We start from the raw sequence: 456,356 nt of genomic DNA, 5'->3' as shown, positions 1-456,356 counted from the left end.
AGTCACATCGACTTTGGCAAAAGCAAAATCAAGCCCCGTGGTTTTATTTTCTGGTGTTTGTTTTACAGATACGCTTTTATGACGCGATTCATCTTTAAGAGGATATTTAATGTTTTCACTGCTTTTTGCAGGCAAATCATTTTATATTCTGCCTCAAATAAAATCCTTGCTGCCCTGAAGCCACTGGCACAATGGCAAAGATAGACAGGACTTCACCCTGTATTTTTAACGCATCCAGTGCCACGTTATCTAGCTATCAAACATGAAAGTCCCATTCAGGCTGTATGAAAACATTTTAGCAACTACCACTCCCCAGGTCTGAATCAAATCCTATCAAGTCTGAAACACGTCCATGTGAAATTCAGTTACTGGCCTCTGCTTCTCACCAAGCAACCGAGTGCCCTCCTCTCAACGCCAAGCCCCGTGCAGCTCCCCAGGCGCAGTGGTTTGGCGGTTTTCCCAGCAGTCATGCGGCTCAGGCACCCTTCGCCTTTGTCCAAGCAATCGATCCAGTACATGAGTCTCGTATGTCAGCCATTAGACAGGTCAAAAGGTCTTTTCTGCTCAGCATCTCCCAGGGAATTGCCTTCATTATTCTCTCTCCTTCTTCCCTCCGCTGACAGAGCAGCCTGCTCCTTCCCTAGCTGCGGAGAGCTTTCCCAGCGGGACTGTGCTGCGAGCGTGAGAGGCAGGGGCTTCTCCTCGTGGGGTGCAGCAGTGAGCTCCACGCTTACAGACCTTCCTGGGGGGGCCCGGTGGCTCCAGCACCGTGCGGGCAGGCACGCTGTACCCAGGTTTAGAGAGTTTCCTGCAGTTGCAGGAATAACGCCGGTCTTGCATTATTCACAAAATCTTACAATGTACTATTTTTATTATTTACCCTTTGCAGCTTGCATCATTACAGATGTGACTGTGCACTGAGGACCTTTTCCCTCACTGGAGATTTCAGTAGCTGTGCCTGTGTGGGCTGGTGACATTTTCTGAATCTGTTTACGCCTTAATCAGAAGTGTACTCATGGCTGCTATTTACTGAACTGTTTCCTACTACTTTTTTTCTTTTTTTTTTTTTTTAATTTAAAGGATGTGATCAAGTTCATTATTGAAATACACAGTTCCTGCTCCAAATCTCACCAAAGTCGATGGCAGGTCACTGATGTCAGTGGGCTTTGGGTCAGACCCCTGAGCTTTTTTTAAATCGTTTTTCCTTTAACGCCTTTTGAGCCACAGAGCAGTTGTAACTTTCGTGTGCTGTATGGAATAAGCTTCAGAGAGTCTACTTCAAGACTCCCACATTAAGGGGCTGCTCAGTGTCTGCAATCCTTTGGTACTATCAAAAAGAAAAGGAGAACATGAAGAAATCCAAAGATAAACTAGAAAAGATACCGTAGCAAGAGGTCAGAGGCATTTAAGGATTCTTTTTGAGAAGCAAAGTGATGTCTAAAGGGGTGAAGGTAAAAGAAGACATAGAGAAAGTAGGTCAACATTGAACGTAAAAGAAATACGACGAGGCTCCTATTGTGATATCAAAGTACTTTTGTAAATCAGAGTAATGTGAACAGTCAGTCAGAAAGAATGATACCATGGAAGTCACAATGTTTTTTATCAGCCTGTAACTTAATACACTCATCAAGGTACGTACATAAATGAAAATATTAAAAAATTATGTTCTTCTCATTTTCACAGCCCTTTAGGTATTTTTGGATAAAACCTAACAGCTGTGGTTAATGGTCTGGAAACTGAAGTTCTGTTTCCATAGAACAGCATCCTTCCCAGGTGGAGAGAGATTAATTCATTTTTAACTGTTTTGATGAGATTGCCTAAGAAATTTCCATTCCTGGTGATGATTTTTGAAAGTTAGTATTTGCTGAATAAACCAAATTATTTCACAAAGGCCGTTCTATGGCTGCTGCAGTCTGATGCAAAAATACGCAATTCGGGCATCGGGAAAGATGGAAGAAGTGCCAGCACGGGCTACAAAGATGCTGGAAGATGCATCTTTTAAAGTATGTGCCTGCCACCCATGATCTGCAGTACAAATGCTTTGTGTCATCTACTGAAGCAAGGCAGCTTCAGCACAGGCTTCCTCTGAGGCCATTCTAGTGGTCAAGGAAGTATCTCCTTGACAGGCTTTGGGGCACCTCTCTACCCTGGAAGCCATCACGTACTGGAGCTGCAGAGCGATGAACTGGGGAAGGGAAGGGAAGGGAAGAGGGAAGGGAAGAGGGAAGGGAAGAGGGAAGGGAAGAGGGAAGGGAAGAGGGAAGGGAAGAGGGAAGGGAAGAGGGAAGGGAAGAGGGAAGGGAAGAGGGAAGGGAAGAGGGAAGGGACACTGACCCTGTGGTTGGAAGCAGGCGAGAAGAGCAAATCCAGCAGGCCGCCGAGGCCACCTCTGAGGCAGACCCTGGCTGCAGATCCAAGACTCAGGCGGGATCAGACTGCAGATCCAGCAGACCCCGGGCAGGCAGCTTTCGGGCAAGCACCGAAGGAGAAGGGGCACTGCTTTCCTCGGTGAGGAGGGCAGTAACGAACCCCACGCGGCCGACCGGGCGGTCAGGGCCTGGGGCGGTCAGGGCCTGGGGCGGTCAGGGCCTGGGGCGGTCAGGGCAGGAGGAGCACGGTGAGATGCTGGCCAAGGCAGAAGTCAGTTACTTCATTTTCTTCAAACCTTTAAAATCCAGGTGACAATTTGTTACCGAGCAGCCAGATAAAACAGCATCGACGGGGACGAGACCCCCGACGGCCGGCGCGCTTCTCCGCACAGAGGAGGGGAAGGACGCGGCACTGCCGAGCCTTGGGAGGGGCAGCGCCGGAGCCCTTCACCTGCAGGCGGTAGAGACAGGCCACATTTTGGCCGGAGGGCGGCGGGCTCCGGCGGAGCGGGCGGCGGGGCGGGGAGAGCCTGAGCCCGCCTTGTGCCCCGGTCCGCCTCGCCCATGGCGCCCGGGCTCCGCGGCCTCCCCCGGCGAGCGCCGCGACCCCCGCCCTCGGGCGCCTCTTCCCCCGGGTCCGCCGCCGCCGCCGCCATGTTGGGCCCGCCCGGCCGCGCCGCGCTGCTACTGCTGCTGCTGCCGCTGGGGCTGTCCGGGCTCCTGCCGGCGCGGCCGCCGAGCGGCGGCGGGCGGCCCCGGTACGAGCCCACCTGGGGCTCGCTGGACGCCCGGCCGCTGCCCGCCTGGTTTGACGAGGCGAAGTTTGGGATCTTCATCCATTGGGGCGTATTCTCGGTGCCCAGCTTCGGCAGCGAGTGGTTCTGGTGAGCTCCCCGGCCTGGCCCCCGCCCCCGCCCCGCCGGCCGCAGCGGCCTGCTCGGCCCGGCCCGGCCCGCGGGCCTCTCCGGCGGCGGCGCCCCGCAGCCCCCTCAGGCCCCGGCGCCGCCGTGGGGCAGCTGGGGGGGTCGCAGCGAGATAGCTGCTGCTGCGGACGAGTCGTACCAGCGATCTGAGGGTTTGCTTGGAGAGCAGGTGGGGTTTGGTTTGGTGTCCCCCCCAAAGCCCTGGTTAGGTTTAAAGCCCCTCTGCAGGGTTACCCTGGAGCTGAGGTGTGTGGGAGGAGGTTCATTTCCACCTGAGGCTGGTCAGTGAGACCAGGGACTCTATGGCGACGTTTACAAAGGAAGCGAGTTTGATGTGTTTGTGGTATGTCTGACCATCTGTCTGCCCAGCCCTAAAACTCTTGAATATGTTGGCTAACGTTAACCAAGGTAAGCAGAGAGCTTGTAGAGCTGAAGGATATGGTTTCCACAGTGTTAGTGAAAGAGGCAGCTGAGTGGCAGAGGGAGACCTCTCCAGGGCTGCGGTGAAGGGCCTCTCCCCGGGCTCTCCCCGGGCTCTGTGGGGACGAGTGTTGGGGGTCTCCCAGCCTCCCCGAAAGAGCCTTGAGCAGCTCTTGCTGGAGGGCCGTGGCAGCGTTTGTGGGGAGCATGGGAGTCCATCACTCCCTCTCTCCATTGCTCTCTCCATCGCTGCCCTAGCTTGCCAAACTGCCTGCAGTTTTCTCGTGCGTGTTTTGTGCTGTTGATGATTTTCTTCTTTTTTTATTATTATTTGTATTAAAGAGTACTTTCTACTTAAAAGAACCTAAAGCTCTGATCCTTCAAATCATTTTAGTTCAAAGGCTGAATAAAACGCTTGGTTTGTGAGTGTTCACTGGTTCAGGCCCTTTGGCTCTAAGCATTTTTTTGCTATCTTCTTTCCATGCTCTACCAAATACTTCCTGTATGACTTCAAGTGAGTCACATTATCATTTACAATATGAAGATAACAGCAGCTCTGTGGCAGAGCTATGGTAAACCTTAAATGCAATATTCGTAAAACAAACAAACATCAGTATAAACAAACCACAGTTTTCTGAAGGCAATATTTGGCCCGCTCTTCTCAGAATTATGTTCAAGGGTTTCAGCAGTTTTTTAAATGTGGACTCTGTTTACTAATTAATGACTTTCTCAGGGGAGGCGGGGCTAGCTTTGAGTTCAAGCCTTTTGAGTGCTGTGCTCTGATACTGCTACACAGATTCAGGCACAAGCATTCATTTTTTTGTTGTTGCCCAGAACACTAATGTAGTTGATGAAGTTGTTTTTTATATCCCTGTTGCCTCCCGTCCTTAGGCATGTGGGTGTGAAGCTGCTTCAGGGCCTCCGGCAGCATGTGCAGTCAGATGACTGAGATCCTGTGTAGCAGCTTCAAATGGAAGGTCATAAACTCTGATATCACTCAGCCCATCCTCCTTCCCTCAGAGCTGCATAACCTTGGTCAGGATGTTTCTAGAACCTAATCCTGTCAGAGTAGAAATGCTCACGTTGCTATCAAACCATGCGATGAAGAGAAGCAAGGATGTTATTTGTTTCTTTATGCGATTACATACTTTAAAGTTAGAGGGGTTTTTTTTCAGGTTCTTCCATGGAGGGAGGCTGTCTCAGCCTCTCTCTTCTTTTCTTCTTTTTCCCCACTGGCTGCCAGAGACTGTGTTTGTTTATGCTGCAGGCTGTTTGGGTAGGTTACAACAATATTCATAGGTTACTGTGGTCTTACAGAACTGAGGTCAGAGTCCAACTCAGGACAGGAGAGAGAAACATATTTCAAACATTCAGATTCTGGCCTGTTTTATTCCTTCACTTTCAATTTGTTTGCATTTATGTCTAAATTTGCCAACAGGATTTTTGCTGCTTGGCTTTATTCATAGTAAGGTGAATGCTTTCAGATCCTTTTCCCGTAAGTATTAGCAGTCACAACGTATGTTGTTAGAAGGTTTCCAGCCATAAGGCTGTTTATGCAGTAAGGACTGTCGTGTGCCGTTTCTGGAGCTCCTCTTTCATTGCTAGGTAGGGGAGGGATGGAGCAGGTTGAAAATAAAGAGTGCTCTGTTGGTGATTTATGACCTCTGCCCATCATGAGAGTGAGAGACCACCTTCGGACCACAGAGCGAAGCTCCAAACCTTGCTGTGGACTAGACCAGTTGGAATAGTGACAATACTGGATCAGGAATTGATGTTATAGGGAAACACAGGATAGACACTGTCCCTGCCATTGCTAGGTGGGATGCAAAAAGAGGTTGTCAGCTTATTTTTCCTTCTGATTCCTAAATCTGTGTGCACTGGTCCAGTGGACCGAGGTAGGTGTGTGCCTGCATGCTAGAGCCTGTGGCAGAGGTGCATTTGTAAGTGTGTAGGGTTCTTGCAGAGGCAGGCTCTTGTTGGAGGACTTGCCTGCTAGTAGGGTGCCTTTGCTTCAGAGCCTCGCGTGTGCAGCAGCTGCAGTGCTCTGCAGTCACAGCTCTCTCCTGCTCTGGGACCGTGGGTATCCGCTCACACATCAGGTCACTCGGCTGTGTTTGGCACAGAGAACTGGACCAGCAGAGGGGTAAAGCTGCTGGCCCGCATGTTTGTGGGTTGCAGGTGTTGCAGTGTGGAGGGCAGAGCAGAGAAGCCTGATGGCTCATGTGTGAGACTTGAGGAGGGTGAGTCCAGAAAAAGTGCATTCCTCGTGCCACCTGAGCTGCTTACGTGGGCTGTGTAGCTGTGCTCTCTAGTATGGTTTCAGGATTTAGCTACTGAATAAGACTGCCAAGTATAGTTACTTTGTGACATTGCTCCAGATGAAATCCTGGGGTCTTTCCGAAGTGGAGTGCTTGAAAGAAGCAGAGCATGGGGAAAGAGGACAGAGAAAAGTAAATCTTTGATAATTAATACTGTAATGTTCTGAAGCAGTTTTACCGCATTGCCAGTGTCGTGTACCTCCAGTGCATGTGCCTCTCAGTGTGAACGCAAATAGGAGCTGATGATTTCAATTCTCTTTTCTTTGTCTAAAAATGCACCAGTAGACATGTTTTTGCTCTATATTTTGTAGGTGGTACTGGCAGAAGGAAAAGAGAGAGCCCTATGTGAAATTTATGGAGGCAAATTACCCACCTGGGTTCAGTTATGAAGATTTTGGGCCACTATTTACAGCAGAATTCTTTGATCCCAACCAGTGGGCAGATATTCTGAAGGCTTCAGGTGCAAAATATGTTGTCTTAACTTCAAAACATCACGAAGGTAAGTGGAAGCTTTGTGAATGTTAGAAATTGCTGCATTTCTGTCAACAGAAGAAAAATTTGAGTGACTTTCCTGCCTAGTAAGAGAGAGAGAGAAAGCCAGGCAGGCTTACCTGCCCCAACCCACCCAAAGAGGAAACAAACCACCCAAGAAATGTACGTGTGTTTTCCTGGCTCCTACACAAATGCTATGGCCAGGAAGCTTGCATAGAAGGAGAAACAGATTGTGCCATTGTTCTCTTGCTGTAAGACAGCCTGAAGCGGTGGGGGCAGCTGAGCTTCCTGCAGTAGCCATAGTTTATTTTTTATTGTGCAGTTTATTGCTCAAGGAACCACAAAAGTGAATTCTGCACTGCTTCATGTATGGAGAGCTGCTGTGTACAGGCAGTTAACAAGCTCCATAGGTTTCTCCAAGCAATTTAGGAGTGTGTTCCAGAAGTCAACTTCAGAGTTAGAAACATACACAGGGTATAGCTCTTCCTGATAGAGTGCATAGAAGCCAAGACCTTGAACCAGGTCTGGAACTTTATGGGCACGATTGATTTTTGGCACTGTAATTGTAAGATACTCTGCAGAGAAAAGTAAAGGAAGAGAAAGTGGTTGGAAGGAAACATGGTAGCAAAGAAAGTATAATACACTAAGATGCAATATGACAATACATCTAGTGAATGTTGTTGGTGTTTGGGGAGATGTGGGTTCAAGACTGGCAACAAGTAAATTGTGAATTTTAATCTCTGCTCTAACACACATAAAATCTTGATCCTGATGATGCCCGTGGTGTAATTCCCAGTGACTTCAAAAGAACCGTGATTCATTTAGTCTGTCCTGCAGCCTCGGGCATGAATTTTTAGCTTGTTTGTCTAGTCGATGCAATTACCTGTATCCAGTTCAAAAAATACTGCAAGATTTATTATGCAATGAGTATAAAGCAGTTCTAAGGTGAGAGTGGAGCTCTTCTGGCAGTGGTCTAAGTCTGCAGTGCGGTAGTACTTTTAAGTGCTTGTGCTGGGTTGCTGGATGTCTGAAACGTTAAATCCCTCCTGATATTTAATGCTGGTATTTTAAAAGTTGTTTCAGGAGTTTCTGCACTCTGCTTCTATACATGTACCGAGTGGTTGATTGAGCTGTTATAAATGTCAGGACAAATGAAAAGTGAACATTTGCATAAGATCTAAACAGAAGGGAGGAGAATAGTCTTTGAATGCAAATGATAGCTTGTGCATTCTGCAACTGAGAAAGCATTTTATCTTCCAATTGTTGAATGTGTATTCACAATTGACATTTGATACATTCAGTGAAAATGTAGATGCCTCAAAAGTTGCTGTATTTCTGGTTAATTTAATTGGGACATATGAATGGCATGAATAATGAAGGAGAAGGAATAATTATTCCAGTACAGAACGGGAAGATTGGATGATTTATATGTATAAACATATAAATGCATACATGTATGAATAAAAGAATACACAAAGATATTTGGCATGGTGTTCTGATGTTATGACTACTATCATTGTGCATAAACAGATTATAGGCATACTCTGTACCATGATAACAATATTATCACATATATGATTTTTATTATTTTATATCTATTTCTTGCAACACACTTGCAAACTACTTTCCAGAAGGAGGAAATATAACTTCCCCTCTTCTGCTTCCCTTTCTTATCCTTTGATTTTTCTCTTTTCAGGCTTTACTTTGTGGGGGTCCAAATATTCTTGGAACTGGAATGCTGTTGATGTGGGACCGAAACGAGATCTTGTGGCTGAACTAGCAACATCTGTTAGAAACAGGACTGACTTGCATTTTGGGTTATATCACTCCCTGTTTGAATGGTTTAATCCCTTCTTCCTTGAGGATGCCACCAATGTCTTTAAGACAAGAAAGTTTCCAACCAGTAAATCATTACCAGAACTCTATGAAATTGTGACCAAGTACCAACCAGAAATAATTTGGTCTGATGGGAGTGGAAATGCGCCAGATACTTACTGGAACAGCACAGGTTTCTTGGCTTGGCTGTATAATGACAGGTACATAATGATGCTGGTTTAGCTCCTTATCTGAAATTCTGTTCCGTGTCTAGTTTGTCTCGTTTTCTGTATATTTTGTGAAACCTATTACCCCTGCTTGCGAGGACTTAACTCAATATTAATTTTCCTGAAATAGAGAATCCAGATCTTCCCTACAACTATCAAAGCTTGCTTTAGAAAAAGACTGTTTCATACTTTTTTAACCACATTTGCAAATTAATCAGTTAAGATGGTATTGGTTATTCTACCTAATCATATTCTTTCCTAAGTATTGTCTACTGCACAGACAAACAGGATAGCAGGATAATTTGAGAATATGGGTACATCATTGTCATTGCAGACTGAACATCCGGCAGTGGATGTGAAGTGCAGGCTGATTTCTGGCAGACCTCCTGTGAAAGTCTGCAGCTTATTTCCCTAAGAAGTGCCGATCTGGACCTTTTACTAGGAAAGGATGAGAACAGGATTCCTGAAATTGCACTTAATCTAATTGTAATAAATTAATAGTGCAGAAGTCATCCTAAATGTTAGTTTCTGGGAGGGAGGGGTGTGCGTGGGAAGGGATTACACTGGCTGTGACTGTGTTTTTTAGAATAAAAATCATAAACTGAAAACTTCTCTGTTTCCAGCCCAGTCCGGGACACAGTTGTGACCAATGACCGCTGGGGAGTTGGCAGCGTCTGTACACATGGTGGCTTCTACACTTGTAGTGACCGGTATAACCCCGGCCACCTCCTGCCTCACAAGTGGGAGAACTGTATGACTATTGACAAGAGGTCATGGGGGTACAGGAGGAACGCACAGCTTGACGATTACCTTACAACCGAGGACTTGGTGAAGGTACAGTGGGACAAAGGAGTTGCTTCTGATTCTCCCTCCTGAGCATTATATTATGCTATATAACATTTCAATTATGTATCTATTTTTATAAAAAATACTATTTTAATTGAATAATGAATGGATGAAATAATAAATTATTTTGTTCATTTGCAGCAGGATGGAATATCCATGTAATTCTTATTCATTTTATAGAAATGACTAAGAGAAAAATTATCTAGTAAAAATTCAGTCAGTTTCTTAGAAGCTGTTTCCCCTGTGAGGAACTGGCTGAAGACTGATCCGGGTAGACTCATAATAACCTTTTCTACTAAGTTTTTCTAGTAACTGCACCTCTAAGTTGATGAGAAGCAAACAGTTGCAGTTGCACAGTTCCTGTTTAGGATTGTTCAGTTTCTGATTGAAGGCTACATCTTTTTGCCATTCTAGCTAGAAACAGTTTATAACTCTTAATAGTCCCTTTACCTTGTAATGAGAAACTTTGCTTTCATCCCACTTCATTTAAAGAAGAAACCCCAACACGCTTATTACACAGATAAACACTAGCAGATGCAGACAGCTGGCGTTAATGGAGCACTGATTTCCTTTCCTAGACTAAGATATCAAAAAAGATTTGAAGCTTAGGAAAGCTGAATGAAAGGAAGACTGATCGATCTTTGCATTAATTGCAAAATTCATCTAGTGAGGGGAAGATTGTTTGTTATTGTTGCTTAATGCAGGTCTCTTCCTAGTACTGTCCTTGCAAAAGATAACTTGAAATTGAAGTAACCTCTTTTCAGAGGCAGAAGGTTTAAAGTCATTCAGTAGCTTGTCTCCAGCTGTCTGTTCCTCAGACTTGTGCATCTCAGTCCATGATCTCTGGAGGGCAGTGTGGATGTGAACACAAGTATTTATGGACTTTGTGGAAGGCTTCCTAGTGTTCTACAGATGTCTCTGTAAAATAGGGAGAGCATCAAACAGAGGAAGAAGAAGGAAGTTGCTTCTCTCAGCTTCAGTAAAAACGAAGTGCCATCTATTAGTCTTATTACCTCTCTTACAGAGAAATCATCTATCCGTTCTATCACTAAAACCCTCATGAAATTCCTGCACAAGTCAAAATGTTAAAAGGTTTGTAGGATCTGATTCTGTTAGTGAAAAAATGTATTTTGGGCTGTTTTCTGCCGTGAAAATTGACAGCAGAGCTTTGTTTTATGGGAGCTTAAATTTTGAATTGACTGTTGGGGTGACGCCCAAAGTCTAAACATGCAGCAGTAAGATAACTCATTCATTTCATCATTTTGAAGCAGCTTTAGAAAGAACTTCAAATATATGATTTCATTAGCCGTAACCATATGTTCTGCGTATGTGTTTAAAAACATTTCAGCAACTTGTAGAAACAGTGTCTTGTGGAGGGAATCTCTTGATGAATATCGGGCCCACTCACGATGGTCGCATCGCTGTTATATTTGAGGAACGCCTGAGGCAGATGGGTGCCTGGCTGAAAGTCAACGGAGAAGCCATCTATGGAACGAAACCATGGAGAGCACAGAACGACACGGTCACACCAGAAGTGTGGTACGGCTACTGAATCAAAGTGTAGGCTGCATAAAGCAGCAGCAGCGTGTGTGAAATTTTGAAATTCTTAATGACTTGATGCTACAGAAATCACCATCTTACTTTGTATGCTGTGAAGAAATTAACCCTTTTGTCAGTTTAAGTAGCTGCACATAAAAGTGTGTATAAAACTGTAGGTAGACGATGGGTGTCAGGGAATGTAGTTTCGGGATGATGCCGAGGCTGAAGGGAAGGTTGCAGGTGTTTCCATAGTGATCTTGTGCTTCTTAGTGTAGCTGGGAACAGAAACTATTAAAAAAAAAAAAACAAAACAGAAATATAAAACTGCTGTGAAGTGTTTATCTGTACAAAGGAATACTTGATGTCACTGTTTAGAGAGAAAGAGGGGAGAGAAAGAAACTAGAACTCAGTCTAGCATATTCTGCATTTCTTTTTAAGGTAGAAGTGCATGGGAAGATAACAGCAATTGTTTGGTCACTAAATTCAGCCAGTCTCTGGACTCTCCTCTGCCTTTGTTCCTCATAACTGCTGTAACGCCTTAACGATCCGTCAGGGTTTTGGTCTTGACCCTCTTCTCTGCCTCAGTGGGCCTTTTTACTCCTGTTCCCAGTAAGATTTGGCTATCTGGCTTTAGCCTTGAAATGCTGAACTGTTCACTATTTAGTAAAACCACTTCCAAGAGCAATAAAAAATTGTAACTAAATGAAGGAAGGAGGGAGGAATGTTTCAAATGTATATGCCACAAGATTTCCAAGGACATACTGTAGATAATGTCTGCTGAAATTAAATTTTTAAAAACAAGCTATGCAAGGTGGAAGCTTTATTGGCGCACATACTCTTGTTAATTTTTTTTTTTTTCGTGGAATGTCTGTATGTTTCTGTATAGATGTGAATTACCATATTTTTCTGAATATAACCCACAATTATCTGATTCCCTCTGCCCTGCAAGTACCTCCTTCCTACATGGCTGAGCAGCAGTGACTTATTATATGCTTGCTAAAGTTACTACAGATGTTTAACTCTGAATTCAATTCTTTAATAGTCCCTATTATCTCTAGTTTTTTGAAACACATTTTCAAGGAACAGTACTTTTAATAAAGGGTATAAATTGTCTGAAAAGATCATTGTGTGTGTGAAAATGTAATTAATACCGACTTTTCAAATCCATTTTTCCAGTCTTGAAAGCACTCTATGTATCACTTCAGAAAATTTACGAGGAAAAACTGACATGCATTTCTGTTCCCCATTTCCAGGTACACTTTCAGCCCTAAAGAAGGCAAAGTCAATGCTATCTTCCTTAACTGGCCAGTCTCTGGGATTCTGGACCTTGGTGAGCCACGGGCTAAGCCTGGAGAAACACAGGTGAAAGACAACACCCCCCCACACCCCCACTCCCCCCTTTCCCCTTTAGAAGAGTGAGGCTTTTAAGACACACTGCAAGAAACGAACATACTCTGAAGGAAAACACCTCTAGGATTTGTCATGTTCCTTCAGTGTTTATTTTAGTTTCTGGCATCTTTGGGAATGCGTAACTCTTAGGACAGAGCACATTGGAAGAGACCCAGCAAAATGTTTGTTTTCGTTCTGGGACCTCCTTGTCATAGTCCTCCCAGTGGGATGTTTCTTCTCCAGCAAACAAAGTTAGACTGAATTGTTGCTGGGATGTGTTTTAGCTTGCAAACTAAGGATCATAAAAAGAGGCCAAGCAGGAAAAAAAAACCTGCCGCCCCTCCCGTTTCCTGTGTAGACTCTAACTCAGCATGACCTTTCTTTATAAATAGCCATCGTCACGACTTTGGTGATATTGTAACTGCTGTCATGGTGCAGTAGTTTCAAGTCAAAGCCCTGCACAAAGGGAAAACACACAGAGGTTCTTATTGCCTGGGGATGCTAAATAGTAAGTCAGCACGACCTTAGATGTGTGTCTTGGAGCAAGCAGTGGTCAGAAGTTGAGGACACTGATGCCGCACCTACACTAGCAAGTAGCAGATTTATAGAGCAGAACAGCTGGTGCTGAGGACAATATCAACATTGCATTTAAGGTGGGGATTCACTTTGGCTTAGCTCTGTCCTGGTCTCGTGCATTGGATGTCCACTAGCTGCTGAAGTGCATTAAGGGTGTTTCTAGACCATCTCTTCTGGTCTAGTTCCATATGAAAAGAATCTCATTAGCACCAAGACAGCTCTGTGATCAGGAAGAAAGAGTAATTGCATCTTGAATTTTGAGGAGGCATCTAGATTATATGTGCACAAGAGAGTAATGATGTTCCTCAAAGGTAGAGACTCGTCTTCAGCTGCTCCACTATTTTCAGTATTTCACCAGCTGGCATAAGAGTTTCACCATAAAACCTACTTGTGTGGTTTTAGTGGAGGGGTTCTTCAGGTCAGTTTTGTTCTGAGTTATCTGGCTGCATGCTGTGAGAAATACTGCTCACTCAAGACTACAAGTTCCATCATGGGAAACAGGCATTGCAGAAATAGGTGATACAGAGCTGTGTCCTGTGGTACCTGGATCCCTGCTTAGACCCAAATCCCATCCCAGATACTTCTGAAAAGTGTTTATGTACCTTTATCACCTAAGTACTTCTCAAGACCCAACACCACTAGCTTTATTGCTTACATATCTACTTTGCAAATGTTTTTCTACTACCTTTAATCATTGTTTTATCGTTCATTTGGTTGATAAGTGGCATTTAAGGATAATTGGATAGTAAAGTAGCTATGGAACAACATTTCTTTTGTCAATTTTGCAATTATATGCACTTTGAAAAGGCACTGCACTGTTCTAATTACAGTGTATGTTTCTATCTCAGGTGAAGCTGATGGGCTACAAGGAACTGCTGAAATGGGTTTCCCTGGGAGAAAAGGGAATTGCGATTGCTCTACCTCAATTAACTCCCAAGCAATTGCCGTGTCAGTGGGGCTGGACTTTGCAACTGACTGACATAAACTGAGCCATACACCGCTGGAGCCTGGGGTAGTAGGGAGCGCTGATGTTTTGCCCAGTTTCACATCACTGGTTTCTAACTCTCACTTGCTTGACTGAGAAACATCAGTAACTTTACTTTTTTCTGAAAGGTGGGCTGTTACTAAAGGATGGAATGGAATGAATCTCACGTGGAATCTAGCACTAGGTAGTTGCATCTCTGCATACAACTTGTTTCTTTGAAGATGTGTGAAAAACTGAGCATCTGCCTTGACCTCTGCACTTTCTTCAGTCAGTTTCTTGCCAAGTTATGTGAGGAACAGAGGGGGGAAAAAACAGGTACTAGATTTTTAAAGTCATGAGAAAGAGCAAAGCTAGCTCAAGCCAGTGTTCAAATGCACGCGGTTAGATTTCTTGCATTAAAGGAGGTATACAACTGACTACCACAAAACTGTACAGTAAGAACTGTCAGTTTTAGAGAAAAGAATAAACTTTTTCCAGTTGTGTGCAACAACTGGCAGCTGGTAGTTTTAGCTGAGTAGGGTAATGTATCTGCAGGAACAGTCCTATAAGGGTTAGGAATTCATCACAAATGCATGGAGGCAATGCAGATGTACGTCTTCATTTCTCATCATGAAATTAATTTTTATCTGTTCCTACTGTTAAGTAATTCTGTCCATTATTGGGATACAAATAAAGTGGGAGGGTTTTTTTTGCTGTTTTGTGTAATTTTACATGGTTAAAGCTGACTCTTGTTTACAGCATTGTTTTTACGCAGTTACCAGGGTGCATGCTGTGGACTGTTAAACAAAACATATACTTCAGTGACTAACTTCTTTTTAAAAAGAGAAATAATCAGGAGTTGCTAGGGATCCTCAGCTTTGGCAGAGAGACAACATTTTAAGCTGAGGGTAGGTTGCATCCAACTTGAAAAATTCCCAAACTCATCATGTGTCAGGATGTGTAGGGACAGACTTGCAGCGTCAGTCTGCAAAGAGGGGGAGGTATAGGACAACAAAAAGCATGAATTGTTTCAGTGTAGAGATCAAAGGTTTATTTTTCCTGAGTAATGTTAATAAGTGCAAAATTGTAAGTTAAATTTATTCTTTCAACTATGTCAAGATTTTAAGTGATGAGCCAAATGAGGTTATTGCCTTTCCTGCTAGTGATGTTAATACACACGCAAATTTTACATTAAAATATTTTATTACAATACAGACAATTGGGCTCAAAATTAATACAAATTAAGATAAAATATTTACAAGTTAATGTGTACAGTGTAGCTGTTTGAACAGCATAAACAAGAGAATTTCTAAAAATCCACATTCCTTTAGTATTAAGTAACAGAGAGCACACCCCCCCAGCTTGTTTAAGAGGAACGTGCATCAGTTGGCAAAGGCTTTCTGAAGAATGAGAGACTCTTTGGAATAACATTTGTAAAGTTAAGGAAAAAAAAAAGAGTTTTCCTTTATAAAGAAAAATTTGGGAGAAGATGAAGAAGCCTCACTTCATTCTGCGATTCTGTGCTATTCTTAGATCACGATCATTAGTTTTTTCCAAAACTTATACACCCCAGGCAAACAAATGGGTTTTTTAGTAACTTGCTGTAATACTGCCACCAGATGCCTTTCAGATGCAATAAAAATAATCGAATTATGGAAGAGTTTAACCACTTTTTTAATAGAAAAGTCTTTACATACAATGATTCTTTCAACAAGAATATTTTTAATGGGGGTTTGAAACAGAATTCTATTAGAACAAAAAAATGGGCTCACTCCCACTTTTTTCAGAATGTTCTTTCTGCTGGTCTACCACTCCTACACCATTATAAAATTAACCCAAGTCTCATCAGTAGTCACAAGGGGTCTGTTACAAATACACGATCTAGTCCTATAAATGTGCAGTTCATTTCTCCAGTTGCTGAGGGGTACTAAACGCTTCATAAACATTAGCAGCAAAATCTTTCACTTGTTCCATCATCAACAGGTCCTGGAAGAAATTTAAAGAATAAATTTGCTTAATTAAACACATCCACCACTATTCTGATTTTGCTGCAGTACATAATTCATCACGAGAAAAGCACCTGGCACTCCCACAGAGATCTAACTCAAATTTCTTGCTTTAGAAAGGTTTATGGGCAGAACTGCAAGTAGAACCAAGTCGAGAGACCTTTTTGTGCTTCTGCACAGTTTAGCAGAGGGAAGAGGTTCTAGAAAAATAGCATATTTTTGGAAGATACAAGTTTACAAAAAGCTTAAGTTATGCCAATTGTTTCTACTTTTTTTTAAAGCCACTGAAATTAAACAGAATGAAGGATGTTATTAAAAAGAAATATAAACGTTAATTTCAAAATTTTACTTGGGGTATTTTAAATAAGCAAGGTTCTTACCTGAACAAAGTGACTGGGTGTTTCACTGCATACTGAATGGATCTGTCCATTTATTATTGGAATTATCTTGGCTAAAGGAAGACTGACACTGGAAAGACTAGAAAAGAACAAAAAAATATTGACCTAGACCTGCTCTGACATTAGTAAAGCCACTACACTGTGATTATTACAATTCTAAATAATTACTACTTCAAAAGTAAGAGCTGAAAGACTGCAAACTAAAATGTACAGATGAAGTTGTTTTTCCCTATCAAGTCTTTAATTTAATATAGAGAAGTACCAAAGCAAATTTCAGTTGGTGTTCCTGTTACACACAGTATCACACTTGCTTCTCATGCAAGAGAAATATGGTTTAGCCAAAGTCTTTACATGTGTGTGTATGTAAACAGTTGTTAGAAGTGCCAGTCTACAATCTCACGCTATTTCAAACTCTAAACCAGGCTTAGGACAGACAGCCAAACTACAGCCTTTGGGATATTTTAAGTGATGTAAATAGCGTATATTTAAATAAAAACATCACTCTTTAAGAGCCATCAGTTATTAAAATAAACATCCATAAACCCAGTTATTATTCAAGTTTTAATTTTAATATTTTAGAAATCATATTTCAAGGATTTGAACTCAGCTTTTGGATTTGTAACACACTCACTGCACTGTTTAAAAACAAAGTTAACTTCAGAATAAAAGCGATTTTTAAACAGGCTTCTAGGAAGAGGCAGAAGATTCTGAACGTTAATATCTTTTTTCCAGCACACCAGCGAAGAACCTAAAGCTCTGTAAGTGCTTTGGCTACGTGTATTTGGAGAATCACGGTAACGCCCTCCTTCCTGGAGAACTACAGCAACTGACAGCCGGAGTCTGGGGCGTACAGAGCTTATCTGCTAACTGCAGGGGAACGCTACCTATCTCAGGGCCTCACGGGGGGGTGCTGCAGTACACCTCTCGGTAGTCGCCACCAGTGGGGTAAATCCTCCTCAGCTAGAAAGGCAGTCTGCTTGTCCAGTCTTGGCAAAAAGTGGGAAGTATAGCTCGTCTGATTTCTACTTTTAGATCTGCAAGTAATGGTGGGAAAGATACCTCACGTGAATTCTAGCAGCTTCATGGGTGAAGTGAGGAGACTGTATTTGTTCTTGAAAAGCAAGAAACGGAATCCTTTCCAGCATGAGAGCTTCAAGGAGGCAGGAAAATCAATAGCCTTTTTTGGAATTCACTATGAACCCAAACCATTATTCACATGAGAACCACGACAAAAGAAAACATTTACCTGTTTACAGAGCCGTTCTGAGAGAGGTCCTGTTCAGTAGGTCTAAAAAACTCTGCCATATTGTCCAGCAGTCGACTGAATCCTCTATTTAAACACGTGCTCAAAACTGTACTGAAGTCTGGACTGAAAAATAAACAAACAAAAGGTTTGATTCCTGGGATTTATTTTTTCAAACCAAAACACACTGCAAGTATTCAGTGCTACAGATGTCCCTCCCATAAAGGAAGATGTACGACCCAGACAAAAGGCCATTAGTATAGCCACTTCAAGAAAGACCAGCTCCCCAGTAACTCCACAGCAAACCAATCAACAACCTACACTCTACCCTAAGGTTACTAAAAACCAGATAAATTTAAAGCATTCCTCACTTCTCTATTTCTTACCTAATAATAACATAGAAGGGACTTATCCTTAAAATGCCCCAGATCTCCAGCAACTAAATTATAAGAATAGTCTCGCATTTGGCTCAATTCACTCCTATCCAATGTTTATTACAGAAGCCTCACTTCAGTGGCTGTCTGGTAAAAGGACGCGTACAACCACTCTCAAAACCAGGCATTAAAAATAAATTCTGATAAGCCAAAACAGGCGTTCATTTTATCAAAGCAAGTAAATCCAATAAAATTACACTCAATTTACCCTGCTTTAGCAGAAGAGAAGTACTCCTCTGTTCCTGCATGACTACAGAAAAGGTGAGGAAGAGATAAGGGGGTCTGACTGGGAAGGACATCCTGGTCATCTTGTTAAGGCAGGATTATTTCTTATAAATGAGTTTCAGAGCTCTCAAATTTTGAAAATCCCAGCCTACAATTAGTGAATATAAAAATTTAATGCAGCGGAGTGGTCACATTTCACAAATGAAAGTTGACAGCTTTTTATATGAAAGTATTTGTCTTACATAAACAATAGTTGTGAGGAGGAGTTTAATGTAAATACAGGATATTTCTCCATACCTTTCTAGCATATCTCTAGTTTCATTAAGTAATTTAATTGTAGCAATGTCTCTTTCTGTGAGTCCACAGGCCTAGAAAAAGCAAAGACACACACTATTTAGTAAGAAATCCATTGGCAACCGTAAGAATAATAGTAGAAATAGAAGAGCTTTGTACCATGGAATTAATCAAGATGTATAAATGAAAATGTTATAAATCAGATTCTTTATAATTTGTGTTCTAATTTTCCTTTTAAATGGTCACTGTAGGATTTTTTTTTTTTTACTAAAAACAGTATTAGCAGGAAATACCAGACTAATTCAGCAAAGTATTTTTTCGACTTCTGACCTCCAAAACTGAAATAAACCCTGCATATCAGCTTAAGTTAAAGGGGTAAGTGCATGTAGTCACACACTGAAGCCTAAGTTTCTTCTTTATACTAGTATAATATCAAGTTAAGAATGAGTTTTCTCCAACCTGCGGTGTGGATGGAGACAAACGCCTTTAGAAAATTTAGGAAGTTATTTTAATGTTACAACTGAGATTAAATACATCTTTCTCTTGACTCCTGTTCATCTTCCAGCTCAAAGCAATAAAGGACTCCAGCACACCATCGCCTTCTTGGGCATCAGCCAAGATGCTACGATTGTCCATGATCTTTGCTGGTACACAAGTGCAAGGTAATACAATTTAGCTTAGGGCCGAGTTAAGCTGCACTGTGTTACAGCATACGTCACAGGCTAAAAGCAGTAATTGGGCTGTGTTTCTGAGCTCAAAGCTGACATTCTGAGGATGACACTTGTTTTCAAACAAATCCGAAGACAGTACAACTTTACTTTGCCTAGATTAAAGGGATAAGGACACTTGATTTATGAAGCAAGAGGCATCACCATTTATACCATGGTACAACTAGAGGACTGTTAAGCACCCTTCCCTCCCCAAAACAAAAACAAATACAGAATGAAAAAAGGTAGATGAAAGAAACTGAAACAAGTACCTGGGTAGCCAAGGGGTTTTCTTCATCTGGCATCAGATAATGACATAAGGGAGAGTAAGATGCAATCTGATCTGAATCTTTATGTTCCACTACTTTCCTGATATCTTTAAGTTTCTGTTCCAGCTCCAGAAGAGAGAGGGTGTGCTTAAGGGAAATACTGGAAAGGAAAAAGACTACAGCGTTGACTGCAAAATGAATAATGATGCTTTGTTCTCCTACCAATAACATGTTTACAAGTAACAGGATCCCAATCTGCTATATTGGTTTGCACTGGCAGACACAGCCTGCTATAATAAAAAAGTTGTTTTGGAAAAAGTCAGTACACCTTCCTTTTTTTTTTTTTTTTAATAAGTCTAATAAAACTCTGTTTTGGAAACAGTCATCACAATAAAACTTAAAAGCTAACCACAGAGAAATATAGACTCTTACCTTCCAAAAACTTTATGCACAGCTTGTTTAACAATAGTTATTAACTCAGTCAGTCCTAGAAGGAGGAAAGCATCAAAATTATTCTAATGATTTGCCCAAGTCTAGAAAAAAGTACAATTTTATAAGTGTAGTTATAGCTCATAATAAGCACCATACCATCTCCTAAAAGGTGCTGAATACTTGATAAATATTGCTGCTGAACTTCAGGGGGAGCTAGTGGTGTCTACGGGGGAAAAAAAGAAAACAACAGTTCCGTGACATGTCAACAGTAGAGAACAATGCGAAAATAATTTCAAACCAGTTGCGACCAATTTCCTTAATCTTTATAATACCCTGCAGCAGATGGACTCCCCCATGCTCATGCAACTCTGTAGCTTCTGACTTTCCTCCTGCCATCAACCCATGGATCTTTCATAAGTCCTCTGGCATAGGAAAGTCTCTTAAAAAACTGCATTGCAGGTGAAAGTAGACTCTCCATCACCCCAAAAATTAAACCTAGTGGAATAGGATATTTATGCTCAACCCTAACAAAAGCCTTTCTGATAGAAAAGAAGCTTTCAGGAACTGAGACAGGATCCCAATTTGCTCCAGCAGAGTGCCTCAGAGTTGGCCCTGTCAACCCAATTCTCTATTGGAAGAATAACAGAAAGGAAACAGAAAGGACTCATCTTGCCCTTTTAAAAAAAGCTTTTTCAGGTTTTACAAAATGAAGCACGACCTCCATCAACCCTGGCCTCCCTAACGAAAGCTCTTCTAGACCTGCCTTGACATGCTGTTCCTTGACTCTCAGCAGGAGCTATCACAGAGGGGCATACGACAATTAATTAGAGTTTGTATCCATTATTTTTAGATGAGCCATCCAGCAATTTGCCGATCTTACTCTGTACAATGAGTACTTGCTTACTGTGGCATTGATCTATTTTTATTGAGCAGTGATAGATACACTACATAAACAAAAACCAAGTGTTCTACCTTGCTTGGCCGCACCGACAGACATTTAGGTAGATGGCCTTTTGTAGTTAAACAAAATAGTCAAAATTTCAAAGATAATGTTTTTCTTCTTTAATCCTAGGAAAATTTAACGGGGGGAATTAATGTATGTGCTAAGCATTTATATACATTTGCATACATATCTTGGATCATTCACACAGTATTACTGTTTCACAAAAAAAAAATGAAAGCAAAGAAATTATTTTATGTTGGTGTTTAGATATGAAGTAACCTTCTTTAAGCAATACAATTGCAGACAAAGGATATTCTTCAACGTTGTTAGTATTTTGTTAAGCAAAAGTATCACCAAATCATCCAAATTTAGAGGCTATTAAAACGCATCAATATATGTTACTTCCAGGAATGCTTCCATATCTCCCACTCTTTTAAGAACTCTTGGTTTCATTCTAATACTCCTAAGCCATGCCCTTTTTCTCTCTCACTAAATAATCCTTTCAGAAAAGTGGAAGTTCTACCTTTGAAGCAAAACAAGAAACTTACTGTGCCATTTTTGCAGAGTGCAGCATTATCTAGGTAGATGTAACCGCCAATAATATTTAACTGGACTCGCAAAAGAACTACTAGCATACAGGTGCTATATACAGCTACAATGCTTCTTGTGAAACCTTGAAAAGAGACAACAAAATAACTTCAAAGTCAAAGAAATAAAGGTGAGTCAAGGAGGGAGAGTCCTCTCCAAGACTCAAGAAGTGCTGATGACTTTTAAATACACAGTCACATTTCTCTCATTGGTTGTCATAACACACATTTTCACAACACATACCCAAGATGGTAATGAGTCTAATATGTGCAGGATCTACATCTGAAGTGTCCTATTTAAAGTCCTATATTAGTATCACTTTGCATGTTACACAAGTTATTTTGAAAAAAAAAAAATTATACAAGTTGCTCCAGAAGGAAAATGGATGTACTGTCAAATCATCTTTCTTCATTAGGCCAGGAAATACACACAGTGTGTTAGCCCTCATCATGCAATTAAGACACAAAAGGCGTAAAAGCAGCTTGGGGAAAAAAGCTATCTAAGGCAGAAGCACCTAATATATAAAGAAAGAAAATGAAAATGAGCATCAGCTACCAGCAACAGAGGATGTGTGGAAGAAGTGACATGAATAAATATGCACGAATGCTGAGTAGCAAGAACACAGGAAGAAAGGAGCCGGATCAAAAGTAGGATCTGTATTGTGTTGTGAAAAGAAGAAACAAAACCAAAAGGAAGGAAAGACAAAACCAGGGAGGTAGTAGGGATAACAAATGGTACAAAGGAATCAAAAGTAGTAAAAAAAGCTCAGTAGTATTCACTACATAATTATCTGATTTTACTATTCTTCCTTCCCTTCCACTGCTTCCATCAGCCAATAAATAAGAAGATGAACCAAAGGGTTTGTAACCACTGCTATGGTGGTCATCTCCAACAGGCTTGAAAAGAGGAAAGTTCTGGGCATGTAATGGCTGGCTTACATTTCTGATTGAAGTTTTCTGTTAGGGTCAGCAGAGAACTTTCTGAAAAACTAGTTTGATTTTTACGTGATGGCACAGAAAGTTCTCACAAAGTTCTCTTGAGCAGGGTAACATGAAAGCCAATAAAATTCTTCATCTTTGTCTCTGAGCTTCTAAATTCCCTCAGGCCTATGAAAAATACTTTCATAAGGAGCTTTTGGGGAGGGGGGCAGGGAGGAGGTTTGCCATGTAGTGTGCTACACTATCTTCATATCTACTAAAACAACAACCCAGTGTAAAATGTGCATTTTAAAGGGTGTGAAAAACATTTTTAATTTATGCTAAGTATTATGCAGATGGAATCTTTCATTTCCACTTACTTATTATCTTTAAATCCTCCCATATTTCTAACTTGTTTGCTGGCCTGTGGGAAAAATAAATGGAAATATTAAACATTAAAAAGTGTATTTTCCTTGGAAATTAATAAATATGTTAAATGAAACAGCAGTGCTGTAAGGCAAGCTCATTTAGCTACCATAATTATTCAGATCAGATTCACATCTACATTGATTTGCCTCATTCAAGAAAGCAGTATATAAACAATACACTATGAAGTCACAGAAAAGATACTCAAACTTTAATGTAGTATTTAGTATAAATGTAGTATTTAGTGATGTCAATTACACACTTATATTATCAATTTTGAGTTACTATGCTAAGCAGTCAGAAAAAGCCCACTGATGGTACAAAGTGGTCTTTTCTGGGGCCTTGATCCTGTGCATACTTAATGTAGACCTCAGTTCAGCAGGGCTTCCTGTGTCCACCTGTGCGTAATAAGCGCAGGATCAGAATTTCTACATCCTCCTTTCTTGCAAGATTTACCATTGCTTGACTTGGTTTTAAAGTTCAGATTTGATCATCCAAAACCAAAGAGATCATGACCCTCTGTGGAAAAGAAGGCTTGCACCATCCACACAAATGCAAGTTGATTTTTTTTCTTTTGTTGAGGCGTGTTTACTTTTTTGACCTTACCAATTCCTAAAATTTTACATATTCTGCAGTCAAAAGAGCGAGGCTGTAGATTGCATAGATACACCTGAATTGCCTAAGGTGCACTGCGTATTTATAGCAACTATCCAGAGGTAATGTTAGCAATATAGCAGCAGTAGCAGAGATAAGAGCAAGCTAATCATCCAAAAAGTTTCATTGGCCATTCTCGCATGTTAAGCACTGTCAGTAAAGAATGGCTACTGCATCTCTATTGTGGAAGAAATAATTTGTGAAAGTCGCTTAGAGAAACATTTGATAATTTCTTAGGATCAGAATTAACACTTAAATATTTAGGGCAGATAGTGAGATTAATGTATGCTTAGACTTTACAGTAACCTAGTTTATAAAAAATAATACATTTTTCACCAGAAATAATTTCTCTTTACAGGCACAATTAACCACTGAGGAATGTTTTCATCTGTCTGGAACAAACACATGCACTTGGCATTAGTTTGACCATTATATCACTTATATAAACAGTAAGTTTTTAAGCTCACCCCTATCAAATAATGCAAATGAACTGATAAGTCCACAACTCCAATAAGTAAAGAGACAGATTAAAGAAAGGATAGCTGGAAGAGATACAAGGATCCATGGCACATACAAAAACAGTTTACATACTTCTCTTTTTGCAAGCTAAATCAACAGTTTTAAAAACTATTCTAAAGCAAAACAAAGGAAAGACTGTTAAAAAAATACAGTAATACTTCTATAGATAAAACATGTAACAGGACTCAAAACCACATTTGTTACTTATGAGTGGTAAGTTTTCCGTGCCAACTGAAGAGAGAAAGAGAAGCCAATACATCAACATCAGCCAACTGCATTTGCACCTATTATGTCAAAACATTTTCTAGAGCTCATGCTTACAAAGTTTCTCCTCACAACGTAAGGCAACAGCCAGGTAATAGTTTAAGTCTGCAAGTATTAAGCCTAACAGTGGAAATGGATTTTCAGTCTTCATCTGCTGCAAATTATTAAAACGCAGCTGCTACTCAAAACTCAACTCGCATTTCACATTTATTTATTTGGAAAACCATTATCTGTTATAGAAGCCAAAAGCAATGCAAACAAAAAAAATACAGGTTTGGAATAAAGCTAAGTGCTGAATAGGCGGGAGGTACGCAACACCTGCAAGGCTACGGCAGCAGGTACTTCACCTCACCTCATTCAATCACATTGCTTTGAAAAGAGGATGACAGACAGAGCAAGAACATCTGTGGTCTTGTGTGCCCTCTTTAAAAGTTTCTCTGGAAGACTGAAGACTTCAGCCTACCACTGGCGGCCCCAAATTACTAAAACAATGTAAAAAGGTTTTAAATTTAAGGAACTGGACGGATTTTAAGTTACAGGAGTTTACCTAAGCCATAACATGATCCATAACATATGATAACATAGATCCATAACATGTTAAGCCATGAGAATACATCTCCAGAGACATTAAGAAAGGTAAATCTCCACATCTACTCTTTTGTATATTCAACAACAACGGCACTCATAGGTCTGGAGCCATTTGATTCATCTTCTCAAATGGAATGGTAAGAAAACAAATCTATATCCATGTGTAGCACAAGAATGCAGAGCTTCTTCAAAGACTCACTTCAAAGTGAAATGAGCCCTGACGGCTCATTCCATGATCTGTGCCTACCCAACCCCTTCTCTACCTTTTCAGTTCAAAAGGTTCAAGCATCTAGTTAAAACTTCCTCAGCATAAGTCAAAAAAGGAAGCATTAAGACACAAACTCCACTGTAAGATACACTCTAAATGGACATCCATGCTTACAGGATATTGCATGTAACCAGCATTTTAAAAAATACTGGTTTTCAGAAATGCATAACAGTAACATCAGAAAGTCTCATCTCTATTTTCACTGGGATTATTGGAATTCAGAAGTGTGACACCATACCCATAAACAGTCCAGAAGACAAATCTGGTGATCCACAAGACCTGTTGTTCATTCAGGTTAAATTTTCATTGAGCAAAACTCTTATTATGACAAATAAATATTCCATTAAAATCAACTTTTCCTTGTTTCTTGTTGTTTGGGATAAATAATATTCAATTACAGTTGCAAATTCTCAGATAATCTGTTATAAAAACATCATTCAGGCTGTAATTCCCACTTTAAATACCACATTCTGTCGCCTTGTTGTGGGAGTTTTTTGACTGAAAAAAGACAATGACTGGATAGGTAATCTATTAAATGCTGGTCAGCTGAAGTTACAGGTATATAAATAAGCTAGTGGGAGGTAAACTAGAAAAGCAGTCTAGAGTGAGTCAGAAACCCTGTGTTAACTGCCTACATAACACTTTTACTCCATGCCAAATGCCAAGCAGCTTACTCTACTTTTAAGGTATGCTATTATGCACTTTATGTATTTAAAAATACGCTATTTGTTCCTGCAGTTATAAGGAAACCAAAGGTGTTTTCTGACAGGGAAGCATTCCTCTTAATATATAACATGCCCCTACTTGTTCTACTTCCAAAAGAAAAAAAAATTACTTCTCATAGCTTACATCCATTTGCAATCTCATCTTGGAACTTTTCACTACTATTCACTTCATAAGATTACATAAACATTTTTACAAACACAACATCAACAACTCGGTCAAGATATTCTGTCCTGTTTAAGAGAGGACTAGATCCTGTAAGTACTTTATCTGCCTATCTTACAAGCACTTCAACAAAAAACATGGCTCTCATTGCAGCATCTTAAAGGAACTATTATTTCTTGTAATGTTTGGAAAATGCCAGCCATACCTATCAAAATATATCTAACATGGCACAAAATATTTACATAGTGATTTCAAAATACTTTAAGACTAGTAACTGAATGGGACACAGAACCAAAATCCTGCATGCTCTCTACATCATAAATATATAATTTGAAAAAAAAACTTATCTTGTGATCAAAACAAGAGATCTTTAACACAATTAACAAAACAGTCTTACCTATTTTTAAGAAGAGATGTGAGACTCTCAGAATTTAATTGATGCATTAAGGCATCCCTCAATGTTGGAAGCATTGACAGCACTGTTATTAAAAGAAAAAAAAAAGAAAAAAAAAATCTGTCAACATAAAAAAAAATCATCATAAACCTATCCCCAGCTCTCACTCAACAGCTGCTATACAACGTAAATCCCATTGCTCAACAGGCAAAGCCGGGAAGACAAACTAAATAGGAAACCCCAGGGGTACTCAGAAGTGCAGTTACCTGCGTGCCTCTTAGGAGCTTGAAAACAATGCTGCCCTTACGTGGCTACATGTCTTTGTTGGCTCTAGTTGCAGATGTGTACTCACATCTGCATGTATGTGCCTTCAAGTCCCCAGAAGAAAATCTGCAACCTACGCTGTTGCGTTTCTCCAAATGAGAAGAAAAAGATCTGAGGTTTGTTTTTTTCCCCAACAAGAGAACCAGAGAAAGGTCTGTTTTAAACAAAAGAAAGCTGATGGGAAAAAATCCTTTACTTTCAGAATATTCAATGTCCAATCTGCTACTATACGATGGGAACAGAAAATAGAAAACAAGCATGCACAGAACATAATAAATACTAAGAACAAAATATGAAAAATCTTGACAAGAATGCATGCTGCCTAATGGAAGGTACTTTGTACAATGAAGGGCAAAGAAAAACTTAGTCCTTGCAGTAAAATCAATCCCAGCACTACAAAATGGAAAAGATGAAAATAAAATACCAGGGTATTTCATGACAGGGTAAACACAGTGCACAGAAAACATTTGCAGCCATCCAAAAAGCCATTACAAATTTCAACAGGAGAAGAAAACGCTGCCCAGTTTGTTTTATATAAATAGTTTTGAATGGCCTGTATTTACAAGAATGAAAGGATTTTGTTAAACTCTATCCTACCATCTCCTCTCCAAAAATCCAAAGACCAATGCTGTAATATAAATACTTCTACTTTTTGCTCTACAGCTAGTCAGGTACCTTGTAACCATTAAAATGTAGGGAACTAATGGGCTGATGTGCTTCTTATTTGTAAATAAAAATTACCCACCAAGCTCTCTGTGTAGCTTACTAACAACGTCCTATAATGAATAAAATAATCCTGCTATAAATTCAGTATTGTTTGAACCTGGGTGCTGTTTCACCGCTCAATACCACATGCAGTTTAGGACAATACACAGAGAGTCTTGAATTGACAAAAAATTGTAAGCTGCATGTATATTTGTATGCATTACAGATGGATATATTCAAACCAAGGGTTAAGGTGACCCCTAGAAATCCCTTCAATCCTCTGTTCTTCAGATTCTGTTTTTATGATGCAAAATGACTCTATTTATCCATTAGTATTTTATTAAGATTTTGAATTCACCTACATTTCTTATTCTCCTTCCTTCCTGTCAATATGTAGTATAAATCCCCAAATAATTCCACCTGTCAAGAACAGTAGCTATTTCCTTATCTTACCTGTCATATTGCATGTCCTCTGATTACTTTCAAAATGATATTGCCTTCGCGCTTGGGCGATGTATTCAGCTGCCTCTCGTTCTTGGATTTCTCTGATTTTCTTCTGCCCATATTTTCCCAGTAAATAGACTCCTACAGAGAGATTTTCATATTACAAGCTGCTTTAAAAATGTGAGGAAGGCCCCTTCAGCCCCTTTCTTTGATTTTAAACCATAATGGTGCACAGTGGGTTTTTTGGGATATGTGGGTCTTGAGTATTTTAATACTGATTGACAAAGTAATACTCAGAAATAATGTTTTCAAAATTAATTAAAACGTCAAGGATAATGACTTGAATCAATATAAGAAACTTTCCTGAGAAATGATATCTTGCCTTTCAAAGAAGGTATTTTTTGTACTACTGTAATGTGAACAATTAGTACTGAAGAGATTGAAGCAAATATTGGGAAAGAAAAAAAAATGTAGGGTAACAAAAACAAAGAACAGAGAAAAGAAATTTAAATGTACAGGTCTGGAGATGGATGAAAATTTAATTTTTTTTAAAAGATATCTTTCTAAAATTAGCAGGAGTTAGAGATAAAAACTCAAGTCTTAAAAATCACATAAGAGAAAAATGTTACAGACCAACACTTCCTTTGGTCGTGAAACTTGTCTGTGGGAAGAACCTTAGCTTCCGTGGGGCTTGACTGTGGTCCTCATTTCTTACCATGCCAGGTTCCTACTCTCCAGCCCCACTCTTCTCCTATCCTTGAGGATCTGATCATCCCTCATCACCCTCACTATGAACCTCCATTTCCACAAAGACCCACCAAAAACATACATCCCAGTTGGTTTCCCCCAACCGCTCTCCCCACACCACCAGGGGTTCAGAGATCCCTCCAGGCTGCCCGCAGCCCTCTTCTCACCTTTCCTCATCTCTGTCCCCCTTTCTAAGCCATTCCTCAAGATACCACTACGTCTTCCATACTTATCCTCAGCACCTTTGCCCACTGCAAGCTGCTTTGCCTGAATTTCTCCCCCTCCACCCAGGGCTTCTCATATGTCTCTCTCCTGTGTTATCAAGTTCATTTGCTGCCTCCTGTATGCACTGGTAGCAGCAGTTACCTATTTAGGTGCATAACAAGCTCTTCCCATGTTCTCTCATGAAAGAATTCGGGGTGGAGGGGTGGGAAGGGAGAGATAAGGGAGAAACAAACCCAAGCAGAAAAGACTATTGCACGACTTGATCATCTTCTGTCCACTGGGGAGCAATCCCTTGAGTACCGAAACTCCTCTACAGAGTGTCAGCTCCAACTCTGTCAAGTTCATAATGGTACACAGAAGAAACCTGAATACCAAATCAAGTCTTTATTTTTTCCCAGCAAGCACTTTCAACAGTCGTAAACACAGAGCTACAAAGTTTTCTTCAAAGTTCAATTTTCAAATTTCGAAGTTAATATCTGAATGAATGAGGCATTTCACAGTTGCTGAATGCTGAAAGTTTTAAAACTATTTTTATAAGCCTGATCCACAAAAACTAAAAGAAAAAACCCCAAAAAACCAAAAACCAACCAAACAAAAAACTCCCCATGATTTTGAATTCAGCTACATTTTTTAGATCATTAAAACGTTCCAATACATTCTCCAAAACTACCATCAGTATTTCAAAAGGCTTGGCAACTTTGTGCCCCAATATTCATGGTTGCAAAAAAATCCAGTTATTCATATCGGCATTATGTTTCCTAATAGACAACTACAAGCCAGACCAGTTTGGAACAACCACAGTCACTTCCATTTATTTCCCAAAAGCCTCATAAAATAAAAATGGGATGCAACTCTCTCTTGCTTCAGCCTTTAGGCAGACTGAGCATTTGCCATGTGGAAGATTCACCTCATTAGATGCAAACTTTAATATTATGGTTCCATATACATAAAATGCGATTTTACCACTGTAAATTGTTAACCAAAATGAGACTTCATAAATAACAATTAGATTATTTTTCTCTAAAAAAAAAATCAATTCCTGCCAAGAATATGTATTTAGAACAGAACTGTCAGGGTACTGATTTTTTTTTTTTTTTTTTTTTTGCAGCTAACATACTGAAACAGCAACAATTTTTTTAGTATTAGCAAATAATTTTTGAACACAAGTTTTTTCCAATAATTTTATCCCACCACATTTTTCACATTACATTCAGACATAGTCATTTGGACAAATGACTACTTTTGTTTATTTTTCTCCCCCAAAATAAATCCTTTAACTCTGGGGTTTGTGGCAGAAAGATCTCATAAGTATAAAAAAAACCACTCTTCCTACATGTACACAGGACACAGGCAGACATGCAAACAATTCAAGAAGAATCATGTGCATGCCCTTGAGTAATATGTTGGAGCAGCACCTTTATAATTGAGATTGAGACACCTAATTGCTTAATACTCGATTGTTAAAGCTGAGTGATTACTCTGTACTAAGAACTGCTGTGCCTCGTGAGGGTCCAAAGTTGCATTAGCAGTCATCCAGGTTTAACAAGGAGTTTCCAGAAAAAACACTTGTCTAAAATAATGCAACACCAGCTACTAGTAGTCTTATTTCTCCCCCACTCCCCTGAACTAAGCTGTAACTTTGACCCACCACTAACAGATGTTATTTACTCCAATATCATCTTCAGCTTTGGCAATGCAATGCATTAGAAGTTAAGCAAAGTAAAAGTTACACCATCCACACAGCTTAAGCAAAACCAAGGAACAACAAAAAAGTCTGGATGTCAGCAGCAGACTGCCTCTGTTACTAACCGCATGGCTTGTAAGTGCCTCTAAGTCGCCTGGAGGACACAGCACCCCACTTGGGAAATTCGAGTCTCATTCGTGACAATGAACTTCTGCCCCCTAGTCACTCCTGCCTGAACGCAGCATCGGCGGCTTACAGGACATTTCAAGGAGCTGCCACCCTGGGAGTCAGTCTGCGAGCGTCTTCACATTTTACTTTAGAACTACCACGTGTATCTATATTGATACACGTAGCGTTAATTCAGAAGACTTGAAAATAACAGACGTCTAAGAGGCCCAGGCCGAATGCATCACATGAAAACATCGTCACTTGGAGTTGGAAGCAGGACCAGAGAAAGCCACATCCCATGAACTACCATAATGTCAAGTCAGCTAACATAACTGTAAGAAACTAAACTGAGATTTTGAAAGTGTCTGTTGTTATAAACAAGCAAAGTGGACACCAACTTTTTACAATAGCTAATATAACTCAATTCTACCTCTCAGTTTGGGATAGGAGGTCTGCAAAAAGCGGTAGCAACAACACTTTACTCATGTCTAACTAGCTGAACTGTTGTATAGATGGTACTTCATGCTGAATCTTTCCCATATGTTCCATATAAAACCAGAAATTAAGAAAATTCAGCAATAATGAGACTGCCCAAAATAGAATTTCTACGTAAACCTTTTTCTGCCTTCACTAAAATGCGAACTATGCAAACAACTACAGTCCCAACACTTCTGATTCACAGAGGGTTCAGAAACAGATTAGTGGTACAAACTAGGATTACATCACCTGATGCCAGAACCTTCAGGTACAGTATGGATCTTAAACTGCAATTCATACTAGTTTAAAACTGATCTACAAAGTGAAATGTATTTACATTTGTATTGGCTGTGCTGGTTTTGGCTGGGATAGAGTTGATTTTCTTCACAGTAGCTAGTATGGGGGGGGCTATGGTTTGGATTTGTACTGAAAAGAGTGTAGATAACACAGGGATGCTTTGGTTACTGCTGAGCAGTGCTTACACAGCATCAAGGCCTTTTCTGCTTCTCACCCCACCCCACCAGCGAGGAGGCTGGGGGGGGCAAAAGAGGCTGGGAGGGGACACAGCCGGGACAGCTGACCCCAGCTGACCAAAGGGATATTCCATACCATATGACGTCAGCTCAGCAATAAAGCTAGGGGGGAGGTTGGCGGGGGGGCCACTGCTCAGGGACTGGCTGGACATCAGTTGGTTGGTGGTAAGCAATTGTTTCATTTGCATCACTTGTCTTTCTTGGGTTTTATTCTCTCTCTTTGTTATTCCTCCCCTTTCCTTACAATTTTTTATCATCATTATTATTTCTTTTTTTAATTATTAAACTGTTTCTACCTCAACACATCGAGTTTTCTCACTCTTACCCCCCCAATTCTCTCCCCCATCTCACCAGGGCAGGGAATGAGTGAGCAGCTATGTGGTGCTTACGTGCCGGCCAGGGTTAAACTACGACACTGTCCTACAACACTGGGAACACCTGGGGCCTACAGTACCCATATCCTGTGGAAGCAACATTTTGATTCATCTGTTAACAGTGAATTGAGATAAATATGCTCTAATTTGACACTGTAGCCCTCTTCGGCTGTAGCATTTTATAGTCTCTTGCCATCTAAATGTAAGTAATGGAAGTAGCTTACAAAATCTGCAGGCTCTTACATATTCACGCCAGTGGCCTCAAACAGGTAGGATATTTCTCACATCATGTAAGTTATGGCTTACCTCTCCCACAGCCCTTTCCTTTCTTCACAAGTGGAATGGAGAGATGAGCAGAAGGGTGGAATTGATAACTAGGAGGCATCAAGTTTTCAGGAAACTTCTTTACAATCCTATGTAACCTCTACCCTCACTGCCATACTTCCCTCAGAAAAAAAAAATCAAGGCAAAATTTTCAGTTTTAAGAATTTCATTATGTAGAAATTACGCTGACACACAGAAGCCTGCATCCTCCCAGAACATCGACAGCTCCCTAAGTTGTGGTTTGTCCTTATGTACAAGCAGGCTGTGCATCAACTGACATACAATTGTTCCATTATGGTTGAAAACCATATTTAAAATGAAAAGGCGCTAAAGCCTTATTCTCCTGGCACCACTGAGTCCCACCAAAACCTATTAAATGCCCCCGCACTCCCTCACAAACCAAGACAACTTTCTTTGCTAAGCAGACAGGCTTCTGAACTGAAACGCTCTTTCTGCAAGCTGAAGGTTACAACAGATGAAATAGAGCAATCATTCATTCACCACTGAAATCAGAACCATACATTGCAGACACACCCTGAAGTTGCTCTTCTACTGCAACGAGAGAATTTCAACAGTGAATCATTTTGTAATACCCATTGAAATCTGCCTTGAATGCTGAGCACTGAGATAGAAACCACTTTAAGGTAAATCTACCCATCCAATAAGAACAAGTGAACATAACGCATCCTTGCAGCTCTGTCATGCTAGCGCTCTCTCTACTTCAAATATTTCTAGTGGGTTCGATCCCAGAACGCTAGATTTTGCTTGCTTGAAGAGATTTAAGTCTTTTTAGTATGTAACTGACTTTATATTGCTAGAAGAACAGACTTTTGAAAAAAAGGGTTTGTACAGGGTCTTTGCTAAGTTGAGGTCTTCTCAACCCCACTCTATGGTTAACGGAAAATTACACCTATTTCAGTTGCTTTTTCCTCAATTTGAGCTCTTATTTTATGAGTTTTGTATCTTCCTAAGCAGAAAAATCTGTTGCAGTGTTGGGATTGACAGAAATTACACAAAGAATGACAGCCACTGAATCCATCCATCTCAGTAAACAGAGGAAAGGCTACCAACCAACTCAGGTTTTGGTGCAATGGTTCTTCAGTAACACAACACTGATACAGCATTGCATCAGTAATAATGTAGAGACTCATCTGTACTGTCTAACGAATCATTAAATATTCACATTAATCTCTGACCATGTGCCAGTTAAAGACTTAAAATCATTAAACCCTGTGATGTCCCATTTTCCTTGTTACATCCTCCTTCCCAGAAAATGCACCTACAGCTCTTAAAAAAAACAAACAAACACCAGAGAGATGTAGATTCCAGCCTCTGGTATTAAATCAGCAGATTTGGATGCTTTTCTTAAATCATTCAGCCACTTCCATTCTGTCTTCAAGTAAAAGCAGCGACGTAAAGCTGCATTCTACCTTTCAATGTTAGGCAGTATTTTTTGGAGGAGAGTCTGTTGTGGATCTCAGAGTTCTGATTCATTGGTGGTGGCATTTCACAGCTCCTGGAGTTATATTAAGGTCTGATCCATAACTAGTATGTAGATGGCCAAAGCACTTAAGATTCAGCTGCTGAACAACTGTAGTGCAGCACTCTGCAATAAATCCCTCCACCTCCCAGGCTGTCCGAAAATACCATGGTGCAAGTTGCAGCTGGTGGCAGCTAATGATGTTCTCCTGCTTGTGGATGCCCTGATTAACTACAGAGTCTCAAATACAAAAAAGGAATCCACTACAGCATCCTCAAATACAACATGGCCTGAGGAAACAGGTACTTGATCCATGCTGTAGGCAACGACAGCATAGATCAGTATTTTCAGTCAGAAGTTGAAACGCTTGTTACAAGAGGAGCATCTTGGGCTTTTTTGGATTGGTCATACTTTAAATCACTTTATTTTAGTCCCCGATTATTTTTTTTTAAGTGTACTTCATCCAGTCACTAGCATTTTAGTGAAAGTGACACTGAACTGTACATAAACAGCACCAATTGCAAGGAAAAAGCTGCAAATTCAGTGATATTAGGATGGTTTGCAGGCTGGCAGAGAGCTGTTTATACGTGATGAATTTAGGATTTCAGGCTGTGAGGGCTACCAAGAGCCACAAGCTCCCCGATATCTGCTTTCCCACTTGAACATTGATCCACATTCACTAGCTGAAACTGGGACAACTGATGTTTTTACTATTCCCATTTGTCCGCCCACCACTCTCCCAAAGACAGTTGAAGAGGAGGGGGAACAGCTTGCAGATTACAGCCTGGTATATTAAAGTAAATCTGTTTACTTAACATGGTGGGCCGTAGGTGTGGTGGCCCAGAAACTGGTAAACATTACGTTGTGCTGTACTTGCAGAGTCAGAAAACCTGCAGGTGAAGGGGTGAACTGGAGAAGTAGTTTGACATGAACTTCAGTAACCATCATCTAACCTGTTATCGTGTATTAATCGTCAGTCTTTGGAAAAACGCAGAAGGAATTCATGCTGAAAGAACGCAGAGGACACAACAACCAAGGCAAGTCAGAAGTATATACAATTCACCTTCACAAGAGACCTCACCTGAATACGAGACAAAATCTACTGCAAAAACCCTGTAGCCCTCAGAATATTTAACTGTTCGGGCAAGTTCCAGTGGGTGTAAACAAATACAAACTTTCCTTAGCAACTCTGTAATATTTAATTCTGTGTCATTTGCATAAGATATAAGAACATCTGATGACTGAGCATGCAAAGACACGGTTGTATGTTTTGAGGAGTATCTAATCTCCACCTGCACAGATATGCACTTTATTATTAAACAGAGAGATAGATCCAAGGTGTTCTTTTAAATCCAACTCCGACTAAAAATAACCCTGTAATAACTCCAAGGAAAGGAGGAGCTTACCAGACCATAGCCACCCTACAGGTTAGACAAGAGCCTTAAGGGAGAAAGAACAGCTTGAATAATTAATGTAAATCCTCCTCTCCGGTAAAGTTTTGTGTCTGCAGTTGGTTTATATTTGACAATTCACCTCAATGCACAAGGCACTTTTAAAAGCACAGGCCTTCAGTCTCCGTCCTAAAAATAATAATACAAACGTCACCCACACTTTGCACGGGTAAATGTTGTTTCAAATCAACACAAACACCCGCCGTAAGAACACCCAGGCAGCGTGAACCCCTGCGTTTCAGGATTTGGGCGACGACGTGTAGATCCTCTTCCCTGCCTATGGGAAAAATCCTCCTGCCACCTGAGCTCTCCCAAAGGCGGGCGGCGGGTGCGTTTTGGAGTCACCGGCAAGGCGAAGGACTGCTCCACGCCACCCCGGAGCTCCCTGCGCAACAGCCCACCGCCCACAGCGGCGGCGATGCCGGGACGAGGCCGGCCGGGCCCGCGGCACCGCCGGGCCGCTCACGCCAGCGGCCAGCACCGGGCTCGTCCAAGCTTTCCTGCCAGCGGGGAACCCGCCTGACCACCGGGGGCTCGTCGGCCGAGCGCCGCCTCCGAGGGGGCCTCCCCGGCGGGAACCGGGAGCACTTCAGTGGGAGCGGGGAGGCCCCGAGGCCGGCTCCGCGCCGAGCCCTATTGCCACCCACCACCGCCCCTCAGCCCTGAGGCTGGCGGGCACTCACCGCCGAGGAAGGTGCCGAGGACGAGGCATTTCTTCTTGTGCCGCTTGAGGAAACTCCAGAGGGACCGGAGCATCCTGCGCGCCCGGCCCGGCCCGGCCCGGCCGCCCCTCGCCTCCCCGCGTCGGCGGAAGGGGCGGTAGCAACGGCCCCGCCCGCGGTGCCTCGCCGCCCGGCCCCCCGGAAACACCGCCCGCGCTCCGCCCGTGCCGGCCATGGAGGAAGAGGAGGCGGTGGCGGTGGCCTGGATGGACCAGGCCCTCGACGTGGTCAGTGCGGGCAGGATCGGGGCGCTCCCGCTGTCCCCCCGGCCGTGAGGGGTTGTGGGCGGCCGGCCGGGCTCCGCTCTCCCGCGGGGAGGAAGCCTCGGAGGAGGCCTGAGGGGAGCGGGGAGCCCCGGGGCGGGCGGGCCGGGGCCTCCCGCCTTCACAGCAGCGCCGAGGGGGCGGGAGAACGGGGCTTCGTGAAAGCCTGGCGCGTACCTCCCGCGGGTAACGTTATCCTGTTCCTGGCGTGTGTCTGTCTGTGTCCATCTGTCCTGCAGGCCAAGGAGGCGCTGGAGAGCGGGGAGGTTCCTGTCGGGTGCCTCCTGGTGTACAACGGCGAGGTGATAGGGAGGGGCAGGAACGAGGTCAACGAGACGAAGAACGTGAGTTGGGGCGAGGGGAACCCCCGGGGGGGGCCTTTGCCACCCGCCCCGAGCCCGGCCCCGGCGCGGTTCGGCTGTTTCACCCCCCCCGGCCGTCACGGGAGGGCTTTGGGGAGGGTGCGGGCGGTTTTCGGGAAGCGTCAAGCGAGCGGGTGCCAGGAGCCATGGGGTAGAAAGCAGGGTGGGGGAGATGGTAAAGTCGCTGTCGTCCCTGAAAGGTGTTCAGGTTTCAGACGTGCTCTCTGGGGGCCTTTGAAGTCACCTGGGGGTTAAGAGTGAGAAAAGAGAGACCTGTGCAGCCTTTGGGTTGACATTCTTTCCATAGACAGGCCAGAAGCAGTTTACGTTGTTGGCAAACTAGCATTTTCATGTTATGTGATAAAGTTATCTGAAAAGCAATGAAAGATAAATTGGAAATCCAGCTCTGTTGCTTTTCTAGGAAAACTGCCGTGCAAATAAAGGAATAAATAAATAACAGCCTCATTTTGGAAGGGGCAGGGGTAAGACAAGGAGTTGGGAAGTTGCGTAGAGCCACAGAATGTGTGTGGGCTAACAAAATCTCACGTTTAGTTTACAAAAATTGTTCCTTTGACAAAGTTGTTCCTTCTAAAAAAATATTGCCTGTAAATTTTAGACGTGATGCTTGCAATTTTAGCCATCAAATTAGATCTTAAACATGCTGAGAGACCCATTAAAGTCAACAGGGATTTTGTGCAACTGGAAGTTTTGTATAAATGGATCTGATTGCAGGATCTGGCTGTAACTTATCTTAGATGTCTCAAATCTGAAGATATAATGAAAGGTGAAAATGAGTTCTTTTAAGCTCAAAAATGTAACAGTAAAAATGAATCATTATACTAACTTGTGCTACAGGCCAATCCATAACGTATTAAAATAATTCTAATACAACTCAAGAAAGTCAGATGACAGAGAAGCTAGCTAGCTAGTTAAATCAGTGTAAACACTGGGGGGAAGCAGACACTTCTTGGGAAGATTGTGCCAGAGATACTAATGCTGTGTAAAAATCACATGGGCAGACTATAGCTGACAAGATTGATAACAAAATTAGAATCAACTTAAAAATATTAGGGAAGCTTTCGGACTTTTTTTGCATTAACTTCAGGGTTGCCTGAAGGTATGTACTTAAATCCAAGCAGCCTGATTTCAAAAATTCATCTGCATTTTGGAAACAGTAAACTGTTAATATCTTTGAAAGCCAACCCTTTTTTCAATTTCTGTTTAGCTCAAGTTTCAATTCTTTTGTGGCTTAATTTTCATAAATGTTTATATAGTGATTGGAAATGCTGGGTTTTCAGTGCTTCTAAATTTTGTATCAGATACTTAATTGCTCCATATAGTCTAAAAGAAAATGTGAGCTTGAAAGAGGCACTTGCTGGGAAATGTGAATGCAGGAAATTGTTTTCAGTTTTCTCCTAACGATTTTTGGCATTATTTAGGAACAGTCCTGGGGAAAAAACCCCTCTTGAACCATTTGAGGCAGTTCCAGCAGACATCATAAATTTGTCAAGGTCCATTTTGAAACTAATTTCTCGTCCCACCTCACATTGGAGGACTTCTCCAGAACATCGTTCCTCAGATGGCTAGAAAACATCTGATTTCGAGTTTTAAACTTTTCATGGTCTGTTTATATCTCTCTGTTCTTTTGCCAGCATCATCCTGTATTTTGCATAGCTTGGAGGTATTTAAAGTCATATTCCCTTTTGGCTTTTGTTTTTCCCTGTTTTCCCCAAGCCAGCTGTTTAATCTCCTCTCAGAAGATAGGCTTTCTTTCTGTGCTTAAACTAATCATTCTTGTATACATCTGTTCCAGCTTTGATTCATCTTTCTTGAATTCACTTAACCAGAATGGTATACTTTATTCCAGATGGACTTTCTCTTGTGCCTCGTTTGATAACAATAATACCTCCCACTCTTCCTGGAAGTAAGTCCACCCATCTTTTCTGGAGCTGCCTTGGTCTTTAATGCTGTTTTGTTTTTCTTTGTTTGTTGTTTTAGTTTTTTTACTCTCGTCTATAAGGCCATCCACTTCTTGAGTGATACTCTGATCCTGTCTTTTCTGATGATGTCGTTCATCACATGAAAGTCATCACATCGTTAGCTATTTTCTGTAGGTGTTTCTCTAGTTAATGCCAGTGTCACAATGGAAAACATTTAAGCAAAATTGTCTTTGAGCATCTTTGCTGGTTAGTACCCTCTGGAAAAATATTTCCCCTTTCAATGCAACTTCTCTTCTTTGCTTGCTCACCTTACATTTCTTGTGCTATGCTGTTTTCCCTAGACTGACAATAATTTCACATGTTGTGCTGTGCCAGGTGCGTTGTAGAAGTTCAGAGAGATGAGAGTGGTGTTTCTCTTGCCTAGAAAAAACATTTGTCAAAGAAAGTTACTAGGTTAACTTAGTGTCAGCTATCTTACGTAAATCCACATTGTATTTTATTTCATTTCCCTTTGATAGACTAGCCCTTATAATATTACCTTCAAAGTTTGTTATGTTGCATCTTTTGCTGTTGAGACTATCCTGGATCTGTAGATGTCAGGATTGTACGTCCTTCCTATTTTTCATTACAGTGACTCTGTTTGCTCTGACAGGTTTCAGTCACATGATACTTTCCGTTGATATATCAAAAGCATTGCTATGGGATTGGCAGCCTCATGTACAAGTTCTTTAGTATTTTTCTGATGGAGATGATCTATCAACTTGGGGTTTTCCCCCTCATCCCTCTTCCATGCCCTAGGCAATTTCATCATTTTAATGTCCTAATTCTGTATCCCATATGCTGTAATTTCTGCTTCCATACTCTTATTCTGCCTTCTGACCACATTCTCCACGTCATTTTTATTGAAAAGGCAAAATACTAACTTTAGTTTGGAATAGTACTATAATTATATTTGAGCATAATCTCAAGGTGACTGTAGTAGTTCTAACTCTTTTCACATGTTTTGCCTCAAGACATTTTTATTTTTTATGTAATCTGGTTTGCAAGGTTGACATTTGGTGATTCTTCCTTTAGCCTTTGCTATTGGCTTTTTTCACTCCTTGCAAACTTTCTTTCCACTTTTAAAAAATGATCATTTATCCAGTTAGATCTGCAGTCCTTCCCTACAATTTTACCCTTGCTTAGGAATCAATTTGCCACTAGGCTTTGTGTCAAATAAATTCCCTATCTTCTCCTTCAGTAAGCCCCAGCACCCTCCGATCTAACTGACTAGAGTTAGGAGCAGGTAAGTGTCTTCTTTATTCCCTCTTTCATTCTGTTCCTAAACTGCTCATTTTGGCAAAAAGATATAGTGGCTGAAAGCTCTCCCATTTTTTTCGGTCTGTCTCCTGTCACCCTGCATACTTTGTTTCTGCCCTGCATGTCCATAGCAGAACACATTAATGTCAGAGGTACTGCGCTTACTCTGTGGAAGTTATTTGCAAAACTATTGATCATCATCACAATCTTCTGAAAAAAGATGCTGCTGGAAGAAGGGAGTTTATATACAGCCGTGTTTGTTTTATTTTATTTTTTTAGGAGCGTGGCTGTGGCATCAGCATTTCAAAATAGTTAGGCATGTCATTACTTGTATTCATTGGGCAATAGTGCAACAAATGTCTGTGTAAGACGTTCGTTTTCAACAGCCTGGCGATACAGTCACAAGCTTGTGCCAGTACTGTGTTCCCTCTGGCAGCTCCCACACTTGCTTGTTCACAGTCTTGCCTCAGGCCAACCTGAAAATTTTCTTCCTTGTAACATATTTGACCCTTCCCAACTAGAACTCTTTTTTTTTTTTTTTTTGGCATCTTTATTCCTATGTGTGATGCAATCATTCGCTTCCCACTAAAATGCTGTCTGTCTTAGGTCCTTTGTTGATACATGCAGACTTCCCCTCTGTTATCTTCTGTTGGGTCATTGTAGCACGTGTCTTTGCCCAGATCATCTTGCAAGTTCAGTACGTGATAATTGAAAATGAAGTATTGTTTGCACTCTTAAATTACTAATGAAGCCGCAAGATAATATAGAACTTTGAGCTTTGGCCCCCTTTACTCTCACTTGTTAATTCTTGTCTAAGATTTAGAAGGTAAGCTTTTCAAGGCAGTGATGGTATCTTTATTTGTCTATAAAACATTTGCCACAGTTTTGGGCACTGTTTTAAGGCTTTGTCAAGGATTTTTCCCCACTGACGTCAGCTTCAAATAATTTCTCCTTGGAACACCATTTGCCACTCTCTAACAATTCTCTTTTTCCCTTGCTACTCTTACCTAGTTTTGTTTTCTTGCTGTAAAATAACATACAAGATTGGGAAGCTAAAAAACAGTAGGGGCTTATAGAAGCTTATGAATTATGACTCAGAATAAAAATCATCTTTTTTGTATGTTATTTTACATGCAGTAAGTCAATAAAAAAAGAGTATTTAGTCATAGCTCAATACAAAATAAAATCTTTAGAGAGGCCTAGGTGGTCAGTTTTTTCCCCCGTATCTTGTCTTTAAGAAGGACCTTTAGCAGCTACTTAAGGAAGGAGCTCGAGAAACAAGAAGAGAGTAGTGTAAACCTTCCCTTGCATATCCTTTCCACTTCTGAAAGTGAATAGCTTAGGGACTTCCAGAGCCCAAGACTGTATCTGGATCATTGTTTCTGATAGCTGTCTGTGCACATATCCTCCATGAATTTGTCTAAACATTTTTTGAACTCATTTATGTTTTTGGCTTCTATAGCATCCTGTGGCAATGAGTTCCACAATTTAATTATGTGCTTTGTGAAAGAGTACTTCCTTTTGTTTGTTTTAAATCTGCTGCCTGATAATTTCATTGGGTGCCCGCTTGTTATGAGAAATAATAAATAACAATTTACTGTTTGCTTTTCCACATTTTTCTTGATTTTTATAAACTGCTACTGTAGTCATCTTAACTGGGAAAACTAATGACTGTAAGTGGTGAGTTAAGAGCTATAGTCTAGTTAGTCTCTGTACGGATACTGTTCTGTAACTTGAGTAATCCTTTCTCATCCTGTGGTGGATTTGTCCTGGTGTTCCCATGTCTTCATGAGGTGAGATGACCAAACCAGTATGTATTACTTAAGAGGTGGATGCACTGGAGTCTAGTAATATTCTATATTAGTGTAATCTTTTTTGTGTAGCTGTCTTCTATTACCACAGAAGCCGGTATGACTTACAGAAGCTGTATGGTTTTTCTTTACTTGTACTCCCAAGATCAGTGGAGGCCTAAAAGCTACTTGGAGTACTCAGGATAAAGCAGTGTCATAGGTTAGAGGCACGTTTTCATCTGTTAATGAAGACTTATTGCTTATATGCTTTCAGTTCGTGCTCAGGAGTTGAAAAGTGACTATGGTATTCATGTCTCTTCTGATCTGAGGGGCACAAAATTAGAATAGCCTCAGCTTATACTTGTGAGTTACGATAGCTGTAGTAGTTCTGAGGCATCATTATGCTGGAGGGCATTGTGCTTTGTGTCTCCATGAGGTGTGTGCACTGAGACTTCAGCTGGTGTGATCTCATTTATTCAACGAGGGAACCTTCATGGCAACATTTCACTAGTAGGTCTGGAGGAATCATGTCTGCATATTGATTCAGATCCATGTGTTTGTTCCAAGTGGGTTCATTACTATGTTAGTTCAGATCACAAGTGCACTCAGGGAATAAATTTCTTGATTGTGTCTGCTTACCATGCTTTGGTTTGTGTCTCAGAGACGGCAAACTGTCTTCCTTTCAGATGAAACTGTACTGGAAAGATGCACTCAGGGAGCATACCTAATGCACTCCAGCTGTTGCTGGGAATATACCGTCCGTGGGACTAAACTGGAGCTAGGCCAGTGTGAACTCCCCTGAATTGGTGTTGAGTCCCCAGCACTGTTTTGCTCTACAGATACACTCCTGTTACACTGCACTCTTTGCTAATGTACGTATAGGCAACGTACGTCTCTGTAGGAGTTTTAGAACATTTTTAAGCAGTATTAAACTTACCACTAACTTATTTATACGAGTCCTTTGCCCTATATTGTAGAGCATCTCACAATTATCACCACAGATCTTCACAGTGGTAAAATATTAACCCAAGTTCATGTATTGAGAGGAAGTTATCTAAGGTCACATAAAGACATATGTAGGAGAGGTACAAGTATAATTTGGATTGGTTAAGTCTTAGTCTAATGCCTGTGTCAAAAACACCCTTTTTTCAGAATAGATTAAAAAGAAGGAAAATACTAACAGCCTTAGTTCAAAGAAGCATCAGGCTTTGGCAACTGGAGAGTCCTTTCATAACTAGTACTTTGTGATATTTTTGCTGTGACATTTGATTGGCAAAACACACTGGTGCAGACGTTCCAGAGCGATACTGGGACATTACTGATTGTTTTTGTCTCTCTGCAATTAAAGTCAGCACTTCTTTTCTGTTCAGGTTTTTGTGCCATACCTATTGCTGTGACCTCCGAGATGCTCATGATTCAGTCGTCTTGCATTAAAAAAGGAGAAATCAATATCATTCCATCTTTTTGTAATCAGGCATGTGCTGCAATCCCTGCCTATTACTTGAGGGACTTACCGTACATGTACATATTCCCAGGCAGCATTAAACCTGATGCAAACTGAAAATACTGTGTCTAGACAGTAGGCCATGCAGTTCCAGAAGCGTACTGAAATTATTGCGTATTCACAGCATATTCATTCCATGCAGGCACAGTAATATTGCCAGAGGGAGGAAAAGGTACCAGGTAGGAGCAGTTTCTTAGTATTTAAAGAGAAATTAACCCAGCCTGCATTCTTGCTCTTGGAAGCACAGTGGGCTAGATCAGTTGTTCCATTGGGCTTTGTGTGTCCCTTAAGCCCCAAGTGGAGCTTTCATGTCTTGTCTTACTATGCTGGCATGACAGAGAGAGGAGAACTTCTGAGCAGACTCCTCTGCCTAGAAACAGGTAGAAGAAAAAACTAGTTTGTGCTTGTGGATCTTGTGTGTGCTGCATATGAGATTGAGGTTGAATATGTTCTTTCTTCAGTTGAGTATTTTTTCTGCAGTTTGGGCTGCATGAAATTTCTTCTGCAACTTGAACCAGCAAAGAGGTATACTAAAAAGAGACTTCTCAAGAAAGTGTTACATTACTTCTTTAACAGAAGTTAAAATAATTGCATTATTAATAAATTAGATGTTGGGCCATCGTGCCTTTGACCTGAAAGAATAATTTTATGACATTGCATTTTATTTCATTTGTATCTGTGTCAGTGAGAAGCTTAAAGCTGTGAATCAATGCAAACTTCAAGAAAATGTTTATTTTTATCTCCTAGGCTACTCGACATGCAGAAATGGTGGCAATCGATCAGGTCCTTGACTGGTGCAAGCAACACAACAAAGATTATACAGAAGTGTTTGCCCACTCAGTATTGTATGTAACTGTAGAGCCTTGTATCATGTGCGCAGCTGCCGTGCGCTTGATGAGTATCCTTTCATGCTTATTCATGCTGGGAAACCATATGTCAAAACGTCACTCTTTTGGCAGTGAGCCCACAGAGGAGGGCTTGACACTGTCAGGCAAAGCCAAGAGGGGTACCATCTTATGGTTTAAGAGTCTGCACCCACCTCCATTTACTGCATGGTAAATAGTGAGAGACTCAAGAATGAAAGAGAAACGGTGCAATTATGACAAACAACGATTTCTTTTAGGGATGTAAAAATACATTTTAAAGATACCTGTTGTTATGTAAAATGAGCTAATCTCAGTTCGGTGTTCAGTTGTGAATGTTGTAACAATGGGTAAACCATGGCTTTGTATGCCTCTGCTTTGGGATTCATGCTTCTCCTTTTGTGAGGAAGGCTGGATGTGCATCTTCAGCAATACATCTTACATTACTCAGAAGTAAGTTCTGATTTTATGAGGGAGGAATTGTGGTGCAAACTAATTTAGTTTGGAAAGTACAAGCACATTTTAGTGAAATTTAATGACTACTTAAATCAGGCTACTTTACTTCCTGCTCGCTTAATACCTTAACTCATTCACATAAATTCCACGGGTTGTATATGGCTGTCGAAATGAGCGATTTGGAGGCTGTGGCTCAGTTTTGAGCATCTCATCTGATGATATGGTAGACACAGGAGAACCATTTGAAGTAAGCTATAAAATGTTTTCCTTTGTTTTTCAGCTAGGGTACCTTCCCTAGCTTCATTACCATGCTTTGGGAGTGTTACGCATCAGTTTAAGAAAACTCAGATGAAAGATGCTCTGAAGTCAAGTACACTTGACTTTACAAGAAAATAATGTAAAAAAATTAAGCCCTTAAATTAAAGAAAATTGAGGAAAAGCCTGATGACAGTCTTAAAATATTTAAAAAGATGCATCAAAGAGGAAAGGAAAGAATTATACTCGTGCAACAAGGTAAGGAATAAATATAGCTAAAAGACATGTAATACTTAGAACCATAAGTGTACGCTGCAGGAACAGATGAGGGAAAAATTCTTTTCAACTGCAGAATGTACAAACACATAATCAATAAAGATCAAGTAACAGCAACCTACTAAGTTACTGGTTTTTAGCTGAGCCACTGGAAATGATTGTATTTTTGCTCCCAGCCTATCCATATATGAGGTAAAATGCATTCGTGTAGATCTACTTCATATAGTTCAAATCCCAAAATAAATATGGACTGGAAAAGTAGCAGAGGAGATTTAGTTTAGTTGGCGGGAAACTTTCTGAACAATAAAAATACTGAAGGACTGGAACAAAGTGTCTGGGGAGAATGAGGCATCTTTGTCATCTCAGAAAGGCTGGACAAGCATTCAGTGGAGGTATAGTATACATAAATCGTACGTTTTACAGCATTGTACTGGTATACCTATATATCTATACATACATACAGATAGAGAGTATTTCTAGCATTATATTTATTACATTATACGCAGTTGTAGATGATCCTGCTTTATACAAGGATGCTGATTAGGGTTCTTAGAGTTCTTTTCCACACTTAACATTTATGATTTAATGAATGTAAAAAAAAAAGTAATATATTTCAGCATTGTAAATAAGCACTAAAGGCTCAAGGCTCAGAAAGAATTTTAGTCAGCAAGACTAAAATTTGGCAGTCCACTGTAAACATACTAAGCATCTTTCTGTCAGTGTGTTTGTGAGACTAGCATCTGAATTAATTTGTATAGTCAGTACTGGAAGAGTGTTCATTTGCTAACACTGGCACGTAGTACTTAATTTTTCTGTGTGTTTAGAAGAAAGAAAGGAGAAGATTCTTGGTACTACAAATCCTTCCTTCATTTCTGTAGGCAACTGCAGTGGGATGTATAGGTATAATTCATTATTTTCTAGTGTGGGTGGAGATTCATTTAGTGTTAGTGACATTTAAATGCTTTGTCATTCATGTTCATGGCCTGGAAAAATATTCTGGGAGCACCAAAAAGGTCTGAGAGGTGACTGTTAGGAATAAAGAATAGGCGTGTGGACATATGTTTTCTGGTAGGAATCTTATCTACAAATACCTAGGTGTATGTCTCTTATATTTCCAAGTGCTTGAAGAATATGTGAAGTAAGTTGGAAACACATGAATAAGAAAGAAATTGGAGATGGCATAAAAATTTTATGTAAGTTACTAAGAAAGTTTGTTCTGCCTAACTTTATGTTATTAGGGAAATTATTTACTCTACTAGGCCTCCACATAGTATTTTTCAAAAGTATGAGGTATTCAACCTGAAAAGGAGATTTTTCTGATTCCCAAATAGTTAAAGGAACATGTTAAATTAGTGGAATAGGCAGTACAGTTGTTTACAATTATTCTGTACTTAAGGCATTACGGTGAAGCATAGAATATGTTATTCTCAGATGCGCTCATGAACATCATTCTAATTTGACAGTGCATTTCTGGCTATCGTGCCAAAGAAGCAGTGGAAATGTTAAAAGCTTTCTACAGACAAGAAAATCCCAATGGTAGGTTTCACATTAATGGATCCATTTTGATCCCAACCTAATTTAAAAGAATGCTGGCACTCGTATTACTGTAATTCACTTCTGATGTTTTTTCTCCCTTTCTGTTTCTTCTTGGCAGCACCAAAATCAAAAGTACGGAAAAAGGACCATCGTAATTAGCCCTACGCTGATGGGAGACAGAAACTTCCCAAAAAAGGATATGTGAAGGTTTCTTCAGCGTCCTTCTTTTTTAAAATATACAGTCCAATTAAACTGTGTCTAATGTTCTGTACGGAGTTTTTATTAATAGGATACTTACTACCTGTTCCTGTGTTTCTATGTATGTGATTTCTTGTTATCATACGTGACCAAGCAGAAGAGTAAGTGGCTGTTTTTAGAAAGAGGAAAATTTATGGTTCAAGTTCACTTGTTTACAGCCAGATGGATCCATTAAAATGATGCCATTCTGTACAGCTCATTCTAGAATATTTTCTTTCCTTCTGTCTGTGGAGGAGCATCTTGCTTTTCAGTAGTAAATGTTTGCTTAGGCAAGTCCAAGTAAATCTCTTGGAAGGTTACATTTGTAAGACCTTCACAGTCCTTGTGTGTATATTTAATCAAAAGGCATATAAGGAATTGTACAGTCCTTGAAGATTTGAGATAAGAGCATTGTAACAGTTCTTCATTGTTCTTTACACCCCTTCTAGCATAAGCCAAATTTTCAAACATAACTTCTGAAAGTCGCATACGTATGTAGACAGCTATATATGCAGAATCACGTCTCAGTTTGTGTATGCTATTGCTAATAAGCGTAAGCAAGCATCACTTGGCTGCACAGCATCTTCATACAAAGTTGTGGAGAAACTCTCCACAACTCTCTTTAGACTGTCCACTCCTCTTGTGAATATTAGCATAAGAAATGCTTTATCGTTAAGAATCGCTAAGAAGTTGAAGTTGTTCTCAGCTACTAAATTAGAGTAACTGAGATGGGCAGATACATGTGAAAACCAGGAAATGAAATTGGTAATAGTATGGAGAAAATTATCTTTGAGATGTTTATCTTTTTGTAGCGTTGGTTGGCTTTGTCATTTCCGTGCACTTTGCTTGCCCATGCAGTAATTTCTAATCCAGAAGAGGGCCTTACAGTTCCACTAATGAATTAAGAATACAAGTGTAGTTCAATCTTGATTATGTACCTCTTAGTGGATACTTATCTTAAACATGCAACTGTTCGTAGTTTATTCAGCTGATACTCAGAAATTTGAGAAATGCCTTAACTTTTTTTTTAATGTAAAAGAGTGATTAGAATTCTATGACTATAAAAACTGAATACAATTAAACCTTTTAGATATTTCAAACAAATATTTTCAAAAGTGTTTTTTAAAAGAACATTAAAAGCATTAGTTTGTCACCATTGCTCCTAATAGCTTAGAATTTGTATTTTGTGTATTTACTTATTGTTTACAAAGTGACATGGGAAAGAAGTATTTTTACCATAACAGCTATTTTCAGAGTTTAGAAATAGTATTCCTTTAACTTAAGCCCTTTAAGTGACGCCTGTGACCTGTGCTCCTGACTATTACAGCACTCTTTGAGTCTTTTCCTTTTGTTGTGGTTTAACCCCAGCCGCCAACTAAGCCCCACCCAGCCGCTCGCTCACTCCTCCCTGGTGGGATGGGGGAGAGAATGAGAAGAGTAAAAGTGAGAAAACTCGTGGGTTGAGATAAAGACAGTTTAATAGGTAAAGCAAAAGCCGTGCACACAAGCAAAGCAAAACAAGGAATTGATTCCCTACTTCCCATCGGCAGGCAGGTGTTCAGCCACCTCCAGGAAAGCAGGGCTCCATCAGGCGTAACGGTTACTTGGGAAGACAAACGCCATCGCTCTGAATATCCCCCCTTCCTCCTTCTTCCCCAGCTTTATATGCTGAGCTGACGCCATATGGTATGGAATGTCCCTTTGGTCAGTTGGGGTCAGCTGTCCCAGCTGTGTTCCCTCCCAGCTTCTTGTGCCCCCCCAGCCTCCTCGCTGGTGGGGTGGGGTGAGAAGCAGAAAAGGCCTTGACGCTGTGTCAGCACTGCTCAGCAGTAACAAAAACATCCCTGTGTTATCTACACTGTTTCCAGCACAAATCCAAACCATAGCCCCATACTAGCTACTGTGAAGAAAATTAACTCTACCCCAGCCAAAACCAGCACACCTTTCCATAAACAGAAGAAGTTACCACTGTGTTTGTAGATTTCATCAGCTTTGGAGCTGCGAAGGCTCATGAACCAGACAGCTAAACTGGAAAAGCTCTTTAGGAAAAGACCATTTTTAATGACTGTGATGGCTTTATTAGAAAGAAACGGTCACACCTGTGGTTATAGTATTTGGCTAGTGATAGAAGATAGCCAGCTATTTATCTATACAGGTACACACATTCAGTTCTCAACTGGACCATAATTTTCTTATACCTTGAAGAAGTCACTGAAGTCCAAGTTAAAGGAAGATGTTAGGCTGCTGGCTTGTCGCTGACATCAGTGACAGTAGGAATTGGAGCCTACAAACTGTTTTGGACCAGGACCTAAATTTCTCAGCACCTGTTCTTCTGCAGAGTGGCTAAGAATGCTTTCGTTCCCCACTGCCTTCTTTCAGAGAAGAATGTTGTTAGCACTTGGACAATGCGACAGTAGGAGCCATGTAAATAAGTAGAAAGTTTACTGGTAGTAGGACAAAACACACCTTAAAAGCTGTGTCCAATTCTGCAGTCCTTAAAAGTGGAACAGAAATATTTTGTAACAGCAGTCAGTGGTAACCTGTCACTCAGAAAACAGTTTAAGTCCCGCTCATAGCCAAAGGAGGCTGAAGAGCATGACAAAAATAAAAATGTCTCTTAAGAGCAATCAAGGGTAATAATGTGCATCTTGGAAAAGGGGCATGAAAGAGGAATAGCAGCAAGCTAAAAACTATTATATTATAGAAAGGTTATAAAAGATGCTTCTGTTTACTATATAGTGTAATGTGTGAGCAAAAAAACGCAGTCTAATATTAAAAGGCACATTTGGATGTGTGTTTTTTTAAGTATAATAATTAGTTTGGGGAACAAACTGCTAAAAGATTACACTGAAAGCAAAAATGTAGCCCATTCTCCTTAAAATCCTATTACTTACGTGAGTAAGAACAAGTGCAGATACGCAGTTATTTTTATAAAAGGAAGGAATTAACTCGTGTTTGAAGACAAGCCGCTCATCAGAGCCATGGCATGACATCTCGAGAAGTGGCACACGCGCGGCCGCCGCCTCCTCTCCCCCCCGGGCAGTGCTGTCCTCCCTCTCTGCAAACGGCCAGGCTCCCACCACGGCAGCAGCAGCTCTGGCAGCCCATCGCGGGCTGGTCCTGTTGCCCTCCACTTGCCACTGCCCTCGGAGGTGTGCCTGGGGCAGTTGTCCCTGTCTGATGTCTTGCTAACCACGAGTTCTGAGTTTGTCAGCGCTGTCTAGAGTCGGATTCACAAACCTGAGCGCTCCACAAGAAATTACAGAGATCCTGGGCAGAAGGCTCTAGGTTCAGGCTCAGAGAAACATCTCCATGGCTAAACTCAACACAGGGGCTGGAAGAAGGCAGGAGGCAGCCACGACAGTTATAACCCAATGAGCTGACCAGTTTCAGTGCTCCAGATCAGAAAATGAACTTAACAAGAAAGAAAATGGCAGAATACAGAAAGAAGAATGTCAGAAAAAGAATTGGACCATTCTCGGAACACTTATTCAGCAAGGAGACAGTTGCTCATGACTGTGGAAGCACGGGCTTGGTTTGTAACTGTGGCTACCAAATAAATCCAGCAGCAAACCATGCCAGAGGCACCCCAGGAATCAAGAGGTGATGGGTTGGTTGCCCAGCCTGGAAGAAGTGTTGCTGTCTGCTTGCTGGGGACCTAGGTCTCAGGCTTTGGCTCTTTAGAGCAACAACTTTAATTGTTACTGCCACCTGGAAAACTCAGAGCAGCGGCTTACGAATGATGCTATTCATTTTCTCAGTGCTTTTACTTATTTTTATCTATTTGTGTCTATGTTGCCACATAGCAGGCCTCAAGAGCAGCAGTAAATATATTCAACTGGTTTATTTAAAGAAGTTTAAATGCTTTACATCACCATTTTTCCCTTGCTGCTTGATAAATAAATACTTAGGCTTCAGCGTTACATTTACCTTGGACTGCATTTTTGCCAGTTCATCACAAGCAAACATGATTTTATTTCAGCCTTTGGTTTGCTTGTCAATAGTCTGACATCAAAATATATTGAACCAGCTAGGAGGGCAAGGAAGCAAAACAACACGGCTTTGTCTCTGCTAAACCGATTACAATTGACAATCCAAGGCTATAATAAATATGTCTTGTGACTTGCACACTAGAGGAGAGCCTGAATTTAAATTATAGCTTTGGGTTTTGAAATGCTCACTGATCCATTCCATTCCCATTAAGAGCGCCTTCCGCTTTGTGAAATTAAGTGATGTCTTTACATGACAGTTTAATTTAATTAATTTATTTTTCGATATGTACATTTATTGAGTTTCTCCATTAAGCTTTTGAAATGTCTGTAGGTCCTATGCATTAATGTAAATGCGCCATGGCCCATAATTACCTTTGGCAGGCTTAGGGCACTGATAAAAAGATTATATTTTTAAAAACTAAAGTCTTCAAACTTCCCCAGTGCTTGGCAGGAAATCTATTTCTGTGTTTTATTTGGAGCAAGGCTGGGGAGCCTGCAGCCAACAGCTCCAGCGTAGGCAGTAACTGTTACATTTTAGAAGAAAATACGTTTGACGCTAAATGAGAGAAGGGAAAAGGAAGACAATTAGCGCGAGAGTACTAGAAGCAGCTGTTTATTTGTTTTGCCTTGTGGCTGCCAATATATATCTTATCATTAAAGTGCATCTAGAAACGGGGTATGTTCTATGAAATTACTTTGCAAAACATGGATCTTTGTCTTTTTAAGGGGCTGCCCCAAAGTGAGTTTATCTTCCTTTTTCACAACAGCTCCGCGCCAGCCAAGAATGCTGGATTCTCCCCTTGCCTCCTCCTCTCTCCTTTCTAAAAATGAACTTTTCAGGGAAATAAGGAATTCAGAGAAGTTTGAAGGAGAGCAGATGGCCAACAGTGATCCAATAGGATGTAAAACTTCAGTTAGGTAGTCACTTGGCAGGCAAGTACGAGTGAGCCTGTGATGTTTCCATAGTGATGTTTTCACATGGTGCCTTCCTTTTGTCTTTTAAAAAATCGAAGTGATTAAAAACAAAGGGGGGGTGTAAAATAAAATGCAGGGCTCTGTGGACCTGAACATTTAGTGTGGTATAATTAACTCTGCCCTTCCCACGGGCAGTGACTGGGGGTTGTTGCTGCTTTCTGGCTGAAGAGCGATGCGGTGACCTCAGCTACGGCCGCCCTCGCCAGCCTCAGCTACTGTGGCACTTGCGGGGGCCGCCCCTGTTGCTGGAGAAAGCAGGGGCAGCTTCTGAAATTAAGAAGTGACTCAGATTGTAGTGCTCTTGGAGGGGAAAGTGCCTGGCCCCGGGTTTTTGTGGTGTCAGGATTTCACATTTAAGTACAGGGGAAGGTTCGTCGTGGCACTTCTCCAACCTTGGGAGCTTTCTCTATGTGCGAGGAGGCAGTGCAATAAAAATTGACGCTCCCCATGACTTTGATTCCTACTTTCTCTTTTGAAGTCTGAGAGGTAGCCATTACAGTCGCATTAATTTGTGAGGATATAAACAACTGCCGTTATCTGTGCAGCCATATTGTGCAAGAGAAACAAGATTTGTAGGGAGAGGCAATATCTTTTATTAAGCCAAATGATACAGTCGGAAAAAACAGGCAAGATTTTCAACAACCAGCCGTAGGGACACCGAGTTCAAAAACTTACCAGCTTTTCCCACACACCTAATGGAAGTAAAACGAAAATAAGCAAGTACATGTTTGTATATACCATCTCCCTGCAAACCTTGCTTTTCTTGAAAAAAAATCTTACCAAATTTGAGCAGGAAAAGCGGTTGTAGGAGACTGCACTCGCGGTAAACTCTGCTCCTAACTCCCCAGCAGCCCCCCTCTGCTGCCTCTGCGCAGACACGTCGGCGCGTGTGCCGGCACTTTGTGAGGACCCAACGCAATCTTCCCTTCCCAAAAGCCTCCCAGCGAGGTGCTGAATGCAGCAGCTCATTTACTGAGCCCCTCACCCCCGAGCAGGGAGACTCTCCTGAGGAGAAGCAGCTTCCTTGCAGGAGTGCTGTGGGATAGAGGGAGAGTAGCTCATGTTACCTGTGGTTAATCACAGCATGAACTCCCCTGAATGCTGTGGGACGAGCAAATGAAGTCAGTTTAGCCTGGGACCAAAATTACCTAGCTGCCCTCCTGCGCTCTGGCCTCACCTGTACACTCAGAGCTCCCCTCTGAGGGCAACGAAGCTGGTGAAGGGCCTGGAGCACAAGTCTTGTGAGGAGCGGCTGAGGGAACTGGGGTTGTTTAGCCTGGAGAAGAGGAGGCTGAGGGGAGACCTCATCCCGCTCTACAACTACCTGAAAGGAGGTTGTAGCGAGGTGGGTGTTGGTCTCTTCTCCCAAGTAACTGGCGATAGGACGAGCGGAAATGGCCTCAAGTTGCACCAAGGGAGGTTTAGATTGGACATTAGGAGAAATATCTTTACTGAAAGAGTGGTCAGGCCTTGGAACAGGCTGCCCAGGGAAGTGGTGGAGTCACCAACCCTGGAGGTATTTAAAAGACGTGTAGATGAGGCGCTTAGGGACATGGTGTAGTGGGCATGGTGTGTTGGGTTGACGGTTGGACTCCATGATCTTAGAGGTCTTTTCCAACCTTAAAGATCCTATGATTCTATGATAAACCCTCGCTTGTGTAGTGGCCACCCTGTTATTACCAAATCTGACCCTGGAGACAGCAAATGCTTGATTTTTTTTAAGAAATTAATTTTCTTACCCTCTGCAACTTCTTTCCAGTCATGCTGTGCAGCACTTGTACTGGCAGCACCAGCCTGAATGAATCATTCAAAACTATACCTGCTTAGTGCACTTTTTAATATTTAAATGTGTTTATCCTGTCAGGGACTTCCATCAGGATGCTTGAGCTGCCAGTGACAATGGGGAGGGCTGAAAGCTCTCAGCCACGGTCGCAACAAGACTTTCATTACTTACAACGTAGGGCACTTTAGTAGCATTTCCACCACAGGGAAGAGCTGGCAACTTCAGTGCGGGCAGCTGCAGCTGGAGGAGGTTCAACCTGTGGATTTACAGAGTTCTGGCACAGAGGGCAGGGAGGGAATCGCATTGCGATGGGTTGGAGCTGGGCCAAGCGACGCGGCTCAGACTCGCCCCTTTCCCATCTTTACCTCAACCCCGTGCCATGGCTGTTTCCTCACTCACTTCACTGTCTTGTACTGAAAGTTCGTTCCTGCAGCTCTTAGTCAAGGTAGGGCGAGTCTTTAATCCTCCTTTATCCTACAGAGCGCTCCCATTTGGAGCCACCTCCCTGTCCATTTCAGACTTCAGACCACCGTCGGGCAGGGCTATTCAGCAGCCACCAGCACTTGCCTGCGTGCCGAGGCCGTAGTCACAAACCTAACTCCAAGGTATCCTTGTGTCTGGTCCCGTGCCGAGCTCAACCCGGCTGTACCGAGGAACGTGCCTCCCTATCGATCTCGTCCAGCATTTTTTCATTTTGCGCCCCCTTTTCTCCCCTGCTGCCCCCAAAAGCAGCGAGGAGCTGCGCCGCACGGCTGAGGAGCGGCAGCGGTGAGGAGCCTCTCCCCTCCTGCCTTTCTGCCGCTCCAGCTAGAGTAACGCCAGCTACCAAGAAGGAATAACCCACAAGAAGCCTAATGAAACAGCAATCTGGCATTAAGATGTGTATATAGTTGCCATTTGTTAAATTGACAGATGACATTTGGAACGTGCAGCCCCTATTCATTTTTTAAAGCTAAATACTCTCTTGAAATAAAGTCTTTGCCATTAGTCTTAAAGCCGATTTCCAGCCCAGACAGGGCCAGCTGTGCTTTTACACATTTTCTGGGCACAAGGTCAGATTTCTAGCAGCTATAGGATTTTTTTTTTTGCAATGAACTGGACAATTCATGAACAATAAACAATTACCTGCCTCCCAGATTACCTTGGACACTACCTTTATTTTTTTTCCCATGCTACCTTTCCATGTTAGAATTCTTTACACAAAAAAAAAACCCAGAGGGTTTTGACAAACAGTTTTTAATCAACTTGAATTTCATCATTTGCTACCTAGTCCCACTTGTCTACATTTTTATGTACCTACAATAAGAAGGGGCCAAAGAGAAGCTCCGAACACCTTCAGCAATAGTTTAAAATTTATTAATGAGCAACAAAGACTCAGCTTTCTTAGAGACAAATACCTCAGACATACTTCAGGAACAGTTAAGAGTGTGAAGGGACTCGGCTCATCCAACTCAAAAGTGTAGAAATCATGGTAAAGATGTGATATTCCTTTACACCTTCAAATCGCTGTCGACACTTTCAATAGCATACTTACAATAACTTCCATTTCCAACTCTAGAAATACTCAGAAGAAATAGGTGCCCAAATTTTATCAAAGTTGTACTCTTAGACAAGCACTTGGCTGTTTCCTCATATGCTTCTTCATCAGTTTTATTGATAAAGGTCCAGAGAACTCATCTGACTCTTGTTTATTTAATGTCTTTTCAAAGTCATTCTATTTTAACACTAGGATGTCATTCCACTACTGCTAAGCTGCCACTTCAGCTTATTTTTGCACATAAAAGAGCAAAAATTAACCCTTCCAATACGCAGAAAAGTTGATAACTAGATGGCCACTATTGACTGAAGGGAGGGAAGCACCTTCCATGGGTGTTCGCCAGGCACAAGCGTGTAGAAGATAGCACAGTTTCATCTCACATCCTTTCAATGACTAAACCAAGGTTGGCAAAAGGTAAAGTCTCTTGACAGGTTGTCCTGGTTCTGGCTGGGACAGAGTTAACTTTCTTCCCAGTAGCTGGGCGGGGTGCTACGTTTTGGGTTTGGTATGAGTGGAGCGTTGATGGCCCATTGATGCTTTGGTTGTTGCTGGGTCGTGCTGGCACTGGGGACTTTTCGGCCTCCCATGCTCTGCCAAGTGCAGGGGAAGCTGGGGGCAGGGGGAGCATAGCTGGGGCAGTTGACCCAGATGGCCAATGGGGTATTCTATACCATGTGACGTCATGCTCAGTATAAAAACTAGGGGGTGTGGTGGCGAGCAGTTGCAGTGTGCATCACCTGCTTTGTATATTCTATTACTGTTCTCATTGTTATTATTACTGTTCTACTTTGTTTTATTTCCATTATTAAACTGTTTTTATCTCAACCCGCAAGTTTTCCTACTTGTGCCCTCCCGATTCTCTCCTCCATCCCACCAGAGCGGGGGTGAGCGAGTGGCTGCGTGGGGTTTAGTTGCTGGCTGGGGTTAAACCACGACACAGGGGCTGCCTCCAGCAGCTGAGGCAAGAGAAGCCGCGAGCGTGGCCAGCAACCCTCTTGCTCTGCATCAGATTTGCCAGGAGTCACAGCCACACGGGAGCCACAAGAGGAGCAAAAGCGTGCAGAATGTTTGAGTCACAGGGACACTTTCTTTCTTTAAGTTTTTTTAAAAAAAAAAATCTTAAATGATTTACATATGAATTGCTTCTGATGAGGACACACAAGCTCGGTTTCCCAGCAGACTTTCAACAAGGCCAAAATTAAGGATACAATTACATGGCAGAACACTAGACTGAGATCTTCATGGTTTTTATGTCAACAGTGAAGTCAGCCACTGCTGGTGGGTGGGAAGCAGCTCTCTTTAAGGATGTTGAGCTGGTTGATTTTCTGATTACTTCAGAGAATTTTAAAAATAGCAAATTATAATAACAGGCCTATAGACTCTGTAGCAGCTTTCTGATTAATGTGAACCTCAAGATATATGCTAAGTTCTTGTCCATAAGGTATGCTGTTCAGACATTTTCTAGATGCTATTTTAACCTGTGTCTTCTGAGTCACATTAGTCAAAAGAATTGGCTTGTAATTTAATTATTGCAAATGGTGCATCAGTGAGTTATTTCCTAGGAAAGAGAGTTAAGAAAACCCAACACTGCAATTAATGCTGAAATGGAACCCTTTTGCTTTGGCGTTATGAAAATTTTTCCATATGACAGGAGCCAAGTGAGACTGAAAGAGTTTAGAAAATTCTATTAGAAAGTCATCTTCACCCAGAGCTTTCCCAGAGACCAGAGGTTTTATGACTCCTTTTTATTTCTTCCTCTGCTATGGGACTACCTAACTGTTCCCTAATTTCCTGCAGAATTATAGGTATTTCCAATTTACTTAAGAGACTTTGAGTCTGTTCAGCTGTGCAAATGACTCAGATTAGTTACAGGGTTTTAGAATTCGAAAGAGACATCCTTAAGGTCCACAGGGTTTATAGCTTGTACAACAGATGACCATGCACAGGAATCGCATAACACCCTGTGCTTTCCTGCCTGAACTGTACTGCCAGCAGTTCCCAGACATTTCCTCATGGCTCTTAGTTTCTGTTTTTCTACCATTTGGTAAGCAAAGGATTCTCCAGTTTTGCTTCCCATAGAAATGTAAGTACAATGCAGTTGCACACCTGAGTCCCATTAAGAGACCCTCACTATATTGCTTCTTTATAACCACACAGCTTGATAATTTAGAACAGTAACATTTAGGACCTGAACAGATTAATCAAAAAAATCATCAGCATAAAGGATTCTCGGTGGGATTTGGAGACTCTCCCAAACTGAGGCAAGGAACTTGGAAAGGTTTTAAGCCTTGTTATGTCTGAAAGCATCATGAGGTGAAGAGCACCCCTCCAATCTTCCTTCTATACTGTCATCTTTCAACTCCGCTGTGTATCTTATGGGTACTTTGGGCCATCCACACTCTACAGATGAAGAGCCAGCCTTGCTGCAAATCCTAGTATGCTGAAATATATTCTGCCCATATCTGACTCATTCAGACCACCTCGGACACACGTTAAGGTGGCGGGTGTGCCTGGACTTTTCCCTTCAGAGATCTCCAGAACATAGCCTGTGACCATGCAGCGTAGGTGCCATAAGCTGTTGAGGTGGCACACAAGGTTTGAACTTGTGAATGAACTTACGAGCCCTCTTGCAGACAGCTGAGGTATACTGCGTGTGAGAACCCTACCACTTAGAAGCTTGGCTGAACCAGGCTAACCATTACCTTAACGCTTTCCAAGTAGCACCCTCCAGGGATAGTGTTTCATGCAATCTATGAAATATCCAAGTGATATTTCAGTTTGGCCTATAGAGTGCACTTTTCTTCTTCCTGACAAAATAAAAAGATCAGAAATAGAGAGGAATAGAAAAAAAATGGCACGGAAAAGAAAAATTCAAATAAACATGGAAGATATGGCAAGTCAAAGTACTACAAATGCAAAATGCTAATATGCAACATCATTAAAGCCTTGATCCTGGGAAATGTGTAGGGCACATATGGGAGACTGTTTTGCTCACGGAAAAAAAACAGTCCTATTTCCAATACATTTATCTTCTAACTTCCTTTTACTAAAAACATGTTTGTTTTTAAATTAATTACTTTGGGAAAAGGCAAGAGAAATGGGTGCGGTGGAGTTGGAGGAAAAATAAATACCGTGTGTTTGAACTAATTAAAAAAATTACCCATGCACGCACGAAACATGGTGGAGACCAGGTTTCTGCTCTTCAGCTATTTCTGGAGGCTGAAGGAGAACAGACAGACTGAACTGGTTCTACCCTCCACAGCAGGTCACACCAGAAGATCTGTACCCTTTGTCTTTCAAGGTATAGAGCAAGACACAGGGAGATGTAACCATAATGAGCCACAAAGTCTACATACTCCAGGTTTTTGACTTGATCTTTGCAGTAGTTGATCTTTAACACATGCTGTATTTGGGGAGACTCAAAGTCTGGCATGCTAAAGCTTGGATTTGGACTGGATGCAATCTTTCTGCTGTGGGAGAGCTAGCTGTTAAAAACTATTTCTGGTGTACTCTGCTCCCCACCACTTCTAGCCACTTTCTAGAAACTGGTGAGCTGATGCTTGTGTTGGCAGGTGGCTTCGCTACTCCAGGTAGACTCAAAGTGGGAAACCCCACCAGCTATAAAAATCACTTCTCTCTGCCCACCCTCCCCTCCCCTCTTCCCCTAGAAGTCCTGCTAGCTTAACGTATCTATATCCCACTGGAGTCAGACTGTATTTATTTGGCTGCACACCCCTGCTCCCTACAGTGAGTGTACAGCAACCAAGCTGGGCTTGGGGGATCACACCACGCTTGATCTGTCCAGCATACACGAGCTCAGAGCCTCAGAAGTCCTCTCCACCACAGGATGTGTATGTTAATACATCACACACATGTTTAGTTTTAAGAGCAATTCGGACTCGTGCTTGACTGATAGAGTGACGTACCTTTTGTTTCCAGGGTACATATTGTCCGTGTGTCCTAACTCGCCACAGTTTTCAGATCCTGTGGCTGTTCCTGTGTCGCAGTACCATAAGTGAAGGCAGATGATCCAGTTCTCAGTGTCTTTGCCTGAAGAGATATAAATCACATCGTAGGTATTATTTCTTCACATGTTGTGTCATTTGCTGAACAATTAAGTGTGCGCTACTGAAGGATTAGTAAGTGAGCCAAGGCTACAGAACATAATGCAACTTCACAGCAAGAGATGACAGTGCAATTCTTTAATACTGTAATATTATTTCATGTAAAACGAGCTGATGTAAAATCAATTCCATGCTAAATTGTATTTTCCCCTTCAGTCCTTTTAAACTTTAAAAAAAAAAAGTGGGAAAGATACCAACAGTCCATAAATAATCTCTAAATAATGTGTTACAGACTGATGGTAAGTGGCACTCTCACAAACCCATATTTATATTAAAAAACCTCATATGTGTACATTATATAGACTATCAATTATAACAGCTGAAAGTAAAATAAATGTGATGAATATACATCCGCTTTACTATCCATTACATCTCATCTTTGTGAGAAAATGCTATTTTTATTCCAAGCTATAGATCTTACAAAGTTAAGACAAACTGTATGTTTTCACCATATCAAAATCTAAATATCTACATCCAAGACAATGCAATTACACAGAAGTGTATCATAAACTATAAAAAAATGAGTAATAAACCACTAGTTTTTAATAGAACTCCACAGAGAAAAGACCTATCACAGGTGCTTTGGCAGGTAAATGAATAGATTCATCCTTGCAAAATCACACTTCTTTCAATAAACATGATTCTGGGGTGTGATTTTGGACAGTATCTTCACAACACAAAACAGCTCAACGCTAAGACTGCTGGGACCCAGAGTGGGTCAAAAAGGAGCCAGCCAGTTCAAAGATTTTCAGTTTTGGCTATCTCTGAAAGCCTCTTGAAGGGCAATGGGTGCTGGTCTCTTCCCAGCTTCCAGGGCGGTATCAGGAAGAGCCTGTCTCTGCAGCGAGCTCGAGAGGACCGAACAAACCACCCTCCCCCTCCCGGCAGAGCATGATGATCCCCTGCTCTGTGGGAAACACTCGGCTGTTGCTAGCACAGCAATTACGCTGCAGGAAAATCCACTTCCAAATAGTTCAGTCTTTATTTATTCAGGAAAAAAAAATTAAAAAGCTAAAAGGTGAAGGCTAATGAGATACTGGCATGGGAATTATTTTACAGTAATAAAATACTTCACAGGTTTCTAAGGGCACAACATCATGGACAGGTCCACAGAGAGTCCTTCAGAGCGAGATTTCCTGAGGACCTTGCACCTCTACACATAACTTGGTAGTGGGAAAGCTGCTGCTATATCAGCCCGTCCCATCACACTAAGAAGGCAGGGTACAAGTTAATTGAAAGGACTAGGTGTAGCATGGGCAACTGGGGGAAGCGAGCAAGCAGAGAAAACAACTAACTGCTCTTTTTTTCTATGGTAACTTTACAGGCAAAGTTTTTTATAACGGTTTTTGAACCTAAACTTGAAACTACTCCATAGTCTAGCTCCACGGTCCCACTATTTATCTAGTTCACAAAGTTCCTTCTCACATATATGCAATGTTTCTCATTTGGCTGCTTTTTGAATCAGTATATTCATATATAAATAAGCTAAATTAGGATATGCCTTACTGTGTAACCGGCAAAATGCACTGGGGAATAAGAGTGCTTGCCAAGTTGCACCAGGAGCACAGGTCAGGCTCCTGGTAACACCGAGACTTTTGCTATTCATTGTGATAACGCCTAGGAAAGGAACGATGCAATACAGAGCTGAAGGCTTCAAATCTTGCCTCTGCCACTGACCTGCGCAGACGGGGTCAGCTGCTCGGTGTCTCTGTTTGCGCCTCTAAATTACAGCAAGCTCAGTAATACATCAGCTGGGGGGTTTGAGGCTAAACTCTCGTAAACCAATTTTGATTCCTTCCATCATGTCTCTCATTAAGTGTAAAACACCTCCAGGGAAAGGCAGCTGATTAAAAAGATTCCTCAGTGACATAATGAATTTACAAAACCCCTCCAGTTTCGCTGGGGATGTTTGGGGAAAAGTATCTTCAGCCACCGAGGGCAAAGTCCACCGAGGGAGAATCACTCCATTTCCTCTGCCTGGGGGCCTGACAAGCCTTCCCCACCCGCCCTGGGGGGCTGAGAGGAGATCCCTGCTGAGCGCTGGGAGGGCGAGGAGAAGGGGCAGGGATGCAGCCACCCACCCACCCGGGGCACAGCAGCCCACTGCGCCCACGCCGAAGCGTGCAGGTCACAGCCTCCTTGCTTTCCTCAGCCCAGCCCAGCCCGCTTCCCCACGCAGCTCTTGCGCTACAGCCCCACGGCAAAGCTCTGCGCCCAGAGAGGTATTGCCCTCTCAGCGCAGGAAAGAAGCACAAGGCATTTTTTCCAACATTCAGATCCTGTTTTTAATGTGACTCAGCTCTGCAGTGTCCATAAGGATGACACGGCTAGTGCTTTATTAGCAGTTAGGTTAATGTTTGGAAATAAAAAGACCGATGGTTTCATCTGTTTAATCATTTGGTGCTGCCAAGAGCGACCATAAGCACAGCCCAATGGTGCATGAAGAGAGAACAGACTGACATTCGTTTCCCACCACTAAAATCCAAACATTAGCACACAAGTTGCGTAGAGGCTGGCAGGGGCAGGCAGCCAGGATCACAGCTATTGGAGTGACTCAATGATCATAATTTTTTCTTCATGGAGATTTCCAACCTCCCTGCAATGAAAGGAAATAGGGATGGATGAGGTGGGCTAATTTTGAAGTTTGGCAGTTCATTTGGGTTTGCCCAGCTTTCCTATGCCCTCAGCTGAACGAGGCTACAGAGCTGAGGACAAAAAGACTCCTCTAGTTTTTCCCCAATATTATTCATTTGTGTGTGGGGTTCCCCCCCCTCCCTTTTTTCTTAAATCTCCTCTTCTCAGGTACATTCTTTAGAAAACAGCAGCTGCAATGCAGATTCACCACAAGCAACCAGGCAATGTTACTGACCTGCCATATGCAGCCAGCAGCAGATATAGCAATTTATCACTGAAAAGCAATCGGATGGCTAGATCACACGGTCAGCTGGCACCGAGACAACACTGGATGTGGCAGATGCCATCAGTGCAAACAGCAGAATAAGAGACAACAGGAGCCAACAGACACAGGGATGTTGTCTTAACAGACGATAGCTACCTCAGCTAGTGTTTATCACCATTTACCACTAAATAAGTGCAGCTGTTAAACTTATTGATCCTTTGAAACTTATGTAGAGCAGAGCTGGGTCATTTTTGGCCGAGTTACCCAGAACACCTCTCCTTCTGCACACAGAGTCAAGGGGGAGAGAAGCCACTGAAACAATCACGGTGGAGTTGCACTCCAAGCAAAGCTTCCTTGGATGTGCAAACACACGCCTTACCCACTGCTGGGAAGGCGCATGGCTGAACGCGTAATGGTCCACCCGGCCCAACAATTCCAAAAGTAAATATTGTGCCATTGTAAGAGCACTGCAGAGGTTATAACCAGCCACATAAAGTGCATTTTGTAAAAGCTTCTTAGCAGCCGCACAGGTGGGCTATCATATACAGGACTGGCTAACCATACTAAAAGAGACAGAGCTTCTGCCAGTCTGACAGACCCGAAATACAAGGACTCTGAGATCCCTAAAGCTTCTGCAATTGTCCTGTATCTAATTTCTTTCTCCTATTTTTATTCTATTGGTATCTACTCTTTCCAGTCAAAAGGGCAGTAGCAGCAGCCCATGTTCTCAACCACCTTCTCATATGCCTGTGATATTTCTAAGAGAGAAAATGCTGTCAGGAGCTGCCCAAGGCTTTAACTTGTCAGCTCAACATTTTAAATCCTTTTTCCTTTACCAGACCTATGCTGTTTGCTAGCACAAAAATAAGCAGAGTCTGAGCTCTGCCCACTCTCCCTGCCTTTCCTCATATACTTACCAGAAAAATAGCTGGAGCACAACTCCCACACATTGCACAAGATCCAGACTCAAGCAGCCCTAAAACAGGCTTTTTCCTGTCCCAAGTCTATGCTAGAACTAGTCAAAATTAACACTTGCAAGATTATAACATCTTTAGAGCAGGGGAGGTGGAGGGGGGAAATCCAAACAAACCTGAACACTCCCCAAATGCTACCACTTTCATGATTAACAGAATCCCACAATGCTAAGTTAAAATAAAAATAAAATAAAAAAGTCTTACCACCACCACCTCTCTAACCCCAGCCTCAAGGCCACCTCTGCTCCACAACTACATAGTTTCTTTCCAGCTTCACATCTTCATCCTTGCCATCCTAATGAGAAACCTTTGCCAGCTGGATCCAGCTCCCAAAGCAATCTCTGTAATGAGGACAGGCACCTGGGGACCTACCTGCCTGGCTCAGGAGGAGAATTTGGTTTGTTTTTCCAATCCCCCATACCGCGAAGTCCTTTGAGGCTGTGATAAGGGAATGCCAGACCACCTGGCAGTAAGAGCAGATGAAGAGGGAGGGGACTGATGAAGAGCTGAGATGTGGGTGGTAGCCAGGGAGGGAGGAAAGGGTTAATCAGAGCCCTTGGATACGAGCAGCTTTGATCCCAAGCCTGAGAAGAGGGTGTAGGGTGCTGCTGCACATCTGGCAAAACTGCCTTTTTATTTTATAGCTTTGTTTCTTTATTATGCCTTTTTTTTCCTGTTTCGTTTGCTGTATTTCCGTCACAGCTGGTTGGGAATGGGAGGCTTCGCTGTCTCATGAAGTTACTGTTCAGTCAAAGCCCAATTTTAAAAATACATTTTCTAAATATGCACTATTCACTCTTGTCCTCAGTAATTTGATTGGCAGAAATAAGATCTGCAAAAGCAGATCTTGTCAGTCATTCTTAAACCTTCCTTAATATGGAAAAAATCACCTGCCATTTAAACCACACTTTTGAAGGGGCACAGTCTGCTTGATAAGATGCACGCACCTGGCGTCTCAACCTCTTTTCATTTTCTGGTAAAAACTTATTTGTGGGGATTGCAGATGTATATGGGTGAGATAACAGATCCTTCCAGGTGGCCCCTGAAAACCCATCCAGACCTATTTTCCATCATTTTCTGTAAATGCACTGCATATATGTGTACATCTGCATGTACTTTCCATCCCACAGAAACCCGCTGGCACAGCTCCAAAGGTCTGTCGCATGAAATCCGAAGGACGAGCGTATGCTCGTGTGCAGGGGAGGCACCGCACCGAACAGCACCTTGCAGCCGCGGGACGTGGAAGGCAGGGGTGTTTGCTCTGTAACAGGTCACGTTGGCTCTGTGGCACAAGGTGGGCCCAATATGGAGGAGATTTTGCTATTTTTAGGCTACGCTTTTTTTCTTTAGGGAGCACGGCAGAGGATTAGGGTCTATTCATACATGGTAATCACTTGCACGTTGTGGACACAGACCATACGTCATGCAGCGCCCACTCATTTCAGACCTGTCTTTCAGAGGCAGTGAGTACCCATGGTGCCGGCTGTACTCCGAGAGACACGGAGACTCACAGCAACTTTAAAAGAAGACCAAGGAAGCCTGTTGCTGGGGTCCCAAATTATGTTTGGAGAATGGTTCCACAACAAAAGAAGCATTTATTTTTCATTAAAAGATCTCCTAAGAATTAAACTGGAATTATTCTATGGTAAATTTAGCTACAGCGTTTCTGGGACAGGGAGTCCAGAGAACAATCATCCTTCATCTTATCACCAGAACGTCTCAATTCTGACCTGAAACACAAATTTGGTGCCAGGTGTAGTACTGTGTTTGTGGTCTGTTGCAAATGCCAGCCAGCGAGGGAATGTGTTGGTTTATGGCACACAAGTAAAAAGCACAGAGCTAAGTTCAACTGCATTTGCCTTTGCTGGGAAAGGAAATAATTATTCTATTTGTTTTGCTTCCAAGATGGGAATAGCAAATGTCTTTCTCACCTCACTGAGAGAAAAAAATCACACCCAATATGGTTAAGGTGCACCCCTTTTTACTGAGCAGCGTGACAACCTTGCAATTTGAACACAATTATTTTTTTTCTTTTGGCTGCTAAAGGGTAATGGGTAGCTCTGCTACCTTCTGGTTTGTTTTTTTTTTCCTTTAATGTGGTTTATTCTTGAGAGATGCCTCCTGCATGAACATCTTGGGTTGTTTCCTACAAAATGGCAGAGCTTATAAATAAAAGGAACGGGTAGAGCAGAGGTGAAGCTCTTTTCAAACATGTTTTTAGAGGAGCTGATTTAACTGCAATCTGGAGGCCATAGAGGAAAAAGAAAATCTTAAAATGGGCCATGCCAGTCTGCCACGAGGAGTGGGCAGGTTGGTCCTTCCCAGGGGCCTGTGGTGATTCTTCTCTTGGAGGATGCGAGCTGTGATACCACCGAGGCTGCTGCTTTTGTTTGTTTGCTTTTGCAGCGAACATGCTGCAGCTGGGATCACCTTTTCCAAAGCTCAGATACAGCTTCCGGAAAGCCAGTGGCCAGATGAGCATTTTGATGCTTGTGTCCCGTGATCAAGGGCAGGGCTTTGGGAGAAAAATGGGAGCACAGCAGATGTTTGGACTGGGAGTGCCCCCAGCACTGCTGCTTTTTGAGCCACTGCATGACCCTTTTGGGGGACGCTCCTTCATTTTTCAGCCACTGGATGCTATGACACAAATTTCTCGATGCGCAGCGTGGTTTCCTCTGCAGGAAGGCCCTGTGAAAGGGAAGCCCTTCGGCGTAGCTGGTGCAGGAGCTCCCCTCCTCCCCGCGGCTCCTGTGACCTGTGTCCCCGCATTGCTTCTTGGCCTCGGTCTCCTCGCAGTAAGGCAATCCACAAAGTGAACATTAGAAGGTGTTTTCTGGGCCAGGGATTTTCCCCCGGCGGGTTTCAGGAAGGCCCGTCTGCTTCTCTCGGGGCTGGCGTTACCTCCAGCCAGCCCCCGCGGCTGCGCGCCCTCCCCGGCGTGAGCCGGCAGCCACTGCCCCAGCTGCATTTCATTCCGGCTGCGGTGCTTTGATCAATCAAAGCAAATCAAGGGCAGGTCAAAGCCAGGCACCACGTGGATTTGCTCATCCGGCTCATGTCTCACCCCTGACCACGCACCGGACAAATTCCTCCTCAGCCTGCCTTGCTTTCTTAGCAGTTTTCGCTCTGACCATGGTGACAGGGGAGGAAACCCGGCTCTGTAAGTAGAGACGCACAGGAAAGAGCTGCGTTACACTGAAGTCCCAAACGTCTGACCGAACAAGGACTCCGCGGCACAAGGGCGGGTCGTTGCTCCCCGGGGGCGGTGGGACCGCGGTCCGTCGAGGTGCAGCCCCGTTTCCTCCCTGGAAGCGGGGAGGGGGGCACGGCTCAGCCGGAGGCGGCAGGGGCCGCAGCCAGCGGGTCCGACGTACCGCCCGAGCTGCCGTACCAGGCACGCGGTGGGTGAGTTAAGGACATACTTTCAGCCTGAATTCTGAGTTTCCTAGGTTTTGTCAGTTTAGGCCAGATTCCTAATGTTATTTTAATGCAGTTGTTTTGTGTGTGAATAATATGCTTTCTATGCCAAACCACAAGCCCTGGAACTAATATCTCATAAAAATGCCTAGAGTCCAAAGCTAATAGCTGTTATTCAGCTGATCGAGTGATGCCTAAAAAGTTACAGATTAACGCTATTCCCCGGGGGAAGGTAAAATTAAACTCGACTGCTGATGGGGCTGGGTGCTATTTCGCGTAGTGTCTGAGCCCGGGCTGGGGGACGCGGCTCGCTGCAGACCCTGGGCTCCCCGTGGCAGGGCTCGGCGCTGTGAGTGCGTGCGGCGAGTGCCGTCCGGGCTCTACCTGGAGTCCCGGCGGGCAGAGGCTGGGGGCGTATGGGGGATTTTTATCAGTTTGCCCTTAAAAAAGCCCCTGCCCTTCCAGCAACACCCCACCCAGCTCATCCTCGCCCAGCCCTGCTGCTGTGGGCAGTGATTCGGAGGACGCCGCAAAGGCGGTGGGGAGATGCTCGCTCGCTCCCCAGGCCGGGGGTGTCTGGGCGAGCGGGGCTGCCGTGAGGTCAGGTCCCGGGACGCTGCCAGCCTGGCGCGGTGGGCAGGAGCTGGGGCTGGAGCCACCGAGGGGGCAGGCGGCTCTTCCCCTCCCAGGGCCAGCGCCGGAGGGTTTGGATGGGGCATCGGTGACCCGCAGGGAGCAGAGGGGGGACGCGGAGGGGACAGGCGATGGGTGAGAAGCTGTCCCTTCGCGCTCCTTCCAGGCGGGGAAATCGAACCACAGGATGTCAGTGCAGCCTGTGCGAACGCCACGCTTGCCGAAAGAAACGACTGTCTCCTCTCGAGGGCACACAGGAAGATCTTTTTCCCAGAACATCTTCTTATTTATGAAACTCGCATCACGGCAGCAAAGCAGAATGCTTATTTGGGAATAAGAAAATGAGATGCGGACCCAGGTCAGTGCTTGCGTGTAGGCACCATGGCAGAAAGTTTGAGGACACACTAGAGGCAGCTGCTGGCTCACAGTGACAAACGCAGAGCTGGGTGGGCTGGAGGCCCGGTCAGCTGGTGTTTGCTGCCTGTGTCCTCTGATACTGGCTGCAGAGTTGTAAGGTATCGATTATTTTCCTGTTACAACACAAAGGGATTGGCTAGATTAGCTTCTGCAGGGCTGAGAAAGAAATGTGTCATGTAGACTGTTTATTTTGCTCTAATTGGATTCACACCCTGTTTCTGAATAAATCTTGTTTTACTCCAGCTCTTGTGGTTTTTCATGGCTGTGAATGCTGAGGAGCTCTTCCAGAGATGGGCAAGTGATTCTCGGCTTCTGTGGGGAAAGCAAAGGGGTAGTGCTGCGGTCACTAGAGGCAGGCAGCCTGCAAACAGCGCAGCCAAGGAAGCTCTCATGGTCACGTCCCAGACGATGCCTCACGGTCACAGACAGCTTTTGGCAGCACGAGGTAAAAGCCGCTCTTTGAACAGAGAAATCTAAGCTTTTCAGTCCTTCCGGACACAACATGCACACCTGCTCTGGGTAAGCTGCAGCACCCGGAGGCATGGCGACGCTGCCCATCAGAGAGCAGCGTGTGTGGGTCCCTCTTCAGCAGGGTGAGCTGCACAGTATACTAAAATTGTCAGCAAATTTTCTGCTGCAGTTCATCATCTTTTCTAGCTGGTGCGGAACACTGTAGGAAAATTATCTTCATCTGCTGTTTTTCTTGGCCTGCTCCCTCAGAAACACGGAAAGTACCTGCAGCAGGGGTGGCTTCTCAAGTTTGTCCTTTAAATCTCTGGAAACAAAATGAGCTCAGATGGAAAGTAAAGAAGAAAGAGCGTAGTTTAAGAATCCTAAGTCTGGTGCTTGCAAACTGCTAAGCGTCCTCTCTGTGTTAATCCCGCTGAACAAGTAAATGCTTTTCACTCATGTCCTTTGCACTGTGGAAACTTTTGATGTCTCTATACTGGCTGCTGTGGTTTGAAGTTCTGCCCCTGAGTCAGATGGGTATCAAAAACCTCAGACCAGCTGGACTGAGCAATTCTCTCTTGATGAGCGCAATAGAAACCAGACACAAAATAAATAATTAAGTCAGTGAGATTTTTTGGGGGGTCTAAATTATGCCTGCATACGCATTCCATTTATTTCTTGTTCCTACAGAGAACAAATGAATGCTACATCAGGAAGGCGCATTTCTCTGGAGAGCACCTGCTCCTGCCGTTTCCAAAGATGTCCTGTATTTGCGGATGCCTCTTCATCTACACCAACTTGTGACTTGTCTGAGAGAGTTCGGTAGCTCTTACTGGAATTTGTGCACACATATTAAATGACATAAAATTTCTTTTATTGCTGTTTGGTCACGTTTCTCCCCATGACAGCTTGTTATATTTTCTGTTGGCTTTGTTACTCTATAACTGGACACTGAAGCATCAAATAAATCCATATGCAGGGTACATTCTCTGTTTGAGGTGGGTATTGGAGTGATTTGGTATATAGATTGCCATAATTTTCAGTCATACCTTTTGCCTTGCTCATTTGCTCTTGCAGAACTCATTTGTTTTAGTACTTTTAGAGCCCATGGGAGGTGCTAAATAAACATCTCAAACTATAAAAAAAGTTACTGGTCAACTGTGAAGTGGTAAAATTAAGTAACTCGCCCAGCATCATACATGTAAGCAGAGCATCCAGTTGGCAGAGCAACCTTCAGATTCCCCCTCTTTCTCTTCCTATGCTGTCCTGCCTCATTTATGGCGCATCAGATGAGGCTTTTACATCTTCCCTCCCTTCACAGTTCCTTAGAGCAGTATCCATCCTGACCAAAAAAAAAAGAAAAAAGCTCCAAATAAAAACAATGTGATCAACTAATTTGAAGGAACTTTTTTTAGTACGGACAATACAGACTATTTTTCCTTACCTTCATTTTTGGAGTGCCTGAGCCATCTTAGAAAATTTCCCCCCCAGTATTTAGCCTGAATCAAACATGTAGAATTTTCCTAGCAGGGAATATTCCAGTCTACAAAATGAAAGTTAGATAAAAGGAAAATAACTGAAATCGGAGCCTGCTACTAGAAAATATGATACAACCTGGACAATGGGAAACACTGTAATACAGGAATCTCTGCATCTCCTGAAGTTTGTCGCTTCTGCAATAGAGCTGCCAGTTGCTTTGGTTCCACAAAGCAGTCCTATATAAATTTTTAGGGCAGGAAGCAAACCGGAGTATTTTTTCTAAGGGAAGTCAATGGTGTAATTAGGAGAACCAGTGGTAAAGGCATATCTTACCCACACAGTACAGTGGGAAAGGCTTGATAGTACAAGCAAGGACAGGATGGGCTCTAAGGGTCGCCCAGCTAAAAAGTTGGTAGGGGGAACCAACAGGCTTCCAGCCCCTCTCTCACTGTCCTGCCAGGGGGAAATGTAAATGGGAGCAGACTACTCCTCTGCAGATTGAAAGTAAAGATTTATGGATTACTTGATCCAGAACTTTATAAAACAGCAAGATGACTTTTGGAAATGCAGAAAGACCCATCTGTCTGTTGCCTTCTTAGCAAGTTGGAAATTGAAGGACACTGTATAAGATGAGGGAAAACCCCAAGAGTTAAATCTCTGCCTTCAGCAGGTTCCAAATCACAGAAACCTTGGGAGTATAGGAGGACTGGGGCACGGGGCCTTAAGAGGCCACGGCAGAAAACAACGTTGTCTCCTTTCAAGAGAAACTATAAATAGTACTTAGTATCTCCAAGCAGGCAAGTTCATAAGTGAGCCTGCCTGATTGTGGACTGGCAGCTTCGTCAACTTAGTATTCAGGAAAGGGAAGAATTGCCATAGCAACATTCCCATCTTCTGACATGTATCATGCAGATCATGTAGTCAAGGCAGCGCAGCACCCTCTCACACATGTGCTCTATGAACTTTTGTATTCCTGACAATATTAAAGAGAGAACTATGTCTCATGATTGACACACTTGCCTGTGTGTCTTTATGGTTCCTTAAAAAAAATATGGAAATGCTTCCCTTCCCCCACCCTCCTCCTTTGAACTGTTTTCTCTTCTCCATCCCACTGAAATGATGAGAACAGCTCATGCCCCAGATCTGCAGATATATGTTCCTGACAGTAGTCCTACGCTATGCAAATGTGTAAACTGCAAAATGTAGAGGGTTTTAAAAAATTAAGTATATCCAGCAGAATCTAAATTCTGCATAAAAGTGTTGAAAGGAACTAGGAATCTTCCAGTACGTGCATAATTAATGCTCTATTAAACAAAGCCTTACATCTTTTTTCTTTTGTTGTTTTTTTTTTTTTTGCTTTGAGTTAGTCTGAAATCTCCAGACACACATGCCAACCATACCTATGGCACATGTCGATATATATGTCGCCCTATGCGGGAGCAGAGTTCACAAGCAGAGCAGAATACTCTGTGTGTTTGCAGCCAAGGTCCGTCTAACCCCTGCGATGGCTTGGGCTATGTGGACTTCCCCCTGAAGGAAAAGTACCATATATTACACAGGGCTAAGCTGTGGGCCAATACAAACGGGATGCTGCAACACTGTGCAGTAAAACCACCTTTGCCACCCTGACAGCAGTGGCAGCCAGGTACTTGTCTTTAGAAGTGTTCTTGATTTAATCGTATCACAGGCCATCCAGTGGACCTCTTCCTAAGCTTACTGCCTATTCAGTATTGTGGCTCCCTTCAAAAACTCTGTAACACTAGAACCATACCACTACATATATATGCCTCTAACTATGCCTATCCCACCAGTGGTTCTGACATTAAAAGTATCACAATATACTGTCACATGCCTACGTATTTTTTGCTCAGACCTGGGATTTTACACGCTGTGGTGTCCTTGGCAGGATGCCTATGGCACCATTTCTATATAAGGGTTGGCCTCTGTACCTCCTTCTCCAAGGAATGGGCTCAAAATCCTACATAACTCTATGGCCTTGGCATAGAGACACCAAAACCCACTTTGACTGAGTGCTTCTCTCTGGATTGGAGATGCACCTGGCTGTGGGCTACACCTAAGTGAGGTGATTTTTCTAACCAGGTTAGTTTATCTTCTCTTGGTCATCGTCTTTCTTGCATGGCTCCCCAAAGCTGCCTCATGAGTGCCCGCTGCAGAATGTTCCTGCCTGTGCCTTTGTATAATGGTCTGCTGGAGGCAAGTCACCTTCAGATGGTGACAGCTTTTTATATCTTTCTCCCCACCGCTCCTTTCCAGTGTTTAGGGTCACTGTACAAAGCTTTGGTACCTTACCACCTTACAGGGTGGATGTAATTATGTTGTGGTCAGTATTGCTTAATGGTTCAGCTGGGATTACATCTCCAACGAGCTCCCGAGCTTCACCCAGCTTTGAGAGCCCACCCTGCCTTTGTATACTCCACAGCTGCTCATTCCAAGAAATAACCATTCATAAAATTGCTTCTTTATTACTTGTCCCGTGGTGATTCTTGGCCAGACTATGTACAGGTAGTTAAGGTCCCCCATTATCATAATTTTTGCTGCCTCTCTAAATATTGTGCGCTTAATTGCCTCTTCCTACTCTATGACTAATAACACTCCTGTTCTGTTAAGCCACCTCTAGAGAAAATGGTTTGCAGCTTAGAACTAGTAGCAGAAGAGGGGTGACCTCCCCCTCTTTTATCCCATTACATCTGTCAAGTGTAAACTTAGAAGCCAAATTGGGAACCATTATTAAATAAGAACAATTTATTTTATTTTACATAGTAAATAAGCTAAGATGATTATATGTAGAAATCTAGCCAGGCACTGCTCCGCCTGCAAAGCTAAACATCCAGAAATGCAGTACTGCAAAGTACTGCAGCTGCAGATCGTCCTTATTGCTGTGGGCAGGATGGCCGGCAGCTCACCAGCCTTACTCCCAGGGGAAAAGTGGGAGCAGAAGGAGCTGCCAGTTTGGAGTAATGGTGGAATTACTGCCCTTGTCAAGAATGATACCTTTCACAGTGCCTGTTTTTTTTCCATGTTAAGCAAGTAACTGCCATTTAACCTCTGACCGTCATTATTTTTTTCTACAGAAGATCATGTGTGGCTGTATGTATACGTGTATGTGTGTATATGTATCTCTGTATGCATGTGTGTGTTTAACTTTTTTGTACATAATACACCTACAGTGGGGACTAGCATCTGCATATTAAAAAAGCAAAGAGATATTATGTCCTAGTACTGACTGTACCACAGCAATCTCTATATTTAGAATGCACACTGCGGAGATACTTCTCCAGCCTAACAGTAGATGTTTACTTTTTAATACACAAGCAATATATAAAATGCTGAACTTGGACACCATGACTAGCTACAATACGAATTATATGAAAAAGATGCTATTTTACTTCTGTCTCATTTTACACAGCTCTAAGGAACAGCAGATACCTCCTCCAGTGGGCCACGAAGTCTGTGGCCTACCTTTCAAATTTCTGTACTGGCATTTATTGTGTTGAGGTTCAAATCCCTTTACAGCTGTGGTCTGAACAAGAAAAGGGCACTTAAGGGAGTAAGGCTACAACTTGCTCTTCTGGGTTACATTAAAATCCGTTGATTTCCATCTGTTACTTGAACAAAACAGCGCATTTTTGATAAAAATAAAATTGCTTATTTTGGAGAATATATGTTAAATATATTTGATGTTTATGGTCTGTAAATTGGACAGTTCTGTTCTTACAATTACTTAATAATACACGTAAGAGGAAGTCACTAGGCGCAAAAGACCTATTTTCACTCTAAGCACAAAAAGCTCTTTCATTTCATTACATCATTAGAAGCACTACAGAAGGCGTCCCACCTGCAAGTCCACTTGCCCCCTCATTCAAGCTGAAAAGCACTTGTGCGTGCGTTTAGAGTTCAGCATGTGCCTAAGTACTTTACTAAACAGATGTCAACAGCTAGATCTTTTTACTTTCCAGGCTAATTTCATTTACCCTTTGCTCCTCTTGCCTCAGAAAGAGGAGACAGCATTGCCACTGTAGAAAGCTGACCAGTCAAACCTGCAACTGCTGTTTTTCCTGGGACTGCTGCAGCAGTCAAACCCCAGGTTTAATACTGCGGTCAGACACACTGAAGACACCTGCGCTTTTACAACACATACAAACAGGCTGGGCCAAACACAATGGCCCAAGTATATAATAAACCTCCCAGGTTTCTTTCCGTCTCTACAACACCTGTGACCCCAGTTTAAGCGGCTGGCTGCAGCAGCACGTGAAGCGGCACAGGAGCAGAGCAGAGCAGCTGGGATACCCTAGCAGAGATGACCTCTTCTACTAGTGTGCATTACGCTTTGATTAGGAGCTTTCTTTTGCTGCTGCAGATGGAAAATACCTGTCACCAACATTTGCCCGTTCACATGAAACACGGGAGCATTAAAAGACAGGATTAGCAGCATAACTTCTCCAAGACTGCATTCAGAGGTGACTTCACCTACGCATCTCCTACTGCTTGCTCCTTTACTCCCAGGGCAGGAACACCAAACCTACCTCAGTGATGCTAACCTCAGGCTGACAGTCTCTTCAGGACTATAACTCAAGTTTTAGATTATAAATCCTTTCAGTGTTCAGTCTAATGGTATCCGAGTCTTCAAAGGCTGCCAAAGTGTGTATCAGAGCCCTGCAGACCGACCGATCTTCACAGAAAATAAAAGGCGAAGAAGAAATTGTTGTTAGGATTTGAAATAGTCTGTGAATAGCAAATTCAATAGCAAAAATGAACTAAGACACATATGCCGTATACACTGTCATTACAAACTGCCACGTGGGAGCTGTGGAATGGTTAGCCATTTTTCAGTCTTCTCACAGTGTCCAAGTGGCTTTGACGTGCACTGGTGGTAATTTAGCTAATATTACTCATGTGGGCAGAGAAGCAAAGAATCAACTTAAAATTAGGCAAAATATTTGTAATTTTCCATTAAAATAAGGCAACGGTTGCTATGGAGAGACAGCAAACTACGGTTTTATCACACACGAGCTATATCACAGACTAAAATAATTTAATTTTGAAATTGTGGCAAAAGTTTGCCAATTACGGCAACCTCTTTGTAACAGAGTGGTATGGGAACTGTGTATGTTTTAGGGTAGCTAAATGCATGCAGAGAGTGAAGATGAGCTATCTAAAGCCAAATAGGGGATACAGTCGTACTGAAATCCATGGCAACTCTGGCTAGACTTTCTAACCAGCCTCAAAAAAAAAAATCCCTCCTTTTTTGTGTTCTATACTAAGTCAAGAGAGTATTATTAAGATTGCCAAGTCAGGCATTCAAGAGTGAGGTAAAGTCAGAATTGAGGTCGTCTGTTCAACCTTAATTTGGCCCCTTGTGAGTATGAATTATGATATTGCCTTTAATTAGATGATCACACAGTATTTTTTCCTATGCCTCATTCATAACACATGATGGATGGTGCTCACTGAATGATGAAACTGTATTTTGTTTTTTTCCTTGGGGTTCAAGGTGTGGCAGCCTGCCTTATCTACTGCACGCTATATTCTTCTCTGACAACAAAACTAATGATTCCTTCACAGAGTTTTCTGTGTGGTTTATCATTACAGCTATGACATACTGAACAAACATTACTAATTTAATTTTACTGCAATCCTCAAGGGAAGAGCTAGAGTTTTTTCACTTACTTTATCCATCTAGAACCTATTCTCGTCAGGTTTTCATCAAAGCTTTGCTTCCTCCATATTTGGTCTAGGGAGCTTTATTTGCATCAGCTTTGGGAGGTACTGACAATACATGGGAACCAAAGTCGGGGTCCCCATCCTGGTGTGTGTCTTGGGTAATCAGGCCTGGAGAAGGTCAATAGATCAGGGACGGTAGGGAAAATCCTGTTCAGCCACAAGTTGATAAGCACTTTGGAGAATTACCTGTGCACTACAGGGAAGTGTAAGAATATTTTTTCTAAAACTTGGAGAAAGATGAATAGATTTTCCTCATAAATTCAGAAGTGTAACTAACATAAATGCTATCCCTTTTCCAAAGACCTAGCTCCACAGCAAGAGAAAAATAGAGAAAAGTTTTCCAGACATGATTTTTTTTTTTCATAGACTTGCACTTGGAAATAGATGACCTGTTCTGACAAAAAGTTTTCCACCAAAAAAATAGTTCCCCCAAGAGAAATACCTTTCAGGGACAATTTCAGCCAAGATGGTTGAAATTTGGCAAGCTTACAAGTGACTTTTACTTTAGTCATCATTCATCCATCATCTTTCTTAAGAATGATGGATTGCGTAATTCTAAAGGGAATGAACACAGTCTAGAAGAGTGCTCTCTGGGTACACAAGCCCCTAAGTTATTTATATCATGGTTCATACATCATAGGCTGGATTTAATGCTCTAAAATGTTTTTGACTTTAAATAAGATGATTCAAAGCTCATAGGAGGTAGAGAACTTTTTGAGATCTGAGAAGACAAATTGAGTTCAAACCTTCTTGGGATACTATAAATTTCCTCAAACCAAATGAAACCTACCACGTTTTGTGTCACATATATTGCCTTTGTCTAACACTGCCAACCTCAGGGGCTTAACTGAGATCTAAGCTTGGTAGTCTATTTTTTTGAGGTGCTGGATATTCACAAATTCACAGATATGAGCCATGACAATTTTAAGTGTTCCTATGCTGTACCTCTGAAAGGGAGTCGTCTTTTACTTGGACACATACCTATGGATTCAGCTATGCAATTCTGATTTCTGATATTTCTGTTCTCTTTATATTCTTACGACATTTCCAGTATCACCTAAAATGACATGGTATTAGAAGAAAAACTTATCATGAGCAGGTGCAAAACTTACTGAGAAAGAGGAATCCTTTCAGCAACAGCCAGTTTTTGAGGTCTCAGCCATTGAGTGGTGAAATAAATACAGTAGAGATGTTCAGAGTATGCTCTAGCAGAATGTGTACAGCTGTGTGGCATTTTGGCATTTCTTATTTTTATTTAACACATTCTTTCCATCAGAATGAATTCTTGAATTCACTGAAGGAAACAATCCCCGTGAAATAAAAAAATTGCAAAAATGTCCTAGGCTTAACAGCAGAGCATGAGTTATGCAAGTTTGTCAAATGACAAACAAGTCGACAGGGTTTGTGCTTTGGGCTTCCCACCGTAAGCTGCAGTTGATAATCTCTCACAATGCGATGTCTGTCACCGCTGCTGCTGCTGCTGTTGGAAAGTACAGCCAAATTCCTTAGCAAATTCATTGTCCACCAGTACTTTCATGCACTACCACAGCTTTCAGAAGCAGTGACTTTAAACAGTTCCTAGCTCACTAAACATGACTGAATCCATGTTTTCTTTCCTTCCTGAGTTTTGAAAGCCTGTTGCAAATAACAGACATCTTACCACCTCCAACAACAACCATCTATTACAATCAAGCCCTAGTTATCTGTGCATAGAATAACCATGTTGCATATGTAATGCATAGCTCAGGTCCAGCGGAACATAACATCCCTAATGCAAGGCCACATGGCTACAGCTAATTTGCTTCCAAAGTCTGCTGGTTTTGTGTGTCCTGTCCTCTTCCTCTGTGGGACCATCAGAGGAGCTCCTTCTTTGTCGTCTGGCCACTTACTTCCGTGAACTTTCTAGTAACTTGCCTAGCTTTGAAATCTTTGCAACTCTGATCAAGTTAAAAATTATTGAGAAGACAGACACAGTCACAAAGACAGTATCACCACAGAAGCCTTATTTTTGAAGGAAACCAACCAAAAAGCACATTGTTGAACTTGTGCACTGTTTCCTATGATAGTGTGTACATAAATACATTTGAAAAAATACTGTGGAGGCATGAGTTGCACAAGATCAGTTCCTCCAGAACTGTTCAAGAGCAGAAACATGGTTAAGTCATATTAAAATTGCAGAAATCCCTTTAATAAAAATCACACATTAACATTATACGTCTTTGAAGTGCTCTGCTTGTGTTAAAATAAATACATCTAAATACACTAATGAATAAATGTGATGTGAATACCAAGACATTTGGATCTTAAAGTTACTTTTTTATAAATAATTTCTTGCTGAAAATTATTCCATTCATTTTAATTCTAGACAATTTTTCTGCCTACTAGAGTTCCTTCTTGATTGTCTAATAATTAAATAGAATCCTGTCAAGTTTAAACGATCGCTAGTATTTTGCAACTGAATTCCTAATACAAACAGGCATATGTTTAACTTCAAACATTTGCTTACGTGCCTTCCTGAAGTAAGGCTTAAATGCTCTCTCTGGTACAACACTAACGGCTCAGCCCATCTATTGAGAACTTACAACTTGAAAATGCAGGACCAGGTCTTGTACTAGGAAAGGAAGAAGAAAAATCCTCATGTAGAAATAATATCATCTACAGTTGACACTGGAAAACCTGAAAATATATAATTCAAATGCCATCAATCCATCTAGAATTTCAAGAATCAGCATGAAGAAACAGAAACGCAGGTTTAATTTTATCTTTATTTAGGCCTATTTAAGAAAAGTTGCATCATATTCAGATAGTCTAACACCGCAAATTAAGATTCTACTGGACCGATAAAACTATTAACATCACCGATTTAAGGCAGCTGTTACATAGTGTTACATTAATATTTCAGTCAGATTGAATTCTTCTTCGGATACATTCATGCAATTAACTTCTACTGCATTTTTACACTGTACTTTGAAATATATAGGATTGTTTGGTTTCCCCATATTAGAGCTATCTGGTTAAGCTTTTCTCAAACAATACAGAGAATGGACTCATTGTTCTTCTTGGTGGAAGTGAAAAGATTTAATGACTTAATGATTTAATGACTTATTTGATGCAAGAAATGCACGTTGAGAATGCCGTGGAGATAAATATACATCTTATATGTGTATGTCACATGCAAGCATGGAGAAATAGGAATGGAGGTTGAAACATTATTATTATTCTTAGCTAAAATCATTTTCCCTCCATAAAAAACCCCAAAATATCCCTGCACTGAGCAGAGGGCCCATTAAACTTCCTCCTTTCCAAAAGATTCCTCTCCATGCCAACCTCTGTCGGGGATGAGAAATCTTCCATAGAACCATAAACAATCCTCCATGTTGCCTCTATTGTTCAGTCCAATTTTGGCTTTTCTTTTCCTTCTTCAATACCTGAAAACATATGGAGAACAGCTTTTAAAAATCTCTGAATGAATAAAAATGAAGAGTTTACTTACTCTAATGCATTAATCTTTCTTTTCCCTCTATTGCTGTTGTTTCTCCCCTGCTTGATCACATGCTCTTGCATGTGTTACCTCACCTGCTGTGAACGAAAAGAGCATCTGCACACCTGATGGCAGTGGTTGTCCAGTAATGAACTGCACAACCCGCCCTCCCTCCGGACCATTTTCAAATCAGCCTAACCCCCTGCCGCACGCTCAGCCTTTGATGGCTGCAGGGGTCTGGGAACAGTTAGTTCCCTCACCTCCTCTGCTTACCTACAAGCAAATTAAAGTAGATGTTGTTATAGCTGAAGCTAAGCAGCCAACTTTATTTGAAAGCAAGTTTGTAAAATTATGTTTCAGAATTCAATAACTTTAACCCCCCCCCTCCATTTCAACATTGGATTTTTAAATATTTGCAAGTACATCTCCCTTTTTTGAGAGTACGAGAATGAAGAACCCATTACTGTCGATACGGCGCCTCTCTCTTCTTCTAACGGCCAGGTCTTTCAGTAATATCGGGAGGCCTGAGTTGAGCGTAGGGCTCCTTAAAGAACTTATCCTTGCTGCAGGACTTGTCTCTTTTCTATGCTGAGCAAAGTCTGGGCTGGGCAGCAGATTGTGTTTTTTCTGGCAATGGAAACATTCAGCTATTTCATGTGCCTGTTCCTGGACAATGAATTACTATTGGTATCTGACAAAAGTATTGTTCTTCTGACTAAGCCCTCTCTGCCAGACATCTCAAATACAAATATTTCTTTTGGAGGTTTTCAGGCCTGCTGCATGCTGGAAAAGAAAGACTTCTGAGGACTGAACGCAAAAGAGAAGCAATGTTTGAGAATGCCGAGAGGAAAATCCAGTCACAAGTAAGATCACCTGCTAATGCAATATATGCATAGATGGTAGGTACACTGAAAGTCACTTTAGAAACATAGTTAATTAATTCCAATATGGGAAACAATAAGACCCATCTGCAGTTAGAAAGCACAACTGCAAAGCTGCCTTGCTGAAAGAAGCAACACGGAAACAAATGGGTCTGCACGTTGCCAGCTGCCCGAGTACAATGGCTCTGGGTGTTGCTGGCAAACCAATGTAATGGAAGAGCCACAGTTGAAGGTTTAACAACCAAAACAAGAGGCTGGGTCCAAAAGATTACAGTGGGTTTACAAGGCTGCTCCAGAGCCAATCTTGAGTCTTTTGCTTTCTGCTGGAAGGAACTTTTCCAATAGTTTTAAATGAGCTGTTTTATTTGCCTTTTTAAAAGAGCCTCTTTCCTTTCTTCTGAAGCACTCTACTGCAGATGCATCAAATAGTTTGGCAGGAATGCAGATACCCTCAAAACTGTGGACAGACACTGGCTTGTACAAAGGGCAAATTTTTCCTTGCCTACCATGTTTGTGGTTTAACTTGGGAAAACTAACTGCAAATCATTTTGTCAGTAGTGAGGTTTTATTTAATGCATCTCCAGAGGAAAAGGAAAAAAACCTCCAAACCCAAACCACCCCTCTCTCACCCCAGAAATCTTCTCATGGCAGACTGCTTTAATTTGCAAGCTTACTGCTCAAAAGCCCCTTTTAAATGTACAGTTTTGAAGTAACATTTTCCCAAGTCTCGCATGGTGAGAGACTGGCATTATTTTACATCTCTGCTGTTTGTGGTGTGCCTGCCATACGCTTCAGGTTAGGTTTATGCAAAGTGTTTCAAGCACAGCAAACCAGCAGGTGACTCATGGCATTTTCTGGTTTGCAAGTGCTTGAGCCACAAAGGACTTTGGATCAATATTCTTCAACCAAATCAAGGAAATGATGGAGAGGATAAGGCAGCCATGGTGAACCTTGGAAGAGGTTGGAAGAATGACCCCATTGACGTTAGCTCCTCTAGGGTGGAGGGCCACAAGAACCAGGGATTTAGTTATGCACACTGTGGAATAGTGAGGGAGATTTTCCACCATTTACTTATTCATGGACTTGGTAACAACATGTGATTCTTCACCACATTATTATTCTTCATACAGGACTTAGGTCAAGTGAGATTATTCCTTGCGGCTGCCTTTTTTAGAAACTTCTTTCCTGAATTAACTTAAATAAGTTAAATAGTTGTGAACGTGGCATCAAACTGAGGACTGAAAACCAGACTTGAACACTGTGACCAGTGATCGCTGGTTCTACAGCAAAAACAAAAAGACACTTTATACATGGGTGCTAATATGAGCAAATGGCAAGTAAAACTGCTTTGAGCTTCTGGCATTAGGTTTTACCTAGTACTAGAGAACTTGTTAAAAGAGATTTGTGTGTGCAATAAACTACCATGTGAATTTACAGTGTTTTAACCAGTGCACACTAAGTTTCCCAAAAGGGGATACAGGCTGGTCATACGGTCCCAACGTGTTATGGGCCCAACGAATATAATGACAGAATTCCCACCGAACATGAATTTCACTCCAGTTGTGATTTGCCACTGCGGCAGTTATGAATGTTGTTTGCTTATTTCAGGCAATTTGATAAATGAAAACCATCTTCCATAGATTAAAGGAACCTACTTTTAATCTTGTGTTTGTCTTATTTTCCTTTTTCCTCTACTCAGCAATGGGTGGCCCAGGCAGGGTAGATGATGTAGAGTCTGCACAGTTTGCTTACCCCACACTAAGGTGATCTTTCATTCCTATTATTTTACTGACATGAACATATTCATTTTTCTTGAGTAAATTTATAAGCAGAACACACCTTACACCTGAAAATACTAAAAGAATCTATTTTTATTTCTAAGTCTAAGCTTACCATTAACAGCATTCCCACAGAATGATACTTTATTCTAGCTGCATTTAATGGGTTCATCAGCTAATAAGTGGGTTGTAAACCAAGTGGGTTGTAAACCTCTCAGGTAATTGCCAACAGCTCTTAAATTGGTATTGGAAGTTATAAAAAAGAATACATATTCATAGCTCATCATGCTCTCCAGCAGCCATTTCGTTCATCCGGCTGCTTTAAAGAGCAAGCAAGCAAGACGTTTCAGAGGAACTGCTGTCATTCTCCTTTGTTTTAGCCAGTCTAAAATCTTCTCAGCTTTCAGGGGAGCATTCTCAAGTCCCGACGGTGTATTTTATCAGTTAATATTCCTAAAACAATACTCACATTTTTGGGTATCCCAGATGTAGTTGTTCAGGACCTCTCCCACCAAGTAGAATATGTTAATTATTACAGTAGCAGCTGCGAAAAAGATTATTTTGACACCTGGACTGAGGTGCTCAAGAAGCGGGTACACCCACACTCCTGTAACGTGGTGAATCCAGCACACCCTGAAACAAAAAAAACAAGTACTGACTCTTACAGCCCTGTTTTTCTAAAGTGGATTGGGCTATAGGCTTAGCTACTGTAACTGAAAAGCAATTATTTGAAAGGACTGCAAGTTGCAACTGAACTGGAGCACCTGGATGACATCCACCCAGAACAGACATCACAAATGATGAAACTATGACTGATTGCCCACATTCTTACTGCTTTGTTTTAAATTTAATATGAGCAGTTGGCCAATTTTCATGTTCTGATGTAGGCAGGTATTTCCTTACTGCATTTATATTTATGAGGAATACACACCCCTGTTCCGTGCGGCAGCGTGGAAACTGCAGCACCCTCTGTTCCAAGCAGGTTCTTTATCCAAAGAGCATTCAGGGTTCTCCAGCCTCTTCTACACAGCCCAACGCTCTGCTTTCTGCAATGTCCTTCTTTCATTTTGTACTCATTTGTGTGTTTCTGCTGCTTCTCCTTGCTACAGTTTTTGGGTTTGCCAGAAACATATGGTTCAGCTTCTTTTTGAGAGAACAATTTCTTCAGCACCTGTGTTTTAGGTTGCTCCTCCTTTTCTTTCGGTTACCTGGTATTATTTGGGATCTAGTCATTTTTCTCTAGGTAGGATAAACATTAAAAAAAAAAAAAAAAAGAAACCACCTCATCAGTGAAATTCTGCCCAGCTCCACACTAATATACAGTAAAGGAAAAGGAATGATGGTGGTTTGCTGGTGACAGAGATTTTTAGCATTCAGCTACAGTGGAGATTGTCTCTCACTAACCCCAGCTTTACGGCAGTGCAGCCTGAAGAAGCACTCCAGATATGTGGTTTCGCTGTGTGGACACCCTCTGAAGGGACAGCTTTTGCATTGAGGTCTGATGTGGTGAGTGGTGAAGTCAGAGGGAGCAGAGCGAGTCCATACGTTCCAGTAGGTGGGAACTAAGAAAGGCAAATGCTGCCAAACAACTGAGCAAACATCACGGAGGCTAACCGGGAAAAGTGCTCGGTGGAGACACGCTGGGGCCCGTGAGCTGCTGGGCTCTCTACAAGAATGTAAATCTCTTCCTTTCTGACCTGGCAATTTGAGAGAGAAACTCACAGTGAAGCACTGCTAGAGAAGACTCAGCAGCTGCACAGACTATTATTGATGGGGATTTCCACGTCCATATGATTTGCTTCACTTGCTGATACTTCTATTTGTTTAAGGAAGACTTTTGATCACTAGATCAACAGTCATAGGCTCCTGAAGGGCAGAGACATAGAAGTCCACCCAAAACTGTTACCATAAATGCCTGTCACACAGCAAGTACAGAATCCCTGTTTAATGATTATCCATCACCCTGGAAATGTACATGGTTGTCATAGCTTCCCTCCTCCCTAGGAAAGCTTTTATTACAGCCAAAACCTTAACAGTTGGACACTTCATGTAGGAATTTACATGTGTCAGTAAATTAATCCGCACGATCTAAATGCAGATTAAAAACCCCTTCTCCAAGTGAGTTCACATATGGAAGATGATCTCTGTACTTTACAGTTATTTTCCACAACATTCTTCTGTGCCAGAATTAACCTGACAAGATAAAGGTATCTGTGAAAAAATAAAGGGTTCCTTTGTAACCCATGGTAACAGGGGATACCATGTTCCTCTCGATCGAAGAAAAAGATGGGACAGTTGGGTAGATGGGATGTCCTCTACTCCCTGGTTGGCTTAGCAGGGAGTGTCTATTACTGCCTAACGTTTTTCAGTTTCATTTGCTTTTGGTTTATGATCATTCTATGAAAGACAAACTCCAAGGAAAAAGCTTGATAAAAAGCCAGTGCTTCTTTTTCACTTACTTTCTCTGGTGTGATGAAACTGCCCAGCACTATAAAGCACCTTTACAGAGGGACTTTTCAGGGGACCTTCTAAACTGCACCTACGTAGCCAACTTCACGAACCAAGTAGAAGTGGCATTTACTAGAATGCAATTATGCTGGAAAGAGGGAGTATTTTCTAAATCCAACCAGTGAGTCACTGATGAGCTCCTGAATGTCAGCGATCTCTGGTTAGTTCAGAGTCTTTGAGTACAGCTCATGCACTCTGCTCTCTGCTGCCCAGCACAGGAGCCCATTCATTGCTTGGCGATACTGCTCATGCGTTGTTCGGTGTAGCTGTTGTACGCCTGTCCCCGGTGCAGCCACACCGTAGAACTCATGCTTTGAGCACAAGAGGTACCGAGCACCACTCGGGAGACAACGGTCACAAACCCACCTGATCAGCCGCCCTGATCTTCCTTAAAATGAGCTGTACCACGCCACCCCCTACATTGGGATGGAGTAATATTAGCCTTCTCTCCACGGAGCAGTGACACACTGACTATTCCTGCATTGTCTATACCACAAACGGGAGCCGCAAAGGGACGACGGCTGCCATGGAAACCTCACCTGATGGCCTTTCTTGGCAGGTTCTTTCCTGCTTGAATACAAGCTATCCCGACGCCGCACAATAAAGGGCTGATCAACCGTAGGCATAAAGCTTCCACACAAGATTGCTGATTACTAATGTTAATGAATGCCTTCAACGTTGCAGTTCTAGTAGTCATTATTCCTGTCCAACCTCATTATTAGATAAGCACAGGGGAACATGCATTAAGATTTACTTAGGAGTACAAATCTAGATCCAATTTAAGATCCTGTTATTGAACAGGTATAAAAAATGGGTCGTTTAGATAAAAATAAATGGAGGAGAAAAAGTTTAAGCTAAAACTGGACCAGCTACTTTTAAGAAGATAAAATAAACTTGGACCTCCCTGTGTTTTGGTTCTGTGGCAGCCCATGTAGACATAACCATGTGTTTTCAAAGATGAATGTGTTACAGGTCATCGAGCTCATTTAGCCATTTGTTAGAACTGGTAAGAAAAGAAGGAATGAAAATATTCACACATTGTATTCAAATTAAAGTGTCTGTTAAAAGAAGTGGTGATTTTTGGAAACTTTCAACCAGCTGGTGTAGAAATCAGAAAAAGCTATTTGAAAACACACAATATTGCTTCTTTTTAACAAATCTGTCAAAGATTTGACTTTGTAGCTGTTTTTCACTTCTAGTATACAGTAGATGCTGTATATCTCTCCTAGCAAAGTAATCAGGATGAAATGAAAACTAGGCAGAGAAGATACATGTGTATTTATTCTTTGGCTATAGATCTTTTGTTAATGAGTAAAAGTAACTACAAAAAATTGTCAGAACCTTGTGGTATATGTGTATTTATTCTTTGGCTATAGATCTTTTGTTAATGAGTAAAAGTAACTACAAAAAATTGTCAGGACCTTGTGGTATATGTGTGCTCTACCTGTCGCTTTGAGTAATGCAGCTGTTACAACGGCATGTGTAAAACTTAGTCCTGGTAGAAGCAAGCTCAACACGTGGATATAATGGCAGATAACCATGACACCTGGAAGACTTTGCAATGGGAGACATGTTGCAGAAAATGGTTGCTGCTTCATGATGGCTTCTCTCAGCTGCAGGAGCCTCAATGTACTTGCACAAGCATCACAGCTTGGCGGCACATTGTGGTCTGAACTCTGAGAGTCTCCACCCATTTCCTGCGCAAGTTGAGTCCTTCAGTGAAATCTGCAGCCAAACAACAATCAGTACTACGTGTTCTGGAAGCCGGAATGACTAGATGAGGGGCTGTGTAACTTTTCAAGAGCAGTGAATGAAAGGACACAGAATAATAATGCATGTCATAAAATGGCTGAAGAGCTCCCAGCGCTCTTCCTCATAACAGAAGCAGCACTTCAACAGAACTCAGAGACAAGAAATTCAAATCTGATAATGGAAATATCTTTCTCCATGTTACCCAATTAACCACTGGAATGCTCTACCCTATCTTTCAGTGACACATCACTGAAATCAAGATATTCAAAAAAGTTTTGAAGTATAAAAGTTTGGAAGCCTAGTCTACTCCTCTTCTCTGGCCCGTAATATGCAACTCTAGCAAGCTTCTGAAGTCAGGAGACTGTACAAGGAATAAGAATGTGTACAGTTATGCTTAAGTTCAAAGAGTACAAGGGATATAAATCATGAAGACTGAAGGATTCAAGCATCTACTTTTTGACACAGGTGTTGGAAGAAAACTTTCCTTACAGGCTGGTTATTCCAAAATGGCCTGCTGAATCTTCTCCTGAAGCATCTGCCATTAGCTACATCTAGCTACAGCTAGAGCCTGGATACATGACTACTCTGATCTGCTGTGGCAGTTCCTTTCTGGTTACTTCTTGCAGCAGCAAATCCTTTCCCACACCTTCTGTTCAGGTTTCCACTGACTGGCAGAAAGGAAGGCTGAATCTTTGGTCCCAAACAAATCCTAGGCCAGTTCCCTTTGTGGCTACTCTTTACCACACAACAGAACATAGGCATTTTCTATGCTTTTATTTCATGATCTTTCCTAGCATCGCTTTCTTCCACAGAAAGTGAGAACTTTACCCAGAACTATTGAATTGTGGAACGTCTCCCAAAGGAGGGGATGGGCTTAGAGCAGCTGAGTCATTCAAAACTTGAACGAACAAATCATTTGTGGTTATAGAGTAGGGACCAACCCTGTGCTTTCAGAGGCAGGAGCACAATGACCCACACTAAATCTGTTCTATCTTTGATTTCTAATACCGACTGATGTGAGGCACATTTTCATAAATCCTTATGATTTCCCTCCCTCTCCAAAAAACATAGGACAGCTTGTTCTGCATCTAATCAGAAGTGTTAAGATCTCAGCCACATTAGGAGGCTAGGCTTCTTACAATACCGCCAGTCAGGCCTAAGTCACCTACACCAGGAATGTACATTGTTTAGAAATTTTAAAGACTAAAAAATAAGTTCAATAAACAGTCATCAGTTAGGAAATAACAGCAATCATCCTGTCTTGTTCCAGTTTCTTCTCCACTGATCTGAGTGGTGCTGAACAATACGTGGGTCATGTGGGACTGTGCTACTGGTATGGAAAGGCTTATGCAGTCAGAAGAAGACAAGTCCTGCAACTGCAGCTGCAAATAATTTCACATGCAAAACATACTCAGCATGACACGATGCTGGCATCCTCTGGGATGAACAAAGCTTAGCAGAAATTTGTGTTTATGTACAGGTAGCTAGAATGACAGAAACTCCGCAGATTCGCTGCAAGGTGTTGTCATCTTTGGGAGCCATCTATTTCGATAAATAATATTTCATTTTAAATATAGTAATGGTTGCTATGCCTTCCTGAGCTATATTTTAAGGAGCTGCACAAGCAAGTGAGAATGTATTATCCATGCATGTCATCTGTGATTGTACTGTTTCTTTGACTGAAACATTTAAGGATGAGGAGGTGGAGGGGAGCCAGAATGTAACAGTCCATAATGGCTATGTCAGACCTAACAGACTGAGGATCCATCCAGCCTTCTCTCGCTGAAAGCACTTCTGCTCTCCCACCCTTCTTCTGGGTCAGGTATAGGGGACGCTAATCTTCTCCTGGCCTATTTCTCCTGTTTCTACTTCTTCCTACTCCTTCCTGTTCTGAGTAGCTCTGGCTCCAACTCTTTTCTCCTCTTCTGCATTGTCTCATCTATCATCCACCTCTCCATCAGCCTTCCACTCTGATTTCAAAGCCTGTCTCTCTCTCCCCCTCCTGGCTTTTCCCACTTACTTGCATGATTTCAGCTTTCAAGCTGCTGACCTGTGAGCTGCACATTTCCTTACCCATTTCTCTTTTAATCCATGGTTCTAGTTCATCTCTTTTACTTGCTTCAAGGACTTTTCACTTGTTTTTCCCCCAACCACCGATTCCTCTGACCTCTATTGAACTTCTGTCCCCAGTGCTCACTTCCAAAAGCATTCATGACCCCCTCCCTACACACAGCCCCTCAGCACACCCTAGCACAGCCATGCTGTGTCTCTCCTGCTCCATCGGCACCAGCCACCTCAGAAATCCTTCTGGTTTCTCAGTCCTGCCCTTCTTTATTGATATGGCTGTCAATTCCCACCAGGCTTCATGCTCTAACTCTCCACCTCTCTCTTCTGAATGTCAAGATTTGTCCTAGCAGTCTGTACTCTTATCCCTTTGCCAACATCTGCTCTTTCTGATCCTCCTCTCCTTCTATGGAGAATCGCTAGTGGAAATCCTACAGCAAGGCTGACAGCATCGATCTCAAATTCATTCCAAATTCTCAGTGTACATTCCTTTCTTAAATTCGTTCAAGAAGAATTCAGCAAATTACCCCATCTAAACACTCTCCCTTGGCAAATCTACAGAACTCTCCTAAAGTCACTTCAAGAGTAACTTTATTTTCAAATGAAAGTTTAAAGGTACCTGAGCTCTTTAAATAGATTTATCAAAGAATGAAAGAATGAATCAAGTCCAAGCTTGGCACATGTGGATTTGAGAAAGCAATGAGAGAGCAGATCAAGTCTTTTGCTCCCAAACACGTAGCCCAGCAGGGAGACTAGAGCAGGGGAGTCAGGTTCTTAGGGTCTGTTTTTTTGGCATCCTCACGCGCTCAAAAGCAGAGGGAACAAGAAAACCATTTTAAATAAACGTATTTGTCTCAGTTTATTTTAGGGACATATTAGGCTCTGATATTAGTTACCATGAGGTCATTCTTATTACAAGGAGCAACACATTTCTGGCTCTTTTCTGCTCCTTGACAACCAACTCCATACACCCATTGGCAGTATTTTCTGGTAGTACTGGCAAGCTCTTGGGTTTTCTTAGCACTGTCTAGATTTAACAATTCAATACAAATTGTGACCTTTTCAAGCCACGCTAAATAAAGCCAATCAGCCTTTCCTGTCTTATCCCATGGCCTTGATCCTAAAAGTCCATGTATGGTCTGTGACAGGCAATGCAAATCTATGAGTGCACTGCCTGGGCACAGTTCCTTAAGAGCAAGGGAGAGCTCCCCCTCACAGAGAGCGCATGAGCTAAGTGTGCCTACTCAAATGCTCTCTGACTGAAGGGAGAGAATGCAAAAAAAAAGAAAGAAAAATAGAAAAAGGTTTTACTCTTCAAGAAAGGATGTTTCTCAGGTAACATGCCTCTGAATAATGCTCAAGGGATATCAAGTTATTTAGCTATGTTCTTCCAACTTCAGTGATTCTATTCAGAATTGTTTGTCTGTTTTTTCATTTATCAAATATATATAATAAAAGCTTGCTACTCCACCATCTCTTCCATATGTGAAAGATTCAGTCACAGATGAAATAAAACAAGCTCTCCTCTACTTGGAGTTGAAAAAAATGCATTAACAAAATCAAACCTAAACCATATCCTCCTGTATGCTCCTTTACAGTACAAAGTGCGACGTGATACATATATCATGTAGCATGGTAAGAAGGTTTCAGCTGAGGTGGGGAGAGAGTTCAAAATTCAAGGGCAAAACACAGACAACATCTGATTAGCAACTGTCTCCACTTTTATCCTGAGAGAGTTGCAGTGAAAACACTTCTGCTGAGGGAAGAATAACGTAGGGAGAAGGACAAATTCTCAAGTGGCAGATCCCTAACTTCTAGGTAAAAAAACATAAACCAAGAACTAAGCCCCAGCAGGGGACCCATGGACAACCAAAGCTACAAAGGAAGGATGTTCCACCAGGCTGTATGTAACTACGACATTTGCAGGTGTAGTCTCATTGTAATGCACTGTGCTAACCTTGAGGGGTCTAAAAGATACACCAACAAGGGCAGCAAACCTGAATTAAGCAATTCCAAACCCTCTATGTGATTAAGGTCTCTACTTCAATGTGGTCACTTAGCAGCAGGAAGATAGTGGACCTCAGCTGTCAAAGGTAGGCACGCTCTAAGTGAGAGGGATGAAAAAACCCCACTTTTCATACTTTCTGGTAGATTTTTCCAACCTGTGAATGTCAGGTACATTGTATTGGTATCATCGAGCCAAGATTTGGCCTGCAGCCTCAACCAAATCTTGGATAGAGGCTTCAATAACACTTGTAGGCTGCAGACATGCAGAACTTGCAGATGATGGTACAGTGTAGCTTGTGTCTGCCTCCAGTCTTCCCCAAAGACCTTCTTTCAAAAGAGTAGAAGGAGAAATGGGCTGCAAGTGCAGAATTTAGCAGGATGACCTTTAGGCTAAATTTAGGCTCAATTGTCTTAGACCATCTTTAAAGAAATCACACTTGGAAGAAGGTGAGTCACTTGAGAGTAGCCCTATCCATTTTGGAAATAATGTACGTGTAGGCAAAACCAATAAACACCAAAGCAAAGGGAACTGATCATAGGCTGTAGCTGCGTATCTGCTTAGTAGTTAATTTCTTAATGCAGAATCTTCTTTCCCTGCTTTACCTGTCCTACAATTTCCTTTTACCTTGTACTTTTAGCTGTAGGTTGTAGATGCACTGTAGTGGGCAGGACACTGATACTGTAACAGCTTCTTAAAAGATTTTAAGACACCTCTGGTTTTATTTCACTTGCAGAACTGGATTGTTTCAGTTTCCTATTCCTATTGAATACTATCGCGTGTGCCTACTGAGATGATTTTGAGAAAACAGGAGTTGCCATAGGAGGTCGGATCACAGGTACAGTAACTCTGCCAACCTGTCTCTAGGCACCCTTCAGAGGAAGGTTGAGAAAACCACAGTTATGCATTATTATATATGGGTTAAAAAAAAATAATTCCTTTCTCCTGAAGGAATCATTATGGGGCTTTTTGCATGAGGCTGTCCTTATTTTACAATTACAAATATTTTTTTTTTTTAAGAAGGATATGTATGTTTATAAAAGCAAATGGCAGAATGTGACTGTTGCCCTGGGACACAACATCCCTCTTCAGCTGGATTACTAGCATTTTATGATCACTCAGTGTGCAGATATGTATGAATTGTCTCTTTCATTGGACCAAAGGGGCAAATTGCATAGTTGAAGCAGTATGACAGTACTGCCTTGAGCCCGTGTTCCTCTCTCATTAGCTTTATCTCACTTGACTGATGGAAAAAGCAGTATTATCCACAATTTTGCGAAATATCCTCTTAACTGAGGGAAGGGTGTTGTGAGGTGAGAAGGAAGAATATGAGAAATAAAGAGGGGGTCATGAAATGTTTGCGGAAAGGATAAAGGATATACGGTATCAAAGGAGCATTGTAAATAAAACAAAGGTTTAGTGAAAATAAAATGCTAGAATGACCAAAGTAAATAAACTCTGTCATGTAAGTCAGGTGCTTGAATAGGAACTGACTAAAAACTTAATTTAATGTTGTGTAAGAAAGGTTATTTCTGTTTTAGTTTAATTTTTTACAAACATTTGCATTTTTAAAAACAAACTTCAGAGTGTTTGGATTACTGGTTTATTCTGTAATCAATTTTATAGAAAGAATTTATGAACTAGTAAAGAAAAAAGGCAATGTTCTATCTTTTCTGTTGCCGCTTAAATACTGATGCAGGAAATCATTTGCCTATTCTCAATTTTATTTGATAGAACAAAAACCTTAAGCAATAAAACTAAGGTCCAAGAAAAACATCTAGCTTGAAAAAAGGTTGAAAAATGTACCCTTGGAAAGACCACTGCTTACATGGGATTGTTCAACAAATTCCTGTTGTGTGAGGTTTGGCATATACTTTCTAAAAATATCAGCATCTGGGGAAACCAGACAAAGCCCAGGTCTTGGACCAAACGAGGCATGCAGCGTGAATCTGTTAGCGATTATATCCATAATGAAATATGTGCCCAAATTTAGCAGGACAAAACCCCCAATACAATATGAAAACACAGCGTGTACAGCCCTTACCATAAAATATAGCCAACAGCGAAGGTGCACACTGCAGCCAGTCCACAGGTCCTGCTGGGATACTGATGATGTGTTGTTCTCATCTCGATTAACACAAAGGGCAAAACTGTTGTATGCTGAAAGAAACAAAACAACGGGGGAAAACCAGGTGAATTACAAAAACTTGAGGACAATTTCTTGATGTTCTAGAAAGACAAGGTAAAATGACTCTATAAAGTCGATCAATAACCCAAACAATATTGTTGCTATAATGTCCAATTGTTCGAGAGAGCAGAGGAAAACCAAGTGAGCAGAACGTACTTTTCCTTTTGGCCAGGAATGCAAGGCGGATACTCAGGGAGTAAAAACGGGATGTGGCATGAGGGGCGTGGGTCCCAGCCCCAGTCTGGCCTTGCAATCTTTGCCACATCAGAAAGTTATTTTGACCATTCAAGTTAGGAGGTAATGCATCTGATTTTCAGAGACTCTAGGCACAAACAATGCCAAATGAATGAATATAAATTGAACTATTTAATGCTTCTGAGAATTAGGTTTAAATGTATCTCAATCTGGGGACTTGAAAACAGGGGACATATTTTCAAATGATAGCCTCAATACCTCTGTTTCTCCATCTGTAAGACGGGAGCAATTATCTTCTTCGGAAAGGTGTTGTGAATCTTAATTTGTTAGTTGTTGTGCAAAATCGTTTTAGATTCCCAAATGAAACATATGAAAGCCAAAGCTGTAAAAACCATTTTCAGCCACTTGTCTTTATTTAGCTGTGAAAGTCCTTATTTTGTCATTTTTCCATACACATTTCCTACACTGCCCCTTCTGAGAAGGTCTGTTCATCCAATTAATGTCAGCAGCATGAAAAATTGCATCTAGCCTGCCCCCAACACTCGATGTCTAGATTTCAGAGTGCTGGCAGGCATGAAAATATACATAAGCGAAGCACAAATGTGCCAGGAAATAAACCCCATCTTTTCTCAATACACAGCTCACCTAGAACCAGCATTATTGGTGACTTCAGAAACATACCCTGCCTTACCACCATGGGGGCAAGTTATCGCTGGTGTCTAAAGGGAATTACTTCGGTTAAGAGCTTGGCCCTGGGGCTTGGTGTGACTGCGACTGTGAACTCTCCTGCCCAGTCCACAGGGAGGTCTGCAGGTGCAAGGATTGCAGGGGAAGCCTAAGCCCTAAACCAGGCTCAATCCTTCCCCAAGCACTTGGTCACCAACTGGAAAAGAAAGTTATGGCTTACGTTGGCCATGTCCTGCCATCAGATGCGCACATGTAGTTCTGGGGGCAGCTGGAAGGCCAGATTTGTAAGTTTGCCATAATTATGCTGTAAACCCACACTGATTTTCATCAACGTGAAGGCAGGACAGACATAGAGTAGAAATATCCTTGCATGGATAAGAGGTCCAAATGAGAGGAAACAGAGCAGGGTCTGAGCCTTTAACAACTGTGGAGAAGGAAGAATTGTTTGAATGAGAAATGATAAGATAATGGAAATGCTCTGGCTCAGAGATGTAACGTAATTTGAATTGGATAACTGCTCTGATTTTCAAGGCATTAATAATTAATGACTAGCATTTGGAGAATGTCAGGTGGATAACACAGCAGTTAGGGGAGCTTCTTTTTCTTCATCTTTTAACAACTTCTTCCGCCCCCATCCCTTTAAACAGTGTAAATCAGCATCAAGGGAATGCAAAGACGTTTCACATGTGGTCTGCAACAGAGGTGCCCACTAGTAGATGAGAGGTCTATAAACTGTGCAGGACCTTCAGAGTCCATTAACAGGGACTGACAGCAAAGCAAGCCCTGGAGATTCACCTGTATGTCTTACATCTGTATGAAAAAGGTCTTCAGACAGAGATCAGTACCTCACTCTGCATATCCCCCAAAGCAGGGTAGCTGGAGGCTGTGCAAACGTCTCCTGCCCTGCGCAAACGCCTCCTGCCCTGCCTCCATAACCTCTTCAGAGAAATAACCAGAAGAAACAAAGACTTTTAACGCCAAACCCCACCCTTGATATTTCTTGAAAGAGGTATTCTTGTCATCCAGTCACTTAGTCTTAACTCTTCACTACATGGATGATGGTTACAGAGCTTGTGAGCTCCGTTTCTCAATTGAAATGTTTACCGCTCTAGATACTGCTTGTTGATGCGCTCCTCACTGATGCTAACAACTCAACAGTTTGCCAATTAAAAAGTAGTTAAAATAATTTCAGCAATCAACCCTTAATCTAGAGTCCTCTTCTCCTTTCCCTCCTCCCAGTTCCTGTGGTTATATAATAAAATAGGTCATTATTTTCCTAAATTCTCCTTTCTGCTCTTTTCTAAAGGTAGGGGGGGAAAGAAGAGGATAATGAGCTGTATCACTAAAGAGTTTATGTACAAAATCCTGTCAAAAGTACAGTGCAATTAAAAGTATAAGGAGAAAATCAGAGACATGTATCTTTGATCTTCGTCTGTTACAGCAAATGTCGATGCTAACTGCAAACACTGCAGTTTTACAAATCCAGAGTATGAACTTTGGTTTAAAATGCTCTAGTGAAACTGCCACTTTAAAAAGCTGTTTCAGATGCTTTACCCAAACTACAACCAAGATAAAATTTCCCTTTCCTCCATTTCAGCCCCTCCAAAAACCCTAATTTAAAAAACATGAAATTTTGTAGGCAGGGATACCTTCTGTCAAACAGTGCCAATTCAAACTCTGAAGCTATAAATACCAAACTTGAATCAAACTGGCACCTGGACTGAAGCCTAGTGAAGGTGAGCAGGGGTCAAATGTGCTTGGAGTGGGATCCATCAGGGCTGGGGAAGCTGCAGGAGGCCAGAAATTTCATATTCTCTAATGTTTTTGCCACCTGATTTCTGAATAAACTTGGGCCAATGGGAATCTGAGGCTTAGAGAGAAAATAACATTGGTGCTTCCTTGACTTGTCTGTTGAAGATCATGCCGAGCTGATCAAAGATGCCCAACTGGTATCTCTGGCACTGATCGCTTTTACTTACTGGCAGGCTGGAGAACAGCACAACATTTCTCACCTTGTTTGTCAAAGTATCTCCAGGGGCTTACTTGTGAGAAGACTAAGGAATGAGGAAGTTCAAATAACAAAGAGGTTTAAATGGTGAGGATGATTAGCGGCTCTAACAGCTTTCCAGTAATTGTTATTTTGCACCATTAAAGTCCTTAAGAAAAGGGCAAATTTATAATTAGAGTATAATGACTAGTATAGTATTATAATAGTAGTAAACCATGCTAGCACTAGTTATCAATCTATATTGATAAGGCACTTTTATTATGGACTAAGTATTTACAAGCAAAACTGCATTTTTACCTGGACAGCTTATTCTGCTCCCACTGAGACCAGCTGCTCCTGTGAGACAGTTTTGCCTGCATGACCACGCTGACACTGGAGACTTGAGCTGAGCAACGCTGCGGGTACGTCAGGGAGCACCCTCTCCATCAGCTGGGAAGGCGACACTCGCTGCACATGTGCCCTGAGGTGACCGCAGGCTCGGGGTAAGGGGTAGCCCCCAGCCCTGCCGGGGCAGCAGCGAGGGAGCTAACGAACCCTATCGTTAGCAGGAGCTCATAGCTTGGGCTCAGTAATTATATCTACTTGCAAGAAAATGTACCCTGTCAGCTTCGCCTGCCACTACCTGCCAAGGTGTCCTCCCAGCCACAGACCCCTTTTTCTCCGGAGTGCCAAGGCAGTGACCCTCGGACCTATTTTTAACCCCTCTCTGAAGGTTCCATCTGCCAAGACCACCTTGTGAGTTGAAGCGTGTCCGTAAGCCCCCATTACCTGGCCGCAGCATTGTCCTGCTCGGACCCCTTGTGCCCCGTCACGCTCTGTCCCTGCAGCAGGGAAGGGAGCTTTGACAGGTCTTTTTGCTTGCTAGGTCTGCTAGCAAGTGCTGGTCTCTGCAGAGCAGCAAGCTGCGATTTCCTCCCCATTTTGTGTCCACCACACAGCGCTGCTTCCTGAGGTCCTATCATCTACAAGTGGGGAAGAAATTTGGCTTGCCCAATCTTCAACTGCTGGTAACGATGCATGAAAACAGAGAGAAACCAGCCTGACGCGCAGAGCTGAGGTGGAATTTGCAGGAAGGTTATTATATGGAGAATTTGATCCAGAAAACACTCGGGAGACTGACTCCAAAGGAGCAACCTCTGAGTGAAGCTGAATTAGCACACACTGCACAAAAGCCACCCCGAGACCTGCAGGTGGATTAATTCCTAGAACCACTGCCATTGCTTCCTGAGAGAAACTCTGTCATTAATGACTCTTTAAAAGATATTTTTAAGATACGCACCACCTCCCACATGGTAAGTATGTGCCTAATGACATCTGAGACTGGAAAATCACATTACGAATAGGCAGCACATCTGTAATGTTGGCTTGACAAGTTGAGATTTGATGGAGGACTGTGTTTCCCCATTTTAGGTGTGTGCTGCAACAGGTAGCTGGAAAAAAAGATTTTATGCAAATCAGGTACATTAAGAATGAGTTTTGTAATAATCTTTAGGCAAATTAAGTGTTCATTCTTGAAAGCCTGATGATATATTTTATCTTCCAACCAGTAAGTGCTGCTTTTTTTAACACTGTTTTCATCAATACCTTGCTTGGCCTTTTCTCCTCCCTTAACTGTGTTTTAAAGGGAATGTTAAAGCTTTTCAAAAGGTGCTAAATTGACAGCTTTGTGTATTGGTATCTTCTGCCCTTAGCACAAATATGGCAATGCTATCTTCCCAAGTCAGCCCATCCTGATCCGTAGAGACTGTCCAGAACTACCTTTACGACAGGGAGTTCCGTCTAAAAAAAGCATCTGCTTTCTCAGATGTCCAGTCAGTATGCAGAAGCTCTGCAGGTGAAACCGTTTGGGGATCACATAAATTGTGATTATAATTCACTTCAACCAAAAGAAGACTGCGACTTGTTACTCAATTTGATCAGACTAAAAACTACAGGGTATAGGACATTTTAATTCAATGGAAATACCATGGATCTCTACTGAGAGGGCTTCAGTGTGACATTCAGCCCATGCTCTTAAGAGTCAGCGAAAGCCCAGTGAGAAGAAAGGAGGCCTTGCAGCTTTGATGTCACCAACGTTATAACTGATGGACTGGCCGCCTTCTGGAACTGCTGGTGCTCCCTGGAACAAGGAGGCTGCAGGTGGGTCTTCACCCACAGAACTTATGCAGCCCGGGACCCGGAGGGCTGTGTCCGCCACCCGAAGCTGCGTCCGTGTTGAAGCCTCTGCCCTGGCAGGGGCAGCTGCTCCAAGATCTGCTGGGGAAACTGCCCTGCGGCACACCGCCACCGTGCCCGAGACTTACACTGGTACAAGTTTGACGGAGGTCCCCTTCTTTGCACCCTGCTGCGTGAGCTGCTGTGCAACTGCTGCATCTGCCGGCTGCCTCTGCTTTCTCTCTTTCTGAATTCCTCTCTAAACCCTAGTTTCCATCAGTAGGATGATGTTACCCTTCACTTTTTTTCCTGAGTTCACAACCAGATTACGTGTTGTTAAACAGCTCCTGCATGTCAGAATGAGTGAAGCAATCCATCTGCAGCTCCTTCTTATCTCTCAGAGGTTTCTGCAGCACCTTGAGATTAAAGGTTTTACAGAAATGACCAGCAAAATGACCTATGCCCATTCCTCTAATTTTAAAATCACTACTGGTGTATTCACCTTAGAAACCAATACTAATAGGCCTAAAAATCCCTACAGTTGTAGTCAGTGCCATTTGTAGAGTAATAGCAGTAATAACGCTGCATTTTCCCCATGCTCCTAGCAGAGTAACGTGGAGAACCAGCTCAGAAACTAGTAGAGCAAGGGGCACGATTATGATTTACTTGTTGAGAAACTTCTGAGAAAGGAACAGCTGGCAAGAGAGTATTTATGTGTCATCTGAAGGATGATACCTTCCACCAAGGCAGCTTCATCCATAAAGAGAGCAGCAGGATATCAGAGCTGGATACATAATAAATTGGAATCCTTGAGTGAGACTGAGCCCTTCTGAGACTGAAAGCACTAGTAGCACTTTTCCTCTTACAAATGAGAAATTATGACTATTAACTGAGACAGGCTGATGCACAGGATGCACTCCAAGGCAGCCACAGACGGCTCGTTAATTGTTATTGTAGGTTGGAGGGAGGAAGAAGTATTGTATGATCTAAACAAAAACCAATACTCTACAACGCCACAAAATACACAGAGCCAGAGATAACCATTTTCAATCAATATAAGAGTGAGGAGTTCTTTGAAAAGAAAATTAACACTTCTTCTTTAATGTTACCCCGTCTTTTCCTCTTTTCTGTAGATAAATACAGTGGACACGGCATAATTGACTTAACAGGAATTGTATCATTTTCTCCACGCATACTTAATGTTGACAGGTTTGTTCTTGTTTCTGACACATAAATGCAGTACATACTATATATTGAAATAGCAGTGTCAATCTGATCTCACCCCTACGACTGTATTAGTGTCAGGGAAGTTATATATAGGTGTTTATCTATAGAAGTTCCACAGTGCCAATCACTGAAGCACTTCAACACCTCAAAAGCGTTACTAAACATACCCTCACAGCAGCCCTGATCTGTAGGGGCAGGATATCCTATCCCCATTTTGCAGGAGGGTAAGATGGAGATGGCAGGCCTCGCTCAAGGTTACGTAGGGTAGCTATGGAGGAATGGAGAACCACATCTTATACCTCAGTTCCATTCCTGGGTGTCAGCCTAGGATGAGCAAGCATGTATAGAGAAGTAACAAAAATCTGGTATGAAAGCCAATCTACTCATTCAAGCTTATAGCTCTGAGACATCTTGGCCCTTTCAGCATCTCTCAGTTGTTACCTTGATCGACCCTCTGTCCTGGTTCCCCTCTGCTTTTGGAGGCTTCTTCAGTTGCCTCCCTCTGAGCTGTCTGTCTCCCTCCCACCTCAGCTCCTGCTGCTTCACGCTGCTTCCTTGCAGCTCCCACCCTACCAGCCCAAGCGACCCCTCTGTGCCCTCCCGGCCCTGATTCAGCAGCTCCCGGGGCGACGCATCCTCGCTTCTGTCTTGGCCTCTTTCAGTCACCACAGGTCTTCCCTTCGCATCCATCGGTATGTTTGGCAGGCACAGGTAATGCCTTGACACATCAAAATCTTGGTCACTTGGACTTGAAAAAAGATGATGGACGGGACGGGACGGGACAGGACACGGCCCATTTGGTATAGCAAAATCGTGCAAAACCAGCGCCACGTTGCCGAACGGAACAGCATTGCTACGTGTTTAATTTTCTTTAACTTTGTATAATCCAATATAACTACTTTTAATGCATGTCATGTATCCAGATATCATTAAACACATGCAAAGTGCAATGTCACATAAATCACCTCTCTCCTTTTGCTGGGATCCCTTAGCTAGGCTTTCTGTTCCTTCCGTGCTGTGCCCAAACTCCCCGGTCAGCTCCCAACAGCATGCACTGCGCTACTGTTAGGAGACTTTTAAAATACAAGAGAATCAACAAAGCCCAGGCTCTGTGCACTCAGCCACAGCTGAGCAACCTGCGAACCCCAATTTACTTTCAACCTCAAGTCCTTATTTTTGCCACAAAATTCTTAGAAAAAACATGCCACTAACAATGTGGAACATACACACACATACAACCTGTGCAAGGACCACTCATTAATCACAATGTTATGCAAAGTAATTTTTCTACATCTTTTGTTCAGCTTATTTGCCTCTTACCAGTTAAACCACTTGCCCTAGAATTTCTTAAACTATTTGCAAAAAGATTTATCTAGGCAAAGAAATATATTCTTGTCTCTTACAATTATCCTTAAAATCAATGTTTATACACATGCACACACACTCTCTCTCTAACATGTATGACCGAGATTTAATTTGCATGAATGAATGTTGACTGTTTATGAAGGCCATGCTGAAAAAGTGCTAGTAAAGTCATCGAGCCTCATGTATTCCTAGCACAAAAATCACTAAAGAAAGCTTGCAGATGTACTTTAGCAATGGTTTAAAACAATTTTACTCATATGGAAAATAGCATTCCTCTCCTTGGAAAGGCAACTCCTTCCTTATCATGAGTCTGATTGCACAGGCCTCAAAAGGAGAAAATAATTTGTATCAGTAGGTTTTCTAAACCTCTTTAACTGTCTTGAAAAGTTTATCTGTACATAAAATGTGCCATGTTAAATTCTAATATCTGGCAATCTCCCAGGGCTAGCACTAAGGTTTTCACAGAAGGGTATTTTTGGCTTCATGATAGCCAAAGTATTCTCTTTCTAACCTGAAGACATTGGACTCTGAATCTGTCACTGGTCCAGGACTGAATATTGCTTGTCCTGGGCTTTGGGCCAGTGTAATTTGGGGAAAGAAATTCCACATTTGGGAAAATCAAGAAACCATTATTTGGCAGTTTCTTTTTCAAATGGTGGCTCTTTGATGCTATTTGGAAATTTAAAATCTTGGAAGTGGTTATTGAGGAGGTGGATTTATTGGGTGTTGGCAGGTGAGGTAGCCAAAGGTCAAACTTTGGTCTATCACATAGTGACTGCAACTATCTGCAACTTGGTTCAAACAATTTATCTCACAAGACATTGTTATTATCTTTATTTAATTATTTCTTTATATTATACATGCAAACTCCTTTAATAAATAACTCTACCTCCTAAGCTTTTTTGTTCTCATATTACAGAAAGCAGTAGCAGACTAACGTGAGCGTGGTCTCATTACTGCACCCAGCGATCTGTCTGTAACCAGTTTTGCATGACGCGCATTGCCCTGCATCTTCCAAATACCGTGTATTCCACTGCGAGGCAGAGGTGCCTGAGGGAAGAGCTTCTCAAGCAACAGTGCACGTGCCCCTGGCCAAAGCGCTGCACTAGCATCAGCTCCACCTTCCTCCAGCCTGTGCAACGGCGCAGGGCTGAGCTGTGCAGCGGCAGCTGGACACTGGCAGCTGCTGCCAAGTGACCTGATGACCAGTGATAAGCCGTGGCCGGGCACCAAAGCAGCTCTCAGCTCCGCACTCAGCTTTGCTGACAGCACCTGCTGCAGGAAAAAACCACTGCTGGTCTTGCACTCTGCGCTCAGGATGCAGAAGCCAGGCCAAGGCAGGGTCTAGAGGTACCACAAGGTTAGCAAGACCAGGAGTGATGTGCTTTCAGCGGGTAAGGCACTAGCATGTCCTGGGGTGCAGGGAAGAGAGGGTATGTGGTGGGGGTGTAGGGAAGGCAGGAGGCATGGGCTGGGGTCCTACATTTGTTGAGGGGCAGATGGGGCAGCAGGTATGGTTGGAAAACTTGTTGAGGGGGAAAATCAGTTTGTGCAGGAAGGCAGGGGAGGAAAGATGGAGGTGCAGCCCTGCTTGTGTGTCTCCTAGAGCTGCTTCTCCTCTGCAAAGAAGGCACGTAAGCAAACAACCCTGGGGAACATCCTGAACTAAGGTCTTCTGTCACGAAAACACACTGACATTCCCTACTTGTTTTACCCACTATATGACATACTTTATTTTGGAGAATCATTCCGCTTCAAATGCAATTAGTTCTAAATGTTATTGTTCATGTTAAAACAATTGTTATTTTGATTGATAGTAAAAACCTACACACTACAGTAAAGGCAGTAGTGGCAGACACAAAGACATTACAAAATCTATAACCTGACCCTTTAAAACCTGACTTGAACTATCAGATTTGACTTATGAGACTAGTTACAATAGTGCTTCACGCAAAAAGCATTAGGTTAATGCTGGAGCAGGCAAAGTTGCCAAACACACCCTGGCATAATTAATCAAGAATATTTCAAAAACAGATCGCCTCCAAGAGGTTATTGATTTCCTGTCACGACACGTTTTCCTCATGAGGTGCTACAATGCTATGTATCTGAGATGTGCTGGCGTGTATTTTTCAGTGACTAAGCCTTGATCTATATTCTTGGATCCCTGCCACTGGTGCATTGACATCTGCAACTACTCATGTTTGACAGTCTCATGCATGAGCTATGTGGCTTCCAACTTGGATGGGATTAGTATAGGAGACTTTCTGAATACTTCAAATGTAATTGAAAGCAAATAAATACAAGGGTCTCAAGAGGGTGGCATACTTTTTACAAATGGAATCACATTAAATCACGTGTATACATGCTTAGACTGAGAAAGATCTCAGTGTTAAGCAGGACAGTACGCAAGAAAGTGTTTGCCCTTGTTCTTAAATACGTATGAATCCTGATAACATCACATCTTTCTAAAATCCAAAGATGCTGCATGGCTAAAGTGTGGTTTAGACAAGCATGAAAAGGTACAGAAGGGTGCGGGAAGAGGAACGTATTCAGAGACTGGCAGGTGTTTTGCCTTTCATCCATGCTTGAACTACGGCATTCATGTCTTCTGTGAACCATCCCTGCCAAGCGATGAGAGCTGAAGACAAACTATACATCATGTAACTCAAGATTATACCGTTATAGTATCAAATGTCAGCACATAAGAAATGATGTTTTCTTTTAGAGCAAAATTCAACCACATTCCTTACATAGAACACATTTCTGTTTACCTGTTTTTCTTGGTAAATGTGGACATCGATACTGTAATCTGCAAATGTATTTCTGTATATATTTACTGAATACTATAAAAGAGAGGATGTAAATAAAACTGACGTTAACATTGCTGTTCGGAGTTTATCTTTCACATTTCCTTACTTTTTTAGACTTTGAACTCTGCAAACATAAGTAATCTTGCTTTAACGCAGATAATGCAGAGCTCAATAAATCTTTAATGGGAAATGGCCTGCTATTTCCTGCTGTCAAATACCTACTTGAGGATTGCAGTGATGGATAATATATAAGCATCACAAGAGGACAGCGACACTGAACATATGTGATATCAAAGGGCTCCAAGACGATCAGGTTGCAGTGGAGCTGTGGTACCCATAGTATTAAAGCTATGAGCTTCTCTGGGTTGTCTTGCGGAGTCTGGCTTGATTTTTTCTGTCCACCTTAACCTTGATCTGCCTGTCTCTGTTTCGCTCACTAACAGCTCTGTCCCCAGCCAGGCTGATCTCACTGAGCTATCAGTGACCTGTATGGCTTTTCTATTTCAGACATGAAAAAGGAAGAAGAGCTGTAAATGAGACGGGATTCTTCTTACCATATGGTAGCATTTTTCCTAGCAAGGAGGGGAGCAGAATTGTCACATGTGTAAGGTCAGTGGTTCCTGGGAGAGCAGTAGCTGAGCAGGAGGGTTGCAATGGGATGAGTGGTCTCATGTCTCATTCTCTGGAGGACACTGGAGAAAGGAGGGGTTCTTACTCTGCCTGGTATCGCAGCTCCTGTCATGGAATAAAGTCCTCAAGGACTTCTGCTCCAGCCTCCCAGCAACAGAAATCAGCTGAGGTCTGAAGTAGTTAATGTGAGGTACCTCTTGCTCTCATTCCCAGGACCCTGCTAAATGTGGTCTGAGAAGTTCATCAGTTTGGTGATACTTGTAGTATCATAATGCATTCTTCTGGTACTAGAAAATTTATCTGTATTCCCCTATTGCCACAGGGATTCAGGACAGAACTTCCTTTTCAATACCTGCTCGTAAAGCTGTACAATCAGTCATCTGTAAAGTTTTGCCATGTACCCTTCAGCTGGTCTGATCTCTTCCGTGCTGGGGGATGGATGCCAGTATGGGGACTGATGTCACCCACACATGCAAGTGGTTCATGACACTTTTTCTTTAAACATAAGAAATAACTTCTTTAGCTGTGAGGGTGATCAAACACTGAAAGTCGTTGCCCAGAGAGGTTGTGGAGTCTCCATCCTTGGCAATATCCAAAACCTGACTGGACATTGTCCTAGGCCACTGGCTCTAGCTGACCCTGCTTGAGCAGGGGGGTTGGACAAGACAATCTCCACGGGTGCCTTCCCACCTCAGCGACTCTGTGATTCGATGGCCCTGTGTCCCTAATTGCCTGGCTGTTACAGTCACTGGCCTTTATATCCAGTCTTGTCAGTCCTCAGTACCTCTTCTTGGTGGCCTGTAAAGGCTGGGTCTGTAAAAAGTGGCTGCATTTTGTACGTGGTCTTTGATACCATTCCCTTGGTTCTCTGGGGTGAGAGCAGAAAAGGAGAGCTGAGCCACCCTGACCTGCAGCATTTCCACCCTGTGCACTTCAGTCTCTCTTGTTCAGACTCTCAGAGTATTTTCTAAATAGCCCTGTAACCGTCACCGTCTTGCAGCTGAGGACAGAGAGACGACAGGAAGGCCCCAGTTCTACATGTGGTTTCCTCATTGTTAATGATCCCATTGTGTGTGAACATGTTTGAGGTGGAAGATTATGGAAATGCCTTTCAGGTGAGAACGGACTGGCCAGTCACTAGACACATTTCACAATGTTGGCTATAACATCGTTCTGTTGCAACTAAAATACTCAGAGTGACTACAAGTGCAAGAACTGCAGAGTAAACCCTTACAAACAAGGAAGATCACTACAAATGTGTCACTGAAGAGGGGTGATGGTGATTCTGAGCTGCCTGAGACTATCTGATTGACAGAGGCCTTATACTGGAGAATGGCATTTGTTGGGAAAGGGAAAATGCACATTTAATTAAGAGCACTCCAACTCCACAGCAGTGATATTTTCCACTGGGGGGAGGGGGCAATAAGGATAACCCCGCTGCTAAGGGGAAGACCAGAGAACCACCTCAAGCGCAGCTGGCCGGAGTGCAGGTGTGGGAGCCAGCAAGGTGGGCTAGGTGGGCACAGGAAGCTGGGCGAGAGAAAGAGACCTCTGGAAAACAGCAGGTTAGCTGAGAAAGGCTGGTTAGGGCCTCCATCTCCAGAACTGGAGCTGCAGCCACCTCAGCTGCGCTGGCTGAAAGACAGACCTGCTCAGATTTGGGTCTGCGCCCAGCCAGGACAAGAAGGTATGAGGAGCCCATGGTGGGGACAGCGGCTGCTCTCCCAGGCCTGAGAAGGAGGACTGAGTTAAGAACATTGCAAAGGCATGCCAGAAGGAGAAGAGACTTACCAGATACTGTTGGTTTATTCATCACATGGTATTTTTTTTCCCCACCAGTAAGGTTGTCTTTGCTTTAAGCCCTTGGAGCCACCGCTAGCAAGCAGTTAAGCACGGCTGCTTAGGGGCACCCATGTGCGTAATTCATTTCTGCAAGTTTCTAGGCGGGGTCTTGTGCCAGTGTTATTTTCAGCAAGAATACCTAAGTGATCGAACCCGGCCCATTTGACTGGCAGCAGTGCTGGGTAGAGAGGGTACATAACGTACGCCCACGCCAGGCTGCGTGCTCGGTGCTCTTGTTTCTCCTCTGCTGCTGCTGCTGTAGTGCATTCTTAGTGGGTGACTAAACCTTGTATTGGCATTTCTGCAGAAGGTACCTGGCAGTAGACTGGTATTAGTATTTTAATTACTTGACCTGTTGGCCTACCTTGTTTAGGAGTCTTCTTTAGCCCTATAACTGACTTCTTAATGCTCTCCGCTATTGAACAAAATTAAAACATAAGGAAAAGCTTGCCGCACTGAAGAAATGTCTAAGAGCAGCAGAACTACTATAAAAAGACTTGAAACTATATTATGGTCCTTAGATAAATCCTAAGCTTTAAACAGATTATCTCTAGTACATTCTCCAGTGCATGACACTGCTTTCTCATCTCAGGAATATCAGTTACCATTTTGCCATTTTACTGCCAAAAAAAAGAGCAAACCAAAACCCAAACCCCAGACTTTTTAGCAAACTGGGACGAAAAGTACATTAAGAGACCCTAGATAACTAGTCACTATGGGATCAGCAGGAATTACCACAGTGTAATTCCTTGTAGTCTTATTAATAATTAAAATAACTTCTGTTTGTCAGTATGCTGTATAAAAACTCCAATTAACCCTTATAACATTTCCGTAAGGCGGGGAAAAAAAATAAAAGCACTTCATCAGTGAAGAAATGCACACAAAGAAAAGAAAAAGCATCTTGTCTAAACCAAGGCGATAGGCAACCAGTGATGGATTTTGTACTGGAATGCAGGTGTTGGCGATGCCTTCGACTGGGCTCAGCCCACGTCACCACACTGCTCCCCTGTCAGGAGGTCAAAGCCAGAAGAGTCCTGGTGGGAAGTCCACGGCTACTTAACGGCTTGAATGTAGTGACCTCAAACATTCATGGCAGCGGGAGAAGAAAATCACGTGGATAAAATCCAATAGTTTAGGCACTCAATCAAAGCAGATTATTTCAGAACTTTTTATTAAATGTGAGCCCATCTGCCTCTCTAAATGTCAATGTAGACATGCTAGAGGAAACACAAAAAGGCCAGAGGAATACTTGGGCTGTTGCCTGTGAAATTTATTCTTGTTCTGACCCCTCTCTGCTGGTGAAAGCAGAGAGCAACTGGGGGCTTAAAACTAATGGACTTCAGCTTCAGGGCAACTTCAGACAGGGTCCGTGAGTCTGAGCCCAGGCTTAGCAGCATGCATCCCAGTGACTCATACGGTAGAGATTCAAGGATTCATGGCATGCCTTCAGCTAGGCATATCTTGGGAACCAGAAAGGATGCAGTAGTAGGTTAGGGAGCCAGGAACATCACAATAATATGTGGGAAGGAGTTCCTGTACTGTTTCCAATCTCCCCTTCCCAGGAAAAGTCACAACACATTTAGGAATAACCACAAGCCTAAAGAAGCTGATAGAAACTGCACTTTGGTCTCCCTCTCCAGTCTGCCTTCAGATGGGATCAAGGGGCTGAAATGACTCTAGCAACGTTAGTGGATGACCTCATGGTGGCTATGGACACACTATAAACCTCTATGCCACAACCGCTGTCTACACAAATACTCACTCTGTCTCCCCCACACAACAGCTGAGAACCTGGCAAACACCAACCAGCCTCTAGCACTCCTGTAAAGCAGGGAAGCACTGCCCGTGTTTTAAAAGGAGAACTGAGTTATCAAAACTGTAAACTATTTGCACACAGTACGTAAGTGGCAGCACTAAGAACTACGCCTTGATCTTTCAGGAAACCTTCTCTGCTGATCCTTCTCCTCTACTGGTAGCTGAGACACAAGCTCCTTCCGCCGGGCAGAAGGTTCTCCCTCCGTGCCGGGGCGAATGCGCTGGCGGTGGGGCGTGAGCGCCCTCTCGGCTGAGCCCCACTGCGTGGCTGGGTGCTGGTGACCGGGGGGCATCACGCTGCAACTGCTTCCTTCGCCCACGCAGGACTTAAGGAGCTCTCTACGGAACTTCCTCCAGCGTACTTTACAGATGATGGACTGTTCTGGCCAAAAAGCAGAGAGGCCTCCTCACTCTGCATCCGGGAGAGGTCAACAGCTCCTCTAACCAGCAAATCCTTGTCTGAGAGTAGAAAATTGCAGATATGGTATTAAACCAATTGTTTACAGCTGCTTTTGTGGGGGGAAGGTTAATACAAAAATCTTTTGTTTTTCAGAATTGAAAGCAATGTGGATTTAGGCTTTCTTTTTTTTTTAATCTTGAAAGAAAAAAAACAACTCTAGTTTTTCCCCTGAATGATAAAAAATAATTGAAGTATTTATCTGATTCAATCTGAAAAGCCATTTTTCATTAAAAAGTAGTCTGAATTTAATATGTGACCAGCTCTGGTGGTAAAGTAATTGACCAATGATGTTGAAAAAACGTCCCAATGCGTACTAGAATTCCTTTGTGAAGAACAGATGCATCTAGTGGGACTGAAATATAGTTGAAATAGGAGAAAATATTTGGAAGATCTTGCTAAAAGTCATTTTTCATCAAGGACATTAGCACTCTATTTGTCAAAGCATTCAGAAAGCTCCTTAATTCTGCTGGACTCATTGCTAATGCTGCTGCCTATGTTGGGACAGTAATAATCTCCCATTTAATAGGAAGCCACATTCTTTCATTTTGGGTGAGGATTTGCAAATGGCAGTCTATTCATTCATTTATCAATTCCAGATGTATTAAATAGCCTTTCAAACTGAAAGTGGGGAAACAAAAATTAGATTAATTTTAATATGGCTTCAATCTTCAGTACATTATACCATGCTTTCTGCCCTCTGAGGACTCCTAAATCACTTCAACTACCATTTTGGTGCCTTGGTTGTATTGAGAGCAGGGAAACCTCCAGCCCTGACTTAATTCGGGATGAACCACCACCACCTCAAGTATTCTTTGTTTTCCTACCTTTCACCTGTCTTTTCTCTGTAAAATCCCTCTTTCCCTTTCTACTTCCAGCCTCACATTGCCTGGATGCTGCTCTGCTCCTCCATTCCCTCTCCACTTGCGCTGCATGGTGTGAAGACGGGTGTTAACAAGGGCTTCATCAGTGGACGTCCTATCTGGCTTTTGGTAGGGAAGAAATTCCCTGTCCTGTCCTGTGTTTCTTCTTTATGCTTTATTCCAGCACCAGACACAAGAGAAGCTACCGCTTCATTCATAGCCACAGCGAGAGGCAGGCTTTCTAGAGACAGTGCAGCTATGAAGTCCTCCAAGGAGGATAGCTCATGGAAGTTGGAGAAAAAGCATTCTTGGTTAAGGATGCTCAAGTTTAAAATGTGGAGTGGGAGAAAAGTAAAATAACCACATCATTGGTATTTTTAACACTGTGAAAGGCAGCATTTCCCAGTCTTGCAAGGACAGAAAAAAAAGACGAAGGAAGCAGTGGCAAAACCCAAACCAACCGAGCATCCGAAGTTCAGGGAACATAAAGGGGGGAGGCAAAGTGCAGAAGCCACTAGAGACAATGCATTGCAGATCACAGGTGCCCGTTCTTGCTATTAATATGGCACAAGCTATTTATGGTCCTTGCTTACTTCTTAGTGAGAGATGGGCAACTTACCTTGCATCTCGAGCGGGCGTGTGCGAGGCAAAAGCATACAGATAGACATAACAGAGCAGATGGAGAACATATGAGTCAAAGCACACTCTGTAAACAGACGTTACAGAAGAGGATAGGTGGAAGAAGACTTTTTTATTAAGTGCTCTCAGCATTTCCTTAGGAGCCTATTCCTTTAGCATAAGGAAACAGTCCTTGTAAGGAACTGAAAAATATTTATTTTACTGATTGCTTTGGTAGAGCTGTAAGTTTTGGGAATCTGAACTATAAGATGAAAGCTCAGCACTGATAACGATATTTGCGTAAGATGTATATGTCTTAGCCTGGAGGCTGACACAGGCTGAATGTGTAACATACAAGCTGTATATTTCAAAGAGAAGATATACAGCTTTCCAGCATTTTCTCATTTCCGTTTCAGTTCTCCATTCCTTCTTGATCTCTTTTTAAGAAAGAATGAAAGATGAGGGAAGTCTCTGGATATCACTTTTTTTTTGCATTTGCTGACATAAAAAAGGGAAAATCATGGGGAGAAGGATAAAATGGGAGGAAGAAAACCCATAATGGTAAAAATCCAAACCACTGAAGTTCAAACTTTGATGAAAAAACAGATTTAAACAACAACTATGAAAAAGAAGGTTCTAGCTAAAGACAAAGGTTTGTTTTTTTGTTGGAAATAGCTTTTAATTATTCTATTAAGCTTTTGATACCTTCCAACTATAAAGTGCTAATCAGTACAAAATTTTAAAATTCATCACAAGTTACATAATGCACTTTAATTATGTACCTTATTAATGTACTTTAATAATGTCCATACATAGATACATTAGTATATCTTGTATATATAAAACTCCTACCATTTTAAACCTAAGATATCAGCAATGTTAAAATGTCATGCACCTGCAAAATAACATACATTGTTGATTTCACTGTAAGCATGTATGTATGAAAGCTACATGGATCTTCTTAAGATCCTGATAAGGAATTTTGGTTTCTAGAGGCACACCTCTTTATAGTATTTTCAGAAAGAAATCTGCTGTAAGTTTTTATTGAAGCCTACATGCAACAACCCAGAAAATATATGTGTCTCCTGGCAGGTCAATTATTCTCAAGGTTTCCACCCAAAGATGAAGTCCTCTAAGATTCACTCTCCTTTCTCTCCTCTCTCCTCGTCGTGTTTGAATTCTGACGTTTGCTTGCTGAAAGGATGAGTTAACTCAGAGGCAATGTGGCTATATTTTACCTTCCTAAAGAATGGCCAGCAAGGAGGGCCTGTTTTATTTCCCTCAAAGCCATGTTGCCATAATACCATATTGCATTTGATGTAGTCAGATGACTCTTACAGTCCACATACACATGGAAATGATGTTGCTACTTCTGTGTCTCAAATAATCTTTTCCACAATGACTGGATTACCTAAAAACACTTAGATAACCTTGGTGCAGCTTAGATATACGAGAGAATTTAGCATAACCCGTGTTTTTTGCCAAATGTTATTTTTTAACACTTCCTCCTATGAATCCTAAACCACTTTTTGTTATTCATCTCACTAACCATTCGTGGATGAATGGCAATTGCTGAATGTCTTAGAAACAACACCTTGAAAATGTCATTCAAATCAATTTTTCAACAGCATGAAGGGCTAGGAGGTAATTCACACTTCTTTTATAATAATATTCTATAAGAGGTACTCTAGTCATCTGCCTTCCCGCCACCCCCTCCAAAACTAAAGGATTATAAATTCACTCTGATTTAGTGCAGGCAAATGTACCAGGCAGAGAAAAACACTGCAGACAGAATAGGGTATTAAGATTGGTAAATTATGAGAAAAGCCACCTCCATGATTGCCCAAAACCTAACCTGTTCCCCCTCAGCTCAGCAAAAGCATGGGAGAAGAATTCTGCAAGGCTGAATTTTGCTCCTGAAAAGAGCAATTTATCCACGGCCAGCAACTCCAGAAGCATCCAAGCCCAGCATCTTGAACACTGCCTCCTTCTAATGAGAAGAGCTCAGAACCCCTCTTTGGTCTCTTAAATATCAGCTACTTATTAACACTCGTAGGGTCCTTCTTCCTGAATTGGCATTGAACCTTAGGGCTTCACTGAACCTCTCTCTCCTGATCCTCAGATGTGAAGACAACATTGTTCCAGCATTTGCTCATATCCAACTCTGCCCTGAATCTAAACCCAGCAGCAATTCAAGCCCCAAAGCTGGAACAAAGAGACTAGAGACCCTGTGGCTAAAAGTCCGTTCCATCCTTTCAAGTGGCAACCGGTGAATGAGGAGATACCAACTAAGAAGTTCATGCCACAAGATCCATCCTGCATCTGACATTTGGGACCAGTTTCTGCTGTTGGCACCATGTCCACAAAGCACCCTAAACCAAAGCGACCGCAGATTTGAACCACGGCTGAGGAATGCATGAAGCAACCAAACCCAAACCATCTCTTTTCAAAGTCTGCCTGTATTACTGACAGCAGATGTTAAAAAGCACCAGCACTGCCATTGCTAAGCTAATTTCCATGGGATATTCTATGTACACAGACTAAGACTAAGCCAAGGGAATAAAAAAAAGATGGGGAAATACTGCCTCTTTCCTCTAATCAGACATGCAGACCAGGCATCTTCCTGTAAGTCAGTTCCTTTCAGGCAAAACCTCTGATAAATCTTACAGCTCAGGGTGGACCCACTTTTTAGCACGACATTTGAACCTAAGCTCATTGCTTCTGATGACTTCATATGAAGGATGCTGGCACCACACAGTCAAGGACACCGTAGTTCAAACTCATCTCAAGGTGGATGCTGCATAATCTCTCTCTCATTTGATGTACAGAACTGCAAGCACTTGCCGTGATCCTCAGCCTTACAGGGCTGCTGGGGAGGCTGCAAATATTCTGCTGTATTTAGGGACTTCTCCAGCTCTCCTGGTCAGAACAGTTTAATGCTCTTTCAGCCTGACCAGTGCCTCACATGGGGGAAGATTTCTCTTCCCTTCCATCACACCTGGAAGCAACAAAGCTGACTTGCAGGCTAAAAAATACCCCAACCTTTTGGTTTTCAGCATGTTCCAGGACAATTCCCACAGTCTCCATCATGGGGCTGAGGAGCTCATCTCATGCTCACCTGATAAGATACACTCTTCCCATAGCTCATCTGCGAGCACTGCTGAGCATGACCACCACTCTGTGCGGCACCTCCCGCATGGTGGAAGGAATACCCTGAGAGAGAAGGGGACCTTCTATGGTACCTAGTTTCTGGGCTGCTGCAGGCCCAAACAGGTCCCTCAGGTAGGTCAGGGGAGCTTCAGAGATTGCCCAGTCTGAAAGTAAAGCTATGATGTCTCACGACTAATTTTTAAAGTGAATTCCTCATGTTGTTTACAGGTTTGGACTTTCCCATTTTTAAAGCAGTTGAAGATTGCTATTGAGCTGCCCACGCGTTGTCTGTCTGTCCCATCGGAGAACATTTCCTGTTAAAAGAATTTTTGGCACGGCCGCTTCATTCTGCACAGGGAGCAGAAAGTCGATGCACAGATTAGCAATTGATTTTCTAAGAAGTACCCCACAAATCAGGTCTCCTCTCTCTGTTTGCCTTCACATTTCTGCTGGAGCCTCTATAATTAATTTAAACAGATACAAGCACTTCTCCTCCTCTTCTTTTTGATGCGAGCTGTTCCAACAGACTGTGCAGCGAAGCTGCAGCAATTCAAAGGCTTCCGCTCCCTGCGCAGAAGGGAGCAGCTGCAGGAATAGCTCTTTGAAGAGGAAATGGCACCCAATGGGACTGGCAGGCGGCTCCGAGCTGAGCTCAAACAGCCCCCGAAGTCCTTGGGAGCATCTGAGGACATCAAAAGAGGAAAGATCTAGGCTGGGAGAAGCCTGAAGAATTAATTTAAAAGACTTCCCCCCCATCCCTGGAGCTTTCTTCTGTGTAAGCAGCGGGGTCTGAGAGGAAGAGTACTCCTCAGATTTGGCTCAGATGATCCTACTTACATTGAAAGGCTGGAAATACAGGGCTGAACACGAGGGGCGGTTCCATTCCTGGTTTATTTATTAAACTACAAATGTATAAATATGTATATAAACAGAAACATACCTATACAAATTTGTATTCCTGTATATTATTAAAAAGCTACTGTATTTCTATTAATATAAATGAGCATACTACCATATTTCAAAGCGACCATAAGCCACTCACAGGGCTTCACGCATGTTTAACTGGTTAACTGATGGACTCACTAAAGTGATTTATCTCAATGAAACGGTACTTTTTTACAGTGATTGCAAATATATTCCTCTGTTATTTACAGCACAGGACACACTTTCCTACTATCCTATTTAAATGATTTATAGCAAATTCAATAGACAAAATAAAGAAATCTGTTTCATACATATGAATTTGTCCGCAGGTACATACATACCCTCTCTGTCCCCAAACTGTGTAGCACCACTGACTTATGGCTGAACTTGATAACTGATGGAAATTTCTAGTGCTGATTTAACAGGCTTCAGACCTAAAGGGACTGTATCCAGTGAAGCCCTATGGTCTGCGCCACTCCTGCAGGACTACCCCAGCTGAGAGATAGTTCAAACAGCAGTCAATTTTTAGTGGCAGGCCTACAATAACAGTATTAGACCAAATGCATGTTCGTTTCTGAAAGCTGTGTGCTTCCTTAATTACTTATGTATAAATAGATGCCATTTTACTACACTCGGCTACTGCGTGTAACCAACATGTTGTCTAGAAAAAGAACTGACACAACACATCCTGCAAATGCCTCTTTTTTGTCAGATTGCACTAATTATACACCTACCGCATCAAACTTCTCCATCTTTGTCCTCCTAACTGGCAAATTCTGCCTTCTCCCCATCAATTTCACACTGCTCTTCTCTCTTCACTTTTGAATTTTGCTTTTGGAAGAATTTGAGATCATGGATGAACAAGCCTGAGTTAAGCGGTGCACAGACCTACCGTGTGTGCCTATTTATGCCCACACTTCTGCACATCCACTGGCAGAGATGCGGAGAGCCTTTTTTCTGAGACCATGCTGAGTTTGGCAGCACAACCCTGCATCCTGGCAGGAACTGCCCTCAAACAATTTTGCTCTATAAACAGTTTTGCTTTGCTATTAACATTATGCCCGATTGTTCTGATATCACCCAACAAATTATGATAAACCATTATATTGTGACTATTTTATTATACATTGCAATGAACTGACTAATGAACTTCATTAAAAACACTTCAATTTTCCTAAGTATATACGCTGTTTAACTGAGTTACTAGATGATGTGGAAAAATAATATAGGGAACTAAGATGAGATCAGTGGAGTAATTCTCATTTGCACTTTTCTCTGAAGTGCAAGGTTTGCTGATACTCCTTGACACCTCACATCTTAGTTGTATTTTCAACGTCTGACGGGATCAGCTGTTGAGAGACAAAAACTCCACAGCCAGTTGTTTATACTTCTGACAGCAAAATTAAAATGCAGAGCAGGAAATAAACTGAAATGGTCTCATACTCAAATGGAATATAAACATTCTGCTTAATTAGGTCACTAAGCATATGTTTACTTGAATACTTTCTCTCTGGCAGTTCATCTCTGGGTAACACAACTGCCTTGCTGGAGAGAGATAGTGGAATTCCCATGGCAGATAACATGAAGTCGGTAATTTTGGGGCCAGAAAAGTATGTTTATTGGCACTATTTCAAGTACCTTATAATGAAGAGAGCTAGAGTGCGAGAGCAATACATGGCTCACTGGCTTCTATGTCAGGTTGGTGACCACACAAAGATCAGCAGAGCCATGAGGGAGCTCGTTATAGCTCTCTGAATTTCTGCCTGTCCCCGATTTACCTTCTTAGTTGATTGTAATGCAGAGAAGGGTGTAGGAGCTAGCGATGCCTACTCCATACATATGGAAAATCTTCCCATGTTGCAAACCAAGAGGCACAAGCAATATTGCTGCCTACATTCATCTCAATCACTATATAATTTTTTTTGGAAGGGCTGGGGGGGAGAAGCTTGAAAGTCTTGCGCTGTTCCCCAAAAGCTGACCAGGGAATTAGAAAATAATTACAGCTTTTAAAGAATTCAGTGCAGTTGATCTAAAGAGAAATGGCAGCAGAAGCTTGGAGGGCCGGTCTGAGCTCAGAGGGACCCTCTCCCTAAAGCCGGCTGGAAGCAAATTGAGTTCTTGATTTTATTTCAGCTGAACAAACTCCTATTAGTCCACTGTACCCTGAAGGCATGAAAGCCACCTCTCAGCTTCTCACTGTTGGCACATGGGGCCTAGAAATCCCTGTATCAGTTGTGCACACGCTATCATCTAAAGCAGAGCCTTTATTTTTAAGAGGCGAAGGAGGCCAGTTACTAGGAAGAGCTGAAGAAGCACACTTTACTACTGCGATTCACAATTATTTGCTAATGCTGAGGTTGAGGAAGGAAATGCTGAATCCTGGGATTCACGGGAATACCCACAGGCCCAGAAACCCTAAGCCTGACCCCTTCTGCCTTTCATCTTGCCATTATTCTGTTCACAGGCTTCAATCCTCACCTCTTTTGGCTCTCTGTCACAGACTTCCCTCTCTGCTGCCCCTTCTTTCTTGCCGTGTTCCCAAACAACCTCCAGCCAGCCTTTACCTCCCCAAACAACTCACATGGGATTCTAGATCCATCCCTTAACAATCTCGCTGTGCTGCATCCTTGTCCACCTGCTTCCATGCAGTTGTTTCTTTCCTGTCCCCCACACTCACTGGGCACCACCAAGGAGAAGGTAAGGACACAGAAGAGCTAGATTTGCAACAACTCAAAAGCCATAAATTGCCACATGCCCACCCCTAAAAGTCTTAGATTTTGGGTCCTATGCTTAAGCCTGGCTTTCCCAAGGAATATGGGACCAATATGTCTCAGTGTCACAAAGGCATGAAATGATTTGAGTCCTGCCTGGGAAAGGGTGTGTTTTGCACAAGGTTCCCAAGGAAATAACTTGAGCCAATAGCTTGAATGAATGCTATTTCATTTGTCATAGGCAATGAACCTGACTGTCTGCACACACATCACATCAATTGAATCTGCTTGTTGCAACAAACATGTAAATAATTTTTTTAGAAAAACATTATTTCAGAAAAGCAGAAATTTAATTATTTTTAAATTCTGTAGATGTATTCGACCTCTGCTACTCTGAGATGCTACCAGGAAAACTGATTGCGGAGATAAAAAGGGAGGGAAAATGGACCGTTAACACAAGATCACCATTGGTCACCTCACAAAGAAGAAAAGACGACAAATCCAGGTTGCTTTATACAAGACCTTGAGCTAAATCACTGAAAGGCATGCCTGTACAGACACGTTCACTACTTGCAGTTCCTGTATGACCACAAAAATCCCCAGCAATCTGGAGAGCAATGCCATCAAAAGTCACGGTTGCCCTTCCTGTTCCAGGCAGAAACACGTTCAGTCCTTCTGAGGATGGGGTACATGTGCAACTCGGTCCTCACTACAAGGCTGGGGTAGCATTACCTCTGCAGGACTGATGGAACCAGTTGCCCACTTCTAACAAGTCTGCCCGGAATCTGGGGCAACCGAGGACTTCAGGAGCTTGCAGGTCAGCCGAATCTCGGTAGATCGAAAATGAAAGACCAGCAAAAGACATATCCCTATACAACACTGTCTCTTTGCCAAAATTCAGCCCCTTGTTCTAAGGATGAAGGTGTTGGAATACTTCTGATGTCAAAAGATATTATTTCTGATGATCCAGTTTTTACACGTGGCTAATCTGTGGTTTCTGAAGTTCCCTCCTGAAAAATTCAGGTAGGAAGGTAACTCCTCACATGGAAAATTTCAAGCTACACTTTTTATCTTGATAAAGTTAGAAGTAATGGAAATTGTTAGGCAAATTTAACTATAAGCATTTTTCCACATAAAATCTCTCTTTATTAAAAACATGCACCAAACTGCATTTTTCTTGTTTTGATTTTGCCCATATCCCATTTTCTTCTACATCCATCTATGCATTATTTTTCTTGTTCATTTTAAGGGCACAGGCTTCTTGGAACATGTATCCAGCCTTCTTGTCTTCAGAGGTCCAAGCACACTTCTGGCGGTGCATAAAAAACCCAATGATTTCCTTTTCCATTACAGGCCCAAGCCGCAACTGAGACTCAAGGAAGACCTTCTGAGATGGCTGCAGTACAGACAAGTCAGCACAGGCACTGTGGAGACAGCAGATCCCCCTCGCTACCGCAGACCCCTCCTTTTATGGGCCTGTGTTGAAAGCGGGACGGGGCTTTTGGAAAACTGCGTCCGCCGTTCCCCCCAGATCCCAGTTCCCGGACAGGGAGCTTTAAGGGCAGGCGTGTTTTTCACAAATAGCCGGTATTTTCTGGATGGAGTTCCTCAGCAGTTGTTCCTCCGCTATCAGTCTCACATCATCTCCTGGGATGAGTTTTTCTGATTTCTCAATACAGATTACTTGCACCTGGATGGGAATGATAGGGTGTTGGCAGAGACACCGAGCAGACGAGAGGAGAGGGGAGAAACCTTGCCAGCCTTTGTGTGTGCAACTGCTGAGTCAGTTCAACAGCCTCAGATATCCCCGCCCCCACAAACACAGGTGCAGACGGCCCTATAAAAGTAATCTTAATTTGGCTGCTGCCCAAATTCCACATTCCTCTTGGCTCCACCGGACCCGTTTTCCCACATGACCTCATCTCCCATGCCCTCGCGGCGGACAGCCAGGCAGGCAACGCGCAGCTGAGTCTCCAAACATCCAGGAGTTGTTTTGGAAGTGGGAAGGAGATGCGCGTCCGATACGGTCGAGAGGAAGAGCAAATAGGCATGCCTGGGTCTGGGCCTTTGACCCCCAGACTTCCCCCACACCCACTGAAGTCTGGGAGCCAGATCCTCGGAGCTACCGGGCTGCCTTTGTGTCCTTCCCCTCCAGCAATAATGCACGGGCTGCAGGAGGTCCCTCCATGCGAAGGACCCTGCCGGTATAAAGCTGCTCTGCACAGAGCCCGGCAGTCCCCCTCTGTCCCCATCCAGGACAGGATTAGAGGCTGTTCGGTGGTATCAGGATGCCCTTGTGGGAGACTCAAGCTGCTGCAAGCCAGCCTCAGCTGCTGAGGGAACCGGCCAGGCCCCAGCCCCTTCCCCATACTCAGCTCCAGGTAGCTGAGGACTGAGATGCAGCTACGTCAACAACAACTTCACTGGCAGCTTGAGGACCGAGGGCTAACTCCCGCACCCATCTCGATACGAGTTAATACTGAGTTTAGCTACAGCATATGGAGCTCACAGACGTATCCAAACACAACCACTGAAGATTAAGAAAGTTAAGGTTTAACCTGCGCAACCCTTAACTATGCTCCTGACTACTGTGCAAAGTTTCCCTACAGTGACTATATTCACCTGTCTACAAAAGAAGAGTAAATCCTTTCTTTTAACTTCAGCAAAACAATCAGCAAGTCTACACATTCACCATTTGCCAGGGAGACTAATGAAGCCAGAGCCAGTGGCAACGAAACGTGTGACATCCAACCAAAGGTTGTTTCCATGCTGTGTTTCAGTTTCCAAAATGAAGCCACTTTGCGTGCACAGCTAACGAACTGTGTAAGTTGCCTGATTTGCTTTTGAGGGGCTATTATTTCTCCCCTCTTCAATGATTTTTCAAAGAAAAGTGAAAAAAAAATTGGTTGGTTTTGATTACGGATAGCAAAAGTTTCAGGAATTCACAATCAGTTTGAAACAGGAAAGTGACTGGAAACCATGACACAACTTCCCTGTAGGGATCACTGCTTCAGCTGCTACAGTTTGGTAAAGGAAGATCAAAATCTGCAGCACTCAGATGTGTATCGTATTTCATGACGCATATCTAAGAACCACCCATTCCCTCGTTGCGTGTTTAGCATATCCCATGTGTTCGGGCAAAAAATAAAAACCTGAGCAGTAGGCACGAGAATGACAACACCATCGGGAGCCTCCTGCTCTTGGAGGCTGTATCAAGGGGAACTTTGACTGTCAGCTTGGCTGAGCTTCAAATTTGCCCTAAATATGGTGCAACTGGCTGACAAGAGCCGGGACGACAGGGTGAGAAAGCTTGCCACCGGAGAACTAGCAACATAAGCGGGTGGCTACCTTCCTCTTTGCTGGGCTTTCACACAGACTGATCGTAAAGGGAATACTAATAAATACCACCAAGCGTTAGGTACGGCGTATGCCAAGCTCAAGCAAACGTGCTAACACAGAGCAGAGGCTGTGGCCTCGCGGATTGGGGCAGAGGCACGGAGCAGCACACAGGTGTCTGCACGGGCACCGTGGAGCTCGTGGTGGGAAGGAAAAAATGAATTGCAAGAGGAATTCCATTTTTAACAAGTTGCTAAGAGGCGCTCTGTGCCTATTTAAATCTGAATTGTGTAAGCAGTGGAAACAGAAAGGGAAGGGTGGGCAAGGTTAGGACTGTCCATTAAATTTCCTGGACTGGCTGGGAAGGAATCCTGTTTGGCATCTGAATACGCTGCAGGAAGCACTCTTGACGTTGTGTCTACACCTTTAGCCTCCTTTAGGGCTATGACCATATGTCAGAGACCTTATTCCCATGGTAGCCATGAAGTTGCTTTGCAATCTTTGCTGGCTTCTAGGGAGAAATACTGAGTGGGAAGCTTTATTCTTTCTGTCAACCTGGACCACGGTCATTGCAACTTCCCATGGTTGCAAACTGCATCCAAAGATCCTACGGATGTCCTCTTGTACATGAGCTCTGGACTAGGCTTTAGGTTGAAATCATGCTGTGAACCTGGGAGAACGGAGGTGTGCGGGAAGGAAGAAATGAGAACAGAAGGGAAGGGCACTGCAAGAGCCAACAGCAGGATGGAGAAATGGAGATACACATGAAACTTGTCCTTACCAGAAATGCAGAACAGAAAATTGTTGACATGACACCGTACATGAAACAGAGCTACACAAAATACTATTAGCAGGTTTGGAGCATGATCAGAGTAGCAAGGAAGAAGAAACATCCTGAATCTGAATCACTACCTGTCTCTGAAACAGAGAGCTGATTAATTTTTGGTTTTAAAAGTTGGAAGAGATCACTGATCATTTAAGCATGTTTCAGCATGATTGAAACAAGTAAGGAAAAACCTAACTTACAAGTACCAGCAAGCCATCTTTGGGATGATTTGTTTTTATTAGAATTTTTTTAGAAAGAGCATTTATAAAAATCCAAATATAGATTTGCAGCTCCGTTTGTACGGTAAGTAGAACATTTGGTTGCACTGTGGTCATCTCAGCGGTATTAACCTGCAGCCTTGTGATTCATTATTTATAACATCACTCTCTTTGTGAAGTACCAGGTCACAATCATCATAAAACCCAGATATTTCACGTCAGAACTAAAATTTTGATTAGTCTTTAAGAATGAAAAAGGAGGAGAAATTAAGTCACCCAAATGGGCAGGATAATTAGATTCTGCAGGAACACACAACAGGACAAGCAGATCATGTCAACAAGAATTTCGGCTCTAATACGCTAAAGTCTGAATAGAAGCTCTTGTGCCATCCTTGTCAGAAGACCACACACAATAGCTTGGCCATGTAAGCAATTATCATAACTTTCTGTAGACCTGCAGCAAAGTAATTCCAGAAGTGAACGTGCACTACTGATCTCAGCTAGTAAAATTCAGCCCTGTTCCCACTTCTACAAGTCGTGGCAGTCCAAACTCTCATTAGACAGTAAGAATTTGGGGCAAGGCTCATCCTCTACTATGTGTTTTGTACAGTGCCAAGCACGAGGGGGTGGAGGACTCTAGCTGCCACCCAATATAAATAATAGCGATTCATCTTTCTGATGCCTCACCATTAGTTTGATTACGGCTTGATTCACTTGAGGTCTGTAATGGCTTCCGTGGGCTGTCAGAAACCTTATTTCCTAAAGCTATTTATATTGGTGGAAAAAAACTCAACGCACCTGCCTCCTGAGAGGATGGGTTTGAGGCAGAACACAACACAGCCTCTCCTCTTCATGCCACTGAACGCAATTTTGCCTGAGCTGCTCTTGAGGCGACGAGGAAGGGTGGGAATCCAAGCTCCGTATCTGCAGCCAAGAGCAGCTTATCTGTAGCTCAGGTGAGAGTTATGTTTTGGGTGAAACATATGCTCCATATTCTGCTACTTCTTCTCACCCCTGCAAGGGACTGGAGGTTCCTTCTGTTCCCTGGGCACACGGGGGCACGTGCAGGAAGCAGGTCCCGGTGCCCTCGCTCTGCTCTAAACCATGTCCTTGGCTCACTTGCCGGTGCAGCAATTTTGGGGATGCAGATATTTGTTCATTTTAATAAAGGCTTGTCTCTATTAATCCATCCTGTCCACGTTCTTTTCAAGATCCAGACTCTCACTCCGTCTGGGACTCGAAACGTCTGGGACATTTGGAAAAAAAGCAATGCTTTGTTACTCCAGCCATACTCATCTATCATTTGTTTGTACAATGACCTATGCCACCTCTTTTGTTTCTTTATAAGCCCTTGTCTCAGCTTGATCAACCCACTACCTATTTATACCTGTCCTCTCTTTATCTGGGTTTAGGTGTTGTGCTTTTACCTGTACTGGACTAGAATTCAGCAATTTTCAGCTTGTTCAGGGCCATGGTCTTTCAGGTTTTATTGTTTTAGTCTAGAGTTTAGCCGTGTGGTTATCCAGCATGTCCCCCTGCAGCTCTTACTCCCAAGAGCTGATGATTGCGCTGATAGCAGCATCCTTAATCTCAGAGTACTGTTCTTTTCAGTGGAAAGAACAAATTGGTGAGGAAAAAGTAAAAATACAAAAAAATAAGATTTTTAAAAACAGTCTTCATGCCTGCCTCTTCTACCTAAACGCTAACAAACTCTCTACCTACCTCTGCAAGTCTAAGTTTTGAAACATTTTCTTTCAATAACCAGTCTGATTTCACTGAACAACTCCTCCACACCAAGACAGGATTCCTTCTAATTCCTATATCCCTTCAGTGCATGCTTTTCTCTTCATCCCTTCCTGACATTGTCCTTTGACCATGCCTATGAAAAAATATTTGTGGAAAAATGACATCTCTCTTTGGCCTCCACTATTTCCCTTCTCTTCCACCCAAGACCCATGACCAAACCCCTCCTAATCATTGAGAAGGCTTCTAAACTGTACAAATACCCCAAAAAAGACAGAGACACCTTTTCAAGTACATCACAAAATTAAATCTTGTAATCTACAGCAGCTACAGGCACAGCATCAACCTCAACTAATTATATTAGTTATGAGCTGTTTCAAGCGCCTTCTTCCAACCCCCCGGCTAAAGCGGGTGAAAGCCTTCCAAATTAAACTCTTGCAACTTCTAAAAGCAATGTCACATCTCTTCCTTTCTGTGCAAGTAATCTCTCGCTGGTGAAGTTCGGTGAGTCACAGCTCGAACTGCACCTCCAAACACCTGCTAAACATTCACAACGTGAGGTGGACAGGTTACATCGTACACTCTTGAAGAGTAAAGACCATAATTCTCTCTTGTGTAGCCAGTGAGAAGCAATTCCCTGTCAGCAGACACAAAAGAGGAGATATGAAGATAACCTTCCCCTATCTGTGCTGCAGTAGCCTCTAAGGCTGTAAATCTCTCCAGAGCGGTCATTACAATGATGGCTCTGCATGTTGTGCTTGAAGAATAGTGACATTTCATCATCTGCCTACTAGAGATGCTGAATCAATGGAGAAGTATTTTATAGTTTTCCAAGGGCACACAGGGCCAGCAACACATGCTGCTACTACATCTGCTAAAGCTTTTGCACTGCCCACTCACACATTATTAGTCATTTTCCCATGTGCTTATAACGGACTTCTCCTGACACCTCTGCCAGACGTACCCCTGCAACCTACCCCGCTATGCTGCAGAACCTCTGCTCAAATAACCTTAGGTTAGCAAATGCACACTTTGGCTGCTTGCTTTCCTGGGCTTGCAACAATGGCTGATACTCAGCACCTTTCTACTTTTCCATATTGGAAAAGAGCAAAAAGGCAAATGACAGCATTTTAGGTCATATGCAGTCAAGCAAAGGTCACCTTGAATCAGGACTGATGTTAGCTACTGCTTTGTTCTACGGTCTCCTGAAAGATCCATTTCCTAAGTCACTAAACATAGGATAGGCTTTTCCAAAGCTATCTCTGCACCCAGAGCTCACATTCCACTTCCACGTGAGGGAGGTACTTAGGAGCTTAAAACCCACCCATGTTTGAAAAGGTGACTTTGAAATCACAGAATCAAAGGATCGCTGAGGTGGGAAGGGACCTCTGGAGATCATCTAGTCCAAACTCGCTGCTAGGACAAGGGTTAACTAAAGCAGGTTGCACAGGGCAATGTCCAGTTGCATTTTGAATATCAGTAAGGATGGAGACTCCACAGCCTCTCCAGGCAACCTGATCTAGTGTTCAGTCACCTTTACAGTAGAAAAGGTTTTTCTTATGTGACCTTACCTCAGTATACCATCCGAATATTTTTTCCTCTCCTCTCCAAGGAACCTGAGAAGTTGCCTACATGTTTGGGCGAAACTTCCTGCAAGCAAAGTAAGAGCATGAAGGGTGCGTTCCCTGCCATTTGTTCATCATTCTTAACTTTTTAAGGTAAGAATTTACAGCATAGGTTGCTAACACAGAAAAGGGAGGTTTATTATTGCATCTATATTCTAGCTCACAGCCAGCAGAAATTACACAAACATCACGGAGTCAACTTTAAAGAGAGCCTATCTCACAGCAGTCACTTTTTTCTCCCTCTTCGCTAGTTTCCTGTTACCAGGGCTGATGAAGTTCAAGGGTGGAAGAAGATTTATATAGGATACTGATGACGCCATCTGGCTTTTGAGGTTCATGAGCGGGACGAAAACAATGCTGCTACTTTACCCATCCCTTGGTACCTAATGTTCAGTCTAAGAACATCATACAGCGTCTCTCCTCTGCACATCACAAGAGGAAACAGGGCTTTCAAATGGGAATTATCCACTGCAGGCAGCCTTGCAGCCAGCCACCAAGGTCTGGGATTTTTCACCAGCTTGTCCATCACATCTCCACCCTTCTCCTCTAAGGTTATTTTTTTAGCATGCTTGCTGATACCAGGATTGGATGAGGAATCTTCCACACCCTAGCTAGCATTTTCTTTACGAACAGTGTTAACTTCAGGGACTTGTTGCTCCATTTTACAATACTTAGCTACTCATTATTGGCCCCAGTTATGTTTCAAGTTAAAATCAAACCAAACCAAACAAAAACAAAAAGGTGGGAAAGAAATCCTCTGAAGTTTGGAAGCAAAACTCCCAGGTATGTACAGGACCATTGCTGAAGAACCAACTGACGTGATCTCTACACAGGTAGGGTTATTTGGTTGAAGTTGTATCACCTGTGCTGCCAGTATTTTCTGTACCCTAAAAAATACCTAATTATGAAACAAACATAGGAAATTATGAGCTGACACGAACATAACCAACTTCCAAGCAGTAATCAAGGTAATGCTACAAGATAGTCCATGGCCAGGGAGGGAATTATGGGTTTTTCTTTGGTAAAACTGAGAAGCGGATGTGTCAGATCAGCTATCCAGCACAGCAAAAATAAGACAGCTTCCAAAGTAAGTACAAAGTGTAATAGATGTACTAGGTTATTATCTGCAAAGGCTAGAGACATCTGGGCCAAGACAGGATTCTTTTCCCTGAAATTTTATACTGAAATAAAAAAAAGTCAGCTGAAGTCAGCCTTATCTGTACCACAAAATTATTGTCTATTAATATGTATAAAATAACTCAACATGAAAAGATTAGGGCAGACAAAGACTACTGCATTTAAAGGACCTTGATGCTAACCGGAACAACAGATGATGATATGAAGTTAAGGATGACAGTGCTACATGCCACGTCAAATTTAGCTCATGTAAACTAACATGATAGTTAAAGGATGTTCAAGTATAGCTTCCAGATGGAAGAGGGAAAGAAACTCAGAAAAAACTTGCTTAAGATGATTTCTGATGACTTTCACATTGGAAGGACATAATCAGCCAGTTAAGACTATGGTAAAAAGGGAATGTAGAGAATTTTATCCCACCAAACAAAGCAATTTATCTCTACATATATGCACAGAACTGATGACAGATACTTTGACAGAATAAATGTAAATAGAGAAAGTTACCCCACATTCCTACCACTTTTAAAAATTCTGAAAAAGACAACTGATAGATGGGCATAATTGAAGTAAAGCACAGCTCGCAAGTTTCTCAGTCCGAATAGCAGTAGTTTCTGACTTCATGTGCTCTTTCACTGTTCACTGTTGCTTGTTTGCTAAGATTATGTTCCATAATGCTTTTCAAGTACAGATTCCAGAAAATTTCTAATTGCAATACATACATTTATAGTGCCTCTCAGCAAAACCAAAATGCTATATATGAAAACAACTAGCAGTAACCTATTAACGTCTGAGGTACAAAATGTCTGAATTAAAGCACTATACTTGTTAATCAAAAGATACATGCTTTCATTACGGACAATTATATTTATATCTGAGTCTTTAAGTGGAATTTATTAGATTGCTCCAGCAATTGACATTCAATAATATGATTGTCAAATACGTTATAAATTAAATATGTATACCAGAAACAGTCTCACTTCCACAATATAAAGTAGAGAATTCACTCCATAAGTAGGACAAAGTGGTCTTTAAGCACTTCAAGCACTAGAAATGGGTATTAGGTATTAATTTCTATCTTGGAGTATGGGTATTAATTTCTTTCAGATCACAGCTTTCCATTGATAAATGCAACTACTGTCCACCACCCTCATTACAAAGTAGGAATACAAGGGGAGGGCAAGACCTATGCAGGACAGGAAAACAGAAATATTGGATTGAAGCATTACAATGCCCGACCTTCTCTCATCAGGCTGAGAGATGCGTTTCAAGGCTGCCCATGTCATGGCCAAGCAGCTGTACTGAAGGTGAGAGCAAGACTGTGGTACTGAATTTAAAGGCGACAGTAAGGTCTCAATTCATCATCACGCTCAAACTCTAGTCAGCATAAAAGTAGAGCAGGAGCTAGCGTGCAAACATACAAACCCTTCACCTTTTGCACTGCGTGGTCATAACCAGAGCCGCTAGCATCAGCCTCCCAAAATGTACAGACTGAGAGACGTATCTACGCAGATACTCTACTAAACCCTAACTCTGCATAGGTGGTTTATGTTGGCAGAAAGTTCTTTGACCAAAATACGCTACAATGACAAAAATATTTTTACAAGTATAACCACATCCACTTCAGTATAGAAAGGAAGCAACACCAGGCAACCTAAACCAACACTGTCACAGCAGCAAGAGTTTCAAAGATGGCCATCTTTCACCTGTGTTAGCTGCCACAGATTCTGCCACATTTCTCCTAAATCGGCCTCAGACATAAACTGATGCAAGGGGCTGGCAAATGGTGGCTGTAGCAGGAGGAAAGGCCTTTGTTACCCTCTGCCACGAGATACTTCCTTGCTGCAGGAGGAATGCTGCAACAGCCTTGTCCATGTCAGCTTCTCCCACTATTTGGCCACTACAGCTGAAAATGTGAGAATGCAAATTACAGTCTCTTCCCCCTTTTTATTCAACAAGCATTAGCTTGGGAGAGCAGGGAAAGAACAGAATCTCGTGTCCAGAGAAGGGCAAGGAAGCTGGTGAAGGGCCTGGAGCACAAGTCTTATGAGGAGCAGCTGAGGAAACTGGGACTGTTTAGCCTGGAGAAGAGGAGGCTGAGGGGAGACCTCATCGCGCTCTACAACTACCTGAAAGGAGGTTGTAGCGAGGTGGGTGTTGGTCTCTTCTCCCAAGTAACTGGCGATAGGACGAGAGGAAATGGCATCAAGTTGCACCAAGGGAGGTTTAGATGGACATCAGGAGAAATTTCTGTACTGAAAGAGTGGTCAGGCCTTGGAACAGGCTGCCCAGGGAAGTGGTTGAGTCACCATCCCTGGTAGTATTTAAAAGACGTGTAGATGAGGCGCTTAGGGAGATGGTGTAGTGGGCATGGTGTGTTGGGTTGACGGTTGGACTCGATGATCTTAGAGGTCTTTTCCAACCTTAATGATTCTATGATTCTAACAAGGGAAATAAAGGAACTATAAAATACACAATAGTAACAGTAGCATTTTCTTAAAACTCTTCAGGAGAAAAGGCAAAGAAGAGGAGCACTGATTTTACACTCTTCTTCACGTTCCTTTTCCACACACCCAGTCCCCAAATGCAGGACGCAGCAGAGCAATGGAAATAGTGAGCTACGGTTTCCCTCCGCCCGCCACATGGCCCCGTACTTACCCACCTGGAAGTCCTGCACCTTGTTGAACTGCACTGGGCCCAGGGAGGCAACGTAAAGTCCTTAACTAGTGCTAGCGGTATAGGACATTATAAAGGCAATTGCTTGAAAGCACTGTACAGGCATGTAAGTTGTATGTTTTTTTTCAGAAGATACAGAACTGGCATATTACGATCTTTCCTTGTAGAATGCTAAATAATGATTTATTTCTCTTTTCCAGATTCTTAAATATTTTCAAAATTCACTAATGCAGTTTGTTCGAGGAAGAACTTGAAATGTGACCTTTTAATCAATTACCAAGAGAAACTGAGAGTTACACAGAGGTTCTCTTTTTTGTTCTTGTTGGATTTTGGTTGTTTCTCTCTGTGTTTTTGTTTTTAAACACAACAGGAAGGAAATCATATGTTTCTATAACCAGCCAGTGTTTCTCTATCACATCAGAAAGTATTTTTGAAGCTTGGACAAAAAGAGAGTGACCAAATGTTTAAATATCTCTTCCCTCACTCCTTGGCAAAATTCCATGTATTTTTCTTCAAAAAACCCTGTATTTGCTGTTACTTTTAAAGACCTGGCAGAGGCTTGGCCACACATCTTCTCTTAATATTAAGAAAAAAAGACATGGGCAAACCTTTTCGTGCAATTCTCTGAAAATCTCAACCTTTGATAAAACAGAACGCCAAAACAAAAGTGGTAATAATGTGGTTGACGTTAACTTGAATGGTTCAGTTGTTTAAGCTTTATCTGATTCCATGCTTCCTGAATATGGATAGTTTGGTTTCCGGGATAATAGCAATTTCGATAGTTATTTCATTATTTCATCTCAACTAGGTTTTTGAGGAAATGTTAGTTGATTTGTGGGCATGTTGTTCTTATTTACCAATGAAATACTATACTCAAATACAGCAAAGACTTTTCCCCATTTGTTTTATATAAAAATAATAACAATTCAGCCGTATCCCTGGAGGATTTGTAATTGACAAAATCCTTCTAAGGGTTACTTTATCTTCCTTTTTTTGTTCATGCTTCCAGTTTGTCAGCAACTGAATCAATAATTAACTTGGACTGTCATGTTTTCTGTAACATAAATAGAACATTTAAAATACCATCCCTGAAAAGCCCTGTTTTCTTTAGGTTACACAACATCTCAAAAAAAGCAGGCAGCTGAAAACCACTACACAATTGATTTCAATGTTTGGAGTTCCGAGGGGAAGTCACCTGCAGGACGTCTGTTTTTCAGAGGCTCAGGGTGAATGAAAAGTGAGCACTCTTCACAGGTTTTCTAAACAAGTGTATGACATGCTCTTTGCTTTTTCACTGCCTATGAAAGTGGTGGGTTATTCCTAGCCTTACAAACACCTTTGATCTGGATCAGTGAGGACCCATCAAAGAATTCTCACAAAAAGACTCACAAAAGACAACAACAGACAAGTATGCATTGCTTTGCAGGCAGCAGTCATCCAAAATGCCAATTCATGCAACTGCTATTAGCAAGGACAAATGTCTAATCTATTAATTAAATAAAAAAGAAAAAAATCCTCACTCATATCCCCTCCCTCCAAATCTGTGTAGCTCTAGTAGCTGTACCATCCTGTTTCTTAGAGAGCCAGGACAGTATATTTCATATTATTTTAACGAGATGGGAAAAACAGTGACATGACATCAATGGATATAAATGCGGTTGCAACTAAGATTGTCAAAAACCTCTTGCCTTATGAAAACAGTTCTGCTCAGTTTCAGAAGAGTTGAATTATTATGCCTCGCTATTCCTGATATATTTTGGTGGGGGAGAAATACACTGAAAACAAGGAATCTGCCAGAAATATTGACTGCAGTGTACTGCATTTAAGTATGCGGTGAGGTGTGATCTTATTTCTGCAGATATGCTGTACTATTTGGTCTAAAACCAACAACGTACCGCTGTCAAAAAGACAATGGAATATAATTACTGAAGAGGCTCTCTTGCAAAAGATCACATGAAGACAACATAAAAGCAGAAGAAAACTATTATTAGGCTTACAGCTTTGTCACTATGGGCTTTTCTATGCTGAAGACAATTTACTACAATTTTTTTCCCTCCACGACTTCTCAAAAAAGAGGGGTAAAATATTACTGAACCCACGTTTTCTAGATTAAGAGATGAACAGCACACCACACCACACTTCACTAACTCAAGTCTGGTTCTAATAGTTTAATAATCCTTTCCCAGGGGGAAACTAACACTGAAAAAGTACTAAAAAGGAAATAGCGCTCCAATCCAGCTCGGGTTAAAGATTTTGCTGTTCATTTTGAACATAGGGGATCAGTTTAGGGAAACCACCTTTTTATGAAGTAGCTGCTTAACAAACGGCAAAGAACACTCCCTGCTGGAACTGCCTGTGCAAATATACGCTTAAGACTTCAGTATCTGCAATATGTTGTCCTCACTACTGGGGACCTGGCTGCCCTCTCCACTCCCGTATGGTAAGAAGCAGCTATGCAGCACAGTGATTTGATGAAGCTCTTTCTCATGACATTCTGGAAAATGATTCAACTAATGGCTTGGTGGGCAGGTCCAATTTTTTGCCTCATTGTCTGTGTTCTAACTCCAACTCTGTATAATATTTTGGAGAAAGTTCGCCTTTTCTGCGCTGTGCCGAGTAAATATTTTGTCAGTTGTTAAGGATGAGCTACAGAGTAAGACCCGGCAACGTATCCAAATTCAGCAGCAAGACTTGGAACCATGTTAGAACTTTTTCCAGATTGTGATTTGTAATGTATTTCAGAAGCCAGCAGAAAACCAACCACTTGAACTATTACAGAAAGGCTGAATGAACCCTTTTCAGAGCAGTGAAAATGTTTTTCCCCACAGCTGAAAAAAAAAAAAATCATTAATGCTAGCAGAAGGGGCTGGGTGACAAAGGGGGAATTTTACTTTGTGCGGCACGTTCCCCAACGAAAAGAGGTATCCGTGCTGCACCAGAGAGAAAAACCTCACTGGGATGAGGCGAAAGGGCCAGTGCTAATGCAAGGCTGTGACACCAAACCGCCCACGTCAGAGACACAGCCGCATGACCCGCTGGTGAGGGGTGAGCAAAGAAAATGCAAATAGAGGCTGCCCTCCATCCTGCCTCTGCAGTGGAGCTATAGAGAAGGAGGCACAAATGAAGACTAAACAAAGACTCATTTCAGGAACATAATTATTTGATCTCTGCTGCAGCCAGGCAATTACTAGAAGTGATGATCACTAAAACTGAATTCCACTACTTAAGCTAGAAAAACATTCAGCTCATAAATTACTAAATAAAGAGAATGAAAAGTGAACACAACTATGCGGCTCAGCATACATCTATAACAATGTCATGGCAACCACTTGTTTGTACTTTTTATGTTATGTCTAACATAAAATCTCTCTCTTAATAATCCGTGGAAAAAAGAAATGGATGATAGACCCATATACATGGTGGTGGTGTTTGGACCAATGAAGAAATAAAATAAAAAAGCACCTTCCTTTCCTTCCTTCTTCATATAATTTTGCTAGAAGCTGTATTAAAATAATCAGTATCTTGAGGTTAGTATGCCAGAGAGATTCTGTCTTCTTTTTACTGTTATGATTGGGGCTGGGAAAATAATTTTTAAATCTGCATGGCAAGGTACAAAAATCCTAAATTGCCGAAAAGAATGCAAAAGATGAAAAGGGCTACCAGGAAAGCAGAGACAGAGCGAGAAGACAGAAACTGAAAAAATAATTTTGCTGTCTTCAGTGGAAGGTATACCTGAGGAAATTTCTGTCACTACCCCAGCTACGCAACAGTAATAAAAATGGCAAGCAGTTTCATTTCCTTCCATCCATCCATCCATTCTTCCTTATTCCCTCCTCTCCATCCCCCTTCTTCCTTTTTCTCTTTCCCTCCCCTCCTTCCTCTACTTCTCCCTCTCAATTTTTTGATGCTTTTTTTGAGGTACAGACTTTACATGGGAGATACTAGTAGGCTTTTTCTAGCAGAGGAGAGGGTACCACTTTCTCAACCAGGAAAATTTTTGGACAGTGCTTACAGTCAAGCCTGGCTAATGGTTCTAGTCCTTGACTGACCTCTGCTACTTCTGGCACACTCAAAGCAAAGAAAGCCAGTCCTTGAGGGAAAGCCATACCGAAAAGCTCCTAGAAGGCCAAAAGGATTTAATTTTTGTTGCAGCTACACTTTGCTATTGGCAACAGCATCCAAAATGTCTCACTGAATCAACAGGCAATAAACTGACGCATAAATTGATAAAATCTACAAATTTCAATTTGTAAGAAGAGTAATTCTTGACAAAATTTACAGTTTGCACTGTAATGCAAATGAAAAACATTTCCAGTTTTGTTTCTTTAGCACATTCATAAGCTTACCATCTTGCTCTCCCTTCAAGCTTCGGGGACATCGTATCAGACAAACATAAGCACAAGCTGCTTCTTCTCCAGACCAACATGTCGTATGTACTGGTTTACCCCAGGAGTCCTTTATGTGCCACCCTCCCACCCCATCTGATTTCAGGACCTTCCTGCCACGCTCTAAGGCCAATGGCTCCTCCATACCATCACTCTCTTTCTCCCCACCCGCTGGGTTGGACACATGCCCTTGGCTCAGCTCTTCCCCACCATACCCCGAGCTCTGGCTGCCCCTTCCCTGCCATTTCACAGCCCTCTCCTCCTTCTTCTTGCCTGTGGCTTCCCATGCTCTTCTCCCCAACTCTTGTTTCTTTTCTTTCCCTCCGGAGAACTGCTTACGTATCGGTCTTTTCTGATTCATCAGAAGCAAAGCAGAAGTGACACAACCAGCTGAAGAAGCCACAGGCAAGGCATGTGGTTGTGTCCCGCGTTTCTGCTGCACCTCGTGTATCAGCACCCGCCTGCGACTGGGGCTCTCCAGCATGGCCGAAGTGCGACCAGCCAAGTAGAACACTTCAGAACCACTGGTCAGGCATGGAGATGCATGACCTACAGGTCTGTAAGTACTGGCTGAAAAAGCTGTTGGAGGAATATAAAACTTCTGGGGCAAGCCTAGAGAAGAACAGTTGGGTGCCTCATGACATATGCTGGTTTCTAGTTTTAGAATGGCTTTTTAGTCACCTTTCAAAAGCAGTCAAAACTACAGATAAAAAGAAAAATAGTAAGATTCTGAACAGACATTCCCTTTTTTTCCTCCCATCCTTTTCTGGCTCAGTTTTACAGCTCCGCTGCAGACCGACCAGAGACCAGAAAGTCAGTACAGACTGGAAGATCCACCCAAGCTTCACGGTGCTTCAGCTCGGGACACTCGCTGAATCCCCTGGGTTCCTGGATAGAACAATGCAAAAAAGAGGAAGGGACACATTTTGGAAAATTCCTGCGTGTTGAAGAACAGGCATGAGGTGGCACAAGGATCTCCGGCTGTTCTTTTAAGGACTGCTGAAGCAGGTGTGAAAAAAAGCTCTTTTAAGATGATGATTTCCTTATATAAGCAAACACCACAATAGAGATGGGGCAAGGCATTAAACCTGCAGTCTCCTTTCAAGGTCCAGCCCCATTTTCAACCCATATTTACACCTACTGTCAACCTAACTTTGCCCACTCAGGGAGGTCCAGTCCCTCCCACGGGGCCATTTACCTTCTCTCAGCTGGTGGAATTCGGGACCACCACACAACAGGACATGTTACTTTTTACATACACAATTGACCAAATCCAGGTGGCCTTTATCATCTGTTATTTTTACTCAGTGTTCTCTCAGGCAAACGTCAATGTCGGTTCCTGAATGTAAAGAAAGTTTGCCTGAGGAGAAACAGGTAAGGATCTCATTTCCACCTACTTCAGTATCAGAAAGTCTTTCATACCCTGTAACTTCCTCAGTGGCCTTCTGCCGACCCATGTAATATTGCGCCTATCCAGCTGTTTGAGCCACTGTTGCACTCACCGGAAAACTCTACTGGTGCCACAGCTGATAACAAGAGGTGTGGCAATTTTGCAACTACTTCTTAAATTTTAATTATTTGTTAGTCTTGAGGAACCGTATTAGCTCATATATCATCAGAGAAGAAGGGACATAACATTAAAAACTGCCATTGCCTCTTTCTGGTGTGCAGGCAGTATTTCGGTGAGATTACAGGTGCAAATCTTCTCGGCATTTCAACAGCCAAAGTCCTTTCCTTTTGTGTCAAAACTGTAGTATCAAGAAGAAACATCACTAATCTCCTAAGCCATTTATGCGTGTGTTTCTAATTATTTTCTTTCAGTCTGTAATCCAAAATTAGAAATTACATTAGTATAACAACACACGTTTTCTCTGTCATGGTTTATCTTTTCATCTTTCTGCTGGATCAAGGAATGAATTTACTTACATATGTTAAAAATTATAGCCCACTTACATGTATTTATTTGTAACTGTCCAAATAAAAGTCATTGTTTCAACAAAAAATAAAAGGTATTGCTTTCCTCAGTAGCCTGTCTCCATTAGGTGTTCCATGTGTTTACCAACTGTAAAACTCGACTGAGGTTAAGTGAATGAAGGGACAGAGTCAGTGACTGAGTGAGAATACAGCAGGTAACAGAATCAGGAAATTAGGTATAAACCACACAGGATTAACTATACAGACCCCGTCCTCTGATCTACTCTGTTTGGCACCTGGCCTAGAGGAATGCACAGCGCATGTATGCTCACTACCTACACTCAGTGTCAGCTGTGTACGTGCACTCCTATCCCTTCAGTTCTGCCACATTTCTGAAACCGGCAGACATCAACTTTTTCAGCACGTGCATGTTCAAGTCACTTGCTTAGAAGAAATACACCATTTTTGGGGTATCTGGCAATTCAGACTGCAGTACTTTTTTAAGCCCTGTGACTGAAAGCAAGTTTCTGCAATTTTGTTTACTGCCGTGAAGAAATTCATACCACATCTTGACAGCACAGAAGATGACATATGATGAGGAAAGAGCTTAATAAGACAGACAAATATCAAAGAGCAGTTCAATACAACTTGAGAAAAACATTTTAAAATTTTGCTTAGAAAAGTTTAATTATATGTATTTTTAAATCTGTGAATGTGCTTCTTAAAAAGCAAACCATTGGATAAATTCCTCAGTGCACTGAAAGGAATGGCCTAACTGGCCCTGATGTCAAAGGGGTAAGATTTCATTGCATATATCAGAAAAAGAAGTTACATCAAATGACAAAATTAAATAGTAATATGTTTTGCAGGGTTGGCAGAGTATGTTCACAGCATGGGAAGGATAAAGACACAATATTAATTAAATACCTTTCATAGACAAGAACCAAATTTGTGCACATTTTCTAAGCTTTTCCTTGTTATGTCCATTATCTAGCATTTTGAATGACGTGTATTTGGCCTCTCTGAGGAAAAAAAGTAACTTGAACTTTATTTCAAGAACAATCCAAGAGAACTAATGAAGCTTTCTTAACTTCACCAAAAGGAAGACAGTATAGAAGATGTCCTTACTTCTATTTTTGTGCTTTTATACTATGTGAAAAGGAATTAAGCGGTAAAAAGCGGTGCTAGAAGCAACTGGAGAAAAGATCCCTCTAGCACAAGCTCCATGAGGACAGCTATATGGCTACCCTTAAGCATAATGTATACCAAAGTAGAGGTATATCTCACAGCATGACTGGAACTTCACACCGCACTCAGCCAGTAGGTACCCTGTGTAAATCACTGATTTAGGGAACACAAATCACTGCACAAGTCTTTTCAGCATATGGTGCAGAAAAGATACAGGAGGGCCTTAGGAGAGCCTAACACCTCCATTGCTCTTCTGTTCTCTGGGAAACAAGTTGAACCTTTCAGAAGCTCAGTGTAGAAACTTGCCCACAGCTCCAACACCTGTGAACTATGTATTTCTTCACATTTAATTTATAGTTATCTTTTTCATATTGCCATCCCATCTTCCATCCAAAGACCTAGTCAGGTCTCCTTCTCCTAGTAATCTGGAAGGACTGGAGTGTTGTGATTCGAGCTTTGACTACACCTTTCATTTTCATCTAGATATGCTATTGATTTTATTAGAAGATTGCATTTGGGAGGGATGAGAAACCAAAATTAAGTTAACAGTGGGGTGGCCTTTTTAAAAAATTTACTTCTATGGCTATTCTCTGCCCTTAATCTTGCGAACTGTAATGAACAAGTCTATGGAGGCAAATTTGACAAATTTTTAATCATTTTTTTCCTTTCAGAGTATAATTTATTATTGTTTCCAAAATTATCTTCCACAGACTACTGCAATAACAAACACAAGTCCATGCTGATCAGAATATCATCTCACTGGCTGATCTAATCTCACTGAGAGAAAGGGAGGCTTATAAAAAATGTTTAAAGACTAAACAGTACAACTAGTGCCAAGTTTCGCCTGACTCATGCTATATGGGAGCTGAGGCCCAAATAGCCAATGTTCTTGTCTGCCAGAGGCCCATGTTCTCAAGTTCAAACACATTTTATATTTGCCAATCATACTTCCAGTAATCACCAAGTTCTACTAAAGAAGACATTTAATAACTCGTATGACACCATATACTATATTTAATTTTCTCTTTAAAATGCATTAAGAAACATTTTGTAAAAACCAAATTCTTTATAAACAAAATGTAATCAGTATGGGTGTGTGTACCCAGATGTCTATGTGTGAGAGAGATTTTGGAAACTAAAGGCTCTAATTCATCTTTTCTGAAAGGCCCTAGATTTTACAAGGTCAGATCAGGAACTTTCAAATAAAGAAAAAAAACCTGAACGCACAGAAGGAACACACATCTGTTACGCTGCAGTTCATACTGCAATCCAAAAGCAACACAAGGAAAGGCAAGCAAACAATATAACAATTTCGGTGGTTCTGGTGGGGCTTTAGATAACCAGGAAATTTTTGGTTAAGAGCAAACTGGAAAAAAAGAGCTATGAAAACTCCACGTATTCCAGCTCTATCCCCTCCGGCTGCATTGCTCTGAAGAGGCTGCTGAAGAAAAAACAGAAACCTCTGACATTTCTGATCCTCCTTCTAGAGGGAAGCAGAGAGTCTGTCAGTCTTCCTTGTTCCAGTTCAGAGGCTGTGCAAGTGTGCACCAGTGTTTTGAGACAGAACAGGGTTGTACCAGAGGCCAGAAAATCCCTTTCCATAGGTTGTCTTAAACAAAGCAGAGCTGCGGGACAAAGGCAAGAGGAAGCGGTCTCGGGTGGCAGCCCGTGGTTTGGGAAGGAGTCCAGGCTGCTGAGCGCCAGCAGTGCCCCAGAGCGAGGACCATGGCATGGGCAGGGCATGGCTTCGCTCGATCTCATCTAGAAGGAATCCTGGAAAACGTAATCCCAGGATCTGCTGGGATTTGCAGACCTCCATAGAAAGGCATATTTGGAAGGAGGGCAAGACAGAAGAAGCCTCCCTTCTAATAACTTAGGAAAGTATGAAAGAAAATAGAGACGATGCTCATCTCTCCTGTAAGCAGGGAGAGACCTCCTTGTTTGACTTGCAATGTCAAAGCCGAGGAGGCAGCCAGTAACTTAACCACAGCAACACCTGGGATAGTTTTAAACTTCGTGAGCAGGCCTTTTTTTTTTTTTTTTTAACTTACTAAAAGCATTTTTAGTTGCTTGTTTGTTTAGACTTCGCTACTAGAGCTCTGGGGAGAAATCTCTCTTCAGAGAGAAGCTGCATTGTTTGTTTGTAAAATAACTTGATAGGTAAAGCCTGCAGGGAAGATTCGCCTGTAACAAGCAGGAAAAGCCAACAAGAGTGGTAATGGTTTCCAAGGTTAATGAAGAGTCAATGAGGAAATTTATTAGGTTAATGAATGCCCTCAGCTACCCACCCACACCTTCATCCAAATAGAATGGCGTAGCTGCACCCTAGCTCTGGGTACATCCTCAAGAAGGATGAGAATCACATACTGCAAATTGGTGTGAGATGCAACACGTGGGAACATATGCAAGCTGTAAGCATGTAGCCCAGGACAAGTGTACCTATGCATGTTCACCTGCATGGTCACTGAGCCCAATGTGGTAAGGCTGAACTGCAGACCATCATGCAGGTGGAAGACTTACTCATTTCCCAAACTGTCTTTATAGCTGGATTTTCTCATGCTAGCTCCTGAAAAGCTTACAAGCAGCTAAATTAACTTCCCAGCACAGCTTAAATTCAGGCAACATTCTGAAGTGACTCCCCAACCTTCTTTTCCCCAATTTGGGATTTAACAAACAAACTCCACCCAAAATGGAGTGGTAAGCAATTTACTGTGACTGGCTTATTTAACATCATTCCTTCTGTACTTCCCCATTATCTTCAGGAACTACCTTGAAACTGTAAGATGCTGTAAAAAGTGCTTATGTAAATTAAAACAGCAATAAAAGGCTGCCAAGAGATTCTATAGTATGCTACCAAAATAAAACCTCAAGGTACTTCACACAACCCCAAAGCTGAGGCTGAAAAAGCATCACAGTTAAAACAGTCACAAAGTTGCATGTTGGGGTTAGAAAATTTCTTTCAGAATGAATTTCTGACAGAAAACATAGTTTGGGTATAACTGAAATTTTGTAATTTTTGATTTGACAAAATTTTTCCATGCTCATGAACAATCTAAAAGGTCCATCAGGCTACTTCAGCATAGCTGCACTGGGGGCATTCTGTCTTCTCCCAGCAGCTCTCCAGAACAATGTAACCTTGGGGTAATTTTAGTTTTCAAGCACCCAATGGACCAGTGCTTGGCTGTGGACTGAGCTTCTGGCTAGACCACGCCTCTCATAACGCAGTTTTTTCGCCTCTCAGACTGACCAGTTTGGAGAAACACAAGTGCAACCGTGAAGTACCATAAGAAGATGCAGTTCAGGTTCGAACTAACTCAGAATTAATTATTTTGTGAATTCCAGATTTAAAATGTTTGAAATATATATAAAAATAAGATGTACAAAATAATGAAAAAAAAACCCCAACAACAAAAAAAGCAGAATGAAACATTACCATTTTTTTTGCCTCCATTAATGATATAAAGAGTAAATACAATCTATGGATATATGAAAAACTGGTGAAAAATGGCTATGCAGACTGCTGCATGTCTATATAGTAGTGGTGTGTTTGGGTCTGTCAGATGTGAGACCTTGGAAAGCCCTACCTGTGCTGCATTTATGAGTATATACAATATATCTTTGGTAAACTCTATCATTCTATCAAAAAGAAAGAGAAACAGAGACTGGCTTATTTGAGGCTGCACAGGAAAAAAGAGGAATAATTAATGCAAACTTCCAGTCAGGTAAACTACCCTGCAGATTTTGCTGCCCTTCCTGAGGAAAACCTTTCTTTGAATGCAAGAAGAATAAAGGATTGGGAGGGCTTTAAAATGAGTCCAAGGCCAGGTAACCATATCCAGAAATAAAGCATTAATGAGTGACGAGCTCACATCTGTCTCTAATAGCACCATTAAGTGGCTGACGTGCTACAGCTAGTCAGCTAGGTCAACCGCATGTAAACCGTTTATCATATACAGTGTGTTTTCTCTGTCAGGCTTTCCTCCTAAAATAAACAGCATTGTGCTCCATGAAAGGTAGGTAGTGACCGACTCACCTTGTGTATGTGCTGATTTGCTAGGGATGATCAAAATGAACTGCGAGGGGATGCCAGACCCGTGGATCCATGCAGATCACAGCACGCTGACAGCTCAGGTGCCCCCCATTAAAAGAGGGTATGGGAACAGGGGCAAGAAGAGCCACTAGTGCTACTGGGAGATTGCAGAGCATCTCCTGAGAGAAGACTCTCAGGGGTCTTAACCTGATCAGTTTATCCAAAAGGAGACACGCGCAAGATCTCTCCCCGTATGGAAAACAGTGATACAAAACAAGGAATAAAGGGCTCTTTAACATAGCAGTGGAAAGCATAACAAGCTGAAGTCAGAGAAGTTAGAAATTTGGAAAAGAATTAGCAGTGACAATGAATAATGACAGGAGCAAGCTGCTAAGGAAAACAGAAGGTTGTTTATCTCTTCAGATCATGACCAAATGCCTTTCTGGAAGATAAACTTCAGCGAAACAAAAATTACTGGGCTCACTACAGGTGCAAGCGAAATGTTATGGCCTGTGTTAAACAGGAGGTCAGACAAAATGATCTAATATTCTTTTCAGACCTTAAATGCCATGAATGTCTGGGTTTGTCTGCGTGGTATTTTGTCGGTAGGTGAGAACTCACTCTGTTTCTGAGTCTGGATGAATCCATGCCAATAATGAACCGGGAGCCGTGCAGCTGTGGTCAGCATGGTGCACAATCCAACCTAATAAACTTGTTCCTGGCTTGGTGCTGGCTGATGCCCGGACAGCTCACAACACAGAATAAAGTTGCATCTGTCTGCAAAATACCATACGAAGACATCTACCCATACCCAGCACGCCAGCCACCCTAGCCCAGTTTTGAGGTAAGGAGACAAGAGGCGTGTCTGTGCCATGTCTTGGAACGGGGTGCAGGGATTTCTGAGATAGCACCCACGGTGCTTGTGCTGGAGCCAGTGGTAGTACAGCTGCCTCAGCCCCATCGAAAAAGCCTGACTGAGGGGCAAGGACCCAGTGCTGTGCTAACCCGGCCACGCTGTCTTCAGGACTGAGTCAGCGTGTTGGCACAAGTGGTGTACCACACGGTGCCAGGATGCAGCCGGCCACGGTGACTACCTCTACCGCAGGGTAGATGGGCATAAGGTCCTCTTGCTGCACATGGTACTCCGAGGCAAATTGTATCACGGATTGTCTTCTTCCAGAGCAAGAATGAGGGCTCAAGACATGCTCACTGGTCACAGCTGGAGCTTAAATGCTCTGAAAGGACAACCTGCGTTCCCTTCCATCAAACTCTCAGCACCTGCTCGGTGACCTGTCTCTTTTTCTCAGCATGAACCAAACCAAAACAATTCCAACTGCAAAAGGAGTGATGTGGTTCCTGTGCTCAGCATCTGAAGAGTAGAATAATGAACAAGGTGGTAAGAATGTGCAGTGGACGTGCAAAGAAGGGCAAATAAAATGCATGGTGCTAATATCATTGCTTATGCCACAGGACTGAATTAATGATGTGAAGAAGTATTAAAGTAAAAGTGCAAACCAAAAGCGAAATGTAGACGTTTACTCCACTTCAGACAATCTGGCCCAAAATAGTAGGTGCTGGGAAGGAATTAATATGGCAGAAAGGATTAACCACTTCTCCAGAAACATAAATACAGATGAACACTTTTGAAAGTATCTTAAAATTTGTAAGCAGCAGCAGAAGAGTAGTTCGTATTATACAGAGAACTCAATAAAAATAAGAAAGACAAAGGTAAAACCAGTAAACATAAGCTAACCTTTCAAGCAAAAACTCCTTTGTAGCAGGCTGTACTTACTGAGACACAGTCTCTTCCAGGAATGGCTGACACCCCCCCCTTTTTAAGGCATCAGATCCTCAGTTTACATGATTAGTTGATAATCTCGCCTTTTATTCAATAAAAAAGGTTTTCCAATCCTTCATGATGTGAAGAAGAGCTTAAAACTGAGGCCCTAAGGATTAAACTACCAAGGCAACATTCCAAAACTTGCATATTTCTGAGCCTCTGCTCTTTTTAATCCTGACCATTCATATGTTAACGCTTGCAGGCTTACCCTCAAGACCACTGACACCTCGTGAAGAGCCCAAAACTACTGGCACCAGTGTAGGACGTATCTACATATTTCACTGAGATCACATAAAGAAATACTCAATAAGGACTGGTGCATGAGCAGTACCAGCACATACGACTTATTCCAGAGAATAACTCCTGAAAGCATCCTGTGTCATTCGATTCTGTGGGTGGACAGTTCCTTGAAAGAATAATGCCCTGCTGAATGGGCAGAGTATTTGGAAAGAGGCACTGGCGATGGGATTTAAGCCGTATTGCAGCTACCGCATATAAACTATAAAACCTGGTAAACATTTCAAAAAGCATATTAATTGCAAAACAGAAACATTTAGGATGATAAGAATGCCCTTAAAGTTAAGTTTTTCTGTAATCATAGGACCTTAAAAGTTGAAAACTCTCCTTCTTCCCTCTCTATCGTGCACCAGTATGATTCTCACGAACACATCACTTGAGTTGCTGTGCTAGGAACAAAAACAGGATGGATATTAGACATTGGAAACTCTCCATTTGCCTTTACCACAAGGGCTTTTTTTCCCATGGATCATAAGAAGGGCAGACGGGTATTCCCTTGAGGCAAACAGAGATGTTTTCAGAACATCGTGCAACAGGAATACTCCCTGACAACATGTCTATAATAGTATGTTCTAAATACAACTTTCTGTACTGCACCTCAGGCTATTTGGTGGTGGTCATACTTTTATGCCCATTCATTTTCCCTGAACTTGTGTAGCGACCAGTGCAACTAAACATCAGGCTTTTAAAAGCAGTACATCTCATTTAGCCACACAGATGCTCCTAACAAGTCAACAGGTCCATAAAATTTTCTGAAGAGGGATCTGTGTATCATCATTACCCAGTTTCTCAATCAGTAAGGTGGAAGAGGTTATGATGAAAGAAATGCACTTAGTCACAGAGTATCTGGCAAGCGGAAAGATTCCAACCCACTCCTTGTCCCAGCATCTAGTTTCCCTAGAGCCTCTATGTGGCCAGAGTTTGATAAAGACATGAAAAGTGAGACAGTGCCAAATGCCATCCAAGGCTTCCCTGTGGATAGACTTGCAAAAGAAAGGAAAGAAGATTCCGAGTTCATTTCAGTCCCACAAGGCTTCACTCAACACACAGCTAATGTAAATGCCAGGTGGCACCCCAACAAAGGTGGCACCCCAGGTCCAGGCCCCTTGACCTTACTTTGTTTTATGGCAAAACCGGCTTTCAGAGGGATTTGGACTATTCTCTTTCTCAAAAACTACTTCTGCTGTGTCGCCTTACACAATGATGTCATCAATGTACTGCAGGTGTTCCGGAGCCTCACCCTGTTCCAGTACAGCAGCACAGAAGACCTGCATAGATCCAGTTTTTAGGAATAAAATGGCAAGATGGATGTCATCAGAGCTCAATGGATGTGATCAACAAAATAACAGCCATGTCTCCACCAGCTAGCAAAAAGGAAACACAAGCTATCTTAGGTTTTGTGGGGTTTTGGAGGATGCATATTCCAAATTAGTCTTTTTGGTGCCCAATGTGGGACTCGAAGGGTTTGAGATAACGACAGGTTTGATTGGAATGTGCTAGATCGAATTTATAGCTGTTATTGCTGTTTAGCTATTAATTGGCAGGCTTCTGTGCTTGCCACGGGGCTTACTTGCCTTACTGTATATTAGTCTAGTGCTCATTAGTGGCTGCTTTTTGCTTTTGTTGCTTGCTGTACTGCGCTACTGCTTATCATCTTACTCTGCGTGCCTGGGAACATTTTGGTAACAGCAATGGCGATGCGCCTGGGCTGGCAGATGGCCAGGGCATCGCTGCTGTTTTCTGTGCTGCACTCTGGACCAGCCCATGGCAAATGGTAGGGCTGTGTTTCCACCCCTGGGGCAGTCGGTTCCAGGTCTATTGGACGCCCCTCAAATGAAAGCAAACTGTGGCCTGCCCTCTGCCGCCAAAGGGATGGAGAAGAACGCATCGGCGATGTCAATGGTGGCGTACCACTTGGCTGCCTTTGACTCCAGTTCGTATTGCAGTTCTAGCACGTCCGGCACGGCAGCACTCAGTGACTTCGTTCAGGCCACAATAGTCCACTCTTAGTCTCCACTCTCCATTGGACTTTCGCACTGGCCATGTGGGACTGTTAAAGGGTGAGCGAGTCTTGCTGATCACTCCTTGGCTCTCCAGTCGACGAATCAGCTCATGGATGGGGATCAGGGAGTCTCGGTTGGTGCGGTATTGCCGCCGGTGCACTGTTGTGGTAGCAATTGGTACCCGTTGTTCTTCAACCCTCCGCAACCCCACAACAGAAGGGTCCTCCGAGAGACCAGGCAAGGTGGACAGCTGTTTAATTTCCTCCGTCTCCAGGGCAGCTATACCAAAAGCCCACCGGTACCCTTTTGGGTCCTTGAAATACCCGCTCCTGGGATAGTCTATGCCAAGGATGCACGGAGCCTCTGGGAAAATCAAACGATACAATGGACTGCTAAAGACTACGCTGAGAGCAATGGGTGCTGGGACGTTCAAACATTGGGATACACATTTAGCAAAGGCCACCTGGTTAGTCAACACTAGGGGATCTGCCAATCACGCTGGCCCTACCCAGTCAAAACTTTTACGTACTGCAGAAGGGGATAAAGTCCCTGAGTTATTCCTGTCTCAGGCAAAGATGAACCCATTCCTGGGATTGCTTTTGCTCAAGGACCTGGATGCACTTGGTGGGTGATGTGGGAGGATGGGGAAGTCCGATGTGTACCTCAAGGGGATTTGAATTTGGCTGAGAATAGCCAATGAATTAAATTGTATGATGTTAATTGCTACATAGTCCTGTCTGTCATCACTTCTGTGGTGGCTATATGCCATATCAATGGCACTACAGTAAGAATCACCTAGATTAATGAAGAACGAACTTTGATGAAACTGAGCAAAAGGCGGCAATAATGGAACCAGAACTGGCTTCAGCATGCAACAATCCAACACCACACACCATCTTTCCCGCCCTGAAGGACTGTTATGACAGATGGAACCCAAACTCATGGACTAAATGAACTCAATGCACATTTTATAGGGATGGCCCATAGACTAAGGGAATGGTATCTGTGTGTATATATCAAAGGACAGGAAAAGTGGTGGTGATTAATGTGATATTCGATAGTGTAAGACCTGACCATGACGTAAATAGTATGAAATAAGGGGTGGAGGATGTGCTGGTTTTGGCTGGGATAGAGTTAATTTTCTTCATAGTAGCTAGTATGGGGCTATGGTTTAGATTTATGCTGAAAACAGGGACGCTTTAGTTACTGCTGAGCAGTGCTTACAGAGAGTCTTTTCTGCTTCTCACCCCACCCCACCAGCGAGGAGGCTGGGGGGGCACAAGAAGTTGGGAGGGGACACAGCCGGGACAGCTGACCCCAACTGACCAAAGGGATATCCCATACCATATGACGTCATGCTCAGCACATAAAGCTGGGGGAAGAAGGAGGAAGCGGGGGATGTTCAGAGTGATGGCGTTTGTCTTCCCAAGTAACCGTTACGCCTGATGGAGCCCTGCTGTCCTGGAGATGGCTGAACACCTGCCTGCCGATGGGAAGTAGGGAATCAATTCCTTGTTTTGCTTTGCTTGTGTGCGCGGCTTTTGTTTTACTTATTAAACTGTCTTTAACTCAATCCATGAATTTCGCTCCCCCCCATCCCACCGGGGGGGAGTAAGTGAGTGCCCGGCTGGTGCTTAGTTGCCGGCTGGGGTTAAACCACGACAGTCCTTTTGGGCGCCCAACGTGGGGCCTATGTATTTATAAAATAAATGCCACCCCATGTGGCATTTCCTCAAGCACTTACAACTGGTAAACATCGATCCCTGTCTCGGGGTGTGTGCTAGACAGCTCAGCTTGGTTATCTCTGGGTAGCTCATCAGCTCCTTCCCTGCACATCTATAGGACATCAGGTTTGGTAAATGCCCTGCCATGAACATAGCAAGAGGAAGAAGACTGTTGACTCTCTCATGCTCTCAGAGCAGCTGCCTTCTCTTTGCATCTCCGTGAATCCCAGCTGCAGTAGCCCTCCTCACTGAGAAAAATATAATTTTTCTGTGCTGCTGATGGTCCTTTCCGTTTCACATCTGGAAATTGTTAACTGTTTCCCATGTGGTCTGAGTTTTAGCAGCAAAAACACTCCAACAAATTCTAGTAAAACTGATTTATTTGTATTAACTGGACACTGGATACCAAAACAATACTGTATGGGGTACTTTATTCTCCCTTCCTCTTCACACTGACATTTCACCTTGACCTGTCCTCTGAAATAAATACTAGGGAAACCTCATGTTTTAGTGGTTGGAAGTTCAGAACGGAGAAGGTCAAAAGCTGAAAATAATTTAAGCATGACATCTCCTCTGTTTAGGAGAGCTTAAGTACATATGAGTGGCGGAAGTCCCAGCTAAACCTCAACTTGATGCTGTGAGGCTGCGACTTCTCCTTGGATACCAACAGCTTACAGCAACCTCTGTTTTTGCAAAGTCATAATTTGCTGCCATGGAAAGAATTATATTAGCAGAAACGGAACGCATTGCTTCAAATCTTCAAGGGACAAAACACTGCAGGAGGGAAAAAGATACATACATGTATATGTATTTTTTGCAACTGCATAAAAGAAGAAACCAGATAAATAAAGCAGAAGGGAGCACTGAGTGGAGCTGGGAAAATGGTTTTAAGTTGCTAACTTAAAGGAGGAAAAATTACCCAAGTCTTGGATAGTAAAATCTACTACCTTTCCAGAAGGTGGCCAGTTATGAATTTATCAAAGCCTTATTTGGTGCAAAAACGCTTCTGCAGAAATATCTTTGTTTAACATTCAAGCTACTCTTAGGCAAAAGCAAGAAGGGTAAGTTAAATGCTCTTCCAAAGTAAATTACCACAAGTAACTAAAGAAACCAAGATATTGTAAAGATATTTGTTAAAAAATCACCACTAGCAGGGAAAAGGACCAATTTAATAGTTGCAAAATGCTTTCCACTTTATTCAAGCAGGAGAAACCCTCCCCCATAAGATCACCAATGTGCCTAAGCTGTGTGGCAGAGAAATAGTCTTTAGAATAATCTTCAGAACAATAATCTAATCTCACATTTAGAGACTGTGAGAATGAAAGAGATGATGGTTCATATTAGTCAAATACTTGTTCCGTTATCTTACTTTCTCAATTTAATTTAGTTTTGAGCCCATCGCTGCAAATTTACCAGCTACCAGAACTTTTTGCTGCCCACAGCGCTACATCATTGTGTTGCGTGAGGTGGCAGAAGACACAACGCGCCCCAAGGCTGCAGCCTGAGGTTTGCTGCTACTGCTGCTGCTGCTACGATGTCAGGGGAGCACGCTCTCACTCAGACTCTGCCAGTGAGTATATCTCATTTCAGGATTTATGTTGTGGATAAAGGTGGTGTAGTGCAGGACGTGGAAAGGCTGCGCTTGGCTGGCTTGTATCTAATTTATGGATGGGTGTATGTAGGCATGAAGTGTTAAGAGAATGCTGCAGACCACATGAGGCTCCCGCTGTGCTGTGGCACGGCAAACTTAAACAATACCTTTGCCCCAAGCAAGGACTGGCTCTTGGGGAAAGGGTTTATTGCCCAGCATTCATCATCAGGTACTCAGGAAAATGAAAGAGAACAGGTTTTATTTCTGCTACAAATCATGCACAGCACCTATACACTCTGTTGCAGCCAGAAGAAAACCAAAGGTTTGCCTGTGATCCCTGACAAAGAGGGACCTTTTTTTTTTTTAACTGAGACAAGTTGTAGCTCTGAGATAATGGAACTGAATATCATTTTTGAAGAGTTTTGTATATCATTCTCACTTAAGAAAAGGAGGAAAAGACATGAAAACCATAAGATGATGGAGAGAGTCCTGTACTGTAGGAAAATATTTTTGAAGATTTTGAAACCATCGCAACTGAGCCTTCCAGCTTGTAGGCCAATGCAGGAAAGCTGATGCAAGAGCTCTGGCAGGGAGAAACCGCCTGCCAAATTCCTGCTAATTGGTAATAAGGACAGCTGAAGAAACTGGCCTCTGAAAGGAAGAATAAAGCTTGAAACCTCAGACCAACTTCTTCAGGAACACAACTCCTTCTGAAGAGAACAGTAGATCTGCATGCATGGATAGATATATGCTAATGCCTATAAATAGCTCCAAGCTGGCAGCGCTACGGCAGTAACAGAAGCCAGACTGTGGTAACAGCCGGCTTCGCTATAGAAATTTTCATCTTAATGCCATCTTCCTTCTTTCTGTGGGAGACGCATTGAAAACAGGTCTGGATAGTATATTAAAACGCTATCATGCTTTCAACAAGGTTTCATAAGGTTACATCAGTAATTTTTAAATTCCATTTTAGAAATTCAGTTCAATCTCTATGCAATACCTATAAAATTCCTGGATTTCACTGTTTACATGAAAATGCCAAGGAACACGACCTTTAAATACAATTTTTATATTTAGTCCAGTAATTTTTCTCTACAGCAGTAGTAACAGCTGTAACGAACCTTATACTAAAAGAGTTCAGATAAATTTGCCAGATTAAAGAAGCAAATATCCTTTATTCCTTTTGCTGCTGTTGTTAATTTAAACTGAGATAGGTGATTTTATTCCTTCAGAATGAATGCCACACCTCTCAATTAAAAAAAGAATATATAAGCCTAAGTAAACTGTCTTTAATACTCCTGTAAAGTTTAATTCATTTGTTTACAAAGTGATCTGAGATATCTGGAAAGATTAAGTACTATTTTCTTTTCTTAGCAAAGGTTAGAATATGGTGGGGAATTCTGCTCCAGTAATGCTAAAGAGGCTGGTTTCCACAAACATAACAAAACCCCTAGATTCTCCAATACATCACATCTGCATTGACTGCACTGAGTTATACAGACAAAAGTAAGGAGAGAGAGGAGTAAAATTATAGCACTTTTCTACCCTTCGGACTCTGTGGGGTTGCTGGGGCTCACATTTCCTGCAAGACTAAACGAGAATAATTTGCTATTCTAACATGTAGTGACAGGAACTGCCTGGTCTGTGTCACCTGTGAAGGGACCAAGCAGGGTCTAGTTCTATTTAAATACTGTGCAGTTAAAACACTGTCAGAGACTTTTTAATGCCAAGGAATTTTACATATTCCTATTTATATTTTGAAATTGCAGTCACAGAGTGTTCAGACTCGCCCTTCTCTGCCTATCAATGTATAGGTGGGATCTTCCATGTACAAGCCAATTTGATATAATACGCTTTCAGGTTCACTGCAAAATGTTCTTCCTCACACTGTAAAACTTACCAAGAGGCTGTGCAGTATTATATTACATGGTAATGGTATTTCCAGAAAAAAAAAGAATTACACATGAATAAGGCAATGAAAGTATGCAGGTAACCATGGCTACTGTTGTGAACTAAATAACATTTTTTATACAGCTGTGAATATTTGTATTATTGCCAGTTAAGCTGTAGAGTTCAGATTTGAGACATGGCTGGTAAACACTGAATTCTTGCCTGAAGAAAGGTACTTCCCAAAGTGGATGCAGGCCTCTACATCGTGCCACTGCGCATTCTGGTGTAATTTTTTGTCTAGTAAACACACATCTTACTACCTCAGTCAAAATAATCGAAATATAACTCTTCATGGCCACTACTTATACTTTACTGTCAGTGACACACTTTTGCACAAGCTATTTTCTGTCTTAAGGGTATTTTTATTTCCTCTTGCCATATACCTGCAATTGCAACTTTTGACAAGGCTTTTGAAATAGTTTTGGCTCCGTAAAAGAGGCTTTTGAAAGATCTTAAAAAAACCTGCAAGCAAAACTCTCAGCTTTCCTTGATTTCCACTAGTGGTAACACCCCACTCTTTGGTCCCAACAGCATTCCTGGACAACAAAAGAAAAAACAATTCCAAATGACAGGGCAGATGAGAGGGACCTTTTCTCCTTTGACATCTTTTAAATTTCCAAGTTCATCCTTCTTAAATCATCCTTGTTTACATGTCAGAGTTTCTCTTCTCAAATCAATCATCATCAGAGAAGGAATGGAAACCTAAGGGATTTTTCTCCTTACCGAGAAAAGGTACGCCCAAAATCAAATTATTTGGAGTAAGTTGACAGTAGTTGCTATACTAAAAGAAAACATAAACACAAAAGCAGTTAGTGAGATGAACCTGTGCTTCCAGTGATATAAACAAAACAAAAATAATGAAACGCCTATTGTAACTAAGTGAAGCAGGACTTAGAGCAACATGTCTCTATTCAAAAATTGAGTCACTTCTTCCTTCCGATAGAGCATGAGCTTGAAACTCAAGTGAGCGCTCGTTCATTCGCTGTGAATTTGTCGTCTTTGCCTAGTTTGGAGAGAGAAGATCATTTCTTAATAAAAGCACTGGCTAATGAAGCAAACACAGATTCACTTCGCAGTTCAATCTTTAACAAACTGCCTGTAGCCTCAGGCAAACCACAAATTCCGTATTTTAGTTTCTCCTCTGTAACATGCGGAAAATAGCAACTCTTTTCTGCCAGTCTTTACCTGTCCTGCTCATTTAGGCTGAAAGAAATTTGGGGACTAAAGATTTCGTATCTGCATCAACAGTGCTTAGCTTAAATAAAATTATAGGAGATGTTCTTCAAAATGGTACTAGGTACCAATATTGTTATTAATGTATGAATAGTAATATATATATTATGTATTCCTATATATATACCTATACGTATACTATATATAGCGTATATATACACACACACGATACTATATACTATATATACACACTATATATACACACACATACTACATATATATTATTATATATATACTATATATAGTAATCCTACCAAACTGATGTCATGGAGAATAAAACTGTGGGAGGCACAGTAGCATAGTGCTCGGGCAAACAACTGTGAGATCTAAAGACCCACAAACTCTGGGGTTATTAGAGGCAATGAGTGTACAAAGCAGGACACTCTTCTGACTTCGGCATACACAAAAATGTTAGAAAAAGAAAATCGCTCTGCAAACAGTGATCCTGCACAATGGTCACGAGAAACCAAATGAAGCCAAATTTCTGCATGTTGGTCTAGATTAAATGAAGGGTCACATTTTCTATACACACTGGGTACTTTAAACTTCCCTTTCAAGCTTTTTCTCAGTGACGTACAGTACACACAATTATCACCTCCACGTTCTATGGCTCTCTCCAGCTGACTACTATTATCACCTCTTTATTTCAGTATTTGGTTTCCTCTACTTTGCTTGCTGTCTTCTCCCCCTTAACAACCTCTAAGGCTATCACTTTTTCTCTTAGCTTCTGACACATGCATTTCTTTCTCCTTCAAATTCCCTCTTCTTTTTCATCTTTCATTCTGCTGCTTCAGGAGCAAAGACCAAAATGCCATCCACCTTAGTCTCTGACCTAAGAATACAAATATTCACCTCCTAAAATGATTTGCAGCTGTATGCATTTTTAAACAACTTGCAACCAACGCAATTTTGTTTGTTAATGGAAACATCAGTACATCTGTGTGGTAGTAAAAAGACATCTTTAATGGATGTTTCCTTTATATAAAATGATATCATTTCCCATTTCTTTGTTTTAAAAAGTGCCTTAAAATACAAAGTTCAGTAGACCGACATACATATTTCATCTTTCCCATAAATAGTTCATAAAAAAATTCTACATTACATACTGTATGTGCAAAAGAAGCCACAAAAATGTGGATGGCAGTGACTCAGCAAGTTGGAACTCTGCACATAGGGTTTACAGAAAGCTGGTAAAGCTCAAAGTAACAGAATAAAAAGCTAAAAGCCCCACGATGCAAATAAAATTGCTTCCTGTGGGAAACAAACTTAAGGATGTGATTTGAATATTACAGCCATTTTTGATAAAGAAGAATTTCCTTTCTAGGTATATTTGAACTTTCTATAGCGTGCTCTATGTCAGCCTAGAGTATTTTATGAGATACCAGGAGCACTAAATTTAGTATATAACCATAAGTAATGTTATTATTTGAAGCAGAGGTCACTTCTGTTCTGCAGCAGAATGGACGACAATACCAACTCTAACTCTTAGTTGCATTTGCATCCGTGAACCTCAAAGTAATTTGCAAAAGGCAATTCGCCTCTTCATTGCAACTGAATGACTGGGACGCTGAGGCACATGAAAGGAGGGGAATACCTCTGAGCAACCGGCAAGCCCCCAGCATGGTAAAGAGCAGAGTGCAAGCGCACGCAGTCTGGTTTGGCACAGTAGCTGCCCTGCCTGGGACACTTCATAACCAGAATCAGGCAGAGTGCTATAAACCCAGTAACAGCCAGCACTGTTTTTCTAACTAACGTTACAAAGCCTCACAAAATGCAGACATTAGCTAATTAAGACTTATAAAAAATGCTTTTGATCAAACATTACATAATTTCTCTCAGATTACTCAGTAAAACAGTGGCAGAACTAGGAATAAAATGGAAATTTAAAAACAGAGTTTAAATAGCACTTCAAATATGCAGTGTTACTTGTTTTGAAGAGTAAGCAAGCTGTGAAGAGTTAAAGCATACCAGTTAATACTGCAACGAAGATGTAAGAGCATATATTGGCCATTGGTCTGCCCTCTGCCATTTTGAGACACCTCCACGCCCCATGCTATTTCTCCATGGTTGGAGCTTTTTCCTGCTCAGATTACTGGGGTGTCAGAGGGAGGAAAAGAGTCACCTTAGTCATCCTTACGGTCTCTCTGAGAAAAACAGACACCTCTGAAAGGTGATGGCTTTTCCTGAGTAGGGCACCAGGCTGGGACTTCAGTGCTTTAGGTGAATGTCCAAAGGTAAAAGCAGTAATTGTAGACCTGCATGATAAACGGCAATGGCTTACACGTCTGTCAAAATCATCCTTCATGCTACATCCTGAATTTGAGTCTCTTGTATTTGAGGAGTTACTAAAAATGTACACTGTTTTTATTTATTTGTATCTATATGGGAAAGTAAAAATATGGGGATTGAACTGAACAGCAGGGCAGACATCAGGTTATGTCAAAGCTCATAGCCCACCATGAGCAAAAGTAATTCCCAAGGTTGTCCCCAAATCCTTGATTTCTACCGACCAGCATGTATAAAACATTACTGTTGTGGCACTACTTCAACACATTAATCATCTGAATACGAAATGATTTCTGCAGAAATGATGTCTGTTTCCAAATACAAAGACATGTAAAAAGACAGCAATTAACAAAGAAAAAAGTTACTTTTAAAAAGTGGTAATTTGTTACAAAACCAATGTCAAAATATTTCCTTGTATTAGTGTTCCTGTAGCAATAATGATCTCGGGATACAGGGAGAAGTAATGTTTTTTATTCCACCAACTTCAAGGGCTGGAAAAAGCATATAAGCTTTTGGGCTCAGACTCCCTTCACCAGGTCTGCTGATTCTTCTGGTATTGTATCCATGTGAAATAACCCACTTTCCAACAATGATAAATAGGTAAAAATCTGGTCACTGAGTTAGTGCATATGCCTTCAATTGAAGGAAAAGCTGTCTGCCAAGCTTCAACCAAGTAGATCATAGGTCTGTGAAAAAAAGAATCTGAAAGGATGGAATCCAGTTGCTATAGCGGCAAATTAAACAAATAAATGAGATACCATGGAATGCTGCAAAATATTTGTGGTATGATTAAGTCATATTTGCCACATGTGTGAATACTAACAGCACAGTTTAGTAAAGTGGGTACAATATAATACAATCTCACTTTTATTGCATGTACATTCTAATTCTTATCTGAGTAAGTGCTAATGAATGGTAACCAGCATGTCCAAGCATACATAACACTGCATTTTACTGTCCTCATAAGGCAAAGCGTAGTCCCTTAAATACATAAAGATAGACAATAAATGCATATTAAACTACTATACCTTCAAAGAGATATTTGCACCCTTCCCTGTGTTTGCATGGCCTGCTGAAGAGACAAAGCTTTTTGTAGTGATTGCTTCTAGGATGACTTGCATATGAGGTGCTTTAGAGTACACAACCTGTAGCTGGCAGCTGACATATTAAACCTCATAAGCAATCCTCCCCCCATACATTATTTTTTTCCAGTGAAATGTTCTCTTTTCTTGATAGAAGACACTGCTTGAATATACTCATCATTAATCATAATAATATAACACTTACTGTTTGATTCTACTATCTGCCTATGTTCTCTGGGGAAAAAACTCAGGAAAAAACAGAAATCTATTATGTCAAAAGATAAAACAAATGTCTGATTTTAACTGAGAGGAGGGCAATAGATTTTTATCAAAAATGCGTACCAGTTATTAATGCATTTTGCACTGATTTTAAAGTTGAACATTTATTTACATTCATAACCTGCAAACCACGCATCTGACAAATCATGTAGTGGCACCAGAGAAATGTACCAGCTTAAGCCCTATGAAAGAGTTGTGCGCGGCTCCAGCAGTGACTACAGCAAGTCAATATAAGCTGCACAGAAAGTGAATGTTAAAACAAAACCGGCGTTCCTAATATTGTCAGAATTATGGGAATGAACCAAATGCATTTCCATCCCACACTGCTGCTGGTTTAACAAACAGACCTAGCAATCCAGGGCCAAACCCTGCTTCTAGGAAAACACAGCTCAGTACGTACTCCACGCCCAGAGAAAGGCAGAAAGTCTAAGGCTCCCTTTGTATGGTCTTTTGGGGCTTTTCTTTCGTCATTTGTTTTGTGCCCATAGTAATCGCTTTACCAAATATTTGTATGAGCAACTTCAGCTGAAAATCGGGCTTTGAGCTTTTATTATCAGTATTATTACTATTACCATAATTATTACTTCCAGAGTTACACCTAGCTTTGTCTGTTAAAGCCCGGCGGTTTGAAATACAGACAGTATGCCACCTTACCTCTGGTGCTTCAAATATGTGATCTTCCAGCATGCCTGCAACCCTCAGCTAACGGCGCATCTGTTTTAATACGCAATGCAACTCACACTTCACAGCTGATATGAAAAAATAGGGCACACTCTGAACAGGCTTTTTTTGGATAGCAGGACTGAAGTTTTGAGGGTCAAACAGACAGTCAAAATAATGTACAGCATTGTCAGATAAAAATATGGACAGAGATGCAAAGACACGAATGCCATTCTACAGATATCACACAGATACAATTTACATGAACACAGGCCTTGTACTGTTGCATGGTTGCAGGTGGTTTTCATCCTAAACATTTTACAAGGTTTTGAAGCTCCTGGCATGTCACTGTGTAAATATTACTTCACCTGCCCTGTAAACCTACGTCCAACAGCAACAGAAGCAATTCTCCTCCTCTCACAGCAGCATCAATAAGCCATCTCCTTGCTCTCAACTCCTCTAATTGATAGATCTCAGGGAAGTTTTCCCAGCGAAGCGATGGAAAGATATGGTAAGAAAACATACTCTTCACTTCCTCTTTCTTACTTTTCCTTATTTCCTTGCTTCCCCTTTCCTCATCCTTCTCCTCCCCCAGGTCCTCTTTAGCATTTTGAGTCTCTTCCAGCTTGTCTACATTATTCTGTGGCTCCTTTTTTGTTCACTTGCCTCATCTGTTTTGTTTTTTTTTCTTTTCTTTTTTTTAGGTAGGAGTTGGAACAGCATCAGCTGACTTTTTGATTCATCTCTTTCCTCCCGCCTGTCTTTTGCTCTCATCCAACTATCTTTCCCTAACCTCCTTTTTTGTGCTCTCTCTCTGACTCTCTTCCCTTCTCCCCTCCTTTGGTAGTCAGTCCCGTGACTTGGTGTTGACACTACATGCTCTCATCCTCTGTGCTAACAGACCGAGTTACGCGACCTTGTCAACAGAAGAAGGCAAAACTTCAGAAAAAGATCTCATCTGGGGATTTCAGCTGTCAGACTTTTCATTTGCAATGCTCATGTCTAGAATAGGGCTCGCATGTTTAGCTGATACTACGTACTCAAAGATATTTTAGAAAAGGTCCCTCATTACTATGCATTGGGCTCGTTTGTACCAGGAGGAGCCTTGTGTGTGTGTTTTCTCTAGAAAACAGCAAATAATCAGAAACATGCGGCACCTGTGTTCAGTTAGAAAGCTGTCTTCACCTTACCCCGACGAGTCTCCTCCGGCAGATTCGTGACGTGGTTAAGGCCAGCTTCCTACTTCACAAAAACTGCTGTGCTGTTACTGTATTAGGTAAAGGGGTTTTCCTAATGCTCCCAGAGGATGCCACTCAGATAATTTGGTCTTTTTTACCTAGCAGCCTCTCTCAGTTTTCAGGTACTATGCTATCATAGGTTTTGACACGCGACCAATTTCCAAGCCCTTCACATAAGTAATAGAAAATCAAAAAAATCTTTTAAGCTGCTGCTGTTTTTCTCCCCAGAGCGGGGGGATAATTGGTACTACTGTATTCATGCTTCAGTGGTGGAACTGGCAGATAATGAGGAGAGATACCAGACGGAGCCACGTAACTGCAGCATGAGCATGCAAGAAGTGTACAAATCCAACAACATTATTTTCACAGGTTTTGCAAATATTCTGAGTCCCCAGGCAACAAGCGTCAATTGCTATTCTTTCCATCAGATAGATGTTTAAATAATAGCCATCTAGTATTGGGATTCTGTTAGAAATTAAATTACATTTTTTCCCTGATTTTTATCAGAAAACTTTGCAAGTTATGTAACAAATGGGAACTCCTTCCTGGAGCACTGAAGATTTTATTCACCCCTAACATACAAAAATATTATAGATAGTTTAAGAAGAGCGCTTGAGTTGGAATATCCTTGAAAGCCTTAAATTGGATTTAGAAACAAATCTGAGAAAAGGGTATCTTCTAGACATAAGCATGAGGCATTACCAAGGTGCAGTACCTTATACAAAAATAGCCCATACACAGGATTTTGCTGTATTAGGAAAGCATCCTCAAGAAGAATGCACTGTTTCAAATGAGTCATTTCTGAAAAGGATTTTTAGGGCAATAAGCTCGATTGAAACACTTTGCTGAAAGAAAGGACATCTCCTTGTTTGTACATCAGAGCGAGCACTGTGCAGCAACCGACCCAACTAATGATGGAGAGATGGGTTTGTCAAAAAACTCACCAGTTTTGGACCTTCCAATCTTCATATGTCAGGTTACTATGAATTTTGATCTTTGCACGGCTTTTCTATTTTTCTACTTGTCGAATCATCAAAGAAAAAAGCTTTCCACGAGAAAAAAAAGGAACAAACAATCCAAGGCCACTGGACCTAAGACAAGGCTGCCAGGAAGAACAATTGGAGGGATGGCCGGAGGGACTCCGTACCACTCTCCGGTGGGCTGAGCTTTTCAGCTGAGCAGCCAGCAATAAGAAAAGACAGCCAACTTGTGAAATAAGTAGAGATGTATCACTTGGACAGGCTCCTTCCTCTCCATAACTTGTCTTCATCTGCTATTTGTCCCAGTTTTTGTGCATTCTCTTGAATACAAGGACAGAGGGTATGTCTTTCTAGGAACACCTTTGTTTCCCAAAAGCAGCATAAAAAAAATAGAGTACAAACCTGGAAGAGCTCGTACAGATTGTAGGGGCACAGAACCCACACAATAATCAATTTTCCACCTCCACAGAGGCAGAGCATATTCCCTTTCCCCCTTCCCTGACCTCTCCTCTAGAGTTTTTATATGAATACAATTCTTTGTTTCTGACCTCCAAAGCCATTAAACTCCCCAGTAAGTAATTTCTATCTCTGTATTTTACTTTCCTTGCCACAAACAAAACATGATTCACATTTTTTAAAAGAATTTGGGACAGTGTCTGTGAAAAACAAAGAAGGACTCTCGCTGAAATGGTATGCTAACTTGGACAGATACTGCACACCATGCAGTCCTGGCCGTGTCACCTGGCTCAAAATCCGCAATGCTTAAGCTTAAATTAATTCAGCCTACAGATCTGTTTATGTGGGCATTGGTTAGAATAGGGGCAACCTCTAGTTTTATAGTCTGTGCTAATATTGACGAGAATATAACTTCTGGAAACAAATGTTATCCATGCATCATCCCATCCAGTCCCAACACAAAAAGGTGCAATGAATGAGCTGATAAAATTCCTGTTACTATGACACAGTAGTTTTAAACACTAAAGGTCAGCCTTTATTTAAAAATTCTTAATACTGATAGAGATCAGATAGACAGCCATCAGAAAATGGGAAAGAATATTTCCCAAGGAAAACATGACTGTGGAATTAAAGAGTTGATATGGATATAAAGGACAGTCTCAAGAACACAGACGACATCTTTGATGGAAGAGTTCAGTAATTTGGCAACGAAAATTGTAGCCAGCAAAGATTAATTCATCTGCATAACTAATAAATACAGGAAGTGAACTTGACACTTCAGAAATAGACCAAGGCTGAGACATAGCCCTATTCTCCAACAGCTCTCTTTAGACAGGTAGCTATTTCTACTGACGGAAGCTTAACCTCAGCTACTCAGACATGCTCCTTCACATAATAAACAGAGATGAAATCCTTGTCCTGCTGAAATCAACAGCAACCCTGCCATTGATTTCCCCTGGTCATTTCTCAAGTCATAGTGATACCATTGGTTATGGATGAATTGACTGACTGAGATGATGAAATACATCAGTTTTATGGCACAGTATAACTCTATTAGTGATGCCTTTCACAGGTGTATGAGTCTGCACGTATGAGGTGCCACCTGGTACCACAAGGCACCACTTACTACACAGATTCTTCTGTAGACAGGAATTATATTTTTAACTATTACAGTATATATATATAAAATAGAAATACAATTCTTGACACTATATGCAATTTTATGGTAAGTAGTTTGTGGCTTTTATCTTTGTGCACAATGATGAGCCTCTCTCTGCTTCTACGGAACTTTATAAAAAACATTAAGATTGAATTGGAATGGGATTGCATAGCTCTGGGGTTCATTCCCCTTATGTTTTCTACTTCTAGAGAGGAATTTTTTTTATAATTAGGAATTTTTTAGATGTTGAAAAAGTGTTGCTATGAAAGAGTGATATCTCTGAGTATTAGCAAGACATTACTATGTATTCAAGAAAACAGTTTTTTTTTAACTATAGACAACGTTGTAACTGCAGAGAAGGGATGGGAAAGGGGGAGAAGAAAAAGAAGGATGAGAACTAATTATTATAACCTATCAAAGCAAACAGCTTCTGCTTGGGCTAATGCGCTGAATTGGACTAGCCCTTCAAACAATTTCTTCATACGGCCTTCAAGATAGTCACCTTAAAATGCTTCTAAAGTATTAATACTCTCAAATATTTTGACACATGCCCATATTACTAATGGAAATATGATTGCTATTATTACAACCAGATTTCATGACTTTTCATTTCTTTTCTACGTGTGGGTTTTGCAGGCTGATGTCCACAGTTGAGCAAGATGTTACAGCTGGTCATAATACAGCTATCAAAAACTTTTGAAAATATGACTTTTCAGTTACAATAGGGAATCTTTTGACTGTGGAAAACGTAAAACTTTTTGTGGCTTTTTTTGTGATAAAGATGCGTTTAGGGAAATTGCTGTGAAAAAACCTAGACAGAGTGTTCACAGGTGAAGTAACACTTGAGCTCAGATCCTTAGGAGCTGCACCAGGCACTGCAGGGGAAGCTCACAGAGAAGAGGGATCCATCAGCAATGCTGCAGTAGCAAAAGGACCCACCTCTCACTGACAGATTTCACTCTGCCGAGGGTGATGAATCTCTTGTGTGAGTTTTGTTGTACAAGGTTAGGCTCCAGCACAGCCACCTTTCCATCCAGAAAAGTTATCACTGAATGTGCACAGCTGCTGTCAAAACGTGCAGGAAAAGATGGGAATAAATGTTTATTTCGGTAAAAAACAATAGCCAGGGATCCCGGCTTTTCTAAAACCGTATTCCCAGAGGTCCTCCCCTTTCACCAAGGGGACCTCTATCATATTCTCTAAAATCTGCCATGTCAAAATTGTAACTACTACTAAGTGAGGTGCTAGCATTCTCAAGGTAGTTTAAGAACCCCTTCATATTATGATGGGCAATGCATCAGAATTAATTAGCATGAAAGCTGGTGAGGATAAAATGATGGCTAAAACATCAGAAAGAATTAGCCTGAAGGGTGGAGAAAAGCCCAACAACCATAAGCTTTCTCTGTGACTGAGCTAAAGGAACACTTGGATAAATGGAGACTGACACAGCAAACAATTCCTTTACAAAAGACTTTCAAAAATGCCTTCTACAATATTTCAAGTTGAAAAAAAAACATCTAAGATGCTTGCACGCAATTCATTTCAGCAAACTCTATTATGTCCACAAATATCAAACAAAAGCCCTCTTCAAAAATTTCAGGAAGTATACATTTCTACAGAGCAACATGAGCTTGAATTGCCTTTTAGTTATGGCGCAGAGGAGACTTCCTGAATACATAGACCGTTTGTTGTCAACTGCTTCACGATTTACATTCATGAAAAATGTTATAGGTTAGGCACTTTCAGTATGTGAAATGTCACCTGGAAGAAATGTCATCAGAGCTGGCACTGATGTGGTGTGGGGAAACAATTAATGTATGTATGCCTTGGCAACGTTTGCAAGTGTTCAGTTTGTAATCTCAAAACTCAAGGGAGGACAGTCTGAACAAACACAGCAGGAGTCATCAGACTCTCTCCTCAGCTCTACACACACATAATATCACGCTGTTCCTTTCAAAACATCATAAAACAGTTCAGTATCTAGCAGAAGCTGATGCTCCTCTGGTCAGTAGTAACTCTCATACTGCTCCTTTAACACACAATTTAGGGAACAAATAAATAGCATTGCCTTGCCATCTGCCCCACCCCACAAAGGACCAATTTATCAAGCCCAGCAGTAGCGGACAAATCTTGATCTGCTGTGGTGATACAGTACTCGCACCCTGAAGGATGAGCTCTGCTGTCATCTGCTGATGAACAGCAGTGCCGAATGGTGTGCCATGCCTTGATACGGAAAACAGAGTAATGACAAAACATTTTGCACCAACGCAACTAGAGAAGCAAACATGATGCTTTTCAGCTCCAAATGCTGCATAAACAGTATTAAGTACCTGACAGCAAACTGTGGCCTTATCTTTCCCTTACCATTTAAACATACAGTTGAGAGAAAGAATGTCCAACTTGACATACCAGAGAGGGATGAAAAGGTTGGATTTCTTCTCAAGAAACTACTTTTAAGACTACTAATGCAGCAATTTTGAAACTTTGCGTTGATGCGTATAGTTCCACATTATTAAAAATACTCAGATACGGGTTCTGCTACACAAGTTTGGTGTACCTGAAAAATAAGTAATTAGTTCATTTTTTTCTAAAAAACATACAAGCCCAAAAAGCATAGTGAGATTTTTTGAACAAGCATTTTAACCAAAACTTTTTCATCACAAATTATACTTTGGTAGAATGGTAAATAATCATTCAGTTAAGTGTTTCTGTCATTTTAGAGCAAGATTTGTCAAAGTCAGAATTTCTGTTTTGTGGAAGAGTCTCCTTTGATTAAATTTCCTCATGACCAAGGTGACATTGCTCTGGAAAAGGTACCTTATCACAGAAAACAGCCGATCCCCACAACTAGCCTGGGATGTAGGACACAAGTTCAAACCTCCACTGTTTCAACCTAATAGGGATTCAAAAATGACTCAAGGAGTCAAGGAAGGAAAGATGTTATTCTTGCTTGCAAACAATGTTCCGTAATCACTTCTGAGGGCATTAGCTCTAAGTGTATGCAGAGTCATGCACAGGGAAATCGGTGTCTTACACTTTTGTTTATGCAAGGAAGTGTTTGCATTACTTTACTCACCATTCCATGATTTAGCCACGCTGGTATAAAATTATCAAGCACCTTTGGGTAAACCAGTTCCCTGTCATAGATATAGATGCTCCAAAACAGCGTCACAACAAACTAAGAAGAAAAAAAAGAAAAGACAAAACATTTAAAAATATATGCTTCTGAACAATTAGCTACACATTTTAGATTGCAAAATGGGGCATTTAGCTAATGATCTATGAACAGACACAGACATTATTGTTCTTTGACGAAATCCTGCTTTAATCAACAGTGTGAATCTGGATTATTCTTTGCATTCACAGGAGTTTTAACTTTTCTTCTTCTTTTTTTTTTTTTTTTGACTTTCAGCCTGGAAAAAATCTCATTTTTTGACTTACGTGCCTGTGGCCAAATTACAACTGAGTACTATACTTTAGTAGCAGATGGGGCACATAAATAATGTTTCACCACTAACAGGATAGAGAACAAATGGAAAATCAGGTAAAATATCACTTGGAATTCATAGAATCTGTAAATATGAAACATCCACCCCTGAACAGAAGCATATAAACTCATCTTTGCACTTTTTCATGTCAGCCATCAAAATAGCATTGCTTAAAAAAAAAAATAATTAACCCTTTAACTACTCTGCAGACAATTCATGGACTGGGATCCACAGAAAAGAGGCCTAGTATCCTGCTGGTTTGTCAATTGAAATTTGGCTTGGTTCTTGTCTGAGACTATTTACCAGGAGCCCAGAGAAAGACCATTATTTCCTTTAGACTGAGGACAGGACAGGTGGCTCAGATAAAGTTTGCACTAGGCTAGATTTTTGCCACAATGTGTACAAATTCTTTAAAGATACCCTGATGTCTGAAAAGCAAAACCAATATAAAACCACAAAAATTTACAGAAATAATAGTTTTAGCTTACCTTAGCTGGGGGAAGAACAAAGTAAATAATCTTCTAATTATAACAGAATTGCTTTCTTTCCTTGAATTTGAGTCATAGTTTTCGAGTAATAAAGGGCTTATTGTTTACAACAGTAAAACCCAATACCTGGGCCAGGAGCTTTTCAATGACCATTTTCAGGGGATCTCTACACAAATCCAAGTTTAAAGTTTGAAAGGCAACAGATGGAACTTTCACTGAAGTATTCAGTTCCATCAAAACCGGTGGCCCATGATCTTAGGGCTAATTTGGGGGTTCAGTAAAAGAAAGTGCAAGAAATATGGGGTAAGCACAGCAAGGTCAGCAAATTACTAGTGTGTGTGATAGTATAGGCATAAGCTGTTTCATGTGCTTCTGACTTTGGAAAGTTAAAACTGACGTTGCAGTTTATCAATGGCACTTTGTTCTAACCACAGACATGCAGACTTCGGCCAGCCAGTTATGTGAATGACCTGCACCAGTACACTGTTCCCCCAGTGTGCATACAGTACATAGTTTCTTGGTTTCCAACACGCTTGTCCATCTGTTGTGATAGCTATCGGTGCCTGCTCAGAATAAGCTTGGACTATTTGACTAGTGCACAGAGGCCAGGAAAAAAAAATAGGTTATGATGGACAGCTCGAAAAATATTGCAAGTGTAAAGTACTCCACGAGAAGTCTCTCTTCTGGGCCAGTCTTGGCATTGGCACAGCCTAGCGCTTTACGCACCTGCTGACACATAAGTGCCAAGATATGAATAGCTGAACAGCAGGGAAAATGGAAGCAAAGTATCCTCTTCTCTATAGGCTTCCTAGAAGTCAGGTATTATCACAGTGGGTCTCTGAGAACCTGCGAAGACCAACTGGGACATAAAAACATATTCTCAGGCGCATGAAGACCAAGCCTGATAATGCTTTTTTCCAAGGAAGTCTTAGAGCAAGAAAAATCACCCAGGATTAGGTTGAACCTTATTACACTGAACACAACAAAGCTGGCATGTTTTGACCTGTGATTTTTCTGTGGAGCAGAATAAAACAATAGACTTTGCCAAGGAGGTGAAGATAAGAAAAGAGGGGACGTGCCATCTGTCCCTTAACCAAAGTCAGCCAATGGATGGAACGGGATCAGCCTAGCTGGTTGCAACCATCTGGAGCTACAGACGGCAAATGCTGCTTTGCAAAGCAGTATCACAAGGCAGACATAAGGTAAAGGAAGTGCGCAAAACCCAAGGTGTTACAGAACTAACCTATCCCGGAGGACGACCCAACATGAGACTAACGCAACACCCTGGGGATGATCCAGTGTCTGAATGGTTCACCTTACCTTTCCTTACAATTAGTTCATTTGGATAAAATGAACTATAAAAATGAACGATTGCACTAGGAACTAAAATGAACTATAAAAATGAACTATTTGGATAAAAAGAACTATAACGAGGACTTGCTACTTAGCTACCTTGGCTGCTTCTGAATTTGTTTACTTTGATTAATGAGCAACTGTTGGTCTGGTACTTTTGAATCACCTCTACCACGCTTACACTTTGGTACTAGCAGATTTTTCTTTGGGCTGGGCTTTGCCAAGATCACACGTGGTCATGCAGTGCCAGACCATGATACAACTGAGCTGCTTCTTTACACTGCCTGTGTAAGGCTCAATCAGAGTTGCAGCCCTTATGCTCATGCCACCTTCCTTGTGGCACGATTCATCACTGTTGTGGAGACAGTCATGGTACTAGCCTCACATGCCAGGCTGAACAGGCTGCTTATATGCAGCAGACATTTTTCAGGGAGCCCAATACTTCTATCTTCTTTTGTTCCCAAGGCAAAATGGCACAAATGTCACCTTTCCACTTCCTCTTTAGATAAACTCGAGGCCTGGAATTCAAGGAAGAAAACAGGCACCGGCAATTGCTTTTACACTTCTTTGCACAGGAGCCTCCTAAGATTGCCAACTTTCCGAAGACAGCGATTACTTGGTTAAACATAAGATTAAGCAACATATAAAAGGACAAAAAAGTCCCTCATTTGCTACTTATCCTATATAGGGACATTACAGACCAAAAGGAACCTCAAAGTTGCAAGCAGACCTTGGAAACTGTTTGAACATATGGAGTAACTCACTTGCCACAGGCATCAAAAGTATTGCTAATCAAATACACAGCAGCAGGAAAAAAATAAGGCTGAAAACTAAACTCTGTTTTCCCACTTAAGGAGATATTCCTTGAGTTATTGTCCTCCATCTCTGAAGCTTCAGAGGACATAAGAAGAGCATGTGGCACTGCCGAAGGAAAAATTTTAAAGGACAAGTTGGGAAACGGTTGGTGATTCAAAAGGGAAAACAAGTGGCTTTATCAAAACACCACAAATGGAAGCAAAGAGAAACTAAGAGAGGAAAGCCAGTGAAAAGAATTGCGTAATTTGCTGTTTTACATGAGCCCAACCAAGAAATGTTACGCAAAGAAGAATGAACCCAGTGGAACTTTATTTTCCTGCACTATGTGTTTTTGGTTTTGGCTGGGCTGCACGGTTCAGTTCGCTCACTTCCTGGATGGCCTCACGACAAAGCAAAAAAAAAACCCAACCCTTTGACCTTGACAAAATCTCTTCTAAGTACAGTTAAAGGTAGGCTTTCTGACTATCTCCCAAAACATTTGCGGTTAACTGTGAGTATAAATATATTGTTTGTGAGCCTCTTTGAGAGCGAAAGGCGTTACATATAGAAGCAAAGTGTTATTAAAGGCAGACACAGTAAGCACCAATTGGCATGGTACTGGCTTTAGGTGGGATCTAGTGCTAGCACAGTATCACACCAAATGAATTTGAAAAGGGCCAATGAAGGAAATCACAAGGAGTGGGAACTGAAAATCAGGGAAGATTCCTGAACAGAGTTCAGGAGGCAACTGCACCACTGCTCGCTCATGTTCCCATCACCAGCCACCACGTCACCACAGATGAGGGCAAAATCTAGAACAGAGAGATTTTGGCATGGTCGAGTCAGTTATGGAAATAAAAGTATTTTGTAGTCTGGTCAAATAACGAGGCAAGTAGGAGACTGCAGCAAATACCTACACAACTTTTCTTGGGATAAGATCCCAGATCAGCATTACTGATGATCTACAGAAGAAGAGTGATCAGCTTTCCTTCTGACTGTACCAATACAGAGAAACAAGAGATAAGAAAGCATGCCTGGCTTTCTCTCTTTCGTATTACAGGTTTTTAAAAACATAGAAGTATAATATAAAGAATATGAGATCATTCTAGCCAGTTTAGACTCAGACCCAAACAAAGCTATTAAAGCTACATGATATAAAATATCAATAGTAGAGTTTGTGATTTTCTAGGCAGCAATCTCTCTTCTAACATGTAACAATATAAATTTTCTTTCTTCTTCCTATTTCTATTAAACACAGTCTTAAACAACTAGAAATACCTGTTTTATCTCTTTTTCCTCGTTTGGTACAAATTACAAGAAACATATTTAGAAAACCATATACAGTTTACACAAAACACTAATTAACCACAAAAACTCGGCAACTTCATGATCTATGTCAAACAAATAGAAAAAAGTAGGGGTAGTCTAAACCACTGATGTAGTCTCTGACTTTTAAGCATGTCTCACACTTCTCTAGCAGTGTAAATTATTCCCAGTACAAATCTCCTTTACACTGATAAAGGCGGGGTAAGTGCAGCCAGTATAGATGAGAATTGGTAATGAACTTCTAAAATGTCTATGCAAGCATTTTTTTTCAGTGGATGCTTTCTGATCTCTTAGGCATTTGAATAGTACGCCAGGCTTATAATAAACTAAAAAAGGGCTAGGAATTGTTGCCCACAGACTTTTTGTGGAATAAGGCTTTACTGCATAGAAAATTGTTCTGTTGATTTCTGATTTCATTCACTTAAGAGTCGCATTAAAAAGAGCAACAATAGGTAAACAGTAGTCATTATATTCTTCAAGGAGGTTCTTGTTTATTTGTTGATGCTCCTAAACAAAATGGTAGGTTGGCAATTCAGTTTTATCTGAGCCCCCATGATACACAATGCATAACACAATACTGGAGAGATGTGATTTGCTGCAAAGATTTTGCAAGACTTGATTTGTTGCAAAGCCACCCAAGGAGATTGTTTGCCCTTGGGCTGGTTCTTTCCCCTCCTTTGGAAGGTGGGAGGAGGTTGGTGGTCAGATTTCCCAGGTGGTTTATATGTAATACTTTTTTAGGAAGTACTAAAAATGAAATACTTTATTTTGTTACATTTTTTTTTCACACATCATTGTTTGACTTGGGAGTGGAAACCCCTTTTCTCATCTGTTTTTCAGAACAAGTCATCTCAAGGGCTTCGGTAAGCAGGAAATACAGAAAAAAGAGTTGAATTGCTCTTGAAAAACCACAGTTAGTGGGCTTTAAAATGTTCCCCTAGTATTTGCATTATTCCCTAAACATGCCCTGTGTAAAACACTGAGCAATAAAAATAATTTAGATGTTAAAGTAACTGACAAGTACTTAAGCATGGCCACTGCTGTTACATTAGAAACCCAGCAAGGATTTTATTCACATCCGTCCAATTTTTATGTGTGAAGGTTCCCTTGTGTCACTACTGGAAACCACTGAGAAGCTCCATGGAGAGCTAGGTGGGTGAGTCTCAAAGAAAGAAAGTCTGCATTTGAACTTCTTTTGTTCTTTTTTTTTTTTTTGGAGTAAGGAAGCTGTTGAGAGAATATGAGAAGTGAGGGAACTTCAATGTTTTTTCTGCAGACACTCTGGTGTTGAATAACTTCCTTCTAACAAGCACCTCCGGCATACCAAAATTTCACTGGGTATTTTCTTACACATAAATAGCTCTTTAGAGAACAAAGTCAGAGTTAGACGTTTGCTGCTTTCGAGCCCTTAACTCTTCCTACCTGTAATCCTACCGAAGAAGAGCCCCCAGTGGCTGGCAGTCCCTCAGGCACCGGCCAAGGCTTTGGCAAGCGGTAGCTGCGGTGTGGTGGCCGCTGCTGGAGAGGATCAGGTTTCAGGAAGGAGCTGAGACCAGTGTTAAGTTACGAAGTGCTGCTGTTTGTCTCCCAGTAGCCAGGAACAGAAACAACAATGAAAACAACCTTTTTAGGCTTTCTGTGTAAGAAGTGACATAGTATGTGGTAATCAATTGCTCCCCCTCACACAGAAAGGTCACCTTTGGAAATGGAGAGCATCTGTCCAATGAGCACGGCCATTTCTCACTATTTTCTGGATTATTTTTTTTTCTTTAAGACAGAAGTTGTTTCTGTATGAAACCCTTGGGAAAGCGGCTAGCTCCAGGTATGCTACACGTCTCTCGGGAACTGCTAACATGGAAATGTTGCAATAGTACTTCTAGAGCAGGCAATGGCTAGCTGGCATTCCTCGCTTACGGGTGGCAAGAGAAACAACGCCTCAAAGAAATGTGCAGAATTGCCAAGACAAAGTGAAGCTGAAATTCTCCAAGATCTTGAAGAGTTTCAAGGTCAGGAACACTGCAGGGGTGGAGGAGCACACAGACACAGTACAGAGCTAAAACAGCTGCAGGAGAGAATCCCTGAATCCTGAGCGGCATGAGAGAGCCAAGGAGGGTGTGCTTTGATGCATGTAAAGGCTTACACTTCTAGGTTGAAAAAGGCACTTAAAATCTTTAAATAAAGACAAATAATGTGATGTTGTTCTCCTTCTTCACTTCTACTATCAACACAGTAGGAAAAGCATCTGTTGCCAATCACAATCACAACTACTTCTAATTCCCAATCTCCCTTAAAATACAAATGTAACATATAAATCTCTGCACCCATAAAACACATATTTGCAAGCCTGTTTATGCACAGATTTTTTAAAAACTGTATTAGTTGATCCAGTTTCTTCTACCATGGCTGGGGAACCGCAGTCTGTTACCCCAACATGAACTGTGGCAGCTCCCAACAGGCAGGCCAGCAAGTACAGTAAGGGAAGGCTACCAGCTGGGCTTTTATGAAAGAAATACCTGCACAGTGTGTCACATATGCTTTGCATTTTCTAACTTTGCAAAAGCATTCTGTATTTCTTCATGTATTGTGAAATCCCACATAAAAGGTGAAATCACATCTCTGAATATATCAAATTAAAATGATAGATTGATATGTTGTGTTAACTGCTGTTGTCAGTAAGTGATCAGCTTGTGTGAAACAGTACTTTAGAGACCTCATACAGTTTTCTAGTAGTCCTACCATGAAAAAAAATCTGCTTGTAGTGAATTTCTTTTGAACTACTGTACACTGAAATAAAAAATTAGAATTAGAGGTTGATCCTGAATTACAATAAAAGCAACACTTTAATGAAAGGTTCACACTTTTTTTTTAATATAACCTAAACTTAGAACTAGACTGACACAGATCACACTTCCATGTAAAAACCCATGAAATTCTGGATTTTCAGCTGCTTTCAGTTTGTGGTATGAGACACGTAAAGACACTCAGCACCTTTTGCTATTGAAAGCAATGTGCAATGTCCCAGTGGAGCAGGACCTGATCCAAAGAATAGTTTTCTTTTGAAAAAGACATGTAAACCCCATATTTTTCCATACCTTCTGTGTGCGTTTTACATTACTGACAAACCCCTTTTTTTCCTACCCTGTTTTTTTCTGTCAGCTCTGAATCCCCCCATGGGATTAAAAGGGACTTGCGCTTTCCCTTCTTGCCCATGACAAAATGGCTTACAGCCCAAACTCTGGTCAGGTCATTACGGTGTGAAACATGCCACAATCAGCACTTTCACTACTCCTGATGATGACACATGGTGCAGGAAAAGTCCAAATTGACTCTCACCATGCTGCTGGTACAATTCACATTTGAAATGACTTGTACAATCAAGCTCCTATTGTAAAGTACATTTTTTTAAATGAACCAAAAATAATTTCAGCAACACCAGTACTCCCTTACACTTGTGAAAAACAAGAGAGTAGTAAAATAATCTCTACCATTTTTCCCTTTCTGCATAGTCTTTTGCATAGAGGTGGGAAAGCCTTTTAGCCAGAAAACAATCAGTAAATAACGCCGTTCACCCAGTTTGTAAAGACATGCACAGATTAACACCGTACTTACCACTCCAACAGGGAAAGCTAGAACAGCCATCACCCAGTCACGGAGGGAAATGAGTTTTTTCAGCTGCCTCTCTTGCTCTTGACTGTCATTTCCTTTAGTGAGAAGACTGGAGAGGTCGGTCAAGACGCAGATCCCGAAGAAGACAGCCTGGATCACCTGCACGGAAGGGGAACACACTCTTGAACAAAGAGAAGACCAGACCTTCAGCAGAGAGCAGGTCAGTCACAGGCGCGTGTGAGGAATATTGCCATGGAATTGACATGGGGAGTGGGAAAACATCAGTCCCTTAAATATGGGTGGAGTTTGTTCACATAAAAGCCACTTGTGCTCCTAGACTGAAAGCCCTGCACGCACCTTGCTCCTCATGTATGGGGCGAATTGATGCGAATGGAAGGACCATTCCAGAGGTGGGACTTCCCACCCTCACCTAAGACATGTGCCACCCGCTGGGGACTGAACTGCAGCCACCCCTTCCTGCTTCACTCCATACAACTCGGCCCAAAGCCATAGCATTCGCCTCTGAGGCAGAAAAAGCGAGGAACGCTCCCTGTAAAAAGGAAGGAAAGACGAGCGATTCTTTCCCTTGCACCAGGAGGTCTCCTTTGGAAACCCTGGCTGCCCCAGTCACTCCACCCAGGGGCGAAGAAGGTGCCTGAGACTTCCTGAGAGATGCAGCAAACGGCCTGGGCTCTGGCAAATCTATCACTACTTCATCTCAGGTAGCAAACAACAGAACGAGCAAGCTGCAGGACTTACTCAAGCTTTCTTTTCATGATGGCAGACTGTCATTTACCTGCCTTTTCCTTTTTTGCATTTATGTATTTGTGTGCAAAATTGTAAGATTATCTGTTGTATTAAATTGGTAGTTTAATGACCTGAACCCACTGGTTTGGTTCAAACTTGACTTGATCTTAGTTTGATCACTGCATTTTTCTTCCTTAATTAACTTAGTAAAATTGTAATAAGTTAGCTCAGGAATGCTCTTGCCTGAGGACCTGCGCATCCTTTCTACTACAGTTCAGAGGAAGTGCACGCAGCTTGTTTACTCCCCGAGCTGGAAGCCCGGGTCACAAACCCACACGCATCAGGTAATCTCAGGTGAAAAATTAACAAAACACAGGCTTAGTTCCCAAATTGCATAGTGATTCATCAAAAACCATAAACATATGCTTAAAATACATACTACATGTTTTTCAAAGCAAGCATGGAGTACTTAGTTTAGAAGTCTTATTTGTAAATCTAAGTGTTCCTCTGACTAGGAGTCTCTGACTAAGCAGCAGACTATCCATAAGAAATAAGAATAGCACATACCCAGATTTTGCAAAATACAATTTATTCTGTGCATACATCTTTGCAGAGTACAGACTATAAGTAATGTGAAAAACCACCTTAGGCTAGGGGACACTGATCTGGAATGTGGTAGGGAAGGGAGGGGAGGAAGGGGGGGGGGTGACGGAGGGAGGGAAGGGAGAAAAAGGAGGGAAGGAGAGAGGACGACTGGAGGCTGCCAATGTGACGCCCATCTACACGAAGGGCCGGAAGGAGGATCCGGGGAACTACAGGCCGGTCAGCCTGACCTCGGTGCCGGGGAAGATCATGGAGCGGTTGGTTTTGAGGGTGCTCACGAGCCATGTCCGGGACAACCAGGGGATCAGGCCCAGCCAGCACGGGTTCATGGAAGGCAGGTCCTGCTTGACCAACCTGATCTCCTTCTATGACCAGGTGACCCGCCTCGTGGATGAGGGAAAGGCTGTGGATGTGGTCTGCCTGGACTTCAGTAAAGCCTTTGACACTGTCTCCCACAGCATTCTCCTAGAGAAGCTGGCGGCTCACGGCCTAGACAGGTGCACTCTTCGCTGGGTAAAAAACTGGCTGGACGGCCGAGCCCAGAGAGTTGAGGTGAACGGAGTTAAATCCAGTTGGCGGCCGGTCACGAGCGGTGTTCCCCAGGGCTCAGTACTGGGGCCGGTCCTGTTCAATATCTTTATCAAAGATCTGGACGAGGGGATCGAGTGCTCCCTCAGTCAGTTTGCAGACGACACCAAGTTGGGCGGGAGTGTTGATCTGCTGGAGGGTAGGAAGGCTCTGCAGAGGGACCTGGACAGGCTGGATCGATGGGCCGAGGCCAACTGTATGAGGTTCAACAAGGCCAAGTGCCGGGTCCTGCACTTGGGCCACAACAACCCCAGGCCATGCTACAGGCTTGGGGAAGAGTGGCTGGAAAGCTGCCCAGAGGAAAAGGACCTGGGGGTGCTGGTTGACAGCCGGCTGAACATGAGCCGGCAGTGTGCCCAGGTGGCCAAGAAGGCCAACGGCATCCTGGCCTGTATCAGAAACAGTGTGGCCAGCAGGAGCAGGGAGGTGATCGTGCCCCTGTACTCGGCACTGGTGAGGCCGCACCTCGAATCCTGTGTTCAGTTCTGGGCCCCTCACTACAAGAAGGACATGGAGGTGCTGGAGTGTGTCCAGAGAAGGGCAATGAAGCTGGTGAAGGGCCTGGAGCACAAGTCTTGTGAGGAGCGGCTGAGGGAACTGGGACTGTTTAGCCTGGAGAAGAGGAGGCTGAGGGGAGACCTCATCGCGCTCTACAACTACCTGAAAGGAGGTTGTAGCGAGGTGGGTGTTGGTCTCTTCTGCCAAGTAACTGGCGATAGGACGAGAGGAAATGGCCTCAAGTTGCACCAAGGGAGGTTTAGATTGGACATTAGGAGAAATTTCTTTACTGAAAGAGTGGTCAGGCCTTGGAACAGGCTGCCCAGGGAAGTGGTTGAGTCACCATCCCTGGAAGTATTTAAAAGACGTGTAGATGAGGCGCTTAGGGACATGGTGTAGTGGGCATGGTAGTGTTGGGTTGACGGTTGGACTCGATGACCTTAGAGGTCTTTTCCAACCTTAATGATTCTATGATTCTAGGAAAGGAAGGAAGGAAGAAAGGAGGGAAGGGAGAAGGGAAGAAGGGAAGGGAAGGGAAGGGAAGGGAAGGGAAGGGAAGGGAAGGGAAGGGAAGGGAATACCAAACAGATGTTGGCTACTAGAAAGAAATCCAGAGATGTGTAATGGTTGGATGGATTAAAGTACATTCCCTTCCTCAACAATCCTTATATGACCCAAATACTTGTAAATTCTGGCTGTAAAGCTGTGAACGACAGACGGTCATATGGCCCCTGGATCTGCTTGCAATTCTGCTGCCATTGCTCTCCCCTCTCCAGGCTGTAGCTACATATAATTTGCTTGATAAATAGATGAAGCAACATTACAAAACATTTCCTGAAGCCATGAAATGTGACATGCTACTAGTGCTAGATCTGTATATTGTGCTAGAAAAGGGTATTTCTACTTCAAATGACTGCCTGGAAAAGTTACGATCTTCTACATAGTTTCTGAAAAACAGTTGGGGCTCCTTGGAGCTACATATTCACATGAACTCCTAATGCACTTTTTCATGTTATTTGCTTGAAACAAGCACTTAGTAGGAAAAAATCTTCCCATACTCAGCCCTGTTTTCCACCAAACAGATGGCCTATTTGGAGAGAAAGAATAGAAGAACTAATTATGCATTTGCTTGACTTAAGAGGAGATATGATACCATCTACTATTCACTCAGGAGTGTGAATGCCGAAGAAGGAAAAAGATTTAAGACAGGACTGGAAAAAAAAGTATACCTAACAGTAATGAGATCAATCTGGGTGTTAAAAAGTTTAGGCTGAGTACCAGGAAATATTTCCTAACAGTGAACTCTGTCAGACCATGAAATAGTTTCTCAGAGGAAGTGGTGGAAGCCTCATGCCTTGAGTCACTCAAACCGATATTGGACAAAACACTCAATAATGTACTGCAGGGAACAGTATTACGCTGGCAGGGCTTGGATGAGTGACTAATGGATTGTTTGCAGCTCTAACTACAATTCCCTGAAATGGTCTCTCTCCAAAGAAACACAGACTCAAACAATCACACGCCCACTTTCCAAGGGAATTGAGATTGTACATCCACTAATCAATCACAAACCGAACAGCTTCTCTCCCCATTATCCTGTTATGAACACACCGCTTCAAGGGAAAATATAATGATAATATTGGGAATAACTGAAAACTCCTAAAGGGAAAGAAAGTACCCAAAGATTTCAGAGAGTAGGTATGAAGTAAACTATTCTACAAAAAGATTAACAAATAAAAATCCATATAAGAAAGGGAAAATTACATATTTATTGAGAACATTCAGAGCCAATTAAAAAATTGTATTGTTAAGGGAAGAACAGTTCCAGCTTATTCATACAAATAACGTATGTACATTCACTCTAATACTTCCTTTCCTTTCTAGAATGTGCAAGAAAACTCTTCTGACACCTATCAACATTTAGGATTAGACTGAGGACCTCCAGAGCCGCATGAGTCTCAGCAGCATAAACTGAACACCCAGAGTCAGTAACGATTCACGTCCTTTGTGGGTCTAGCATAGGAAAAGCATAGCATGCAGCTACTGGTGGTTTATGGCATGAAACGAATTTTTAAAGTCCATGCTCCTTGGTATGAATGCTGCCTAACAGATGTGAAAAGTTCACAGCAAGGGAGTAGAAACTCCTTCTAAACAATATTCTCCAAAGTGCCCTGGTGTTACCTAAGATTTAGGATCACATTTTCAAAACAAGGACCTTCTTTTGAAAATCTGCAGGTGGTAAATCTATACATGAAACATCCCCAAGATGTTAAACAAACAGTTGACTACTTTTCTTTTTTCCCTTGGAAATGTAAGCAATAACAGCACTTCAGAGGAAATATCTTCCAATTTTTCCTCTAACTAGAGTTTGAATGAAAACAGTGATTTAGAAAATGACAAATACAAATTTGACAGAAAACAGCCATACCTTCCTTATACCGTCTAACAGCGATAGAGGCAGAAGCTTGTAAGCAGAGCATGCAAAAACAAGAAATTCATTAAAACAGGTATAAAATACAAACTTACTGCTGACCCCATTTTCTCCATTGAAGCCTAGAGGGGCCACTGCTACTATAGTTGATACTACAGTACCCTTAAGCTGTGATAACACAATGACAAGTAATGGAAATGGCCATCTACAGATATTTTAGTAACACAAAACTCTGAGCAGAGAAAATACTTGTGTGCTGGTTTTGGCTGGGGTAGAGGGCAGAATTAATTTTCTTCATAGTAGCTAGTATGAGGCTATGTTTTGGATTTGTGCTGGAAACAGTGTAGATAACACAGGGATGCTTTGGTTACTGCTGAGCAGTGCTTACACAGCATCAAGGCCTTTTCTGCTTCTCACCCCACCCCACCAGCGAGGAGGCTGGGGGGGCAAAAGAGGCTGGGAGGGGACACAGCCGGGACAGCTGACCCCAGCTGACCAAAGGGATATTCCATACCATATGACGTCAGCTCAGCAATAAAGCTAGGGAGGAGGTTGGCGGGGGGGCCACTGCTCAGGGACTGGCTGGACATCAGTCAGTTGGTGGTGAGCAATTGTTTCATTTGCATCACTTGGGTCTTTCTTAGGTTTTATTCCTCTCTCTTTGTTATTTTCCTTTACATTACAATATTGTTGTTGTTGTTGTTATTATTATAATATTTAAATTATTAAACTGTTCTTATCTCAACCCATGAGTTTTCTCACTTTTACCCTTCCTGGAGGGGGAAGTGAGTGAGCGGCTGTGTGGTGCTTAGTTCCCAGCTGGGTTTAAACCACAGCAACTTCTTAAGTTGCTGCAGGAGAAAACAGCTATGAACAGAAGACGAAACCAAGCAGCCCAGTAACCTTCTGAAACAATGAGATCTATTCAGATTATATATCAGAAAAGATTGCTCCTTATAAACGATTAGAATAAAGTAAACTAATTGTACATGTCTGTCTCTTACAAGAAAATAAAGACTCCCTTCAGTAGGACAGTTCTTCCACAAGGTGCTCACTGCAGGATAGAAGCTAATGACCTCCCTGTACTCCCCCTAATTTGACTTCTTAGAGTCAGACAGAAAATATATTTCCTCGTAAACCTTTCTTCAGGGCACGGAGACTCCCTTCTCACCCGTGCCGTGGGGCTCCACAGTGCAGACAACATCTCTGCGCAACTGAGGTCAATGGAAATTCTGTCACTACTTTTACCAAGGCAGAAAAGTCCCACTAAATTCACAGAATCTAAGATTTCATTGCCTGTGGCCTCATCCTCTTTCAAGCTCACTCTCGTATTCAGAAGCATTCCTTAGAGCTCAGGGCAGAAGAACTAGAAAAATCTGTGCAAGCACTACTATTATTCATGGGTATTTTTTCCTCTACCTACCTTTGAAAATGGAGAATTCACTGTTCTCAAGTTATCATTTTCAAGATTAACAGCACTTACAAATTATTTCATGTACCCCTCTATGAAATAAGGCATCTGAGTAGGCTGGCAAGTAGACAGGGGTGCCAGAATAAAAAGGAAATCAGCATGAAATAACAAAAGAGCATGGAAAATTAAGTAACTTTACACATTCCAAAATGCCATGTTTGCACATAAAGTGCATGTGTGTGTATGTGTGTGCATGCACGCATGTATTAGGTACCTGTACCTCACTTACCTGTATTAGGTTCTGTACCTCACTCACCAGGTAAGCTTCCACTGTTTAAAGGTAAGACTGCATTTAAGAAAGAGACTTAAGAATCTGCAAATATAACCCATATTATAGGAAGACTAATTCACACTAGGGTGTCAAGGAGGCCTGGCTGATCCCTGGGGGCTGGGAGTGGCCGAGGGCAGCCAGGGCCCATCCCACCCCCAGCCAGGAGCGGGGCAGCCGGGGGCACTGGGGCAGCCCCAGCCCCAGGCATTGGGCATCTCCCTGGGGACAGGCCACCAGCCCATGGGTGGGGGGCAGACATAACCTAACTCATCAAAGCAACACTCACGCTTAAGACAACCTGTGGCTTTCCACTGGAAGATGAAAGTTTAGCTCTACCAGCATGCAAAATTAAATTGCTGAAAGTTGTCATTTCTCATGTATTTCAGATTTTACAATCTGCCATATACAAAGCATGGTCTGATTTTCCTTTTTAAACAACAGGAATATGATTTATAACCTCAGAATATCTGTTATTACTCCTTGTCACCTTGTGTCACTTTAGCTTTCATTCCTCCAGCCTCTAGAGATTATTATTTGACATGCAAATGTACTATGCTTCAGCAATTAAGATGACTGTATTTTAAGAAACTCTGAAGTAATTTAAGTCAGACTTTTATCTCTTTGCCAACTGTAAAACACAACTGATTGGACTCTGTTTTGCGACCATGCTTGCTTTGGGTTGTAGTGTACTGGGCTGTACGCCTGCAGCCTGTAACAACAGCTCAGTTATCTATAGTTGCAATATACAGAGCAAGTCCAGGTTAAGTCAAGAATAACAAGGTATTTTTGATAGAAAATGCACTCTGTTTACAGAACAAAGCCTTGAGCTGTAGCTGTTTATTAAATCTCTTTACTGCTCTTGACTGCATGAAGCTACTGATTCTTCTTGTCCATCACCATTCCAGCGTTACTCACAGGCACCCTGCTTTTATTCTTGTCGCTCCTCCTCCCCTCGCTGTATCTTCATTACTTATAATAGCAAGCAGAAGCTGGACAACACATAATCAAGTGCTAAATCTTTGTATCAGAGAAGCCACTCACTTCAGATAAGGAAAAGGCAAATCTTTGGGTCTATAGACAAATGAAAGAGAGATATAAAAGAAATAAAAGCAAGAAGCAACAGCATTTTAAGTACTAAAATACAAACCAGTGTAATATGTCTAATCACTAAATCTACAGTTAATTAAAGTTGAAGTGCAAACACTGTGAAAAAGTACTGTGTGCTACTCAGAATCAGTATTCCTGTGCAAGGAATGGGGAAGACGACTTGTATTTTAAAGGCCAGAGGTAAAAGAGCAGAGAGCAGCATCACCCCAGGAGATTCATTGACTGACGTTAAGTTGGGGCACGCAGTCAGACCTCGTATCACATCTTCTTCCACATTGGCTGCAGTGCCATGGCCATTTTAGTTCGTTTTGTTGTTGAAGCAGGTTTCAGTAACATCATAGGCCACTTCAACACAGAAAAGGAACACAGCCCCTGCCCATCAAAAGCCAGTAGCCTGAGAAACCAAATACACAATATAAAGGAGAAGAATAAGGGAAAGGGAACAAAAACAAAATAAGCCAAAGGAATACTTAATGTAAATGCCATCTATTTTACTTTGAGTTGTTTGTTGGTTAGGAATCTTGAAGTATATATTTCTTCTATTCCTCCTTTCTCTTTTACTTACACAAATTAGAACTTAAACTCCACTAGTAAAACATGACACTTATTTCTATCAGAAGAGCCACTAGAAATTCGGTAAGTGCATAGATGGACAGCCTTATAAATATCTAGCACTGCCCTCATCCAAAACGACGACTTACATCTCCCTTTACAGCCTTCAGTGGGGGGAAGGCTCCTCTAATCAGGATGTCGCACATGAAGACTAGTCCTTACTAGGAAATTTAACTTCATTTTCATGACTTAGTCATATGACATGAATCAGCTTATAAAACATGCCTAATCCCTTACCATATGATGTAAGTTCAGGGACTCCTTTAAATATCATCCTTTACTTTCTACATAACCTCCTGTAATCTTTTTCTTTGAAGCCCACTAGTATTGTCCAAATGTAACCAAGGATGGAGTTTTAAACCAATGAGATTTTATAGATACACAAAAGAATACAGTCTACTATGGAATTATTATGCATGGAAAAGAAACCCTTTTGACTCTTGGGTCTAGTTTTTATAGGTACTACATTGTTTAAGTCCAAGTGCTTAAGCACCTACTATGGAGCTGTGGAAAGGGGACAATGCTGTGTAAGCTCCTGATACCTTGTGTTTCCGAGAGGAGAGATGCATTTTAAAATTCTGCCTGTTGGAATACAAGATGTGTTTTCTATCTGGACAGACAGAAAAGCAACTCTTTGTGCAAACTAAGCAACTTAAGTAAGAAATCAGAAAACCAAAACAGATGTGGGCCCCTAAAATGTCATTTTTATAGCACTGCCTTTCAGCATCTATTAAAATTCACAATTTTCAGCACATGAAATAAAAAAAATCTGATAAATAATATAACCATACTGCTTGCACCTCTTCCTTTCTCTCTCCATCTTCCCTCCACTTAGCCCAGGAAAAACCCTTACTGTGTTACACTTACCGGAGAGGTTAAGTCTCAGACCGTTCTGTCTTAACATGATTCTTGACTGTCTCATAATGGTTTTCAAAAATATGCAGCACAGTTCTTAGAGAGGTAATGTGGTTGTGCTAACATAGTTTTAAAAGCAGTTTTCTTAATATTTTTAGTACTTCTGTAAGGACAAATACATTATTCCTTACTACAACAAGCTAAGCTGAAATTTGGTAAACTATCAAAAATACTTGGAAATGCTTTAATTTTTAAAGGCAAAAAAAGCATATTTAGTTATTCTTTTTACATGGGTAAAATACCCCCAACAAAAAAACTGCTGTAGTGGACAACAATTGAGAAATTCTTTTTAAAGTGCTACTATATCTCAGCTGTGCTGCATAGATGACATTTCCAACATGATCTCAGCATGACAGAGTGTATGCCATCTGGCTCAGAAGTGCTAACAGCGTGGAATCCACTACTACGTATCGGATGAAGAGATGGAATGGACAAATACAGAATATACTAAAGCAATATGAACAAAATTTGACCAGATGCTGAGAAAGTGTTAAATTGTCTCAAATCTTTCGCATTCTTTTTAGCTGTGTTTTAACATTCCTCTCCAACACCATGTCTATCCAGTCTTCCTTCTTCCTCTAAAAACTACAGGTATTTTCTGGATACTTTTGAGTTAGTGATGTCTAAATATCTTATTTTGATCTTAGCTCATACACTTAAAGAAGCACTAAGCTCATTGTTGGAGTATTTAAGAAATTATTATTCTATTTCTATCTTTATCTTTTTGATTTTAAATTGTTTTGACTAAACCCATTTTCTAATAATCCCCATCTTCTTCCTTACTTTCTTGCATGGTGTATAGAAAAGCTGCCATTACTACTTATTGTATCCTGCTTATAAGACAGTGTAATTTCATTAAACTTATATAAGCCATTCAGCAAACATGTATAATACAGTTTATTCAGAATAGATTATAATTTTATTAGGTTATAACTTTTATGTTTTTCTTTGCTAAAGCTTAATCTTATTAGGATTATACACTGCACAGAAGGTTATGTCATTATTTTAGCTTAAATGCTAATTTTACACATTTCAGCATGATTGGTACGCTCTCTGCAGCAGCGGCCTTGCAGTCAACCAGGCAGGAATGGCAGCTCTCTAGACAATGTTTGGGATAGCCAGCTAAGAAGCTAAGACTTGTTCTGCAGCTGTCTGTGCTAAAATGAGCTTTAGGATAGGGTTTCCAATGGCTGGAAAGTCCCTAGCATTTTGTAAGTTAATTACCCCAAAAAGAAATTACATTTTATTAAGCACAGAACTTTCTCAAAGAAATGGCCTTCTTAAAAATTGAGAAACTTCTGCATTGTACCAACTTTTTCATGTTTAGAAATACAGTTTGAAAACCACTAGAGGGAAGCAATTTCGACAGATCAAATTTGAAAACAAAACTACATAGAGGTTTTTCAAAGTTAGAGGGACTGTTTTTGCTTTTTATTTCTTCCCTTTTTAATGAATAAGGTAACAGCTGCCTTCTAAATTGCTGAATTTAGAAAAGGCCATGACTGAGGTATCTCAGCAACATAGTGACAAAGCTGGAAATGCAAGTAAGAAAGGCACTACAATCTTCTGAGACATCATAGCAGCCTCAGTGCGCCCTACCATGGCTGTAGGAAAGAAAAGGTTTTAATCTGCCTGTTTCCTGAGCACTGTGAAAGCAGTAATGAATGACTCCTCACACCAGTCCAGCAAGGCAGGCTATTAAGTGATATTGTCTCAGTTGGGCAATTCTCCCTCTCTTCAGGGAAGGTAAGGGGAGGAAACATTGAGAGCTTTATCCCGCCTCTTCATCCATCCAACCTACCAACAACACACACACCAAGTCAGTTGCAAACCCACATTATGAAAAATGGCTCAAGTCTCCAATCAGGGTCATCTTCAGCTTTCGCTTAAAGCAACTTTTCTTCTTCAGCTCACTGCTGCAGCAGCTGAAGGATAATTTATGAGGGGCAGGTAAAGTATATTCATAAATAAAGTTATTACTAAGATAAGGATGTTCTGTAATTAGACCACAGCAAAGGATGATGCTCTTCAAGCTCCACTTGAAAAAAAGAGAGGACATAATTTTGTACATTAATTATAAAGCATGTTGTTCAATGAAAGGTGATCTAACATGTTGCACTGTCCTCATAAACAACTCATAAACAACTATTCTTTACACAACATTTCAAGCAAGGCACTGTGTGTTATAAAGAGTTGTATTTCAGGAGGAAAAAAAAAGTAGTTCTCATTATCTTACATCTCTAAAGAAAACATGGGAAAAACCCTGACATAAGCTAACTGCATTTAAATTAAATAATACAAGGGGAGTTGAGCGTTCACTAGGTGTGTGGCATTTCAACCCCAGATAACACTTCCCTGCTTTCATTGTCTTTCTCATGACTAAATCCCAAAGGAAATTAAGGATTTGTTTCCTGATCGTTGTTGGTGAAAGCGAGGCAGGGAGAAGTGAGCTGGCCAAGGTCAGGCTGCAAGGCAGCGGGGGACCCAGGGGATGAACTCAGGTGCCCTGATCCCTAGGCAGTTCTCTAGGCATTAGATCAGGCTGTTTTCCACTCATCTGCACTCGCTCTTACAGCGATAGCCATTTCCACTGCTTTCTAGGAAAACACTCCCGGCTTTCTCAGAGAAACAGCACGGACCTTTTTATTCCCTCCAAATGCAGCCGTGCTACTGTTAGCATAAATCCAAATACTTTCCCTCTTATGCACTTATCCCTCTTCACATTGATCATAGTTTTCAAAGACCTTGTTTGCTTACTGTGTCTGTCAAAGTTTTCTAATGGTTAGATACTGTAATTCTGACTAGCTGATCTATTTGTGCCAACCAAGTAGAGTTACCAAGGTCTCAAATATAATAGCTTTGGAGAGCTTGTCCATTATATCATTCCCACCTTCACTGTTCTTACACCTTAGTTCATAACAGCAAATATTGATTTTGAGCAACACTAGCACTGAATAAATTCATTTTTCCATCACTTGTTCTGCTCTGTGTGAGTAAGTTCGATGAGCTGCAATTTCAGTGTGCTGCACGCTTGGCTTCCCAGCATCCCCGTAGGACAGGGCACTGGGTGGAAGAAGCACAACCATTCCATCTGCTACCTGGAGACTGTCTTTGGAGAGAGTGGCCTGAAAAAGAAACGGCATGAAGCCCTTAATGCTCATGAAGGCAGACGCAGCTCAAACCTCTCCCACTCTAACCAACATTTAACTGTTTCTTGAGTTTCCAAACTACATTGCCGTTTACTGTATTTCTGTTTTGCTCACAACTTTTCATTTCACTTGCAAAAGGAAGAAAGAGATTAACTGTAAGGAAGTTTAAATTTACATCCCCCTACATATTATGGGAAGCCGCTTTACGACAACTACCTGGCATCACACCAGGTTCCAAACCCATCAGATTTAGATGCTCTCCATCAGGCCATTGCGCACTGACTGACAAACAGTAAATATATTTTTTTAATCAGAAAACACCACAAGTTCAATAATAAGCTGTCCTTTCTTCTCAAGAGACAGGAGCCTCAAACAACACCTGTTGCAGCAGTTAAGAAAGTAGCAGATGACTCCAGAAAAGAGACTTTTGCTAAAGCATGGTACTGGTCACCTACTGGTCATGGTGTTTTGGATTCTCCATGGCAGGAAAAGCACTTTGCAAGTAGTAGCTTGTAGACGTGGCAGCCCAGCACAAAAAAAGAAAAAAAGCATCCGTGCCTATCAAGGGACATAGCCTACTGGGCAGATCAGCTGGGCAGATCACATCAGGAAATGCCCAAGTATCACCTGTCCTCTGCTAAGCCTCTTAGAACTCCAACACTAATGCCTCCATGCACCAGGTAGGTGCACGCACGTGCACTCCCAATTAACACTATAGCTGTAATTGTAATGCAGCTGGGGACAAGGGCTGTGCCCATACACATGCTGGTCGTGCTGAGTCACCCGTAGGAACTCCCTGGGCAGTCCCGGGAACTCCCCAGCTAGTTTCTGTCCAGATGAGATAATTGACTGATAGCTACAGGAACCCGCCCCGGGCAGTCCCAGCTCCACCAGAGGACTGAGGAATCGATAGAAGAACTCCCCAGGCAGTCCCAGCCCTTGTTAACAAGATAATCGACTGTGTGACGGGGACTGGGGAGGCAGGGAGCTCCCGGCAACCCTGGGAACAACCCAGGCAGGTCCTGCTTCGCACACATGAAGTAAATGGTGAACTGATAGACACTATTTATCTATTTAGATATGTTTATCATTGGATAGGGCAATTTTTTGCAGACAGTTGAGACGATTTTAACTAGAAATTCATCATACATGCACTGGAGTGTTGACATGGGACCGCAGGCCAGCTGGATGATAAGCATTCACCAAACCACAGTTTGGGGAGTCTGATCCAAGCCAGCTGAAAATGCTGCTTCAAGAACACTTGCGATGGAGGCTCCTATCACCACCTGGTCAGAAACTGGCCATGCTGTTACAACAGTGACAACAGTAACACAGGACAGTAACTTCATGCAGAACATCCAAATAAATCAGTTTCTTTAGCTAACACTTGAACCAGTGTGTGTGTAACATGGACCAGAAAGGTCTCTAAGAAAACAAGAGCCTACCACCACGTAAGCTGGCCATAATGAAATCACACACAGATTTAAAACATTACCCCAGAGTATAAGGGCATTGGTCCAAGTAAATGTATTTGATGCCACTGTCAGATTTTATGTAAGGTAACTCTAATTCTGACTTGCGGAATACATACTCTTTTCCCAAAATACTTAGTAAATAAGTACATTCCAGTATTCTGCCCTGTTCCTCACAACATAAAAATGCTGGTTACACAGACAACGTTCATAAATGTTGCTGGTTTCTGGGCCATGCCCACTTATTTATAATCTGGCTGTAGTCCATTGCAGCACTAGGCACAGACACCACTGCAACGAACAAGGACCTCTGTAACCACCCAACATGAAACTTCCCACCAGAGTCCCGGAGCAGAGCTGCTGACCAGCTCTGTCGGCATGCCTGTCCCGAGACATTCAGTTCTGGCTAACAGCGAGACCAGGTCGCATTCAACCTCTAGCTTTGGATCAGCCTGGAATCCTGGCTCAGAGATGCGTTACAAACTTCACACAACGCAGCCTGAGCAAGGGTCTGGACCTCCCCACCCCCCTGTCACAAGAGCAAGGCCAAGTACTCGATGCAGAGCTGAGATGAGTCCAATCTGGATGCTGCCCGAGGACCACCACACGGAGCTGTTCCGTGTACATTCAGGAAAGCTTGGTATGGATTAGGCCTGTATCCACAAGGAGGTTCAGGTGTGACACTGCACAGGGTTTTTAAACACCTGACTCCCAAAGTGGAAATCACAGCTCTCGCACAACACTCAATTTCCAAGCAGCAGACCATAAAGTGGGGTGATATTTAAGCAAAAAATAACTGGGTATAGTAAGGAAAGGAGTATGTCTGGAATCCCACCCCTCTCCTGCAAGGCACATACGTGCAGCACTAAAGTCACTTTAGTCGGTTCCTTCTGTGCTCACAGCTTGAAGCCCAAAGAAGGTCTAGACATTTAAGGAGTCAGCCCTTACCTCTCGGGACTGCTTACTGTAACACATGATGGAAGGTAAAGACAAATTCTTGATATCAACTTTTATGTGACATCAAAGTAAGCGTATTACTTGCTGAGGGATGCACCTTCTACACCCACTTCAACCCAAGATGAGCTTAAAGAATAATTTCTGTCTTCAAGAAGACATACATTACTGACAATGCCAATGCCTTCCTGTTAAGTTGTGCTAGTGTAAGAGAGAGGCCACAGATGTTTTTAGAGGCTTATACTAAGGTTCCAGCCCTTTGCCTAGATTTGAGAGGGAAAACTATTTGCTAAAATACTTTACCTGGAGCAAGAAATAGGAACCAGAAGCCAGGACTACTTCCTTCCATGCCATCCTCCTTCTCCACACAACATGCAAACTGGACAGCCACAGATCTAAGTACAGCTCTTTGAGAATGCTCAGTCTACCATTTTGCTTTTAAAAGAATTGTTTTTCTTGGTCAGAAAATTTTACAGGTCTCACTGCAGAGCTCAGATATATCACATTTCTTCATGTATTACTGAAACCTCAAGGAAAACACATGCCAGAGCTGTTTTCAAGTTCCAGTTGACTCAATCAGTTTACCCTGTTCTTCCCACTCCACAGAAGGGAAGAGGCACATGTGAGCTCTGGGTATATCCAAAGCTCTGTATTATCCTGCTGTCAAGACCGGACCATTTGACTTCTTCATTTCTATTTATAAACACAGTTAGGTATTACAAGGGCCAGACTATTTAACCACGAAGACTGTCAAAATGGATAATGTATTGTGTCTCACTGAATTACAAACTGGCTGGGTGCCTAGCCTTTTGACTGCAAAGGTCCACTCCATCATAGCTCCAGCAATGTCTTCTGTCTACTTCAAAAAAGTTTTGAAAAACAGACATCCGTGAAATGACTATATGAATCATACAAATTATATTTGTTAATCCTTGTATTGGTTAACTGCGCTTAGTTACTAGATCTGATGCCAACTTAGGAAGAGTAATACTTTAACAGAAAATGTAGCTGATGACCTTCATTCTAACGAGATACCGCTCAGCAATGATCTCTTGCGGTATCCACACAGATGTGCGCTCAGAGAAGTAAAGGTGTTAACTTATTCTACTGGAACTAGTTCTCTGATAAATTGTTTTCCTTATGTATTTAGGGATCCACAGTGCGATCAAAATTAGGACTACATTTCAAAGAACCAAGTACTTAGTGTAGTAGCAGTTACAACACAGTGACTGTTTTTATGAGGACCATGAAATTTTATTTGACTCAGTGAAGGCGTTGCTTGTATCTGCTTCCAAAATATCTGAGTTAGAAAACATTTAAGGGGGTTAATATTGGTTAATAAACCCATAAAAAAACTGTAATAAAGCCTACAAGAAGTATGGCAAATCTAATATGGGTAGGAAAACATCCTCTTTTGAGAGGGGAGCATTGAAACAAAACAAGAACCCAGAAAATGTCATTGTCTCCAAGTTAAAATACTACAGCTTGCCTTTATATGAAATTGTATTAGCTAATCTTTTGGAGGAAAATACAAATTAAATACCGCTTTGATTTATAAAATGCTTGACATACAATCATTAACCTGCACACATGCACTGAATAAAGAGCAAGCACGTTCTGTTGCCCTAGGAAGGGATTTCTTTTAAAGAGGGAGAGTTTATCCAGCTTCGGATGTAGTCAAAACATATATTTCATTTAAAAGCAAAATATGATATAGTATCACAACACAGTAGTATTATCATTAATATAATACTATAACTTCAGGAATTTCACGTCTATGGTTACAACATTTGTATCAATGCCAAGATAAGGTCAGCACATCAATACATAGTCAATTTGAAAAGCAAGTGAAAAAATCTACAGCAGAAATGGTCATATTTTAACCAAGCGTTTATCAATCTTGTATGCTAAAAGGTAAAACATCATACCGTGACTTCCATGTTGTGTCGTTAGTTTAGAAACATTAATCAATCTGCGTGTCACAGTATTACTACTACAGCATTGTCTCTCTACAGACATTTTCCCACCCTTATTTTGTTTTTTTGCCATTCCTACTTCCCAGGTTTCCAGTCTGAAGATGGAGAGAGTATTAGAGGGACTCTTGCCTCTCTAAACAACTAATCTAGAAATCAGAACAGGAATCTGAAAGGATCTCACATACTTAATTCTAGGTTTGCCTTCACTTTATAACACTTAAACAATTTGCATTTATTTTGCTGCTAGATGCAAAGACAGCCAGCTTCAGATGGGGACTTTCTCTTTGGTATTATCAGACCTTTACCATCTTGTAGAGACACTTGAAACTGGTAATGGATCAAAGAGATGGTCAACTTGCTTCTTATCCATCTCTTATTTAAATGATTCTAAATGTCACACGGAAAGGGGGTTTTATGTGGAACTGTCATAATGGTAAGCCTATTTAATGGTATCATTGTACATGACTTGGCAGTATAAATTGATTGGATACTGTAATATTTCTATCAAGCTATAATTTTTTTTTAAAACCAACAGAAAATCGTAAGGCAGACACCAATTGATTGCTGGCTATATTTAATAAAATCCAGCTCAGTCCTCAGAAACAATACGGTGTACTTTGCTGTTTTTAATGTCTTTATTCTTCTTAACAGTAATTTTTTTTAAAGCACTAATAAAAGAGATTTTCCTTATAGGTCAACATATTTATTCAGATCAAAGAGAGGAGTAAGATTCACAACTGAGATGTTCCCTATCAGTGGCCATTGCATAAGGCAGCAGAATAGTACATCTGTTAACTTCACTATTGCATAATAGCACAGGAGGAGCAACCAAGAGCAAAGCAGGCAAATCCACAGCAATTTACTGCTTTGTAACTCAAACCAGTGCTTTAAATTCAACTTGAAAAAAATACTGGAAACGCTACTGTAGCTGGACAAAACAAAAACAAAAGTAATTTCATTGTGGCAAGATATACTTAGTAAGCAGACTGCTACATTCTGCACAACTTCCCATTTTTGGATGAAGCCCCTGCTGAAGAAAACGGCAGAGAAATAAGGCCTAAGGCATTGCTGCCACATGAGCATCGCAAAAAGGTCACACTGAATGCAACCGCCTAGTCAACCACAGGCAGAAAACAGGACTCTCTAGTATTCTGGAATGTAATCCAGACTTGTAAGGGCCAAACCCGAGTAACAGAATGGCAAACACTTCCCCTAAAGAAATAAAAGCATGCATTTATTTTATTACTAATAGATAATTATCATGACTGGTGACAGGCTAGAATATGCTAAAATTTCTCCAAGCAGAATTTTGAACTGTTTTAACTAAATAAATGAACTTACATTACATGTGTTGCACATGTAAAGAAAAGCTTAAAACAACACATTATGTATTTAAATCTGACACACCGAACAAATGAAATGTTTTCTGTAGTAAGTAAAACCAGATTTATTGTTTCTTTTCACCATGCCCTACAAGATTTGAGAGGTAGTAGATATTATCCTCCCACACCTCATTGTTATTCGCAGGTGAGGAGGAGGAAAACCAGCTTTCCTACTTTTTAACTCCCAGTTGGTTTCTCAGTGAATTGATTTCTCTTCATTCTGTGTGAACGAAATAGTTATGGAACGAAACTAATGAATAACAGGACGAAATACTTTCTCTGCATCTGCAATTTTTTTTTGTCAAAAAAACAATTAATACTGAAGCAAACTCTAACTCTGGTGCTTAACCATTACCTTCAGTAGTTCCGTGGTGTGGCTCCTCTTAAAAACCTCAATTACACATGCTCTAGCTAGATGTAACAAGAACTACTGAAAAACCTGGATGTGTAGTCCATGCTGATAAAAGAATCCAAAACCATACTGTATCGGGATACATGACAGATTATGAGTGTGTTACATTATCACACATCCAGCAAACAGGATTATCACTACTGAGATCCTTAGCAGATAATGTGATTGAGCAGTTCTACAATACAACAGAAAGAGATGGATGTGTAACTGTAGAAGAGTATTAACATGCCGAAGAGTGGAGGTTTTGAACCTATTAGTCAGGTGGGCAAAGTCCTAGGAAACCCGAGTCAGTGTTGAGCATGATCTGAGCAAAGGGTTGGACTAGATGAACCTCCTGGCTTACCCTCCAACCTGAGTGATCTTATGATTACATCAAGTCTGGGGCTTCACATAAGGGAAAGTGTTTAGTCTTGTCAAGGACCATGAAATCTCTTCCTTGTTTGCAAAACACAGACATCTCTAGAATGACTCCAGCTGACCACGAAATCTTAAACACTTCTGAGGTGTTTTCACAATTTACTGAAGGACTTTTCCTATAGTCTTTACAAGTTTAAGCTTCACATGAGGCTGCTGGTGCACAGACACTGCAGCAATAGTACTTGGTCTTGTACAAGTATCTCCCTGCTGGTAAGACTTCAAACGTGTTACTCAATTTGGGGGGAAAAAAAGGAGTCAGGGGACACAGACCAGCTGAAGATTTGAGCTTAGATTTGTATAATAGACTGTCACTAACTAATATGTACTCGGTAGCATCTGATTGCTATTTCATATGTTCACATAGAAACAACCAAAAAAAAAACCCCTATCCAAATTGTGTCATCCATCTAAAACTGGAGATCATTCTGTGACTGCAACGTCTGCAAAGACTAGCTAGGCTCAACTCACCCATTAGAATAAAGACGAGCTATTTGTGCACGTTTAGGCATGTATCTATTACTGACACTCAGAAAGAGCAAAGTCAAGTAGCTGGTTATTTCATTGCCATTTGCTGCCTAAACAGGTCAGGAAGTTCTTACATACACACTTACATACCAGTACTGCCGTTTAAAGCTGCTGTTTGATTTTTCAAATGTAATCACAGATTGATCTCTCACCTCTCTGGTGACTGTTTAAAATCTGTTTCCATCTCCATGAAACCAAAAGACATTGAAACCAATAGTTTTGTCTTTTACATTTAATTTTACAGTCCACTGTTTCCCAGTCATACAAAGAATTCTTACTCACATCCTGTGTCCAACTTTCGGTTCACATTACACTGATGCTATGCATTCTTTGGTGAGGTCCTCATCATGGTATTTTTTCCTGGATCTTTCCAAGTCAGCAGCAAACTAACACCAATTCAGCTTTTAACCAAGATGCATAACGTTCATAAAAAATTGTCACTTAAGTATCTGTAAGGCAAGTTGCATGTGAAATGCAGCACTCGTATTTTCTTGAAAAGGCTTATTAAAGTTTTGCAGGTAGTTTTCCCAACAGCTAATGGTATATTATCAAAGGGCTTATTGACTGGGGGAGTGTTTAAGGACTTCAATTTCCATAGGTTGTCATTGGCATCTGTGTGCAATGTAGACAAGACACTAACAAACTAGGATGATAATGTTTTATTTTCACTTTGTGGAGTCTTCTGTCAATTAAAATGTAAGAGCTAAGACATGGATGTAGTCACAGTTATTTTCTCTGTTGTTGGTAACGGCTGAAATCAAAGCTTCAGTTTGCCTTGGGATATTGGAGTCTTTGAGTTTAACACCTTAGATGTGTACACTTAAAAAATTGGCTAGCCTCAAAAGGAGTCTACCATTCCTCACCATTGCTCCCTAAAACTAGAGGAAGAACCCTGAATCTTAATGCCTGTTTATAGTACCATAATCACATCTACTGTGGTCTGCAGAGATATATTCAGCTAGAAGAGAGAACAAGAACAAGGAGACTGTGGTAGGAGGGACTGTTGCTACCTCTCCCCTTACAATAAATCCTGTCCTACATATCCTACACATACGCCACTTCACAAACAAGATTCAGCTATTCTCATATATCCTGTTACTTTTTCCTCCTTTGTTTGGCCCTGTAGTACGTTCTGGGTGGGATCTCACAAGTATGCCATGTTCTTTGAGCTTTCTACTCCACTGATGCTGGCGGCTGCCTAACTTTAACTGCAGCAAAGTTTTTGAAAAATCTCACTTTTTCTAATCATATGTGGCATGAAATGGATATGCAAAACCTATATGAAGGACTTTCAGATAAGTCACACTGAAGGTCTATAACTGAATCTTACATGCACTGTCAGGTGAAATTAGCTTGCTGTTGCGTTGCTTTTTTAATTTTTCCTTGATCAGAACGTTTGATAAAATATGTGGATGCTAGCTTCATATCCTACATATTAAGATAAGAAATATTCTCTAGTGCGGTTAAAAAATATTGTATTACTGGCTTATTTGAAGAAACTGTGAAGAAAAATTACAGCTAGCAAGTATTACAGCAATGTCTATACAACCTTTAAACATTTATGGCTAGGACTTCAAAAGAAACTGAAAAGGAAGCCTACTAGAATTCATAGCACAAGGCACAAAGCACTACAAAATCATAGTTTATTATACCTCATGACATCACCCAGTGAAGCAACAATAGCTAATAATTTTATGTCACATTTTGTAGATAAACTGAAGCCCACAGAGTTTACTAACTCTCCTGTGATGATACATTAAACCTCAGGACATTCTGGAACAAGAAGACAGTCAAAACTCCTGACTGAGCGAGACTCACTAAATAATCCTTTTGCCCTTCATAGAACACAGTTGGCAGAAATTCTTCAAGATTTGAATACCTCCCTCCCTTATAGACATCTTTGAAAGGTCATACTTAAATATAGATGTACACACTTCTAAATAAACACCAGTTGCGTCTTTCTCTTGCTGATAAAGCTATGCCCATATGATAAGTCTATCATGGAAAAAAATAATTTTCAGTTACGGACCCTGGCAACAAGCGGAAAAGTTGCACTATAAATTTAAGAGAGTCTTCTCAATGCTTCAGTTTGTCTATTTATCAGATTAAACATGTATTCCTAATTGGCATCTGCTTCATGGAAGAAAGCCTTCATCCAGTCTTGGTCTAATTCTCTACGCCTTGAACCTTCAATCTCATCTACAGTTACATACAAAATGAAGATAAGAGGTTAGCAATACCAAAAGATAATGATGTGCATCCATATGATTAAGATGTAAATGGCAACACAGGGTGCAAGCTAGAGGCCTTAAAACTGGATGAAGAATGCACAGAAGTTCAAGCACTAACGAAGCTAAATCCTCATTTGGAAGAGAGTAGAACAACAATAAAACTAGCATAATTTTCAAAGTAAAATTGTCAGAAGCAAATTTGGACTATGATGGATCAAGAACATAAACACCTAAAATCCTTTTGCTGCCATGACTGTTTACTACTAATTAAGCAGATATTTTTTTCACACTCCATTTGCAGCAACATCTTCTGTTTGAAGTGTTGTAAAGATGCTGCGTTTGTCCAACACAGAAACAAACACTTGTAAATTTCCCTTTTTGATGGTTCTAAACTTTGATCAATTCAGTTCCTTTCATGACTTCAGGAAAACTGGCTTTTAGAGATTTATTCAATTTCCTGAGAACTGGTGATATGAAACATTTGATGACCACTAACTTTGGCTCTTTACATTGTTGCCCTGTTGAGGGGACATTGTTGTCACGGTCGAGGCGAGATAAAAATAAAGCTGTGGAAAAGTCAGATTAAGCATGAGTATCAATATTGCTTCCTTTTGTTGCTGTGGTTCTTTATAACATACATGGACATACTTGGTGAATGGAAAAGGTCCAAAGCATGGTTTGTTCACAGACCCACCAGAAAATGAAGAGGGAAGGAAGAATGTTTATAATGGAAGAAGGTCTGATTGCTGTAAGCTTAAAGCTCAAATCAGATAAATCACTTAGGATGTAGATTTTCAAATGATAAAAATTTGGAAGTCGTTGTCATAAGATTACTGATTAAAGTGGCAGCTACTCTCAAAATCAGGTGTATCTGGAAGCTATCTACTACATTTAACTGGCGTTCTGCGGAAGCAGATACACAACCTTATCTGAGTGTGAAGAGCAAAGGTAGTCTTCCAGTGCTGGGTCCAGCACAGGATGAACCAAGCAGTAGCGCAGAGTAAAAGAGCTGACACCAAAACTGACTCTCTGACACCAGAAGTTTGTTATTAGGGTTCACTCATGCTTTTTTGATATTCTTCTAATAGATGACTTTACATCTTCAGACTTTCTTTTTAGACCAGTTTTCTTTAATTAAGTCAAAGACCTTTTTAGGCCACATAGCTGAAAGAGATACTAGGGAATTATGCAGAATAGATTAATTTCATGCTCTGGGATGGGAAAGTGAAAAATGTACTCAGTATAAAACATGCTTGGAAAACATTCTTGTGAGAAAAAGAGTAAACCATAAACCCTTATTCTCCCCACAGAAAAGTGTTAATTAATGAGATGACTGAAAACCGTAAACATAAAATATAAATCTAAAAAAATATAAAACCCAAAAGTTTGTGAAATAACTTGACACACGTTCTACTTCACCACATGAATACAATACTTTTTGTTGTATATCCCATGTCCTCCTTTCTTTTATATATAATCATAAGTACATATACCCATACTCTCTCATATGTATCTCAAAACCTTTGGGCTAGGGTTGCCATTGCCTTTTTTCCTGAAAGAAGGTGATGCACTCCGCAGCTATGAAAGCTGGACCTCCTCACGGGCTGCCCCAGCTGGACGACCACAGGCTGAGTTTACAAGCAGGGGGAGGAAGGCACGCAGCCCGACCCCGCTCTCCGGCGCGAGGGCAGGCGCCCAGGAACCAAGCAGCAGGCTGCCTGCAGGCGGGGCTTGGCTGCGAGGCCTCACCGATCTGCCCACAGCCGCCCCCGTCCCCCCGGGGAGGACGAGGGTGAGCTGCACCCCACTCCTCCTGCAGCCGAGTCGCGCCTGCGGGCCACCCCTCCGGCAGCGCTGCCAGGCTACAAAATACGCCAATGAAGAAGGGCACGCGCAAATTTCAGGATCAGGAAGGCTGCCAGAACAACGTGTTCCTCTCCAAGGCGCACACGCAGCCGCCTCAGCCCAGCTTTCCAGAAGGGCCTTTCGGGCAGAAGGGCCCAGCTCAGGAAAACAGGGCCTTGATCCTCGAGGATCCGAGACTGACCAAATACTGACGATACTTCTTTGCAATCTTCTTCACTGCAAGTCATTGATCCTTTATGAATTTTCAAATAAATAATGAATATTGGAGAAAAAAACGTCCAGCACGGTGAAGGAATAATCCACGGACACGGAACGCTTTCCTCATTTCTCTCCCCATTCAACTCGGCAGCTACATGAAGACAGCAGCACAGTAAACAAGCCTCCTCCTCCTCAACACACTTCGAGTCATTCTTCCCACACACAGCTGCCACTATCATGCATATTTCAAAGCCTCCATCTGGGCTTGACAACTGTACCTTCCTTTCTTCCAGCCAACAGAAATACACGTCCTACTCAAACAGGCATTGACGGTATCGCGCTGTTTATTTCAGAAAAGAAGCTGTTCCACAAGTAGGTCATGTGGGTGGAAGCCCCCATGCTAACCTACATGTTCACCGTGTAGGTTAGAGCTACCCTACGTTCATTTTTCCCCTCTTTCCAGCTAGAAACTGTCTCCAGGCAGCATGTGAGGATTCGTGGTACTTGTCCAGGCTGCTGAATGCCTGGTTCTTCTGGATAAACACCTACTGCTCACACAGGGATTAACTTCACAGTATACACCCAGCAGGTTCAACATTTCCCAGAGATTCTTCATTTATGCCGCATGGGCTACACAGTGCAAATACACCTCCTTCTGTCCAGAAATATGGCAATAATCCCCAGAGCTGCTGCAGACTTTGAGGATGCCCTGAACTCAGCATACACAGGGGCCAGATCTCCAGTCTGGGGCCTCCTCTGTTTCTCCTGAAGGTCAACTCTCCCTGCTGCAGCTATCGCTCTTGATGCTCTCCCTGCTGCAGCAACCACTCACTCTGCACCCATGGCAGCAGCCTACGTTCTACCATTTAAATAGCTGCGTCTCTTCCTCTCTCCCTCATCAGCAGCCTGGACTCAGCTCACCCTTCCTATACCATCAAATGCACCTTCCTACATCCACATGCAAACAAGCACCCTGCCTCTCTCCATCTTTTGCTCTGCCGCAGCTGGGGAGGCAGAGTTGAGGACAGTGTCTGTTGCAACACTGGGAAGGGCTGAGGCCAAGACAGGATAGGGCTTTTACCTTGGAGAGCAGAAGGTGGGGCCAAAACAAGAGCCAGTGTGGAGTCAGGTTGCTCCTGCTCCACCAAGGGGTAGCACATGCCTTCATTCACACCTGATGGCAATGTCCACACACTTCCCATCTCTTTGTGGATAGCAGTAGCAGCAAGTGAGTCACTGGGTGAGACAGGGCAAACTGGAGGTGATGTTTGATTATCTGGACAGTGCTGCTTGAATAGCCAGTCTCAACTCCAGCTCCACCCCACCCTGCAAAAAACCCCAAAGGCTGAATAGGAGTAATCTATGGGCAGCCTCTGTCTCACAAATCACCTCCTGGTCCACCTGAGATTAACCATGTTTTAACATCTAGATTACACAACTAAGATAATTCCTTAAGGATTTTAATTACTATATGTCCAGCCAATTTTAGTGTCTTGCATGCTGGGCTTGCATTTGGTTTAAATCATGCCTCTCTGCAGAGAGATGTGGTGATGCTTAGTTAGCTAGTATTTCCTAAGTGCTTTGAGATCTTGTAATAAAAGGTACAATGGCACTACAAAGCAATTTTACTCCTAGTAAGATGCTTGCTACCAGGATTTATTAATTTTGTCCTAAAGAGAAATCAGAAGATCTCCATCTACACGTGCATTGCTTCTTTCTTGGAAGATGAAGAACGCAGGAGACAGGTGGTACAAAAAATAAGTATACTTAAAGAGAACGGACAAGATTGGCTATTTGGAATAGGCACTCTTCAGCTGTTTATACTATTTACCTATGCTTTCTTTTGGGAGGACCACCAAGGAGGAAAACTGCAACGCAAACTCCATGAAAAGATACTTTCTGTCCAGGGCACTCATTCATTATAGGTCATATGGAAAGAGATGTGGCCTAGATCTTCTGCCACTTTGCAGCCACTACCTGTCTTCCTACTTTAACAGCATTTTGAACAAACTGAGATATGGCCTTAATTTTCCTTAAGCTGATCATACAGGTTTTAAAATTTTTCTTTGATATTTGTCATAGTGCTTTGGAGGTCACCCAGGCATTTTATGCAGACTGCTGGTACACTTAATCATTTCAGTGGCTTCCTGCAGTAAATCAGGAGACATTATATTAATAAAAGATGGGGCTGTTCCAGGTCTGATTCATAATGCTGAATACCCATCTACCTGGCTTAAAAAGAGTCCTTTAAAAAGGTCAGTTTACTGTATGGAATTCTGAATATCAAGGATACATCTTCTCTCACACAAAATATATACACTCAAGGCCAGCACCCTGAAAGGTACAGAAGACATCAGAGTGATTCAGAACGAGGGCTCATGGCTGTCTGCACCACAACCTAGGCAAAGAGACCTTGTCTGAAAATACACCACTGAGATACAGGCACACCATGCAAATAAGCTTCTCATAAAACAGGTTTACCTCCATCACTGCACTTGTTTGTCCGGCAAACACTGTTAGTCACGCTCATTGAGCACAAGATCCAAGACAGGCAAAATACCAGGTCTAAGAGGGAAAGATTGGCCAAAAGTGGACTTTGCTTGTACCATATTATTATTATTTGGTTACTTCTTCAAAATATATATTAATCCCTGCAATCAGGATGTATCTGATTAAAAAAAAAAGAGATTAAACAGTTGTTTTCCGGATTTGACTTGTTATCACATCCCCTCCTGACTTTCTCTTTTGTATTTCAAATTCAAGTTTGCTTTCAGTATCTCACACAGCACAGGTACAATTCCTATGAAATAAGGGTAACATTTATAAGTAAGTCATAACTTTCAGTATTATGTTGCTCTCGCGACATTGGTCTTGCCCTTGCTAACAGAAAATAAAACAAGTTTTCAATTAATACAGCTGGCAAAATATTTCTGAACAACAATTTCTCACTGCAAAGGCTGATTCCTTTGTAATGTAACTTTGTCCAAATATCTTAATGAAGTCAATCAAGTGTTTTGTTTTCATTTGGTCAGTCCAACTGCACTGAAACCATCTATTTGAAATACTTTTTCTAAATCTTGTTTTTTTTCCCCCACAAGAAATTGCAAGATTGACTTTTTCTTCCCATCTGGAACAAATCCATAATTTCTAAATTTACAATCACAGCAGAAGAGATATTATTCCCCCCCCCCCAAAAAAAAAAAAAAAACAAACCACCACCCTTCAATACTTTAGGGTCTTATCTTGCAAGGTGCTGAAAACTCTCATATTTCTAACTCACATACAGTATGGTGTGGATGCTAAGTATCACCCAGAACTGGAAGTCTGACCTCAACTCCTGTGCAAACTAAGCAGAATGAATGTGGATACTACAGAGAGAATAGCTTCCCATTAGCTGCCAGAAGTAATGCCGAAATACCTCTGTAGATCAAGACCCTTGCAAGATCCACAGACCTTATGTGACATTTTTCACGAGGCCGTTGTGAGCATTGGTTCCAATGACATGCCACACAGATCAAACGCCGTGGTAGGGCCTTCAAGCAGTGGTATCGAGACCAAAGTGCTCCCATCAAAACACTGCCCGCAGCCTGCAGCCCACCCCTGTGCTGGGCACAGGCAGGCTAACCAGGCAGGCTACAGACCCTCGGTGGGTCATGTGTTGAGCACTCCTTGTTCCAGCCATCACTTCACTATTCGGCTGACAAAAGACATTCTTGAATCTAAACTACCTAGTCCAGTCAGAATTTTAATTGTATTGACTTACATTTTAGCCACCTGATTTTACACTTCTGGTTTTGTGTGGGCCTACTGGGCATGTGTTCAGCCCTGCCACTGGCTGGACGTGGGGGCACGGAGCCATGGCAGGCTCGTCTCTATCAGGCTACCGTATTTGGCAGCCCCTAACAGGAATGAATATGCTTCCATGTAGGTCTGAGTAGAAAGTTACCACTGTGAAATGCAGATTTCTCTCTTCTCCTACTTCTACATCGCAACAGGTGTGTCTGCATGCACTCCCAATCCACCCACACAAACAAGGAATAAGTACTTATATATGTTCATATGAAAAAAAAGAAAGCTGCTTCTGTTAACCACAGTAATAGCCAACAAGCTAAGCAATGTTTTGTTCATCTCACTGAATACAGCAGATTTCAAACCTCATAATGACTATTATGAGATAAGTTTTCTTATCAGGAAATATAAAATACAATTTAAATCATTTCAGCATCTCGTTTAAAATACATAAATTACAAAAAAAGAAAAGATGGAAAATGCCTGAATACTGATTACTGATTCCATACATTATTTTGATTTTTTAACTTAGACATCAATTTCTACCAAGGACCTGCTTCTGAATTCGAAAATTTATCATAAAAAATTGAATGGCAGACTACCAAAAAGTGACAAGATTTTAGCACCATAATAAGCATTAGGATTTTGATCCATTATGCTTAACACTTATGGGAGTTTTTTCCTGTAACCAGGATGCTTAAAAACTTGTTCAAAAACAGAAAGCAAAGCTAAGAGTCTTATGTAACAACATCATTTCAAAAGTGGTTTCTTTAAGGCTATCACCACACTAAAATCAAGTTTTTCTGATGGAAGATGACTGATTCTTCATTGTTTTGGGTTTTTAAAAAGACAAGAGAACGACACTATATTCTCCTGGTCAGGTATTTGGGAAGGACAGGATAAGGATGCAGAAGACAACATAAGACAGTGAATGCACTGGGAGAAAAGACAGGATGTATGAATGGTGGGAAAAGAGTGTAAGGAGTACTGTGGGGATAAGAAAAGCAGCACTAGAGAGGAAAACATAGGCTTCTGGAAGAGGACTGGGTGTGCAATGGGAACTGGGATACAGAGCTGAAAGATCAAGGAGACTGTGCTGGGTAAGAAGAGATTAGAAGGAATGGGGAAAGGGATGTGGCACAGGCAGGTTCCTATAAGGAAAAAAGGGCAGAAAATACAGTGATAGCTATCAGCAACCTGTAACTGAGCAGCCTAACTGGGTGATAAGGGGCATGAATGGATCAGGGCAAAGTGGGAGTAGTTTCATGCACGAAGCCAGCAGCGAATGAACACAATTATGCCTTGCGCACCCTCAAAGACATTCATGTTTTGCTTATTTGTTGTAGGTTGAATTTTAAAATCAAGAAGTTCAGATCCCACTGGCTCCAAGCTCTGAAGTAACAAGAGATCCCTCCACCTTTTTCTAAAATACATCCCCATAAAATACATTTCCTAATTTTAACTCAGCCTTATACTTAATGGGGAACAAAACAGCTTTGAATGAATTTGACAATATCATTTTAGTAGCTTCTGCCCCGAACCACAAGAAAAAGAAAATAAAACTTAGCCTGAAATGCCATATGACTTAATAGCATAGAATATAATCCCTGGAAATTCAGAGGTGTTTAGCCTCTGAAATTATACTGGCATTGAGTCAAGGAGATTTGAATACTAATCTTCTATAATCATGTTAGAATTAGAAACAATCATTAGCTTCTTAATAAATACAGGAATATCCCTTTCTAGCCATGGTAGGTCATGAGACAGCTGACCTGAAAGCTGTCTGCTCTCTCCTGTTAGCTAGAGGTCTTTGACACTCAAAAACTTAACAGCATCTGGTACCTCAAACCACTGTAATCTTCTATCCATGGTTCATTAATTTGTCACCTGCACTGACTTCAGTAGTAGCAGGCCAATTTACTCTTAGATGTGCACAGCGTATGGAGAGACTATAGAACAGAGTAGCTTTTATGAACAGTTTGATATTTTCAAGTTATGTGCAGCATAAGTAAATAACTATTATGTCAAAGGTACACAAAGATGCATATCCATCTCCAAACATCCCAAATCCCTTTCAGCCTCCTGAACATCCCATTTAAAAGTGCTGTGCAGCAGGTCCACACAGCAGAGGTTTCCTTCGTGACTCACGTATTCTTAGGACTCACTTCCTTGGACCTACAGGAATGCAGATAATTGTGTCTAATGCACACGCAAATTCGCAGTTCTTGGAACACAGCTATAACAAGTAAACTCAGGTCAAGAAAGTTTTTACAGCATCGAGCTTCAATTTGTTTGTAAGCTTAAGTGAATAGCAAATGGGGACCTCTGCATCTGTCAGTGCATATGGCTTCTAACTAAGGACAAAGTTTTGCAAGCACCCTCCGCTGAGCAGAAGCGTGCTAAGCCAAACAAGTTATGTGTAGGGAAGTGGTGGCGTGCCACCAGTGTGTGTGTGGGTTGTGTCTGGGGAGATTGTGTGGGTGTGTGAGCGGAAGAAATGGGGGCAAGGACAAGAAAGGGGAGGAAGTCTGAGGGAGCAAACGCATGCTGTGTTAGCTGAGAAACACCAGCCACTTTGTATCTCCACCCCTTGTTTTCCCTCACTTCGTCCTCATACCTGGGAGTCAAATATCTAAATACCAGTTTGTCACAACACAAGGCTGATCAGCATGGTGCACTCTCTCACCTACACAGCCCAGGTACAAAGTGCTGTCATCTATTGGATCTTCCTTTTCTCTCCCACCTTCTTTACTTGCACCCTTTACAGAGCTGAGCCTGCACAAGCACTGGCCATAAACAACCTGCATCTTCTCTAGGGTCAAGGGTCCTATTGCAGTGCCTCAGGATCACACAGAGAAGCTAGCCTGAACATTAGCTGTACGAAATGCTTCCACCACTTCAGCCATACGCTTGTTAAGCATCTTACAGACAAAACACCCCTTTTGCATTCACGCATTTTATCAATTTATATAGCAGCATTTAAAGTCAGCAGTTTCTTTTTCCTCCTTTTGCATCTGACCAAGTACATTTAGGAATATATGCCACCTGTGCTCTGCATGTGGAACTCCCACTCCTACTGAATTCTAATAATACTAGCAATAATAATAAATAACAATTTGTTAGTTATGTGCTGCGAGGACCAGAAGGCTTCAAGACACCTGATAAAATTTATGCAAGGGGGGGAAGTAAATTTACCCTCAGGTACACAAAGAACTAGGTTTAAAAAAAATGTACAAATGCAGACAGCACTGTCCAAAACCAAAACTGAGCCAATCAATTCCTAACGGAGTAAAATTGAAATTCTTTGCTAAGTCCCTGCACAACCAACTCAAACAGTCGGAAGTGTCTAGCAGCATTTGTAGAGGTAAGATTCAGCCTCTTAAATTGTTTAAACTAAATCATTGCAAAAACCCACCACCCCTTTGCTTTGCTTTACAAGTTAGCAAGGAATTGGCAAAGGATTTGACATTCTGCTCTTCTGCACATTCTACTCTAATTTATCTTTACCAGGACACCTAATATTCAGCTAGTAAAAATCCAGAGGTCCTAGTTTTGTTTTAAGCTATACTGTGGAGAGTCCTCAAGCACTTCGAAACAACTAACCTGACAGACAACTGCGGCAAAAATACCTGAGCTATGTCAGTTGCACACAGCTTTAAGTGGAAATTACTATATAATTGCACCCTTTGGCAAATATTTGTTTGGAAATCCTACTGTAAACAGCATGCTCGCAAGGGCAGTGGCAAGCCAAGATGGTCAGGGAATGCAACTAGAGGCATTCAAATGCTGCTTTCAAACTCTCGAGGGAAAATCGCATGGACTTACCTAAGTTGCCAGAAGGAGCCTTCATACAAATGAAAATCAGGTTCTGATTTTCTCCTAGCATTTCACATGAACTTAACCTGTTTCCAACCAACAGAATCTCTAAATTTTGCAGTATACTGCAAAAAAATCCAACAAGCAATGCCAACTATATGCCAAGAGAGTGTAAAATATCCTGAGGTAACTGGCAAAATGCTGATGAAAATCCTCTAAATGCTTAATCACAGTTCTAATTGGGAGAGGGACTTGTTTTTGAGTCTTACCAAAACATGTTTATAAATTTTAATTTACTTTACTTTCTTCCTCTCCAAAAAGGCTGGAAGTTTTACTTCAGCTTCCAACTGATTTTGTTTTTTCTTCAGACTTTGGTTAACTTCTCCATCCACTAAACACAGCTTTTTCAGTGGTAGCAAATTTAACTATGTTGAGTTGAAAAAATCTTGCATCATACCTAATAAGACTAACAGAACAAAGGCCATAAGGCTTTGAAGACTACTTTGATTTTGAACGACAAATTCAGAGCTTTGGAAAATATGGTATGGGGAAAACGTATAAAAATAAATGCAGGCAAATAAGGCAAAATTTGAAAAAGCTTTCATTAGAAGGAAGAAAGCTTTTCAGATTCACCCATTCAAAGAGTGAACAAGGAGTTTGTGCTTCACTTTGGTCTTCAAAATAAGACAAAACATTGTCAATTTTGTTTCTACCTCATATGCCATATACATACCTGGACATGCAAGGTGAGAAGACCAGGCCTCAGATTCAGATACTTAAAAGACAAAAACCTACACTGAGAGGAATTTGATGTTTTTCATGTGTGTATTGCGAGCAATAACATCACTTTTGTTTCAAATATAGAAATGTCCAATGTGAACTTATTACATACCAATATTTGTTTCACTCTTGAATTCTGCAGAAAGCATACAAACCTGTCACTGGTGTTGATCTTTTTAACGTTTACTGACTGGAGTTGCATTAGCAATTGAAACTCCAAATGAGAAGGAATTCTCCACCCATGCTGAGCTCCTCCCAACATCAGAGTCTATATTAAAGTAGTGCAATTAGAAAAATCTTTTCTAAATACTGCATTAGGATAGGCAGGCACTGACAACTCCGATTATTAAATATGGAAAGTTGCAGCACAGAAAAGACTGCACGTAATGGAAGGAATCTGAGATCTTTTTCTTTTATTGTTTTGTTCAGGTAAATACACACTCGGCATAATCCCTTGTAATGAATCTACATTATATCACGTTTAATACACTGCAGAGTTGCCTATTTTTTCAACTTTGTTTTATTACATTTTATTGTGGTTTTACTTTGTTCAAATCTGCAAACTTACTTCTGTGGAATGTTAGGGTTTTGTAATTCATAAAGTTTTGGTTTTCTATTTATCAGTTTAAACAACTTCATATTTTGTTGTACGGTTGCATACATTTGAATTCTCCATCACGTCAACAGTAAAAGATTTTTATCTATTTTCAGATAGAATGATCAAGTTTCTTTTCTTTTTTTCAGGCTAAGGACATAACAAGTAACTACCCACATGGACTTCTATCCTACAAGTCTTTGTACATACTCAGGTTGATGCAACTGCAAAGATTCAAGTGGAATTTGATTTTTATTAAAAATATTTTTAATCTAAAACACTAATTTTGCAATTTTCTATATTAGTTAAGAATATTATTTGATAGGTTATATAGATTTTTACTATAACTTAGGAAGGTCGATCTCTCAAAATTTATTTCTTGTATAAACTTATATGGCCTCATTAAGATAACACAAATATACTTATAAGGTCAAAAATACATCGATTAAATATTTTGTTATATACTTATATTCACAACAAATTAGGACAGCTCAGAACCCCAACTTTGACTTCAGCATAAAACACTAACATAGAACACTAGATGTGCTGTCCCTGTTTAAACTAATTGTTTAAAATATTTAACAATTTTGCCATACGGAGGCATATAAGATTATCTGAGTTATCCTTACCATTATAATAAAATTGTAAAGAAAATCATTCAACTGTAATACAACATAAATAGGATTTTTTTCAACAGGGAACAGAAAGACTACTAGACCAACTTCTTGAAGTTGTCATCATTTGAAACTGTTCTGGCAAAACTCTACAGACTTTACACTTGTTTAAAACATAGCACTGTTACCTATCACTTACATACTCCAAGTTATAAAATAATATTACTGACGTTAGTTAAATCTATCATCATAGTAAGTGATCCCAATTTGTCCTCTCTTCCACTCTCCTCCTTTCCCCTGCCAACCCTACTGCCAACACAAATATTTCAAGACAGCCATAACTTTCCTAAGAGTTCCCAAATTAAATGTTCAACATATTTAAGTCCAATTGTAAAATAAATACATGCTAATGCAATGTGAAAATGGAACTCCTCAATGTAGTGCTCAAATTCCACTCAATTTGTAATAGCGCTACCAAAAGCAAATGGAAAACATGGGTCTATGAATAAGAAACGGTGATACTATTACGTTTTTATTACTGCATCGACGGGACTATACATAACTGTTTCTCTGACATGTTTACAGCCTGAGAGAGCTAAAATACACACTTATTAAAAGGCTCCCTTACGTATATTGTTGCCTTTTCTCTCAAATACATTAAGCACCGTTACGAAACCTCACCTTGTTATTTCTCAAAAAGCAATCCCTTACTTACTTTCTCTGTAAACTGATAAACACTCCGTTGACTCTGTTATAGTAAGAACACGGAGATATTTAGAGATGGTGATGAATTACCTCTGGGAATAATACATAGTAATAATATTTCACACTTCTGTAATCTTTTCACCCAAAAGCCATAAAACACTTGAATATCAGGGTAACTTTACAGACTATGAAAGAGGAAAGCAGAAGGTGAAATTAATTTTACTAAAGGAAATCCTAGAAAAGAGTCATAGTTACATTCCATAGAGTGTGGAACGTGTTTTCACTTTTGTCCTCTGTGTTGTGGTAAGTTTGACCCATACAGTTAGCAATGAAACTTGCTCAACTTCAGACACCACACAAATGGCACAGTTTATTATTCCTTAATTTTGAATCTTCTGGCCTCTGACATTTTCTGATCATCTTATTTCCTATCAGCATGACTAAATCCAAATTGGGCACAAGTCACCTATAATTTTTAGCCATGCTTTGTTACGCTGCTATCTTTTTTTGTTGTCTAGTAACTGTATCTCATATAATTTGATAACTAATTAAATATGCTAAATAAGTAAATGAAAAATCTACCCACTCTAGTTTCTAGTCCTATTATTAACATGCCCCTCTGAAATTTTCCAAAGACAAGAAACGAACTAAATTCTGATGACTCATTTAAAACTTAATCAAACTAAACCTAAAGGCATATTCTGCAAAACAAATACAACATGTACTAGCAAAAAATGTGCTGGGAACAGAGCTTATACCTGTTTTTTGTAGAATTCAATCTGCCAGACAACGTATAAAAGTTCATACACAGACATCCTGCTATTTCTTTCAAAGGAATAATAAAGTATAAGGCCAGACAGATTTATGTATGAGCAAAATCAATTCCTCTATAGCTTTGGCTGCCCTGAATCAAGTCGTATGAATACCCACATTAACATTCTGTTATTCAAAATGGGACCATTAATCATAATCATAAAACATAACACTTGAGACTGCTTCCAAAAATCTAGCCTTGCTTTTTGTCTCTATAAGTACCCTGTTCAGCCTATGAGAGAGACCTTAAGATTAAAAAAAATCCAAATAGTATTTTGTTAATGCATGTATATGTACGTGCAATAGTATCTTGGTTTACTTTAGCTTCTTTGAGGAATAAGGTTTTCACAGAAATTGCAGAATGAAAATTAGAAGCTATTTAGAGCAGCGCACCCCTTACTAAGGAGATACATAGTTATTTGAACTCTGAGCTACTTTTTTGCTAATTATCATACACAGCCAAACACAAAAAGTAGAACTGGTCTTCTTCTGGCACCCACAGGCTCCACTTTATTCCAGAATTCAAATTCTATTTATTTTTGCCTCCTCTCACAACAACAGTAAGAGACCCAAGAGAAACAGAAGAGCAAACCTTAATCCCTGCAACAGCAAGGATCCTGCCATTTTAGACAAGTTTGTGCAACGGATCCCTCAACAAATGTGTATTTATAAAGGCAGATGTGTGGTTGCAGTGTACGCAGGATGACCCAGTTATTCAAGTACTATTATTTTTAATTCAGCTATTTCAAGTACTTGTAGAACTGAACAAACAGTGGTACAAGTAGAGAAACTTTCTGAGAGACTTGCATAGCTGACAAACTTGCTGCAAGGAATCATTTTGTACTGGCATCATTTTCACCCTAACTTAACTTTCAACTATGAGGCTCAACAACGAATTTATGGGTTATGGTGCAGGACAGTACAACAGTCCACTACTAAAGCACAAAATGGTGAATCTGAGTCTAACAAAGGCAGCTATAGAAGAAATTTTAGGCATATCTCTTGAAATACCCTATCTGAATCCGGTTCTTTGCCGTTTTCACAGGAACTAACTTCGGGGCTTGGTTTGCGTCGTGAGGCTAAATGAAAGCAACATGTTGCAGTTTTGAACTAGCTTCAATGTTCAGTTCAATAATTTGATCTGCTGGGCCCACTCACTCATCTTGGCAGCAACTCTTTACCTCTTTGTACCTCAGTTTCCCACTCTATAAATGACAAAAAGGATACTGCTCTCTTTTTTCTGAAGTGTTTTGGAATCCACAGGTACTAGACAGATATCTTTACCATCTTTTGAATAAGCAGGATAAGTACCTACCGCCTCTACATATCAGGGAGAAGTCTGAAGTGGAGAAATGACTGTTAATAGCAACAATGAGGAGCATCCCTAGTGTAATTTCAAAACATACTGCCAGTACGTTGCTTCATAAGCCAGAAAAATATTCCATTGACATGGGTGTTTTAGGGAATGTTGCCACCACAGTCGCAACTGCAAAAAAACTGAGTCAGTCATCAGAATGACAGCAGTTAAAAGAAGTCATCAAGTTAATTCAAGGACAGGGGAGAAAGAAAATCTTACTTAGGTATGAAACCCAAAATATTACAGATGAACAGGGACATTACAGTCTTTAGCTCTGTATTAAACAACTTCCTCATAATGCTCAACTTCCGTAAACAGTGTGAGGGCTGTAAGTCTACTGTTCAGATTAATGCATACATTTAGAATACTTTACTGTGTCTTGTGTTTTAGAGTCCAAACTACTCGTTTTTCATAATTCGATTCAAAATTATATTACCTGCAGATAACTGTAAATCATTTCACACAGCAGGTCTGCAAAGCCAGCTACCTAAATCTCCAAGACATTTACTGATGCTGAGACTGGAAAGGAATGTCCCTTTACAAATGGACAGATGAAAAAGAAATCCAAATTACTTTTCAGATTCAAGTCATAAACTCACTTTTCTCAAAAACTAGTAGCAGTTTTTGGAAACAGAAAGAACTTCTACGTGCTTCTGTGATGTCAAAGACGAAATCTCTGCTTGTGGACGTACAATCTGTAGCAAGAACACACGTCTGCCAAGACTCTGGCATTGATGGTATTTTGTCTAGACAGCCTTTGAATGGGACTGACACAGGAACACTGCACATGGTTGAGGAAACTGAAACTTACGGAAGAGCTTTTCAAGACCTAGTCAACATACAGTGTTTTGGATATGTGCCTAACATCCTCCAACCGCGCCTCCTGGTATCCTCCTCAGGAATCTTAACAGTTTTTGTTTCTTCAAGTCTCCCAGTTGTCCCAGGAGACAGAAAGACAGATTTGCTTAGATAAGATGCTACCAGGGCCATTTGGACATAAGTAAAAATTGTCAACAAGTGGAGAAGTCTATGTGCTGGCCAGTCACTGAGAAAGGCATTCAAGTTGTTGAATTGTGAGTTATTTGGAGGGACTGAAGACTGTAAGGAATTGCTAACCTTTTCTCAACTATCGGACTTGACTATGAGAAACACAGGACAACTATTAGCTAAAGGACAGAATGCCTAGCTACAGTTGGTAACTGTTCTAGACATTTTATAAAGCACCACATATTTACCTTGACATTTTGGGCCATGACAGAAGTAGCCTGAACCATAAGCATGCTTTGATGGGAAGGTCCATATGAACTTGCCACAGACTGCAGGCTATAATTTTTGGGAAATGATGAATATCATATACCGTCAAATGTTATTTTCACTGTATGATAGCCTTAGTTCACTTAATCCTCAAGCAACTGTCAGGGCTAGGAGAACAGAGAAAAAGGTGAAGGAGACTCAAAGACAAGATCATTGGCTTTTAGCTTTAGTTGGTTCACTTCCAATTCAACTGCCACTAAAGTCTAACTTCTATTAATTAATATTACTGACAGCAGCCCAAAAGGAAAAAAAAATTAGATTCTAGTTTGCCTTCCAGAAAAAATCAGGCCTTAAGCTGCCCTTTTACAATCGCAGTAAAAGCACTGGTTATGGCTGTGGATCCTCAGAGATCCAGCAAATTTTTGGCACCCAACACACAAACTATCCTGGCTAAATGCAAAATACGGTAGGTGCTGCTTCTCCTAAAATAAAATATGGACCTTTGCTTAATCCTGATACAGAAATTTGCACACTTGACCTGCTAGGTTAATAGTGTTTGAGTTTGGTCTGCAAACTCACAAACTGGATATGAGGTGTGTAGGCAACAGTAGCAATACCTGTGAATCTACAATGAGGTTCTGAGAGAGGTTTTATCACTGGGAAGCACTGAAGTACTTGGATTTTGGGACTTTCCTGTAACTCGGCAGGAACTGCAAAATTTCTCGCCTATTTACACTGGATTTCAAAGAAAAAAACCTATTTTGATCTAGGTACTAGGTGTAAGCTGGCTATCGTATTCCTGAACCAGAATCCAAGTTTCTCCTCCCATCTCCTCTCTTCCTCCGACACCCTCTCCTCCAGTCTGCGCTAGGGGAACACTGTTGTGGCGGCAGCAAGGCGAGGAAGCGAAGGGCAAAAATAGCCACTGGCCAGCACCTGGTGTTTTCCAGCAGGCCAGCATGCTCGTGACTGTTCCAGATCTGGACCCTTATGAAGAAAAGTGAAATGCAACATCTTTTGTTTCGTAGGCTCGTTTATGGATTTGCAACCAAAACTAACTGGATCCGGCAAGTTGTGTTGCCCAACATTTTTTGTGTCACTCTCACACACTTGCACCTGTCGGGGACGGATTCCTCGGACAGGCCAACGGGAGCAAGGCATGTTTTCTATTTTGACAGCACACGGGAGCCAAACGCTGGGACCAGCTGGTTCTGGTGTTTACTGTCAGTCATTAAAGAAGGCGAAACACAGCATCAGCACTGCGGTGACAGGGCGTCAGGCGCGCCTTCCCCACGGCCGCTCACAGGCAGCAGCCCCTCGGCTTTGTCCGTGTCTTTCTCCGTTCAAACCACCCGGCTCCGCTGCCGCGGTGTCCGGCTGGCTCCTCTCCCGGCCGGCCCTGGAGTCACAACATGTCGCCGTCCCCGCTTTAAGGTCACCTCATGGCGCTGCCGTCGAGCAGGGCCGCCGCCTCCGGGGGCCGCGATGCGCCCGGCCCGCTCCCGCGCGGGGCCGCGGCCGTTCAACGGGCGGCCTGAGGGAGGGGGCAGGGCCACGGGCGCCGGGGGCACTTACCAGGTCTATGAAGGTCAGAAATTTCCAGCTGCCTCCATAGGTCTGATGCGCGGGCATGTCAATGGCCTTGTAATTGCACAGGATGGAGCAATAGGACAGGAGGATGGCGGCGCGCAGCACCTGGCAGGGCACCAGCGCCATGTTGCACGCTCCGCCGGGGCGGCGGCGGCGGCGGCGGCGGCGGTGGCGGGCTGCGAGCCAGCTCGGGGTGCACTTCCGTGTATGTGCCTGTGTCTGCCCGTGCGTGTGTGTGCGCCCCTGTGTGCGCGCCCCTGCGGGCGGGACTCCGAGCGCCTCCGCGCCACGCTCGGCCCCGGCCGGGGCGGAGCGGAGCGGAGGGGCCGCGCTGTGCGGCGGCGGGTGGCAGCGGCGCGGGGCAGGCGGGGTTGGAGGGCTGGCTGGCGGCGGCGGTGCCGGCGCTGCTGGCAGCAGCCCGGCTGGCGGGCTCGGCGCGCTCCTGGGCCGGGCAGGAAGAGGCCGTGCCGTTCCCGCAGGAGCGGAGGGGCATGCCCTTCCCCCGCCATCGCCCTCCGCCGCGCAGGCCGGCCGCCGGCAGGGCACGAGTGTGAGCACCGGCAGTACGTTATTTGCAGAACCCGGTTGCCCGCATTTTCGAGCGAAAAATACCATGCATCAGCGGTTACGGTTTTTAATTGGTGTATCGTGAAACGCTGTGGCGCGTACCTGCCTCCGTGGCAGCCCCCCCGCAGCGCCCGACCGCTGGCAGGGCCTACCGGGGGGCGGCGGGGCGCGGGGCCCGGCCGCCGTTGCCGCGGCGCGGGGCGGGCAGCCCCCCGCGGCACCAGCTGACTGCGCCACAGCCAATGGGCTGCGGGCTGAGGGCGCGCGGCGGCCGCGGGAGCAGGTGTCGCCGCCCCGCGGGGCCGTGTGGGGCCGGGGCCGGCGGTTCGGCGGGCGGCCGGGAGGGGCCGCCGGGCTGAAGGGGGGCCCTGGCCGTACGCCGTCTGCCGTGCTGCCGCCCCACGGTTACCGTACGCTGTCCAAACAGCTGCCCCGACGCGGAGAGCGTTTGTCCTTTCATGCGTGTTTCTGAGGCGCGGTCAAGTCCTGAGTGTTTCCATTCAGCGCACGCACACCCAGCTGCTAGAAGGGCGCTTTCCAATACCTGCAACCTCTGCAAGACAAGGACCTCGTTATCCCTGGATTAAAGCCTCGGGTGGAGTATCAGCGTTATAAAGATACTGTCTCAGCGGTGGACCTAATGGCGGCAACAGTGTTCCTGGTTGTAACTAACCTCTTGGTAATAGTGTCCCACGGAGCAGGAGGTCATCATGAAGGTTCATGCCCTCAGCTCTGACAGGTGGTGGCTTCCTGGTCCCTGAGGGGGCACAAAATATAGTGGGCTAGCAGAAGCAGCTAGTCCTGGTGACAGGAAAGACTTGGATCTCCACACTGCTCATGCTGGCTCTGAGGAGGCCCTGAGAACAAATCCTCTTCCTTTAGTCCGGGGGGAAATAAAATAAGTAGCAGGACACTGAAAAAAAATGCCATGGGAGGAAAATCAAGTGAAAGATGATGCTTGGGTAGGTGAGCACTGGTGTGATCTGAGGGATCAGTATTTATACCAGCCTTTGTCTTAAAGGCAATGAATGACCGTTTCTGTCAGCAGAGGTTTAATCACCAAAGGGATCCTTGATTGCTAGGAGGAACTGAGGTGGTCTTGTGCTTGGATTTCTACACCCTGAAAAAGAAAGGGTCTTGAAGTGCTTGATTGCATGGTAAATATTAAATTGCTCCACCATCTGGAAAAGTTATTTTAAAGGGAAAAAAACACCAGCAGTGATGTCTGGGCTTGGATAGACAAACTACTTCTATAAACGCCATCTCCCTACATCTGTCTTCTGAAATAAATATTTGAACAATAAGGTGCTTCATCATAGTTATGCTACTGGAAGGCTAAAGAAGTTAATGACTCTGCAGTGTGTTCCCTACTTTTATTCCATTACATAGAGTCAAAGCCTCTTCATCGGATATCCACTGTGCTCAAGTTCTGCAAAAATGAAGGACTGTTTAGGAGAACACACGCTAGCAGCTATCCTAGATGAGATTAGCACAGCTTAAGATCTCTGCTTATGCAGAGGAATTGTATGTCAGGCATGGACAAAGAATCCTCTAGAAGCACGGTACACAAATTTCCCACCGGATCCTTTAGGTTATTTTACCTTATCTTACCTGGGTTCACAGCCCCAGCAAGCACATTGGGCAATCAGACCCTTCTGTTGTTTGTGGCATGTATTTTAGTCTTACAGGCTGAAAGGGTTTGGTCTCATTGAAGTCTCAAGGTTCAGTGTAAGAGGTATCTGGGTGAAATGTAATGGTCTGCAACACAATGGGAGACCAGAGCAATGTCTGCACTACAACAGGAGACCAGACTAATAATGTTAGGGGTGTGCCCCAATACAAGTGGATCTGTAGAGCAGCACAGTTGTTGTTGAGGACCTGATGTCTGTACTGTATGTATTGCAGGAGGTTTCACTTCAGACTAGTTCTTATCTGGAGCTGTGGACTGAATATTCGTTAGTGGCTGGAGTGCATTAAGTAAACCCCTGGAGCACATCTTCTGGTTTGGTTTTATTCAAAAGGAATCCATCTTGCTTTCTGAAACTGTTTCAAGTTATAAAGCAAAGCTCAGTATAAGTCCAGATGATCAGGAGATTTACGCTTCATTTGAACTATAGTGCTACTGTAGAGGCACCCTTAGTGTGCAAGTCTCGCTGGACTTGAGCTTTGTAAGCTCTCAAAGGCAAGTTGCTCTGTGTGGAGCTCCACAGCGTGACTGATTACGTACCCCTGCAGACTCTTGTGTCTTGTGATCAGCCTCTGACAGGAAGAGTTTGGGGCTGTCTAAGCCTTAGGCAGTCTGTCCCCTACTTTTCTAACTGCACCTTCTCCTATGATGTACAGGAACTCACTCCTTGGGTCACCTCTATGTCACTAACATGGCATCGCAGACATTAATACTCACTGGACATAACTTGATAAATGGCATTCTCGGTTTGCCTTTTAGTCACGTGCATTTAAACATCCTCCAGGGTTACAGCATCCTCAAAACTTACAGAAAAACTGCCCAGGCTTTTTGGAGCCCCATTTGAATGCTCGTCAGTTCTACTCTTTGCTCTTCCATAGAAATCTCTGCAAAGCCTACAGAAAATCTTAACCTTATACAAAGAAAAACTTTCACTCAGCCTTGTAAGCCAAGGTGAAAGTCTAAATGAAGCAGAATGTATAAACACTCTTGTTCCCCATTTTTTTTCTTTCAGCCAAGAAAATCTCAAGGCAGGCTAACTAACATGCCAGGCTCAGCCAAGCTTCTTCCTGGTCAAAGACACTTCTTTATTACGCATTTCTAGACCTTTGAAAGGAAACGTAACTCCTTTGTGGGTGGGTTCTTTGTGCCTGTGTCCTTTCTAAAGAAGTATCTGTTGAATCTCTGGACAGTATTATAATAAGGGCTAATTAGATTGTAGGCTGCCATTAGCCTTTATGTGCTACTGTGGACTTTATACTCCCTGTCTATTGAGAGACAAGCAGCAAAGTCTTTTGTGACTGTGGTTAAAATGGGTTTGCTGTGGATTTTATTTTCCTTTGCATTTGGTCTTAATTTTTTTCAGCAAAGTAAAAATGAGAAGTTTCCTAATTTGCCCTTTATATTGCTATATGAATGCAACTTTTTGGTACTTTGTAAAATGTTTACATTTCAGGTTTTTGATTACGTGTATAAATCATAGTAAGGTAGACTATAAACATGTAAAATACGATATTCAGTGCTAGCCTGTGATTTTTCAGATCTTGATGTTTAAATACTTGTTTGTATGTAAACTGTGGAAAGCCTCAACTGAATTTTTATAAGTCACATACTGTAAGTTTGTTTGAAAGTGGGAGTTTGACATGGGTCATACTTGTCATTCAGCAGAGATGAGAAACAGCTTCAGAAAGAAGAGAGAGTCCAAAGCACTCCCATGGGATGGGAGATGTTAAATGCTGTCTACTACAGGGGGGTGAAGTAAGATGCCTAAATATCTGTCGGAGAACTGACTGGAAAAAACTAAAAAGGTGTGTTTTCCATCCAGTTGTTAATATAAAATGAGTAGCATGATGGTTTTGCTACTTGGCACCTTGGCAGAATAAAGTGTAACATCTTGGAGTCCAAGCTTTAATCTTTTCTACGCAGGCTAGCAGATGAGAATGCTTAAGAGTTTTTTGGTGGTTGTGGTTTTTGTTGTTTTTTTTTCTTTTTTAAACAAATAACATTTGAATTTCTGAACAGCATTGTATTTTGTGAATATCAAAGATATTGGTGAATATTGGTGAATGATCTCTGAGAGATGTTTTGAGACCCGTGAGGTGCCTTTTCTTAAGCAATTGCTTTAAATGCAAAGGAGTTGTTTACAAGGAAATATGCCACAAGCAGTTGCCTCCAAAGCAATAATAATAAGCATAATAATGTATGCTTGAACTCAAAGGAAATTGGTAATACTGCCTCACCACAATGTGTTCACAGTGATGCACCTGATACTGCAATTTCTAATATTTGAGGCAGAGTGTACAAACTGTGCCAAGGTAAGTGTACTTGGATGTGTGGGAGTGTGACTCCCACATAAGCGGGCATGCAAAAATTAAGCTTCCTTGCAATGGACATAAGTGAAATTATCGAAACATTGCAAGTTAAAAATCAACAGAAAAGTATTGAAAAAAAGCTTGCCTGTGACTGAGAGAAGAATTTTTAGAAATGTTCTCAGTTGATATGTATATATTTAATATATAGCTCTTTGGATAGTTGGATGAACTATCACTTGGGTAGTAAATGGCCCCACATATCAAAATCTTTGGTAAAGATGGTTATCTGCTGTCACTGAGCCCATTGTAATACTACTAATAAAGTTTAGGCAAGTTTTTATTTCTTCATTTACTTTGAAGAGATATAGATGATAAAAATTGAAGGACGGAAAAAAAAAGATAATAAAAATGAAAAGAACACATTTATACCAGGTATAAAGAGCAATGTGTTTAATAAGACTTCTGGAGCTACTTGTTTGTATGATGACCGATTATTGCCAATTTAGTTTCAAGTTTAGGTTTAAGAATAACAGTGAAGTTACTAATTTGGCATATTTTGTACTAAGTATTCTACAATATATGTATCTATATGTATTTAACAACGGGAAATAGAGCTGGAGCAGAAATGGCCAGGGGATAAGTGGAACAAAGTTTGGGGCAGCTGGAAATTCATTCATCCTCTCTGCAAGTTAAACTTTGCTTTATCCTGAAAGACCATGAACTTTCTTGCTATAAAGGAGAAATGAGCAGATAAAACTTGCTGCATTCATCTTCCCTGTTAAGTTAGAATTTCCCAAAGTGATGATTTTATAAAGAAAAAGCCTTATTGTACAAATCAGGAGTTTTGAATATGTAAGTGAAGCGGGGACTGTGTAAGCAGATTAACTTTTCTTCACATTTAGATCAGATACATTGTGTGCAACAAAGCTGTTTCACAGTAAGGATTTTGTATCTTAATTTCATATGCTTTCTGCTGATTACATCGGTGTTAATGCAGGAAGGGAAGGCAGGTAATAGGCCTCTGAGGTGCAGAAGAGCAATGCTGATTGGGAGTATTCTACCTGCCCACAGATGATGTGGCCCCCTGTAAACCAGAGCAAACATTCTTCTGCTGTAGCATACAATCTCACAGAGGGATGTAGCATTTGCGAAATGGTTTAGATACACGCAGTGCACAATTATAAATTACCCGCTGTCCTGTTTTAAGAGCTTATCCCTTACACTACATCTACCTATCATCAAATTCTTGAACAGACTGGATATGCAGTATTGTTTAGGAATATCAGTGAAAATTAAAAAAGCAGAACTGCTTGCCATGGGGAAATGTGAGTCAGCTTCTTATGCATTAAAAATGTGCAAAAGAAGACAAAATTTCCACAAATAATTATAAAGCCAGAAACCCTGCGCGTAACTGCGTACTGAGTGTCTGCTTTCTCTTAGACCCTCTTGATAGAAGACAGTCCTGACAACAATTGTTGCCAGGTACCTTTGAAACACATGAAATTCCATCTAAACATAAGAAAATGCTGTTTACTGTCAGGATGGTTGAACATGGGAACAGGTTGCCCAGAGAGGCTGTGGACTCTACATTTATGGAGATACTAAAAACCCAACTAGGACACGGTCCTGGGCAACCTGCAGTAGCTGACCCTGCTTGAACAGGGGGGATCAACTAGATGATTTCAAGAGGTCCCTTCCAACCTCAACAATTCTGTGATGCTGTAGTGTAAATGGAGGTACATATGTGACTAATGTATAACTCACCAAGTTTGCCTCAACTTTCTAGATTATCTTGTTAAAATCAGCTCTCTGGTGTCTTAAATCCTCTAAGTGCATCACCATGCTACCTCCTCCGAACACCTGGGCAAAGGGATTAGAGGTGGGACGAGAAACAAGGAATAGGAATGATGCAGGTGCCCCACACCACTTCTGTAGCATTGCCTGCATAAAAGAGCTATGTTATTGTTAATTTGTGCTGGAGATTTAATATATGTAGTTTATGAATTGAATTGGAATAAATCTCTACCCCTAAATCACCGATCAAAAGTTGTAGAATTATTTATCTGCACCCTATCTCTACCCCAAATTCTCATCCATAAAACTGGACTAGTAAAACTTTGTCTTGTGTCCTGACTGAAAGTTCATCTCAGAAAGAACTATTTCTTCATTTATTTTAAAATTATAAATATGTAATTATACTAACCCAGTTACATCTTGGACTTCTGAGGAAACCCGAGATGATATAAAAAAATACAGTCTTTTCTTGAACAAACAACAGATTCTTTTCTGTGACAACTAACTCTAATGGGCAGCACTGCAAAACAGAGCAAATGTGAAGTATCTTCTATTGTGAATCGGTGAATAATTTTCTGGTTCAGCTGCAGTAAGGTTTAACTGACCAAGGGAGAGCAGTAATATACACCTAATAAAACAGCCAGGATACAGAGGGCATTTCATTCAGTAGCAGAGGGACAGCACTGGCTAGCAAGGACAATAGTAACCAAATACCCGTCTCAAAGATTTGGCATAGCCAGTTTTTTAACTAGTTTGGCTTTGATGACTTTGCAGAAGCTTGTATTGCGTTTGGGCTGCCAAGCAAACCTGGAGGTGCCTACTGTCATCTGCTAGCCCCCCTGCAGGAGATGCTTATTCTTGCCAACTCCTCCTTTCTTGGTAGGAGTGACTCTCAGCAGAACGCCACGCTTCTGGCTTTTTACGATCTGCCAGACAATACAGCAGTAACCAGGCTCTCTCTGTCACCAGCTGGAAGCTGTTGTTCTATCTAATTTTTTATTCTAGTGCTCATGCTCAAAATGTCTTTTACACAACTTGTAGAAGCTGTCATTTTCAGTATGTGTCTTTCCCTTTGATACAATCTGCTGCTGAAAGCTCACATTTCTCTGGGCTAACAATGGCAGGGGGTCTCTACCGTACTGTGATGATATTGCACTACAGATGGATCCATAGGATGGTTTTCCTGGATACTGATGCTTTTTTTGTTCCTCCATGTATCATAAATGTTTGGCCAAAGCTGATTCATATTCTGGAAAAGTAGAACATTGAACAAGAAATCTTTGGGTAAGGTACCTTCAGGACTCCGGAGTATCCTTTTTTCCCTGCCTTCTCCCTTTTTAGTTCAGTCCATGGCTATGCTGATGGATTAAATCCCTTCCTTCTTCACTCATTTACACTCTCCCAGCTTCCTTTCAAATCTTGTTCTTAGACACACAAAGCCACTGTGGATATAGTAGACAGAAAACTGTTCCTTTAATTTCCTCACTTATTAACCTGCCATGTGTCTGTATTTCCATAACTAAAAGAATCTTTTAAAATCAGCTTGAAAAAAAAGATCCACAATAAATATCTGAAAATGTACTTGAAAAGGGAGACAAACACAATACTGATGTGATACAAAAACTAAATTGCAAACTGGGTTTAGGGAAACAACTATAAATAACTTTCTTTATTGTTTGTTCACCTTTGCATATTTTTATAGTCTGATGTTCATTTGAGATTAATTGCAGAGGATAGAATGATAATATGCTTTAAAGAAGAAAAGTACGGGAGAAGCAGGAGGTCTAGACCAACCTTCAGAAAGAAACCAGCTGTAGAATAGTGCATACTTGAACTCTTAGATAAATTGCCACAAACACATATGTGAATAAACGAACACATTGAAATGACTTTGAACTTTCTCACAACCACCTTTTTCTGTATTATGTTTATCACTACCCACTTGCTGGAACAAAAATAAAAATCAGCTACATCATGGGAATTTCTCTACAAGTGAATGAAATAATAATAATCCTTGCTTTCCTGAATGACAGCACTGTTGCAAAATATACATAACCACTGCAGAGGACACACTGGAATAATGGGTGTTTGCAAAGAAAAACTAGTACTTAATATCCTTGGGAAAAGTTTGGCTGCCACAGCTCCTGCCCCCGAACCTCAGATTCAGTAACTGAGTGGACTAACCACAAGTCACTTTGCCATTGTTTTCTGTTTATAGAAGGAACACAACTGTGTACACTTCACAGATGCATCATGAAGGAGTTTAAGCAGATGTGAAGCACTGTTATTACAAGGCTTAGCAGTATGATTGCTAGCTAATAAAGTGCAATCGAATAAACCAGAAGAAAAGACTGAATTAGGATGTCTTTGCTGGAAGTAATCTTGGAGACTGTAAATATGATAATTAGGATACCTTTGAAAGCCTTTAGGTACCTTTTTGGAGTATATTAGCTGGTAAATCTGACTAGTTAATCTAGTAATTGGCAATTCCTAGGGATAATTGAAAATGCACAAGACTTCAATTTTTTGCCAAAATATTAATGTGAATGGGGACAGAAAAAATCCTGTTTATGAACATTTTGTAAAAAATCTAGCCTATTTTCAAGCATCTTCAAATCTTGCATGTACTTATGCAGCCACTGACCTAGCAGCTTTATCACTTATGAGCAGCCCAGATGGCACACTGGGATTCAGAACCCAATCTAAATCCTTGGAAGACTCCATTTAGTTTTGGCTGGTTTAGTTTAATCACCTAAGCAGTCCAAGGTTTGAGAATTTTTTTTGTTGTTTTGTTTGTTTGTTTGTTTGTTGTTGGCATCCTAATATAAGAGATGTCCTTCTTATCAGAGTAAATGATATCATGAATTTTTCCAGCAATGATTGGAGAGAGGGATTTTTAAAATTTCAGGCATTCCTGATGGAAGCTGAGGAAATGTCATATTTTTCACCTTGTCACTGAAAACATATCCAAGTGTGTCTATTACCATGGTAAGGGACTCAATTTGGGACAACAGCTTGCTGATAGAACTGAACAGAGTATAATGGATTCAGATGGAAGAAATCCACAACTCCCTTTCAGGGCCAACATGCCTGGTTAATACCTTATTAACTGAAACATAATGATGTGTCTCCTCTTGGGAATTACTGGTCTGTGATGAGGATGGGGTGTAATGCAGGTGAATGCAAACTACTAACATTCAGTATAAATTTTAAATGGTTACCTAAGTCCCTATGAACTGAAGCATCTTAATGTAGAAGTCATCTTTTTAAGATATTGAATACACTGGGAACACTTAAGTACTATGTGTTTTCCACTTATTTGATATAGTTCTTCTATCCTTCACGAATAAATTAGCATGCCTGTATCACCCTATACTACTTTTATTAGAATTAGTCTATCAACAGTTTCCTGATTCAACTAACCATCTAAATTTGTGTCCAGTTTTCATACCTTCAGGGGGTCTGAGGTGAAAATTTGACCCTTCTTCTTCTGAATTTAATGATACAGCTTCCACTGATAATGATACATGATCAAGCCTGAGCTCATGTAACATATTTATTCAAGGCCCGTGTTCTGGCATCATTAAAACATTAAAACCAATGCATAGAGTGTAGTTTCTGTGCCACAACTGGTACACAATACATTTTGAGTAACATCATTCTTCTCTCAGTATAAGCAGATATTCTTAGTTTTCACTAATGTGCCAGTAAATTGAAAGGGAAAAGAAATAAATGAGCAGAATATTAAAGCAAAACAAAAAGCCACTCCGAAAGAAAGCGTGCATGCAAATGAACGTATGTGGTAGTGGCAGGAAGCGATTGCGTCCTAAGTCCTCTGCCTTTTTTCCAGGTTTTGCATTATTCTCTAAACTCGAAAATCATAGCGATAGAATAAATAATTCTCATAAAACCAAAGCAAAAGCCAGTGTTATTAGGTTGAGCAGATATACCATGTGGAGTTTGTTACCATTTGCTAATTTTCAATTCGTTTATTAAGATCAGCTCTCATTTTTTAATTTTCAGTAATCAGCGTCGCTCTGTTATGAAAGCACCTCTGCTGTCTAGACAGTACATACTCATTTATGTGATAAATAATGGATAAACACTGAGCGTGCCATTAGCCGTTAATGCAGTAGATTGATTCCCTGCAGCACATACTCTCCATCCTTGTTTTAGCACTTATGCCACCTGTCTCTTGCACTTACTGTATGATGCTTCAATAATGCGAATGGGGTTCCCTGATCATTCTTAATTTAGCTCATTTTTATCATCACATAAGTAGACTGGCATTACTATGACAGATGTGCAAATCAAAAGGGGCCTCACTGCTACCTTTATGATTGCTATCACTATGCTATCCAATGTTTTTAGCACAATACAGATTACTTGCGGATAACCAGAATCAGTAGACCTATTTTCTTCACCTGCTGAAGTTCTGTGAGGGCAGTCAAGCACATGGATAAAGGGTATTCAGGGAACATAATATTTTTCATTTTCAAAATATCTTTGACACGATTCCACACCAGTGGTTATTACAAAAGGTAATTTTCCATGGGGATGGAGGAGATGTTCTTTTATGGACTGAAAGCTGGTGAAAGGTTTGGGAACAAAAGAGTTTTTGATGATCACTACTATGGGTGGGGTCAGTTTCTGGGGTTCAGTGATTTAACCAGTTTTATTCAACACCTTCATCAGTGACATGTAGTAGGATGTATGCAGTGAATTCTCCAAGACTTCTTTTTGGGCAATGAAGTGCAATGCTAATAATAAGGAACACCAGATACAACTTGCTAAGTTTGTTTCTTGGCAAGCAGGTGTCATACTAGCTTCAGTGCAGACTCTATGGAAAAATAACCTAAACTCTGTGCCTGCACAATGTGATCTGGAAAGTTTTAACTCAGAGAAGTTGCCATTGACACTTCCTTGAAGCCATCAGATCAATGTGAGGTGGCAGCCAAAAGAGCCAATAAAATGTACATCATCAGGAAGGGTATTGAGAACATGACAAGAAACACATTGCCATTTTTTAAGATGTCCGTGCACACACATTGTAGGTACCATGTGCTGCTTCAGGCACCACAGCTCAAGAAGACATGGTGGAATCAGAAAAGATATGGAGAAAGCAGCTAAAATGGTTAAGGAGAAAGAGCAGCTGTCTCATAAGAGACTAAAAAAACCTGCATATTTTCACTTAGGAAAGAAGAGGGTTGAGGGATGTATGACATAAATCATGAAGATGACACAATACTAAAACTAAGAGACAGTCAATGAAACTAGAACATTAGTCTAAAATGTATTTTAAAAGTACTACTTTACAAAGTAGGTAGTAAATCTCTAGAAAATGTTGCCTCTCCCAAAATTGTATCTCCTTCTGATACAGTTGGAGAGAGAATGTTGAGCTAAATGGACCACTTTTAAGGGTCATTTTTATTCTTTATGGGCCATTTTTATTCTTACATTCTTGTGCAGCATTTGAGGCTAACCTAGGGAAGGAAGCACCCCACTTGCACACCTTTTTCACAGTTTTCAGTCAAAAACATGAAAATATGGAAATATGCTTCACACACACAACGCAAAGATAGATCAGCAGACTAGAGATGCTGCAGAAGTCAAATGTGTGTCCCACAAATAAAAAAGTCAAAGGCCAGGGCAGTAGATGAAGTACACGGGAGATGAGGAAAACAGAGTTTTTAGCCGTGCTAAAGTCTGTGGATGAACAAGCTATAAACAAGTTTTCTGCATGATGCAGTGGTGTGCCTCAGTATTGTTGATGCACAATAGTTGACTGATGTGAGTGTTGTTATTCTTATGTGCTTTGGACATTTTTGACCCATGACAATGCGTCAGATATGGCACAGTGATAGATCAAGGCAAGAATGTCTGTGGCAGATCCATGATTACATGTGTGTAAGTAGAAATTTGTGATTGTCATGTGATTCATTATGTACTGATTGTTCCACAGTGTTTACATATAAATTTGTTATAAAATACTTGTATATGATTCAGTCAAATAAAATTCTGTTGTAGATTCTAGCAGTCTAACTAATGATATATTTTTTTTCTTACACAGGGCCTTTGTGTTTACTGGGTGGTGTTCTAAAGATGCTTCTTGCTTTTGATAGCACATTGCATTTCATCTCTTTATGTGGATTACAATATTCAAGTCCTGCTATCCTGTTTTGCATCGTTTCCCCAATTCCTAGTGTTCAAAGTGAGAGGTCTGTGGCTGCAACTGGATAATGAATTACCATCTAACTGTTGGTCTGTAAGGAGATAAACTTAAATGTGAAAAACCTTTTTGTTTGATCTGTGACTTTTATTGTAGGAAAGACGGGTGAGGGAAAGCAGAGGAAAGGATGGACACAAGCAACTGGAAGATGAACTCTTTTCCCTGAATAATCCAGGGGTTAAAGCAATCACCAAGTATATGAGAAAGTTTGGTTCAGTACTTCCCAGTAGCAGAACAGGCTAGAATCTTAGCTCCCACTTCTTATTCTCTCCAACATGCTAGGGGATATGTTTGGGTGGGGAAGGATTCTTTTAATTATTTTTGGTGACTGTGTATTTTGTATAAATAAGAAAATACTCTTTATTTTGGAGATTAGCGTTCAGGTTTCATCTCTGAAGCAGGACTGAGGGCTTATTGTGATGTTGACTGCTGATGGCTTGTTTTATGCAAAGGAAAAAGTGTCAGCAGTAGAAAATTCAACTACCCTATAGCTTAGCCATCAAGGCTCTCACGTAAAGATAGGGGGAGAGCTAGTTTGAATCTACTGTCTGCCTCATTCATGTATACCTGTGACTTTTTAGCCTTGTAGTTGGGTTACTCACTCAGGCAAAGAACTGAACTTGTGTTGCTCATATCTTGGGTAAGCATTTTGACCCTTAAGTTATTAACTAAAAAAGGGGGAGGAAGGGGAAGAAGGGGAAGGGAAAAGCTCCCTTATTCCTGTTCTGTGAATACAATCCTCCCCACTTCTCAAAAGCACCTTGCAGTCAAAAGGATTCAAGCATTTGAACAAATATTTGCAAATAATTTCAAGACTATTAAAAATGCATTTTCATGCATTCAATATTCCTTTTTTACTTGCTTAATTCTACATAGGCACAGCTAACTCATTTTCCCCCTGGATGGGCACATGTGACTTTCCTGAACACATGAAAGATTGTTAGCAGAGAAAACCATCTTTAAAAAATAGCCCTACTGAGAACACAGTAAAAGCTCATTTGTGCCTTAATATGCCAGAGCCAAGAACTATGCAGTATGGCCAGAGGTGTCAGGAGGTCTCCAGCACTTACAGCTGTAGTCCAAAGGAGCTAAGCATGTGAAACAGTCAGATTAGTGTAAATATATAACAGAAATAGAGGGATCCAATCTAACACATCTCTTGAGTTCCACATACTCTGAGACAGTTCTCCAGATTCAATTCCTCACAGGGAAAATTGCTACTAGAAGGTATTTATTCAGGAAGAATTACTACATCTTCTTCTCAAGTCCATTTGTCTTTTCTGTGGACACAATGGAAAATTAATTTTTTTGAAAGGCTATGAGTCAGAAAACTGACTCGTTTCTTGCCAGCACTTCATCTTGCAGAACTATTAATATAAGAATATTAGATATTAAAATTGAAGTTCATGAGGAAGATTTCAAAGCAGTACCACTGCAACAAAACCAAACATTGGGATGAATGTTGTTATTGAAAATTAGACAATTATTGCTTGCCAGAAGAACATCATTCACCAGCAGTACCAGAAAATTCAGTGTGTATGGCTAAAGCTTGACTGGCAGGGCTTAAACAAAAGTTCAGTAAGAAATCAAAAACCTTGCTAATGCCACGGAGATGCAAGGAAGCTGCCTTCTTCTACCTACATTTCATGTTATTTTTTTATGCAAAACAAAGACTGCCTTGGTTGAAGATATAGGTCATGTTAGTCACACTGGTCACTGCATTAAGCCATGTAAGCAACGATTTGGGTTTCCATTAATAATAATGTTCTTCCTTGGTTAAGAGTAGTCCCCAGACACGGCCCATGGAACCGGTACTTGACACTATCTCCTCTCTTGGTAACAACAACCTCCTTGTCCAGAGAAAGAGTTTCCCTTCTCATGAAAATATAGACTGGACTAACTAGAAAATACGCCCTGTTGGGGCTGTTGACAACACCAAGAGCAAAATCTCTGCCTGTTCAGATAAGCCAGAAGGTTCCTGCCCCACCAGTATCTCGACTAATGGTTGCTTCCTAGAGAGACTGATTTTCATCTAGGTTGCAGCAAAGTTCTCCTGCAAGAGATGTTTCCTCACCAGCAGGTCAGGCCCACGACCAACTGGCTAGGTCTGCCCCAGCCTAGACTCCTACTTCCCCAGCCATGGTCCTGCATGCCTGGCTGCAAGCATGGCCGGAGCCGGCCTTGAGAGCGTGTGGTGCTCTGCCTGCCAGGGGATGACAAACAGGCTTGTGCGGGTGTCGTGGTTTGAGCCAGCAGGCAGCCAAACACCACACAGCCGCTCGCTCAGTCCCCGCCCAACCCCTGCAGTGGGATGGGGAGAGCATTGGAAGGGTAAGAGTGAGAAAAACTCATGGGTAGAGATAAAGACAGTTTAATAGAACAGAAAAGGAAGGGAAAATAGTAATAATAATAATAATGGTAATAATAGAATATACAAAATGAGCGATGCACAGTGCAATTGCTCACCACCCACGCTGGCTGATAACGAAGGAACGATCACTACTTCCTGGAACACCTACCATTCATATACTGAGCATGACGTCACATGGTATGGAATACCCCGTTGGCCAGCTGGGCCAGCTGTCCTGGCTATGCTCCCTCCCAGTCTCTTGTGCGCTTGGCAGAGCATGGGAAGCTGAATGTCCTTGACTAGCAGGGTACTTAGCAACAACTGAACACATCAGTGTGTTATCAACATTCTTCTCATACTAATCCAAAACACAGCACTAGGAAGAAATTTAACTCTATCCCAGCCAAAACCAGGACAGTGGGCCATCAGCTGCCGTCTGCAGGCCACCTGCGGAGCAGCCGTGCAGGGAGAAAGCAGACGGGGCCGGGAGCACGCCCTGGTCGTGGCGACTCCAGGGGCAGCTCTGTCGCTGGGGCACGGGCACCGATCCCCCTCCCCGAGAAGTTCCTCATCCCTGGGAGTTTGGGCCTGGAGGTGCGCCTCTGAGTAAGTCACAGGGGTCGAGATCTGCTTGAAGTAAATCTGGAGAAGGACCAGTGCTCCCACTGTCCCTTCAACTTTCCCTCTCCCATTCAGGATGGAAAGAAGTGCAGGACCACACTGACAGCCACAGCTTACAGGGTTCCTGCTCAACCCCAGGGCAACCTCACCAGAGGAAACCAGGCAATGTATTTATCTTTGCTGCATCAAGAGTACATCATAAAGTACTCTTAAATAATGTAATTCAGTTGATCACTGAATGTCCTTTTGCTGAAAAAGAGGACTAAAATGTGAAAGACTAAATGAAGTTGGCATGTCTCTGTCTCTATATATGCACAAACTGATTTGACTGTAGTAAAACATAGCAAAAAAGATCAGAATGTAAATCCATTCAGTTTAACCAACAAAAACTATTTCCTCAAAGGACTGTCAGAAAAGGATTCACTTTTATTTAATCTATTCATTTTGTGGGAGAAAGCTACATCTCTAATCCTCGAATTAAACTTATTTACCCACGCATAAGGGAAAAAAACTGAGCCTGAGAGATGCCCTGAGATTCAAAATTCAGTAGATTTTGCTTCTGGTTCCATTAGATTCTTTCCTTCTTGAATTTCAAAGACTTTTAAGCAACGGAGTCATGCTACATAGGAAAATTACATGAAACAATCTGACTTTCAGAAGAATGATTGTTATGGTTGAACCTTGGAAAAAGCAGTGAGAGGCCAGCTTAAAGTACTAGGCGTATCTTATTGTCAGTCTTACAACACTGAGCTACGTTCAGCTGTGATAGTCTATTTTCTTGGCAGGTTTTCATATTGCATTCAGGAAAGCGAAGTTATTTCAGGCTGAACAACAGCAACAACTATTCATGTCCTTCGAACAACACATCCCATGTCTCTTTACTGTCAACTAATCTGATTTGTGTATATAAGTTATTACCCTGTCAGCTTATCGGAAAGGACCCAGTCATACATCCTCTTACTTCAGGGGAAAATCACAACAGCCTTAAGAAAAAACTTGCACTGAGTACCACGATGTGGCCGATACCAGAAAAATGGGAGCGGTTGGCAAATGAAAGCGCACAGTCCCTTCCTTCCCGTGCCAGCCCACCGGTGCTGTGACTTAGTTTATCCCAGCGGACTCCTGATGTCCTGGGGCCTTGGGTGTTTGTTCTGATTCCTTGCCTGTAATCCCACCTATGGAGTCAGATATCGGACTGAGATTGGGTTAAACTTGATGCTGATCCTACCACATTCTTCCCCAATTGCATGAGGAAAGTCCAGGGCAGTGATAGAAATCTTCCCTCTCTGGGTATCAAGCAACATATGCCACCTTTGTCCCTGTGAAAGCCTAGTTGTACTGCCCTAGGAAGACGCTAGAAAAGAATTACATATGTATATATGGGAGGCAATTGCTGACAACGACAGCAACGTTTTGACATCTGGCTTCTGAAAAATAGAATCCAGTTCTTGATTCCACTTGCCATCCTATATACAAACCCCACCCACGTGTGGTGGAAATGCACCAAACAGGAGGAAGTTGCAGCCACTCTATGAGAAAGGTCACAGAAAGCACCAGGGAGGTCTGCTCCTCCTGAGTTTCTTGCCTGCCAGCACAAAGGGAAGTCATAATCTTTCAGCTTCAGCTTCCCACCTGTAGAAAAGGCCTATTTTCTGGCTTATACAGAAGGCTTGGGAGAATGATCTTTTCAGAAGCATTTGCACACTACAGCAAGAATAGCCATAATAAAGAGACAACCTCCACCAGCAAAATCTTCAGGGGAGCCTGGAGTTGACTTTTAGCTGTGTCCTACATTTTAGCATGCATTACATAAACATGTATACAATACTTGGCATATGTAGCACTTACAAGAAATAGCAGGCTTTTAAAATAGTCAAGTCAATTAACTGATAGGAAAACCATATCTCTGTCCTTAGAAAGATAAAAATACACGTTTCTATTAAATAAGTAAAAAACTACCTTTCTTCTTAAAATTCTCCTTAGTAAATCTCCAATCTTATTCTGTCCCTTCTAAATATCGGAAGGCTTTTTTGAGGAGCAGTCTCAATCCCAGTCTCTCCCAACAGACTAGCACGTGCATGCTCAGTCGGCACTAGCAGGGCTCTGACTCCGTGGGAACAATGACAACACGATAGTCTTGTCATCTGGAATATCCATTTAGTATCCATTTAGCATCCTACTCTTTCAAATATTTTATGTTTGGTCTTCATTGCTGTTTCCTTTAACCTAAGTCCTGTAAAACCTGAAGGCAAAATTATGTACTTAAGTTTCACAGTGATCAAGAATTATCTGACTGATGGAATTGTGATGTGTTAGAAAATATCTTGTAGCCCCTAAAGAGGAAAAAAAATCAATCACAGAACCTATGAGAACATCTAACTATTCTTTCATAAAATGTTTAGCTGTTTTACATGTTACAAAGGTCAGTTTATCAGAGCTATAAATAACAGTACAGCACACTAAAAGTCAGATTAATGTATACCAATACAAAATGTATTCCATCAGGCAGTACAGTCATTCATGTAGATAGCTTTAGTCAGTCTATTACTAACCTGATTTGATACTCAGGATACTTATAATGGATTTAATTTGGTAATAATAAAGTATTGCTTATGCTAATGGTGCTATCCAGATTAATAGGTTTTAAATGGTTAGTGCTATTTTACTGTCTCTTTGTGACTAATGAACTAGTCTATATATGCACTGTATGTGGAATGATGGAGACCAATAATTTAAGCAACAGCATTACAGTGGTATCGATATGGGACATCTGAAAGGTTTTCTTCTTATACGTTAAAAGGTAAAGTTGAAGTTTATGAAGGAGAAGTGGTCTCAATGTTTAATGTGTGCAACAGAAACTGTAAATAGCTGACAGAACACTAGGAAATTGGTACCGTTTGAGTGCCTCACCACTCCTCACTCAAACCATCTGTCAGGCACTTCTTCAGGAAAAAAAATCCACAATTTTTAGAAATGTTTGTTCTGAAAATGCAAATTAATATTTTATTTATTTCCAGTCACACAGATGGATCTGTTTCTTACACCATGCCTGCAGGGAGATACGGTGCTTATTTAACTACTTCAGAAAAAGGTTGTGAAGGCTCAGGTGGCCCATCCAAGATAAGTTTAAAGTCTCTGTTTAGCTTTGCTAAAGGAGAAGGAGTGGAGTGGACGAGGACACACAGAGTGCGGTTTGACAAGTGTCTTCAGCTTGTGTCCAGCTCTGTTGCAGATGCTGAAAAAGCCAGTTTCGCCCTCGCCTCTCCTGCTCACGGCCTCCAGCCCCCACTGCAAGTGCGTTGCTGGTGCCGCTGTCAGTGCAGCTCACACAAGTACTAATGCCAGCAGAGGAGAGGTGGTGGAACAACAGGGCTAGCGACATCGGGAAGAGGACGCCTTAAGCTTTAAGCAGCTTGTGAAACTTCACTGCAGAGCCCCAGCTCACCAAGCTGCTCAAATATATGCCTAACTTGAGGCACACAGACTATCGGTAAGAAAATATTGAAGCATATGCTTTAACTTAAAACACATTATTAAGTGCTTCCTGAATTGAGATGATTTCCTTCTCAGTATTTCTCCTCTTCCCATCCAGCATGATTTTATTTTTTCACTCCCTGCCAATATGCACTTCATTTCCCTCTTTGCATATTGCCAGCGATCCCTCGACTTTCCGATTGTGTATTTTTTCATTCTCTTAGGCTACTTCTGTCTTAATGTGTAATGCAGGGCCAGGGCATGGTTTCAGCCCTCTGCACGCAGTCATGTATGTTGTTCAGCAGTGAACATGTTTCCTGGCAGGGTTTTGGCTTGTGCCAAATAGCAGTCTGCCAGATAGATACACCTGAGCACAGCCTGGGGAATAGCATGGGCTCAGGGCTGTTCCTGCCAGGCACTGTGTGTGATGCCGCTCTATTTGGGGAAGGCATTGAAGATGCAAGCCCTCAGGGACAGAGAATGGGCCCTAGCCTGGTTCATTGACTAGCATAGCTATAGCTTTGTTGTCTTCTGTGTTGTACGAGTCTGGTTGAAAAGTAGTAAGAACCAAATTAAAACGTCCAAATATCTGGCTGCTAGGGTATTTTTTACATTTTATTCTTTTGACCAAAATCCATGTTAATTTGCACTTCAGGAACATCTGTTCCCTACAGTCATGAACTGTCTTTAGCCAGTTTTCTTCTCTGAAACCAAAGATGCAATTCTGATTTTTTGAAAGGAAAGCATTTCGCCTAAACTATTTAACAGACCTTTACACCTGCCTAGGGCAGAGAAAATAAGACAAAAAGATGGCCTTTAATTTATTATATGGCTGTGAGTGAGGCTGCTGTGCCCATTGCTCACAGCACACAGGGTTAGCTGCTGCCAACTTTTCTGTAGTTTCAGAAATTTCTGGATTGTTGAAATATAATTACAGTTTAAATGAAGATGCCACAGACTTTAATTTGCTCTTTTAGTCATTTCTACAGTCCAGGGACCTTGAGCCAGGAAGGCAGATGGCCATGCTGTCAGCCCAGGAATGAATCTACTGGTACATGTTGGTATCCACCAACTGACTTTCCCCAGCTGAACAGGCTTCTTGCTAGTTCCTTAACAAAATATTGTTATTACACTGGCAATTACAATTTTTAGCTTTAGGGTAAAAATGCTTTTTAAAAAGTCTGTCAATGTCCTTATTGACCAAAAAGAAAATCTTACTCCTTTTTTTTTTTCTTTTTCCATCTCCAGTGATTCCTCATAATTATACTGAGACCACAACTAAAATTGTTAACGAACAACATCCAATGAATGCAACTTGTTCGAATTCAGTAGTGTCCACCCACGTGAAAAATACAATAATTCTCAGAAAGTAAGAAAACCATGTGCATGCATACTAATAGTCACTGGAGATGGGAAAGTGTTTGTATTAGTGTACTGATTTGGGCCAAATTGTACTTCTCCTCCTAGAGGTGTGTAAGAAATGTCACTGTCTGTGAGAAAGGATGGAGGGCACAGGACACTTAAGTATTTGTTTAACTTTAAGCCCAAGAGAACATCACTGAAATCATCACTAGGTTTATTCCTTACACTTAACAGCACTTAACAGTAAGTATACCTTTACACACCAGCTTGACTGCAGACTTCAGCGTACTGTACTGACTCTATGCAATTTTACCCAGCTCCCATTGATGTAAGAATTATTGTGCAGTCCTTAGTGGGTCTTAAGTGACATTAAATAGTCCATTAGAGAAGTGTTGTTTCCGTTACAGTTTACAATTTTAACATTTAAAGACTATCATTAAAATATGTAGCTTTATAACATACTTTGTTCGTATATGTAGCAGATTGCTACTTACTGGCAACTAGTCATGTATTAATTTTTCAGAAACATGTTTCCTGAATATGACTAGTGACTCACATCCCTTTCATATCTCTTTATTACAGATGAATGGCATATGGATTCTGAAATGCAAAACATACGCTGAACACCTAATTGGGCTGACAATGGCTCAAAAATATTAGAAGTTCAAAAAAATCAGTTAACACAAAGTTTGCTGCCTGGGTATTTCACATTTATAAACTTGTGGTATTCAGAAAATAGAGTTTATATTGATCTTTTAAGTATTAGAATTTGTTACATCATGACAAATCAGTATCCTGCTGGAGATCTTTTAATGCATTTCTCTTTCCAAAGCAAAAGATATAACATGCAATGTCTCTTTCATTATGAAGAGGAAAAACAGTGCAAGGAAGAACTGAAATTTTCATTGAATGCTTCTCCATATAATCTTTGAAACTGAAACTTTGAAATCATGCAAAAGCCCAAAAGTAGTCACACGTTTGCAGAAAGAGAGGCTAATTTTGACTGAAAAAAACCCCCATAAATTGGTAGGAAGGTAAGAGCTGCCACTAGTGCAGCCAGGTGAAAGCTCCGTGTAATTTACTGTCCTCAAAGTGTGGCCAGTTACATTGCTCAGGGAAAGAATTTCCTCTTTTTGTCTCCTGAATCTTTTCTGTGGTACACCCTCTTCTGCCAGTCAGCCAGTAGTTTAGGGACTGAGCCCCTGAGCATCTGTGTGCCTGTGGGCCGTAGCTTTAATAGCCGATAATGGGCTATCTCACAGCTAATGAGGCGAATCTTGTTTTGAAGACGTTCATACTATGGTGCCCCACTGCATTCTTCTGCCCCGGGTCCACGCTTTAACCGTGCGCTGTGTCAAGAAGTGGTTCTTTTTTGCTGGTTTTAAATCTGCTATCAGGTAGTTTTCCTGGAGGGAGGGAGGGAAGGAGGGAGGGCACCTTGTGTGGTTTTAGATTTTGAGAATGTCAGCGAGCGTTCACTTCTGGCTCACCCTCTCCTCATGATTAATAATTTAATAGATACTACCACAGGGATGGCCACCCTTCGTAATCCACAAAACCCTTCCTGCGCCTGAGAGCGCCGGGGGCTGGCACCCGTGCCTCGGGAGCTGCGTGGCAGGGAGCTCGAGGGGCGGTGGGCAGCGAGGAAAAACAACCGGCTCCCGAAGGGCTGCCGCTGCGGCAGCCACCGCCGGCTCCCGCCCTGCCTGCCCGAGGCCTGAGCCCGCGCAGCAGTCCCACCGGCAGCACAGTGGGCAGAAAATGACCAGAAGTGCATTTGGTATGTGCCACCCTAGATTTCTATGGCTCTATAGCATTTTTATTCCTTTCATTTCTGAATAACTCCCAATAATTTCTCTGTCGTCTTGGCCAGCGCTGAACACTGAGCTGATAGTTTTGCAGAACTGCCCATAATGTCTTCCAGACCTTTTTTTGCTTGGTGATAGCTAATATAGACCCCGTGTCTGTGATGGCGAGTTTAAAGTTAGATCTCTCCCCGTTTTGTGCTTGCTGACAATGAATTTTATTTCCCTTCTATCTCCTGCATACGTGAAACCTTGAATGGTACAGCTTCAGGTATTACAGAGATTTTAATGTACTGTATGACAGGTTGGTTAAGACTGTGACAAAACTGGTAGAAACACTTCAAACTTTATTATACACATTTTTGAACTGTAAATACATTAAGATGTTTATTCTAAAACATGTTGTTTTATTTCTTTACTTTCCAGCTGAAGTTTTGATGAAATTCTTCATGAGAATTTTTGAGAACAATATTTCTTAGGCACAAATAAGTCCAATACAGAAGTGTGATAAGCTTTAAAGACATATATTACCTGTTAATTTCAGTGAATCAGAATTTCAGATGTTTTGATTATCTGCTGTCATGTACATGAGCAGAATTTAAATCACTGACTCCAAAGAGAAAGGCTCTGATGAGCCTCAAAACTGAAAGCTTTTCAGTTACCCCGTTCCACAGATTTTAATAAAAGCAATTGGTCTTGTTAAAACATTTATTTATGATCCACCGCTACAACAGTTGAAACAACATTGACAACTTTTTTGATACCAAAAGCGATGCATTACTATGCATGAATAACTCAGTGGCATGAGACATGGGTAACCAAAGGACACTCTCTAGGTGTGTCAAACAAATTACGACAACAACTGTGTAAAGTTTCCTTTGAGCTTGTTCAACTGAATGATCAACTGAAGAAAGTGCACTATCAAAGGTAACTACTATCTGGCAGTAAAGGAAGTTGTTCACTCATTTGTTAAAAAAGCCTAACTAATACCTAAACTGCAAATACTGTGTATGTCAGTATTGCCAACACATTCATGTGTTGTACTCATTATCCCCAAATCTAATCTTTTCTTACAGTTATAGAGAAAATTCTTGATATTTATCCCACTTTTGGCAAAAGTGGTGATGTAGGGGTAACACTTATACTTGCTTTCAGACGGAGGATGTATTTTTATCTCAAATTACGCTGCTTACACATGAATTAGACGGAACTAGCCCGGCTTGCATTTGCTCATGTCCATCTTCACGATTTTCCAATTGCTGAGTTTCCAGACTTTCATAAACCAAAGACTAATTCCTTATTCAAATCAGTAGCGTGAAGGCCTGGAAAGTTCAGGAATGGGAAAGAACTTAAGAAAGTCCAAGACCTATAGAAAGTGGCTGAGGTCCTTCAGTAGGTGGCACACTTCCCTCTGGATCAGTTGTGAAGGAAGGTATTTGCAGGATGCTCGGGGCGCTGCCCTGTGGGAAGATTCCTGAGATGCAAAACCAGGAGGGCAACCAATGTGGTTAGGAAGGTTCCCATGGCATGTGCCAGAAGAGTAAGGGAGATAGGATAATATGGCCAAATTCTAGGTAGCTGCAACTTAGTAATGTCATTTTTCTTATCCAATGTGCCCTCTGCCGTTTTGAGATGCCAAGATACTCTCCTTTACTGTTTTCAGGTTGTCACTACTCACTACTAAGAGTGGTCTGCCCCCCTGTCTCTCTCCAGACGGTACATGAAATTCTCTACACATGAAGCACTCGAGCTTTCTTTGAATTGGAAGATGATGCAAAATTGTAAGTTGCCCGTTTGAGAAGAATGCTAAATGAAAGGCTATCAGGTCTAATGGGAATATAAATAACTAAGCTTTTAGAAAATTAAGTCACTTAATTGTTCAGGTTATATATAACTCAGAAGTTGCTAAATCACATCATGTCTTTGGCAGGCTCTTCCTTCAGCTCTTCCTAGAAAAAGTGGGGCAAGGAGGGGGAGAGAACTGAGTATAGTATACAAAATACATAGGAGCTATTACTTTTTATTTAAAGAGAAATAACCAGTGCCTGATAACATGGCTCACATGTTAGCAAGGCAAAATATTTTCTCAAAATGCCTAAAAGTAAGGGTCTTTCAAAAACTTAATTGGGTTGTGATATCAAAAAGGATGATCAAAGAGAATCTGGCTATAGCACTTACAGGGTTCATTTATCTCACATGAGAAGTGCACATAATCACTTGGCTGAGCTTCTGGTCAGCATTGTAGATTTTCCTATTCAGCTTGCTAATTAGCTGTGAAAAAATGGAAATGAGTAAAAATAATCAAATTTTATTTAAAAATCTTTTCCCAGAATTCATGGGCTTTAAAAAATGTTCCCATGAAAGGACATAATTTCAGAAAATTCTGCCTTTTTCATTTTTCCCCCCTTCCAAGGTCAAGTGATGACATGTTATTATCAAGCTGTTGATACACATGGCATGTTAGTTCTGCATCTGGAAATACTTTATGGGGAGAAAATCACTTACTTACTTTTTTTTTTTTTTTTGAGGGAAAGCTCAATATAGCAGAAAAATATTTTTCCTTCAGGAAATAGAGCCATTTGTTCATTACCAGGCAAACAGTACTCCCCTTCCTTTGGGCCCTCTGCCAGAGTTATTTACACACAGGCTTGTTCAAGCTAACCACCTTGGCTTCTTGCTCCTTCACACCATTTGATACTGTATGAGCTTGAAGCTGTTGTGGATAAAGCAGATCTTCACTGTGACTTCTTTGTGTTCTGTGGAGGAGTCATGGGCACACTCCCCTGTGAAGAAAGATTACCCTTGTTTATGTAGGAGAGTAGACAAACAAGATACAGCAGCCCAGATTCAAGGAACGCACAGGGAGAGGTGTTGGGAGGGTGAATCGGCAATGTCTTTCTCTCTTTTCTCGTAAGGTAAGACGGCACTTGAGCAAAATGAAAGCAATGCGTACAAATGAGAAAATGGAATGCTGTGGCTGGAAATACATTTTATGGTATTAAATGACTGCTATGTGCAACTCACAGCTGCTAGTTATCTCTGAAAAGAAGAGCTTGAGATGGTCAGTAGAAGGTAGGTATCTCTCAAAATCAAAATCCCCTCAGTTATCCGAATTAATACTGCTCTACAAGCTGATTTTGTGATGCGTTCAGTATCCAAAGTAAAGCAGGAAACAAATGCAGCCCTTTCAGGACTCTCGACAAGTCTTCTGATCTAGCTCAGTCTCCCTTCACGCCCTCCTTCCCAGCCCCAAAACCGCTGGGGATGCCCCCTCAGGCTCTTCAGGAGTCCCTGAGGAGGGGCCAGAGGCAGGGACCCTCACCCTCGTCCCAGCATCCAGCTCAGGGCCCTTCTCTCACTCATGAGGGGAGAAAGATCAGATCCTCCAGAGAGTCCTTTCTCCATACAGAGGAGGGAGTATACCCCCCTTCCAGCACTGGAAAGCCAGCAGTTTTACTGGTAAGTGTACGGAGCGCCGAGTGTAACTAGGGAGCTCCAAAAGGCGGGGGTGGAGGTGGAAGGGGCAAGGACAACAAGAGACATTGCAGTCCAGGCAGGCAGAGAAAGGAGTGAAGGAAAAGAGAAGGAAGCTCCTACACAAATAAGCATGATGCGTTTTAAAAAGCATTGATAGGAAACTATCCGTATTTGTTTATTTATGAGGAAGGCCATTCCCAGACAGCTTCCCATAGATTTTCTCACTTAATAAAACCTTAAGAAAGAGGATACTAAACAGAGAAATAACACCACCAACACTAATTTTAATTTGCCGTCCTGCCCTCTGAGACTTTCAGAAAATTGGATACATTTGGTCCATTTTGCTTTACACTACTCACGCTGAAATCAATAAATAGTATCAACCCCTTTATATAAAGGAATTGTCTCTTTTGGTGCGGCTGTATCTGTAACAACTTTGTGAAGAAATAGGTAAGAGCTTGTGGGTACAGGCTTAGGGACCAAGTAATTTTTTCCCAAAGTAAGAAAGGATGAATTGCTTTAAAATTGTTAGCTATTTTAGGAATGCTTATTTAACATTTTAACTCAACTGTACTATTATAGAAAAATTATGTAATGCTTTCTATTATCTACTTTGGGAGCAGCACAGTTTACAAAACCGATGGATTCTGTATGTTCTGAGATCAAACCAAGTTTTCAGAATAATTTATAGTGTTTAATAAACTGTGAACATCATTGCTGAATATTATCATTCTGTACCGCGCTTGCTACTAGCGGCAGCTGTGATGGCCGAGGTGCTTTCCAAGCAGCAAGACTGTCTTCTGATGAATCTGCAAAATCTGTACTTAAATAACAGCTGTAAATCTGACACCTGAAAGCTCTCTTAGTTCCTTTCTCAGTGTAGTTGTAAAAAAAAAAAATCTAGAGGGAAATGATAGGATGGTATGATGCAAGGACATCATTGTTAAGTTATGTTGTTGTCACAAGTAGGCGAGAGAAAGTGATTCAGATGTGTGCTGCCTCTCTGTGGAGTTACTGGCAGGAGTTTGTGAGGGAAACTACCCGGGCATCCCAGCTGGCGTCCCTCTGCGGGACAGTGCTCCTGCCTCCTGCTCCTCGTGGGAGGGGAAAGGGGCGTCAGTGGGGGATGAAGGTAAGTTTGCACTCCATCACACTCATTCCCCTACAATGTTGCACAAAGGGCGAGTGGGTTGAAGGAACCATGCAAAGACCTCCCCGCCTCTTTGCGGGGCTGGAGGGTCTCCTCCAAGCTAGGGACTCCGGCAGCTGCAAGCTGCACAGCCTGTCAAAGCCTGCTCCGGGGCTTGAGCCAAACAAATTATGTGCGACAGTTGAGGTCTCTGAGCACATGTCACTCTGGCTTCAGTCTCTTCCCTGGGACCACTAAGGTGCCCAAGAGTTGTAACTCCAGCAGGTACCTTGTGGAGTCACAGTGAAGGAAATGGAGGTGGCTCAGATGCTGCAACACTGAGAGAAAGAGAGTGTGGGAAAGGACACGAAGTAAAACTTGTTGAGATAACCAACGTAATTGGAAAAAGACTCTTATTTTGAAAAGCATTACGGAGAGAACAATTATACTTTGCTTTGAGAATAATTGTCAATAAACACTTTATTTAAAATTAGTTTGAACGTTGAACCTTGTTGCAGTAGCTTCTGCCTCTGTGACAATAAAAATGAACTTCTGAAGTCCTGTGAGGAGAGAAGCAGACAATGCTGAGCATACAGCAAGAAGTCAAATGTGCCGGTCAGGAGTCTGCAGCTTCCCAGGGGGGAAGATACTGGCAGCCATCATTTGGGGGCAGAAGTAAACGCAGTTGCTGTGGAAAGCGGCAGGATGGGAAAACCTCAATTTAAAACAAATCCTAAGCACTCCTGTCTCCCATTGACTTATTCTGACGTGACATCAAATAAAGACCACAAGCGCAAGGTCAATATGTTTACTCAGACAGAATAATTCCAGTCAAACAATACTCAGTGTCAGGAATGACATTATCACCTACACTGAAAACCAGGAAAACAAAGACAGACATGCTCCCAGACTTAACGAGGAGCAAGCAACTCTTTGTTAGCTGCAGTTCAGTTCTCCTAGTATTGAACACGCTGGCGGGAGCCAGCCTTTTATGCAACAGAAGTCATCAGTTATTGTAAAATTATGATCACGCGAGGTGCTTGTGCCCATATCACTCGAGGCGAGTCCCAAGAAATTCTGAGATGCTCCTGCACCTCCTGGATGGAGCACAATGAAGCCCTGCGAACCTGACCCAAAGGCCACCAAAGCCAACAGGGGCCCAGGACCACATCAGGATGACAAAGTATTTATTAATGGATTCTGTGCCCCTGTATTGCCAACTCCAAGCACTGAATTAGTCCCTAAAAGCTGCAGGAATGACTTAAAGTTCTTAACTACTAAAATTGTGAAATAATAGTTTTATTTGCCCTGGCATCTGCCGTAAGAACTACTGCTTTCAGGGTTTATGCATACGCTCTTTCTTTTTCATCCATAAGGCTGAGCTTTTTTTCTTGACACGAGCCAAGGTATCAATCTCAGGTGCTAGCACGACTTCCCATGTCACGGCGTCGGCACTGCAAGTTGGCATCGCTTCGAATCACCTTATGGTAGCCTTCAAATGCGCCTGAATGGCTTCCCCAAAAGAAAATGATTCTGCTCCGAAAATTAATGCTTTTAAATCTGCTTGCAAACCCCCAGCACGCCCCTGCGCCGCCGCGAAGCCAAACCAGCCCAAGCCAGAGCAGCGACCCCCGCGCTGCCGAAGCGGCCGGGCAAGGGAACGGCCGGGTGAACTTTACTCTTCGAGCAGCCGTGGCAAATCTAAGGAACGCCGTTCCTCATAACCTCGCTGGGGTCTCGCTAACCCAAAGCCGCGGTTAGCAGCAGCACCCAGGGTGCCGGAGCCGGACCTGGCCCGGGTCCGGGTCCGGCGACGGCTCCGACAGCCGGCGGTAGGTTCGCGGCCGCGGGAGAGCGGTGGGGCGCTCCCACGAAGCGTCAAGCGCCGTCTGGCCTGGCCTGGCCTGGCCCCGCCGAGCGGGTATTCCCCCTGCGGCGCCCCTGCCCCGGGGGCGGGCCGGCTCCAGGGCCGACGGGGGGCGGTGGCTGCTGCGGGAGACCGGCCCCGACACCGGCCCCGACCCCGGCCCCGCCCCGCCGCCGGACGTTGCGGGCGCTCATTGGCTGCGGGCGGCCCCGTGAGCGGCGGGGGGGGGGAGGTGGGGGCGCGAGCTCCGGGTGGCCGTTAGCCGACGTGAGGTGGCGGCGGCCGCCCCCAGCGAAGAGAGCGGCGGCGGGGTCCCTGCCCTCGGTCACCGCCGGCACTGTCCGTCCGTCCTCCCGGTGGCACGGCCCGCTCTCGGGGAAGGCGCTGGCGGCGAGAGGCTGTTAAAATTAATGCGTGCCTCTGCGGCAGAGCCCGGGGCAGCTGAAGCGCCCTCGGCTGCGCCTGCCGCGGGCGGGCCCCCTGCCCTCCGAGGCGGCGGCGAGCCCCGCCGTGCCGTTGTGCTGTGCGGCCCCTTTTAAAGGGCTGTGTACCAGCTGGTGAGCGAGGGTCGGGGCGGCCGCCCGCCCGCCCAGCGGGCAGAGCCGTGCCCGGTTTCGGAGGCGTCTGCCGGGGCCGGCCGGCAGGTTGCGAAGCCGGGGCCGGCGGCGGGCACGGGGAGCCCTGGCGTTGTATTGTTCGCCCCGAGAGAGAAGGTGGTGGTGACCGGACAAGAGCGAGGGGGCGGCGAGGCCGAGGGAGGAAAAAAAGGGAGCGGAGGGAGGGGAGGGGGCAGGAGGATCCCACGTTCGCGCAGGACGTTCTCAGGCCGGGAGGAGGCTCGGCTGGTGCGCGGCGAGTCGGGACTGGCTCTCCGGGGAGTTCCCTCGGCGGGGAGGGGGAGGGGGAGCGGCGGTCTCCGCCGGCGGGGAGAGGCCGCGGCTTCGCCCTCCGAAGCCCTGCCTCCTCCCTCCCCTCCCTCCCCGCCTGCACGGCGCACCTCTCCCCTCGCCGTCGCCCCGCCGCCTCGCGCGCACAGACACGGGCGGGCAGCGCCCATCACCCCGCGGCCGGGCGCTGCCGGTCGCGCCCCGCTCGCTCCCCGCCGGCGCGCGGGGGGACCCGGTGACGTCACGGGCGGCGCGCTCGCCGCGCTCGCTCCGCGCTCGCCGCCCCGTAACTTGTGTTCTGGGAAGTGGTGCCAGGAATAGCCCGGCAGATCCGCCCGCAGCGCGGAGCGCTCCCTCCCGCCTCGGCCAGGGCGGGCTGCGGCGGCCGGGCCTCCGCCTCTCCCCCGTGCAACACCGGCCCCTCCGCCACTGTCAGGGTGATGGTGGTGATCCTTTCCAAAAAGAGGGAGAGAAATGACCTGCCTTAAGATAAACGCGTGAAACGGGCGCCCCGCGGCCGCTGGAATACCTCTGTCTGTCTTTATATATAAAGAAGCACCGCGAGCCGCCTCACTCCAGGCAAGCCCTTAGCAAAGGAGCAACAAGAGCGCCCGGCGGGATCAGCAGCGGCAGCGGCAGCAACAACGAGAAGGGCAGCGGGAGGGCTTCCCTCCTTCCTCCTCCCTGACTTTCCAGGTGAGCAGCAGCGGCTGCTGCGGGCAGCCCCCTCCTCCCCGCCCGCCGCCCGCCCGCCGCTCGCCCCCTGTCACCGGCACCAGCTGACAGCCGCGCCGAGCCGCCGGCGGGGGGGTCGGCTGCCGGCGGCGGGGGGCACTCCGGCGGCGGGGCTCGGACGCGGGGCGCCGCGGGGCTGGGTTTCGGGCCGCGGCAGAGCGGGCGCTTGCCGAGCGGGGGGTCTGACGCCAGCGCTCCAAGTGCCGCCGGAGCAACCGGCGGCGCGGCCGCCGGCGGGCGCCCCCCGGCCCTGGGGCTGCAGGGGTAAATGGAGGGCAGGCGGCGGGAGGCGCGGGGGAGGGCGCCGGCGGGGGAAGCCGGCGGGGCTGTAAAACCGCCGGACCGGTAAGTCACTTCTGTGGCGGCGGCTCTGGGCGCTGGCAGTCACCGGCACCGTCCCCGGGGCACCGCGGCCGGCGGCCCTTCCCCCGGCCCGGCTTGGCCCGGCCCGGGGACAGGCCTTTGTCGGTGACACGCCGTTAGGAAATGTGGGGAATACCCAGCTTGTAAGTGTATGCAGATGAGGAGCAGGCTGCCTTGCGTAATCCCCTCCTGTGGCGGGGAATAGGCACGGTCACCGCCGGGGAGAGGCGCCCGCGGGGGGGCCGCCCGGCGGGGCTCTCTCCGCGGCCTCCGGCGCCCTGCGGGGGGGGCGCCCGGGGCCACCCGGCGCGGCGGCGGCGGGCAGGGCGCCGGGGGGGACGGGACAGGTTCCGGCTGCCGGCACGTCCCCGCGGGGGGCGCCGGGGTGTCGGCGGGCAGAGGGGGTGTGCGTGTGTGCGGGGAGACCCGCCGCCACCGTGCCGGGGTGCGCGCGTGTGTGTGAGTGCGTGTGTGCGCGCTGCGCCGCGGTGACTGTTCCCTGAAGTGGGTGGGACGTTGGCCCGTTCCGGGAATGTTCCATGACGTGTAAACGCCACAGGAAGGGGGTTAACGAGGGGCTCGGCCGGGGCCGCCGCCGGGGCCTCCCGCCCTCCTTCTCCCCCGCCCGCCGACGGGGCTGCCGCGGGGGTGGCGGCGGCGCGGGGGCTGCCGGGGGCACGGACCCTTATGTAACGCGGGGTACGTGTGCGGCCGGCGGTGATTATGTAAGCGGCACGACCGCGCCTGTCGCACAGGATACCTCACGCCGGCACCGCGCGGCGGGGGCCGGCCGCGGCGGGAGGCAGGCGGGGACGCCAGGCAGGCAGGGACGCTGCGGGCTGCCTCTGCGCGTCCCCGCCTTTGGGGGGAAGCGGCGCGAGGAGGAGAAAGCCCCGGTTTAGCCCGGGTGGCGGCCCGCACCTCCTCAGCCCGCTCCGACCTCCCCGCCGGCGGGCGGGCACGGCCCTCCCCTCTGTGAGAGGAGCCCGAAGCGCGGGGGAGGGAGGTGATGTCTCTGCCTCAGGTGGTGCCCTGAAGAGCTCCGACCTGCGAGTGGGGAAGCCGGCGGGAGGCCCCGCCGCCTCAGCCCGCCTGGCCCGGGGTCTCCGCCGGCCGGCGGCGAGCACGCCTTGTCTCCGCGGGCAGGCGGCCGGGGCTCGCCCCAGGACAACGATAAAAGTCCTCCAAGCTTAATTTCCCAGAAAAAGAGTTCTCTGTTTTTCTTATTAGTTGGCAGTAATGGTCAAACATTATTTTGAGGTGGCTTTTTTTTTCCTTGGTATGGTAATTGCAGAAATTAAGCTTCCACTCAGACATTAAAGTTTTTTTTTGTTACAATAATTCATAAATACCCTTTTAAATTAAACTAATAGAAATACTAATGAGTTTCAGCAGAAATATTTTGCTAAATAATTTCCGTTCTCATTTTAAAATGAAGTCAACTCTAACATAAAGCCTGTCTGGTTTTGTACGTTATTTAATGATACAGAAAACATTTTATGCCTACTTACTCAAGGGTGTTAATTCTCCCTCCCAAGTCTATATTATGTGTATTATTATGAAAAAAGTGAATCAAGTGGTCGGGGTGGCAAAAGCAAGCCACGAGTCGGTGGGTCTGCGTTACTCTACTCCACGGAGCTGTGCGTGCAGACGGTGCCTTCTGTTCGTGTCTGTGCAGCTCCGAGCGCAAGGGGGCTCCGGTCGTCGTTAGGAGTTCTGGGGACACCGAGTAATTACAGTAATTACTAAATTGAAAGAACTACTGGTCTAACAAGGTACAGATTCAGTGGGCCCAGTTTTTAAGTTCTGTTGTTGTTGTGGTGAATTACCAGTGACTACCAGAGGAATTTGATCCTCAGGTTATGAGGACGCAATGCAGAATCCTCAGTATTTTGATAGTGAAAATGATATGCAGACATGCTAAAAAAGTGCATCTGTTTTTAAAGATAGGAGAGTCTCTGCCTGTTAGGTTTGCAGCATGTGGACATATTTAGATAGATGCAGTGTAACCTGGGGGTTATGTTTATTTACAGTTAGATGTTAAATCCTGCCTTCCAGTCAGGAGATACTTCTGAAACTTCAGGTATGAATTATCTGAAAATTTCTTATGATTTTTTTGCTTTGCCTCATTTAAAAAAAAAAAAGTTAGTGTTGTAGATTAGGCTGAGAGGGTTTTTTCCATGTGAGTTTTAAAAAGTTACTACTGTCATCTGTAAATACATGTAAGGTTACTGTGGTTTTCAGCCATGCAAAGGCAGCAGTGGTATACAAAGTCAGGGTGTCATTGCTTTTGTTGATAGAACAATCCAAATTTTTGATGTTTTGTAGGCTATTGTGTTGACATTATTTTCCAATGGCTATTTGGCATAGCAGGCATATACAGCCTGGCTGAGGTGGCATGTTAAAACATCACTGGTATGGATAAGAATAAAATTGAGCAGCATTTGCCCCAAAACACAAATGTAGAGGACTTTTAATTGTGTATCTAAGTCCGATTGTGTGGCAACAGTGCAGAACGCTTCTTTACAAAGGCAGATTTTTAGATTCTCAAGTGACTAGATTGCCTCATATGTGAGATCTGTTTACAAACCTTCTTGTTACTATGAAGACAAAACAGTGCGCCATATGAATTCATGTGGTCCTTGCTGAATAATGGTACATGTGTCTGCTTGAGTGTTTGGCAGTATATCATGTTTAGTTTATGTGGTGGCACCCTACAAGGCCATTCTTTTTTGACTTTTAACTATTTCTAATACCATTGGCTGGACTCAGTTATATGAGTAAACTTATGACGCTGGTCCGTATGTTTGTAACTAAGCTGGAAGTTTTTGAAGCAGGACATTTATTGTTAAGCATTTTGCCAAGCTTCTTTGTTTATTCATCTATTTAGGTGCTTGTTTTTAAAAGAATTAAGGTGAACTGGATTTAAACAAAAGTGAAAGTAATGAGTACCATTTTGCATGTCTCTCTCCTCATCGTTTTCAAGTCATCAGCAGGGGCAGTTGCTGTTACTACTTTTGAAATTTAACCATATTGGGTAAGGTGGTGGGAATATAGGAGCTGTGTGTCTGGCAGAAGTGGTTTACTTAGCAAAATACTGCAATACTTACCCATCAAAGAGAAAAATGCTTGCTGTTTAAGAGTATTACTGTAGAGTGTACACGTCCCAGTTATGTGACTTGTATTATGAAATATCGCAAGCTATCTTTCAAATTTGAGTATGGTGGGGCTTTGTAATAAGCTGTGGTCAGTTATATTGATAGCTGCCCTTCTAGCTCTGTAAGTAGAGCGCAGCAAGTACTACTTCCATGTACTTCCATGTACAGAAGTACTACTTCTCACTTGATTCCGTATAAGGATTCCAGGTAAATTGCCAGAGCTGAGAACTAACTTTCTCTGCCTGTCTTAGGTCCTAACATAAATCTGGCCCAGCAGAAGTTGTTTCTTTATGTCAGTGGTCTTCATACAGGGTAAAGAGAGGAAGATGTTTTATCCATCTTAACTCAGTCATTGAGAAGAGGTGAACCTGGCAGTGCGTGGTTTTAAATTGTTGGTCCTCCTAGCAGGAGGAATACATAATTGTTGTTAGATGTGATGGGTTAAAGTCTTCAGCAAGAGTTAACTGCTCCTACTCTTGGGAGCTCCACAGAAGTGTTGAGTGCAGAGGCTGCATACCTTTGTTATTTGAAAAAGCTCCTATAAGTTATGAGGAAACTGCTTTAAAAATTCTTTTATTTAAAGAGGCAAGTTATTTTTCGTAACAGATTTCTTAAACAGCATCTCTGAAGTACAGATTAAAATAACTATTTTTGAAGTTATTACCGTAATAACTGTTTTTTTTTTTTCTCTTTAGTAGAAGGAACTATCTAGCAGTTCTTAAAGAAGTGAAGAAACAGCAAGGGGAAGCGTAAGCTAGATGGAAAGTGGAGAATAGTATTTTTCACGTTTCAATCAGTAATTTTGGATGCTACATTTAATTAAAGTAGCACAGAATTATCACAGAAGAATGAAAGTTTCAAGCTGACTGTGCCATTATAATAGGAAATGGTAGCTTTGTACAGTTTTGTTTCTCTTTTGGGGGCTTAAACATTTTTTATAAGACTTTGCAACAACTGTTCTATTTCAGCAGGAAATATTAAAAAGCAATTAATTGGGGCCATATTTTTCATTCTCAAGTGAAATTAGGACTTGTAAAAGTGCTGGTCTGACAGCCTGAGAGCAAAAATCCATTGTAAATAGAAGTATTAGAAGTTTTTCCATGATAACCAACTAGCGAGCCCCTACTGGGACCTTAAGAAATCATCAGTGAGTTTAAAGAATATGTTAATCTCTGGAACATCTGATTTTTGGGTTTTTTACTGAAATAGCAAGTGGGAGGCACCACATACCTCTTATTTTAGCATTCTGAACTTTTGTTCATAAATTAAACAGTTGACTTTACCCTAACCACGCATTTGTAGTAGCTTGCCCCCAGTAAGATTTGTCCCCAGAAATGTCTCTCAAAGCTATGAGCATGGAAAAGGGGTGAGAGGGTATGCGTATGGGTAGGGGAAGCAATCTGATGCGGTGTTTCCAAATCCCCAATGTGAAATAATCGGAGGACGCACTTTGCCTGTCAAATTAAAAGTCTCTTGCCTTTTTTTTTATTGTCTTGTGATTAATTTCTCACCATCATTGATACTGTCTAAACATAAGAGTCTCTTCTTGCTCTGAGGAAGTTTTGTGGATTCTGGGTGCTTATTTTCATTTGTCTTTCAGGCACATTTTGTACATCTGCAAAATGGCCACTCTGTTCTCTGTATGCCAGGGTAATAGCAGCGGAGTGCGGACCACAACTGCTTATGGTCACAACATTGCTTGTGTTTCTGTATTTCCTTGTTCTGCCCTGGGCATGCCTCTTTTACTGTTTCTTGAAACTGAATATTGCCTTTCACTTTTTCATAGATTTATATATGAGTAAGCAAAAACCTATATGTGGGTTTTTTCTCCACTTTCTCTGGATGGGGGTCTCGGGGCGTACCTACCAAAAAATGTACCACTTAGATGGTAGTATTCTTAAAGCAATACAGTGTACCAATGTGGATGTAATTCTCTGATATAAATTCCCCTGGTACATGGTTACGCTGATATGACTAGTTTGTATAGTGGTTATATCCATATTTCTGAGTTTGTTTATGCACATTCTACCTCTGTCAGTGTAGATTTGGTCTCAACAGAAAAGGTCTTTCTAAAAATGACATAGAAACATAAGTAATGTAATAATGTAGTTGGTAATGGGTTTATGGCCACTTCATGCACACATGGGTTTGTTTTGTTGCACCTCAATTTGCGTTTAACAGAAAATTATTTTATTGTTTCGTTTTTTCTGTCCTAATACGCTTACAGAGGCTGAAAAATGCAACTCTATTATACAAGAAATTTCAGCCTGCACAAAAAAAATTGTAAAGAATATCTCTGTTCTTAAAAATGTAAGTTCACTTCATTGCAATTTAAGTAAGTTGTAATAAACTGCTGCAGCTCTGGCTAAAATCTCTGATTTATGTAAGCTGCCAAAAGGGGGAAAAAAAGGATGTACAGTATTTTTTGAAAAGCATGCTTTAATTGCTGTTGTGTCATACAGGAGGAACTCAAGGTTTGATTGCTAGAGAAATCAATTTCTTTTTTAGATAGTGGTTTATCGGAAATTCCGTACAAAGGAAAGCAGTTAGATAATTTGCATGTATAGTTCAGTTTAATAGAAAAGTGAAAACTAAAGGAGCTAAAGGGAATTGAAATTAGAGTGTCAGGTGGCATTTTAAAGGTAATGCAGTAAAGTAGGGTTTGACCCTTTTCATAAGAAAAACACTCATGAAAAAACAAAGCAGAAAAACCCCAGATTATTTTCTATAATTTATAGTGAAGTTTTGACTTTTTTGGCTACAGAGGTTAGTATTGCTGCTGGCCTGACTAGGCTAACTTAATCCTCCCTGCCTGCCCAAACCCTCTGCTGGGCTTGGTGGTGGACTGTCAGAGCTTGGGTGCACTCCTTATCAAGTGATTTATGAATATGGAGTAATACTGGATGTTTTCTAATAAGCAATTTAAAAAGCTGAAAGAAATGTCTAATTACACATTGTAGGACATGATATAATCTCTGAGAATTTAGTAAAGCAGAATGCTTAATTTTGTTGAAATAATACTATTTAATGAGCAGTTTTGCCATAGAGAATATCTGCACTTCAGCAGAGAAGAGCTTTATGTTTAAAAAAATCTAACAGGACAGGATCAGGATTATCAGAATTAGTCTTATTAGACAGTGGGGTTTTCTTGCATATTGTTTTTTTCATTTAAGTAAGATAAATGGCCCAATCTCTGTATTTATGTATTTTGTATATGTGGTTTGCATTAAAACAAAACACATGTAGTGTGTCAAGAAAGAATAGCATGAAATAATAACTGGGATTACCCTTCCTTGACAACAATTAGAGCAAAAACTATTTAGTTTAGACCAAAGTCAGTATTCAACAGAGACTTAAGTTGCTGGCATCTATTAACAGTCTTAATAGCTCAGTGTAGTTCATTTTGAGTGTAGTCTGTTCACAAAAGTCCTAAAAGTATGTGGAGTTTCATGTTCCTTGTCTTTCAAAGACATAAAATAGTTCAGTTAGCTGGAAAATGTATCTTTATTTGCTCTAACTGTTGTCAATTTATGTGGGGTTTGAAGGTGATTTTATTTCTTTCTGCACAAGCATTAGCAATGAAAAAGAGATGCTTTAGAGACTAACGCAGGCCCCTGGTTAACTGACATCTGTGCATGCTGACAGGGTTTAACTGAGTCCTTTGTGACACCTGTGAACACTGATTCCTCTTTAGAGTTGTATTTCTAAAACTGTTTTGTTAATGTTGTAGAAGAGAGAATCCAGTACAATTCGTGGTCTTCTGTAACAATAGAGATAGATTAATTTTGACTTTTTCCCATTTAAAGTCAGTTATGTTTATGAACACAGTTTCTGAAGCTGCTTACGAAAGGTTTTTGCCCTGCATTTGTCTGAGATAAAATAGTTCTTTAGTGAAAAAGGTATTTGTCTTTGGCTGGACATTCATAGACTCCTACAACCAAATTCCCTCTCCTCTTTAAGTCAATAAAAGTTTCTACACTTCGGTAAAGGTAGGATTTAACTACGAGCTTTGAGACCATAAAGTTGGACATCTTGATGCTGTGTGATATGATAGTCTATTCTGATCACCAGGAGAGGTCGTGATAGTAGGTACTTAAAGAGATTTTGCTTTAAAATCTCTGTAAAGCTATGTGAATATAATTTCTTCCAAAATTCTTAGTAAAATTGTGTCAAACAGAACTTGCAGCCTGTTCCATTATTTTGTGCTTGGTCCTACAATACTAGTAAAATTCCGCTAAAAGTTAGTGGATATTTTCACAGTGCTTCTTGGCTAGAATCTTTGTTTTCTTAAGGCTTAAATAACGGATGAGCTACATGTATTTAATTTTGTGAGGTACAGTTGAATTTCGATACAGGCTTAGCAAGATGTTACTAATACATCTGAAGAAATTTGTGATAAGTGTAAGGGTAAGAGTCATTTATATAATATGCCTGAGTAGAAAATGACATTAGTGAAATGATGTTAGTGATGTTAGCACAATGTTAGTGAAATACAAACTCACAGGAAGGTGTTTGTTTTAGAGCTAGAGTGATGCCAAGTACAGTGTTCCTACCTCTGCAGTAGGTTGGTATGGTGGCAAAATGTTGGGATGGAGAGGGCGATAAAGTTGGTCTGGTAAGTTATCTGTCACATTTCATACATGTCATATCTTCTTTAGTTTTTTAATCTCTGGTTTACTTAATTACTAATTAAAAAAATACACAAATTGTACTCATCTTTGACCTAATTTATCCTAGTGGGTAATGTTAATTATTGGTGAAAAACTTCAGAATCAGCCATGCATTAGTAAAATTACTACCTAATTCGGAGTAATTAGTAGGGCAGGTTTGAGTCAGCTATGTTTTTGTAAAGGAGTAAGGTTGTAAGTTGGAACTGATAATACGGTAGTACGAAGGTTCCCATAGCACCTTTCTTTGGTCTAATTTGTTATTGACAGGACTTTGGTCTGTGAAATGTCGGGAGACAAAAGGATGACATACAGTACTCTAATTTTCTCTGCTTTGTTTTTAGCTCAGCTCACTAATAGTTGAAAACTGTTACCATATCGCTGTTCAGTGAATCCATTGAATTAGTTAGTGATCTCTTTGTGGACAAAAATTCAGTGATGAATTCATGTCGCTCTTATGAACAGGCTTGGCAGAGAGGTGAGAAAGGAAATGGAAGCGTATCAGATCCTCTGAAACTTTTCTTTCGGAGCAAGGACAAGGTGTGTTTATACAGCACCTTGGACACGCTTGTTTTGCGTATGGGTTGTACAGATTTCAGCATCCAGAGTTGATAAACCTGAACCTTTCATGATGGCAGGTGGGCCCGGACACATTCACTTGTAAAAGATAAATGTGCAATGAGAAGAACCTGTGCTTTAGTTTTGGTCTGTGTCCTCTATGTGATGCTTTATAGTGGTGTGTCTGGGGTCTTTGCTTGTTCTTCTGCACTAACGGCGAAGTAGCTTTCAGTAGATATACCCTGACTCTGCTTCCCTTGCTCCCCAGATCACCCTCTGCATGGCAGGAAAGAGAAGGACACATGGGACGATGGAGTTCCTTTACGCACACCTCTCCAAAGCTTCAGTGCAGCATATTTTCCACAAATGGAGTGGCTATGAGAGAAACCTTTTAATTTTCTTTCTTTCTCTCTCACAGCCTTAGTAATTAAAGAAGAAAACAAGGATGCTACATACATGTTTTTGGATGTATGCTGGTTGAGAATGAGGCCTAGAGGGGAAGATAAATAGGATGGGAAGGAGAGGTTTGAATGTGACTGACAGTGGATTATAATAGCCTACAAGAAGTTATTTTTATCAGATCAAGTCTCCCTCTAACATTAAATTCTCAATCTAAAGAATTTTAGTACTACAGCCTTTAAAATCCCTGTCCAGTCGCAAGTTGTACAGCATGTCTTGATGAGTAACTAAGATCCGATAGGAGGCACCATCTCGGATACAGCGGTAGCATCCTCTAACTTCCATTGTTCGACATCTCCACAGACAATTTACACACAGAATACAATGCCTTCTTATCTTGCTCAGTGCTTGCAGGTATTTCTCTTTACATTTGCTTATGCGCTGTTTTGATTTAATTTAGGTGCAGTATCATTTGATTCTGGTCAATAGTTCAACCCATTTAACTAGCAAGCAGGGGAATAAATGAAACTAATTTTGACTAACTCTTTCTCAGTCAAGTGGGTTGTCTGGCAAGCCAAAAGTGTAATAAATAGATTTTGTGGCTATTTACAGACACACACTAGAAAACAGCCATGCTTTCCAGTTTCATTACATAATTCAGACAGTGTCACATCCAGATGATGGGATTACACCTGTGTTTTTATGCATTTTTTTGGCTCCTGCTTTGCTGTTTTCCCTTAAAAATAAATAGATTACACCAGAAAATTGAGGGGTTTTGCTATATTGCATGAAGAAATATTTAAGCACGCATGTATAAGTATCTACATATACACTTATGTACATTTATATGATCATAGCTTTTGCCTCCAGTCATGTTCTGTCTCCTTCACAGTACGGGATACCTGGAATAACTTCATGAGAGCTCGTGGTTGCAGGTCTGGCTTGTTTGTCACTGAGAGGAAGATTTGTCTTAGATTCAATGTAGGTTCAACTTCTGCTATTATTTAAATATGAAAGAAAATATTTTAAATAAATTTATTTGCATTATTTATGTGCGAGTATTAGCATTTATTTCACAAGTGCGTACATAGATGCATATACACAGCCACATTTTGTTAAACAGGTAAAAAATCGAATTAGTTGTCTATGATGAACTGCTGTGGTTTCGCTTTGGTGCAATGAGTATCAGAATCTGCCCAGGTGATCTTTCCAAAGTGTTATTCACTGTTCCTGGTATATTGCTGATACGATGATGCCAGCAGAGTCAGTAACTGAGCGTGGCCCATTTTATTGCCTGTGACTGATTCAGCCAAGGTCATGTCTTGTTGGACCCTGAAGATATTTTCCTTCTAAGTTCAAGCACTTTGAATTCCTTTAAATCCTCTTCTTTCTGAAGGACGTAATCGTATCACTCTTAGTTTAATCAGAAGGTTAAAGGATCATTTCTGAGGCCCTGTCTTTGGTAGTGCATGACAGTCAACTTGTGCGTGGTGCTCATTAACCCTCACTGCTGTGGTAGGACACCCACTTCAGCGCCATGGCTGAACGAGTGGTGCCAGGACTCATGGCTGTAGAAATGTGACCAGAAAGTCAATCCATGAACAGACTGCCTGTGTAAATAGAATATGTAATTGAAAGATATAATAAAAAACACTTGCATCATGCCAACACTTGTTATCTTGTTGCTTGACCTTCACTTTCTCTGGTGTCAAGTGCAAAACCATCTTGCCCTCATCTCACAGTTTTCTAATCAGTGCCCCACAGCTGAGAAGATGACACCAAACTGCTCAGCACAGCTTGTGTTACCGTGTGAACTGCCTTGTCTCTTGTGAATAAAATGAAAACTCTGTCATTTTGGATCAAATCCTGACTTCAGTAAAAGTGCAGAATGGCAAGTTGCTATTGATTTTTCATGAGGCCAGGATTTTGCCATCAGCTCTAGATAGGACTTGTACTGCTGAAATAGTGCTCCTCGTGACTGTCTCAGCCTATAAATGGAAACCTCCAGCGTGTGAGGTTTGCTCTTCATTGGAAATAGTAATGCTAGGTGAGAATATTGGAAAAACTGTCTACATGGAAACAGCCTCTGGATACTTCAGGCAGAGAAGATATAAAACAAAAGGCACTCTCCACAGAAATGATTGTTACATTGCCAGATGGTATAAGGTAATTTGGAAAGAAAGAGTAAAGATGTATTATCTACCCCAAGGTGCTTTCATTGTGATTTGAATATAAAATGCATGAAGTCTTAGGTACAAGTGTTGGAACTGACAATGGCTTAGAGCTGTGGTTTTAGCTTTTTTTTTTTTTTTTTGTAGTTATAACCCATCTCAGAAGGGAACTTGTTGGGTTCCTGAGGGCATCATAGTTCCAGCAGAGATTGTGAGCTTGGAGCCTGGACTGTACCCTACCTGTCCTGTATGCTTGTTTCCCCAATGAAATCCCATTATCTGGGTTTGGGACTGCTTGTTAAGGTGTGAGAAACTTGCATTTCATTTCAGTTTGTGCATGATGTCATTTTGGTTTTGTTCTTTTTTTAATGAGGTCTGATACCTTCTTGTTTCAAGTGGCATAATTTCAGAGATTTTTTTTTTTTCCTGCTTCTGGTATGGTTCAGCATAAAAAAGACACACGAAACCAATATTTACAATAGGTTTGCAAGGTTCTAGAACGATGTTTCATTCTAGTGTAACCTACCTATGTATCTAGTCCTCCGTCTGAAGCCCAGTATTATTGAATTGAATTGGTTTATCACTGATAACTGGGTTTCTCTTTGCACTTTCCCAGTTTTAGATGTAATTTTGAAAGAATCTTGCACCTGATGGATTGATTAGAGGGGAGATGAGCTATTTTATTTTTTTAAATACAACAAACAAAATAAAAAAGGAAGGGGAAAAAGCCCAGATCAACCAAAGCTTATGACATGATTTTAGAATGCATAACCTTGGGCAAAAAGGGCCAGTTATTGGAGTAGTTCTTGAGTAACCTAATTGTTTGATAAGGATCCTTGCCTGTTTAAGTTGTTGTTGGTTGTTGGAAACATTCCATTTCTAAATTTGTGCGTTACTGCATACCCTGAGGTATGTGTACAATCCACTGTAATTGCACAGTTTATTATTTTATTAATGAGAGCTATGATAATGTGTTGGCTCATGAATTCCCTCCAGTCCAGGTACGGTCTCCTAATTGCCCAGGGTTCTGTGATTCCATCGTTTATTCTGGGGATGGTGATGGAGAGCAAAAGCAAAGCCTTTACAAGCATGGCTTAAAGAACTCAGACCTTGCCCTAAAGCCTGGATTTGGTGTGATACTGTAAGCAAAGGCTGGAAAGGTAGGATACCTTTTTAACACACACCTAATGAATAATAATAGAAGCGGCAGAAGTGAATTCTTACTACATAATCCTGAGTACCTGAGACTTTGCCAGCTGGAAGGAGAGGGACGCACACCTTAATTGGCCTTCCCAACCATAACAGAGCACCCCTTCGTAATTCTTTGATCTGGGTCTCTCCTGCCTGCCTCTTTGCCTGAGCGGCTGGAAGACTCGCACTTCATTTGCTGTAAGGCACACAACAGTGAGCAAGCATCTGGCATGCAACAGCAGCTCCTATTTTTAATGAGCCTCCGGGGTAGCAGGCGTACTAGGGTGCCCATTCCCATGTTCCAGAAACTATTTCTGTGTGCAGATACTAGATTCGTAGTACAAGAGCAGGGAGCAGCATCAGTGGAGGCGTGGTCTGTGGAGGAGTTGGGGAAATCCAGTTTACTGTGTCTGTAACTCTGGAGACAAAACTTTCCCGTAAAAAGCCATGGCAAAACACCACAACCTCAAACAAACCTCAAACATTTGCCCCTCAGTGGTGCCCGGCTTTACTGGTACGCTGTAAACCTCTGACCCTGGGCTTGCAAGATCCGGGGAGCTCTCCGAGGATGTCGTGGCAGCCCGGGTCCCCCCAGCCTGCGGGACCCGGGGGCACGGCGAGTTCCCACTGAACGTGTCGCAGGCTGCCTTCTTACTGTGGTGGCTGGTACGGTTTTCCACAGCTTCTGAAACTGCTTATTACAGCGCTTGGCTCTTCTACAAGGGCTTTTCATAGCTGTAGCCCCTGTGGCTTGCTGCAGCATGGTTTTTCTGGTGGAACAGATGGTACATTACGTAGAAAGTTACTGTATTTTTGTATCATTGATTGTTATTTATTTATCTCGCTGTTTGTCTCCCCCCCCTTTTTTTTTAAAGTGGGCATATAGCATGAGTGCAGAATTTGGAATTGATACGGGATTTGCCTTTGATATATTAATCTTTATATTTTTGTATGTGTGTAGTATTTTACACTGAGTAGTATGTGCTTTCTGAAGTGTTGGTGAACACATTTTCGTCATTTGAATTGAAATTAGTTCAAAATACTTTAAGGGAAAAAAGCCTATGAAAGAAGATCTTCGAAAGGAAAAGTATATGTCTTCTTAAACAAGCTTTGTACAGTTTCGTTCTTAAGTCAGTAGATGTGTTTTCTGTATCTAATCTTTGTTTTTTTAATTGATATCATCTGGTCAATTTGAGTGAAAATGCTATTCCCATAAGAAAAATATTTATTCTAAATATTATTGTTGCCTAGGATCTTGTTGAATTCATGAGATACAGAAGCAGTCAAGTTGATTTAATATTTTTAACATTTTTATAGTGTTTTCTTGTTGTTTCCATGAAAGCAATTTCAATAAATATTTTAGCAATTGCTTTTGGTTTCTTGAAATTAGGTTACCTATTGTTGAAAACTGCAGGTTCTTAAACATGGCTTTCAGATCTGCTTTGTCGTGATTAGACATTTGAAATAAAACATAAAATACTTGAGCAAGCCCCAAAACAAGGGCTTGCCTTTTCCCCCCAAGTAGTTTCCAGGGCTTAATGTGTTTTGTCAATAGAATCTCCGTAAGTTGTTACTTACAAAAGATAGTTGCAATCACGGGGTTTTGGTTCCGCTTAGCCAAATCACTTTCTTATATTAACTTTTATTTATGTGTGTATATGTATTATTATATATACACACACACATATATATATATTATTTTATATATACACTCACACATACACGAGTGTACGTATGTACATATGTATACACACACAACACACACACCTATACACTCTCAGACTGTATGTCTACGGACACTCACATGCACCTGAAATGTATGGGATCATCCCATTTGAAATGTAAGGTTTATGTTTTCATCCCAAACCCGATCCTTGCCACATAATCGCAGTAGTGTTTTTCTCTTTGCAATGTAGTGTTTTATCCAGTAGCTTCTGAACGGGAGGCTGTGTGTCCTCATGTCTGGAGACCCCCTGAGGTACGTGGGGGAAGAGGCCAGCGCTGGTGGCGGAGTTGTCCTGGGGCAGGAGAGCACGGCACGGGGCAGCCGAGTGCGGTAGATGAGAAGACATGACGAGGGGTACGTCGGGAATTTCCGATTGCCGCCACTTTACTGGTGGTTGGATTGCATGTTGGATGCGGTCTCTCATGCCGCATCCCGCGTATGCCGTATTTAGCCTGGGTACCAGGTTCACAGTGAAAAACAAGCCCCCCACTTCTGTTTTCTGCCACATACATTTTGAAGATAAATAATTGCCTGCTATCAGGTGTTTGGCAGCTTGGACTTCGTCATCTTTATTTGCCTTGTTTTCCTCATAGAAGTGGCACAGGGTATTTTAATTATCTGTTTATAGGATTGCTCGAGAGAATTCCCTTAGTGATGAGACAGTTCAACAAAAAAATCTCAGGATAATGGCTTTTCCACTTGCACTTCTCAAACGTTCCTTCAAATGGAAGTGAAAGAATTATAAAAACCATGTACATAGTTTAAATTCCCGAGTGGTACAATGTAGTGGTTTTGTTCTAAGTATTACACAGATGGGTTGTAGAGGGTAAAAGTATAATTGAGTTTGAGGGAATCTGTAAAGGTGTTAAATATTTTGTAGGTAGCCAACTTTGTTTAAGAGTTGTTTTCCATATGTATTTGTACTAACCGCAACCAACTCCTATTTTGGAGTGGAAAAGCACGTGTTTTCATCAGCATACCAAGGGCACTAGCAGTGAGGCCAGTTCACAGTTTGCATCTGTCCCTTTGCTTTAAGTTTCAAACTTTAAATTAAAAAAAACCCACCACCACAGACACAGCTCTTCTTAAAATATTAGGGTCGTATTTGGATATAAAGTATACTGCAGAGAACATATGGCACTTTTTCACCTCAAACCATGGTAGAGATGGTTTAATACCATTCTTCAACTAACGGAACAGCAAGATGTAATCACCTGAAGATTAACTCTCAGGACATGGATGAGTGTGTGAAAACACTGCTGTTCCATGTTATATTCTCTACTCTTTAACAGACGCTATTGCAACAGGCAGCCCTAGATGTATGAAAAATGCCTATTGCAATACTGTGTGCTGGTGCTGAATGGCAACACAGCCTGGCCGCGTGCTGCTGTTGGACCATGCAGCAATTGTCTCAGTACGGTCAAAAGTACAGATTGTGGGTGCATTTCTTTCATTCTCGGATATGGGGCTAAAAATAGTTGACCAAGCTTATTCTGAGTGGTACTTTATGGTCAGATTTCAGAAAATCGAATGGCTTTCTTATGAGTTGTTTAGGATGCTGTGCACAGTGGAAGCATTCTTACAGTACTTTGAAGGTTTCGTCCCCTTTTTCCTTCTCTCAGGAGAACGTCACTACTTACACTCATTGCTGTGTATGATATGGTCCGGATTCTGATCCAGCACCCACATTTTTAAGGGCCAGATTCTGATCACTTTACTCCAATTGAACTAATCCAAACTGTCTTTGCTAAAGTTAATGCTTCTTTGATTCGATGCAGAGTTAAAATCAGATTTTCTTCCTCAGATTGTGTATATGGTGTACTGCAAATCATGGCCAACACCGAAGACTCATTTGTCTGCTTTTTTTAATACTGAAAAGAGTCCTGATGATTAGTGCCAGACTGACAATCTTCAGGATTAAGTTTTCAAGCTAACGTCAGAACAAGAAGCAGTAGAGGTTTCTTCATGCTAACTGGGCAGTGAATCTTCAAGATAAGCTGTCTTTGAAAAATTTACCTCTAAAGGAAAGGGTAGAAAACAACCAAACCAGCTCATATCCTTGTAGAAGAATATGTTTTTAAAAGTATATCCAAAATGTTTAGTTTATAAATAATTAAAAATATTATCTTTGACCTTCTTTTAGTAAAATTAGCAGTTTTGGTAAGCCAGTGGCATTGCATATGTCCCACAAAAGATACCATTTCTTATGACTGCAAGATACAGACTGGTGGTTCCCTAATTTCATCTCTAATACTCTGAATTACTAGGGCTGAAAGGCTGGCTTCAGTTCCCAGTGTGACCACAGGGTGGTTATTGCAGAAACACGGCAAAAATACTCGTCTTCAGCTAGAGATGGTAGTATGAGATGAGAATCCAGAAAAGCATTTTCCGAACTCCTGTAACCTTTTTCATTGAGGTTTGTTGAATTAAGTGCCTCTATTTGAAAATCAGCTTCCATCAAGTGGAGCACTGCTACCCAATCTGTCTCATTCAGTGTACAGAGGAAAAGTCTAGTGTCCCGGACACCAGAGGTTGTTGCGGGGACATGCTCATTGTGGAATGACTGTATTTATCGCTGTATTTTGACATGTTGCTCAAAGACTAACGAAAATGGGTCTAGAATGTGTCTTATGAGTGAGAGCCTACCGTAAGCCTGTCCACCCCCCTACCCCAGGGGAGGATCAGCTACAACCAAACCATTTCCTATGGGTGGTTGTTCAGTTTGCTCTTTAAAACTTCCAGTGGTGGAGACTCTGAAACCTCCTGGATGGTCTCATTTGGATTCTTAACGATGCTTTCCATTAAAGAAGTCTTTCTAATGTTTAACTTAAGAAGGTAGTAATGGTGAGTAGGTTCTTCCTGCGCTTGCCAGGTAAGTATACTAATGATTTACTTGGGGTCAGATGGACAGCCTGTGAGACAATCAGTTACCAAATGCTCAACTCCCACGTGCCACTACCCAACTCCTGTGCCTTCACCCTTTTCCTTAAGCTGGGCCCTTATCTGCTTCAGAAAGGCGGGGGCAAAATTGAAAAGCATCTGTGTTCGCTTTGCTGGGTTGTCAGTCATATCTGACAGGGGAATCCTGTAATTTTACACTCTAGTTCTGCCCCAAATGGATTCACAAAACGTGTTTTACTCCATGGGATCCAAAAATATGTAAGCCTTGATTTCCAAATGCTTGCAGAAGTATGGGCTGTAGCAAGAGCTTAGTGCATTTCTATATTGTAGTAATAGTCTTACACAAGCTGTACAAGAAAAATAAGACCAGCACGGGTCCTGAGCAAATATTGTTTCTATTCAGATACGATACTTTGCAGCTGAGCCTGGTAACACGCTGCTTAGCTGTTTTGCTATGCAAGTGCCGAGAACGCTGTTAGCAATAAAGCCACTGCTGGTTTCTCCTCCAAAACCTCCCTCCTTGCAGTGCATTGGAAATGACTGAACTTTGGCCCTCAATCTGCTGACACCCTGAGGGAGTGTAAATGTAATGACGTCTTTGCTTGTTTCAGCTGCACAACAGGAAACGCTCATGGCCTCCCCTTCTTCCTGCTCTGAGAAAGTGCTGCCTTTTTTTTTTCACCCCTCCCTTCCCCTGCAGTCGAGCGGGCTGAGACCTAGTTTCAGGTCTGGGCTCGGCAGCCAGCCGGTGCTCGCACGGGGCCCCCATTGCTGCTGCCTTCTCGCCGGGGCAGCCAGTAGCCTCCCTATTGCTCTGCTGTGGCGGTGATGCCAGAATTACGAGCGTTTTAATTTTTACTTTTTTTTTTTTCCCCGGAGAAGTGACTGAGAAGAGAATACAGTTATGTGGCAATGGCTTGCTCCACAGAGCATGTCACTGGATACAGCTCAGCTGCAAAGAGCAGGATGGTCAGGTGATGATTTGCCTTGGGGAGACTACATCTCTTGCATAATATAGAGGACACGCTGTCAGGTGGGCATTCAGGGATCCTGGAATACGGTCCCAGTAGTGCTGAATAATGCTGAATATACAGGGCCTGAACAGATTTCTTTGCCTTGCTGGAATACGGAGGCTTGCTTCTTGCAGAGCGTTGACAGGAAACCTGTTTAACCCTCTCTGGCTGCTGCTTTTTCACTTTGTAACCAAAACAGGGATATGAGTAAGAATGGTTCTTGAGAAACACAAGCATTGTGCAGCTAACTCAGGGAGGAGGATTTCATCTCATCAAAGTCAGCCAAAACATTAAAGCAACACAGCGTTCTTGCGAGTGAAAATAATTGGTTCAATATTCAACTGTTATTCTCTAATGATTGGGGGGGCGGGTCACTCTCTTAAAAAATAAAATGCATATGCACTAGGGAATTTGCATATTGTGGTGTGAGAAGAGGCACTGAGTAGTCTAGAGTACAGTATCCTAAATTTGAAAGATTTAATTAACTTTGAATGTAAACAGTGCTGGTGCAGTTACTTATTCATTTGTTTAATGTTGCATAGGCGTATTCTTTGAGGAGCAGCTTTTGCCTGGGTTCTGTAATAAGTAAGTTCTGGATTTACCTCATTAATCTATCACACTACCTAGCTAAATAACTGTTGTTTTTAACACGCTGGAGTTATGTAACATGAACCATGCCTGGCGAGATGCTTGCAAGCAGGGAAGAGCAAGATAGGCAAAGAAATAACGGCACTCAGCCTTTTGCGGAGCAGGATATGACTGGGTATTGAAATGAAATACTGCGTGTTGGTACTCTCAGCCGTACAGACAAGGTCCAGCTATTCATTATGAGGATGTGTCTTGAAACAAAGTCTTGGGATGGAAATGTTTAACAGACAGAAGAGTGAATTAGCTCAGGCATGTGCAGTCCTTGGAGGGTTTTGTATATGTGCATGCCAAATTCCACCCCCCTTCACCCCCCCCACTCCCCGGCGTTGTTTTTGCTCTGGAAAAGCACTGTAGAATAGTAAATGGGAAAAGTCTCTTAAATGGGGCTGATTTCACGTGTAAAAGAAAATGGCTTGATGAGCTGTGATTGCCCCTATAAAGTGTTACATAAATCTGTTTTCTTCTTTTAAATATGCCCCTATAGGGTCATTAGGCAAGTATATACTACAATAGTCCCCTGTCTCAAGGGATTTTACAACCAGTTTATGGAAAAAGGGGAAGCAAGTAGTTACATGAATGCATTAGAATAAAAGCAATTGATTTTAAGTTAAATCTTCCTTTAATAATATTTCCTTGACAGTTTTCTCTGCTGTTACTCAGTTTTGATCTTCGAAGTCATGCTGAGTTGTTAAGCCTGGAATGACCTTTTGCTTTGGTGGCATGGATACAAATATTAAATAATAATATTAGGAAATAAAGGCATGAGAATAATAGGTCTTTAGTAAAGGAGTGGGAATAATGACTTTTTAGGAAAGGAATGGTTTGGTGCTCCTGAATTCCCCTTCAAACTGTCCCGCTCTGTCTCATTTTGACCAAATAATTCTGTATTTTTCCTTCCTTTCATCTATAGATGAAATAGCTGTAAACTGTGGCGTAGGGTTATTAACTACCGTTTTTTGAGATTTTATTGTTATTAACAACAAATACTCAAAAATGAGTGCTGGTATTTATGGTCTTCTCTTATATACTACCATATGTGCATACATACACAGTGGCTTATTATGCATTAGTACAGGCAACAGCTGAGATGTTATAATGGGAAACAGTTACATCTGTATGTCGCTTCTGTAGCTAGCACCATTGCTGATAATCTCAGCACGGAGAAGAGGAGATGAACAAGCACATACAGAAACATGTATTTTCTCACACAGGAGGCCATTCAGGTCACGGCCAAGGGATGTCGAAAAGGCACTATAAGGAAATGGACCGTGTTGCCCTCATTATGTCCTTATTTTCCAAACAAATGCAGGATTTCTCTTGGACTGCCAGTGCAACATCCTTCAGAAGGAACTTGGTTTTTATGAAAATCTAAATTTCAGGAGAATTTTCATTTATCGCACTGAATTGATTTAGGTTTGTATAGTCATGTGTTACTGTAACAGCGGCAGAAGCTTAGAGCTGGGGATCTAAGTAGTGGCATATAAGGACACCAAGATCTTGTAGGTGGAGAAAGACCTTTTCCTGAATCTGCGTGATTATAACCAAATATAGAGTTCATCAAATGCTTTCTATTTGTATCGACTCCAATGCTCGCTACTTTTGACTCTGTAGTGGTTGTTGGCTGGCTAATAGTAATGTCCTTTCTGCAACTCCATGATTTTCTTAATGCAGATGAATATTATGTAGGGGCATCATCTAAAATTGTTGAAATTTTTGTGCACACTATCAATAGTAGCATGGGTGCAATTTTCCGATGTGGTTAATTAGGAGGGTTTGAGTGTCCTTTACTTGAATTTCTCTTACTTTTTTGGATGAGAAATCCTCATAGTTTTGTTAAGAGCCGAGACTTGCAAGGCCAGGAGGGTAGGAGGGAGCACCGTGCAGCCCACGGGAGTTTTGACCCCGCATTTCGGTAGAGCCTATGGGATGGGCACAGCTGCAAAGGGGGTTGTTGTGGCTGCCTGCTGCGTTACGTTGTCTGGTGAGAGCCGGTGCCCGCACCCCTTCGAACAGGGGCGGGCTGAGTGCGCCGGGGCGTGCGCCGGGGCGTGCGGCGGGGCTGTGCGGGCTCCGGCAGGAGCCACGGCAGATGGGCGCTGCTGGGCTCGGCGCCCAGGAGCAGCAAGGGTTGTTCACCCTCTGCCGTGGGAGGTGTGGGCTGGCCTTGATTTCTGGTGGAATTTCTGTGAAATCAGTGTGATCTGAGTGGGCAGAGTAGGGCGAGTGTGTGGCTGCCCGATGAAGGAAAGTAGCTGCCATGAGTGACGCTGGTGCACGGGCAGGGAGGGGGTGTATCTGCGTGTGTGTGCAGGCAGTGGCTTGCTCAGGAGTAAACTCTCACATCCTGGGGTCTTTGAATAGATCTTCGGAGGTTAATAGTCCTGGTCATAACGGTCTGCAGAGAGGGATTTCTTCCCTGCAAGTTGCTGTACACAGTTGTTCCATTTTCCTTGCTTTTGTTAAAAGCCTGTGTATCTTGTCTGTTCAAACCCTGAAGTGTCTTCAGGTTATCAAGTTGTTCCCGTATTGCAGCACAACTTGAAATAATTACCAACTCAGTTTCACCATTTTTGCTAGTTAAAAAAAGGTGAAATTTAATTTACACAAATTATTTAACTACGTGAGATGCTCGGCATGAAAATGACTAGGTGCAAATTAAGATTAAATAAGTAAAGGAGAAAAATATGTTGTGCATTACATTTGTCATATTTAATGTTCTATTTGTATTTCATTACCAGTCCATCTGCAGGAAGACTTCTCTTAGCAGATTGAAGCATTTTTTCAAGAAAAAACCCAAATGTACAGTTAGGCTGATAGAAACAAAGTTTTAATCTGAATAGATTAAGACGGGAGAGTTTTAATAATATCTTCTCGCTACTGCAGGCTTACTTTCTTTTAACTCTGGTTACACTATGTGCCTTGATATGATCTCAGGAGCTGTGCAATGGCCACACTTTCTCCAGGTTGTCTTGCTGAAACACAAACATTTTGTAGCCTCCCCAAAGCTATTGTGTGCGTGAAATCAGCCCTTAGGTAATACCGAACTTTGTATAACACATAACCTGAGCAGGTACATGGGCTTAGCTCCTTGTCACCGGAATGGATTTAGGGTGTTTGCCCGGTTCCTGCAGTTGTGCTTGTTGCAGTCCTGCTACCCCACAGCCTGTCCCTTGGGAACATGCTGCTGCTTCGGGAGAGACAGATCACGAGTCATGATGGCTCCGCTGTCTGTGGGGATGAGAAGCAAAAGCTTTTGTGCAGTTGTAGACAAGACTAGCCGTGGGAGTGGGTTGAAGGCACCAGTCTTACCAAGGTACTCACCGTAGTGGTGTTGCCATGGTAGGTTTCTTTGGAAGCACCAATACAACACACTTCTGTATTGTAGAGAACTTGTTTCACCGTCCAAAAATATGTGTGCTGTCTTTCTTTACCTCAGCTGACCCTGGCTTTGAATCTTCCCAAACTTTGAGGATGTTTGTAGCAAGACTTTCCTTTGTGAATGGAGTTTGTAAGTGTGGCATGAAAGATTTGGTTTATTTGCATGGAACATGCTTGCTTGAGCAGTTGCTTTCCACAGTGTAGCGCTTGTAGATTAAAATCCTTTCTGTTGTGGTTGTGCCAGTTCAATTCCTTCTGCAGCAAGTCAGTTTTGCTGGCGTACTGCAGTAAGGTGCCTGGTTGCATTAGTGAGAAAGGAAATTTTTCATTTCTGCTGATGTGTCATTCTTGTAGATTCAAAATAGTAATGACAATTTTTATAATCATTTTTTAAAGATACTGTGAAAACTAGAATAACACTTCCTGCTTGAACGTATATTTTATTTGACCTGTAAACTGCTTTTAATTCATGCATTTGCACTTGGAATTTGAATGCTTTGCATCGAAACTAGAAATGACAGTGTCATATGCATGGAATATACCTTTTATGGTGGCATATTTTACTGTCTGTGATGTGTGATCACACAAGCTCAACAGTACACAGCTGACTTGACGTATTTACTGTAATTCTCTACCTAAGGAAATACGGTCTAGTGACTCGCAGGCTAGGTGGGGACTTAACACCTACAGGTTCAATTCCTGGTTCTGCTACACACTTCATGAGTTTGGGGTGAGATTCACAAGACCTTACACTGATTTTCATGTGAATTATATTCATAAATATGAGTTAGGCACAAAAATACCATTGTTGTGCAGTATTCTCTTTGAGTCAGTTCCACTTCCTTATTTTACAGGGATGTCCTGTAGACAGATGCTGTATTCTGCTACCGATCCATAGGGAGCCAATAGGGGTTTTGTGCTAAAACTGACGGCAGGATTTGAACCTTAATTTTTTTTTTTTGTTTGTGTGTCTGTTTTTAGGTGACCATTCTCAGAGCAATCAATAGTCGCGCTATTTGCTATGAGCACGTCTGCTCACAGTATTTATGCTGTTAAAGATCATACAAGTCATCACAGAAGTCAGGCTACATGCTGCTCTGGAGTCCAGTTCTGTCTCCTTTACTTAAGAGCGAAAATAGCCCAACTAAGGTACAGTCAGCAGCTAAGGCATCAGAGAAGGGCAGCATGCATAGACCTGGATCCAAATGTTAAATGCTGTGTTTAGAAGAAGAAAGGGTAAATTTTCCTCTCAAACAAATTGGTAAAATTCAAGGTGAAAATTTGTAATGTAAGACATTGTATTGTGGTGAGTGTTAGAGTGAGTAGCAGCCTTGCAGCATGGAGATAAGAGCTACTTCTGCTGTTGAGCGGGTGCACGTGGGCAATGCGGAACATGCTGGTTTTACTCTGGCTTTGTGCAACTTTGTGAAATTTGCATTTTGAAGTACCTGGGCAATTCAAAGAGTAACTGCCTGAACAAAGTCTTGCTTAAGATAGCTATTGGGAACACTACAGAATGTTTTGGGGTCTATAGGGCGCACCAGCGCTTCCTAAACCAGCAGAGTGCCCACGGGGATGCTCTCAGCTTCGCCTGCGCTAAGCCTTTGGGAGGCGTGAATCAGCTCGGCGCCACGGACAGCCTGAAAGCTGCCCTCATTTATGCCAGGTGATGATCTGTCTCTCTGCGTCTGAAGAGAGCATAGTTGCTCTGGTTTTCTCCTGATTTGGGATGTTGTAACTGAGCTCTGTAAATGTTGGCGGTGGCGGTGGGAGTGTTCAGGAGACCTGCGGACGGGGCGGGTTTTACACAGTACACGTAACCTTTACCACGTCCACTCGTTAACAACGCGCACTTCTCACTAACGGACGTTTCTAAGAAAATGTTAATCATCACTGCTACACGTACAGAGCTCATGGTCTTTCACAACCATACTCCGGTGGCTGAGAACAGGCGATGCCAGGAGGCTGTGGTGCCCGGCTGCTCCCAGCTGCCCGGGTCGCGATGGTCAGGCTTGGACCTCGCCAGCGAGAGAAGGCAGACCACCAGCAGCCTTGTCTTCTCTATCCCACAGGTGTTTTTTTTCCCCTGTTCGCTAGTTCAAGACTTAAACAGGAAGAATTTAAGTAATTAAACTTACGCTCTTGATACCGCATGTCTTGTTTTCCCCTGCATGGTCAGTGATGCTTCTGGTGTACTCGGGAGGATGTCCTGCCTGTTCACAGTCCTTTTTGCTTGTCTTGTCCTCTGCCTGGCGACTTTTGTTGCTTGGATGCCTCCTACGTGCAGCCAGGCCCATCTTTGCCAGTTCAGCGACGCATTGCTTAGCAAATGAAGAAAATGATATGGCAAGTGGAAAACGTAGCACACAGACCCAGTGAAAAGAGAAGCCCATAAATACCTGCCAGATATATCTGGTGCTTACTTAGCAAAACCCCTAAGTGCAACCTTAATTTCGGGCAGATTCCAAAGCCGTAGTGAAATCACTGGGTCCTACACATGCTCCTGAAGTTAAGTATATGCTTATATACTTTGTGAATAGAAATGGCTTATTGAGCTGGAGCCAGCGTGGGGAATTTTGGGACTCCTGCTGTTCTGCTTACAGTATTTTGCAGAGAGCTTAAGGCTGTAGAATGACACCAACTGGATCCCAGAACAATCTGCTCCTGTTCCCGTGAACTCCAAATTATTTTCCTTCTCACATGCAAAGTTGTACCAAGAGCTGCATTTAAAAACCCATCTGTTGTCCATATTATATCAATAGGAAGAAAAATTTTAGACTTCTAAAACATTCTGGTTACGTGTTCCATCCTGCTGTCATCTGTCTTTCAACTACACGCCATTTCTGGTAGTTGCACTTACTTCTAGCCACTCAGATCTTTTCCCTCCCACCAACAGATGAAACTCCGAGTTGCCTAAACTGCAAAAGTGGAAGCAGCATGCTTACAAACTAGTAGTGGAAAGAAATGACTGCTTTCAAAATAAGATGCTTTTGATAGTATAAAATAAATAAACTGATATAACAGTTTTTTCTTATCGACTGTGGGAATAAGTAATAAATTACTTTAAAAGTTGTTTCTTCATATTTTTCATTACACAGATAGTGTATTTGAAGTATCATCAATGTCTGTATGTGTTTTAATATAATTTGCGACACAAATATATGATGTGTAATAAAATATAGCAATTTTTCATTGTTTTTTTTATTTTTTACAGCAAAATAAGATTATAATTCCAGTGCTGCTGATTATAATTCACCTGCTATAATTCACCCACTTTTCTGTGTTGCAGTGGCAGTAGCACAAACACATTTCTTGGCAGATGCACTGCTTTTCCACCGCGCAGCAGTGAAGTTCGGCTGTCTTGTTTATTTTAGTTTTGTTGTTACATTTTGGTAAAACAGCCAATTGTGACAGAAATAGACAGACAATATTGTATCGTTTCAGGTGTGCAAGGTTTTCTTTGCAACTATAATGAGTACTCAGGGGTGTGTGCACGTGTGTGCGTGTATTTACATCTGTTGCCGCTTCATTGCTTTTCTCCCACCGTTTTCCAAGCAGTAGGTTCTCACTGAGGTCTTCAGGATTTTTCAAATACTGCACTGTGTCCTCCCTGGAAAACTCCATGGGAGACACTCAGATGATGGGACCTTTGTAGCCTTTTCCCAGTGAGATACAGATCACAAACTGAAGCTGTCCATCTCATGATGGTTGGATAGCTAGGCCATAGACCTCTGTTCAGGAGAAATTCAGTGCTGGCACCTGTCTCTCTTCCTCGTCAATCTCCTGTAAGGATTCGTGCTCAGTATTAGAGCAGCGTCTGTGTTGGGAGGTGACCAGTCTTGTTCAGTGGTTCCCCAGTATGAAGAACACAAAAGCCTTCACCACGTGTGGTTAATTATCTGCTAAACAGCTCATCTTACCAGGACTTCTGTTTCCAGTAGCTAAAACCTAGACTCTTATTCCAGTCTCGCTTCAACGATTTAGTATTTCCAAGGATTCGGTTGAACGTTACCTCTCTTGAAGTCATGCCCTTGGAAAGGGAAGGTCCCTGATGGGGGAGCGTTTGGCGGGAGCCGTTCCATAACAGGTTAGTGTGTGGCCCAAGAGGATCCCATCGATGTCCGTTCACAGATTCCCGGTCTTACAGAGGTCACTTTCTGGGATTAGGTAATGGAGGTGAATCATTCAGAGGAAAGTCCTGATATGGAAGGTTTTTCCCCATATAGAAAGATTTTGAGGACAAGATTTGGACTGGGGGTAATCCCACATAGAGACTGACAGATTTCAGACTTCAGCAAGGGAATAGCTAGCTCCTGAATTTACATTCTTGGGTCAAAGGGCAACACTGGTTTCCTCTGTTTATCAGGACATTAAGTAAGAGTAGTTCAGTTTTAGACAAGCAGTTGGTAAGACCCCTGTTGCGATGCTGCTGGAATGTGGGAGGAAGGTCTCGGGATAAAGCATTGGTGGAAACAGGAGATGAAAAGGACTTAAGGCAAACCACTAAAAGGAAGATATAATTAATATAGCTGTGGAGTTCTGGTACGATAGTATGTTGTCCAGTATTTACCTGATACTTTTGAAGAAGCCTAGACGTGTCATGGACCTTTCTGTTACCGAATTTCAGCCTTGAACATTTGTGGGTAGAGAACTGTAAAGCAGCGAGCATTTTCATAACACTCTCTGGGTGATACATATTTCTATAAAATAAACTGTATGTGCTGTTTATTGATTTGTCACCTGAATGTAAAAGCTCTAAATTTAGTTTGGAAGTATGCACGGGTTACTGTTTTTAAATGTATAGTGAGTGCTGGATATAGGATGTGTAGGAAGCAAACTGATGTCTGCAGTAGTAGATTTTTGTGGCAATAATACGAGACTCAGAAGAGACTATCTGGGAGTGCCGGGCGTGGAGGCATTTGGAAGCAGGCAGGGGGCCGTGGGGAGGGCTGGGCAGCAAAACTCAACTCTAGAAACAGCTCTAGCAAGGATATCGCCCAGTCGGTGCTTTTATATGTCTTGACTTACAGTACTGACATTCAAATTCAGGTCAGAGATGGAAGAGTGGTGGGACAGAAGGTCAGCGAGGCATCGCTGTGAGGCAATGGTACATGTGTGTATTTGCGAACCTTCCCACTCCCCTAGTTTTCTGCTCCTTCAGTACTGCACCCACCAGATGCAATAGAAAACGCTTCCAGTTTTTCGGCGTGCAGCAGAAATCATGAACCTCAGCTTCCTGTAAGTGCCTGTCTTTTGGATGCAGTCCCTGGCTGTGTTTGGGCTGCTGTGTAAAAGGAGACAAAGGACTGGCCCTTGAGCTGACCGCCAGGTCGCACTGGCTCGGTCACATCTGCACTGCTAAGGCAGCCCTCCTGGCAGCAGACTTGTCTTGTGATCCAAAAGTGGTCCAAAAACACACAGAAGGCAGGCTTTTGAGCAGTGTGCTGCAGTGCTCAAACTTGCTTCCTTTCCCACTTCTATTTAGCCATATGGGTGCACCTGTAGTTGTGAACCTCAGCTTTCAGCACAGTTTTGCATCTCCGTACATCTATTTTGTCTGCGCTGTCTTACGAGTCAACGCGGAAGGTTTTTCCCTTAATGCGGATGCTGATTGTCTCTCTCTTGTCTCTTTGAGCACAAGTTGGAATCGGAAGGAGCTTGTGGCAACTGAGTAATTCTGAGATTGCTACCTTTTTGTTAAATGTCTTTAGAGAAATTATTAGGGGAAGACAGACAGACAGAGGCGTGACATTACACACAGTGTGTGATTGCAGGTTTTTTTTTACGTAGGAAAGAAGGCTACAAAAGAGATCTTGGGAGGCAGAATTTATTCCTTTGAGAGTGCTTCCCAGATAGGAAGCTATGTGAAAATGGTAAAAAATTGGAATTGTGTGATATAAGTGATTTTTTATTACGGTGACTATTATTTTCCCTGTGGTAATGTCTAAAGGCTTTTATGAAGATATAGGCTTCTTTGTCTTTACATCTTCAGACACACTGAATTTACAATGTGAGTATCTGATAGATGAAGATAAAGAAAGGAAAGAAATGTTGTCCCAGGGATCAAAGACAGAGACAGATTGTGAGATGCCCTCCATGGTCAGATATGAAATCTGTGGGAGCGAAGAGCTCAGTCTGTTTCTCACTCCCATACATCGCTTAGCAGCACAGAGGTTGATCTTGCAATACTGTGTGTGCCTTTAGCTCCATGTTAAACCTTCAGCAAACCTTTTTCCAGTGAAGCTTTTCACATATTTAAAGTTTATTACATGTATCTTTGTGTTGCGATTCAGACCTAAATTTGTTTTATTCTGAAGTTTAAAGGTCCCATCTGACCTAAAGCACATGGGTTTTGGGGAAGATTTATGGAATCATGTCAGATGCCGCTAATTTAAAAAAAAGTAACTGCCTTGCAAAAGTGAATTTTTTGTTTCTTTGTCTAGTAACATATTCAGAGCACTTGAAAGGAAGTTTTGGAATAAGGAGATTTCTACCCTGCGGGGGTAGTATCCTGTGCTTTCGTTAGGTCATGTCAGGCCATTGTTTTGCTTTTCTTATCATAAAGATCTTGTGTCTTTATTCGTGCTCAGCTGTGGACTCGAGTTTCCTGGAAGAGAGTGAAATAATTAAGAATTAATACTACAAAATCGTATGTTCTCTGTTTGTAGCTACATTTGTTTAGTTGAAGGCAGTTCTTATCTGTAGTTATGTATAGTAAGAGGTGGTGTAGATGCATACCAGTAATAAGTAGTATCTTGTATCTGTGGTTCTCAGTATAGCTGAAAAGAAATACGATTATTCTCTTTAGCTATGAGAAAACATAGACTGAGAGATTCAAGGTCACCCATCAAATGACTGGTAAAACTGGGGTCTCTTGTTCCCTGCTGGTTTTCACCCCTAACTGCCAGCTGATGTTCTCAGTGGCTTTGTCTCTGCTAGTGGATTACACAGCGGCGGGGTGTGGGAAAGGGCATGTTGAATTTATTAGTCTAGATGCAGCCGGTGGGAAGGATGGTTAGGTACGCAGGGTGGTTTATCAGAAGAAGTAGTCATTAAAGTAGGGTGATTAATGTGGTGCCAGAGAAGGGCATGCGGTGTGTTGTGCTTGCTCTTAAATCTGCGAACTGCTACACAAGGTCACACAGCCTAAATATGTCCTGGTGAGAGGAGTCGGGGGAGTAAGAAGGGCACTGCCAGCCTAAACTGAGAGCTTATATTGCTGTGCGATTGTGTCATGTGGTGGAGGAACACCTCCCTAATGACTTGCTAATGGGATGGCCAAACCCTCTCTGTCTTGCCTGGTAAGTCTGCCTTGGTTCTGGTGTGACAGAGCTGAGACAGTAATATAAGTGATGTGATTAATAGATTCCCTGGTCACAGCCTGGGATGCATGCGCCTGCTTTGCAAATAAGCAGAATTTCTAGCACTCACAGTGAGATGCCTTTCCCCAGAACTAATCTTATTGTTAAATAGAAGGAGGCATGAGAAGGTGGGGCTTGTTAAGTCTCATATGCATGGGACTCTTGCTTTGAAATGAGTTACTCCATTTCCTCCAAGTCTTCCTCGGGGAAACACTTAATTTGGATTTCCTATGCATTTTACCATTGATTCTTCAGTTGTCACTATCTGCCTCTAGATTATGGCCATAGCTTCTGTCCCTTCTGTCCAACCACTGCCACTCTGCTTGCAGGCTGCACCGTGACGCGTAGGTTGTATGCCACGTAAAGAAGGCAGAAGTCTTGGTAGATGCTGGGAGCAGAGCAGGGGTGCCATGGGTGACCCCATAAAACAGATGATAGGTGCGCAGCAGCCAGCAGATCTGGCAGCCCGCCAGGTTAGCACAGAAACTGCCTCCCGCACAGACCTTGTTCTTCCAACTAGGGACCAACATGCTGTCATACGAACAAAAATAAATAAATTGCACCTAGGGTATTGCATCTTTCCAGGAGACAGCCCTGACTGAGAGAACCTGGAGAAAAAACTCCTGGCAGAGGTTATACTGAGGCCTTTTCACATAAGTGGCAACATCAGAAAGAGATGAAGCTGCACAGCCGTATGAATAAATGTGCAGAATCCAAAACTCGCACTTCTGGCTCATCTATCACATACCATCCTTTTATAGTGCGAGAGGAAGTGTCCAGCTCCAGCTTTAAGCTGCCCTCAGCAGACGCGCCATTACCTCTGTCTCAGTGCACAGCCACAATCTCATCCTGAAAAATAAGATTTTACCTTCCACTTACCCTTCTGGAGACAGCTTGTCAGAACAACATGGTAGCGCAAACTTATCCTGCTTAATGTCAGCTAATTAAATTCATTTTTGAATATAGTACTAAGCCAATTTAATTCTGTCTTTCAGAGCCTGCAGAGACAATTGTGACTCTCAGACGGGTTTCTGTCTCTGATTAGTGATCAAATCTCTTTGTGCTTTTTTAGACTGACTCTCCGTCTGTCTTTTTCTGCGTGTCTCTCACCTGTACTTGTGATGTTAGGGAACGGGGTGTTTTTTCCCATGCTTTCATAGCCCCAGCATCTACTATCACATTTGACAACATACACTGTTTAATGTCTTTTGTTTCTGAAATGAAAGTTTCATTACTGCTAGTAGAATAGAAATAGAAATTATTGTGAAATACTCTTAGTGTTAGATTTTGATTTCAGAGGTTGTTTTTCAAAAGTGTTGATCTTTGGAGGGATGGGTATTCAAGTGACCTTCTAACTCTGAGCTCGTATACCAGCCTCCGGATGATCATCCACATCACAGTCCAAGTGCAGCAGCCTCCAGTAATGTTTACTGTCTGTCACTCTCAATATATTTTGTGATTACTAACATTCATGAAAATGAGCAGAATTAAAAAAAAAAATTAGTCAAAAAAAGAGAAAGGTCAAAGCAAGTCATAGTGTGGAAAAGAACAATGCACTTGATTAATTAAGTAGTGCTGGTGGAGTGTATCATGCCAGAGACAATCTGATGAGTATTTTTTGATTTTAAATGCCCCCTGTGCAGGTTATCAAAGAAAGTAAAAGAAAAAATATTGTTCGTCTGGAGATTTTAATGCATTATTTTCTCTACTGCTCTGGCATGTCCCTTCTTTTGTGCACCTTTGTGCCAGGGAGTGCCTCTGATCTGCTGTTTCTAAATCCTCTGATGCCGTCAGACGGCAGATCGGTGTGCATCACCGTGGAACCTCCGGCTGCAGTTTACTCCCTGTTTGCAGCTGCAACTTCTTTCTCTCATTCTCTTCCCGCTTCCCCTCCCACTTGTTGATGCGGCTTATTTGTGTTCGGACTTTACAAGCGCAGAACTGAATTGCTGTTATCAGCAACGTAATTCCTGGTTACTGAGAAATGACTGCTCTTGTTCCTTCCAGAGTATAGCTGGAGTGTATGGGGAGACATGCTTTGAGAAGAAGCTTCTATCGTCATTGTGCACCGTGCTTGTTCTGTACGGAGAAGAGGGCTTCAGTCTGCGTGGATGTCAGTCTGACATATTTTACAGGCAGTTGACTTATCCATCCATTTTTTGTGTTGCGTAGTAAAGTATACAAGTGCTGTCGTGTCTGTAACGTAGCTTCTGATGCCAGAAAGAACTAAATACCAGCTTTCTCAACCTTTATTGAAATAATGCTGAAGTTCTGATACAGAAAGACAGGTGCCAGGAAAGTAAGACTTGAGACTGTAATTTTTTTCTTAATTCCTTAAATTTATTGAGAGGAAAGGAGAGAAAAGTTTTTTCAGGTCATTAATTACAGTTTTTCTTTCATTTTAAAACATATTTTTCTGAAAGGTTATTCACGGGTATATCTTTTTGAAATTAGAAGCTATAGTTTTTTTAACATTCGTGATAAAATATGAGGAGTCTTTTAGGCTTAATACTTAGACCTGATTTTAGTAAACAATTCAATGCCTGTATCTAATCAGTCTAAGCATTCGGTTTAGATACTTCGTCCATTTTGTAAGTCCTTGTTCATTTTTCAAATGAGCAAATAGTATTATTGAAGGTGGAGGAAGAATTGCCAAAACCCTGTTAAGTCGTAGAGCACAGCAGTGGTTTTATAAGCACTTTCTAAATACCTGTGTTTGTAAGGCCTCTTCAGCTCTGTTGGTGTGAATATGCTCTGTGCATTAATATGAATATTTATAATGCAGAATACTGCATATTTGCTTCTTCATTGCTGTACTTTGTTGTAAGAAAGGAGTTCTTTGGGGTGAGAGAGTAACATATCTGTAGCTTAGTAAGTATAAATACAGTTTTAGAATTGTCTTAAGACCGATAGACTCAGTTTTGAGACGTGATGGCACACTTATGTGCAAGTAAGTTGGCAGCAAAAATTGCGTTTCAGCTTCCATTAATTTTTCTAACTGTGCCTAATGTTTCATTTCCTTAAAGCATTGCTTGTGAAAATGAAGGTCTTAACTGATGGCACTGGAGATTACCACTGTCTAGCGATAGAAAATAAACAGTTTGGAGAAGAACTGTGTGTATTTTCTTACAGTTCTCTCTTTCTGTAGAGACTATATTGATTTGTATGTTTAGTTCCCAATCTTTCTCCCACCAAGATTTTAAGTGCTGGGCCCCCAGTGTATTCCTGTCAACACTAGCTATTTCCATAATTGCCAGAACCACGTACTTAAATACATCCCATATAATTTCAATTTTCAGATTTTACAACGCTTCCATGCTTCTGCTTCACCTAGAAAGACTTTGCCTTTGCCTTAAAGAGGCTTTTCTAGGACTTGCAATGTCTAAGTGTATTTTTTGGACTTTGGTGTTTCTTTCTCACCAAAGGAAAGGCACTAGGAAGTCTCTACCAGAAAGATGTTTGTGGAAGGTCTTGAAAGTTGTCAGGTTTACGAGTAGTTTAGTCGACTCTTAGAGTCGACTCTAAGGAGCAACTGCTCCTTAGTCTCTCCTGCTCTGCCAGAAGTGGTTTGTTTTGAGCAGTTTTGGCTTTCTTCTACATGGTCTCCAAGATCCCTCCATCTCAACTGTGAGCAGAGAGGCAGTAAGCGCTGAGAATGGGGCATGACTTGTGGCCTTGAAAATCTGGACGGTGGCTTTGATGTGGCCAAAGAAGAGGATGAAGACTCAGTGAAGGAATCTGAGCAAAAGGGAATCAAATGGAGAATTACAAACTCATTTCCTACAGGACACTGAATAGCAGGAAGCCAACGGTAGCTGGTGACGGCTACCAACCTGAATTAGGTTTGAACTGATTCACCAGAGATGAAAGGTTGCATTTCACTTGGTTCCACGTGTTGTGATATATTTCTGTTCACGATGTAGCTACTTTGTGGTCACTCTTTTCAATTCATGTGGTGATTTAGGTCTTTTGTTTTACAGTATTCATTTTCCAAGAGTACCATTAACAGGCAGCAAGAAAACAGAAAGGAAAAATGTTTAAATAAATTATTCACCTGAAAAGTTTTGGTAGTTTTTTAAAAGGTAGATGATGTGATGCAAGGTAAATGATTAGGTGCAGTCATTAGGGACAGATTGATTAAGTGAGTCCAAATAAATCTGCAAGCAGAAAAAGAATGAGTTGCATGTCTTACTGTATTTTTCTGTTGAAGACAGCTGGCCACGTTTAGCAGCATCCTATTGTGGGGAGGATGCTACAAAAGATTTCTCTTTTCAAGCCTTCAGTGGGTTGAGAAAGAATTGCTTTTGTAGGTAAAACAGAGTTACGAGGAAGCAAAATTTCAGCAGTTCGATAGAATGGATCTATCTAACACTCAGAAAAATGTCTGTTTTAGGGAAACTCCTTTATGACATCAAGCCTGGATGGGAAGAGTTAGGGATGTATATTCCTTAAAAATTCTAACTGTACTTTGGAAGTTAAAGCTGTCCACCAACTCTCGATAATGCTTTCTTATTCTTTTGTACCTGCGTGTGTCTGGGAATGCAGATACCTGGTTATCTTGTGGCATGTCTGAAAACGAGGGGCTGGTGAGCCCTCTGCATGTGCTTTCTGGCAGAACTCCCCGGGCAGGTGAGTGGTTTTCACACGTTCGTGCTCTGCTTGTTAGGTCAAAAGTGCTGCGAGTTTTGCAGCGTTCCAGCCCTACGGCGAGCGGCCGCAGCCAGCCGGTTCGGCTCGCGCCGGGTCCCCAGCCCGTCCGGCGGCGCGGCCCTGCCAGCGCGCCTTTGCGTGGGCCTCCCTGTGTCAGCCAGCGCCCGCGCGTACGTACCGGTAGCCCCCAGCTGGGTTGACGTACGTCAGACCTCCACGGGTTTCCGGGCGAGCCATCTGCTGCTTGAGCAGTCAGGGGTGGCTGCGGGTGAGAGGGAAGGAGCCGCTGCTGGGGTTACAGGGTGGAGGCGAGGTGGTGCCTCAGCCTCAGCCAGCGTACTGCCACTGGGAAGCGTGGGAGCCCCCTCGGCCCCCGCGCAGAGCTAGGGGAGCCGGCTGCCTGCCGGGAGGGACGGGGCTCTCCCCGATGAAGGGGAACGCTGCTGAAATCCCGGCGATGGGGCTCGGCAGAGCATCGCGCCTTCCGCCAGCCGGGGCCGCCTCTGGGCGCGGTTAGCAGTCATTGCTCCGCCATCTTGCTCACTGCTGCTGGAGGCCATGCTGTGGCTCAGCAACTCACCTCGGTGTCTGGCATTTAAGTATGCGTATACTTAAATATGTGTCCTCTACTCTGTGCCGATTCTGTTTTTTTTCTCGTTTTGGACTACGGAGTGTGTTCTTCCTAATTTAATCTTTACAAAGTTTTACGCTTGTTATTGAAGACCAGATACAGGGTATAAGAGACACTGACATGCTTAGGTAGCAGCAAGTGAAGATGTACGTGGTGCTAGTGAACGGTGTGACGTTGTGGCTGGACAGTGAAGCCTAATAAAGGCAAGAGCCAAGCCACTTTGGAGGTACGAAGAGTCAAAGAAGCATTAGAGTAATTTAAAAAATGTAAACTGTGGCTAAAATCTAAAAACATCATTTCTTTAAAATTCTTTGTTATTTACCACACTCCCCTCCTAAAAACCTTTTACCCTAGGATGAGATGCAGCTTGTAGAGCAGGAGGAAGATCAGCTTCTGTCTGGGGAGGCTTAAATTAAAAAGACCCCAGCTTTATCTCTGATGTGACTTCTCTTCGCTGTGGGTGTGTCTGTACGTGTGTGTGTCTGGATATATTTCTGAGTATCCTGTCAGTCATATTACTCACATTTTTAAAATAAAGAGAACGCAATTAATCTGCCTTTTCTATCAATAACTGTATTTTATAGCTTTATCCACATACTCACGCATTGCAGGATGAGTCAATACAATTAACAAGCAAGAGTTTCTTGTTTCAAACACTTATTTATGGGCATACACAGTCCAAGCGAGTTTTCTTTATTTAATGCCGTAGACTTTTAGGTTGCCTGAACCTATGTTCATTTCAATCAGTTGTGATTTTACCATTAGTTTTAGTAAGAAAAAACTTTTTCAGCCTTAAATTGGAAAGTTTGTTTGCTGCCATGTGTCTTGTCATTGGAGACAACGCTGCTAGTACAAGCTCATTTTCGATATCTGCATTTGTTACCTACAGTATATATCAAAATATTTAAAAACAGACTCACCTATCAAGTGATTTGAAATGATCGAATGATTATACACAAGGTGATTGTAATCACCAACAGGAAAGAAATACTTTCTTAAGACCTCTTGATCTCAAGGGAATAGTTCACGAGGGAGCTCCAATATTGTATCTTCTTCTAAACCAGTGATTTTCAATGTTAAAAAAAAAAGAAAAAAAGAAAGGTAGAGCCAAACTGACAATGCACTGGTGAAAGGAATTACGTGCTTGTCAAGGACCCGACAAATGGGAAATCTGAAATTCTGTATCTGTCCTCCAGACCCTTACAGCTTCTGCATTAACGTTGAAAATTAGTTTTCATTGCTTTGATAGCATGCCTGAAGTCTGGTCAGGAGCAGTGGGCCAAAACCGTTTGGCTACAGCAGGAAACTTTTACTTGCCATTGCGAACAGCAGAATGTTTTCTGTAAGCCTGGGAAGAGCACAGACCCTGTTAATGCAGAGGAGGAATATGTGAAAATGCAAAAATCTATTAGCAGAGCTGGATGTAAACCTCTGAATATGATGACCTTACTATCTGGATTTGTTATGTTTTCAGGTGGGACCCTCTTCTGATATGTGATCTACAGCGAGCTACTTTGAATCGTACGATGACAATGTTATCACTGCCACATCTCTGGGAACCAGTTATCCACAAGTATACGGTATGTGAACATCTGCATCTTACATTAACCATTGCTCATTGGAACAACGTGGTAACAATAACGCAAAGGTGCTAAAAGTCATTGAAGTAAATGTTAAGCCACATGTTCAATCAATTACACCGAGCCGTTCCAGCAGATGTTTATCTGCTAGGCCTGGTCTGTATGCAGAATAGTGAACAGTTTTAACTTGAAAATGTATTTATTTGCAGATATTGGTAGAAACATTCTACCAGTGTTTCCTTTGGATGAAGTTATAGTGGTACAGTGACGATACATAGATATACAGACTATTATTCTCTTCCTCAAGCAGGAGGGGGTGGTAGCAGTAGTGTGAAGGGTTCTGTACTTTAACTGTATTGCTGCACTTAAAGCAGTACTATTTTTGCATTTAGGAAAGGTCTTTAATTGCTTTTCTCTTTCATTCCATTTTCAATTTCTGGTCAATCTAAATTAGATTAATTTCACACACCAGTGAATCCCTAAAGAAGTGTAAATTAACTCCATTTTACCAAACTCAGCCAGATGGTGGCAGTTATTCCCTTGATGTTTAGCTTTACATCACCCACCATCTTTGACCAAGATTTCAATAGGAATTAAAATCCATATATTGAGCCTTTTTTCCTCACCCTGTATAAGGAATTGGAGACCGAGACCCACATCTAGTAAAGGGAGGCTATTTAATTTATGGCCTACGAGGCCAAAAATGTAAGGTCACTGATAGTTGGCATGTATTTCTTCTCTACTGTTCTGGCTTGAAATTGTTAACACACACTCAGGTCCTGTAAAACCATGAGGAAACTGGTTTTATGAGAGTGGTTACATCATTGTTTTATGTTCTGAAGCAGCTCATAGCACACCACATAACTGTTAGCATGGAGCATCTTCCTCTGATTTATGGCCCCGATGCATCTCCCTCTGAAGCTGGTGGAAAAACATTTCTTCATGCTGATGGGAGTTGAATTGCACTGCACCTAACACCTGAGACCTTTGTTTAAGTAATGTTTTCTGCATGGAATTTTTTTTACTGATTAGCCACTTTTTAGAGATTAAATATTAAAGATATAAGCATAAGACAGAATTACAAGGAAGTGGATTACCAAAATAACCTAAAAGAGGACTCAGTTATTGAAAATGCTTGTCTAGCTTCAGAAGTCATAAAGCGGTGAGCAGACATGACTGTTTGCTCTAAAAGTATATATCTGGGTTTAACGCGCTGTATTTTTATATATAATTTTGAAGACAATGTTTGTCAGAAATGTGAATGATTTGCTGCTACATCAGTGATGTGAGAAAGGGAAAGCAAGCTAAAAGTCTTACAGGGAGTGGGGAGAGAAAGGTCATGCTTCATCGATCAATTTAGAGTGTTTTGGGAGAGCAGTTCACAGCTCGGGTAACTTGTGTGCTGAATGGTGAAGAGATTTCCAAATCCGGCTGGACTCTGAGTCCGTTCGAAGGGAAGCTCCTGGAGGCGACATCTCCCACTGAAGTGAGAGAGCGTTGACCCTGCTTGCGCTGGCAGGGCTTCTAGCACGCCTGTGTAGCCACCCTCAGTGATCCCTGCTGGCCAAATACCATTAACACCACCCTATGCAGGCTTTTTCTACGCATTTGTTCAGATGTCTCCTCCATCATCCATATCTAAGCACGTTTTCAGGAGGGATATAGGAATAATAATCTCTGTTGCTCTTGTTTCTTCTGAGTTGATTCATTTTTAAATGTTCAGAATTGTTTGTTGATATATGTTTTTGTAAATAAGTTGTTTTGGTGTGAGTGGGAGCATTGGTAATGGAAAGCTGGTTTGAAGAAGATGAGTTTTATGTTCTGCAGGGGCAGAGGTCTGGAAAGGACCCAGCAGGCCAGCTGGTCTGCTTTCCTGCTGTCACAGGTATCTCGTCATGAAAAGCATGAATGCGTCTTTGTTGACATTTTCACTTTTCTGGTGGAATGCAGCTTTTCGCCGGTGGTGGGGACCTCTCAGAGAGCCGAGGGCAGATGGCGTGGAGAGGCGGTTGTCGGAATGGTGACCGCTTGCAGATATCCATGTTCATGGCACAAAGAGCAAGCAGCCGTCTTGCTGCCGTGCTTTTAATGAGCTGTAGAGCAAGGGATGCTATGTCTCGCACCTTGTGAGGCTTGTTCTGATACGTGGTAATAACCTTCACGGATTTGCCATCTACCCAAATCAAAATGAAATTTCCTTTGACCGGTGAATGCAGGAATCAGAAGGAAGTGAAGGTTTTCGTGTTTGTTTTTCCTTTTGGGTGTTATTTTGGTTTTCCTCTTTTGCCGGTTCTCATATAGCATTGCAAACATTTCGGGAAACTAATCTGCAGGAGCACAGCTGATAAAAGATTGGCCTGCCAGAGGACGAGGCTCTGCTTATTACAGAAAAACTTCTGAGACAGTCAAAGCTGAAAAGATTACACACTTCCACAGGAAATTAAATTTGATGTAATATAGTGAAGAATGACAAAATGGAAAGGGCATATACAATGTATTTGTGATTATTAAGTGGTAGAAAAATGAAAACTTGAGATCCAATAAAGTGCATGTAATTTAGATAAGGATCCAAAATTCCCAACAGTTTTTTAAAAATTTGGCCCACCACTTTCCTTTGCCATCTCTTGGTGGTGTTATCTCAATGTGGAAAACCATTAACGTCTTGTAAAATCATGTCAACTTTTGGGCATGTTAGATTATAAAGTGTTTAAAACAAGTTTCAGAGCGGTGCTATGGAGTCCGTTTAGGTTGCATTCTTCAGCAGAAGGTGCATACCTGACACCAGACTGGGAATGACTTGGCTTCGTCCTTCTCCCGTGTGGATGTGCAGTGCTGGCAGAGGGGGAAGCTTTCCTTCCCCGTCTGCCCATGCCCCTCGCCAAGGCGCAGTGTGGTGCTCAATGGTGGGTGGAAGTCCCAGCCCCGTCCCAACTGCCAACCGGGGGCTGGCGTCGCAGGTGCGGTCAGGCTGCAGACCCGCTGGGGACCATTCAGATTACGCACATGCTGAAGAGATCTGTTGGTACCGAGGTCCTTGATGCTTGCCCAAGGCACGGGCAGGTGACGTGTCCCCTCTCCCTCTCCTCCTCAGAGTCAGCGTAGGCGCCGCGGTGAGCCGGGCTCTCTCCTGGCCAGGTGCTTCACAGCAAAACGTAGGTTTTCTTTCAAAGGGGACAGTAATAACTTGTAACATTTCAATAATTTTTCCTATAAGATCTGGTTACCTGCAATTGGGAAGAATAAGCAGGACTCTGGCAGATTTAACTTTATTAACCATCATAAATCCTTTCCCTTTTGACTCTAATCAGTCCCTGGAGTCCTTTTAATGCTCTTGACATTGCACTGGCCTTTCATCACAGCACAATATACATTTTCCTGTAACTAGAAAACTGATGGCGAGAGCCTTACGTAAATCCGAGGTAATGGACGCAGTGATGGGGACGTGTGACTGTCAGATGCTTGCTGCCGGTGAAAGGAGGAGAGGGAGCTTATTGTGTCAGCACGGCTCTTCCCTCAGCGGAGGGAAGGAGAGGGGACCTGAAGGCGCAGGCGCTTGCGGGGTCTAGCGTGCACCCGCTAGCACCCAGGAACGGGGAAGCACCCGCTTTGCTCTGGCCCAGACAGACAGACAGACAGAGAGACAGCGGTGCTTTGTGTTTTCTGCTGGCAAGCGGGGGGACGCTGGGGGCCAAACCCTGCCTCAGAAAGCCCCTCTATGAGCAGTCCCCAGCCCATGTCCCCGGGGCAGTGAGCTGCCGGAGCTCGCTAGCGGCAGGCGGGCTGAACCAGCTGTCGGGAGCTGCTGGCCAGGACGAGGTCGCTTGCGGCACAGGGACCGGGCAAACCCGCTCGGACGGAGATGGTGGGTGAATGGATCTTTTCTGTGCTGGGGACAACGCTAAAAGGAAGGAGTGTTACCAGGTGGTCGAGGGGCAGGCACCTAAGCAACAAACGCCTTCTTCATAAAATAACTACCTGGGTTATTGCCTTTCTGTCCAGCCCACGCACAAAATCCTCCGGAAAGCGAGAGGGGAATTCCCCGGTTGGTAGTCTGTCTGTCTCTCTGCTGTCCAGGAATTCATGGGATGGAGAAAGCATCCCAAGAATCTGCCCCCGTGTGCAGGGAAGCTAAATTCCCTCTTGTTTTTCCGTATACACAGGTCAGCAAGTTTCTTCAGCAAATGCTTTAATTTTAAGCTTAATACTATGCAAATATTTAACTTTGGACAAAAAAGCCTCAAGCTGGCTTCAGACCATGGACTGGCTTCCAGCTGTTTCTGCAGGTACAGATCCAATGTTTACGTACACGAATGGTTACTTGTTTGTTTGTTTGTTTGTTTATTTGTTATGGTCATCTTTTTATAATGAACTTGGATATTTGCATACCCTGTTTTTGCTTTGAACATAAAAATCTATGTATTTGCAATGTGTGTACAGCCATTTTCAGAAGCTTTGGCAAAAAGCTCAGATCTGCTGAAGATAATCACTGTAGGCTGAATCTTTAGATGACAGAGAGTTGTACTGACTAATTTTTTCTCTAACTGAAGTGCCCAAAGCTGTGCTCACCATTGAAAGCCCACCAGCCTAGGTTATGAAAAAAGATGTGGAAAGATCTGGTGCCCACTGCAGGAGCTTTATACTGTAGTCTGGTCGTCTGGACAAATGCGTACAAAAGAATATTCAGAAGGAACGTCAAGAACATTAGCAATAAATGTGTTAACTATGTTTCAAAAATCTGCTTAAATGCTACTGGGATATATAATACTTTGCTGTATCCACATATATTTCATATATGTATGCTTTCTCCAGCCCTCGTCTCAGCTGCTGCATGCCTGCAAACAGCCTCTTATTAAAAAGGGAAAGTCCGTTGTCTTGTGGACCTTCTATAATGTGCTCAGCATGTAAGCTATTGACTTCACGAAGATGAGAATAGCTATGTCAAACGTGTTTCATTTGCATGTGGCAAGATAGAAAAAGCAAACTCTGTGTGAAGATGAGCAGACAAGAAAGACACCGAATGCCTTAAATACTAAGGGAGTTAATGCTATGCAGTGATTTTGCTTCTGTTATAGGAAGTGTAAGAACAGTATGCTTCCTGGCGTACATCACCATCTAAACTGCAAAGGTTTCAGTTCCATGGCAACATGAAGAGCCTGATTGTGCTGAAGGTGTGTGTATTAACGCATTCAGAGTGAGGGGTTGGGAGTGAGCTGGGGAAAAATAAAACATGCGGAATGATTCCCGTTTATTTATTTATATATAAAGTATATAAAGTAAAGCCTTTGTTCTTAGAAAATCAGAACTGACATGAATACACCCCCCCACCCCCCCTGCCAATTCTCTCTGATTCTTTTTTACATGTGTTTTTCTCAGGCAAAAAGCAAATGAAGAGGCTGTTTTGTTGGGTTTTTTTTTATAAGACTGTAAGTGCAGCAGCACTTGAATGTTGCAAGAAAATGCTATTAATTCCTGAGACTGTTGTATATCCCTGGAGAGAAAGACTTGGGGGGGGGGGGCGGTATTTTTTCCAAGATGTAACTGCTTTACAGAGCAGAGTGAAGCAGTGTTTGGGTTTTTTTATTATTATTATTTTCCTTGATCTTTTTGATCTGCCCTCTTTCTGCCTTTCTCTACACCCACCTCCAATTTCCCCCACCTCCCCTGGCTGAGGAGCAGGAAACAAGACGGAGCTCTGTTTCCTGACATCCAAAGAAATATAAAAGTACGAGGAAACGGTGTATTTTGTTTTGCCAGCCGACTTGGATTCGCAGACCTGCCCTAGGAAGGTACCTGCTCCCAGACAGGGTCAGGAATCACCCTCCGGAGCAAGTGGGCAATCGGCCAGGGAATAACCGAGAGCTGATCACTACGTGAATTTTGTTTGATCTGCTTGGTTGGCTGCGTGAATGTAGGATGGGGAATTGTGACAAATGTATTTGAACCTCATGAGGTTCAACAAGGCCAAGGGCAGGGTCCTGCACCTGGGTTGGGGCAACCCCCAGTATCAACACAGACTGGGGGATGAAGGGATTGAGAGCAGCCCTGCCGAGAAGGACTTGGGGGTACTGGTGGAGGAAAAGCTGGACATGAGTCGACAATGTGCGCTCGCAGCCCAGAAGGCCAACCGTATCCTGGGCTGCATCAAAAGAAGCGTGGCCAGCAGGTCGAGGGAGGTGATTTGCCCCTCTGCTCTGCTCTGGTGAGACCCCACCTGGAGTGCTGCATCCAGCTCTGGAGCCCTTAGCACAAGAAAGACATGGACCTGGTGGAGCAGTCCAGAGGAGGCCACAAAAATGATCAGGGGGATGGAACGCCTCTCCTATGAAGAAAGGCTGAGAGAGTTGGGGTTACTCAGCCTGGAGAAGAGAAGGCTTTGGGGAGACCTTATTGCAGCCTTTCAGTACTTAAAGGGGGCTTGTAAGAAAGATGGGGAGAGACTTTTTAGCAGGGCCTGTTGTGACAGGACAAGGGGGAATGGTTTTAAACTAGAAGAGGGTAGATTTAGACTAGCTATAAGGAAGACATTTTTTACAGTGAGGGTGGTGAAACACTGGACCAGGTTGCCCAGAGAGGTGGTAGATGCCCCATCCCTGGAAACATTCAGGGTCCAGTTGGACAGGGCTCTGAGCAACCTGATCTAGTTGAAGATGTCTCTGCTCACTGCAGGGGGGTTGGACTAGGTGACCTTTAAAGGTCCCTTCCAACCCAAACTATTCTATGATTCTATTCTATGATTCTATTTTGCTCAGGGTGAAGAACTACCTAAGGGTGGTCCTGCCAGCTGTGCTGATGGGTGGATGAATTGCAGATTTCCGAGGTTTAAAGTCAGACTGGGCAGTGGGGGAACCTCCAGATGTTGGTATTTCTGAGGCTAACAGCAGTGCTAATCTGGCATGGTAAAGCTGACAGAAACTGGCAAGCTAAACTGGATTTACAGCTGCTTTGCATTGCTAAAACAGGCAAAGCAGCCAGAACATATCAGTGGATCTGGCCTATAGATTTCAGCGAGGTTTCTCTGTTTAACTGGAGAGAGAATATAGCTCTGCATTGGAAGTTGGTCAACCGTTCTCCTCTTGCTGTGCCAAGAGGAATGAAATTCGTCTCTCTGTTATCTGTATCTTTTTTTTTCCCCCCGACTAGCAACAGGAATATTTTCTTTCTTAAAAACAAGGCTTGCTTTCATTAAAGTGGGAACCCTGTCTTTGAGATTCTACTTGGGGGAAATTTGTCCCTCTTCAGGAGACCAGTGCAACATGGGTAAATCTATTCTAAGGGAATAGATAGAATTGAAATGATTAAATGACCCTGTCTTGGCATTCTACAAAGGGGTGGATTTCACCCTCAAGGCAGCAGAACTGCAAAGTAAGAAGATGTCATTTTTAAACAGCTACTTTCTGAGAGAGAGCAGCACTGGTAAGCCTGAGCCACTTGCTAATGCTGCATTTGACACTCCCCCAAATTTGTTGTTGTTGTTATGGCTTCTAGTTTCTGCACAGCCCCCCAAAACAAAAAAAAACGGGCATAGTTCATTAAATACTAGCATATGCTTTCCAAATTATGTGGTACCTTCATTTTCCTGACTTTTGACAAAGGGACTGTGCATACAACCCTGAATGAAGAGGAGGAATCACTCCAGCCAACAGCGTAGTAAAGGAGGTGAAGGACTCCTGTGTAGGTGTCCTGACCTGGCATAACCCTCCAAACAGGATAGCTGCTGTCTGCAAGCACCTTCCCAGTGGAGCACCTCATCCAGCTTGGCAGGAAGGATGAAGAGAAAGCACCAAGAGGAACATCAAAGAAAGAAGAAAAGGAGGAGAGAAATCAAGGACAGGAAGAGTGAGGAAACAGAGCAAAGGCAGAAGGGCGAGCAGAGAAACAACAGGGGGCTGGGAAGAGCACAACACAGGAAAGAGATGATGCTCTGGTGCCTATGAGGGACATGTTGTTTTTTAGATGTAATGGAGACAAAAAAAAAAGAAAAAAGAGAGCAAGAAAATTAAAATACATGAAGTGGGAGAGGATATCAGAGTGATGAGGGAGGAGAATTCAGATTGACATGAACAGAAAAAATACAGAAAACACATGCATTAATTTCATACACTGGTCCAGCCAATTTTAAATAGTAGCTGCTAAGTTTGTAGATTCAAGAGCTTGTGACATTCTCCATGTGGAGTTTTTGGGGGCTGGTGGGGAGCAGCGGGGCCACATCAGGAGGCTGCTGCAGGCACCAGAGTGGGTGGTTGGAGGCAGATCTCTTTTGTGCACCTTGGCTGGAAGCCTAAAGCCAGTATGAATATCCCCGAGGAAAACTGGCCATCCTGCATTTGAAGACTGGCAGTCAGAAAAATGTGTCCGGTTCTCTCTGAAGGTATCTGAGGAAGGGCTGTTGCCATGCAGGGAGGGATAAGGGCTCACTCTAGATCTAGATCTTCCACTTGTTCAAGCTATCTAGGCTACCAGAAATAAACAGCTGAATGGAAATTTTAGTTCTGGCTGTGAAAAGAAGCTTTTGAATGAATTCTGCATCAAATAATTAATGTCGTCTTTCCTCCTCCTCTCCACCTACCTTGTTCCTAAACATTAACATTTCATGTCACTTGAGCTAAGTTCAGTGTCAGACTCACCAGATCCTGCTGAAAAATACACCCCTCTTTTGTGGCAAGCCAGAGAAGATGAGAGGCTTGTGGTGTTTTTCCTTCTCAATCTCTGCTCCGCTGGGAGAAGCAGCTAAGGCTGTGTGAAGCTGCCTCCTTCCCACTCTCCTAAACTTCGCTCCTAAAAATGCTTCTCCCTCAATGGCTTTGCTGCTTCTCTGAAGGAGGCATGGCTTGGCCCACTTAGTGCCATCGTTTGCCAGGGGATATTTTCTCAGATTGCGGTGACTTTCATCATGATAGGAGGCTGAAGAAGATTGCTGTGGAGTAAGTCATGGGCACCGCTAGCTGTGCCGTTTGAAAATCATTACTTCAGCATGAAAGAGAAGAAGAGAATCAGGAATTACGAGGTTTAAACCCTGCCCAAAGCCCCAAACCTCCAAGACATTTCTGCCATTTCTGCTTCCTGTTTTCTAAACACTTGGGCTGTACTTGCGTTATATTTTTAAACTTTCCTCCAGAACCACAAAGGTGAGAAATACCCTTTCTCCAAAATAGGTTGTTTTGTGGGCAGCAGTACCAGTATGTGTTCTCCCGTGGCCCTTTCCCCCCCAGGACTTTGCACCCACCTCCTTTATGTCGCTGCCAGCAGGCAGGGGGGCTGCAGGCTGCCCGGCCGGGCTGAGGCTGCGCACTCCTGCTCCCTACTAGGGTGGCTGTGCAACACCTGAGGGCTGAGCTCGGGGCATCGGTCTGGCTTTCCTCCTCAGAGCCAGCTACTAATTTTCTTGAGACTTGTGAGAATGTAATTACTGAAATTTAGTGAAATCTGTTGTCTAGGAGAGAAGATACGAATGTCTGCAGAGGTAGAGAAACGTGCATTCAAATAGTAGGTTTGTTGTACAAGAAGGGGAATGGTTCTCTCTGAGCAGTCATGTCTGAAATACCCTGCAGTATGTGGTAGTATTTACGATAAAGATGAATGCTTTTATGGTAAATAATGAGCTTACTGGAGACCTTAATAATTTTTCGTACTATAGAGAAAGCAAGTGGTGAAGAGGCACAAGAAGGAAATATTGGTGAAAACAGACCTTTTGACAGCGAGCACAATCTCGCCGCCTTTGGTGGAGGGAATAGGGACGTTCCTGTATTGCAGTGTAGTTACGCAGAGATGTGCTAATACGTGCTTATTTTGATCAATGCTGAAAAACAGAAGCAAAAAATTGAATGTGGCTTTGGAGTGTTGTAATTACAAGGCTGAATCACCTGAAATCAAAGCCAGTTTGGGGTGGAAATATGATGGCTGATGTTCGTGTAACCCCAAATCTCTCAACCTGTACCTGAATTTACTTCTCAGATGTTAGAGAAAAATCACCCTTCCCACAGATGCCGTGCAAGCAGGGCAGCCATTTCTGCATGATAGGAGGAGGTTTTTTCCCTTCCCTCACCTTGGTGTCCAGTCCAGCAATTAGGAATCAGGTTTAACCCTCAGTGGTTTTTTCAGGCCCTGTGAATCTTTAATTCTTTTCCAGCAGCAAAACAATTATTTTTGATAGTAACACTAGTTGTTTGTTAATTTGTTTATAATCAGTTTTCCAAGAGCTGCTTTGATGTGGGAGGAACTGAATTCTTTGGGTGCAAATGCTCGCTGCTGACTCTCTTCTTAGTCATTAAGAGATGTTTTTCACATTAAGGCGCCTTTGCTTTTAAGGGAAAAAGTCAAGCATCTTCTGATACCAGACATACAAAATGTGTGGTCGCCTAAACAGAAACCATTTGCTGATGCTGCAGCATGTGAGGGCAGGAACGGCCAAGACCAGCCCCAGCCTCTGCCGGCCTCCTGGGGAGAGGCCGAACAGCCCCCCGTCCCCTCTGGCTGCTCTGCTGCTGCAGCCGCCTGCACCAGCCCCCAGGACTTGAGACCCCACGGGTGCTGGTTCCAGCTACTGACCTACATCCCTGCCGATATGCCTCCACGCTAAAAGATGTCACTGTTCTTTTCCAAAAAGAATGTGTCTTTTTTTTTTCAATTCCCTTGCCACCTTTTTGTATTTTCCAACTGCAGCTCTTTTAAGGCTCTCTGCCTCTGCAGTTCTTGCCTTTGTATAGGTTATTTTTGGAAACTGGGGAACCAGGAGGAGGGATGAAATTTAGGGGAGTTAACTGCAGTAGAAGAAGAAAGCTCTTTCCCTTGGTGTGCTCTTTCTTCCCTCTCCTTTCTTCTTGTGACCTCCGTGGTCCGACCCCCGTGGCATTGCTCGTTCCAGGGCAAGCCGTAGCCGACGTTCTTTGTGCCCAGCGGGCGACTTCTTCCCGTGTGGAAGCGTGCCGGTTCGCAAGCTGTGCTCGCCGCTTCCTCCCTGCAGCTTTCTGGGTCAGCCAGTTGGCCAAAAAGTGGTAGGTGGTCGAACAGAGTTTTGAGAGCTGTGAAATACTGGTAGCACTTGGGAGGTTATGTGCCTTAGGGTAAATTGTATGCAGAGAAGAATGTGTTTCCTTCGGTATTTCCTCAGTGGGGCAGCTCTGTCAAGGTGGTTGGCTTTTTCTTGAAATGTCGGTGTGTTTTTACATCAGAAGTATTGCATGCCGATTGCCAAACTTGGCAAGAAAAAACAAATTTTTTCGAAGACTGGGGAATAGTGACTGAAACCTGATCTGGCGGGGAGACCGGGAGCTCACCTTTCGGCTCTGGGGCGTGGGGCAGGCAGTGGGGAGCCCGGACTCCCAAAGCGTCTGAGCTCTTCTGCACGGGGGCGATCACTTCACATCTTTCATTTTGAATGCAAAAATGTAAGGATACATTTTCTCTGAAGGAGCACCCAAGGACTTTCTTTTTTCTGTGTAGGTTTTCTAAAATCAGTAGCGCAGTGAAAGACATTGACCACACAGTAGGTCAGGCTGCCCTTTTGATAACTGAGACAGTATTCGGATAATTGAGATGCCTATGATTGCCCATGAAAATTTGCTGATGTTTACACTGCTGTCAGGTATTGAAGTCACACCATAATATTTATTGTGGGATCTTACAATGGATTTTAAAATAGATCGATATCGGAGCACAAAGTGGGAATTTTTTCTGCAGTTATGAAAATGCCTAAATAGCAGTGTAGTGCAGTAAATGTTAAACATTAAAGCTGGTTTTGTGTGTACTGATAAGAGTAGATTGGTAGAGGAAGAAGTAACTTGAGTTTGGTTGGTAAAGCTGATAGGAGTATGGTGGAAATAAAAGCGGGGGATGATTGTAGACTCAAAGCAGTAACATGCTGTCTTTGAAGGATGGGTTTGGGTCAGTGACATAACAAGAAGTGATAATGAGGAGGACTTTAACCCTAAATTAAAAAAAAAAAAAAAGAGGCAGATTATTCTATACAAGAAGCTGCACAACTGATGCAAAAAGTCAGCCAAATATAGAGAGAATGAAATCAACAGAACATGAAGTATTCTCTTAAAATACATAGAAATTGAGGGGTTTTTACTACCGTGCTATGGCAGAGATCAATTAAACTGTGCAGAATGGTTTTGCAAAATGTTCGCTGTAGGGAAATCACCGTTTTCCATAGATTCTAGGAAGGCGTGCTGGCACGCCGCCGGCAGTGATTTATTTTCACACAGCCCCGGTGCTTGTGGCTGGCACTCAATGAAATCTTCCAGGGTAAATTATTTATTTAATTAAGAACGGCCACAGTTGCACTGAGAGACTGGCAGCACAGCAGCAGGAAGTCTGTTAGAGATTAAGTCTAACTTCTTACAGATAGGCTGCTTATGTATACTATAAATAATTAAAATCGTAAATAAGTGTATGTTGGCATTTTTGTTTAAGCTTATTAACAACAGTTCATAATATTGAATGCGGTGTATGTACTGCCATGCATTGATTAACTAACCCAAAGGCTTGTGCAGCAAGCTAAGACATCAGATTGTTGCTAACTGAGCTTCTGAACTTTTCATAAGAAAAGGAGACGTCACTAAGACAAGAGTCAAATTTATGAGTGGGTAAGCATGAGCAACCCAAAAACTTTCATTTCAGTAGGCTTTCCCATTAGAGCAAAGAGAGAAATCCCCCTCTTCCTACGCCAGATAGGCAAGGTAATGCTTTCTTCTTAGTTTAACATATTCCAGAGATAACAGTTATAGCTGGTGGTTTGAGGGAATCCCAGGAAGAGAGGAATTTTAGTATAACTAACGAGAGAAACTGTCGTTTGAGGAGAAATCCCTGGAGAGTCTCTACAAGATTTTAAATTGTTATCTGTGTTGTTTTTAAAAAAAAAAAGAAAAGTTGAAGCAGCGTGATTTGGTAATTTTGCATTTATCAATAAATTTGATTTTTGAAGAATACATTCTGAGTTTGATCCTTGCTTTATTTCCCTGATTGTTGAGTAATAACAAAAATCATGCAAGAGGAAAAGAAGCCACCTCGTTTAGAGGAAGCCACTCATGGGTGGTTTAAGCTGCGTAGTTTGGCATGAAGGAAAAAAATGACCAAATGCTTTGAAAAATATCAGAAACGGTTTTGAAACATCAGACGTACTTGGTTTTGGACGGGCCTAATAAGCAAATCAACACAGAGCTAAATTCACCTTCTGGGGGCAAGTTCCCCTTTCGGCGGCGCGGGTGGCGGGGGCCACAGGCAGACTGCCAGCAGCCGAGGTGGGGCTCTCTCCTTTGCATGGGGTGGTTTGGACCTTCCCCTCTCCTCCCCTGCGCTTCCTCCCCCCGTCCTGCTGGCTGCCTGGTGGTCCTCGCTGAAGCCGTCGGCAGCAATGTCTGAAACACCCCTCGACTTTGCGAGGTCAGCTTTTCTCTCTGCAGCCCGGGCTCTCCAGCGCTGCTGAAACTCGGAGCGAGCGGGCGGTTGGGGTTTGAGGAAGGGTTTCCCACTGTCCTGATTGTGGTTTCATTCCCAGAGGGGCTGTTCCCGCTCCCTGTCCTGTGCGACTGCCTGCCTGAGCCCACGCTGGGCTGGTTTGGGCAGCTGGACGGGCAGCGAGCTGTGGGGCAGCCAGGGATTTCTGGTGGGTTAGCACCTTGGATTGACTCCCCACGGGCACAGGCAAACTCTAGAGCTGGCAGGAGAACACAGCTGGCATGGTGGGGAAGAAGCAAAGCGGCATCTCCCCCTCTTGGGTGGCAGCTCGCTATTGGACTGACCTCGCCAGAGCATGAAACTGCATCTTCGAAGTGCAGATCAGATCTTGTACGTGCAAGGTCATTCACACTTCAGTACTATGTTACATTATCATGGTAATCAGGAGTGGATACTGAGAAGATGATGGTGAAGGACAGCGGTGTTTCCTATGCTGCCTTTTTCCGCTGCCCACTTTTGGTGACCCCAAGTCACTCTCTGTGTTTCCCTTTCCAGATGGGGTTAGAAATGGGTATATGTTCATAACTGGGTTTTTATTGGCAGCACCTGTGAACAATCAAAGATTGTTTGTGCAGATTTGCAATCAAACTTAAAACTGAAATGAATGTGACTTCAGAATAGTTTGTTTGCAGTTATTGTTTTTATTTTTTGCAAAGGCTTTACAGTACCTCCTAGATACTCCTAGTTACTGTGCACTGGAATCATAGAATCACAGAATGGTTTGCATTGGAAGGGACCTTTAAAGATCATCTAGTCCAACCCCCTCTGCTGTGGGCAGGGACATCTTTCACTATATCAGGTTGCTCAAGGCCCCATTCAACCTGACCTTAAACACTTCCAGGGATGGGGCATCCACAGCTTCCCTGGGCAACCTGTTTCAGTGTCTCGCCACCTTCATTGTAAAAAATTTCTTCCTTATGTCCAACTTAAACCTACCCTCTTTCAGTTCAAAACCATTGCCCCTTGTCCTGTCATTACAGATTTTGGTAAAAAGTCTCTCCCCATCTTTCTTCTAAGCCCCCTTTACGTACTGAAAGGCCACAATAAGGACTCCCCAACGCCTTCTCTTCTCGAGGCTGAACAACCGCAACACTCTCAGCCTTTCTTCATAGGAGAGGCGTTCCATCCCCCTGGTCATTTTTGTGGCCTCCTCTGGACTGCTCCACCAGGTCCATGTCTTTCTTGTGCTGAGGGCTCCAGAGCTGGACACAGTACTCACGTGGGGTCTCACCAGAGCAGAGCAGAGGGGCAGAATCACCTCCCTCGACCTGCTGGCCACGCTTCTTCTGATGCAGCCCAGGATACGGTTGGCCTTCTGGGCTGCGAGCGCACATTGTCGGCTCATGTCCAGCTTTTCCTCCACCAGTACCCCCAAGTCCTTCTCAGCAGGGCTGCTCTCAATCCCTTCATCCCCCAGTCTGTGTTGATACTGGGGGTTGCCCCAACCCAGGTGCAGGACCCTGCCCTTGGCCTTGTTGAATTTTATGAGGTTCACATTGGCTCATCTCTCAAGCCTGTCCAGGTCTCTCTGGATGGCATCCCTTCCCTCAAGTGTATCAATTGCACCACTCAGCTTGGTGTCATCTGCAAACTTGCTGAGGGTGCACTCAATACCACTATGTCATTAATAAAGATATCGAACAGTATCAGTCCCAGTATGGACCCCTGAGGGACACCGCCTGATAGTGATCTCCATTTGGTCATTGAGCTGTTGACCACAACTCTCTGGATGCAGCCATCCAAGCAATTCCTTATCCATTGAATGGTCCATCCATCAAATCCATACCTCTTCGATGTAGAGAGACAGGGATGTTGTGTGAGACTGTGTCAAAGACCTTACAGAAGTCAAGATACATAACATCAGTTTCTTTTTCCTTATCTAGCAACGCAGTCACTGTAGAATAATATATAGAATAAACCCGTCATGTTTTGATGGTTACCTTCATTTGTTCCCTTCAAGTCAAGTGGCATACATATAACATGAACAGACCCCTGAGACTACTATTATTTTTCATCACCATATTCTAAAAATACTTTTAAAGAATTTTGGTGAAGAATAGATTTCAAAAGTATTTTTAATTAGTATCTTGGAATAGGAAAGTACACTTTCCTCATCTTAGTTACTCAACTGTAAACGAGCTAGTTATTTTACAGACCAAGCTGAGTACAGTGAAATGAAGAACCCTCAGATCCTTTTGCTGCAGCTGCAGAAGAAGCTATTGCTATCAAGTGCTAGTTTCTCATTTCAACAAAACCTGGTTCCAGGTGCTCAGGCAACAGCTTTCCTTAGTTTCATGGTTTGAATTGCTTTAAAACTTTGGCATAAACCCTGTAATTTACTCTTAACTATGCTAGCAAATGTAACCAGTTTAGACTGGTTATATAATAGGTAGTGATAATTTGAAATTTAACTTTAAGTATACTTATTTCCAAAAATAAAAATGTTGATTTTCATGTTACATATCTAAAATAAGCACAACTCCCACCACCACCATCCATTGTTACTTGTCTTAGATTTCTTCAGGGGTGTTTGCATGCAAAGGGAAGTATCAGATTCCTACTTCCAAATAGAGAAAAATCATTATGTAATCTCAGAAGCCTCTACTTCTATAATATTTTAATTTTGCTTTTCAATTATAATCAATATTACCTGTTTTGCCAATGCTAGCATTGGGAGAAAAGCCCTAAGAGATCGATGTGCAGGCAGAGTGAGAATAGCATGACTATTTTTATGTTTCTGACATCAGTGTTCTGGTTTATCTAATGTTGTATGACACAGTGACTAAATGCTGCATACTATTCCATCCTCAGTGAGCCAAACATCTTTTCCAATATTGCTCCTTGTTTCAAAAGTTGTAGAAACTTTAAAAAAATAATTTGCTATTTTGGGGTGTTCTCTTACTGTCTGTTTGGAAAGCTAATCGTCTCTTTACTTTTCACAAACAATATGCCTACACCACATTAACGTATATTCCTAACTGGATACTCATGGGTCAGTAGCAGATAATTCATCAGCTTCCTACTTCAAATACAGCATTTTTAAAACTATCATGAAGTTTTGTTACAACAGGACATCTCTGCACTCTTTTATTCTTATTTAGATGGGTACATTTAGTTACCATCATGATTCCTGTTCTGTCCTTTACTCGTTTTCAGTATTTTTTCTCTATATTGAAAAGCAATACATTTTTACTACCGGGAACAGTAAAAGCTGCTCCTACCAGATCCTCATTTTTTCACATCTCCTTTTACCCCGTAGACACCACCTTCACTGCCCATCTGTCACATTCCCACATCTGTACCTATTCTGTACAAGGGTTTGCTGGGTTCCTTTATGTTTCAAGAAAACAGGCTTTTGAAAAGTGTGTTGGCTTCCAGAAGTAGTTGCACAAACCAGCCTTGTGCTAGGTCTCCTGTATGAGAACTGTCAGAACTGACAGCTGGTTGTAAAAAAAAAAAAAAACACCCAGAAGAAAAGTGAAGTATGCCAAAAATTTCACTTTCCAAATGGAGTAAAATGCCTGTTTTACGTGAACAAAGGGTTTTGACTATTCCTTGTTCAAACAACCCCTTGGTCTTTTAATGATGTGGAGATTTGGATTGCATGCTCTTAATGAGTATTGACCGAGTCTGTGGTGTCATTTTCCTGGGGGTGTGTGTGAAAGTAATGTTAACTGTACTGTTGGCTGTAATGTTGTAGTAAGGTGCTAGAGAAACGGCGGCCCAGGACCCTTCCAAAATGCCTGGCTGCTGTGATTAACCCCTTCTGTGTTTCAGCAGGCAAATGGCATGTGGGAAGTTAACTTTCCAAGCACGGCTGGATGTTGCAGGAGCAGCCCCGTGCTTCCCAAACATTTGAGCAGTTACTGCTGTGCAGCTGCTGTTCAGACACAGAAATAAGAGAGTCTATGCTGCAGCTTTCTTTTTCCCAATCAAGATATAAACATTTGAGAATTATGAACGCAGCCCTAAAAGTTAGTCAATCTCACAGCATTTATGTTGAGCTTCAGATCCTGGTCTCCCTTCTACGTTTACTTTAATGGTTGATATGGTGCTATGGACACGTCTATGGCTTTAACTAAATGCACAGAGACAGCCAGCTCCCACCAGCCTCTGCCTCGGGCAGGGAGGAAGAGAAGAGAACTTTAAGCCTGCTTTCCCCACGGCTTCCCCACCTCTCGCGTCCTTTGAGTGGCCAGTGGCCGCTGGTGTGACTCAGAGCAGATGCACCCACTGGTGGAGTTGCCAAAGAGCTGTCCTGGCAGCCTGCGCTCAGTGGGCACCTCGTGCTGCTCCTCCCTTGGTGCCGGGGCCAGGGACACCACAGGCACGGTGTCTCCTGGGGATTTCCCTCCAGCCGGGGGATCTCCGGTTTGGGATTTGGACGCCGTTTTGTTTGCCTCACCTGTCACACTAGAGATGGCGTCCAGGGTATGCGATAGCATCCCTGCCTCGCGGCTTTTACAGCTTGGAAGATGCAGCAGTGCTCCAGGCACGTCCCCGCCACAGCCATGCAACGGCATGGTGATGGGGCCGGGTTCCTCAGTCGTACCCCAAACAGCCTCTGCGGAGAGGGGCTGGAGGGAGAGGGGAGGGGAGCACGCGGGTGGAACAGGGAGCGCGTCCCTTCGACAGATGTCGGAGTGAAAGAAGAGGCAAGCTCTCTTCACTCGCTCAGGCTTGCGCGATGGCAAAAGGGAGGTCCCGGGCTGTGAGTTGTGAAACTGTCTGATCCATCACTGACTAACGTGACGTGAATTTCAAAATGTGTGGCAAAACATAATATACGGTTTATAAGCTGTTTAAAGGCTCCTGACGAAGGGGGGGATTATAATACTTACTTCTGAATTGGTGAGGGGCTTCGTGTGTTTCATGTGAAACACTGCAGGTTGTGTTTCCCATGGAATTTGCAAACTTGCTACAAAGTGTATTTAGGTACTTCGCAGGTTCTTGGTGACGTGGTATCGTACACATTTACACCTCTCCTATTTTTCACGACATTTGTGTTATTGTAAGAGCTCCTACAATTGAGCGCCCTTGGGGATTTGAATGTTTTGACTCCCACATCTTCTGTAGGAAGCGAATTGTTTTATTCCAGGACGTTGCATTGAGTGGGCATCAGCGGAAGACCCGGGAGGAGAAAAGAGAGACTGGTGCTAGGTGTCTGCAGCAAATTGGTTAGGCTAATCAGCTAGAGGGCACCAATGAATATCTCTTCTTAGGGCTGTTAAATTAGGCCATGTGGACTGCCAGCATATAGATGCATGAGAGAAACGTGAGGGCTTTGTGAAACAGTTGTGCTAAAAATAATTTTCGGTGTTATTTTTAATAATGTTATCACAGATGAAGAAAGTGAGGTAGAAGTTTGTAGCCTGGGACATTTCTTTCTCCTGCTTCACAGGGTAAACACTATAAATCCTTGAGTGTTTGTTTGGCTAGGTAATGCTTTCCAAAAGTATGTCAATGAAGTAGGCATTGGAGTCATAATAATACTTTCCTATATTTAGATTTTAAATATGCAATAGAAAGCCATTAACTTTTAGACTCCTAAGCACCAAAATTGCTTCTGTAAAGGGGGCTTGGATGTTAAAATCAGATAATTAAAAAATCAAAGATTTTAATATTGCCAGAAATGCACAGTCAGTGTTTCGCCATCAGCAGTGTTAGTAGGCTCAGTTATATCCTAGTAAATTTGGTTGCTGTGAGGGCATGAGAAGGATCTTGAAACTGTTGAAGGGGGCAGGAGTATTGTGGGATTACCAGTTGATTGGTTAATTTAGAGGATTATGGTTTTAACTTGATATTAATGCAAAAAAAAAAAATCCATTTGCACAGAATCATAGAGTAATTTAGGCTAGAAAGGATCTCCGGGGGTCATCTTTCTAGCCCCCACTCAAAGCAGGGCTTTGCATGTCGTCAATAACTTACCGTTATGCGGTTTTGATTTGTGCAAGAAAGATTAACTATTCAGGTCTTTTTTTGACTAGTAGAGAGGCAAATACCAGAGAGGGGTAAAAATTAAGCCAGAAGTATTTTACAGAGAAGTTCATCCAGATAGCGTTGAAGCATCACCAAAATATCCCACACCATTTCACATATATTGATTTTTTTTCAGAACAAACATTGCTCTTGGGTAGCACAAGGGACTTACTTTGAGCATTTGTGAATCAATTTTAAATTGTTCTTTTCATTGCTGGCTAATATACAGAAGGAATTGGTAAATAGTAAGAGCAAAGGCTATACAGCATTTTATAGCCAGTGGTTCTGTTTAGACTTAATCCCTATAATGCAGTGTTAAAATTTACAAAACAGCTTGTAATTGCAGTAGCTTATTTAAACCAGCTATTTGTGGTTATGTCTGCTGAGGAAACTTAAACTTCAACGTTCCCCAGCCATCTAATAGCAGCAAATTGACTGCGGGTCTCTTGTAAGAATATCTAAATGTAGGCTGTTGAATAATCCCTTTGGGGGCCCTGTAACTATTTTTGTGCCTGGATATGCGTCATCAGTGGGTATTTTCTCTGGTGACTAGCTTACATCAGTAGGTCTCCTACCATACACTCTATCAGTGAGTGACTTATGATTGATGGGAGTCACGGCTGCTGTTTAGCTTTTATCTGTGACCTCAAATAATGGACAACAGGAATTTCCAGGCTGTTAAATTCCTTGAATGACTGAAGACATGGGATGACTCTGCTGATAAACGCAGGTAGTACCCCGATACTGGGTGTTCACCGGGGGCCGAGGCGGGGAGGAAGGAGAGGGGGGTTCCTCGGCTGCAAGGCGGTGAATCCGGCTCCGATGCGTAGCCGAAAGGTACGCTTCCCCGGACGCCGGGGAATCGGCTGTGCCGGAGGACTGCCGAGCGACCGTGATGCTCTGACTGACTCTCCCAGGCTCCCCAGCCATACGTGTCTGCCGGTGGCCGTGGCGTTTCAATGTGTTTAACTGGCTGATCTTTAGGGCAGTTCGTCGGTCTGTTTTATCCCAGGGAGACGCAGTTTGCAGCTCTGTGGAAGAAAGTGCTGTGGAATTTTCAGCGGCAGCCTGGTTGTTTTCTTAACCCTTTTTGTTACTGCCCGTGAGCAGCGAGTGGATTTATTGGAGTGCTTAACCCAGGTGCTCTCTGGGCTAAATCTGAAGGTGCAGTAGGCTACCTGGTTTTAAGGTTAAGTTGCACCTGCCACAGTGACCCACTGAGCATGTGGTCGTAGTTCATTTCCTGGTGTTCAGTACTTCATATTACAAAAATAAGGACTGCAGATAGTGAGTTATCCCCTCTTTCTCCTTCCACTCTGCCTTTCTGTCAGAAGCTGGCATAAGATATGGGGCTGCAAGACAGCTAGGGGATTTTTGTGAGTGTTACCTGTGATGAATTTAGCAGCCCTGCGGCGAGGCACTTCATCACTTCTAATTCTTTCCCCCCTGTTCTTCCCGTCTCCCGGGCTCAGTCCCTTTGATACAGCTGTGATAGGAAACAGGAGATCAGCTCTCTGTGAACCCAAGCTCAGAAGTCTCTCAAGCCCTTCTCCTGGCAACGAAGGAGTAAAAATGAGAGACATGGATGCTCTCGGTGTGATTGATGATTAAAAAAAGTCCTTAATGCTGTTTATCGCGCGGCATTGTTTGGCTGAGGGAGGATAGCAGCTGGATCCAAATTCCTCCTCACCACTTCTTCCTGTTGGCAGGTGGCCCTCGGCATGGGCTGGGCTTGCACACTCTCACGTGGGTCTTTCTTATTTGCATGCCTACTATTGTTTTTCACTCAGGTGACAGCAGATTGGGTTTTGCGCAGGATTTTGAGACTTGAAAACTTTCAGAGGGAAAACAGGAGCTTCGTTTTAACTCGCGTGTGTGTCTCCTCTTCCGCATGTACTAGCCCAGAGGTCGTAGTTAATGAATGAAACCAGGCTTCCTGCAGGAGCCAGTTAACCCACGTCTGCGCATTTACATAAAGCTGCCTTCAGTAGCAATGCATGTGCTGGATGCCCCCGCTCTGAGGGATACAGGTTATATATACCTTTCCATTCCTTGCAGACAGGTGCCTGGTACTACACATGCACTGGGTCTGAAGCAAGTTTCCTCATCTGCTCCCTGGCTAGTTGAGTGGTGGTTAAGAATCGCATTTGACAGAAGTAGTAGGAAGAGAAGTGGCAATTAAGAAGAGGCTTGGAAGATCGAAGGAGAGGAGAGAATGAAAAGGTTTTCATTGAACTGTGATTTACGAGTATACTCTTCCTTTGTTTCTATATCTTTTTTTTTTTTTTTTTTTGCAGTTACTTCAATAAGACTTTGTGATTCATGACAAACTGGTTATATAATTCAAAATCTGTAAAAGGTTAAGCACAAAAAACTTGATGAATCTTGAGTCATTTGCATTAAAATTCAGTGAATTTTCCTGGGGTACTGTGCTTAGAAAATGTAAACCCCGCTAGCTGGTTGATGTTCCTATATGTATTATTTGCCATAGCTTTCTAGGAATCATTATGCCCAGCTACACATCAATATCTTTTGGCTAATATTGACCTCCTTTTCCCCCATTTTTAGGGTGATTGTATTTTAGGGTAGTGATAGTATTTTAGGGTAGCGATAGTATTTTAGGGTAGCTTTCATTTACAGTGTTCGTGCAAAAACTCAGCATCACCAACTTTCCAGAAAGACTCCACAGGCCTTCAAAACATTTCAGAAAGGGTCATCGTTTGCTAGGAAAAAGCGTTAGCAAGTTGCCTGCTGCTTCCTGATGCTTGGCACTGGGGCTGTCTGCAAGGCGGACGGATGAAGTCCAAACTGACACGTGGCAGTGTGTGTAGGTACCTCCCTGTGTGCTGTGACAGAGGTGTCACGTTGGGGACAAACTAGTTTAGGTGCTGATCCTGCAGTGAAGTCACACCACGTGGATGCCGGGGTCCATATACCTATGCCCTGTTGACTTCAGTGACTAAGTGCAGGCACCAAGTTCTGCTTGCACAGCTTGAACTGAGGAACGATGACTGTGGTGGCTAAAGCCTTGTTTTTCCGGAAGAGCCTTCGCCTATTCAGTGGCCACCTTTAAAGTCTTGTCAGTCGCCCTGGACAACAGCTAACCAGATATTTCATCTTGGTAGTTAAAATAATTAGGTGTTGTGAGCAAGGGATACTGCACATATACTGGAAGTCAAAGCATCCGCTGCTGCATTTTGTAATAACTCCATCGGCAAACCTCTCACTCCTCCAGCGAAGCGTGTGGTGTTTCAGTGTGCAACTAGTTCCCAGTGGGCACAGGACTGTAATTACCATACTTGGGAGGCGAAAACGGAGACTGAATCTGACACGGGAATAATGGGGGCTTCATTTTGAAATTTTTTTAAAGATTAGATACAATTCATTTCTCTCCTACTTGTTAAATCTATGACTGCACGCTCTGTACAGCTGCTATAGTGTCGGATACTTGTTAAGGGTCATAACAATGAATCGGTATTTAATAGTTTTGTATCGTTTTGACAAAGTACTCTCAGTGCTTAAATACTCTTGAGAATAAAGAGGTGCCCTGGGATGGGAAGAACAGCAAAGGTGAGCAAAGCTTACCTTGCCCATGGCCCTCCCTTCTGACAGCACTATTTTATTTGAAGATGACTGTATGGAGCAGGCAGTGCTGCTCAGTCATTAACGAAATCATTAACGCAGGTAGAGATATGTTGCTACTGTGAGCTGGCTATACGTTGTAAAAGTATTCTGAAATATGAGGCAAAGTAGTGATTTCACTACTTCAGGGCACACGGTATCTTTTGATTGTGTTAGTTCAAAATCATCTATTATAGTAGTAAACACTTGCTCTCTAAAGGTGATCTTTGTGTTTCCATAAAATCCCATTGAAATCATTGAACCAGTTCCTAGATACTGGGAAACTCCCATTTTGGTCAGCTTGTGTGAGGAAGGGCTTGGGTAGTTTCATTGATTTGTTTTGGGTTTTGTTTCTTCAGGTGTCGTGGAGGAAATATGGGTTAGCCATCACCTCATTTAGACATTATTTTGCTGCAGGGAAAAATAAGGAGTTACTCATAACGTTGATGTTTGTAGTGAGTGGAGTAATAAAGAGTGAAGAGGAAGAAAAGCAACGCAGTGAAGTAGCATAAGGAAAATACAGCGTAAAGAAAAGTTGGAAAAGTGAAAAAAGGATTGGTATTTAATTTTTGTGGTATTTCATTTTTTTAATCCAATTGATAAGATAGATGAAGAGCCTTCCATCTTTTAGATGTTATTGTATACAATAATGTGAATGAATGGAGTCAGATAACACTTCAGCTCTTCCTGCACGCTCTGTGCCTGATGACCTTGGTCCTGAAACCTTTGCTCATCAGCTCAGTCCTTCCTGCAAGCGGCGGCCAGCAACTTTCATAAGACTGTTGGAGATCCAGGACCAAGCTGTCAGTGAGTTAATAGATTTGTCAATGTTACTCTGGCATTGAGTTAGTTTGAAAGGAATCCACCCATTTTTTTGCACATGGGGAATAAGAGAGAAGGAAGATATTGCAGGTGAAGCCTGTGTACTGTGGCAGTACCTCCTTTATGCCAGTAGCCTGGCACCAACTCGTGTAAACTGTGGAAAAGTCTTTTCTTTGTCTCCTGTTCTGTTTTTGTATATACACAGCGCAGTAATTCCTAAAGGGATTTTTGCTCTTGGCAGTATTTCTCTATAGTGCCACAAAGTGAGCATTTTTCCTGCAGGACCTCAAACAGCTCAACAAGTGGTGTGCTGCCAGTGACTCAGCGCAGAGTCCCTGTCCATCTGCCCGCAGCCAAGAGCACTCCCTACCAGCCTCCTATTTTCCGATGCAAAGCTGCACGTGAATCCTGAGATAGGAGCGGGTAACGGACAGGGTTATCCTGGGTAAAGAGGTCCCATACTCCAAGGAGACAGCGAGGGAAGAAGCTCCCTTCCAACCCAGATTAAAATCTTCCCGAGGCAGATCCTGGCCCTTTGCAGGGTGTTCAGATTGGCTTCGAAACTTGGTGCAAAGGAGGTGAGAAAGAAATGCCGCATACTGACATCCCCAGGAGCCTTGATAATGTCAGGACACCTGACAGTACAGCGGTACTTCAAAAATATCACTCTTGTGAAGGATTTACATGATACTGCAATAGCTAATAACATGAGTGCAATACAAAGCCCTAATTCAAGATTGCTGAGGAGTTTGCCAAATGTCTGTAGTTTCAGGTCATGACTTTGTCCCTTTGCAGACAGGCCTTTAGCATTGAGGAGTTTTCCAGAAACTTGTCCAGCCTTTCTTTTTCTCAAGCATAATTGCCAGTTGCTAGTTAGAAATAATAGCAACTAAGTTAAAGATGAAATTCCTTATCACGTAGTCATTTTGTTTTCACAAACTTATTCCAACATGTTCAAGGATGGACTCTCTGCAGCTTTCCTTCTTGTATACTTATTTATACTTTTAGGCAGTGAAGTGAATGTACATTTGGGGATTGCTCTGCACTCTGCTTGTGACCATCTTTGTTCAGGGACAGAGGAGATACAAAGTCAGTCTGTGAAGTCCTGACATCTGCTGTCCCTTGCTTGGGAAGTAGGATATCAATCTGCATGTGAAACTCCTTCCCCCGCTCCAGGGAATTCCATTTCCGTATACAAAGGCCAGCCAGAAATCCTAGTCTGGAAGTCTGTAATTTGGGAATGAGAAAGAAATGGGTTTATCACAACTAGGAAACACAAAACTCTTTAAACCCTCTTTCACTAATGTGCAGGGAAAAGTAATAGTAACCAAATTTTCTTAGTGTAACCAAATTATGGAGCATCACATTGAATAAAGAGAATAGGAGCCTTTGAGGTTGCTTTGCTAGTAGATCTCCATCCTCCATAAAGCTCAGGGCCATGTGCTGATGAAATACAGCCTGTCTTTAAATGCGAACGATGGTGATTTTTCACCCTCTTGACTCTTGACCAGGAGCTCAGGTCTCATACCACCGGAAACTTGCCGCTGGTTACAGAGGGAGCAAGGTTGCAAATCAGAAGATCAGTTGCTCTTTTTAGTTTAGCATTTTCTACCTTGATTGCTATTAAATTAGGTATCACAGTGGTAAAAGCATCAAAGCCAAGATCACCTGGAAGGGAATAGTAGTCTCAAAGAGGTATAAAGGAGTAAAATGGCGCAAATGAGCAAAAGGAGTATTAGGTTAACTACCAGGAAAAAAAATCATTACCGTGAAGGTTTGTTCTCCTGATGGAAACCAGAAGAGCTGATGAGTTTGAGTAACTCAAAAGTGGCCTGGACAAAACACTGTAGAATATACTACGTAGGTTTTTCTTATTTGGGTATGAGATGATCTAATAGACTTTGGCCATTTCCTTTTTGATCTAATTTCTGGGATTCTATGATCACTTTTAAAAAAGGTCATTTTCTTGCCTGTCTCACTGCAAACTTTCTTCCTGAAAGTTTATGGCACTTTTTACCACAAAGGGAGGCATTTGCAGAAATCCAACGTGGTGGTATTTTGAAGACTCCAAGCAGATTTTTCATGGCCATATCTTGCCGTTGCTCCATTGTAAAATTCCCAGAATACTTGATGGGAGTTTTGCATTAAAATTGTATAGTATTTTTATCTAGCTACTCTTTAGAGGCCCGAGTCATATCCATGCTCTATTCCCAGAGTAGCCTTCTTCCAGTTCTTTAAAGCTACAATTTGGCTTTACAGGAAATAATAATCATGCCTACCATACTGTAACTAAAATATTCAGACACATGAATCTTTTTCTTGACTTCCTATAAAAATGTCATTTGTAGCTTTATTTTGTTTGTTCTGGTTTGACTGTAATATAAACGAGAGTTTATTAAAGCATTAGCTCTAAGTTGCAGTTCTTTCTTGAGACTGCAAGGTCTTACAAAAAATATTATTGAAACTGCAGGGCAAAAACACGTATTAACAGAAAAATGAATAATGAGTCTGTTTTCATATGGATTTTTTAAAAAGTACAGCTTGTAGTTGAACTAAATGTACTATTTCTTCCACTGCAGCCAGGAAGCCCTCATAGACTTTTGACAGCGCCGCCAAAAAATTAATGCTTCAGCTGTTCAAAAGATATCAAAAGCTTGTTTGACAATTGTAATCTCTTCCAGGAATTTCCTTTCCCATTTTCCCTCCCTATAAAAACTGATAACAAGATGCTTATATAGTAGAAACGGAAAGGCAGAGGTATGTTACAAAGCATTGTGCATTCCTTCCAGCCTCACGAGATGAGGCACAACATCTCCATGGCAGGCTAGGAAGCGCGGGCACTCCATTGTCTAAGTAGCATTTGCTTCAAGGATTAACTGCTTGCCAAGATAGCGCAGATTTAAATGTTTCCTAAGCCATTTTTGAGTTTTTATGTAACATGGCAGCCAACAGGAGAGCTGTTGGGGACGGCTGGGTAGGAACTCAAAGCAGCGACCAAGGAAAGAGAAAACCAAGGGAAGCAGAGAAATACGCTGCATGTGCTGGCATCAGTTGACACAGCAGAATTGAAGGCAAGGGAAAGCAGCGCCAGCCCGGCTTCTCTCGAATTTCTGTCCTCACTTTTACACGCAACAAGATGCGACAAACTGAAATGAGATGCAGCTTGAACTTTTGTTCTGAAGCGTATCGAAAAAGCACTGAAACATGGACTCAAAGGTCAGAATTGTTCCCTTTTCTGTAACAAATTCCCAGGACAGCTGTTAATACTACTCTGTCTTTTAAGGCTAATCTTTAATAGTATTCATTCATACGTAATACGAAATATATAGTATTACTGTGGCTGTGGTGAGGAGCGGTTTGTTCTTCTCTAATGATAGAAAGGAGATTCTGTGTTAGGAAGAGTGAGATAATGAAAGAGGTTGCCAATAAAAAAGCCACTGTGTTTGCAGAGGGTGCCCTTGTGTTCAGCAAATGCCAATTAGAGCAATGTCACTTTATGTGTACGATGGGTTATTACTGCACAAACACTTGTACAACTACGCGCTGGGTCAGAAGGGCAAGTTAGCTTTGTCTCATGGCTATTATTTTAAAGCAAACACAACTATCAGGCACACAAATATCAGGCATTGCGGAAGGGGAATAGTAAAGTAATGACTGCTTGAAAATGCAGGCTAAAGAGAAAAAGAGTCAATATAACAACCCTTGGCGTTGTGGGAGGTAATTTTTACCATGTCTGCACTACATGGATTATAAACATCATCTTTACATAATGGAGAAGCGAATGCTTCCTTCCACCACTTAAATAATAAACTGTTATGTTGTTCTGATGCTTGGAAATGGGAAGAGAATATACATTTCTTTCAGTTACCTTCTTTGATACTGGAATGTTTGTAGTCCATGTGTCTTTGTAAAAGAGTTTGTGTACTTCCTTCTGTTGTGCTATCAATGGTCTGGTATCACCAACATCTTTATGATATACCCTGCTCTCAGCTCTTATGTGGCTCTGACTGACTTCAGTAAATGGAATAAAGGGCAGTTCCGCAAGTGACCTGGTGCAAGACATGGCCTTGGGTCTTTATTACTTGCACCTGTTCGCATGTGTTCTACTTGGTATTTCATTTTGCATGATTTGCCTGAAGCTTCATTAGATTCAAGTCCAAAGAGGCTCTGCGGATGCTGTGGCCATCTCGGGTGTGTACAGGATAGCTGTGCTGTGTGTGGATTTGTGAGTTTTGCTCTAAGGCTATCAGGTTTGTCTGCCTTTCTAATGTGGTTGCCATCCATGCTTGTGCTGGCTTCTCTCCGGGTCATAAGAAAGAACACACTTCAGCAGGGATTGTGTTACTGTCGGTGGCCTGAACCTTTGTGCTTGCTTGACCTCACACCTCTAGGAAGCTCAGCTGGCAAACGTAGCGCAGCCCTTTGTGGCAACACCCTCTGGGGTGCCAGTGGGCTGCTGGTTAGGTTGTCCTGCTTCCGTATATGCCGAGGTATTTTCATTGACATGGTCTTTTTCACATGGTCTTTGAAATCGCCGTGACTTTAAAGTACCAGCTTTCCCTAAAGAGGACGCACTGCGCTCGCCCGAGGACCTGCTCGAACCCAGCATCTGCTGGGGCAGGATGGGGTGGCAGAAGTTAAATGGAGAGCGTTAGTTTGAAAAATTTCATGAGGTCACCATCCTTTTAAATTGGTTTACACAGATGGCTGTCTGGTTTGTTGCTTTGTCCTTGCTTAATAGTAACTGTTTATGGAAAAATGAATTGCTTTGCAGAAGGAGGTCCAAAAGCTCATGCTGTTGTTTCCCTCACTGGAGATCTTCATGTTATTATGGGCATACAAAGATTTGGCCTGAAATGGAGATTAATTATGAAGCACGCAGTGAATAATTAACTGTTCCTAAGCTCTGTAGTCACCAGGTTAGAAATGATTTCCCCAAACTGCAGGAGATAAGAGAAAGTTATTCCTGGTTTCACAATGTCCGTATTGTTAGGGCTTTGTGCTGTGTGTACTCTGACATCAGCTGATACCTACGCAAGTTGGGTCCAGCTTCTCATCCAAACCACTTCCTGGGGTTTTCTCGGGTAATGGCAGTGATTCAGAAGAAACCACAGTGCCTCAGAAAGCCGTTTCTTGCATGTTGCACCCAGACTGTGTGACCGGGAAGAAATGAGGTTCTTGGGAAAGAGTTTTGATCTTAAAAAACCCACATTTTTTTGTTTGTTCTGCATTCAGATTTAGATGTGCATTGCCTGCCTTGTGTCCTACTGACCTGTTCGTAGACTCGTGGTATGTATTATGGAAGATGTAGGAATATGATGTACACGTATGTGTGAGGCAGGAGCCTGAGACCAGCCTCCAGGCAGAAACACTGATTTTGCATCCACAATTGTTCCTACCTGGCAAAAAAACCCCAAGAAATAAACAGGATTAAAAGTTTTTAACGGAAATCAAATCTAAATAATGGTACTCTGCACTTTTGCAGGACTGTCTACTTAAGAAGCTGAAAGTGAGTTAGAAACATTGATGAAGCCTCTATTCTGTGAGGTGGGTATGTGTTTTTATTACTATTTTGAAAAAGGATAGAAAATTCAAACCATTTACCTGAGTCCAGACACAGAGCTATTTAAGAGCCATGAATAGAGTCCAGAAGTTTTCTGCCACGGCACGTGTTCTGATCAATACTTACAAATAAGGTGTTCTGGAAGGAAGTGATGAGTTTTTGCATTCTGTTAGCATTTGAAGTGGCTCTTTTAATTTTCGATTTCTGACTAATGGAATAAGTGACTCTCACAGATACTTTTGCTCCACTGTCCTCCCGCTCTTGTTGTGTGGTGGCCTTAGATCATAGTTTGGGGAGATAACAGTCTGTGATAGGGCAATCAGTGGAAATCAAACGCGTTCACTCAATCCAGGCCAAACATAATCTGGGGTGCAGAAATGTTCAGTGTGTTTCATTACTTTTTTATTTTAGCATTTCGTCACGGTCAGATGCACCAGCAGTCTTTTAATAAATCCCCTTCCGTGTTGAGACTTGCAGCTCAGGTTCGCAGACCCAAGAGGGCTGGATAATTTGAATAAGTCTGAGAAGTGAAACTGAACATTTGTAGGTGCAGCAACTACAGGCAGCAAAACTAGTGAATTCTTGTCATTTTGATAGCCTTTGTCATTACAAGATACTGCATGCAAACTCGTCAGCTCCGCTTGCCCTCTGCATGAGCAGCTTGGACGTGGACCCTCAGCGCTTGCGTGTGCCAGGCTGGTCGCCCACCACTGCTCAAGCGACCCCGCTCCTGGGGTACTTGTTTTGGGACTTGTTTTGCCTGGAGGAACTCTCCCTTGGGTTCTTGGTTATTTGCACCAGTTTCCCTTTTGGCTTTGGGAGATAAACCCAGCGAGGGGGCTTCTGCCTCCTGCTTCACACCATCGGGATTCTGGACTTGCTGTGGCAAGGAATAAGTCAGGATTGGAATGTCTTTAAGGATTTGGATTTTTCTTTAAACCAGTGTTTGCCTTTAAAAGCCTTTTTTGAATAAATTACTCTGACAGTAAGTACCAGAATAGATATCGATAAAATATGAATTTATGCATGCCAGCATTTATCTCTTTTGTGTCTATTCACAAATACATACTGAAAATTGACTCTAGCTCCATATGGCTCCCAATGTCTTCCCTCCCCCGGCTGTCAGCTTCTCCTTACCTGGATGAATAAAAGAGAGCAGAGCGCTGGGCCACGAGCTGAAGGTGGGTGTAGCAGAAAAGTTATATTAAAAATGTTTTTCTCCGGGATATCACTGTGGCTCCTCAAGTGCCTCTCAGTTCAGCTGGAAAATGCATTAAAAATACGATGCAGTTTGATGCCAATCTTGGCTTCAGACTCTGAAAAAGGAATGAAAATACTCAGAGGGCAAGTTACCTATGTGCAGATTTGCTTTCTGGGTGATAGAGGCTGTGCAAAAGCTTTTATTGCTTTAGAAGCTTTTCAGTACACATTATGGCTATTAATTAAAATAACTTATTTTTTAATCTGAAATTTACACTTGGTTGAATTAGAGATGACAGGCCTGCTTGTAATCTGTTCAACAGGGCTATAAGAAAGTCGAGATACCTCCACCCCGAGACCTTCCATTTTCTGAACATAAGCACCATTTATTTTGCTCGGTTCTGAAGCGTTTACGTTCAAAATCTATGGTGAGATTTGTAATACATCATTTGATTGAAATTATGCAAATCCATTGCTGTAGCGTAAAATGCTGTAAGATCTCTGGAAGGGAAACGACCCGTTTCTTCCGCATTAAGGCTCCCAGAGGCGGAAGGTGCAGGTTTCCCATGTCGCTGCAACGTGCGCAGTGGGTCGGCACAGCTCGCTGCCTCACTGCCTGCACGGCGCTGCCGGAAAACCCGCGCCAGTCGCTTCAACGCTTTGATGTAAACGGACTCCTCAGAGTGTCCAAAATGGGAAAGTTATGAGCCAGTATTAGGTGTTGTTGCCATTAATCAATGATTCCATTTTTACAGCATTACCTCGGCTTCTGGGGCCCTGTGGGTGGGCAGCTAAGTGGTCGTCTTCTGTTGCTGATGCTGTAGTCAGCTGGTAAGGGAGCTGAAATGGTCACAGCAGATTTGGAGGTTTCTTCGGAGATTCCTTTCTTCCCCTGCCTTTAGCAACCAAACATGAGGCCACAGCTTTCTGTCCTGTTAGAGCATTAATAATGGCTGTATTGTCAAATACAGGGCAGTTAGATCAAGTTTTAAAGATATCTAGGGGGATAAATAGAGAAAGAAGCAGCTAAGGAGGAACAGAAGACAAAACTGGTTGGAAGAACATTTAAAGGGCAGAAGGTTCTGAAATACTTTACCTCTGCTCTAAACTGGGACGAACCTTGACAACTCTTATACAGTAAGGTATCTTATTTCAGAACATTTTAAACGTTGCTTCAGTTTTATTTTGCGTAAAGATATTTTGATGGCATGAAGGTATTCCAACTCATCTCGTATGTCTTGTTAAATTATAATTCACTGGGTAGCACAATAGTACTGTTAAACTGTTATCATTGAAGTATTTTGTTATATCACAAGGCCTATTACTTTATTAATCTTCATTTAAACGAGGGACAAAATTTCTATTTTTATAGAACTTCTCACTTCTATCAAATCAGTGTGTTTTTCTTTCGGGAAACCCTTTCAGTATGAAAAGTTTGGATGAGTTACCCAGTTTTACAAATTTTTTCAATTCTTACTATGCAGTTTCAATTTTTGGAATGAGTGAAACATGCTTTCTTTTATTGTCTATAAACCCCATAAATCCCTAGAATTACATATTTATGACTGCATAGGATTTCAGCACAGATAGGGCTGACTTTTCATTTCTGTGAGAATGTTTACAATTGAATGGTCTCAGGAAGAAAAACGCAGATTTTTTACGTGTATGTTTTGCGAATATAGAACTTGCACACACTCTGAGCTGTGAACCAAAAGCTTCAGATTTAGCCAGCAGAGAGGAAGGAATTTGTCTGCTCTACAGCAAAAGGAAGTATTTGCTGTGTTATTGTAGTACATGGCCTTTTGCCATCTTTGATAAAGTATTTAAGGGTTGTGCACCCAAAGTCTGCTGCCCTCTTGACCCATCATCCATCACCAGCTGTAGATGAGGTAGATGAGATGCAGCTCCATGGAAGAGCCATTGTTTCAGCCCCGCGCAGCTCCTCCAAGAGCGGAAGCTGCAGACAAAGCGGCTCCCTGTGATTCACCGCGCCGCTCAGCCTCCCGGCGTGTTCTCTTTTACCTGTACCTTTTCTGGCCCCGTGTGCCGGCCGAGGTGGACAGACACACGAGGAAGCTGTGGGATTGATCTGCTTTCCACTCAGCTTCACTGGGTGTGAATGAGACGAGCGTCTGGGATTTTTTTTTTCTGCATTAAAAAGGAAAACCAGAGACAATTATCACAGCCCTGTGCCTTGGCGATATATTTAAATTTATTTCCCTTTTGACTATTCAACACTGTTGATAGATGATGCTTAAAACACTGAAGTGCCCATGATTTTTCTACCACACTGTGAATTGCCCAGTCTTTTTTTTTCCCTCTCTGAAAGCAGTTCTGGTTACAGAGATGCCAGCATCCCCAGTAAGTATGCCAAGAATGTACAGTTATACTTTATCCTGCTAAATTAACAGACAGGAATAGTCACACCAAACCAGATTCAGCTCCCAGATGGGAAAGCATCTCCTCTAGCCCAAATTTTAATGACTTTTTTACATGAGAAAGTTTCACCAATATAGCATACAGTGTGATTTAAAACAAATGCTGTCATCTCTCTATGTTGGTGACAGGTAACTTGTAGAAAATGGTGATGATTTCTTTGTTTTCAATGACCAACCAGGGGTTGGAAATGTCTGGACATTTAGCTAGATTAACTCTTCTCTTAGTATCTTAAACTATTTAAATTTAAAAAGATTATTTTTAGTTTATCAATTGTACTTTAGTGAGCACTGGTTTGAAGTGAAAACCAGGGTCTGATTCGTATTCAATTTGTTATATATGCAATTCTCTTAGCTTTGTGAATTTAGTTATAATTTACATTCATGTAAGTGGCAGGGGAATGAGTCCTAGATGGCATAACAACAATATCGGAAGAGCTAACTTCGATTGTTGCAGTATGTGGTGCTGATGGCGTGAAATATTCTCAGACAGACATTTGTCTCCTGACTAGGAAGGATCTGTTCATGAGATGATGAAATCCGTGGTCTTTAACGATATGCCTGTGCCAGCTGGAATACCGAGGGAGATTTCGGCCCCCTGCAAATTTTGACAATGACTGTGTTATGATGAAATGAGGCAGAAGTTTACGATTTGTTTAAAAGAAGGGAAAGGGTCTTCCACTTTTTACAAACTTTTTACTAAGAGATGCTGAAGTCCATAGCCTGACTTCTCCTTGGAACCGCTTTAGGTTCCTGCCATGAAGCTGAGTGAGATACGCAAGTGCTAGAAGACAAAGTTAAAAGGGGCGTACATGGGCGTTCAGATAGAAATACACAATTCTCTGTGGTTGTACCAGACACTGTAAGTACCATCTCTCCCAGTCATTGCAGGTGCTCAGACACCGGAGAGATACTTTAGATGGGATTACTTTGTGCTGTTCTCCAGTTCATGGTATTTCTAGTTTTCAGTGCACTGTACTGCTCTATTCCTGTTTATAAATCTTTTAAGTGTGCACATTAAAAAAGTAATTAAATTGTCATTATAATTTATAGTATGCCTGAAGTCAATCACCTAATTAAACGGAAAGAGCAGAGAGGTAGTAGGTTCATAAGCATTTATTAAGTACTACAGTATTAATTATGCAGGACTTTTGAACCAAGCAAAAGAGGAAAGAATGGAAACACCAATCTAAAAAGACTTTCCATTGCTGCCCTTCTCAATTTAATAATATGAGACACCCCCCCCGCCCCCCATTGGCAGGACAACACTAATGCTTTCTTTTTGTTAATTTTTAATGAAATTATGATGGAGGTTTTTTTATGACAATCACTTGCAGCCTTTTCCTGTAATATTTTTGAAAGAATAATATGTCCCCGAGCAGGGGCCTATAAATACGTGAGCAGAATTGGAAGATACATTTAGAGTTACGGTTTGGGATGGATCGTGCAGGAACAGACTCTGGGTCATCACACCTCGGCCTCTCAGGCGGGGAGCGGAGCCTGTGCCAGTCCCAGAAAAAGCACTGGGGGGGCAGCGGAGGTGAGGGCTGAGCCCGAAAGGGGAGGCTCTGGGCGGCACTGGAAGAGCGGCAGGGATGGGTAGGGACGCACGAGAAGGTTTGCTCTTTCTTTGCAACCTTTCTCCCACCTCCAGCTGTAAACCCGTGTTGCTTGGCTGAACGCGGAGGGTACGAGCTGCTGGCTCGCCCCGCAGGGAGCAGGCCGGGCCGGAGGCTCTGGGTTGGAGCCCAAGAAATGGCAGTGCATTACGTCAGTGAGCTGGTGCAACAGGGCTGCCTGACCGTGTCTGGTTTGTATGTTGCTGCATCAGCTGCGCTGCCTCAGCACAAGAAGGTGATGAGGATGGAGCAGAAGCCTTAAATTTAGAGCTGCTTCTTTTTTACTAGTTTGTTAAAAAAGTAAAACCACTGGTAAGACCCTGAAACAGACTTACCTGCGTTCCGTGTTGTTTCTGGGGTGTTCACTTCAGCCTCAGTGGCCTTTACACGTGAACGTCAGAGATGGAAACTTCTCTCTCAGAGAGCAGAGGGGTCTGATCCTGCAGCCCGGGCCTCAAGCCCTGGCTGCGCTGAAGTAGCCCACGGGCTTCAGGGGAGAGGACGAGTGAGCAGGCAACCAGGCAGCTGCCGGGAGCGTTTCAGAGGTCTGGGGTCTTGTGCTGATCCCTCAGCCTGCAGTGAGCAGGGCCGTACTGGTGCGTGGGGATACAAATGCGGCCAGTAGGCAAACAACCGTAGTAAACCAGGATGAAGACCCGTAGGGGTCTTGAACAGTATTCAGTGTATGCTTTGCAACTCGACTGGATGTTGATGGTAAGGGCTAAACTGAAATCCTGGGAAAGGAACACCTTTGCTTTTTTCCTACAAGAACTTGTGGCAACAAAAGCCTCTCTCCCAGTTCACCAGAGGTGAGGCCTTTAAAAGACCTTCAGATCAGAGGTCTTTAAAAAAAAAAGATGGCCAAAAAACCTGCCGTATAAATGGACAGGAAGGTGTTAGAGACTCACCTACTTGTACTTATCAAATTGACGTAACATATTTGGAACCTAACTGCACAGATAGCAGTTTATCTTGCAGTATATCAAATAGGAATTCATTGGCAATACATAATCGCATCGTAAAGGCAACATGTAAAAGTTGGACCTGACTTATCTGAAAACTGGAGAACCAGTTCAATAGCTCTTTTTCTGAAGAAATTGAGATTGTGCGATTGGAATATAAATCCCTGCTGAAGGCCATTTCTTTTCACAGTCTTTAATAGGCTGCACTGCATTGACAGCAAAAACAACAAAAAAGAAAAGCTAGACTGAACAATCAAGAAAATTTACTGTGTATAGATTTTTCATTTATAAAGAAAACACAAGCACTGCAGTATTCTGTACCATCTTCTTTCGTTCAGTATGCTAAGGCCTGATCCAGCAATTTATTTGGCAGCACCCTGTCTCCTTGTCCCGTGCACCCGCTGAGACACGGGCTTGCATGCCTTGCTGGAGGGAGACCTGGGGTTACCACTCTTAATCTGTTTATTACTGTAATTGCCGTTTCAAAAAGTTATAATTGGAATTCCCTTTACAACAAAGACAATGTTTTACCTTATATGGAGCAAATCAAATTATTGACAGCTCTTCGTCGCAGAACTCATAATAACTCTATAATGAGCACAGTCATTATGCTTCAGGTTAGCACAGCAGCAGTGTTATATAAGCAATGTAACTTGACAGTTGTCTGGGGAAAAAAATAATATATATGTGTGTATATATAAAAAAGGTAGTGGCCTAACCAAGGTCTCAGATGACATAATACAAGTCCGGTTATATAATTCATTTTATGGTCAATAAGCCTGTCTTCTGAGCTGCATATTGGAAAACGTAACGCTTGTCTACTTGTATCAGACTTTACAGCTATCTCTTTAATATATAAATTGCTCGTGCCATGCTATTGTTAAGCATGTTTTCAGCTTCTCACGCTGGCAATAGGCAGAGGCAGTCCCGGCAGCGGTGTCCTCTCATTGTTGAAACAGTGAAAAACTAGAAAACCCAAACCTTCCTTGTATTGATCCTGAAAACAAGTTGGATGAGTATTATATTGCAGCTATTTGAAGCAACTGTGGAGCAAGCCGTTTGGATACCCTCTGCCAATTTTTTTGTCAAAATAGAGAAAAAAAGGTCTCCTCTTCATGTGTGAGAGCCCCTGCTTTACCACTTTCTTTAGGCATATATTTTCATTGGGAAAATGAACTTCTTTTATGTTACAGGCAAATAATTGATTTAAAGTCCCAGATTCTACTTCAATGCATGTGCATTACGATACAATGATACACCAAATGAATATTGTATTTTAAATCCACGACTCTGGAAATATTTGTGAATCCTCAGGAATTCAAACTGGTGCAGGTATTCTGTTGCGGATGGAGAACTTGACCACCTGAGTCTGTCTTTATGGGTTGCTCAGAAATCACTCGGAGCGAAGTGGCCTGACGGAGGTCTGTGTTAGGCACTGGCAGAGTTAGGACGGGCGGGTGTTTGATAGCACACGCCTTGCACACACAGCGTGTGACTCCAGGCAGCTCAGCCAAAGACTCTCTCCGTAAGTGTGAGCAGGCCACCAGCTTCTCCTGTGCTCCTGGACCTCCTCTGTGTTGGCAGCACAGGGGTGTCACAGTCATTAATATGTATCAGGTGAAGGATGTTATTTAAAAATCAAAATATATGGTGCCCTTGCCATGACTGCAGCCCGACCAGGCATATGAGAAGCAGCTTTTAAGTTCCTGCTACTGGAACGTAGTGTGGCCTCGACAGCCTTCAGATGCTCTGTGTAAATGCTCAGATAATCTTGGTGCTGATGTGGCTTCAGTCCTAGCAATGCCTACTGGAGGTGACATATGTTTATATAAGGAGGTAACACTCCTTGTTCAAGTTGGGTGGAAGTCCCCTGGATTTACGGGGCACATCCTGAAGAACAGCAATATTAAATTCCAGCTATCTCATTAATGTGCGTATTGATCTTGTATGTATGATTTTCTCAAGCTGTTTCTTGGGAGAACAATATTAAATGTGAAAGAACAAATGCCAGTATAAAGTAGGGAGATGTGCGATGACATATTTGTAACTTCAAGCCTCATAAAATAAATTCCTAACTAGACTCAGTGCAAACATTTAAAATCCTCTTCAGCCCACAAAATCAAGAGCCAAGAGCTAACCTCAATTCACAGGACTTTTAAGGAAGATGGAAAAACCCAAAGTCAAGATGAAAGAATATTTGAGACAAGAAATCTAGGTACATTGAATCTGGCGAAATTGTAAGTCAGAGCTTTAACTGCACATATATATGCAAAAGGGCTGGAAAGAACAGGGCAAGGTATTTTCACATGTTATTGAAGAGAAAAGGGGGAAAAATACTGTGGTTAAGCTGCAGCAGGGAATACTTTGCTAGACTGTTCGATATTGGAAAGGGATTACTACTACGCAACATTTAGGTCAGTGGAGCAAACTGCCATGGGAGGGTGTGGAGTCAGTCATGGCTAGACTAGACAAGTGTCTATTATAGATGATCTAGGATGACCCATTTAGAGGTGGCTTCCAACCCAAATGTTTCTGTGATTTTTGTTCTCTTCAGGTACAACTCTTGTCAGATTGACTTGTCCTTCAAGTGAATTATTACAGCCCTATCGGCAAAAAACCCTCTATGTTAAGAACAGCATGTAAGCTAGAAATATTACCCGTATTACTTTGCATGCTGTAGCAGATGTAAAATGCCAAATAATTACTACATAAACTCAATAGTGTGTTTGTGTTTATGAATAATCTCTTGAAATCTGTGTTAAAATTAAAGTCTCTTTTAAATACTTAGACTATTCTTGAAACATTTTGTTTTCTTCCTTAGAATAAAACCTTTTTCCCACAGAAATGTCTCCATATTTTAAAGATGGGAAATGTATACAATTTTAGAAAATAGTATTATACAGGAGGTGAGATACACTGTGTTCCCATGTCCACACGCACTACATCTCTCCTCCTACAAATGTTCATTGTAGTGCTAGTTCCCAGGGAGGGGTTTAGAGGACCTACAGATCAGTAAACCAAGGCATGTGCATGTACATACATATATGCATACCTTTATGTAATAGTGTGATAGTCTTACTCAACAGTTACTGTAGTCAGTGGAATTTTTACTTGATCCCAGGGCACAGAAGACATGTTTTTTCTATTCCAGGTTATGATTTCTTCCATGACAATATATTGTTCAAAAGCAGGCTCTATTGTGAAGGAATTAAAATTGGTGCATGGGGAAAGATTCGCTTTTATCGACAGAAGCAGCATAATGTATAGCTAACCACCCATAGCAGGGAAAATCATTTCTCTTTGGGCTCAATCCAAGTTCCTTTGACTTTTACGATACTTGGATCAAGCTTCCTAATCATGTTGCTGTGATGATCTGCAAACCCACGGGGGACTTTACTGCTCATTGCCAGGACTAGTTGTAATGAAATGATATGAAAAACACTGGAACGTAGGTGCCGAAACCTAGATCTGCAGTTCAGGTTAAGGATTTCTTTGACTTGTCAGAATGAAAGAAAAGGAGTAGCCCCAGCAAAGGTAATTGTAACTCCATTTACTTATCCCATTTGAAACTACTGTAGAATTGGCGTATTAGTAAGCAATCCTTAGAGAAGCGGTGAGAAGTGCTTTACTGTATCCTAAGGGCACGCTAGGCAGATCAGGTATAGTGAGCCTGCCTGGAGCCTTTTCCTGGGGTCTCTTCATTCTGCTTGTCTCCTGTGAAGTAGTCCTGACTGATAGAAAACCAGCTTGTTTTCTTTGAGTGCTTGCTCTTTTATGATTTAAGTTGTTTCTGCTGGTCACAAAGGTTCTGGAACAGCGTGATAACGGTTTGGGATATAATTGACTGAATTTTAATATATCTGTTGTAACTTCCTGAATCAGAATCAGTGGTATTCATCTCTGGAAACACTCAAGTGGGAATCTGAATAACTTTGGAGATGTAGAATTCAGTAGGGGTCTTTTTTGTCCTTTTTTCTCTAACTTGTCACCTTTCTTAGTCTTTAATTGTGTCTGAGTGTCTGAATGATCACTATTGTTTGTTGTGCCTTTTACTCCTCAGGAGAAGCCTTTAACTTGATTTCTTATGTTTCTTAGCAGTGGCATTATGTTTTCCTGGCAGAAACATTTTTGCTGTCTAGCATGTTGACTGTGTTATCTGAAAGCGTTTTTAGGTCCCATGCACTTTCTTGGCTCCTTTCCTAGGGCAGTTTTTCCTCAGTTGGACTTTCTACAGTCAGTGTGGCCTCTCACCATTTTCCGTTTTTTTATTAATTTTTGAGCAGAAGCCCTAACGTAGAATCAAACCTTGAGGTTTTAAGGGGACAAGTCTTGGTGAAATTGCCACCTTGCGGTCCTTAGTCTTTTGCCTGCAGCTGCACTAAGGCTCTGCTGAACACAGCAGAGAGAGCAAAAGCAGTTTTTCCATTTGTCTGGTTCCTGGGGCAACCAACCAGGCCTTGAAGATACTCCACATTAATAGGAAACACCCTCAGAAACCAAGTTTAGCTAATCCCTGCCAGTCTCTTTAAATCAGCCATTAAGGCCTCTTTCTGTCATTTAGTGGTAGGTTATCCATGTGAGCTGGCACCTGACTCTTGGACACAGATATGAATAAATTCAGTGGAGGCTCTGCTCACCTGCATTGCCATTTGTGTTTCAAAGGTCAATAATTTTCTTCTTTAAAATATATTGCTTTTTAGTGACTTTTCTGGGGATAGTAAATAAAGGTAGTTTAGAGAGGGATTGGTTTAGTACACTGTTCCAGAGTCTTCATTTTATTCAGACTCTACTGTCTTGGTCATCACAAAAGGATATCAAGGTGGTACTTTGCCCACAACAACATTCATAAGTCCTGAAAATTCAGGATAAAACCTGTGTGTCTGCCCTAAAGTAATGAGTCTTCCGTCAAGTACTGCATCATAGATAATTGTTACTTAGGGCTTTTAAGTTCAGTCGGGTTGCTGGTAAGCTTATTTCTTTAGCTAGTACTGTAGTGATACAAAAATTGAAATTTTTCATCTTGCCTTTTCTGTAACTCTTCATCTATGCTGTGGATCTCAGACAGTGGACAGGTGTTGCCTTTGCAAGGGGTCACAAAGGTTGAAGGTGACACTCTGCCCATTCATAGCTGGAAATTACTACTCCACCACTCTACTTGTTGAAAGAGCTGTGGAAGTGCTCTGTTTCTTACTCCAGGCAAAGCCATCTGGGTTGCCTTTGGTTGAAGGTCAATGGAGGGCTCACATTGACTGAGGTAGGAAACATGAGCCTCCAACCAGCCAGGAACAAGTGGGGACAGGAGGATCATCAGCTTCCACAGCTAGAGGAAGAAGGCTTCTGTCATAGGTCTTAGCCAGCAGCAGTTTTCCTTTAAATGAGACATCCTTGGGTAGATCAGATAGCTACAAGCTTTTGTATTGTGTGTTTTCCTACATGATGCTGTGGAGAACTGGTTGAAATTCATATGCAAAAGCGTACCAGAACCTGTCTGGTAACTGTACTTGCAGGAGCTTTCCACTGTCCTTCAAAACCTAGCCTTTTATCCGAGATTATTCTCCAGGCTGTTGATTACATTTTTCAGAGCTGCAGTGTTCTCGGTGATGGTTGCGTCAGGACCATCAGTTGTTATTTCCAGGTCCTCAATTTTCTTTTCAGCCTCCTGCCGTTTTAATTCCAAACCTTCAAGCTTCCTGTTCATGGAAACCATAGTAGCCTGGATTAGGTCCAGCCTTCCAGAAATATGTACTGCATGCCTTGTAAAGAAATTAGATAATACTGGGTGGCAAAGAACCACAGCTCTAGACATTGCCAAACCAAATGCAGGTAAGCAGGTGAGCCCTTTTAACAGGCTGAAAGCCGTGTATGAATATGCTGCCAGATCCCTCGCTGATCTTAATTTCTTCAAGGGCACGTTAAAGTCACTGCCTGTTCTCTTACGAAAATCATAGACGACAGCGTTAAAATCTTAAATCACTTGGGTGATTGTGACCAGTAGGACATACCATACAGCACACCTGGAAAATATCTTTTCACACAGCTCCTGAAAGCAGATCCACAAATTCCTTTAAAATACATCTTAAATCAGCTGTGTTTTTCATCATCTTAGTGAATTTGGTTGTTTTCTTAAAGCTGCACTCCTAATCCCAGACACTTGGTTTGGCATAATTCTTCCCATGTCACTGTACATCACTGTCCTCCCTTCTCCATCCAGGGAGAAGGCTGTGCCTGCAAGAAGGCAGCGGCACCAACCCGTGTCTGCTTTCTCCTTCCCGTGGCTTCAGGGAAGGGCACTGACTCCAGGCTGAGCCTCGCCGACATGGGCAGGGCCAGGAGGGTGAGCTTTCTCCTCCAGAAATGTGGTGGAGCAGCAGGAGGGTCAGTTGTAGCTGTGCTGGAGACCTCTTTTGCTTGTGGAAACTTGTAACTATTCCGATCAGGACACGTGTGGCGAGCTATTTTATCTTTGCGTTTCTGCAAAAGCGAATGAGAACGTAAGATTTGTATTAGTGGCAGAGGCCAGTACTGAAGTCTTTACAAAGGACTTCTCACTCCAGTCAAAGGAAGAACACGCCTGTTTTACAGATTTTTGCTGTCATAGCTGACTTGGCCAGAGGCGTAAAAGAGCTTGATCCTTGACTTGATCCCTGACTGACACAAAAGCTCTCACTGTGGATTCACTTAGGACAAACCTTTACTTTTACTGAAATGTTTTTTGCTTGCTGGATGAGGGAAGAGGGACCTCAGGAAAAAGCTGCGCCAGCAAATAATGTGATTTTGCTGGTACGAATGAAGGCTGTGCTGGGAACATACTGTCAGTACAGTTTACTAGGACAGCTGCACCAGCAGAGCTATCCTATTCTGGATACAGCCTTGTCTTCTGTTCCAGTTTGCAATGCATGATTTATCTTTCTGTCACCTCTTCAGGTCCCTAGGCACCTCTCAGTGTAAAAAGAAATTAAAACACAATACAGATGAGTCTGCTCTGTAGTGGAGTCTTGACCTTTAATATATCAGGTTTTCATATTGCAACTTTCCCAGCAAATAGGCTGTCCTACAAGAACTGAGGTTGCTTTAGTGATCTGCAGAGGTCCCACCTCAGCCATGCTTCAGTTTTATTTGCTTCAACCTATAAACACTCAAGCTGCCTGAAGTGCCTTTGAGAGGAGATAAAATTTTCAGATTGCCTGGGAGATCATAGCCACGAACTCCAGCAGTCCAATGAGGAAAAAAAATTATCGTCAAAAATCAGTGAAAACAGCCTGGCAACCCAAGTGTCAGAGAATTGCTTAATGTTTTGTCCTGTTAGACCAGTTTAATTCTTATCAGACTTTGGGGTTTGTTTTTTTTCCCCTTGGTGCTCTCATTACATTTTCCTTCCTTTATTAAAGAAAGTGTTTGCATCTTGCTCTGTGCTTTTGTGACAGCATTCCTCCTGAGCAGACTGGTGTATCACTCTGATGGCAGATTGGCAGTCAGACTCCTTAGATCAATAAACCATCTTAGTTAGTTGTTGAGTATATCAGATCTGAATTTTTAAAATCCACAGTCGCACTTATCATACCACAGAGGCTAAAACCTGATGTAAATTTTAAGAGGCATCTGAAGAATTGCTCTATATTCAGTCGTAAAGCTTTGCCAGCATTACCTTTTGACCAGATCACTGTTTGACTGGGTTTCAGTCTCATGTTTTTCTCTGCAGCTACTGAAGGTGGTTTTTTTTTCCCCGAAGTGACAGACAACTGTGTCTTTAAAAAAACAAAACAACTGTGTCAACAGATGGGAGAGAAAATGCTGTGTCTGAAATAGTGCTAGGAATAAACCGTGTTAAAAATAGGTAGTCTTGCCACAACTGTTTCTTTGGCCAATGTGGAAATCCTTCTTTCCCATACTACCGTGTTATCAAAACTATACTAAAACCCTGCTAGAAAACCTGCCAAATTAATCTATGAAATGTTGCTAGAACAATAACTACCCTTTTCCTGCCTAATTGTAACAATCATGCTAGTAAAGGAGAAAGGCTAAGGAAGCTGCGCTGCCACGGGAGAGCTCTGAACGATTCCTGTGACTGACTGACCCCTGGCCCGCAGCAGCTAAAACACAGCTCTTGCATTTGTGGATATAGATTTTAGTGATGTGACCCCCCTCTCCACCCCAACAGTACTAGGACAACTAGGACACCAGAGGGTGTCAGAATTTTGCCCTTTCTTAGAAGTATTGTTTCACTCCTAGGTATGGAGAGAAATAATTTTCCTGTCCCACAAACTATCTGGGGAGAATGCACGGCAGTTTGGCTAATAAGTTGTTTTTTTTAAAAAGAAAACTCTTGCCCTCTCCAGAACAGGAAAGCAAGCCGAACTACGCTTAAACATGCTTGTTACTAGCAGAATTACAGCTGCAGTTGAGACATTGCATTTCTGCTTTCCATCTGTTGTCTCACTTATTTTTGCTGTCTGTCTCCTTGCTTTCAATTGTCTCTTCTGTGTCTCAGTTTATCCAATTTTCAGGGCTGGCCAGCCATTTCAGCATTATCGCTGTCCTAATGGCTGTAAGGAGAGCAGAGAAGCTCTTCGCTAAATGATTTTTTTTCCACAATACCTCTGCGTTTTGTTTGGTCGGTTTTTGTTTGTGCTTGGTGCTCCATGTTGTGTCATCTGGGAAGAGAGGAGATGTTTGCATAATGTGTATTTTGCTGGAGTTGTTTAATTTTTGCAAACATTTATACTCCACAGCTCGCAGTGCCTTTGGGGCAGGCACAGACTGTAATCTCAAACAGAGAACAAACAGAGGGTTGACCCCACGCTGGCCATCTCCAGCAGCCTGGAGGAGCTGGAGAACAGGTAGAGCCTGGCCCTCAGTGCTCCCCTCCCCTCAGTGCCTTCGGCCGGGGGGGATCCGCTTGGGAGGAAGCAGCCTTGGGCAGCTGAGCATAATTTAGGGCAGCCCCGCGGCGTTTGTAATTGATTCCTGATCTCTGAGATGAAACGCAAAGGTAGATAAGGCCCCTTCATCGGGGGGGGGGAAAAGGGCAGAGGCAGGCGAGCGGTGCAGCCTGCTGCTGAGAGTAAATTCCCCGTGACCGGTTACAGCCCTGCTGTTTGCAACAGGCTTTTCCTTTCCCACTTGCCTGCAGTCGAGGAATGCTCCTGGGGATTCATGCTTGCCTGGAAGTTGTCTCTGTAGATTACTGTTGCTTGCTAAGACTGAAGGAAATTTAAAGGAAAAGAAGAGGTATCAGAGGACTTTAGAGGCTGCCCAGTTACTTCAGTGCATCAAGGAAAGAGCCACATTCCTTATCAAAGCAGTGTGTTCATTATCCCTACTCTTTCCTCATTCCCACGGGAGGGAAATGGAAATGGAGAGGTTGAAATGCCCGTGATTCTCCACTCTACTTCCAGATAAGAATGGATAAGAAAGGTCCCAGTTCGCTCTGTGAAAAGGCTGAGAGAAGCTCATCAACAATTCTGGATGTAAGGGATTTCCCATGGTAGCTTCTTACCTCATCTTTTCTGTGTTACCTCCTTCTACCTCTGTAGTCCCCTGCAATCCGTGGGTAGTATGTATGTATGTCTGTGTCCAGCCCAAGGATATGTCCCATGGATTTTTTTAAATTTGTTTTTGCTTAACCAATCTATGGATGAGTTAAAAATACTAGTACTTTACATGTGTAAGTGACAGTTTGGTTAACAGCTGAATTCTACCTTCTTCCAGGATGATGAGCTCTGAAGGAAATCAAGGGAAGTTTTGTGCAACATCCTCAGTCTGTGAAAAACCCATATTCAGAAAGATGCACGCTACCTATTCGCTTCTGAGTTGAGCACATGCTTTGCTTTGCTGAATTGGCTTTACTGATTAGAGATAGAATATGCTTAAATGACTTGCTTAGCTGTGACAGGTTTGTCTGCTGGAGCTTTCCTGTGGAATTCAGTGAGAGCAGACTCAGGCCGCAGCGACAGAGAGGTGATGCAGTTGTAATTGGCAGGATATGCCAATTAAAACTTATTCCCTTTGTGTTGTAAAATGAGGTTTTGCTTTCTCATTTCTGCGAGTTTCAAATTCTGGTTGTGAATTGTGGTCAAGTCAATATGGTTTCATGGGGCAAGTATAGCAAAACATTTTTGCTTCAGCTATAGGAATATATAGCTAAAAGCTCTCCTGTAGCTGTATCCAGGCTAACTGCTTGCTGCTGCACTGCCTCATTTTTCAGGCTGTTTCATTCTTGTGTTGGACACCAAAATCATTAGAGAACATTCACTGGCAGCATTTAATAGCATATATTTAGAACGTGAAATAAAGAAACCATCATTTGTGATGCACCACTAATCTATTGGTAATTTGTTTAACTCCCCTCTTCCACACATGCAAGAGAATAAAATAGAAGTTATTAAAATAAAAGTGATTTTTAAAAATTCTTCATATTTATGGCCTTTGGGTTTTTCTCTTTAACATACCAGCTTGTTTTGTTTTTTTTTTCTGAGAATCAATGGTAGTTGCAGAAGGTGAAAAATCGCAAACAAAACTAAGGAGAAGTTCAAGTTAGCTGTGGAGCCAAAAGTGTGATTCAGGAGCTGAAAATATCTCTGCGCTTCATGCATCAAACTCAAACACTGTGCTTTGGCAACGCCCCCTGGATTAGAAGCGGAGTTTGAGGTCATTCCTCCTCCAGCCTGCCATGTATGGATAGGGCCCACGCTCATGACAAATTGCTGACTTACTTAGCACACACCAGGAGCAGAGTGACATCAGTGCAGAGGGATCTTGCCTCACTGCGGAGGACCGAAGACCCCACTGCTGCCTTTCTCTTGTCGTGTCTTTAGATCTGGAGGACCAGCATGGAGGTACTGGGAATGAGGACACTTCAAAAATTCCCCTTCTAGATGTGGCAATAAGAAGGGATAGTGAGGTAGAGCACTCACCTCCTTGTAAAGAAGTCACACAGCGTCCAGCAGAAGTGCTAACAAAGTGTGTGGTCAGAGGTGTTTGGTGGCCCATCCAGATTTTTAAGACAAACAATCCGCTGCCAGTGATAGTGCCAGTGATGGTTGTGGCTGCCAACCTGAAACGACAGTAGCGTATCCTGTGCTGTACAAGCTGTCTTTGCAACCAGGAGCATAGTGTCAGAGACGGATCTCAGCTTATCTGGTGTAGATCCAGAGAACCTTGAATGAAGTCTATGGTTTGACTTAACACCAGACTCACTGAGGTCTTAATTTCATTATATATAGAACATTGGCTTAGATTTTGCAGGTAACAACAACCAAAACTCTGTAAACAGACCTTGTTTTTTCCTGCTGACAAATTTCTGTTGTTCCCAGGCATCACATGTCCTTCCTGTTGTCCTGCATGTCCGACTAGTTGCCAGCTTCTCAGGGGCAAGTTAGCTTTCATGTACTGCTGAGATTGTCCAGTGCTGCTGCCATGACCCTGCCATGGGCTTGAACTTGCGATGGCCTTTCCATAGAGATGGAGATAATTTTGACAGCTCAAGTGATTGTCATGGGCTTGTAGGACACCTGCCGCATTGCAGCCTGCCTGCTTGGCAGCTACGAGTGGCTCTGCCTCAGTTTCTTCATTGTGCGTGTGGCTGTGTTGGTTTTTCCTGATGTGCGGGTGTCATAGCAGGGTAGTCATTCGAAGAGGGAAGGAAAGCCAAGGCACTTGGTGTAGGAGGTTCCTCATGGTGATTTTGCTGAAGCCTGTTTGGATCGCGTAAAGCATGAGCTTTACCTGCAATCCTATCTTGGGCTCGGCTGAGACCTGATGGTTTTGCCTTCTCTGCCCACTCTCAGAGGATCGCCAGATATACTCGCATCTTGCTGCCAGCTGCCTGCACAAACAGCCCTCTTCGCTTGGCAACAGCGGGCTAGACAAATGGGTTGAGCAACGTGTGTATATGGACACTGTGTCAATTGTCAGCCCGACCATTGTCTAAAAGCATCAAGCCTGGTTAGTGAGGGCACTGATCTCAGCTGGCAGTGTCTAAACTGTTATTTGCAGTGAGGTTATGGACCTATACTTAGGGGGATGTGCTCTTGCTAATTTAGCTCCTGGCTGAAGTGAAAAAAAAGTAACCCAAAATCATAGTTCCAGCAGCAGCAGCAAAATAGGATTCTGTGCAGAGTGGGCTCTGGGGGTAGAGGAGATAATGTAGGGACAATCCAAAGACGAAATCATGTGCTTGTTTTTAATACAGTGAATCACCTATGTGTAAAGTAAACAAAGTTCATAGGTGATGTTCCAAAAGTAATTTGGCGTGATATGTCTTCTGATTGCTAACTTTCTACAGAACCTGAGAGACAATAAAATCAGCTTATATGTATATATATATAAAAAATATGTATACGTACACACATACGCATATGCACATATGCATACCTACATGTACGTATATACATACATATATTTACGTATATACATGCATTTATGTATGCATATGAATTCATGCATATATAAATTTCAACAAATTAAAATTTTACAAAGATTTCTTGGTGCTCTTTGCATCCAGATCTGCAACATGGTGCTAGCATGCAGGAACCAAAATACCAAAATGAAGAAAAGCTGTGAATAAACAAAATTTAAATGGGCTATCACACTCCTATTGAGAAAAATGTGGAAAACAAAAGAAACATAAATACTGAAAAATCAATTAGGCTTCAAATGTCTTTCTGCTTTAGTAATGAAGACAAAAATGTTTACAGCATAGAGACATTTGATTCAAAAAATAAATTATATCCCTTTACCTTTGGAGGTGGTTCAAGGTTTCATCCATTAATTTCATCAAACTGCTTGTAGGAAAACATATTTCTGCAGTATCAAGAGCTGCCAGGATGACCTGGAATTAAGAGGGCAAAGTTAGAGACACTGTAAGTATTTTAATTCATCTATTCATAGATGATTTGTGTGAACACATTAAGCACACCAGTAAAGTAATGGGAATAATTTTCTTCCACTTTTTCCAAATTCAATTGCATAATGGTATGATTGCATTTGATCAGGACATGAACGTCATTTCTCAGATGATTGTGTTCTGCCATTGATCATATGAAGTCAATTTAAGGTATGACATTGCTTTTACCTTCCTCAAGTAGGAAGACATTTTTACTTCTAGAGTTAGCTGCCGTAGCTATCAAATTGTGTGTATAATAAATTGTGTTTTGTTTAGAGAGCGATAACTGTAAAATACTGCCCATTCAGAGAAAAAGTACTGAGATTGAGATTGATGCCTGGAGCTTAATGCATCATAGCTGCAATCAAGCAAATTTTAGACTTCTTACTTCTCCCATTACAGACCATAATTCACAGAGTTCTCTGGACTTTCTGTGTTTGAAAAGGAGAAAGGGGGCAAAGAGAGCATTAGAAAATCCACACAGAGTGGGTTCACAGCCTCTACATACCACAGTAAGAAGCTTGCATGGGCAATTCATTGTCTTTAATAAGAAAACATCTATAAGGGGGGATTTGAACCCATGGAGAAGAAGTGGAAGATTTGCAAATAGCCTCACTGCTTTCAGTTACCAGCCATGAATTCAAGCCCTTGGGTATGCCACAGAAATGTGCACATTTTTCTACCTGTGTTGCCTGGCTCTTCTTTGGTACGAATTACCCTATACAATCCTGGAACCTGGCTGCAATTTAAATGGCACCTGGCTTTCTTATAGACCTGGTCAAACTGAGGCTTTAGATAAATTCCCAAACCGTGGTGAGGTACAGCCTGCGCTGGAACTCTGTCTGCTGCAAGCCAGTTAAGGAGTAACACGGGCATGGCTTTATTTGCCCTTTGTACTCTTGAGGCAATTTCACCCATTTATTGAGCTATTTCAGAACCTTTGAATAATAACCAGTAAAATAAATATTATCTAATTACTTTCCTTAAACTTTAGTTTCTGATTAAAATACACATGAGATTTCTGATATTTTTTACCTTTTAAAGAGCACAGGCATCTTCCTGTCACCCTCCACTCCCAACTGACCTTACAGCGTCAGTGTAACAGATATATAGGAAGTAATACAAAACAAAGTCCTTGCTCTTGTTGATCCATGAAATTAATTAATCTTTATGGTCAGATGATGTCGATGCCTACTGCTACGTTTTCATTTCACCACTGAAGGTGTTGTTCTATGATTGCAAAATGATTACGGGTGTTGCCAAGGGAGAAGCTAGCAGTCTTTCAAAAGCAGATGCTGTAAGAGTCGTTACAGAACACTTCTGCCTGTATGTCCTGTGTAAAAGGCTAATCCCCGAGTGTCCGAGATACAAAGTTCAAATTGAAAAAAACTCTTCCAAGCAGTAAGACATGCCATGCTTCTCATACTCTCATTTTCCTTCCATTGTGCTTGTTTAATCTTCGTCTCCGTGGCTGGCAAACAACTGCAGCAGATTAGGAGAGTCGTGACCAGATATGACCAAATAATAGCAAATGCTCAGCAGCGGTGGTTGCATGGCTGTCTGTCTTTGGTGGCAGTCATTGAAGGCACGCTCGTTTACTTTTGCTGCCAAAGAACCAAGGATTGCACAAATTTTTACTAATGCAGTGATAAAAACAAATTAAAAGTTCCTAGTTTTAGTATCACAACAATGCCTCTGGGAGCTTTAATTGGGCAGTAAAATCTTGTTTGATGACACATGCATTAGCTGGGGTTGTTAGAGACTCTGCAAGGATGGCTGTTCCCTCAGACCACGTCCTGTTTGCTATCGCCAGTGCTGCTGTAAGATGGTAGGTTAGTAAGGAGATGCAGTAGTACTGCCTAGACAAAATCCTACTGTCCTTAACCAGATCTTGCTCTGGATAATATTTTGCCTAATTGTAAGTAACGATTAAGCTTCTTAAAGACTCAGAAACTGATCCAGCCTTTACTGAAATCAGGGGGATTCACACTTGGATCAGATGCTAAGGTATCCTTTGAGGAATGCCGTTGAAGACACTGAGGTTACCACAGTGAGAGGGAAGTCGCTGGCTCCCATCAGTTAAGAGCTAAAAAAGAAACTAGGGAAAATGGAATATAATGTTCCTCATGGATTTCAGTTTAAATACTCTTTATGAAGCTGGGGCAGCAGCAGCGCGACTTTGTTTCATAAATGACATCTTTCACTTATGGCTTCATTCTCTTTTCATGGAAGCCCCCTCTGCTCCTGCCGGGGTGCTATAGAGAAGATTTAGTGTAAATGAGAATAAAGACCCTTGTCTTTGGCTTACAGATTAAATAAACCAATTCACAATGCACATTAATCAGAAATAACTGTGTGCAAGTGTAGCCAGCATCACTAAAGCCAGTTAGGCCTGTGAAAGCGCAGGGTGACCTGCTTGGGGGCTGGAAGGTATCCATGCCACACCAGGGAGAGGACGCTACAATCCAGAGCACCCCTAGGTCCTACTGAAGGGTGGGAGGATAAGGACTCATGACTTAATGCTTTTATTTATATTTTATTTATATTGCTTTTATTATGACTTTATTGCTTTGCTTTGTTTTTTGACTGGAACTTTTCTCAGGCCACTTGTAAAATTAGCGAGTGAAATACTGGCCCTGCTAAAAACAGAGTTTTGCCTTTGAGTCCAGCCGTGCCAAGGTTTCACCCACAGATTAAAACCGTATTGGGCCCTGCCTGTTCAAAGGTTCAAAAGTGGTTCCTGGCTCCACATCCAGATCATTTCCTAGAAAGCTGTATAGTGACGTGATAAAGCATCAGGGTCTGGAGCCAGAGCATATGTTATTTTATATACTCAGATGCCTGTATAGACCACTGTTGACATTGCCAGTCAGTAACACATTATCATTTGTTATTTGTTTTTGTTGCTGATAGCAAACATTACAGGGAAAAAAAAGCATAAGCGTATGCCTTTCATTGCTAACCAGTTCCAGGCTTGCTCTACCCTTCAGCTTTTGGCACCCCGTTTCCACCAGCTCACATCTGCACCCTGCTAGCGGTGGAAGTGCCGTGCGTTGCCCACCCCATGGTGGACAGGCTTTGCCCTGTGCGAGGGGCAGTGTGGGCAGCCGTCGCACTCGCTGGAAGCAGAGGGAGGTTTGCTGTTGGCTTTGGTGCCAGTATGGTTAGGCCACGGGCACAAATCTACAAGTTTAGTGTGCAGTGTTTGATATTTTCCTGTCCAAGTCCTCTGGCATGGTCCTCTGCCGTAGCATTTGTAAGACCTTGAGGAGCAGGTACCTCCTCCTGCTGCGGTGAGCCGACTGCCCTGAGACGGTGGCCAGCCAGGGCTCAGCATCACAGCCAGGGCAAAGAGCAGGAGAAGGGGCAAGACGAGCTGCACTTCTCGCCAGGACACTGTGCTCCCCTGGGGTGCTGCCCTGTCCAGGAACATCACCCCGGGATGCCCACACTCATCGCCCATCACCTGGGGAGGGCATCTCACGTATGGGCAATCAAGGACAGAGGGAAGTCTGGAAGAAAGCGCCCTGGGCAAAATGTGCGCTGTGGTTGTCTGTGTGTTCACGCCAGTCTTCAACAAAATCAGAGTAGCCAGGCCCATTGGAGAATGTGTTCACTAGAAGATCACTGAAGGTCTCAGTATTAATGAGGCAGGCATTTCAGTCAGTTCCATTATGTGCAAATCAGATATGAGTCTCCAGTTCCTGATGCATTGCCTGTGTGCCCTGATTAAGGGTAACCTCCATGTATTCAATAACCCCCTCCCTGCAGGTGTAAATAGGGCAGCCTGTAGCTCTCTAACGCGTCTAACACATTAACGAACATGTCTCCCGGTGCTCTGTGCCTTGGACACACACACGTACATACACTCCTGCATACACACGTACAGCAGGTCTTTTGTATACACAAAGTGCCTTTTTGTGGTCTTTCCACGGTACCCGAGTGATTTTCACAGTGTACATTAATAACTTATTTTCTAAAACAGACTAGCATCATATAGAAAGGGAATTTTTAGAGGTGATCTCACTTTTAAAGCACAGTGCTAGACGGGAAAGAAGCAGAATGAAAGACAATTGCACTGCTCTGATTTCATAACATGAAAGTATTTGCATTTAATTACAAATAAGTGCTCTTAAATTCTGATTTGGGCATGATCTTTTCAAAATTAGGCAGAAAACCTGGAACTGCACGCCCTAAAGTAGAAAGACTACAAAGGCACTTCCATGCTATGTGTGTTTACACTGCTTGTTGTATACACCATGTTTGAAAATACATCATTGTATGCACCTTTTGGTCTTGTATGCCTATTGTTTTCACCTTGGAATATATTAGTTGATGTGCATTCTAGCCCACAGCAAATTGCAAACCGCAGGACAGCTACTGATGGCTGGTGCTACATTGCTCTGAGGGAAAAAGACCCTAGTAGCAAGAAGGATTGTGACTGAATCTCTGAAGTTCTTACACGTATTGATGTAGCCAACGCCGCAATGTCAATTAGGTTATAAAATCAAATAGCAGGCTGAATTGACCACAGTCCTTAAAAATCTTTCATATTTGTTTTCCAAATAGGTGGAGGAGAGAGTCAACAGCCATATTCGCTGGAGCAGTGAACCAAATTGCCTTGACTGGAACCATTATTCACTTGCACCTTTGACGGCAGCAGCCAGGTAGGAGAGCAAAGAAAGGATGGGTTTGAGCGAACTGAGGGAGCGGGTCTGGGTGATTATTTTATGCTTCTCAGAAGGCTTCATGTGGAAGTCACTCATATTTAAATACTGATTACACATGCTTCTGTTACAACTGAAGTCGGCTCTTGCTGAGATCAGAGGCATTTCTCTTTTGGGGCCGGTTATGTTTTTATTCATTTGGAAGTGCTGTCTTTGCTTTGTCCACGTTTGGTTTGCCACTTCCCCCTCTTCATGCAGTTCATGCATCAAGCGTCCAGGGAGCACACTTTTTGAACCAAATAAACAGAAAAATGTACTTGTGAAAATACAAGAAGAAATGGTGGGTGGGGTTTTGACACCTGAAACGTTGGGTTTTTTTTTCATTTTTAAATTGTCCTGAAGTATAAGTTGGTGATTTCTGCTTGATCATCTTGCCGTTTCAAGTGCACCATTGGTGATACTGTTCAAGGTTTATTTTTTCCTCTGGGTCTTGAACACATATAAACTGAGCACATATAAACTGCTGTTTTGAAAGTGATGTAGTATAATGACACCCAAGCTAGCTTAAAGCTAGTCGATCCTCAACAGCGGTCTTACTATGGCATCAGATAGTTCAGAAGCCAGTTTATCTTGTCACGAAAAGGTCTGTTTTCAGCTACTCATTGTAGCTCCATGTTTATTTGGGTTGGTAGTCAACAGGTTGGACAGGTTTCACATTGACTTGGTCTCAAAAACTGCGCCTGCGTGCAGTACAGTTACTTTTGTTGCTGTAGGAGACCTGAGGCACTGAGAAGCTCCTCTTCTCTGATCGCTGTACGGGCACATCCTTGATGGTTAGAGAATTATGTTAGCCCTCAGAATTTAATGAGACTGGCTTGAAATAGTGAAAAGTTCAGAAAAAGTTTGATCCTTCTCATTGGCCTTCCATTTTTTTTTCTATTATCCAATATTTGTCTGCAACCATTGGAGCTAGGCATATAAGGAAGACACCAGAGATTCTCATGTGATAGCATGACCACTGGAGAAGGTGTTCAAAGAAAACAAAGAACGTATTTTGAGATAAAGCCCCCAGGTTTTTCAGAACTATGTAAACGGTGTTGGACCTATGTTTCATTCTATATATGAATTGAAGGAAGGAATGGAGGGGGTTAAATTGAGATGGGCTATCCCTTGAACCTTTGCTCAAACCTGGAACTGATCCCAAGTATTCTGCAGTCCAGGGCAGTGCTATATGGGATATCTCTTCTTATGGATCCCTCTCCAAGTCCCTGCAATCGAAGTTATGTCCATCTGCGTGTCACCCTTTCCCCTCTGCAGTCTCGGAGAGCTAACCGAGATCTTTCCCTGCAGCCTGGGATCAGAGCTGGGTGGATGAGAGGGGTGCAAAGTGATGGCTGTCAGCAGGGGTGTTACCAACGAACATGACGCCAAAAAACAAGGCATCGTCTCTGCCAGAGGTCCCGTGGAATTATGTTTTCAGCAGGAAAACAAACTGTCCTCATGCACCCCTGAGCTCTGTTGCCAGTTTGGGAAGCATTAACAGCGTGTGAAATTTATAAGCAGGAGTAATGGAATACTCCTGCAGTACAGAAACCCGGCCACGTCCTGACTCACCAGGCAGGATTTAAGTGGAAAACCGAGAACTTTGGTACACAAGAGCGTGGCAGCCATCCTCTGAAACAGGGTTTTAGCATAAATTTTTCAGGTTTCATTAGCTTGTAACTTAATGGTACTTCTGTGCATTGGGCCCTTATTGCTGTGGCTCTCTTGTATGCTGAGAACTCTCCCCGATAGTGTGTCAGCCGAGTAATGGCATGCTTTACTTTTTTGTTCGGAACAACTGAATTTTAGAATAGATGCTCTCAATTAACATAGTTCAGACCACTGTTAATTGTAACTATGATAATATGTACCGCTACCTTGTGTGCTAAGGATATTATTAAGGCAAGCACTTAATACCGGTAGGGTAGTAAATACGCTGTGTGAGCTAATAAAAGTCTCCCATTAAGAAATTGAACCCTATTACTGCCTACTTTACAGGTGAAAGCTTGCAGTCTGATTCCACTGCTAGATATCGGGCAATAGGAAGGCACATTTTCTCTGAAGACCAGAGCATGCAATGCTGCCAAACCAGCAGTCCCAGGCGCCCTGCGGGGGATGATTCTTGCAGCAGAGCGATTGCACAAGCTGTGGTGTGGAGGACTAGCTGCTTTATTTTGGCTGAGAATCCTTTGAAGATACTGGTCCTGATTCTCTACTGCCTGAAACCTTTTGCTATTTATACCTGGGTAAAGTGAATGCCGAGCGAGCATCAAATGCCACTACCCTAGTGCTAAAGGAGCTGTTATCCACTTTGCCCAAATATAAATGACTATGCAAAGGGTGAAGCAAGTTCAAGGTCTCTCTTTTTGTTATGACATTGCCCCTAGATCCTGCTGCTCATTGCCGACGGTGTGAACAGGAGGAGGCTGCGTCTTTGCGGCCGTTTGAACTCAAGATGTGCAAACTCAGGAGGAAGCAAGAACACTCATTTCTTGCCCCGCTATTAGTCAGAGAGAGGAAAAACATCTTTCTTCTTCCATGTCCAGGAGGTGGCCGGGCAGGGTGGCGGGACAACAAATCCATTTGCTAGTTCTCTGACAGCCTGGGGTGGGAAGAAAAAGACTCGAAAACATCCGGAGGAGGCAGAAACGGGCGCTGCGAAGTCTCCCAGTCCCCGGCCACGAAACGCCGCCGTGGCTGAACTGCTGCCCGCGGCCCCCGCCGCCGCAGCGCCCGGGCGCCGGCGGGGCTGCCGGCTGCGGGCCAGCGCTGCGCGCCGCCGCGGCTGCGCGCCTGCGGAGCGGCGGGCGCGGGGGCGGCCCCGGCCCCGGCCCCGGCCCCGGCCCCGGCCCCGGCCCCGGCGCTTCCCGCGCTGCGACGGGGCGGCGGGCGCGGCGGCGGCGGCGGCGCTCGGCGCGGGCCGGTGCCGGTGCCGGAGCCGGAGGAGATGTGGAAGAAAAAAGGCTGCGGCTGCCGCCTGCCAGCCCTTGTCCCCTCGGAAGCCGCGACACCCTTCTGCTGGCGAGGAGGTGCGCTTGCGGTGCAATATTCATCTTCTCTGTATTCCAGAGCTCCCCCCAAAAAATAAAAATCAGGGCTTGTTTAGTGAAATCTAACAACTTAGATTCATTTTTTCCCCACACACAAGATGTGCTTCGTGTGTCTCCCGTGCAGCCAGAGATGGCTATACGATAGCCAGCAGCACATTAACGTGCCATATATTGGAAGGACACAGTCCTTGAAATCCTCTGGCACCACAAGCTACTACTTTCAAACTAGAACAGAGACAGATAAGGATATTGTGAAGGAGAAATTCGGCATTGCCTATTATAAAATTGAATCCTTAAAATACGTGGATACTTCTGGCAGTATTTCATATCTTGTGAATTGAACCCATATATATTCATGCATATTTTAAGTAGAATATAGTGTATTGCAATTTCTGCTATCTAAGCAAATATCTTGGTAGAGTCGTTTAAAAACAGATCTTTTTTTGTAGCCAGCACTGCACCAATTAAATAGCAATGCTGGTGTATGTTAGGCATGCTGGGCCAGGTTCTGCCAGCTGTATGTATACCTGCTGAAGGCGATGAAGACATTCAGGAGTTGACCTAGCACCGGGTGAGGTCATCAGTGGCTGGCTCTTTCGGAGCAGAGCTGCTTGTGGATTGTGTGCAGCAATGCACGCTGCTGTGGAAGGGACCCATTTAAAAAGCAAGAAATGCAAATCGTTTTGAATTATAGGCAGCAGGAAGGATTCTTTCTCTATAATACCTAGATAAAGCTCTATTTATGTGGCTGTATCACTTCTGCAAGTAACCTACCTTTTGTTAGGGATAGGGGGTCATAACAGTATTAACACTGAACCACACTTGGTGGAATTAATTTTATGTAACTTCCAATACGCGTATATACCTATTCGCATCTGTATTTCCCTCCGTCTAAAAGTATCCTAAGTTTACAGATTCAAGGCTTACAGGTTCAATGAAGACATAGAGTGAACAATGGCAATTTTAAATCTGCCAGTGACATATATGCAGAATTATTGTAACATGCCATGCTGTAGTAACGCAAAATTAAATATTTCAAAATATAAACAAGACACTATAGTATTATGTCGGTCTTTAAAAGTAATCCTGTGAACCTTGCTTTTTGTTGCTGTGTTCTTATCAGAAATTTGAAGAATTTACATTTTTGAAAAATTACATACTATCCAGCGCCCTGTGCAAATCCGTGTGAGCGGAGTCTCTTGCTCACTGACGCTTTGCTAAAAAGTTCTGAGACTGCAAAGTTTCAGCTAGCTGGGAATCTGAGATCCACACTAGCAGTTATCTCCAGATGGCTGCACTCTTACTTTGTACCAAGCCTTCTAGCATCTCAGCGTTTGCATGTTTGGAATGATGATGTATGCCGTTGCACTTGTTTTTGCCAGAAAATGTACAGGGCATTGTATGATAAGTTTTGACACATGGTATAGCTCAAAGAAGAGGTGAGAGAGAGAGTGTGGGGAGAGAAAAGGGGAAAGGAAAAGAGTAGGACAGAAAAGGAAAGGAGTAAGAAAATGCAGCAAGAACAGTTTATGTCAGTGTAATGAATTCAGTCTGACTGGCAAATACAATTTGACTGCAAGTTGTGAATTTCATTGAATTTGATCCAAGAAAGACACAGCTGAGCAATCTGCAGGAAGCAATCTTTTCCTAGAAGTATGCAGCTCCAAACTGTACAAATTCTTCCACTGGTTGTAAAATGTCTGTGCGCCACTGAACCTGTGTAATCGGGTACTTTTGAAGAGAAAGTAGTATATTGAGACAGTCAACTGAAGAATAACAAAAAACATCATTGAATGTAGAGTTTTGAAAGAAGAAAACCTATATAATTTCAAGTTGGCCAGTGAAGCCCTGGTGATAAGGACAGTTAATCATTTCTGGTGCAGCTGTTTCCTGACATTTCTGCAAAATGTTGTGGAAAAATTAATGAAGGTTCGTTCAGTAATGGTTTCAAGCTTGGCTAGTGGAAAATATGACAGTATTTCCATCGTCAATTAAGAACAAGCAAGGCTTTTTTTTTTCCGTAGGGGAAGTGGTATGCAGTTTGTACTGCACAGGAAACTGTAGACTTGAGAGCAGCTGTGTGATAGTAACAGGTATGCAGAGAATATGGAGAAGAGCCTGGGCCCTCTTCTCTTATCACCGTATTTCAGTGTAGTAGAACTATCTCTGTTATATACTGGAAAAGACAGCTTACACTATCTAGCACGTTGGCTATTCCTTCGAGTGCCCGACTCTGAAAATAAATGCCCTTCTTGTCACTTCGACAACGCTTGTGTCAATAGGGTTTTCATTGCAATTGTGTTTTATGACTGTGATGTCCCAAAAGAATAACTCCTTTAGGTGGAGAGACGCAGGATTTTTTTAAACTGATCTCTGAAGTTTATGTTGCTTGCAATTCGATCTTGATGTGTATGATTTTCACAGCCATGCAGCATGCCTTGGTGAGCACGTGTGGTGGCTGCAGCAGTAGCCCTGCTGTAACTGGCTAGCCACTTTGTGGTTAGGGGTAGAGGGGAACTCGTCGGCCTCGCGTGCAGTACGGACATGGGCTGTGCCCGTGTGTGAACTCGGTATCATACGTGTGTACGTAGTGTTGCAGATAGCCAAGAAGGCAGAAACACGAGCGTAGCCAGTGGGTGCGTTCCCGTCGCAGATCAGCGTAGCTGAAGGTCACTGTAGCAGCTGAGCAGTGGCCTTTGTCCACTCCTTCACCTCGTAGCCTGCAACGCCTGGCAGGTGGCCAGCTGCTGACAACCTCCTCAATGGCACCTTGGGGCTCCCGCTCCTGCCACAGCTCCACTGTGCTTGAGCTCCTCCAGCTCAGCTTGGTTTGGGGGATGCTGGATCCGCTCTAGTGTTGGATAGGCTACATGGGACAGAAGGTAGTCGTGAAAGAGGCAAGGTCTACTCTTGAGAGTAAGTTGTGAAGACCAGTCACATCCTGTTAGTAGAATTCACTTTTTTACTCACAGAGATTTGCATTTTATTTTGTGTTAAAAATGCATTAGTGTGAAAATACAGGGCTGGTACAGAAATACTGTAAATCACTGCAAATGTTTAGGTGAACTATTTAGGTGCTCGGTACCTTTCTGGATTGTGAGGGGTTGTACAAGCCTGCCTGCTCTAATAGCTTTTTTCTTCCTCTGGCTTTCTGAGATGCTTTGAGCCCTGCCATAATATGATTTCTAGCCTGCTTACACAGTATGATGATTCACGCTAAGTGGTTGATAGAAAGAAGCTGCGTTATAATGAATGGTTTACTCTTTTCTAATATCACTCTGTAAAGGAGACGCTTACTTGGTACTCCTGCAAATTTAGAAGACCCTTAGCAAGCTCACTAAAAATGTTTGTCTTACGCTCTGTAATGTTAGCTGCAGAGTGTGTAGTTCTTACTGATGGGTTTAAGCCAGTGTAAAACAATTAATAACAATGGAGTTACATCCATGATTTGTGACCATTCACATAATCACATAAAAGTCAGCCCCAAGTTCTCTCTCCCTGGTGCAGTCTATTATGAGGAGCTTTGTTTAAGACTTTCCCAAGCCTGCCATCCCTAGTGCAGGTAAATATGTTGCTGAAGTCAATGACAGCTTTACCAGTATCAGAGCATCAGGGACAGCTTATATATGAGAGCCTGTAATTTATCTTGATTTGGGACATTAAAAGATTAATCCTTCAAGCATCCCATCTGTAACCATGTGTGTACTGCCGCTGCAGTCAATATACTGTTGTGCCCATGGCGGGACCGCTCGTGTGCAGCAGGGTATGCGTGGGAGTAAGGGAGAGATGAGGGCTCTGCTCTTGCAGTTTATCTGATGTGGGAAATCTGAGGACACTGGGTCAGACATGACCCATGCTTTTAAACTTCTCAGCATGAGGGCTGTGCCTACACTGCTTAGGAATTTCCCATAAAAACAATTTGTCAATTGAAAGTGGAATTTCCACAAGAACAAGTTTTCCACTGGAAAATCTCCATATTGCTATTTTTATTTTTTTGGTTTTGTTTTCTCATGGAAATCTCTGAATGAAATACTTCTCTTTAAGTCACCTTACTCCATGAAGAAGATCTTTGATTAGCTAAACTGAGCTAAAACAGTTTCAGTTGCCATTAAGTTGCATCTGCCTATTATTCTCTCTCATCTCATGGTGAATGGCAATGCAAAGTTTAAGAAGTTCCTGTGGGCGGGTCACCTTGACAGTCCTTCATGTCCCACACTGTATTGTAGTCACCCTTGTGAAAAAGTCTAACTACTGAAAAAACAATGTCATAGTGAAACAGATTCTAAAATAGAGGTCTGAAAGCCCAGGAAACCAGAGGAGCCTTGGCCATTTGTGAGCTTTTATCTTTGTTGTTCAAACTCAGTTTCCTAATTTTTTGTGTATTTTTTACTGGTTATTTAAAATGTCTATGGGCGTTGTAAAACTCTTGGATTCCATTTGGGATTAACGGGGAATAAAAAGTAAGTACATTTAAGTGATTGTAAAATTGGCTAAGGTCACACGATCAAAGTGAAGGACTCCCACACGTCTTGCTTTATTGTCTGCCCTAACTGTCCCTACGAAAGGCAGCTGGGTAGTGGCTGGGACATGACTGTAGGTGACTGGACACCTGGTGCTGAGCATATGGGAAGGGAGAGAGGAATGTTGCTGACACCAAGGTGTTCATTGTATCACACAGTGACCTCTTATGAATGAACGTTAAAAAAGAATGAATGGACATACCACTTTTACATTTTAAAGTAACAGTTTGAATAGTTCCCCAAGATTTGCAGTAGATGCTGTGTTCTCCTTACGGTACTGTGTTTCCAGACTTTTATGAATCTTTTTCTTACATCCCTCATTGGTTCTTCATCCTGTTCTCATTTAGACATGCAGCCAGTTCTACCTAAAGCACCAAACCTTTGGCTATAGTGCATGGTGACCAGCTGGCAGGTTTGATGATCGCGTCTGGTGGCATGCACAGAGCACTAGCCCCTGCTGTCCCTGAGGGAAATGTGTCCCTCAGAAGGAAATGGGCTGTACCAGAAAGCACGCAGCGTGACAGCCGCTGCACTGGAGGAAGCTCGCCATCTACACGAGGCTGAAGGCTGGTGCAGATTTCTTCCCCTCGTGCACACAGGAAGCAGCATGGCAGATGTCTGACTTTGTTCAGTCAGCCTCCTCTGCGCCTCTCAGAAAGGCACGGGAGTTGTGGTTAAATATTACAGTCTAACCTTTTACTTGCTCACAGACCGAACAGGAGCTAAGTAACTTTAAACCACTAGCTCCATTTTAAGTCTCTCTTCCACGGTAGAAAGGGCAGTTGACTCTCAATCATGTTATATCTTCCAAATGAATGACTCAGAGTGGAAATCCCAGGCTACCCTTACCTACAGCAGCGCATGGTGCCAGTGCCTCTAATGAAACAGATAAGTGCAAAAGTCCTCCTCGGTCCCTCGTTCTGCCCCTCTCATAGGATTCCCTCTATTTCCCTCTCCCTCTTACTCTGTCACTGGTTTGTTTTGGCCATCATAATTTTCACTGCGTAGCCTGAATCATATCTCTGAACGCTGACTGCTGGATCTGAACCTTCTCACTTCTGGGAGGACGGGAGCCACAGCTTATGAAGAACTTGCTTGGCTGTGAAATCAGGAGGGCTTTTTGAGAGCTGCCTTAGCCATTAGCCCTGCCAGCATCCCCGTTCTCACCAGAGGGTGCTGGGAGCCCCCCCGCCCCAAACCCTTCTGCATCCCCACTGCTCAGCTGCCCCAGTGGTGCTGAGGACGAAGGTGACAGATCTGAATCGAAAGAAGAGATGGCACATAAGAACTGGTCATTTATTCTTTAAATATGTCAAAAATTGCCTTTAGAGATACCAGTATAACTCACTGGCATTCAAGGGAACGCCAAATAGGCTTTCCATGCTAACAGCAAAGATTTAATTGTAACTGAAAAGCTGAACACAGTTTCAAAGATGACACAATGTGACACCACCATTTCCATCTGTGTACTGTCCTTTGGGGAAAAAAATAAAGCCCACTTCAATTTTCATCCCCTATACTAAAAGACATGGTGTTCTCCAGTTATAATTGAAACTGGAGACTTCATTCACCTGTTAGAATTTAAAGACTAAGTGAAGGAGGGATCATGGCAATTATTCAGACCATTTGACAAGAAAAAAAATTAGCAAAACGCACACCGGTAACAATCGGTTGTATTTCACAATTGCATTGCAAAAGCTACAAACGGCCTCAGTTCTAAATTTAAGTTAGGCAGAAATTGTTCTGTTTAGCATGTCCTAAAATTATCCAGCACAGAAATACTTTGGGGAAGTGTAAAAATTAATTCTCAATTTTTCAAAAGGCAGCTTAAAGGGGAAGGAATGCTGATGTGGAAGTATGAAATAAATGCCATCTCGGTGACAATTTTACCATATGTAGGGAAGAGTCATACACTTCATGTCCTTGTTATAAGATTCTTGGAGAAAATACTCCCACTCAGATAGAAATTCACTGTAAACAGCTCTCTTGCTGTTAGAGTTGATGTACTTTTGAGGATGCAGTTGCTCTTAGAAGGAGCGGAGCGCGTTGTGCAATAACGTGACCTTATGTTGCATAGACACTTCTAGTTTTGGAATGCGAAATGTCTGAAACTGGGAGTGGGTGGACAAGAGGTGGAGCCAGCCAGGAGCCTGGGTGGCTGCGTTTCTGAGAAACTCTCTTCTGCTGGTGAGTACTGCTGATTTGCCAAGCGTATGGCTAAAGCCCTGAATAGTGCTAAGTCGAACCACTAAACAACATTGAGTCGCAAATGGACGTGGAGCTATAGGGTGATATTTGGGAAGTTAAACGTGTAAAACTTAGTTGAAAACAAGGCTGAATTCTTTCAGACCCGAAACCACAGCCTCCCAAAATGCGTCAGAGACTCTTGATGCTGCAGCGAGGTCAGCTTCCCTCCCCCCGCACCTGTGAGTCAGGACAACTCTATTAAAGGAAGCTTTTATTGGAAGCTGTCGATAGAGAGGTAGACAACATGCAGATGGTGAGGACGCAGTGGGAGAGAGTTTGGATCCTGTGCCTGCATAAATGGTCACCAACAGGGAGAAGACCATTTTTCTGGAGAACAGAGAGATACTGAGGAAAGAATAGTATTTAAGCAAGAGGTAGGTTCGCCTGATTTCGCCTTCTCTCTAATTAAAACTAGGATTCAGAGTCCACTCAAGCTGGCCTTGTATCCATTTCTCAAGGGGCACAAAGGCTAAGTCTCTTGTGGGATTGATGCCCTCAGTGCTTGTCCACAGTTCCTGCTGTATCTATTTTTGCTGAAAATCACAGAAAAATAATCTTAGAGCAGCTCAGTTCACTGTAGAGAGGGAAAGAAAACCAAGGAGGAAACAGAAAGTATTGGATGGGTGGGAATTTCAGCAGTGTGATCTTGATTTTCAGGCAATGCAAACACTTTTTGAAATAGAAACTTTCTGTGGGGTAGTCGTGCACTTACTCTTTCCTTTGCTATAAATCCAGACCTGCTCGTGGGTGGATCAACACTACTGGGACTTAAAAATGTCAGTGAACGATGCTGTCCCATTTATATTAGTGCTCCTTTAACTTTTTCCTTGTTCCAGCTGTTATTACCTGGACTGCTCTAGCAGAGTGTTAGCATAGATGAAATTCCTGTAACAAGTAGCATTTTAACAACTGGGACCTGTGGTTTTAGATGTACTCTTCTTTTAATCCTGGCAGGTGCTCTGTGCTTCCTGAACTCACTGTTATTGCTACTGGAGAAGAAGTATCTTGCAGCAGCTTTGTGATTAAAAAGATACTTCTAGAAGTAATTTACAGTGTCAGTACCTTTATTGTTTCTTTGTGAGAGATCCTGGAAATCAGCTGTAGTTATTTAATTCATGACCTGTCAGAAAAGAAGGTTTTGGTTTCCAATCCTGATGAGCACCTTGGGTGAAAAGCAGAGCATGGTCCTGGCTATGCAAAGAGCTGATCTCCCTGAGCCCTCAGCACACTGGGTAGCACTGCATTTGAGTGATTTTCCTGAGAGCATCCCATGTGGAGTTTTCCGCTATCTTGAAGGCTTATGTTGTACCGGTTTGATCCACTTTCCATTTCACTGGTGGAATATTTCTATTAACTTTCCCACAAGCTGATTCAAACTGCATAAAAAGGGGAAAAAAAAAGCTACTCTTCTTTGCACCTTTAGTTTTCATGTCAATGTTAAGATTTGGATTTTAATCCATGGGTGGTGCATTTTATAAGCAACATCAGCAACGCTTTGTTCCTAGAGGTGTAAGTAACCTTTTCTTTAAAAAATGAAAAACAACTGGATGCATATGTGGTGTCCCTCTGACTGCCAAGCGTCCATTAGCAAACACTCAGGCAAATGGACCTCTTTATGCAGATATGTCTGAGCCTGTATGTGGACATATTCACACGTAGAGTTTGAGTTTGAGAAAATAAGCTGCTCTTGACAGACTTGCTGAGACAGGTACCCGCCTGAAATTAGATTTATGTTTTCCGTTCAGAAAGTGTTCAGTCTAAAGATCGTTGTGAAGGAAAAAGAAATAGAAATACATGTTCTTAAAGCGTAAAGCAAGGCAATGGTTTATCTGAGCTGTATGGTGAGGAAAGGAGGGGGTGGACAGACGAACCTGAGCACAGCAGCCTGGGCTCCCAGAAGGGGTGCAGAACTGCACTTGGGGGCCACTGCAACAGGCAAAAGGAGCTTCTGGAGTCTCGGCAGGACTAACTGCCGTGTTCCTCTTTAGTGTGATACAGCAAATCGTCTCCCCGTTGGATGAGATGGCAGTATGCTTCCTCCGCCATCTGCCTGGTTGCCTGCCGTCCAAACCTGCTCTGAGCAGCCAGCAGGAAGCATGGCTGCCTTTGACCTCTGCTGGCCTTTTTCTGGCCTTTCTCTGCCCTTTGCACTTTCTGGTGAGGTCCTGATGCAGTCAGGCTGCAGGGTAGCAATGTAACTGCCAGCATCATCCAGATGTCCTATCAAACTGCAATTTGGTTCACATCAGTTCTGTTCTTGCTACTTTTTTTGCTAAGCAGGTTTATATAGAATATAAAAGTCCAAATCCTATCTTAAGATTAGATTTGACATCCTTGAACAGATCAAGGAGAAAAATAAATTGTTACCCTGAAGAAAGCTATGAAGAAAAACATCAGACTGATAGCTGCTTTGCTTTTAAGTTTTGCTGATCAGAAATCAGAGGCTGAATTTTGGATCAAACATCTGTAGTGGTTTTGCAATCAAATACTTCCAGCTTGTGAAGATGCAAACAGCAGCTCCTCCAGCTTGCTCTAATGAACTGGCAGCTCTTTGTTGGTGCTAGCAGTGCAATTAAGCTCCCTACTACAAGAGTGGTGTTCGTTACGCAGTTGCATCTGAGTGATTGGGGTTATTTTACTCAAGCAGACCTCACTGATCCACAATTAAAATGGCATTTTCATCTCACACTTAGAGGTTGAGAAAGAGCTTTTGAAGATCGTAGTTGCTCTGATGATGAGCTTGGAAGAGGAACAAAATCAAACAAGGCTCTTTTGTTGCAGCAGTTGGGTTGTGACTGAGACAGTTGCCTACTTCTTTATAGCAAACACGCAGGTGGCCTTTCTCATGTTTTGAGGTCCAAGAGAGGAGCTGTGACTTTACTCACACCTTTGAGGGGAGTGGAGTCAATCCTTTGCAGAAGCAGGATCATGTCAGCTGTGCCGTATGCAGCACGCGCTGACAGTGGGCCCTTTCCTCTCAGCTGCTTTGAAATTACAGGCTCCATCTTTCTGGCAGGATTGTATCTGAGTGGTGAGATCGCCCTGGGTTCAGGCAACTTAAAATATGTCTGTAATTTTTTGCACCTGTTTGGTTGTGGTATTTATAGCTCATTTTTACCTGTGCTTTTTCTTCGGCATAATAGTTACCAGCAGCCTTCCTTGCTGGTACTGGTTCAGCTCTGAGGAAAGCACTGGATGTAATTTGGAGGATGATTAGGGTGAGATCAGCTCTTGAAACCCAAGTGCAGTTAATGATGAAACATGAGTTTTGTTAATAATACATTGTAATTATTACTGCCAGCAGGGCAGGTATCTTGTATTTCTCATCTTTTAGCTTGAGGATCCTAGTTACAGTGATCTGTTCGAGTTCTTGGCCGTTCCGCCCCTTGCTCGGGTCTGCAAAAGGAAGGTGTCCCATCTCCTCCACCAGATTTCTGTTCAAGCTTTCCCGGGTAGTGCAGTCCCTCTGCAGATGTCGGTGTATTGCACAAGCTGGGGCGCAGAGGGGCCGAGAGGAGGATACGTGATCAACAGATGAAGCAGCAGAACGTTAATAATACAAGACACCTAACTGGACCTGCCCTTTCGCGCAGCAGCGAGGACATATGTCAGCGCGCAGCAGGTGCCAGGCCCGTGGCAACCTGCTCCCACCTCCTACAGGTCTTCGCGAGGGAAAAATTGCATTATGAGCTGAGCCGTTTGCCTGCTGTAATTGCCAATAAAGCATTAATCCTAACCTTTTGTACACTGCCTCTATTGCTCGCACCTCAGAGATCCTGGGCCGGATTGGAGAGGTGACATAAATCACGGTGTGCGTTACACGTTGGTGAGTGGGAGGGGATCGCACGCCGGTGAAAGTGACACCGCGCAGGGGCGGGAGGAAAAAGGCTGCGGCAGGAAAAGCGACCTGCGGCAGGATGTAGGAAGATGAGAGATAGCGCAGCCCCTCGTTACTTAACGCCCTATCTTCTTACTGCCCCCCATGGCTCCCGTTGCAGCCTCCCCTGCTATCCTGTGCTGGCGCCCACCGCCTCCGTTTGCCCGCAGTGGGGTGCCCCTACCCAGGATGCGAAATGGTGGTGGCGTCACCGAGCGTAGACTTCCATTTTGTGGAAGGTGCCGTTGTGGAACCACTGTCCCGCCCAAGGTTCAGGCAGCCACCGTGTCCGGTCTCCCACCCCACCTGTGCCACGTGCTTGTGGAGGCACAAGTTAGGGACTGATTTACACTCAGGAAGATAATTTTCCAACACCCACAGTTTAAATATTGGCTAATGGAGAAAGCCCATAGCAGGAACTTATTGAAAAGAAGAGCTACCAGCCTGTTTTGTTTTACTTCTGCTCATTATCTTGCCGGTGTTGTGACTGAGCGTGGTATGTGACCATGAAAACAGAAAGTTTCCATACCCTTGAACCCCCTGTGGGTGGGCTTTGCACCGGTCCAGCAGATCCTCATCGTGGTTTGGGCAGCAGAGGAGGCAAGGAGAAGGCGAGCCAGCAGCCCTGGAGTCCCTGGGGAAGGAGGGAGGTGGCACTGAACAGGGCTGGGCTGGATGTGGTCAGGCAGCCCCTTGCCCCGCTCCACCGTGACCCGTGGCTCCCCCTTCCCGCCCCGTCTGCCGGCTGTGCCACGGCACGGCAAACCCACCAGGGGATGGATCTGATGGAAAATTTACCATTTCTTCCCCTCAAATTATTTTCCAGTCAGCCCCTTTCTGAGTTCTAAATTTAATTTGTGCACGGTTCAAGCTGTCTCTTGGGGGGGCGCCGAAAGCCCTGAGGCCAAAGGCCCGTGTGGGCGTAGGGGGGCCGAGGCGGCACCTCGCCGTCGCAGCCCCCCCGGGACGGCGCGGCAGCGCTGCCGGTGCCCCCAGCCCGCGGGGAGCCGGGGGGCAGCTGCCGGGCTCTGCCCACCGCATGCGGCCGGCCCTGGGGTGCAAAGCTTTGGGGAAAAGGCGCCGGTCTATTCTACATGGTTTTGGAAAATACCGTGTATTAACAAATATTTTCCTAAGTGTACAGCGAAGGTAATTTTTCATTTTTCTAATACGCTTTCCTGCTGTTTTTTTAATTTCATCTTCTCCTTTGTACATTTTTCTTTAAATAGGTAAAGTCTTAAAAAGATAGGTGGTATATAACTGTTACTTACACAAAATTTCTGCTCCAAATCTGACTGGGGGATAGGCTTTTAGCTTTTAGCTGATCATATGCTTTTAGCTTTATAACTTAAGAGTGGTTTGGGGTATGTGGTCCTGTCTCCTATTAACTTTATGTAAATGTACTGCCAGACTATGTGCTTCAGTATTTAAACCTACTAATAATTACTTTTATATTCATATTTCCTCTAATATAATAACATTTACTCCTCATTTCAGATGAAAATTAAATTGTCTGAAGAATAGTATCATCAGCTGATTTGTCTTGCATCACTATGTTTATCTATTCTACTAAAAAATTCAGTGACCATTAAATTTACTGCTAAGGCATAGGATGAAAAGACAAAACTATGATGCTGAACAAAGAATGGTTGTATCAATGGGAATTAATCACAGCATATTAAGAAAAGAGCATGCTCTCAATTTCCCACTGGATATAATGTTAAAAATACAATCTTACTAACTTCAATTACTTATTTTAAAATCAGAACAAAATAAAAATTAGAATGATCATTTTCATTGAATCTTGCATGTGAAGTTGGCAATGTCTTAGAGTGGGCTTTTTTCCTATTGTAAATGAGAGAAAAGGTCTGGTATAAACCTGTGCGTTTTTGTTTAAGCCTGGCCTCAGAACGATTGATGTGAGGTATTTGGAGCCACACAGGAAGGCTGCATAATAATGAAACAAAACCCTCATATAAGCATCAGCCAAAGGAGTCACAATATTAAATAGAAAAGCCATAATTGTAAAAAAGACCATTTCCTTGCACAGTGCGGAGCACTAGAAAGTTGGCATGTGTATTACTTCCAGAAGTAATATTGCAGTAATGTACTTTAAACAGTTGCAGACATTCTTAAGAGAGTCCTTGGGACTGGGCTTGCCTTCCCTTTGGGTTAGGGGGAGCAAAACTCACGTCGTGCAGAAATGCAAAGTCGCCCTGGAAAGAGAGGTTGCTGAACATGGGCACCGCTAAGTTGTGGATATTCCTATTGCAATTAAACCTGTGAAAGTTTTAGGGCTCCTGACACAGTAAGGTGGGGCGGCAGCGGGCTCAAAGCGTGGTCAGCGTGGCAGTGTGAGCAAGGTGCCAGCGGTGCAGAGATGGGCCGGGGCTCGGCGCAAGCCCTCCTGTTCCTGGGTGCGAGACGACCCTTTGGCTGCAGGCGAGTGGAGCAGATACGGTGTGAAGTGTCTGAGCGCTGATCTCCGCTCCCCGCGGTGTGCATGCCAGCTGACGTACAGAGGTACAGCGCCAGCCCTTTAGAGGCACATTCATTAATTCGCGTAAGTACAGGTATTTAGGAATCAGAAATTCAAACGTGCGGTTGGAAGTGCTTCTTGATATCGCTTGTAAGACACTAAATTGTATCACTTGGCCAGACGGTCGTTTATACTCGTGCCACTTTATTAGGCAGCGTAGGAGTGCCTTTAATGGGAGTAAGTTATATTTACACCCTTCCTAAAAGCTCTTTTGTGCTGGTAAAGTGATGTAACCTGGCCTCAGAGTAGATGAGACTTGCAGAACAGGGCTGTAAAAGTGCAACTGCATCTCATCAGTCTGTAGGTCTCTGTGTCTACCTGTGGTGGGGCACAGCCTTCTCTTGAGGGCAGTGCTGGCTCAGGCAGCGGAGCTGGCGTAGGACGTGTCCCCCTTGGTTCAGCTCTCAGCGTCTCATTTCTGGTCCCTGGAGAAGTTTGCTGGTACGGCTCGGTTTTTGCTTCTGAACCTATTTCCTAGTCCAATGGGCTGTATTAGGATGCCTTAATAGCAAACTCTCGTCTATTCGTTATGGGATGTCAGGATGCAACACCCATGTGGAAGATCTACCAGGTCTTTTCACATTCAATCTTTTCGTAATCTCAGTGAAAAAGGGACAATTTCAAAATCTGAATTTCCCCCCCTCATGTTCTCAAGTTTCTCAAGTTATGTTTAGAAACAGGAAGCTGTTTTGTATAAAGGTAAGATTGTGTTTTTAACAAGAAAAGTTGGTGTTAGACGGGCTAAATATACCCACACAGTCATACTCAGTAGGTAGTCCTGGCTATTTTTAGGCTTTACTTTTGCCTCTCTTTATTTATTTTTTCTTAGTGACACCTCCACTGTACCTTCAGCTCGTAGTGAGGCACCGCTTCCTGCGCCGGTATGAAACTTGCAATTACAGGAGGAGTCAATCTTGTCAGGTGTCATTTATCACGCGTTGCGGAGGGCTGGTTTCAGCGAAGGAAGAACAAAGCTTAATAAAAAGAGAGAGAGAGAGGGAGAAGCATTCTCTTAATAATTTGCCCTTTGCAACAACAGACCCTTATCTGATCACCCACGCTCATCTGGCTGCTGACGCTATACTTGCTTCATTAGTACGAGCTATTTTTACACCTTTTGTGTCTTTTGAGGAACCGAGTGGGCCTGCTGGCTTGTGGTGATTCACCATCTCCAGGCGAACAGGGTGTCCTCAAATCTGGCAAGGAGGGTAGGAAAAGAGAAGTAGGGGGAAGAGTTCAATTGAATAAGCAAGTTGATTAATTGTCTTAGGTGGTCTGAGTGCTAAAACATTGCACTTAGTCTTAAGGAAATAGCCTATGTGCTTTTGGTTTGCAATGTAGGTTTTCAGATTGTTAGGAGCTATCCCAAGGAACATTTAGTAATTAATTAGTTTAAGTGTAGCTTAGCAAACATGAAGCCCTATATGCTTGTCCATACACTCTATGTCTTCGTTTCCCTGTCTGAAAAGGGGATGTTGGGGGCGGGGCTAGGGGATGTTTGGGAGTTGAACTCCATCACCTTTAAAGGTTGCTTCCAACCCAGACCATTCTATGATTGTATGTTGGTGATGCTTTCTTTTGTTGGTAGTGTACAAGTTGGTGGTCGTTGATGTATCACAAGCACCCAGGAGACTTTTGGGCCAGATCGTTACCTGATTTCACTTCCACTTCTGACAATGGAAAGAAAGCTAAATTTGGTAGAGTGTGCCAAGCATGATGCAGGAGAAGGAGAACCCCGTACGAAGTTGTCTGGAGTTTTCTAGAGCTAAGCAGCAGTTGCTTTCCCTTTCGATACACCATCAGCCCTGAAAATGTCTTCTTAGAGCCTGCTGAGCTCTAGCCTAGTGGCTGAAATTAAGATTTTTGCTGTCCTTACTTTCCCTGGGTAGGAGTGATTTGGCGTCCAATTGTGCCACTTATTAAGTACAGGATAATGGTTTCACATTGCAGGTTTCCTTGGAGTAGTTTCAAAAGTTGGTGTGATGTGGTATACATATATGAAACTTTAAGGTGCTATTTGTACTAGGAATGCCCTGTAATACTGCACCCTGGTCTAACCTTGCCTGAAACATAGTCATCATGAAACCCGAGCAGTGTCTTTCCCAAGAAATGTTTTGAGTTTTATTGTGTTGAGCATGTTGAGAATCTGTAACTGAGCTGTCAGCTTGGCCTGTCCCTCAAATATCAGCACAACCCTGTGGAATAACAGAGGGTTTATAATGCGGGATTCAGGCATTTTGGTAGACCTTCATCTTTTCCGAGGTGTTTGCTCAGAAAAGTGATGCTCATATTAATAAATACAGTTGGTTTGTGTTTTGTAGAAAGAAACCTAATTGCAAAGAATGAAATTTCATGTATACCTACGAAACGCAGCAGAAAGTGTATGCATATTTTACTGAATTTTTTAAGAGGTGTTCTGATGCAATTGGATATTATACATACTGACTTTCAATGCTTCATGCAATAAAAAGAAGGAAGTGCTGTAAAATACGGCCAGAGTAATTTTAAAGAGCTTTTTTTTTTCTTTTTTCCCCTGCTAGGCATCCTGAGGGTTGTAAAGAAAGCAGCATCCTTAAATGTGCAGTCTACTTAATGTATCTTATATTACCGCTGTAGTGGTCAGAGTCTTTAAGCAATGCTAAGTGACTAGATTTGCTACAGCAAAATGCCTGTGTTGAGTCACTAGTCAAACCAAAACATTTTGGCTGCGGAGTGACTGTTGTGACATCTGCGATATATAGGATTTGGGGCTTAATAGCGGATCGCAGCTGAACTTTAACAAAGTATTCAGAATGATTTGAAATAAAACTGCCGCGAAGGCCCATTCTCCTTTGGGTGCAAAAAATGGAAAAAAAATGGTAAGAACATGCTACTGATGTTTAGCATGCGTCTGTTTTTGTTTTGGCATGTGGTGACCACAGGGCTTAGTAAACAATGTCAGGTTTTAAAATAAGCTTGTAAAATAATTGGTGTGAGTGAAAAACAAATGCAAGCTCAGATACTATAAATGTCTTCCTATGTAATTCTTCCCGGCGTGAGGGCGTCTGTCAGAGGGAGTGCATTTGCTCATTCAAGAAAGTGTTTGAAAGACACTGATATTTTCATGTGAAATGCAAGTGACTTCTTCTGACACAGTGTGAAAGGAGACATAGCTGTTCGCAAAATCTGCCGTGGTTGCATAATTAGGATTGCGTAACTTTTAAACTAAAAAAGCCTCACTTCCCAGAAAATTCAGCGATATTTTCCCTCTGACAGGAAAATGCTAGGCAAAGGCCTGATATTTGCCTAATATTTCCATTTGGCAACAGAATAATAATTACTTTGTACCTAAAAATGATGCAATATTTACACGAATTTTGATTGTTTTTTTTTCCTGGGAAAACTTGGGAAAAGCTTTATGGTACCTTAGCAGGGCCTTACCAGCACAGGTCTGGTCTCCCCAGCTGCTGCCCAAAGCTGCAATTCTTGTGTGAAAACGAAAAGACATTTCAGCCTTTGCATGTCATTTCAGTTAGGAGAATTGTGATATCTGACAACTTTAGCAGTTTGAACTCTCCAGTGGCACTGTTCTTACACTTCTTACTGTAGGTGATGTTTTATAAATCTGGAAATGACTACAGACCACATCCCGACGGGAATCTTGCTCTTTGCATATACTTTATCTTTCACAAGTGCTGCTAAATTCATGGTTTAGTTAATCTGTCCTTTATAAGGTGCAAAATTTCCCTTTCTGATTAACACGTTTCTTTGTGTTGAATTGAGAAAAAATTCTTTAATCTCAGTAATTTTCACCAGTTCTTGCAAATGCAAACTTTCATTACAATCCCAATGGCATCACATAGCATCATTGGTTAGTGTCTGAGCTTTTGCTTTTCACAGATTTTTAGCTATTTAGCCTTTTGGGGCCTACGTAAGGCCTGTTCGTTTACATGATAATAGTTTGGGGCCAACAGCAGGGCTAAAGCTGCATTTCTTTTCTACACGTGAAAAAAAAAATGTAATCCTACAAATAGTGATCAGAAACTATTTCACGCTCTTCTGATGTGGCATGGTATCCTGTGGCTCAGAAGAAAGTGAGAGAGAGTTGAGTTTCTACTGATGAAGAGAGCAGCCCAAGAATTAAAAGCCCATTTGTATCTCAGCATCGCTTTGGATACTACTGTACATTGTTAATGTGTATGTAGTAAATAGTGTTTTCTTACTACTTAACTCACCCTTGAGAGAAACTCATTCTTGTGCAGGTTAGGACCAATGGGATTAGGCATCATGTAAACCTAACTTCAGCCATCAAAATAGTGTTTAAAGAGGACCTTAGTGGTGGGCATCTGTTTCTGACTGTTCTCTGCATGGGAGCTGCTCTCACTCTCGTAAGTCACTGCGTACTGCGTACTTTATGATTCAAAAGAAAACGGGAGGGGGGGGAGACGACAAAACGACTGTGATATTTTTGTTGCCTTCTGAAATTTTAATAACACTGGAAGAGCTGTCTGTCAGATCTGCCATTGCTCTGCTATCACATTTTAAGGTCCACGTGGAAATGATTGGTATTTTACTCATCCGTTTTCGTTTTTTAACTTGTTCCCCAAGGAAATAAGTGTGAGAAGATTAGCAGTTTATATAATTCTCTTCTTTAGTTTCATATCTAAATAATCCCAATCCTTTGCTTTTGTATAGAGTTAGATTCAGGATGTCCACGTCAGAAGACGGTCAGCCAAAATCAGTAGATTTTGTATTATCTGACACGCTTAAGCACCTTCGACAGACTCTTAAGTGCACAGCAAGGTTAGGCAACCAGAAACAAAATATTTACCTGATCGTTAAAAGCAGTGGGATCAGAGAGATCAATTAGCTGCTAATTGACTGACAAGATTGTTTGTCCTGTCGGCTGTTTTGGCATCTCTTTGATAGCAGGTTTTTGTTCTATTCAAGGAGAACAACTGTGATTTGCTTGCAAACTTTTACCTATAAAGGAAGTGTTTGAGATGAATTTGGCTCCTGTGTAGCTTTTTCTCGCTCTTTTTTTTTTATAGTCATCCTGTGGAAATAAGTCTGTGTTCAGTTGGACTTTGGCAACATGAAAGCTTTTTTTATACATTTTTTCCATCCGGTAGTAATGTGTACATTGTGTATGATGCTGAAACAGGAAATAGTGATGTACTTTAAGTGAGCAATCCTTGTCATTACAGTGAAAAGGACAGTGTTAAAGCATTTCTGCTGTAGGTTTCTTCTGTGGCTTCTTAAAATACACTCAAACTGGAATTTAAGTTTTTTTGGGGGTGCTATTTTTCTATAGAGAGTGGCAATTTAAAATTGCATTTCAGATACTTAACATAGCGAAAACTGAGTGTTTTGCTGCATCTGTGCTCTAAGCATTTATGATGCAAGCCGGCATCTCTTAAAGAAAATCATGTTTTCTTAACCGTGTAATTGAACATTTATTGCAATATATGTTGAGAATTTCTCTGTAGACATTTTAGAGGTGTTAGATTAGTTTATTTTCACCTTGTAACAAATAACCTCAGATATTTAGTATGTAGGATGTAAGAGCCTAAACCCAAGTGATGTCTGATTCTGTTTGGTTTTATGAGGAATAAATCTGGAATTATGTCCTTGGATTTGCGACTCATTGCTACAGATTCATACCAGGATAATGTAAAGCAGAATTTGGCTCTTACTTTTACTTGCTGCTGGAATAATTTGTCTCCTTTTAGTCGCTCTGAGTCAAACCTCGTATCTGTTCAAAGCTCCTTTAAGTCAAATGAGAGACTCTTACTTTGTACCTGATTTTTCTGTAAGGTCACCGCAGAAGGTATATAGTGTGCCTGACCTTTGATTCAATCGGATCACATTCAGAGGTGGGAAGGAGAGTCGTCTTCTTCTTCACAGCGTGTACCCATTAACATTTATATGAAATGCCCAAGACAGGTATTAGTTCCTATAGTTAAGATTAACGGGTGTTAGAGTACAACAGATATGTTTATTTATTTGTTTTCTTAGTTGGCTTCAGTGTGCTTTTAAGCAGACAGCTTCCAGTTATTCAACATACTCAGATAATGGTCTCGGATAATAGTTTGAATTATCTGAATTAACAAGATTAAGGTGAGTTTGGTAAAGCTTTAAAATAAAATAATCAATACTACTACAATTAACTGAAATGTGCTGTTATATGCCATCGCTCAAAGGCTGGGATTCTAGAATAGTTCTCAAAATATGAGCCAGATACAGTGCAAGCACTGAAATAATAATTGCACAAATCAGGTGATTTTGTACCACTTCTAGTTTTACGTGCACAGATCCTATCCCTTGAAGCCAGCAACTACCAGGGACGCAAATGTGCGTTCATAGAAACCTGAGAGTAAAAGCCTGAAGTTGGTGTTTGGTCACAGCGAGCTTGCAGTCTACCCTTGATGCATCTGTAACTGGATGCTCTCAGTCAGTCCCCTCAGTTCCTGGCTTCTTGGGGAATCCATGTCAACACAAGTGTTTACCCAGAACAGATTCTGCCCTGTAGCTTCTCCGCAAGTAAGCTTAGTATAGTTTGTTTGATCATTTAATAGTAAATTCACAGTGTACTATGTGTACTTGCTGAGCAGTATTTGGTTTTGTGTTTGCTAGTAGTTTAAATGACATTTTAAAAAACGCAGTGTAATGATTAGTTCAGCTGCCCAAATTTAAAACACATGTGTGTTATTCTAAATGTTTTAGGGTATTTTCAAAAATGTGATTCTCTGGCTGGTTTTGGAGAATGGCAATACATTCAATAAAGCACTGAAATCCGGAGGCCAGGCAGAACATCTGGGGTGGAATTAAACGAACAAGTTAGAGTAGTGTCTTCAAATGTGAAGAGGTAACAACAGCAATTACAATACGGAAAGTGGCAGATTAAAATAAATACACCTAACCTGTTTTAAAAGGGCTGCATTCTTGGAATTGCGTGTGTAAAAGGATGTCTTACAACTCCTGCCAAACTGCAGCAAAAGCACAGGCATCCTTGCATTCCCCAGTAATTCAAGACTTTGCCAAGTGCCAGTGGTTGACATAGGAATTTACGGTCATTCCTAGAGGTGTTCAAATAGACAGGTAGAAGGCCAGCTACAAAACCACAGTCAGATGGGACCCCTAACCAGGGACTGTTGGAAATGTGAAGAGAATCTCTCTGGTCAAGAACGGGAAGCCTTTTTACAAAACTGGGAAATTTAAGAAGTGTTTCTTCTTCCTTATCTTTTTAGTAAGTACAGTTCAAAGACCACAAGTGTGGTGTCAAGTAGTATGAAAAAGCTTGGAGTTGGTCATCTTTTTTTTCATTTGTGTAAAATGCCAAAACTATTATATACCCCAAGGACTGCATTCCTTTTGTTATGTTGCTACAAAACATCCTCAGCCCATGAATGTATGTATAACCTTGCAAAGAAGGATGAACAAATGCTTATGTATCTTCATGCCAGTTAAATCCTTCAGTTCAGAGATGCACACTGACTGCTGGTTCAGAGTTCGTCTTCAGACTTAGCCCACCTATGACTTTGCCTAGGTAGGAGAAGCTGTAAATCCATGTTTTATTAGGGTTCCCAGTCTTTTTTTTTCCACTGGGATGTCAACACCAAACAGCTCTTCGGGGAATATCATTAGCGGGGCAGAGGGAAACGTGGGGTAGGACCGCAAGCCAAAGGTGTGCTGTCTTTCTTCCCGAAAGGCCAAGGCAATTTTCTCCTGACTTGCAGGTGGGAAAGAGCTCAGAGGTGGCCTCTCTTTCTTGTAAGGCTGCTGGGCTGCTGGGCTTATCCCAGACATAAACTAGACTTGCCTAATAAGGGTCTTGGCAGAGGTCTGTGCATGAGTGCAAGGATTTCATAGGAGCTCGTCTGTGCTAACGCTTGCCCTATAGAAAACAAATCCTTCAGGGGCCAGTTACTGTGGTTTTAGGCTGGCTTTGTGCTGTCAGAGCTGGACAGAAAAGATTTAAAACAGGGCTGGATCTGACCCTTAGTCCTTACGCTAGAGTCAATATTTATTCTGTATGGTGCACTCAGGATTTAACCTGGAAGACATACGCTTCCAATTTGTTCACTTGCAAGAGCCGTAATGTGAGCTACAAATTGAGAAGTAGTAAAAGTTGTATTTTGCCAGATTTTATTTTAAAGCTGTTGAGTGTAACCATTTTAATGGTCTGAAAAAACGAGAAGAAAAAAAAAATGGAGGGAATAATCTTGGAGCTCTGCAGTCAACCAGATATATGTCCCCTGCACGCAGCTCACAAAGGCACCTTAGGAAAAGGAGCGACAGGATAATGCTCCTTTCTAGAAAGTTTTAGAAGTCTTGATTTAGTAGGTGCATCTGACATAAATACAGCTCCCGGTTTCCCAGTAATCTTCTCATGTTCAAAGTTTTCACAGAAGTAAAATGTCCCGGTTTGAAACAGGCAGATAGTGCAGTTAGTGTGGCTGGGGGAGCTGGCTCCCGGGCCACATTCCTACTGGGAAACCTGGCTTGGCCCCTGGCCAGGCAGGACTTTGCAGCTCTTGTCAAACGATGTGCTCAGCGCAACTCCCGTACGGCTTCTGATCCGTGTAGGTGGGCTCCTCTTAGTCACTCCAGCGGAGCTGAACTGTGCCAAAGGTATTAAAGAAAACATGCATTTTTATCATCCTTAGTTCCTTGGTTTGAAATATGTAGTACTTGAAATACCGGGAGTTTCTGTCTATTGAATAGTACATGTTTGATGAAAAGCAATATCAAAAAGTGTATTTACAATGTTTTCTAAAGGAGAAATATTAATCAGTTGAAAAATGGAAGTCTGTTGTTGGCTTAAGCTAGGCTGTGGATGCAGGCAGATGAGATAGAAGCTTGACTAGAAAAAACAGACAGAATGCAAACTAGCTTTGCGGTATCTTAGATTTCTCCAGTTAGGCCAGTCTCCCATTAGGGAGGAAAAAAAAAAAGAAACCGAGAGAAATAATATTAAAGCCATCTTTGACACAGGATGGATGGCAGCTCAAACCAAACCAGAAATGATTATGTTGGTTCTGGAAAGGGATTTATTTTCCCTAGGAGAGTGACTCTGACCAAACTTAAGCCATCAATAATCCCTGTAATTAGTCTATACCTGTTTCATAGTGTAGGTTGAAAAATTATATAGAACGTTCTGAAAATAGCAGGACCGCAGAATGGCTTGAACTCTGTAACAGAGGTCTCAGTCCAGAACAGAAAATTGTTGGAAATATATTAGCATCATCTTTTGCTCATATAAAACTGTTGCTGTAACATTTCCATGACTGGCAGATTTCTTCTCTAAAAGTGCTCTCAGTAGAGGAGTATGGAACAGAAAGGATACTCACATCTTCTAGAAGTTTCTTCTTCACCATTTGTAAAATTGCCTAATAAGGAGACCAGCACTTGCTGGTGAAGATGGAGGCAAAAAAGTCATTGAGTACCTCAGCCTTCTCCATATCCTGGGTAACCAGGTCTCCCATTTCCTTACGGAGAGGGTCCACGTTTTCCCTAGTCTTCCTTTTATCACCGATGTACCTATAGAAGCTTTTCTTGTTGCCCTTAACGTCCCTTTTGGGCAGATTTAATTCTATCAGGGCTTTAGCTTTCCTAACCTGATCCCTGGCTGCTGGGACAATTTCTCTGTATTCCTCCCAGGCTACCTGTCCTTGCTTCCACCCTCTGTAGGCTTCCTTTTTGTGTTTGAGTGTGCCCAGGAGCTCCTTGTTCATCCGTGCAGGCCTCCTGGCGTTTTTGCCTGACTTCCTCTTTGTTGGGATGCATCGCTCCTGAGCTTGGAGGAGGTGATCCCTGAATATTAACCATCCCCCTCGTCCCTCCAGGGCTTTATCCCATGGCATTCTACCAAGCAGATCCCTGAAGAGGCCAAAGTCTGCTCTCCTGAAGTCCAGGGTAGTGAGCTTGCTGTGCGTCCTCCTCGGGGCCCTAAGGGTCTTGAACTCCACCATTTCATGGTCACTGCAGCCAAGGCTGCCCTTGAGCTTCACATTCCCCACCAGCCCCACCTTGTTGGTGAGAACAAGGTCCAGCATAGCACCTCTCCTCTTTGGCTCCTCTACCACTTGGAGAAGGAAGTTATCATCGACGCATTCCAGGAACCTCCTGGATGGCTTATGCCCTGCCGTGTTGTCCCTCCAACAGATATCGGGGTGGTTGAAGTCCCCCATGAGGATGAGGGCTTGTGAACATGAGGCTGCTCCTATCTGTCTATAAAGGGCCTCGTCCACTCGGTCTTCCTGGTAGGGTGGCCTGTAGCAGACTCCCACTATAATGTCACCTGTTGCTGCCCTCCCTTTAATCTGACCCATAAGCTCTTGGTCGGCTCCTCATCCATCTCCAGGTGGAGCTCCATGCACTCCAGCTGGTCTTTGACATAGAGGACGACACCCCCTCCTCATCTCCCCTGCTTGTCCTTCCTAAAGAGCCTGTATCCTTCCATTCCAACACTCCAGTCGTAGGAGCCATCCCACCACGTCTCTGTGATGCCAATGAGATCATAGCCCTTTTAATAATGTATTTGGTCTGTAGGTTTCTTCTTTGAGAAGGCAGCCATATGTTCTTGAGCAGTATCCCACTGGTGTTAACTGATTTGGAAGCCTACTCGTGTTTCACTAGGTTTTCTTGTACCTGAGTGGTGACACCCTGGTCAGGATTTCGTTCTGGTCCCTGAAACATTTAATGAGAGGCCTGGAGCGTAAAAGTATTAGCTGGAGAGAGGCATTGAAATGGGATTTGCCAATGGGATTCAGGGATAATCCAGGCTTAGCAAAGGCGTAGGAATGAAGAGGGACATTGGCAGCTCTCTTTTGACCAATACAGGAACGTGAGACTGCATCAGTTCAGACTTGCAGTTATTCATCTACACACTAGAAACCTAAATACTTTAAAAAGACTCACTCTCATTATTCTTCAAAATGTGGTTGCTCTGACCTCTAAGACACAACATGAATTTTTTCCAGTGGATGGGTAAATGAAATTTTCAGACCTCTGCTGTAAAGAATAGAAAACTTTCTTCAGCATTATGCTTAATATCAAGAATTTCTTATGACTGTATTTTTTTTACTACAGGAAATTTGAAGATAGTCATGCCTATTAGATTCCTAGAAGATGCAGGTAATTGTTTTATGCTGAAAAAAAATCATATATTCCTATTCCCTATGTGTTTTCCTGCTCTTTGCTAATGTTTCTTCAAGCCCAATTCAGTTTTTCCACTATAGGAATGAAAAATATTCCAGTATCTCTAATACCGCTTTTTTTACCCTTTTCCTCGCTATTGTAAAATCATGACTGTCTTTATAATTCTCACTGTCATGTCCAGAAAATATCCTGTGTTTGGGTAGTATGGAGGCAGGAAACCTACATTGTTCAAATTCAAATACTGTACTTGTCTATGAAAATCATACCTCTGAACATTTCTTCTTTATAATAATGTGGAAACCTATTGCATTTAAGGATAAACAGTACATGTATAGCTGGATGGAAATTTCGATATTGAAATCTAAAATGCTAAAGGCGCATAAACACAGTCATAGCTCCTTTCTTTAATATGTGTTTTACCTCTAGTAAGACATTCTAAAATGTAATATAGTGATTGGAAGATGGAGATGTGGAAAGGTACTAGTAGTGTTGTGTTCAGAATGCTTATTTGATGTCTCTTTTTTTTTTGAGACATTAAAAAGTTGTTAAAAGTAGTTTAAAAGGGTGACCAACCAGTTAGATGGTCTAAGGTAAGAAGTACCTCACTTTAGCCATCTAAAATTTAGTATATACTCCAAGGTAGGCATCTAGGATTTCTGCCTAGCCGACAGTGAGAACCAGGCATCTCCAGAGTGGAGGGCCATGTGCACAGACATCCCCTATGTCTGAAGTACCCATCATGATATGGAACAATTTCTCCTTTGGAAGTACTGATCACCCTCCTCTGACTTTAGAGCAAGGCCAGGTGACTAAAGCGCATGTCTGAACTGTAGGTGAGTAATACTGGATAAGGTAATTCCCACCTACGGTGTTAGGACTCCATTTTTAGCAGTGATTTGCTGAAAGAGCTTTGAAAGTAGGTGGCGGACTTTCTGAGAATCGAGCCTTCAAACTGTCCCCAGAAAGCCTTCCAAAGCTTCTCTTTAATTTGGAAAGTCTAGATCCCTGTTTTCTGTTCCTAAGGCATTTATTGAGTAGTGATGACGGTGGTGTGCAATCTCTGGAGCCAGCCTTTACTGTCTCTCCTGACAAAAGGGGGTTTTGTGAAATGTAGTTACCTTTACTTAAGTCCCTCAATATTTTTCATGAAAGTGCAACTGACTGCATCAATGTTATTTCGCACGGCTGTATTAATTGGTGTGTGTGGTTTCTTTGTTTTTGCTTTTTCCTTACAGATAGCTGTGTCACCATGGAAGAGATGAAGAGAACTTTGCTCTAGTAGATCACAAATATCTCTGGGTCATTCTGCATCTCAGTATTTAACAACAATGGAAAATGTCCAAATGCTATAACAAGTCTTTGCAAATGTGTAATAAACTGTTTAGGAAAGTTCCTGCCATGAACAGAACTGTATAATACTCACATTAGTGTACAGACACAAATCTAATGCCTATAGACTACTGCGTGGAAAGTTCCAAAGAGAAAGAAAAGTCTGTGAACTTGCAACAGCCCTGGAAAAATGGGAGCAACAAAACTTTAAAAAGCACAGCTTTGGACACACTCCATGTGTCTGCACAGCTTTCAAGTGAACTAGCACTTAAGACCTTGTGTAACAAAATGGACTCTGGGGACACAGCTATAGGGCAAAAAGCTACCTCAAGGTCTGGAGAAACTGCTAAAGTACCAAGTAGATGGAGGCAAGAACATGCAGCTGTTATTAAGATGAGCACTTTTGGCAATCAAGAAGTACAGAGGCAACCACAAATAGATCACGAGCAAATTGGAAACACAGCATCAGCACAACTTTTTAGTTCTGGGAAACTGGTATCATCGAATGAAGCTGCACAGCAAGTCACGGAGAAGCAATACCCACAGCATCGTCCAAGTCCTTACTCATGTCAACATTCACTTTCTTTCCCACAGCATTCATTGCCACAAGGCTTCTTGCACAACATAAAGCCACATCAGAGCTTGGAAGGCCCTCCATGGCAGTTTCCTAGCCACTTGCAATCAGTTGCCTCAGAGGACTTGTTTCCTTTCCATATGCATAGCCATAGCGGAGGTTTCTCCAGGAAGAAGATTTCAAGTTTGAACCCTGCGTACAGCCAATATTCACAGAAATCTTTAGAACAATCAGATGATGCTCACAAAAAGGAGCACAAACCCAAAAAGCCTGGCAAGTACATTTGTCCTTACTGTAATCGGGCTTGTGCCAAACCTAGTGTACTTAAAAAGCATATTAGGTCTCATACTGGGGAGCGACCGTACCCTTGTGTTCCTTGTGGTTTCTCCTTCAAGACGAAGAGCAACCTTTACAAGCACAGGAAGTCACATGCCCATGCAATTAAAGCAGGATTGGTACCTTTCACAGAGTCAGCAGTCTCTAAATTGGACCTAGATGCCAGTTACATTGATGTGGAAGCTGAAATACATTCAGACGGCGAGCAGAGCACGGACACTGATGAGGAGACCCCACTCCTAGTGGAAGGGTCTGACAAACTGAGCCCCGTCCCACAGCTCCCCCTGGACTTTGCTAGCAGGAGCGGTTTTCACTCCTCCATGGAAGAGTCCTTGGTGGGACCAATGAAAGTGCCCATTTTGATTATCCCTAAAAGTGGAATTCAGTTACCCAGTGAGAGTTCACCCTATATTGGCTCTGATATGTTGCAAAACCCATCCTTAAGTACTAAGTCTGATGACTCTCATACAGTTAAACAGCGACTTGCACTAAGACTGTCAGAGAAAAAAGGGCAAGATTCTGAGCAGTCATTAAACCTCCTGAGCCCACACAGTAAAGGAAGCACTGACTCTGGTTATTTTTCCCGCTCAGAAAGTGCTGAGCAGCAAATTAGCCCACCAAATACTAATGCAAAGTCTTACGAAGAGATCATCTTTGGGAAGTTCTATAGGATTAATCAAAGGATAGCAGTAACAGTAGCCACAACAAATCAGGAACACAGTTTAATGGGTAGAAAGGGCAAAGCAGAGCCATTACCTCTTTTAAATAACAGATTAGATATCAAGATGCTTGAGGACCATATTTCTCAGCTGCCTCCAAATAAAGAAGAACTCATTGACTCCAGTAATTTGAGCACTATTAAATCTACACAAGTTTATCCAGGCAGCAATACAGAATCTAGACAATCCCAGACCACCACATCATCCATGAAAAGTGAATGCAACCTGTACCAAGTCAGTCAGCAGGGTGACGTGCCTGTCCTTCTAGAGCCCCCAGTAGATTCCTCTCCTCTTATTAGAAGTAACTCCATGCCAACCTCTTCTGCAAACAACCTAAGTATTCCCCCATCTCTGAGAGGAAGCCATTCATTTGATGAGAAGATGACTGGCTCAGATGATGTATTTTACCCCGGGACAGTGGGAATATCCCACCAAAGGATGTTGAGAAGACAGGCTGCCTTTGAACTGCCCTCTGTGCAGGAGGGGCACTCAGATTCAGACTATTATGGAAGACCAGGGAAAAATATCATTATTGCTTCCAGCAGACAGACAGCAGGTGACAAAGGACCATCCTTAAAAGAGAAGAAAGGAGACAAGACCTTTTATGACTATGATGCCAGTGGAAAGCACTACAGAAAGTGGGAAGAATTTGAAGCTCAGAAGCAGAACTACAGGGACTCGCCATCCTTAGGTGGGATGAACAAGGGGGGAGAGTACTTTGTTGATCCACTCGGACAATCTCAGGCAGTGCCATCCATGCTTGGAACAACCTTTGAAAACAGAAAACGCAGGAAAGAGGAGAGCGTTGGAGATGAGGAGGACAGTCCCATGCTTTGCAGCAGTACGACTGGCACCACTGGGGGAATTCAGCCTTTGGACTTTGATCCCAAATCCCAAATTCAGGAAGTGCCAAGGAGCGGATTTGCCCTTCAAGGCCTGGACAATGCTGCCTATTGCCATGCGGAGCGTTTTGAAATCTGCAGGCCTTACTTGCAGTCTGGAAGCCCGGCAGCTTCTCTGGAAGACTCATCCTTAACTGCAGAGCAAGAAAAGACTGCAGAATCACTGGCTAGAAAGCCCCCTGGAAATGTCATCTCTGTCATTCAGCACACCAATTCGCTGAGCAGGCCAAACTCATTTGAAAGGTCTGAATCTACAGAACATATTGCATGCCAGCAGGAGAAGATCTATTCACCGTCTGAAACATGCGAGAGCGAGATTTGTGAGTCCCCAATGAGCCCAGACCGAGCTCCACAAACGGAAAATGCTGCTGACACCAGTAAGCCATCTCCATCCCAGCAGCCTCAGCCGTATCATATGCAGCCCAGGTTGGTTCGCCAGCACAACATACAGGTACCTGAAATTCGTGTCACAGAGGAGCCAGATAAGCCTGAGAAGGATAAAGAAGTGCAGAGTAAAGAGCAGGAGAGACCCACTGAAGAATTCCAGTGGCCCCAGAGAAGTGAAACCCTTTCTCAACTTCCAGCCGAAAAGCTACCACCCAAAAAGAAGCGTTTACGACTGGCTGACATGGAGCACTCCTCTGGAGAATCCAGCTTCGAGTCCACAGGTACAAGCCTCTCTCGCAGCCCTAGCCAAGAAAGTAATCTGTCCCACAGTTCGAGTTTTTCAATGTCTTTTGAACGAGAAGAGAATATGAAGTTCATCACGCCTCCCAAACAAGATGAGTTTGGAAAACAGTCTGAGTTTTTAACAGTTCCAGCTGGTGCTTACTCACTTTCCGTCCCTGGGCATCACCATCAGAGGGAAATGAGACGCTGCTCATCTGAACAGATGCCCTGTCCTCATGCTGCTGAAATCCCGGAGATCCGAAGTAAATCCTTTGATTATGGGAACCTGTCTCATGCCTCTTCAGCTGGGACACCTACTACGGCACTGTCTCCATCCCGAGAGAGGAAGAAATGCTTCTTGGTTCGCCAGGCTTCCTTCAGTGGTTTTCCGGAGATTTCCCAGACTGATCAGAGCACGGAACAAAGTATAAAGCAGGAGCAGATGGAACATGCACAGGCTGGTCTTCGCTCCTCCCAGCTTGCCTGGCATCACTCCTCTTCCTCTGTACTTCAGCCCATTCAGGTAGATGACTCTGGAAAACAGGCTATTGGCTCTTGTGCTCAGCTTAGTAATAGCTCATCCCACTTTGCCCAGCAACAGGCTCTTCTTGCAGACAGCCCGGAAATGTTAAGGACTCCCTTGATCCAACAAGCACCTTATATTCCTAACAAACATCCATCAGAGCAGCAGCAGCTATTTGCACATCAGGAAAAAGTCCCTTTTCCCCCTATTCATAGCACCTTGTTTCAGTTCCCATATCCAGCTGTCTGCATGGTTCACTTACCACCATCTCAGCAGCCTGTCTTGTGGCAGTCATGCACAGAACCTCTACACTTCCAGCATCATTTTGTACAACAGCTGCAGAAATCTTACGTCAAACAGCCTTTCCAAACAGACGTTCCTCCAAGTTATCACCTGGAACATGCCCCAGAACTTATTGGAAAGAAACCAGCTGATTATGTGCACGCTAAAGAGCAAACATACCAGCATTACTCAGGAACATCTGGGCAGTATTCAAAAAATACTCTTGCTAAGTACCAGTCAGACCATAACATTAAACCAACAGATACCTCCTCTGAGCAGCATCTTCAGACAGATTTTGACTCCCCAAGTGATGGATCTGTACAGTCTTTGCCAGGAACAGTTGTTCCCGTCAGGATTCAAACCCATGTGCCATCTTACGGTAGTGTCATGTACACAAGCATTTCGCAGATCCTTGGACAGAGCAACAGTCCTGCAATTGTAATTTGTAAAGTTGATGAGACTGTTTCTCAAAGAACGTTGGCAACTAATGCAACCATGCAAGGAATTGGATTTAACATAGCTCAGATGTTAGGTCAGCATGGAGGGCTAGAAAAATATCCTTTGTGGAAGGTGCCGCAGACACTACCACTCGGACTGGAGCCACCAATTCCTCTGTGTTTGCCTTCCAGTTCTGACATGGCTTCTACCTTGGGAGGAAGTAAACGAATGCTTTCACCTGCCAGCAGCTTGGAGCTCTTCATGGAGACGAAGCAGCAGAAACGAGTCAAAGAAGAAAAAATGTATGGGCAGATAGTTGAGGAGCTAAGTGCAGTTGAGTTAACTAACTCAGATATAAAGAAAGATTTTCCAAGAATGCAGAAGCCTCAGCTAGTAAGGCAGAGCTGTGCTACCGAGCCAAAAGAAAGTCTGCCATCCGTGTCATCCTCTTCACCGCTGTCGTCCTCATCATCCCAAGATTTCCCACCAACAACTGATGCTTTCCCGCTGGTCAGGGACAAACTTTCCAGTTTTGATTCCACATCACCAGGGCAGAGGTCCAGTGGCCCTTCTGAAGGAAGAGACTCACCAGAAGAACTGGATGTGGATGAAACAGCCTCGGATATGAGCATGAGTCCACAGAGGTCTTCATTGCCACCAGGAGAAATTCAGCCAGAAGACCAACTGAAACATCAAAAATTGCCTCTTGGGATGTTAGTCCAGATGTCATCCAACACCAGTGGGAAAGTCACAGGCTCAACCATTCTCCTGACAGACGTAGCAGATTTTCAGCAGATCCTTCAGTTCCCAAGTCTGCGCACCACTACTACTGTGAGCTGGTGTTTCTTAAACTATACGAAACCCAATTACATTCAGCAACCAACCCTCAAATCTTCTGTTTATGCTTCATGGTGTATAAGTTCATGTAACCCAAACCCATCTGGGCTAAGTACGAAGACCACTTTAGCACTTTTAAGGTCCAAGCAAAAAAACACCACAGAAATCTACACTCTGGCTGCTATGCATAGACCTGGAGCTGGTAAACTGACATCATCAAGTGCATGGAAGCAGTTTGCTCAGGTAAATAAGAGGTTTTAATAAAATTAAATTAGTATATCTTTATTTGAGAAAATATTAGTAAACTATGAAATGTAAGTTAATGATTTTTTAAAAAAACATTCCCTGTTGGGAAATCAGACATTGACATCTTCCCATGACAACTTTTGAGCCTCAGTTTACCCCTCTGCAAGCTCTGCTACTTCTGCTGTCTCTGTCTCCCATTTTCAAAATCGGATGTAAAAAGTGAGGCTTTTAAAGCCCTCCCTTCATGTGTGCCAGAGCCTGATACATTATCTCCTTTTATTTTGTCCTTTGTTTTTGCCATGTCCTGATTTAAACAGTATCAGACACAAACATCCACGCGCGTTCGTAAGTAAAGATTAAGTTAAAATTGAGTAAGGATCTTCGGATCCATTTAATGTCTTTTACATACTGACTCTTCCTCGTGGACTAAGCATTAGGTAATGGTGCCAGGGAAAATTCTGTAATGGCAATAAATTACCTTCTAAGGCTTTTCCATCTCTATTTTTCCATGATTTTTTTCTGAGGATAGATATGGTGCTGTCTTTTCTGACAAGATTCTCGTAAAAATTTGTCCATGCTGCCCCCTCTCTTATTCTCGGTCAATTTAAATGGGACAAATTAATTCGTCTTACAGAGTTGCACCAAAATGAGAGTTTGGCTTTGACCTGGAATGTTAAAAGTACTTGAAATGAAGTGTGCGTTTATTGTGTGCTCCAGCAGTAACACCCTTCCTTGACTTTGTTCTACAGATGAAACACGAGCCATTCTTCTTGTTTGGCAGCAAGCTTGAAAAGAAAGTAGTGGGGAATATTATAAAAGAAAGAGTAAAAGGAGACATTCATGGAGATAAAGACATTACATCCAAACAAACTGAGCCGATACGAATTAAAATCTTTGAAGGAGGGTAAGAAAACGCAACTGGAAATTTCAAGCTCAGCCTGTCATTTTGAAGAGATTTGAAAATGAATATAAATGACTTAGGATGTGAACAGTCTCCTGTATTCCTGCCATGTCTTGTAGCTCCCAAGCCTCTTCTTTTTTGTGTATATGTCAGTCTTAAAACAAACTGCAGGGTACCTGTATACTTACTTTTGGCTCTACTTTGGTATTAGGACAATTATATTTTGTATCTGTGTGAGAGCACTCACTCGAAATTGTTACTTTCATTCCTTAGGTCATAAAGAAATGGATAAACGTTTAACGTTTTGATATTTGCTATACCATTTATTTTTATTTAATGGCTTCCATGAGGATATCTTTCCATTTTTAGACTCTGTGTACCTCCACACACTTGAATGGGTTAGCTAGACATGCTTACTCTTATTCTTGTAATTTTTTATTATTTTCTGAAGTGGGATTTTGGAGAGAAAATGTAAGATGACAATGAAATCTATGTTATCTGAGCCTAATTCATAGATCTGTCATGTATGGTGGATAAAACAATGTTTAATTTTACCATGGCCATCTATCACTCAAGTGATAACAGAAACAAATAACAGAGGGAAAAAGGAGACCTGAAAGCCCATTAACATTGTTTTGAGGCTTACAAAGCTTGTTATAAAAAGCAAATGAAATGGACACTTGTTTGCCTCTGCAGTATACTCTAAAATGGAAGATACTGTTTAATTTCTTTTACAGAATTCTGACACGATGCAATTAATTTGCCAGTTGTTAGTAGTGAATCGTCAGATGGCTGAACAAGATGTGTTTTTCAGTCTTACTAAACTCAGATGGTCTCACAGCCCTCTTTTATTGGGGTAACTAAATAGGTCAGGATGGAGATGTGAGAAATGCGTACATCCATTTGCTTCTCCCATCGGTTTGTACCCTTTAAAATCTCAGTTGTCCTTCATTAACATTATGTCTTTTGGCTCCGCTTGAATAGTCTCCATGAAGTGAACATTGGCATTTTTCTGTAGTCCGCAACACCGAAGGAGTATAGCCTACATCTTGCCTGAAAGACTAAAAATGTTATTTTGGAGATTGTTATAGGTATGCTGGCCCAGACACCCTGATCCTGGGTGTTCTCTGCAGTTGTACATTGTCTTAGTACCCAAGCCAGTAGGCTGGCTACACAAGAGTGACCCAAATTCAGGGGTGAGCCTAAGTTTACAAGAAATTTAAAGAGCTGTTGCTTCAACTCACGCCCACTTTGAAGTATAAACTTTGCCTGCTTCCCACTATGTATCATTTCTGAATTTGGATCACCCAGCTGAAGATAGTCTGCACTGATGTAAGCTGTGTGATGAGAGGTCAGAAGAGTAAAAGTGTGTTAAGAAAAGCAACTTAAAGGAGGTTTCAGATCAGTGTGAGCTGCTACAGATCACTCTATAAAATCCCTCTACCATGTAATACCTTCTTTAAGAAACTTTGTATGTTACTTACACCATCTTAAGTTTCCCTGTACACCAATAAGGTCTATGAACTATTTGTGTAAGTCATATAATTCACACGTCACCTAGAAATGTCTCCTAGTAATACTTGGCTGTGTTTAGATATCTTTTGAGTAAAACAAAACGTAAGAAACCTTGATGTGCACATTAATTTCTGGAGGTGGGGAGACAAATAATCCATGCAATAGACTAGGACTTCCTCAATGGGAGCATATAACTTGCAAAGCTACAGTGAATGAGATGATGTAGTGTTAATGGGTCCACTCTTTCCTTACACATCATAATTTTATCAATCATTTTATAGGAATTATTTGTGGAAGGGTAGATTCATTGTTTCCATTAGTTGGCTATTTTTTTAATGGATCTAACATTTTTTAGATATTATAACTATGTCTTTCATTGTTTTCTGTCCTGACTATTGAAGTTTTTGTTTATGACTTCTGAAAGCTACTTTTTAACATGGGTGGGTTTCCGTGCTTGCTTGCTCTTGGCTGTTTGTAGAGCTATTCTGTTCTTCTCTATTCTGCTGTACTTTCATCAAGCTCATCTTGGTATCGTCTCTTGCACGCACAAGTAGAGCACTGAACTATGCAGCAAATGTCTGTCGTCTTCGTTTCACGTTTTCTCCCCTGGACAGACAAGCATGCATGGCGATATCTTGTTTCAGCAGGGTATTTTCATTTTGTTTATCATTTGTCTTGGGGAGTGGATTTGCTTAGGCTTCTGGATTGCTTTTGTTTTGTAAGTGCGAAGAAGGCAATTCAAAATCCATAGTTGAGAAGGATCTGCAGTTGTCAGTTTTGGGTTTGTGGGAAGGCCTGCCTCCTAGGCAGGGACATGCAGTTGTGCAGCTGCCTTGTGCCAGAGGAATGGAGCGCTCGTATGGCAGGTGGGCAGAAAGCAAATAGACGGGGCTGGGGATGAGTGAGAAGGTGAAGGAACAGAATGAACGGAGTTGAGCCGAAGAGTAGACGTCACAGCACGTCACCACCTCGCTGCACCAAAGCCCGTCAAAAGCAGTTTGTAAGCATCGCAGCATTGCAGGAAGACACTAACAACCATATTATTACCTCTGGCAGGTGGCTTGATTCAAATGAAATGATCTGAATCACAAAATCTGCTTTCCATCATCTGTGACTGCAAAACCCTGATGGGATATGAAGCGGTGTTCCTCAAAGAAAAGCAGCAATTTGAAGTTCCGTACTTGCTGCAGTACAGTTAGTTAGTTACTAATGATGTCAAGTAAAGAGAAAGGAGGGACAGGGCAAACATGCCCACTCACCTGACATCTGGCTTATTGACATTATCAGCTGACAGCAAGAGTTCACAGTTTGCTTATGTTTGCTCTTTTATATCTATCAGTAATAGACTCTAATTGAAAATCCCCAATAAAATAACATTTTGGATAGAAATTGCAGGACTCTGAAGCTTGTTAATGCTTTTTAACTCTAGAGTCCCACTCAAATCAAGCTCAGAGCAGCAGTGACCATAGTCCTTATACGAAAGTTGTGTAGTGGGAAGGCGGAAATTAGTGAAAGCTTTGAGAGGCATGAGTTAATAGTAAGATCTAATATTCCTGGGGACTAGAAAGATAATCACCGTAGACTCAGTCTTCTGGTGTTTCAGGTTTTGGATGAGGCCTTCTATAAACAAATGTCAAATTTGTGTGTGTCATTTCTCTTACAGTCATTGTTATGGTGAAGTGTACTTAGAAAGTCAGGGTCAGTTATGGCCAAGAACTCTCCGTGTGAATGATGTAGAGACAGATCTTGTCTAATTGTCTTTGTGCCCAATGGGATCTGACAGGTGACAGAAGCCGGTGGGATGAGGTCAGGCAGAGGAACAGCAGAGATGGAGCAACAGAAAAGCACATGTTATAACACAGCATTTATCTTACCAGTATCAATCAGGGGTGATATGGTAGACTCCATCCCAGCAAAATCAGACTGGAAGGAGAGATGAAAAGAAGATAAAATGTCAGTCTTTCAAACAATAATGGACATTTTTTCTGTCTGTGGGAGAAAGCCTGGAGGTAGTTGATGAAGCAGTGGATAGAAGGACGACTGGGAGTTGTTGGCATGTGTGCATGAAGAAATGGGGCAGACAGAAAAGCAGAATCCCAGAAACGTTATACAAAAAAAACCTGCTAGAGAGATGGCTAAATATTAAATGAAATTAGACTATGCCAGTTTTGCCCATGGTACAAGGAAAAATGAAGGAAAAGGGAGAGGGCCAACTTTATTGGAAAGGAGATTAAAATAAATGAATTTAGGCATCCACATTTGAAAGAGGAGCTGATGTGTTTAATAGATAACAAGATGGACATGAGAACAGGACAGTGTTTTATGTATTTCTAAGATATTAGCTTCAGTATTTATATTGCTGGTAATATAGCTGAACATATGGAAGAAGTGTTCATCTAAGAAAAGCACACTTGAAAAATATTTCAGCTCTGCAACCCAGAAATTGCCACTTGCTTCTTGTAGAGTTATCATCACATTAACAGAATCTTTCACACAGACCCTTATTTATTTAAAGCACTGACTGTCAGTACCAACGATATTTTGTGGGCTGCGCATCCGCAGGGATGTACTTTGTGCTGCTTAGGGAGAGGGCAATGGAGGACAGAGGGCAGAAAAAATATTATTTCTCAGTCCTCGCAATTTCTGGATTTTACTTTGGGTGAATGAGGATGAAATTCTCCCTCTAGGGAACGCCCAGCGCTCTTCAAACCTCAGAACAGCCTGAGCAGATCCCCTGGGCCCTTTTAGATTTCAGTATTAACGATTTATCGTGATAGTAAAGGCAATGTGCAGCTTTACATAGATTTGCATATCTTATTTATTGTCTAACGACACACTATGTAATCAGCAAAACCAGCATGGAATGCTTACGCCTGTACTAAGAAAAAATCCTTTAACAGCTTTCTGCTAAGTATGCAGGTTGGAAGTTTCCCATTTTATTTCTAAAGCAGCACGTACCTGAGTGAACTCAACTTGGTGTCCCGTTGGGAGGAATCCATCTTTGGGAACTTCAGGCATCTGTGGTGTAAATGCGTACATCCTTGCTAATCATCTGCATTCCCTTTATGCTTACTGGGGAGAAACGGGCATTTCCAGGATGTGTTTTATCTGATCCCAAGGGAGAAATACACTAAAATAGTTAAATGAACTGTGCTGCTAAACAATGCTGTTTTCAGTGGTGGTAGATGAGTTGAACAAGACTACAGTTAGCTGGAATAAATCCAACCTGCAGACCCGTATTTGGAGTTGTGCTGTGTCTATAGGAATAGTAGCTGTCCTGATTTCGGCTACGACAGTAGCTAATCTGATTCCTGGCAAGGTGTTTATACTATTCTCATATGCAACCCTTTGGTCTCATATTGTTAAAACACATTGGGACCAATGTATTCCCTGAAAGGCAAATACTTTGTGAGTTCCAGCCTGAAAATTCCGTAGCTCCTATGGACTTCTGTGGATTTGTTGTGATGAGATATATACAGGATCAGGATCAGATGCATAGAGGTGATGTTTGTGCATGTATGTGACCTAGAGTCTGTATGATTTAAATGCTTGCTCTCTTCCAACAGGTATAAATCAAATGAGGATTATGTCTATGTCAGAGGTCGTGGCCGAGGAAAGTACATTTGTGAAGAATGTGGAATTCGCTGCAAAAAGCCAAGCATGCTCAAAAAACATATCCGCACTCATACTGATGTTCGGCCTTATGTATGCAAGTTGTGCAATTTTGCCTTCAAAACTAAAGGTACTTGACCCTTTTTGCTGAACTCTTGCCACTTCCCAAACACATCTTGAGCTATTTTGCCATCTGGAATCCAAGCACCCTTTGCAATCATGGAGAGAATTTTCTTCAGAGTAAAATTATTGTGTTTATGTATACAGGACTTCATGAGAGAGGTTTTTCTCTTCTGTTTAATTGATCCAGCGATTTTGTGAGACTCCGAGACTCCTTGAATAGCTTCATTAAGAGCTATAGGCTTTTTGCTGGTCCATCCGTCTGCAGAGAAAATGTAGTAGCATAAGAACCGCCCTTATGAATAATACTTTCTGCCAAAATTGTTACATGGTGCAAATTTTAATTGCAGCAACACTTAAATGCTACCAGGAGAGTACACTTGTTATGACATAATGTAGAAGCAGAGCATCAGCTGCTGAGGAAAACATGCCTTCACGGGCTTTACAGTGGGTCAGTTTCAAGTTTATAAATAATGTATGTCTCCCAGATGGGCCACTCCATCCACTGTGGCATTAATTATGAATAGAGATCTGATAGCTTGTGTTCACATGTATTTATCAGCACAGGAAAAAGCTTCCATTTGTCACCCTGAGGCCATAGATAATGACGTTCTTTGGAATTTGGATTTGCGTTGCAACTATCTCTTAAAAGAAAAAAATCCTTTTCTTTGGTAGCATTTCTTTGTAGCACAGCCCAAACGAGCCTTACATTCTCAGTTTCTTAGCTTCCCTTTGGCAGACAAAGGAAATGGATTCTGGTCCCAGTGCGGTGAACTAACTTGAAGGGGGAGAGAGGAAGCTGACGAAAATTTCTCCCAAGATCCCAGTGCAGCTTCATGGCTGTTTTGAGGATTGAGAATTGTAATAGTTTCCATGACTCCAGCACTTCTTCCTCTGCCAAAGATGGGAATAGCTGATGGATGGTAGTAGACCCATCAACCTAATTTAAGATGAGAACTTTCATGGGGGTGTAGAGACAAAGACAAGGAGCTGCTCGTTCATAGTCCCGATAGACCATCTGGTGAGCTGTTCTCAGATCATTGTTTACATTTGACATTGCTGGAGGAATGGGTCTTGAGGAGGGACTTGAAGGAGGATTGTGGTTTTGCAGCTGTGTTCAGAGAGGACATTCCAGGCAGAAGAGATGGCATGGAAAGAAATGTGAAATTGCTTGCTGAGGCTGGCATTTCTGGCAGAGAAGAAGAAACAGGGAGGAGGTGGTATGCTATTGCACAAGAAGGGCATGAGTAGGAAGAGACTAAGTTAGCCTTCAAAGTACAAGAAGCGTTTAACTGGTGTATTACTGCTTATGAGCAGTTGTCAGCCTCATAACTATTGTTGCTATTTTGCTGAGAACAGTAGGGGACAGACCTTCAGAGGTGCTTAGGTTTTCAGTGTACACCCTGAGCGTTTAGCCATCCAGAGGTATCAGTGGCCAAGTTAGACTTTTCATGCAGTGCACAGGCACAGTAGCGAACTCATACTGAGAAGGGAATTATTTGAACTAGCTGGGACTGAAAGTCAGAGGAGAGGAGCCTGGCTTGTGAGCTTCTAAGCACACCTCCACTATCCAACAGAGTGGTGCAGTGTTCCTGCCCCCAGGTTGCATGTGCCATACGCGCCATCCAGAGACGCTGGTTGGGGTCCCAAAAGCAGCATAGGTACATTCACAGAGTGCTTTCCTTGAGCTAAGAAGGAAAGTATCACTACCGTGTCTTGGTAGTGGGTTGGGTTTGCCTGTGCCATGCCTTCCTGGTTGGGTGTTGCAGATGTGACTGAAGTGGCTAATGGATTAGAGTGGTATTCTTGTTTCTCCAGCTTGTGCTTTGTGCTCAAGATTCTTTGCCATGAAATGTCTCTTGGGGCCAGCCTCAAACCAGTTTTCTTATCTGTTAAAAAACAGACCAAGACAAGCACTCCAGAAAGTCAATAGTCTAGTGTTAGATTGCTCCCTCAGGGGAACGGGAGATCTGATTTCAAATCCCTGCTGTGTCTGGTTCAGATCTGTACTCCAAAGCAGGGAGCTGAACCTGGATTTCCCACATCCCAGGTGAATGCTGTAAGTACAGCTCCTCTCAGTTCAGAGACTGCAGCTAGATGAACTTGCAGAGAGAAGTCTCCCATAAATGTCTTTTTTGTGGGGTACTTCTGCTTCAAAATGCCTCGAACACACTGAACATTTGGAGCCCACATGTGAAGTAAGTGGGAGAGCCCTTGAAAGTGCCACTGTGAAACTAGGAATGTAAGCCCTGAATGGCTGGTGTGCATTGGACTTACTTCGATGTCTGGGCAGTCTGTACATATCGCAAACACTGAGCCCAGGATAGATAACATCCAAAAGCGAGTTTTTTATCTTGCTGGAGTGCCTAAATGTCATGTGGAAAGTTGGAGAGATGCCTATATACCTCTCAGGCCCTGAGTTTATTTGAAATTCTTTTTTTTTTTTTTAAGACATAAAAACTCACTCTCATTAAAACAGGCTCTGAGGGCAGTGGGCTGGATGAGTCAGCCCTGTCTGTTGTGTTTTTTTTTAAAACTAAAAACCCCTATCTGCAGGATAACGGAGTTAAGATACACCAAAACCTGATGTGGAGAGTGATCTTTGCTGTTGTCCGTTAATTAGATTAATCTCTGATCCATAGGAAATCTGACAAAACATATGAAGTCTAAAGCACACATGAAAAAATGCCTGGAGCTTGGAGTATCAATGACATCTGTAGATGATGCTGAAACTGAAGAAGCAGGTATGTCAGAATGATTTAATTTAGTTGGAAATGGCCTCTGGAGTATGCAAATGACTTATTGCACTTTAGCACAGTGGCTGGCATGGGAAAATGTATTAAGAGTATTTGGGGCATTTTTTAATTAAGAGGCATATTTTTAATAAACAGGAAGTATAAAAAATAAATCCGATCCATTTGTCTGAATTACATTTTTTATTAAGATACATGAGGAGGAGCTAGAAATAAAAGTACGACCTGTTGTCATCTGTCTCATACAAAGTTCCCAGTCTTTTCAGTTCAGATGTGAGAGATGGCAACATTTAGCGAAGTTGCAAAGTGGGGTGGGGTGAATTTGCTTTTTATGCTTCCTTTCAAGTATAGAGTTTTAAGGTGGTATTATGAAAAATTATGGTTTGAGACTATGAAGAATGTTTTTATGCAGCCGTCCCAGATGAAGAGCATCCAGCGATGGCAATGGGTGTGCTGGGTGGGGAATGAATATGGCGGAAGGCGTAAGAGGTGGGGTGTGTGCTCACCGTTTTGGCTTGCCATGGCTGTTTCAGAAAACATGGAGGACATGCAGCAGGAGGCAGAGAAGAGTAGCAACCTGGCAGGCCTGTCAGCAGAGCACCAGTTTTCTGATGCGGAGGAGTCAGATGGCGAGGATGGTGACGACAATGACGATGACGATGAAGATGAGGATGATTTTGATGATACTCAGGGAGACTCGACACCAAAAACCAGATCAAGAAGCACCAGCCCGCAGCCCCCTCGGTTCTCCTCCCTGTCGGTGAACTCGGCTGGGACATCGCAGGGGGCTTCCCCCGAGGGCTCCCTTTCTGTGGGACACTCCTCCCTCATCAGTTACTTGGTGACCTTACCTAGCATTCAGGTTACTCAGCTTATAACACCAAGCGACTCCTGTGAAGACTCACAGATGACAGAATATCAGAGGTTTTTCCAGAGCAAGAGTACCGATTCAGAGCCCGATAAAGACAGGTTAGACATACCTAGCTGCATGGATGAGGATTATGTGCTTTCGTTAGACCCCAGTTCATCTCCGAGGGACCTCTCACCTTCCAGTCGACAGTCGTCACCCGGCTACGATTCTTCACCCTATAGAGATAACTCACCAAAGAGGTATTTAATGCCAAAAGGGGATTTGTCACCCAGAAGGCATCTGTCACCCCGAAGAGATATTTCACCCATGAGGCACCTTTCCCCGCGGAAGGAGGCTGTGTTGAGGAGAGAGTTATCGCCAAGACGGGACGTGTCACCAAGACGTCACTTATCGCCAAGGAGACCAATGTCACCAGGAAAAGAATCGTCTGTTCGAAGAGATTTGTCTCCTAGGCGAGAGAGGAGATATATGGCCTCCGTTAGAGCGGCATCTCCCCGGAGGGGCTTATACCATAATCCAGCATTGTCCATGGGTCAATATTTACAGTCTGAATCTATTCCAGTGGGGCATTCAGTAAGTATGAAAGAGTATTTTCACTCCTGTTGTTAAAACCAGTGCTCTTACCTAATGTGTGCATAGTATTTTAAAAAACTTCACAGCTTTATAGAAGAAGGCGGCATAAGCTTTGAGTCTTGGCAGGAAGTCCTGGAACAAATGCAAGAAATTTGGAATAGACAGGGATCAAGTCGAGATGTTGATTCAGTTAGATGCCATAGAGTCAGCCTAAGGGTCAAATCTACACTTGGTACAAGCCTGAGTAGCTGCATTAACTTCAATGAAATTAGGCTGGCTTACATTAACTGCCCGTCTTTATTTGAAAACGGCCCAGGAAGCTTACATGGTGTGTGGGGCTTGTTACAGTGCTGTAAAACCTTTTACCTCCCAGACTGTCAGATGGGATCGAGCCCAGATCAGGTCTTGAGGCCCTGATACTGCAGTATGGTGCCCATCACCGACGTATTGTTTAATGCAATAAAACCACTAAGATAAATGGAACCTGTCGGAAAAGCAGGGTGCCCATCGAAATCAGGATCTATGGCTGGAGTTTAAAGGATATTATCTTGTGATAGGAGCAGGCAGGTGTTTTGCCCTGCAGAAAGGGCCATCACGACTGGCTGTTTCGACAGGGACACAATAGTCTGGGTGAAAATGGAAATATGCAAAACTTGCACAGCTGCTGTCTGTGCTGTTCCCTTTCGGTAAATCATCTCTCAGAAACTGCCGACTTGGCACTTTTGACAGGCCTTAGCATTCACAAAGCACTCTCTCCACAAACAAATTTGGTCTTTAGAGTTAAGGAGTGGCCTCACTATGTATGCATTTATTTATTTATTTAGTATGCTTCCCTCGCCGCATTTGATGTTGCTGCTGCCATCTCGCTGCCTGCCTCGCCAGCCTGTATGTGTGGGTTCAACCCGGGCAAGCTGTGACAGGCTCCGGCTGCCTCAGGGCTCCTGCCTCCCTGCCCTCCTCCCGGCAGGGCTCTCCTCCCCACTTCCCCATTGCCAATCTTCTCGGCTTTTTGCGTAATCTTGTGTGGTTCTTCTCTGTAGGGGAGAAGAATTGAACCCTCAGCTCATAAAATCAGTGTTTCCAGAGCTCTGGGGTGAATTTCTCTGTGGAGCCAGGCTGATGTGTTATCTGCACCTGGGCAAAGCTGGCTGGAGCAGGGATGGACCAAACAGAGCCAGGATGCTGGCAGCCTGGCAGATCCAAAAGTGGTTTCCCAGCTTTTCAGGGGGATAAGGAAAAGCTGCAACATGAGCGGCCACGCGTGTAGGAGAGAGCAACGCAAGTGCTTCTCCCACATCCTAGACATGGCCCCGTGGCCTGGCAAGTTGTTGGGGAGAGCAGCGGAGTGGGGTGGCTGACTAAGCGGTCTTTGGGGAAGGGCATGATGAAACCCTGCTGCACTCTCATAGGGGTGATCACTGCGTAGCTGAGAGAGGATACAAATCCAGCCAGCAGTCCTACTGACAAAGTAAGGAAGCACAAAAAGAGGATGAAGAGCCACCAGTTTAACAGTCATGATGTCTGAGTATCAAATGAAAGGGATTTTATGAGACGCTACAGCTGACATTGTGCAGGGAACCCAAGTCCCTAATGTCCTGCATGAGACACTTCCACTGGCATCCTGTAGTAGAGATTTTGGATGTGTGATGATGCTGGCAAAAGGCTATGTAACAGTCACCCTTGGCCATCTGACAGTTCTTGCTGTAATGTTTGCCTTGTGTGTTATGCACACCTTCCAGCAAGGCGTTTAGCACATTGTAAGGACTCTTTTAGCACCCTTAGCTCCTTCTTTTGGAAAGTCCACTGTGCCAGATGGGCTTTTAACACTTACCTTATTTTTGAGGTAGGATCAGGCATGTGGCAGTGAAAAACCCAATGTAAAAAATCATTTGTCCTACAGAAAGCATTGGTAACTCAGTGGCATGTGTTGAGTGTTTTGAGAGAGAAGCCCAGACCTCAGTGCAGTCACTGGAACCTGAACACAGGCATCACTGGAAGCGGAGCCCAGGCAAATTTAAATGAGGAAATGACACGTGAGGATGATTGCCTGTCTCAGGAAATGACTGCAAGGAAGGAAAGATGGATTCCTCACCTCTTGATGCCTTTCTGGAAGACATTCTTTAGCCAAACAGTAGTTGAGTTTAGGTGAAACACAAGTTATTACACTCAGTGTGTGGGAAGACAAATAACACCTGAGCTTTCTATAAATGAAAGCTGTCAGAGAAGAAAAAGGAATAAAGGCTGTTTTTCACTTTCAGAGAAGTGAAATCCAGCAAATCAGAACATGATTAGCAACTGCATCAGTGATGCAGATGCCAGCTTACACTCCTGCTTCCTCTTTCAGAGCTGCATTGGGTTCCCCGTCCTCGCAGGAATAAGAGTGGTTTTGTGCTTCTGCTGCCTACAGTTCCCAGAAGAGGCCAGTTTTCTTTCTTCTGCACTGAAATGGATGTATTTGCTCTAATCTCTTTGGCCAGTGCTGGTCTAGTTCCCCTTCATGTTGCTTCCCCTTGAATGTTCATGCACTTTGGTGCTCCTCTGCAAAGAGCTTGTAAAGTACTCTGGCATTGAAAAGCACCACATAGAAAGCGATTGAAATTATTTCTTTAGGAAGTGGAAAAGAGCATGGGGAACGTAACTATTTTTGTAGGTTATAAAAAAATACGGAAAAATACACTTTTTTCTTTGGCAGTTAATAACAGGATACACTGTTACAACAGGATACTCTCTCCAAAGTAGCCTAAGGCTCTGATGTTGGTGCACATTTGGCTTTCGCAAGCTAAATGCCCATCTTTAAATTTAAGGGCAGATCCCCATTGCTCTCTAAATACATTTGGGATCTTCTCTTCTGTCAATGCCAGAGGTTTCTGTCCTTTCTGAGGAGGCTGGTGCCGTTATTGAAGGGCTCTGATTCTTCTCCCCAGTCATTTTATGCCAGTCCCGAGAGAAAGAGGAGAGATGGGAAGGCTGCTTTTGTGCACCCTGAGCACATCTCTGTTAGCATTTTAGTTTGGATCAGGCATAGCGTGGCCAGCAGGTCGAGGGAGGTGATTCTGCCCCTCTACTCTGCTCTGGTGGGACCCCACCTGAGTACTGTGTCCAGCTCTGGAGCCCTCAGCACAAGACAGACATGGACCTGTTGGAGTGGGTCCAGAGGAGGCCACAAAAATGATCAGGAACGCCTCTCCTGTGAAGAAAAGCTGAGAGAGTTGGGGTTGTTCAGTCTGGAGAAGAGAAGGCTTCGGGGAGACCTTATTGCGGCCTTTCAGTCCTTAAAGGGGACTTAGAAGAAAGATGGCGGCAAACTTTTTAGCAGGGCCTGTTGTGACAGGACAAGGGGGAATGGTTTTAAACTAGAAGAGGGTAGATTTAGACTAGCTATAAGGAAGACATTTTTTACAGTGAGGGTGGTGAAACACTGGAACAGGTTGCCCAGAGAGGTGGTAGATGCCCCATCCCTGGAAACATTCAAGGTTAGGTTGGACGGGGCTCTGAGCAACCTGATCACATTGAAGATGTCCCTGCCCACAGCAGGGGGGTTGGACTAGATGACCTTTAAAGGTCCCTTCCAACCCGAACTATTCTATTCTATGATTCTATTCTCTACGTCTCTGTTGTCACGTTTACTGTGCTTTGACTCACATTGCAGAGCAGTCTTGGAGTAAGCAACCTGGATTGTTTTCAGATTAAATTAAACCAGAAAATGTGCACCAGGAGTGCAGCAGGTGCACTAAAACTGTGAGTGGGCATTCACATGAGTGAGAAGAGACCACATAGGATTAGTCCAAAGCAACCTTTGCCTCCAACCCCACAACACTTACATTGTGAACATGGGATCCGGCACCAACAGTTTCACTCTGTTCCCACTTGTCCCCCCCCCCCATTTATATATTTCCTAGAGTGGACCAAAGCTTTTGCCTCTTCTTTCAGTCCCAGGGCTAGACACAATGAGACTGTGAATATATCTTGCTGTGAGCCGTACGAACTTGTCCCTAGCAACGGTTTTAGCTTCTGGGAGGTAGTGGATTTTGCTTGTGTTGCTGTTTTGTTGCACCTCTCATTCATTTTGAAGTCTGAAGCCTGTCTCAATGTATTCAGAAGGGCTGAAGGGAGTTAGGCACCTTCTATATCCACTTGAAAGTCGATAGGACTTAAGGTCCTTTGATCATCCCAGATATATGGATATTACATCCCTTCCCAAGCACTCAGTACTTCATCATCTTGAGTGAAATGCATTCCTATACAGAGAGCCAGCATAAAACTTCTAAAGTGCAGGTAAACTGTAAATAGGTCCACTGGTGTATGTGGGCTGCTATGGTGCATTCTTAGTAGGACTGCAAATCAAGCTGATCCTGAAACTGAAGTCCACACAGATTTATAGTCACTTTATTAAGCATCATGTCTTTTAGAAAGCACATCAGTAATATGCTCTGTTATGGAATTTCCCAATAGAGTTCAACATTTTCTGGTTTTTAACTTTAAAAAGCCTCAAGTACATTACGATATGGTAATCAAAGAGATTGTTTTCCACCCGCCATCTTTTTGCGAGCTGTGGTCTGAGGCTGCCAGGAGGATGTCTGTGAAGGGTGCTTGGCTTTGAAATGCGATCTTCCTCTTAATCCCCCATAACCTGTTTTGAGTGATGTACCAGATACAGGGTAAACCGTATCTCATCCCTAAGGCTTTCTGGGGGACCTGTGAAGCTGGATATGGCTTTGCTCGGGTGTGGTGTGGCAGTCTAGCTTTATGACCAGGTCAGAGTACAGAATATTGTCGCTTGGGAAATTATATGTCACCTGGAGTTGGAGGGAAATATGCCAAACTGCAACAAATGAGAATTAATAGGAAACAAACTGGATTCCCACCACCTGACAAAGAGAGGAGCTCATCCCACTGCGCGGGCAGCCACCCATTCTGACTGCACCGCAAAAAGATACCATGACTTTCTGCACTGTGCTCAGTGATGGGATCTAATACTTGCCCTGTCAATAGAATAAAGTCTTTGGATTTTCAGGATGTTTGTTAAAAGAAGGCAGCTCCTCTAACATTCAGTCATTTCCCGTGAATATGTATATATGTGTCTGCTTGTCGGTATGAAAATGCTAGATATTGGTAAAGGAAATAAAAGCAGGGTAAGAGGTGTAAACAGTTATTAATGCCTGTACCCATTTATGTTGGCCGTTTCCAAACTTATCTGCAAGAGCTAGAGAAAGATAATCGGATATGTGCTCAGCCAGGCTTGGAATGCGTCCAGTGGACATGTACACACTGTCACTGTCTGTGTAAAAATTACGCATATGAGACATATAGTGGATGATACTGCTGATCTTGAAGCATGTAGCAGTTTCTATCACGTTAGCCACCTCTATCCGACAAGGACAGACTGTTGCTCTATTCCCTTTTGACACTGTGGCAGGGAACAACATGAAGCCAGTGTCTTTCTCAATTAGACATTTGTGTGTGACTAGGTTTGTTCTTTGACAAGTTTTACTCCTTTTTTTGGTTGCTTTTGCTCTATTTCGCTTAGCCCAAGCTCACTTCAGATGCAATAGTGATAAATGTCATGGCTTAGGAAACAGCCAAGAGGACAGTATGACTGAGAAACGGGTTGACAGACCAAAGATGGAAAAAAAAGGGGAGCAAGCAGCTGTGCAGAGGTGAGGTTGGCGATAGGAAGGACTGACAGGGTAGGTGAACTATGTCTTGTGGCTTGGCAACTGCAGTTTATTCTGTAAATTTTTCCCCATTCAGCAGTATAACATGCTGTCACTGTGCTTTCTTATGACAGTTTCTCTTTTATGAGACTCAAGTGTCTCACTTTCTGAACAGGAAAATTCCCAACATAGATTAGTCTCTGAATAATAACATCTCTTAAGTTCGAATCTGATGATTATGGGTCACCCTTCCTGTCTCAACGTTGATTTACATCGAACAGGACAAAGCATCTGAGCACAGTGAGATCGAGCCTTTAGGTAGCACAGAAACTGAATCTTTAATTGCCCCCTAAACCAGTTCCCTGGGATGGGATCAAGAGGTTGCTTAATGCCTTGAGAGCTAGGATTTCCCAGCAGTGAAGTGCTGCCACTTTAATGCATTGGCATTTAGCAGCGCAGTCCTTGGGATGCCACACCAAGACTGTGGTAGCAGTACAGCTCTGGGGCGATTGATAGGTGTTTGGTCAATTTGCAGAGCAGAGTTGAGCATTTTTGTTCATTTAATTTCCTATGGGAGTCCCTGAGAGTTGTGTGGCCAAATCCCACACACAATTACGAAAATGTCATCCTGCACTTCTGTCATCATTATTCCTCTGGTCAGCAATAAATGATACTTAATCATCAGATGGAGAACAAATTTTAAAAGTTAAGAATGAAAAAAAGCGAAACCCAGAAGCCCAGGGCATATTTAATACTGAGTGGAGATGGAGCTATTCATCCTTCCAAGGCAGGAACTAATGGGAAGGCACTGAAAATGTCAATATTGCGAGGTTGGTTTTTATTAGCTGTTACAAAATCCTTCATTCTTCTCAATCCTATTATGAGTGGGTGAGTCTCCCTGCGACAGAATCATCACTTTCACTCACAGCTAATGCCTGTGCTTTTGTTATTATTTATTGTTTACACTACAGATAGGCCAGAGTGGTGCTCCATTGTCTTAATGACTATAAAAATTTGGGTCTTCATTGCACAGAGGCACTTGAACTTCCATGGAAATACCCGTCCCCTTTCATCAAGGATTGGGTAAAGCTCACGGTGGAGGGTAGGAGGAGCAAGTGCCTTCTCTGGGGCTCCAGAGCAGGATCTTTCATCAGGCAGAAAATACGTACACGCAGTCAGATTTTGCCTGTACTGCCAAGCAGTGGTGGCGAGCAGGGAGCGTTCGGATGTACATTTCTCTGCAACAAAGTCTTGATACCCAGTGTGGGCTGCCAATACCAGCACAGTTTGCGCAGTTTGCCAAAAGAGAGGGTAAGATTTCTCCTGGGGAATGGAACTCTTTCTACCCCAAATTCTCTCCACAGTTTCAGTTGAATATTACACTCTTCACTTCCTGACCTAAATTGCTGCATTGTGTTGCTGAACACTCTTAACTAGCTGCTGCCTTTCACCTCAGAGGCATGAGCCCTGTAGGGCTGAGCTAAGCAAAACCTCCTCTGTTGTTTGGATAAGCAATTAGCGGAGTTTTCCAAATGCTTTGGGATCCATCTGGATGAAAGGTGCTGCGTGAATGGGAGGTTGTGTTAGACAGGAAAGCAGATAGGTGGTTTGGCAGCCGGACAAGAATTTTGTTAGTAGCAGCACTGACATTTCTTTTGTTTTTACAGAGAAGGGGGTTGTCTCAGGGGCCTTACTTCAACGTATACGGAGAAAAAGGAGGTATGGAGCACCACGGACCTAGCCTGTTCCCCGAAGGCCCGAGCGACTACGTCTTCAGTCATCTTCCACTACACTCCCAGCAACAGATCCGAGCACCCATCCCCATGATGCCTATCGGGGGTATCCAGATGGTCCATTCAGTACCGGTGGCCCTTTCAGGTTTACATCCTCCGTCCATTCTGGCCCTGCAGAGGGAGGGCTCTGAGGAGAAGCAAAGAGGAACTGCAGAAATCCTTACAAAAGAATCGTATAGTATTTCTAAGCACCATGAGAAACGTACCTCTCCGCACAGCTTGCACCCCACCGCTCCCTCCAGCGCGCCCTCCTCTCCGTTGCTGTTGCTGACGCAGAGCACGTCAGAGGACAGCCTCGTAGCTACCGAGAGGGAGCAGGAGGAGAACATACAGACTTGTACGAAAGCCATAGCCTCTCTGCGAATCGCCACAGAAGAAGCCGTTCTGCACGGCGCAGAGCAGCTGCAGAGGCCTTCTGAGCCTCACCAGAAACCCTTAGAAAGTGCACATTTTAGCATTAAACACTTTAGTGGATCTGAGCCAGGTCAGACCTGTGCCTCAGCCACCCATCCTGACTTGCACGGTGGTGAACAGGACAGTTTTGGTACATCACAGACTGCGTTAAGCCATCCCACCTTTTACAGCAAGAGCTTTGTGGACGTCCGGCAGTTGGGCTTTCACAGCAGGAGCGACCCCCCATCAAGCACACAGGAAAGAAAAGATCCGTCATCTGGGAAGGGCAAGCCACATTGATCTGAGATGCATGGAGACTTTCACCCACACATTTACCCCACTTTTTTTTTTTCCTAGAGATAGAAGAAGTATTCAACTTTACAGCATGCCTGTTCTAAGTTACAGTAGTTTGCTATTATATATACTTTTGTTATATCAAAAGAATTAGATAAAATAACAAGTCATCATGAGCCTGACCAAAACTAAATTTGAAATTCTTATTGGGTCTGGTACTTTTAAATTGTACAGATGTTTGTGCCTTTTCTTTACTTTGCTTATATTCTTATAAGCATTTTTTTAGCAGTAATTTGTACATATTTTAGAATTTGTGTATCTGCTTTGTAATAAATGTAATTTCTTTCCTTTTTTGGACACTTGGATCTAAATGATGTAAAGCAAAACAGCATCAATATATGTGAGGTTGCACTAAAACATATTTTTATATGATTAAAACTGAACAGCTTTTATGTACAGCTCTGATTCTGTAATACTAATATTTATTTACTTTGTTTCATAAATTGTAAATTTTTTTCTTAATGTTGTGGATTGCTTTTCTATGTGAAGCATGGGATTTACTGTTGCGTAATTAGAACAAAATGTATATTGTAAAACAAGATATTTAAACTAGAGTATCTTATCTTATTCTGCACTTATGCATTAGTTAAAAAAAAAAAAGATAAAGGATGTATCAGTCAGTTCTTAACTCTTGTAATTTTTTTTTGTCTCTTGTTTGCCGGATTGACTATAACTTAAGTGCTGATTGTGATTTTAAACTGATAGTACCGTAAAGCATTAAAGTAAAACAATGTGCTATTGTGAGTTTTTTCAAAGCTTTATAAAACAGTTATAAATATATTAAAAGTATTTGGTCTTATGTGAACATGTTGATCTATATACTCCTTTACAAAGCTATGGGAAGACATTCCACCCCATGTAAATATGTGCATCCCTGGTGCCGTCTGTGTAACCCACCGGGGCCGGCGAGGCTTGCGGCGCCGCCGGGCGCGGAGCCGGGGCACCGCTGGCTGCCGGGAGGCAGAGTCCGGCCGCGGCCCCAGCCGCTCCCCTGCCTCCGGCAGCGGGGTGGCGAGGCCCCTACGGCCACACGGGGCTGGGCGAGGAGCCGGCCCGCCGGCTGGACAAGCGGCGCCCCGCCGAGCCCCGGCAGCCCCCCGCTCGCGAGGGTGACCGTGGGGCCGAGGTCCGGCAGAGGGGCCCGGGCATGCCGGAGAGGGGGTTGGCGCAGGAGGAAGAGGTGTTTCCTTGCACTTGAACGCCGCGGCTGGTGGCTCCCGGCTGCGGCAGCCGGGTCAGCTGCAGGGCAGGCTCCCGTCCCCGCCCCTCCCGTCCCGCGGGCGGAGGAGCGTGGCCCTGCCGGCCACCCCGGCCTCTGCAAGGAGCGGGATTCACGGGCAAGAGAGTGGCAGCCTTCCCGAGCAGGGTCTCCACCTGGGTGAGGTTTGCTCCGGAGGAAAGTCAGGAGGAGCCCGGGCTTGCGTTTGAACACGTGTGGTGGGTTACCACTACCACCAGCAGCATGTGTGTGCGCACACACACACACACACACACAGATGAAAGAAACCAACAACCTGGATTATATTTTGTGCTATTTAGTGGATTATAAATCTGTGAAACCGAGTTTGTATATTGACTTACAATACATTTAAGGAGTGTTCTTTAAAAAGAAATAAATATACAGTTACGTGCATGAGGTGTCTAGTTTTCATGTGTTCTTTGAATTTTCCAAGTTTACTGGCGTTCCAGTATATTGTCAGAACCTTTTATTCCCAAGTGCTGCTTTCCCGTGCAAGGAGCACCCTTAAGAATGTGAGCGGCAGCGAAAAATGTGGATCATCTTTCGGCCTCCTCAGATGTTATCAAACTAGACCAGTTTATGTCTCCAATAATACCATGTGGGGGCAGAACTACGGCTGGAACGTTGTAATTCTAGCATGATCGCATATGACGAGCGTAACACCATAATGGACGGTGGCCACTTCTAACCATTAAAGGTTAGTTTCTCATATCCATTGCAGTGTTCCTACCTTTATTCCAGGTCATTATGGTAAACTTGCCAAGATAAGCGCGTGCCAGAAAACTGGCTCATCTCAGACGGGAGAGAGGAGAAGCAGTATATGTAGTTGGAGGCGAGCAGCTTGTTGGATCATGCTTCCATAAAAAAAGGAGAAGTCAATTATACATTTTAAATAAACAAGCCTTATCTGATAAAAGCCTCTTTCTCTTCCTCCTTGGCTGCATGGCTGTATTGAGAACAAAATGCTGTGCACAATGATCAGCTAATCAGGTAATCATAGGCATTTTATTAGAAGGGAACAAGGCAACCCCCGATGGTGAATGTTCTATTAACATTGCCTTTATAAGCAACCCCCTTACTGTGGGAGTTACCTCTGGCTTGTTTGATTATTTTAATTAATTTGCAGCTGCAATTTACCATCCACCTTTTCAGCCTTGGGGCAATTTTTTTTTTATATAATCATTGAGCAAGTATCACTGAAATGACATGTGATATTTTTGGGTTACACTGGAGCAACCCTAACGAGGTTTCAGGTACTTATAACTTTAATTGTATTTTCTTAATGAGTTATTGTTTATACAATGCCTTGAAAAAAACATATCCTCATACAAGGCCTGGGCATTGACGATGACCACTTTTCATGCTTTGGAAAGGGTGTGGGGGAGGAAGGCAAACACGTCCCGACAAATTTTTCCCAGGCATGAGTAGTTTCTGGAACCAACATAGTGGGTACAGCAACCAGGACTGGGGGCAGGCAATTTCGTAAGCGCTCTGCCCGCTCCCCGGTGCAGCCCGCTCCGAGCTGTCAGCGGTAATGGCGGCGTGGGGCTGCGTTTGTGCCCCGCTGTGCTGAGCTAACACACCGCACCTCCAGCCTGCGGGCTCGGGCTCCACGCTGCGGGAACGCACTGCACGGCCCCCGGCCGGGGCTGTTGGTCTCCCGGCAAGACTGGCGGGGCCCGGGTGTGCTGACAGCCCCTCTAAGGGTGACAGGGAGGGGGTTTCTCCAAAATACTTGATGCGGTGGGTGCACATAGGTCTGATGGGACCGAGAAGGGTAACTCTCAGGTCTCTAATGTAAAAGTTCCGTGTTTTCAAAAGGGATGTAAAGAAGAGATTTAACAGGGCACTCTAGAAAACTGCAGAACCGAATGAGGATTTTTATATGCAGTATGCTATAGAATTTCTAAGTCAGGAATATAATTACCTATTATATTGTTCAAGGAGGTTATAATTTTCTATGAAGATCCATATATCTTTTCTGTAAAGCACAAGGGAAATACAGATGCTCTGGCAAGCTCTCTTTATTCCCTTCTCGCAAAATACTGTCACCAGAGTCATTTCAGGATTTATTTGCGTCAGCAAAACAGAGCGCCTATTGGTCTCATATAACTGCCTGCACAATCCTCTTATGAAGCTTTAGATTCTGACTCAGGATAGTAACTCTGTCGCATGTCAAATACCTTTATGTGGACTTCTCCGCGGCAGGACACATTGCCAGCAGTGCATAAGAATTAGCACCAATAAAGGACATCTTTAGCTATAACAGACCCAAATGAAGTCAGGCTACTTAAGTACAAAAATTTCAATCCAAGAATGCTGCAGTCAGCTCCCGTTTAACCCCAGCGGCACCTAGACTTACAAGGTGCCTCCTTGTTTGAGGCTGTTTCCTTGAGTTCTGCTTTTGGGCATGAGCTGAACTTGTCTCCTTGGAACTGCTTCATGCCTCTTACCCTCCCAAACTGAGCTGGATACCAGAAACTACCTATTTCTTGGCCTAGATCCTCCAAGGGACCTGCCCTACTGAGCGGGTCTTTGAAAATACCTGACATATGATGAAATGGGGCTCCCTGTTGAATTATACTTACGGCAAGTGCTGTCATCACCTCTTAAGGATTAGCTTAATGACTTGGTCCCCCTCTCTGGGTATCTAAAAAAACCCCAAAAATCTGTATTGAAACCTCTCCCTTGCTAGATCAACAACTCCAGCCTCCTAGGAGTGTGCCCTAAGTATCCCACCAGGAGTAGAAGAGTCTTTTCTTTCCTGCTGAAGTTCTGCTGTTGTGAAGCAAGAAATTCAAGATTCATTGGCTCGGCAAGATTGTAGCCTATTGTCCCCAAGAAGAAAAGGTCTTTGCATGTGCCCTGCTCAGTAGCGAGAGAGCCATCTGGAAGGCCAGCGAGTAGAGCAGTGTGACAGAGACTTTGAAGGACAGGGACTGAGCTCAAGCAGTTCCCTGCCTGCAGCCTTCTAGACAGCTTGGAGAGCACGGTTTCAAACATGCTTCCTACTTAGCATCCAGCTCCTTTCTGAGGTGATTGACTCTCCCATGTTCAAGGGGGGGGGGGGGCAGATGACAGACTAACAGTTCTGGGCTTCAGAGTGAGGACCAAGCCCCAAAAGTTAGGTGCTGCAATACCTGAATCCTTTATTGGGTTTTGCCCTGAATAGCTGAGGGAGAACAAGCCTTATTGATTTATTCCATTGCACAGTGGAACAAGTCAATGGGAGTTATCCTTTTAAGTCATTTAGCCACCCCTGAAAACCCCAATCAATATTCTTTAAAGAATGTCCTTAAAGTAAATCCAGGATACTCAATGCAAAACCTGCACAGCACATCATATATTTTAGTCTAGCCACTATTTGGGGGTTTCTTTTTCAGTTAGATTGCCGAAAAAAACCCAGCAGTCTGTGTACTAATTGAGTTTATTACTGTGATGATGTCCCTGTGTCCTTTTCTCATATACAGATTACATACACTAAACAGACCCTGAACATATGCTCACTGTAGGCTCAATTTAAGATGAAAGTGCTGGATAGTTTGACTTGTTCTGTAATTATTCTTGGGGGCTTTGCATATGCTACACCTGTCACGTGTGTTTGCGCTATCTTTAATATGCCTGCTTTTAACAGGATTCGGTACCACCGATAGCACCAGGAATGTGGGAAACAGCTTTCACTGTGAAATACTTGGCGTTTGCCCCTATGCCATGCCTACATGAGCTATAATAAGCTCATTTGTTGTGTGTACATAAGTCTCTTCCAAATGATTGTGCTTGGTGAGGAAAACTCTTTTTAAGACTTTCTTTAATTTGTGACTATAGAGGTGCCCTGTACATATGGTTCATATGTGTAGGGCTTTATTAGGCATGAGATTGAATTTAAGCAAAATAGAAATGTCTTTATCTTTTTAAACAAGATAATCTTGAGCTGGACCACTGTGGAGGCAGAGCTAGATTAAACTCGTCCTTGGGAGCAGACCATGGCAATGACCATGAACCACCGGCATTCCCATAGAGGATGAACTGGCATTCAGGGACTGCTGGCTCTCCATGCTGGCAACTGGCTGCACGTGGTGCCTTGGCGTCGTTTTCCCTGCAGCTTTAAGAAACGGGGATGGCCTTCTACTGCGCTGTGCATTGCTGTATGTTGTAAAATCATCTCCAGTCACATCAAAGCTACAGGCATCTCCTCAGCCAACGCACATCAAGCTAGCTCCAGTGGTGCCAGTGCACCTCTGCTGTAGAGCAGCCAAGGGACTCTGGGAGCCTAACACCTCTGAGGTCTCTCCAAGCACGCAAATAACCTCCATCAGCTTGGCTGCTTGCAGGCTGGACTGCAGGCTGGTGGGAGCAGTGGTAGAAGAAAACAACAGTTTTTTGAAAACCAGTAAAAATTTCTGCTCTAGTGAGTTTCCCTGCTTTTCTGCATTGTATGAATATTCATTCTGAAGCTGACATGATGAGGGGAGCTTGATCAGCAGCAGGCTTAATCAAAAACAAAAACAATATTACCACATAAACTGCCTTTTCTCATTCTTTCCTGATGAGTGACATCTCTTAACTGACAGGAGTATTGCTAAGCAAAGCAGTCAGGATGCATATGCATGGCGGCACGCACAGCCCCATGAACACCCAGCAAGGTGGAGAAAGCCAGTGGAGGCAGATCCGGCTCCATACTGGAGAACTGCATTTCCTTTCTCTCTCCCCTGCCAGAATATAAGAAGAGGCTGACACCATGCTGTAGAAACTAATGGAGTTTCCACATTCATTTTAACAGCAGGAGATGCAGTCTCTGAAGGCTTGTTTCCATGAGGTGATGAGAAATCTCGCTGCTAGAGTTGCAGAGATGTCAGAGTACTTGGCATTTTGCCGTTTCAACGTCTTTCCTTCCCATCTGCTCCTAGAGAAGCAAAGGTCTTTGCCTGGTTCAGCCGTGCTCTGCTGGGGCAGGGGGGCTGCGGGGGCCAGCTCCGGGCCATGAATATCTTGAGTGCTGGTGTAAATGCCCTGAGTCCTCTGGGCGTATTGGTGCTGGCCCTCTGAACAGCGGCATTGTGCAGTCTGCAAGGCAAATAAAGGCTTGGGGGAGGACCTGTGTGCTTATTCTTCCTAAATAGATACATACTCATAATCTCCCAAGGCTTACTTTGAAAGGGTGGCTATTTCAAAAGCCAGATCTGCTGAAGAGCTGGGCTCTTTGGCTGAGGCACTTCGATGAAGTGGTCAGAGCTTTCAAAAGCGCTGAGCACTTGTTCTCGGCAGAAACTGCTGGATTCTGGGCACATGTGAAAATCTGGTCCTTAGAACTTCTTAATGACTAACTTAATGACGTCTGGCACTTCACTTCCATTTGTTATTCTCACAATCTTTCTTCCCTTCACAACATCCATATTTAGCCAGAAAGAAAGAAAGAAAAAAACCAAATGAATGAAACAACGAGCAAACATTCATGGCTGAAATAGCCTGTTCCTTTTTACTGCCAGGAAAAATGAGAATGGTAAAGCAGAGGCTTTGACCGGTGTTGTGACAAAGTTTTTCCTCTCCATTTCATATTTCTTGATGACATTTTAACTCGTGGGACTGGTACAGAGAGACATCTTGGACTCTTCTTAAATCTTCAGAAGTTTTCTTTGGACACTCAGGAGAGAGGGGGGCTTTTAACTCTGAAATGAAAAAAAAAAAGAAAAAAGGCAAAGGCATGGTGTACTGCAGGGAACAGCCTTTCTCTGGCAGAAGATGAGCTAAATAGTCTAATAGTTTTTTCCATCTGCATTTCCTCTGCTCCTACTGCGAGCAGAAGGGATTCAGATCCAGCTGATCTCTCAGGGTGGGGGGTGAAGGGGGCAGGGTGATATTACAGACTGAGCCCTGCCGCCTGCTCCATCAATTAACGCAGGCAGTGGGAAGAAGCTGAGGGGGATAACACCCCTGTGGTGTTGCTTCTGCTCTGCGGGATCCCGTGACACGTTTTTGCTGGCTCTCTGCAGAGCTGGATCCCTGCCAGGCTGCGAGAGCAAAGGATCAGCCACTGTCTAGAGCATTGCCCTGCGCTAACCCGCTGGATTTCCATGCAGAAATCCAAGCGAGAGCTATTGCTGCTTTAAACAGCCTAAACTTTGGCTGGGCTTGCTCTCGAGCTGCTGCTGCGCAGCCATGCGCTGCCTCGGCCCGTGCCAGGAAAGCCGCTCGCGGGGCAGCGCTGGCCGGGGGGCTCAGCCTGGCGGGGCAGGGCAGGGGGCTGGCGGCGGGGTCCAGGGCACCCGTGCCTGGGGGATGCACCGCTCGAGGCTGCTCTGGCCAGTCAGTGCCCCCTGAGCTCCCCAAAAGTACTTGGAAATTCTGCATCCTGGAGCTTGCAAAGTTTCCTGGCTCCTGCAGTCTGATTTTCCAGGAAAGGGGACAAGCTAAATGGTTTGCTGTTTTTCTTAAAATTAAGGTGTTCTAAATAATGCCAATGGTGTCAAACGTTACCCCTCCCTGGGGCAATATGAGACAGGAGCCAAAAATGTGTTGTCGCAATGCACATTACCTGAGAATTTGATTAAATTAAAAAGGGCAGTTAAGAAGAAAGTCTCTGACTGTTTTAAATAGGTAGGATAGATTGGTTCCCCCCCCCCCGCCCTTTGGCCTGTTAGTTTCAGAAACATCAGCAGTGACGCTGATTTAGTCATCTGTATTCTGTGGGCTTTAATGGGATGCCGGCTCCTGATCTGATACACAAGTTTCTTGATAGACTGCCTATTTCAGCAGAAATTACTGCTGTCAGCTCAGTGTTCAGGGTGTTAAAATCATCAATGTCACAATGTTCTAAATAGGTGATGCAAAATGTGACATCCAAAGAGAAGAGCTCAGGGGGTGTAACATTTTCCAAAAATTTACCATCATTCAAGTGCTACAGGATCTGCAGTGAAATGAAGGCTGGAGCGGGGGGTGGGTAGAGGAAACCTTTCTGTGTTATAACGAATAAAATGCTACAATGGAGTTTGAAGGTGCAAATCAGGCTATAACAAAACATGAGTGTGCATGCTTTCAACACCAAAATGACTTACTGGCTGCTAATTAAATCTCACTGCAAATGGGATTTCATTTTTACTTTTTGATGGAAAAAGTGGTTTTATTACGTTTACTTGGCTGACAGCCAGGAATACAGCTCAATACGAATCAAGCAAAGTTAAAGGCCTTCTGCAGCAACATATGGCTTGTTTGGGAAGTATGAGTCATAAATGGAACCAGATGCAAAAAAAAAAAGGTTATAAGAAGGTAGCAACTGTCCTCAGGCAGATGCCAATATTGTTATTTCTGATGTTTCCACCTCGTTGTGAAAAATTTACACGTGCATATTAGTGAACATTTTTTTCCAGCCGGACTGTCTGTGTCAAAGCCCTTTGATGGCATAGGTCCACTCGGTCTGCCCATACAGCTAGTTCATACCTTACATATTTTCTTCCTGTGACTTATTAAAACATGATTCCTAGTGCTGCTTGTTTCTCTCCTGGTTTCAGGGTGTTTCTTAACATACACAGGGTTGGCCTTTAGTTTGTTCTCCAAGTCCTATGTAAATGCAGGCTGGTAGAAGTATGTCCTTGCCTAGGAAGAAACCCTACGGATGCTTCGCAACCGCACCCCGCGCGTGTCTGCGCGGAGAGCGTGCATGCATATGCCTGTACACACACAAGCCAACCCAAGTGCCAAGAAAATGACAACCGACACGGGGAGGGGAGCCAGCAGGGCTCGTCTTCTGCCAAGAGCTTTGACTGCCTGTAGCGAGGCAACAGGTAAACAGGGGAGGACTGGAGCTGCTGGTGACCGCAGGGGGTGTGGGCAGACTGGGGACATTTCAGCACCATTAGCACGGCCGCCTGCAGGCTGCTGGCATTGCTGCGTGTCAAGGGCTCTCTGCAACCGCCTAAAGAGCTACATGCCTGTGCGCCCATTGCTGTGTTGTGCACCTACAACATAGGCACGCTTTTAGCAGAGGCCCAGAAGTTTCTAAAAGTTCGGCTCTTGAGCCCTAGATGTCATTTTCTTTTTGCCAGAGCCTTGTGCCCATGTTTCACCCTTTTCCTGGTGTTTCTCTCTCCTAACTCCTCCAGCCCTTCACTCCCTGTTTACCATGTAGGATGTCAAGAACTTTGTCAGAGTTTAAGTCTGCAAGATCCTCTTCCTTCCCACATAAAATCTTCTCTTACTATAGGTAAGACAGATCCTCTGGGGCTCTCTGCTGGGCAAAGCCTAGCTACCCCTGGTCTCAAAGGAAATAATAAGTCTTACACACTCCAGTTCTGTAGAAGAAAATGGTCACGTATCCTTCAACAGTGTCACAGTCCACCCAGTGCAAGCAGTGCAGGCGCAAACATCAGTTGATAGGGTAAGCTACAAATCAATCATCTCCTTCACCTGGTGGTGGACACCAGATGATGAGCAAACGGTGAACACCCCACTGGAACGTGGTGCCCTGCTGCACTTGTCCTCCTAGCCCTGGCTATCCCTGCATGCCGCTGCCAAGGCCCCTCCGGTGTGGGGCTGTTTGCGCAGTCCAGGGCTGTCATGTGGCTCATGCCATATCTCCTCGGAGGTGGAGCCCTGCTCGGTGGTGGGCAAGCTCCTTGGAGAACTTGTGAGGTATCTGCTTTATGCTGTGCCCTCTTCCAGCAGGATGTACAAGAGCTGCCTAGGACCTCGTTCATGTCCTCCACCTGGAAAACTCGGTGCTTAAACCACAGCTTGAACCATTGCCCTTTTCTTGGCAGTCTTTTTTTATACCTAGAAAAAGCCTATTGTATTAACGAAGTGGTTATGTGATCCCTCAGCATCTCATCTTGTTTGATCCGCAGAGCTTAGTAAGTCACCTGCCTCTCTCAGTGGAAATGCATTTGGAGTCAGTGTACATGGCTATAGCCTGCCCAAAACGTCAGCCACAGTCGTATCAGCTCCAGCCTCTCTCACTGGAGTTTAAGCTACTGCCCAGCTACGAACTGCTCTGACATAGGAGCAGGCTGGCTGAGCTGAAGAGGGGGGACCGGCTCAGCTCATAACTCAGAGGTACGCTTACTCTTTCGTTATCTTAGTGAAAAGTCAAACTCCAGGCAAACGTTACCTCCCAGGGTTTGCATTACAGCATACGTGCACTCCTTTGCACTTTAGGAATTCAGATTGCATATCTGAGTTGGAAATGTTATTTCCTTCTTTTGCACCTGGTTTCTGCTGGCATCTGGGATCCTAATGATAGAGGAGAGTTGGCTGTCAGTAATTTTGAAAGTGATACCAGGGACTGAAGCTAAGGAGACAGTTGCTATTAAGGCTATTGCCTTGTATCCACAGAAATCTTCTGGGAAGGCAGAGGGAAGCTCAGGAGACTGCATGGCCTCTGGGATGAGCAAGAATCTGTCACCTTGGTGGGGAACCCAGAGCTCAGCTGGACGATGAGACAGGTTGTGTAAGCATAAAAATTTATACCTGCGCTAAAAGCAACCTTGTAACACACAATGCTACTTAAAAGCAGCTAGATTTTGCAATTCTTGCTCACGCTGATGACATCAATGGGATTACTTAAGTGAGCGGGTGTTTATTAACATGAATAAGGGCTGTGCTATGTAGCATTAAATGCACCCCGGTTGTGCTGGGGGTTGGGGAGTTCATGTTCATGACTAATGCTTGGTGCTTGCTAAGAAGAGCTGGGAGTGCCAGAAAAGGAGCTTCCAGCTCCTGGGGGGGAGAAGCCTTTACTTTCTGTGCGTTAATTGTACTTGCCCTGCTCGTTGTGAAGGAAAAACTGAGCTCTCCAGCATACCCTCCAAAGGCTTCCTACCTCAGGAAGAGCTGTGGGAGGTTTTGTGTGCAAATGCTCCATAAGAAGAAAAGACCGAGAGGATGGAAAAACTGTGTGTCTGTACCAAACTCCCACAGAGAGAAATTTCGGGGCGGGGGTTGGTCCTACAAAGCTGGAGGTATGCGCTTAACTTTACACTCCCAGAGAGGCCCCTTTGACTAAACATATTTAAAATCATCATATGGTCTGTGCCTTAACTTGTAAGCTCTTTTAGTCACAGATTTTGTCTGCCTCTTTGGCCAAGATTTTGTTTCAGACGGTGCATCCTTCCAAGCACAACACTTGTGGCAGTGTAATGGGTAACCCTATTTCTATAGCACAGGAAACCCAGCAGTTGTTTCCATGCTCCCGGGTTAGATAACCCTCTACCATGTGCTGGAGGCCAAATTTCCTCGTGGAGCGTGCTTCCTGGCCCTGGGGGAGACGTGAGCCTGTCCCTAGTACGTGGGGAGGGCTTGGGAGCGCTCCGCTCCTGTGCAGCTCCCCAGAGCGCCTCATCTCTGCTGGTGTAGGTCTTATAACAGAGCTATCGCGATTTAATTCAACAGAGGATGTGGCTTTAAGTTTGATTTTGATGAGCAGCTGGATGAAAAAAGCTGCCTGGACCTGAGTTTTGCTTTGACTTTCTGAGGTTTCCAAGTGGGCACAAAACATATTAACGGCAACCAAAACCAGATCTGTACTTTTGTGGACCAAATATATCTGTCCTTAGACTCTACATGGCTTCCACAAACCATACACAGTTGTATTTAAAAATCTATTTGTTTCCACCTCACTGAATATAACATTGTGATGATGGTTGCTATCATAACCCTCAGTGCTGCAAACTCACGGTGCCACAGCAAGCTTAAGTTTTTTAGACATTTTCCTGTTGTCTCAGTGGTACAATTTTTCATGGTTGCCCTTCATCACCAGCCTAGTGACAGTTTACTGACAGCTGACAGTAAGGTACAAGGAAAAACTGCAAGCTTTGGCGTGTTTGTTCCCATCAGCACAGAAATCTGGAGGCCATTCAGGGAGGCTGGGGGGACCAAGCCCCAAGGCTACAAATGCCCAGGCCAGAGGAAGGCTCTGAAAACAGGGCAAAGCTCACAGTTTCCCAAGAGTCAGGGATGGGACACTGGTCATTTTAAAGTGCAAGCTGATAACCAGAAGAGGGGGAGATAACAATAAACAAAACAGCAGCAAAACCCTAGAAATGCTGGAAGGATCTCTCCGTATACCAGGTTATATTTCCTATTACAAGATCTTTTTATGATGTTCCCATTCAGATACCAGTCCCTCACAGGAACAATGAAATTACAGCAGGTCTATGTGTGAGACCAAGTTCAAATATCCAAACCTGTGAAGAGACATTCTAACAAAGAGCTGTATGTGAGGAGCTGGCTGCTGCTGAGAATGGGGCCAGGTAAAATACTTGAAATCGACTTCTAACCTGTAGTGAATTGCTTTTTGGAAGCTTTGGGTTTATTGAATGTTCCTGATAGACAGAGAAGCCAACTGCTCAAAAGCAAGTAAACATCCAAGCCTTTGTTTAGAATATTTCGTTTAAGACTCTAACTCACGAGGGGAAGAATTCAAATTTCAAGTATAAAATGAGATATGGGGAACAGGAGTAAATTAGAAAATTCTGCCTTTATTTTTCTGTATTCTGAGTGAGAAGATGCATTAATTTAGAACAATATCCTACAGTACCAGTGTCATGAGTAACAGATATAAATCATTGCTCTCTTATTAAGTGCTTCTTGATATCATAGGTTGCTTCCATGGTGCTGGACATTTATTTTGCTGGATTCTTCTCTGCATTGTACTTTTGGCACCTTAATATCCAGTGCACTCTAGTGATCACTTTGCACTATTAGTCAGGACATACAAGAGAATAAGTACTGTAATATTTTGTTATGCTGGATGCAGCTGGTGTCTACAGCAAACGTGATGATTTGGGGAATCTAAGAACAGTTCATGGGTTATGGATCCTGTACCTTTGTGTGATATGGAAAACTCCATTTTATCAGAAGGCTGATCTTTGTGTTGCTACTACCTTTCACCCTCTGACTCGGACTAACGTTCCTAGGAGGACCTGGCACAGGGCTCACAATGATAATTAGCGATACCATTGCAATGCACTCGTTCTGAGCAATAAGCTCTCTCCTGTCAAGTTGAACTGGTTCATCACTGCATAACTTCATTTGGCAATGCTGTCACCTGGCAAGGTACTGTCGTCATCAGGTGGGATGAATCAGCAGCTGATCTGACAGAGAATGGAGAATGTACCCTCTCGAATAATTTTAAACCTCAATCAGCTTATACAGCTGAGGAACAGCCTGCAGGAGGAAATCCTTAAGACAGGGAAATCCCAGCACTGTTGAATGCACGTGAATTACTAAGGACAACCAAGAGCGTGGATAAGCCAAGGGGCTAGGGACAAAAGCTGTTCAGAGAAGATGTTTGTCCTTGGAATTCAATTAAAGCTTAAAAAAAAGGGTAAACAAAAACCCAGAAAAATTACACACGTGCATCTACTCATTTTTGCACGTTTGGTTACGTGCTGCATTTGTGTTCTTGAAGAGTTAATACATAAACCAGAAGGTTTGCTTCTCCCATAAAACTCTGGGAAAGTGAAACTCTGGGAGCTCTGTCTGGACCCCAGGAACAGGTATTTTTCCTGTGGGTCTCACTCCTCAGGAAACAGTACTAGGTGGAGGATCTAATCCTCAAGAATTTGTTTACTGACCCCCGAGAAAGGTAGGGCATTTGGACTCTTGCTCATCCCCAAAGGCTGAAGACACGCAAGGATTCAGTGTTGCAGCTGACTCAATCTATTGGCTGACAAGATGCGCTCAGCCAGATGTTGTAACAGCAGTTCCAGACATGATGAGACTGATGCGCACGCTAGATATACTCGACTTAGAACAATTATGAGAAGCTACTGATCTCCTCTGGGGAGTGCGATCCTTGTCATGCCAGGAAATCCTCTTCCAAGGGACTAGGTCTCACCTAACCCTTGCAGCCCTCAGAGGGAGCGAGGGAACGCACGCACAAGCGCATGAGAGAGAGCACGCCTTCATTTTAGCATGGATTTGCAGGATAAACAGACTCTGGACAACTGTTAGGTATTGAGCTAGATTTGCCTTTCAGAGCAAAGGCAGTGAGAAGAGGGTGAGAGGAGGTGCCAGGGGTATGTGCAATGCATCGATGAATCCCTGCAGTAGCCCAGTGGAAGTGGAAGGAGCCCCTGGTCAGATGGTAGCCCATCATAGCAAGCTTGGCAAGGGCAACCTTCTCTTGAATAAACATGAGGGGAAGGAGGATGTAAAACTGTGATGTGATATTTTTGAAGACTTTTGAAAAGCGCTATATTTGCGTGGTAAACCCATGGAAATTGGCAACGATACAGAAACTTGAGGCGAGTGGATCGTTTGGGTGCAGTGAGGAAAAAAAAAGGCCATGAAAGGACTTCCATGAGGTTGAGGCTGTTTACAACAGAACATCCCAAAAGCTTAGTGAAGGCCACTCAGCCACTTGAGGGAATTGTACCCCAATACAATGGGCAAAGAAGGAAGACATGAGACACTCTAAAATAAGAATGAGAATTTGAGGATTGAAATGCAGTAACACGTGGGGAATTGCACAGGAATACAGATGCCGGCTCACACATGACATGACTGTAGTGAGAAGGGGCATGCAGAGCAATGCTAGAGAATAAGCGACCCAAAATAAGCCTCGTATTAGTTCCAGGTGCAGAATGTGACTTGGAGTTGTGCAACTGTTCAGATCTGGGGAAATTATGGAAATTTGGAAAATGGACTTCTGAAGTTTGAACAATAATCTTCAGATAGCTGAGACAGTGGGTTTCTTTGCTGTTAAGTCATAAATGCCAGAAAAGAGGTCTTTTACGTGAACAGATCAAGCAAATAGTTTGTAGGTAAATGGTTTGCTGCCTCAGAAAGCAGAAGACATAATAAATTGTATATTGCAATAGAGTTCTAGCAAAGAGTGGAAAAAGAAAAAAGCAGCCGTCAGCTGAGTCTGGTTTTGAAGTCCAGGTTTACAGGTGAGTTTTAAATTTTAGCTATCAGAGGTCTCACAAGTTATGGATTCTTACCTGTTTGTGCAATACTTCTGATCCGCGCAAACATTTTGCTTATTTTATAAAAGAGAACTATGACAACCCCAAAAGAAAAAGTGAGCCAGTAGATTTCATAAATGATCATTTATAAGAAAGCTACAAAGTTCAAAGAGATGAAAATGTCTCCCTTCAAAATAGGAAGTGGCCTAACATCACCCTGTCCTTCAGCTTCCCTCAGCATCCTGGTTAAAAAATCCCCAATGACAGCAAACTCGATGCAGTCACTTAGTGATTTCCCTTCACATGAAGAACTGCGTAAAATGCAGGCAGGGTAAAGAGCATTGCACAGGAGAGGTGATGTTTGTGTTACAGAAAAGGATCCGTGTAAGACAAGAGCAGCCCTTGTGCAGCCCTATCTCATGGGATCATCAATGGATCACGGTTTTGCTTTGTTTTGGTTTGGTTTTGATATGTGTAAGCCTTTGCTTGAGGCAGAAGTAGGCAATCAATATTTGCTGTCAGCAGTCAACTGCTTTACAAAATGGTTCGAAGCTTCTCCAGGAAGGAGCCAAGAGACTCTGAGAGTAATAAAATTCTTGACCAGATTTGATAAAGTCATCTACAGAGATGGTTTTGAACCTACAGTTATTCAGTGAGTTTACAAGGGATTGGCAGTCCACCCACCCCAGCATCCCACGGGGTGGGGGAAGAGTTCATTGGGGCTTGGCTGTCTTCACAGTGAAGCACCGTGCCTCTGGGGCTGGGCGTATCCCACTTCTTCTCATTAGTTACAGGGCTCTCCTGATTGTTTCCTCCCCGTTAAGGGAAACAGGTCTTTGCACCTTCTTTGCAAATAAAACAGTCAATGCCCAAGAAACACGACTTGTGCCAGCCAGCCATCCTAATGGAAGCACTCTGCAAACTGCTAACTGCTCAGGCCAAAGCAGGGCCCGGGGTGGTAGCAGGCAGGTTGACTTGCTAAAGCCTGCTTAATAAGTGTGCTGCTCGAAGTAATGCATTTCCTTGAGTGCACTCCCCTGAGGTCCCTTCCCTAGGAGGAAAAGATTTTCCCCAACCGCATAAATACCCCCTGAAATAAAAGTACATGGTGTTCCCAGATCAACAGTGCAGCCTACTGGCCATTTCACTCTAATTAGCTCATTGAGTTTACAGCAAAATTCAAGTCTTCAGCAGAAACCAGATCAGGTCCTCGCAGTCATGCTTGGATTATATACAACATGTCTTTACCAGCAGAGTCATAATACCCACCAAGCGTGGCTTAAATATGTTTGACTTGTGGCAGATCCCATATATCTTCATGGAGAATTTGCAGTTACTATAGCAAAATAAGTCATTTAAGCTGCCTTAGTTATTTCTTGGAATTTTCTTTGATTTATTCATGGTTGGAGGATTTGCAATTCAGAGTTTTGGCAGCTTGTCAACAGTGGCGTTGTTGAAGGGAGAGATGCATTCCACAACCTTTAAATAGGCTGGGATTGTCTTGTCGGATGTGTTTCTATCATCTGACCAAATTCCTTATGCCTATAGTTAACAAAAATTTCTAGCAATTATTTCCACTTTGTAGGCTCTACTCTTACTTTAAATTTTTTCTTAGAGCTTGGATTAAAAAAAAAGTTATTGTATAACTGATATGAATACAGAAGTATATGTGACAGGTTGTAGAAAAAATAATAGTTCTTAGTACACAACAAATAAAATTGATTACTCTCTGACATAATCATTCATTATCCCTTGTTGTGTCTTAGGCTCAGCACACCTTCTCTAGGTAAAATATTGTCTTTCTTGTAGTCCATCAACAGTGTATTTGTCAAATACTTGCATAACCATAAAAAAAAAGTGAAACAATGTTATTTTCAATGGAAATCATTGCATTCCTGAAATTTGGCTCACATTAAACATAACTGTTCATCCCGACCAGAAAACACACATCAAAAATGTTTCAGCAGTGCTTATATTCATAACTCTCCCCCCCCGCCATTAATCCAGGATTTCATTATGTTGCTTATCATTAAATGTTGTGTAAATCAGAATATAAATACACCTTGGTTGCTTTGCTTGCTTCTTGAAATATAATTTCACCTTGATTTACTTTTGGAAGAAAACAAAAGAACCTAATGAGTATTTTTGAGGGATTCTAGCTCTGTGCTAGTGAATTATGAAGGAACTTGGTCAAGACAGCAACCTAAATCTCTGAAAACACCCCTTGCAAAAGCATGTTTTTCTGAACTAGGAGGACCTTGACCCAGCCAAGCACTTAGCTGTGTATTTAACTTTAAGCACCTAAGTGGCTTGCTGAGCTAGCTTCTCCCTCAGCTGAAGGGTGCAGGATGGAGCTGAGGGAGTAGCAGGCACCATTTTTTGAGTCGAGAAGGTTTAACGCACCGTGGTGGTGGAGGAGGAAAAATGTGGGAGGAATCTGAACTGATTTCAACTTCTCATCAGCCTCAAAGAAATGAGGAACGAAGTCTGAAATTGCGCTGCTCCTTTCCCCTCCTAACGAAAGAGAGAGCAGCCGGTTGCTGAAGCCTTCGCCTTGCCTGCCGAGAGCACGCTCTGCTCCCACCTCGGCCAGCCCCCATCCCCTCTCCTCCTGCGTCGAGCACAGACATAGGCGGTCCAGTTTATTTTTTCATAACATATTTTCTTTCCAATAATTTATCCGTTTATTAAAGGATATTTTTTCCCCGTGTAGACACACAGGAATTGGAATAGGGAGGCAACCTTTGGCCTTGAAAATGCATGGAGGCAAAATAGGCGGTTGGTATCATTGGAAATCACCCTGTAATTACAACCTGAGACACTTGTTATGATTGGGCTTTGGCTTGCAGGAGCTAGCATAACCCCCCAGGCTGAAAGATAAAGGTCTGCTGACGTTAAATGAGGGTTGCAAATTAATGTAATGAATGACTTTTAATAATAACCTTTTGGAGGTGGCTCAGTGCTGTTAGCAATAAGTCCTGACGAGGATTTGCTGCACGGGCCTGAAGGACTGGGGCAGGCACCGTCAGGGAAAGTAAGTGGGAGTGGGGGTGTCCTTGGTTTTTCAGAAAATCCCCATATTCTGTGTGTGGCTTCTGTCAGTCCCTTCACTACTCATAACTTCAAGGTTGGAACTTCCCAACTTTATCTCCAGAGATGTGAACAGAGCAATTTTAACTGGTGTCATGTTGTTAGGTCAGGTCTTATTAAGACATATTTCTGAATCTTGAGGGTGATCCTATCTGATCTCTTCAACAGTCAGGGATAAAGCCGTGATGGTCAGCAGCTGTGACTATGTTTCAGGGCCAAATGTAGGAGCCATATCTCCTTTAATGGTCTTCTTCAGAAGGGGCACCTTCCTCTGCTCGAACCCCAAAAGGCTGCAAAGGTAAAATGATGACAGAAACCAAAGAAAACAGTAACAGAGAGCAGTAAAGAGGGAAGAGTACGGAAAGGCAGAAAATAGTCTCTTCTGGGTGTGCTCAGGGCCACTTTTAATTATTTGGCACTTGGCTTAAATTTAAGTATACCTGAGGCAGTCCGCACAAGAAGTGGCTGGATGCCCTCCTCTGCAAAGCGAGTGCAGTGTTTGTGGCTGCAGTAATGGGGGAAGGAAAAGTATAGCCCAGACTGAAGTAGTGGATGGAAAAACCCTCAGACATCCTCGTTGCACTGATTAGTATCTTGAGTCATTGCCTTTGAGGGAGGTGAGAGTTTCCTCAGTACAGCAGAGTTAGACGAGCTCCTTTAATGAGGTTAGATACCAGAAGCATTGCGCAGTACCATGGAGTTCCCTGGGGAAGAAAAAAAAAAAAAAAAAGAAAAGGTATCTTTTCACTGCTGAGAGTCGAGGTCTGACTGGGGATCATCAGCGTTGAGGCAGTAGGCTTTGAGAGCTACTAAAGCTACCCTACCTACGGCAGCTGGAAGTGGCAGCTAGTGATGGGAAGACCTACGACCCTGTGTCGCTGCTCCACTCCCCAGCAGATCTGCCTCTAGACCCTTTCCTGCCCCTCGGTCTCAGGGTCTGTCACTGCGGAGAGGTCCCTGTCCTGCCTGTCGGGGGCTGTCCCCGCACCAGCTGCCAGGCGGCCAGCGGCGGTGGCATGGTGCCGAACCCTCTGTGACGGCCGGCGGAGGCACGGGCGGTAACGCTAATGCAATGTGAAACCTCCCCCAGACAGCGAGGCGGGCGGGCGGAGGGGAATGAGGACACAGGCAAACAAAAAAGGGAAAGAAATCGGGCTGTCTCTTTATCTCCTTTCAACAGACATTTGTTACACAATGTGTGTGTTTCTGCTGCTTTATATAGCACGCGTTAAGTTTTCCTGCCTCCTGCGTGCACCGGTCGGGACACGGCATTGAGGCGAAGAGGTCATCTGCTTTGCTTCAGGAGTTAAACTCGACGAAGGAAAGGGGAAGGTCTAACTTACGTGAACCTCATGACTGCTGATCTCTGTCCTGTGGCTGATGTAAAAACCCCCAAATCTGGCTGTTCCAGTTTGGAAGCAGCTTGTGCCTGGGTTGGGTCTCAGGGGGCTGTGCAATTTTTGACACCGGAGACGTGGTGGGTTGCTCTGAAAAACAGAATTGGAGCTAGGAAAGCAAAGCTGTCACCTTTGTAGTTAAACCTGCTGAGCACCTTCAGCTACCAACTGGGCAAACAGGTTGTCGCCAACTTCACGTGGCCAACGCGGAGGGATGACCTCTAATTTAAAGCGTCATTTGTCAGGCTGCTTCACTGGAAATCTGTTATCTTTTTAAAATATTCAACAAAAGCAATGGCGATGGAATAAATCAGAGAACTCACCTTGCACAGAGTGGCCTGGCAGTACTGAGGTTGGGTTTTGCTTTGTCATTTTTTTCTTTAATTCCGTCCCAAGAATTTATAGCTCTCAATAATTTTTTCTGATAGTTTGGAGTGAGTTTAGGAGCTTGAGAGTCTCTTCATTACCACCTTTTCCTTCCTGAAAGTGCCAGACTGGTTTTTGCACAAAAGGCATATTAATAGACTGAGAGTTGTTGTAGTGATAATAAAAACAAAATGAGTTGCAGCTAGCACCCTGCTGCAAGGCAGCAGTGAATCCAGTCACCAAATCTGTCTAACCCAAACCGAAGGGGCTCTCAGGAGCCCTGCTCCTGCCTCTGCCTGCAACAGAGCTCGAACCGGCAGCAGATGTCCTGGTGGTAACAGGTCCGGGCAAAGCTGCAAAGCAACTTAGCCAAAGGGCCCTAAGCTGAGATCCCAATTTAGTTTTGGACCTTCTGGGAGCACAGGGTGAAGTGTTTGGTTTCGGGGTTCTCGGTACCTGTAAAGCTCAGGTGAAGTTCAAAACTACAATAAAGTTTTTGACAGTTCAAGGGGAAGTTGGTCCTGGAATAGCAAGTGTGGAGGCACCTCAACTTCCAGTAAAAACAGCCCTAAGCTATTTTAGCTTTTTTCTGGTGAAGTGAACATTTCTCTGGGCCCTTTAATGCATTTTTCGCCCCTACTACCTTTCAAGATAATAGCTATGAATGCCTCCTTTGTTATAAGACGCATACTGCCCTGTGTGTGTGGGAGGTGGGTGTTACGATAGGCATCATACGGCAGTATTCTGGTATTTTAATAAACGAGCTTCTGCTGGAGGTGACATTACTTGAGTGTAAAACCAGGCATATCTGTCTCCTTAGTAAGATACAGGATATTTTGTGGGGGTGTGAAGTAATTTTCTTTGAATAATTGAATTAAGTAATTACGAGTTATATAAATGTATAAGGCTCCAATTGCCCATAGTATCTGTGTACCATTCACAGAACTCAATGCAATATTTTCTTCTGATTACATGAACACTATTCTGAATATGCCAAACAACCTTCCTTTCTCCTTTTTTATAGATCCTTGAGAACTACTTCTGTAACACCCATGAGATGTGAAGAACAACCAGAGACCTCCTACAGGGAACAATCTGCCACCAGAAGAGCTGCGCATTTAACTGATTTTTTTGGCTCAGATGCCAACTCACGCCCTCATTCTAAGACAAAAAAAACTTTAAAAAAAATTTTAAAAATTTGGTTTCTTGGTGAAGCAAAATCTCAGAACACCTAATGTGTTCAAAAGATTTTGATTTGGGTCCTTGCAGACCAAAGAAATAAAAGCTAGATTCACAAAAGCTGGTGTGGGAGGATATATTACCCAGTAGCCTGAAGCACGCATCAAGCCTTAGGAGAACTAGTTCAGTTTCCACCTCTGAAGAAATCTGAAAGCATGTGCCACACAGGACGATGTTTTTACTAACTGCCTGCAAGCTGGTTGTGCCTATGCAAGGCTTGGAGCATTGCTCCTTGGTCTCTCCTGATGAGACATCCACTCCATGTGCAGCATTTTACATTCACCGCAACATGCTCTAGAAGCCAACATCCACTTCCCAGACGTGTGAATCATTTTCACATTTGTCTTCTGCTTCAGCACCTGTTAAAAGTCTTTTATTCCAAGTAGACTGGCTTCAAAGGGAGTATCTAAGGAGACCCAGCTGAGTTTAGAGTAACGGGACAGGGATTTGTAGGACATTCATCTGCAGGGTGGAAGAGCTAGATTCAGATCTGCCTCTAAAGGAGACACCAGAGCTTTGGGTGGGCACCCAGTACAGCGTCTGAGGCTCTAGGCACCCGTGTGCCTCAGGCAGCTCCTCGCAAGCCCTCCTCTCGCAGGTGCTGACAGCAAGCGTGCCAACCATGCCCGGGTGGCTGGAGCACTCACCTGGGAAGCGTAGGGACACAGTGGTGTGTGCAGGGCTTAAGCATGACCTTCTTGTACTATCCAAGGTTTCAGTCACCAGCATAACCGTGGGGTATAGGTTTGACAACACAGAGCATCTGGACAAAACAGTCCATGGTGATGGACATAGGTGTCTGAGGTGGGAGCTGGGGTGCCACGACACCTTTTTCATTCCTGCTGTTTCTTCCAAAGGCTTACTACAGGATCCTATCTGGATTAAGCAAAGCTGGCTGCCTTTGTCTGAGGGCTCTTCAGATGAACTCTGGGAAACCAAACAAGTTCAGGTTTATTGAGAAAGATGAAAAATTACCTGGCATTAACACATTGATGATGACTCTTCCTGTCTTCTTCCTGTCTTCTGCTTCTCAGATGTGTGGAACAAGAGCAATAAGCTTGAAATATAAGTTTACAATACCAAGTTATATATCAATCAATATTTACTGCTCTGACTGTAGAAGTAGTAAAGATTTAGCTTTAACTACTCCATTTTGTTTCATCCTCAAGTTGTCTTTTCAACATTCTTTTCATTTTGCTGTTCTTTGTTTGAAAGCAGTGAATTTTTTCAAGATCCTCTGGAAATTTCCAAGACGTAGAATTTTGCTTTGGGCTTCAGTGATCCCACTTGTGGCAACGCTTAGATTTTTATTTCAGTTGCACCTCTGAGTCACAGAACCACGTTTCTTCCTTCTCTTCTTCCCCTTTTCTTTTTTTTTTTTTAGAATATCAGAAAAATGTTTCAATTTCCTGTCCCTAAAAATGCTTTGGCAATCCTAAGAACTGGAATCTTAAAAATTAATGGAGCTGTTTCAGTGTCTCTACTAGGAAGCTTATGTTCATCAGTTTTGTTTATGATTTTGAAGTAAGAAGGTTCCAATTTGCAATGCTGTTTGCTTGTGGCTTTGTCTTTTGGCAAGATATTTTAAAATCATAATGCCCCTGGTGCTGACCGTCCAAGAACTGTGCGATTTCATCCCTTCAGGTGGCTCTGCTGAAACCAAATGTCACTCGGCTGCCTTATAAAGTCAGTGAAATGTGGAATAAACCAGTCAGTAGCCTGGGGAAGTACCCCTTTCTGGGTGGCTTTGTGTTCCTTGGCAATTTTATACGCCTGCATACATTATCCTTGTAAGTGTGATCTGATGTGTAGGAGGTCCCTATTTCTGACACATTACATTTATCTGCATCTCCGGAGCAGCTTAAAAAGTCAAGCCTTTTTTACAGTCAGAATATTACCATGAATATGATGTATTCTGGGGACTGCATTCTACATCTCGAGCATTCAGTTAATCTGAGCTGCAACTCCAGCTGGCTGCATTTTGCCAGTGAAATAAAACGGCGCTATATAGGGAGAACACATGATGGCGTGCAGTAAATTTTTATGAGCCTGAGGATGAATGACCACATTGCTCAAGACTCACCAGCAGAGAGCTATGAAGGGCTTAACCGAAGAAGCGGCAATTAAAACTTGATAGTGTTTCACATTGTCATGTGTTTGTGCCCTATGTGTAATTTTTAGCTCTTGTTTACACCTGCACTGGTGAAACTGAGGACAGCATGTGTTGCCATATGGTCACCCCAGAGGCATGAGTTCGTTTTGTTTGTTCCCAGGCCTTCCTTGAAGTTTCTTGGAGATTTTTCACCCCGTTTTGAAACACAGGGCGGTAGGCAGCCAGGAGAGAGCTGTGCGGTAGCACTGCCGTCTCCCTCTCGTGCTGCACAGTGGGCTTCCATGTGCCCAGTGGTGACAGTGCCATAGTCTGTAGCTTCTCATAGGACCTCTTTTCCTCCACAAAGTATGCTTCTGTAGATGCCATGGAAACTGAAATGTACTAGTGGTGCTTATCACTGCATAACAAGCGATGAAATACAGGCATTTATAATGGCCATAGAGTATATTCACTAGCCATATCCTCGAACCAAAACTAGGGTTAAACATACTCTTGAGCTTTGTGCCTGACCCTAGCCTTCCTTGGCTTCAGCCTGCTTCTAGGTGTTTTTTACATTTTCTTTTTCTACTCCTGGTATAGGTGGTCTCTCTGGTTCTGCTTGTACCCTGGCAAGGGCCATGGAGGGTCAGGCCGGGCAGAAGGGAAGGGAGAAGGTGCCAGCTCAGTACGGCAGTGAGGAAGAGGGAAGGAAAATCACCTCAGTAAGGACAAAAGAGCAGAAAATAGGGCAAGACAGAGTTAAACAGCTGGGACTGCAGGATCAGATTAAAAAATACAGTAAACGGTCTTGGGACATCTCCTGAACCTCCAGCTGACAAAACCTGAATGACTCAGCCCCGTTCACATGATGAGAAAATCTTCCACTTTGAAAAGTCAGGCCTTTGCCATTAATGCTAAACATCTCCCTCCCTGTTGCTGGCCTTAACACGTTCACCAGTGTAACCCTGGAGTCCTGCAAGATGTTACCTCAGAGATAAGCCTGTCCCCAGGGAATGGTAGAAAACAGGGATGGAAAGCACCTCAAGAGATAATCTAACCCCTGTTGTTCCCCCAGGCAGAGGAAGACAGATTACTTACGGGGGGGGGGGGGGGGGGGGAGGGGGGGGGGAGGAGGGGAGGGGGGGGGGTGTTCAGGGGCAGGGTTTATTTGCTGGAAAGCTGTTAAGTAGCATGTTGGGAGAACAATGAGGTAATGGGAATGGCGTTGCATGCATATAGTATTGGAAACCGCCAGGTAGAAATGAGGTGCTTTGTGGTGACAGTCGAGAGAAGCAATAATACAAGGTAATGACTGTGCTGTAAGTTTTTGCATCCAAATGATTTAGGGCCAGATGGACTCTACTGAGATGACCTTCATTGCACATCTGTATCTGCCATGGGGTGGGGGTAAGGACTGGGAAGGCTGCAGCAGTGCACATGCTGTGCTGTTAGTGCAATCACGATATTGAGCAACACTGCCCATCCCAGTGACAGCACTGATGGATCCAGCCTGGTTGCTTTATAGGGTCAATAATTTGCAGTAATCAGCTTAGTAGTTGAGCAAGGTAAGAAGCAAACTGACATCTTCAAGAAGTCTGACTGTTTCAGACATCTAAAGTGTTGTGGTTCTGAGGAGTTGGAAGTATTTTCAGACACAGGCTTCCCAGTTCCTGCTCTATGAATTGTAAAAGTTCAAAGATGTCAGGGCTGTTTCTTGGCATATAAGAATGTAGAGTAATGGGGAGGACTAACGGGAAACCTGACAGTTAACTGGGTAAGGTACAGAGTTAGAGTGTATAATATCTGACTGCTGAAAGTCAATGTTGGAAAGTCAAGAGGGAAAGTCACCAAGGACATTGAAGAGCTCACGACTCAGTTGGAATGGAAAAGTCACAAGGGAACCCCTCAAAGAAGAGCTTCAGCCTTTATCTCGATAAGATTGTGCCAGGCGATTACATTAAAAAATAAATATTTCTGCAGAACACAAGCGAAAGAGATTGTAAGACACAGAACAGCAGCATCGTTTGCCATCGGACGGTGGTGGGGGTGGCGAAACTTAGTCCTTCCATGCCACCTAGTGTAGGAAGCTAAGCAGCTCTCCCGCTCCTGGTAGCGAAACTGGGACCTGCGCAGCCTGCGAGGCTGGACGCTGCAAGCAAGGGTGATAAAGCAGGAAATTAAGTGGAGGTCTGAAGCCTGGTATGAACCAGCTCACCTGTGCAGATAAAAACCTGCCTCCAGCACCATGGCAGTAGGTGACGCTTGTTGCTCGCTGTGTTTGCCATGTGGCACACTGAGAGGTTTTTTAAGAGAACTGTGTGGCCTCTGTTTTTATATATTTTAACTGAAAAAGAATAATGTTACCTAACCTGCAGCTGTCAACACACTGGGAAAAAAAGATAGCATGGGATGTTTGCATTATGACACTTAGTAGCATGGTTTGAAAGTCTTCATTTCTGGGAACTAAAACTGGTTTGTGGATATAGTGTTTGGTTGGTTGCTTGGTTGTTTCTTTTGACAGGATAGGAGAAATTTCTGTTTTGTGGCTGATTTGTGTGAGGAGAAAAAATAAGCTATGGTTCCATTAGTAGTTGCTCCAAAACACACCAATGGATGAAAAGGGCCCAAAGTTGTGGTGTGCTGTCTAATTGCTAAACATACATATGCTTCAGCTGAGTGGTTAGGAATAATTTTCTCTAGGGACAGTTAGTTCTGTAACTAACTAAATCAAGGACTCTTGACCTCACTTTGAAACATTTGGTGCTAGTTTCTCTTTGATACAGAAGAGCAGATTAGGTGGGAGAGAATTCTGATAGCCCTTCGTACTCCTGGAAAATCTATACTGTGTCATTGGACTCATTCAAAACTGCTTCTTAACAGATTGCAATGTCACTCCAGGATGTTACCAGTCCCAGAATAACCAGATAGCTATATATATATTTCACCCAGAACACCCCTGGACAAGGGCACCTGCACACTGTCAGTGTCCTATGCCTAAGATGTGAACTGTGTTTATAAGCAACTTTTGAGAGTCATAATTGCTAGCCTTGATATATAAAGAATAAATGATCTCAGCAAAATAAAAAAAAAAAAGACAGTTATCCTGAATACTATGCTGGAGAGCCTGCATCAAACATAGGAAGAGGTAATTCATGTTTAGTTTCTGAATTAATAAACATCTCATTTTTTCCCTCTGCTTTCTAAATTTTCTCCTACCACTTCGTTTATTCCCTCTAAAAATCTTTGAGTTGTCCAGCCGCTGTCCTGCTGGGGCTGATAAACAGTATTGCCTCCAAACAGAAACACTGCATGCTGGTGTCAGCCTTAAAAGCAGGTCTGTGCCCTTCCTCCTCCCTGCCTGCCGATAGACGCCCTCACCTGTGTACAGGCTTCCGTGCCCCCACACGCCTTCATCGTGGTGCAGGTAAGGTTTTATGTGGGGTGTAAACAAGGAAATCCCTGGAAGCAAAAGAGCACTTCAAAAGTTTGGCTTGCATGATGGCAAAATGATGACATGTAACTACAGCACTAATAAAGGCCGTATGTCTGCGTTGTGTGTTGAGAAATGGGTGAAGCACAGCACAGGGGAGGAAGAGATGGAATGTCATCATATGCTTTCCATTTGCACCCACGTAAAAAAAAAGAGATAGTGTTTCTACTCTTTCCAAGGCAATGTGATGTATGTGTCTGGTTCCATTATTAAAAAGAGATTAAAATGATTTAAAATATGTTTCAGCATTAGGGAAAAAAAAAAAAGTGGATGTTGGCCATTTTGAGTCATCAGCCAAACCCTTGGCCTTCCTGTTTTTTCCTTCTCTTAGAACTCCCACGTATCTCTAGTTAACAGAACCCCCAAAGATGACTGATGTTTAAATATTTAAACTCCTTCTTTTCTGACATTTTTCTAGTCTAATTATTGATCCCACAATGTTTAGTATCCAGGAAGCTATCCCAAGTTCCTGAAATGAAAACCACCTTCCAAAAGCCAGGCTTTTAAAAGATGAGTCATTGGCTGGCACTTGAGCATTTTTTGGCACTTAGCTTAAAAGTAAGAGGTTTTGAGGAGAATTTCTGCGTGTGAGAAAGTAAAAAAAAAAAAAAAAAAATTGAACAGTGCTCGACATGCAGCCTGTCAACTTTCAGAGAAGAGTGTAATAAAATCATGGTGTCCTAGGTGAAAGTAGGCACTCTTGTATTTGGCGTTTAACTCCTTCCTGAACAGTCTGTAATTTCTCAAAGTCCATCCTGTATATCTGTAAGGCCAGAAAGGCACAACCAGAATAGAATAGCCCAAAAGGCTGTATTTCTCCCTCTTTGGGAATGCGTCTTTTCCCTGCTGGAGCTGTTGGGGTCTGCCAGGGCTTTGGTTTGCCTGAGGGGCTGTGGAGGCCAGGGTCTCTGCTTCTCACTAGCTCCTGCTCCCTGTTCCTCATTCCTTCAGGATTGTTGTCCCTGAAGCAAATGCCAGATTGCTGGAAGATATTTCATAACTGATTCACCTGGGACTTGCCCTGCCTCTTTGTCCCCTTAGGTAAGACCTGGAGCAAGGAAAGAGAAGGTAGGCATCTGACTGTGTCAGCTAAAGTGCTCTTAACTTCTGTCTGTAGATGAAAATCTTTTCCTTATTGTTTTCACCATCTTCCTCCTGAAAACTCTAGTCCTGTTTCAGGAAGCTCTGCTGGTTCAGGTCAGCAAGGATTAACATAAAATAGAGGGGGAACAGAAAAGGCAGGAGTTGGCATACGTCCCTCCCTGTACTGAACAATCCCAACAAAAATGAGTGTGCTACCAGCGCGGTGCATGGTATCTATTAACCCTTGGCGAGGAAGGACCTATTGGTCACATGTGTACGGTACCCATAGCGGGGAGGGCAGCGCTGCAAATTCCTGGGTCTCTCGCCAGGCCCATAGCACTCTTGCATGCTCCGTAATGCCTGCCAAGGGATCACGCTGCACAACTGATTTCCACCTCACTAATGCAGGAGTAAATGGGGAGTAATTCCAGTGAATCAAGAGAATCGAGGTTGATAATCCAGGTGTTTTTTAACATTCTTACACTTTTCATCATGCTTACCTTAAACTTGCAGCTTCCCATCTTCAGCTAATCATGCTTGTCCCTCCACAGTAGCCTGCAGTGGCTAAGCATTATTTGGTTTGTTTCAGGCTTTATAACGAAATCTATAAAGCTTGTGTAGCAGTGTTTGTGGAAGGTGATGATGATCCTCTTACAATTTCCATTCTAGGTATCTCCTTGATAAACTGCAAGCTGATGAGGACTGGGGTTATGTACGTGCTTGGACACTTGGACACATGAAACCATGTAGCAGCAGGCAGGTTGGTAGAGTTCCCCTAGACTCAGGCAACATTTTTCAAGCAGAAAGTATAACCAGCCGAACTGGAATGGCCATGGGTTATCAGTAGCATCACCTACTGCTACATGACTCTCTCGTCAGTAGTTCCTAGCCTGTCACAGTAACAGCTGGGGTAAAGTTTTCCATGCCAAGTGCTGTCCTATGAATCTGAAGGAAAATTTCTATCAGAGTGGTTCAGATATCCCTGTAATACAAGAAATAAAACCTCTTTTGCCTGTGTTAAAAAAGAATTGTCTCCTTTGGATTGCTTTGGTGCTTTTTTGCTCTGAAACAGCAAGCTGAAATTTGGTAGAAGGCTGGGATGTGCCCTTTCCCAACGCCAAGTTACATCCCCATGAAAATCAGTGAAGTTACAAGATTTGGAGGAAGAAAAGTTCTGCATAGCTGCTCATTATTCAAGCAAGTGCTTTGAAGACTGCAGCCCCAGCGAGCAGGTCTGAGCCTCTCGGTGCCTGTGGCTGATCACACCGCAGCTGCAGAGAGCAGCCGGGAAAGGTCTCGCCTGCAGTCGAGCAAAGGAGCTGGGCTTTCCTCGCGAAGGCGGCTTCCCACTGCGCCGTGCCAAGGAGGGTGGGACGCAAAACCCCAAGCATTTGCCCTCTGCCCCTGTGTTCCCCCGCTGTGGTCAACCCCGGGCAGTGGGACAGGAGGGAGCCATGTGATTTAAGTCGAGAGGAAAGGAGCAGATAAGGACACGGAGAGTAATGAAACGAGTAGCTGGAGGCCAGGGGAAGCGGGAAGCTGACCTAAGGAGGGAGGAATGTCATTGGGGACATTGGGGTGGGGACACACGAGCTTGGCAAAGAAACTGGGAGGGGAAGCCAGGAAGGGAGGGTGTGGAAAGGCTGTGATTAGACGGGGACCAGAGAGAAAGTCTTATTCTGGGGCTGGGCTTGTGTTGGGTTTGGGAAGAGGACTGGGTCCAGAAACCCGGTGAGTGGACCATGGCACTGGTCAGGGAAGGGGACAGGAAATGGAGTGCAGGAGGAGAAAGTTGAAGGGCATTGGGCTGAAAGGGTTCTGCTGGGATGGAAAAGAGACAGAAGAGCGTGCACCCACCCAAGCATGCTCCAGCCTCCACAGCTGGAATGGGACCGGAGAGGACTGTGTGCTGAGCCACCACTGTCTGCCAACACCTCTCAGACCTGTTCTTCAAGACAAGATGAAGACCATGCTTTCAACTTCTTTCATGTTTGAGAATTCGGCTGAATTGGAGTAGGATAACTTTGTTAGGTAGGGTGAAAACTGAAGTCAGGAAGGTGAGCCATGATATATACGCCTGAACAAATCCTTGTGGTTTTTTCCTGCTTTATGATGATGTATTTTTAAGTAAGAATCGCACTTTATAGCCAGAGAATTTGTCATCAATTCCTTACTTTGCCATGTAATTAATCCATAGGTCATAAATTTCAGCAAATACTGGAGGAGGCTAATTTTAGAATGGTATCATGAAAAAATAGCACATTATGAACAAAATATAAACACGTTCTCTTGTTTTATCTTCTCAATTTTTACCATTCTTAAAGAATTTAAAAATTGTAGCAGAGATTTTTCTATTCATGTAATTTCTAACAGCTGGCACAGATGAAAACAGCCGATCAAGACATGCTTCAGCATTATCATGCATTTCAGGCTGACAAAATGTGGTAGCTCCTGTGATTCTTAAATCCTTTTGTCAAGAAAAGTAAGGAAAGGTGATGAAAGATTGCCTTATCACTAGCGTATTTAGCTGTATAATGTAGTGTATGAACTTAGTAGTCAGGTGGAAGCAAATACATCATCTCATTTTCTAGTTAATTTGTAGAAAGAAGAGAGTGTAGGTAGAAGAATGGTCTGCCACAATTAACATTGCTAGTAAGAAGTATACATCTATTGACAAGAATTAAACCCGTTTTACTACAGAACACTTTTTATACTTTTTCAAATGCTCCTGATGCAGTTTCAGTGCAGTCAAAAAAATAATCATGGACCAATGAATTATTTCCCTTCAGTTTTATTTCAGGAGTGTAATTAAGTGCAGTATTTGGGTGAGACAAGGATAACCCTTTTTGAGTTGTTGTTAGATTTTTTTTCTTCAGCTTGGCATTAGTGTAAATTCTGCACTGGAAGCAAGTTTGGCCAACGTTGCTCAGCATTCTCCTGCTGAGGTTGGATTGATGCATTCACCCTTCCTTGCAGTTGTGTGATAAATAAATGAAAAACATGTCTCTTCAAACAGGACAGATGAGCACTCTGCTTCTGTCACTTATGATGAGGCCCTGCACTGTCACCCCCTGAGCAGCTCCATTCCCTGCACTGTGGAAAGAGAAAGGTGTATCTCTCCCATGCAATGCAGCACTAATCTGTAACATTTCAGCCGGCTTCAAAACTGGAAGCAATGTCGATGTGCCGGCACAGCGCTAACACAACTGTGTTGGCTGGTAGGACTCCAGTGAGATCTCTGGTACTGCGCTTTGCTGTGTACTTCTACTGACTTACCTGGAAGTTGCTTCGGTATTTGTAACATTGCCCAGTGCAGAGAAATGGAAAATATGATGCGATCTGTTAATTGAATCTACATTGAAATGCAAGTGCATGAGGGGACTCAGCATGGTCAGCACCTGGTGAGAGAGCACAGGATAGGATACTAATACGCTCGCTCCTTTCTGATAGTTCATTACAGATAGCCTTTGGAATATAGCCTTGATTCTTTTTCTTTTTTCCTTTCGTTAAATACAATGTGATGTTGCTAAAAGCTATTTAATGAAAATAAAATCTTTTCCAGAACAGGTACCAAATGAACAGTCCAGCTTTCCTTTCTGCTCTTCAGATTTTTACCGCATGTATTAGCAGTGCAGTTTTTAAGGTTTTCATCCAGCAAAGTACTTGAGCAGGTGCTTAATTTTAAGCATATGCTTAAATGTTTTTCTCTCTTAAACCCTTTTTCTTGGCTTCCACTAAGATTGCTGAAAAGGGTGATAAATATATGGAAGTTTCTGTGATGTAGAAAGCTGTCTATTAGTAACTCCAGAGAAACCACCAAGTGATTCCACATGGACCACCAAACCGTCTTCAGAGTCTAATGATTTTCATTTGCACTGTCAGTCCGGGGTAGACTCAAGATGAAAAGTTATGTAATATTTTTCCAGCTCCCCGAGCTATTCAATCCTCCCTCCATCATTTGTTTAATACATTCCTCATATGTGGCTCTGGTCTCCTGACACCCAGGCTGTTCCTGGGAACAGCTGAATTCCCATATGGGGCGAAACACATTTCCATATGTTTTTTAGTATTTCAAAAGTGTTATTTTATTTAATAGATTTAAAATATTTAAGCCCCCACCCTTCCACCCCCCCACTTTGCCGTGCTTTTAGTGGGTGTCCTGAGAGACTGTAGAGCAGAAAAACTACAATAGTACAGAAAAACCTGCTTTTCATAGGAGTTCAAGGTGACATATAGTCAAGAAATACATGAGAAATAAACTGAACTTAGTCTCCTCTCAGTTTTATTCAGACCTCTTCACCTCTCAGTCTCTTTTCAAAACTACTTTTACTGTTTTAGTTTTAAGAGCTAATAAAATATACAGAACCTGACTCTCCTCTTGCATCAATTTTAGATTGTTAATGTCAGAGTTATATTACTCTATTTAATACAGGACTCCATTAAAATGTCAGCACTACATCAAGAAGGAGAACCATGTCCACATTATCTGAAAAATTCTGTCTTACTGGTATTTTGGGGACTCTTTCAACTTGCAGATTAGAGGTATCTCTAACACAGAAGTGTTAGTCCTATGTGAAGCTGATGTGGGAACAGAAGACAATGGGCTAAATTCTTTGATTACATGGAGAAAATATGAAAAGAAAAGAAGGTAAACTCCTGAAGGCAGTTTGTGTTCTTACTCATGCCCACCTACCTTGCTGAAGGCTCTGAAACTGCAGAGGACAAAGATGCCAGTTACTCTATGGAGCTCTAAAAGATAAAATTTGCAGAGTGAAATACTGGCACAGATAAAGACAGTGGGAGTTTCCCTCTTGCCTTTCATGTGAGAGGATTTTATACAAATTAGAGATGCTATGGGATGCAATGACCATGTCTCATCTGAAAAGCAATGTTCTTGCCCATCCCAGTCAGGTGCAATCACTACAGACTAGTAACTAGCTGGTCGATCCCTGGTAGAGCAGTGTAGCTCAGCAGCCGCAATGCTCCATAACTATGAAGCTTCACGATATAGGAAACAGCAAAATAATCCAAGATGCATAACGGAGAACAAAAGTAACACAGACCATAGAAATAAATGATCTTTTTAATAGGAACAACATGCAATAACGTGATGCTCACTAACTTATGCTCTTTGGGATTTCAGCGTTCTGTGTATCCAGGGAATGCAGTGTGGTGACTCCCGGCATCTGTAGTTTCCTAAATGAGTGGAAAACTCCACAAATTAGAGAAAATGTGAAAGAGCCAGAACTCTGCTTTGCATTTTTCCTCCCCTTCTCCTCCTATCTATGCCACCAAGCATTTTCTATTAATGCTTCTCCGTTATCCTACACAGTGCCAGAACCTGAATGAGTCACTGCTAGAGAAGAGCTTGTTGGATGGCAAAGGCAAAGAGACAGCATTACGAACCGGTTTCGAAACAATAGGGAATACTTGAATGTCCAAAAAAGGAAGCACTAAACTTTTGCTGTGCTAGACTGTCACTGGCTTACTGTCAACTCATTAGCCGGCATCGCGAGCAATGACGAAGGAATGTATTTGAAAACACATTTGGGACTGGTTTGCAAGCATCAGAATGTTTACACTCGTCGTGAGATTTCCCCTTCTTTTGTATTGGGTTATTGTGCTGAGAGTATTTGTAGTTAGAATTGTTGATTACCCATGGCCAGAAAACAGCAGTTTCTTTTGGTAAGTATTTCTGAGGTTTTGAAATTTGGTTTTGGTCCACATGTGGTGGAATGAAAATGGGAATTTCAGAGCCTTTTAGCAATAATAAACAGAGAAGAATCAGGAAAGAGAAAACAGTCAAAAGATGAACTGGCATTAACCTGGCGTATGGGAAAACAACAGCTGCTCCTGGTATGGTGAGTACCTTATAAATAACACTTTTGGCTATTCTGCATTCTTCTGTGATAGGCTATAGGAAACCTTTTTGATTAACAAAACATTCTAGGTTTGGCAGAATGGCAATTCTGGAAATAAAAAATATCGCTGAAAATATTTGGAGTAGCTTTATTGAGAACCCAAGAGCCAACTTTACCTTAAGAGATTAGACCTGGAGGCACGGAAAGTGAAGAGATCTGTAAATCCTGATCTTGCGTTCCCTTTAGAGGAAGCTGCCTCTAAATTACGTTTATTTAACAATATACAGTTCCATGAGAAAGTGTTAGCGGCACGTACATTTTACTCTTGGAAACATGAACAATATCCCAAGACTGTGCCTGCAATGACAAATGTGAGGCTGGTATCTACATAAGATCTCTCATTACCAAATTGGTATTTTTCCCTCTGAACAGTCATGTGGTTTTAAAAAAAGCCATAGGCTCATCATAGCCAATAGCTATTACAAAAAGTTTCATATGCTGGAGAACAAAAGAGAAGCAGGTCAAATTGAAAAACATGCTTTGAGGGTTTGATATCAGATCCTACTTTCCCTTTTCAGGTGAGACTTCCACTACTGTGGCCACACCTCAAATTTATAAATTGCTCCAAAAAGTTGAGAATGTTATGATTCAAAAATTTCATGTGACATTTGGAATAAATTACCAAGAAAGGAAATTGAAGCAAGGAGCATAAATAAGCTTAAGAGTCACCTAGATTTATTTCTGGACAAAAGATGAGGTGAGGGATATAGTAAGAAGCAAGTAAGCATAATAGAAATCTAAGTAAGATAGCTGGCCTTTTTCCTGTTCTTAAATTGTTTTGTGCTTTAATCACAACCTAGAAACAACTTAGGCCTCACTCAAGATCTACATGGCTTAATTCTATAAAACCTATAGTTTTGCACCATATCCTCTAATTGCAAACAGACGCAATATCAATACCAGGTCAGCAAGACATCATATCTGGAGAAAAAATGATCTATTCAGGAATTTTAAGAAACATTTCAGGTATAGTGATACAAAAGTGGCCCAGACAGTGGGCTTGATCCTGCATCCTTCTTTGCATCCTTTGCATCCTTTGCATCCTTTGCACCCTGATCCTGGCCCGAAGCAGTGGGGCCGGTGCTAGGCTGGGTCTGGAAGCTGCCGTGCTTGTGCAGCTTTGCGCTGTCAGTGGGGGATGGGGGCTGGCCGCCACAAGGACCCTGCTCCACTTCTGTTGTGGACTCAGTTGGCATCACTTCAGGGCTCGATATACTGCATATTATTGTGCTGTATAGGCTTGAATAGTCCTATGGGACTTTGTCTGCTGGTTTAACGTAAAGCGAAACTTGGATTGTCAATGCATCCCAGAGGTGCAACTCTTAGTGTCTTCTGGCATTCACTTCTGGTCCTGGAAGACAGAAGTATTTCTGGCCCCAGTTATAGAGAACAGTATTAAAAATTGGCTTTGCTGCGTACAAGGAGACTTAGATGTTGAAACAGGCTTTTGGAAAAGCCTCTTTGTGCTTGTGTGTAAGTGTAGGCTTTCTAGGGCATGAAAAGGCCAGAAGGGTAATCCTGTGGCTCTCATCTTCAGGCTTCTTGTGTCTGGGCACGTAAGAAGGAGGCTGTGGCTGTCACCACGGCTCTGTGGTGTTTGGGACAGAAAGGCTGGTGCAGATGGGGATGTGCCTCGCTGAGAGAGGTTGCCAAGCCCCCTTTCTTTGCCAAGCTGGCTGCACATCTGGAGAGGTCTAACAACAGTGTAAAGATACTTCCTCCTTCCTTCTCCTTGGCTCTGAGTGACGCTCAGAGAAGTGTATCACATCATCTCTAGTTTACATCATTTTATAAGCTTATATCATTTATTAATCATATTTTTTCTCAAATCTTCAAAGATCATAATAACTGTCAGGGAGTTTTTTGCTGTTATAACCTGTGTGTTGCTACCATTGCAAATCCCTTCTATGCACAAACCCCTTAATTCGAGCAGGGTGGCATTTTTAACTCAAATTAGTGGGCTCGCAAGGGAACATTAGCTACAGTTTATTAGCTCAGCTCCCCAGCTGCTAATCCAATCTCTCTGCATGGCAAGCCAGTCGCTGTGTGTAGTGCAGGTGCACTTCACAGTGCGCTCTCACTCCAGCCAGGCTAGCCCAAAAGGCATCAAATGGTTTGATTCTGCAATGAAGATATGGTCATGGCAACAGAGGCAACAGAGTCACCAGTAGATAGTTGCAGGTGGTGGACTTAAGATGTTACCTTCTGTGTAAAGGATTCAACCAAAATTATCCTTTCACATACAGGAAATGCTCAGGGGATGGCCTTCTCCAAAGGTTTGAGATATTTTGCTTGAATCACTTCTGAATCATCCATTTATGGCTTTATACATCTGTGTTTAAAAATCTCTTTAACACCACACCAGCCTACCTGTGTTTTTGTTGTCTCCAAAATGCATGTGCACTACACGAGCAGTAGTCCCACTGAGGACAGACCCACCTGCCCACCGGCTCTTCTGCACAGCTAGAGAGCAGATGTGGAGTGTCTTTTTTTTAAATGACTATTTAAGGTACAGCGAAGTAAATGAAACTGTTAAGTCTTTTATTATATTAATGTATATCCTGGACACTTATTACCAGCATATGTAATGAGTTTCCCTGGCTTAATAAAATGTCTCATCATACCCAAGAGCCTGGATAGATGACTGCAAGCAACTGAGTTACCGCAGATCTGAGCTTTTAGCTTATATTGTCTAAAGACATACACTTTGCTCATTTTGGTCCCTCCCAGCTCCCTGCAATGAAAGACAAACAAAAGCGATCTGTGTACATCTAGTTGTGATAACAAGTTTGATAGGAAGATGGAAATCTTGCAGTAATGTAATACGTTACAGTGTTTGAGTCCTTTTACTCTAGCACAGACAGAAGATGGCAGTGACTATGTTGGTAACAGAGGTTTCACTAGTCCCATCTCAAAGACTAAGGGCCTGTTTGTGTCACAGAATTCAGATGAGCAAGCTGATCTGTGAATTTTCTAGAGTCTAGATCTCCCTTGTTTACTCCCTTTGAAAGTCAACTTCTAGCTTAATGCTACTGAAGGCCACATTCAGACATCCTAAATTCTACCAGCAGGCTTGCCTCGTGCTTCCTACTGACTGATCCTAGGTAGCTCCCTTTATGGTGCTTGTGCAGTTTCTTTGACACGTACCTCTGTGGTTCTTGGCCTTTTCCACAGACTGGAGATACGTAATTAGGTGGTGTGTAATTCATCCTGGGATGGGTTTGGTGACATTGGGGAGGAATACAGAATCTTTATTGTAGTGTAAATTCTCCTTAGTTCACTCTCTTGTGTTTAGGTATAATTTTCTCCCCTGAACTTTAAAGGCACAGTCCTGAAAACCAAGGTGAGAATCCCAGTAGAGAGCAAAAAGAAAGACTTGTTGACTGGTGGCTTTACAGAAGCTGAAATAGTAGGTAACATTCTGGCCTCCCTGACACAGTGTAAGTTTTTGCTTGGGTTGCGGGTCCAGGATTTCACCTGTCCTCTACAAGTTGCTTGTGGTCAATGTAAGGGCTCTCAACAAGTTCTGTTCTGGAGAAATGAGCAATATAGTGGTTTATGTGTGGAAAATCAAATGGGTTGATGGTCACAACCTAATGAGTTCCCCATATTTTTCATCAAGAAAGTTTTTTCCCAGTTACTTGCTTTAACTAAGCACCATAAAAATACTTGGAATGGAATATGGTTTCAATATAGATAGGTATGCAAAGATTAAGTAAAACTAGTTCTTCGTGAGAGTATGCAATGCGGTACAGAGAAGGGCATTGCTGGGTCAGAGGGCCATCCGCTGACTAGCAAGATGTGAGCTGTTAAACTGGACAGGTCTTGTGTCCACCTACTGGGGAATTTGTATTGTCTCCCTTGAGGAAAATTGATCACAAGATTGTGCTTAAATATAAAGATTTGATAAACAATGTGTTGGACAGAGTTTTACTGCTATAAGCAGACCTACAAGGAGTCTGCAAAGACGTGTCACCAGCTGATACCTTATATACACTTGCACCAGCACCAATCCTGCGAGCATCAGCATCCAGCACCTCAGCCTGGCGTTGGGTCCATCGCCTAGCCCAGCTCTGCTGCCCCAAGGTGGCCCCTTGGCGCTAACATTCCAGGACTTCTACACGACAATGCTGTGGCTGTTTTTTATCTCAGTATCAAGGTGGTGTGGTTTAACCCCGGCCAGCCACTAAGCCCCACCCAGCCGCTCGCTCACTCCCCCCTGGTGGGACAGGGGAGAGAATCAGAAGAGTAAAAGTGAGAAAACTCGTGGGTTGAGATAAAGACAGCTTAATAGGAAAAGCAAAAGCTGCACATGCAAGCAAAACAAACTAAGGAATTGATTCCCTACTTCTCATCAGCAGGCAAGTGTTCAGCCATCTCCAGGAAAGCAGGGCTCCATCAGGCGTAACGGTTACTTGGGAAGACAAACACCATCACTCTGAATGTCCCCCCCCTTCCTCCTTCTTCCTCCAGCTTTATATGCTGAGCATGACGTCATACGGTGTGGAATGTCCCTTTGGTCAGTTGGGGTCAGCTGTCCCAGCTGTGTCCCCTCCCAACTTCTTGTGCACCCCCAGCCTCCTCGCTGGTGGGGTGAGAAGCAGAAAAGGCCTTGACTCTGTGTAAGCACTGCTCAGCAATAATGAAAACATCCCTGTATTATCAACACTGTTTTCAGCACAAATCCAAACCATAGCCCCCTACTAGCTTCTATGAAGAAAATTAACTCTATCCAGCCAAAACCAGCACACAAGGGAAACCTCACTCCCCTACATGAAGTCATTCTGTCTCTGGCATTCCTGCTTCCAGCCAGTTCAACCCGTTCTGCACTTGGGCCTTCTTGCCCTCCATGCCAGATCATACCTTGGTCACAAATCACCACCGCTGAGCAGTTACAATTTGAATTTCCCCTTCACCTGTTTTTAATAAGACCATCGAATCCCAGCCCAAGAAACCCAATAGAGGATATTTACATATAACTGTTGTTAGAGGAACTTTCTTTCCAAGTCTATCAACAGGTGATTCATATCCTGAAGCATGAGAGAATGTCAGCTCATATTTCTACATGCAACTTGTATGTGAAAAAGGAAGAAAAAGAAAGAAGTACATGAACACTACAGAGTTCCAAAGTAATTAATTTTCCCTCTTAGTAATTATTGAGAAATGCAGGATAGGTTATTTTTCTTTGGTCCACATCTTGCCATCAGATTCCTGAATATCTGAGCATATCTCATTGAAGATGAGCTATATTCAGAGTGCTACCCAGATTGGGTTAAAAGAGCCTCAAGATGAGTACCTAGAAGCTGATTCAAGGAATACAATCTCAGCCAGCTTTTCAGAAATGCCAAGATGTTTAACAGATGTATCGTCTTTCAGAGTTAAGCTCTTCTGAGCAACAGTCTAATGCTGATGTATCAGAGGTTGATAGCTGGTTTCTGTCACTGCGAACCTCTGGCTCAGATACATTTCATTGGAAAAAGTCAGCTATAGCCACTAGAAAATCGAGCCCTTGGTCACTGGTTACTCCATCTGCTTGGCAAAAGCATCACCTCCATGCTCACTGAAAAGTAGATGCCAGAGTTCATTTTTAGAGGCATTTGGATGCCAAGTGGGGTTTTCTAAAAGATCTTTTGATCTGTAAATGCCTAAAAGTAGCTTAAAAGTCTGGTCCCCTGTGACTATATAATTACATTAGAGAATATAAATTTGGTGTTTGAATGACCTGAGTTAGATATTTTAAACACACACTTCCCCTCTAGATGAGTTTTCCATGTTGAACTTTGTTTCAGATAATTGCAGGTGTAGACAGAAATGTTGGAGTTGTTCCTAAGAAGAAGGAAAAGACGCTGAGTATGGGAAAGCATTTCAGACTGTAAGGGCCTGACTATAGGATTTCAAAGGACTTTGGAGCAAGTCTTAGATCAGGGTTTTTATTTATCTGGGTTGATTTTAAAGGACTTGTGAATCTTCATGCAAGAGGATTCTGTAACAAACCATTTTAACTAGAGAAGATTTTTGTTGAATTGATCGCTACTTTTGACTTCATTTTCCAGATACTGCAGCCATGCTACATAACTGGAAGCAATTACTAGAAAGGTACAGAAGATGAATCTGGCAAGTTTTCTCTACATATGTCAGAACTGTTCTTACATTAATTATCTGAATAGAGAGTGGGAGTTCTGTGTCTTTTGGAAGCATTGGTCTTTTTTTTCCCCCAAGTGGAAAGCAAGGTCAGAAAACAGCAACTGCCTCTTCTCCTTGCCTTGCACTCTTTTCCTGCACTGATCTGGGAATTTGAATACTGTTCCCCGGCTGCATTTGTAAATCTGTCCTAAAGTAAGGCATTTACATTTGAGTTTTTGCCCAATGAATCATTTCACTCTCTCTCCTCAAAATCCTGAACTAGCTCTGTGTGAGGAAAGCTTGAAAATATTTGCACTGGTGGGGGGAAAGGGGAGAAGAAGGGGTGAAAATGTGCTTTATGTGCCTGCTCAAAAATGTTAAAGCCAGTCGTTGGGGTAGTAAGTTCAGCTAAGCTCCTTCCCAAAATCTGCTGGATATCAGATAGCAGGACTTAGTCCTTATCCTAGTAAAGCTTAGCAGTGGTGGTCTTCAACTGTTTGAATTCAACATAAATACCATTTTCTGCTTCAAGATTTATCTCTGTGTCCCTGTGAAGCTGATTTAAGGGAATAAGAACCATAGAAATATGGGAACTGTTGATCTAGACTTACCAAGGTATGCAGGTTCTCTTGTACCTAAAATGAACTATCCTGAGTGAGTTACCTATTTTCCACGGAGTTCTTCATGCTGTCACAATATAAATCAAATGCTCACAATAAAAAGTAACTGGTTGCTGACAAATAGCATTGAAAACAAAAGGTTTCCCTTCTGCATGAAACATTTTGAAATTTTAAGTGATCCTGTAACTCATAAGTGTAACAAAATGCTTGGGGAAGAAAAATGGCTGATACGACTCTTGAGGGTCTGACTGAGACTTTTTCTACAGACAAGCTTCGACCTTGGAAAGAAGCAGGATACCTTCCTCTTTGCTGGCTGCTCACAACCACAGAGACTGTGAAAGTGCTTTTTCTCCCAGGTCCATCTGCAGCTCCGCGGGGAGGTCACATAAAGCCACTGTCCAAGCTGTGATGCTTGCGTGGGCTTTGGAGGCAGCGCGCTCCCACAGCAAGCCACAGCGGCTAGTAGGTCTCCACCCTGGCAGATCCTGCAGTTTCAAGGTCTCCTCCACACCTTCTGGTCCTTAGTGAAGTGATGGAGAGGACATTTCCATGGAAGGACCTGGGCTCCTGACAAGGCAGAGTTAGGACATCCCTATTCTCTGCTCCACCACCCCTAGCAGAAGAATGGCTCCAGTTTCACTGCTAGTGGTGCCTCCTTGGTCCCCAAATTTGCCTGTAAAACTCATTCCTCAGCACTGGTGCAGTTCTGATTCCATGTGTAAAAAGTGCTTTTTTTAAGCATTTCTCCAGTCGATGAAGGCAGATCCCTCCATAGTGTCTTTGTTTCCGCTCCCTACACAGATCTCCTGTAGATATAACATATGCTCATAAAACCAGCTGGAAGTGGGACACATAAACAGCAGTCACTCAGCAGTGGCTGCTCATGCCAGCGTCAGTGGAACAGAGTGTGAGAATTAAATTTATATTCTCCTGCTTCCCTACAGAAAATAACTCTCTGCTCTTGGCACCAGTTCCTTAGCTTGTGTAAAAAGTCAGAGAAGCCACACCAGTTTGCACTAGCTGAAGGTCTTTATCTACCTCTGAATCTCTCAAAATCTCTCCTGCCTGGGGAGAAGGAGATGGGGGGAAAGAGAGAGCACTTGGCTATACCGAGTGAGAGCCTGTTCTGGGCTGGTGAGAATGCCAACATGCAGCATTAGCGGTTATGTTACTTTTCCTACCACAGGTGTTAATCTTGGCAATGGCGAGAGCTAGCAGAACAGAATGAGTCCTGGGCTCCTGCGATGCAATGACGTTTCTTTAAATGGTCTGTTTACTTAGGTTGACAAATGACAAACTGGCAAAACTGGAAACAGGTTTTCCATGGATCCACAAAACAACTATAGCAAGGAAGGAGGAAGAGCAGACCTCTCCGCTAATCCCCTTTCCCCAGTTCCCTCCAGCCAGCCACTCGGCTCTAAAAGGGTCTTTGCTGGATCATTAAACTGGCTTTTGAGCTGACAGTGCCTCTCTTGCTACAATTGCATAGCCTGTGTCCACAATAATAAATTGAGCTGATTTTAAAGCTCTCTCCAAAGCTACTATGAACTTGCCACTTGGTCCATCACTACTTACCTGGCTTGGATTGGACACTCTGATTTTTTAATGAAAATACTTTTTCTCCATCATCCTCTTTCTTCAGTGAAAGAAATACGATGGAAATGTCTTATCATAGCACAGACATATCAGTTTTTTCCTTGGGTCCAGTTACTCCTAGCACAGGTACAAGAAATCTTTCTCTCACCATCCTGAACATACCTGCAAACAAACAGAAAAGGCAAAAAGTAACTTTCTTTTGGGAACATGGATACTTTAGGAATTGCACAATATGTAATTTGGATCACTTTGTTGTGCAAACTGGCCTTGTGGAGGAGAACACCACTTTGAATCAGCTTCGCAGAGACTTTCTGCGAAAAGAAATAAATGAGCTTATTTACATGTTTGTCACCTTTGGGCAGTTTTCTGGCACCGTTCAGAAGTACTGAGGTGACTAGTACACTTTTAGTGTAGGCATGTTGTTTCTAACTGCTGAGATTGAAAACACTTAACGTCAAGGACCAGGGATTCATTACCTTTGTGTACTGCATACAACATATTGGGGTGCTGAAGAATACAGAGACCTTTGAATTCCAGCACAGTTATTATTACTTTATTTTTGAGTATGGCAATACAAGTGTGCATATAAGGCTGTGTAGAGTCAGTTATATTCATTGAGCTTTAACTTTTAGATTATGTTAGAGTTCTCGTATCCTGATCTGTCCTTTCACACAGCCTGATGCAAAAATTGCTGAGGTCTGTGGCTTTGGTTTAGGCTCACAGATATTAGCTGTGTCACCTGGACTCATCTAGTGGCTGCTTTTAAGTTCCTGCAATGCTTTTTAAGACTTGAAAAGCATTTGAAGAAAATTAGATTTCTAATGGAAATATGAAATCCCTTTGGATATTCTAACTGTAAAGAAACAGGGAAAATACATTAAGTACTTTTAAAACCAACAGTCATTAATTAACAACAATAATAATAGATTTTAGCTCTGCTTGAGGTAGTATTGGTTTCAGTCAACCAGCCGAGCTGTAGCAATTCAGGTCAGGAACATCAAAATGAAGATGACTTCAGACCTGTAAACTATAATTACTTTGGAGCAAGGGTTTTTCCTTCCTTTACCTTCAACAAAACCCACTCTTTTCATCTATTCTTCCTCTTCAGCTAGTTCAATTAATGTATAGAATGTAAAGAAATTCTAAATTTTATTTCTTTTTCAAGGTTTCCTGCAGACTTGTTATGTCTTCCATAAAGTTTTCGCTCCTAGTGACAGAGGAGAGCAAAGATGTTATGCAGATTGTTGTTTTTTTTTTTCTTTTTCTTGGAAGTATTGGTAGAGAAGGACAATGTGATAGTTTGTATTTGTGTTGACCAAATTCTTTGCCTTCTGACATAACGAGTTTGCTGACACCAGGACTGAGGTGAGGGCTTTATCGTTGAAAGCATCACTGGTAATGTGAATATAATTGTCAGTTCTGTAGCAATCATCATGTACCCATAAACTGCACAGCTTTTGCGGACTCAGTGTAGCTGAGATTTTCTTGATTTACTTCTTTCTTCCCCTCTTTGGGCTCCTCATTCACTCTGCAAGCTATTCTTGCTTGCAGAAGCGCAAATTATTCTCCCTCAGCAGCACTGAAGGTACCTCATTGTTTTATTTAATGCATCTTGTCAGAGATGGTTCTGTAGACCCTTACTATGACCTGGGTGTTATCTAGCATATCTGTGAATCTTTCAGCAAATCAGCAAATTAAAAGGTTTTAATCAGTGCAAGGAAGATTTCTTCATCTCTTTGATCAGCTTTCCATGAACAGAATGGATTTTTTTTCCCCCTGTATTAGAAAATACAAATTCCAGTGTCAGAAAAAGCTACCCAGGCTATTCTGCCTGTTAAAGAAAGAGTGGATTCATCTTGGAGAGGACTCAACAATTGTTTGACTGTCCTGTATCTGATGACGGGGGATAGATTACAGGGAATTGGGTGTCAGGATCATGTGATTTTCATGTGCCCTTACAGTTCAATGGCAGCTGTGTCTGCTTGTCTGGGGGCAAAACTGGAACCGAAGTCTTTTAAATGAGTAATTGCCCCAACATATTGTAAATCGGATGCAACAAATAAATCATCCTGCAAAATGGTACCTATGCTTGGGGAGCTGTTTCTCTCGCCTGGGAAAATGTCTCAGCTAATGCTTCGTGTACAGTCTTTGGTTTAACAGCTGAATTACGATACTGTCTCTCCCTCCATTTACATCTGTCAAGTACTCAGCTGGGTGTTTATCTAGCAGCCTGCTAGCTCATTGCACAGCTCCTTAGAAAAGAAAACACTACACAAAGTCTATGTTTCAACAGGTAAGTAGAAACATAACAAGCTGCCTGCAATCACACTTCAGGCAACGTATCCCCCTCCCAGAAGAGAGCAGAGCCCACCTCCCAGCAAAGGGGGAAGAGTAATGTTTACCTCGACCCTTAGATGAATGTGGATGGAAGCTGTCGTACCATCACTGTGCAGAGTGGTGCATCGAGCTTTTGATGTCTCAACTACTGCAACTAAACTCTGAGTTTTACAGCTAATTCCACTTACTCCTTTGTTTATCATCATGTTTGCTCTTCAGACTTTTCCTTCATCATCTTACATAGGCATCAATTATCATCTTCCTCTCTCTCTTCAAGCAGGTCTTTTGAATGAACGTTGCCAACTTTGCCTTGGTGCCCAGTGTATTTATGAAATGTGTTAGAAGACAAGTCCAGCAGAGAAAAGGAATGAGACACTCCAAATTAAATGATAAAAGGATGCTGCCAAAATCAGTTTTGAACACAGCCCAAGGCACAACGTGCATAAGAATTAGTTTAGGTACCAGCAGCCCAGACTGCAGTGTTTTATGTGGGTTGGCTTTTGGACTACCTGCTACTATTAGACAAGTATTGTAACAAATTAGGGAACAATTTTCTGCCAGAAAAGTCTAAGTCTATAGAGGTCTAAAGACATGCATTGACTTCTTCAGACATAAGGTTTCTTACCGTTATGTCTTTCCATACTTTTTTTGTCTGTGTGCGTGTGTGAGTACATGTGCAGGTTCTCTATGAATTTAATGTTAGGCTTTGGGGGCAAAATATATGCTGATGTTGACACATACAGTGGGACTATGGGACTGGAGAATCTAAATAAAAGGAGGTGGAGAAAGGAGGTAAGGAGTGTAGTGGACTGGAAGTACAAATCTGGGAACTCAATTAAAATGGTAGAAGAGAGGAGGAATTAAAGGGAATCAGTAAGTAATAAAATAATACATATTATTATTTTTGTTGTTCCTATTCATAATACATAATACGAAACACCTGGCACAAAAACATGCAGGAAGGGCATTTGAAGCTCCTTGCACTGTTCAAGAAGCAAGGTGTAGCGCTGAAGGACAGCCACAGGCAGTGTCCCAGCTGTGGCTTCATACTGCAGTCGGGATGCACGTGCTCCCCTTGCGGGGAGAAGCAGCTCCGGGCCAAGGAACGGTGTCCTCGCATTGTCCAAATATGCCTAATGGAACATGAAGCAAAATGCAAAATGCTTGTTATGCACTGAGCATAAACTGCTCTGTGTGCCTCTTCCCCTGACTTTCTCCCCGTTGGCACCCAGGACCAGAGCACGTGGCTGCAGAGCTGCGCTGAGCGACAGTGCTCAAGACACCTCCTGGGAAGAGGAACAGGGCCTGATTGCCACCAGATAGCCTTCGGGAGAGCTGGCGCTTTAAATGAGTTTATTCATAGTTAAACGTTTCACGAGTTACTCAAGAAAACTTGTTTGTTAGAGGCAGGTGGTGACTAATCATCTCTTAGCCCACCTTTACCACATTCAAGAGTTGTCAGAAAGCTGACAAGTAGAAAAACCTCTTAGTAACTCTTCATTATAACAAGCTGACATAGGAGGCACCGACCCCCGCTGCTATTGGATCAAAATGGGAAAAATAGGGCTTCCAAGTTCCTTTTTCTTGTCCTTGGAGCTTCATTACTTAGGTAATGGCAAAAATATGTTCCTCACATGGTGAAACTAATACATGTATAATTCTCCTTCCCCACACAGAAATTAATCATAACTTCCAAATTCAGCACTTAAAATTTTTAACTCTTTTTTGCTGTCGCAAAAAAGCTGAGGTTAGAGATTTACAGGATCTTCCTTCATGGTCCCATGAAGTGCCTTATGCACTGGCCGAACAAGTAAGCCAAACTCCAGTATTGCAGGTCAACCTGCAAGCAGAGAGGGATGGCCAGTGTCAGCATGTTCTGCAGCCTGGAGAAGATGTTGAAGTGCCCTATACTCCATAGCTGCCAGGCAATGAGCAGAGCAGCTCTGAGCCTGCTGGGATATGGCCTGGGGGGTGACACAGCCATTTTCTTCATCCTTGAGCAGTGGAGAGGCCAAAAGGCAGAGTAAAGCTGCTTTTATATCCATTCTGCTGGGAGTGGGACTAACGGTAGCTTGGGCTAGCATAGAGAACCGACTTAAAATGTAGCAGATGCTGCTTTTAAGCCTAATCTATAAAAGGTGTTTTTTTAATTAAAAAAAAAAAAAAAGACTTAACAGAGGAAAAATATCCTGCAGCTGGAATAGAGAACACTGTAGGGATGAAAGGAAGCTAGGTATCCTTTGAGACGGCAAATGTACTACCAAATATTTATTTCTTTTAAATATTTTCTTAAGTCTTTAAAGTAAAGTAGTAGCTTCTATTGTTTCCTTTGGCAGCTTATTCTAGCCATGAGTTTCTCTATGTAATGAAATTCCACCTACAGTAAATCTTCTGAGTGCCTGGCTGTTCCTGAGGTTTAACTCTTCCAAGTCTGACTCTCTGCTCATCTGCCTGCCCTGCATTGAGTCAATTCCAACTCATTTCGAGACTGATATCAACAGTTCTGTCTTGAATGTCCTGGGCTGCCAGTTGGATGAACTAGGTGACCCAGCCAGCTCTATTTTCTGTGATTCTCTTATTTATCCACCTAATTTGATCACTGGAAATCTCAGACTTTGTTCCTGCCTAAGAACTCGTTATTTTGATCTGGAGAATCACTCTTCGTGAATTCAGTGTATTTATTTGTCACAGCTGGAATCTGTGCGGTTGGAGCCCTGGATGACCCCAGTCACACCAGCTGGCCTACTGTCCTGGTCAGTGATCTTCAGGCTGGGCTGGGCTGTCCGTGTATCTTCATTTAGTGAGAGGACAGCACCGTGGTGCCTATATGTATGTAAAACATGTATCATGACTGGGAAAAGGCACAAGGGCCCGGAGCAGGCTGCTGTCCTTTCCAGGGTGGCTCCTCTGACTTGCCTGCTGTCAGAGCTAGCTGATGCCGGGTGACTTATTCTGCAGGTCAGCCACAAGTTCTGAGCAGTTACGCCTCATTTCATGTTGACTATAGGTTTGGAGCCGTAGCTGCAATAAGCCCAGGCTGTGTTCTAGCTGTTCCTCCTTGACTGCACCAAACCAGGCACTGTCAGCAAGAAGCACCTCTTCGACCTGATGTATCTGCCCAAGCAACACAGATCAGACAGAGTCAAACACCAGCAGAGAGATGATGAATCCAGCAAAAACATGACCAACTGATGGATGCAGGAAGCCAATAGACCCTCCCTGACAGCCTTGGTCAAATAGCAACCAGGCAGCCACAGCTCAACCCCAGAGCGCTTCCTCTTGGGACTCCTGGCTGCCAGCCTCGTGGGAAGCAGGGGACTTTCCTATGCATAAGAAAAGTCCTTTCCATGTTGCAGCCTTTTCTGACTTAAGAATATTTATCAGCTATTTGGGAAATTTATAGTATTTCTGGAAATAAAAAGTGCTAATTTATTGAGCAAAAAAGGGCACACAGTCTACTGAATAAACTCTCCAGCCTCAAGCCGATGCCACTGTGCTTGAAGTGCCAGCATTTTCTGTGGAATGCTGGGTCCATGTCTGCTCCAAGCAGAAATTGTCCAAAAGGTTAAAAATAATGACCCTGATGTCACCAGCTGCAATCATCTGAATCTCATATGCCTATATGTGTTGGAGGCATTTTACCTTTGTGTAATCAAACATAATTCCAAGCAGACAAATTCAGTTCAAATAGTTGGCTTGCCTGAATAAAGCCTGTGGGAACATACCAAAGAGCTTCTAATTTTGTACCTAATATGTACAGAGTACTTCTGATTACTCAGTGCTGTTTTTCTTTCTCTTAAAGTGCTGTGTTTTAGTGATCTGCTTTACACCATTATTCTGAATGTGACTTCAGTAGCCCAAACAACAGGCTGAGCTCCTTCTGTTTTTCTCTGACTTCAGGAAAAAAAAAAGAAAAAAGGTTTTCAGGAGCCATTGTCACGTTGCAGATCTCAGAATATTTCCTCTCTTTACATACAGAATGGTTTTCTTAATTATTTCTCACTATTTGTTGGTAAATACTGTCTTGATATTTATTTAACAGCTTGACACTTGAGCCGAGATGGAATTCACATTAAGTAATCTGAAAGGTGGAAGACGAAATTAGTGCAGAACTGAAGTGACTCACTCGGTGTCCATGCTGAAGTCAGAAATGGGAAACAAACTGGAGCTTAAGGAGAACATTTTATCATCTGGAGAAAGCATTTTTGGGGGGCATAGTGTTTCCATCTATGCATTCTTAACTTGCTTTTCTCCAGCAGGAATTGCTGAGCTTATATTAACCAACATCCCTCTTAGAATCATTCAAACGGCTCTTCAGAATTCCTCCACGCTATTGCCATTGAGTAAAACATTAAAAAGAGAGCTACTCTGATGGACCAAAAAGGTATGTGTGGATTCTGGCACCTGTGCCAAAGCTTTGGTCTGTATCTGTAAGTAGTGGAAGGCACTTATTTCACTGGGGGTTAGATGCTTAAATGCCTTTGAGAATCAGAGCTTTATTGGGAAATTATGTAAGCTTACTACTTTTTTTTTATCCTTTCCTTTTATTATCCATTTAATTCAGATGGTAAGCATGTTGTGGAAGGAAGCAACCTTGCTGTTTAAGCATTCTGACTGCTTAATACATGAACAATTGCCATAAATAAATAATTAGTCCAGGTCACAGCGTATGGTACTGCCTTGCTGACTGGCTGAAAAGGGGGAGGCTAGAAATGACAGAGAAGAGGCCGTGTGCATAATTTTTCTTTCCTACAAGAGACTAGGAAACACACACCAATTCATTTATATTGACAGAATCTGAATATTGGCTTATTTTATGTGTACAAGAACTTCTCCTTCTGTGTGATATCCTAGTCTTTCCCTTAGGAGCTGTGAACGTTACATAACTATTGAACAAGAGTCTACGCACTGTGTAAAATTTCCAAAACTTGCAAGGAGGAATGTGTCACCTGTCAGGGAGATATCACTTTGGCTGACTGCTGAGGGCTTTGAAACGGGCTCTACTCCCCTTTGCGCATATTCTCTGTGAAATGGTTTAACAAGATGAAGTGATTTATTTCAATTGACAAAGCTTCTCAAGTAAATGAAAACAAAAATTATTCCCTCCTGTAGATTTATTAAGCCACAATTAAATTATGGCTATTCAAATGAGACCTGAGCTATATCTACCTGGGAGCATCTAGCACTGTGTACCCAGGTACCAAATCTGTCATAGCTGCATTAGCTATGGGATATATGGGTCTACCCTACTGCAGGGTAAATCAGTCCTAAAGGGCTTCTGCCTAATGAGTGTTTTGTGTTCAGCTTGCATGATTATCATACAATTTTTGTGCCAGAACGATGCACCCGCAGTAGTAAATCTGATTGTTCTACTGCCTTTTCCCTTCTTCTCTCTTAATTTAAATGACTTTTTATTGTGGTTCTGAATAACTAATGCCTCATAGTGGATCTTACCTTTACAGATCATAATCAGTTGGAAAATTCTCTCTCTACTTTACAAGCACAGAAATGAAGCACAGAAAAGGGTGACCGAGTTCTAGACTCTGGATCTGTATTTGTACATCTCCATCCTGTTCTTGACTTCTTTCCATCACTGACTTGAAGCCATGGGTGACAACATATTTCTTTGCATGGAAACTGGAAAAGAAGAACTATTATGACAAAGTGTTGAGTAGTTTTGGAACCCTATTGACATAGAAAAATGATCTGAGTTTGGGAGATGGTTGAGCTTCCTTTGGGAATCACTGTCACCATTAACTGTCAGTGGCACACATACAGCACCTTCCAAACAAAACGTTAAGGTTAAAGTTTGTAGAGCAAAAGATTACACTACTATGTAAAACTCGGTATCTTTCCCCTTACCTAAGCTCAATCTTTTCTTGTAAACATTTATAAATGCCACTCTGTCCTGCTCCCGTTTGGTGCGCTGTCACTTTGCGTCCTCTGGGCAGCAGTCAGGTACAGGGCCCACCAGGGTTTAGTACCCTCCTCTAGTCTTACAAGTAGCCTGTGAGAAGCATCTGTACATGGGGCTCTCGCCCAGGATCAGCTTCTGGTCAAATGGTAGGTTATATGGAGATTATTGTATTCAGTTCAAGAGGTTCACAATTAAAAAAACGTTGTAGAGGTGTTGTAGAGAGCTGAAAAATGATATGGTGCTGGAAGACCAAGCCTGGATTCCAGTAGTAAAGTAAAGATCTTGCCTTGTTGAACTGCTGACCTACCTGTTACATCTAGATCTCCAAATGCAGACCCCATAGAGATAACTTACTGCATGCTTTCATCTGGACTAACGAGCTGAGGTGCAAAGATGTGGCTAGATTTCTGTGAGCTTGTGCTGGTACTTCCATCAAGCACGCATGCCATGTAGGTGCCCGTAATGATCATTGGTTAGGGGTCTCTGCACCGTGCCCCTTTGCATAAATATTTCTTCAGACTCACCAATCTATTGAAAAGAATGCTGAGAGATGACCTTAACACGTTATAGTTAAATGAAGACTATATATGTCAAAGGGTGGATGCTTTCGGTGTTTTGTTAAACATACGTAGCAATGTGGTAAGAGATTGCGTAAATATGGCTTAGATCCATGACAAGGCTCTGAAGACAGAAACATTTAGTCTTGAAATAAGATATGGGTTCCCATATCTTATGGGTTCCCATATCTTATGGGTCCCCATAATCGTCTCCATCAGTGGAGATGATTAGACCTTTGGACAGTTTAGCAAGGCAGGTGATAAATTTGCCATCTATCATAATAATCTTTACAATATTTTTTATTTTAGGAAGACAGCTCAGTCCAGCAGTGGGAAAACCTTTTACAACCTGGATATGTCGGGGCCAGATGATCACAGTAACATGGGATGTCATTTGTAGTATGAAGAAAACCCCAGAAAATTAACCTTGTACAGTTCAACTACCTTACTGATTGTCTCTGAAGTCCATTTAGTCTCATTAAGTATATTTTGGCAAGTCTTGCTCTGGACTTACGGATTGTCAGTAACTGACACTGAGCAAGCTCAGTATATATATACGTGTGTGTGTGTGTATATATATATGTTTATATGCACACTTTTTTATAGCATATTATAAAAGATGCTAATCTCATCTGCTCATCTTATATGAAGTAGTACTGAAGTACCAGACACACAAATCTTCATAACTGGTATTTGTCTGGCAAATTTTAAAACCAGACATGTAAAAGTGCAAAATACATAAATGATCTCTGACAAGTCCAAAGAAAGACTGCTAAAATTTTTTTTAAAATGTTTTACAAGCTCAAAGGTCATGAAAAGGTTATGTTAAGCCAGTTAACATAAGTGCTCAAGCATCATGGGACTCTCATTCATAAATTAATGTGACCCAGAAAAAGCCTTCGATCATATAAACATGCTAGCTAAAAGAAATACATACATGTTGTTGTTTAATGCAAATCAAAGTAAAGAAGAAATATTTTAGCTAACTATATCTTTTCTGACCTAAATTGGCGAATCAGTAAACTCTACAAAGCTTGGGAAGAGTAAACCAGTTTTTACCCTATATGGAACAGGTTATGGTTCAATAAACAGTTTCCTTAGTGCTCCCTCCAGTACCCCTGTTGGTTTTATTTCCCAGCCACATTCTCTTAGTGATTCTTTTGGTCTATATTTACTGCATTTTGCTTAGTAACAAAGTCCCTGACTGTATTCATAACAGATCTATTATATAGTGGAGGTTTTGAATTTGCAGTGCATATATTTTTTTTTCCTGAACAGGAAAGATGCACTAATCACCGAATCAATCGATATTGACCATTGCCATATGGACTTTGCTGTCCCTATGCATTATGTGAAAAGTCTCTTACTGAATTGACTTCTGTGAATCTTATCATTGTACCAGAATCACCAGAAAATTTTGAGGTATACAGAACTGTAAGTGCCTTAAGGCTTCCACCTTTGAAGTTGACATTTGTTTAACCTTAATATTTCTTATTTCCTGTAGAATTGAAGGAATTGTAACTTCAAAGATTCTTTTAAAAATCAGCAAGACATTTCTGCGTTATTCTCTGCCCAGAATTTGCAATCAGGCCATCGTGTAGAATATAGTCACAAAAAAAGTAAAAAAATTCTTAGCCCAAGATTGCTCCTTTTGAAAGATGAGGAAAATGCTAGAAGCACAATAGCTGATGTTTTGAACCTCTCTCTGGACCACAGCATCCATTTCACTGAATCACACACAGACGGTCCAGTGAAAAAAAAAGTCTGTGTTTATGCTGGCAGGAATCCTGGTCACTGTCAAGGGAAACACTGTCTTCAAAAAAAGTGATGTTTTAGATAAAAATTCCCAAAAGACTGCCTCTCAGTTTTGACATCACTATGGATTCAGAAATGAAGTCATTAAAATACTAACTGAGGTATCGCAAAGACTCATACTGTAATGCCAGATATTTTAGTACTCCATAAGGATTCTTGCCTCGTGCTGAGTTGTACTGCAACTTTTTGTTCAGAGACAAGAGCAGTGTATATCCTGCACAAGGAAAGGACACGTGATTTTATGAGAAGATGCAGAGTACAGAGCAACAGAAGATGAGGTGCAGAGTCTTTCTTCACCCCATCCCTTGTTTCCCATGATTTTGCAGGAACTCGCTGGAGGGATACATGGTTAATATCCTGTGAGGGATTACAGGGCAGCACAGGAGAAATGTTCCTTATAGATAGGCAGCTGAGGATTTTTTTCTCCCAGTCCCAGACACTAAAAAAGTGCCTTACACAAAGAATGACAAAAAAAGGGCTGGAGATAGGTGATAGAGGGGCTGGACAGGAATAAAGGAGATCAGCAGGATACCTGGACATCGGCATGATGACGTTCAAAGGTCCATCTGGTATCTATACAAAGGAAAGAAAGAGCATGCCTGGTAATCAAGGTTTTGAGGTATACTCAGAGAGTAGGAAGGAGGTTCTGATTAGGGATAGGGAACAGAGAAGAATCACTTACGCGTGGGAAAAAGTGGTGGCCAGAGACTTGTCTATGAGGAAATGTTTAGCCGAGCAGTCTTCATGATGCAGAGCCTCTTTGTTGTCAGAGAAGAGGAGGAAGAAAACAGCAAAAAGCCCAGCCTCATTCCTGCTGTTGGGTTTTTTTTTTATTTTGATATGCAATACAATCAGTGAAGCCATGACCATGCACCCAGAGTAACACCACAACTCTCAGACACAGGGGCCATTACACTTTCGTCGCTGCTTTTTCCAAACCTGTCTTCCCCAGGAATGGTTGCTGGGTAGGAGACCAGCAGGATCTCTGCACTTTTTTTCTCCCATCACCAGTGGCTCGGTGCTCCAGCAAGACTGAGGAATGTCTGATCTCATAAATATCAGTCTGATCCTGTAATCATTAGTCGTGCCTGAAATACATCTCATTTCACTGGTAGCATCTTCTCATCAGCAGGGCATGAAACAACCCAGCACAGATGCTTGCTCTGTGGATTGGTGCGGTGTACCACTATCACTGACAGACTCCTGTAGCCAAGTATTGCAGGATTTATTTTCAGAACTTTTAAACATATATTTTAATACCAGCTTCTCTAATTCATCATCCAATCTCTTCTGTTGCACATAATGTTAGAGAAGTACACATCTCCAAAATAGTAAGAAAGCAGTGTTAGGGATTTCTCATGAAAAATGACCTTGCCTGTTATGAAACTGAACTGCAATAGGTTAGCCACTAAACCTTAATCCAAGTAAAAAATGGCTTTCATGACTTGGACTTAATCCGTAATAAAACTAATTTACTGGTGGCATGCATTGGTACCTTACCATTCAAATGTTTTTTCAAAGCTTGATGAAGGTCCAGTTTGGAAAGCCAAGGGGGAAAATATTATATTCATGACTTAACATAATAACAGACGAAACTTTTCTCGTATGTATTTTATCTTCTTTATATGAGGAAAGGTGGAAAATATTCTCTGTGGGGAAAATGGAATCCCACAGCTGCTAGGTCTTGAGACTTTATCATTCTCCCTTCCCCTCTGGTAAGCTGTTTAGCTGATTTCCTGGGAACACTAGGACGATCCCACATGTATAGCTTCCTAGTGCCTTAGCAGAGTCCCAGTACAGGAGTTTGTATGCCTCTGCTTCTCCTACACAGAAGAGGCAGCTCTGTTTGAAAGCTAAACAGTTGTTAAAAATCAGGTGTTTTGTATCTCTTTTAAAAAGCGTTTTCCTTGCTATCTGCAAGTTTCTTCTTGATTTCAATTTGTATCACCTTTGAAAATGGACTATGTTACTATGCAAAGCTTTGTACTTGTTTTCCAGAATTATTGACATCTCCTAACAAGAAAGTATGTTATTTGATGGAGGAATAGGAGGAAAATGGAGTTGCTGAAGGAATTAATTAGAGAGTTTGAAAACACTTCCTTCTTTGTTTTTCCATTTTAACAATCTCCTCTGTATTTTATACCCAAATCATCTTTCTCCTTAATTTGGCCATTTTCTCATTTTCTGATCTGTTTTGTGCATTGCCATAGCATCTAGTTTTGATCCAGGTCAGGCGTTGGCACACACCTGTATTTCTGTTGCATAAAATGACATAGGTTGTATGTTGCTTCGGGGACTTTTTCAGCAGTTTCAGGCTACTTGCAGGAGGACAAATGATGCTCAGAGAGAAGTGAGGGCTATACCAAAGTACCAAGCTGAATAATCAGACTGTTTTGATGAGTGAGTTCATAGCAGATTAGATTTTATGTCATGTGGCCATAGTGCTTTTGACTTGCTATTAGAGCCCCAAACCAGGATCTCTTTTATGATCAAACTATAGCTACTGTAGAAAAAGCTCTTTTTTCTCCTGCTTTCTAAATGTTGTTTATCTCATTTTCTTTCTTCAGGTTTTCAGATATCCAGGTCTTTTCAGATGATTGTGTCCACATCTCTTTGTGTCTTCAACACTGAAAATGGGTTCATTCACTTGAATTAATTACAGAAAATGTAAAGAAAATCATGTCTTTAAGGAAATAAACTTCTATATATTTCTAAAGTATTTGACATGAATTTTTTTCCTGTCAGTTTTCCATTTAAAAGCAGAATCAGAAGCAGCAGAAATCTCAGAGAAGGGTTGTCTTTGTGAAATTTCCAAGGGCTTTTTCTCTTTTTCAAGAAATGAAAGATGCAGAAAGATTGGATAAGCTTTCAGATGTTTGGATCAATTGTTGTTTGAATCAAATCCAACCCCAAACCTTTCAAGGCTTCTTTGCTGCAAATGCATATTGACAAACAGACAGCCAAATGCCACAGAAATAGGCTCTGGTAACTGACATTATTGAATTATGCTACCAGAAGAGTGCTGAAACGGAAGGCCAAAATAGTTATTATAATCAGGCTGAAATTTATAATCTGTTTTGTAATCAAAATTACTATACAAGCAAAGCCTAATCCTTCATTTTGGTGTCAACCCCTACTAGTATTAAACTTCTACTGTTCCATATTTAAGAAAAACGATACTTTCTATAGCTGTTAAAAGGTTTAGAGCTCTTTCTCTTCTTCTTTTGTTTATTAATAACTTCAAACCCTTTTTTCTTGCTTCTGTGGGGCTCTCATTTCTTTTCCACTGACCTATACGTATTCCTTTCTCCTCTTCAGGCTCTCTCCTGAAAAAGCCCAGAGCAGTGCAATTCTTGGACACCTTCCTCCCGGCATGCTCTCCGTTCTCCAGCTCCAGAGCGGGCATTGCTCTGTCTGGTCATGGTACCCCTTCATTTATTCTTGGACACAAACTTTGTAAGTCATAGCCATATTTGTGGACTCAGATTCTGCTTTAATCACACAACCATGTCATAAGGTTGGACTTGCGTGGCTAGTTGAGTAATCTTTTTTGGAGATGGAGTAATCTCAGATGGAAAAAGGAGGAAAGTTTAATATAAGAGATAGCATTGACCTTCTATTAACAAATCCCACACTACTTGAAACACACCCACAGGGCATGACAAGAGGACATCTTGTTCATTCTTTTCACACAGTCTGGTCAAAACATATTTTAAGAGAGATAAGCAAAGAACATGTAGAACTTCAAATCCTAGCACGTGCAAGCACATTCATTTCAGCAATGGAAGGTTTCCTTAATGTCTGATTCTTCCCAAACCATCCTCTGCCATGCCAAATGGTTGAGAAGTGTTGCTTCCTGAATTCCAAAATAAGCTATTCTTCACCTTGAGAGAAAAATGTGGGTTTTTATCTAAGAATGAGTTTTGTCTGAAGAGAAGGTTATTCTCCCCTTTCCTAGCCAGACCTGTGTATTTAGACAAGACTCTGCAAGTGAACCTCCCAGTTAGTGCGTTGAATAAAACTGTTTTCAGGACACTGTTTTTACGTCGTGTGATCAGAGTCTACCTGAAAGAATATGGCAGGAAGTGGAAGAGAATAAAACTGTCTGTTCATCACACATTGAAGAACTCACGTGAAAAAATATAGTGTATTCCCTATTGCACGGAACTTTTTCAGAAACACAAATTGTTATCGTGATCACAGTAGTAAACTGAGATGTCATATCTTCTCTACATCCTCTGAATTCTGAAGTTTTCTGGAGATATTTTTTGTGAGAGTATCCTTCTTATGAGATTTTCCAGGGGAAGGATAAAATCAGAACTAAAGGTGAGATGAACTACTCAAAATCATACTGAAGTAAAGTTTACAAGACCAGATTCCTAACACTTTGTCCTGAATATCAACTCATTAAAGGATTCATCCTCTCCAGATACATTCCTACAACATACATGCCCAATTTTTTTCTGCTCCTATCTCTTTCAGGAGGGGGATGGAAAATGCATTTTGATAACTGGTAATTATGAATGTAATAAAATAAATTTCCAGAATACCATGAGGTTTCTGTGCTTGGGATAAGGTACGATTCTCTAAGTGAAATGAAAAAACTCTAAAATTACATACCAAGAAATCAATATATTTTTTCAGTTTGCTTGAAAAATCATCTTGCAGAAGGGTCTTCGTTTTTCAAATTCCATGACCACAGCTGAAACATAAACTGAGAAGAAGCGCTATAAAGACATAAATCTTCATAGAAGTCATAGATTTGTCATGCCATTATTGCTGCTCCTCGGCAAACCATGCAGTCATTTTCCATTCATTTAGAATTTAGTCAAGTAGGATCAATTCAGGCTTTGTTTTGTCTGTATCCTGTGATGTAATGCCATCTAATGAAGCTGCAAAGCCTAAAATCTAGCTTCAGCCAGCAAGACCATTATAATGCTCTTCCTTCTGTTTTGATCTTTAAGTAAGAGTGTAAGGCAATGTGTGCTGCCTGTAACTAGCACTTGTGGCAACATTTTGAGTACAAATAGATGATGGGTCTGTTGCTATGAATCACCTAGATAATGTTATCTAAGCAAATAATTTATTTCAAATCAGAAAACTTCATTAAAGAAACACTACGACTGCAAAGTCAAGCATACAAAATTTAGGAAATGGTAGAACTGAGATGGACCATTCAGCTTCAGTTCAATTCCCCTAATACCTGCCATGTTACAGTTACATTAGAAGTAGTCATATGTTCAGATATGATTTTTCCACGGATGTGTTCAGCAATGGTGACTTAGTGAGTAGCTAAGTTTGTTCTGCCTCTGTTGTAGTGTGTGTGTAGCTCATGAAGACACAATCTGAATGCAGGATTATACATTTCCTGATAGATCTTCTGCTAGGCTTGCTTAAGAAAATTAGTGCTTCAGAAAGACTGATTGATCCTCTCTCTCGCCATATACGCGCATAGTCACGCATGCATACAGGTAAGTGTATTTATAAGGTTCCTATAAAGCATGTTGTGGCCATCACATCTTTATAAAGCCTATGCAAGACAGAGGCAGCAATCTCCTTGTGCAGTTGCCACGGCATTCTCCTAGCCACAGAAGTTGGGAGACCCTGGGAGAAGGGGCCTGTTCACTCCATGCAGCTTTGGAGTGCAGCACGCCCAGTCCCTTCCAGGCTGCCTCCCATGTAGTGCAGTGGGTGCATGAGAGCTGATATGATAACCAAATTTGGGCAGGTTTCCAGAGGACTGATGTCGTCTTTAAATATTTGGTGCTATGGCAAGAAGGTGCTCAAAAATTCTAGGCTGCACAGTGTGGCTGAACATAAGCTTTATTAAAAGAAAAGTATAAATAAAACAAGCGAGTGTGCCTCCAAAGTGTGATACAAGCATCAAATGTTCCTTGTGACAACTGGGGGAATAGCATAGGTGGAAACTGTTACCTCTGCCTTGCAAATGGAAAAATGACATAAAAAAGAAGTAACAACCACCTCAGATCAACCCAAGAATGCAAGCTTCAGCAGTAATCCGAACATCACTTCCAGGGGAAAATCCCAATTGCTTTGAAGGGCATAACTTTCATTGCATTTGATAGGCAGAATTCTACAACTGGCATCTACATTTACACAAGGAATCTGTTTGGAAAGCTTGCCTGGAGTAGGGAAAAGGCAATGGGAAATTGTGGCAGGTGAACAAGAGAAATTGTTTGAGAACAGTTTGTTTTGTTCCAGCTCAAAACTCATTACTCACCGCAGTGACGGTTCAAGATCCACTTTAACTGCCCATTGCATAAATTCTGGTCATGTTGAGTTATTTGACGGTCTAGGGTGCCAGTCTAACTTATTACGGATGAGGCAATAGAAAATACATTTCTATTTTCCTTTCTCTGATTCAACACTGCATATTTACACCTCCAGCAAGACTGAAGAATCACCTGTTATTTACATTTCACTTGCTTTTGACAGACGTTATAACCCAGACGTATTTTCTAAGCATCCTTGGGTCTGCATTATGTTTTCTCAGGGCAATTTCTACTTCCTTTTGTTTTTTACAATGCTCAGTGAGAGACATCTGTCAATAATCTCTTGGAAATGACTCAGGAGATTAGATTGCTAAACAGTTTTTCATACACATTCCCCTCCTGGAATAAACATCTTAAACCACAAAATTATCTTTCTGAAGCACCGTGCCAGTAGACTGAGACGGTTTCTCCTAGCATTTATATTTTTTAAAGTCTGCAATAACTCCAATGAAGTCAGAAGAGGTACTTTGCAATAAGTGTAGAAAGAATCAGATTCAATGAATGCAAGCTTTAGATCATCGCAGCAATCCAACTACAAGATATAATCTCTTTTTGTTCTCTTTTTTTTTGCAGCAAGGTCATCTGCAAATCTGCTGCTAATGGGGGGAGGGTTTAGATTATATGGACTGTTGTTTTTTGAGAAAAGCCTTTCCAGAAGTATATGCTTTGTATCAAACACTAAGGAGCCCCTTCTGCTCTCCTTAAAATGCTCCCTGTTAGCAGGTCTTGTCCAAAAAAAGCAAGCTGGCAATTTCTTAGCTGGGAATTTACACTCTGAAGTTACACAATGAGTTCTGGTAGCCAGAGGTACTCTTTGATAGAGTAGATCTAGACAGGTTCAGCAAGGGGAAGCTCCCAGCAGCCAGATTTCCATTGGCAATGGAAGGTTTTTTTGGGAAACCCGTGCCCCGGTCTTTTTGCATTCTCTTCCAGTGAGCCGGCTCAATCAGAAAGTTGTTTGGAGGGAAACTGCAGTGGCGCTTGGTTGTTAAACATTATTATATCATCTTTATGTGTCCCATATGGCTTCTGCAACTGGGTCATTTGATTCTGCTATTGCTGGCTAATCAATAATTTTGGTATCACTTCTTATCAGTCTCTTAACTTCTGTGAAGAAAAGCAAGAGATTGGGATTCATTATCTTGGAGGTGTTAGAATTTTCCTAATGAAAATTTGAATTAGCTCCTCCAAATAGGCCTTGATATCTTTCCAATGGCAATCGTTGCAAAAGCAACCCCACTGAATCACATGCCATTACCGATCAAAACCATTTTCCTCAAACCACACATCAGAAATCACATCCCAGATTATGATGTACCAGACCAAGTGTGTGGACAGGTAAAGATCTACTGTCATATTTTGTAAGTTTGAAGGGATTGACCAGGCTTGGATCTTTAGGCTTGGTCGTTTTCACTGTTTCTGCTAAACCTTCATTCCTCTAGAGAGAAATTTATTCTAGAGAGCTTACTCGTGTGGCCAGCCATTAGTTTACATAGTTGGCCAAAAGGAGAGGGTTGTTTTTTATCCAGCTAGCAGGAAAGTCCGTGGGCTTGCAGGTACCTGTCTCCATAGCAAAGTGCTTGAGGGGCCCTGGCATTGCTGGCTGTCCTGGTGCCACAGAACCTAGAAATTCAGTTTTGTTTCCCATCAGGTCCAGTTGTAGAGCACCTGCGTAATACAGATGACTTTCATTAGTGTCTTGTAAGGAGGAGATCTTTAAAAGTGAGGCCAAATAAATGTTCTATGCGCAAACAATACACAAGTGGTATTGGTAAATTGATCTGGGTAGTAAAGTGACTGTTAAAAGTGATAATAACCAAAATGGTTCCAAACAGATAAAAATCAATTTACATTATGTGTGAGCTTGCCAAGCAGAAAAGGTCCAAGACTTTATTATTTGGCAACTTTTGATCCCATTTTTCAATCTATGTACAGCCTTTTTAGCAGAGTGTGCATTTTCCTTTTTTTTTAAACATACTTATGTAACCATAAAACCAAAACCATTCAAAACTATAAGCTGACATCCAAAATGTGTTAGGCATCAGTTCAAGAACTTGGAACAAAATTAGTTACAACTCTTTCTCCCTATTTTTGCAATCAATTTGCAAATCAGATATTTGACTCTGATTCAGACAGTGAGATTCTGTGTTGTTTATTCTACTAACTTTGAGTAAGGTTTTTCAAGCAGTTGGAAATTTTCAAGTGAAATGAATTATAGGAAAGTAATACGATGTGGAAGTATGATACAAAAGCAAATATTTATTAATAGCATTTTCCTATTTAAATGATTAGAAAATCCCTGCAGAATCAAATTACTGTAGGCTTCTAATTCCTCAGTCTGTTATTTGTCTTTTGAAAGAAATCTTAGCTCTGATGACCCCTACACCACTCTTAAAAGCTGATCCAAACTCCTCTGCAGTCAGTGGAAGGACGTCAAATGCTTTCACCAACTCTGGATCAATCCCTGAAAGCTTTTTCTTGGAATAATATTGAATGCTAAATTCCTTCTCTTGTACCTTGGACTTTTTTGTCAGTAGGACATTTTCAGAATAAACTTTTATTACTTTTCAACAGGTCTGAAATCCACCATGGTATCTACTATAAAGTAGTATCTGTGGTAGTATTGAACTAAACAGAATCTCAAATGATTATCCAGAAAGTTTCTGTATCTTCTTTGACTTTAGTTTAAGGATTAATTCAGTGTAGATTTCTGAGGTTTTTGTCTGAGTACTAGACCTATTGAATCAGCCATGTTATAGAATCATAGAATCATAGAATCATACAGGTTGGAAAAGACCTCTAAGATCATCGTGTCCAACCGTCAACCCAACACACCATGCCCACTACACCATGTCCCTAAGGGCCTCATCTACACGTCTTTTAAATACCTCCAGGGATGGTGACTCCACCACTTCCCTGGGCAGCCTGTTCCAAGGCCTGACCACTCTTTCAGTAAAGAAATTTTTCCTAATGTTCAATCTAAACCTCCCTTGGCACAACTTGAGGCCATTTCCTCTTGTCCTATCGCTAGTTACTTGGGAGAAGAGACCAACACCCACCTCGCTACACCCTCCTTTCAGGTAGTTGTAGAGTGCGATGAGGTCTCCCCTCAGCCTCCTCTTCTCCAGGCTAAACAACCCCAGTTCCCTCAGCCGCTCCTCATAAGACTTGTGCTCCAGGCCCTTCACCAGCTTCGTTGCCCTCCTCTGGACGCGCTCCAGCACCTCCATGTCCTTCTTGTAGTGAGGGGCCCAAAACTGAACACAGTATTCGAGGTGCGGCCTCACCAGTGCCGAGTACAGGGGCACGATCACCTCCCTATTCCTGCTGGCCACACTATTTCTGATACAGGCCAGGATGCCGTTGGCCTTCTTGGCCACCTGGGCACACTGCCGGCTCATGTTCAGCCGGCTGTCAACCAGTACCCCCAGGTCCTTTTCCTCCGGGCAGCTTTCCAGCCACTCTTCCCCAAGCCTGTAGCGTTGCCTGGGGTTGTTGTGGCCGAAGTGCAGGACCCGGCACTTGGCCTTGTTGAACCTCATACAGTTGGCCTCGGCCCATCGATCCAGCCTGTCCAGGTCCCTCTGCAGAGCCTTCCTACCCTCCAGCAGATCAACACTCCCGCCCAGCTTGGTGTCGTCTGCCAACTTACTGAGGGAGCACTCGATCCCCTCGTCCAGATCATTGATGAAGATATTGAACAGGACCGGCCCCAAAACTGAGCCCTGGGGAACACCGCTCGTGACCGGCCGCCAACTGGATTTAACTCCGTTCACCACAACTCTCTGGGCCCGGCCGTCCAGCCAGTTTTTTACCCAGCGAAGAGTGTACCTGTCTAGGCCGTGAGCCGCCAGCTTCTCTAGGAGAATGCTGTGGGAGACAGTGTCAAAGGCCTTACTGAAGTCCAAGTAGACCACATCCACTGCCTTTCCCTCATCCACTAGGCGGGTCACCTGGTCATAGAAGGAGATCAGGTTGGTCAAGCAGGACCTGCCTTCCATGAACCCGTGCTGGCTGGGCCTGATCCCCTGGTTGTCCCGGACATGGCTCGTGAGCACCCTCAAAACCAACCGCTCCATGATCTTCCCCGGCACCGAGGTCAGGCTGACCGGCCTGTAGTTCCCCGGATCCTCCTTCCGGCCCTTCTTGTAGATGGGAGTCACATTGGCGAGCCTCCAGTCGTCCGGGACTTCCCCAGTTAACCAGGACTGCTGGTAAATGATGGAGAGCGGCTCGGCAAGCTCCTCCGCCAGCTCCCTCAGAACCCTCGGGTGGATCCCATCCGGCCCCATAGACTTGTGAACATCCAGGTGGCATAGCAGGTCATGAACTTCATCCTCTTGAATTATGGGGGGTTTATCCTGCTTGTCGTCCCTGTCTTCCAGCTCAGGGGGCTGAGTACCCTGAGGATAACCATTCTGACTACTAAAGACTGAGGCAAAGAAGGCGTTGAGTACCTCAGCCTTTTCCTCATCCTTGGTGGCAACGTTCCCCCCCGCATCCAATAGAGGATGGAGATTCTCCTTGGCTCTCCTTTTGTCATTAACATACTTATAAAAGCATTTTTTGTTGTCTCTCACGACAGTGGCCAGGTGGAGTTCTAGCTGGGCTTTTGCCTTTCTAATTTCCTCTCTGCACGACCTAACGCGATCCCTGTACTCTTCCTGAGTTGCCTGACCCTTCCTCCACAAGTGATAAACTCTCCTTTTTTCCCTGAGTCCCAGCCAGAGCTCCCCGTTCAGCCAGGCCGGTCGCCTTCCCCGCCCGTACTTCTTGCGGCACATGGGGACAGCCCGCTCCTGCGCCTTTAAGACTTCCTTCTTGAAGAACGTCCAGCCTTCCTGGACCCCTTTGCCCTTCAGGACCGTCTCCCAAGGGATCCTCTCGACCAGTGTCCTGAGCAGGCCAAAGTCCGCCCGCCGGAAGTCCATGGTAGCGGTTTTGCTGGCCCCCCTCTTTACTTCACCAAGTATCGAGAATTCTACCATTTCATGGTCGCTAAGCCCAAGCCGACCTCCGACCACCACATCTCCCACCAGCCCTTCTCTGTTCGTGAACAGCAGGTCAAGCGAGGCATCTCCCCTGGTGGGCTCGCTTACCAGCTGCGTCAGGAAGTTATCCTCCACACACTCCAGGAACCTCCTCGACTGTTTCCTCTCCGCCGTGTGGTATTTCCAGCAGACATCCGGAAAGTTGAAGTCCCCCACAAGAACAAGGGTTAGCGACTGGGAGACTTCTGCCAGCCTCTGGTAGAATATTTCGTCTGCCTCCTCTTCCTGGCCAGGTGGTCTATAACAGACCCCCAGCAGGATATCTGCCTTGTTGGCCCTCCCCCTCATCCTTACCCACAAGCACTCGACCTCGTCATCACTATCATTGAGCTCTAGACAGTCGAAGCATTCCCTAACATACAGGGCTACTCCACCGCCTCTCCTTCCTCGCCTGTTCCTTCTGAAAAGCTTATAGCCGTCCATTGCAGCACTCCAATCGTGCGACTCATCCCACCACGTTTCCGTGATGGCGACTAAGTCATAGCTACCCCGCTGCACAATGGCTTCCAGCTCTGTGGCAAACATAATTTCTAGAAACAAGACCCCCTTTTTAAAATTATCCAGTTAATGTTAATTAATCAGTAGAATATGAAGGACATGGACAATACAGACAAAACAACATTGGTTGCCAGATAAAATTTCATCCATAAGTCACTGGAAGATTTTTACGTATAGTGGTGGTGCATATGACCACTAATAATTTAAACAGCCAATATTCTTAAAATGGAAGATTTTCTTATCAAAAAGGGCACGGATTCCTACGTTTATTGATACTTCAGACATTTACATTGGAGAGAAAATGTTGACATAAACCAAGCCAAATTATGATATGATATTTTGTGACATTGTGATACCTCACAATCAGTTAAGATCGTGACCCAGAAACTAATGTTTCTGTAAAACTTGAAGTCTGGCATCCAGGAATTCCACAGTTGTGAAAAGTAATCATACATGGAAATTTAGTAAATAAATGGGGGGACAAAGTCCTTTGGTTTAGAATTACTTTGTAATGCAATGCTCGGGACTGAAGAGCCCACTCTAGATTAAAGATATTTTCAACCCATACACATTTTAGAACAGAAGTTCTAGGATTGTATATTGAACAAAAAGGTCCTGTAATTTCATTATTTAAAATACATATCATTATTTAGAACATGAAAACATGCTATTTCATAAAAGCGTTATCAAATAAAATAAACTTCAAGTTGTTCTTCTCATAAATAATTTTCTCATTATGCACTGCTTAGCATGTAACTTACTGCTCTTTAAAGTGGCCCAGATTCTCTAGGCCTAAATAGCATCCAAACAGTTTAAACCTCAATCCCAGGGGAAAGGACCCAGAACAAAACCGCTGTTCTTGCAGGGACCGTGACACTGCAATCCGAAGGGCAGGAGGGGGACACTGACATTTCCATATTAGACTGTGTGCAAGGACTGTGCCGCGTGGTCCGAGGAAGGTGTTAAAACTGCTGGGAAAATCTCAGCCGGGGACTCTGTGCTCTCCCTCTGGGGGTACGCACCTCTTGGGTATCCCACCCAAAGAGGGCAGGAGGGGTGTGTGGTGCCTTTATGGCCCCTAGACCCCCCTCCCCATGACAGCAGGCGGCTGCAAGGACCAGAGCTGCCTGGGGCAGGAATTCCCAGCTGTGGGAACGGCTCAGGGTACATGGGCTCCCTCGGGCTGCCCCGCCAGCTGTCTGTTTGGGCTTCAGCCTCAGTGTGACTTTTTCACGCCCACAGCCAGGGTTTTGCACCGAGGCGAGTGAGCAGGTCCCCAGCACGTGGCAGGCTCTGCTCTGACGCGTCCCTGCTGCGCCAGGCGTCCCTGCCGGATCTGGCAGCGCAAAGGGGCTGGCGCAGGAAGCCTCTCACCCCAAAGCACACCATCGCTTGTGATCGGCGGTCTGTGGAAAGAGAGGTTACTGGCCCAGGTGGTGGCTGCATCAGGTGAAACATCAGGACTGTCGGGTCTTAAAGGTTATCCTACCTAAGGAATTGCATGGGCTATTTGTATAAATGTCTGCATCTTATCATTGGAAACCTACTGAAAGTTCTGTTTCCACCCTGCTGGAGCAGGCATGCTGCAGGCTATGAGCGCTCCAGGGAAAGATATAAACGTGTCGTTCATCCTTCCACATTTTCTACTTCTAGCAGCATTGGGCAGGGCCTGCACCATTCGTGTCATCTTTCGTACTCTGGTGAGGCAAAGGACTATTTCTCTCTGTAGCTAATATAATAGTATTTTTAGATTTTTTTTTCACTTTTGTTTTTGCATTCATTTCCCCCAAGAAGGAAAACAATTACTCTTGATTACATGTGTTCTAAACCTAGCAATAAAAATTATACACCAACATTTCTAACAAGTACCTATCATTATAATGATTATTTGAGTTGTAGAGTGAAGCATCACCAGTACTAAGTATTTTTGTGGCTTTCAGGGACTTGCTTCTCATGCTCTGCAGTTTTTCACCGTATGTTTGTGGACTGTGCTTAATGGTGTCTGGAACAATGAAGAATAGTGCAGTGCAATAATAATGCTAAGTCCTCTCACAGAGAAACCTCACATTAATTTTAAAAGAAACTTTAGTCATTTAGGGACTGCAGGGTTAGGCTAACAATATCTAATGAGCTTCGTTCCAAAGTCTATCCTGATAACATCAGCAATTCTGGTTCACAGATGAGGATGCAAATAAATAGACGGGAATTATTTTCCAGACCCATTAATAAAAGTAGGCAAGGGGAAAAAAATTACAGCTGTGGGAAAATAAGGTGATTATTTATCAAAGAATATATTTTAACAGATTTTCTCAGCTTTTAAGCTACTGCTAATAATGAGCATGAAGTTATACAAATGACTTACAAATGTCTCTTTGAAAGCTGTTTCACTTGACTTCAGTAATACATTGTTTACCAAATATTTTCCTCATCTTAAGGCAGTATGTGGGGATAATTTGCTGCTATTCATTGTGATGGTGAACATCCTTACTTAGTATTAAAAATATACTGTAAGTAATTTCAGTTCATTGAAACACAAGCATTCCAGAACATATTCTGGAATACTGTAAATATTGTATTAAGTGTATGAAATTACTATCCAATACCTTGGTGGATATTTTGGGGATTGGAGTGGGGAATTACATTTCGTTTATAGAAGCACAAACAATGTGCAAGGAATTGTTACTGTGTTCTCGTAATGCAAGTGACCCTGACATTTTTGTGTGGGATGCAGAACGTATTTATCAAATTTTACAACCCAGTCAGGATATGTGAGTGCTGGATAAATATACGCTGTGGAAGTGGTGGTATAACATCATTGCCAGTGACAGCTTGCGTCATGGAAACCAAAATCTGAATAGGAACAGCAATTTCTCTTCTTACTTTCAGACAGCATCAAAGGTCCATAGAAATTTGTTTTCATTAATGCATTCTTCACTGATGGCAGCAGGAAAAACATTTTTAGTCTGGAAAAAACAAATCAACCTTTTTCTGAAGTGGTAATTATCCATAAGTTTTTTTAATTTAAAACTTCTTCAACATATGGTTTGCATTCTGATGTACTAGACTTCAAAATCATTACATCGGATTTTTTCATGTTTTTGTTACAGCGCTGCCACACAGCCCTCCCTCCCTGTTCCTTGAGAAGCTATTTCTGGTATCTAACTGCAACTGAGGCTTCAGCTCCAGCACCAAGCATGAGGTAAAGCCCTGACTGGGACTCTTAATGACCATTGTAGACCGGTAGGCTATCACAAGATTTTCTTGTGTCCTATGTGCATGAAATGGCTCATGTGAAACAGAATTCTGGAATGGCTGATGTGGGAAGGGACCTCTGGAGATCATCTAGTTCAACCTCTCAACTCAGAGCAGGGTCAGCTGGAGCAGGGAGCTCAGGGCCATGTCCAGTCTGGTTTTGAATATCTGCAAGGATGGAGATGTCACAACCTCTCTGGGCAACATCTTCCAGTGATCTGTCAGCCACACAGTAAAAAAAGTGTTTTCATATGTTTCAGTGGAATTTCCTGTATTTCAATGTGTGCCCAAAAAAGGTCACGTGATGACATTATTTGCAGTTGTAAGAGGTCTTTCAAATTGTGTCACTGAACCAAACAAAGGCGCTGCGCATCCTAGGAGCTTAGAAGAGGTACTACCTAAAGAAATGAACATACAGGCAGATGTGCTCAGTGGTAAATTTTGAAGTGAGGGAGATGCTCAGATAGTAGAGCAAACCTGGCTTAAAGCACAGCCAGAAAGTCAGCCGCTTTTCACCTGCTCCTGATCATACGGTTGGAAATCTCAACTCAGCTGACCTTGGCAAGGTAACATGCTGCATAGACAGCTCAGCAAACCTTTACTCATGCAGAATTAATGATCCAGGGTATGAAACTACATGGTGGAACAGTTATTTGAGCACTAACCCACGCTTTTGCCTTGATGGCTTGGCTGGCCAGACAGCTGTCTGGATGTGCTCCCTGACAGGGGTAACGGGTGTGGTGAGCGCCCCAGGGAGACAGGCACAGAATATTCAAATGCCGGAGCAGCTCTGAAACGCAGGCTACAACTCAGCGCCTGCAGGCTTCCTTCAGCTATCGATGATCACTGTGTCAATCTCCTCTTGGTCAAACCACACCAGAAGTGACAGTACTCCCTGTATAACAAATGCATGTGGCCTTGAAAAGACAAAAATTATAGATGTCTAGTTGTGGATAAGACAGTTCAGTTGTGGCTGAAACAATTTTTGTCCACTACTGTGGACCTCTCTTCAGCAAGACTAACATCCTTTGGTCTGAGGAATGCCACGGTGTGCATCCTCAGGTCCCAGAGCAGTGGAGTGGCCCCTTTCTTTGATAGTAAATGAAAAGGGAACATAATGTTGTCCAAAGACTTGGCCCTAGCAATGATGAGATTTTTATCAAGACATGCTGAAATGTGGACGGGAACCTCTCAGTAAGCTTATCAGTGGCTGAAGATTTATTTGTTTTCAAAATTTTGGCCAGAAAGAAAGTGAACCCTGGCCGGTGCTGGTTGCTCTCACTGTACACAATAAGCAAACCGCTTTGAATCCTCTGTACATCAGCCTTTATCAGGTCTGCAGGCAGAAGTTTTAAATATAAAATGTTCATGGGGCACTCAGTTCTTAAGTGAAAGCCTGAATGTTATCTCAGGTCCCTGACAGTCATTCCATTGGGATGGATTTTCAGGGCAAGGCCTGGAGGGATGGAGGTGGCACTGGGGGCAGAGAAAGAAGAAGGCACGGATGAGACTGCTGACAGCAGCAGAGAACATCACTGTCCTTCCTCATCCCCTCCATGCACAGCACTGCATGCTGAATCTAAACCAATGGTTGTGAGTGGAGTGTGCAACCTGTGACAACAGCCAAGAGACTGAGACAAAGCAAACAGATTGTTGGAACAGATTTGAGAAAAGAAAAAGGAGGGAGGTAATGGCATGTGAACCACTTCTATGGGTTGGAAGGGGAAGGTCCAGGATCAGATATATAACCCCCAAACTTCCTATCCTGGGGCAACATAGTCCTGGTGAGGATGGCTCATGTGGGCCTGAATTCAGCTGAAGTGAAATGGTCTTCACTTTGTCCAAGCCAAGAGGACCCTGAAACACGGCTTCACGTTTCCCATGTGCTTTAACTGCCAGACTGAGTAAAAGCCAGAGAGGACCCCTCCACGTTTCCCTGCAGGCACACCTTGGGTGGGGCATGCTGGGCCCCATGGCCAGGATCACCTATCTGTGGACCCTAGGAGGTCCGGGGATGAGGCGGGTGCTGGGAAGCTCAGTATGATCAAGGCTTGGGGAGCTTTGCACTGCCCAGGGGCAGACTTAGAGGCTCTGGTGGTAGCTGGCAAAAGCTAAGGAGATGCAAAATGATAGGCAATGCCTCCATCCCTCTATGTCTCCCACCTGTGCTCAGTGCTGCCTGCAAATATTTCCTCTCATTTCTCAAAACAGGCAACTGAAAAAGATTTTTAGTTGACTCTCTAGTGTTTTTCTGACAAAGATGCATTACATTCCTGATCTGTCCTTGTCTAAATTTTTTACACTATGTTTTTTATTAACTCCAAAAACATATTAAAAAAGAATGCAGTAAGGTTTAGGATCCTAAGTCCCATAGCAGGATTTGGTCCTTCAGGTCAGCTAGATGCTATTATACATTCTATCCTAAGCCGTCCTTTCCTTTCTCCAATTGAGTTCCTTCGCTTTTATGTGCAATGGATAACCGGAATAAAAGAAATATGTCTCCTTCCTGTGTATTTTGCTCATTTTCTGCAAGTTGGGTCCCTCAGTGTTTGAAATTTCTTTTTAGGGATGGAGTTTTTTTATGACATATATTGAACATGTAGTAAGTATATGTGGTGCTTAGGGACATAGTTTAGTGGTGGACTCGGCAGTGCTAGGTTAACGGTTGAACTTGATGGTCTTAAGGGTCTTTTTCAACCTAAACAATTCTATGATTCTATATCTATAGCCTTAGTGTGAATTGTTAGGCAGTAAGGAGAAAGACTTACTACTGAGAGGCTTAAAGTTATAATTATTGCCATTTTGGAGAAAAAGGAGGGCTTATGCAAGTGTTTAAATTGATCAAGCAATTACTTTTTATGCTAAAGTTTTTTTTTATTCCTATTGCCCTCTCACAAATACTTGTTGGAAACCGGTAGTTTCATTTCACTCCAATAAGCACCGGATTCCTTTGGGGAAAAGATTGGCTCTAGGCAGATGCTCTGTTTAGCCAACTTTTTTTCTTTGGAGGGAAAAGAAAAAGATGTCAACACAAACACAAGTCTGAGATTGATGAGATGTTTTAGGACAGCAGGGAATATTTCCAGTTTTAATTTGTTATGCCCTTAATGATGAAGAAACTAAGGAGATCCTGAAAGCTTATTTAACTTACTTAAACTTACTTATTGGTTGGCCTCCGAAAGGCTAGGTTTTTGCCAAGAATGAAATAAAATTTAAAAAAATAATCTTTTTCTTCTGTTGAGTTAGGGATTTTTCAAAAATTTTAACTTAATTTTTGAAAGGCGTTATTTCCATTGGTACACAGCTGTGCCAGCCTGGCATTATGAATATGATTAAGTGTGTGGTAATAAGTCCTTGAACATAGTGCATTTTTATTATTTGACCAGTCAGTCTAGCACAAAACTGACAATTCCTGTGGGCAATGTCAGCTGTGAGACCAAGAACTCAGTGGTGCCAGCGACCAACATCTGGTCTATTTTCTTAGAAAATCAGGATTGATTTTCTAAGAATAACTGAGCACTGTAACCAACGGGTATTGATTATTTCAGGGAATGGCTCTCTCCTATTAGACTTGTTTCCTTGCCATTAGTAAGAAGACACTCACTAGGAAAAGGGATTTGAATCTTGAACAACTTGACAGGAAGGGACCTCTGTTTGTCACTCATGTCAGTTCAAATTTGTATAGACAAATTTATAACGTTCAGTCATATAAGAAACGAACTTTCCCTTAGAACTTACATGGGTAAACAAGGGAAAAAGAAAGACTTTTATGTCATCACAATATTATTCTTTCTCATCTAGACAAGTCAGTGAAGTCTTCCTAAGAAGACATTCCCAATTCTGAATAAACTGCCTCCTTTTCCAAGCATTAGACTGATTTACTTGATCCTGCCTTAGGAACATATTATTTTTAGGAGTATTGCCCATTTGGTTTGCTAAACAAATACAACTGTAAAATTAATGGGTTTTGCCTGCCCTTGTGTGCTTAAGACCTCAATTCAAAACAAAAACTTTTGGAGGGATCAAAAAATATTCCTCTACTGTATTTCCTGTCTGGGTTTTGTTTTTCTCTAAGTTCTCTTTTTAATGTTGTAATAATTCTTATGATACAATAACTATTTTTCATTCAAAAGAAGGAAAAAAAAGAAGTCTTATTTGCCCTGCACGTCTAGTAGATGCTCATTTTACCTTTCTCATTTTTAACTCATTTATAGATGTGTAAGGTTTCTTCTGCTTCATGGCAGGAGACAGTGTCACAAGAGGGCACATAAAGGATATTACCTTGGCTTTTATAGCAGTTATATGAAGGAGGAGGCGTGAGGAGGGACCATGTTACCAGGCAGCACCTGAAACAGGTAAAGCCCTTAGCATGTACTGCAGCTCTTTCAACACTGTGGCCAAGTGGTCTTTCAGCTGCTGAGCCCGTGCTCCAAACACAGCTTCTCTGAACACGAGCGAGGTTCAGTCTGAGGCCAAAGATCCCAAAGAGCTTGGATTGTCTAAGTCTACAAATGCTCAGTGTGTGAGACATGACTCTACTTTCAGTCAAGCTCTGGATCATTGTGTTTGACTTCCAGCTTGTTACCCAGAGTCTGTCTAACTAAGAGGAGAATAATTTCCTCACCATCACATGTGGTATCATTGGCAATTTGATTTCCTGTTCCACCAGCATCACCTTGCAATCCCAAATTAGAAAGGAATTGTTTATATTTTAGTGTCTCTCGTAATACAGAGTTCCACCTCTCTTTTGCAGAGAGGTGTTCAGCAAATGTGTCAGCAAAGTGTAAGAGCTCTGTCTGCAGGTGTGGTTTCAGTAAGCCCCTTGTTAAATATGGAACTCTCCCTAGACACTTCTCTGCAGCCAAAGATTTAAATATTCAAATAAATATTTAATGACTCGATGGTTTTCTTCTTCACTGATGTGTGAATTTTCCTTTACACGCCAGAGGGACTAGCAGAAGAGCCAAGTGGCTTGAATCATGATAACCATGTTGCCAGTAAACGGCAAGCTGTATGTTTTGATTGGCAAAGACACTAAGGAACATACCAGCTGTGAATTATTTCTTCTCCCTGAGTAAGGGCAGGACAATTAGAAATAAAGCCGGATAATCTTGGGCTGGGAATGATAAGAAAGTTGGGGAAAATACTGAAAAGAACTGACACAAGTCCAGAATGAGCTCCCCTATGTTGTTCAAAACTATGCATGGTTGCATCTATAGTCAAGCTACAGACTGCTCAACACACCTTTTATGGAGAGGGAGCAGATGAACCTGAATGAGGACAAAGAATCAGGAAAACCTACATGTATTGTCCTGACATAGCCAATATTAGATTTTCTAAAGAAGAGTGTGTATGTGGGGGAAAGTTGTGAAACAACACTCTTAGTAAACTACGGAAAATCTTAGTTAAGAGATGGAACTTGGAGATGGAAAGATCTTGTTAATCCATCTAATTCAGAGTTATCACTCCAGGAGGGCTCCCTCGTGATATTTTCTAGTGACTCATCTAGCCTCACTTAAATTCATATCTATGAGATTATTACTTTCTCTTACTTTTTAGGAGTCATGATCATGGAAAGTGGGAATCCAGGCTTAACTGCTAAGTTAAAATTTCTTGCAGCAGAATTCATGGCTATGCTCCAGCAGAATGCTCCCTTATCCTTTCTCATTAAAAATGAGGGCTTTTTTCACCTGCTCTTCAAATGTCATTTTTCTCGATGTCTCGTTCCCTCAAGTACTCCACAGAGCATGCCTAAATTACGTTTTTTTCTAATTAGCTGTTATGGAAGAAGATTGCTTCAGTAGTCAGTTCGCTGTGGGATACCTACAGGGCAGCACCAGCTACAGACCTTGACGGACACAGACTTAATTGAAGTTATGGTTAACTCCGTGGCTGGAGCAGCAGGATGGATAGATTGTATATAGATTTTTAGGTGTGTAATGCTAAATGACCGGGATTGTCCTGTGTACTTTGTAGCCCCAAACAAAAAGTGATTAGATGAATAGAGAAGGCCATTAAACTATTCATCTCCGGATGCCTTGAGGTGCTAGCCACTGAGAGAAGGCTGGCTAGACACAGCGAGGGGCCCAGAGGTGAACTGCCCCTGTGTACCACTCATGGCCAGCTGCTGGCTGGGTGATGCCATCTGTGTATCGAGGCACAGCCTGAAGGAAGGAAGGATCCCAGAAAAAGACACAATGCATTTTCCTTTTGCTGGCAAGATAACGTACTGCCTTGCACATAAACCATGCAAAAGATGTTGTTAAAACAGAAAAAAACCCACATATTTTTCAGGTCAGGCTACCATGTAAACCATAACAGAATTTCTTGCAGGTATTTACATTTCAGGCTTTCGGGTGAAGTAGGACAAACTGTACAGATTGTCAGGACTAGATGATGCTGGTTGCCACGCGTTCTGAAGAATCTCAAGCATAGAATTGCTAAACTATTACCCATGATAATAACACATAGTTTAAACCTTCGACAATACCAAAGAAATTAAAGCTGACGAAGGTAACTTCAGTCACTGAAAGAGTGTCTTGGAAAATGTAGACCAGTGGGTCTAATTTTTCATTCTGGCAAATCAGTAAAAAAACTAATAGAGAGTAGAATAAACAGATACTTAATTATACATTACGGGAAGGAACAGGCAATATGGATGTTATCAAAGGCAGTTATGCCTTACAGAACTGTTAGAGTCCTTTTAAGTAATATATGTAGATCCATGTAGGATACATGGACTTTCTACAAGCTTTCAGCAAGATCGTTTGCCAGATGTCTTAAAAAAAACCCCAAACTCGCTTAAAAACCCCACCAACTAAGAAGGAAGCCCTTTTGGGGTAAATAACTGCTAAAAGATAAAGCATGAAAACTTTTAGCAATGGAATGAGGTTACTAATGCAGCCCCGTGAGAGATGCATTACTGCACGCTGTACTGTTAAATATACCTATACATAATTTGTAAGGAAAACAGAGAGGTGATGAAGTCTGAAGGTGATTTGGGATACTCAACTGGAAAGATGACAGTAAGAAGTTGGAGTGTGATATCACAGTATTGGGCAACAGGGAAATAAAATGATAGATGAAATGTAATGTAAAGTACTGCACAGGGGCAAAAATGACAAATCCAGTCAATGGGCTCAAAATCAGCTACCAGCAATCACTTCAGACATGGCTTGTTTTTTATACTTTTTCCCAGAGTACCTGCAGATAGCCTCTGTTGGCCAGACAAAATACTAAGCTGGATGAATTTTCAGTCTGAACCCACGTGGCATTTTGTTGTGGTTAGCAAACTTTGATTGAAAAATTGGTATGCAGACTTCATGAACCCACTTTAAATGTTTTCTGCTTTCTTATTCTCTCTGTGATGATCAATTTTATCTTAAAATGTTTGAACCATTACTACTGTAATATTGACAGAAGACAGACTTACAGGACAATACATATAAATTGTGTCATTCTCACCACGCAATCCAAAAACCAGAGGAAACTCGGATGACATTGCAAAGGTGATAGGGTTCAGGAATATAAGCATATGTAAATACTTGAATGCTTCTGTTTTAGAAAAGATATAAAAAATCATGTTCTAAATCTCTTGAGAGTTCATTGCTGATCCTGTGAGACACATAAAATATTATGTTTTGGACAAGTAAGGAATTTTAATACTAGCCTGGCTAAAGCTAGCACAGATGATTATATTCTATTTATGTAAATGTCATAGACAGTTTTAACCTTTTTTCTTTGTTTTTTTTTCTTTTTTCTCCTAGTACTCCTAAGTGTTCCTGTACCAACGCTATATTGGACTTGCATTTGTTATATTCTCCTGGCGCTTTCAGAGGTTCCCTTCTGTGCCGTTTTCAGAAGGATCAAGGTTCTCTGGAGGACAAAAGTGAAAAGCAGCGTAATCAGCGCCTTGTTCAGGGCCTTTCAGTCTGACGCTGTCAAGTTGTCATACACCAAAAACATTCTGGCCGTGGCCTTTATGCACCAGCACTGACAGTGGAAGGAGCAAGGGCGCGGGAGGGACTGGCCACTTGAGGACCGCGTCCTGACTCAGGGCTGTCCTCTAGAAATGTATTAGCTGTCCCTTTCCCTCTGCTGTAGTCCATGCACGCTGGAGGATGGCAAGGTGGCATCAAGGATTGATACCCATCCTCAGAGACAGAGAATATTCTGTTTTCCCTAGACCACCCTCTGCATCTGAAGAGCCGTAGTGGAATGTGCTGTGCTGTGCCCTCTTGGCCAGGCAATGCCATGAATGAGGGTCATCTTTTCTCCTGTTCCTTGATTTTTATTTCTGCTTGCTCTTCCCCTAGATGCTGTCATCAGTTCTATACTGGAATGTGCTGCACATCTTTGAAAAGCATTATCTTGCATAAATCATAAGCTCAAGGGTTGCAGGCGTTTTGCGATCC

General features: G+C 42.6%; 5 protein-coding genes and 1 long non-coding RNA gene across 41 annotated transcripts; 4 read left to right on the top strand and 2 right to left on the bottom strand.

Moving 5' to 3' along the window:
• Positions 1 to 2,925: 2,925 nt before the first annotated feature.
• On the top strand, positions 2,926 to 15,867 carry FUCA2 (alpha-L-fucosidase 2). Its single transcript, XM_075146014.1, has 7 exons — positions 2,926 to 3,253; positions 6,342 to 6,529; positions 8,219 to 8,558; positions 9,188 to 9,398; positions 10,759 to 10,949; positions 12,203 to 12,311; positions 13,763 to 15,867. Exons 1-7 carry the CDS (start codon positions 2,934 to 2,936, stop codon positions 13,901 to 13,903), a joined length of 1,500 nt encoding a protein of 499 aa, XP_075002115.1. The 5' UTR covers positions 2,926 to 2,933; the 3' UTR covers positions 13,904 to 15,867.
• On the bottom strand, positions 15,063 to 276,918 carry PEX3 (peroxisomal biogenesis factor 3). 4 transcript variants are annotated; one of them, XM_075146013.1, is made up of 13 exons: positions 276,915 to 276,918; positions 35,955 to 36,052; positions 27,818 to 27,949; positions 26,339 to 26,420; positions 22,715 to 22,758; positions 21,378 to 21,502; positions 20,043 to 20,109; positions 19,887 to 19,941; positions 19,458 to 19,614; positions 18,482 to 18,552; positions 17,529 to 17,651; positions 16,265 to 16,361; positions 15,063 to 15,864 (listed from the first exon to the last, which is right to left on the bottom strand). In XM_075146013.1, the coding sequence occupies exons 2-13, from the start codon at positions 36,025 to 36,027 to the stop codon at positions 15,781 to 15,783; spliced, it is 1,110 nt and encodes a 369-aa protein (XP_075002114.1). In that variant the 5' UTR covers positions 36,028 to 36,052; positions 276,915 to 276,918; the 3' UTR covers positions 15,063 to 15,780. The 4 variants fall into 4 exon arrangements, with proteins under 4 accessions (XP_075002114.1, XP_075002111.1, XP_075002112.1 ...); XM_075146010.1 differs by lacking the exon at positions 276,915 to 276,918 and having other exon boundaries at positions 35,955 to 36,168; XM_075146011.1 differs by lacking the exons at positions 27,818 to 27,949; positions 276,915 to 276,918 and having other exon boundaries at positions 35,955 to 36,168.
• ADAT2 (adenosine deaminase tRNA specific 2) lies at positions 36,137 to 46,804 on the top strand. 3 transcript variants are annotated; one of them, XR_012673015.1, is made up of 7 exons: positions 36,137 to 36,220; positions 36,496 to 36,600; positions 43,899 to 44,049; positions 44,611 to 44,717; positions 46,121 to 46,194; positions 46,465 to 46,537; positions 46,656 to 46,765. XR_012673015.1 is itself a non-coding variant. In XM_075146019.1 (6 exons), exons 1-6 carry the CDS (start codon positions 36,167 to 36,169, stop codon positions 46,694 to 46,696), a joined length of 531 nt encoding a protein of 176 aa, XP_075002120.1. In that variant the 5' UTR covers positions 36,137 to 36,166; the 3' UTR covers positions 46,697 to 46,804. The 3 variants fall into 3 exon arrangements, 2 of the variants coding, with proteins under 2 accessions (XP_075002120.1, XP_075002121.1); XM_075146019.1 differs by lacking the exon at positions 46,121 to 46,194 and having other exon boundaries at positions 46,656 to 46,804; XM_075146020.1 differs by lacking the exons at positions 46,121 to 46,194; positions 46,465 to 46,537 and having other exon boundaries at positions 46,656 to 46,804.
• LOC142080510 (uncharacterized) lies at positions 67,759 to 68,849 on the top strand. Its single transcript, XR_012673016.1, has 2 exons — positions 67,759 to 67,970; positions 68,666 to 68,849. It is a non-coding gene; the product is annotated as an uncharacterized LOC142080510 (long non-coding RNA).
• Positions 77,943 to 207,789, bottom strand: AIG1 (androgen induced 1). Of its 23 annotated transcripts, none has more exons than XR_012673009.1 (7): positions 207,342 to 207,655; positions 168,222 to 168,377; positions 160,239 to 160,340; positions 91,710 to 91,825; positions 82,268 to 82,575; positions 81,806 to 81,969; positions 77,943 to 78,624 (listed from the first exon to the last, which is right to left on the bottom strand). XR_012673009.1 is itself a non-coding variant. In XM_075145991.1 (7 exons), the coding sequence occupies exons 3-7, from the start codon at positions 168,249 to 168,251 to the stop codon at positions 78,587 to 78,589; spliced, it is 450 nt and encodes a 149-aa protein (XP_075002092.1). In that variant the 5' UTR covers positions 168,252 to 168,377; positions 176,187 to 176,328; positions 181,066 to 181,439; the 3' UTR covers positions 77,943 to 78,586. The 23 variants fall into 23 exon arrangements, 17 of the variants coding, with proteins under 17 accessions (XP_075002092.1, XP_075002083.1, XP_075002093.1 ...); XM_075145991.1 differs by lacking the exons at positions 82,268 to 82,575; positions 207,342 to 207,655 and adding exons at positions 176,187 to 176,328; positions 181,066 to 181,439; XM_075145982.1 differs by lacking the exon at positions 82,268 to 82,575 and having other exon boundaries at positions 207,342 to 207,789.
• On the top strand, positions 237,206 to 381,697 carry HIVEP2 (HIVEP zinc finger 2). 9 transcript variants are annotated; one of them, XM_075146003.1, is made up of 12 exons: positions 237,206 to 237,610; positions 273,939 to 274,044; positions 303,410 to 303,471; positions 304,614 to 304,668; positions 327,156 to 327,253; positions 354,602 to 354,646; positions 355,906 to 361,522; positions 362,275 to 362,429; positions 367,508 to 367,683; positions 370,316 to 370,417; positions 370,960 to 371,870; positions 379,192 to 381,697. In XM_075146003.1, the coding sequence occupies exons 7-12, from the start codon at positions 356,117 to 356,119 to the stop codon at positions 380,008 to 380,010; spliced, it is 7,569 nt and encodes a 2,522-aa protein (XP_075002104.1). In that variant the 5' UTR covers positions 237,206 to 237,610; positions 273,939 to 274,044; positions 303,410 to 303,471; positions 304,614 to 304,668; positions 327,156 to 327,253; positions 354,602 to 354,646; positions 355,906 to 356,116; the 3' UTR covers positions 380,011 to 381,697. The 9 variants fall into 9 exon arrangements, with proteins under 9 accessions (XP_075002104.1, XP_075002103.1, XP_075002108.1 ...); XM_075146002.1 differs by having other exon boundaries at positions 304,573 to 304,668; XM_075146007.1 differs by lacking the exon at positions 304,614 to 304,668 and adding an exon at positions 271,729 to 271,812.
• The last annotated feature ends 74,659 nt before the right edge of the window (positions 381,698 to 456,356 follow it).

The sequence above is a fragment of the Calonectris borealis genome, chromosome 3, assembly GCF_964195595.1.
Source record: "Calonectris borealis chromosome 3, bCalBor7.hap1.2, whole genome shotgun sequence".
Classification (NCBI taxonomy): Eukaryota; Metazoa; Chordata; class Aves; order Procellariiformes; family Procellariidae; genus Calonectris; species Calonectris borealis.
Note: the sequence above shows the minus strand (reverse complement) of the source record. Positions and strands in the feature narration are given on the sequence as shown.

Excerpts from the sequence above, each read along its gene's own strand:
- ADAT2 (XM_075146019.1), top strand. The coding sequence starts at position 36,167 with ATGGAGGAAGAGGAGGCGGTGGCGGTGGCCTGGATGGACCAGGCCCTC. Across the intron at positions 36,221-36,495 it reads TGGACCAGGCCCTCGACGTG|GCCAAGGAGGCGCTGGAGAG; the intron begins GTCAGTGCGGGC and ends TCTGTCCTGCAG. Across the intron at positions 44,050-44,610 it reads AGCTGCCGTGCGCTTGATGA|AAATTCCACGGGTTGTATAT; the intron begins GTATCCTTTCAT and ends ACTCATTCACAT.
- PEX3 (XM_075146010.1), bottom strand. The coding sequence starts at position 36,168 with ATGGCCGGCACGGGCGGAGCGCGGGCGGTGTTTCCGGGGGGCCGGGCG. Across the intron at positions 19,942-20,042 it reads TCAGCACCTTTTAGGAGATG|GACTGACTGAGTTAATAACT; the intron begins GTATGGTGCTTA and ends TCCTCCTTCTAG. Across the intron at positions 19,615-19,886 it reads GTGCATAAAGTTTTTGGAAG|TATTTCCCTTAAGCACACCC; the intron begins GTAAGAGTCTAT and ends TTTCCTTTCCAG.
- FUCA2 (XM_075146014.1), top strand. The coding sequence starts at position 2,934 with ATGGCGCCCGGGCTCCGCGGCCTCCCCCGGCGAGCGCCGCGACCCCCG. Across the intron at positions 6,530-8,218 it reads AACTTCAAAACATCACGAAG|GCTTTACTTTGTGGGGGTCC; the intron begins GTAAGTGGAAGC and ends TTCTCTTTTCAG. Across the intron at positions 12,312-13,762 it reads CTAAGCCTGGAGAAACACAG|GTGAAGCTGATGGGCTACAA; the intron begins GTGAAAGACAAC and ends TTTCTATCTCAG.
- AIG1 (XM_075145982.1), bottom strand. The coding sequence starts at position 207,482 with ATGGCGCTGGTGCCCTGCCAGGTGCTGCGCGCCGCCATCCTCCTGTCC. Across the intron at positions 168,378-207,341 it reads TTCTGACCTTCATAGACCTG|GTGATCCAGGCTGTCTTCTT; the intron begins GTAAGTGCCCCC and ends CCTTCCGTGCAG. Across the intron at positions 81,970-91,709 it reads GCTGTTGGCTATATTTTATG|GGTGTGCTGGATTCACCACG; the intron begins GTAAGGGCTGTA and ends TTTTTGTTTCAG.
- HIVEP2 (XM_075146009.1), top strand. The coding sequence starts at position 356,117 with ATGCCTATAGACTACTGCGTGGAAAGTTCCAAAGAGAAAGAAAAGTCT. Across the intron at positions 367,684-370,315 it reads TTTTGCCTTCAAAACTAAAG|GAAATCTGACAAAACATATG; the intron begins GTACTTGACCCT and ends TCTGATCCATAG. Across the intron at positions 370,418-370,959 it reads TGCTGAAACTGAAGAAGCAG|AAAACATGGAGGACATGCAG; the intron begins GTATGTCAGAAT and ends TGGCTGTTTCAG.